General features: G+C 45.4%; 2 protein-coding genes and 1 long non-coding RNA gene across 7 annotated transcripts; 2 read left to right on the top strand and 1 right to left on the bottom strand.

Moving 5' to 3' along the window:
- The first annotated feature begins 2,482 nt into the window (after nucleotides 1-2,482).
- Nucleotides 2,483-31,927, top strand: LOC137564074 (heterogeneous nuclear ribonucleoprotein H-like). Of its 2 annotated transcripts, XM_068277411.1 has the most exons (8): nucleotides 2,483-2,564; nucleotides 3,059-3,231; nucleotides 3,588-3,659; nucleotides 3,751-3,854; nucleotides 10,675-10,810; nucleotides 13,595-13,678; nucleotides 18,886-18,978; nucleotides 31,077-31,927. In XM_068277411.1, the coding sequence occupies exons 2-8, from the start codon at nucleotides 3,132-3,134 to the stop codon at nucleotides 31,193-31,195; spliced, it is 708 nt and encodes a 235-aa protein (XP_068133512.1). In that variant the 5' UTR covers nucleotides 2,483-2,564; nucleotides 3,059-3,131; the 3' UTR covers nucleotides 31,196-31,927. The 2 variants fall into 2 exon arrangements, with proteins under 2 accessions (XP_068133512.1, XP_068133513.1); XM_068277412.1 differs by lacking the exon at nucleotides 18,886-18,978.
- A 41,208-nt stretch (nucleotides 31,928-73,135) lies between these two features.
- Nucleotides 73,136-421,222, bottom strand: SPDL1 (spindle apparatus coiled-coil protein 1). 4 transcript variants are annotated; one of them, XM_068277407.1, is made up of 14 exons: nucleotides 407,218-407,350; nucleotides 406,004-406,114; nucleotides 375,371-375,544; nucleotides 342,269-342,445; nucleotides 283,108-283,302; nucleotides 262,152-262,301; nucleotides 242,242-242,340; nucleotides 235,128-235,238; nucleotides 220,066-220,206; nucleotides 161,836-161,939; nucleotides 110,213-110,400; nucleotides 81,122-81,461; nucleotides 76,553-76,597; nucleotides 73,136-74,193 (listed from the first exon to the last, which is right to left on the bottom strand). In XM_068277407.1, the coding sequence occupies exons 3-14, from the start codon at nucleotides 375,530-375,532 to the stop codon at nucleotides 74,046-74,048; spliced, it is 1,860 nt and encodes a 619-aa protein (XP_068133508.1). In that variant the 5' UTR covers nucleotides 375,533-375,544; nucleotides 406,004-406,114; nucleotides 407,218-407,350; the 3' UTR covers nucleotides 73,136-74,045. The 4 variants fall into 4 exon arrangements, with proteins under 4 accessions (XP_068133508.1, XP_068133510.1, XP_068133507.1 ...); XM_068277409.1 differs by lacking the exons at nucleotides 406,004-406,114; nucleotides 407,218-407,350 and adding an exon at nucleotides 421,122-421,222; XM_068277406.1 differs by lacking the exon at nucleotides 406,004-406,114.
- LOC137564073 (uncharacterized) lies at nucleotides 87,435-117,435 on the top strand. Its single transcript, XR_011030507.1, has 3 exons — nucleotides 87,435-87,522; nucleotides 95,523-95,694; nucleotides 117,099-117,435. It is a non-coding gene; the product is annotated as an uncharacterized lncRNA (long non-coding RNA).
- Nucleotides 421,223-560,386: the final 139,164 nt, after the last annotated feature.

Genomic DNA, 560,386 nt, shown 5'->3' with positions numbered 1-560,386 from the left:
AAGGAACACAATTATGCAATGTGTAAAAGTTCACCTCAGGTCCACTTTAATCTTAAGAGATCTTTGTAGGTTTGTGCTGGTTTTTTTTTTTTTTTTTTTTTTTTTTTTTTTTTGTAGCCCCTCTTTCTTTAGATGAATGAAGGAGAGACATGAAACAATTTTATTGGAATTCCACGTGAAAGACTAATACAAAGTAGTCTACATGTGAAAAGTGGAACAAAATCATACATAATTCCAAACCTATTTTTTTACAAATGAACTGCAAAGTGGGGTGTGCATAATTATTTAGCCCCCTTTGGTCTGAGTGCAGTCAGTTGCCCATAGACATTGCCTGAATAGTGCTAATGACTAAATAGAGTGCTTCTGTGTGTAATCTAATGTCAGTACAAATGGAAGAGTGGCAAGAAGAAAGCCATTGTTAACAGAAAAGCATAAGGAGTCCCAATTACAGTTTGCCACAAGCCATGTGGGGGACACAACAAACATGTGGAAGAAGGTGCTATGGTCAGATGAGACCAAAATGCAAAACTCTGTGTGGTGGAAAACGCTGCACAATCACACTGAACACACCACCCCCGCTGTCAAATATGGTGGTGGCAGCATCATGCTCTGGGGGGTGCTTTTCTTCAGCAGTGACAGGGAAGCTGGTCAGAGTTGATGGGAAAATGGATGGAGCCAAATACAGGGCAATCTTGGAAGTAAACCTCTTGGAGTCTGCAAAAGACTTGAGACTGGGGCGGAGGTTCACCTTCCAGCAGGACAACGACCCTAAACATAAAGCCAGGGCAACAATGGAATGGTTTAAAACCTATCCATGTTAGAATGGCCCAGTCGAAGTCCAGATCTAAATCCAGTCGAGAATCTGTGGCAAGATATGAAACCGCTGTCCAACTAATCTGAGTTAGAGCGGTTTTGCAATGAAGAATGGGCAAGGATTTCAGTCTCTAGATGTGCAAAGCTGGTAGAGACATACCCTAAAAGACTGGGAGCTGTAATTGCAGCAAAAGGTGGCTCTACAAAATATTGACTCAGGGGCTGAATAATATTGTGTGTGTGTGTGTGTGTGTGTGTGTGTAACTGTTAAGTATTTTTTAAAAACGCTTTTAAAGGCACATTGAAACAAACAGTTGTGCACCAGGCACAATGGACACAGGGCAAGAGGATGTCGCAGGGACGGGTTTTATTATATAGGATGTCCAAATCCAGAGTTATCCTAAAGTATGTTTATCCATGTTCATGTTCACCATTTAACTCCACTTACAAATTCATTTGGAAGAACATGCAGTAGTACTGAAAATGGCAATTAGGCGTGACTGATAGAACTGCATTAAGAGAGCTGTGTGTGCACAGCAGCTTACCTACTCTTAGTACATTAGACTCATCACAGATGGGTAACCTGCAATTGTGCACCTTTTTTGGTGAATTTCTCACTATTTCAGGCTTGCAGGACAAAAATTTACCTAATTTTTTTTCTTCTTGGTTGAACTTGATGGGCAGACTTTTTTTTTTTTTTTCACTTCCAACCAAACTGTATGTATTTCATAAACTGAATCGTTTGTATTTGTTCCTGCTAATACCATTACACTACTTTCACACTGTTTCTTTGGACAGTGTAATCATATTGGTAACCTTAACAGTACCAGTACAATATAATTGCATCGCATCATTGGCCTTCATGCGATGCCTGCAGTGTGATATGCATAATGCGTGTGTTAACAGTCGCAGTGAAGCATACGTTGTATGTACTGTATACATTGTGCCGCAGACATAATGTGCGATGTCACTTTACCCTTCCGGTGTCTTGCAGTCCTAAATTTTTTTTTTTTCTCCATGGAATACACTGCATCTCACTAGTGTGAAAATATATATGCCTGCACTAGGTGAGCAACTTATTGGCCACGGTCACAGTTGGCATTGTATTCCGTGTAGCAGCAGGAATGCAACGGATCAGTGCAGTGGTGTCACATGTTGTGCTCGGCACTGTGAAGCAAAGTTTGTGAATAGTATGCTTAACTTTTACTGTCAATGCGCATACCACAACGCTCGTCACGATGTGAACTTTGTAAAGGTGGTGAGTTTAAAAGCAGCCATTACACCGCACCTCAATGCAACACTTTGAACATATTTTAACATATTTAATATAAATACATTGCCAATTAAAGTGAATAAGCATATTTTTCTTTCCATTTGAGGTAAACCTTGATAAATGTGCTACAGTAACAATTGTATTTGTTTTGTTGTACCGTGCTTTAAGGAAAAAAAAACCTTATAGGTGTCCAGAAAACTAAATGCTACCTTTTTTTTTATTGTTTTATAGTTACTGTTGTACTGCCCTGAATGTATTGGTATATATAAAATGTATGTCTGGGTTTATGAAATTTTTAATGTTTACCCCTCACTGGGGTTATTTGTCCTTGGGTTGAAGGGTTGGAAATCGTGCCAAATGGGATAACATTGCCGGTGGACTTCCAGGGGAGGAGTACGGGGGAGGCCTTCGTGCAGTTTGCTTCACAGGAAATAGCTGAAAAGGCTCTAAAGAAACACAAGGAGAGAATAGGGCACAGGTGGGGATGGATGGTTGGATGTCACTTTTCTTATGGTATAGTTTAAGAACGTACATTAAGCTTATGTTAACTAAATTATCTGTCAGTGGATTCAGCTTGGCTTAAAGTAAATGAATGGATGTAACTTTGTTAATATTGCCATAAGAAAATGTGAATATTTTTTTTTTCCTTTTTCTCCCTTTCTGCTTTTTAAATTTGCTTAACTGTTTCTGGTAAAAGAAAAAACATATTTAATGGGTTTATTTGCACCCATATTAATTCTAAGCCAATATGTGTTTAATAAAAGCCTTGTGAAAAATCTGCTTAATTGTCATCTTGGATCATGGCATTTTAAAGACCACTGAGTACTTTAAACCTCATTGGAAATAGAGTATTGGTTTAGTACAGTTTCTAATATAGTTAATGTATGTGAATTGTTTAATCCCATTATTTTTTTGCAAATGTATTCTGATTATGCTCCTCCCTCCCTTTCCCTCCCCCACCTCCTTTTTTAGGTACATTGAAATTTTTAAAAGTAGTAGAGCAGAGGTTCGTACAAACTATGATCCACCAAGGAAGCTTTTTGGCATGCAGCGACCAGGTCCGTATGACAGACCAGGTGTTGGAAGAGGTTACAATACATTGGGGAGAGGTTTTGACCGTATGAGACGTGGAGCGTATGGAGGCGGTAAGAGCCCATGTGTAATACATGCATGTGTATCCAGTCCTTGGCAATGTGGCTAACCAAACATCAAAAACTTGTACAAATTTCTAAAGATATTTGATAGATTAATTTGTATATGTAGGGCTATGCAGTGTGACTGTATGACTTGAGCAATGTCATCCAGACATGGTGAGATTAACCGTTCTTAAATATCCTCTTGATTTTGAAGGCAGAACTTGTCTTGCTTTTGAAGAGATGTGGACACACCAATCCTCCCTACCCACCCCCAATCCCGGGTTTTCTGCTATCTTTCAAATGTTACAAATAGTTTCATTTATCACTTATATTAATTCTAATACTGAATTACCTCTTCTATGCAGGTTATGGAGGATATGAGGAGTACAATGGATACAATGAATATAGTTTTGGGGCAGAGCAAAGATTTGGAAGAAGTATGTATAGGTGCATACAGTTTGTTTATGAATACACTTCCATTATTGCTAAATAACCTTTGTCCTTGTGTCCATTTTTTTTTTCTATTAGTGTCTGATAGGTACAGTGATGGATCTAGCTTTCAGAGCACAACAGGGCACTGTGTACACATGAGAGGACTTCCTTACAGGGCAACCGAGACGGACATTTATACTGTAAGTAGGTTGCTGTGGTTGCATTTGACCCTGAAACTGTTTGAGAAGTAAACCTATACAAATTCTGTGAAGTTGAGGAAAACTTTAAAAATGTACATAATGCTACCTTTTTTTTTTATACGTTCCATATCTGGCGTAAAGGATACCCGAGCCGAAAGGCTCTGGTAAAATGTAATGTTGCAGTGGGTAGCGGGGTATAGGCAAATGCTTGCTGTGCCACCCCATTCCCCTCAGTCACTAGCTGTTCTCCTACAATCAGTTCTGCTGTTCTGGGCGACTCCAAACATGGACATTCTGCACCGCATATGTACAGTATGTGATGTCACAGGACAGGAGCACTGACATACTGCGCATGCGTGGTGCAGTATGTCTGTTTGGATTCGTCCAGCATAACCGCACTGATTGTAGAACGGTGAGTAATGGGAACGGGAGGCAAGTAAGTATTTGCTTATATCCCCCTACCCCACTGCACCTTCACTTTTTTTTTACCAGAGCCTTTTGATTTCCGTTTTTTACTATTAAATTGTGCTTTGTGTACTTTTAGGGAAACCTAAAGTAAACCTGAGACAAATAAAACAAAAGGATGTATACTTGTCAAATATATAACATTGCATTCTTTCCCTATTTCATTAATTTTTATCTTTTGATTTTCTTTTAGGTCATAGACTCAAAATTACTGTTGAAATGATTAATAATCAGTTCTTGTATAACCAGTTTGTATCTTGCTTAAAGTGTAATGTTGTGAAATTATTCTCATTTATTCCCACGCTGAGAATGACCTAACCAATAGCTGAAATATTTTAGCAAGCACATTAGCTAATACTTGGCAGAGGTCTCATAGTATGACTCATAGGTGAGAAAGTGAAAGCAGATTGCATTCCAGAAATTATTTCTGATGTAATATGCTATGACATACACGTATGTTAATCGGCAGGAGGAGTTAGATTTCTTTCTTTGTTCTAACATTATAAAAATAGGTAACGAGAGAGAGATTTTTAGGCTGCTGCTGCTCTTGCTTAAACGGTTTTCTAGGAACTGGTAATGTATCTCATGCAATATTTTTTGGTGGACATAATATGTTAGCAGATATCTTAGCAATAGGCATCTTAATCATATCATTTTTATATGTAATTTTTGTATATTCTCTGTACATTATCACAAGAATACATTATATTTAGTGATAATTCTCTTGTCTGCATGTTATGTTTATTTCAACCTGGGATATGCTAAAACAAATATATGCAAGCTTTCAGTGGCTTAATATCCATTGATATTAACAGTTTAAAGTAGTAACGCTAAATGAAGAGTTGCACTTCTTTCTGTTAATAATCCTACCTAATGTGTAGGAGCTGGCATTCTTACCTGGGTCCTCCTAGCTCTCTGTAGTCCATGGGCTTCCTTGGTGTATATCCAGTCCTGTCAACTCTTCTGCTTTTTTCCCTGGTAGTTGCCTCCTTAGTCACTACTCCCATGGCTGGCAGCATTTTGCATCTGTGTAGTTAGTTAAGGTTTGTAACTGCAGAATGTGACCAAGGAGGCACGCAGCCAGGGCACTGCATGCGCAGTAGTCCCCAACTGGCTCAGTGAGGGACTTTACTGAAGCTTCTGCAGAACAGACAGAACACTGAGGGGGGCCCGTGGACTGAAAGAAGCCCCAGGTAAGTATAAATCCTATTGTATTTCTTGGGTACATTTTAGTTTTAAAGCAAACTCGAGCCGAAGCTCTGGTTCAAAATCTGCACTTACCATGTAGACTAGAGGGAAGCCTCAGGATCCTAATAAGGCTTCCCTCAATTCTGACAAGCCCCCCGTTGCTGAGCTCCCTGGTGTTGTGTGCAGCTCATCTTCCTGGTTGAGCACAAATCACTGCAATAACACTAATTTGGCCACCAGCAATAGCTGGACGTTAGTAATTAACGCTGCCAGGTCTTGTGCAGGGAAAGCAGGTTATCTGCTTTCCCCGTGCCAAAACGGAGCAGTGCTTTTCAGCGCTGCTAGATTTGGGCGCAGCCGGTGCCTCCATTGACTTCAATAGGAATCATTCCTATTGAAGCGCTCAGTGAGTAACGACGGAGCCGAGGTTGCTTAAAGTGGATCCGAGATGAACTTTTACTCCTTGCATAAATGTGTTCCTTACATATAGTTTATAGGGCATTCCTCAAGCCAAATACTTTGTTTTAATACCCTAATTTCCTATAAACTAAACAAACCACACCCACAGCTTCTCCAGAGTGCCTTGGCGCTTGCAAAGGATTGTGGGATTTCAGTCTGGGCAGGTGAAAAAGGTGTTACTAGCTATAGATTTCAGAGGCAGAGTTTTCACAATCTGAGAGCTGCAGTGCAGATACAGATCAGTTGCCTGTGTAATGGAGGAGATAAGAGTGGAGTTTTCACAGAATATGCAGATTAGCATGCCTAGATACAGATAAGCTTGCCTGTGTGTGTAATTGTGTAATAGTGACAAGCAGAAAACATGGCTGCTCCCATTGTATCACAGGAAAAAATATTAATATACTGTTGAAGCTGTTTGAAGATAGATTTGCTGTGTAAACTATCTAAACTTTAGATAAGATATATAGACAAGTCTCTTGTTCTATTTAGTTTTTCATCTCGGATCAGCTTTAAAAACATAATAATTCGGCCTCCAGCAATCGCTGGAAGCCGAATTATTTCATTCCCCCACTATCCATGTCGGCCTGGAGGGGGAATAGTAATTAAATCGGCCCGGACTTGTGCAAAAGCAGGATCAGCTATATACCGCTGTATCCTGCGCCCAAGTCTACCGGCGCCATTTCAAATGTACTCTGCCAAAATATCCTGGTGGCTAGTAATGGGTACAATAAATCCAAAGGATGTTGCGCTCCTTCCCTAATAGTCCAATAAAATATCTGATACCGGTTTGCAACACCAAAAAATAAAAATGTTGTATATACAGAGGTGTTTGCACTCTCTACGGTAACCTGAGGGCATGTAACAGTCGAACACTGAGTCAGTCCCAGCTTGTATGTCAATCTGGATGTCCACCTGTAGTAATGTTCTTCAGGAAAGAGAATAAGACAGAAATAAAATCGTAATAGTGTAGTATCCTTTTCAATGCTTGCACCTCCACCTTAGCTAGAGTGGCACGTATTAGCATGCGAACACCATCACATACAATGCAGTGCGCTCACCAGATTTAAATGCTGCTCAATCACAAACCGCATAAATCGCATAGGCACTTAGAATCTACTTCGGTTCATCTTCTTTCTCCTTATTACTAGGCTTCAATCCCTCAGATAAGACAATAAAAGGTATAGTGCAGTATCCTTCAACATTTAGCATCCCTGCACCAATGCAACCGTGAACGCTGTGATCAGCCTCTCCCTCAGTGTTCAACACTCGGGCTAACCAGGGCCCACTATCACCAAGTGTTCATCTGGGGTACACTAAAACTGTTTCTCAACATTTTATTGGTATGTACCCCTTTTAAAACCCTGTACTCACCAAGTACCCCCTAGCATAGTAAACATTATCACAAGTACCCCTTGACAAATATATATTTAATCGTAGTACATGATTGGTTTTAAACAATTTCCAAGCATTTACTATTCCTTTTACTTAGCTAAAATACTAATTTGGTGGTGTTTAAATAAGATTTATCATTTTCTTAAACTCTAAATTAGTGAGGGACTGAAGCATATTAATAAGGCGAAATAAGATGAACCGAAGTGGATTCTACGTGCCGATGCGATGTATGCGGTTTGTGATTGAGCAGCATTTAAATCTGGTGAGCGCACTGCATTGTATGTGATGGTGTTTGCATGCTAATACGTGTCACTCTAGCTAAGGTGGAGGGGCAAGCAGTGAAAAGGATACTACACTATTACGATTTTATTTCTGTCTTATTCTCTTTCCTGAAGAACATTACTACAGGTGGACATCCAGATTGACATACAAGCTGGGACTGAATCAGTGTTCGACTGTTACATGCCCTCAGGTTACCATAGAGAGCGCAAACACCTCTGCATATACAAAACTAGTAATGGGTACGCCTTGGCATAGGCATTTATGTGCTAGTCTTTCAGAAGCAACTGGAGGAATTTTGACATGCATCTTAGCTGTATTATATAGAGGATAAGTTGACAAAAGGCAAATTATAAATAATGCACACTTTTGTTCTATGAAAATGTTGTTACTTGGAATTGGACTGAAATTTAATCAAATCAGCTACTGCATATGATTCCAGGCTGCATAGTTTGAAAAAACTTTACATCATCCTGAAACTATTAGCATGTCATTGATGATCTACATTTCACAGTATGGAAGAATGTTGACCCAAAGCCTGCAAAATGCCTAACTTAAAGGGATCTTCAGTGGAAAAAGCAAATACTCAACTTATCCCTGCAAAGTGCACTGGCTGTAATTGGAGTTAGTGCGGTCTGTTACATGATCTATGTACAGAATAGTGTAGTATCCCCAAATCTTGAGGTCCATGTCGCCTTACTGCTAGTCAGATTTTGCACAGATGATCTGATCAGGCGCATACCACAATATGCAATTGCAGATACGGTGAGGGGTGATCAGTGCTCTTCCTGGGTTTAGTTTGTTTTTCCTCGTCATGGGGTCCCTTTTTTAAATACAGCTGGAGCCACCCATAAAGGTGTGTGATGTTTTGTATAAAAAAAGTATTTCGAGGGAGAGGGGACTCTGGATGCCACAGAACCTTCTCAGTCATCCTGCTGTCCCTAGTGAAAGCTATTTGACCTGCTAGATTAACTGGTTCTTTAGCATTGCTCGTGCAGCCTGCAGAATTTCAGAAATACTTGGAAGTGCGTACTTCAGAAGGTTACACAAACCATTTCCCAAGAGCTAGGACTATTTGTAGACTGGCAGCTTCCACTGGGAACTATGGGGCGGAGCTAGGACCAGGAAGGCTCCTTGATAGCAAAACAATCCCTTTACCTAGTTATGTATAAACTTTTTTTTTTTGCTTCAGGTGTCTGTTTAAAGAGGAGCTGTCAGCCATACTATCTTGATTTGTGTTTTTTTTCTATAGTTCCATTTTAACTGTCTATCTTGAAGCCAATCCTGATGTCATTTCCTCCCTTACACTCCTCTGCCTGATTGTGTATGTATTGTCCGCCCTCCTCCCAGTAGTCTGCAGCCCTCCTCCCAGTAGTCTGCAGCCCTCCGCCCAGTCTGCTATAGAAAGTGCATTGTCTCAGCGTGAGAAATATTGGTCAATCAGAGAGGAACAGGGGTGTTAGAGGGGAAACCAGGGTAAAGAGGCTTCAGCCAATCAGGCTGCATTAGTTAAATCTGAGAGGAAAGTAAAGAAGCAAAAAAGACAACACAGCATGCCCTGCAACTTTGTTTGTGCAGCAATGTTCCAAATAAGAGAAAGGTAAACTGGGGAATAATTTATCAACATGAAAAGTGATTTTTAACTTTGTTTGCCTGGTTAGCATCCTTATTACTTGTTTACCAGATAAAAATAGATTTTTGACTTTATGCTTGACAGTTAAACTTTAAAGTGTACCAGAGATGTTTTAAAATAGTTTTATACTTACCTGGGGCTTCCTCCAGCCTCACGTGCACAGATCGCTCCAAGACCATCGTCCTCAGCCTTCTCTATTGCTGGTACTGGGTCTTATAACTTCCTCCAGTCATGGACAGTCTGCGCAAGAGCAGTGCGCCTCTACGAATCATTACGGCGGCTTCATGTGTATTTCAGCAGAATGGATGTTAAACATCCTAGTTGCACCAATTAGTGCACTAAAGAAGTCCATTTTGCATGAAGTGGTTAATATATGTTCAATCCACTTAAACTTGTATAAACACATTTTTATGGATGTAGCTACGACATTAAGTCCTTACTATTGGATAGTGGAGTCTTGGCACTTGTGCTGATTGAGGGTCTTCAGCCTACAGTTGGGTCTCCTCCTTGGTTCTTTTTACTTTCATATTTTAAGAAAATTCCTTAAGACTCAATTATTTAAACAAAGTTGTAGCTGTAGTTTGTGGTGAACAGATCTGTGCAGGAGTGATGGGCATCCACAGAGAAAGCAAGTCTGTAGAACCACTGGTTCAGAAGATGTTTGTACCTTGTTTACTGTTTGTATTCGCACTGATGCTCTAATTCTAGGAGGTTGGAGTAAACTTGGACTATAATCTTTAAAAGGACACTTAAGCCAGGAAACAAATGAGTTTTACTCACCTGGGGCTTCTACCAGCTCCCTGCAGCAGTCCTGTGCCCTCGCAGCCACTCACTAATCCTCTGGTCCCCCGCTGCCAGCTAGTTTCGTTTTTGCCGACAGGCCCACCAGGACTGGCCACGCGTAGCTCTTTCAGCATTCCCGACTGCAATTAGCCCTATTGCGGGCCGCACCGCGTACAAAAATACGCATTGCCGCATTACGAGCGCATAGATATGCGGCAACGCGTATTTTTGTACGCGTTGCGGCCCGCAATAGGGCTAATTGCAGTCTGGAATGCGGAAAAAGCTACGGCAAAAACGAAAATAGCTGGCAGCGGGGGATCAGAGGATTAGTGAGTGGCTGCGAGGGCACAGGACTGCTGCAGGGGGCTGGTAGAAGCCCCAGGTGAGTAAAACTCATTATTTATTTTTTTTCCTGACTTAAGGTTCACTTTAAAACGCGCTTTTGTCAAATATTTTGAAGCACTGGTTTTTCAGTGAGTAATTATGTAAAGGTTTAGTCAAGCAGTGTCACCCAATGTAAAGATTTGCTGTATTTAACAATTACTCTACTGTTACCACTGACCTGGTGGTATCCTCTCTGAAAGGTATGCCTAACTTAAATTTTCCTTTTATTTCTCTCAGTTCTTTTCTCCATTAAATCCAGTGAGAGTTCACATTGAAATCGGAGCTGATGGTAGAGTCACTGGAGAAGCTGATGTTGAATTTGCAACGCATGAGGATGCTGTAGCAGCCATGTCTAAAGACAAAGCTAATATGCGTTAGTATTTGTTTCATTCATATTAAATGATGGGTTTAGAGAAATTAGGTAGATTTATTGGCATAGCAAACTAGATTCTTTACTAAAATAAGAATGCCCTCTCTACATTTTACTGACGTATTTTAAAAAGTATACTTTTTAAAGCGTTTTTTTGTTTTGTTTTACCACTGTATTGCTGGGAATGTGGACAAAATTAATCCGAGGAAGCTGGAGGAGACAAACTTGCCTCCATCAAAATGTGGCCAGATTACTCAGTGCTCCAGCTCCCATTACACGCTGCTGCTTCAGTCCTTCTCTCCTTCCTTTTACAGATCCCAGTGTGTAACAGACCCAGGCTCCAGCACCCATTCTGCCACCAATGATCGCAACAAGTGCAGGGATCGCAACAAGTGCTCTCTATCTGCAGCCACTGTGCAATCCTCCAGCTCGGTCTCCTTTTCTGAAGTCCTAGTCCAACCCATCGGCATCGCCCACAGACTAAACCGGAGGATTGCAGTGTGGCTGTAGAAGTGTCTGATCAGCCTGTCCCCTATAGTAAATACAAAGGAGGCACTCAATTGGCTTTCAAACTTGCGGTTTATCAAATCCCAGTAATACACATCTTTTGGGGCATATCCCCTTCCTCAGGTGTACATACAATGAATAAATACATACTCCTAATCAGTTCTACGCCTGCGCAGTACGCTCCGGTCCACGTGGCGGTGATTAACAGCGCCGCTTGCGCAGTACGAACGGTGGAGCTGCGGCGAGGGACATGCTGGGATTTTGGGGCTGGAGGAAGCCCCAAGTAAGTAGCACTTATTTTGATTAAAATTGCCTGATAACTCCTTTAAGGTAAGAAAAGTAATATTGAAATGACGTTAATCAGGAATAACCTACTTTGAGTGGTGATTTTACTTGTAAATGTGCTGAGAGGTTTTTTTTATCACTTAAAGTCAATTATGAGAATTTTTGTGAATAGAGCCCATTATAGTTCAAAGACAAACACTTGTATTGCGCTTTTCTCCTGGCGGACTCGAAGCGCCAGAGCTTCAGCCACTAGGACGCGCTCTACAGGCAGTAGCAGTGTTGGGGAGACTTGCCTAAGGTCTCCTACTGAATAGGTGCAGGCTTACTGAACAAGCAGAGCCGAGATTTGAACCCTGGTCTCCTGTGTCAGAGGCAGAGCCTTTAACATTACACTATCCAGCCACCAGAACCTTTTTATATCACGCTTTTCTCCTAGCGTACTCAAAGCAGCAGAGGTTCGGCCACTAGGGTGCACTCTATATGCTACTGTTAGTGTTGGGGAGTCTTGCCCAAGGTTTCCTCACGGACTCTGTGCAGGCTTACTTAACAGGAAGAGCTGAGATTCGAATCCTAATCAGATTCTTTATGCAGCTTAAAGGGAACCTTAACTGAACGGGGGGTATAGAGTTTTACTTACCTGGGGCTATTACCAGCCCCCTGCAGCAGTCCTGTGCCCTCGGCGCCGCTCTGGAATCCTCTGGTCCCCCGCTGTCACTTAGTTTCTTTTTTGACGACTCACCAGTCGCCGGCCGCCATGCGTATTATTGGACGCATTCACCAATGCAATTAGCGCTATTGCGGACCGCAACGCGTACAAAAATACGCGTTGCCGCATTCCGCACGCGTAGATATGCGGCAACGCGTATTTTTGTACGCGTTGCGGTCCGCAATAGCGCTAATTGCATTGGTGAATGCGTCCAATAATACGCATGGCGGCCGGCGACTGGTGAGTCGTCAAAAACGAAACTAAGTGACAGCGGGGGACCAGAGGATTCCAGAGCGGCGCCGAGGGCACAGGACTGCTGCAGGGGGCTGGTAATAGCCCCAGGTAAGTAAAACTCTATACCCCCCGTTCAGTTAAGGTTCCCTTTAAAGTGACTCTGTAACAAAAATTACGTTTTTTCTACCATGCTACAAGTTCCTAAACCTATTCTAATCTGTTCTGGCTCACTGCAGTACTTTGTACTATCAAGGTCTATGTAATAAATCAATGTATCTTTCCCCTGTCAGACTTGTCGGCCTGTGTCTGGAAGGCTGCCAACTCTTCCGTGCTGGTCTGTTCCTCTATGCACACTCCAGTGTGTGTTTTAGTTACATAAGCCAGCAGCTTCTCTGCTATCTTACCAGTGATAGAAGAGAGCTGGATAAAAATCCTCCTCTGTTAGGCTGTGAAAGTAGCTGGCTGACACATACTGAGGAATTACAAACACAGGCAGAGCTGTCTGCAGGAAGCCTGTAATGTTCAGTGCATGAGAGAAGGGGACAGAAGGTAAACACACAAATGATCTTTTGAGATTCAAAAGGAAAGCTGTATACAGCCTGCTTGTGTATGGATGTATTTTCTATGTGTGGACATATTGTACATCAATCTACTTCCTGTTTTGGTGGCCATTTTGTTTGTTTATAAACAAACTTTTTAAAACTGTTTTTGACTACTTTTAATGCGGCGGGGAGCGGCGAAATTGTGACAGAGGGTAATAGGAGATGTCCCCTAACACACTGGTATGTTTAATTTTGTGCGATTTTAACAATACAGATTCTCTTTAAAGGAAAGTCTCCATTTAGGAGAAAGGTTTTAAGTTTCTCTTTGTGATCTCACGAAGTGGAGGGTAAACCTCACAGGTATAGCAGTGATGGCTTAAAAAAAGTGGCCTTATCGATGCTCGTATTGTATAGGACCACTATATTTTGTGTATAATACATGAAATGGTGTTTTATTCAGCTACTGCATTTTATGTCTGATACAATGAGAATATTGTGCATTTATCTCTCCAGAGCACAGATATGTTGAGCTGTTCCTTAATTCAACGGCTGGAGGATCTGGTGGTGCTTATGGAGGCCAAATGATGGGTGGTCTTGGTATGTATCAAACTCATTACGGTTTATTCTTAAAACAAATCTAAAGCGTCTGTGGGAAAAACAAAGATACTAGCTTATCTATGGATACCTTTGCATTCCCTGTCCTTTTTCGTGCCTTTGGTTCACCGATGTGCCCTGTTGAAATTCCATCCACACTGCAAAGCCTTCACGCGGACTCCCAAAGGAGTATTTGGCCAGTTGGTTGGATAATTTCAACAGTGAGGGAATTCTGATCATTTTGCTTAACCCCCCTGGCGGTCTATATTTAAAACCGCCAGGGGGCAGCAGAGCAGCGTTTTTTTTGTTTTTGTTTTTAAATCGTGTAGCTGTGCAGCGGCATCCACCCTCCCTCTTCGATCAGGAAATCCCGTTCAAAGAACGGGATTTCCTGGAGGGCTTCCCCCGTCGCCATGGCGATGGGCGGCATAACGTCACCGACGTCATTGGGAGTCCCGATCTACCCCTCAGCACTGCCTGGCACTGATTGGCCAGGCAGCGCACGGGGTCTGGGGGGGGCTTGTGCAGCGAGTGGCGGCGATCAGAATGCACACGCAGCTAGCAAAGTGCTAGCTGCGTGTTGCAAAAAAAAAATCATGCAAATTGGCCCAGCAGGGCCTGAGAAATCCTCCTGCGCGGCATAGCCCGTGCTCAGCACAGGCTTACCGCCAGGGAGGTTAAATAGCTTCTGAATTGTCGGTGAATATTAGATAAGGTGCAAAGTGAGATTGGCACCTATAAAACATTTTTTTTAATGAATGCGGGAAGAAAAGTTGTTGGACATGGCAGCAATAAAGCAAGACATATTCTAAGGCGGCGTCCTCACTATACACATTGCTGTGCACATTCAGCAAAAGGTACAATGGGTAATGCACAATATCAGAAGTGCTTAGACACCATAAACATAATGGCCTGAATTCACTAAGCAGTTTAGACTAGCCTACTGATGGTTTTTAGTCTACTGATGGTTTGGTGTAAATCAGTTGCATCAAGAGGGAATTCACTAATTCACAATGTTTTAGACCTGGTATAAAACATTCTGTAATTACGTCGGTAAAGCAGGGGAAATGAACAAAAGATGCAATTCACAAATGAATAGCTGACTTGCTTCTCCTCTGAGCTCTCCTCTGGATACAACTAAACTCCTGCATAATTAATTCAAAAGGTTCCATCCTCACGTTTAAATTACCTCACAGAATTTATCAACAGAAATCAACTGGTCTAATCTGTCAGAAAAAGTGGGTGTGGTTACTCCTTGTTTGCCTTTGTTAATTGCATCTTTTGATTTCCCCGCTTTACTGACCTAATTACCGAATGTTTTAGACTAGGTCTAAAAACAGGTTTAACCTCCCTGGCGGTAAGGGCTATGCCGCGCAGGGGGAGATCTCAGCCCCTGGTGGGGCGATTTTTATTCTGTAAATTGCTGTGCGCGCAGCCAGCACTTTGCTAGCCGCGCGCACAGCTTGATCGCCGCCGCTCTGCGGCGATCGGCCGCACGCAGCGGCGAAAGAGGGGCCCCCCCGCCAGAGCCCTGCGCTGCCCGGACCAATGAGTTCCGGGCAGCGCTATGGGCTGGATCGGAGGTGTCTGACGTCAGGACGTCGGCTGACGTCCATGACGTCATCCCGATCGTCGCCATGGCGACAGGAGAAGCCAAACAGGGGAACGCGTTGTATACGCGTTCCCCTGTTTGCTATAGATGCCGGCGACGATCGCACTAGAGGGACACATGCGCCCTCTAGTGGTGTTTCATGTAGCTACCACTCTGGTAGCTTTACATGAAACAAAAAAAAAAAATTTAAAAAAAAGTTTTTTTGCCAATTTGGCAAAAAAAATTAACCGCCAGGGAGGTTAAAACATTACACCAAACCATCAGTAGACTAGTCTAAACTTTCACTTCCTTTGTGATTGGTCAGCAGTAGACTTCAGAGCATGTTTGGTTCTTTCTCTTTAAAAAGTGGCACAAGTATGCATGTCAGTTTTATACATGTATGCACAGACTTTCTCCAGAAATGAAGTTTCCCCCATCGGGTCTACTGAGGATAAGCAGTCCTAACTGGTTGACCCTTTAACTTCAGTTTTTTGCTGCTGCTTCATATTCTCTATTGGTCTTCTTGGAAGCATGTGACTTTGTTATATGCACTTGCACTGTGGACTAACCTCTAGCTACTGCTGTCTGTCAGGTCTGCTTTTTTTTTTTTTTTTTTTTTTTTTTTTTTTACACTCTGATTAGTAAGTTATTTGAATTTCAAATTATCTGTGGAGCGGACTCTAGCACCCATTCAAGTTGAAGTGACATCCTTTGATTGATGCGCTAAGCTGTGCATATATAGCTCTGGGGTTTTTGTTTTTTCCCATTAGTTCGGAAACTGTCTTGCTAAAGAGAAGAGGCACTCTTAAAATGATCCTGAGCCTAAGCTCTGGATCAAACTTGAGATACTTACCTGATGACCCTCCGGCGGATCGGCACGGAGGGCGCGGGCGGCGTCCTCCGTGCCTTAAAAGATGAGGCAGGTGATTAACTTTCCTAATTTCGCCTCGTAAGTCCTTTAAATACTCACCTGTCCTGACTTGTTCTCTCAAGGCAGTTGATCACTCCAACCTCTGCCGTACTGCCAAGGAAGGGGGTGGAGCGTCTCCTGGGATAGTATGACTGTCATTCCGGGCTTTAGGCCTTTTTCACAGTGGGGCGTTACGTTTGATGCAACGTTAAAGTCTCACAAACTTTAACTTAAACACAACTTAAACACAGCGCTTGTAGGTTATGAAATTCGACGTCATTTTGCACTGCGTTGTCTCTTGGTGCGCCATTTTCGTTGCATACTGGAACGAAAACGGAGCATGCGTTACATTTAAAAAAAAAAAAAAAAAAATACTGAGCATGTGCAACACACAACACAACAAATTTATTGCTAAACGCACAGCATGCAGCACTTTCTAAATATTGCTACACGTTACACACAACGCACCGTGTGCAATGTGAATGAAGCACAGACTTAATATTGCTGTGTGTTACGGGCAACTTTAACGTCCCACTGTGAAAGAGGCTTTAATGCAGCCTTTCATTGGAAAAGCTCTCATTTTTCCCTCAAGTACACTTTAAAGGACAACTTAAGTGAGAGCGGTATATGGAGGCTGCCATATTTATTTACTTTTAAATAATACCAGTTGCCTGCTAGCCCTACTAAGCTATTTGGCTACAGTAGTGTCTAACACTAGAAACAAGCATACAGCTAATCTTGTCAGGCCTGACAATGTCAGAAACATCTGATGTGTTGTGTTCTTGTTCAGGGTCTGTTACTAAATGTATTAGAAACAGAGAATCAGCAGGATAGCCAGGCAACTGGTATTGTTTAAAATGAAATAAATATGGCAACCTCCATATCCCTCTAGTTAGTTGTCCTTTAAAGGAAATCTTAAGTGATGATAAAAAAGGAGTTTAAATAGTGATCCTGTTCCCACACTGTCATTCTGTGTCCCTCCGAGAGAAAGTTCTAAAGTGTACCAGAGACTATTGATGCTGCGGATTTGATACCTACCTGGAGCTCCCTTGCTGTCCTCCCGGAGTCTGCCACTCAGGTCTGCGCATGCGCAGAAGACCCTGACTGATGCAACTGAACCATTTACCGCCCCAGGCTGAATGCAGACTGCGGGAGGACAGCGAGGGACTTGACGTGCTTATGGGGCTGGAGGAAGCCCAGGGTAATTATCAAATGTGCAGCACCAATCGTCTGTCTTCCTTGAAGCCTTCCTTTTATTGGAGAAATCGGCCAAAAAAAAGCGTTACTCACCTGGGGCTTTCTCTCTGATAACTTCTTTAAGGTGCTAATCATTGGTACCAATTTTAGTTACCCATCATATTTTCTATCTGATTATTCTGATTGTCGTGTATAAAAACAAACTGGTGGGCCCAAACTATCTTGAATGATTTCATTGTTTGAGACTTGATCGATCGGCGTGGCTTTTTTTTTTTCTTTATAGATGCGGTTGCAAATATGATCATTAGTTGGATTCCTTAAAGGGACTCCGAGCAGTGCAGAAAGTATGGAAAGATGCATATAATTTTAAAGCTTTCTCCTCTTTCCAATGATATATAAACCACCGCCCTACGCCTTTTAGTTTTCGCTATTTTCGCGATTGAAATGGCCGCGGCCAGCTATTTCAATCGCGAAAATAGAGAAAACTAAAAGGCGTAGGGCGACGATTTAGGTGTCGCCAGAAAGAGGAGAAAGAGCGCTTTAAAATATCCATCTTTCCATAGTTACATTGTATTACACAGGGTGACTTTTTCCTAAAGTCAGCACCTTCATTCTGCTGAATGGAGCTGCTGACTTCAGGAAAAAGTCGCCCTGTGTAATACAATGTAACTATGGAAAGATGCATATTATTTTAAAGCTTTCTCCTCTTTCTGGCGACACCTAAATCGTCGCCCTACGCCTTTTTAGTTTTCTCTATTTTCGCGATTGAAATCGCGGCCATTTCAATCGTGAAAATGGCAAAAACTAAAAGGCGTAGGGCAGCGGTTTATATATCCTTGAAAAGAGGAGAAAGAGCTTTAAAATGATATGCATCTTTCCATAGTTTCTGCACTGCTCGGAGTCCCTTTTTAAAGGACAACCGAGGTGACACGAGATAGGCATGTGCCAAGTACACAAATAACAAGGCTGTTCCCTTTTTTTTTTTTTTTTTTTTTTTTTTTCCCCTATGCCTGAAAGTGTTAAATATCAGTTATGCAAGGGACAGTTTCTTTCTGGGTCTGGACTGGGTCAAACTATAGCATAACCCTCACTAATTACAGGCATAAAACACTTTCAAGTCAGTAAATGGCTCCTGAAAGCAGAAGAGAGCTAAAAAGCGTCAATATTTCATAGATAATAGCTCTGGCATACTTTAGCAGTTCAGCTTTAGCCGTTTAGCTGCTCAGGTCATTGAGAAGAGACAATGAAACAGTGAAGACTTAAAAAATAGATTTAAAGATAAAATTGAGGGATAACTAAGGTCATTTTTAAAGGATATATGCAATTGTTTTTCTCATCAGTTTATTTTAACCTCGGATGTCCTTTTAATGGTGTGAATTGATGAAATAAGGATGTTTAGACTTGTACATTTTTAGTTTGTGATATGTGAGTTTGTGATATGTGCACATTAATGTGAACTGTTCTACTTTCTTATCCTGAAACCTAAGCAAATATATGTTGTTTTAAAAACAGGTACACAATCAAATTATGGTAGCCCTGGCTCCCAGGCTTTGAGTGGCAGCTATGGGGCTGGATATGGAAATCAAGCTGGTTTAAGTGGTTATGGTAAATATTACTTCTGGTACAATGTATGAATGTTCAAAACTATATTAAATAACTGGTGGGAAGTATGGCTTTTTTGTTTTTAATCCTACAAACATGATAGCTTTATATTGTGTAGGGAAATTTTATTTTAACGCAGTTATATGAATCTGATTTGTTTCAGGTTGCATGTAGAGATTGGGGATGTATTGGCAGATTCAACTAAGACAAGTCTCTCTGACCAAATCTGACAGAAAAGGAAAGATTTATTTGGCTGCTTAGTTGTATGGCTCTGCAGCGAGCTTTTAAAGCTACAGAGCACTAAATTGTAAAAAAAATAGCCTGGTCACTAGGGGGTGTAAGCCTGTGGTCCAGAACTGGATAAAATATTTTACATGCCTGCTGCTGTGCCCCTCCCATCTTCTGCATTTCCGTGTCATAGATGCATGGGTATGATGTCCAGGGATGAGTAACGCATGAGTTCCAACTAGGTTTTATGCAGAATTCATCCAGGTAATTGGCAAACTTGACGGGAGAGGCGGGGGGGCCTTCTGCTTTAATCCGTCCCACACTGCATCCAATTCACGGTCACGTGACAACCGCACTTCCTCCTTTCGGGTTGAAGGAGGAAGTGTGGTAGTCACGTGGCCGTGAATTGGAACGCAGTGTGGGACAGATTAAAGCGAAGGCTCCTGGGTACGTTTGAAGGGGCACTACATCGAAAAACTGTAACATTTAAAATATGTGCAAACATACAATTAAGAAGTACATTTTTTCCAGAGTAAAATGAGCCATAAATTACTTTTCTCCTGTGTTGCTGTCACTTACAGTAGGTAGTAGAAATCTGACAGAAGTGACAGGTTTTGGACTAGTCCATCTCTTCATAGGGGATTCTCAGGGATATATTTATTTTCAAAAGGCCTTAGTGAATGGCAATTGCTCTGTCCAACTGCCCAAAAACTTTGTAGAGAGCAGGGAAGCTGGCCAGCATCATTGTTTAAATCCTTTTTATGGAATATCTTTATTAAGAATAAAAGCCTTGCTGAGAATCCCCTATGAAGAGATGTACTAGTCCAAAACCTGTCACTTCTGCCAGATTTCTACTGCCTACTGTAAGTGACAGCAACACAGGAGAAAAGTAATTTATGGCTCATTTTACTCTGGAAAAAAATGTACTTTTGTATGTTTGTAAAATGTGTGCAGTTTTTCGCTGTAATGCCCCTTCAACCCTCCTGCGCACCCAGCTCATGTGTGGTAATCACCTGGATGAATTGCAAATAAAAACTATTCGGAATTCATCCGTTGCTCATCCTTGATGTCACGCACCACGTGCTATACGCCTGCAGTGAGTGAGGCGTGGAATATAGATGGGCACCATAGTGGGCAAGCTCATATCTTCCGCTTGTTTATTCTTTTGTCCTGCCCGCCGGTATCGAGCGTGGAATCAATCCGGTGGGGTATCGGACACGTCGGAAATCAAACGAGCCATCAGCGGCTCGATTACATGGTAGAAACGTAACGTGCATGCCCAGCATTAGATTTTCTGTTAGAATGCATAATTAGATTTTCTGTAGATGCTGGTCATTATCTCTGGTGCCTTGTCTTCTGTTTATCTCCTGCTGAGTAGAACAATGCCTAATTGCTCGGCAGATAGATGGTAAGATGGATAAATTTCCAACATGTTAAACTTTATCTGGCAGGTAAATCTAATGCTGGGCATACATGGCAGTAAACTCCCCTTATCAATCGAGCAGCTGAAGGCTCGATTGATAATCTGTCAGGTCCGATGATCTGCTGGATAGATTCCCCGCCAGCGGGGAATCGAGCGGCTGAGGAGCGCCGGCGGGGGTCGATCCGGCAGGATCGACCAGTGTATGCCCAGCATAACATTGTATGGTGTATTCCCAGCATGATGCTGGGCATACGCAGGGCGTTTTTTATTATCAATCGAGCCGCTGATTGCTCAATTGATAAAATCCGACGTGTCCAATCAGCGCCTGGATCGATTCCGCGCTCGATACCCGCCGGCGAAACAATGGGAGAAAACGAGTGGAAGATGAGAAGCGTCCACGGGGGCGAGCTGGAATCGATCCAGGCGCGAGCGGGGACGCGCCAGTATCGAGCCAGCGGCTCTATTCCGGCGCATAAACGAGCCGTGTATTCCCAACATAAGACATGCTACTGTTCAGGATTATCTGATAGCTTGATTACTGGAGCTTTGTTTAGAGTTCAGAGGGCAGCACACTGCATTCCTCCCTGCAGTAGTATGCATGCTTCTTCAACCCACTGCTTCAGAAAGCATGTGTCACTCACTCAGTAGCCTCACGCTGTATAGCCCTTCCTTCTACAGGAAGTGAGAGCTTATGCCATGCAGAAATTTTGTTTAATAGGTAGAAAACCTACTTTGAAACAACCCCCTTACTCATGTGGTCTGCATTGTTCTGTGCAGGCGCAGAACTAATGCGCCTGCACAGCACGCTCCAGACCTCGTGAGAGTGACAGCAGTGCAGTAGATGCTGACCTGGCAAGGCCGGCATCTAAACTGAGGGGATCCCGGGACTCCGAAGCTGCGGCCAGCGACATATCCGCAGCTCAGATCTGTAGCCGCCGGAGGCTGTATGCAGAGCAATGCGCGCAGCAGGCGTTTCAACATACCTCCTTGGGGATCACGATGTCGGCCGCCATTCTTCTTCCGAGGCTCTGCTTCCCCCTGGTGAGATCGACTACTGTCGTCATAACAGCCGGCAATCTCACTTGCAGTGCCACCCGGAGGGTGGAGTGAAAACTGCAGTGCTGAAGCCAGGGAGGTGAGTGATTGCTGGAACTGCTGCAGATCTCCCTGGCAGCATGATTTTTCCCAGGTTTTAGGGTCTAAAAGGGTGCTTTTAAACCCTAAAACCTGTAAATAATCAATGCCAAGGGGGTTAACAGGGCTGGTATCGGCACAATGGAGGGGACCAGCAGGACTTTGAGGGAGCAGACACTTGCAGGGGCTGGCTGATCTCTGCAGATGGGGACCCAAATGGCTGCCTTAGCTGAGAACACTGTTTTGTGTGAGGCTTTATAGCCTCAGTACTCTGTAGAGCCTAGGATCTCAACGTGTGGGACGCGTACCCCAGGGGGTACTGCTGAAGGTTCCAGGGGGTACTCGGGCTTGATATAGCAAAGAATAACAAATGTACTGTTTTTGAAAATGATAAATCTTATTTAAAGAGACTCTGAAGTCTCCTAAAATTCAGCTTTTTATTGCAAAAACCTCTAACCTTATTGCCCTAACTAAAACGCAGCATCCCTGCGGCTGGACTCTAACTAAATCCTCCCCAAACTCCATGGGGCACACTGCGTGGAGCGCTTCCGTGAGACTGCAGCTCTGCTTCTACACGCGTCTATCAGCACGCATCTCCGCCCGCCCCTCTGTCTTCCTTCACTGAGAGGTAGAGGCGGAGATACGTGCGGATTGACACGCATGGAGACAGAGCTGCAGCTGAAAGCTCTGCCTCCCGGGGCAGCAAAATCCACGACCAAGAAAGTTGTGGATTTTGCGAGGGGAGTTTGGGGGATTTAGTTACAGTTCAGCCGCAGGGATACAGCGTTTTAGTTAGGGCAATAATGTTAGAGGTTTTTGCAGTAAAAAGCTGAATTTTGGGAGACTTAAGTGTTTCTTTTAAGCTGTTTTCACAGTGCGATGTTACAGCCGCACGATATACAAAGTAACGCAGGCTAACGCACAGCAGCACAAAGTATGTGTTCCATTCACAGTGCTAACGTTGCGTTGTGTGTAACGTAGCAATATGTAGAAAATGCTGCATGCTGTGCGTTGTCTGCGTTATTAGCTACGTTGGACTGTTTGCACATGCTCAGTAATGTTTTCATTTTTAAAAATGACGCATGCGCCGTTTTCATTCAGTATGCATCAAGTACGCATCAAGAGACTCATAATGCAGTTCAATATAACGTCCAACTTCAACGCTAACATGCGTTAGGGGCACATTATGCGACCTTAACGTCGCATCAAACGCAACGTCTTAGTGTGAAAGCGCCCTTAAACACCAAATTAGTATTTTATCTAATTCAAAGCAATAGTAAATCCTTGGAAATTGTTTAGAACCAATTATCATGTACTACGATTAAATATATATTTATCAAGGGGTGCTTGTAATAAGGTTTACTATGCTAGGGGGGTACTTGGTGAATACTGGGATTTAAAAGGGGTACATACCAATAAAATGTTAAGAAACACTGCTGTAGAGCAGTGTTTCTCAATATTTTACTGGTATGTACTCCTTTTAAAACCCTTTACTAGTCAAGTACCCTCTAATATTGTAAACATTTATCACAACTACCCTTTGACAAATTGAGATTTAGAACCAATTATCACATACTACGATTAAATATAGATTTGTCAAGGGGTAGTTGTGATAAATGTTTACATCAAGTGTACCTATGACAATCTATTTTTCAATTAGGAGCTGTACAGCTGGGGTATTTTCCAAGCGGTCTAGTGGCACATCATTTTTCTTAGCTAGACTAGGTCAGGTAGCTGAGTATCCAGGTCTCTGGGGGGGTTGTGGGAGTTGGGGCGGGTACATTTTTAATATTGTGATTTTTTTTTTTTAACCAAAAACCGCTAGCAGATCCGCAAAATGCTAGCAGATTTTGAAACCCTTTTTTTTTTTTTTTTTTTTTTTTTTTTTTTTTTTCTGTAGCGTTTCAGCTAGCATTTTGTGGTTTTGTGAAGCGTTTTTGGTGTAGTAGATTTCATGTATTGTTACAGTAAAGCTGTTACTGACAGCTACTGTAACAAAAAACGCCTGGCAAACCGCTCAAGTGCCATTTTTCAGAGCGGTTTGCGTTTTTCCTATACTTAACATTGAGGCAGAAACGCATCCGCAATCCAAAATCTCCAGCAGCCCGGGAGTATGCGTTTCTGCAAAACGCCTCCCGCTCTGGTGTGCACCAGCCCATTGAAATACATTACCCTAGCGGATCCGCACCCGCAAGTGGATCGCAAACCGCAGCTGAACCGCTCTGGTGTGCACTAGGCCATAGAGGGTACTTGACTAGTAAAGTGTTTTAAAAGGGGTACATACCAATAAAATGTTTACCTCAAGGAACCATCAGAAGTACACCCTGGGGTACGCGTACCACACGTTTAGAACCTAGGCTGTAGAGCAGGGCTTTTCAACCCTGTCCTCAAGTACCACCAACAGTGCATGTTTGGTGGAAAGCCAGAGGCTCAACTCTGCTGTGACACTAATTACCTTACCTGTGAATGTTTGTGGTTTCCTGCAAAACATGAACTGTTGGTGGTATTTGAGGACAAGGTTGAAAAGCCCTGCTGTAGAGGACATGCATCTAAAAATGTAGTAAAACAGTAGAGTCCCTTTAGTAAACTACAAGGTACCCGGTCAAGTAGTTTACTAGATTAGAAGTTTTAGATCTGTATAAGTCATACATTGTGTATTCATACAGGCCCATTGTCAGGACCTGAGGACTGAGTTTACTATAGCCAGAGCTTTACTATATCAGTTTACTATAACAATATTGTACTGTAAAGCTGAAAATTGGTTGCCAATCACTTTTGCAATCTATAAAGCCAAGCTCAAAACCGAAGTTGAATTTCCCTTTGAATTTAAACTCATTTTGCACAGAAGTTCAGTTTTCTGCAGAAAACACTTGGGCTGTGGGAGCACACATGTATGTTTTAGGCTACTTACACACCAGGACTTTGCGTTTAGGGGACGTTATAGGGCACATAACGTGCCCCTAACGCAACGCCTGGTGCTTTCTGATGTGGACGTCAGAGTGAGCCGCGTTGCTCAGCTCACTCTGGCGTCCGTGATGCGTACTCTTGGACGCATGCGGCATCACGTGGTCCCGCCTGGCCAGTCGCCGCACAGAGCGGCCGCCCAGGGAAGGAAACACTGCACGTCACATCGTGCAGTGAATATTAGCCATGTGCATGGCCGCTCTCCACTGCTCCCCAGCACTACTGAGCATGTGCGTACAGTCTAACGCGGCTTAGCCGCGCATAACGCACAGCATGCAGCACTCAACGGATGTGCTGCGTTACAATGTAACACAACGTGGGCACTGTGAACCGCCCATTGATTTTTCATTACTGTGCAGTGTGGCTGCGTTACAGGCTGCACTAACGTGCGCCTGTAACGTCTTAATGTGAAAGCAGCCTGAGTGAGTTTTCTGCAGTGGAAAACTGAGAACCAATGTTAATAGGCTGGTTCTCACTTGAATGCATTTTCCCATGCAGAGAAAACAAAACTAGCAGTGAAGCACTGCGTGCAATTTCTCTCATTTACACTAGCTTCTGTGAAAAAATGCACACGTTTCCAGGCAGGTGTGCGCCCAGCCTAAAAGACCCTGAAAGGGCAACCTATTGTCTTAAAAAAATTTTTGCAGAAAGGGTCTAAAGCTTGCAGGCACTGCTCCGCTTTTATTTTAATGTCTCAAGGCATGCTTTGTCGGGTATCGTGGATGCACACTGCACTATGTAAAGAAAATCTGAAGTTTCATTTGGAAGCTGCCACTGCTAATTAAGCTGGAAGTCTACCTGGTCCAGTGCTAAAGTTCCGCTGTCCTCCAAGCTGCCGCTGTCCCGTCCGTATGGACACCAGGTTGGATCGTGGTGCACGGGTGCGGCTCTTACAAAGGCGCTCCAGTGGCCGGTAGCATTCTGTGATTGTGCAGTTCAGACTTGAACTTCGTAAGTACAGAAAGTTCCTGGCAATCGCAATGAGGCGCAAAAGCCAGGATCGGTAATCCTAGAGTGAGGACAGCGGAACTTCAGTGCTGGGCCAGATATACTTTTTGGGGCTGGGAAAAATAAAGCCCGCCTCCGCAGCGATTTCCGCCCTCTGCCCTTCCCTCCCTCCGCCTGACGCAGTGGGCTGCGCAAGACGGATATCCGACCTACGCCGCCTAGGATAGGCTTCAGCTTATCAGATGCCGGCGATCAGAGGTCGGGGGATTGCTGATCTCCTTTACAGCGCTGTATGATGTAAACAGCAGGGATTTCTTCCCTGCGTGTTTACATTTAGCCTGCGAGCCACGATCGGAGGCTCGCAGGCTGTTCACGGAGACACCCTCCGTGAACTGACATGGAACGAGCGCCCGTTTCCATGGTAACACCGCTTCGACCTGCCGACGCCTATCGGCGTTAGGCGGTCGTTAAGTGGTTTAATAAGATACAATTGGCACCATCTATATTTTCACTTTGTAACTAGTATAATCTGAATATTCACTTGTAAGCTAGGGTAGTTTGTGCATAAACCTCCCTCCTGAGTGCTGGGGCCTTGGTGGATTGCCACTGTCAATGTTGTCAAGAATACAGGGTTATGTTTAAAGGACAACTGAATTAAGAAACTATACCAGTAGCCCATTTCTCCACATAGTTACATAGTTACATAGTTACATAGTTACATAGTTACTTTGGTTGAAAAAAGACATACGTCCATCGAGTTCAACCAGTACAAAGTACAACACCAGCCTGCTCCCTCACATATCCCTGTTGATCCAGAGGAAGGCGAAAAAACCCTTACAAGGTAAAAATTCCTTCCCGACTCCAGATGGCAATCAGATAAAATCCCTGGATCAACATCATTGGCATTACCTAGTAATTGTAGCCATGGATGTCATTCAACGCAAGGAAAGCATCTAAGCCCCCTTTAAATGCAGGTATAGAGTTTGCCATAACGACTTCCTGTGGCAATGCATTCCACATCTTAATCACTCTTACTGTAAAGAACCCTTTCCTAAATGGCTAAAACGTTTTTCCTCCATGCGCAGATCATGTCCTCTAGTCCTTTGAGAAGGCCTAGGGACAAAAAGCTCATCCGCCAAGCTATTATATTGCCCTCTGATGTATTTATACATGTTAATTAGATCTCCTCTAAGGCGTCTTTTCTCTAGACTAAATAAACCCAGTTTATCTAACCTTTCTTGGTAAGTGAGACCTTCCATCCCACGTATCAATTTTGTTGCTCGTCTCTGCACCTGCTCTAGAACTGCAATATCTTTTTTGTAATGTGGTGCCCAGAACTGAATTCCATATTCCAGATGTGGCCTTACTAGAGAGTTAAACAGGGGCAATATTATGCTAGCATCTCGAGTTTTTATTTCCCTTTTTTAAGGGAATCCTGCGCTTTCATGTATCGCCTCCGTATTTCGTAATTATCACTCAAAAAGAAAACCTAAACATAGCCTAATACTGTTTTGGTAAGGTTGTCTTATTCTCAAACACCCCAGTGCCACTAAGCCACTTGTGTATCCATCCACCAAAAGTCTGGGTATCACCGGTCCTCACCATGTCACAGCTGCCAGGTCACAGACTGCAAGAAAAATCACAATCGCCACTCCTACACTGCCCAAACAGTGGAAAAGGACACCTTCCAGTGCATACACCAGGGACAGGGTCTCACAGGTCCTCACCGTATATACTCTAGCTGCCAGGCAACAGACAGCAAAAAAAGCTCAAACCCACAATTTGCTTTCTCTCCTTGTGCATCAATCTGTTATACTAACACCATTGGCCTCTCACCTTATTGATTTAAGACGGCAACCACGTTTGTCCCACCATTTTTATCTCAGGCAGTCTCCACAGCAGCACCTCAGCAGTATGAATCTTTATATACAGGTCTCACAGCTTCAGATCTCATGCTGCAAACCTAGTGACTGTGAATGTTTGTAGTTTCCTGCATAACATGCGGCTGTCGCTGGGCCTTGAGGACGGAGCTGGGGAACTCTGCAGGTGATCTGAACACGCAGCTGGTAAAAAGGGTGAATGCTGCTTCCTGTGCAGTAAAGTTGCTGTGTGCTCCAGAACTGGAGTCTGACGCTTTTTACCAGCTGTGTGTTCAGATCACCTGCAGCGTTCCCCAACTCCGTTGTCAAAGGCCCAGCGACAGCCGCATGTTATGCAGGAAACCACAAACATTCAGTCACTAAGTTTGCAGCATGAGATCTGAAGCTGTGAGACCTGTATATAGAGATTCATACTGCTGGGGTGCTGCTGTGGAGACTGCCTGGGATAAAATACAAATGTGGTTTCTGTCTTATAACTTGGACAGCAATCAATAAGGTGGGAGGCCACTGGTGTTGGTATAACAGATTAATGCACGAGGAGAGGAAGCTAATTGAGCTTTTTTTTTTTTTTTTTTTTTTTTTTTTTTTTTTTTTTTTTTTTTTTGCTGTCTGTTGCCTGGCAGCCAGAGTATACGGTGAGGACCTGTGCGACCCTGTTCCTGGTGTATGCACTTTTCCACTGTTTAGACAGTGTAGTAGTGGTGAGTGTTTGATTTTTATTGCTGTCTGTGCCCTGGCAGCTATGGCACATGGTGAGAACCGGTTACCCAGACTTTTGGTGGCTGGATACACAAGTGGCTTAGTGGCACTGGGGTGTTTGAGAGTAAGGCCTCATACACACATCAGACTATAGTCTTTGGAAAATGAAAGATCACAGACCAATTTTACCCCCTTCCATGTAGTATGAGAGCCATACCTACAGTCTATTCTATGGAGCTGAACTCACCATCAGACAGAAATCTTTGCAAGATGCTGTAGACATTCAAAAGATCAGTTTCTGCCAAAGATCTGTCCCTGCCAAAGATCCGTTCCTGCAAATTACATTCATAGTTTATGAGATCTGCAGATCATCATACACACCTTGTTTAACATACATTCATCTGCAAATCAGATCCACCAGGATGGATTTTCAGATCTGCAGATGAATGTCAGTTAAACAAGGTGTGTATGATGATCTGCAGATCTCATAGACTATGAATGTAATTTGCAGGGACAGATCTTTGGCAGATAGAAATCTTTGCAAGATGCTGCACACAAAGATGCTGTAGACATTCAAAAGATCAGTATCTGCCAAAGATCTGTCCCTGCCAAAGATCCGTTCCTGAAAATTACATTCATAGTCTATGAGATCTGCAGATCATCATACACACCTTGTTTAACTGACATTCATCTGCAGATCTGAAAATCCATCCTGGTGGATCTGATTTGCAGATGAATGTATGTTAAACAAGGTGTGTATGATGATCTGCAGATCTCAAACTATGAATGTAATTTGCAGGAACGGATCTTTGGCAGGAACAGATCTTTTGCATATACTGATCTTTTGTGTCTGTACAGCATCTGTGTGTGCAGCATCTTGCAAAGATTTCTGTCTGATGGGGAGTTCAGCTCCCTAGAATAGACTGTGTAGGTATGGCTCTCATACTACATGGAAGGGGGTAAAATTGGTCTGTGATCTTTCATTTTCCAAAGACTATGGTCTGATGTGTGTATGAGCCTTTAGAGACAACCTTACCAAAACTGTATTATGCTGTTTGTTTTCTTTTTGAATGATAATTACGGAATACGGAGACTATACATGAGCGCGCAGGATTATTTTGAGAAATTGGACTATACGCTATATGCTCGGTGATTGATGCTGCGACCCATGGACACGTAATTTGATGGACTGAGCTATCAATTGTATTATTGTGTTAGGAGTGAGCGCACATTTACATTGGGTTGATTATACAAGTTGCCTGCAGCCCTACTGATCTTTTTGGCTACAGCAGTGTTTTAATAACACCGGAAACAAGTGGCTAATCTTGTAATGGCTGACATTAATTTTAAGCATGATTCACAAAGCTTTTTCACCTTATCTGTTACATTTTTAAGCTCCCAAAGAACAAAAATATAATGTAATTAAGGTAAAAGTAATTTTGAAATCGTTATTTAGGAACAACTTACTTTCTGTGATTTATTAAGCTTATAAATGTGCTAAAATTATTTTTATTAACCTTCTGCCGCCCGCGTCACGCCAGTAGGCATGGCCGCGGCGGCAGCCCCAGGACCGCCTAACGCCGATTGGCGTAAAGTCCTGGGGCTCTGTTTTGCATGAGATCGCGCATGGTGCGCGCGCATCTCATGCTCGGAGGGCGGAGCTCTGCCCCGCCTTCAGTCTCCGAGCGGCTATTGCCGCTCGGGACTGTTAGATGTCGATCACGCCGTCTATTTACTAGGTGCAGCGCTGCACTGGGGACAGCCGTGTGACACGGCTGTCCCCATGGGGGACAAGAGAGCGATCGGCTCTCATAGGCTTCTGCCTATGACAGCCGATCGCCATAATTGGCTGGCTGTGGGGAGGGAGGGAGGGAATAAACTTAAAGAAACAGGGGTTTTGAAGAAAAAAAAACAAAACAATATTTATTTAAAAAAAAAATAAACATGGGGGAGCTATCAGACCCCACCAACAGAGAGCTCTGTTGGTGGGGAGAAGGGGGGAGGGGGGGGGGGACTGAGTTGTGCGGCCCTGCAGCTTGGCCTTAAAGCTGCAGTGGCCAATGTAGCTAAAAATTGCCTGGTCACTAGGGGGGGTTTAGCCCTGCAGTCCTCAAGTGGTTAATTGGGTTATAATTCATGGATGAGAATTTTTTTGTGATTAGAGCCCAGTGTCAAACACCTGATCTGCATACTTCTAGTCAAGGTCTATGGCTAAAAGTATTAGAGGCAGAGGATAGGCAGGCAACTGGTATTGTTTAAAAGGAAATAAATATTGCAGCCTCCATATCCCTCATTACAGTTGTCATTTAAAGGTGCCAATAAATTTTTTTTTTTTTTTTTAGTTTATCGGTTTTGATCAAAATCAACCACAGGGCAGATAATGTAGGTTGATCAGGCATGGGGCAAGAGCACTGGTAGATTTATGGCCCATAACTGCACTGCATCGAACCACAGGGCTTTGGAGTCTTGAATCAGAGCGATTTTTGGGTACGTGGAGTCAGTGGTTTCATAAACTGGGTGATTTTTGTACAGACTCCAGAGCCCTGCATCAAACAGTGCAAAACTGTTTCGATTTTTTATTTATTTATTTTTTTTGCATATTCCCTGCTGGAATCTATTGTAAATTGATGTGCAGTGCATGGTATGAATCAATTCTCTTCAGAAAGGAAACTACCATTTTGGAGAATTAGATGAAAAATCTGTGTATGGCATGCTTTATTTCTTTTGTACTTGAGCGTTGGTGGTGGTGCTGTGAATAAATGTAGCTGATACTTTCATGGACAAGCCTTTAAAAATAAAACCCTTTTTCTCCTACCCCTCTCTAGGAAGCCAGAGTGGATTAAACAACAGTTACTATGGTGGTGGAAGACAAGGATCAATGGGAGTGAATGGCATGGCTGGAATGTCCAACAATATGAACATGAGTGGTGCATGGGGAATGTGAGCTGAGAAAAGAGCAATTTTTTTCCCTCTAAGGACTGAACTATAGCTCACAATGAAGATATTTTTAATAACCAGAGCTTAACTGTACTTTTCATTTGGGTAGGGATGTTTTTGTTTTTTCTATGGAAGATGAGCTAAAAAATGTAATATACTATTATTTAAGCTCATTGTCTCTCAGATGCTCAGCACTACCCCAGTCTTTATCAGTGTTTTCCCAGTTGTTGATTGTCTCAATAATTTAGGCAGTCCTGACTGCAGTTTTGCTCCTTACAGCCTAATTTTATGAAATATTAGACTATTTCATCCAATACTACAGATTACAGGAGATACAAATGCAGTAAAATTTCAGCAAGGAAGTACTGCTGAGTCTAAAGTGATCGCAGGTGTATGCCAATTTCAAGAATTGGTAAAACTTAAAATTTTCAGTGTGGCATCTGTTAATTTTGTGTATTCATTTATAGAATTGCCTCTTATGTCCATTTAAAAGGTAGTTACACTTTTTATTTCAGTATTTGAAATGTCATATGCTCTTAAATATTAATGGTCGATCTCTACAGCGTTTTTCTTGTAGCACATTTGTTAACAAAAAAAAGGTTGTGTTTATGCAATGCTGAGGTGAACCTTTTTTTTTTTTTTTTTTTTTTTTTTAATTGCCAATGACTTTTCTGTTCTTTTTAAAATGTTAACTGTTTGTGTGGTACAGTTTACCTTGTCCAATAAATATGGAAATACAGGTACTTGTTGGTTCCATTAATGTTCCATGAATCTTTTTGTCCTGCAGGGTGTACTCATTTTCTATTTTTACATCAGTGCTTCACAATATTTTAACAATTTCTATAACTGTGCTGCTGTTGGTGTATTATTACATAGTTTGATTGGAAAACTATTGGTGTATCAAGTTAAACCTGAGAATATGATTCAACGCTGACCTGCAGATCCAGTGAAAGGTGAAAAACCCTTACAAGGCTTGGCTATTTGGCCTTAATAAAAAAAAATCCCTTTCCGAATCTAGAGGGTAATCGGATACATACCCTAGATCAATGCCACTTGGACTTGCCTAGTGATTAAATCCATTGAGGTTCTGCAAGAACAGCTCCAAGCCTCCTTTAACTGCTGACAAATAATTTGCCGTAAATACTTGTAGAATGTGCTCTAGCTTATGCTAACTTATTTCTATGTTAATGACCAGACACTTGAGGTCGTTTCAAAGGGGTTAAATGAAAGGGGTTTATTTACAATTATACATATGTACAAGTTAGATCATACAAACTATGTGACTCACATAATGGCTCTATATACCCTATGCACAGTCACACACTTCCATTAGCTGAGCCCCTATTCTGTTCCACAGTCCATAGCAACAGCATTCCAAGAGAGAGAGATATATAATCCCCAGCATTGTCTTATATCTGGACATCACAGGTAAAGAGACTCCTCTTCTGTGTTATACATCAATAGTTCCTGCCCTTAGCAGCTGGGGGGAGGAGAGGAAACTGTTGGTGTGGTTGTAGCCAGTCCCTCAATGGCCATTTGCGGGGGCTGGGGGTCAGTGTCTGAGGCCATTGTCTTTGCTGTGTTATTTACTCATATGCAGATGTGTGTGGTTGTAAAAAGTCCTTTATGAAACCCAGGCTTTGCACACGGCCCCAGCTGATCAACTAGATTCACTGTGTATAGCATACAAAGTTCAATCCATGTAGGCACATCTGAAATAACTTTCAACTCCAACAATACTTAACTGCTTTGTATAAACTACGTTTTAAACATTTTCTGTAAAGGACTCTATTCTGTCTGACTTAAGTGTCTCTTACCAGGGCACTGACTGAGTTTTATATATTCAGTTGTCTTTGGGTTAACCCAAACAATACAAATACTGCGCTGATATATAAAACTGGTGGTGCCTGGTGGTGCGCTGCCTCTAATATCAATGCCCTCTATGTTCATACAAGCTGCGCTCAATTGCTCCTATGGGATCAGTCCTCATACAGACAATTTTTTTAACCATCATTCTTTTTAACAGTAGTACTTCAGCAGGTTGCTGTCAAACGCCTATTCAGTGAGTTACACCCAAAGCAGTGGGCACTCACCGCATATATATGGCCCTCTGTCAGATAGGTCACCAGTGCCTATGGGGTCATCTGGCTGCCCCTGCCACATCGAGCACTTTCTGTACGCTGTTCACACATCCTCATAGGATCATTACACCTCAAAAGACATAATCGGAACCACCAAAGCGTAAAACCATAAACTTTTATTAAAAAAAATTTGCACTCACAAGAATATTCAGGGTTTTGTAGCAGTGTTTATGGGCTGTACCCCAAACGTTGGCCGCTGGTGTGGTCGCAGTCTCCCTTGTGTGCCTCTCTGCCTCCACAATGCCTGTCATCTGCAGTGTATGCTTGACTAGTTTCCTCGCTTTGCGACTCATCACAAGCTTCTGATGAGTCGCAAAGGCAAATCAGCCTGCACTCCCTCACGGACCCCTTGCCTGCTATAAAAAAAGTACTCGCGGCCGTCATGTTCCAGTTTGTCTTCGGCTGGAATAGTGAGAGGGACAGAGCTTGCTGGAGATGGGGAAAGCGGTAGAAAGGCCTGTTTCCTTTGATCCTCACTGACTTGCTGTTAAAGCAACCCAAACAGTCCTCCTGAGGGCTACTGTTAAAGGACTTACGAGGCCAAAATGGCTAAAAAAGCGAAGTACCTTTAAGATTAAATGCACGGAGGACGCCGTCCGCACCCTCCATGCAGTTCCGCCAGGTCCCCTTCCTGGAATCGCCCTCCATCCCCCCCCCCCCCCGATCCCACGGGTCGGGCTCTCATGCCGCTCCTAATATGGCTGCCGGAGCTGGCCGCGGCTTCGCAGTCCGCATTGCCGCGAGTGTGGCTGCGCAGCTCTAGGGCCAACCCCTCCGATCCACGCTACAGTGCGTGGTTTGGGGGGTTGGCCCTAGAGCTGCGCAGCTGCACTCGCGGCAATGTGGACTGCGCAGCCGCGGCAATATAAGGAGCGGCATGAGAGCCCGACCCGGCCTGTGGGATCGCGATCGGCACAGGGGGGCGATTTCAGGAAGGGGACCCGGCGGAACTGCACGGAGGGCGCGGACGGTGCAGGTAATCTGTAGAGATCGCCCAAATGCTTCCCCCATATATCATCATTGGACTAAACTTTGACCCCTTATATCAGTCAGCAGGCACATGGCAGCCAATCAGCCTGCACTCCCTCACGGACCCCTTGCCCGCTATAAAAAAGTACTCGCGTCCGCCATATTCCAGTTTGTCTTCTCCTGGAATAGTGAGAGGAAGGGACAGAGCTTGCTGTAGATGGGGAAACCGGTAGCCAGGCCTGTTTCCTTTGATCCTCACTGACTGACTTGCTTTTAAAGCAACCCAAACCGTCCTTCTGAGGGCCATTTCATCCTTCTGCTGTGTTTTTTTTTTTGTGTGCAACACTCCCCAGCCCACAGGCACTCACTAAGAGCTGTGCCCACTACTATAATTGTCTGTCACATTTGACACAAGCACAATAGTACTCCAGGGCCTCTTATTATCACTGTGTTATGTTTGAACTGTTGCATATCTCAGTTAAGCTCACATACAGCACCACACATACCTAAGGGCCCTACACCTGGGATTAAACCTGTTAGCGTTTAATCTTTGTAAACGCAGCGTTTGGTCTGTCAGTGTGAAGCAGGCACAACCAAATGCCCATTACCACTCTGGGCATTTAAAAGCAGCCCTTTATTCCTCAAATGTAGGAATGTACTGTGATTTCTGCCCTTTAGCGATTAAAACCTGACTCTACGTCAACTCTGTAATTTTTGGTGGGACTTCTGGCTTGGATCCCCCTCTGGCCCCTGTCCAGGTGTTAGACACTTTGAAACACGGTTTCCACTTTTCTGATTGTCCTCAGAGGTGCTCACAATCTAATCGTATCATAGTCTGTTCTACTATATTAGTATTGTGTATTTACAGTATATAGCACTGTATATAGTACAGAGTTTCAGAACGGTTAGGGCTAGTTCACACTAGGTGATTTTTCAGTGATTTGCTGATCACTGGCGATCAGCAAAATACTGCTGCTAATGCAAGTCACTGGTGGTGTTCACACTGTAGCGATTGCCGGTGATTAGCTGATGGTGCATGCAGCATTTTTGGAGTGCTTGTGTTTTGTGATTCTAAACCGTTGAAATGCAATCACTCCTAAATCGCTTTCCTGTACAGTGAAAAAATGCTACCAAAGCACGCAGTGTGAACTAGCCCTTAGCTCTGTCCACATCCTGATGACTTCTTTTTCCCCAACAATCCCCCAAATTTTGCGACACCCTTGTGCCCCCACCCGTCAACCCTGCCATCAAAAAAATTTGCTGATGGTTAACTTTTCCAATTGCTGTATGCAGATAAGACAGCTATTGACCTTTCTATGCAATTGTTAGAGTTGGATGCATCTCTGCCATTTGAAATAATGTGCTTGTGATCACTTTTTCATATTCTGATGAAATTGGATATGTCCTTTAACCACTTAAGCCTATCTGGACGAATGTTAGTCCAGATAGGATGTGCTGCTGTAAGTGTGCCTCTCCTGCCGCCCACTGTTAGCCCCCCGATCAATGAATGGGAATATAACAATATGATTCCCATTCATCGATCTAAGTCCCCCGCAGAAAAACCGAGGGTCTCTTTATCAGAGACCGCAATCTTTCTGCAAAAAAAAGTTTCCCTTCTTTCTAATTCCTGGAAGCGTGATCGTACGCTTCCAGTACTTTTTGGACTGTGGCCAAATAGTAAACTACATCCACTTGTATTTTTTTTAATAAATACATTGTATTACATTTAAAATTATCTGTTTACTTCCCACACCAAAAATTACCCAAATTAAATTTTTAATAAAAAGTTACCTAAGGGTTTGAACTTTTTAAATATGCATGTCAAGAGAGTATGTTAATATAATTTTTTAAATTATAGGCTTGTAAATATTGATGTAAATTGAAAAAATGCACCTTTATTTCAAAATAAAATATCGGCGCCATAAATTGCGATAGGGACGTAATTTAAACGGTGTAATAACTGGGACAAATGGGCAAATAAAATACATGGATTTTAATTACAGTAGCCTGTATTAATGTAAAACTATAATGGCCAAAAACTGAGAAATATTTTTTTTTCCATTTCTTTCTTAATCTTGTCAAAATGGCTTTAGAATAAAATAATTCATAGCAAAATTTACCCTCCAAAGAAAGCCTAAATGGTGGCAGAAAAAACAAGATATAGATCATTTCAGTGTGATAAGTAGTGATAAAGTTATTGGCAAATGAATGAGGTGAAAGTTGCTCAAATGCAAACAATGAACAACCATGTGGGCTTAAGTGGTTAATATTTTTTTTATACAATAAAATAATAAAAATCAAAACCAAAAAAGCAGGAAATGGTAAATAGAAAACGGACTAGTGTGATAAAAATAGTTGCATTATAGCCTCAAGGATTAGTATCTAATAGTTAGCAAAATTTTATTAATATATTAAAAATAAGTACACAAATTGTAAACAATTAAAAATGCATGGGATGGCCACACCACCATGCACACAGCCTCATACAACACACCAGGTGCACCAAACACACAAGCCACCAGATTGAAGGCTCTTAATTGTATGACTTAAAGAGACTCCGTAACAAAAATTGCATCCTGTTTTTTATCATCCTACAAGTTCCAAAAGCTATTCTAATGTGTTCTGGCTTACTGCAGCATGTTATACTATCACCATCTCTGTAATAAATCAACTTATCTCTCTTGTCAGACTTGTCAGCCTGTGTCTGGAAGGCTGCCAAGTTCTTCAGGGTTGTGGTTCTGTGATGCATCTTCCCCCCTCCAGGCCCCTCTCTGCACACTGCCTGTGTATTATTTAGATTAGGGCAGCTTCTCTCTTCTCTCATCTTTTACAAGCTGGATAAATCCTCCTCTGAGCTGGCTGGGCTTTCACATACTGAGGAATTACATACAGGCAGAGCTGTCTGCACTCTGCAGGAAGAAACAGCCTGACACGTCAGTGGAAGATAGCTGCAGGGGGAAAGAAACACAAATGATCTCTTGAGATTCAAAAGGAAGGGTGTATACAGCCTGCTTGTGTATGGATGTATTTTCTATGTGTGGACATACTGTACATCAACCTACTTCCTGTTTTGGTGGCCATTTTGTTTGTTTATGAACAAACTTTTAAAAAAACTGTTTTTAACCACTTTTAATGTGGCGAGGAGCGGCGAAATTGTGACAGAGGGTAATAGATGTCCCCTAACGCACTGGTATGTTTACTTTTGTGTGATTTTAACAATACAGATTCTCTTTAAGGGGTAATTTATCCATACAGTCACTGGGAAGCTATTGTAGTTGTCTCAGCCAATGGTTAGTGCAAGCAACATCAATAACATGCAAAGTCTCTGATACAGCTAAAAAAAAAATCAGTTCTAACAGCCCAGGTTTGGATCATCCGGGCTTAAAACGGTATTGTCACCATAAAAATCAAATTTCAACAGCAACTGTTCTGAGTGTATTAAGTGATAAAGATGCTAATCCTGCATTCAAAACTTTTTCTGCTGTTATAGTTTAGAGTTATCACATACCGTATATACTTGAATATAAGCAGAGTTTTTTGGACCAAAAATTGATGACTCGAATATAAGCCGAGACCCTCCACTTCTGGAGCACTTAGCGTGCCCCCATCCGCCATATAAGCATTGCATCAGCATTCACCTGGAGACCGTTATATAGCATAGAACTGTGCTGGCGGCATTGAAATCAGCAATGTGGTGAGCCGCATACCCCGATGCCTCCCTCTCCTCCCTCGATCTTCCAAACCTCCGGCAGAGTTGAGCCGTAAAGCATTTATTGTTTCGTGTGGTTCCCCTTCCATCCTGTATATGCAGCACAGTGTAAAATGGGAGCTTTCACTCACCCCAGCGGAGGAATTCTGACAGCTAGCTGTCAGAATTCTTCTGTTTGCTGCGGTTCCGGTCTCCCTTCTGACGTGTGCCAGGGTGTCATGTCATAGAAGTGAGACCGGGACCACGGCAAGCAGAGGAGTTCTGACAGCTAGGAGTGGTGAGTGAAAGTGCCAGTTTCACACTACGCTGCATATACGGGAAGGAAGGGGAACCACGCAAAATACCTTACTGCTTGGCTCTGCTGGAGGTGTTGAAGATTTGAGAGGGGGGGGAGCATCAGGGTACGCAGCTCACCACATTGCTGACTTCAATCCCGCCCGCACAGTTCTGATATTATATAATGGTCTCCAGGTGGGACAGTGAGCACTGAGGCATTGCTTATATGGCAGAGGGGGCACTTGGAGTGGAACACAGACCACTGCTGCACTGTATAGCAGAGGGGGCACTCTGGGTGGGACACAGACCACTGCTGCATTGTTTACATGGCAGAGAGGGCACTCAGGGTGGGATACAGCCCACTGCTGCAAAGTTTATATAGAGGGGGCACTTTTCTAATGGATTCTAGTTTAGTTTAACCATATAGGTTTTATAGGTGTGGAGAGTATTTATAGCTGCTGCATTTCCTAACCCTGGCTTATACTCTGGGTCATTCATTTTTCCCCCCTTTTTAAGGCAAAAGTTGGGGGGTTGGGTTATACTCGAATATATACGGTACTTTAGGAGCATTGGCCCTAGCGCCAAAAACTTGAATGCTGGGAGTTCTTTTTATCTATAATATATTCCTCCTCTTCCATTTATTTCCCTGCCTAGCTGATCACTTGTGTTTACAAGCAAGGTTGTGGTGACACAGTGATTGGATGTGTTAATAAAAAAAAAAGTACTGGGAGGAGGGTAGCTAATGAATACACAATGAGCAAGAGAAGGGAGGGGGGGGGAAACAAGAGTCAGGGAGGATATGTCAGCATTAGCTTGGCAAGATGGCCACTGCCTACAATACGATTTTCTGCTTTTCCCTTGTAAAATTCAAAGGAATCAGTACGTGGATAGCACACGTAAGTAGAATTAGTATTTATCAAGTTTATATATGTTTTTTATTTCTAGGTTAGCATGGGTGTTGCTTGTTCTTTAAAGCAGCATCAGCAAAGCAGATAGAAAGCCAAGCAAGGCAGCAGAGATGAGTAGATATGTAGCATAACACAGCGTGTGCTTACCCGTAGCATTATTAAACAGTCTCACCAGCTCCTTGTGTCCAAACCTGTATCCAGTATGCACTTGATGGGCTAGAATTCACTTGTCAATAATGTGTACAGCTCTGTGAGGATAGTCTTAGTGGGAGGCAAGCGGTGATGCTGTAGTGTGCCAGAGGATAGAGCATCAGGTGTAGCAATGGGTGCTCGGGAGCTTACCATGGACAGTCATGCCAGGCAGGGTGTGTGAAGCAGTGTCGCCATGTGTGCAGGGTGGTGTGGCGCCCCATGGAGTGAGCAAATGAGCGTCTCCCAATGGTTTTGCTGGCTTCTTCAGGGGGCGTGGCTACATTCGTTCATCACTGCTCATTCATACCAGCAACCTCCAATAGAATGTAGCTGGGCAGAGTAGGGCTGCCCGATCATTGCGCATATATTCTATTGGGGAAAGTGTAATTGGGGAGATCGACACAGCTGCCGCATGCTTGCGCTGTACAAAACCCCAACTTGCTTATCAAAGAGACTCCAAAATGTGTCCTCCACTAGCACGGTGATAGGCACCTCCCACTGCAACACCACATAGATGCAATGTCAACATAAACAACAAAAACATGTATTTTAATACATAGAAAATATTAATTTACAGAGAGGCTAATAAAGGGGCTGAGTCAGAAGACTGTTATACTGTGATATTGCATCCTGTATATGCCATTTTTCTATATCAACCATAGGCTAACCATAAGCCCTAAATTCTAATCATATATAATAAGGCCCAAAACTATTCCAAGTGGCCTCAATGGTGAATGAGCCAATTTAGCAGGGAGTAGTGGTGACTGACAATATGCACATATTAGTCTGGCAAGAAATTGCAAAATTAAGTTGGTCATTAAGACCTGGGGGTTCACGAGCTTTTATATTCTAAATCCATCGAGATTCTTGACAGAGAAGAAGACGGTCATAATTTCCACCATGAATGGTATGGTGTATCCTGTCAAGCCCCACAAACCATAGGCCAGACAGACTACCTCCATGTACTTCTCTGAAGCGACGGGAGAGCAAGATTCATCCGATTAAATATTACCAACATGTTCAGAAAAGTGGTTGTGAAACAAACGTTTTGTTTTACCTACATAAAAAAGCCCCACAGAAGCATATCAAAAGGTAAACAGCTAGTTCAGTTTTACAATTCACCCGGCAACACTGTTTGCCCACCTGAATGTAGTGGCAATAATCACAGCCGCCACATGTGTATGTACCTAATACCCTGCAGTGGACTTGAGGGGAAGAACCCAAGAAGTGACTACGTACCAACTCATCCCGTATCAATCATGCCTGATGGAATGTAATTGTAGGAGATGACAGCACCAACTGACCTACCTCTGGGTCATTGAGTAATAGATACCAGTGTCAGGACAGTATTTGTCCTTTGCCTGACTTTTCGTATATTTGGATTTCAAAAGATCATGGCAATTCCTCACTTTTGCCTGGTTATATGCCTTACGCAGTTTTTTTTTTTTTATCAGGTTAACTGTAACCTGAATCTCTGTCTCAAATGGACAGCCTCCTTTTCAAACACTTCGTCCTGAAAACAATTGTGCTGCTCCCGGAGATATTGGCCCACCGGGATACCCCTCACAGTGTGCGGTGGATGAAAACTATCCGCACGCAACAGAGCATTGCTAGCGATTGCCTTCCTATATAATTTTGTAGAAACTGATCCATCCTCATCAATGAAAATTAAGATATCCAAAAAGGGTATCCCAGTGGGACTGCACTCCGGAGTGAAGTGCAAGTTGCTGTCATTGGAATTAAGACATTGCACAAATTGTTCCATCAATTCAGGAGTACCCGTCCAAAAGACCAGGATGTCATCAATGTACCTGTGCCATGCAAGTATGTTGCACAGGTACATCACTAGATCATCCCTCGCAAAGTAGAGTACAGAGTTTCAGAATGGTTAGCTCACATCCTGATAACTCCTTTTATCACAAAATCCCCCAAATTTTTCAGCGACACGCTCGGCGCCCCAACCTGTCAACTCTGTCATCAATAAACACCGTACAACTGTACATTGACTACTTTACATTATATCAAAATGTCATATCCTTATTGTTCCGTACAATACAGGGGAAAGTGAAAGTTTGGGTAACCTTGTTAATCGTCATGATTTTCCCATATAAATCGTTGGTTGTTACAATGAAAAATGTCAGTTAAATCACGCACACACACACACACACACAGACACGCACACACTGAAATTAAGTTTATTGGATTTACAGAAAGTGCTCAATAATTGTTTAAATAAAATTAGGCAGGTGCATAAATTTGGGCACTGTTGTCACTAATTATTGGAACTCAAAGTGGCTTGGTACGCTTAGTGACCCCTGACCTACATACACAGGTGAATCCATGAGAGAGTATTCAAGGGGGGGGGGGGGGGGGGGGTCAATTGTAAGTTTCCCCCCTCCTTTTAATTTTCTCTGAAGAGTAGAAACATGGGGGTCTCAAAACAACTCTCAAATGACCTGAAGACAAAGCATGTTCACCATAATAGTTTAGGGGAAAGATACAGAAAGCTGTCTCAGAGATTTCAGCTGTCTGTTTCCACAGTTAGGAACATATTGAGGAAATGGAAGACCACATGCTCAGTTCAAGTTAGGGGTCACAGTGGCAGACCAAGAAAAATCTCAGATCAGCAGAAGCGACGAATGGTGAGAACAGTCAAATTCAACCCATAGACCAGCGCCAAAGACCTACAACATCATCTTACTGCAGTTGGAGTCACTGTGCATTGTTCATCCATTCAGTGCACTTTACACAAGGAGATGCTGTATGCGAGAGTGATGCAGAGGAAGCCTTTTCTCCGCCCACAGCACAAACGGAGCCACTTGAAGTATGCTAAAGCACTGTAAGGCTTGACAGGTTATGTCCTCACTCTCTGTATCTATGCCCAGTGGTGCTCACCGCCAGGTCGTGATCACGCTTACGTGTGGATTCACGACCATTTTGACGCATTCCGCCTCGGACACGAAAATCCGTGAATAGATTTTCAACCACGAAAATCTACTTCGGCTTCGCGTGAATGCGAACAGAAATCCGCATTCACGCTCGTGAAACCCGGCGCTGAAGTCGTGGTTTGCGGAAATGCGTCAAACTATGCGGAAGTGACACATTGCAGGCCAATCAGAGTGCCCCAGCCAGGCCCTAGCAACCAATCACAGGAGGGGAGCTATGCCCTCCCCTCCTGAATATAAAGCGGCGGCCATGATGGAAAAGCTCTGTCCTTGCTAGACTGTGGTGCTGAGAGGATTATCTCCAGGCCATTGTTGTTTGAGCAAGTGCATTTATTGTGTTAAAAACAAAGTGTTTTTTTTTGCTAACACTGCTCTTATACTGTACACAGTTAGCTAGTCAGTGAGTGATTGCTGTAGTTAGTTGTAGTCAGTGTAGTGTAGTGGGAGTGTGGGAGTCTAGTGATTATTTAACTGTGTGTAGTGCAAGCAGGTTCAGTGCTGCAGTGTAGTCAGTGTAGTGGGAGTGGGGATTATCTGTGTGTAGTGCAGGCAGGCAGGTTAGTGCAGCTGCAGTGTTCACTTGTATATTCCAGTGACAGTTATACACTTGTACTATTTGCAGGCAGCCAGTCACACCGCCGGCGCCGCCACTCTCTGCCAGCGCTGTTTATTCATTCTGTCAGTGACCTTGTGCCGTGCCCACTGCTCGCTCGCTGGCATATGAGCATCTCATTACACAGTGTGACATCCTTGTGTGCCCACTGCATCCTTCAGTGACCTAGTTGTATATCCAGTGCCCACTGCTGTGCCCACTGCATCCTGCAGTGACCTTGTACTGTGCCCACTGCATCCTTCAGTGACCTAGTTGTATATCCAGTGCCCACTGCTGTGCCCACTGCATCCTTCAGTGACCTTGTACTGTGCCCACTGCATCCTTCAGTGACCTAGTTGTATATCCAGTGCCCACTGCTGTGCCCACTGCATCCTTCAGTGACCTTGTGCTGTGCCCACTGCATCCTTCAGTGACCTAGTTGTATATCCAGTGCCCACTGCTGTGCCCACTGCATCCTTCAGTGACCTTGTACTGTGCCCACTGCATCCTTCAGTGCCGTTGTACTGTGCCTGGTGCATCCTTCAGTGACCTTGTACTGTGCCCACTGCATCCAGTGATTCATTACTAGCAACATGTCTGGCAGGGTTTCGCGGGGTGAGAGGAAAGGGAGTTCAATTGCCTCAGCCACTTCTGGGACTGCTCCACGTCCAGGGAGAGGACGCCCAGCTGTACGTGGTCGTGATGCAGCAGAAAGGGAGGCAGCAAAGCCTGGGCCGAGTCAGCGGACGCCATTGTCCAAATATTTTAAAGTTTCTGGTCCCCGTGTGGTGGTTGAGCAAATGGAACCTGACGTACTCATGGACATCATGACTTCCTCCCAGACCTCTACTGTGAGCACCACTCCAAGCAGCAGCAGCAGCCAACGTCCCACGCTTGTTGTGACATCCACCCCAGCACCCACTGTTCAGCAGCCCTCCCAGGATGACAGCGTTCTGTCCCTCAGTCCGGCTTCTGGGAACCTGCTGATGCAAGAAGCTCAGGACTTACTGGGGACTGATGTGGCAGAGATTGAGATCGGGCCACAATCACAAGCGTTGTTGAGTTCTGGTGATGAAGAAGAGGGGTCTGTGTCTGGGGATGAAGGGACAGAAGAGGAGGCAGTGGAGTCAGAGGAAGAGCTGGATTATGAAGATGCTGCTGATGATGACGACGTTGTGGACCCTAACTATGTGCAGCCTGCTGAGTCCGTGGAAGAATGGTCAGAGGCAGAGCAGGATGACGAGTCACCTCGGCCTAGGCAAGGATATCGCCATATGTCAGGCAGGGGCATCGGCAGCAGTGGGCGTGGAGGAAGTAGACAGGACACTGCTTCAGCCGGCACCACCACCATGCAACCCCTGGCAACTACTACCACACATTGTTCCGCTGCACCCTCTGCTAGTGGGGGCCGCAGTAAATTAAAGTCACCAGTGTGGGATTGCTTTGAGGAATGTACTGATGACAAAAGGTATGCGGTGTGCAGGTTATGCAGCAAAAGATTGAGCCGTGGGAAAAGTCTGAGCAAGATGGGTACCTCATCCCTCCAGGGCCACCTGAGAAGCCGCCACTGCCGCGAGTATGCGGACTTTAAGAGGAAGCAGGCACTGCTGGCAGGGGTTCCTGAGAGCAGAAGGCCCACCAGCGCAGCAGCATCATCCCTCCCTCAGGGTCGTGAATCCCCCACAGCAGCAGCAGTAGTAGCACGCAAGTACTCTTCCACCTCGGCTACTCAGGACACAGACATTGAGGCTGGCAGCCAGTGTTCGTCTCTCTCCTCTGTCTCCCCTGCATCCCAGCGTCGTCAGACCCTGCTGAGCGACACCTTTCAGGGTCCGACCAAGCCTCTGCCTCCAAGCCACAGGCGGATCCGCAAACTAAATGGCTTGCTGGCCCGGGCCATGGCATCACAGCTGCTTCCCTACTCCCTGGTGCAGGAGGGGAGCGCCATGCGGACGCTGCTCCAATTTGGCATCCCCGAGTGGCAAGTCCCCAGTCGCCACTATTTCAGCAGGAGCGCGATCCCAGTACTCCACAAGTTTGCGGTGGAAAACGTGGCCCGTTCCCTGGACTACTCTGTGGGCAAGCGGGTCCACGTGACCATGGACTCGTGGAGTAACAGATTTGGGACAGGTCGCTACCTGTCCTTTACGGCCCACTGGGTGACACTGATGAAAGGGAGGGAGGACAAGAGCGCATCAGCCCAGCTAGTGGTGCCACCACGCGGGATCAGGGGGGATGCAGAAGGGTCCTGGCACGACACTCCCTCTGCACCCGGAAAGCAAGCCCGCCTCGGCAGCAGCAGCGCCAAGCCTCGGCACTGCCAAGCCCTTTTAAAATTGGTGACCCTGGGGAAGGAGAGGCTTACGGCCACCAACGTCCTGGCCGCCCTCAGGAAGCAGGAGCGGAGGTGGCTGACCCCCAGAGGCCTGGAAGTGGGGTATGTGGCAGCCGATAACGGGGCCAACCTGGTGGCAGCAGTGCAGCAGGGAAACCTCCAGCACATCCCCTGCTTGGCCCACGTGCTCAATCTTGTGGTGCAGCGCTTCTTGCGCACCTACCAGGGGATGAGCGAGCTGCTGCAGGATGCACGGGCGGTGGTACGCTTTTTCCGCCTGTCAGCCACTGCCTCTGCACTCTTGTCCACCTTACAGCAGCAGTATGGAAGGCCACAACACCGGATGATCATCGACATGCCAGTTCGCTGGAATTCGACTCTGGCCATGTTGGAGCGGCTGTGTCAGCACAGGCTGGCTCTTAGGGCCTACATGCTAGACCCAAGTGTCCCCAGCAACCAACAAGTCCCCATGATTACTGCCACTCAGTGGACACTGATGCAGCAAGTATGCCTGGTGCTGAGTCCCTTCCTGGAGGCAACCAAGATGGTCAGTGAGGAGCGGGCCTCTGTGTGCCAGTGGGTGCCCTTGGTTTGTCTACTGGAGCAGGCAATGGACAATTTAATTGAGCGTGGGGATGAAGCCCTGAGGCAGTTGGAAGAACAGGAGCAGATGGCAGCACAGTACAGCTCAGAGGAGGGCTCACAGCAGGTAGTGGAAGAGTTGGAGGTCCCTAACCTGAATGAGGAGGAGGAGCAGAGTGCAGCAGGCGTTGTACGTGGATGGCGGTTTGAGGAGGACAACGACATGGCACAGGAAGAGGACAGGCATGCGTTATGGGACAATGGCGAGGACGAGGAAGATCTTGCTGGCAGGGCCTACTTGTTTCCCATGGCTGTGCACATGTTGCGCTGCCTTCGCAGGGACCCCCGGGTGATCCAGATGCATTCAAGGGAGGACATCTGGATTACCTTGATGCTTGATCCCCGTCTGAAGGGGAAGCTGGGAGACTTAATGACGCCATCCACCACCGAGCAACGCACAAGGGAGTTGAAGGAGGCCCTTGTGCGCAGACTACTGGAAGCATTCCCCCAGCCTTCCACCCCCACTGTAACTGCTCTGCCAAGCCAGCAAGAGGTGCCTGCCATTGCCACTAGCAGCACAACAACAACCACCAGCAGCAGCAGCAGCAGCAGCAGCAGCAACTGGCGCCCCGGAGACCTGAAGAGCCTAAGCAAGAGCCTGTATGCAGTGCAGCAGCCCAGAACAGAGGTGCCCGCCACAGCATCCACCACCAACCAGCACAAGCAACGACTGACCACCATGGTGTCTGACTATATGGGGTCATCCAGCGGGCTCAATGACACCGACAGCCCCGTGGACCCCTTGGAGTACTGGGTCAAGAGACTGGACATCTGGAGCGAGCTTTCCCAGTACGCCCTGGAACTCCTATCCTGCCCTCCTTCCAGTGTCCTCTCAGTGAGATGCTTTAGTGCGGCCGGTGGCGTGGTCACAGAGAAGCGCTCTCGGCTCTCCCATGCCTCTGTGGACAAACTCACCTTCCTGAAAATCAACCAGGCTTGGGTGGAAGGTGAGTTCCTGGCCCCTATTGTCGGACACAGGGGGACATGCTGCATGTGCTGTTGTTAACTATGCCTGCCTTTATAAAGACAGTTACTACCTGCCTAGTGCCTACCTTGGTTAATTTTTTGATGTTATGGTACTACTACCAGTAAGTTGCCATGGTCCTCCTTCTGAGCTGCTGAACTGACCACCCGCTTTGTCCTCCTGACTCAGTCGTAGTGTTGGGCGAACAGTGTTCGCCACTGTTCGGGTTCTGCAGAACATCACCCTGTTCGGGTGATGTTCGAGTTCGGCCGAACACCTGACGGTGCTCGGCCAAACCGTTCGGCCATATGGCCGAACTAAGAGCGCATGGCCGAACGTTCCCCGAACGTTCGGCTAGCGCTGTGATTGGCCGAACGGGTCACGTGGTTCGGACCCGAACGCGCTCTGATTGGCCGAACTGTCACGTGGTTCGGGTAAATAAATACCCGAACCACGTCATATCTCCGCCATTTGTCTGTGGGTTTAGCTTTGGGTAGGCAGGCAGGGTAGTTCGCGCTCCAGCCACGCTAGCCAGGGTCCCCCCCAGTCATTGTGTGTCGCTGCTGGGAATAGTAGTACACCGCTCGCTCAGCATTCTGTTTACTGCCACTCTGTGTACCTCGCTCAGCCACACTATATAGCATTCTGTTTACTGCCACTCTGTGTCTGCTGGGAATAGTAGTACACCGCTTGCTCAGCCACACTATATAGCATTCTGTTTACTGCCACTCTGTGTACCTCGCTCAGCCACACTATATAGCATTCTGTTTACTGCCACTCTGTGTCTGCTGGGAATAGTGGTACACCGCTCGCTCAGCCACACTATATAGCATTCTGTTCACTGTTCTGTGTCTGCTTGGAATAGTGGTACACCGCTCGTTCAGCCACACTATATAGCATTCTGTGTACTGTTCTGTGTCTGCTGGGAACAGTAGTACACCGCTCGTTCAGCCACACTATATAGCATTCTGTGTACTGTTCTGTGTCTGCTGGGAACAGTAGTACACCGCTCGCTCAGCCACACTATATAGCATTCTGTTCACTGTTCTGTGTCTGCTGGGAATAGTGGTACACCGCTCGCTCAGCCACACTATATAGCATTCTGTTCACTGTTCTGTGTCTGCTGGGAATAGTGGTACACCGCTCGCTCAGCCACACTATATAGCATTCTGTTTACTGTTCTGTGTCTGCTGGGAATAGTGGTACACCGCTCGCTCAGCCACACTATATAGCATTCTGTTTACTGTTCTGTGTCTGCTGGGAACAGTAGTACACCGCTCGCTCAGCCAGACTATATACCATTGTTTACTGACACTCTGTGTACACCGCTCAGCCAGACTATATACCATTGTTTACTGCCACTCTGATTCTGCTGGGAACAGTAGTACACCGCTCGCTCAGCCAGACTATATAGCATTGTGTTTACTGCCACTCTGTGTACACCGCTCAGCCACACTATATAGCATTGCGTACTCTGCCAGTCAGTGTGTATATTGCTGGGATCAGTAATACTCCACTCACCGTCAACCACTATATGAGCTCAACATGAGTTCCCCAGAGACCTCCGCTGTGAGCAGCACTCCCAACAACAGCAACAGCCAACGCCCCACGCAAGCTATAACATCCACCCCAGCAGCCAGTGGTCAGCAGCAGCCCTCCCCGGAGGAGAACGTTGTGTCCATCAGTCCGTCGCCAGAGCGATTAATGAGGGCTGCCATTGAGGAGATGATGGGGCCTGATGTGGAGGAGGAGGTCTGGCTCAGGCCAGCATCCCAAGTTAATGTTGAGGACGATGAGGGGTCTGTGTCTGGGGATGTTGGGGTGGCAGAGGTGGTGGGTGGGTCAGACTCAGGAGAAGAGTTGTATGATGAGGATGATGATCGGGACCATCTGTATGTGCCTCAGAGTCCGACCCCGGAAAACATGTTGTATCGTGTGTTTAGGTACTAAAATCTGCGTTCCCTCCCAGTAGTGTTGGGCGAACAGTGTTTGCCACTGTTTGGGTTCTGCAGAACATCACCCTGTTCGGGGTGACTATATAGCAGACTATATAGCATTGTGTTTAATGCCACTCTGTGTACACGGCTCAGCCACACTATATAGCATTGTGTTTACTTCCACTCTGTGTCTGCTGGGAACAGTAGTACACCGCTCACCCGCCACTGTATAGCATTGTGCTCTGTGTCACTGCTGACAATAGTGGTACACCGCTCACCCACCACTGTATAGCATTTCTGTACTGCCACTGTACTGCTGCCAGTCAGCGTGTACTTTAAGGATAAGTGAAATGAGGAAGAAATCCGGTGAAAGAGGGAGGGGCAAGGGAAGAGGTGTTTCCCCTGACGGTTCACGTACAGGCCACAGGGGAGCACCCAAGAAAACCCACTCAATACTGCCCATGTTGTCCAGGACAACAACCCTCACAGATCCAAAAGAACAGGACCAGATAATTACTTGGATGACCTCTCAAGCGTCCAGCAGTGGGTTAAGCAGCACCAGCACATCACGCACGAGGTCCGAGTCCTCAGCCAGTTAAAGTCTGGGCTTTCTTTGAAGACTGCACTGAGGATGTTACCATGGCGATTTGCAAGGTGTGCAAGACCCGCCTGAGCAGGGGGAAAAGTATTAACAACCTCTCCACCACCAGCATGAGCCGCCACATTCTATCCAAACATCCCACTCTGTGGGCAAACGCGGCAGGACAGGGTACCACCAGCAACACTGCCTCCCTTGGGTTCACCAGACTCACCACCAGACCCGCCTCAGCAGCAGCAGTAGCCCAGCCATTGCGTGGTTCACAACATTCACAAACATCAGACGATGCTGACACTGTCACTTTCCGGACTAGTGCTCTTGAGGTCTCCCAGTGTTCATCAAACACAACAACCAACAGCCCTTCGGTGTGCAGCGCTACGGTTGAGTTGTCTGTTTCTGAGATGTTTGAGCACAAGAGGAAATTGCCAGCAAATGACCCCCGGGCCGTGGCAGTAACAGCCAGCCAGCATAGCCAAGCTTCTGGCCTGCGAAATGCTGCCATATCGAGTGGTGGAGACAAACAGCTTCAAGGGCATGATGTCAGTGGCCATCCCACGTTACGTGGTTCCCAGCCGCTACCACTTTGCGCGCTCTGCAGTGCCTGAGTTGCATGAGCACGTGGTCAGCTAAATAACCCGAAGCTTGAAGAATGCCGTTGCCTGCAAGGTTCACCTCACCACTGACACCTGGACGAGTGCGTTCGGCCAGGGTCGATACATCTCCCTTACCGCGCACTGGGTGAACCTTGTGGAGCCTGGCAGCGATTCCTCACCTGCTACGGCGCGGGTGTTGCCCACGCCGCAAACAGCTGGATAACAACAGCAGCACCTACCTCTCTGACTCCTTCTCCTCCAACGCATCTCAAAGCTGTACCTCATCCGGAAATGCTAACCCAGCACCAGCAGCAGTAGGATCGTGGAAGCAGTGCAGCACAGCTGTTGGCATGCGTCAGCAAGCGTTGCTGAAGCTGATCTGCCTTGGGGATAAGCAGCACACAGGGGAGGAAATTTGGAGGGGAATAAAGGAACAGACGGATTTGTGGCTGGCACCGCTGGACCTGAAACCGGGCATGAAGCTAGACACCTGGCACGAACTGGCAATGTACGCAATAGAGGTGCTGGCTTGCCCGGCAGCCAGCGTTATGTCGGAACGCTGTTTCAGTGCTGCCGGAGGCATCATCACAGATCGGCGTATCCGCCTCTCCACAGAAAATGCAGACCGTCTGACTCAAATTAAAATGAATCAATCCTGGATTGGAAACGACTACGCAACACTCCTGGACCCCAACCAAGTAACATGACCGATGAACATCTGGGATGGTTTAGCGTTTCCGGTCCCTGTTTATTGAACCTCTCATCTGTATTACATTTATGACTGCATGGCGGCAAAAAGCATTGCTGCTATATCCGCACGCTTTTTGTCCTCATGCAAGGCCTGGGTTGTTGTGTCTCACAAAGCGTGGCCTTCTCCTCCTGCGCCTCCTCCTGTTCCATCACGTGTGCTGCTGCTGCTGCTGGGTTACCGTTGCCGCGTGGTCCCTGTTTATTGAACCTCTTATCTTTATTACATTTATGACTACATGGCGGTACAAAGCATGCTATCCGCACGCTTTTTGTCCTCATGCAAGGCCTGGGTTGTTGTGTCTCACAAAGCGTGGCCTTCTCCTCCTGCGCCTCCTCCTGTTCCATCACGTGTGCTGCTGCTGGGTTAGCGTTGCCGCGTGGTCCCTGTTTATTGAACCACTTATCTTTATTACATTTATGACTGCATGGTGGTACAAAGCATGCTATCCGCACGCTTCTTGTCCTCATGCAAGGCCTGGGTTGTTGTGTCTCAAAGCGTGGCCTTCTCCTCCTGCGCCACCCTCCTCCTGTTCCATCACGTGTGCTGCTGCTGGGTTAGCATTACCGGTCCCTTTTCCTGGAACCTCTTATATGTATTACATTTATGACTGCATGCCGACAAAAAGCATGTTACCTGTGCAAAGAAAACAGACATTTCCCGCATTTAAAAGACAGTTTTCCCTTTGAAACTTTAAAATCGATTTTCTCAAAAACTATAAGCTCTTTTTGCTAAATTTTTTTTTCCTCTTGTACCCACTCCCAAGGTGCACATACCCTGTAAATTTGGGGTATGTAGCATATAAGGAGGCTTTACAAAGCACAAAAGTTCGGGTCCCCATTGACTTCCATTATGTTCGGAGTTCGGGTCGAACACCCGAACATCGCGGCCATGTTCGGCCTGTTCGGCCCGAACCCGAACATCTAGATGTTCGCCCAACACTACTCAGTCGCTACTACACTCTGCGTTCACACTGCCCGGGTCACCGGGTGCATTTAATTTTTTGGCCAGCACTATGACGCTGTGCTGCTACTACTAGCACCAGTATGTTGCCATGGTCCTCCTGTGCTGCTGCTGCTGAACTGAACGCCCGCTTTGTCCTCCTCCTGACTCAGTCGCTACCACGGTACCACCAATGTACTCTGTCTGCGTTATCACTGCCCGGGTCACCGGGTGCATTTAATTTTTTGGCCAGCACTATGAAGCTGTGCTGCTACTACCACCAGTATGTTGGCATGGTCCTTCTGTGCTGCTGCTGCTGAACTGACCGCCCGCATTGTCCTCCTCCTCCTGACTCAGTCGCTTCCCGCTGCTGCACTCTGCGTTCACACTGCCCGGGTCACCGGGTGCATTTAATTTTTTGGCCAGCACTATGACGCTGTGCTGCTACTACTAGCACCAGTATGTTGCCATGGTCCTTCTGTGCTGCTGCTGCTGAACTGAACGCCCGCTTTGTCCTCCTCCTCCTCCTGACTCAGTCGCTACCACGGTACCACCAATGCACTCTGTCTGCGTTATCACGGCCCGGGTCACCCGGGTGCATTTAATTTTTTGGCCAGCACTATGACACTGTGCTACTACTACTACTACCACCAGTATGTTGCCATGGTCCTTCTGTGCTGCTGCTGCTGATCTGACCGCCCGCATTGTTCTCCTCCTCCTGACTCAGTCGCTACCACAGTACCACCAATGTACTCTGTCTGCGTTCACACTGCCCGGGTCACCGGGTGCATTTAATTTTTTGGCCAGCACTATGACGCTGTGCTGCTACTACAAGCACCAGTATGTTGCCATGGTCCTTCTGTGCTGCTGAATTGACCGCCGGCATTGTCCTCCTCCTCCTGACTCACTCGCTTCCACCAATGTACTCTGTCTGCGTTCACACTGCCCGGGTCACCGGGTGCATTTAATTTTTTGGCCAGCACTATGACGCTGTGCTGCTACTACTACTACTACCAGTATGTTGCCGTGGTCCTTCTGTGCTGCTGAACTGACCGCCCGCATAGTCCTTCTCCTGACTCAGTCGCTACCACCACTGCACTCTGCGTTCACACTGCCCGTGTCCACTGACAACTCTGCTGCGATGTCATTGCTAATTGCTGCAAAAAAAAAATTACAAAAACCTCTCTGGGGCCTTTTTGGCGTCAGCCACTCATCCTCCTCCAGCGGTACCTTCGCCGCCAAGTGCCATTGGAACTCGCCTTCACCTCTTTGACTGCTTAACGCGTATATCCCTTTTTAAAACCACTTATTACCAATTAATAGCCCCATTTAAAGTGTTGATTTCACTTTAAAATCCATTTTCTCTAGAAAAAAAAATTTGGGGGGAATTTTTTATGTTGAAGTTATGTTGCCCCTTATCACCTCGATAATCCATGCAATTTGGGGGATTGTAGCATGTATGGGGGCTTTGTTATTAACGTTAAAAGAAAATCCGCCTCTGGGCGGGAATCCACGCGTGATTACGCCATTCACGGCAGAAAATCCGCGTGGTTGCGAACGAAAATCCGCATGCGGCGGGGCCGAATGCGGATTTTTTTTTTGCAACCACGCGGATTGCCGAATTCGTGGATGAGGCACATCCGAGCATCCCTGTCTATGCCCCAATCTATTACCGTGGCTCTGAGCCCGGCCCGCGTCTTCACCTATAGACAAGCCTCCGCATGAACAGGACACGTTATTTGTCTCCTGACTATGGTTATCCCCAGGTCTTAACGTGCAAGGCATACAGACTGGAGTAAAGAGGAATAACCTGTTAGAACCCTAATGAGGCTAGTAACACAGTTCAATAGTTCATCAGTATCACACAGGGTTATTACCTTGATTCAGAGGGATGAGGCTGTAAGTGTCGTTTGTCAGTAGTAGCAGAAATGACAAGTGCAGATTTCCAGATATCAGAGGAGGGTTCAAGCAAGTCCACATGCAAGATTTCAGGCAATAGGTAATCCAGGTATGACACAGTTCATGCAAGATCATTCAACAAGCAATGGATGCTCCAGGCAGTATGTGATATAGTACATATGAAACTGCATGCAAAGTTGTTCAAGTACTGATAGGGATTAGCATGAGTATACTTATCGTCCAGTCCAGGTAGCATGCAAGAAGTATCCAGTAAACAGGCAAGGGTCGGTCCAGGCAGCAAGCAAAGGGTATCCAGTAAACAGGCAAGGGTCCAGCAGGCAAGGATATCCAGGAATCAAGCAAAGTTTAATCACAACAGACAGGGATAGTCAAATACAAGCCAATGTCAACATCCAGCAAATCTTAGCAAGTGAGTGCGCACCTAGCAACTAGCCAAAGCTATGCTTATCACGGGCGATGACTAGGAGCACTCTGCAGGTTTAAATACAACACTTCATCCATCCATCTACATGCACGGTCTTGGTGACTTAATCAACTCATTCGGGTTTCAATACCACCTGTATGCAGACGATACGCAACTGTACATCTCGGACCCAGACCTTAACTCCCTCCTCAAACGTGTTCCTGCTTGTTTGCTATATCCTCCTTCATGTCCTCTCGCTTCCTAAAACTTAATAGGAGTAAAACGGAACTAATAATTTTTCCACCGTCTCTGGCCACCTCTCTGCCTGAAGTAACTATAAATGTTAATAACACTCCCATAACTTCAGTTCCCAAAGCACGGTGCTTGGGGGTAATATTTGACTCTTCTCTCTCTTTTATCCCTCATGTTCACTCCATAACCAGTTCCTGCCGTCTCCAACTCAAAAATATATCTCGCATCCGTCCCTTTCTCACTCAAGACACAACCAAAATGTTAATACATGCTCTTATAATTTCTCGTCTGGACTACTGCAACGTACTACTTTGTGGACTACCTTCTAACAAACTGGCCCATTCATCTTTCTTCTCGATCTTCCTCTGCTGCCCCTCTCTGTCAAGCTCTTCACTGGCTGCCAATTAACCAGAGGATCCAGTTCAAACTCCTAACCCTAATCTACAAAGCTCTCCACAATCTCTCTCCCTGGTACATATCCTCACTAATTTCCAGATGCAAACACAATCACAATCTCAGATCTGCACACGATCTTCTGTTGTCCTCCTCTAGAATCACCTCCTCACATTCACGCTTACAAGATTTTGTACGCGCTTCACCCCTTCTCTGGAATCCCCTCCCACAACACATCCGTCACTCACCAACCTTTGTTACTTTTAAATGCTCTCTAAAAACTCATTTGTTCCGACAAGCATGGCCCATATGCAATTCACTTTTTCACCTGAGTTTTCTCTTGAGTGATATTTTTAAATAAAATGCATTTTAAGCCACCAGAAAGCAAGAAAATGCGTAAACTAATTGTGATAGTAATTGTTCATTTACCTTTTGGTACTTTTTTAGTTGAAAAGTACTGGAAAGTTATTTTAATTTGAAGATGAAAAATTATCTCCTAGGAGAAAACTAAGGTGAAAAAGTGATTGCATATGGCCCCATATGCCCTACCTTAGGCCCTTTCCCTTTGTCCTAAGACCAAATTGCACTCCTACTAGGTATCCTAAAACACACTGCCTTTATATATTTTATCGTATACTACCCCTCCTCTTGTTTCCCCCCCCATTCCCTTCAGATTGTAAGCTCGCAAGGGCAGGGCTCTCTCCCCTTTTGTGTCTTGGAAATCATTATACATTTTATTCATCATGTTATTTTTATCACTGTCATTACCACTTCTGTATTTTGTATTCTTTATGCTGTATCATTTTTTGTATTTTGTCACTAAGTATGTATCTTGTATATTAGTGTAAACCATTGTCTGTATTATGTACCCCATGTTTGTTTCTTACTTTGTACAGCGCCACGGAATATGCTGGCGCTTTATAAATCAATAATAATAATAATCCAATCAGTGGCCAGAGGCCAAATTGTTGGTGCTTGTATGGCATGCGCTACTGTAACAGACACTGCCCGAATGCTTGGCATTTCAAGAGGTACTGTCTCAAAAGTAATGACTGCCTTTGAAAGAGAAGGAAAAACGTCCTTAGCAAAGTACAGTTGTGGCAGAAAGTCGAAGTTGTCTGAGAGAGACCGTCGGACTCTAAATCGAATTGTTAGAAAAACTCGCAAGCCCACGGCTCCTAAAATCACTGCAGAGCTGAATGAACACCTACAGAACCCAGTTTCCACAAAAACTGTTCGACGGGAGTTGCACAAATCTGGATTCCACGGAAGAACTGCAATTAGAAAACCCCTACTCTCAAAGACAGAATTTTCAAAGCGTTTAGTGTGGTGTAGAAACCACCAGAATTGGTTCCTCGAGCAGTGGAAAAATGTGATTTTCCCTGACGAATCATTTTTACCTTATTTCCGACCTCCGGCCGAGAGTATATGTTTGGAGACAGCCGAAAGAAGCATTTCATCCAGACTGCCTGGAGGAGGCTTGATTCACAAAGCGGTGCTAACAGTTAGCACCCTGGTGAAAAGCCCCTTATCACGCCTAAACTCAGTTTAGGCGTGATAAGTTTAGGCATGATGGGCTTGATTCACAAAGCCGTTCAAACTGTTTAGCACGGGCGTGCTAAACAGTTAGCATGTGAAGTGCTGTTCGCTGACTTTTTGCGCGCGCAAAGTGCCACGACTTGCGCGGTCACGGACTTTTGCGCGTGCAATTTGGCGCTAATTGTAGTGCCCAAATTCATGCACCTGCCTAATTTGTCTAAACAATTATTGCAAGATAGAAGTGGCCGACTGAAGCGACCACTGTGCGAAATGGCGAGTTTTTGCGGACTTTGGCCAGAACGCGTTATATCTAGATGTGGCCGGCCAATTCCCGAAGTTCCATTCCCTGCTGCAAATTACCTCCTCTCCCTGCCTTCCCCTGCTGCTGCCACCGCTGCCTTCCCCTTGGTCCTCCTCACCCCTCTACTGCATAGGGCTGCCTTTCATACCAGAATTTTCGTCGCCAGACCGGCTGCAGCTGCTTTCTCCACTCTCCTGCAAGGACCCGGAGCTGACTCGTGCGCTGCCGGCAGCAGCTGATTCTCCCGCCACCTTCCGTCTCCGGTTCTCTGCCTTCTCTCCATCTTCTTCCCCACTGCATTCTCACTTTTCTCTATCTTCTCGTGTTCCAATGCTCCCCGCCGCTGCCTTAAAGTGGACCTGAACTCTTGCACAGGACAGAAGTTAGAAAACAGAGAAATGCACTCTGTAATATTTAGAGAGTTTATCCTGTCTAATTCTCCCTCATCTGTGTCTAATCATTGCACTTTCCCCTGCTGTTTATGGATCATATTCATATGGAAAAATACACTTGGGTACAGGACATCCTAAAGTGGACCTAAACTCTTGCTCGGGACAAAAGGAAAACAGAGAAATGCACCCTGTAATATTTAGAGAGTTTATCCTGTCTAATTCTCCCTCATCTGTGACTAATCACAAATTGTAATTTATAATAGCAAATATATCGGCGCCAAGGGACAATGGAACCGCCGCTGAGAAGAACAATGTCCAAAAGTTCAGAAGTCAGGCATACATCAAAGTTCAGCGCAGGTTTAGAAAGTCATATGTAGGGAATGATAAATTCTTCTTGATGATGCAAGACTGCGAAACCGGTCGGGAAGGTAACAGGCGGCACCATTGTCTATTGATCTACGATTGACCATTACATGCGCGCTAATCTTCCGGGGTTCCCTGTTTATGGGCCCCGTATGTGAGTTATTGTTTTTACTGCCTTTTAAAGAAATTTTATCTAAAGAAACGGGTTACGCTTAGATATTGCCGTTTTTGTTTTCCTATATAAATTCCTGAAATTTCACCTCCATACGGATGTCCACTGGATCTTCACGACGGCTGATGTTCCCTGGACGTTATCTGTGACCTGAGCCATTTTACAACCTTATAATGTGGGTTGTTGGGAGCTGGGAAGCCTTTTCTAGTTTTGAGGTTTGGCGAATACCTACCTCTAAGCATTTGATATATTGTGGTAAAGAATTTATCATTCCCTGCATATAATGACTTTCTAAACCTGCGCTGACAAGTTGTAATTTGATGTCTCCCCATGCTACCTGACTGCCACAGCAGATAAGCGGATTTGAAAGCACAGGATGTTAACAATGTCTGCGTCCATGCAAGCAGGATGTAGACACACTGCACATTTATTGCAGGATTTGTATCAGCTGTAACAAGGAAATGTTTGCCTCCATCAAAGCAGGACATAGACACACTGCAGATTTATTGCAAGATTTGTATCAACCGTAACAAGGAAAATGTTTTTCTTTTAAGATTATTATGGTATTGTGTATGTTTCAGAGCAGAGAGGAAGTTTCTGAGTGCCTTTCATGCTGCCGGACAGGACCCAGGATGTTCTGTGACTTGTACATTTTGGACTTTGGCCAGTTGACTTTGGCCACTTTGCAAACTGGCCCGCCAATGTCAGAAATCCCCAGCATTTTGGACTTTGGCTGGCATCAAATTGGCCAGTTCTAGAAGTGGCCGGCCACTTCCCACTTTGGCCGATTTCTGGTTTTGGCCATAACACACACACACATATATATATATATATATATATATATATATATATATATGTATATACACACACACACACACACACACACAGTATATATAAAATATTTACAAAAAATGTGAAGTGTACTAACTTTTGTCAGGTACTGTATATACATTATATAGGTAGATATATAATCCGATCGGTCTCAACCCTTCCATGGATAGTGAACCTCCATATGGATTCCAACAGTTCGAATGGTTGAGCGTGCCAAATATGGGCTAGATGAGACGTTCTAACACTAGGACGTGTGAAGGCGGTAGTGTGTGCAAGATCTACAGACACTTTTCAGTTAAAAATCTCTCAGTAATTATCCATCAGTCGGGATAGATACAATAATTTCCATATCATCAAGGTCTTGTCTATCAGCAGGAAGCAGAAGATAAATCTCAAATACAAGAGATATTTAGTTTGATTTGTCCATGCAACAGAACATACCTTAGGCATTTACTTTCACGTCCAAGACAGTTTTTATTTTTGTAAAAAAATAAAAATAAATACTACCTGATCCAGTGGGCTAGCTGATTAGGAAGCATCAATAACCGCAGCTCCGGTGGGCAGAAATCAAAGTTTTGTTTAAATTTTTCTTTTAAATTCCGCAACCCCAGGGTCACAACACTGCAGCTCTGGTTCTATGTGTCTAATCAAAGAGCACAGAGAGATGGGGGAGAGGTAATAGAGAGCTTGGGAAGAGGCGTTCCTAATGCCAGAAGGGGCGTTTTGTAGGAGGGCCGCTCCTGCAAGGCATGCCCCTTCCCCTGTAGTGCTACCGACAAGCTCCATGTCAGTAGATTCTCAGGTCACTTTGAAGCACTGGGGGGTAGAGAACGGAATGGCATAGAGCAGGGAACATGCCGGTGTCCCATTTAACCCACTCTACGCCGCCTTGGGTACACTTTAAGGCTTGTTCACACTAATAACGAATAATGATTTCGCTCTTTTTTTTTAGCACTGGCGATTTTAAAAATCGTCTTAAAAGCGCTAGTGCAATGATCACTTAAGTGAGTGTTATCACATGAGCGACGAGCATTCTATCCAATGGCAAACGCGGCTCCTGCACCATTTCTGAGCGTTTGCAATTCAATAGAAAATATAGGGAAATTGCAAAGCGATTGATAAAAGCGCTTTGCGTTGCATTTTCCGGAGCGCTTTCATGAATAAATAAATTGTATTTTTTCATTTCTGGGTCAAAGAGTTCAAAGTAATCTCTGCACAAAAGCACTTAGAAACTGCTTAGAAAAGCGCTTTTCTAAGCGAAAATCGCTCAGAAATCTCTTGGAAAACCGCTTCAAAAATAGCCCTATAAATTATTCAGTGTTTGCGATAGCGCTGGCGATTTATAATGTGAACAAGGCCTAAATAAGGTTGTACTGTGAATCAAGATATAAAAAACCTTTTTATTAAGCAGATATGTTCTTATATTAAATTACAAGCTTGATAGGCGCTATTCATGCTATTGATGAGCTACTGTTTGTCCCCTATCTTATTGCCTGATGAAGCGGGCTGTGCTTGCGAAGCACATTGCATCTTTTGGGGTACCAATAATAAATGGTTTTGTTAATTCAGATAGTATTTGGAGTCTGCTTTCCGGAGGCAAGTCCACCACTGTCTCCCAGCAAATTGTAAAACTTTTATTACCTTTTATCCTGCTGGCGCCTCTGTTCTCTTATGATAATATTTATATATGTTAATCAGGTCACCTCTGAGTCCCCTTTTTTCCAAGCTAAATAAACCCAGTTTGTCCATCCTTTCTTGGTGAGATCTTCCATCCATCTGATTAATTTAGTTACCCGTCATTGTACCGGTTCTAGAAGGTCAATGCCCTTTCTGTAGTGCAGTGCACAAAACTGTATCCCATACTCAAGTTGTGGCCTCACAAGTGATTTATGCAGAAGCATTAGTATACTACCATCTCAAGATATTTCACATTTTAGGCATTGCACAATTTTATTAGCTAACGTTGCTTGGCATTATATGCAATTACTTGTTAATCAGTATTCCCAGGCCCAAGTCTGATGTTCCCAGTTGTATGCCATTTATTTTATATGGTGCTCTACCATTGGTCTATCCAAGGTGCATAACTTTACATTCATCAACGTTAAGTTATATCTGCCATGTGCCTGCCAATATTGTTAAGATCCTGTTGTAATGTGTCACTATCCGTTTTAGTGTTGATAATTTTGTATCACCTGCAAAGATAGCTACACTACTCTGTTTTTAGTCTACTAAATCATTAATAAATAAATGTAAAAGAATTGGGAATGGGCCAAGTACTGATCCCTGTGGTACCCCACTGCTAACAGTTTCCCATTTTAAAGTATGTTCTGTTTACCATCACTCTTTGCTTTCTATCCCTTAGCCACTTCTTCATCCACATACATACATTTTCTCCTAGTCCCTGTATCCTCAGCTTCTGCACCAGGATATTGTGGGGAACAGTGTAAAAAGCCTTTGCAAAGTCCAAGTACACTTCATCTATAGCTTTCCCAAGATCTAAATTTTCATTCACCACTACACAAAAGCTGAGCAAGTTGGTGACACAGGACCTGTCTTTAGTTAAACCATGCTGTCAAACTGAAATAAGATTATTCTGCGCTACATAATTTTGTATAGCGTCCCTAAGGATACCTTAAAACAATTTACATACAACTGATGTTAAGCTTACCTGTCTATAGTTTCCTGGTTTTGCTTTTATTACTTTCTTGATTAAGGGGAAAACATCAGCTATATACCAGTCATAAAGAAATGACCCACTTAAAAGAATCACAAAAAAGATAAAGTGGCTTATCAAAAACTGAACTCAACTCCTTTAAAGCCACATCTACACGCGTAGATGCGGCCGCAATGTTCCTTATCAATCGAGCCGCTGATGCGGCTCGATTGATAAGATCTGACAGGACGGATCTTGCTTTCGCCGATTCCCTGCTCGTGCCCCGCAAGGGGACAATGGCAGGGAATCGAGCAGAAGATAAGCGGCGCCGGCGGGGAATCGAATCCGGGGGACGCGGAAGAGGCGATCCGGCGGCTCAATTAGCTACGCGTGTAGATGAGGCTTTATACTTGGGGGTAGATGCTATCTGGGCCAGGTGCCTTGTCTATCTTAATCTTATTTAAATGTGTAATCACACCTTCCTGTGTTCCTGCTTAATGATGTACCGTGGGAGCAACCCAAAGGCATCATATTGGTAAAGACAGAATCAAAGCAAGCATTTAAAATTTCCGCTTCCACAATCAAGTTTCCCGCATGATCTTGTAAAAGTCCTATATTCTCTACCATTTTTCTTTTTGAGTTTATATATTTGTTTTTCTATGTTTTTTTTGTATTCCTGTCATCTCCAACTCAAAAACATATGCATTCAACCTTTTCTCACTCAGGACACAACTAAAATGTTAATACATGCTCTTATAATATCTTGTCTGGACTATTGTAACATACTACTTTGTGGACTACCAACTAACAGACGGGCACTGCTCCAATGTGTACTGAACCTAGCTGCTTGTCTCATCCGCGTTTCTTCTCGCTTCTCCTCTGCTGCTCCTCTATCAAGCTCTTCATTGGTTACCAATTAAAGTGAACCAGAGACAAAGCACCCTCATGTATTTTACCATATATATCAGTGGGAACATTAGAGAAACACCTACCCTGTTCACCGTTTCATCCTCACTGCTAAAAGTGTCTGTTATCAGCTGTAATAAGAATCCTGGACTGAGCATTCAGTCTGGCTTTGCAGGGAATAATTATAGCTGAGTCATTATAGCAGAGCCAGCAGGAGGCTTGGGCTTGAAAAGACACCATAGTTACATAGTTATTTTGGTTGAAAAAAAGACATACGTCCATCGAGTTCAACCAGTACAAAGTACAACTCCAGCCCGTCCCCCACATACCCCTGTTGCTCCAGAGGAAGGCGAAAAACCCCCCACAAGGCATGGTCCAATTAGCCCCAAAAGGGAAAAATTCCTTCCTGACTCCAGATGGCAATCAGATAAAATCCCTGGATCAACATCATTAGGCATTACCTAGTAATTGTAGCCATCGATGTCTTTCAATGCAAGGAAAGCATCTAAGCCCCCTTTAAATGCAGGTATAGAGTTTGCCATAACGACTTCCTGTGGCAATGCATTCCACATCTTAATCACTCTTACTGTAAAGAACCCTTTCCTAAATAAATGGCTAAAACGTTTTTCCTCCATGCGCAGATCATGTCCTCTAGTCCTTTGAGAAGGCCTAGGGACAAAAAAGCTCATCCACCAAGCTATTATATTGCCCTCTGATGTATTTATACATGTTAATTAGATCCCCTCTAAGGCGTCTTTTCTCTAAACGAAATAAACCCAGTTTATCTAACCTTTCTTGATAAGTGAGACCTTCCATCCCACGTATCAATTTTGTTGCTTGTCTCTGCACCTGCTCTAAAACTGCAATATCTTTTTTGTAATGTGGTGCCCAGAACTGAATTCCATATTCCAGATGTGGCCTTACTAGAGACTTAAACAGGGGCAATATTATGCTAGCATCTCGAGTTTTTATTTCCCTTTTAATGCATCCCAAAATTTTGTTAGCTTTAGCTGCAGCGGCTTGGCATTGAGTACGATTATTTAACTTGTTGTCGATGAGTACTCCTAAGTCCTTCTCCAAGTTTGATGTCCCCAACTGCATCCCATTTATTTTGTATGGTGCTAGACCATTAGTACGTCCAAAATGCATGACTTTACATTTGTCAACATTGAATTTCATCTGCCATGTATGTGCCCATATAGCCATCCTATCCAGATCCTGTTGCAATATGACACTATCTACCTGAGAGTTGATGATTCTGCACAATTTTGTATCATCTGCAAAAATAGCAACATTGCTCACTACTGCATCTACTAGGTCATTAATAAATAAATTGAAGAGCACTGGACCCAGAACAGACCCCTGTGGGACTCCACTGCTAACAGTCTCCCATTTTGAGTATTATCCATTGACCACAACTCTTTGTTTTCTGTCCATTAGCCAGTTCCCTATCCATGCACACAGACTCTTCCCCAGTCCTTGCATCCTCAACTTTTGCACCAGACTTTTGTGGGGAACAGTGTCGAAGGCCTTTGCAAAGTCCAAGTATATCACATCTACAGCATTCCCAATATCCATATTAGCATTCACTACCTCATAAAAGCTGAGCATGTTAGTCAAACAGGACCTGTCTTTAGTAAACCCATGTTGATGCTGAGAAATAAGATTATTTTCTACTATGAAGTCATGTATAGTATCTCTTAGTAACCCCTCAAATAGTTTGCATACAACTTATGTTAAGCTTACAGGTCTATAATTTCCTGGATCTGATTTTTTGCACTTCTTAAATAATGGGAAAACGTGGGCTGTACGCCAATCCACTGGGACTCTTGCCAGTTGCAAGAGTCACAAAAGATAAGATAAAGGGGTTTATCTATAAACAGAGAACAATGAAACAAAGAGCAGATTAGGTGTTTACTGTCATGTTCCCACTGATTTAGAAGGTAAAATACATGAGGGTGCTTCGTCTCTGGTTCTCTTTAACCAGAGGATCCAGTTAAAACTCCCTGACCTACGGAGCCCTCCACAATCTCTCTCCCCTGTACATTTCCTCACTAGTTTTCAGATACCAACCCAATTGCAATCTCAAAAATCAATTAACCCTTCGCACTCTCACATGCAAATGTTCAAACAAATGCATTCACAGATTTACTCATCCAGGCACAACTGTTATCCCTACAGCTAAATTAAAAGCCAGGGTTTTAGTTCACAGAAGAATGCATTCTTATGCTTAGTCACCTATACTGCGTAGAAGTACCCAGGTAAACATAGGTGTCCTAACTCTGGCCCTGTAACATGCATAGCGCAGACATGCAAACACATTCATTGCATCAAACCTATCAATGGATTAGGAGCACACATCCTAACTTCCTCTCCTGGGAAAGACAGTGCATCTTACCAATCGCACAAGGGAGCTAACGTTATGTGTTCATGTGCACCATGCGCATACACCAGCATAGGACACCTATGTTTACCTGGGTACTTCTACGCAGTATAGGTAACTAAGCATAAGAATGCATTATTCTGTGAACTAAAACCCTGGCTTTTAATTTAGCTGTAGGGATAACAGTTGTGCCTGGATGAGTAAATCTGTGAATGCATTTGTTTGAACATTTGCATGTGAGAGTGCGAAGGGTTAATTGATTTTTGCTGTTTCTAGCCACACCCCCTTCAGCACCTCCCTTTCCCTAATAATTTATTTAATGTCCTAACTAGAGGCGATGTGCCTGGATATATGTATGTTTATTCCAATTGCAATCTCAGGTCCGCACGACCTTCTTTTGTCCTCCTCCAGAATTACCTCCCTGCATTCACGTATACAAGATTTCGCACATGCTTTACCCCTCCTCTGGAATGCCCTTTCACAACACACTCTCTAACCTCATCACTCTCTAACCTTTGATATCTTTAAACACTCCCTCAAAACTCACTTTTTCTCGACAAGCAGACGCTCTACCTTAGGCCATTCTACCTTTGACCTAAGGCCAAGTTGCACTCCTACTAGATATCATAAAACCACACTGCCTCTAGGTATATTTATTGCATACTATCCCACCACTTGTTTCCCCCCTATTCGTCTAGATTATAAGCTCGCAAGGGCAGGTCTCTCACCCTTTTGTGTCTTGGAATTTATTCATCATGTTTCTTTGTCACTGTAATTACCAATACGTTATTTTGTATAGTCTGAATTTTGTTACCAATTTTATATATTGTATACCATTGTCTGTATTATTGTGTACCCCATGTTTGCTTCTTACTTTGTACAGTGCCATGGAATATGTCGGCATATTCTAAATCATTAATAATAATTTGGCACAACATCTGTTAGCTATCGTGAGCAACACCACAGACCAGAAAAAATAATTATTACTTATTTTATGCACTGGGGATAGACATATATATAGGCGAGCTCCAGATATCAGCACTGAAGCTATTGACATAGGCAATGGGTTAGTTTTAGGGGATTTGGTATATTCTGGTGTAGGGGACATAGTTTCAGTGGTAGGTTTTCTTTTTCCTTCTTGGCAGGAAGGGGGGGTTGCTAGGGAAAAGCACATTTTAGAATATTGGTAACACAACATAAGAGATATTCTTACTATTTACAACACCTGCCACCAAATTACTATGCGCCTTTACCTTATGTACTCAACAGTTAAGCCTGATTGTGCATTACTAGCATACCATGAATGTGATAATACACCAAGATATATAGGCAATACCATACCACGAATGGCTCCCCAGGTTTTCTTCCTATGTAGGTACGCTTGCCAGAGTATTTTGTGAATACGCAGGGTTGCAAAGCTTTGGTTTGTACCCTGTATCTTCTTCTAAATCTGTGTACATGCTATGCTGTATTGATTTCCTGGTTTGACCTGATATTTAGCATTTTTGATTTTTCTATACGTCTGCTTTATATTTATAAATATTATATTTACTTTCAAATAAAATAGCTAGGGTTGCGGTGTCTACCAAGTTTTGCTATTGTGTGTTTGCTGGTTATTGTAGCATTACTTATTTTTCTTACATTTTTAACTATTAAGTGCACTATTCACAATACAACATTATTTTACACAGTATTTTGGTGTCTGATCTTCATTATTTGCTGCAAAAAGTTGTGATCTCCTAGTTGCTTGTGCAGCCCGTAACCTCCTGTCTTTTATGACTATAAAAGACAAATTGTATTGATAGCACACTTTTTGTTCCTTTTATTGTTTGTTTAGTTAGGTCTTTTTAACAAGTGTTATTTATGCAGGACCTCATAAAATCAATGTATTTTGGATTTCAAAAGCACATCCAACAAATGCCTGATTGAATGTGCTGGAGAAAAATGCAAATTGTGGAAAAAGTTGAAAAATGTGTAGAAGTTGACCACTTACAATCAACATACCATACAGTATATTAAACATAGCCATATTCTTACATTTATGGTATGTAATTTTGGAAACACAGGCAAACTAAGAATCAAGATATGTGATCGATCAATTTAGAAATATTGAGTAAAATGGACATACTTGGTATAAAAGCAGTTGACATGTACAACATCAGTTGTATGCAAACTATTTGAGGGGTTACTAAGAGATACTATACATGACTTCATAGTAGAAAATAATCTTATTTCTCAGCATCAACATGGGTTTACTAAAGACAGGTCCTGTTTGACTAACATGCTCAGCTTTTATGAGGTAGTGAACGCTAATATGGATATTGGGAATGCTGTAGATGTGATATACTTGGACTTTGCAAAGGCCTTTGACACTGTTTCCCACAAAAGTCTGGTGCAAAAGTTGAGGATGCAAGGACTGGGGAAGAATCTGTGTGCATGGATAGGGAACTGGTTAATGGACAGAAAACAAAGAGTTGTGGTCAATGGATCGTACTCAAAATGGGAGACTGTTAGCAGTCGGGTCCCACAGGGGTCTGTACTGGGTTCAGTGCTCTTCAATTAATTTATTAATGGCCTAGTAGATGCAGTAGTGAGCAATGTTGCTATTTTTGCAGATGATACAAAATTGTGCAGAATCATCAACTCTCAGGAAGATAGTGTCATATTGCAACAGGATCTGGATAGGATGGCTATATGGGCACATACATGGCAGATGAAATTCAATGTTGAAAAATGTTAAGTCATGCATTTTGGTCGTACCAATGGTCTAGCACCATACAAAATAAATGGGATACAGTTGGGGACATCAAACTTGGAGAAGGACTTAGGCGTACTCATCGACAACAAGTTAAATAATCGTACTCAATGCCAAGCCGCTGCAGCTAAAGTTAACAAAATTTTGGGATGCATTAAAAGGGAAATAAATAATCGAGATGCTAGCATAATATTGCCCCTGTTTAACTCTCTAGTAAGGCCACATCTGGAATATGGAATTCAGTTCTGGGCACCACATTACAAAAAAGATATGCAGTTTTAGAGCAGGTGCAGAGACGAGCAACAAAATTGATACGTGGGATGGAGGGTCTCACTTACCAAGAAAGGTTAGATAAACTGGGTTTATTTAGTCTAGAGAAAAGACGCCTTAGAGGGGATCTAATTAACATGTATAAATACATCAGAGGGCAATATAATAGCTTGGCGGATGAGCTTTTTGTCCCTAGGCCTTCTCAAAGGACTAGAGGATAGGATCTGTGCATGGAGGAAAAACGTTTTAGCCATTTAGGAAAGGGTTCTTTACAGTAAGAGTGATTAAGATGTGGAATGCATTGCCACAGGAAGTAGTTATGGCAAACTCTATACCTGCATTTAAAGGGTGCTTAGATGCTTTCCTTGCTTTGAAAGACATCCATGGCTACTATTACTAGGTAATGCCCAATGATGTTGATCCAGGGATTTGATCTGATTGCCATCTGGAGTCGGGAAGGAATTTTTCCCTTTAGGGGCTAATTGGACCATGCCTTGTAAGGGGTTTTCGCCTTCCTCTGGATCAACAGGGATATGTGAGGGAGCAGGCTGGAGTTGTACTTTGTACTGGTTGAACTCGATGGACGTATGTCTTTTTTCAACCAAAATAACTATGTAACTGTAAGATGTGCATAAAAAACAAAACAAAACTGTAATTTTAGGAAAACTGTAATTTTACCCTTGGTATCTATTCATGTTGTAGGGTCAGTTCACATTGGCACTTTCAGGTCAAAGGATTTTTTTAAATTGCTCCAATGGCTCTCAGTTTCTGTTCCGTTTCTCCTTATCCCCCCAGACCCCCATCACCAAAGTACTTTTTTGCTGACTAGAACGGTCTGTTTTCTAGCCAGTGTGTTTTTAGGATCCGTTTCTCATTGCTCCCAACGCTTTAGCTTCTGTTTTTGTTCCGCTGAGCTCCGCGGTCCAGTAAAAAAACCCCCCCAAAAAACCGCTGCAGCACTAAACTTGTGGTTCGTTCAGTGGAGTGTGCGGAACGGATCAATTCAAACAGACAAATGTGAAAGGATTCATAAGTTAACATTGGGTCAGTTTGCATCAGCTATGTTCCACGACCGGACCGTTTTTAGAGCCAGTGTAAACCGGGCTATAGAGCAGGGTTTTGCAACTCAGTCCTCAAGTACCCCTGAACAGTGCATGTTTTGCAGAAAACCACTAACATGCACAGGTGAGGTAAAGTGTCTCAGCAAAGTTAATTAACTACCTCTATGGTTTTCCACAAAACATACACTGTTGGGAGTACTTGAGGAAATGTATAAAGAGAAACAATCCTTCAGAAACGTCTATTACATGAAAAGTTCCAATATAGATAAACTTTCACAAGTAATACATGAGAGCTAATCTTTTAACATCACTATCTGCCTGTGAAAAGCTGAAAAAAATATAAAACATCTGGATTGTGAAACGATTGTGATACAATGATCCTGTTAGCAGCCAATTCGTGATATTTCATTATTAGAAATTAGAATGCAATGCTGCAATATATTCTTTACAGTCAATTCAATGATCCTATCAATATCAAGGGTATGAATATGTCTCTGACAGAAATGTATAAAATCTATCATAAGTTAAGAAATTATTTACTGCAGATAAGTATTTGATATGTTCCGTGTAACCATTACCCTTAAAGAGAATCTGTATTGTTAAAATCGCACAAAAGTAAACATACCAGTGCGTTAGGGGACATCTCCTATTACCCTCTGACACAATTTCGCCGCTCCTCGCCGCATTAAAAGTGGTTAAAAACAGTTTTAAAAAGTTTGTTTATAAACAAACAAAATGGCCACCAAAACAGGAAGTAGGTTGATGTACAGTATGTCCACACATAGAAAATACATCCATACACAAGCAGGCTGTATACAGCCTTCCTTTTGAATCTCAAGAGATCATTTGTGTGTTTCTTTCCCCCTGTTCTCATGCACTGAAGTTTCAGGCTGCTTGTTTCTTCCTGCAAACAGCTTTGCCTTTGTCTGTAATTCTTCAGTATGTGAAAGCCCAGCCAGCTCAGATCATGATTTATCCAGCTTGTAAAAGATAAGAGAGAAGAGAGAAGCTGCTCTAATCCTAAATAACACACAGGCAGTGTGCATAGAGGGGCCTGGAAGGGGGAGTTCATAGCAGAACCACAACACTGAAGAACTTGGCAGCCTTCCAGACACAGGCTGACAAGTCTGACAGGGGAAAGATACATTGATTTATTACAGAGACTGTGATAGCAGAAAGTGCTGCAGTAAGCCAGAACACATTAGAATAGCTTTTTGAACTTGTAGGATGATAAAAAACAGGATGCAATTTTTGTTACAGAGTCTCTTTAATGGTAACCTGAGACGAAACTTGGCTCAAAACGGAAATGCTTACCTAAGAAGATGGAAGGCTCTGGATCCTATAGAAAATTTTCATTGCCTCCTTGGTCCTGCCGCCACGCCCCAAGACCCTCCTTACCATCAGAGCAACGCTTCTCTTCTGGCACGAGCATGGCTGTGCTGCATCCGTGTAAACATGGTTGCGCCTAGCAGGGAGCCAATTGTATACGAGTGGCTCCGGCTTACTGTGCAGGTGCAGTATGTCCGCACTAGTCCCTGAAGAGGAGAGCAAGGCCTCGATGTTCCTACTGACAAGCCCTTGTTGGTTATCTGCAAGGGGTTCGCGGTCGGCAATGGGGAACTGGACCATGTGGTAAGCTTCTTTTTTCTTCTTAGGTAAGAATGTGCTTCCGTATTTTGCCTTGGGTACACTTTAAGTGTTAGTGCTCTATCTACAGAGCTATATGTATGTTGTAAATTACAGAAAAACATTTCTTTAGAGTCTGTTTACAAACCTAGATGGAAAAAAAACAACAACGAAACACACATTTCACAAATCTATACTTTATTAAACTTGAAAATCAAAATATTTTTAACTCAAATCTTGACAAAACAAAAGTCTCCATACAACATGTATACAAAGTAGTTATTTAGAAAATGATGCAGAATTTATGGTAAAATGTTAACTCCTAGAAACAGTCACAATAAAATGATGTACAAAAGATTCAGAAATATAATAAGGCTACACAAAACATTACAATAAAAAGTTTGGTATATTTATTTTTTACATAGCAAAATTACAAATCCTCAAGAGTTGGCTCCTTGATGTTGAAACTGTCACAATAATATGCAACACAATCTCAAACCTAGGTTTAAACACATTTAATAATTTAAGACCATTTCCTATGGCTGAATTTAAGCTAGCAGAAATCTATTGACCACTGAATTCTAAGCTACTGTTATATTTTGAACATTTTTCATACAACTAACAGTCAGGGTTATTCACTGAAGAATGTTATACAAATACTTTGTATGTGTTAGAAACCGCACCTTCAAGACCTTCTGAAACATCAATAAGAGAAGAGTAAGCATTAGTACACTAAATAATAATAAAACTTATTTTATGACATTTTAAGTATATTATATAAAAAGTGGGTGCCAAACTATAAAATTACCCTGTAATGAGGGGGATATGGAGGTTGCCATATTTATTTCCTTTTAAACAATGACAATTGCCTGGCTGTCCTGCTGATTTTGTGCATCCTGACTACGCTAGCTGTATGTTTGTTTCAGGTGTGTGATTCAAACGCTGCTGAGGCCTAATAAAATCAGTAGGGCATCCAGGCAACATTGAAAAGGAAATAAATATGGCAGCCTTTGTATTTTTTTCACTAAAGGGTCACTTTATGTCACCAGTGAACATAACGGAAAATCTAAAGTTCTGTTTTTCTGAGGGAAAACCCTGCTGAAAATCTCAGATTGAACTCCAATGATACCTCCTTTCCAGTGTGACATCAGGTCACGTATGAATACAACATATACAACTCTAAATGCAGTTAATTACATCAAATTTTAATATAGCACTAACTAAAAATATTTAATGCATCTTACAGTCTCTGTAGAAGCGCATATAGCGTGAAACTGCCGTAAGGCTTCATATGAATACAACATATACAGCTCTAAATGCAGTTAATTGCATCAATTTTTAATACAACACTAAAAATATTTAAAAAATATTTAATGCATCTTATGCAGTCTCTGTAGAAGCGCATAGTGTGAAACTGCCATAAGGCTTCAGTGCCATTTGATACCCTCCTCACCTACTGGTATGTGCAACTTCCTTTTTGGACACAGCTATAGTTGTATATGCAGTGTAATTGGAAGTGTTGAATTAAAGCAGCTATCAGCAGTGCCAGCTTCAATATTTTCTTTGTGATCTTAAGAAGTACCTATATGTTAGATAGAAGCAAGAAGTTTTAAATCAGGATGATACCATTTATTGGCTAACTAAAAAGAATAAGAATAAGCAAGCTTTAGGCCTTGCAGCCGTCGACGGACTTACATCCTGTTTGCAGGCTGATGGTACAGACAGCTATATACATGCAACATCAAAAGGGAAAACAGGTTTTTTTTCAAGCATAAATACATGTCATTAAGATGCCTTAAGTGAAACAGAAAATCTAAATGGGGTGAGAAGTTGTTAACATGTATTTATGCTTGAAAAAAAAAAAACTGTTTTCCCTTTTGATGTTGCATGTATATAGCTGTCTGTGTCTGTACCATCAGCCTGCAAACAAACAGGACGTAAGCCCGACGAAGGCTGCAAGGCCGAAAGCTCGCTTATTCTTATTCTTTTTAGTTAGCCGATAAATTATATCATCCTGCTTTAAAACGTTTTGCTTTTACTGATGGCTAACACGGTACAATACCCTTCTGCTACTAATATGTTAGATACTGTATCCATAACGAGCTGCCTCCTCTTCTCTCAACCAATTCTGGATTAGTTTATGCAGGGGCTTTAATTCAGCCTAGCAATCTGCTCTTTTCTATGTAGAGGGAAGAAAAGCAAGGACAAAGACCCACTGGGTAAGGAGTTAACACTGGAGGCTGAATAGTAGGCCTGAAATATAAATCGAATTTAAATCGAAATCGTGATCACCAAGATCACAATTTCGGAATCGTCAAAGCGGCAATTATCACAATCACGTCATTTTCACATGGGGGAAGTTTGAAGAAGTTTGCTTGGCAAAACTCCGGGTTCCTGTATGTCACATGACATACAGGAAGTATTCCGTGCATTAGAAGCTATGTCCAGAACTGATGCAGCTTGGGGGACAGTGGAGGCACAGAGAGACACAGAGAGAAAGAGCGGGCACAGAGACACAAAGGGGGCAAGAGAGAGACCCAGAGGAGGCATAAAGAGGCAAAGGGGGCACAAAGAGAGACAGGAGGGAACAACTAGGCAAAGAGGGGGAACAAAGCTTGATTGGAAGGAAACCGTGCATCGAATCGAAATCGCAATTTCAGACAGAAGTCGCTCAATTCAATTTTTTCCTAAAATCGTTCAGGCCTACTGAATAGAACATTTGGATTGAATTCCTACTATAAACACACCAACTATAGACCTTTTAATCTTAGCCAAATCAGGATCTGGTTGAGAATCTTGTTGGGAGAATTTTCACAGTTGGTAGAGTACTAAGGATTCATACACAAATCTAATTTTAATTGGCCAATTTTACCACCTCCCAGTAGTATGAGAGCTTAGCCTTAGCTACACAAGCTGTTTATAAAATTCAAAATCTGTTGGCTCTTGTACTAGATAAACAGACTAACCAGCAAGCTCATGGTGACCCAGAACTCATTGGAGTGTGTAAGGGACTACAATGGTCCTAAAAGCCCCCTTACTAAGATGTTAAGAAAAACAAAAGTTTGCTTTCCTAAAACAGAAAGAATTTGCGATAATTCAGGTTGGAGTGAGCTCGAGATGTCTCCCAGGCACCACTGCTGAATATATTAATTTGCATATATTCAGCAGTGGTGCCTGGGAGACATCTCGAGCTCACTCCAACCTGAATTATCGCAAATTCTTTCTGTTTTAGGAAAGCAAACTTTTGTTTTTCTCTACTAGATAAAGGTGGTAAAATTGACCAATCAAAATTGTGTGTGTGTATATATGTACTCTTACTCAAAAATAACTAGTTATTTGATTAAATATCTGCAGTCAGGTGTCTCCTCCACACAGACTCTAGAGATAATGCACTCAGAAAATAAAACATACTTGAGTATTACTATGAATACTAAAATCCCTCTTCCCCCCACCTTCTATAGCCAACAACAATTTAATCTAAAGGTGGAAATACACAATTCAAACAAATCAATCAATTTTCATTGCCATCAATAAAAATGATTGATTGCATAAAACACTGTTTTTTATCTATATATCTGTCAGGAGAAGAGAATCAGAAAAATGTTTTTTTTTTTTTTTCGATTTTTTTCTTCATTTTCAGAAAACTCGATCATACTTTAAAGGTATATGAGTTAAATTTTTCAAATTATTTGATCAACTCACCTATGGAAAGGGAAGGCTCCAGATCTCATAAACCTTTCCGGTCCTCTTTTGGTGTCCTCGTTCCAGTGCTGTCCCCCATTCAAATTTGCGGACTCCTGGAGCCTTTAGAAGCACTCGTGTCCCCAAATTCAGAGTGCGTTCATTCACAGTACAGACCCGCCCAGCCTACCTAAGATCCCAGAAGGAGTATTTGACCAGTCTGTCGAATAACTTAAAATAGGGTTGCCAGTAATGGAAAGCGGACACCAAGAGAGGACTGGGAAAACTCTTTGAGATCCACAGTCTTCCCTCTCCATATATATTACTTTTTTTTTTACACTTGCTTTGGTGTTACTTCAAAGAATTTACTTATTCTATACATACCTTAACAAAAATAAGGACAAAACAAATAACATTAAAATCTTTACACTGCAAATATAATTCTGTATCCATGGAGGAAAAGTGTTATTGCTGTGGACATTGTGCTACTGTTCCAGGCTTTGAAGAAACATGTAGAACTGGGTGAACCCGTTGACTTGACTTTTTCTCACACTTTCTCAAGTCTTTCTGTTCAGAGTTTTTGATTTCAGGGCTTGATCCTTCACCAGCTGACCTACAGACAAACAGTTATGCTAATTCAAAACCGCTATTAAAAATGTCATCACAATCAATATCAGATAACTAAACCTATTACACCTTCATTAACTAAACCTCAGAATGTAAATATATATATATATATATATATATACACACACACACACAAATATATATATTTTAAAATATAGCTAGCGTATGCATCAAATTCTGTCTTTATATCAGGTTCATGTTGTCTGCAGACTGGCAGTATAAAAAGGATGAAAACGTTAGGAACAGCAACGGGCGCTACAGTGACACATCTGATTAAAACACCCAGTAGCAGGATCCAAGAAGTTCAAGTATGTACGTATAAAGAGGATTATAAAGCCGAAGCAAAAAAAAAAGGCAGCAGGAGCCTTTACGGTAAAGGCCATAGGCGCTTATGATAAAAGCTGCATTTAGCGGCATTAGGGGGAAATTTGGGCGCTTGGCAGCAGCCATTAGCGGGTTCCTCAGGGCGGCCAATTTTTTCTGCAAATCGCAGCTTCCACAAAGCCTTACCCCAAGAACCCCCCCCAGTGGTGCCTAAACCTACCGCCCCCAGTGGCGCCTAACCCTAAATCCCTCTGCTTACTTCCCCCCTTCTTCTGCAAAGTTGACATATGCAGCTATGAACGTAAATTTGGACGCCCGATTACCAGCAAGAGGGGACATTTTTTCTGCACAGGCTTGCGGGAAAAATGGCTTGCGAATAACTATATTGCGGCATTACATATCTGAAATTAAGGAGCGGGATTTATTTTTGGGCACCACCGGGGGGGAGGAGGTCTTAGGGTTAGCCATTGGTAGAGGAAGGGTTCTGTGTGACAGTAGGGTTAGGTTTAGCAATAGTACCATTTTGCTTGGATTAGCGTCTTCAGAGGCTATGTATCCTTATAAGTGTACATGAAAAAAGGGTGCCAGGTTTGCCGGTAGTGAAATGTCACTAAATTAGTGATATTCTACTACTAAATTTCCATAGTAGAATAGATCGGTATTATGTACCGATATTCTACTATGGAAATTTAGTAGTAGAATATCACTAATTTTAGTGACATTTCACTACCGGCAAACCTGGCACCCTTTTTTCATGTACACTTATAAGGATACATAGCCTCTGAAGACGCTAATCCAAGCAAAATGGTCATTAGGTGGGCTACTGCTCCCACAGCCTAGTCAAGAGAAGGGGTATGTGCAATATACTGCAATTTTAATGTATGAGCTCTGAAAATACAGCTCTTTTATTTGGATGCCACAGTGTCGGATCCTCTATATATGATTGATAAAAAGAATGGAACTTTAACTCAATAAGGTTTGACTGAACAACAGTGTTGTTAATGTGGCCATTGATTACAGTCTAATTGATTACAGTCTAATTGATTACAGTACAACAAGGGGAAGCAGACTGAGGACTAATTTTCCTGCTCATTCACATGATCTTATGTGCTCGTTTCCACTAGTGCGGCGTGCGTCTCGTAGACGCACGCCGGCACTGAGCGGGTGGGCGGGATCGCAGGCGATTCCCATCAGCCGTGCCATGCACGGCTATGGGAATCGCAGCCTCCGCCGCGAATTCTGTGGGGGTTTCCGGCCGAATCGCTACTGCAAGCGATTCGGCCGGCGGCGCCGTTGTCCCCTATGGCAGAGTTTCCCCGCGCGATTTGCCTGCGGGGAAACTCTGCGGATTCGCGGCCGTTTCCGCGAGAGTGGAAACGGGCCCTGAGTGGAAAGCAAAGTGCCTACGGCTGATTATACTAGTTGTGCATTTTCTCATTTGTTCTTAATTTTTTTCTCTCCTTACAATGCAAAAAATTGTGCATTAACACATGCTAAGACATCTGCTTAAAGCACACCTGAAATGACCCATCTGCATCTCTTATCTAGATTATTTAACATCTACACAGCTCCCACAAACTTGTGCACATCCACAATCTTATTCCCTCACTGTCCTAGGTCACTAAAAGATGGCTATATGACAGTGCTTCAACTGCATTGAGGAATTGAGGTTTACCATCTACACCTACTCCTACACTAGGAAATAATGTGATGGAACTGGCAACCTGTCTTTTCAGCACCGTTCTTCCTTCTGTCATTTAAGGTTTACTCACTCTGCAATAAATTTCCACTTCAGCTTTTAAAATATTGGTCATCAGTGAGAGCTTCTGCACAGGGCCTGATTTCTGGGAAGGACACAAAGGCCTAGGGCAATAAAAAATCAGCAGGGCGCAGGACTTGGAGAGATAAGAGGTCACATGACAAAGTAAATCATCTATCCTGCTTTGCTCTGGTCTGCCAGAATTACAGAGAACCCTGCATCTCTCAGAATGTGTCTGATAACAGTTAGCATCTGCTGTTACCTGATCATCCTGTCCTCTGTATGATGAGCGGGGATATATAAGCTGCTGTGAGAAGAAAAATATATGGGCTCAATTAGCAGATCTTTTGCGTTTGGATTAGTTTCTTCATACACATATTCATGGACAGGAATTAGCAGCTCTCCTCTCCCCCTGACTTATGTCAGATAGTTTTTATTGCCGGTCAGTGCTGTTAAAGACCTCAGACCTGTTACATTTATGGTTTGTTTGTTTTTTTTTGCAAGGGATTGACAGCAACATTCTTTGCACTACAGTTTAACTCTTTCCTGACTTTTTTTTTTCTTTTAGCAGCAAAGCATTGTACTGTGTTAACCATCAGTGAAAGCAGGATGTTTTGAAACAGGATGATAACTGTATTACATTTATTTATATTTACAAAACAATCTATGCATCTCCTGCTGACTGTATATACAGGAGCTTCTCAAAAAATTTGCATATTGTGATAAAGTTCATTATTTTCTGTAATGTACTGATAAACATTAGACTTTCATATATTTTAGATGCATTACACACAACTGAAGTAGTTCAAGCCTTTTATTGTTTTAATATTGATGATTTTGGCATACAGCTCATGAAAACCCAAATTTCCTATCTCAAAAAATTAGCATATTTCATCCGACCAATAAAAGAAAAGTGTTTTTAAAACAAAAATGTCAACCATCAAATAATTATGTTCAGTTATGCACTCAATACTTGGTTGGGAATCCTTTTGCAGAAATGACCGCTTCAATGCGGCGTGGCATAGAGGCAATCAGCCTGTGGCACTGCTCAGGTGTTATGGAGGCCTAGGATGCTTCGATAGTGGCCTTAAGCTCATCCAGAGTGTTGGGTCTTGCGTCTCTCAACTTTCTCTTCACAATATCCCACAGATTCTCTATGGGGTTCAGGTCAGGAGAGTTGGCAGGCCAATTGAGCACAGTAATACCATGGTCAGTAAACCATTTACCAGTGGTTTTAGCACTGTGAGCAGGTGCCAGGTCGTGCTGAAAAATGAAATCTTCATCTCCATAAAGCTTTTCAGCAGATGGAAGCATGAACCCACTTTTGAACCAGAAACAGCGGCAGAAGCGCCTGACCTAGGCTACAGAGAAGCAGCACTGGAATGTTGCTCAGTGGTCCAAAGTACTTTTTTCGGATGAAAGCAACTTTTACATGTCATTCAGAAATCAAGGTGCCATAATCTGGAGGAAGACTGGGGAGAGGGAAATGCCAAAATGCCTGAAGTCCAGTGTCGAGTACCCACAGTCAGTGATGGTCTGGGGTGCCATGTCAGCTGCTGGTGTTGGTCCACTGTGTTTTATCAAGGGCAGGGTCAATGCAGCTAGCTATCAGGAGATTTTGGAGCACTTCATGCTCACTTCAGGTTTACTGAACATGGTATTACTGTTCTCCATTGGCCTGCCAACTCTCCTGACCTGAACCCCATAGAGAATCTGTAAGATATTTTGAAGAGAAAGTTGAGACGCAAGACCCAACACTCTGGATAAGCTTAAGGCCACTATCGAAGCATTCTGGGCCTCCATAACGCCTGAGCAGTGCCACAGGCTGATTGCCTCCATGCCACGCCGCATTGAAGCAGTATTTTCTTCAAAAGGATTCCCGACCAAGTATTGAGTGCATAACTGAACATAATTATTTGAAGGTTGACTTTTTTTGTTTTAAAAACACTTTTCTTTTAATGGTCGGATGAAATATGCTAATTTTTTGAGATAGGAATTTGGGGTTTTCATGAGCTGTATGCCAAAATCATCAATATTAAAACAATAAAAGGCTTGAACTACTTCAGTTGTGTGTAATGAATCTAAAATATATGAAAGTCTAATATTTATCAGCACATTACAGAAAATAATGAACTTTATCACAATATGCTAATTTTTTTTAGAAGGACCTGTACTGTTAGTCAGTAGGTCACTGTGGTAGGACTATTGCAGTGTGACATGAGCTATAGAGCCAAATAGGCTCATTATTGAGATCATTGTGTTTGCATTAACTATTCATTTTAGTCCTAGTTTAATTGTTATTTAATTTTTTATTAAGTTTAATTTCCTCACTTGAGGCATATATTCATATATCGCGTAGAGATTTCTGTATCAGCAGAATGGGATGTTGATAGGTAAATTGAATTGCCAACTTTCTAGATTGGAAGTGTGTGGGCAGCCTTCAGACTATAGGGGGAGCCCTATTGAGCAGGGTCTGGTGTATAAGGAAGTCTAAAGGCTCATACACACATCAGACCATAGTCTTTGGAAAATGAAAGATCACAGACCAATTTTACCCCTTTCCACGTAGTATGAGAGCCATACCTACACAGTCTATTCTATGGAGCTGAACTCCCCATCAGACAGAAATCTTTGCAAGATGCTGCACACAAAGATGCTGTGGACATTCAAAAGATCAGTATCTGCAAAAGATCTGTTCCTGCCAAAGATCCGTCCCTGCAAATTGCATTCATAGTCTATGAGATCTGCAGATCATCATGCACACCTTGTTTAACAGACATTCATCTGCAGATCAGATCCACCAGGATGGATTTTCAGATCTGCAGATGATTGTCTGATCTGCAGATGAATGTCAGTTAAACAAGGTGTGTATGATGATCTGCAGATCTCAGACTATTAAAGCAATTTTCAGGAACGGATCTTTGGCAGGAACGGATCTTTGGCAGGAACAGATCTTTTGCAGATACTGATCTTTTGTGTCTGTACAGCACCTGTGTGTGCAGCATCTTGCAAAGATTTTTTTCTGATGGGGAGTTCAGCTCCATAGAAAAGACTGTGAAGGTATGGCTCTCATACTACATGGAAGGGGGTAAAATTGGTCTGTGATCTTTCATTTTCAAAAGACTATGGTCTGATGTGTGTATGTGGCCCAAGCTAAGATATCTGACCCGGTGCTAACATGAATAAAATAATGCTTCTGTATCCATGAAGACTTCTAACTGATAGATAGTACGATGCCTAATTGTGTAAACTGAATTTTTAATCCACCCTGGCCTGTGTGGCCAGCTTCTGTAAAGGGGCGTGAAGGCTTCTACGCAATAGACGTTACTCCTGTGGCTCCGTAGCCCCTGAGGAGTTGCTAAGGCATTGAAATGCGTAGGGAGGAGCCACAAAGTAATGTAGTGCGTGCTGATGTCACCGGACGCGGTGACGTCATTGTGACATGCGGAAATCCGATTGAATTGAGCCGCGGTATGCCAGCGGTAGCGACGTTCAATGATCATAGAGGGGAGTGAGCAGCGGGTGTTTATCACCTATAGCCCGGGCTGCACACGCACCTATCTGGTGGTATCCTGTCGGGACCAGAGAGCCAGCCTGCATACCCCTGCGGTGGATATCTATGTGCAATCCTGTTTTTAATCTTCTACTTTTTTTTTAATAAAATACTTTCTTTTACACACTTACGCGATGATAGTGTTTTTACCTTGGAGGTGCGGTTTTAAAGGGGAATATCCATGTTCAATATACCAGGTTCAAGGGTGCCCAGCTGAGAGCCAGAGGGATGGCCTATACCTTGATGCAAATTTCGGCCCATGTCGGCTGACAGATCTGGTGAGTTGGGAAACAAAGGGGGGGGGGGGGGGGGGGACTTTTGTCCTGTCAAGTTACCCACTGAAGCATAATTTATGGACGTCTATGAGCATTTAACACAGTAGTCATCAAACTAAGGCCAGCGGACTGAATGCGGCCCCACCAAGGCTTTTTCACTGGCCCCCAAACACAAAATGTATAACTTATAGATGTGGCCCACTGCACCTTTAAATATCAGTGGCCCACATATAGAATAGCAGTGCTGGTACCACCCATCCACATACTGTAGAAAGTAATTTGTTGGCTTCCAATTCAATTCTGCATCAGGTGACACTGCACTCCAACTGGACGGCAGGTTGTCACCTGGGTATGCTTCACTGTCTGGTGCACAGACGTTTTTCAGGCGCAGTATGACTGAATGGCTGCTGCTGGGAGTTCTCCTTCGGGCAATTGATTCCCCCCGAATTAAGACCTAGATTCAATGCAATGTTTTTCAACATCATTTTATGTATGTTCCAGCCCCCCAGGAGTCCGAAGTATGTTGACCCGGCCCTTGACCGAAAAAGTTTGGGGACCCCTGGTTTAACACATCTGTACTAATTGTTTTGCTAGCTGATATTATATGAATAATTGACATATTTTGAGTCTATTGTGAACGCCTTAGTACTTATTCTGTGTGTATATTGTATATATATGTGTGTGTGTATAAATATATATATATATATATATATATATATATATATATATATATACACATACACACACATACATATACACACACACACACACACACACATATACATATACACACACAAAGTGTTATTTTTTGTTAAAATTTAAAATTGAAAGCTTTTTAAAAAGACCAAAAAAATTAAACCTTCTAAGGTAGGAGGTGGGAAATAAAGAACAAGCAAAGCTTAAGAAAATAAAGAAGAGGCAGAAAGTATAGTTCATGAAGCAAATGATGAAAGATCTAGATATTTTTTGCTGACTCTGTTCAGGAACCGTGGGAGACACTGACCTGGCAGAAGTGGTTAAGGTGCAATCATTTTCATTTAAACCTTCTGTGCTTTTTAGGTCGTCTGCTATTCTGACTCTTTTCCGTTCTTTCACAGGCTGAAGAACGCTGTCTGTGCTTGGTAACACAAAACATACACCTTGCTCAGCACCATAGGTCTCTGGGATGGAACAAGGCTCATTTTGTTTGGAGTAAAAATCGTTTACTTTTTCTTCTTGATCTTTACTAACAGCTGATTCTGTAGTGTCAACAAGCTGATCATTAAGTCCTGCTGTATCTTCAGAAAAGCCATCAATTGGAAGTTGTTCTCTTCTTCGTTTCTGTGTCCGCAATTTAATTGTTTCTATGGCAGAGTGGGGAGAGAATTTATAAGAAATGAATACACATACACTTGTCATATTTCTCTTTGTATTTTTTACATTTCCTTCATTATTTCTAAACTGTAACTCCAAGCAGGACAAATTAGCCCCAAAACCATCATCCCCCCACCTTTTTCTTTTGCTCACCGAAACACAAAATCAGTTATCCCTGCTATTCAGCCGAAATGATATCCCCAATGGCTGATCATTCCATGGGTGTGATTATACCAGATTCCTAGATCTGCATTGTCCAACTTAGGGTCCTCTCCTACTACATCTGTTGCGTTACAGTGCAATGGACAATATAGTCGCATTGCAACACAATTACAGGGAGTGCAGAATTATTAGGCAAGTTGTATTTTTGAGGAATAATTATATTATTGAACAACCACCATGTTCTCAATGAACCCAAAAAACTCAATATCAAAGCTGAATATTTTTGAAAGTAGTTTTTAGTTTTAGCTATTTTAGGGGGATATCTGTGTGTGCAGGTGACTATTACTGTGCATAATTATTAGGCAACTTAACAAAAAACAAATATATACCCATTTCAATTATTTATTTTTACCAGTGAAACCAATATAACATCTCAAAATTCACAAACATACATTTCTGACATTCAAAAACAAAACAAAAACAAATCAGTGACCAATATAGCCACCTTTCTTTGCAAGGACACTCAAAAGTCTGCCATCCATGGATTCTGTCAGTGTTTTGATCTGTTCACCATCAACATTGCGTGCAGCAGCAACCACAGCCTCCCAGACACTGTTCAGAGAGGTGTACTGTTTTCCCTCATGTAAATCTCACAGTTTATGATGGACCACAGGTTCTCAATGGGGTTCAGATCTGGTGAACAAGGAGGCCATGTCATTAATTTTTCTTCTTTTATACCATTTCTTGCCAGCCACGCTGTGGAGTACTTGGACGCATGTGATAGAGCATTGTCCTGCATGAAAATCAAGTTTTTCTTGAAGGATGCAGACTTCTTCCTGTACCACTACTTGAAGGGCGGAAGTCAGAGTTGCAGACTGTTGGTATGCAGTCTGTAACATCTATAATAGGAGCTGCTGCAGATTTTGGACACCTTGATGGGAATATACTAGTACATAAGAAGTGAACATATGGATCAGGTATGATATGTATTAAACTTTATTATAATGTGTATGCAATATATTTGCATGAGTTGGCTTGGGTATGGTAATTAGGGGGAAGGTTCTCTTTTCTCTCAATGATGCCTGGTGATTGATCATAGTTGGGTGTATATATATGTGCTGGGACTTTGTATCACTGATATGTCTGCACTTATCTGATGAAGGGGACCTTGCTTGGCCCCGAAACAATTGTCATGCTGTGCATTCAATAAATCGTTTGAAAATTGACTTTGGTGTGCCAGCCGACCTTGAATTGCCTGCACTGGACTGATGTTGCTTCTACATCAAGGCTGAGCACCCAATACATCTTGGTATGGTGTGCCTATCCTAAACCCAATATTGCTTGAAGAAGGTGTCTTCCAGAAACTGGCAGCAGGACTGGGAGTTGAGCTTGACTCCATCCTCAACCCGAAAAGGCCCCACAAGCTCATCTTTGATGATACCAGCCCAAACCAGTACTCCACCTCCACCTTGCTGGCGTCGTGAGTCGGACTGGAGCTCTCTGCCCTTTACCAATCCAGCCACGGGCCCATCCATCTGGCCCATCAAGACTCACTCTCATTTCATCAGTCCATAAAACCTTAGAAAAATCAGTCTTGAGATATTTCTTGGCCCAGTCTTGACGTTTCAGCTTGTGTGTCTTGTTCAGTGGTGGTCATCTTTCAGCCTTTCTTACCTTGGCCATGTCTCTGAGTATTATTATTATTATTGATTTATAAAGCGTCAACATATTCCGTGGCGCTGTACAAAGTAAGAAACAAACATGGGGTACATAATACAGACAATGGTGTACACTAATATTCAAGATACATAATTCGTGACAAAATACAAAAAATTATACAGCATACAGAATACAAAATACAGAAGTGGTAATGACAGTGATAAAAATAACATGATGAATAAAATGTATAATGATTTCCAAGAAACAAAAGGGGGAGAGAGCCCTGCCCTTGCGAGCTTACAATCTGAAGGGAATGGGGGGAAAACAAGAGGAGGGGTAGTATACGATAAAATATATAAAGGCAGTGTGTTTTAAGCCTCATCTACACGCGTAGATGAGGCGGCAATGTGGCTTATCAATCGAGCCGCTGATGCGGCTCGATTGATAAGATCCGACAGGTCGAGGGGACAATGGCAGGGAATCGAGCGGAAGATAAGCGGCGCGGGGACGAGCAGGTATCGAATCCGGCCTCATCTACGAGTATTGCACACCTTGTGGTTTTGGGCACTCCAGTGATGTTGCAGCTCTGAAATATGGCCAAACTGGTGGCAAGTGGCATCTTGGCAGCTGCACGCTTGACTTTTTTCAGTTCATGGGCAGTTATTTTGCGCCTTGGTTTTTCCACACGCTTCTTGCGACCCTGTTGACTATTTTGAATGAAAGCTTTGCAATTTTAAGAGTGCTGCATCCCTCTGCAAGATATCTCACTATTTTTTACTTTTCTGAGCCTGTCAAGTTCTTCTTTTGACCCATTTTGCCAAAGGAAAGGAAGTTGCCTAATAATTATGCACACCTGATATAGGGTGTTGATGTCATTAGACCACATCCCTTCTCATTACAGAGATGCACATCACCTAATATGCTTAATTGGTAGTAGGCTTTCGAGCCTATATGGCTTGGAGTAAGACAACATGCATAAAGAGGATGATGTGGTCAAAATACTAATTTGCCTAATAATTCTGCACTCCCTGTATATTCCAATGGCACCCTGGTGCATTTGCAATACAAATATTTCCATAGAAATAACATGCAGCACGCGGTTTTATCACCCGTACGCCGTACTGGTCGCAGTGTAAACATAAGTCTATGGAGTGTATGCTCCACCGTAGTGCTGTTGGTCAAATCTGGATTTCCTTATTCACAAAACTGAATAATGCCATCCACAGCACTTCAGCACCATTACTTGTGGAGAGAGTCACAGAGCCGCGTTCCACTTCGTGCTTCATGTGACTCTGATGCTTCCTCCTTTCAAGCCAGAAGGAGCAAGCATTGGAGTTACATGAAGCCTGACGTGGTTCAACAAAGTACTGGAGTAGTGGTGTTGTTCGAATCTGAGTTTCCTTATTCGGAAACCCATACTATTCCGTCCAAAGCAGTTACTTGTGGAGAGTGTCACAGAACTGTATCCACTGTGCTTTGGCCGGAATAGTACAGGTTTCTGAATAAGGAAACTCAGATTCGAACACCACCACTACTCTAGTACTTTGTTGAAGATTTACACAAGATGTGTCCTGAGATAGTATTAACAATACATAGTGATGTACAAAAGGTTAATTGTTTTTGACACGCTGGCAGAAAAAATTAATGGCCGGTAAGAACCAGATCTTTATATAAAACCAACTTAAAGAAATTCAATATTGCACTTTTTCAATTTTCATTTTCCACATACAGAAAAAATAATATTCCAATGTGTCAGTTTAGGAGGGTTGAGAAGGAGATGAAATGTTGATTTCTAGCTAAGGGCTATCTTGAGTATCGTTTGCCTGTGAAAGGTTTTAAAACATATTGTTGACAGAAAGGAGGCACAGCTTTGACAAAAGGAACAGAGGCCATACTATAAGTGGCCATACACTGGTCGATTTGCCATCAGATCGACCAACAGATAGGTCCCTCTCTAATCGAATCTGATCAGAGAGGGATCGTATGGCTGCCTTTACTGCAAACAGATTGTAATCGGTTTCATGCTGAAATCGATTCACAATCTGTGGTGGTGCTGCTGCTGCACCCCCCCTCCTTCCGCCGCATACATTACCTGCTTGGCCAGCACGAGCCCCCGCTGTCTCCTTCTCCGTTGGGTTCCGGACCGGCTGGCTTCACTTCTTTCTGTCCGGGGGAGTTTAAACAGTAGAGGGCGCTCTACTGTTTAAACTTCCTCCCGGGGCAGGAAGTGAAGCCAGCCGGTCCGGAACCCAGCGGGGACTCGCGCCGGCCGGAGCAGGTAATGTATTGCCGCTGTATTGCGTTGGTGGTTGGGCATTCGAACACAGCTATCGACGCACTCCCGACTCGCCGGGGTTCGATTTAAATCTTCCGCACGGACGGCTCGATGGGAACGATTGATTTTGGACGGAAATCGATCATTCTGTCAGCGTTTGTGCAACGACTTCACAGCAGATTCGATCACAGTGATCGAATTTGCTGTACATCGGCGGGAGAATCGTTAAGTGTATGGGCCCCTTAAGGAGGTCAACAAACAGATTCCTTGTTACTACCTCTAATGTACTATCTGATAAAATTAGTGGGGTTGTTCAAAGGCATTGGCACCTATTGCGAGAGGGTTTGCCGATGGTTGAGAGTAATTCCACTAAGGACCCTTAATGCCCCTCAGAAGAGCTCCCTCTCTGAGAGACAAAATGGTTAGAAATTCTAATGGTTCCAGTTCTACAGTATTAAACAGCGTCCCCTTAATAATGGAACATATCCCTGTCTAAACTGTCAATTATGAAATAGTATTATGAAGGGTGACATTATTTTATTAAATTTGCCATTAGAGGTAGATATATCTGTGAATTGAAATATGTATACTTAATTAAATGCACATGTGCAGGGTTCTCCCCAGGCATTTTTAGCCGGGTGCTCCACCCAGCTAATTTTGATGAGAACACGGCTGTCATCGGCTCGCCTCCTCATCCTCCTCCTATGCTGTAAGCAAAAATGCATTCCCCCATTGTGCCCCACCCAGCTACTTTTTCATGCCACCCGGCTGGAAAAAAATTCTGGGGAGAACACTGCATGTGGGTTAGGAGACATAGGCAAAACTACACAGAGCTTGAGAGACAGGTTATCATCTCATAAATCTAGTATAAGGAATTCTAACAAAGAACAAACTGGCTTTATGCCTTTTTTTTGAATGCAGACACCATGGGCTTGATTCACTAAGACAAATAGCACACCTTATCAAAGTTAACACGCCTTATCAGAGTAGCATAGCAAACTTATTATGTCTGCTAATTGGCAATGACGAGAGCACCACTCATCCTGCCCTGAGCCCCTGCGGGTTTGTAGCGCTCGCTATGCTACTTTGATAAGGCGTGTTAACTTTGATAAGGCGTGCTAACTTTGATAAGGCATGCTTACTCTGGTGGAGGGCTGATTTCACTTCACTGCTGGGAACTGTGAGCACTGATTATAATACATTGCTTTTGTAAATTGTGTTTTGCTGTTGTGATATCTGGTGGATTGTGTATTGCGGTTCATCTGATATCTAGAGCAGCAAGTGTCACTTTTTAAACATATATTGTTTTTCTTTTCCCTCCAGTTTGCTTAGCAGACAGACAATTAGCTAGGGGGAAAGATTAGCTGTAACAGGAGGTATTTGAATAGCTTTAGGACTCAGTACTTGAGCTTGCTCAGTCTGTGGCTTGCTCACTAAGTGGCTTCGACACAAGTGGCATAGACGTTTAAAACAGGCGTTAGAACACAGGCACAAAGGGAGACGCAGTACTTTAAGCAGCAGGTAAGGACTAAAAAATAAAAAAAAATTGCCCTTCAAACAATATTGCGTTTTTTTGCATTAGTTAGAATGTGCTAGGCACGTTGTGGTGTAGTCTTTAAGTTGAGGACTCCACCCCCGCTTCACTCACTCTCCCGTTTCATCTTTTACCACTGCAGTTTACTTTAAGTAATTTTTCCCCACACAATAGTCATCATGTTGGAGAATGCAGTACAGTGTACATTCTGCAACATGTATGCATGTCTTGATCAGCAGATTGAGGGTGTTTACTGTTGCCCGGGATGTGTGTGTGTTGCTCATTTAGAGGCTAAAGTCACAGAGCTAAATAAGCATCTCGCAACACTGACATGGAGAAGAGCTTGGATCTCACGATCCAGACACTGGAGGAAACCGGTGAAGATGAGGTGGTTGGAGTACAGCCGGAGTAAGAAGCAGAGGTAGCCGCTAGTTGGGTCACAGTTCGAAAGGTTAGGGGGAAAAGTGGCAGGGAGGCTAGTCCCGAGTTGTCCCTCTCTAATAAGTATGCTTGTTTGCGTAATTATTGGGGAGGATGATTCTGGAGAAGCAATGCTGCAGCAGGATGTGTCCCTTAGCAACCAAGGGGCAGACTGCTGCAACGGGAAAGGGAATAGGAGTGCAGCTAAGGCTAGACAGATACTGGTGGTAGGGGATTCAATTATTAGGGCACACAGATAGGTAATCTGTCGAAGAAACTGTAAATGCTGTACAGTCTGTTGTCTCCCGGGTGCTCGGGTTCGGCATGTAGTGGAAAGAATTTACAGATTATTGTGTGGTGCTGGGGAAAACCCAGCTGTCATGGTACACATTGGCACCAATGACAACGTTAGTGGGAGATGGAAGGTCCTCAAAAATGATTTTCAGGTACTTGGAGACAGGGCCGGGCCGAGGCATAGGCTGGAGAGGCTCCAGCCTCAGGGCGCAGTGTAGGAGGGGGCGCACAATTCATTCAGCTGTCATTCCTAATTGTGTTTGAAGCAGACATAAATAAGAAAATGGGATACATGGCAGTGACTGCACGCCAGATAACTAGATATTAAGGTGTTGGGGAGGTTGTGGGCCCTGTGGCACCTCTTAGTCTAATAGCAATCAGTATGTGACAGCTGAGGTGGGAGGGATGGAGGGGCGCACTTTGGTGTCTAAGCCTTGGGTGCTGGAGGACCTTGTCCCGGCTCTGCTTGGAGATAAACTTAAAGCAAGGACCTCCAAGGTGGTGTTTTCTGAAATACTGCCAGTGTCAAGTGCTATATCTGAGAGACAGAGGGAGCTTAGGGAGTTAAATAAGTGGCTGAGAAATTGGTGTAGGAAGGAGGGGTTTGGGTTCCTGGAGAACTGGGCAGACTTTGCAGTTGGCTACAGGTTCTACAGCAGGGATGGGCTGCACTAATGGGGAGGGTGCAGCTGCATTGGGGGAGAAGATGGCTACACGGTTGGGAGGATATTTTAAACTAGGATCTGGGGGGAGGTGGGAGGGTGAAGTCTCAATATGTAGACAAGATGAGGCAAAAATACAGTGGGAGCCTAACATCATGGGGGGTGGAGAGGGAGGTGGGGACAGAGTAAAGAGAAAGGAGGTTGGTAAAACTTCAAGTAGCCTATTTTATGTAACCAAGATTGGAAAATGTGGTGGTAAAAACAAAGTGCATGGTAACCAATGCTAGGAGCCTTGCAAATAAAATGGACGAACTAGAGTTCATATTGATTGACAAAGGCTATGACATTGTGGGAATAACCGAGACATGGATGGATGAAAGCCATGACTGGATAGCGAATTTAGAGGGATACAATGTGTTTAGGAAGGATAGAACAGGGAAAAAGGTGGAGGGGTTTGTCTCTCCGTTAATTCTTTTACAGCTGTCCTGAACGATGAGATGGAGGAAGATTGTGAAGATGTGGAGTCCGTTTGGGTAATTATTCATGGTGGAAATAAAGGTTGCCAATTGCTTATTGGGGTATGCTACAGGCCACCACATATTCATGAAGCTGCAGAACTGCAATTACTACAGCAGATTGAAAAAGTAAAAATGAGGTCATAGTTATGGGTGACTTCAACTTTCCCGACATTGACTGGAGTATTGAGGCTACCCATTCTGGTAAAAGCAGCAGATTTCTGACATCACTAAAGGACAATTACTTGACTCAAATGATAACGGAACCAACTATTGTGAATGCGTTACTGGATTTGATCATTTATAATAGACCAGATAATGTATCAAATGTGCAGGTTCAAGAACATTTGGGAAATAGTGATCACAACATGATAACATTTGATCTGGTGACTGATAGGCCACGGGGCAGCGGGACCACTAAAACTATGAATTTAAGAAAAGCAATCGATCAACTCAGGCAGGCACCAAGTTTGGTGAACTGGGATAATGTACTAGAAGGGGAGGACACTGAAGGGAAATGGCAAGCTTTTAAACTTATTCTCAATCAATATTGTAGTATGTATATCCCATATGGAAACAAAATGTCTAGGAATAAAAAAAAAAGGCCTCTATGGATGAATAGAAAGGTTAGAGATAAAATGAAGGGGAAAAAGAATGCCTATAAGGTCCTACAACAGCAGGGGACCGAGGCTGCATTAAGCAATTATAAGGAGTGCAATAAAAGTTGTAAAAAAGAAATTAGGCTGGCAAAGATTGAAGCTGAAAATCAAATTGCTAGGGATATCAAACCTAACCCAAAGAAGTTTTACAAGTACATCAACTCTAAAAAAAAAAAAAAAAAAAAAAGAAAGGTTGACTGTATTGGACTCCTAAAGGATGAGGATGGGAATTCAATGGTGGAGGACCAAAGTAAGGCAAAGTTATTAACCACTTGAGGACCACAGTCTTTTCGCCCCTTAAGGACCTGAGCCTTTTTCTCCATTCAGACCACTGCAGCTTTCACGGTTTATTGCTCGGTCATACAACCTACCACCTAAATGAATTTTACCTCCTTTTCTTGTCACTAATACAGCTTTCTTTTGGTGCTATTTGATTGCTGCTGTGAGTTTTAGTTTTTATTATAATCAAAAAAGACATGAATTTTGTCAAAAAAATGATTGTTTTTTTACTTTCTGTGCTGACATTTTTCAAATAAAGTAAAATTTCTGTATACATTTTTGTCCAAATTTATTGTGCTACATGTCTGATAAAAAAAAAATCCATTCAGTGTATATTTATTGGTGTGGGTAAAAGTTATAGCGTTTACAATATGGTGCCAAAAGTGAATTTTCCCATTTTGAAGCATCTCTGACTTTTCTGACCACCTGTCATGTTTTATGAGGTGCTAAAATTCCAGGATAGTATAAATACCCCCCAAATGACCCCATTTTGGAAAGAAAACATCCCAAAGTATTCACTGAGAGGCATGGTGAGTTCATAGATTTTATTTTTTGTCACAAGTTAGCGGAAAATGACACAAAAAAAAAAGTTTCCATTTCTTCTAACTTGCGACAAAAAAAAAAAAAATGAAATCTGCCACAGACTCACTATGCTCCTCTCTGAATACCTTGAAGTGTCTACTTTCCAAAATGGGGTCAATTGTGGGGTGTGTTTACTGTCCTGGCATTTTGGGTGGTGCCTAATTGTAAGCACCCCCGTAAAGCCTAAAGGTGCTCATTGGACTTTGGGCCCCTTAGCGCAGTTAGGCTGCAAAAAAGTGCCACACGTGGTATTGCCGTACTCAGGAAAAGTAGTATAATGTGTTTTGGGGTGTATTTTTAAACATACCCATGCTGGGTGGGAGAAATATCTCTGTAAATGACAATTTTTTTGATTTTTTTTTACACACAATTGTCCATTTACAGATATTTCTCCCACTCAGCATGGGTATGTGTAAAAATACACCCCAAAACACATTATACTACTTCTCCTGAGTATGGCGATACCACATGTGTGGCACTTTTTTGCACCCTAACTGCGCTAAGGGGCCCAACGTCCAATGAGTACCTTTAGGATTTCACAGGTCATTTTGCGACATTTAGTTCCAAGACTACTCCTCACGGTTTAGGGCCCCTAAAATGCCAGGGCAGTATAGGAACCCTACAAATGACCCCATTTTAGAAAGAAGACACCCCAAGGTATTCCGTTAGGGGTATGGTGAGTTCATAGAAGATTTTATTTTTTGTCAAATATTTCTGTAAATGACAATTTTTTGATTTTTTTTTACACACAATTGTCCATTTACAGAGATTTCTCCCACCCAGCATGGGTATGTGTAAAAAATACACCCCAAAACGTCTCCTGAGTACAGCGATACCACGTGTGACACTTTTTTGCAGCCTAGGTGCGCTAAGGGGCCCAACGTCCTATTCACAGGTCATTTTGAGGCATTTGTTTTCTAGACTACTCCTCACGGTTTAGGGCCCCTAAAATGCCAGGGCAGTATAGGAACCCCACAAGTTACCCCATTTTAGAAAGAAGACATCCCAAGGTATTCCGTTAGGTGTATGGTGAGTTCATAGAAGATTTTATTTTTTGTCACAAGTTAATGAAAAATGACACTTTGTGAAAAAAACAATAAAAATAAATTTCCGCTAACTTTTCACAAAAAATAAAATCTTCTATGAACTCGTCAACAGAATACCTTGGGGTGTCTTTTCTAAAAAGGGGTCACTTGTGGGGTTCCTATATTGCCCTGGCATTTTACGGGCCCAAAACCGTGAGTAGTCTGGAAACCAAATGTCTCAAAATGACTGTTCAGGGGTAAAAGCATCTGCAAATTTTAATGACAGGTGGTCTATGAGGGTGCGAATTTTGTGGAACTGGTCATAAGCAGGGTGGCCTCTTAGATCACAGGTTGTATTGGGCCTGATCTGATGGATAGGAGTGCTAGGGGGGTGACAAGAGGTGATTGATGGGGGTGGTTAGAGAGGAAAATAGATGCAATCAATGCACTGGGGAGGTGATCGGAAGGGGGTCTGAGGCGGATCTGAGGGTTTGGCCGAGTGATCAGGAGCCAACAGGGGGCAAATTAGGGCCTGATCTGATGGGTAGGTGTGCTAGGGGGTGACAGGGAGAGGTGATTGATGGGTGTCTCAAGGTGTGATTAAGAGGGGGGAATAGATGCAAGCAATGCACTGGCGAGGTGATCAGGGCAGGGGTCTGAGGGCGTTCTGAGGGAGTGGGCGGGTGATTGGGTGCCCTAGGGGCAGATAGGGGTCTAATCTGATGGGTAGCAGTGACAGGTGGTAATTGATGGGTAATTAGTGGGTGTTTAGAGGAGAGAACAGATGTAAACAATGCACTTGGGAGGTGATCTGCGGGCGATCTGTTGGTGTGGGTGGGTGATCAGATTGCCCGCAAGGGGCTGGTTAGGGGCTGAATGATGGGTGGCAGTGACAGGGGGTGATTGACAGGTGATCAGTGGGTTAATACAGGGGGGATAGATGCATACAGTACACAGGGGGGGGGGGGGCTCTGGGGAGAATCTGAGGGGTGGGGGGGGGTGATCAGGAGTCCCCAGGGGGCAGTTTAGGGAATAAAAAAAATAGCGTTGACAGATAGTGACAGGGAGTGATTGATGGGTGATTAGGGGGGGGTGATCGGGTGCAAACAGTGGTCTGGGGGGTGGACAGGGGGGGGTCTGAGGGGTGCTGTGGGCGATCAGGGGGCGGGGGGGCAGATCAGTGTGCTTGGGTGCAGACTAGGGTGGCTGCAGCCTGCCCTGGTGGTCCCTTGGTCACTGGGACCACCAGGGCAGGAGGCATCCTGTATAATACGCTTTGCATACAATACAAAGCACATTATACACTTTGTATGCGGCGATCTGGACGCTAGTAACCCGCCGGCGCTTCCGAACGGCCGGCGGGTTACAGCGCGAGGGGGCGGAGCCTGTCGCCGGAGGCTGATCGTGGCACGAATAACGCGATCGCCGCATAACTACGCCCACCGCCGCCACCGCCGATGGGCGTATTGCGGTCGTTTAGGCCCAGTCCTTGCCGCCGCCCATCGGCTGTGGGCGGCGGCAACTGGTTAAATGCTTTCTTTGCTTCTGTCTTCACAAGGGAAACATCACTGTTGCAAATTACAGATGCAGAAGAGTCTCATTATTGCAACTGTAATATTAAATACTAAACGCAGAAAGAAGTGAAGCCACAACTAAATAAATTAAAAATAGACAAGGCACCTGGCCCAGATGGCATGCATCCTCGGGTCCTAAGGGAATTAAGTTCAGTTATAGATAAACCCATTTATCTTATCTTTTGTGACTCTCTTTAAACTGGCTGAGTCCCAGTGGATTGGCGTACAGCCCACGTTTTCCCATTATTTAAGAAGAGCAAAAAATCAGATCCAGGAAATTATAGACCTGTAAGCTTAACATCAGTTGTATGCAAACTATTTGAGGGATTACTAAGGCCCAGTGCACACCGGGCGGATCCGCTGGCCGCATCCGCCTGAAAATCCGCGTGGCTAATGTAATTGAATGGGCTGGTGCACACCGGCGGTTAGAGGTTTTTAGCAAACCGCAAATGTGCCTCTTGATGCACGTTTGCGGTTTGCTAAAAACCTCAACCCGCCGGTGTGCACCACCCCATTCTATTATATTAGCCACGCGGATGCGGCCAGCGGATCGCATGCAAATCCGCTTGGTGTGCACTGGCCCAAATCTCTGTCATCCGCACCCAAAACCGCTAGCGTTTTGTGGATCTGCTAGCGGTTTTGGTGTGCACTGGGCCTTAGAGATACTATACATGACTTCATAGTAGAAAACAATCTTATTTCTCTGCATCAACATGGGTTTACTAAAGACAGGTCCTGTTTGACTAACATGCTCAGCTTTTATGAGGTAGTGAACGCTAATGTGGATATAGGGAATGCTGTAGATGTGATATACTTGAACTTAGAAAAGGCCTTCGACACTGTTCCACACAAAAGTCTGTGCAAAAGTTGAGGATGCAAGGACTGGGGAAGAGTCTGTATGCTTGGATAGGGAACTGGCTAATGGACAGAATACAAAGAGTTGTGGTCAATGGATCATACTCAAAATGGGTGACTGTTAGCAGGGTCCCACAGGGGTCTGTACTGGGTCCAGTGCTCTTCAATTTATTTATTAATGACCTAGCAGATTCAGTAGTAAGCAATGTTGCTATTTTTGCAGATGATGCAAAATTGTGCAGAATCATCAACTCTCAGGAAGATAGGGACATATTGCAACAGGATCTGGATAGGATGGCTATATGGGCACATAAATGGCAGATGAAATTCAATGTTGAAAAATGTAAAGTCATGCATTTTGGTCTTACCATTGGTCCAACACCATACAAAATAAATGGGATACAGTTGGGGACATCAAACTAGGAGAAGGACTTAGGAGTACTCATCGACAACAAGTTAAATAATCGTACTCAATGCCAAGTTGCTGCAGCTAAAGCGAACAACATTTTGTGATGCATTAAAAGGGAAATAAAAACTCGAGATGTTAGCATAATATTGCCCGTTTAACTCTCTAGTAAGGCCACACCTGTAATATGGAATTCAGTTCTGGGCACCACATTACAGGAAAGATATTGCAGTTTTAGAGCAGGTGCAGAGACGAGCAACAAAATTGATACGTGGGATGGAAGGTCTCGCTTACCAAGAAAGGTTAGATAAACGGTTTATTTAGTCTAGAGAAAAGATGCCTTAGAGGGGATCTAATTAACATGTATAAATACATCAGAGGGCAATATAAAAGCTTGGCGGATGAGCTTTTTGTCCCTAGGCCTTCTCAAAGGACTAGAGGACATGATCTGCGCATGGAGGAAAAACGTTTTAGCCATTTATTTAGGAAAGGGTTCTTTATAGTAAGAGTGATTAAGATGTGGAATGCATTGCCACAGGAAGTAGTTATGGCAAATTCTATACCTGCATTTAAAGGGGGCTTAGATGCTTTCCTTGCGTTGAAAGACATCCATGGCTACAAATACTAGGCAATGCCCAATGATGTTGATCCAGGGATTTTATCTGATTGCCATTTGGAGTCGGGAAGGAATTTTTTCCCTTTTGGGGCTAATTGGACCATGCCTTGTAAGGGTTTTTCGCCTTCCTCTGGATCAACAGTGATATGTGAGGGAGCAGACTGGTGTTGTACTTTGTTCTCTGGTTGAACTCTATGGACGTATGTCTTTTTTCAACCAAAATAACTATGTAACTCTGCTATTTGTCTTAGTGAATCAAGTCCCATGTGTCCCAATTAAAAGTACAGTTATTTAAGGGATCTCTGTTCCACATAGAGGGAGAGACAGACATAGGGAGCTGTTGAAGAGAGAATTTCTGGATTAAAAAAATTGGACACTTGAGCCTAATGGTCAAAATAGGGAATATGACTTATTATCCTGTATGTAACTTCAGGGGTTAAATTAATGAAGCACTGACATATTCACTTTCTTATATGCTGCCCTTATGGATTGGTATAATTCGTTTTTGACTGTAATTTATCTAATCTCCATTAGATGACACTTCTATAGATACTGCTGGGAAGTCCTGTATGCTGAGGTGGATGTTGTCGGCCAGTTGCGGACTGGCCGCCTGCTTTTCCTGGGTCCTGGTGTCACGTGGCTGGCAGCGTTCTTTACAGTCTGAAGGTGGACGTGGTCAGCGGCTCTTGGTTTGGCCTGTTGTCAGGTATGAAGGGGCTCTGTTATTAGCCACGTACTGCTCTTTTGTTTTGTTTGAAGCGGACCTGAACTCAGAACTTCGTCTCTGCTCTAAAAGATATGTAACAGCATAACCTTTAAAGAACATTTTTTTTTTTTGCTACAGTTGATACAAATCCTGCACTAAATCTGCACTGTTTCTACTTCCTGCCTTCATGGAAGCAGACATATTGTTAACATCCTGTGCTTTCAAATGAGCTTATCTGACACAAGGGAGAGATCAAATTACAACTTGTGATTCAACACAGATGAGAGGGACTTAGACAGACTAAACTCTCTAAATACATACAGGGTGCATTTCTTTAGGTTTTCATTCTGTCCTGTGTTAGAGTTCAGGTTCACTTTAACTACATAAAGATCGGGAAATCACTCGTGTGCTGTGTGGCCCTGCAACTTGGCCTTAAAGCTGCAGTGGCCAATTTAGCAATAATGAGCCTGGTCTTTAGGGGGGTTTAACACTGCAGTCCTCAAGTGGTTAAGGTGCAGCTCCTTGGACTTAGGTGATGAGAGTGGTGAATCCGCTGGTTTGCGGACGCTCTTGACTTTTAGGGGATTTGTCAGTTTTAGGTGATTGAAAAGTCCATTGGTGGCGGACAGTGTTGGCCTCCTTTTGATGGGCTATTTTAGACAAGAACAATACAGTTCTTGTTTAAACGTATGTTCCTATTGTGATGGTATGCATATATATATATATATACATACATACATACATGATCTTTTTAAAAAAATTAGCATATTGTGATAAAGTTCATTATTTTCTGTAATGTACTGATAAACATTAGACTTTCATATATTTTAGATTCAAATACACACAACTGAAGTAGTTCAAGCCTTTTATTGTTTTAATATTGAGGATTTTGGCATACAGCTCATGAAAACCCCAAATTCCTATCTCAAAAAATTAGCATATTTCATCCGACCAATAAAAGAAAAGTGTTTTTAAAACAAAAAAAGTCAACCTTCAAATAATTATGTTATGTTATGCACTCAATACTTGGTCGGGAATCCTTTTGCAGAAATGACTGCTTCAATGCGGCGTGGCATGGAGGCAATCAGCCTGTGGTACTGCTCAGGAGTTATGGAGGCCCAGGATGCTTTGATAGCGGCCTTAAGCTCATCCAGTGTGTTGGGTCTTGCGTCTCTCAACTTTCTCTTCACAATATCCCACAGATTCTCTATGGGGTTCAGGTCAGGAGAGTTGGCAGGCCAATTGAGCACAGTAATATCATGGTCAGTAAACCATTTACCAGTGGTTTTGTCACTGTGAGCAGGTGCCAGGTCGTGCTGAAAAATGAACTCTTCATCTCCATAAAGCTTTTTAGCAGATGGAAGCATGAACCCACTTTTGAACCAGAAACAGCGGCAGAAGTGCCTGACCTGGGCTACAGAGAAGCAGCACTGGACTGTTGCTCAGTGGTCCAAAGTACTTTTTTTCGGATGAAAGCAACTTTTACATGTCATTCGGAAATCAAGGTGCCAGAGTCTGGAGGAAGACTGGGGAGAGGGAAATGTCAAAATGCCTGAAGTCCAGTGTCAAGTACCCACAGTCAGTGATGGTGTGGGGTTCCATGTCAGCTGCTGGTGTTGGTCCACTGTGTTTTATCTAGGGCATGGTCAATGCAGCTAGCTATCAGGAGATTTTGGAGCACTTCATGCTTTCATCTGCTGAAAAGCTTTGTGGAGATGAAGATTTCATTTTTCAGCACGACCTGGCACCTGCTCACAGTGCCAAAACCACTGGTAAATGGTTTACTGACCATGGTATTACTGTGCTCAATTGGCCTGCCAACTCTCCTGACCTGAACCCTATAGAGAATCTGTGGGATATTGTGAAGAGAAAGTTGAGAGACGCAAAACCCAACACTCTGGATAAGCTTAAGGCCGCTATCGAAACATCCTGGGCCTCCGTAACACCTGAGCAGTGCCACAGGCTGATTGCCTCCATGCCACGCCGCATTGAAGCAGTCATTTCTGCAAAAGGATTCCCGACCAAGCATTGAGTGCATAACTGAACATAATTATTTGAAGGTTGACTTTTTTTGTTTTAAAAACACTTCTTTTATTGGTCGGATGAAATATGCTAATTTTTTGAGATAGGAAATTTGGGTTTTCATGAGCTGTATGCCAAAATCATCAATATTAAAACAATAAAAGGCTTGAACTACTTCAGTTGTGTGTATTTGAATCTAAAATATATGAAAGTCTAATGTTTATCAGTACATTACAGAAAATAATTAACTTTATCACAATATGCTAATTTTTTTAGAAGATCCTGTATATATACACACAAACACACTATTTAGTGGTCATTCATAAAGGGGTAATACTATAGGACACTATTAGGTCATCTATTAACGCAGTCTTGTGGCAACATGTGGGAGGAATTGTCAAATTGTCATCAGTTGCAGTACCCCATCAGGTCCGCTACTTGATTATCTAAGTAGTGGTTTGTGCTTTGTTTAGTGAGAATTTGATCTGGTTGCTTGAAGAAGGATTGTCGTTCTGAAACTTTGTGTGTCCCTCAACGGAGACCTGGCACTCTTCCTTCAGGTTTTTAGCCTCCTTTTTATGAAGATGTTATGAAGTTACTTTTACTTTACTTTAGGATGGTGTGGATCCTTAAGAATATAGATTAATTCTCCTTGAAGACTCCAGGGGATGGGTTCACCCTTGGTGCTTAAAGTGTACCAGAGATGGTACACCAGGCTTAATTTATACTTACCTGGGGTTTCTCCAGCCCCATGACCAATGCGGAGTCCCTCGCCATCCTCCTCGGCCCCTCCGTTCTGGCGATACGACTGTCGGTAATGCTGTCAGTCGCCGCCAGTTGAGGTCTTCTGCCACGCATGCCTGGTTTACTAGGAGTCATAGTGGCATAAAGGACAACTGAAGCGAGAGGCATAGAGGCTAGCATATTTATCTCGTTTTAAGGAATACCAGTTGCCTGGCTGTCCTGCTGATCCTCTGTCTCTCATACTTTAAAGCTGGCCATACACTGGCCCGATTTGCCGCCGTTTCGACAGCAGATTCGACCACTGGGATCGAATCTGCTGTCAATCGTTCGCGCTTCACGCCGAATTTCGATCCATTTCGTCTGATCCCGTCATCGCTCCGTGCGGAAAATTACCGTCAATCGCCCGCGGGTAGGGAGCGCGTCGCAAGCGGCGTTCGAGTACCCGACGACCGACGCAATAGAACCGCATACATTACCTGCTCCGCCGGCACGACTACCCCCGGTCACCGCTGCTCCGTGTCCGCGCTGGTCTCCGGCATGCTTCAGTTCCTCCTGCCCGGCAGGAAGTTTAAACAGTAGAGGGCGCTCTACTGTTTAAATTTCCTGCCGGACAGGAAGAAGTAAAGCATGCTGGACCTGGAGACCAGAGTGGAGAAGACAGCGGAGACCTGGGGACTGGAGTCGCGCTGGCGGAGCAGGTAATGTATGCGGGCATGGGGAGCGGCGGCACCACCACCACAACAGATTGTGAACGGTTTCAGGCTGAAATCGGTTCACAATCTGTTTGCAGTAAAGGTAGCCATACGATCCCTCTCTGATCAGATTCGATCAGAGAGGGATCTATCTGTTGGTCGAATCTGATGGCAAATCGATCAGTGTATGGCTACCTTTAGCCATAGACCCTAAACAAGCATGCCGCAGATCAGGTGTTTCTAACCTTATTGTCAGATCTGATAAGATTAGCTGCATGCTTGTTTCTGGTGTGATTTAGACACTTCTGCAGCCAAATACAGCAGTAGGGCTGCCGGGCAGGGCTGTAGGGGATTAATATAAGGTGGAAGGTGATTATAATTCTTAATTGGGAATGTAATTTATTTGCATTGTGTATACTTTATATACATTCATAAACCTTAGTACTAATATAATGCTATATAAGTGCCATCTAGTGGACAAAATAACAGTTTAACGCAAACATTTGTGGTAATTAACTCTTCTATAAATGGTTTCTTAAATGAAAGTATATAAAGTATACATAATGCGAATAAATAACATTCCCCATTAGGAATTATAATACTTCCTCTGCCGGTTGGAACCCTCTTGTTTTTCACAGCTGTGACCCCCTCTGTTTGAAAGTGCAGTTGCATTGCGCAGGCATCAGTAGGGTTTGTCCTTGTGCAGTAACATGGAGCAAATAGCCATACATGAGTAGCTCTGTGCTATTGTACAGGTGCGGGGGCCTATTTTGTGCCTGTGATTGTACACAGAGGGAACTGCAAGGATTATTGGACACTGATGTTGAGTATTTTTCAAGGGTTGCAGTGCAGGAACGGAGCGGTGTAAGAAAATCGGTGAAGCCTCTGGACTATCCACAGGCTTCCCTCAACCAAGGTAAGTATCCAACCTAAGGCCACTTTCACATCTACCAATGCGTGCAGGAGCAGTTTCATGTATGCGTTATATGCCCTGCGGCGGGTCGTCGGGAATCTGCGGTGTGACGCAATCAGTGGCGGTAGCTATTAATTGAACCCGACGGAAAACGCCATCTCCCGGCGGTTCAAAGCTCCTGGGTGCATTGAACTGCAATGCACCGAAACGCAGCGTCGGGTGTGAAAGGTAAAATGAAAGTCTGTGGACTTTCATTTTACCTTGGTTAACGTAAAGAATTGCCTTTGCGTTGAAACGCAGGAAAAGGGCTCTGGTGTGAAAGAGCCCTAATTCAATGTTACAGTTTTCCTAAAACAAAGGATACCGCCTGGAAGTAGTCTGCTTTAAATGAGCAAAAAGCAATGCCCATAATTCAGCGCTACAGAAAAGTAAGTGTATATTCAAGTTGCTGCCTTATTACTCTGTAAAGCCAAGCATACTTACAAAACTGCTAGTTTATCGCACACTATGGCCTATTAATTTCAAAGTGTCGGCCTTTATAAGTGTAGAGAATTGATCGATAAAGATCACTGGTAAGACTTGCGAGAAGGTATTACTCAGTACCTAATTAAAGTGTTCTTATTTTCAACCTGCTTGCCTTTATAGGTAAAGTGAAACCTGGAACAAAAAAAAGAATATCTACCTAATAAAAATTATTGTTCTCCTTCCTCCTCCTTACATCCTGGAGACCAATTCAGCCGCCAATTTGTAGTACCGTGCTAGCCCCCCCACATTACAGAACACTAAGGCTATGACTCCACCATACCACTTTTACGTTTATGACTATTGCTCAGAATGAGTTTCCACAGCCTGGCTTCCTTGGAATATGCCAAGTATACACAAAAGGGATTGTGCCAGGAAAGGAGGGATTATGAAGAAACCTTGCGAAAATAGGATTGGGGTGCTGGGTAACGCAGTGGTGAGAAACAAACAGTTTGCTTAGATGCAGCCTTACTGTTTATGGGTTATCAGTAACCGTTTAAGATTCTCTAGCTCCTAGGTTCTCAACGTGTGGTACGCGTACCCAGGAGGTACTTCTGATTGTTTCAGGGGGTACTCGAGCTTGATATACTTAACCAAGATTAATAAATTTAGAGTTTTAGAAAATTATAAAGCCTACTTAAACAACACCAAATTAGTGTTTTCAATAAATCACAAGAGGTAGCGCTCACAGTTAATCACTCTTTCCCTAAATGTACACCTGTTCGCCTCCTCTTATGTCCAATTATAATTTCCTTCAAGAGGTGGCGCTCACTGTGTACAATGATGATATCAACACTAACCATACAATAATTGGAATATCACAATTGTTAGCATATCATAACATGTAATAGTGGTTTACAGTAAATTCACCCCCCCCCCCCACAAAATGAGTCCAAATCTGAAAAGTCTCTTGCTAAATCCACAGGACACCTTCAGCTTCACATATACATGAAAGAATAATCCTCAGCAATTGGTTAATTTCCAAGAGATAGAGATGGCCACCACCAGCACCCTTTGTGTGCCACTCACCGCATCCGCTGACCGCAAAGGTCAGTAAAAGCCTTGGGACAGTTCCCGGGTCGTCCCCCACCTCTGCGAGCAAAACACAGCAACAATTCTCCCAGATTGTCTTCAATATTGACTTACCTCAAAGGAAAACTCCACATAGGGTAATATCGTTTAAAAAATGTTTATTAAAACAATCGATTGCACTCACATGTTCCTCAGGTTAATAGTAGCTCAGAGTTTTAAAACGGGCTCTCCCCCGTAATGGTGGCCTAGGCTGGCAGGCTTCCGTCCCCTGGGGCTCACTACCCACACCGCCGCGCGCTCGGTGCACTTTAGGATTCCCCTCCTGGTTCTGTCTCGCCGCCTCCACGCCACTCCGTGATGTCTAATCCCGCTTCCGCATCAGGCTCCGCCCTATCGATTTCGTCACTCAGTGACTCATCAGGGGCATGGAGCCTGATGCGTTCTGCGGAATTTTGCAGGGTACGTCACATCATCAAGCGTATGCGCATTGGGCCTCTGCTGAGGCTTCAGATTACGCATGACACTAGACACTGCCATCTTGTGTCCAATTGCGGTAATGCATCCTGCATTTTCGCATTCAACCCGATCTACTAGGACCCTTATTTCCATAACAGCCTGCAAGCCTGCCGCCCAGTGGTCATATAAAAATATTACACTCCATTTTACAATAAAAGTTAAAATCACATTAGCTCATAGGATTTATCATGAACATACATATATAAAAAAATATAAAAATACAAGGAATTTTCACCAGGATACCCTACCCATTCCAGCAATATTCTCACACCCATCTACATAATAATACCCGTGGTGTTCCACTCCCCTCCTTTTGCCGCCATGATTCTACATAATAGACTACCCCTTAACTTCACTACCCACCTCCCTCCATCCTATAAATCTTTGTGGAATAGAAATTTTTTACCCCATAATCTTTCTATCATAGAAGCTGAGGGAGTGGATACCCATACATTAAGAAAATTTATATATATACAGACCCCACCTATATTCCTCACTTCCCTTATTAAGTGATCTCACCACCCATCCTTACCACACAATTCATATATAAACACATATTGGCAACTTATGTGAACCCCAACCACAATCTGTTTTAATTTACCCACCCTCCACAGGTTGGAAGACATTTGTTTTCCTCTCTTTGTTTACTACTTGCTATCACACCCACATCCATAGATCCCAAAAGGAAAGTTTTCACCTTTTTCACCCAGCATATATCTGGTCTCCCCTCCTGGATCCAGGGGTGCATGCAAACACATCACACCCCTAATCCCCAAGAAAACAGACCAGGTCAATATCTATATTTAAGCCCTCCGGTTTCAATGTCCCCATCCTGTGGATCCATCTGGTTTCCTCTTGTGATACCCTTTTCAGTCTATTACTCCCCCTCCAATCAGGTATAATCTTTTGAAGCGCACAAAACGATAGATCCTTGGGGTCACAATTATGGTGACTCCCAAAATGGGCTGATACTCCATGATTAGGATATCCCTTTTTGATGTTACGGACATGCTCACCCATCCTTTCCTTGAGTGACCTTGTGGTCCTCCCTATATACTGCATTCCACATTTACACCAGGCAAGGTATACGACAAATCTGTCATTGCACGTGATAAATTCCCTGATTCTGTAATTCCCCCCATTACTATGCGATGTCACACTGTTAGTTCTAACCCTTTTTGCTTCCCTGCAGGCTTTAAATGCCCTGCATGGGAAGAATCCAGCTGTTTGCCACCCTTGCATGCGTGGAGTCTTTTTAGGCTCCACACAGCTTGGTGCAAGTATTTGTTTTAGATTTTGGGCCTTCCTATAGATGAATTTTGGTTGTGGGGGAATGATACTCATCAGAGTTAGGTCTGTCTCCAGGATCCCCCAGTGTTGTTTTATAATATTTTGGAGCTTTTTGTACTGGGAGTTATAACCCGTAATAAAGGCCAGATCAAAGTTTCCTTCCCCCTTTTGCTCTTCTCTTTCCCCCAACAGAGTCTGTCTATCCAATGATCCAATCCTTTCTATTTCGCCTTGCAGCTCTCCCTCTATATACCCCTTTTCCACAAATCTATTTTTTAAGATCTCTGCCTGGGCAAAGTAATCATGTGTACTGGAACAATTCCGCTTCATCCTCAGAAACTGTCCCTTGGGGATTGCTCTGATCCATGCGGGGTGGTGGCAGCTATTCGTTGAAATATATCCATTTCTATCAGTTTCTTTGAAATAGCTCTTAGTTCCCATCATCTCTCCTTCTCGCATTATTTCTAGGTCTAGGAACTGTATTGACTCCCCACTACTTTCCATAGTGAGGGAAATACCCAAATCATTGCTATTAAGTTGTTCAACAAACTTCTCCAGATTTATCTTTCCACCCCCCCCCCCCCAGATAAAGAATAGGTCATCAATAAACCTCCGCCATAATCTGACCTGCCCCCCATTTTCCAGTACCGATTGTTCCCATTTCCCCATAAATAAATTTGCGAGGCTTGGGGCATAACTCGCCCCCATAGCACATCCCTTGGTCTGGCCATAAAAGCTACCTCCATGCCAGAAGTAATTCCGCTCCAAGGCAAATCTTAGTAGTCTTAGGAGGTAAATCCTCTGGTCATCTTTGATTTTACCCTGTCGCTTAAAGTAATAATCAACCGCCTCCAGCCCCAATTCATGTTTGATATTAGTATATAGGGAGGCCACATCCATTGTCACCATAATCTCTTCCCCCTTCAGCTCCTCCCCCTGTAATATTTGAAGTAGGTGTTTGGTGGAGGAGCTACCCAATATACTCAAGGACACTAAAGGTTTAAGATATTCATCCAAATACTGTCCCAATCTATGGGTTACCGACCCTATCCCACTAACTATGGGACGTCCAGGTGGCTCAGTTTTACTTTTGTGCATTTTTGGGACCTGGTAAATTACCGGTATCCTTGGTACATCGGGCACAATAAATTTAAACTCTTCATCTGTAATTAATCCCCTATCCATCCCCTCCCTCAATATTTCCCTCAGTTCTGCCATATACTTACCCGTTGGGTCACCCTTGAGGAGAGTGTATGCCTCTTTATCCCCCACCAACCTATCCAGTTCAGTTTTATATTGGACCTTATTGAGCACCACCACCCCACCCCCTTTATCAGCTGGTCTAACGACCAGTCCTTTTTCCTCTAGCATTTCCTTTGCTAATTCCCTCATCTGCCCATTTTTTTGTTCCGGGATCTTGTTCATGTCCTTGATGACTATATTTTTAAATACCTCTATCGCATTATAATTGGTATCTTGTGGATTAAAGGTGGATTTAGTCCGCAATTGAGTATGCACATATCCATCAGAGGTCCCGGTTGTGGGATTTCGATTGGGTCGACCCGAAAAGTATTTTTTCAAATGAAGTTTGCGTGCAAATTTGTTAATATCAATGTATGCTGTAAATTTGTCCATACCTTGCCTTGGTGCGTACTTCAACCCTTTGTCCAACATTGCCAACTCCTTTGTGTTCAAACTTACACCACTAATATTAAATACCCCTTCCCCTATTACTGTCTCATCCGCTTTGCCCCTCTTATCCCCCCTTGTGCCTCGTCTTGCTCTCTTTTTCCATAGTGGTTTTGGTGCCCATTGTATCCCAGCCCTTCCTGTCTCCATTCCCTCTCCCCGTATCTCGGAGCTACCTCTAAAAAAGGCTCCATTTGCTGTTGTTGTCTAATGGGATCATACCGATTATATACTGGTACATTATATTGGTTGTTCGAACCATTTCTATATCCCCTCCCCTGCCCTCTATCCGGTGCTCTGTAGGGACTCCTATTTGTACCCCTATTTCCTCCCCATCCTCTATTTCCTCCCCCCCCCCCCCCCCTTACACCCTCCCCATAGTGTCCATATCCCACTCCTTGCTCCCCATTTGATACATACATGGGTTTGGGTCCTGGTCTCTGTTCACCCTGATGTTCATCTATAGACACCCTTTGTTTCTGCTGTGAAGTTTCCTCTGCCTTAGCTAGAAGTTCAGCTGCTCTCAATTCCTCCTTTTTCTTAATCTGCCATCTATAAGTTTCCTTCTTATAGATGGCAGGAAGAAGGAAACTTATAGATGGCAGATTAAGAAAAAGGAGGAATTGAGAGCAGCTGAACTTCTAGCTAAGGCAGAGGAAACTTCACAGCAGAAACAAAGGGTGTCTATAGATGAACATCAGGGTGAACAGAGACCAGGACCCAAACCCATGTATGTATCAAATGGGGAGCAAGGAGTGGGATATGGACACTATGGGGAGGGTGTAAGAGGGGGGGGGGAGGAAATAGGGGTACAAATAGGAGTCCCTACAGAGCACCGGATAGCGGGCAGGGGAGGGGATATAGAAATGGTTCGAACAACCAATATAATGTACCAGTATATAATCGGTATGATCCCATTAGACAACAACAGCAAATGGAGCCTTTTTTAGAGGTAGCTCCGAGATACGGGGAGAGGGAATGGAGACAGGAAGAAGTGGGATACAATGGGCACCAAAACCACTATGGAAAAAGAGAGCAAGACGAGGCACAAGGGGGGGTAAGAGGGGCAAAGCGGATGAGACAGTAATAGGGGAAGGGGTATTTAATATTAGTGGTATAAGTTTGAACACAAAGGAGTTGGCAATGTTGGACAAAGGGTTGAAGTACGCACCAAGGCAAGGTATGGACAAATTTACAGCATATATTGATATTAACAAATTTGCACGCAAACTTCATTTGAAAAAATACTTTGCGGGTCGACCCAATCGAAATCCCACAACCGGGACCTCTGATGGATATGTGCATACTCAATTGCGGACTAAATCCACCTTTAATCCACAAGATACCAATTATAATGCGATAGAGGTATTTAAAAATATAGTCATCAAGGACATGAACAAGATCCCGGAACAAAAAAATGGGCAGATGAGGGAATTAGCAAAGGAAATGCTAGAGGAAAAAGACTGGTCGTTAGACCAGCTGATAAAGGGGGTGGGGTGGTGGTGCTCAATAAGGTCCAATATAAAACTGAACTGGATAGGTTGGTGGGGGATAAAGAGGCATACACTCTCCTCAAGGGTGACCCAACGGGTAAGTATATGGCAGAACTGAGGGAAATATTGAGGGAGGGGATGGATAGGGGATTAATTACAGATGAAGAGTTTAAATTTATTGTGCCCGATGTACCAAGGATACCGGTAATTTACCAGGTCCCAAAAATGCACAAAAGTAAAACTGAGCCACCTGGACGTCCCATAGTTAGTGGGATAGGGTCGGTAACCCATAGATTGGGACAGTATTTGGATGAATATCTTAAACCTTTAGTGTCCTTGAGTATATTGGGTAGCTCCTCCACCAAACACCTACTTCAAATATTACAGGGGGAGGAGCTGAAGGGGGAAGAGATTATGGTGACAATGGATGTGGCCTCCCTATATACTAATATCAAACATGAATTGGGGCTGGAGGCGGTTGATTATTACTTTAAGCGACAGGGTAAAATCAAAGATGACCAGAGGATTTACCTCCTAAGACTACTAAGATTTGCCTTGGAGCGGAATTACTTCTGGCATGGAGGTAGCTTTTATGGCCAGACCAAGGGATGTGCTATGGGGGCGAGTTATGCCCCAAGCCTCGCAAATTTATTTATGGGGAAATGGGAACAATCGGTACTGGAAAATGGGGGGCAGGTCAGATTATGGCGGAGGTTTATTGATGACCTATTCTTTATCTGGGGGGGGGGGGGGGGGGGGGTGGAAAGATAAATCTGGAGAAGTTTGTTGAACAACTTAATAGCAATGATTTGGGTATTTCCCTCACTATGGAAAGTAGTGGGGAGTCAATACAGTTCCTAGACCTAGAAATAATGCGAGAAGGAGAGATGATGGGAACTAAGAGCTATTTCAAAGAAACTGATAGAAATGGATATATTTCAACGAATAGCTGCCACCACCCCGCATGGATCAGAGCAATCCCCAAGGGACAGTTTCTGAGGATGAAGCGGAATTGTTCCAGTACACATGATTACTTTGCCCAGGCAGAGATCTTAAAAAATAGATTTGTGGAAAAGGGGTATATAGAGGGAGAGCTGCAAGGCGAAATAGAAAGGATTGGATCATTGGATAGACAGACTCTGTTGGGGGAAAGAGAAGAGCAAAAGGGGGAAGGAAACTTTGATCTGGCCTTTATTACGGGTTATAACTCCCAGTACAAAAAGCTCCAAAATATTATAAAACAACACTGGGGGATCCTGGAGACAGACCTAACTCTGATGAGTATCATTCCCCCACAACCAAAATTCATCTATAGGAAGGCCCAAAATCTAAAACAAATACTTGCACCAAGCTGTGTGGAGCCTAAAAAGACTCCACGCATGCAAGGGTGGCAAACAGCTGGATTCTTCCCATGCAGGGCATTTAAAGCCTGCAGGGAAGCAAAAAGGGTTAGAACTAACAGTGTGACATCGCATAGTAATGGGGGGAATTACAGAATCAGGGAATTTATCACGTGCAATGACAGATTTGTCGTATACCTTGCCTGGTGTAAATGTGGAATGCAGTATATAGGCAGGACCACAAGGTCACTCAAGGAAAGGATGGGTGAGCATGTCCGTAACATCAAAAAGGGATATCCTAATCATGGAGTATCAGCCCATTTTGGGAGTCACCATAATTGTGACCCCAAGGATCTATCGTTTTGTGCGCTTCAAAAGATTATACCTGATTGGAGGGGGAGTAATAGACTGAAAAGGGTATCACAAGAGGAAACCAGATGGATCCACAGGATGGGGACATTGAAACCGGAGGGCTTAAATATAGATATTGACCTGGTCTGTTTTCTTGGGGATTAGGGGTGTGATGTGTTTGCATGCACCCCTGGATCCAGGAGGGGAGACCAGATATATGCTGGGTGAAAACTTTCCTTTTGGGATCTATGGATGTGGGTGTGATAGCAAGTAGTAAACAAAGAGAGGAAAACAAATGTCTTCCAACCTGTGGAGGGTGGGTAAATTAAAACAGATTGTGGTTGGGGTTCACATAAGTTGCCAATATGTGTTTATATATGAATTGTGTGGTAAGGATGGGTGGTGAGATCACTTAATAAGGGAAGTGAGGAATATAGGTGGGGTCTGTATATATATAAATTTTCTTAATGTGTGGGTATCCACTCCCTCAGCTTCTATGATAGAAAGATTATGGGGTAAAACATTTCTATTCCACAAAGATTTATAGGACGGAGGGAGGTGGGTAGTGAAGTTAAGGGGTAGTCTATTATGTAGAATCATGGCGGCAAAAGGAGGGGAGTGGAACACCACGGGTATTATTATGTAGATGGGTGTGAGAATATTGCTGGAATGGGTAGGGTATCCTGGTGAAAATTCCTTGTATTTTTATATTTTTTTATATATGTATGTTCATGATAAATCCTATGAGCTAATGTGATTTTAACTTTTATTGTAAAATGGAGTGTAATATTTTTATATGACCACTGGGCGGCAGGCTTGCAGGCTGTTATGGAAATAAGGGTCCTAGTAGATCGGGTTGAATGCGAAAATGCAGGATGCATTACCGCAATTGGACACAAGATGGCAGTGTCTAGTGTCATGCGTAATCTGAAGCCTCAGCAGAGGCCCAATGCGCATATGCTTGATGATGTGACGTACCCTACAAAATTCCGCAGAACGCATCAGGCTCCATGCCCCTGATGAGTCACTGAGTGACGAAATCGATAGGGCGGAGCCTGATGCGGAAGCGGGATTAGACATCACGGAGTGGCGTGGAGGCGGCGAGACAGAACCAGGAGGGGAATCCTAAAGTGCACCGAGCGCGCGGCGGTGTGGGTAGTGAGCCCCAGGGGACGGAAGCCTGCCAGCCTAGGCCACCATTACGGGGGAGAGCCCGTTTTAAAACTCTGAGCTACTATTAACCTGAGGAACATGTGAGTGCAATCGATTGTTTTAATAAACATTTTTTAAACGATATTACCCTATGTGGAGTTTTCCTTTGAGGTAACTCAATATTGAAGACAATCTGGGAGAATTGTTGCTGTGTTTTGCTCGCAGAGGTGGGGGACGACCCGGGAACTGTCCCAAGGCTTTTACTGACCTTTGCGGTCAGTGGATGCGGTGAGTGGCACACAAAGGGTGCTGGTGGTGGCCATCTCTATCTCTTGGAAATTAACCAATTGCTGAGGATTATTCTTTCATGTATATGTGAAGCTGAAGGTGTCCTGTGGATTTAGCAAGAGACTTTTCAGATTTGGACTCATTTTGTGGGGGGGGGGGGGGGGTTGTTTATAACCAATTATGTGCTACAATTAAATATATATTTGTCAAGGGGTACTTGTGATAATTTTTACTATGCTAGGGGGCACTTGGTGAGCACAGGGTTTTAAAAAGGGTACATACCAATACAATTTTGAGAAACACTGCGTCTAGCTGACCAAAAATAAACCAAAGGCCCCATACTAAATAAACTAATTAAAGTACATAAAGTGGCTTTAAACAAAATCAAAAATACAAGCTTGGCAACAATAAGTTAAAACAACCTAGCACAAACAATGCAGTTTAATACGCATGTCATTGATTTATCTTTAGTACCATCAGGTTCATATTTCATCTTCAGTTCATCTAAGCAGACACGAAGCTTCATGTTTTCACTCTTCGAAACCGTAAGGTGCCTTTCGTTGGTAAACAATTTTCGTTCCAATTCTAAGACACGCTGGCTTTCAGCTAATGCTTTCATCCTCTGCAGGGATAATTCATCTTTCATCTTTTCTATTTCTTTACTGTAAACATACAAATATATTTGGTGTGAAATTATTGGTAAATTACAAGTACCTTTTCTCTATAAAGAAACAGAAGAAAACACTTGAGGACCGCAGTCTTTTCACCCCTTAAAGAGTCTGAAGAGAGAATAAATCTCGCTTCAGACCTCATAGATAGCAGGGGCATGTGTGCCCCTGCTAAACCGCCGCTATCCCGCGGCTTAACGGGGGTCCCTTCACCCCCAAATCCCCTCCGTAAAGCGGGGAAGCGCTTCCGCATTGGGGCAGGGCTGACCGCCGCAGCCCTGACTCCCGCGCGTCTATCAGACGCGTATCTCCTCCTCTCCCCCGCCCCTCTCAGTCTTCCTTCACTGAGAGGGGCGGGGGAGAGGCGGCGATGCGCGTCTGATAAACGCGACTGGAGGCAGGGCTGCAGCCATTAGCCCTGCCTCCAGGAAGGGAAGATTTACGACCAAGACTACTACCAAGTCTTGCGGGGGTGGGTTTGGGGGTGAAGGGACCCCCGTTTAGCGGCGCAATAGCGGCGGTTTAGCAGGGGCACACATGCCCCTGCTAAGTATCAGCTCTGAAGCGAGATTTATTCTCGCTTCAGAGTCTCTTTAACCTCCTTGCCGGTTATCCCGAGCTCAGCTTGGGGTAACCTGCGTAGGAGGATTTCTCGGATTTTCAAAATGTTTTTTTATTGCACGCAGCTAGCACTTTGCTAGCTGTGTGCACATCTCGATCACCGCCGCCGATTCGCCACTACCCACCGCCCCCCCCCCCCTCCAGACCCCTTGCGCAGCCTGGCCAATCAGTGCCAGGCAGCGCTGAGGGGTGGATCAGGATTCCCTATGACGTCCCGACGTCGGTGACGTCATCCCGCCATGGCGACGGGGGAAGCCGAACAGGAAATCCCGTTCTGAACAGGATTTCCTGCTTGCAAAGATCGCCGGCGGCGATCGAAGTACGTAGGGGGATGCCGCTTGTCAGCGGCTATCATGTAGCTAGCGCTAGGCTAGCTACATGAATTAAAAAAAAGTGCTGCGCCGCCCCCTTGCCGATATAATTGGAACGGCAAGGGGGTTAAGGACCGGAGCTTTTTTTTTTTTCTATTCAGACCACTGCAGCTTTAACGGTTTATTGCTCGGTCATACAACCTACTATCTAAATGAATTTTACCTCCTTTTCTTGTCACTAATACAGCTTTCTTTTGGTGCTATTTGATTGCTGCTGCGATTTTTAGTTTTTATTATATTCATCAAAAAAACATGAATTTTGTCAAAACAATGATTTTTTTTTACTTTCTGTGCTGACATTTTTCAAATAAAGTAAAATTTCTATATACATTTTTGTCCAAATTTATTGTGCTACATGTCTGATAAAAAAACAAAACCATTCATTCAGTGTATATTTATTGGTTTGGGTAAAAGTTATAGCGTTTACAAACTATGGTGCCAAAAGTGAATTTTCCCCATTTTGGAGCATCTCTGACTTTTCTGAGCACCTGTCAGGTTTCGTGAGGTGCTAAAATTCCAGGATAGTATAAATACCCCCAAATGACCTCATTTTGGAAAGAAGACATCCAAAAGTATTCACTAAGATACATGGTGAGTTCATAGAAGATTTTATTTTTTGTCTCAAGTTAGCAGAAAATGACACTTTGTGACAAAAAAAAAAGTTTCCATTTCTGCTAACTTGTGACAAAAAAAAATAAAAAAAAAATAATGAAATCAGCCAGACTCGCCATGCCCCTCTCTGAATACTTTGGGGTGCCTACTTTCCAAAATGGGGTCATTTGTAGGGTGTGTTCACTGTCCTGGCATTTTGGGGGTGCTAAATTGTAAGCACCCCTGTACAGCGGTGCTTATAGGACTTTGGCCCCTTAGCGCACCTAGGCTGCAAAAAGGGGTCACACGTGGTATTGCCGTACTCAGGATAAGTAGTATAATGTGTTTTGGGGTGTATTTTTACACATACTCATGCTGGGTGGGAGAAATATCTCTGTAAATGATTTTTTTTATTTTTTTCACACACAATTGTCCATTTACAGAGAGATTTCTCCCACCTAGCATGGGTATGTGTAAAAATACACCCCGAAACACATTATACTACTTTTCCTGAGTAAGGCAATACCACGTGTGACACTTTTTTTGCAGCCTAGGTGCGCTAAGGGGCCCAACGTCCAATGAGCACCTTTAGGATTTCACAGGTCATTTTCAGGCATTTGGTTTCTAGACTACTCCTCACGCTTTAGGGCCCCTAAAATGCCAGGGCAGTATAGGAACCCCACGAGTGACCCCATTTTAGAAAGAAGACACCCCAAGGTATTCCGTTATGAGTATGGTGAGTTCATAGAAGATTTTATTTTTTGTCACAAGTTAGCGGAAATTGATTTTTTATTGTTTTTTTCACAAAGTGTAATTTTCCACTAACTTGTGACAAAAAATAAAATCTTCTATGAACTCACCATACACCTAACGGAATACCTTGGGGTGTCTTCTTTCTAAAATGGGGCCACTTGTGGGGTTCCTATACTGCCCTGGCATTTTAAGGGCCCTAAACTGTGAGGAGTAGTCTAGAAACCAAATGCCTCAAAATGACCTGTAAAATCCTAAAGGTACTCATAGGACGTTGGGCCCCTTAGCGCACCTAGGCTGCAAAAAAGTGTCACACGTGGTATTGCCGTACTCAGGAGTAGTATAATGTGTTTTGGGGTGTATTTTTACACATACCCATGCTGGGTGGGAGAAATATCTCTGTAAATGGACAACTGTGTGTAAAAATAAACAAAATGTCATTTACAGAGATATTTCTTCCACCTAGAATGGGTATGTGTAAAAATACAACCCAAAACACATTATACTACTCCTGAGTACGGCGATAAAACATGACACTCTTTTGCAACCTAGGTGCGCTAAGGGGCCCAACGTCCTATGCGTACCTTTAGGATTTCACAGGTCATTTTGAGGCATTTGGTTTCTATACTACTCCTCACGGTTTAGGGCCCTTAAAATGCCAGGGCAGTAACAAAAAATAAAATCTTCTATGAACTCACCATACACCTAACAGAATACCTTGGGGTGTCTTCTTTCTAAAATGGGATCACTTGGTGGGGTTCTTATACTGCCCTGGCATTTTAGGGGCCCTAAACCAAGAGGAGTAGTCTAGAAACCAAAGCAATGCACTGGGGAGGTGATCGGGTGGGGGGCGTGCGGTGATTGGGTGCCTGCAAAGGCGCAGATGAGGGTCTGATCTGATGGGTATGATGGGTAGCAGTGACAGGGGGTGATTGATGGGTGATTAGAGAGGAGAACAGATGTAAATAATGCACTGGAGAGGTGTTCAGGCGGGGTCTGAGGGTGATCTGAGGGTGTGGGCGGGTGTTTGGGTGCCGACAGGGAGCAGTTTAGGGTCTGATCTGATGGGTAGCAGTGACAGGTGGTGACGGGATGATTGATAGGTGATCAGCAGGTGATTACAGCGGAGAATATATGCAAGCAATGCACTGGTAAATTGATAAGAGGGGGTCTGAGGGCAATCTGAGGGTGTGGGCGGGTGATTGGGTGCCTGAAAGGGGCAGATTAGTGCCTGATCTGATGGGTAGCAGTGACAGGTGGTGACGGGGTGATTGAGGGAAGAATAGATGTATACAGTACACAAGAGGGGGGGGGGTCTGGGGAGAATCTGAGGGTGTGTGTGTGTGTGTGTGGGGGGGGGGGGGGGTGATCAGGAGCCCCCAGGGGGCAGTTTAGGACCTAACCTACAAATAGCATTGACAGATAGTGACAGGGAGTGATTGATGGGTGATTGGGTGCAAACATGGGTCTGGGGGGTGGGCGGGGGGGTCTGAGGAGTGCTGTGGGCGATCAGAGGGCAGGGGGGGGGGGGCAGACCAGTGTGTGTGTGTGTGCAGACAGGGAGGGCTGCAGCCTGCCCTGGTGGTCCCTCGATCACTGGGACCACCAGGGCAGGAGGCAGCCTGTATAATACGCTTTGTATACATTACAAAGCGTATTATACGCTTACTATGCGGCGATCTGTGGGTTAACAACCGGCCGGCGGGTTGACGGAGCCTATTGCCGGCGGACGCGCGCGCAACGAGCACGCGATCCCCGGCCAGACGGCGCAGAACGAGCCGCCGCCGATGGGCGTATTGCGGTCGTTCTGCGCACCACTTTGCCTCCGCCCATCGGCTGTGGGCGGTCGGCAAGTGGTTAAAGAGGATCTGTAACATGAAAAGATCCCCTGGGGGGTACTCACCTCGGGTGGGGGAAGCCTCCGGATCCTAATGAGGTCTTCCACGCCGTCCTCCATCCGTCAGGGGTCTCGCTGCAGCCCTCGGTGGAGGCCGTGCAGCGGTGACGTCAATATTTACCTTCCTGGCTCCTGCGCAGGCGCTCTGACGGCTCTGAACTACACGGAAATACCCGATCGCCATCGGATCTGCTCTACTGCGCAGGCGCAAGTTTCCTGCGCCTGCGCAGTAGAGCGGACCCGAATGAGATCGGGTATTTCCGTGTAGTCGGAACGGAAAGCCGCCACAGCGCCCCCGCTGGAGCCAGCAAAGGTAAATATTGAACTGACATTTGGCACAGTCGCCGGCTGTTCGGAGGGCTGCGGCGAGACCCCCGTGGGACAGAGGACGGCGTGGGAAGCCTCATTAGGATCCGGAGGCTTCCCCCACCCGAGGTGAGTACCCCCCAGGGGAGCTTTTTAATGTTACAGAGTCTCTTTAATGTCCTGCAAACTAAGTACAACAACTCAAAACTTAAAGGAACACTTTGTTTTAAATACATTTTAAAAAACTGCTTATTTTTTACAATATTAATTTTAAAATGATGCTTTGCCCATTGTAATTTATTACCTCACCCCTGATTCACATTCCTAATTTATAACAAGAGCTGCCATCTTTACTGATGGCAAGAATGATAACTGCTAGATAAAACAGTAAAACCAGGAGGGCCAGTATAGTGTAGTATTTAAAAACACCAGGATAAGGAGCAATAAGAATTCTACTTACAAAGGTGGGCTGCTAGAGGCAACCACAATAGAAAGTCTGTGGAGAAATCAGTCTCCACATAGATAAATCTGGGTTTTTCTTAGAAAGTGGCCAGTCACTCGCAAAAATTGTAAAAAATCACAAGGGAGGATGCCTAGCTAGGGGATAGGGAGAACAATGGATGGGTGGAGGTGCCTCATGGAGGAGGAGCACAAAGTTTTCTCCCGTCCCTTGCCCGAACTAATCCACCGGGACAGATCACTGGCCAAGCGGTGAGGGGCATCAGGGGCTGTATGAAAATGAACGTGTACTACATTGGAGATGCACACAAAAAGTAAACACACAAAGTACACATATGCATCACACACTATCACACTACATGCACTAGACACACACACACACACACACACACAGAATGTACATGCACAGACACCCCACGCACATCACAGACAACACAAAAACAAGGAGGGTGGTGTTAGGCAGGGAGTGTTGTGTACAAAATAGTTGGATATCTGTACCCGGCTTAACCTGTCACTCTGACTGGAAAAATTGCATGGTGTATAAGCCTTAGGGTGCCCATTAACGTTACAATGTTTTCATCAGATGCGATTTTCCACTCACTTTTTACGATCTTAAGTAATCGGAAGGTAGTTATCCATCGTTCCCATAAACGGGTCAGTTAGGGCATTCTTTTTCCTTAATATACAAACGAAAAATCCAACGTTCGGATTGATGACATTTTCTGTTCCAATCGACCAAAGAATCATTTCATATCGATTTTCGCCACACACTGCACAGTTTTCCATACAATTTGATCACAAAAAGTTTGTAGAAAGATTGCATCTGAAAAATTGTACCGTTAATGGGCACCTTTAAGGCTACACACACATCCAATTTTGAAATGCCAGTGACTGGCCTTTTTTACCACCTCCATGTAGTACAGATTTAGAAACAAGACAAGACAAATAACATTTATATTGCGCTTTTCTCCTTGCGGACTCAGCAGAGCAGCAGCCACTAGGGCGCGCTCTATTGGCAGTAGCAGTGTAAGGGAGACTTGCCAAAGATCTCCTACTGAATTAGTGCTGGCTTACTGAACAGGCAGAGCCGAGATTCGAACCCTGGTCTCCTGTGTCAGAGGCAGAGCCCTTAACCATTACACCATCAGCCAACAGTACTATGAACACATTGCATAGGTAAGCTCCCAGGCTGGAAACACTGTTGTCTGTGTGAAATGTGTGAGTTCTCTGCCCCGTGCGTTTACATAGTTAGTTTGGTTGAAAAAAGACATACATCCATAAAGTTCAACAAGGAAAAAAAAAAAAAAAAAAAAAAAAAAAAATGCATAAAAAAACCACCATTTTGAACCTGATCCCAGTTTATCCAAGGGAAAATGAAACAACTGTCCTTTGGGCACCATACTACAGGGCGGGCCATTTATATGGTTACACCTTAATAAAATGGGAATGGTTGGTGATATAACTTCTTGTTTGTGGCGCATTGGTATATGTTAGGGGGAAAAACTTTTCAAGCTAGGTGGTGACCATGGCAGCCATTTTGAAGTTGGCCATTTTGAATCCAACTTTTTTTTCAATAGGAAGAGGGTCATGTTACACACCAAACTTATTGGGAATTTCACAAGAAAAACAATGGTGTGCTTGGTTTAACGTAACTTTATTCTTTCATTAGTTATTTACAAGTTTCTCTTTGTTTACAGCCAATGGCATGTCGCTGAGGTTAACACATGAGGAGCGGATAGAAATTGTGTTGATGTCTGGTGAATGCAGTAACCGGGTCATTGCAGCAGATTTCAATGCAAGACACCCTACGAGACCACCCATCTCCCATGCTACAGTTAGTAAACTGCTTGCTAAGTTTCGTGAAACTGGTTCAGTGTTGGATTTGCCAATATGTGGAAGCATGAAATCTGTCACTAACGAAGAAACATCAGTGGCTGTCCTAGCTTCATTCAGCAAGAGCCCACAGCGTAGCACTCGCCGCATGTCACTGGAGAGTAACATTAGTCGAACATCCCGGATATTAGCTACTCACACTGCTTGGTTTTAACGTAATTTTATTCTTTCATGAGTTATTTACAAATTTCTGACCACTTATAAAATGTGTTCAATGTGCTGCCCATTGTGTTGGATTGTCAATGCAACCCTCTTCTCCCACTCTTCACACACTGATAGCAACTCCGCAGAAGAAATGCTAACACAGGCTTTCAGTATCCATAGTTTCAGGTGCTGCATGTAACGATTGGTGTAGCAAACAGAAGTCTGGTTATTGTGTGATCTGCAGTATCACCAATAAATCAGACACTATACCTGATTATATGGTGATCTGCAGAATCACCAATAATGCAAGTATAGCTAACAAGGTAATAACAAGTGTACAGTGCTTGGTGCAACAGTAATACTGATTAGTTTTGGCAGAACCTTACCAGAGGAGCTGGTGGGTACTATCAGTAAGGAACCTCACCAGTAACAAGGGCTCACTGGTGAGTAGAGTGGTCAGACAGATCGGTTCGGCAACAGACAGGAGGATACAGTACAAAATCGGCAGGCTGAAGGATAGAGGTATTTCAGGCAGAGTCAGCAACAGGATCAGATGGGCAAAAGTACAGAATCTTTAGCGTAAGAGTAGTCAGAAGAGAGCCAGAGTCATACACAGATAATCAAGCAATAATAACAGTAGTAATAATTCCTAGTCTTGTGTGAAATCCCTGGTTTCCTCCCAGATCAAAGCACACCGGAACTATCTAAGGTCAGAGTGCTCACACAAAGCATTCGCAACAGCAGACAGTTTGCAAGTGATTCTCAGAGGCTTAAGAAGCGGAGGAGACCCCTCGGCCACGCCCACCAGCCAATCCGAGCTGCCGAGAGTCTCCTCCGACGTCAGCCTTCTCCCCGCATAAAGGTCCTGACGCTGAGGAGACAGGAGAAACGCCCGGCAGGGAACCCGAAGCAGCTGCGGGGGGCATCCTGACTGCCCGCAGCTGCATCTCCACAGAATGTTACAGTACCCCCCTCCCCTTGAGGCGTGGACTCCGGACACGGTCTACCTGGCTTCTCAGGATGCAATTCATGAAACTTTTCCTTAAGTTCCTCCGCATGCATACGATGCCCTGGTACCCAAGATCTCTCTTCAGGCCCATACCCCTTCCAGTGAACAAGGTACTGTATGGAGTTCTGCACCCGCCCAGAGTCCAAAATTTGCTTTATCTCAAACTCAGGTTCCCCATCAATCACCACAGGGGGGGGGTGGGGGGGGGGGAGAGGAATCCACATGCACTGCAGGCTTCAACAGACACATGGAATTACTTCACACCTCTCATACTGGAAGGTGGAGAAATTACATATGACACTATTGATCTTTTTGGACACGGGGTATGGACCTATAAATCTGGGACCCAACTTCGCAGAAGGTTGTTTCAAAGCCGAATGCCTGGTAGAAACCCACACCATATCACCTGGTGCAAAATCCCACTCCACAGAGCGTCTCTTATCTGCCTGTTTTTTCTGGGTCTGAAAGGCCTTTCCTAGGTTTCTTTTGACCAAACTCCTTCAAGGTTCCCTGCCACTCTTCCAAGGCAGGAAAAGGAGATGACTCTACTGGCAGTGGAGAGAACTTGGGCGATCTCCCCGTTACTACCTGGAACGGGGAGAAACCTAAAGAGGTGCTCTTTAAGTTATTATGGGCAAATTCTGTGAATGGCAAAAATTTCATCTAGTCCAACTGAGCATCTGCCACATAGCACCTGAGGAACTGCTCAAGGGACTGGTTAACCCTTTCCGTTTGCCCATTAGTCTGTGGGTGGTAGCCGGAGGAAAATGATAGGTTCATACCTAAGTGATGACAGAACGCCCCCAGAACTTGGAGACAAACTGGACTCCCCTGTCTGACACCACATTCTCCGGGATACCATGCAGCCGGAAAATGTGGTGAATGAAGTGTTCAGCCAGTTCTTGAGCAGAGGGGAGTCCGTCCAGCGGGATAAAATGGGCCATCTTACTGAACATATCGACTACCACCCAGATGACTGTTTTCCCCTCAGATCTGGGCAGCTCACCCACAAAACCCATGGACAGATGGGTCCATGGTTGTTCAGGCACTGGTAGGGACTGTAGAGTACCCACAGGAGCACGCCTGGACGGCTTACTCCTGGCACACACAGAGCAATCTCCGACAAACTCTTTACAATCAGACACAATGGATGGCCACCAAACACATCTGTCTAGCAGCTCCTGCGTTCTGGCAACCCCTGGATGCCCTGCATTCTTATGAGAATGGAAAACATGAAGAATTTTTAATCGGAACTGTAGTGGTACAAAGAGAAATTCATCTGGTTTCCCTTTCGGGAACCTCCTGCTGATAAGGTTTCAGAGTAGATGCCCAATCTTCCTAAGTCTCAGTAGCAGCAAGAACCACTTTCTCGGGGAGGATGCTTTCGGGAGCTGAGGGCTGTATTGTCTCGGGCTCGAAACATCTGGATAATGCATCAGCATTGACGTTCTTACTACCAGGTTTGTAGGTAACAATGAATCTGAATCTCGTGAAAAACAGGGACCAACGAGCTTGTCTGGGACTGAGGCGTTTAGCCCCTTCAATATACTCTAAGTTCTTGTGATCGGTATAGACTGTGATAGTATGTTCAGCCCCCTTGAGCCAATGTCGCCATTCCTCAAACGCAAGTTTGATGGCCAACAGTTCTTGATTCCCAATATCATCATTTCTCTCAGTGGGGGAAAACCTCCTAGAGAAAAAAGCACAAGGGTGCAACCTGCCTTGCAGACCGGAGTGCTGAGACAATACAGCCCCAACCCCGATCTCTGAAGCATCCACCTCAACAATGAATGGGAGAGTAATGTCCACATGTCTTAAAATTGGGGCGGAGCAGAACAATTTTTTAAGTGATGAAAATGCAGACTGAGCTTCTGCTGACCAATTATATGTATCTGCCCCCTTTTTGGTAAGCTCAGTGAGAGGTGAGACCACAGAAGAAAATCCTTTGATGAACTTCCTGTAATAGTTAGCAAAGCCAAGAAATCGCTGGAGTGCCTTCAACCCTAAAGGTTGGTGCCACTCCAGGACAGCAGAAACCTTCTTGGGGTCCATAGAGGGTCCTGTGGTGGAGATTATGTACCCCAGGAAGGGAACTTCAGAAACTTCGAATAGACTCTTCTCGAGTTTAGCATACAAGGAATTTTGTCGTAGTTACCTTAAAACATACTTCACATGTTCCCTGTGTTCAGCAATATTAGATGAAAAAATTAGTATGTCATCTAAGTAGACTAGGACGAACCGCCCCAGAACCTCCCTAAAGACTTTGTTAATCAACTCCTGGAAGACGACGGGTGCGTTGCACAACCCGAAGGGCATCACAAGGTACTCGTAGTGCCCATTGGGTGTGTTGAACGCTGTCTTCCACTCGTCATCCTCTCTTATGCGAATCAGGTTGTATGCCCCTGAGATAGAGTTTAGTGAAGACACCTGCATCAGTAATCTGCGCAAACAAGTCATCAATCAGAGGAAGAGGGCAACGATATTTTACAGTAATTTTGTTCAATTCTCTGTAATCGATGCATGGCCGAAGGCCACCGTCTTTCTTTTGTACAAAAAAGAAACCTGCCCCGGCCGGGGACCTAGATGGACGGATGAAACCTTTGGCTAAATTTTCTTTAATATACTCCTGCATGTCAAGTTTTTCAGGCCCTGAAAGGTTATATAAATGGCCTCTAGGGGGCATACAACCTGATCTCAAGTCAATGGGGCAGTCAAAACTTTGATGAGGAGGAAGTTTGTCTGCTGCCTTGGGACAAAAAACGTCAGCAAAATCAGAGTACTGAATAGGCAACTCCTTCCCCTGAACCTTGGTAGCACACTCCGTGACTTTTTCCATACAATGATGATGGCAGTAGGAGGACCAGCTCACCAATTGCCTGGAACTCCAGTTGATCTGAGGGAAATGTTTTTGAAGCCACGGCATACCAAGGATCACAGTGGAGGTAGCCATCTTAAGTACAAAGATCTGTATCTGTTCTTTATGCAAAGCCCCTATTTGACAACAGTACAGGAGTATGAGAAAGAGGTTGTTTGCCCTGCAGTGGTGAATCATCCACTGCAGTAACAACAATCTGATGTCCCAAAGAGAGAAGAGGAAAACCAAACTTAACAGCAAAATCATAATCCATAAAATTTGCTGCGGAACCCAAGTCTATAAAGGCCTGGGTAGACTGGACTTGATCTTCCCAGGTGATAGAACACGGGAGAAGTAAGCGACTATTCTTTAGAGGTAACAGAATCGCCTAGGGGAGTACCTCCAGCTACACCTAGGCGATAGAGTTTTCCGCCTTCCTGGGACAGGTTTGTACCACATGACCCTTCTCTGCACAGTACAGGCAGAGTTTCTCAGTACGTCTCCCATTTTTCTCAACCTCAGAGAGCTTGGATTGTCCGATTTGCATCGGTTCGTCCTGAGGAGGAGAAGAAGGGGTAGGAGCAGAGAAAGGAACAGAGGAAGGCCTTCCTGACGCTCTACCTCGAGTTTGCCTTTGGTAACGAACTCGGCGGTCAATCTGGACAGCTAAAGAGATTGCCTCGTCTACCGGTTTAGGTTCTGGGTGGCTTAACATCAGATCAGCAACAGTCTAGTAAAGCATGCTGCCCCCATCTGGCTGACACTGCCCACTTTCTAAACTCAGCAGCGTAATTTTCAACAGTGTTCTGACCTTGTCGGAGAGTTTGGAGTCTCCTCTCTGACGTTATAGCTAAATCTGGATCATCATATGTAATAGCCATTGCTTTAAAAAAACTCTTGAACGGATGTGAATGCCTCATGACCAGTGGGGAGACTGTAAGCCCAAGTTTGCGAGTCACCAGATAATAAAGTTTTTAAAAAGGTAACTCGCTGACTCTTAGATCCCGAAGATACCGGGTGTAACTCAAAATATGATGGGCAACGATGCTTAAAATTCCAAAAATCAGACCGGTGCCCTGAAAATCTTTCAGGATGAGGCATCCTGGGCTCACTAACTACAGGGGATGACTGATACATTGGTCTTTTGAAGTCGGGTCACTACCTCAGACAATAAATTAATATGTGCCTGTTGTGTGTTGATCGTATTGGTAAGGTCGTTAACGGCCGTGGTCAACAGTTTGACCTGATTGCATAGTGTCTCCATAGACATTTTTTGGTCTGCTGTTCTGTAACAATTGGTGTAGCAAACAGAAGTCTGGTTATTGTGTGATCTGCAGTATCACCAATAAATCAGACACTATACCTGATTATATGGTGATCTGCAGAATCACCAATAATGCAAGTATAGCTAACAAGGTAATAGCAAGTGTACAGTGCTTGGTGCAACAGTAGTACTGATTAGTTTTGGCAGAACCTCACCAGAGGAGCTGGTGAGTACTATCTCTCAAAGTTACAAAAAGTGGATGGAGCCAAAAACAAATTTCACTGGGAAAATAGAAACTGCAGCTATTCTTAAAGGGAACCTAAACTGAGAAGGACATGGATTTTTCCTTTTAAAATAATACCAGATGCCTGACTCTCCTGCTGATCCTGTGTCTCTAATACTTTTAGCCACATCCCCTCAACAATAATACAGATCAGGTGCTCTGACTGAAGTCAGACTGGATTAGCTGCATACTTGTTTAAGGTGTGATTCAGCCACTACTGCAATCAAAGAGATCAGCAGGACTGCCAAGCAATTGGTATTGTTCAAAAGGAAACATCCATATCCCTTTCAGTTTAGGCTCCCTTTAAACTGTTAGTGGCAAGATTCTCAAACTTTGCACAGTTGGTTACTGGGATTAATATTCAAAATAGTGGGTGGAGCCTACAAACAGGCATAAGCTCCAGATGAAATTCAAATGAGTTACATTCGGATTTCATCAAGATAATTAGTGCAGCTAAGCGGGTGTGTGTGTGTGTGTGTGTGTGTGGGGGGGGGGGTTGTGTTTAAATTTACCCAGAAGCCGTGTTCTTTAACTCGTCCCACGCTGCATTCCAATTTGCGGTCACGTGACTACCACTGCTTCCTCCTTCCGGGTTGAAGGAGGAAGCGTAGTAGTCACATAATGTGGCTTGGAACGCAGCAAGGGACGCGCCGTGGGATGGATTAAAGAAGATGGCTGCTGGGTACGTTAAACCCTCCCTCACCCACCCGCTGAGCTGCACTAATTATCTGGATGAACTTCATTCAGATTTCATCCTTTAGCTAATGCCTGCCTACAAATGCCAATCAAAATTCACCTATTGATTTTCAAAGGGAAAATTTTAATTGCTGCCATTCTTGCACTGTTAATGACAGTGGCCTCAAATCTGGTACAGTTGGTCATTGGGTGAATGGGGTACAAATTAAGAAAAGGAGGTGGAACCAAAAACAGCCAATTGAAAATACAAATTATTGATGCCAAGGACCCCAAAGCTCAAACTTGATCATTGAGTAACCGTATGTCAAGTTTACAAAATGTAGGCAGAGCCAACAACAACCAAATACATTTCCGAGCAATGCCGGATCATCTGTAAACTACAGCCATTCTTACACTGTTAATGACAGGGTTTTCAAACTTGGCACAGTTGGTCACTTGGTGACGGGAATTAAGATTCAGGAAAGGGAACTGAGCCAAAAACAGCAAATCACATTTATTTGCTTGATAAACTGCTTACATTCTCACATTATTGATGCCAGGAACCCCAAAGATCACAATCTTGGTCATTGAGCGACTGTGTGTCAAGGTTACAAAAAGTGTGCAGGGCCCAAAAAAATTCACAGGGAAAATCTAAACTGCAGCCATTCTTACAATGTTTATGGCAGGATTCTCAAACTTTGCACAGTTGGTCACTAGGTGACTGGGATTCATATTCAGGAAAGTGGGCAGAGCCTACAACGGACAATCAAAATTCACCTATTGATTTTTAAAGGGGAATATTTAAAATTCTGCCATTCTTACACTGTTGATGGTACACTGGGTCTTTGGATGACTAATTCAAATAAGGGGTTGAGTCACCAACAGCCAATCAGATTTGTTTCATTTTAATGGGAACATCTACATTATTGATGCCAAGGACCCTAAAACTCAGACTTGGTCATTGAGCGACTGTGTCAAGGTTAGAAAAAGTAGGCGGAGAAAAAAATTCACTGGAAAAATGTAAACTGGAGCCGTTGTTACACTTTTTATGGCAGCGTTCTTAAAGTGACATTGAAGCAAAAAAATAAATGATATAATGAATTGGTTGTGTAGTACGGATAATTACTAGAACATTAATAGCAAAGAAAATATTCTCATCTTTTTCATTTTCAGTTATATAGTTTTTTTATAACATTGCAACAGTCTCTAATAGACAGTTTACACATTACACTCAGCATTCTAAATGATTTTCAGAAGACAGAGCTCTTAGAGATCAGTGACTCTTTTGCATAGATAGCAACTGTGGTTTCTTAACTCTTCCTGTACTGGAAACAATATTAGACTCATGCCTCTGCTCCTAATGTTTTATTTCTTAGCTGTACTACACCTACAAATTATTATATGATAAGTTTATTTTCATTTCAGATTCCCTTTAAACTTCCCACAGTTGGTCACTGGGTGACTGGGATTAATATTCAGAAAAGTGGGTGGAGCCTAAAACAGCCAATAAAATTTCACCTATTGATTTGGAACGGAATATTTAAATTGCTGCCATTTTTACACTGTTAATGGCAGAGGCCTCAAACCTCCTACAGTCAGTCATTGGATTAAAGGGGACCAAATTCACTAAAGGGGGTGGAGCCACAAGCAGCCAATCATATTTGTTTGACTGATTTCAACCATTGTTTTATTGGCAGGGTTCTCAAATTTGGTACAGTTGATCACTGGGTAACTGGGATTTATATTCAGGAAAGTGGGTGGAGCCTACAATAGGCAATCAAAATTCACCTATTGGTTTTAAAGGGGACTATTTAAATTGCTGCCGTTCTTACACTGTTAATGGCAGAGGCCTCAAACCTGCTACAGTCGGTCATTGAGTGACTGGTGTTCAAATTCACTATAAGGGCAGAGCCAAAATAGCCAATTAGATTTCTTTGCTTGATAAACCGCTTCCATTCTCACATTATTGATGTCAGGACCCCATAGGCCACAAACTTGGTCATTGAGTGACTGTGAAGGTTACATAAAGTGGTTGGAGCCAAACAAACATTTTCACAGGGAAAATGTAAACTGGAGCCATCCTTACACTGCTATTTGCAGGGTTCTTAAATTTCCCACAATTTGCCACTGTAATTAATACTCAGGAAAGTTGGTGGAGCATACACCAGCAAATCAAAATTCAACTATTGATTTTCAAGGGGAATATTTAAATTGTTGCCATTCTTACAATGTTAAAAGCAGAGGCCTCAAACCTGGTACGTTAGGTCATTGGGTGACTGGGGTTCAAATTCAGAAAAGGGGTGGAGCCACAAACAGCCAATCAGATTTGTTTAATTTCAATGTGAAAATTTTAATCATTGATGCCAAGGACCCCTAAGCTCACAAACTTGGTCATTAAGTGACTGTGTGTCAAGGTAAGAAAAGTGAGTGGAGCTGACAACAACCATATACATACCCGGGCAACAGCAGGTCTTCAGCTAGTTAGCCTCTAAAGTCGGTGGCCATTGACTAATGTTAAATGCGGAAAATCCGCATTGCCAACATTCAGTAATTTTAGGACAATCAGAAAACTCAGAATGAATAAGCCAATTAGAATGCGGAAATTTCTGCCTAAAATCGCATTCTCTGATTATTCATTGTGTTTTTATTTCTTTTAACCCTTTGTGGAAATGGGTAAGGGGTACTATGTACCCCTATACGCATTTCTCCTTGGGAGGTGGCAGGCATCTGGGGGTTCCCTTCTTAAAGGAGACTCTCAGATGTCACTATGAACTCCCCAGGGCATCGTCAGCCCCCCACCTCCTCCTGGGGCACCGGAGTTGGGGAAGAGGCCCTTGTCCATAGATTGGACAAGGTCTCTGGGGGAGAGGGGTAGGCTTCACCGCCCCTCTCCTCCTGAGCCCCCCCCCCCCATAGCATGGACCATGTGGGCTGGAATAGCTCAGGGTGCGAAGCCCCACGCGGCTACCCTAGCCTGCATGGGGAACAAGGGGTTAAAGAGACTCGGAAGTGGAGGTGCCCATGTTATTTTTTTTATATTTTTCCCACTCTGAGCATATAAAAAAATAAAAATAAATACATTTAAATACATGTTAATACATTATCTGTCATTACTGCATTGACTTTGCTACTTTTTCCTCTAACTTTAACATCTCTAATTTTTCTCAAAATCTACAAGGTCTTTTTGATTTTTTTTCTCTTGTTTCCACTCTCCTCCTTAACATACTCTGCAAATTATGTGTTTCGAGCATCTATGGGGGCTTTGATATTAACTCCTAAAAAGTCGGCGGCCATTGACTGTAATGTTAAATGCAGAAACTCCGCATCACTGATATGCGGTAATTTTAAGCCAGTCAGAAGACTCAGAATGAATCAGCCAATTAGAGAATGCGGAAATTTCTGCCTAAATCCGTATTCTCTGATTTGCTTATTCATTCTGAGTCTTACCACATATCGGTAATGCGGATTTTCTGCATTTAGATTAAAGTCAATGGCCACCAACTTTAGAGGTGAATAGCAAAAGCCCCATAGGTGCTAGAAACCAGGAGAGTAGGAACAAGAGGAAAAATACATTTTGCAAAAAGACCTTGTAGTTTTTGAGAAAATCAATGTTAAAGTTAACACAGTGGTAAGCAGATTTTCCGAGGAAAATTTTGTTTTCCCTGAAAATCCTATATTCCCGCTTTCCGCATTCTGGTGCGAAAGTGCGATTTCCGATCGGAAATGCCCTAATCAGCATTCCTACTCGCCAGAGGTAGCCTGACTGCCATTAGGTACCAAGACAAGTTCCTCAGACCCCATGTAAGACCATACGCTCCGTGCAGTTGGCCCTGGGTTCCTCCTAATGCAAGACAATATTAGACCTCATATGGCTGGAATTCCTGCAAGACAAAGATATTGATGCTATGGACTGGCCCGTTCTCCAGATCTGTATCCAATTGAGTACATCTGAGACATCATGTCTCGTTCCATCTACCGACGCCACATCGCACCTCAGAATGTCCAGGAGTTGGTGGATGCTTTAGTCCTGGTCTGGGAGGAAATCCCTCAGGAGACCATCCACCACCTCATCAGGAGTATGTCCAGGTGTTGTAGGGAAATCAAACAGACACGTGGAGGCTACGCACACTACTGAGCCTCATTTTGTCAAAGTTGAGTGCGACTCCAAATCCAGACCTCCATGGGTTGATAGATTTGATTTCCATTGATAATTTATGTGATTTTGTCGTCATTACATTCAACGATGTAAACAAAGTATTTAATAAGAATATTTAATTCAGAGTTAGTATGTTCTCCCCGTGTCTGCAGGGGTTTCCTCTGGGCACCCCAGTTTCCTCCCACATCCCAAAACATACAGATAAGTTAATTGGCTTCCCCTAAATTGGCCATAGACTACGATACATACACTACACAATACATACATAGACGTGACTGTGGTACGGATTAGATTGTGAGCCTCTCTGAGGGACAATTCGTGACAAAACAATATACTCTGTACAGCACTGCGGAAGATGTTGGAGCTATATAAATACTAAAGAATATTAAAAATAATAAAAACTTCAAATCAAAAGAAATAAAAAAAAGGAAAAAATTTAAGGGAACCTGAAGCGAGTAGATTTATTTAAAATAAACACATGACATAGCTGCAAATGAAGATTACATACTATGCTCACCTTCAATTTCTCTCAGAAGCTCACCATTTTCTTCTTACAGTGATCCCTTCCAGTTCTGACAATACTTTGTCAGAACTGAAATATACCAGGTGCTGTCAGTTATATATCAACATCTGACAATTACAACTGAATCTGCAAGATGTTTCCCTATGGCTCAAGTAGGTGATATTACAGTTTAACAGTGTGCTGACCAGGAAGCTGTTATGGGGTCATTGCCATTTTTAAAATGGAGGCCGGAGAATTCCATTGATCACAGTGGACAAATGGGACGCAGAAGAGGAGAAATAGATTGAGAAGTAGACTACACAGGATGTTAGTATGACCAGTGTATGGTTATTTTTATTTTTTATTTTCAGTTCAGGTTCTCTTTAAAGGGAACCTGAACCGAGTGAAATTATTTAAAATAAACACATGACGTACCTGCAATAGTAAAACAATAAGCGAGAAAGAAAGTAGGTCTGGCACCAGTCTGATGCTTCAGTGAAAATTGAATCCAATAGATACAGTAAGGTTACATCAGGAGTACAGAAAGACGGCCTGACAGCTGTTTCGCAGGTCTCCCTTCTTTGTCAGAGGCCAAAAGTACCTGCAATAGTTACCCCGCCTCTCAGAAGCTCACCACTTGCTTCTAACGACAATTCCTTCCAGTTCGGACAAGATTTTGTCAAAACTGAAATATATCCGTTGCTGTCAGTTATATACTGGTTGCTGTCAGTTATAACAGAAAAGATGTGCAAGGTAATGTCTATGCTTCTCTATGGCTAAAGTGGGCGATATTACAGTTTAACAGTCTGCTGACCCAGAAGCTGTTACGGGTTCATTCCTATTTGTAAAATGGAGGATGGAGAATTACATCGATCACACTAGAAAAACAGGACGTAGGAGAGGAGAAAGAGATTGATGAGTAGACTACACCGGAGGTCAGAATGACGTTGGTATGTTTATTTTGACTTTTCATCTTTAGTTCAGGTTTTCTTTAAACATACAGTGGTGTGAAAAACTATTTGCTCCCTTCCTGATTTCTTATTCTTTTGCATGTTTGTCACACTTAAAGGGATACTGTAGGGGGGGTGGGGGGAAAATGAGCTGAACTTACCCGGTGCTTCTAATGGTCCCCCGCAGACATCCTGTGTTGGTGCAGCCACTCCCCAATGCTCCGGCCTCGCCTCCGGTTCACTTCTGGAATTTCTGACTTTACAGTCAGAAAACCACTGCGCCTGCGTTGCCGTGTCCTCGCTCCCGCTGATGTCACCAGGAGTGTACTGCGCAGACACAGTCCATACTGGGCCTGTGCTGTGCGCTCTTGATGACATCAGCAGGAATCGAGGACACGGCAACGCAGGCGCAGTGGTTTTCTGACTTTAAAGTCAGAAATTCCAGAAGTGAACCGGAGGCGGGGCCGGAGCATCGGTGAGCGGCTGCGCGGGCACAGGATGTCTGCGGGGGACCATTAGAAGCCCCGGGTAAGTTCAGCTCATTTTCCCCCGACCCCCCTACAGTATCCCTTTAAATGTTTCTGCTCATCAAAAACCGTTAACTATTAGTCAAAGATAACATAATTGAACACAAAATGCAGTTTTAAATGATGGTTTTTATTATTTAGTGAGAAAAAAACCTCCAAACCTACATGGCCCTGTGTGAAAAAGAAATTGCCCCCTGAACCTAATAACTGGTTGGGCCACCCTTAGCAGCAATAACTGCAATCAAGCGTTTGCGATTACTTGCAACAAGTCTTTTACAGCGCTCTGGAGGAATTTTGGCCCACTCATCTTTGCAGAATTGTTGTAATTCAGCTTTATTTGAGGGTTTTCTAGCATGAACCGCCTTTTTAAGGTCATGCCACAACATCTCAATAGGATTCAGGTCAGGACTTTGACTAGGCCACTCCAAAGTCTTCATTTTGTTTTTCTTCAGCCATTCAGAGGTGGATTTGCTGGTGTGTTTTGGGTCATTGTCCTGCTGCAGCACCCAAGATCGCTTCAGCTTGAGTTGACGAACAGATGGCTGGACATTCTCCTTCAGGATTTTTTGGCAGACAGTAGAATTCATGGTTCCATCTATCACAGCATGCCTTCCAGGTCCTGAAGCAGCAAAACAACCCCAGACCATCACACTACCACCACCATATTTTACTGTTGGTATGATGTTCTTTTGCTGAAATGCTGTGTTACTTCTACGCCAAATGTAATGGGACACGCACCTTCCAAAAAGTTCAACTTTTGTCTCGTCGGTCCACAAGGTATTTTCCAAAGTCTTGGCAATTATTGAGATGTTTTTTTTTTTTTTAGCAAAATTGAGACGAGTCTTAAGGTTCTTTTTGCTTAAAAGTGGTTTGCGCCTTGGATATCTGCCATGCAGGCCGTTTTTGCCCAGTCTCTTTCTTATGGTGGAGTCATGAACAATGACCTTAATTGAGGCAAGTGAGGCCTGCAGTTCTTTAGATGTTGTCCTGGGGTCTTTTGTGGCCTCTCGGATGAGTTTTCTCTGCGCTCTTGGGGTAATTTTGGTCGGCCGGCCACTCTTGGGAAGGTTCATCACTGTTCCATGTTTTTGCCATTTGTGGATAATGGCTCTCACTGTGGTTCGCTGGAGTCCCAAAGCTATAGAAATGGCTTTATAACCTTTACCAGACTGATAGATCTCAATTACAGTACTTTTGTTCCTGAATTTCTTTGGATCTTGGCATGATGTCTATCTTTTGAGGTGCTTTTGGTCTACTTCTCTGTGTCAGATATCTCCTATTTAAGTGATTTCTTGATTGAAACAGGTGTGGCAGTAATTAGGCCTGGGGCTGACTACAGAAATTGAACTCAGGTGTGATAAACCACAGTTACCGTATATACTCGCATATAAGCCGACCCGCATATAAGCCGACCCCCCAACTTTTCCCTGAAAAAACAGGGAAAAATGATTGACCCCCATATAAGCCGGGGGTAGGAAATGCTGGATTGGTGCAGCCCCCCAGTGTGTCCCAGTATAGCTAGTATAGTGCCCAGTATAGGTAGGTAGTGTCCAGTATAGCTAGTATAGTGCCCAGTATAGCTAGTAAAGTGCCCAGTATAGCCAGTATAGTGCCCAGTATAGCCAGTATAGCGCCCAGTATGGGTAGGTAGTGCCTCAGTTTAGCTAGTATAGTGCCCAGTTTAGCTAGTATAGTGCCCCAGTATGGCTAGTAAAGTGCCCAGTTTAGCCAGTATAGTGCCCAGTTTAGTTAGTATAGTGCCCAGTTTAGCCAGTATAGTGCCCAGTTTAGCTAGTATAGTGCCCCAGTATGGCTAGTATAGTGCCCAGTTTAGCCAGTATAGTGCCCAGTTTAGCCAGTATAGTGCCCAGTTTAGCTAGTATAGTGCCCAGTTTAGCTAGTATAGTGCCCCAGTATGGCTAGTATAGTGCCTAGTTTAGCCAGTATAGTGCCCAGTTTAGCCAGTATAGTGCCCAGTTTAGCTAGTATAGTGCCCAGTTTAGCCAGTATAGTGCCCAGTTTAGCCAGTATAGTGCCCAGTTTAGCCAGTATAGTGCCCAGCATAGGTAGGTAGTGCTCCCGGCCCCCCCCCGCTCCCCCCGCGGCCGCCGCTGCTATTACCTGCTTAGGCAGCGGCCGCTTCCTAATCCGCGTTCCTCTTCTGAACTTCCAGCGTGTAGGCGCGCTGCTGCGACGATGCAGAGTGCAGGAAAGAGCGCGGCTCCCTATAGCGGCGATCTGTATCGCCGTTACCAAAGGAACCGCTCTTTCCTGCCCCTGCATCGTCACAGCAGCAGCGCCGGGCGCGCTGCTGTGATACACTCTTGAGAAAGTTTCAGAAGAGGAACGCGGATTAGGAAGCGGCCGCTGCCTAAGCAGGTAATAGCAGCGGTGGCCGTGGGGGGAGCGGGGAGGGGGGGGGGAGCGGGGCGCGGACCACCCACCACTAGACCACCAGGGAAGACTCGCATACAAGCCGACCCCCCAACTTTTGACCCCCTTTTTGGGGGTCAAAAATTCGGCTTGTATGCGAGTATATACGGTAAATTATTTTTTAACAAGGGGGGCAATCACTTTTTCACATAGGGCCATGTAGGTTTTGAGTTTTTTGTCTCACTAAATAATAAAAACCATCATTTAAAACTGTATTTTGTGTTCAATTATGTTATCTTTGACTAATAGTTAACGGTTTTTGATGAGCAGAAACATTTAAGTGTGACAAACATGCAAAAGAATAAGAAATCAGGAAGGGGGCAAATAGTTTTTTACACCACTGTAATACTGGCCCTTCAATGCGGACAGCAGCAGTAAATGTTCATACTTAGGTGTTCTAATTTACTGATTTTAGCAGCAGATACAAGGAATGGCAGATTTTGTTCCCTGTATCCAGCAGATTTATGCATTTTATAAAATTAGGGTATCTTCATCCCTCTAGTCAGTTTTCTCTCTTTGAATCTGTTGCCAAAACAAACAGCAGGCTGGCCTGGGTTTTATCCACACTGACATAACCAGTGTGCTGCACCCCCATTCCCCCCCCCCCCACACACACACTTATTTGTCGTCTCAATGTTAGCCCCGGGCAGAAAAGTAAGGAGCTGGGCCTAGGGTATAAAAAGGCAAAGGTCCTTCTGAACTAACATTCTTAGTCTTTCACATTGTTTTGACCTCGCCTGTCACCTCTGTATAGATAAATGTTTTGCACAGAACAGCTCTGTGCATAGGAGCGTTTTTTTTTTTGTCCAATCCTGCAGTGAGGTTCTGAGGCTGAACTTTTGGCCTCAGTTGGACTGTTCAGGCCTTTGAGCTTTAAAATAGTGGATGACTCAGGGGCCCATATGCAATGAACAGTTTCTCCTGAGTTTTCTCCTAGGTGATATTTTCACACCCTGTCATAAAATGCTTTTGAAATCACCAACAAGCAAGAAAATACAATGTTGGTAGTACTTTTTCACCTACTTTTGTGTACTTTTACAATTGTAAAATGCCTAAAAGTTATTTTAAAGAGGATATAAAACATTATGTCCTAGGAGATAACTCAGGAGAAAAAAATAATTGCATATGAATGAGGGTTTCTTACAAGCTGCAGAGGCTAAGGCCCGTATGCAATTGAGTTTTCTCCTAGGTGATAATTTCACACCCGGTCAATAAAATGCTTTTTAAATCCCCAGCAAGCAAAAAAAAAAAAATATGCAAAATAATTTTAATAGTACTTTTTCAACTACTTTTTCGTATTTTTCAGTTTGCAAAATGCTAAAAAGTTATTTTAAAGAGAAGATGAAAAATTATCTCCTAGGAGAAAACGTTAATTACATATGGACCTAAGATGGGTAGACAGTATATGTGAAGCTATGAACATGCCTATGCAACAGCTGAAATAAGCCATGATTGACAAACACATCTGGCGTGAGAAGTACATATGTTCACGAAGTCAGAGTCAACTAACTGAATGAGGAGGAGGATGAACTGTACAATATGCAGTTTACTATTGTTATGCTTAACACTAGACTGCACAGCTGCTGCGGGGCCTTGCGCGCTCCCGCTGCCTTTTGCTGACCCTGAGATCAATGAATGGGAATACAGATCCCATTCATTGATCTATGTCCCCCCATTTCATTTAAAATCCCCCATTTACATCCCCACTCCGAAAAACCCCAAATAAAATTTTTAATAAAAAATAAATAAATAAAAAAAAAAATAAAAAAAATAGTTACCTAGGGGTCTGAACTTTTTTAATATGCAAGTCAAGCGAGTGCATTACTATACTTTTTTTTAGCTCGTAAATAGTGATGGACGCAAATTTAAAAAAAAATGCACCTTTATTTCCAAATAAAATATTGGCGCAATAAATCCCATTGTGATAGGGACATAATTTAAATGGTGTAATAGCCGGGACAAATGGGTAAATAAAATACGTGGGTTTTAATTATGGTAGCATGTAGTATTTTAAAGCTATAATGGCTGAAAACTGAGAAATAATGATTTTTTTTCTTAACCACCTTAGCGGTATGGACGAGCTCAGCTCGTCCATTACCGCCAGAGGGTGCCGCTCAGGCCCTGCTGGGCCGATTTACATGAAATAAAGAGCAGCACACGCAGCCGGCACTTTGCCAGCCGCGTGTGCTGCCCGATCGCCGCCGCTCTGCGGCGATCCGCCGCGAGCAGCGGCGAAAGAGGGTCCCCCCAGCCGCCTGAGCCCTGCGCAGCCGGAACAAATAGTTCCGGCCAGCGCTAAGGGCTGGATCGGAGGCGGCAGACGTCAGGACGTCGGCTGACGTCCATGACGTCACTCCGCTCGTCGCTATGGCGACGATCTAAGCAAAACAAGGAAGGCCGCTCATTGCGGCCTTCCTTGTTTATTCTGGGCGCCGGAGGCGATCAGAAGAACGCCTCCGGAGCGCCATCTAGTGGGCTTTCATGCAGCCAACTTTCAGTTGGCTGCATGAAATATTTTTTTTTTTATTTAAAAAAAACCCTCATGCAGCTGCCCTGGCGATCTTAATAGAACGCCAGGGTGGTTAATATTCCCGTTAAAATGCATTTAGAAAAAAATATTTCTTAGCAAAATGTACCACCCAAAGAAAGCCTAATTGGTGGTGGAAAAAAACAAGATATAGATCAATTAATTGTGATAAGTAGTGATAAAGTTATTGGCGAATGACTGGGAGGTGAACGTTGCTCGGATGCATAAGGTGAAACGACACACACTGTAGGCTGAAGTGGTTAAAGATGAACTGTTGTGAAAATCTTAAAATTTAAAAAAAACATACAAATAAGAAGTACATTTCTTCCAGAGTAAAATAAGCCATAAAGTACTATTCTGCTATGTTGCTGTCATTTACAGTAGGTAGTAGAAATCTGACATTACAGACAGGTTTTGGGTTAGTCCATCTTGCCATAGGGGATTCTGAGCATGGCCTTTATTCTTTATAAAGACATTCCCTGAAAAATTATACAATGATGCTGGCCAGCCTCCGTGCTCTCTGCACACTTTTTTGGCAGATAGACGGAGCAACTGCCATTCACTACGGTAAGTGCTTTTAAAAATAAAGAAAACCCTGAGAACCCCCCATGAGTAGATGGGCTAGTCCACAATATGTCGGTCATGTCAGATTTCTAATACTTACTGTAAATGACAGCAACATAGGAGAAAAATAATTTATAGCTCATTTTAGTAACATAACAGTAACCCCAGTGGTGTGGTCAGACCATCACATAATACAGTTTACTATTGAACATCACCCTATCAAGCAGCTCCCTAAAGAAACAATCAAAACCCATCCCCTGAGTAAATTAACATTAGAGGATAACTGCCAACCTGGATTTTACAAATCTGCTCCACAGCCAAATGGACCCAAACACTCTAGTAACCCAGTACAACACCACGATATATGAAACACTTGACAGTATTGCCCCATGGCGCACCAAATCAGCAACCAAAAAGCAGAAAGCTAATTGGTTTGACAAAACCATCATGGATCTAAAAAAGAAAGGGCGCAGACTAGAAAGACAGTGGCGTAAATCAGGGACTGAGGAGCACAAATCTAGCCTAGTTCAACACCTCAAACAATACCAACAAGCAATAACCAAGAAAAAATCAGACTTTATCTCGCACAAAATATCTACAGCCAACAACAGAGCTGCTCAACTCTTCCACACAGTGGAATCACTCTGCAATCCTTCCTGCCTAAAAGCCCCAACCACATACTCCAGGGAAAGGTGTGAAGAATTCTCTGCCTTCTTCACAAACAAGGTGTCTACCATCCGTGCCAGCATTACACCAACTACATCAATTGACCACTGGACGTTGCATATGCCTACTACCGTACCACCATGGCAAGTCTTTGACACTCTGAGTGTAGAAGATTTTGGAATTCTCATTCAAAGTCTCCGCCCCACTACCTGCGACCTGGATCCTGGCCCAACTGGATCCTTAATGCAGTGCCCAGAGCTGATCAGGCCAGCACTTCACAAAATCACTCAGTGCTCCTTGCAAAGTGGTCTTTTCCCAGAAGAACTAAAGAAAGCAATCATAAAACCCCTCCTGAAGAAACCATCACTAGATCCTGATTCTGTAACCAACTACAGACCTGTGGCGAACTTACCATTCCTATCAAAAGTTATCGAGAAAGCAGTCGCCAACCAGCTAGAAGCCAGGCTTACAGATAACAACATCTTTGATACTTTTCAGTCAGGATTCAGGAAAAGGTACAGCACTGAAACAGCATTAGTCCGAGTAATGAATGATCTACTTACTGCAAGGGACAAGGGTGATTGCTCAATTCTGATTCTTCTTGACTTGTCAGCAGCATTTGATACTGTGGATCATGAAATTCTTATCCAGCGACTGAAGAATTACTGTGGCCTAAGGGGTACTGTTCTTAGATGGTTTCAGACCTTCCTATCTGGCAGGACACAGCAAGTATGTCTGGGCACACACTACTCTAATCCAGTGCCACTTGCCTATGGAGTTCCACAGGGTTCTGTACTATCACCATTACTCTTTGCAGCCTATATGCTCCCACTGGGCAAAATAATCCAGAACTATGGCCTAGGATACCATTGTTATGCAGATGACACACAACTGTATCTGTCCTTCAAGCCTGGCACCCAAGACCCATCAGCATCCATAAATCCGTGTCTAGTGGATTTACAAAATTGGATGAACACCAGCTGGCTGAGGCTGAACTCTGACAAAACAGAGGTGTTGGTGGTAGGTGGTCCACACATGATGGATAAAGTTCAAAACGCTCACCACCTCAAACTAGCAATTGGGGGAGATACTGTACAGTATAAAGACTCTGTGCGAAACCTTGGGGTGATCCTGGATGGAAATCTAAAACTCAGACAGCAGGTATCAGCTGTCGTCAAGTCTTCCTTCTTCCATCTAAGAAATATAGCGAAAATCAAAAACCTTATCCCAGCTGAAGAGCTACCTGCCCTGGTTCACGCATTTGTATCCTCCCGCCTTGACTACTGCAACGCCCTGTTCATCGGATCTACAGATAAGGCTCTGCGCCCCTTACAGCTAGTACAGAATGCTGCAGCCAGACTCCTAGCCAATGCCCCCCGCAGCTCACACATCACCCCAGTACTGCAAACTCTTCACTGGTTGCCAGTAAAATGGAGAATCAATTTTAAGATCTGCCTGCTGACATTCAAGGCTCTACACCACATGGGACCCAAATACATAGCGCATCTATTGGAACTTTATGCCCCTTCACGCACCCTCCGCTCTGCCAACAAGATGAAGCTGGTTATTCCCAGGATACACTTAACATTTGGTGCTCGGGCCTTTTCCTACGCAGCCCCTACTCTATGGAACTCACTTCCACAATCAGTACGAGAAGCTCCTTCTCTGGACAGCTTTAAAAAAAGGCTAAAAACTCACCTCTTTTCCCGAGCCTTTGAGACTGCATAATGCAGGGTCACAGCGCTTTGAGTCCCCAGGGAGAAAAGCGCTATATAAATATTATTGTTATTGTTATTTTACTTTGGAAGAAACGTACTTATTTGTTTATGTTTACATGCATTTTATATTTTCAGATTTCCGCGACAGAGGTTCTTTAAGTAAAGGTGCATTTTGAGTTTAAATAAACTGACTTGTATTACTTGGACTGTGCCCAATATGCTGGTTGCGATCTCTCCCCCCTCTAATATCACAGGACAAAAAGTGCATGTGTGCATGCGCTGCTCTTTCCAAACCAGGGCATGCAATGTTTCCACAGGTTTTTTGCTTACCACTAGAGACAGGAGTGAAGATACTTCGCAGGCATGGAGGGCCATATTTTTTCCAGACCACATGGTGGAGGGCCGGCAGACCGACACGACACAAATTCAGATTGGCTGCAGATGTGCCCACAAAATGCAATCAGACAGGCTGCAGATGTGCCCACAAAATGCAGTCAGATTGGCCGCAGACGTGCCCACAAAATGCAGTCAGATTGGCCGCAGATGTGCCCACAAAATGCAGTCAGATTGGCCGCAGACGTGCCTACAAAATGCAGTCAGATTGGCCGCAGACGTGCCCACAAAATGCAGTCAGATTGGCCGCAGATGAGCCCACAAAATGCAGTCAGATTGGCCGCAGACGTGCCCACAAAATGCAGTCAGATTGGCCGCAGACGTGCCTACAAAATGCAGTCAGATTGGCCGCAGACGTGCCCACAAAATGCAGTCAGATTGGCCGCAGATGAGCCCACAAAATGCAGTCAGATTGGCCGCAGATGTGCCCACAAAATGCAGTCAGATAGGCTGCAGAAAATATTTACACACCCGTGCCCCCCTTGTTGTGGACTATAAATATTTACAGCCTCCCCCCTCGTTGTCCCCCGTGCTGCCGCCTGTAACTCACCTCAGATCAGCGGCGAGCAAGAGATCGGAGCCAGTCAGACCGGCGCATGGCAGCCGCGCGGTGAATTTAAATGCAGGAAGTGACATCGGTCAACTCCAGCACTTAAAGTTCCCGTGCGGCTGCTATGGGCCGGTGTGGCTGATTCCTATCTTCTGCCAGCCGCTGATCTGAAGTGAGTTAGAGGTGGCAGCACGGGGGACAACGACGGGGGAGGCTGTAAATATTTATAGTCCGCAGCATGGGGGAAAGCATTTTTTATTAAAAAAAAAAATTTGAGCTGCCACAGCATGGAGCAGGCGTCCGGGGGGCCGCAGCAGGAGGCCTACGGGCCGCCAGTTGGGCAGCACTGTTATAGATGGTCTGATTTTATGATGGTAATGGATACTTTTAGTGGCTATAAAAAAAAAATATTTAAATGAATTTATTTTATGTTTCTGGGGAATTCACATTTAAATTGTGTATACCTAAAAGGTGTAAATATGCCATATCAACTCAAACTTGTGCACTGATCACTAAAGCAATTATAATCCATTATAAAATGTTATTTTCCTTAAAAGTTCTGTAACCTCCAAGTCAACTTACAATTTCCAAACACGTCTATGGTGGGCTGTACATAAACATCTTTTAATCAGCATTAATGTAGCTCCACTTGCTGGCTTAACAGCTCTCCCCTATGGTCATGTGGGACAGGTATGTATTTGTAATGAATTCCGTTTCAGTCTGTGCCCAAATTGTTGGTCATTTAATCTCATCTTATTACAGCAATAGAAGTGTAGTGAGGTATGTGAGCACACTGGAAACATTCTTGAAAGCAACAGGTAGACAAGGGGTTCTAAAGTTTCAACATAGAATTTAAGATTAATAACTGCAGTATTGAGACCAGGGGAAAAGCAGGTTGATTTGGTAGAAGTACACTTAAAATTAACTTCAAAAATGCAGAATGTGGAGGAGTCAAGCGGTCATAGAGAATGACAGCATTTGAGAGAAGCTCCTGTATTCCACCAACTCTTTTGTGCCCACACAGGGACAGGGTCCCACAGTACCGAGTAGAGCCTTAGATCCAAAGCACAGATGATGTGAAGGAGAGCAGGGTGCCATCTATACACACACAGGCTTGGTAGCAGGTTGGTCTACCCCACGCTGAAATCTTCCATCACCTGCCCCAGCAGCCTTCTTATCCCCTTCACAAGTTGTCCAGGATGACCTTATTTGCTCCTCCTTAGGCTCTGCAGGGAACCGCGTCGGCCCCACTTTATAATAATAGGCATTAAACCAAGGCCTAGGCTTCATCCGTGCCGCTAGGCCCAAATAAAAAATAAAATACTGCAGGAATTACTGACACTTTTCAACAGCTAAGGCCTGATTTCAAGTCCTTAGCTGAGGTAGGCTCCAATCAGACACTTATCTCTCTTATCCATAACTCAGGAGCACCTCAGGTCTCTAACCTTCTTGATTTAGGCCTAACACTGCCCCTGAAAGCGAAATGAACCCCCCCTTTTCATACCAATCAAATTCATCCTCCTAGTCCCGGCTCTGCATGCTGCGCGTCATCATGCTGGCATAAGAGCCCTGCACATGCGCAGTTCTCTAAGACTGAACCGTGCACATGCAGGTCTCTTTTGCTGACCGGCATGATGATGCAGCTTGAGCACGAACATGGGCGACTTCAGACGAAGTCCCCGGGACTAGGACGACGCCGGGGACCTCAGGAAGCCCCAGGTAAGTCCAAATTTCATTTTTATGTTGCGTTCAGGGTCCCTTTAAAGTACTTACGAGGCGAAATTTAAAAAAAAAAAACGTTAAGTACCTGCATCAAATTTGAATGCACGGAAGACGCCATCCACGCCCTCCGTGTAGTTCTGCCGGGTCCCCACTGTTCAATCGTCCCCCCCAGGCCACTCCCGACCCCAAAGCCCGGGTCGGGCTCTCCTGCCTCATGTAAAATGGCTGCCGGGGCTGGCCGCAGCTGCGCAGTCCGCATAGATGCGAGTGCGGCTGCGCAGCTCTAGGGCCTCCCCCCGATCCACTCTACAGACTGTTTCCTGCGCAGCCACACTCACGTCTATGCGGACTTCGCACATTTTACATGAGGCAGGAGAACCCGACCCAGGCTGTGGGGTCGGGAGCGGCGCCGGGGGGCAGCAATGAACAGCGGGGACCCGGCGGAACTGCACGGAGGGTGTGGATGGCGTGCATTCAAATTTGATGCAGGTACTTAACTTTTTTTTTTATTTGCCTCGTAAGTCCTTTAAAGGGACTTTGAATGCAACATAAAAATGAAATTTGGACTTACCTGGGGCTTCCTGAGGTCCCCGGCGTCCTAGTCCAGAGCTTTCCTCTGTAGTGAATATGGTCAAAACCCACCTTGCAATTCTCTATGTAGCTCCTGAGTTTTAGTGTAAGTGTAGATTTGTTAGCAAATGGGCGCCCACTTTGGAGGGAGATGTTCTGTCTCCAAGTTTACATGCACAAGTTTAGCAGTCAAGAGTCTATGTGTTTCAGGTATCATGTGTTTTTAGGGGATCATTCAAACGAGGTACCAAAACGTGTCGCTTTTGCAGGGTTCACTCTGGTGACACAGCTCAGTCGTTTAGTAATGGTAACACTATTTCTGTCAAGCAGTATATTAACTGTGCCACCAAGGGGGTTGTCTATTTAATAAAATGTGGGTTATGCAAAAAACAATATGTTGGGTGAACCACAACTGCCTTAAAGGGGAACTGAAGAGAGAGGCTATTATGTTTATTTCCTTTTAATCAATACCAGTTGCCTGGCAGCCCTGCTGGTCTATTTCTCTGCAGTAGTATCTGAATAAAACCAGAAACAAGCATGCAGCTAGTCTTGTCAGATCTGACTTTAACCCATTCGCGTTCCGTCGTTTTCACTTGAGAAATGTTCACCTCCCATTCATTAGCCTATAACTTTATCACTACTTATCACAATGAACTGATCTATATCTTGTTTTTTTCCGCCACCAATTAGGCTTTCTTTGGGGGGTACATTTTGCTAAGAGCCACTTTACTGTAAATGCATTTTAACAGGAAGAATAAGAAAAAAACGGAAAACATTTATTATTTCTCAGTTTTCAGCCATTATAGTTTTAAAATAATACATGCTTCCATAATTAAAACTCACGTATTGTATTTGCCCATATGTCCCGGTTATTACGCCGTTAAAATTATGTCCCTATCACAATGTATGGCGACAATATTTTATTTGGAAATAAAGGTGCATTTTTTCCGTTTTGCATCTATCACTATTTACAAGTTTAAAATAAAAAAAATATAGAAATATTTCATCTTTACATTGATATTTAAAAAGTTTAGACCCTTAGGTAAATATTTACATGGTTTTTTTTTTATTGTACTGTTTTTTTTTTTTTTTCTAGTAAACATTTTAGTTGGGTAGTTTTGGGAGGGTGGGAGGTAAACAATAGGTTTATAATGTAAATGTGAATAATTTTCATTTTTTTTTAACTTTTAGTTGTAGTATTACTTTTTGGCCACAAGATGGCGGCCATGAGTTTGTTTACATGACGTCACTCTAAGCGTAACACACGCTTAGAGCGACGCATGGGGAGGTAACAGCCAGAAAAGGCGCAGCTTCAGAGAGATGCTGTCGCTTTTTCGGCAGGGGAGAGCAATCAGTGATCGGGCACCATAGCCCGATTCACTGATTGCCTGGCTAACGAACCGCGGGCCGGGAGCGTGCGTGCACGCGCGCGATCGGCCGCGGTAGCGCGCATGGTTCCTGACGTAGTTTCTACGGCCAGGAACCAAAATAGGTTAAAGTCTGAACCACTGAAACACCTGATCTGCTGAATGCTTGTTCAGGGGCTATGGTTAATAGTATTAGAGGCAGAGGATCAGCAGGGCTGCCAGGCAACTGGTATTGCTTAAAAGGAAATAAACATGACAGTCTCCATATACCTCTCTCTTCAGTTCCCCTTTAACCTCCCTAGCGGTATGAATACTTCTGGATTTTAGTGTCTAAAAGCAGTTTTTCACAGGCTTTTGGACCCTAAAAGCAGGAAAAAATAATGTCGCTACATAGATCTGCAGCAGCTCTGTAAATAAGTCACCTCCCCTTGATCCAGCGCTGCAATTCTCCCTGCCTACCCATATAGTGAGATTGCTGTCTATTGTTTTGATTCTTTTGGAACAATTGTAATTATTGTTCAGTCCTAACTTCTTCTCTTTGCTTTCAAACTGCTGGATTGTCACATCTATTCAGAATGGTCTCACTTTGTCTCTGCCAACTCATTGTTGGACCCCTCTAGTCTGGCTTCCGTTCTCAGCGTTCCACAAAAACAGTCCTCATTAAAGAGGAACTCCAGCCTAAACAAACATACTGTCATTAAGTTACATTAGTTATGTTAATTAAAATAGATAGGTAATATCTCTTACCCACCCGGTTTTAAAAAAACAGGCAAATGTTTGATTTCATGATGGCAGCCATCTTTTTGGTTGAAAGGAGGCGACAGGGAGCATGAGGCACAGTTCCAACTGTCCTGTGACCTGAGCACCTCTCCCAGTTGCTAGGCAACGTGAAAAACAACATAGGAAATTCCATCATGCTCTGCACAGCATCAGGGGAAATTTTTTTTTGATGGGTGGAGCTTAGATAAAAATGCAGCTAAAAATGATGCTTTGGTAAGAAAAACAAAGTTCTGATGCTGTGAAACTGTTAAAGAAACACCAAGCCTTTTCAGTTCTGCTGAGTAGATTTTTAGTCCGGAGGTTCACTTTAAGGTTGTTAATGATCTCCTTGATGCAAAATCCAAAGGCAAATTTTTTACCCTCTGCTTCTCAAAACTCTCTTCACTGGGGATCAAGGGCCTAGCACATTCCTGGATCAACTCCTACCCATCTGGACGTACTTTCACTGTCTCCTACTCCAATACTTACTCTTCTACACATCCGCTGTCTGTTGGGGTTCCACAAAGCTCCATTATTGGACCTCTTCTACATTTACAGTTAAGGCCTGGGAAAATTAAGAAGCTCTATTGGCTTTCAATATCAATTATTAATGTCACCCAAATTTATTTTCCAGCCCCAGAACTCTCCAGATCCTTATCTCAAGTACTTGACTGTCTATCTGCGGTCTCTACATTCATGTCATTGCATTTCCTTAAACTTAAAGTGAATGAGAATTTTTTTTTTGTATTTTTTTTTTTTTAAAGCCAGATACTTACCTAAGGAGAGGGAAGGCTCTGGGTCCTGTAGAACAGAGCTCCTCAACCCTGTCCTCAAGGCGCACCAACAGTATATGCTTTGCAGGAACCCACAAACATTCACAGGTGAGGTAATTAGTGCCTGAGTAGAGCTGATTAACTACCTGTGTGGATTTCCACAAAACATGCACCGTTGGGCCTTGATGACAGGGTTGGGTAACACTGCATAGAGCCTTCCTGCGCCTCGTTTTAGTGCTGGCTCCCCGTAGCAGTATTCAAGCAATTTGAACAAATGCTGCTGCCTCCGTCGCCGAAGGGAGGCTTCGGAAGTCTGAGTGCTCGCGAAGACGGGTTGCTCCATACTGCGCATGTGCAATATAAAGCCGCCTGTCTTCAGGAGACTTTATGAACACTTCAAAAAGTCCCCCACGGCGAGGGATTGAAACAGAGGCGCTGCCGCTGCAACGAGGGGCACAGGAGAGGAGAAGCTATCTAGGACCCAGAGCCTTCCCTCTCCATAAATATCTAACAAAAAAAAAAAAAAAGATTTCCAATGACTAACATGTACAAAACAGAAATTGTGATATTTCCACCTTTCTTTCTGCTCCCCCATCCCCACAGTTACCTTCAATTTAGAAGACATCCCAATAATCTCAACTCTTACAGCTTGCTGTCTAAGGGTGACTCTGGCATGTGCACTTTCATTTAGCCCACACATTAACTATCTCCTGCTACTCCCATCTCAAAGACATTTCCAGAATGTGTTCCTTTCACAGGAGGCTACTAAAATACTAGTGCATGCTCTTAACCAGTTCATCAGTGCTCCTCCCATTCATTGGCCAATAAGTTTATCAAACTTATCACAACAAAATGATCTAGATCTTGTTTTCCCCGCCACCAATTAGGCTTTCTTTGGGTGGTATGGTTTGCTAAGAATTATTTTAATCTAAATGCATTTTAACTACTTTCGGACCGAGCGAGTGCGAATCTACGTCGGGCAGGGGGCGCTGCGGTCCTGACAGGACGTAAACTCTACGTCCCATTGACCGCGCGCCCCTGCCCGTCTCCGCCGCTCGGTCCGCTCTGCCTCCGCCGCTCGTTGCTGCCCTGCCGCCTCTGTGACGGCAGAGCACTGTGAGCCGGGCAGGAGCCGTTTTCATTGGCTCCTGGCCCTGTCATTCATGTAAGCCTCTCTCATTGGCTTACATGGAGTGACAGGGTCAGGAGCCAATGAAAGCGGCTCCTGACCGGCGCACAGCGCTCTGTCGTCATAGCGACGGCAGAGAGAGCAGCCTGCGGCGGGGACAGAGCGGCGTGTTCGTCGGGAGCGGCGGATCATTGCGGCGATTCGTCGGGAAGCGGCGATTTACGGGACCAGCACCCTCTGGTCCTTAAGGGGGCAGAGGGTGCTGGTCCAGAAAGGGTTAACAGGAACAATAAGAAAAAAACTGAAAAAAAAAATTATTTCTCAGTTTTCGACCATTATAATTTTAACCACTTGCCGACCGCCTTAAGCCGATGGGCGGCGGCAAGGGCTGGGCCCAAACGACCGCAATACGCCCATCGGCGGTGGTGGGCGTGGTTATGCGGCGATCGCGTCATTCGTGACGCGATCAGCCGCTGGCGACTGGCTCCGCCCCCCTCGTACTGTAACCTCCCGACCGTTCGGAAGCGCCGGCGGGTTACTAGCACCCGGATCGCCACATGACACGCGTATAATAGGCTTTGTAATGTATACAAAGCCTATTATACAGGCTGCCTCCTGCCCTGGAGGTCCCAGTGTCCGAGGGACCACCAGGGCAGGCTGCAGCCACCCTAGTCTGCACCCAAGCACACTGATTTCCCCCCCTGCCCCCTGATCGCCCACAGCACCCCACAGACCCCCCCCTGCCCACCCCCCAGACCACTGTTTGCACCCAGTCACCCCCCTAATCACCCATCAATCATTCCCTGTCACTATCTGTCAACGCTATTTTTTTTAACCCTAAACTGCCCCCTCCTGATCACCCCCCCACCCCTCAGATTCTCCCCAGACCCCCCCCCCCCCTGTGTAATGTATGCCTCTATCCCCCCTGTAATAACCCACTGATCACCTGTAAATCACCCATCAATCACCCCCTGTCACTGCCACCCATCAATCAGCCCCTAACCTGCCCCTTGCGGGCAATCTGATCACCCACCCACATCAATAGATCGCCCGCAGATCCGACGTCAGATCACCTCCCAAGTGCAGTGTTTACATCTGTTCTCTACCCTAAACACCCACTAATTACTGATCAATCACCCCCCTATCATCACCTGTCACCCATCAGAATAGACCCTAATCTGCCCCTTGCAGGCACACAATCACCCGCCCACACGCTCAGATTGCCCTCAGACCCCCCCTTATCAATTCGCCAGTGCATTATTTACATCTGTTCTTCCCTGTAATAATCCACTGATCACCTGTCAATCACCCATCAATCACCCCCTGTCACTGCCACCCATCAATCACCCCCTGTCACTGCCACCCATCAATCAGCCCCTAACTTGCCCCTTGCGGGCAATCTGATCACCCACACCATCAGATTGCCCCAGACCTACTCTCAGATCACCTCCAAAATGCATTGTTTACATCTGTTCTGTCATCTAATCACCCACTGATCACCAATCAATCAGCCCCTGTCACTGCTACCCATCAGATTAGACCCCTATCTGCCCCTAGGGCACCCAATCACCAGCCTACACACTCAGAACGCCCTCAGACCCCAGCCCTAATCACCTCGCCAGTGCATTGCTTGAATCTATTTCCCCCCTCTAATTACACCTTGAGACACCCATCAATCACCTCCTGTCACCACCTGTCACCCCCTAGCACACCTACCCATCAGATCAGGCCCTAATTTGCCCTGTGTGGGCTCCTGATCCCTCGGCAAAACCCTCAGATCCCCCTCAGACCCCCTTCCGATCACCTCCCCAGTGCATTGATTGCATCTATTTTCCCCTCTAACCACCCCCTGAGACACCCATCAATCACCTCCTGTCACCCCCCTAGCACTCCTATCCATCAGATCAGGCCCAATACAACCTGTCATCTAAGAGGCCACCCTGCTTATGACCGGTTCTACAAAATTTGCTCCCTCATAGACCACCTGTCATCAAAATTTGCAGATGCTTATACCCCTGAACAGTCATTTTGAGAAATTTGGTTTCCAGACTACTCACGGTTTTGGGCCCGTAAAATGCCAGGGCAGTATAGGAACCCCACAAGTGACCCCTTTTTAGAAAAAAGACACCCCAAGGTATTCTGTTAGGTGTATGACGAGTTCATAAAAGATTTTATTTTTTGTCAAAAGTTAGCGGAAATTGATTTTTATTGTTTTTTTCACAAAGTGTCATTTTTCACTAACTTGTGACAAAAAATAAAATCTTCTATGAACTCACCATACACCTAACGGAATACCTTGGGGTGTCTTTCTAAAATGGGGTCACTTGTGGGGTTCCTATACTGCCCTGGCATTTTAGTGGCTCTAAACCGTGAGGAGTAGTCTAGAAAACAAATGCCTCAAAATGACCTGTGAAATCCTAAAGGTGCTCATTGGACTTTGGGCCCCTTAGCGCAGTTAGGGTGCAAAAAAGTGCCACACGTGGTATCACCGTACTCAGGAGAAGTATGTATTGGGTGTATTTTTACACATACCCATGCTGAGTGGGAGAAATATCTCTGTAAATAGACAATTGTGTGTAAAAAAAAATAAAAAAATTGTCATTTACGGAGATATACACCCCAAAACACATTACACTACTTCTCCTGAGTACGGCAATACCACATGTGTGGCACTTTTTTGCAGCCTAACTGCGCTAAGGGGCCCAAAGTCCAATGAGCATCTTTAGGCTTTACAGGGGTGCTTACAATTAGGCACCCCCCAAAATGCCAGGACAGTGAACACACCCCACAAATGACCCCATTTTGGAAAGTAGACACTTCAAGGTATTCAGAGAGGAGCATAGTGAGTCCATGGCAGATTTCATTTTTTTTTGTCGCAAGTTAGAAGAAATGGAAACTTTTTTTTTTGTCACAAAGTGTCATTTTCCGCTAACTTGTGACAAAAAATAAAATCTTCTATGAACTCACCATGCCTCTCACTGAATACTTTGGGATGTCTTCTTTCCAAAATGGGGTCATTTGGGGGGTATTTATACTATCCTGGAATTTTAGCACCTTATGAAACATGACAGGTAGTTAGAAAAGGCAGAGATGCTTCAAAATGGGAAAATTCACTTTTGGCACCATAGTTTGTAAACGCTATAACTTTTACCCAATCCAATAAATATACACTGAATTTTTTTTTTTTTTTATCAAAGACATGTAGCAGAATACCTTTCACGCTCAAATGTAAAGGAAATTTTACTTTATTTGAAAAATGTCAGCACAGAAAGTTAAAAAGTAATTTTTTTGACAAAATTCATGTCTTTTTTGATGAATATAATAAAAAGTAAAACTCGCAGCAGCAATCAAATAGCACCAAAAGAAAGCTGTATTAGTGACAAGAAAAGGAGATAAAATTCATTTAGGTGGTAGGTTGTATGACCGAGCAATAAACCGTGAAAGCTGCAGTGGTCTGAATGGAAAAAAAGGTTCTGGTTCTTAAGGGCCAAAAAGACTGTGGTCCTCAAGCGGTTAAAATAAAACACGCTACTGTGAATAAAATCCACACATTTTATTTGCCCATTTGTCCCAGTTATTACAACGTTTAAAATATGTCCCTTGTTCAATGTATGGCAACAATATTTTATTTGGAAATAAAGGTATTTATTTTTTCAGTTTTGCGTGTGTCACGAATCACAAGCCCTTTTCTGGCTCAATTTTTATAGGTTTAAGCAGAATTCTATCAAGCTTAAGGCTACTTGCACACTAAGACGTTGCGTTAGGTGCCACGTTAAGGTCGCATAACGTGCACCTAACGCGACGCCTGGCGCTCTTCGTTGTGGACGTCAGAGTGAGCCGCGTTGTGCAGCTCACTCTGGCGTCTGTGATGCGTACTCTTGTGCGCATGCGGCATCACGTGGTCCCGCCGGCCAATCACCGCACAGAGCGGCCGCTCCAGGAAGTAAACACTGCACGTCACAACGTGCAGTGAATATTAATTAGCCATGTGCCTGGCCGCTCTCCGCTCCTCCTCAACATGACTGCGCATGTGCAGACAGTCTAACGCGGCTTAAGCCGCTCTAACGCCGTAGCATGCTGCACTTCCTTAAGAACGTGCAGCGTTACATGTAACGCAACGTGGGCTGTGTGAACAGCCCACTTGTGTTACATTGCTGTGCGTTGGGGAGCGTTACAGGCTGCACTAACGTGCGCCTGTAACGTCTTAGTGTGTAAGCAGCCTAAAGGAATACCATCGATTCACATATTTTTTTCAATTGACACAGGAATTGTTAGGGAAATGCTGCTAAGTACTGGTGTATACATTTTAGTAGCAACTTCTTTGTTTACTGTTAGCAAAATACTTTCGAAGTTTACTGATGCCAAAACTGAAGGCTGACTGAGCCATGAGGGGAGGGGAAATTCCCCTCACACTTGATCAGTTAACTCTATGTGTAGCTCTTTGTGTGACAGAGAGAGAGAGAGCTCCCAACAGCTGCAGATCATGTGTCCTGTGTTTCTGACTGACGTGTCTGAAGAGAGCAGAGGAAATGTAACTAATTGTAACAGCTTTTCATACTGTTTTTGCTTTCAGAGTTTGATATGTTAGATATTTGCTTTCTGTAGTCTGATATGCAACTCTGGCTGTGCATCGAAGCAGACACCCCTTCTGCAATTGATTTGTCCCAATATAGCTAAATCCTACCCTCAATAAATTACAGTTTTTACCTCTGACATTTAACATGAAAAGTAGGAACATTTTTACACAGCTACTTAGACATTATTTGCACACTGTCATTTTAGAACACTTGGGTATCGATAGTATTCCTTTAAAGAAATTTTAAACGGTGAACTGCTCAAGGCATGGATAAAGCTATGGGCAAGATCCCCCACCATTTCTGCAACTGCCCCCATCCCACGGAGATTTTACGACAAGTCAGATCAGAACAATAAACGTCCACAATTAAATTGAAAGTCAATCAATTGGATATGCATGAGCAATGATTCAATCTAAGTGTTTAAGTGATCAAAATCACAACTAACTAAGGTTCTAGAGTGGAACACCTTTTAAAGGTATTCAGGGTGTATGATCTATGTGACTAGCCTCGCCACCAGACCAAACATGCAAAAGTAATGAGTCTGGTCAGAACACCAAAGTTCTTTTGCAAAGCACAGCTCAAAGCTTTAATTTATTAGGAGTCTAAAATGTAAAAGCTGACAATTGTTTCGGAGCCCCATGGGGTCCCCTTCTTCAGAGCACGAAAAATTATCGGAAATCAGACTCGACCTGTCTATCTGAAGGAAAATTGCATGGTGTGCACCAGGCATTACAAGGCTTGGAATAAGTAGCCTTAAAAGGGAAGACAATTCCTTAATGACAACATCGCTAGGAATTACCTTGTAATTATAGTGTCCTTCAATGCATAGAAACCATGCAAGCCATCTTTAAGCACAGATATGGAAATTGCTACTGCCTGTGGTATACATTACACATTTTAATGTCTTTTACGGTCAAGAACCCCTTCCTAAATAGTATCAACAAAAGAAGAAATGCATAGTTGGCACGACAGCACAAAAAAACAGCTGACACTGGAGTGGTGCGGACAGGATTCCTGCACTTCTTGTCATATGGTGCACCCTGCGTGCTCTGATGTAGTTAAGAATCACTGGTGCATAAAAATGAGGAGAAGAAGGTGTTATCGGCACTGCAGGTGCTTTATTCCATATTAGTATTAGGTAAAATCATGCACAGACAAACGACAGGTCACAAAAAGTCACATACCATGTACAAGTAGTGCGGTGGGTGCTGGGCACAAACTGCCTGACGGCCGTTTCGCGCTGTGTATGCGCTTCAACGGAGGCTGCTACCTATAGCAGCCTCCGCGAAACGGCCGTCAGGCAGTTTGTGCCCAGCACCCACCGCACTACTTGTACATGGTATGTGACTTTTTGTGACATGTCGTTTGTCTGTGCATGATTTTACCTAATACTAATATGGAATAAAGCACCTGCAGTGCCGATAACACCTTCTTCCCTTCCTAAATAGCAAAAACCAAACCCACATATTACCAGGGGAGAATACATTTAAATTAACCGCATCCTTAATAAATATCATTAATAAACAATGATAAAACTATTGTCACATAATGTAATGTGGCTGGAACACTCCTCAAAAATAAAAAAAGAAACAAAAAACAAACAAAACAAAAACAGCTTCATAGATACATAAAGAACAGACCCGATGGCTTCAATGTTTTTAGCACTTGACATGGAAAAGGGTGTTCTGTCCTGGTCCATGGTTAAAACTTTAGAAGATGTGTGCTTTTCAGCCCTTTTAAATGTACAGTGCTGCCCATAATTAATCATACCCCTGGCAAAATTTTGACTTTAAGAAAATCTGTAAGGAAAAAAAAGTCCTCTAGGGGGTACTCACCTCGGGTGGGGGAAGCCTCCAGATCCTATTGAGGCTTCCCCCAGTCCTCCTCGGTCCCACGGTGGCAGCGAAAATCCTCCCGAAGCAGCGGCGATGTAAATATTTACCTTTTGGCTCCAGCGCAGGCACAGTATCCGCTCCTTCCCATGGAGATAGGCGGAAATAGCCGATCTCCGTCAGGCCACTCTACTGCGCAGGCGCAAGTCTCCTACGCCTGCGCAGTAGAGCGGACCCGACGGAGATCGGCTATTTCCGCCTATCTCCGTCAGAAGAGGCGCAACAGTGCCCCCGCTGGAGCCTGGAAAGGCAAATATTGAACAGGCTGTCGGGCCGCTTTTCGGAGGGCTGCAGCGAGACCCCCGTGGGACAGAGGAGGATCATTAGGATCCTGAGGTTTCCCCCTCCCGAGGTGAGTACCCCCCAGGGGACGTTTTTTCTTTTTACAGTGTCTCTTTAAAGTTACTTTTATTCAACCAGCAAGTCATTTTATTAACAGGAAATGACATGGGTGTCTCCCAAAAGATAAAAAGACCATGTACAAGAGACATTATTGTGGGACAAAAACATTTCTTAGCATTTATTTACATTTGAGCAAAAAGTGTCCAGTCCAAAATTATTCATACCCTTCACAAACTGGCAGTCTGTGGGAAAATCCAAAGTTCTATACCATTCCAAATAGTGCAAGCTGTTCTAAAGCATCCTAATTAACCTGATTAATTGGGATCCGCTGTTTAATTCAACTCAATAGGTGAAAAACAGCAGCTCTCTGCAGCTGGTTTGTGGACAGTCATGGCTAAGACAAAGGAGCTCAGTGAGGACCTGCGGATGCACATTGTGGCTACTCACAAGCCAGTAAAGGGCTGCAAGGTCATTTCTAAATGTTTTCAATTCTAGTGGCTACAGTGCAAAGTATTATTAAAAAATACAAGATGTTCTGCACTTTAGAAAATCTCAGAGGACGTGGTCGGAAGCCAAAAATGACACCTGTGCTGGCCAGGAGAATAGTGAGAGAGGTGAAAAAGAATCAAAGGATCACCACCAAGGCCATTCTGGTGAATCTGGTCTCTGCTGGTGGCAATGTCTCAAGGCAGACACTCCAACAGACACTTCACACTGCTGGGTTCCACAGATGCAGACCAAGGAGGATGCCACTTTTTCAGATAAGGCACACAAAAGCTCGATTGGCCTTTGCTAATGCTCATCTGTACAAAGAAGAAAACTTCTGGTCTTCCGTGTTATGGTCAGATGAAACCAAAATTGAATTGTTTGGTCACAATGATGTTTCCTTCATTTGGTGTAAAAAAGGAGACGTCTTCAACCCAAAGAACACCATCCCTACTGTCAAACATGGTGGTGGGAATCTAATGCTTTGGGGGTGTTTTTCAGCCAATGGACCAGGGAACCTAATCAAAGTAAACAGCACCATGAAAAAAGAGCAATACAGGAAGATTCTCAACGACAACATCAGGCAGTCTGCAGAGAAACTTGGCCTTGGGCACTAGTGGACATTTCAGCATGATAAAGACCCAAAACACACAGCAAAAGTGGTGAAGAAATGGTTAGCAGACAACAACATTAACGTTTTGGAGTGGCCCACCCCGAGTCTTGACTTGAATCCAGTTTAGAATCTGTGGAGGGAGCTAAAGACCCTCCAACCTAAAAGATTTGGAGCTCATTGCTAAAGATAAATGGGCAAAAATACCTGTAGAGACATGCAAAAAGCTGGTCTGCAATTATAGGAAGCGTTTGATTGCTGAAATATACAATAAAGGCTTTTCTATTGATTATTGAGAAGGGTATGGGGGACACTTTTTGCTCAAATGTAAATAAAAGATGAGAATTGTTTTTTTTATTTCCACAATAATGCCTCTTGTACATCGTCTTATTATCTTTTGGGAGACACCTATGCCATTTCCAGTCAAAAAATTACTTGCTGGTTGAACAAAAGTAACTAAGTCAAAATTTGCCAGAGCTATGAATAATTATGGGCAGCACTGTTATGCTGACGGTGAATACTCTTCACCCTCAGCATATTTGACCACTTCATGCCATGGGCTGAAGGGTATAAATGCGCATGCACAGGCACGCTCCTGTGGCACACTTGCCAGTCAGCAAAATGGACATCTATATCTTATATACTAAATGTCTTATCTTATATACTAAACAAAGGATGTAATTATGCATGGACAAACAAGGGCCAGTTCATAGTTAAACTGCGCAGGTAACGAGCAGCAATTGTGTCCAATTTTATATCTAAAAAAAGCAGCACATCAACAGATCATCTCAAGGTATTCCATAAAACCTGATCCCCATGGATCTCATACCTTAAATCTCCAGGATTAAAACTTTAAAGCAGCAGGGTTAACCATAGTATGCCAGGAAAAAAACCACATATAAGTAGATAACTATAATATGCAAAAAATGATCCACAGCGCTAAGAAAAAAGTGATTACAACCTTTATTGTAGCTAAAATAGCAGCATACAAATAGTACTGACCCCAAGCCAAGAATGGCACCCTTCCCCTTTAAATACAAAAAAGCCACCACTCGCATAAGTCACTCACTGCGGTGAGTTGCTGGGGGCAAAAAAGGTAGTCAAAGCAGGATCCCAGTAAAAGATCAGTTAACTTCAGTCCAAAGAATGACCATATGACGACTACTCATAAATAGATATGTAACCTTTAAGGAGTGCAGTTTGTAATACATCCACAGTAAAACAATGCTCCATCTTTGCACACAAAAAATGCTTGGATGGATGATAGTATTGACACTTATCGCATATAAAACCATTCAAGAGCTTATCGCTAAGTAAAAAATAGAGCTGGTCGCGGAGTAAAAAATATATGCCTAGGGCTAGCCAGTGGGCATAGGGTTTGTACACCAAGCAGTGACTTCACTGGTAGCAGCTTAGACTGTCTGAACCAGCTTGGAACAAAGCACTTCCTGGTGTGAGACGTGGCCGCGGAGACTATCTCAGCGGGACTTTGTTTAGCATCCACACCCGCAGCATCTATTGCTTCTTCCCGCTTTGCATCTGGTAAGAAGTTAGCGGTGGATAGATGAAGTAGTGCAGGACACCAGACCACCTATAACTAGCAGGGTAACGAACAAACGCTATGCCCGCTGGCTAGCCCTATGCATGTATTTTTTACTCAGCGATAAGCTCTATTGAATGCGATAAGTGTCAATGATATCATCCATCCAAGCATTTTTTTGTGTGCAAAGATGAAGCATTGTTTTACTGTGGATTTGTTACAAACTGCATTCCTTAACCTCCTTGGCAGTATTGAGGAGCTCAGCTCGTCAATGACCACAGGAGGGTGCCGCTCAGGCCCTGTTGGGCCGATTTTGATAATTTTTTTTTTTAAAACATGCAGCAAGCACTTTGCTTTCTGTGTGTTTCTAACGATCGCCGCCGATGCGCCGCTACCCGACGCGAAAGAGGGCCCCCCCGCAAACCCAATGCGCAGCCTGGCCAATCAGTGCCAGGCAGCGCAGAGGGGTGGGTCGGGACTAACGATGACTCACAACGTCGATGCAGTCATCACGATCGTCGCCATGGCGACAGGGAAAGCCCTAAAGGAAAACCCGTTCAGAACGGGATTTCTTTAGGGGAATACGCGCCGGCGGCGATCGGAAGGGTGGGAGGGATGCGGAAGGGAGGGGGGAATGATGTAGCTAGCGCTAGGCTAGCTACATGATAGAATTTTTTTTTTTTAAATAGTGCTGCGCATCCACCCTGGCGCATTTAATAGAACGCCAGGGTGGTTAAAGGTTACATATCTATTTATGACTAGCCATCATATGGTCATTCTTTGGACTGGCGATAACTGTTCTTTTATTGGGATCCTGCTTTGACTAACTTTTTTGCCCCCAGCAACTCACTGCAGTGAGTGTGTGAGTAACGTGTGCGAGTGATGGCTTTTTAGTATTTAAAGGGGACGGGTGCCATTCTTGGCTTAGGGCCAGTATTCTTTGTATGCTGCTATTTTAGCTACAATAAAGGTTGCAATCACTTTTTTCTTAGCGCTGTGGGTCATTTTTAGCATATTATATTTATTTAGTTTTAGGATGATACTTCAATCCACATAGCTGCTGCCTTATCCATTAAGCACAGGACCACTTTTGTAATCAATAAGTAGATAACTACTTGCTCTACTTTATATAGTAAATGAAGAGAATGATGTTCCTGGCAGTTTCTATTTTTTATTCCCTGGGAATACACAGTTAGATTCTGAGCCATTTAGATGGCTCGATAGATAATTTCCGACACGTCCGATCTCCCGCCCGATCATTTCGCCACTCGATTCTGCATTGAGGACAATGCAAAATTATAAGAAAACCAGCGGAAGATAAGAGAATTGCCTGCGGAATCGAGCAGGTAATCGATCGAGCGGGAGAATCGAACTGCAAAATCGAGCCATGTATGCCCAACATTAGTCTTTTTTCCTCCTGCAATCTGCAGTGTCCTAGCTAGCTAGCTTGCTTGTTAAGTTGTGAGCACATCAGATTACAGCTCAGCAGCTTCACACTGAAGGGCCCTCAGCCAATCAGTAAGGAGTAGGAATGTGGGAGGGGTGATAACAAGCTCCCTTCTTTGGTGATGGTGATAATAGAGCCTGTCTGACGGAGATCAGATTTATTACAGATTTCTGAATAGATTGGAGTGGTTGCAAAGCTGGGTGAGATCCCAGGCAGCATAATGCAGTGCTTTTCAACCCGTGGTACGCGTACCATTAGTGGTACGTTTACTCTGGCCAGGTGGTACGCTCTGGAGAGATGAAAAGGAAGTGTCTGTGGGCTGCATGGAGATCAAAGGGAAAAGTGATTTAGGGTCTTCAGTTCCTGTTGTACTCAGGTTTGTTTTTGTATAAGACAATGTAAAGCACTAGGCTGGCTGGAAGTGCAATTACTGAGCAATTAGAGGACAGGCAAGCTGGTAAATATACACAGCATGATACAGAATAGAGCTTGCCTGGAGGGTCTATGGGAAAAGATCTGTCTGGTCTCTCCCCATTGTTATAATGACTGCATGTGCAGATAAGTTGATAAACAGGTTGAAACGTTTTTGACAGTCCCTAGACTCCAGGAGGGCTGCCGAGAGCTTGTGTGAGAGACTGGCAGGGACAAGAGTCCTATTACAGGCAAGTAGCCTCTGTGTAATGTGGGACTGCAGTACAGATAACCTCTCTGCTCCAACTCGGGCTATTCTCAGTCTCTCTCCACTCCTCTCTCTGGGCTAGTGCATGCCAAAATCGCAATAGCAATCGCTAGCAATTTGCGAGTGCGATTTTGTGAAGCGATTTTCAGGGCGATTTTTGAATGAATCACTCCAAAAAATGCTACATGCAGCGTGTTTGGGATATTGAAAAAAAAATAAATCACAATGCTGCTGTGGGAACACCGTCATAGGGTGACAGTAGCCAAGCGCTTTTCAAATCACTGGCAATTTGAAAAACGCTCAGAAGCACTCTTGGTGTGCACCAGCCCTCCCTCTTTCACCCTAGTTTCTCCCCTTCCCCTAGTTCTGGCTGTGTTTTCTTGTTGTCATACAGGAAAGCTAAATAAAAGTGCAATCCTGGTGAGGCAAATATCTTCTCCCCTCGCTTTCAGCTTTTCTTCCCTCTCTCCTCACTGCTTCTCCCCTTCTCTGCATAAGTATTAGTACGCCGCCGGTGAGCAGGGCACAGGGTGAGCCAAATGACAGCTCTCCCTGCTGCCGCTAATTTCCCAAGTGGCATGAAATACTATCCCCCCTCCGAGTAGTTGCAAATCAGAGGTGGGTATAATTCGGGGTCTGCCGATCACCGGAGCCCCGAATTACCCTCATGCGCTCAGTGCAGCATATTATTGCTGCTATGGGGCTCGTGGTTTCGGCACCCGGTGCTAAGTGCCCTGCACCAAAACCACCTGCTTTTCCTTCTCTTTCTTCTCTCCAATCTTGTTATTAGTAACAGTAACCTAAAGCTAGCCATATATGCATCAGTTGTTACTGAAAGATTCTTTCACTATCTGTGATTCATAATGGCTTTTCCACATGTCAGTACTGAGTATAGATGTGGCCTATAGGGTTTTAAACTATAGTAAAGTGGGTTGTGGGCAGGCAGTGATGCACTGCCACTGACCACCAATAAAAATCAGGTAAGCAAGGCATGGATGTTTGGGTGGGGAGTAAAAACAGTGATGGAAGTAGGGGTACCGAAACTTCAGAAATTAGCATTAGCGGAGCAGGGATCATGGTGCCAGGAGGGAGGTCAGTAAGGATGTGTTACCTGACTTAGGGAGATGGTGGTCTGGTAAAGGGGGAGAAGGATATCAGAGATGTAAGAGTGGCATATTTGAGGAATTAGCAGAGATGGTGGTGAAGGGTAGGACATAAGTGCGTGTGTGTCACACTGCCCCTGGAATGTTCTTGCTATATTTCTGCAGCGGTGCCCCATGTGACTACTGGCACATACGACCTGGTTTACGTGTGTGACGTCATTTTGCCTGGTACTGCCATGATAGGGCCTCTAGTTTGTGTTTTCACCCCAGGCCAAAAGGTCCCAGTCCACCCATGGGGCGGGGGAGAGAGATGAAAAAGAAAAAAAGTGTCTGTGAGGGGGGCTGCGGGGAGATAAGGAAAAGTGAGGGAAATCAATAGAAGGAGAGCAGCTAGGTCACCAGGAGTGTTCTTCCTTTCTCTGTCTGGCTACTTGCCATATCGTGTGGCAGGAGGGGCTCGTATGTGCCGTTTGCTAGTGCCCCAACAAAGTAGAAGGCTGCAAGGTAATTAAGAACAATATCTATATGTGGGCACATTATATTAGTATATTCGGAAAGATTTACAAAATGCATAACTAAATTCCTGGTTGGACCTGATTCCAAGGCACAGCCAAAAGGCAACCATGATCATCAGTGTTCCACCATGTTTATACAAACAATTCTTATCCTGTGACCTAGTTCTAGATCAGGGCTTTAGAATCTACAGTGTAGTAGGTGCATTGTGGTATAAAGTTGCAAGGCAGATGCACTGTGAAAAGAATGTATGTAGGGGTGTATACTGGGGATAATGTAGGGATATATATAGGGATGTATGGAAAATGAATACCTCTATGGGGCACCTTGTATATTTTGTGGGCAAACCCAGTGCATAGTGTGGATTTGGCAGGCAAACCGTGCATTGTGTGTATTTTGCGGGCAAATGCTGCGCCAGTGCATGCGTAGTAGCGCACAACTTGCCGAGAGAGACCTCTCAGGAATCCTCCCCCCCCCCCCCCTTAGAAATCCTGGATTTTCCCTGGAACTGGCCCATAGCCTGGGTATCCCCAAACCAGATAATTCACAGCTATGCAATCCTGTGTGTGTGTGTTCTGCATAATTAATAATATCCCCTCAGATTATAAGATTGCAAAAACAGCACCCCCCCCCCCCCCAATAGTTTTGATACTTCTTGTTACTTTTTTATTTTATTTGATATTACCTGAACTCAGTGGCGTAGCCAAGGAGCTGTGGGCCCCGATGCAAGTTTTACAATGGGGCCCCCCAAGCACTTTATACATAACAATTGATACGGCACACCAAAACCTGCCAATGGCAACTACAGTGTACAGGTGCAAGAAGGGGATGGGGAGCAGTTTGTTAATGATTGCCACTATTCAAAGTATCTATAGAAGTGATTATTATGAGCACAGGACCAATACAGAGCTAATACTGTAATTGAGGGAGGGCTCTTCGGGGCCCATCTGGCCCAAGGGCCCCGATGTGGTCGCTACCTCTGCACCCCCTATTGCTACGCCCCTGCCGGAACTAGTAACTAGGTAGCACATAAGTACAGTTGTTGCTTTTGTTTCTTTTTTTACTTTGGTACAGCATATATCCAGTACTTTGTGTAGCAAAACCATGCATGCATGTGCGTATATATGTGTATGGATGGAATACAGTTCAATGTGGTGGCTAGCATGCACTGAGTGTCCCCAGTTTGAATCCCAGCCAGGGCTCTATCTGCACAGAGTTTGTATGTTCTCCGTGTCTGTGTGGGTTTCCTCTGTGCACTCCAGTTTCCTCCCACATCCCAAAAACATACTGTTAAAGGAACACTATCAAAGTTTGACTTTTTTCTGATCCCCTTGAATAGGCAGAAGGAAGTTAGTAATGAAAGAGATTTGTTTTATTTGTTATTCTACTACCACTGTCACTTCATCAGATCTTACATGTACAGTGCTAGGAGTGGAGTCACTGATGGGTGACTGCTCTGCACAGCAAGCAACAAGATTAGAAGCTCTCTGTGTCTGCCCTGTGTCCTGCTTGGATAAACAATTCATTCATACTATGCTGGGGGCGGGCAGCTCTATTTAGATATTCATTGAATGGTGAACATCTTAAGGTAGCCATACATCAAAAGATTATGGGCAGATTCAAAGAAGAGACACATTTATCTCTAATCGCATCTGAGTAGAGAGATTTGCACCCAGAACTGGGGGAAAAAGCTATTGGAGCTTTACTGCCATTCGGTTACAGATACTTGTGCGAAAAGGCGTTTTTTTCATTGACATGTATAAAAACTAAAGAAAAACTGTCTGCAGGTGGCATCTGACTTGATTCTATCAGTAAGCACTCTCCAGCCACGATTGCAAAGATTGATGTCAGAGAAACCAGCACAAGTTTCCCATTAAGTGTTATAATGGTTAACACTGTATGTATCCTTAATTATTGACCAGCGCTGCATAATATGTTGGCGCTTTTTAACCTCTATTAAACAATTCAATGTACACACACAGGCAGGGTTTTTTTTATGAACCCAAAGTTCTCTTTAATTCTCCAATTTTCTCTTCAGAACGCAGGTGATAAATGTAGGTACAACATCAGACCTTCACATAAAAATGCCTGACACGTGTTTCGCAGCCATAAGCCGCTTCCTCAGAGGCACATCGCAAACAACACATCCAAAGTCTAAGACATAAGACACACCCGGTCGATCTGAAGGTGGATGCAGAGAGATATCCTCCAAAAGTCTCCCCAGATGAGTGAGCTCACTCATCTGGGGAGACTTTTGGAGGATATCTCTCTGCATCCACCTTCAGATCGACCGGGTGTGTCTTATGTCTTAGACTTTGGATGTGTTGTTTGCGATGTGCCTCTGAGGAAGCGGCTTATGGCTGCGAAACACGTGTCAGGCATTTTTATGTGAAGGTCTGATGTTGTACCTACATTTATCACCTGCGTTCTGAAGAGAAAATTGGAGAATTAAAGAGAACTTTGGGTTCATAAAAAAAACCCCGCCTGTGTGTGTACATTGAATTGTTTAATATAAATAACAGGGGTGGAACCACATTACTTCTTTTATTTGTCAGCTTTTTAACCTCTAGCCGACCGCGTCACGGTGATGGGCGTGGCAGCAGCCCCAGGACCACCTAACGCCGATTGGCGCAAAGTCCTGGGGCTCTGTTTTGCAGGAGATCACGTGCAGACTGCGCACGCATCTCCTGTTTGGTGGGCAGAGCGGAGCTCCGCCTTCAGTCTCCGAGCGGCGACTCCCGCTCGGAAGACTGTTACACAGCGAAGCCGTGTATTTACATGTACAGCGCTGCGATCAGCAGCAGCGCTGTATTGGGGACAGCCGTGTGACACGGCTGTCCTCCTGGGGGGACGAGAGAGCGAATGGCTCTCATAGGCAGAAGCCTATGCCAGCCAATCACCAGGATTGACCGCCTGGGGGGGGGGGGGGGGGGGGGGGGGGGTGGCTGAGGTTTTAGTAAAAAAAAAAAAAAAAAAAAAAAAAAAACAATATTTATTATAAAAATAAAGTAAATATTTGTAAAAAAAACAAAACAATCAAACGCCGTGCTAGCGACATCGATAGCCGGCTGTTTACCTCTGCACTTGTCACTCTCGCCGCTCCCCCGCCACCTCTATGTCGCCGTTCCCGCCTGCGTCCTTTCCCTCCCCGCTGATTGGGCTATCGACGCGCTGCGTGTCTAGCACAGCGTTTGATTTATGGGGGCCAGCAGAGCGCAGGGGGGCCTGGGGGTAAACAGTATAGTAACAGAGGCTGGGCATTATATGCAGATCCAGCCTCTGTGTACTAATAGGATTCTTAGAACTCACCTCAAGTTCTCTTTAACCTCTTGAGGACCATGGTGTTAAACCCCCTAGTGACCAGGCTATTTTCTGCTTAATTGACCACTGCAGCTTTAAGGTCAAGCTGCAGGGCCGTACAACTCTGCACACAAGTGAACCCCCCCTTTTTCTCCCCACCAACAGAGCTCTGCCCCCCGACCGACAACCCCTAACACCCCCCCCCCCCCCCGTGTTTTTTTTTTGTTTGTTTTTTTTGTAATATTCCCCCGCCCCCCCCCCCAAATCCCCTCCCTCCCCCCAGCCGGCCAATCACAGCGATCGGCTGTCATAGGCTTCTGCCTATGAGAGACGATCGCTCTCGTCCCCCAGGGGGACAGCCATGTCACACCGCTGTCCCCAGTACAGCGCTGCTGCTGATCACAGCGCTGTATATGTAAATACACGGCGGTTTCGCCGTGTAGCAGTCTTCCGAGCGGCCGACGCGGTCGGCAAGCAGTTAAGGAGAAAAAAACAATGTCAATATTATAATACAAACCTGGAATTTTCAATTTTCATTTTCAATAAATCTACATAATATGCTTCGTCTCCCTGGATGACTGCATTGGTATTCATATGTGCTGGTCCATTTTCAGAATTCAGCTGCAGAAAAAAAAAAGAAGATGCATGTGATATAAGCAATAATTTTTGACCTTGTAAAATAGCCATGCTTTAGCAAATGGGACGAATACACAAAACCAACCTGATGCTTGACAAAAATGGTTCTGAAAACAATTACACCATGCATGGAGTTAAAGTTTTTACAGCCAGACCCAATGGCAACTAGAACAAATGCTAATTGAGGCATTGCAGGCATCTATTGGTTTGGGTACACTAAACTAAACTCAGCGGGGGGCGTGGCCAAGATGGCGGAGTGAGAGGACGCTGAACAAAGAGCTCCGCTGCCTGGGGGTGATATATCTCGGCCATCTGCTCTTAATTGTGCATCAAACCAGATAACTGGCTAGCTTACTGCCTACCGAACACGCACATGTCCGACACGGATATCTGGGAGCAGGAACCGGTGACTTCGGAAGACGCTCAAACCACGCCGGAGAGAGACTACTGCCAGGCCCCAGGACCTTCCCGCCTGAGCCACGCTACACACCGTGCATCCCCATACCCCACAACCATGGCGCAGAGAGGGAACAAAAAGGACAAAACTGACAAAGCAGGGTCGCATGAGGACCTTCCACAGACCCCAGCCGCAACAAAGCAGAACACCAGGTCCAAACAAGCCAAAGAAGGAGAAATGGCGGGCGCAGAGATAGAAGACCCTGGCTCACCCCCAAGCACCACGGAGCTGCTAGCAGCAATACACACCTGCCAAACGACCCTGACCCACAAGTTTGATCACCTTGATAGTAAATTCAGCCTTCTCCGTGAGGATCTCTCCATAATGAGAGCGCGCACCACTGAGCTTGAAAGACGTACCTCTGATACGGAAGACCTCACCCGAGCACATGAAGCCGCCATTCCAAGGCAAGATAAACGCCTCACCGCCCTGGAACAACGGGCGGTGGACGCGGAAAACCGTAACAGGCGAAACAATCTTAGACTGGTGGGGCTCCCGGAGGGGTCGGAAGGTAAGAATGTACCTGCATATGTAGAAGCCCTGCTAAAAAAGCTCCTGCCTGAAGACACACTTTCGCCATTTTTTGTGATAGAACGGGCGCATAGAATCCCGGCCAAACGGGGCCTCCCAGGTCTCCCCCCACGGCCAGTAATATTCAAACTCCTCAACTACAGGGACAGAGACGCGATTTTAGATGCAGCCCGGCGCATTGGGGAGCTGCGTTTTGAAAATACCAAAATTATGCTATTCCCTGATTACACAATTGAGACTCAAAAACAGAGACAAGCATTTGTGCATGTGAAAGCCAAACTCCGGGCAAGAAATATACAATATGCGATGTTATTCCCAGCCAAGCTGCGGGTACAAGATGGGGAGATTGTTAAAATCTTTGAAAAGCCTGAGGAGGCATCTACATGGCTGGAAACACTTCCAGCAACCTGATGTACGCTCACATTGCCGGTTACAGGAATGATAAACACTGACTCTCCTCTCTAACCCACTCCTTTACTCTTTTTCTGAGTTGGAAATATTATTTTTCTCTTGTTAAAGTGCCTCAAGACATTAATGAGGAACCTATGATGACAGCACTCCCGGAGATGCGGATTCATAAGCAAACACTCTGCAGAAAACACTTTATACCCTGAATAACATTGCCACATAAAAATGGGAACAATTCTGCTTATGCCTGCTTATGCCTTCTTGCAGATATGCCAAGGCCAGCCACTGGGTGCCGCTGTGGCGCCATAGATACATCCCTGCATTGAGCTTCCACAACTTGCAGTTTCTACTGAAGCTCAGCCTCACAGGGAACTCTGATGCTGTACCCATGCCCTGAGTACTTTGAGCAATATACAGGGCTGTGGCATGGAACTTAAATAGAATCGCACACATCTAGTGGACGGTTATTAGATGTGATAGCAGTAAGTTTGGGTTACATACTTACATACTGACATGGACCACTGCATTAAGAATTAATAGCCATACATATTAAGGAGCAATACCTAGCTAGGCTTTAGACAAAATAGAATCCTGACAGGACCAGCCCTAGTAGAGGTAATCAAGAAAAGCGTCGGAAGACAGATGCACCATTCCTGATAGCGACCCCCAGTTGATAACATGTCCAATATTACTTCTTACTAGGCCTGCCAATAGTTAATTAGATGGCCAATCGTTAAACTTATCTTTTACAGTTCAGCTACATTCAATGATACTCCTAAGACATGTTTCCCCCAGGTACACCACCTGGGAGTACCCGGGCAGCGGGCCTCCCCTCTTGCCTCCCCCCCCTTTATAAGTCGTGCTACGGCGCGCTTTCAGGTTTTTGGTTCCATACTTAGCGGATAGTTAGGAAGGGACCACGTTTAGGGATCCAAGCTACCACAGACCAGTTGTTAGAGTGTAGCAGGGTGGGTATCGGGAGTTGGATATAGGGTAATAATGGACCTTAGCAGGTTTAGGTCCACTGTAATGGTTTTAACTTTTTCTCTGTTTTGTTTTTTTTTTCGTTATCTCATTTAACATGGTTCTTAATTACGACAGTCCTGACTTGGGTGAATGCTCAGCACCTTGCAACTCGCAGATCCTAGAAGGTAAACTTATAGTATTACAATGTGTGAGTGCTTACATATTTTTAACAGTGATGCAATGCTTATATGTATTTAAACCAGGCCAATGACCACACTCATACTTTGGAACGTTCGTGGTCTTAACTCAAGGATAAAAAGATCCTTGGTATTTAACTACCTCAAAAGCCATAACCCCCAAATTTGTATACTGACAGAAACCCACCTGCATGGCTCTAGAATACTTGCCCTAAAAAAACCATGGGTGGGGCATTATTATAATGCAGTCCACTCGACCTTCTCTAGGGGGGTGACAATCCTGATACATAAAACTCTACCCTTTCAACTTCTGCATCTGCACATAGACGAATTGGGTAGATATGTCATATTACATGCCCGTATATACACGGAAGAGATTGCCCTGGTAGGCTTATATAATCCTCCCCCTGCAAAATTATCAATGCTTAATGACATCATGAATAAAATAGCGAAATTTCCAACCTCCAAGATACTACTATGTGGAGACTTTAATATGGTTATGTCCCCCTCTACAGACAGGTTGATTCCCAATCCTAGAGACAATCTACTATTATATAACTGGGCACAATCCTATAATCTCTTGGATATCTGGCAGGCACGAAACCCGAATCAACGAGGCTTTACTTGCCACTCCACATCATACCAAGCTCTATCCAGAATTGACCTAATACTATCCTCCCCAGCTATGGCCATGCAGGTTGGGTGTGTCAAGATACTGCCCAGAGGCATTTCAGACCATGCCCCCCTGGATGTCACTCTGTTGCTGGCACTTGCTCCACACAGGCCTCTCTGGAAATTATCCCCAAGTTGGATAGATCACGACTTCGTAACTATGGGCATGAAACAACCGTTAGAGGAATATTGGAGCCGTAATGACAAGACGGCTGCCCCCTCAGTGGTGTGGGACGCATACAAGGCGGTCGCCAGAGGGCACTATATTAAAGTAATAGCTGAGGCCAGATTCCAGGATAGGGTTATACTCTATAACGCAGAACAGAAGGCTGAGGCTGCAGAAAAGGATTATGTCAATCACAAAACCAAGAACACCTATGAAGCATGGCAGGCAGCCCTTACGCACTTATCAGACAGGCAAGTTATTGCTACATCCAGAATTGAAGCTGCACGCCGTACTAGGATATACGAACAGGGGGACAGGACTGGTAAACTTTTGGCCTATCTGATAGGAGAGGAAAGGCAGTTGTTCCATATAGGGGCAATACAGAACTCTGAGGGTGAAACGTTAACAGAAGCTGGAGAAATAAATAAAGAATTCCTCACATATTATAAAAAATTGTATACTTCTGATACCTCCTATACTAAAACACAACTAGATGAATTCCTGAGAGATTTTCACTTTCCAGTGGTGTCTGCTGATGATAGAGAATTCCTGGAGGCGGACATCACTGGAGAAGAAATCCGAGGTGTCATTAAAGATTTGCCTAATGCCAAAGCAGCGGGAACAGACGGCCTACCGTCAGAATTCTACAAAAAATATAGTAAAACTATCACTCCCTATCTATTAAAAACTTACAAAAATGCGCTTGCTAACAATGCTCTACCAGAATCCATGCGAGAAGCGCTAATTACTGTCATTCCAAAGAAGGGAAAAGATCCCACCCAATGTAAGTCATATAGACCTATCTCACTTTTAAATCAAGACTACAAAATATTAGCAAAAATATTATCTATCCGATTAAACACTTTAATCACAAAACTAATCCACCCAGATCAATCTGGATTTATACCGGGCAAAGGCACTGACATAAACTTGAGAAGGCTAATGACTAATTTATCTATAACGCATGACCAACCAGGGGATCGTATAGTGGTCTCGCTGGATGCCGAAAAGGCCTTTGATGTGGTAGACTGGAACTTTTTATGGGAGATTCTTCTCCGTTTTGGGCTGGGAGATAAATTTGTGGGATGGCTTCGGGTCCTATATACCACACCAAGGGCACGAGTACGCACTGGCCTCTCTATTTCGGAATCCTTTAACTTAACAAGGGGAACGCGCCAGGGCTGCCCGCTATCACCAACACTATTTGCATTGGTGGTAGAGCCTTTGGCTATGCTACTGCGTGCCAGTAAATCAATCAAAGGACTTGTGTTCGGGGCCAGGGAAGAAAAACTTTCCCTCTACGCTGATGACCTCCTTTTATACTTATCCGACTCTGGTCCCTCACTGGCAGCCGCCCTTAATATAATAAGTAAATATGGCAGATTCTCAGGATTTAAAGTTAACTGGGATAAATCGACCATTTTGCCCCTGGATGCACAGATGCCGGTGCAGCCAACTTCCACCCCATTACAATGGGTCCAGGAGTTTACTTACTTGGGAATAAAAATCACTAGAAATACCGCTGACTACTATAATCTAAATTTAGAACCTATACTAACCAAGCTCAAGCAAAAATGTAAGGCATGGCAGACTCTTCCATTGTCTCTGTTAGGCAGAGCAAATGCCATCAAGATGAATATGCTACCCAAATTCTTATATTATTTTAGGAACAGCCCAGTACTTATCCCATCCAAATACTTCCACAACATAAATAAAGCTATCACATCACTCCTCTGGCACCCTAAAAACCCACGCATCGCACTAACAACTCTGCAGATGGACCAGTGCAGTGGAGGTATAGGATTACCTGACTTCGAACACTATTACTGGGCATCCGCCATAGTTACAGTGAGGTGGTGGTTTGATCAATCCCCGAACAATCCGGCGACTGCCTTAGAAGCAGAAATAATGGGGTCCTACCTGGCACTTTCTAGTCTCCCCCTGCGAGGAAGTAAACTAATCCCCCGGGCAACACCCAACATGCTGGCAACAGTTAAAGTATGGGAAAAAGTCAATAAGCACTCCTGTCAGACGGGCCAAATTTCCCCACACACGCCATTATGGATGAACCCGTCCCTGCCAGAGTTCCTAACGGTACCAGACCCTAAAGTATGGGCAAATCTAGGTATATATAAACTCAAAGATGTAGTAGAAAACAATACACTGAAATCATTCGCCTCTTTAAGAAAAGATAGCAACATGCCTAGTAAGATGTATTTTAGGTACATGCAGCTGCAACATGCCTTTAAGGCACAATTCATGCTAGGAGAGAGGCCGCTGATGGTGCAGTCCCACAGCACTGAGGGGGAAATAATCAAAAAAGACCTCGAACACGCTGTATCGGTTCTATATAAAACGCTTCCGTCTAAGGGTCAACCAAAAATTGATAAACTATACTTAACATGGCGAATAGATATACCTGAATTGACTCTAGATACTTGGAAGAGTATCTTAGGATACTTTATAACAGCTAATGTAGCAGCACGCGATCGACTGATAGCCCTGAAATTCCTACATAGAAGCTACCTCTCACCTGATAGATTACGCAAAATCGATCCGGCAGCAACAGGTAGATGTGACAGATGTCAACAACCAGGGGTTGGTTTTTTCCATACAGTATGGCTCTGCCCACATATTTTACTATATTGGTCCCAGGTACGCCTGGAGTTACAAAAAGTGTTTGGGATAGCATTAGAGTTAAAGCCAGAGCAATTGCTGTTGGGACTCCTAACAGATGACACCCTTTCTATTCACAAAATGCAGGCATATAGATCACTCACAGCATATGCTCGGAAAATTATAATTTTGCAGTGGAAGCAGGCTCTAAGTCCAACAAAAAAAGATTGGACCTCATATGTACATAAAGAACTGGTTTATATCAGACAAGTCTACCTGAAGAGGAAATGTCCCAAAAAATTCAGAAAAACATGGTCAAAGTGGATTGCTTATTATAAGCTAGAGTTTGAAGATTAACAGCTACACCTATGCTCACCTCCTTGGGATCTTGCGAGGAGCCACACCCATTCCAGGACTAATATAAGTACTTTAGCTTGAATTTTACCTTTGGAAATAACCCTGACTGTCATTTTAGATATCTGGATGGAAGTGATGCATTCAATGATGAAAAATTGTGAGCCATGTTGATGTAACGAAATGTTTGTTTTGTTCTGTTACAGTGCCAATGAGGTTCTCATTTGGCACTGCTGTTGTTTTCTATGATTAAAAACTAATAAAAATTATACTTTTAAAAAAAACTAAACTCAGCAGAGGTGGCCGCTAACTACCACTTCTGTAGAGAATCTAGTATGTGTATGGTGGTCCTGACACATCAGCGAGAGATCCGGCATGCTATATCATCTCATCCGTCCACTGCTTGACTGCACTGTTTTTTCCTACGCTACTCCCCCTCCATTGTTTTCAGCAATTTCGTCAATCCACCGTAGTAACAGAAAATCTCGCAAGCTTTCAAGCTAGTAACGCGTCTGTTCCATCTTGTCCACAAAATATCACTTCAGGGATCATGCCCTGATCCCTATTAGGTGACATTAGTCTGAAGTGTGTACGAGGCTTTGAAAATGCAAATCAGTTATGTTGGAGTATGAACTGTGTGTAAGGTTGCATCATCTACAGTCTCGCACATAGCTCTTCCCCAATTTTTCAAAAACTGGGCTGTGATGACGTTAAGCGAGTCCCAAAAGATTGCTAGGATAAGACTGGGACTGAATCGATTGCATATTCATTTGTCCAATGTAGTCATACTTATGCCAATAATGGAAAGTCTTGTGTATGGTTGGTCCACCATTTGCAGAAGTCCAGTAAACTGCATATGACAGTGCTCAGAGAATGCTACTCATAGGATTTCAATGACCCATGTGGAAATGTGATCAAGCACTTAATACAAGAGTATAGAGTCTGAAGAAGGCCTATTGGCCAATAACGTACTCTTTTAATCTATTAATTGTAGCCAACAACATGGTATCCTAATAATAAACTTTCTGCCTTAATTGATGACAAACAAGGAACAATACTTTACTGCTATGTACTTTAAACAGTCAATCTATTGTGTTGATTTACTCTGTGATAACCAAGTCTAGCTGTTGCAGTAATAAACTGTACTCATGGTGAATATTACAATCACACTGTTCACGGAGAAGCCTTACCAAATCAAACTGTGATTGATTGATGTTGAGAGTAAAAAAAAAAAATCAAGATAAAAGCTTATTTGCTCGGTTGTTGGTTAATATTTCTTCAAAAAAAAGAAAACTGGGGAAAAACATATCCTTGTGATGGATTCACCAGCACCAGATGCGCCCATCGCATGAAAGTACGCATACAAGGCGTGCTGCGGAGTACACCTTTACATTTTAGTTTTGCTTTAAAAAAGGAAAATGTGTCTATAGAAGGTGTTCACACATTTCTTGGATAGGGCTGTAAAACTCCACTCACAGGGGAAAGCTATAAAACCATCACTTCTTCATAACAGGTCTGGTTTCTTCACATAATGACTCCCCGCACATGCTTTGATTTCTACATCACAGGGACACTGATAGCTAGTCAGGAAAGCATACCTGTCATAAACCAATAACTGTCAAAAAGACATTCACCATGCCATGTCCACAGCAACACAAGGCTGTATTGTCCCCTGATTCGACTCCGCTACAGTATATAAAATTTCACATTGTGAAATAATTTGAGGAATATTGTGGAGCAGCATGTCTGCAGCTGGTTGCCACTCATAGTGAATAATATGCCAAGGTTGTTACACCTTTTAAGAGGTTAGTGATTCTTTTAGATTGTCTACAGACAGATATCAATCTCCTAAACAGGGAATCTGGTAGACCAGACATGATCGGTATCCACGTTTCAGAACACTTTGACAGAGCATAAAATGTTGGTTATTATATTATCTGCTGAACGTCCAAATAGCTATGGCACAAACTCTCTTCCTAAGGCAAGGGGCTGGACACAGGCTGTGGTCAGGTTGCTAGAGGTGGGGATCATCTCTTCTTACAAGATCCACCCCTAGCAAATAGAGGGTTAAATATGTGGACACAAAGGCCGCCAGGGGTCCTTCTTGCCAATCCATATACCATCAAGGATTTGGGCTTTTATCTTTGTACTAATATCCACAGAACTTTATATTTTCTGTTTGGACTTACAAATTCCAAAGGACACAGTAATTCTAAAGACTGCTCAGACTGCATCAAGTTATCTTCACTTTTGATCCCTAATATTTTACTATATCAATCTGTTCATTGTTAGATACTTTTTTTTTTAACATTTTTCTGTATTTTAGTACAAAATAAACAACTAAAAATTTGTCTAAGTGCTTGTTCTAATTATTTCTGCAAAGTATCCAGCAGTTTCGGAGAGAATGTTACCATAACAGTTTTGTTATATCTTGCTAACTCTAGAGAGATTGCTTAAATAACCCTATTTCCTACAGGACTAGCTAGAGTTAGATTTGCGTATTCACACTACCAGATCTCTATACGAGATTTCAGGCTGTATCTATTGGACATTCAATCAAAATTGTATTGGGTGTGGTCTCACCAACCAATCCAAAAGGTTACTATGCCTGCAGTGCTGTATGCCTTTAGAACTCCCTCAGGGTCTGAGGCTGAATAGGAATTTGCAGCAGAGGGAACAGGTATTGAAGAGTGACATCACAATCCTCACATCAATTTTCAGGTATAATACAACTCAACTGCACCTGAATATTCTGTATTCAGGAAATTGGGAGGGTGGATGCGGACTGTGCAGGTGCTCCTTTATCGTGTGCCAACAGCCAAAGTGGATTTTTCAATTGGATAGTCTAAAGCCTAAAGGACTACATTGTGAAATACAGCAATTTGGATTTTTTATAAAAGGAGAAGAATCACTGGCTGTGTATGTGAATTTTTTAGTTCATATCTTTTAAATATGCATGGAAATAAGATTTTTTGTGAAATTTTTTAAAGATGTTTATGCATGCAATGTTTTTTTCTATAGACGCATGCAATGGTTTTGCAGTTCTCCTTTGTTTTTGGATCCTCCCAGTTGTGGCTTTTACAAGGGAGTTGCTTTTGTGTTAATTATCCTGGATGAATAATGGGATTACAGAATAGGCAAAAGAATGACCAGCCATGCCCCTTTAAATACAGGTCCTTCTAAAAAATTAGCATATTGTGATAAAGTTCATTATTTTCTGTAATGTACTGATAAACATTAGGTTTTCATATATTTTAGATGCATTACACACAACTTAAGTATTGAAGTAACAAAACAAAACCTTTTATTGTTTTAATATTGATGATTTTGGCATACAGCTCATGAAAACCCCAAATTCCTATAAAAAAAATTAGCATATCATGAAAAGGTTCTCTAAACGAGCTATTAACCTAATCATCTGAATCAACTACTTAACTCTAAACACCTGAAAAAGATTCCTGAGGCTTTTAAAAACTCCCAGCATGGTTCATTACTCAAAACCGCAATCATGGGTAACCGCAATCATGGGTAAGACTGCCGACCTGACTGCTGCCCAGAAGGCCATCATTGACACACTCAGGGCCCGTTTCCACTATCGCGAATCTGCATGCGTTTCCTGCATGCAGATTCGCACAGCCAATACAAGTGGATGGGCCTGTTTCCACTTGTCAGTTTTCCTGAGCGTTTTTCTGTGCAGGATTTTTCTGCACGGCAGAGCCCTCAGAAGTCGCCTGCGTGTGGAATGCATGCGAATCGCCGCTAATGTATTTAACAGGGAAATCGCCTGCGGCTTTGGTATGCGAATTTTCATGCGAATTCGCATGAAAATTCGCATACAACCGCACGCGAAATTCGCATCCGCATGCGAATTTTTACTGCGGCGATTCACACCGCACAAGTGGAGACGGGCCCTCAAGCAAGAGGGTAAGACACAGAAAAATTTCTGAACGAATAGGCTGTTCCCAGAGTGCTGTATCAAGGCACCTCAGTGGGAAGAAAAATGTGTGTCAGAAAACGCTGCACAACGAGAAGAGGTGACCGGACCCTGAGGAAGATTGTGGAGAAGGACTGATTCCAGACCTTGGGGGACCTGCGGAAGCAGTGCACTGAGTCTGGAGTAGAAACATCCAGAGCCACCGTGTACAGGCTTGTGCAGGAAATGGGCTACAGGTGCCGCATTCCCCAGGTCAAGCCACTTTTGAACCAGAAAAAGCGGCAGAAGCGCCTGACCTGGGCTACAGAGAAGCAGCACTGGACTGTTGCTCAGTGGTCCAAAGTACTTTATTCGGATGAAAGCAACTTTTGCATGTCATTTGGAAATAAAGGTGCCAGAGTCTGGAGGAAGACTGGGGAGAGGGAAATGCCAAAATGCCTGAAGTCCAGTGTTAAGTACCCACAGTCAGTGATAGTCTGGGGTGCCATGTCAGCTGCTGGTGTTGGTCCACTGTGTTTTATCAAGGGCAGGGTCAATGCAGCTAGCTATCAGGAGAGTTTGGATCACTTCATGCTTCCATCTGCTGAAAAGCTTTATGGAGATCATGATTTCATTTTTCAGCACGACCTGGCACCTGCTCGCAGTGCCAAAACCACTGGTAAATGGTTTACTGACCATGGTATTACTGTGCTCAATTGGCCTGCCAACGCTCCTGACCTGAACCCCATAGAGAATCTGTGGGATATTGTGAAGAGAAAGTTGAGAGACGCAAGACCCAACACTCTGGATGAGCTTAAGGCCGCTATCGAAGCATCCTGGGCCTCCATAACACCTGAGCAGTGCACAGGCTGATTGCCTCCATGCCACGCCGCATTGAAGCAGTCATTTCTGCAAAAGGATTCCTGACCAAGCATTGAGTGCATAACAGAACATAATTATTTGAAGGTTGACTTTTTTTTGTTTTAAAAACACCTTTCTTTTATTGGTCGGATGAAATATGCTAATTTTTTTAGATAGGAATTTTGGGTTTTCATGAGCTGTATGCCAAAATCATCAATATTAAACCAATAAAAGGCTTGAACTACTTCAGTTGTGTGTAATGAATATATTACTGATAGGTTGCCCCTCCAAATAAATACTAAGTCATCTATATAGCGCTTATAAAGCACTATTTGTTCCCAAAAGGGGTTGTTGTGATGGATATATAGGGTTTCAAGCAAACCCATGGCCAAATTGGCATAGCTTGGTGCAAAGCTGCCACCCATGGCTGTGCCCCCTATTTGTTGGTACATTGTATCCAAAAAAGAGAAATAGTGGTGGGTTAGAATGAATTCCACACATTGTAGAAGGAACGTTTTTTGTGCTTGCGGCATATCAGTATCAGTATTTAACCACTTCACCACTGAGGGGTTTTACCCCCTGACCACCAGAGCAATTTTCACCTTTCAGCGCTCCTTCCATTCATTCGTCTATAACTTTATTATTACCGTATATACTCGCATATAAGCCGACCCCCCCACTTTTACTTAACAAACCAGTAAAAAATGATTGACCCCCATATAAGCCCGGGGTAGGAAATGCTGGCCGCCTTATTCCCCTAGTGTGTCTCAGTATCGCTAGTATAGTGCCCAGTATAGCTAGTATAGTGCCCAGTATAGCTAGTATAGTGCCCAGTATAGCTAGTATAGTGCCCAGTACAGCTAGTTTAGTGCCCCAGTACAGCTAGTATAGTGCCCCAGTACAGCTAGCATAGTGCCCCAGTATAGCTAGTATAGTGCCCCAGTATAGCTAGTATAGTGCCCCAGTATAGCTAGTATAGTGTCCATTATAGCTAATATAGTGCCCAGTGCAGCTAGTATAGTGCCCCAGTATAGCTAGTATAGTGCCCCAGTATAGCTAGTATAGTGCCCCAGTATAGCTAGTATAGTGCCCCAGTATAGCTAGTATAGTGCCCATTATAGCTAGTATAGTGCCCATTATAGCTAGTATAGTGCCCAGTGCAGCTAGTATAGTGCCCCAGTATAGCTAGTATAGAGCCCATTATAGCTAGTATAGTGCCCAGTGTAGCTAGTATAGTGCCCATTATAGCTAGTATAGTGCCCCAGTATAGCTAGTATAGTGCCCAGTGTAGCTAGTATAGTGCCCATTATAGCTAGTATAGTGCCCTAATATAGCTAGTATAGTGCCCCAGTATAGATAGTATAGTGCCCCAGTATAGCTAGTATAGTGCCCCAGTATCGCTAGTATAGTGCCCCAGTATCGCTAGTATAGTGCCCCAGTATCGCTAGGTAGTGCCCCAGTGCCCCCCCACCTCCCCTCTCCCCCGCGGCCGCCGCTGCTTTTACCTTAGCAGGCGCCGCTTCTTCTATTCCCCTCCTCTCTGGCTCCGTAGGACAGCAGCACGGCCGCGGGGGGGGGGGATGGTGGTGACAGTGCGGGGGGCTCGGACCACCATCGCCAGCACCAGACTCGCATACAAGCCGACCCCCCAACTTTTGACCCCCTTTTTGGGGGTCAAAAATTCGGCTTGTATGCGAGTATATACGGTACTTATCCCAATGAAATGAACTATATCTTGTTTTTTTCGCCACCAATTAGGCTTTCTTTAGGTGGGACATTATGCCAAGAATTATTTTATTCTAAATGTGTTTTAATGGGGAAATAGGAAAAAATGTGGGAAAAAAATTATTATTTTTCAGTTTTCGGCCATTATAGTTTTTAAATAAAGCATGCTACTGTAATTAAAACCCATGAAATGTATTAACCCATTTGTCCCGGTTATAAAACCATTTAAATTATGTCCCTATCACAATGTTTGGCGACAATATTTTATTTGGAAATAAAAGGTGCATTTTTTTCAGTTTTGCATCCATCCCTAATTACAAGCCCGCAGTTTATAAAGTAACAGTGTTATACCCTCTTGACATAAATATTTAAAAAGTTCAGTCCCTAAGGTAACTAAGTTTTTTTTTTTTATTGTATTTTTTTTTTTTTTTTAATTACAAAAAAAAAATAATAATTGGGGAGTGTGGGAGGTAATGAGTTAATTTATTGTGTAAATGTAATGTTTGAATATGTAAAATGCTTTTAGGGTGTAGTTTACTATTTGGCCACAAGATGGCCACAGAGTGTTTGTTTACATGCGACCTGTAAGCGTCCGGAAGGACGCTTACAGGAAGCAGTAGGAGGCTGGGAGACTCACAATGATCTCGCTGTTTCTGAAAGAAGCAGCAGATCATTGCGGGGGCTAGATCAACGAACGGGAATGGATTTTCCCGTTCATTGATCTCCGGGCGAGCGGGCGGCGGCGTGCACGAGCGGCGGGTGCGCGCGCACGAGCGGCGGAAGAGCGCGGACAGCGGCAGGTACGGATTTCTCAGTCCCTGTTTTTTTAGGGGGGAAAAAAGGGACGGAGAAATTCGTACCGCTGGGGCTAAAGTGGTTAAATAAAATTGTGGTGCCTCAATTCCGAATGTGTGAGAAATGTTAGTATACAGTGCTCGTCACATGTCAGCCATATGTATTCAGAACTCCACTCATAGTCCTTAAGTATATCAAATGTTTTGAATCCTTAGTGTATGAATCCAGTCTTTTGACATGTTTTTGTAAGTGACAATCTACAAATCTGGACAAATTGCAAGTTACTGAATTTATGCCCGATATTATTGGTCTTCCAGGTGTCAGAATTCTAGCGGTTTTATTTATGCAGGAAAAAGCTGTCATAAGTGTATGGTTTAAGTTTTAATGTTCTATGCAAAATTTCATTGTAAACTGTAAAGTTGGGTTACTTCTTTAAAATATTGCTATGTGACATCTGAACATATTCCAGGCTGTAAAGCTTAGAAGATTTTAACTTGCAAGCTGGAAGATTGTTGATGTACTGGTTACAAGAAGCCAAAACATTCTTTGTTAATGTCAAGGTTAGACTGCACAGTATGTGTTAGACAGAATGCTGGTTTAAAACTCACATTACTGCAGCAATTATAAATGCACATAATTATTACACGTAGATATTATTAATCTAAATATTAATGATCAATACAGTCCTTCTAAAGAAAAGAATAGTTATTGTTAAACCCTATATAATAGAATCTATTACTCTGGAAGATATTTAAAATCTGTAGTCTACCCGTGGAAGATTAGAAAGTAAAACTTTTATAAAATTGTTTCAACTTGTAAGCTAGACAATTGTTGACGTGCTCTAGTCTCAGAAAGCTGATAACACATGATGTTTTGGGAACAAGTTATATAAATATTAAACAAAGAAGTTGTTTTCCCAATTAGTTAAAGATCATTCCATGATGCCACCTGGCGGTCTTATGAAATCAACATTATTAATACTGTTTGTTATTTGTTATGAAAGCCTGACCTCTGCCGGTTGAAATTAGATATTTATTTCTTCATCAGAAAGACAAATATATGGAAAAGGATTTTATATTATCAAGATTTAATATGCAATTATTTCTTATATGATTAATTGTTTTAAGAAGAATTATATAATAAGCTTTATATTTAAATAAGTATATTAGAAGCCCTGTATGTTTCAATAAGCCTTAAATTGCTGAAGGCTCTCACAGGTCTGGTTACAGTGTCAACCTGACCAATCTCATGTCTGGGGAAGTACCATGACATTCCAACATAATTAGCAGCGAACACTTTATCAGAAATGCGTCATGAATGACATTGTTTAGTCTCCATGTCTGGGTCAGCCAACAGACAAGATGGCTGTTGACGTCCATTTTTAATTACGTGCGTCAGGAACGACCTATATTAAATGTCAAGCACTCCAAATGACGTTAATTCCCACAAGATAAGGTAATTAAGAATTTATAAACAATAATATTGTGACTTAGGAAATCAAAACATGATAAAGCATTGACGCACGAAAGCTTTAGCCAATCAGAGCCTGGGATTCAGGGAAAGTCCAGATTAGGCAGCCATATTGCCTCCAACCCCTATAAAAGTAGGGCCTGAAAGCTCATAGTTTGCAGAAGCCCAGCAATCTCCTGAGAAGACACATGAGGCAGAAGTTACCTTCCCACAAGTGGTTCTAGATGCTGAAGAGATGACAGAGAAGGGGTAATATGCTTAATATTCTGGTGATTTACTGTATTAATTTTTCAGCATTAAGTTTTATTAAGATGTTAGCAAGAAATTTTTTAGAAGCTATTTTTTATGCTATTTCTTTAAGAAGATTACTACAAGTTTTACACAGCTACTAGCTATTGATACAGATGAGACTACTTTTGATCTTATTCTACATAACACAACTGTTATATTACTTTTTGAATGTATTTAGAAGATTGATGATCGCTTGGCTCTAAAGCCTTGATAAGATGGAATACTGTTATAAGGAAACACTACTTGGAACTGTTCATATTTTGTATATATGCTGTATGATAAGCAAATACAATTTTTTATATAAAATCATATACTGAGTGCTCTGATTCATTTCAAGGTATACCGTCAATCTATAATTACTGTTATAGAGGGTTCAGACCCCACTATGCCGGATTTATATGATAGCAACGCTTTAAGGGCTGGTCCTTTACTGAGTTGGCAATCATGAAAAAGGCAAAAACCGCTCAGGTTTTTGACACAGGTGGTTTTTGCAGGTTTTTATGGATTTTTGGGACCTACTCCGAAATTAAGACCTAGCTGGGGGGACGCTTTGTGTATGGGGGAGGTGTGTAGTCTCTTATCGCACATCCCTTGTGACTGCGTCTCCCTCCATTCCTAGTAATTCCTCCGGTGGCAGCAGCGGCATTTAATCGATCTGTGAGGGCGCCCCTTGACCCTCACGCAGTACGCTAGTTCGGCCTCTGCGCTGGCGCTCTCTTCCTGTCATCATGTGCGCCCGGCTGATGCGTCCCAGGCGCACATTGATTAATCAATGTGTGCCTGGGACGCATCAGCCGGGCGCACATGATAACAGGAAGAGAGCGCCAGCGCTGAGCCCGAACTAGCGTACTTGCGTGAGGGTCAAAGGGCGCCCTAACAGATCGATTACAATGCCGCCGCCGCCGCCCCCCGGAGGAATTACTTCGAACGGAGGGGGACACAGCCACAAGGGAGGTGCGGTAAGAGCCGCCCCATACACACAGCGTCTAGTCCCTCCCACCCCCGAAAATAAGCCCTAGCACTAATTTCCTCCCCAAAAAGAATATAAGACAGTGTTTTATATTCGGGGAAAGACGGTATAATTTTCTCTGAATTGAATTTTCCCCTTTCGATTTATAACAAAGGAGGATTGCATACTTGGCTGTTCACATCACTAGATGGCGCTAAAATACCTGAAAATATACCATTGTTCAAGTATACAGTAAATCTGATCACCATAGTCTTTAGGACACATATTGAGATATATTATGCAATGTGAGCCATATCATTTAATGTTATACATAAAATCCAGTGTCCAATGTTCAGTATATATCCCCCCCCCCCCCTCCCCTTGATTGTATGTTGCTGATTCACATCACTATCCCCCCCGGCTTTTCCATCATCAGTATATAGACCTATGTATCTTTCCAGCTTTATTTTAATCTTTATGTTTTATTTTCATGTACAAACTGCTTTTTTTCTTCTATTTCACCTATGCCCATAGGTGACGCACTTCCGCTTGGCCGCACAGCACCATAATAGGGCGCTCTACAAAGAGGACGCCGCGGACAGTGTGCCCTCAAATGACACTTACGCCCAATCACATAACATACATGCAGGGCCCTTTACAGAGATGGCGGCCGCGGTTAGTGCGCCCTTAGTGACCCACTTCCGCTCAGCCGCAAGGCACCCAATCACATCTTTAGTATCCAGAGCGGGGTTTTTCGCCTTGACCACGCCGCCTGGACGAAAGCCAGCCAGCCCTGCTTCCTTACGGAATCAGATAGTATAATAGAAGTCGGTGCAGCGCCCACTCGTCACAGAGGCGCTGCACCCGATTGCACAACTTCTGAGGTAAGGCTTTTTCCCCCCCTTAATACAATATACCCAATACCATTGTGGGGACATAATTACGAGAGCACAATTGGAGAAGATGCATTTTGCATTTATCTCAAGGGTTATAGGACACATAGTATTTAGTAATAGGAAGATGGAACAAATACAAGGGATTAGCAGATCTGGTAACGTTGATATTTATTTATATGGATCATGAGTACAAATGGTACTGTATGGTGGATGTACACAGGATAAGGAAAATAGATGTGCTAATGTCTGAGCATTTATGGTTATGTTTTTTATGCACATAGAATGTAAACAATATTTCTTTGTTGATTAAGCATAAATAAGTATCCTGTTATCGGCAAAGTGCTTTTGGTATGTATTTTATATGTTTTTTATGCACCTTTAAGACCATTTGGAGCTTTTTCTAAATTTTATGTGTTTTACTTGGCTATATACTGTATGTATTTTTATTTTTGTATTACAGCTGCTCCTGTACCCTTGTGGTACTCCCACAGACAGTGGGCGCGGAGAAGAGTTGGTATTGGCATAGGAGACCATGAAAGAACGTCCAGACAGGTAAGAGTTGATCCAGGAGTGTGCTAGGCCCTTGATTCCCAGTGTTGAGAGGGTCTGGAGAAGTAGTGTATGATCAACAGTATCGAAGGCGGAGGACATATCTAGGAGTATTAGTACCGAAAATCTGCCTTTGGCTTTAGCAACTAGGAGGTCATTGGCAACCTTAGTGAGAACGGTTTCCGTAGAGTGTTGAGGGCGGAAACCAGACTGGAAGGGGTCCAACAGGGAATTAGCAGAGAGAAAGTTAGACAACTCTGAGTAAATGTGGCGTTCCAGCAGTTTGGAGGCAAAGGGAAGGAGAGAGACTGGGCGGTAATTAGAAAGGACAGTAGTATCTAAGGAGGTTTTTTTTTATTAGGGGTGTTATGATAGCTTGTTTAAATGAAGGGAAAATGCCAGTTGAGATGGAAAGGTTAAACAGTGTTGTTAAAGCAGGATTGAGGGGGGAGTAGAGCTGGGGGATAAGATGAGAGGGAATAAGGTCCGAGGCGCATGTAGTAAGATGAGCTTTAGAGATTAGTGAAGAAAGACGTTGTTCAGTTAAGGCAGAGAAGATGGTTAGCGTGAGTGAGTGGTGTGGAGAGGGATAGTTGATAGTAGGGGAGCTGCGGGGCAGAGAGGAAAAAGAGGTGATTGGACCGGTGAAGAGGGTTGCTTTTGAAAGCTGTTATGTAGTGTTTCAATTTTGCTCACAAAATATGCTGCAAAGTCTTCTGCAGACAAGCATGTGGTTGTAGGGGGAGGCGGGGGATGGAGAAGAGAGCTGAAGGTGTTAAAAAGTTGTTTAGGGTTATGGGATTGTGAAGACATAAGTGTAGAGAAGTATGACTGCTTTGCAAGTGAGAGAGCGTCCCTGAGCTGGAGCAGCGTGTTTTTATAGTGGACAAAGTCTTCTGCATTGGAGCTTTTCCTCCACTGCCGTTCTGCTGCCCTGGACTGTCTTTTCAGTTGTTTGATGGGTTCAGTCAGGGCTGTCTGTTGATGTGGCGGGCGGAAGTTGGTGAGAGGGGCGGCTGTGTTCATGACAGCGGTGACCGTGGTGGAGTAGTAGATGGATGCTGACTCAGGGTCAGTATTTGACGACAGGGAGCCCAGGGGTTTTAGAGAAACAGCTAGGGAGCAGAGGTCGAGGTTGCGATAATTCCTGCATAAGCGTGATGGCTGCACTACAGTAGCTGGAGGAAGCAGGGAGGGGCTGAAGTTATGAGAATGTGATCTGAAAGTGGGAATGAAAAGTTGTTAAATGTGGAAACTGGGCAGAGCCTGGTGAAAACTAGGTCCAAAGTGTGGCCATCTTTGTGGGTGGAGGTTGAGGACCACTGGAAGAGGTCATAGGATGAGGTGAGTGAGAGGAATTTTGTGGTAGTGGAACAGTTAGTGTCTATGGGGATATTAAAGTCCCCAATGATGATGGAAGGAATGTCGGTGGATAGAAAGTGGAGGAGCCATGTGGAAAAGTAGTCAATGAAGGTGGAGGCTGGTCCAGGAGGACGGTAGATGACAGCAACCTGGAAGTGGTGAGGGGAGTAGATGCGGACAGCATGAGCCTCAAAAGAAGAGAAAGCCAGAGAAGGTGCAGGTGCAAGCAGTGTAAAGGAGCAGTGTTCAGAAAGAAGAATTCCCACCCCACCCCCATGTTTGTCACTCGATCTAGGTGTGTGGCTAAACTTAAGGCCACCGTATGAAAGGGCAGCTGGAGACACAGTATCAGATGGGGTTAGTCATGTCTCAGTGAGCCCCAGGAAGGTGAAAGCATTAGTGATGAACAGATCATGGACGTGGGCTAGTTTATTGACTACAGAGCGTGCATTCCAGAGGGCCCCAAATATGGGAGGGGGAGAGCTGGGAAGGCAAGGAATGGTGATCAGGTTACATCGGTTAATGTGTGTGGAGGAGTGAGGACGGTCAGTGCGGGATGTGGTATTTACCAGAGTGCAGTGCGGTCTGGGAGAGGGTCCTGGATTGGGTGATATGTCCCCAGCAGCAAGTAGGAGTAGTAGGCAGAGATGAGAGAGGTGAGGATGTGATTTGTATGTGACAGAGAGCTGTTTAAGAGAAGTGGAGGAAGGTATGTGTGATTTGAGAAATAAGAATAGTTCATGAGTAGAGAGAAGAGAGGATGGTAGGAGAGAGGGAGCAATGTAGATGTTATTGCTGGCAGCGGGAGGGGTGAGTGATGTAGGTATTTTAAGTAGTGGGGCTGACAGGATAATGGCTGTATAAAGGATATTAAACATTTTGCAAGTTGGTGTGTGTATAATTAGGGAAAATAAGTGTCAGAGAAAGAGTGCAGGGTAGTTTGTGTGATTTTATCAGGTGTATGTGGATGGTTGAAATGAGGGTAGCTCAGGGATAGTCAAACATGAGCTGATGGTGCAAGTCAGGGAAACCAAAGAGAAGAGATCATACCAGTGTTAGATCAGCATATGAGCAGCTGTGCAGAGTTTTGTGTCCATTCTAACCGGTTTTCTTCTGTTTCAATTCTGGGTATTTCTCCCACCCAGCATGGGTATGTGTAAAAATACACCCCAAAACACATTGTACTACTTCTCCAGAGTACGGTGATACCACATGTGTGGCACTTTTTTGCACCCTAACTGCGCTAAGGGGCCCAGAGTCCAATGAGTACCTTTAGGTTTTACAGGGGTGCTCAAAATTTAGCACCCCGCCCACTTGCCAGGACAGTTAACAACCCCCACAAATGACCCCATTTTGGAAAGAATACACAACAAGGTATTCCATGAGGTGAATGGTGAGGTCATTGAAAATTTTATTTTTTGTCACAAGTTAACGGAAAATGACACTTTGTAAAAAAAAAAAAAAAAAATTCTGCTAACTTGTGACAAAAACTACAATCTTCTATGAACTCACCGTGCACCTCACATAATACTTTAGGGTGTCCTCTTTCCAAAATGGGGTCATTTGTGGAGTCTGTCCTGGCATTTTAGGGTCTCTGCAATTATTACATGTATGGCCAGTATTAGGAGTTTCTGCTATACTCCTTATATTGGGTATACGGGTAATGCACTCTGGGCTGAAAGGAAAAATGAACGGCAAACACACCTTGCTCCACATCAATGGCAGTGATACAGCATTATGCCTGTAGTATACAGCAATATGCCTGCCAATAGAGATGACTCTGTGTGGCATTAAAGTATTATCATAGGCCCAAAGTAAATCACATACAAACCGGGGGTGTCCACACTCAAGGTAAATTCAAACATGTCGTCTTATATCGCCAACCCAGGACAGATCAGCAATATCAAGCATGGAAACCGATCCTTCTTCCGACTTTTATGCTTACCTGTTTGTTTGGTTATCAAGCTTACCTCTCCTCCCCCTGGGACAATGTGCGAAAGACCACTGAGTGTGTGCCTACTCCTGTGTCTGGAGTTCCCTAGGTTCTAATAGTGTACCTGCTCGTGGTACCTCTCAAAGCACTACCCTAGGCATAGGCCAGGCTGGTCAGGACATTTGGGACAATAAAAACTGGTGTCAGTCCTTCTTCTAGCACTGCTGCAGACACGACAACGTTTTCTTCGGATGCGTTGACCTGGGGCACTCGGAAGCTGATAGGCGTAATGCCTTCCGTGCAGTCGGCTAGTTGCATCGGGGTGGGGGGGGGGGGGGGGGGGGGGGAAGGGGCCTGGCACCTCCTGGATACAGGAGGTCCAGAATGATCTGTTCCTGAAATTGAAGGAAAGATCCAGTTCTCCCAGCCTTACTGTAGAGAACAAAGCTGTTGTAAACTGCCAATTGAATCAGATAAAAAGACACTTTCTTATACCAGCGTCTTGTTTTCCGGGAAATTAAATAGGGCGCTAACCTCTGGTCATTGAAGTCCACCCCTCCCATGTTGACATTATACTCGTGGACGACAAGGGGCTTTTCAATGACCTCAGTTGCCCGTTGAATTTGGACTGTCGTGTCTGTGTTAATGGTGGACAGAAAGTAAACGTCCCTCCATTTCACCGCGAGCAGGTCGTCAGTACGCAAGGCGGCCCTCTGCCCCCGTTCAAGTCTGGTGGTAACGAGCCGTTGGGGGAAGCCCTGGTGACTAGGCTGCGCAGTGCCACAGCATCAGATTTCGTCTAACTTTAAGTGCTGATAGAGGGCCACACTTGTGTAATAGTTGTCCACTTAAAGATGGTACCCCTTCTGGAACAAGGGTGACACCAAGTCCCACACACCCTTTCCACTCCTCCCCAGGTAGTCAGGGCATCCGACCGGCTCCAATTTTGAGTTTTTTCCCTCATAGACCCTAAAACGACATGTAAAGCCTGTGGCCCTTTCACAGAGCTTATACATATGATGCCAAGGCGCCCAGTAAAGCGTAAGAGGGACTCGTCTACGCAGATGTTCTGTTCAGGGGTATAAGCATCTGCAAATGTTGATGACAGGTGGTCTATGAGGGGCCAAATTTTGTGGAGAAGGTCATAAGCAAGGGCCAAAAAGATTTGAATGTCGGAAACTTGGACTGGTTTCCACCGGAAAGGCTGGGCATAGCTGCTCTCCGGGTGCTCGGTGATGAATTGTGTGGCTTTACGGTTGGTCTCAACCACAATTAAGTCCAAGAGAACCTGGGTGATGAACAGCTGCAAAAAGTCTAGGGCCGTTCCTAGATGAGCTGTCGCCACCTGGACTCCAGACTGGGCGGTGAAAGGGGGCACTACGGGTGCGGCGGAATCAGGGGATTGCCAATCTGGATGTGCCAGCACCTCTGGGAGTCTATGGGTACTACGGGCCCGTCTTCTTCTTGGTGGCTGCGACGGGGGGTACTACTGCACGTGCCACCGTACCAGTTTCAACTTCCATGCTGGCGCTCACCACTTCACCAGGGTCTACGGAAGTACTGGTACTAAGTCCAGGAGATGCTGCGCTGCTGGTGCCTGCCTCACCAAGAAAACTCATCAGCGCTAGCACCACCCTGCTGCCCTTGAGGCGGATCCTGCTCCACCTGCGGTCTAACGACATGGGGTCTGGTACGCCTGGCTCTAGCCGGGACCAAAACCTCATCATCACTTTCGGTCAGAGAACCACTGCTTTCCACAGGTTCAAATTCGGACCCGGATGATTCGTCGGATGAGTCTTCCCAAACGCTCTCATCCGACTGGTCCATGTACCTGTATGCCTCCTCATCGGAAATCCCCCTTCGTGCCATTGTGGACTGCTAAATTTATGGGGTTTTCCTACGAGACTACCCAGAAAAAAAGAGCACCTACCTAGCAAAAGGGAGTATTTGAGAGGTATTGGGGGTAGTGGGGAGTGGGGTCTCAGAGGCAATCAAACAATCACGGGACAATCAAAGCCGATCACGGGACAATCGAATCCAATCACAGCACAATCAAATCTGATGCACTCGGAAGGTGATGGGGGGTGGGGATGGTGGGGGGGGTTGGTGGGAAGTGGGGTCTCAGAGGCAATCAAACAATCACGGGACAATCAAATACAATTACAGCACAATCGAATCCAATCACAGCACAAGCAAATCTGATGCACTCGGAAGGTGGTGGTTGGAGGTGGTGGTGGGGGGAGGGCGGGGGGTGGCGGGAAGTGGGGTCTCAGAGGCAATCAAACAATTACGGGACAATCGAAGCCGATCACGGGACAATCAAATACAATTACAGCACAATCGAATCCAATCACAGCACAAGCAAATCTGATGCACTCAGAAGGTGGTGGTTGGAGGTGGTGGTGGGGGATTGGCGGGAAGTGGGGTCTCGGAGGCAATCCAACAATCACGGGACAATCGAAGCAGATCACGGGACAATCAAATACAATTGCAGCACAATCGAATACAATCGCAGCACAATCGAATACAATCACAGCACAGTCAAATACAATGCACTCGGACGGTGATTGGGGGGGGGGGGGGGTCTGAGGGCGATTTGAGGGGGTGGGGGGTTGATCAGGAGCCCGCACGGGGCAGACTGAGTCCTGATCTGATGAGAGGCAGACACAGGGGCTTACTGATCGTAGATCAGTTAGTGATTGCTGGGGAGGACAGATGTAAACAATGCGCAGGGGATGTAATCAGGAGGGGGGTATGAGGGCAATCGAGGGTCTGGGCAGGTGATCGGTTGCCCCCACGGGGCAGTTAGGGTCTGCTCTGATGGGTGGGGGTGCTGAGGGGTGATGGACAGGTGATAGACAGGTGATCAGAGGGGGATCAGGGGGTAAGGTAGCTGTATACAGATGTATACAGTATACAGGGGGGTAGTCTGGGATGGGGTCTGGGGGTGATCTACAGGTAGGGGGGGGGGGGATCAGGGGTAATTAGGAGGCAGTTAGGGACCTAAGCTAAGGGATAGCGTCGATAGTGGCAGGTGGGGGGGGGGGAGGTTTTAGAGGGGTGCAAGGGTGCTGGCAGGGGTCTGCTGGGGTGATCAGGGGGGGTCTGAAGGTTGGGATGGGAGATCAGGGGGGCTAGGTACAAAAAAAAACAATGTGTCTTGTACACTTACAATGGCTTCCTCCTCGCTGGTGGTCTCTGGAACAATGAGACCACGAGGCGAGGAGGAAGCATGTATAAGGCACTTTGTTTACCTAACAAAGTGCCTTATACGCGTTTGATAGGCGGAATTTTATATTCCTCCGCTCGCCGGCGCTGCTAATTGGCCGGCGAGCTGGAGGCGAAATGTCCGGCTATCGATCCCGGCGGAGGATCGCGTCACGGATGACGCGATCGCTCCGCCCATCCCGCAAGGACCGCCGCATGTACAAATGGTGGTGGTCCTTGTATGGGCATACAAGGACCACCACCATTTGTACATGCGGCGGTCCTTGCGGGATCCACTTCCCGGCCGCCATTTGTACATGCGGCGGTTGGGAAGTGGTTAAGAGTGGTAGTCTTTAAGGGGTTGAATAATTTTGTCAATGAAGAAATCACAAAAAAAAAAAACATTTAATACTGTATTACAAAAACAATTGATGTCATTTTAGTTGCATTTGGCTCTTTAAAAAGTCCCTGTAAGATTTCATTCTAAACACAATTACAAATGTACACTAAATTCCCTAAAACCCTTTACAGCATTGGGGGTTGAATAACTTTGAACACAACTGTACTAGACCCTTGCTTGATACATTTTGGCAAGTTACAGGAAAAAAAGGTTAAGAAAATTAATTGGACCACCTTTTGCATATAAATCCTGGGGAAATTGAATGCCAGGGAGGTTAATGAAATGTAATCTGCACATGGTCCAGCCCTGTAGATCCTGTATAATCCTGTATAAGTTAGAGAAGGGTAATTATGTTTAAATAAATCTGCAGGGTCTGTAGTAAAATGTATGCCAAATGCAGGAACATCGAGAGCCCAATATGGTGTAGTATGTATTGGTGAATAGGGAAAATGTGGGGTAATTAGAGTAATACTCACAAACCAGGGTTACCAACTCAGGCAACCACTGTAAACGCAGGTGGGAAGAATAAGCCTGTCTCCACTCAGGATTAAAAAGTCGCTCTCTGTAGATAGGAAGAAATAAGAGAATTTCCGCCCTTCCACCCAGGGTGGACTGGTACAATACGAGAGTAAACAGAGGAATCAAAAGGATAAAAAGATACAAAATTTTAAAACATAGAGGTGGACCCTTACCCACTCCAAACGACACGACAAAAGGAACACGTTAAAGTATAAAACAAGATTTATTTATATACTCCACAATTTTTGCAGCAAAAATTGTGGAGTATATAAATAAATCTTGTTTTATACTTTAACACGTTCCTTTTCCGTGTCCTTTGGAGTTTTGGAGTAGGTAAGGGTCCACCTTCATGTTTTAAAATTTATGCCAAGACATCTCAAATATGTGTCTCTGTATGTTAAATTGAGGGACACAGTCAAATCCTTCCCTGCCTGGGGACTCATGTCAGACAACATAACTTCCGACTTATCAACATTTAAGTGAAATCCTGAAAACTTGGAGAAATTGGAAGTGGTTTTTAATAGATTTGGGATAGATGTATGGGGGTCCGTGAGTGTTAATAAAATGTTGTCTGCAAACAAATTTGCCTTATAGGTGGTTTTTCCAATTTGAACACCTAAGATTTCAGTATTACTGTGAACACAATTAGCAAGGGGCTCAATTATTATGACAAAAATCCCTGGGGAGAGAAAACTGCCTTGTCTTGTTCCTCTATCGATAGGGAACGAGTGTCTGAAGGTGGCAAGGAGTTTGAGAAAGGTACTGGGTTTAGAGTACAAAGCATTGATGGCACTGAGAAACTGACCATAAAAACCAAACTTGGTAAGGACGCCTTTCATATAGGGTCATTCGATGAGATCGAAAGCCTTTTCCATATCTAAGGAAAGGACTGCAAGGGGAAATTTATGAGATTTAGCATAACATTGGACATTTATTATTTTTCTTATATTATCTGCTGCCTGACGCATGGGGACAAATCCTACTTGGTCTTGATGTATAAGAGAAGGTAGGACTACATTAATACTTCTAGCCAAAATGGAAGTAAGTAACTTACAGTCCACATTAGGTAACGAGATTGGTCTATAGTTTTTTGAAAATAAAGGGTCCTGTCGCGGCTTTGGGATAACTGCAATAGCAGATTCTAAGAACTGCGCGGTGGGGCATGACCTGCCATAATAGAATTATAGAATTTTTTGAGGGAAGGAATCAAATATTAAGCAAATTTTGGTACTTACATATCCCGTCTGGAAAGTTCGGCAGCTTTTTGTTAAAGTTCTGTTTGCTCCCCAGGAAGATCTGACCATTTTTGGAAAGCTGAAAGTCCCGGCTTTGTTTTTCACTGGGTCCCGAGTCGGTATGATGCTCAGTTCCCAAGTTATGGGGTTTTGAAGAAGGGGTGTCCCCTGAACTTGGCTGCAGAAAGTGCAATTACAGAAGTTCGGGATGAACCCGACATGATGATAAGCAGCACACCCGGTAGGTCTTCTTCCTTCGCAGCATAAATCTGTTTCTTCAAAACTTGTGTCAAGTGCCCTTAGTCTCTCATTACTTTAGAAGGAACAGCGCAGCTATGCACCCTGGTCTCCTCTCTGTTTTACTGGCATGTGCAGGAGACTCAATTCCAATGTGCTCCCTGCAACAAAGTGCAGGGAACATCCGTCCCCCAAACCCCCTTAACTTGGGAATTGGGCATCGCATTGACTCAGGACCCAGTGTAACGGAAAGCGGGGACTTTCATCTTTCAAAAAATGGTTAGATCTGGCTAGGGGATGAAACAAAACTTGAAACAGAATCTGGGAGTGGATTCATAGTAACTATACAAACCGTGGTACCCTAGAGTGAGGCTATCATAATAATATACCCCCCTCTTGGCACGATTATCTATCAAGGTAAGTACGCAAGTACGCCTGTTTTTTTTTGTGGCAGAAGAGTATTGTGCGGGCCTGTATTGGGGGTGAAAATATTTTGGGAATGAGGACTGGGTGAAGTGTGTTTCTTGGATACACACAATGTCTGGTCTTAATTTAGCATATTCTGTGATTGCTTTACGCCTTTTAACAGGGTATTGAGGCCCTTCGCGTTATGGCTAATAACGGTCAAGGAGGTAGCCATAGTAGAAGGGAGTAAAACATCAATGTAGTGAACTGTGAAAACTGAGATGAACTGGGAAACAATAAGAAAGAGATTAGCATACCTTAAATTAACAATCCTTCAAGTAGAATGATTGAAGGACGACAGTGTCACCTAAAGTGACAAGGTGTGTCAGAGGGTGGGCTGCTAATTAAAGTGAACCGCATTTACACACTAATTGAGGACAGCACAATAAAGCCCACTGATCATTGCAAGAAAAATTATGATATACCTGAGAGAGCATATAAAATAGACCAAGGGTCATGAACAACAACCATACTTATAAATTGCAGGAGTGGTCCCACATAATTTAAACTGGGTCCTCTAGCCAGGACCAGAGCGGCACAAGGGACCCCAAGGGCTAAAGAAGGAAAGATAACACCCACATAGGCTGTATTAGAGACTCCAGCGCCACTCCCATCCGGGCAAGGAGGAAAACCGTATAATGATTTAACCAGCAAAATATTGATTAGTAAATAAAAAGGTACTTAAAAATATGCAAAGACAGCCATAACCATTTCCAATCAGAACTGGTAATGTTAGTCAAGGGGATCAAACAGCAGATTTAAATGTGAGGGCGAAGCCGCAGTTATCAGCCGATCAGGTGAAGGGGAGAGTATGTACAGAAGATCCAGCACAAGTAAGGTAGAATATATGTACATAAAGTAAATATTTGCAACACCAGTGGAACATATGCAACACAATTTTTTATAAGTTATAGGGGTAGTCCCATATAATGTGAACCAGTAATTTGGATTAGAATAAAGAATTAGTTTCACAACTGTCTCAAATTACACATACAAAAAAAAAACTTTAATATTGTCATAGCAGGGTATTACAAATTACTGCATTTAAAATCATCTTTTCCTAATCCAGCACGCTGTTTAATAGAACACCAACGGCCAGGCAGTTACTGTGCGTGACGACCGCCCAGCAATAGCCAATTGTCCACACCACTGTCAATTTGCCTGTTGGGAACCGTCACCAAAACGATATACCCCACTCAGTGTCATGCAACTGTCACTCATCTGACTATAGGGCAATGTAGGTTTGGGGCTGCTCATATGGGTCCACTTTGAAATCTAGTTTTCACATACATGTGTATTTACTTGTGAGATTTCGGTGTGCCACTAGCTGCTATCACACTGTTTGAGGAAAATCCTCCTGGAAATCAGCATATCGCATTTGTTCCTTCAGGCAGCAAGTCTTACCACCACTGTTATAGTCATCTAGTGCAGACTGTCACCACAGCTCTTGTGCTGTGATTGCGCTCCATAAGCCTTCCCTGGGGCAGCCGCCTATGAGAGGATGGGATCTGCTGCTGCATTCCCGCTTCTCCATGACTCTTGTCGCGTCCAGTGTGTTGGTGAATGGTGGCGGTGATTCAGCTGCGCTTCGTGGAAAGGCCATGCCTACCGATGTTTCGCCCCGCCTAGGGGCTTTCTTATGGCAGAGATTGGCATTAATTTGAATTAGACCTTCGAGCCAGGGACATAGCGGTGCAAGGAATTCCAAGGTAAAGGAGAAAGAAGAAACTGCCTTCAACTAATAACCTTAATTTTTGGGCAAACTCCTTTATTTGGTAAAATTTGTACACATCTTGGTGAATTTTTCCTATCACTTTTTTCTTGGGCGGGATGTATAGCTACAGTACGAATGGTGATTTTTGCCAATAATTCTTACACATTCAGAATGGTTATTATACTAGTTTCTACATAATTTTAGGCTAAATTGCAAACTGTAATGATTATATATGGGGTGGTAAGAAACTAAGGTTTAAGCTCAACAGCTGCATTCAAGAAGGGGGACATGGGAGTCCAAATGTGAAATACGGTTTATTACAAGGCCTCCGTCCTTGACCAGTCTAGACACTGCCTAGGGGAACTAACTGCAAAGTGGTTTCACATAGAAAAAAAGAGTGGTATTACCAGCCGTGAAGCATTTCTGAACACTATTTTGAACATGCCTGGGGTTTTTATACCTTTAAGGCCACAGTACAAGCGTGGAACATACACCAAGCCACCACATCAGCACACAGAGATACTACAATATCCTATAACTAAATGACTTCAGAATATTGTTCCAAATCTAGACTTAAGGTGGCCACACACCATACAATTAAAAATATCCAATTTTACACCAATTCTATAATTACGATCGGTTGCTTTTTTTCATTCGTTAGACAAATCTGATTGAATTTCCTGTTTTTATTCAATAACAGAAAATCAGGAGTGTTGGATTACTGACCAGGAAAATTGCCTGACTGTCCTGATGAGCCTCTGCCTCTAGTACTTTTAGTCACAGAACCTGAACAAGCATGCAGATGAGATGTTTGACTGAAGTTTGACTGGATTTGCTGCATGCTTGTTTCAGGTGTGTGAATAAGACTACACAGGACTGGCCATGTACAGTACTATATCTGCACATTTTTGTCCCACATCTTTGGGACCCCACGGTAGACAACCAAGGAAGTTTGGATTTTCCTGAAGAAAAGAGATTAGGGGAGAGTACAGAACTCCCTGTCTTACCGCGTCACCTAGTAACTCATCTGTATGCAAGAATAAATATTTCGTAATAATGGATACAATAATATTAAATTCCTGGCTAGTAGTAGTGACAAAGGTTGGATTTTGTATAGACTTTGGCCTATACATCCCCTTTCCTATCAACGGGTCCCTCGTTTTGGAAAGAGCCAGAGATATCAGTATTTTAAGCGAATCTCAACAAGCTCCCATCCTTCCTTCACAGCTCCTGGACGCACAACCTCTGCTCAAACAACCCTTGGGCGTTGTGGAAGGGCCTTAAGGCTGCCACCAAATACAAGCCTCACGGGGTATGGGGGCAATTAATGTCTCCTGCCCCCCCTGCCCCTGTTGAACTTAGCTCAAGTACATGCCCCCCGGCACTAACCGAGGCCGATGTTCAGCACCCTGTCTACTCAACACGAGGAAAGCCTCTGGCCCCAATGGTGTGTCACCAGCATGTTTGAAGTCCTGTTCATGTAAGCTGGCCCCCATCCTTATTGTTGGCCATGTTAGTAAGAACGATGAGCAGACTTACTGCCAGGAGGTAGCCAGAGTCTGCAATTGGTGTAGGGAGAACAAGCTAGTCCTAAACACAGCCAAAATCATTGCAATAGTCATTGACTTCAGAGAGCATACTACTAACCCATCCCCAATTTATACTGATGGCACCTAAGTCGTAACAACGACCTGACCTGGAGGGCCAACATCACGGCAAATACTACTCTTCCTACGCCAACCTAAAATGTTTGAAATGGCTCAGGAGCTTCTGAGGTGCTTCTACTCCGCCACAATCAAGTCGGTCCTTTGCTCATCCATCCTGGTGTGGTATTCTGCCTTTTCTGCCATCGACCGATACAAAATCCAAAGGGTCATCAGCTTAGCAGAGAGAATTATTGGGAAACCCCTTCGCCTTTAAACCTCATCTACAACAGCAGGCTATTTGCTAAAGCAATGAAAATTGCTGGTGACCACTCCCACCCAGCCATAACTTCTTCGGATTGCTCAAATCAGGCCAGAAGTTCGAGGCCATCCCCGCCAGGACCACCGGACGTAGGAGCACTGTTTTCCCCACGGCTGGTAAGACTCGAGCTTTTATCCCCCCCCCCCCCCACAGCTGCCTGTGGATTGTCACCATCTCGCTATACAGTGATGTGAAAAACTATTTGCCCCCTTCCTGATTTCTTATTCTATTGCATGTTTGTCACACTTAAATGTTTCTACTCATCTAAAACCATTAACTATTAGTCAAAGATAACATAATTGAAAACAAAATGCAGTTTTAAATGATGGTTTTTATTATTAAGTGAGAAAAAAACCTCCAAATTTACATGGCCCTGTGTGAAAAAGTGATTGCCTCCTTGTTAAAAAATTACTTTATCACACCTGAGTTCAATTTCTGTAGTCACCCCCAGGCCTGATTACTGCCACACCTGTTTCAATCAAGAAATCACTTAAATACGAGCTATCTGACACAGAGAAGTAGACCAAAAGCACCTCAAAAGCTAGACATCATGCCAAGATCCAAAGAATTCAGGAACAAATGAGAACAAAAGTAATTGAGATCTATCAGTCTGGTAAAGGTTATAAAGCCATTTCTAAAGCTTTGGGACTCCAGCGAACTACAGTAAGAGCCATTATCCACAAATGGCAAAAACATGGAACAGTGATGAACCTTCCCAGGAGTGGCTGGCCGGCCGCCCAAAATTACCCCAAGAGCGCAGAGAAAACTCATCAGAGAGGCCACAAAAGACCCCAGGACAAAATCTAAAGAACTGCAGGCCTCACTTGCCTCAATTAAGGTCAGTGTTCACGACTCCACCATAAGAAAGAGACTGGGCAAAAACGGCCTGCATGGCAGATATCCAAGGCGCAAACCACTTTTAAGCAAAAAGAACATTAAGGCTCGTCTCAATTTTGCTAAAAAACATCTCAATGATTGCCAAGACTTTGGGGAAAATACCTTGTGGACCGACGAGACAAAAGTTGAACTTTTTGGAAGGTGCGTGTCCCATTACATCTGGCTTAGAAGTAACACAGCACTTCAGCAAAAGAACATCATACCAACCGTAAAATATGGTGGTGGTAGTGTGATGGTCTGGGGTTGTTTTGCTGCTTTAGGACCTGGAAGGCTTGCTGTGATAGATGGAACCATGAATTCTACTGTCTACCAAAAAATCCTGAAGTAGAAGGTCCGACCATCTGTTCGTCAACTCAAGCTGAAGCGATCTTGGGTGCTGCAGCAGGACAATGACCCAAAACACACCAGCAAATCCACCTCTGAATGGCTGAAGAAAAACAAAAAGAAGACTTTGGAGTGGCCTAGTCAAAGTCCTGACCTGAATCCTATTGAGATGTTGTGGCATGACCTTAAAAAGGCGGTTCATGCTAGAAAACCCTCAAATACAGATGAATTACAACGATTCTGCAAAGATGAGTGGGCCAAAATTCCTCCAGAGAGCTGTAAAAGACTCGTTGCAAGTTATCGCAAACGCTTGATTGCAGTTATTGCTGCTAAGGGTGAGCCCAACCAGTTATTAGGTTCAGGGGGCAATTTCTTTTTCACACAGGGCCATGTAGGTTTTGAGTATTTTTTCTCACTAAATCAACATCCCCCCATAGAGTGACCTCTAAATAGTTAATGGAGGATGCATTCCAGTCCAAAGTAAATGACAAGTTGAATATATTGTCATTCAAATGAACCAGAAACTCTGTTGCCTTCACAGGAGACCCACTCCAAATGATTAAAAGGTAATCTATGTACCACCCAAACAACACAACTAAGTTTGCAAGTTAAGTTAGCCAGGGATAGAGAGAATTTGGTTACAAATGACACACAAGCCCGTTGGAAAAAAAAAAAAAAAAAGGTTCTCAAATATAAAATAGTTGTGGGCAACTCAATGGCCAAACAAATATACATGCTAAGATCATCCGAATATGCAGTATGTATGGTCAAATTGTAAGAATGCCTGCACAGCCAACTGATGAGGGATACAGGAATTTAAGACTTGACATCAACCGTGATCCAACTATATTCTGCACGCCAGGTGAATCACACCATACTGCCGAGGACAGGTGTAGTGTCCCTTACATAGCCGGGAAACCATTTCAGTAAAGGTTGAAGAGGAGTCAACCCAGTATCCTAAATGTGCCTTCAAAGACCCAATGCCCGCAACAATAGGGTGACAATGCATTAGGAACCTGGGTTTGTGGATCTTGGGGAGATGTTGGAGGACTAGGGTGACAGATGAGCAAACTCTTAAATAGTCTGCAAGCCTCCTATCAAGAACCCCCATAGATCTGTCCAAAGAAAGGTACCATATAAATCACCCCAGAAAGCCAAAGTGGGGTTGCAGTTAAGGGCAATATATGTCTCCCAATCACAAAGTTCTCTACAGAACTCCATCCTATAGATTTCTTCATCTAATACAACCCCCCTCCCCCTCCGCATCCCTAATAACAATCTGGGAGTTACGGCATAAACAGAGTAATGCCTAGTACACTCTATGCAATTTCCCATCAGATAAACAGGTTGAATCCATTGTTTATGACAGGTCCGATCTGATTTCCGATCATTTTTCTGATTGATTTTCCGATCACCTCTATACAAACTTGATCGGAAATCAGATTGGGCCTGTCAGAAGTAATCAATTCAACCTGTATATCTAATGCTGGGAATACACAATGAGTTTTTTCGGCAGATTTACTGCCCAATCGATTTTCTGATTGATTTACATTCACTTCTAGGAGAAAATCAGAAAAACTATTGAAATCAGATTGGACCTGTTGGAAGTTACAGTTATTGAGCCATCTATCTGCCAAAAAAACCTCATGGTATATTAGCATTATAGGAAATTGCATAAGATATAAGGCTTTCTGCTCCCCTTTGATTGATTAGAGCAAGATACACAATCAACATCCATATGCAAACAACATATCTTATCTTGAAACAGTTCCACAGATTGGATACGTGTCCTTAATGCAAGGTTTCAGACAGTCACCAAGGCAACATCATAAACAGACACAGGCACCACACTCTGTGCAGAGTTGCTCTGATATGAGAGGTGTGCAGATATCACTAAATGTATGTATGTCAGGAAAACCAGCCATTCCAGATCACCAAATCACTCTCAATGTGTGCCGAGATTTAAGAAAAATAATGACCCCAGTAACAAAAAGGGTTAGCTTCAGTTCCCCCGATATCTGATTCTCAATCATAAACTTCTGACGCATCTATTTCCACAACTTTTTTATGTTTGAGAACCGATATTTTTGCAGCAGGTTGGAGCATCCATGGGAGCCAAATTCTCTCCCTCCCTGGCTAACCTTTTCATGGGCTGGTGGGAGGAGTTATTCATTTTTGGTGACATCAACCCTTTTGCAAACCTAGTTGAGTCATCGTCATTCACTTTGGACTGGAATGCATCCTCAGTTACCGTATTTTTTGGACTATAAGACGCTCCGGACTAGAAGACACACCTAGGTTTAGAGGGCAAAAACCAGGGAAAAAAAAATATTCTAAACCTAGTGCATCTATAGTGCAGGGGTGTCTTATAGATCTTCCTCCCCCAAATTATGTCCTTGTACCTTTCAAGTACCTCTTGTGCCCTCCTTTGTCCCCTATCCCTGTGTCCAGTGTCCCCATCTCCTCCATATCAGTGTCCTCTGTCCCATATGATCCCATACATTATTACTGTGTATTCTATCCCCCTGTCGTCCATCCTGCTGTGTATTCTGTCCCTGTGTCCTTTCTTCCGCTGTGTATCCGGGCTCCTTATCCTGTGTCCAGGTCTGCTGTGTATTGCCCACTGTTTGTCTCCTGCCCTCTTTGTGTCCGTGTGCTTCATCTCGCTGTGTATCCTGTGTCCGTGATGTATTGCCCGCTGTCTGTCCCCTGCTCTCTTCCCCCCTTCCTATGTCCCCGGATTCAGACCCCTTTTCCATACTTAGCTGCAGCATTCTACCTGGTGTCTGTCCCTCTGTGTACTCGATCCAGCTATGTATCCTATATACACGTATCTGCTGTGTTTTGTCCGCCGTCTACGTCCTGCCTTCTTTGTGTCCGTGTCCTTTGTTCCTTGTCACGCTATGTATCCAGTGTCCGTGGTGCCCGCTGACCCGTGCCCTATGTCCCCGAGTGCAGACTCGTTTGTCCATACTTAGCTGCAGCACACCGCTCCGATAAAGAGGAAACAGCCATCTTCTCGGTCTTGAGGGCGGGAGCAGAGCGACATCACTGGGGCCAATCACTGCAATCCCTGCAACTGAGGGAGTGCAGTGATTGGCCCCAACGATGGAGCCCTGCTTCCGCCCGCGAGACCAGCGCGTCCTATTAGGAAGGGAGCAGGAGCAGCGAGCTGCCGTGATTGGCGGTTTAGGGCAGTGCCTCTCCGCTTGATTGGTAGATGGCTGCTTCCTCTTCATCGGAGCTGCAGCTGCAGTATAGACAAGCGGGTCTGCACTCGGGGACATAGGGTACGGGTCAGCGGGCACCGCGGACACTGGATACATAGCGTGACAAAGGACACAAAGAAGGCAGGATACAGACGGCGGGCGAAACACAGCAGACACGGACACAGCATACACAGCGGGAGAAAGGACATGGACACAGGATACACAGCGGGATCAAGGACACAGAGGGACAGACACCAGGTAGAATACACATGGGTACAGAGGACACATAGGTTCCGGTCCAAATTTTAGTATTCGGACTATAAGACACACTGACTTTTCCCCCCAACTTTTGGGGGAGAAAAAGTGTGTCTTATAGTCTGAAAAATACAGTAACTATTTAGAGGTCTAAACAGTCCTTATCCCTTCCAGGTGACATGACTAGTATGAATATACAAGGCTCAAGTTAGAGACTTAATAAACACGCTAAGCATAAACTAATAGAGAATATAGCAGCTACTACAAAAATCTAAAATGCAATCCAGTGGAACATTGGAGTCAAACAGTAGAACAAATATTACAATGAAGTACTAGAAAAAATAGACAAAAAAGTACAAAATTATACTAAGGTAAAGGTTGCTACTCTAGTCATTCCAGGGTACGGCTTGAAAAGGAGAGAGCCTAGGCTCCTCCTGTTTTTAGATAGATCCTTAGATCAAGAAAAGCTCATCAAGGATTTTTTCAAGGCATTACAAAGATCCAGACCGATAAAAGTTAAAATCACACCCCAGTAGGAGCTTCCTTTGGTGCTGCAGGTGCTGATGCATTCCCCATTTGAGCCAATGGATGAACCAGATATTGAAAGATTGACTTTAAAAACTGTATTCCTAACTGCCATTACGTCAGCTAAAAAAGTAAGTGATTTACAAGCCTTTTCTATTAAAGAACCTTTCCTAACAATTTTTCCGGATAGAATAGTTTTGACACCTGATCCAAACTATCTTCCAAAGGTGGCGATAGAATTTCACCATTCACAACAGGTAATATTACCATCCTTTTGCCAAAATCCAAACAATAAGGGCCCTTTTCCACTAGAGCGATTGTGATTGCTGAATCGCAAAATCGCAAATCGCTAGTGATTTTTAAATCGCTAGAGTTGTTACTTTATCATAGAAATCACGAGAAGTATTTTCCACTACAGTGATTCGATTTGGAAATCGCTAATCGCAAATCGCAATCGCTTGCTGGAGCGATTTTTACAATGATAATGCAATGCAAATTAAAATCACTGGCGTTTGTGATTTGTGATTGCGATTGCTAGTGGAAAAGGGCCCTAACAAGGAAAGGAATTATAGTCATTTGGATGTTAGGAGAACGATCTTACAATATCTAGAGATTGTGTTCAAGTCATTTGTTTGTAGTACACTCGGGACCTAACAAAGGATTACAGGCGTTAAAGTCAACGATAGCCAGATGGATTAGGAATACCATAATTGAAGCATATAAGTTAAAGCTGAAAGAGTTGCTGGGTACAGTAAAAGCACACTCTTCAAGGGCAGTTGCAATTTCATGGGTAGAAAAGGCGGGAGCTTCGTTACAGCAAATTTGTCAAGCGGCTACTTAGAAAACTCCGACAACATTTATGAAACACTATAGAATAGATGTCTTGTCGGGCCAAGATATGGCTTTCGGCCGCAAGGTTTTACAGGCAGCAATCCCACCCTGATGCGAGTATGAGATTACTTGCCTGTCTCTCCTTTTTCAAGCCGTACCATGGAATGACTGGAGAAAGTTCAGTTTAGACTTACCAGGTAATGATGTTTCTAGCAATTCCAGGGTATGGCGTACATCTTCCTACCCCCTCTCTCTATCTTGGGGAGTTTTCATACGTTTCCTACTTTGACGATCATGCTTGGGTGTTTTTTAAGTAGAGTAAGTGAAATTATAGTTTACGTGGTTGCCCTCTTGGCCTTATTACTGGTGGATATACTGGATAGGAGGGCAGGGTGGGGCTTTTAATCTACTTGTTAATTGTGTTTCCCCAGAAGGAAGAGCCTAGGCTCTCCTTTTCAATCCGTACCCTGGAATGACTAGAAACATTACCTGGTAAGTCTAAACTGAACTTTTTCTTCTGTCTTTTCCAAAGTGATGCCTTTAGCTCATAATATGGCTCTAAATTGTTCCCACTCTACCTCATTCAGCATGAATTGCCTAACACATGAAGGTGTGTAGGCATATTAAAAGAATAGCAAGATAGACAAGGCATGTGGCCCAGATGACATTCCCCTGGTATTTAAAGAGGAGCTGTCAGCCATACTATGTCAGAAAAAAACCCACATATATAAGTAGATAAATACTTGCTCTACTTACATAACATATGCATTGCACTGTCCACTTTTTGATTTTAGTGATTTTTCTACAGTAAAAAAAAAAGACAAAATCCTTCTTAGCATTTCCCATTTTAAGTGTGGCTATTTTGAAGCCAATTCTTCTGATGTCATTTCCTCCCTTAGTCTCCTCTGCCTATAGAAAGTGCATTGTCTCAGCATGAGAAATATTGGCAAATCAGAGGGGAACAGAGGCATGGGAGGGGAAAACAGGAGGGAAAGAGGATTCCGCCAATCAGGCTGCATTAGTTAAGCCTGAGGGGAAGTACAGAAGCAAAAAAGGACAACCCAAAAACTGGGGAATGCTCATTTATCAAAAAGAAAAGTAATAGAGATTTTAACTTTTGGATTGCCTGGTTAGCATCCTTATTACTCTTTAAAGAGTTGAGTTTTTTTATCAATAAGCCATTTTATCTTATTTTCCGTTATTCTCTTTCAAATGGGTCAGTTATCCATCACTGGTGTGCAGCTGTTTTCCCCTTATCCAAGAAGGGGAGAAAAAATAAGAACCAGAAAACCTGTAAACTTCACATCAGTTCTGTGTAACTTGTTTAAAGGTATCCTAAGGGATGCTTTGCAAAATTATGTAGCACAGAATAATTTTATTTACAAGTTCAGCTTTCATGAAGTAAATTAAAATTTAGATCTTGGGAAAGCTATAGATGTAGTATACTTGGACTTTGCAAAGGCTTTTAACACGGTTTACCATAACCGCCTGGTGCAGAAGCTGAGGATACAGGGACTAGGAGAAAATGTGTGCATGTGGATAGAGAACTGGTTAAGGGATAGAAGAGAAAGAGTGGAAGTAAACAGAACATACTCAGAATGGGAACCGGTTAGCAGTGGGGTCAGTATTAGGTCCAAATCTTTTCAATTTATTTGCTAATTATTTATTTATTATTATAGAGAGAATACAGAGTAATGTAGCCATCTTTGCAGATGATACAAAATTATGCAGAATTTTCCACAATAAGACGGACAGTGGAAAAATGAGAGATAGCCACAGACTATTGCTGTAAAAGTCCGTTAACCACCTTGGCGGTAATGACGAGCTCAGCTCGTCCATCACCGCCGCGGTGGATTTCTCAGCCCCTGGAGGGTCTTTTTTCACTTGGCTAGCTACATCACCCCTCTGATCGCCGCCGGCCCACACTGGTCCCCCCGATCGCAGCTGTTTTATGCTTACCCCCCCCCTCCCTGGAGCCCACGCCGGCGCAGCATCTCCATAGCCTCCAGGGGTCGCTATGGCAGCGATTGGAACTGCGCATGACGTCATGACGTCGGAAGCTATGGCGGAAGCCTCGGCCATTGCAGGATCGTGGCAAGGTAAATATCGTGGTCGGGGATCGGAGGGGGGGGGGGGGGGGTGGAGGGAAACCGTGCCAGGGGACTTGGGGGGGAAAGTGCAGCTAGCCTAGTGCTAGCTACAGCGACCTAAATGCATTTTTTAAAAAAAGCCACCCCCGGCCACACGGCCGCAATTAATTGAACGCCAGGGTGGTTAATCCGATTGGGCAGACACAGTGTTACAATCAGTGGGGGTGCAAGGCCTTGATAGTAAAATATTACAACAGGATCTTAACAACATGGCCATATGGACAGGCACATGGTAGATTAAATAATTGAATGTTCATAAATGTAAAGTCATGCACCTTGGCTGTAAATGGTAGAGCACCATATAAAATAAGTGGCATACAGCTGGGAACATCAGACTTTGAGAAGTACTTGGGAACACTGGTTGATAACAAGTTAAGTAGCCATATGCAATGCCAAGCAGCAGCAGCTAAAGCAAATAAGATTCTGGGATACATAAAACAGGAAATAAAATCTTGATATGCTAGCATACTTCTGTCTCTGTATAAATCCCTTGTGAGGTCACATCTGGAGTATGAGATACAGTTTTGGGCAAAACACTAAGTGGACATTGACCTTTTTAGAACAGGTACAAAGACAGTCAACTAAATTAATCAAAGGGATGGAAAATTCCACTTACCAAGAAAGGTTGGACAAACTAGGCTTATTTGGCTTGGAAAAAGGTGACTGAAAGGCAACCTTATTAACATGTATAAATACATTAGAGGGCAATCCAAAAGCTTGGCAGATGAGCTTTTTTTCCCCTAGGGTTGTAATAACAGACAATGGAACATGATCTGCATATGAAGAAAGGTTTTTGTCATCTACTGTATTTAGTAAGTTAGTAGTGGTGCTCCACAATAAGAGTGATTAAAATTGAAAGGCATTCACAGCTATAACTACTAGATAGTTCCAGAGAGAGTTGATCCAGGGATTTATCTGCAGTGATGCACTCCACGGCCTCGTGATCACTGGTCACCTGTTGTATTTCCTGATCACGAGGTCAGATTCCCAACTCTCAATCACGGATACAGTTCCAAATGCACCAGTGATCATAGTCCAAATCCGGCTAGTGATCATGAATTTAGCCGTGATCACCGGCCATGAATGTTACCTGCAAACCCGCCGACTTTAGTGGTTAATAGGAAATGTGGCTTTATAAAGATCCCTGGCATCTTTTCCTATTTTTTAAAACTAAAAAAAAAAAAAAAAATGATGTGTAGTCCCCCTTCCGGAGGATCTTTAACCTCTTGTCCCACATGCAGGCTGGGATAGCCAGCACGTTGAGCCCAGGCAGAGTGTGGCTTCACACCCCGACTATACCATCCCGCATGGTCCATGGTATGCGGGGGCTCTGGGGGAGAGGGGCGGCCAAGCCTTCCCCTCCCCCTGGAACCCTTGTCCAATACATGGACAAGGGGCTCTTCCGCCACCTCCGGTGCCCCTGGAGGAGGTGGGAGCGACGACTTCCTGGGGGGGTTCATGGTGAAATCTGGAAGTCCTCTTCAAGAAGGGGACGCCCAGATGCCCAACCCTCTCCCAGGAGAAATGAGTATAGGGGTACAGATTACCCCTTACCCATTTCCATAAATAGTTAAATGAAATAAAAACACGATTAAAAAAGTCCTTTATGGTTCTAAATTAAATACTTTCCTGTATTTTTAAGAAAATGTTCCCACACCAATATCCTCGGAAAAGGTCCCACGCCAATAGCCTTTATCTCGCAATCTTCTGTAACAACTTGTTTGATCTTCAGTCAAGTTGTTACAGAAGGTCACAAGATAAAGAATATTGGAGTGGTACCTTTTCCGAGTATATTGGCGTGGGAACTTTTTTTTAAAAAAAAGGTACAGGTAAGTATTTCTGGTTAATTTAGAATGGCTACTTTGTACCCCTATATTAATTTCTCCTGGGAGGGGGGTGGGCACCTGGGGTCCCCTTCTTAAAGGGGTCTCCCAGATGCATCCATGAATCATCCCCCAGGGAGTCGTCACCCCCCGCTTGGCCACACCTATCCCCCGGAGCACCCCCATACCATGAACCATGCGGGCTGCTATAGCTCAAGGTGCAAAGCCCCAGTCGGCCAGGGTTCCACATTCAGGCTATCCCAGCGTGCATGGGGGACAAGGGGCTAAATATGCTCTGTAAGGGGGACCCATATTTTTTTTTTTTTTTTTAATTTCCCACCCTCTAAACTTTAAAAAAAAAAAAGTTTTACAAAATAGGAAATTATGCCATGGATCTTTATACAGCCATACTGCGGCTGTATAGTGATCCCCGGCCAAAGTGCTGCGGCTCCGGAGGGGTTTCCAGAGGGTCTGTACACACTGCGTATGAACCCCCGGGAAACCCAGTCATGAAATTAGTTGCTCTTTCTTGTAATATATGTAAAATTACACTACCATTAGGTTTGCTACATTAACGGTCATTTACCACATTTAAGTCTATATATTTTTTTCCTTTGAAACTTTAACCTCCCTGGCGTTCTATTTCCCCAGGATTTCCGTGCAAAAAGTGGTTCAGTTAATTTCCAATAATTGTCAACCTTTTTTTTTTTTGCAATAATTTTTTTTTAAATATTGAATTCAATACAGGTTATTGTATTGAATTCAACTAAAAAAAAGTGTTTACTGTGAGATGTTGATGACACTGTGTGACCCTGGTGTAATCAACTCTGATCGCCGGGGGACATGAAGCAAAATCTGCCAAGGGACATGGAAGAAGGCACCGAGGAAGCTATCAGAGGTACGCAACGAGGGATCAGCACGCCAATGGTGAATATAAGACCCAGATGTGTAGCCAGGTGTATAGTTTTGCCAGATGTATAGGTAGGCAGATATTTTACCAAATGTATAGGTAGGCAGATATTTAGCCAGAAGTATAGGTAGCCAGATGTTTTACCAGATGTATAGGTAGGCAGATATTTAGCCAGAAGTATAGGTAGCCAGATGTTTTACCAGATGTATAGGTAGCCAGTTATTTAGCCAGATGTATAGGTAGCCAGGTGTCCCCCCTCGCCCCCCCCCCCCCCCGATCCCCCACCCCCCTAGTCTCCTCCAGCCCCGATTTACTAACCCGAGGGCTGTCTCCTGCGGCGGCTTCTGTGCAGGGGAGGGGGGGATCCCTCTTCCTTGTGGGCTGGTGGCTGGTCGGGGATTCCCCCTTCTGCGCAGGGGGGGGGGGGGGAGATCCCCCTTCTATGCGGGCTGGTGGCCGGGTGTCTCCTTTCTGCGCAGGGGGGGGGGGGGGGAGATTCCCCTTCTATGTGGGCTGGTGGCCGGGTGTCTCCCTTCTGCGCAGGGGGGGGGGGGGGGGAGATCCCCCCTTCTATGTGGGCTGGTGGCCGGGTGTCTCCTTTCTGCGCAGGTGGGGGGGGGGGGGGAGATCCCCCTTCTATGTGGGCTGGTGGCCGGGTGTCTCCTTTCTGCGTAGGGGGGGGGGGGGGGGGGGGGGGAGATTCCCCTTCTATGTGGGCTGGTGGCCGGGTGTCTCCTTTCTGCACGGGGGGGGGGGGAGATCCCCCTTCTATGCGGGCTGTTCGGGGACTCCCCCTTCTGTGTGTGGGGGGGTCCCCTTCTGTGCGGGCTGGCTGGGGGTGGCTCTTCCCTCTTCCTCCCTCCGGATCCCACGTGCGTCCCCCCGTACCCCCCCCCCCCTCCTGATCTCCTATCCTCCCCGGTATCCAGCCCTACACTACTCACCCGAGGGCTGTCTCCTGCGCCGGCCACGATTGGCACCCTCCTCCTCCATCACTGAAGTCTCGGTTCTGTGTAACTACAGTACGAGGCTTGGTGACGTCACCAAGCCGCGTACTGTAATTACACAGACCGGGACTTCAGCGATGGAGGAGGAGGGTGCCAATCGCGGCCGGCGCAGGAGACAGCCCTCGGGTGAGTAGTGTAGGGCTGGATACCGGGGAGGATAGGAGATCAGGAGGGGGGGGAGGTACGGGGTGACGCACGTGGGATCCGGAGGGAGGAAGAGGGAAGAGCCACCCCCAGCCAGCCCGCACAGAAGGGGACCCCCCCACACACAGAAGGGGGAGTCCCCGAACAGCCCGCATAGAAGGGGGATCTCCCCCCCCCCCTGCGCAGAAGGGAGACACCCGGCCACCAGCCCGCATAGGAGGGGGATCTCCCCCCCCCCCCTTCCCAGAAGGGAGACACCCGGCCAACAGCCCGCATAGAAGGGGGATCTCCCCCCCCTGCACAGAAGGGAGACACCCGGCCACCAGCCCGCAAAGAAGGGGGATCTCCCCCCCTGCACAGAAGGGAAACACTCGGCCACCCCCTCCGCACAGAAGGGGGAATCCCTGCCCGCACGCACATTCTCTGCCCGACGGCTGTACAGGGATTCCCCAGAGTGGCTGGATGCTAGTTCTGCACGCTGGGGGTAGCACAGATCGCTACCCACAGCGTGCTGACAGGCATCCAGCCACTCTGGGGAATCCCTCTGATGAGGGAAAAGTGGAGCCGGCGGTGCAGAGAAACAGGAAATCTCCCTGGCAGTATTGACGAGCCCAGCTCGTCATTACCACTTTCAGCATGTTTCTGCTGGACGAGCCAGGCTCGTCATTACCTCCAGGGTGGTTAGAACCCGATTTTCTCAAAAACTATAAGGACTGTTTGAAAAAATTTTCCTCTTGTTCCCACTGTTCTTCTTAACATATCTGGCAAATGTGGTGTTTCTAGCATATAATGGGGCTTTGCAATTAACCGCTAAAGTCGGCGGGTTTTGAATCACAAATACTTTTTCCTTTGAAACTTTAAAATCTATTTTCTCAAAAACGAAGTTCTTTTTTAATTTTTTTTTTTACATTGTAGCCACTTCTCACCTTTATAATCCATGCAATTTTGGCGATTGTAGAATGTATGGGGGGGGGGGGGGGGGGTTGCTATTAACGTTAAAGTCAAATCCATGATCACGGATTCTGCTTTTAATCACAGTTAAAATCGAATTTGGATTTGGACATCAAATCTGGATCACGATCACGGCGTATCCGGATTTCGATACTGCCGTGGCCAGATTTACTCGAATTGGAGGTATCCGAGCATCACTGTTTAACTGCCATGCAACTGGTGATAAGAGATCAAAAGCAGCCTGGCACTACAGTGTTAGTCCTAGGTTTTCGAGCTGGTGTAGCACAGTGGTACAGTCAGTACTCCTTCCCTGTACAGGATCTTCTCCAAAAAATGCCAAAATCATCAATATTAAAACAATAAAAGGCTTGAACTACTTCAGTTGTAGTGTAATGAATCTAAAATATATGAAAGTCTAATGTTTATTAGTACATTACAGAAAATAATGAACTTTATCACAATATGCTAATTTTTGAGAAGATCCTGTATATTCTGGCCTATGCGAAGCTTGCTCAGGTGTGCAGTAATCAGTATCGTAGTAGGTAGATAAAGGTAGAGAAACCGGCACTGCTTCTTAGGCTCATTTATTCAAATATGTAGAAAAAAATTAGAAACATCTTGTGTACATGCGTACAAGCATACAAAGATTAAAAAAAAACATACCCTTTAGGGGAAGGTGACTTGGATTGGTAGTAGGTGGGGTGAGCGGTGGGTGCTCGGGTGCTGATGCCTTACGGCCGTTTCACACTAAATGCGCGTCTACGGAGGCTGCAAAACGGGGTCTAAAGGTTAGCTTCATTTAAAGCCCACTAATCTCGGCAAACGCCGTTTTAGCCCTGCCCATCTATATCCTGTTTCCTCTGTGTTGCTCTGAAGCGCTTCTGCGCTTCAGACTGTTTCCATGGAAGCAGGGGACTCCCTGGTGTACGTCATCACGCCAGCCTGTATTAGGTGGCGGCCGTCATGTGTATTGCGGACATTTGTAAGTGTGGGATACCATAGCCGCGCTTAGGCGGCATCTTGTGTCCAAAAATGGAACTGCGACTCCACGACATACAGCATATAGGCAATAGAAAAAGAAGGGGGAGGTTGTAAAACCAAGTCAATAAAAATTGGATCAAGAGTGAATAAAAGTGAAACAAAAGTGGAATAAAAGTGGAATGAGATTGAAATCAAGGTGAAAAAGCTACGTTATGTAGAAACGCAGAATTGGTATAAAAAAAAAAAGTGTAGAAAACGTGGATATAAAACAAACATAAGTTTACCCATTTGTGTATATCATGAATGTTGCAGGTGCCACTTGGCACAAAGTGGGTGTATAAGGGAGTGCGATACTAAGAATTCCATAAGGAATATAATTGTGCTAGTATGTGGTAGTGACTATCTATCATATCACATACAATCCATTTCATGGGGCCCCCTCTCTGTACTCCCTGTTTCTGGGATAGAGGTGGGGTCCCATCCGAAAAGGATGAGCGTTTAAATAGGGGAGGGAAAGGAGCTATATAGGGCCACCAATACTTTAAATTCAAAGCATGTCAGATGCAACCTATGTTAGTGTTACAGTAAGGCAGGGAACACACTTGACAGTTTTCGTATTAATCGTATTAATCAATGGGCTAGTACACACTTACTGTGTTGTTCGCACGCAGAAAAAAAACTGACATTCTGCATGATGACTCTGCACATTTTGGCAGTTTTCTCTATCAATGACGTCAGCTGCTATGAAAACGTGCGCGTTTTCCTGCATGGAAACACACTTGGTGTGCAGAAAAAGTACGCAGAAAAACGCACGCAGAAAACTGAAAGTCAAGTGTGTTCCCTGCCTTAAGCAAAGAAAAAAAAGGGGGGATAAAAGTCCCATATTTTTATATATGGAGAAAGGATAGCCATGCATGGACCGACTGTCAATCACGGCTGCATGGCTGCTATCTACATCAAGCGTCCAAGAAACACGAGAGGCCTGTGTGATCATTCAGCCCTAAAGGCCCCATTGCATCAGTCCTCAAGATTAGTAGAGCTTCTTCGCGTTTCAGAATTTTTTCTCGATTGCCTCCTCTAGATGGAGGTTGAACGTGTACTAGACCTGCAAAGTTTAAAGTGTGTTTGGGTCACTTCTGTGATCCGTTCTTATGTGCTCTATGACTCGAGGTGAGCCTTTGCCTGAGGATATTGAATTGAAATCTGGTTGAACTCGATGGACGTATGTCTTTTTTCAACCAAAATAACTATGAAATGTTCCCTAAATTTCTCACTAAGCATTCTTCTTGTTTCTCCTATGTAGAACATACCGCAGCGGCACCACAGGGCGTAGACCACAAATTTTGTTTTTGCACGTAAAAAAGGCCCATATCTGGCGTGAGACGGGGCCCAATCGCACTTGCGTCCCCGTCGCCAATTGTCCGCAGGATTTACATCAGCCGCATCTGTGGTTTCCCTGTGGTTGCCCCCTGCGGAGCCAGTCACTACCATCTGGTGAGGTAAACTCACTCCTACTTATTAACCACTTGAGGACCACAGTCTTTTCACCCCTTAAGGACCAGAGCCTTTTTTTCCATTCAGACCACTGCAGCTTTCACGGTTTATTGCTCGGTCATACAACCTACCACCTAAATGAATTTTACCTCCTTTTCTTGTCACTGATACAGCTTTTTTTTTGTCACTAATAAGATTTTTTTTTTGGTCACAAGTTAGCGGAAATTGATTTTAATTGTGTTTTTTCACAAAGTGTAAATTTCCGCTAACTTGTGACAAAAAATAAAATCTTCTATGAACTCACCATACCCCAAGGTATTCTGTTAGGAGTATGGTGAGTTCATAGAAGATTTTTTTTTTTGTCACAAGTTAGCGGAAAATGACACTTTGTGAAAAAAAAACAAAAAAAAAAACAATACAAATCAATTTCCGCTAACTTGTGACAAAAAATAAAATCTTCTATGAACTCATCATACACCTAACAGAATACCTTGGGGTGTCTTCTTTCTAAAATGGGGTCACTTGTGGGGTTCCTATACTGCCCTGGCATTTTAGGGGCCCTAAACCGTGAGGAGTAGTCTGGAAACCAAATGCCGCAAAATGACCCTTGAAATCCTAAAGGTACTCATTGGACTTTGGGCCCCTTAGCGCAGTTAGGGTGCAAAAAAGTGTCACACATGTGGTATCGCCGTACTCAGGAGAAGTAGTATAATGTGTTTTGTGGTGTATTTTTACATATAACCATGGTGGGTGGGAGAAATATCTCTGTAAATGACATATTTTTGATTTTTTTTTAAACACAATTGTCCATTTACAGAGAGATTTCTCCCACCCAGTATGGGTATGTGTAAAAATACACCACAAAACACATTATACTACTTCTCCGGAGTACGGCGATACCACGTGTGACACTTTTTTGCAGCCTATGTGCGCTAAGGGGCCCAACGTCCTATTCACAGGTCATTTTGAGGCATTTGTTTTCTAGACTACTCCTAACGGTTTAGGGCCCCTAAAATGCCAGAGCAGTATAGGAACCCCACAAGTGACCCCATTTTAGAAAGAAGACACCCAAAGGTATTCCGTTAGGTGTATGGTGAGTTCATAGAAGATTTTATTTTTTGTCACAAGTTAGTGAAAAAAAACAATAAAAATCAATTTCCGCTAACTGTTGACAAAAAATAAAATCTTCTATGAACTCGTCATACACCTAACAGAATACCTTGGGGTGTCGTTTTTCTAAAATGGGGTCACTTGTGGGGTTCCTATACTGCCCTGGCATTTTACGGGCCCAAAACCGTGAGTAGTCTGGAAACAAAATTTCTCAAAATGACTGTTCAGGGGTATAAGCATCTGCAAATTTTGATGCCAGGTGGTCTATGAGGGGGCAAATTTTGTGGAACCGGTCATAAGCAGGGTGGCCTCTTAGATGACAGGTTGTACTGGGCCTGATCTGATAGATAGGGGTGCTAGGGGGTGACAGGAGGTAATTGATGGGTGTCTCAGGGGGTGGTTAGAGGGGAAAATAGATGCAATCAATGCACTGGGGAGGTGATTGGAAGGGGGTCTGAGGGTTTGGCCGAGTGATCAAGAGCCCACACGGGGCAAATTAGGGCCTGATCTGATGGGTAGGTGTGCTAGGGGGTGACAGGAGGTGATTGATGGGTGTCTCAAGAGTGATTAGAGGGGGGAAATAGATGCAAGCAATGCACTGGCAGTGCACTGGGGTCTGAGGGCGTTTTGAGGGTGTGGGCGGGTGATTGGGTGCCCTAGGGGCAGATAGGGGTCTAATCTGATGGGTAGCAGTGACAGGGGCTGATTGATGGGTGATCAGTGGGTGATTAGATGGCAGAACAGATGTAAACAATGCACTTTGGAGGTGATCTGAGGGTAGGTCTGGGGCAATCTGATGGTGTGGGTGGGTGATCAGATTGCCCGCAAGGGGCAGGTTAGGGGCTGATTGATGGGTGGCAGTGACAGGGGGTGATTGATGGGTGATTGACAGGTGATCAGTGGGTTATTACAGGGAAGAACAGATGTAAATAATGCACTGGCGAATTGATAAGGGGGGATCTGAGGGCAATCTGAGCGTGTGGGTGGGTGATTGGGTGCCCGTAAGGGGCAGATTAGGGTCTAATCTGATGGGTAACAGTGACAGGTGGTGATCGGGGGTGATTGATGGGTAATTAGTGGGTGTTTAGGGTAGAGAACAGATGTAAACACTGCACTTGGAAGGTGATCTGATGTCGGATCTGCGGGCGATCGATTGGTATGGGTGGGTGATCAGATTGCCCGCAAGGGGCAGGTTAGGGGCTGATTGATGGGTGGCAGTGACAGGGGGTGATTGATAGGTGATTGGCAGGTGATCGGGGGGATAGATGCATACAGTACACAGGGGTGGGGGGGGGGGGGGGGTCTGGGGAGAATCTGAGGGGTGGGGGGGTTATCAGGAGGGAGCAGGGTGCAGTTTAGGGTTAAAAAAAAATAGCGTTGACAGAAAGTGACAGGGAGTGATTGATGGGTGATTGTGTGCTAACAGTGGTCTGGGGAGTGGTCTGGGGGGTGGGCAGGGGGGGGGTCTGAGGGGTGCTGTGGGCGATCAGGGGGCAGGGGAATCAGTGTGCTTGGGTGCAGACTAGGGTGGCTGCAGCCTGCCCTGGTGGTCCCTCGGACACTGGGACCACCAGGGCAGGAGGCAGCCAGTATAATAGGCTTTGTATACATTACAAAGCCTATTATACACTGTACGTGCGGCGATCCGGGTGCTAGTAACCCGCCGGCGCTTCCGAACGGCCGGCGGGTTACAGTGCGAGGGGGGCGGAGCCAGTCGCCGGCGGCTGATCGCGTCACGAATGACGCGATCGCCGCATAACCACGCCTGTCGCCGCCGCCTCCGCCGATGGGCCTATTGCGGTCGTTTAGGCCCAGTCTTTGCCGCCGCCCATCGGCTAGGGGCGGTCGGCAAGCGGTTAAAGAGCCCACTGTCGGTGACTTCCTCATGGAGTAAAGGGGACCACCCTATGCAATTCCTTTTAAAAGTGGGTCTCTCAATAAGATGTTCCAGTTCCTCAACAGTCACTATAATAACTTCTGTCATATTCGTATGCTCAAAGGAAAAAAAGGGGCTCTTCTGTCCCCTACATGAGTTCCATCTTTCTTGCATCTTCTGTGCAGCAAAGAACATCTGACCCGGGCTTGTGCTTTCCTGTGCGCTGTTTGAATGGTCTCTGGGTCATATCCCGTCTAACAGCCTCATACCCAGTTTCTCCGACTGTTGTCGAAAGTCATCGTCGCATTCATTGTTCCTGCGCAGTCTGAGGAAAGGTAGGGCTCGTGTGACATGTTGGGGGTGAAAGCTCTGTCTATGCAATAAGGAATTAGAGGCCGTAGGTTTCCTATATCCCTTTGATATCAACCTATCTTGTACATCTAGTTCTAGGTCTAAAAAGGCAACTCTCTTGGTGTCCAGGACTGACGTGAAGGCCATATTGACATCATTATTATTAATGTAAATCATAAAGTTTTAAAATGATTCACGAGTCCCGGACCAGAACACCAGGATGTCGTCCATGTACCTGGACCACATCCTGAGATGCCCCCTAAATGGGTTGAGCTCCGAATGGACATGGAGCTCCTCCCACCATGCCAGAAAAATATTGGCGTATGTACAGGAGACAAAATCTAAACATTTATATACATACGCCTTGTAGTCATCATTTTGGTCAGTTTTATCCAAAAAATGTTTGACCGCTTTAAGTCCCAGCTCGTGGGGTATCCGGCTATATAAACTCTCCACGCCAATGGTACCTAACAAGTCCCCTTCATGCCATTTAAGGTTCTCAAGACCCTTTAGGACATCTAAAGAATCTGCAAGATGGGAAGGGATTATGTCCAAAAGGGGTCTAAGGACATGGTCCAGATACCTGGACAGCCTCTCCGTGGTTGAACCGATGCCAGAGACAATCGGTCGACCCAGAGGGCTGGTCCGGGACTTGTGAATCTTGGGGATATGATACCATATAGGCTTAACAGGATGGGATGGCAAGAGACTATTCACCAGGTATGATGTCAATATGCCCCTCTCAACCCCCTTTCTCAGGAGGGATCTCAAGAGAGCCACATGATGTCTCGTTGGGTCCCCCGAGAGTGGTTGGTAGACTCTCCTATCTCCTGTCTAAGGGCTTCCTCCTTGTACTGTATTGCAGACATTATGACGATAACCCCTCTTTTGTCCGACCTTTTCACCTGCAGGTCTGGTCACGATCTTAGCCATTTCAATGCTTTATTTTCCTTATCTGAAATGTTTGGCTTAGCCTTAGGATATATAACTGCTTTCATTTCTTCTTCGACCGTTTTTGGAAATATGTCCATACCTGACTCAGGTTGAACTGGGAACGGTGCTACAGATTTACAGGGTCTGAACGGAGGAGTAGTAGAGATTGTTAGTTCTTTCTGGTCTGCCTTAAGAGGCGATTCTTGCCTTTTTTCCTCATCCTGGACATTCTTCTCCAGTTCTTTTAAAATCTCTAAGTTTATAGCATCTTGGCGATCCCAATGAATGCTCGGGCTAAACCCAAGGGGGCTCACTGTGGTGGTACCCCACCCCATAATTTCACCTCTTTTCTGTGCTTCCTCTTGTATGTATATATAGGTAATGCTTACTTTGTACTTACTGTACCTGATTGTATGTGTTGTAGGATCGCATGTTTGTGTTGTACCATCACCGACCCTGTATGAGCCAAAAACAATTCCGGGTACAACCCCCGTTGTACTTGGCGAAATAAACGATTCTGATTCTCTTTTTTGGCATATTGCAATTGTATGTTTAGACGTCTCACATTTTTATACAGGTCAATCTTGAATCTTGCAAAATCAAAATTATTTGTGAGTAGTTTAGACCTCTTTGTAACAGGGTTATAGTTCCATCCGGTAGATCCTCTCCTGACAAGTTCAAGATCTCCAACGGTTGTTCATCATGCCTCCCTAAGACCAGTTCTTCCTCCTTTTGGGGTTCCCGTGGTATATCTGGTCTGTTTGGCCTTCCTCTTTTGTTTTTGCCTTCTTTTTCCCTCTGCCCCTTTTTGTGCTCAGTTGCAAGTCATTACTTCTGTTTTAGGCTAGAACACATAGTGATGTCCACTATGTCCAGTCAAGATGTTGATGTAAATACGTATTCCGATGAGAATAGCTCTAGGCTATGAGACGGGATATGACCCAGAGACCATTCAAACAGCGTACAGGAAAGCACAAGCCCAGGACAGATGTTCTTTGTTGCACAGAAGGGTTAAGAAAGAGGGAACTCATGTAGGGGACAAAAAAGTCCCTTTTTCCTTTGAGCATACGAGTATGACAGATGTTATTAAGGAGACTGTTAAGAGAAACTGGGACATCTTATTGAGAGACCCACTTTTGAAAGGAATTGCAGAGGGAGGTCCCCTTTTCTCCATGAGGAAGTCACCGACAGTGGGCTCTTTAATAAGTAGGAGTGAGTTTACCTCACCAGATGGTAGTGACTGGCTCCGCAGGGGGCAACCACAGGGAAACCACAGATGCGGCCGATGTAAATCCTGCGGACAATTGGCGACGGTGACGCAAGTGCGATTGGGCCCCGTCTCACGCCAGTTACGGGCCTTTTTTACGTGCAAAAACGAAATTTGTGGTCTACGCCCTGTGGTGCCCCTGCGGTATGTTCTACATAGGAGAAACAACAAGAATGCTTAGTGAGAGATTTAGGGAACATTTCATAGTTATTTTGGTTGAAAAAAGACATACGTCCATCGAGTTCAACCAGATTTCAATTCAATATCCTCAGGCAAAGGCTCACCTCGAGTCATAGAGCACATAAGAACGGATCACAGAAGTGACCCAAACACTTTAAACTTTGCAGGTCTAGTACACGTTCAACCTCCATCTAGAGGAGGCAATCGAGAAAAAATTCTGAAACGCGAAGAAGCTCTACTAATCTTGAGGACTGATGCAATGGGGCCTTTAGGGCTGAATGATCACACAGGCCTCTCGTGTTTCTTGGACCCTTGATGAAGATAGCAGCCATGCAGTCGTGATTGACAGTCGGTCCATGCATGGCTATCCTTTCTCCATATATAAAAATATGGGACTTTTTTATCCCCCCTTTTTTTTCTTTGCTTTACTGTAACACTAACATAGGTTGCATCTGACATGCTTTGAATTTAAAGTAGTGGTGGCCCTATATAGCTCCTTTCCCTCCCCTATTTAAACGCTCATCCTTTTCGGATGGGACCCCACCTCTATCCCAGAAACAGGGAGTGCAGAGAGGGGGCCCCATGAAATAGGTTTTATGTGATATGATAGTCACTACCACGTACTAGCACAATTATATTCCATATGGAATTCTTAGTATCTCACTCCCCTATACACCCACTTTGTGCCAAGTGGCACCTGCAACACACATGATATACACAAATGGGTAATTTTATGTTTGTTTTATATTCACGGTTCGGTTTCTACACCTTTTTAATACCAATTCTGCGTTTCTACATAACATAGCTTTTTCACCTTGATTTCTCTCATTCCACTTTTATTTCACTTTTATTCACTCTTGATCTAATTTTTATTCACTTGGTTTTACAACCTCCCCCTTCATTTTCTATTGCCTATATGCTGTATGTCGTGGAGTTGCAGTTCCATTTTTGGACACAAGATGCCGCCTAAGTGCGGCTATGGTATCCCACACTTACAAGCATCCGCAATACATGCGACGGCTGCCACCTAATACAGGCTGGCATGATGACGTACACCAGGGAGCCCCCTGCTTCCATGGTAACAGTCTGAAGCGCTTCAGAGCAACACGGAGGAAGCAGGAAATAGATGGGCGGGGCTAAAACTGCGTTTGCCAAGATCAGTGGGCTTTAAATGAAGCTAACCTTGAGACCCCGCTTTGCAGCCTCCGTAGAAGCGCATATGGGGCTTGATTCACTATGCGGTGCTAACCTACTTAGCACGTCTAAAGTCTTTAGGCGCGCTAACCAGGGTGCCAAGTAGGTTAGCACCGGATTTCTCAATCAGATCGCACGCTAAGTACTGCGCGCAAAGTTTTGCGCGCGCAAATTCCTATGCGCGCGCTAAGTCCCATAGGCTTTAATGTGCACTTCGCGCGGAGCGCCCTGCACTCTGTGTGCGTAAAGTTTATACGGTTCGCGTGCAAATTAGCGCGCGAAAAGCTCTTTTTGGCGTGCTAAGGGCGTATTCACAGGCGTGCTAACAGTTAGCACCGCTTTGTGAATCAAGCCCATAGTGTGAAACGGTGTGAAATCCACCAACTACCAATCCATGTCACCTTCCCCCAAAGGGTATGTGTTTTTTTAATTTTTGTATGCTTGTACGCATGTACACAAGATGATTCTAATTTTTTCTACATATTTGAATAAATGAGCCTAAAATGCAGTGCCGGTTTCTCTACCTTTATCTACCTACTACAATACTTATCCAACTGCCATCTGGAATTTGGAAGGAATTTTTCCCTTATTGGCCATGACTTTATAAAGTTTGTTGCCTTCCCCTGGATTAACTGGGGTAGGTGCGGGTTCAGGACAATTTTTCTTTAACCTTTTCTGGTTGCACTTGATGGATAGAAGTCTTTTTTCAATGAAACTTTGCAAAAAAAAAAATCAGACTGTAGCTGCAAGCATCCGTTTAGTTTTAAAGTGTACTAGAGACGTTAACTTCTATAGGTCTGATACTTACCCGGGGCTTCCTCCAGCCCCATAAGCTCGACTGAGTCCCACGGTCTGCATCTCAGCGGCAATCAGCCCTGGTAACAGGCTCAGTCGGACGGACCTCCCACACATGCACAGTAGACCTGGACAGACGTGACTGAACCTGTTACCGGGACTGATTGCAACTGAACGGCAGACAGCGGGAGGATAGCGTTGGACTCAGGCGAGCTTATGGGGCTAGAGGAAGTCCCACGTATCAAATCTTTAGGAGTTAATGTTTCTGGTTTCCTTTAACTTTGTGATCTAAGAAGGCTTAATTAGTGAGGAAGCGCTTTATTAGGGATGATCAATGAGATGCAAATATTTCCAAGTTTATGCACATTTTTATGCAAATATATGCAGTTTGAAAATGGACCAATCAATTTAAACCTGTTTAAAATTGATTGGTACATTTTCAAACTGCATATATTTAACCATTTCAGCCCGCGGGTATATTTCACCTTATGCATTCGAGCAATTTTCACCTCCCATTCATTCGCTAATAACTTTATCACTAATTATCACAATGAATTGATCTATATTTTTTCTAAATGCATTTTAAACAGGAATATTAAGAAAAAAAATGGAAAAATGTATTTCTCAGTTTTCGGCCATTACAGCTTTAAAATAATACATGATTAAAACCTATGTATTATATTTGCCCATTTGTCCCCATCACAATGTATGGCGCCAATATTTTACTTGGAAATAAAGGTGCATTTTTCAGTTTTGTGTCCTTCACCATTTACAAGCTAATAATTTAAAAAATGTTCGCAATATACCCTCTTCATATGCATATTAAAAAAGTTCAGACCCTTAGGTAACTGTTTTTTTCTTGTAATTTTTTTTTCATTACAAATTTTGTTTGGGTAATTTTTGGTGTGGGAGGTAAACAGTTTTAAATGTAATAATGTGGGTTTATTTTATAAAAAAAGGTATGTGGATGTAGTTTTACTATTTGGCCACAGTGAATTTTTTTTTTTTAGCCCTGGAAGCGAAGCGCTCGCTTCCAGGAAGCATATGGAGGATGGAAACTTTTTTTTTGTCAGAATGACCGTGGCCTCTGATAAGAAGCTGCTGGTTTTTCTGCCGGGGACTATGTTCCCATTCATTGCTCTCCGGGCTACCGGGGGGCGGCACAGAAGTGTGCCCGATCGCACGCTGCAGCACAGCAGCAGCCGCCTAGACGTGACAATCATGTCCAGGCGGCATAAATGGTAAAGGTTTAAATTGATTGGTCCATTTTCAAACTGCATATATTTGCATAAACATTGCATACATTTGCATAAACTCAGAGATATTTGCATCTCATTGATCATCACTACTCTTTATTAGACAACCCACATCATGCTTGACATTGCTCCCTCTATTGTCGCCATTGACAAAAGGTAGGAGAAGTCAAATGTACTAGTGTGCATTTGTAACATTGGTTTTGGGAAATATTATGAAATTTTCCTTTGTTTCTCAGACTAAAATATTTAGAAGGTAAAACAGAGTGCCTAAATAAAAGAAGCAGCAAGGACACATCAGCGCTAAAGAAAGAGGGGGGGGGGGGGTTGAGAGGAATAAAAAGGACAAAGGAACACACAATTTCTCTAAATTTCTCATTATGTATCAAACTCATGATGGAAACTTTAGGAAATTAGGAAACAACCGTTGCTCAAGATTTTTAATGGAACTAAAAGATTACAATATCGAGTTCAGGGCCATATTGGCCAAGTTCTTGCATAAAGGGAAGAAGATGTGCACAATTTGCCATAGTGGAAAGAGCAAACTGATGGCAACAAATGTAAAATGGCTTGCTGAGCAAAGTTGCGATTATCCATTTTCTTTCCTTTAACCACCTAATCATAGTTACATAGTTATTTGGGTTAAAAAAAAGACATACATCCATCGAGTTCAACCAGAAAACAAAGTACATCACCAGCCTGCTCTCTCACATATCCCTGTTGATCCAGAGGCAGGCGAAAAACTCTTTCAAGGCATGGTCCAATTAGCCCCAAAAGGGAAAAAATTCCTTTCCGACTCCAGATGGCAATCAGATAAAATCCCTGGATCAACATCATTAGGCATTACCTAGTAATTATAGCCATGGATGTCTTTCATCTCACGGAAAGCATCTAAGCCCCCTTTAAATGCAGATATAGAATTTGCCAAACTACTTCCTGTGGCAACGCATTCCACATCTGAATCACTCTTACTGTAAAGAACCCTTTCCTAAATAAATGGCTAAAACGTTTTTCCTCCATGCGTAGATCATGTCCTCTAGTCCTTTGTGAAGGCCTAGGGACAAAAAGCTGACCCGCCAAGCTTTTATATTGCCCTCTGATGTATTTATACATTTTAATTAGAGCCCCTCTAAGGCGTCTTTTCTCTACAGTAAATAAACCCAGTTTATCTAACCTTTCTTGGTAAGTGAGACTTTCCATCCCTCGTATCAATTTTGTTGCTCGTCTCTGCACCTGCTCTAAAACTGCAATATCTTTCCTGTAATGTGGTGCCCAGAACTGAATTCCATATTTCCGATGTGACCTTACTAGAGAGTTGAACAGGAGCAATATTATGCTAGCATCTCGAGTTTTTATTTCCCTTTTAATGCACCCCAAAATTTTATTAGCTTTAGCTTCAGGGGCTTGGCATTGAATATGATTATTTAACTTGTTGTCGATAAGTACTCCTAAGTCCTTCTCCAAGTTTGATGTCCCCATCTGTATTCCATTTATTATGTATGGTGCTAGACCCATTGGTAAGACCAAAATGCATGACTTTACATTTTTCAGCATTGAATTTCATCTGCCATTTAAATATCCGTCCAGATAGGTTACACTGCTGTTGCTGCCTGGGGCGCGCGATCGTGCTCCTGCCGCCTTCCATTAGCCCGGAGATCAATGAATGGGAACCAAGTTCCCATTCATTGATCTAAGTCCCCGTATGAAAGACAGACACTGTGAAAGAGATGGCTCCGTCTTTCACAAAGCCCCTACTGTCTCATCTTCACATCACTTCTGTAGTGCGTAGTAATACTACGCATTTAGAAGTGGGACATCTTGTGGCCAAATAGTAAAATTGCATATAAAAATTTCCAGATAATGACTTTTTTTTTTACTTTTAAAATTAGTCCCTTACCTCCCACACTCCGATAGGTACACAACTATTTTTTTGTTAAAAAAATAAATATACAATAAATGTTTTTTTACATAAACTGTTACCTTAGGGACTGACTTTTTTTAAATATGTATGTAGTAAGGTATAGCACTGTCATTTTTTTAATTATGGGCTTGTAATAAGTGATGGATGCAAAACTGAAAAAATGCACCTTTATTTCCAAATAAAATATTGGCGCCATACATTGTGATAGGGACATAATTTAAACGGTGCAATAATCTGGACAAATGGGAAAATAAAATACATGGGTTTTAATTACGGTAGCACATATTTTAAAACTATAATGGCCGAAAACTGAGAAATAATGATTTTTTTCAATATCTTCCTGTTAAAATGGATATAAAATAATTCTTAGCAAAATGTACCACCAAAGAAAGCCTAAATGGTGGTGGATAGATAACATTTCATTGTGATAAGTAGTGATAAAGTTATTGGCGAATGAATGGGAGATGAAAGTTGCTCGGATGCATAAGGTGAAACGACACTGAAGGCTGAAGTGGTTAAAAGACTGTTTCATTGTCTCTACTCAATGACACCTTCATTGAAGTATGCCAGAGCTCAAATCTATAAATTATTGACCCTTTTAATCTGTTCTGCTTTCAGAAGCCATGTACTGACAGGAAAGTGATTTATGGCTGTAATTACTTATTAGTAAGGGTTATGCGATAGTCTGACCCAGTCTGACCTGGACAGAAACTGTCACTTGCATACCTGATGTTTAACTCTTTCAGGAAAAAAATAGAACACAGCCTAGTTTGTGTGCTTGGCACTATACATACTGTATACACATGTCTATCTCATGTAACATGTCACATTGGTTGTCCTAAGCTAAAATAGAGCCTCAATTCCCCCACACACAAACCTGATATTTTTCCAGTTGCCGCACTTTCATAAGTAGTTTTTCTATTTCACTGTTCTTTTGAGAAATCATAGACTGTAGCCTCTCCAGCTGTTCGGGATCTGTTTGGGAACCCTTTAGCTGCAACAAGGTTGCTATTTGGACCTATAAGACAAGAAACCAAGGAAAAAATAAAAACTTTTGAAGCATAAAAAAATATGCATAGCTTTTTTTTTTTTTTACATAAAACTAACACTTAAAGCATATCTGAAGTGACATACAAAGGGTGCACATACCCTACTAAGAAAAGTCCCTTTCTATTTTCTAGTACAATTTATGCAGAGAGGCTGGCACCACACCAAAGTAGCAGTAAAAAGACTAGCTCTTTATTTGAATGCCATTAAAATGACATAAAAGGCAGTCAACATAGGCCATGGCGGCGACAGCCCACCGTTTTGAGATGATATAGCTCTTTCTCAAGCCGCCCAGCCTCACTAAAAACTTCAACTGCACAAGCTTATATAGTAACAAAGTTTCTCGTTAGTCAATCAGTTTAAAGCATGACATTGAATGCTGGGGCAGTCGTGATTGGGGCAGCTGAATATATGCTATTCATGCATGTATGCTGCGAGCTGCCTCATGGGGCTGTGTATAGCTTTGTCTGCACATAGTGTCTTGCAGGCAGTGTCTTGCAGGCAGCAGTGTTTTTGTTTAACTCTTGTGTATGGGTTACTGTGGCAATGGTGGGAGTCATCACGCTGAGTGTCTGGTGTGCGTGCTTGCGGTTTCTTTCATGAGCAGGCATTGGAGGGCGGCCATTCTCATATTTCATTGGTTGACATGGCGCTTCTCCTCCCTCCGCTTGACGTCACAGTCAGCTAACCATTCTACGATATGCCTTCATTGATCCGTGCCGTGCTGCTGCGGGAGATCTACATCACCAGCTTTTGGATAGTAGGTCACTTCTTATATTTGGCTGTTCCCCTCAGGACCGCTCATGCTTTCGGGTAGATTTATTGGTGGCCATTAGTTTAAACTGATTGGCTAATGAGATGTTTTTAGTTGGCTGAGTGTACCTGAGGCTGACAGAGTTTGCAGGAATTATTCATGTCCCGCCCTTGTCGAGAGGTGGTGATAGGGAGAAACGACTGAAAAGGGAAGAAGCAATGCTGATTTTACAATCAGAAGCTATGGGACCTTTGGGTCTTAATAACCACACAGATTTATCCTGCTTTCTGGACCCTTGAAATTCCTTATCCCCTCCCTTATCCCTGGACCCTTCCCTTCCTCCCCTTCCCCCCTTTGTCTGCCTCAGGTACATGTATGTCATTAATTCAATGACTTTTTGATGGTCCCTTTTGTTGTTATTACTGTAGAGCGTGGTATAAAACCATTGATTCATCTACTCTCCCACCTCGTCCAAAGAAAGATTTTTTATATAGGCACAATTCAGTTCACATTGACACCAAGGGTAATCCACTAACTTTCACCCATTCAGGATCTCCTGATCGTCTAGCTGTACTATATGCTTTTTCTTTCCTTCTTTTTGTGCGTTGTATTCATGTTCTTTTCTTTCCCTCTTTTCTTCCCCTCTATCCTTCTAGCCTAAGGTGTGGATGTAACTGAGCTATGCCATACTCATTTTTGGCCATTAGAGGGAGCTTCTTTTCCTTCTTTGATGGCACTATTTTTACGCATGCGCCATGCATAATAATGCAGTACGCATGTATCCAATGGACACGCATACATTACTGGCGCCATGCGTAATTATATACGTGTGTGTCGCACAATGACGTACATGCGTCAATACGTACGCGCACACGTTGCGGACGTATGGGCGGCGCTACCACCGGAAGTGACGTCATACGCCGGCTCTGGATGATCTAAAACTAGAAGCCATTGCCCACATGGTTGTAGCCTCCGTGGAAGCGCTGTTCAGCGCGAAACGGCCGTCAGGCATCCAGTGCCCAGCACCCACCACCACCCACGCCTCTTCTCACAGGGTATGTGCTTCACCAATTGCAATTTAACTTGATGTTGTACAATTGCACATTTGCACTTTATGATGTTGTAGCAATAAATTGAACACCTGCAGCAGTGCCAGCTTTCCGATTTTCTTAATTTGCTTGTCATCAGAACCTCAAGCTTGAGCACGCAAACAGAGTGTTAAGAAGAGGTAAACCTGAGGTCCTCATACATCTACTGCAAGTCCTAGTGTTGAGTGGTATATGCTTGCCGCTGTAGTGCCAACCTCCTGTCTTCTTCTGCTTGCACTCAATACTTAGTCGGGAATCCTTTTGCAGAAATGACTGCTTCAATGTAGCGTGGCATGGAGGCAATCAGCCTGTGCACTGCTCAGGTGTTATGGAGGCCCAGGATGCTTCGATAGCAGCCTTAAGCTCATCCAGAGTGTTGGGTCTTGTGTCTCTCAACTGTCTATTCACAATATCCCACAGATTCTCTATGGGGTTCTGGTCAGGAGAGTTGGCATGCTAATTGCGCACAGTAATACAATGGTCAGTAAACCATTTACCTGTGGTTTTGGCACTGTGAGCAGGTGCCAGGTCATGCTGAAAAATTAAATCTTCATCTCCATAAAGCTTTTCAGCAGATGGAAGCATGAAGTGCTCCAAAATCTCCTGATAGCTAGCTGCATTGACCCTGCCCTTGATAAAACACAGTGGACCAACACCAGCAGCTGACATGGTACCCCAGACCATCACTGACTGTGGGTACTGGACATTGGACTTCAGGCATTTTGGCATTTCCCTCTCCCCAGTCTTAATAATAATAATAATAATAATCCGAACATTTGTATAGCGCTTTTCTCCTGTTGGACTCAAAGCGCTCAAGAGCTGCAGCCACTGGGGCACGCTCAAGAGGCCACCCTGCAGTGTTAGGGAGTCTTGCCTTGAACTCCTAACTGAATAGGTACTGACCCTAGCCAGGATTTGAACCCTGGTCTCCCATGTCAAAGGCAGAGCCCTTAACCAGTACACTATCCAGCCACTACCGGTCTTCCTCCAGACTCTGGCACTTTGATTTCCGAATGACATGCAAAAGTTGCTTTCATCCGAAAAAAGTACTTTGGACCACTGAGCAACAGCCCAGTGCTGCTTCTCTGTAGCCCAGGTCAGGCGATTCTGCCACTGTTTCTGGTTCAAAAGTGGCTTGACCTGGGGAATGCTGCACCTGTAGCCCATTTCCTGCACACGCCTGTACACGGTGGCTCTGGATCTTTCTACTTCAGACTCAGTCCACTGCTTCCGCAGGTCCCCCAAGGTCTGGAATCGGTCCTTCTCCACAATCTTCCTCAGGCTCCAGTCACCTCGTTGTGCAGCGTTTTCTGACACACTTTTTCCTTCCCACAGACTTCCCACTGAGGTGCCTAGATACAGCACTCTGGGAACAGCCTATTTGTTCAGAAATTTCTTTCTGTGTCTTACCCTCTTGCCTGAGGGTGTCAATGATGGCCTTCTGGACAGCAGTCAGGTCGGCAGTCTTACCCATGATTGCGGTTTTGAGTAATGAACCAGGCTGGGAGTTTTTAAAAGCCTCAGGAATATTTTGCAGGTGTTTAGAGTTTAATTAGTTGATTCAGATGATTAGGTTAATAGCTCGTTTAGAGAAGCTTTTCATGATATGCTAATTTTTTTAGATAAATATTAAAACAATAAAAGGCTTGAACTACTTCAGTTGTGTGTAATGAATCTAAAATATATGAAAGTCTAATGTTTATCAGTACATTACAGAAAATAATGAACTTTATCACAATATGCACATTTTTTGAGAAGGACCTGTAGATGAGTGCTCTTCCACCTTTCTTCTTCCACTTTTCTTCTGAATTTATTTTCTAGTACAGCAAGAGTAAAAAAAATAACTAGAGTTGTTATCTATGTAAATGAGCTTGCTAAACAGCTTCCCAAATTCAATTCATTTCCTAAAAAGTAAGCAAAAGCCAAAACAGCTGAGAAAGAGTGAGACAGTGCTTCTTAAGCGGTTTAACCACTTGCCAACCGCCTTAAGCCGATGGGCGTCGGCAAGGGCTGGGCTTAAACGACCGCAGTACGCCCATTGGCGGTGGCAGGCGTGGTTAGGCGGAGATCGCGTCAGCAATGACGCGATCTACCGCCGGCATCTGGCCCCGCAACCCGCCGGCCAATTAGCAGCGCCGGCGGGTTTCAAACAGCGCGATCAGGCCAATAGGAGAGGTATAATACACTTTGTTATTGTAACAAAGTGTATTATACTGGCTGCCTCCTCCGCTGATGGTCACTCGTCGTGCGACCATCAGAGAGGACAGGCAGCCTATAGATAAGTAAAAAAAAAAAAAAAAAACACAATTTGCCACACACAGATCGCCCACCCCAGCCCTCAGAACCCCCCCTGCTCACTCCAGCACACCACATTTTGCACCCAAGCACCCCCATAAAACCCATCAATCACTCCCTGTCACTATCTAGCGACGCTATCCCCTCGGTTAGGTCCCTAACTGCCCCCTAGGGTCCCCTGATCACCCCCCCTACCCTCAGATCCCCCCAGACTCCACTCCCAGACCCCCCTGTATACTGTATACAGCTGTATAGCTGCCTTACCCACTGATCACCTGTCTATCACCCATCTATCACCCCTTGTCACCACCACCAATCAGAGCAGACCCTAAACTGTCCCTTGGGGGCACCTGATCACCCACCCAGACCCTCAGATTGCCCTCAGACCTCCCCTCCTGATAACCTCCCCAGTGCATTGTTTACATCTATTCTCCCCTGTAATCCCTCACTGATCTCCTATCGTCACCCCCTGTGTCTGCCACCCACCAGATCAGGACCCAGTCTGCCCCGTGCGGGCACCTAATCAACCCCCACACCCTTAGATCGCCCTCACCCCCCCCCCCCTCAATCCCCTTCCCAGTGCATTGTATTTGATTGTGCTGTAATTGTATTTGTGCTGACATTGTATTTGATTGTGCTGACAACATATTTGATTGTCCCGTGATCGGCTTTGATTGTCCCGTGATTGGCTTTGATTGGCCTGTGATTGGCTTTGATTGGCCCGTGAATTGAGTGCCCTGTGATTGGCCTGCGATTGCTCTGTGATTGTTTCGGATTGCCTCTGATTCCCCACTCGCCACCACCCCCGTCACTATCCTAGTGATCTTATAACAGTGATCAGTGAAAACTGTCACTTTTTACTAGTGTTAGCAGTTAGGCAAGTTAGCTAGGCCCCTTTGTGTCAGTTAGTGCTCAGCCCACTGCACCACAGTCACTAATTAGCGTCATCACTGTCGCTAATCAACATTGGTACTATATAGTATCTGTAAGTGATCATTACTTTTCGCAGTCAGATCTATTAGGGTCACTAGGATCCACAAAGAAACGCAGTGTTTGCCAGATCAGGCCTGATCGTTCGCCTGCACTTTCGTTCAGCCCGCCCCACCGCAGTGACAGAATTTTTTTTCTGATCACTGCAAAAAACACTGTACAATAGCTGTGGCACTGTAAACCTCAGTTTTGATTTATTTTTTTATCAAAACTCAGTGACCACAGCTTTCTACCTCTCAAATACTCCCTTTTGCTAGGTAGGTGCTCTTTTTTTCTGGGTAGTCTCAGAGGAATACCCCCTAAATTTAGCAGTCCACCATGGCAAGAAAGGTGTATTCCGATGATGAGGTTCTCAGGTACATGGCCCAGTCGGATGAGGACGATTGGGACGCCTTATTCGACGAATCTTTCGGGTCAGAGTTTGAACCTGAATTGAGCAGTGGCTCACTGACTGATAGTGATGACGAGGTTGAGGTCCCGGCTAGAGCCAGGCGTACCACACCCCATGTTGTTGGACCGCAGGTGGCGCAGGATCGGCCTCAAGGGCAGCAGAGTGGTGTTCGTGCTGGTCTGAGATTTCATGGTGGGGCAGGCACCAGCAGCACAACATCTCCTGGACCTAGGAACCAGTACTTCCGTAGACCCTGAAATGGCAACAAAGAAATGGAATGGTCTGGCACTCTGGTTTAATTGTAGGCAACAATGACAAACACAAGATCTTCATGTGGTGAAGAACATGATAAAGCAAACAGCATTCATGTGTAAAATGTGTCATACCATGGTGGTTTGGTGGTGTCCGGGTGGTTTAATATGGGCTTTGCCCATTATATGTTCTTAGGAGATATGCCATGCTGGGAATAAATATGTGTCTCTCCTTTTTGGGACAGTCCTATAGCTCCCACACAACACTCACTTTTTGTGTACCAAATTTCCTTGGTTTTTCTTTCCTTTTTTTCCCCTTTTTCCTTCTTTTTTCTTTCTTTCCACACTTTCACTTCACCTGTTCGCACACTCTTTGGTACACGACCTCTCCTCTTTTCCCACCCCATTCTGATCTTCTTTGTTCCTCCCCCGCTCCTCTCAAACTTTGTTCGCTGGCCGCTATTTTAAAAAGCTAATAAGCTTTAATGTATGCGAAAATGTTTGCATTCATTTCCTGTTTCAAGCACACTATATACCTGCGTGCTTTTCTCTACAGGTTTGCCTGGCATTTTTGTCTCTGCCCTTCTTTGCCCGCATGCCGGACAGGGGAGGACTGAGGTTGCTATGACAACCAGTGTGGTGTACAGTGAGCGCTTGTTTAGCCGCTCCGTACACAACAAGAACTCCGCATGTCCTTATTGGTTAATCACCAGTAGCGACATGTATGACGCGTACATGCGTCACCGCTACAATGGCCATGCGTTCCACCAGCTTCTCTTCGGTATGGAGCGGGGTGATTACGGAATTCCGGAAGGGGTGGGTCTTTAGCGGCAGCACGGAAGCGCGTCATTACGCACTCCCTTATACACCGCGCTATGCTCTCCACATCTGTTGCACATCTTTGCCTCAGAAGAAGTTTGGCGTTTGCCACACGAAACGGTCGTCAGGCCGTGCACCTTACCGGCACACACACCTGCTGCCTCCCTTTCACACCCGGACACCACCAAACCACCATGGTATGACACATTTTACACATGAATGCTGTGTTTGCTTTATTGTGTCATGTTCTTCACCACATGAAGATCTTGTGTTTGTCATTGTTGCCTACAATTAAACCATAGTGCCAGACCATTCCTTTTCTTTGTTGCCATTTCAAGGACTTTTCTACTGTTTGGGTCTTGAGCACATGGTCCGTCTGGGTGTTTGGATCCTGTAGTGCCAGCCAACAGCAGCTTTGCCCGAGTGCCCGCTAGCTCTCCCACAAATTTGTACTTCCGTAGACCCTGGTGAAGTGGCGAGCACCAGCATGGAAGTTGAAACTGGTTCGGTGGCACGTGCAGTAAGATCCCAGTCGCAGCCACCAAGAAGACGGGCCCGTACTACCCCTAGTTTAGCAGAGGTGCTGGCAAACCCAAATTGGCAATCCCCTGATTCCGCCGCAAGCGTACTTCCCCCTTTAACAGCCCAGTCTGGAGTCCAGGTGGAGACAGATAATCTAGGATCGGCCATAGACTTTTTCTATCTGTCCTTCACCCAGGATCTCTTAGACTTAATTGTGGCAGAGACCAACCGTAAGGCCACACAATATATAACCGCCAATCCGGAAAAGTTCCTTGCCCAGCCTTTTCGGTGGAAACCAGTCCAAGTTTCCGAAATTAAAATTTTTTTGGGCCTTCTTCACACAGGACTAGTAAAGCAGAATGTGTTGCTGTCTTATTGGTCTAAGGACCCAGCATATCATGTTCCCCTGTACTCTGCTGCCATGTCCAGGACACGATTTGAGAACATCCTGCGCTTCCTGCACTTCAATAACAACGAAACCTGTCATCGAAGTGACCACCCTGCTTTTGACCGGCTCCACAAAATTCGACCCCTTATAGACCACCTGTCATCCAGATTTGCAGATGCTTATACCCCTGACCAGGACATCTGCGTAGACGAGTCCCTCATACGGTTTACCGGGCGCCTTCGCATCAAACAGTAAATCCCAAGCAAGCGCGCCCGGTATGGGGTGAAACTGTATAAGCTCTGTGAAAGGGCCACAGGCTATACATCTTATTTTAGGGTCTATGAGGGAAAAGACTCAAAATTGGAGCCGGTCGGATGCCCTGACTACCTGGGGAGCAGTGGAAAGGTTGTGTGGGACTTGGTGTCGCCCTTGTTCCAGAAGGGGTACCATCTTTTTGTGGATAATTATTACACAAGTGTGGCCCTCTTTCAGCACTTAAAAATAGAAAAAATCCGATGCTGTGGCACCGTGCGGCCTAGTCGCCGGGGCTTCCCCCACCGGCTCATTACCACCAGACTTGAACGGGGGCAGAGGGCCACCTTGTGTGCTGACAACCTGCTCTCGGTGAAATGGAAGGACAAGAGGGAGGTTTACTTCCTGTCTACCATTCACGCAGACACGACAGTTGAAATTCAACGGCGAACTGAGGTCATTGAAAAACCCCTTGTCGTCCACGAGTATAATACTAACATGGGAGGGGTGGACTTCAATGACCAGAGGTTAGCGCCCTATTTAGTTGCCCGAAGAACAAGACGCTGGTATAAAAAAGTCTTTTTACCTCATTCAATTGGCAATTTACAACAGCATTGTTCTCTACAGTAAGGCTGGGAGAACTGGATCGTTTATTCAATTTCATAAACAGATCGTGATGGAACTCCTGTATCCAGGAGGTGCCGTGGCCCAACCCCAAGTTGCAACTAGCCGGCTGCATGGAAGGCATTACGCCTATCCAATTCCGAGTACCCTAGGTCACAGAATCCGAAGAAAACGTTGTTGTGTCTGCAGCAGGGCTGGAATAAGGCGTGACACCACTGTTTATTGTCCCACCTGTCCTGACCAGCCTGGCCTATGCCTAGGGGAGTGTTTTGAGAGGTACCACAAGCAGGTACACTATTAGAGAGTAGGGAACTGCAGACACAGCGGTAGGCACACAAGGGTCTCTCAGTGCTATTTCACACTGCTGCGATGCGTTAGGGCAAAATGCCTAGCGAAAGTCACACTTTGTGGTCCCCCCTACGCCGGAAGTGCTTGACTTAACGCTAGTGCATGCCTACGTTACTGCGTGGCTTCTGTGGCAATATCGATCGGCCCAGAAGTCATGTTCGTCTATGGCGACGCAGTTCATTACTAGGCCGAATGCTACTCTTGTGGTATTGCCTGAAGGTCTGTTTTGGACGATACGGTGCGGCGGGCTCGACCCACCGGATATGTCAATATGCAGTGTGAAACCAAACATCGGGTTTCCAGAGACCCTAATGCACAGGGCTGCCAGAAACCTCTCCTTTCACTTGGGACAAATTGCGTAATGTACTTCGCCACAACTCTGTGCGATTTGCACTTCGCACATTGTCCCATGGGGGAGGAGAGGTTTGTCCTTGGGAGGTAAGTTAAAAAAAAAAAAAAAAAACAGGTAAGCAAAAAAGTTAATGTTTGGTGCGCATGGTTAAGGTTTTGATTACAAAAAGCTCAAAGTTTATTAAATGTTAATGAAGTAATTGCTTTGCGGCTTGCTTGGTTTTTTTTGTATTTTTTTTTCTCTTTTTCCATCCATTAACCTTCCAGGTGGACCGAGCGAACGACTAACCAGTTGCAGCACTGATGGTGCATCCTGACAGAACATTGCGCGTCTGTCAGGTTACACAAAATCGGTGCATGCAGCGCTGCAGGACGAGATTTCTCCTCCGCAGTCAAAAAGATACGTTTGCCGAGGCATATGGGCCGAGGAGTGGTGTTGGGGTTCATACGCTTTGGCAAGCACTTTGTATCAAAAAAGAACTCTGGCAATGATTTGTTCATCCACATCGATCGTTGTGAATGGACAAATCAGGTTTGCCAGGACATACGAGCTGGTGGGTTTGGATTTTTGGGGCGGCAGCTCCTATGTCCTGGCAGACGCCTTCCCCTCCTTTTTGTATTGTTTTGTCTTTTTTCTTCTCTCTTTTTTCTATCCAGACCGACCAATCAGCTGCAGCACTGATGGTGCATCCTGACAGAAGCATTGTGCTTCTGTCAGGTTACACAAAATCGGTGCATGCAGCGCTGCAGGACGAGAGTTCTCCTCCGCAGTCAAAAAGATACGTTTGCCGAGGCATATGGGCCGAGGAGCGGTGTTGGGGTTTCATATGCTTTGGCAAGCACTTTGTATAAAAAGAAGAACTCTGGCAATGATCTGTTCATCCACATCGATCGGTGTGAATGGATAAATCGGGTTTGCCAGGGCATACGAGGCGGTGGGTTTGGATTTTTGGGGTGGCCGCTCCTATTTCCTGGCAGACGCCTTCCCCTCTTTTCTTTTTTCAAATTTTTTTGGCAGATATTTTTTCATCCACATTGATTGATTGATTGTTTGTTTGTTTGATGTTCATTTTTCCTTTCAGCCCAGAGTGCATTACCCTTATGCCCAATATAAGGAGTATAGCAGAAACTAATACTGGCCATACATGTAATGATTGCAGAGACCCTAAAATACCAGGACAGACCCCACGAATTATGCCATTTTGGAAAGAGGACACCCCAAAGTATTCCGTTAGGTGCATGGTGAGTTCATAGAATATTTTATTTTTTGTCACAAGTTAGCAGAAATTGTGGTTTTGTTTTTTTCACAAAATGTCATTTTCCGCTAACTTGTGACAAAAATTAAAAATTTTTATGAACTCACCATGGCCCTCATGGAATACCTTAGCATGCATTCTTTCCAAAATGGGGTCATTTGTGGGGTTTGTTAACTGTCCTAGCAAGTGGGGGGGGGGAGGGGGTGCTAAATTGTAAGCACCCCTGTAAAGCCTGAAGGTGCTCATTGGACTTTGGGCCCCTTAGCACAGTTAGGGTGCAAAAAAGTGCCACACATGTGGTATTGCCGTACTCAGTAGAGGTAGTATAATGTGTTTTGTGGTGTATTTTTACATATACCCATGCTGGGTGGGAGAAATATCTCTGTAAATGACAATTTTTTTATTTTTTTTACACACAATTGTCCATTTACAGAGATATTTCTCCCACCCAGCATGGGTATGTGTAAAAATACACCCCAAAATACATTAAACTACTTCTCCTGAGTGCGGCGATACCACATGTGTGGCACCTTTATGCACCCTAACTGCGCTAAGGGGCCCAAAGTCCAATGAGTACCTTTAGGATTTCACAGGTCATTTTGAGAAATTTCGTTTCAAGACTACTCCTCGCGGTTTAGGGCCCCTAAAATGCCAGGACAGTATAGGAACCCCACAAATGAACCCATTTTAGAAAGAAGACATCCAAAGGTATTCCGTTAGGAGTACGGTGAGTTCATAGAAGATTTTATTTTTTGTCACAAGTTAGTGAAAAATGACACTTTGTGAAAAAAAAAACAATAAAAATCAATTTCCGCTAACTTGGGACAAAAAATAAAATCTTCTATGTATCCATGAACTCACCGTACTCCTAACGGAATACCTTGGGGTGTCTTCTTTCTAAAATGGGTTCATTTGTGGGGTTCCTATACTGTCCTGGCATTTTAGGGGCCCTAAACCGCGAGGAGTAGTCTTGAAACGAAATTTCTCAAAATGACCTGTGAAATCCTAAAGGTACTCATTGGACTTTGGGCCCCTTAGCGCAGTTAGGGTGCATAAAGGTGCCACACATGTGGTATCGCCGCACTCGGAAGAAGTAGTATAATGTGTTTTGGGGTGTATTTTTACACGTACCCATGCTGGGTGGGAGAAATATCTCTGTAAATGGACAATTGTGTGTAAAAAAAAATCAAAAGATTGTCCATTTACAGAGATATTTCTCCCACCCAGCATGGGTATGTGTAAAAATACACCCCAAAACACATTATACTACTTCTACTGAGTACGGCAATACCACATGTGTGACCCCTTTTGCAGCCTAGGTGCGCTAAGGGGCCCAACGTCCAATGAGCACCTTTAGGCTTTACAGGGGTGCTTACAATTGAGCACCCCCCAAAATGCCAGGACAGTAAATACACCCCACAAATGACCCCATTTTGGAAAGTAGACACTTCAAGGTATTCAGAGAGGGCTATGGTGAGTCAAAGACATGTAGTAGAATAACTTTCGCGCTCAAATGTATAGGAAATTTTACTTTATTTGAAAAATGTCAGCACAGAAAAGTTAAAAAAGTCATTTTTTTTACAAAATTCATGTCTTTTTTGATGAATATAATAAAAAGTAAAACTCGCAGCAGCAATCAAATAGCACCAAAAGAAAGCTGTATTAGTGACAAGAAAAGGAGGTAAAATTCATTTAGGTGGTAGGTTGTATGACTGAGCAATAAACCGTGAAAGCTGCAGTGGTCTGAATGGAAAAAAAGGCTCTGGTCCTTAAGGGGTGAAAAGACTGTGGTCCTCAAGTGGTTAAAGGGGTTCTGTGGCCCTTTTTCAAAATGCAATTTAAATGAAGGGCTATGTTCTTTTCAGAAGTACACATCTTTTTTCCCTGGTCTTGTTTAGAAACAGCTGTGCTGTCTCTCTCCTGCTCCTTTCTAATTATTCGTCTAGTTACACGATTATTGTGCTGCAGGAAGAGGCAGACAATACAATACAGCAGCTGTTCCTCCCTGCTATCTGCCTCTCCCACCCCCTGCTGCACGTCATCTGTTGAGTCATCCCTGACCTTTCTGCAAGCTCCAGACAGCAGGGGCAGGATCTGCCTCGCTCTAGTGAGGCTGACAGCAGGGAGGAGATCTGCCTCGTGTGGCTTCAGCTCAGCTCTTGTGCTTAGCAGTACAGGGAGACTGTGTAACGACCTCAAGCACTTTACATTGCATCCATCTTGCCCAAAGGTTTAAAAGTTATGTTTTATTAATCTATTTATTGGCAGCGGGGAGCGGCGAAAATAGGAGAAATGAAGAGGGGGAATAAACAGTAATATGTTTATTTTAATGTGCTGTAAATTCATCAAAGGAGTGAGAGGCATATAAAGACTGCTATTTTGATTGTCTTTTAAACAATGCCAGCTGCCTGGCAGCCCTGTTGAGCTTCTAGCATAAGTAGTGTCCGAGTCAAAACCCTGTAACAAGCATATGGCTAATCCAGTAAAACCTCAGAGTACCTGATCTGATGCATGCTTGTTCAGGGTCTATGGCTAAAAGTATTAGAGACACAGGATAAGGACAGCCAGGCAACTGGTATTGTTAAAAAGGAAATAAATATAGCAGTCTCCATATCTCTCTCACCCAGGGTTCCCTTTATGGACTGGACAGTTCAAAGGGTAATTGCTCAGGTTTGTTTTTTCCATGTAGAAAGCAATATTTGTCACAGCTGCTGTGTAGAATGACGTCTTTAAACAAAGCACTTGAAGGACACCTAAAGAGCGAGGGATAATGAGGCTACAATATTTGTTTTCTTTTACTACTTTCCTTTTCACCTCTTAAAGGGATACTGTAGGGGGTCGGGGGAAAATGAGCTGAACTTACCCGGGGCTTCTAATGGTCCCCCGTAGACATCCTGTGCCCGCGCAGCCGCTCACCGATGCTCCGGCCCCGCCTCCGGTTCACTTCTGGAATTTCTGACTTTAAAGTCAGAAAACCACTGCGCCTGCGTTGCCGTGTCCTTGATCCCGCTGATGTCATCAAGAGCGAACAGCGCAGGCCCAGTATGGTCTGTGTCTGCCCAGTACACTCCTGGTGACTTCAGCGGGAGCGAGGACACGGCAACGCAGGCGCAGTGGTTTTCTGACTTTAAAGTCAGAAATTCCAGAAGTGAACCGGAGGCGGGGCCGGAGCATTGGGGAGTGGCTGCGCCAACACAGGATGTGTGCGGGGGACCATTAGAAGCCCCGGGTAAGTTCAACTCATTTTCCCCCGACCCCCCTACAGTATTCCTTTAAGGACCACAGGCTTACACCCCCTAGTGACCAGGCTATTTTTTACAAATTGGAGCACTGCAGCTTTAATGGCTCGCTGCAGAGGCATACAACCGAGCACACAAATAAATCCAACCCCCCTTTTCTACGTACCAACAGAGCTTGCTGGAATTGTTTTTTTAAATTTTTATTTATTTTAACATCCCCCCTCCCTCCCCCCGCCAACCAATCACAGCAATCAACTCTCATAGAAAATCAGCCTATGATAGCCGATCGCTCTCTGAGCCTATCCAGGGGACAGCAGAGTGTCACGGCTGTCCCCAGTACAGTGCTCCCATAGATCGCAGCGCTGTACAATGTAAATAGACGGCAGTTTCGCCGTCTAACAGTCTACTAGCGTCGATCGCCACTGGTAGTGGGGATGCGCATGCATCAACGCACGCAATCCCCTGCAAATCCTCACCCCAGGACTTGACGCCTTTCGACATTAGGCGGTCCTGAGGCTTCCACCTTCTCGACGCCTATTGACGTTAGGTTCTCAGGAAGGGGTTAAACAGTACCACTTGCCTGGCATCCTGATGATCTTCCATACATCAGTAGTGTCTGAATGACCCACCTGAAACAAGCATGCAGCAAATGCAGTCAGACATTTTTAGACTGGGAAAACATATTTCAACAAACTTGGGCCACCAGCCACACAGCGTATCAGCTGGTAAATTACAAACTCCTCGCAAGGTAGTACCTTACACCATCAAAGCTAGCCATGATGGACAGATTAAGGAATTATGCATGGTGGAGATGCCAAAAGACATTAGGATAACGCCTTCATATGTGCTGGTACATCATTATAGTATTAAAGTGAACCTCCGGACTAAAAATCTACTCAGCAGAACTGAAAAGGTTTAGTGTTTCTTTAACAGTTTCACAGCATCAGAACTTTGTTTTTCTTACCAAAACATCATTTTTAGCTGCATTTTTAGCTAAGCTCCACCCATCAAAGAAAACTGCCCGGGCTTTTTTCCCCTGATGCTGTGCAAAGCATGATGGGATTTCCTATGTTGTTATTCATGTTGCCTAGCAACTGGGAGGGGTGATCAGCACACAGGACAGTTGGAACTGTGTCTCATGCTCCCTGTCACCTCCTTTCAAGCAAAAAGATGGCTGCCATCATGAAATCAAACATTTGCCTGTTCTTTTAAAACAGGGTGGGTAAAAGATTATATTACCTATCTATTTTAATTAACACAACTAATGTAACTTAATGACAGTATGTTTGTTTAGGCTGGAGTTCCTCTTTAACTGCCATATTACCTTCATGCGGTGCATTTGCTGCCTGGAAAAGGCATGTTGCTTCTGAACAGACTGATACTGAACTTTCATACCGATCAACTGACGCTCCATTTCTGCCCTACGATCTTCAACCTGTGTAAGGAGGAAGCGGAAAAAAAAAATGATACCATACATTGACCTCAAATCCATTATACATATACAGTGTATTTAGATCTCTTAGTCAGTTGTTTCTGTATTGAAGTATACTTACAAGTTTCAAATGCTTTTATGGACAACCCATAAACACCCAATTCCCTAGAGAATCAAACTCCTGATGAAACGCCCAACCAATCTGAGTTGAATCTGTGCATAAATCCCTGATGCTCCCCCCCCCCCCCCCCCCCCCCGGTGAGTCCATGCATAAATCCTCAATGCCGCCCCCTCCGGTGCGTCCATGTATAAAGCCCTAATGCCCCTCCATGGTGCATCTGTGTGTCAATGGGAATTGGTACAAAGAAGAAATAAGCCAGACATTACCGAGGGAAAGGGAAGACTCTGGGTCCTATAGAGCCTCCCCACTCCTCTCTTGGTCCCCTCCCTTAAGCACTGGTTCCCCCTTTCAGCAGAGTCCTCCTGAAGACAGGTGGCTCCATAGTGCGCACACGCGAGTGCGCAAGAGAGCGTCCAGTCTTCGGAAGAACTCCAAAGCAGGAGAGCAGTATTTGACCAAATTGGTTAAATGCTGCTACCGGGAGGCCAGTGCTGGAAAGGGCTCGGGAGAGGAGTGGGAAGGCTCTAGAGGACAAAAACTTCCCTCTCCTTATGTAAGTATCTGGCTTATTTTTTTTTTACCAATGCTCATTGATTTTAACCCGTGTCCCACCCCAGTTAGTCCGTGCATGAACCCACGATGCGTCCATAAATGAACCCCCGATGCCCTCCAATCAACCCTTCCCCCCAGTGAGTCCATGCACAAACCCCCAATGCATTCATCAATAAACCTCCAAAGCCCACCTAGTACCACTGTTCATAAACCCCGGTGCATCCAGATGTCACCCCACATTTGTACATATACATATTTGTACATAGTACATATCGAAGGCTAACTGAGAACAGGATGCCAGTGTGAGATTAAAGATGAGTAGATAGCAGCAATAACTTCAACCAAACATTTCCTGTAGTTGCAGTTCAGATGTACACAACGGTCAGGAGTAATTCTTGACCATTCCTGGTGACCACACCAGACATTCTTTGGATGTCTGGTGTAAATCGCTTTCTTGAGGTCATGCCACAGCATCTCAATCGTGTTGGGGTCAAGACTCTGACTGGGCCACTCCAGAAGGCGTATTATCTTCTGTCCTCCTGTTTAACCATTCTGTTGTTGATTCGCTTCTATGCTTTGGATCGTTGTCCTGTTGCAACACCCATCTTCTGCTGAGCTTCAGCTGGAGGGCAGTTAACCTTAAAGAGAACCCGAGGTGTGTTTAAAGAATGTTATCTGCATACAGAGGCTGGATCTGCCTATCCAGCCCAGCCTCTGTTGCTATCACAAACCCCACTAAGGTCCACCTGCACTCTGCAATCCCTCATAAATCACAGCTGTGCTGTGAGGTTGTGTTTACATCTGTAGTGTCAGTCTCAGCTGCTCCCCCGCCTCCTGCATAGCTCCGGTCCCTGCCCCCGTCCCTTCCCTCCAATCAGCAGGGAGGGAAGGGATGCAGGCGGGGACTGGAGTGCTGCAGGAGGCGGGGAGAGCAGCAGACTGACACTATAGAGATAAACACAGCCAGCTCTGACAAGCTGTTTGTCAGCAGTGTGGCTGTGATTTATGAGGGATTGCAGAGTGCAGGGGGACCTTAGGGGGGTTTGTGATAGCAACAGAGGCTGGGCTGTATAGGCAGATCCAGCCTCTGTATGCAGATAATATTCTTCAAACCCACCTCGGGTTCTCTTTAAGTTCTCCTGCAAAATGTCTTAATATTTGGAATTCGTACAGGCCCTAATGCAGCAAAGAAGCCCCAAACCATAATGCCCCCCCATAATTCACAGTCGGGATGAGGTTTTCATTTTGGTGCTTTGTGCCTCGTTTTCTCCACTCAATTTTGGTTTCATCTGTCCACAGAACATTTTGCCAGTACTACTGTGGAACATCCAGGTGCTCATTTGCAAACTAGCAATGTTTTTTTTTTTTTTTTTGGACAGCAGAGGCTTCCTCTGTAGTATCCTCCCATAAACTCCATTCTTGTTTAGTGTTTTACATATCGTAGATTGGCTTCACAACATGGATGTTACCATATGCCAGACTTTTGTACATCTTTAGCGGACACTCTAGGATTCTTCACCTCACTGAGCATTCTGCGCTGTGCTCTTGCGATCATCTTTACAGGACAGCCACTCCTAGGGAGAGTAGCAGCAGTGCTGAACTTTCTCCATGTATAGACAAGGGCTTCAATTCACTAAGCTTTATCGAAACACTTTATCGAACGTTTGATAATTTACCTCATGGGTAAAATCTAATTTTGAATTCACTAAGGTGTTATATATTTATCAAATGTTTTATCGATAAAACATTTGATAAATATATAACACCGTAGTGAATTAAAAATTAGATTTTACTCATGAGGTAAATTATCAAATGTTCGATAAAGTGTTTCGATAAAGCTTAGTGAATTGAGGCCAACTTGTTTTACCGTGGGCTGACGAACTGCAAGGCTTTCGGAGATACTTTTATAACCCTTTCCAGCTTTATGCAAGTCAACAATTCTTAAAGAGACTAATAACATTTTCAGCCTTATTTCTTCTATCCTATAAAGTAAAGGGCCAAGCAAAACAAACAAAAAAAAAAAAAACTCCACTTACCTGGGGCTTCCTCCAGCCCCTGGTAGTCGTTCTGTGCCCTCGCCGCAGCTCCGGTGGCTCCCTGTCTTCCCTGCTGCAGAAGCCGACGTCGCCAGGTCGGGTTCCAGGTCAGCTTCTTCTGCTCTCCACCGCGCGGGTCACCTGGTCCGGCCGACATCTTTAGGATTATACTGCGTCTGCGCAGTACAATCTTGATGACGTCGGCCGGACCACGTGTTCCGCACCGTGGAGCGCACAAGAAGCCGACCCGGCGAGGTCGGCTTCTGCAGCAAAGGACACCGGGAGACACCGGAGCTGCGTCGAGGGCACAGAACGACTGCCAGGGGCTGGAGGAAGCCCCAGGTAAGTGAGGTTGTTTGTTTGTTTTTTTAGCTTGGATGTTTCCTTTAAGTTCTATACCTGTTCTAATGTGGTCTGGATTGCTGCAGCCTTTTCTAGTTGCACTGTCTCTGTAATATACAGTATCTAATCTTCATTTCTTTGTCAAGCTTTGTCGACCCAGAGAGGAATGCACTGCCTCTGCTGATAGGGAGAAGTTATGCACGCCCCCTGCAGGCTGTGTGTGTGTGCTTAGTTTATCCTTCACAGACACAAGGCAGCTGGTAGTCCCTAGTGAATTCCGGGCACAGGTTCTCAAGGCAGCCCATGACATTCCATTAACGGGCATTTGGGTCCCAGAAAAACCCACAACCATGATCAGAACCACCTTTACTGGCCCACGATGGGAGCAGACATGGTTCTGTACTGCAGATTGTGTTCCATGTGCCAGAGAGTAAAGAACCCAAAAGCTCCTTTACAGCCACTGCCTATAATTACAGAGCCCTTCCATAGGGTGGCAATGAATATAACTGGTCCCCTGCCCATTGCTAGCGGTTCTGGCAAGCATTACATTTTAACAGTCGCTGACTATGCCACCCATTATCCAGAGGTAGGTGCACTGTCTTCACTTAGATCCGTCATGGTAGCAGACCCCTTAACCTCCTGAGCGGTATGCCCGACAATGTGTCGGGCAAGGAATTTTTGCTGAAAGCGGTATGCCCGACAGTGTCGGGCATGCCGCTCAGGGGATTTCCCTAGCTACAGTGTGCAGGGGCTCCTGTACAATGTAGCCAGCATTAGGAATGTACATTATAGTTCCCCCCACCCCCGATCCCCACCTAGATGCAGCCGCTGCCCACTAGATACATACCCAGCCTCGTTCCAGCGAGCGCCCCAGCCGGTCTGCACAGCTCTGCATATCTTCCGGTATGCGGAGGATGTGTGCTGAAGTCATGTAACGTCTGATGGGGTGGGCTGGAGGATAGAGATAAGCTTCTCCTTAGAGGGGAAACCTGTATGATACTAAGCACTGAAGCCATGGGCCCCCCGTGGACTCAATGATAAAATAGAACTGTCATGCATGCTAGAGTAGATCCTTAGAAGTACGTAAAGCTAATGGTAATCCATATTTAAATAAAAAAAGTCAGATACTCACCTAAGGAGAGGGAAGGAGAGGGTCCTAATGAGCGTTCCCTCTCCTTAGGCGAGTATCTGACTTTTTTTTATTTAAATATGTATTACCATTAGCTTTATTACCACCTCAAGGGTCTGCTACCAACAGTATAAGATGTCATATATGTTCTCTTTTATTTGTATAAACATTAAAGATTGCTTAGCATTTTCCCATATGTCCCCCAATCTTCAGAATCAGATTCAAGATACTGTGTCTGACCTACAAATCTGTCCACAAAACCTGTCCAAACTACATTTCCGATCTTACTCAGAGGTACACACCTAGCCGCTCACTCCGCTCTTCCAATGAACTCCGCCTGACCGCCCCATCCGCATCACCCAGTCCCATGCACGCCTCCAGGACTTCTCAAGAGCTGCTCCAACACTACGGAACTCCCTACCTCCACCCATTAAGGCAGCCCCCTCCAACATCTTCAAGAAGGCCCTCAAAACTCACCCTTTCACTCTGGCCTACTACCCTTCACAAGTGCTCTAAACCCACAGCTGAACCCTGGTCCCTCTAGATTGTAAGCCTTTGGACAGGGTCCTCCTCCTTTTGTGTCCTACCTGATCATGCACCTCCATTACTGTGAACCCATGCTATGCATTTGAGTGAACCTAACTTGCCTAATCTCCATGCTCCCATCCAATGACTGACTAAGTATTACCTTGTACTCATACTGTGCTGCATGATCTGGTTTTTCTTGTATTCCTGTATTGTCATATTGCTGTATGTCACCCCTAAATATTGTCTGTAACCTAAACCAATGTCCAGCGCTGCATAAAATGTTGACGCCTTATAAATACAATAAATAAAATAAATAAATAATAGTTATAGTTGTAGAGTGAGCCCTTTCCCATTTTGACATTTACGGATGGGAAGGGATCAGAGAGTCTAATTTGCTATGTAGGATAGAACATATCTAGGATATCAAATCTTTTTGATGGCCTCTATGATCACATAGAAAAGAAGTATATGAGGAGATGGAGGTAGCTTTATGGGTATAGTGGTACAGTAAAAGGCTAATCTGATTATACTCCATAGGTATCTGGGGCGGCAAAATGATTTTTTTTCTTCTAGAGTTGATCTAGTGAGCAGTTTGTTGGTGGATGGATCTGTCAATGTATGTAGATTGAAATACCATCTAGACAAAGTTCTATGAGGTTCTGTGCAGGAAGGAAGGGCTCCCCAGAATTGGGTATAACGGAAAGGTAGGGGAACGTAGGTGTGCTGAGTGTACATTAGCCCTCCAGATGTGAAAGGTAAATGTGATCGTAGAAAGCAAATTAGATTGGGAAAGTTAAGGAGTAGATTCTGCCCATATAAGAGATGCTAAAGACAGAGTATAGACATTGGTAGCCTCTATAAGGTCCCGTTTAGAAAAAAAAAACAAAAACCTTGAGGTTGGTCCACTCAGTCAACTGTCTAAGAGGAGCAGCCTGAAAATAAAATTTCAAATGAGGTAGGCCAGACCACCTTGCTCCCTTAGAGAGAGAAGGACTGATTTGAGGACTCTGGAGCATTTATGGTTCCATACAAACTCCAAGAATTCAGATTGCAACCTAGAAAGCTGAGCCGAAGGGACCTGGACAGGGAGAGTTTCAAATTGGTATCGCGGCAAAATATTAATCTTTAACCATTTCTGCATTTCTGACACCTGTGCCTGATGCTCACGTTCAGGCGGCTGCTCTGCTGCTGAGAAATAATGAATTCTTTCCATTTTTCTTATTAATCCTGTTAAAATGCATTTATAAAAAAATAATTGTTAACAAAATGTACCACCCAAAGAAAGCCTAATCAGTGGTGGAAAAAACAAGATATAGATCAATAAATTGTGTTAAAGAGACACTAACATCAAAAAGATCCCCTGGGGGGTACTCACCTCGGGTGGGGGAAGCCTCCGGATCCTAATGAGGCTTCCCACGCCGTCCTCTGTCCACGGGGGTCTCGCCGCAGCCCTCCGAACAGCCGGCGACTGTGCCGACTGTCAGTTCAATATTTACCTTAGCTGGCTCCAGCGGGGGCGCTGTGGCGACTTTCGGCACGGAAATAGACGGAAATACCCGATCTCCGTCGGGTCCGCTCTACTGCGCAGGCGCCGGAAACTTGCGCCTGCGCAGTAGAGCAGACCCGACGGAGATCGGGTATTTCCGCCTACTTCGGCGCCGACAGCCGTCAGAGCGCCTGCGCAGGAGCCAGGAAGGTAAATATTACGTCACCGCTGCACGGAGGGCTACAGCGAGACCCCTGACGGATGGAGGACGGCGTGGGAAGCCTCATTAGGATCCGGAGGCTTCCCCCACCCGAGGTGAGTACCCCCCAGGGGCCGTTTTGTCCTTACAGTTCCTCTTTAAGTAGTGATAAAGTTATTAGCAAATGAATGGGAGGTGAAAATTGCTCTGATGCATAAGGTGAAAAATCCCAGCGGGCTGAAATGGTTAATTAATATATTCTTCTTATCCAGGAGATCTTGTAGGAAGCCCACTTATGAAGATTCTGAAGGATTTCATGAATAAGAGAATGGAAGTTTTGTTTATAGATGGTAGAATATGTAGGAGTGAGGTAAATCCTCAAGTATTTAAGGGCCCAAGTCTTCCATTTATCTGGGTAGTGTGATTTTATAGAAATCAATAGTTCAGGGAGGAGTTTGATCGTAAGACCCACAGTTTTATCCTGGTTTAATTTGAAACGTGATAATTATTCATATTTAGTAATAGTGGCATGTAAAGCTGAGCATTGCAGCTTATTTTAATTACGATGACTTTCAACAATAACAATTATCAGAAACAGCCAGCATCTACTCACCTCAGCAAATAATGAGTTGCCTTTACTATTTGGGTCTTGGGCTTGTTGTAATGCCTGATCAAGCTGAATTTGTAGTTCTTGGTATGCTCCACGAGCTTTCTGTGAAGATTTTAAATGCAGTCAATTACAGTAAAAATATTCATACATTTTAAAAAGAAAACAAAGAAAATAAAAAACAAAATAATGAAACTTTGCAAAAGCAAACACATAAAACACACTCTGAAATATCCAATCTATCTGCATAAATCTTTATTTGGCAAAAACAATTTCAAAGCCATTATTCCATATAGTTTTGTACAGAAGCAGGGCTGTGGAGTCGGTACAAAAATCCACCAACTCAGACTCCTCAGTTTAGGATTCCACTGACTCCGACTCCTCTAATTTGCATATTACAATCTTGTTGATTGAAAGTATGTAACATGAAATTTGTCTCTTAACTGCCAACGCTTAGCAATTTTAATAGACAACTGAAGTGAGAAGGATATGGAGACTGCCATATTTATTCCCTTTTGTCTTAGACTAAAACTAGTCCTTGGTAAGAGTACTTGTAAAAGGTACAGACCAGAACAAAGAACATCTATCAGGCCCTAGGCAAAGTAACTGTGGGTACATGTAAGAGTGATGTGCAGGTACTCTGCAGGAGAATAAGGAGATTCTTCCTCTATTACACATTCTTCATGCACAATCTGAATCAGGTTTATGGGTGATAGACAACACCTCTGTGTTCAATGTGCACAACATTCTCAGTGGATTCCCTGCAGCTCTGTGGAGAGTGCATATGTAGAGTATAGTACTACTGTGTAACAAAGTAAACCTGAGACAGATGAAATTAAAGTTTTATACATACCTGGGGCTTCCTCCAGCTCCCTTCAGGCTAGTCAGTCCCTCGCTGTCCTCCTCCGCCACCTGGATCTTCTGCTAGGAGTCCAGGTACTTAAGCCAGTCTGGCGTAGTGCGCATGCACACACTCCGCCGCCGGGAGCGTACTACACCTGCACAGCCCTATTGCGCAGGTGCTGCACGCTCCTGGCTGTGGAAGCGGCATGCGGCCGGACTGCGCTGACTGGCTGAATTACCAGGACTCATAGCAAGATCCAGGTGGTGGAGGTGGACAGCGAGGGACTGATTAGCCTGAAGGGGTCTGGAAGAAGCCCCAGGTATGTATAAAACTTTTCTTTTCATCCTTCTCAGGTACCATTTAATTCGTAGTCCCCAAACCAAATTTTAACAACATATCAAATTATTTGATTTCATGAGCAAAGAGAGTGCATACATTTGAATAAATCAGAATCAACGCAGAATTATTTCCATCTCATTGACCATCTCTATTAGTGACATGGCTACACATCAGGCTTTATACTTACAGCATAGATGTTATTTAGTATATATGAGATTCCTGTGTACACATCATATATACAGTCACAATCAGATTTGTATATCTGACTTTAAAAATACGGGGACTGCTTTATTGAAGCAGCACAAGTAACTAATTTTGATTGGTTTATTTCATTTTTGCGGACTAAGCACAGCTATTACTGTATGTATAAATTATTTATGATGACTATTATCTGAGAAATAGAACATTTTATCATATTTTCTATTTTAATTACAGTTTAAATTCATTCGGAGTCGGTGCATTTTTTCCCGACTCCAGGCACCCAAAATTGCCCCGACTCCGACTCCACGACTCCGCAGCCCTGTACAGAAGGTTATTTTTTTAATTCATGATTAATTAAAATTCTCAATTTCAATGGACAACATAATGCCACTCTCACTTGCAGTTTGTTCAACCCAGGGACATTTGTACAATAAAGTTCGGGTGTGAAGAGTGTGATCTTACACACAAAGACAAACACATATTGCGCTTTTCTCCTGACGGACTCAAAGCGCCAGAGCTGCAGCCACTAAGACGCGCTCTATAGGCAGTAGCAGTGGTAGGGAGACTTGCCTAAGGTCTCCTGCTGAACAGGTGCTGGCTTACTGAACAGGCAGAGCGTCGATTCGAACCCTGGTCTCCCATGTCAGAGGCAGAGCCCTTAACCAGTACACTATCCAGCCACCCCACAAACTTTTTTTTTATAGAATAACTAGCTGAAGACCAACCCGGCGTTGCCCGGCTATGTATTTGGTGATTGTTACATAGTTACTTGGGTTGAAAAAAGACATGCGTCCATCGAGTTCAACCAGAGAACAAAGTACAACACCAGCCTGCTCCCTTATATATCCCTGTTGATCCAGAGGAAGGCGAAAAACCCTTACAAGGCATGGTCCAATTAGCCCCAAAAGGGAAAAAATTCCTTCCCGACTCCAGATGGCAATCAGATAAAATCCCTGGATCAACATCATTGGGCATTACCTAGTAATTGTAGCCATGGATGTCTTTCAACGCAAGGAAAGCATCTAAGCCTCCTTTAAATGCAGGTATAGAATTTGCCATAACTACTTCCTGCATTCCACATCTTAATTACTCTTACTGTAAAGAACCCTTTCCTAAATAAATGGCTAAAACGTTTTTCCTCCATGCGCAGATCATGTCCTCTTGTGCTTTGTGAAAGCCTATGGACAAAAAGCTAACCCGCCAAGCTTTTATTTTGCCCTCTGACGTATTTATACATGTTAATTAGATTCCCCTCTAAGGCGTCTTTTCTCTAGCTCGACCCACTTTTCTTGCCTTGACACACAGTCACATAATGACCAAGTTTGTGAGCTTTGGGGTCCTTGGCATCAATAATTAAATTGTTCACATTGAAATGAAGCAAATCTGATTGGCTGTTTGTGGCTACACCCCCTTTTCTGAATTTCAACCCCAGTCACCCAATGACCGAACGTACCAGGTTTGAGGCCTCTGCCATTAACATTGTAAGAATGGAAACAATTTACAGTAAATATTCCCCTTGAAGATCAATAGTTGAATTTAGATTTGCTGTTGTATGCTCCACCAACTTTCCTGAATATTTTTTTTTTTTTTTTTGCATTTTAGATTTTTTATTGGGTTTTTTTTTTGTACATTTACAAACATAAATTACAACTTAAGATATTAAACAATTGCTTTAACAATTTAAAGTCAACATTCTTATATGAAGTACATGTGACTGAAAAGACATAGAAATCACTAGCCAACAATATCTGTAACACGTATATCAAAAACATATCTAAATATAGATTAATATGGTGAGTCTATCCTGTCAGAGCTGCATTTACTTGGCCACTTGGGCTGCAGATCCAGCAGGTGCATTTTAATGGACAACCAAGACCAGAATTGGTTCATCCAAGTCAAAATACCATATAAATGCTTTGTATTAGACAAATGACTAGAAAAATGTATGTTAGTCTTCTACTAGTTTGGTAAGTGTTGTAGAGCAGAGTTTCTCAACATTTTATTAGTGTGTACCCCTTTTAAAACCCTGTACTCATCGAGTACCCCCTAGCATAGTAAACATGATCACAAGTACCCCTTGACAAATATATATTTAATCGTAGTACATGATAATTAGTTCTAAACAATGTGCAAGCATGTATTGCTGCTTTTAATTAGCTAACATACTAATTTGGTGGTGTGTAAATAAGAATTATAATTTTCTAAATCTCTACATTTGTTATTCTTGGTTAAGTATAGCAAGCCCGAGTACCCCCTGGACCCATCAGAAGTACCCCCTGGGGTACGCGTACCGCATGTTGAGAACCTAGGTTGTAGAGAACCAGATCATATCACATGTGCTTTATTGCTAACCAAGTGCTAGATATTAAAAATATTTATAGGAGAAACATGGATCTAACTATAAAGAGGAAAACTGGAAAGAAGTATTAAAACATTTTTTAAAAAAGGAATTAAATCAAAAAGTTGTTAATTAGTCTCAGTCTTTTGAGGAATGTAATCTTTTCTGTATTAGAACTTGTATACCTATGGCCTTTTAATGTTTTTTTTGTTTTATTCTACTTTCTGAAGCCTTGTAAGTACTAGATTAAGTAGAATTTCTGGACTCTATAAATATAAATAACAGATATATAGTGATAAAACTAATATTTATTAACAATCTAATTATCTTTTACCCATTTGCATGTTGTCTCTTTAATAAGCATGGTTACTATCGATAGTTCAGGGGGTTTGTACCTTTATTAAAGACCAGTCTATTAACCAAAGATTTGTATTCGTTTGAGGAGATAATCTTGCTGTAAGGGATTTTTCTAAGAAAAGATTTTGCTGAATCAGGTTTTTGAGGTGAGAGAAAGAGGGAATATCTTCAGATTTCCAATTTGATATAATCAAGTGTCTGGCTGCACATATAACATGGGTTATAGTAACTCTAAATTGAACAGGAAATTTATCTAAACCAATATGCAAAAGGGCTAAGAGAGGGCAAGGGTGAACATTAAAGCCTGAGTATTGCTCAATGAGATTGAAAATGAGGTCCCAAAATGTCTTTATTTTAGGACAATTCCAAAGGTTGTGAAATAGAGTACCTGATTGCCCACAATTCCTCCAGCATAAGGAGGAGGAGTCTTGAGAGAAATTAGCGATTTTATGAGGCGTCATGTACCATTTCATAACAATTTTATGCCAGGTCTCCTGGTGAGTCATAGAGTGGGAAAATGTTTTAATGTTTTTTATCCATGAGATCAATTGCACAGTATTAATTGGAACACCTATATCTTTACTCCACAATTCAGCATATTTATTTAGCCTATTAGAATGTTTATGAACCAACTTCTTATACCAAAATGACGTACCTTCCTTTAGACTAGTTGGGCATTCAATAAAAGAAATAATCTCAGGAGGGAGGTTAACTTTCCTGAATATTAATTCCAGGGACCAACTATGGGAAATTTGAGAACCCTGCAATTAACAGTGTAAGGATGGCTCCAGTTTACATTTTCCCTGTGAAAATAATTATTTAGCTCCACTCACTTTTTGTAACCTTCATAGTCACTCAATGACCAAGTTTGTGAGCTTTGGGGTCATGACATCAATGCGAGAATGGAAGCAGTTTGTCAAGCAAAGAAATCTGATTGGCTATTTTGTCTCTTCCCCTATAGTGAATTTGAATGCTAGTCACTCAATGATCGACTGTAGCCATTTTTGAGGCCTCTGAACAGTGTAAGAATGGCAGCAATTCAAATAGTCCCCTTTAAAACCAGTAGGTGCAGTTTGATTGCCTATTGCAGGCTTCGCCCACTTTCCTGAATATTAATCCCAGTTACCCAGTAATTAACTGGGCCAAATTTGATAACCATGCCAATAAAAGAATGGCTGAAATCAATCAAACAAATATGATTGGCTGCTTGTGGCTCTGTCCCTTTATTAAATTCGGACCACAGTAACCCAGTGACTGACTGTAGGAGATTTGAAGCCTCTGCCATTAACAGTGTAAAATGGCAGCAATTTAAATATTCCCATTCAAAACCAATAGGTGAAATTTGATTAAGCTGTTGTATGCTCCACCCACTTTCCTGAATATTAATCCCAGTCACCCAATGACCAACTGTGGGAAGTTTAAGAACGCTGTCATCAAAAGTGTAACGATGGCTCCTGTTTATATTTTTACCATGAATTTTGTGGCTCCGCCCACTTTTTCTAACCTTGAAACACAGTCTCTAAATGACCAAGTCTATGAGTTTTGGGGTCCTTGGCATCAATAATATACATTTTCTCATTGAAATTAAGCACAAATCTGATTGGCTGTTGGTAGCTCCACCCCTTTTTTGAATTGAAGTCATCCAAAGACCGAGTGTACCATCAGCAGTGTAAGAATGGCAGGATTTTAAATATTCCCCTTAAAAATCAATAGGTGAATTTTGATTGTCTGTTGTAGGCTTCGCCCACTTTCCTGAATATGAATCAACCAGTGACCAACTGTGCAAAGTTTGAGAACCCTGCCATAAACACTGTAAGAATGGCTGCAGTTTACATTTTCCCTGTGAAATTTGTTGAGCCCCGTCCACTTTTTGTAACCTTGACACACAGTCACTAAATGACAAAGTTTGAGATCTTTGGGGTTCCTGGCATCAATAATGTGAGAATGGAAGCAATTTATCCAGGAAATTAATGTGATTGGCCGTTTATGGCTCTGCCCCATTTCCTGAATCTTAATTCCCATCACCCAGTGACCAACTGTGCCAAGTTTGAAACCCTGCCATTAACCGTGTAAGAATGGCTGCAGTTTACAGATGATCCGGCATTGCTCAGGTATGTATTTTGTTGTGGTTGGCGCTGCCTACATTTTCTAAACTTGACAAACAATCAATGAACAAGTTTATGAGCTTTGGGGTCCTTGGCATCAATTTGTATTTTCCCATTAAAGGGACTCCGAGCAGTGCCTGTGGGTATGCCTTTAAGCATACCCACAACTAATTAATTATATCCTCACACCTACCAGCATGATGTTTGTAATTATATCCCCCCTGGGTTCCTTGTATTTCATTGCATTGTGCTGAATGGAGCTGCCGACACTGGGGAAAGTGTCGTCCTGTGTAATACAATGCTGGACTCCAAAAAGTGCAGAACAAAAGTGCAGTGGTCGCAATTTCGATCACGAAAATAGCAAAAACTGATATGAAAATGATATGCATCTTTCCATAGTTACTGCACTGCTCGGAGTCCCTTTAAAATGAAACAAACCTGATTGGCTGTTTTTGGCTCCACCCTTTTTTCTGAATTTGAGCCCCAGTCGCCTGTACCAGGTTTGAGGCCTCTGCCAATAACAGTGCAAGAATGGCAGCATTTTCAATTTTCCCCTTGAAAATCAATAGGTGAATTTTGGCATTTGTAGGCTCCAACTTACTAATGCCCGACTTACGAACGACCCACCGATCTGCCGCAATGACATCACGCAGTCAGGGACTACCTATTGTGCCAGGTCCCTTAACTACTTTCGCCTTTTGGACGTTGCCACTACGTCCAAGAGACTGCTTCTGCTCTGTTGCGTGTGACTGCACGTGAGCGTGCTGCCGCTCGTTAGCCCAGTGATCAATGAATGGGAACAAAGTTCCCATTCATTGATCTAAGTCCCCGTTAGAAAGACCGACGGCTGGCTTTTTGACACTGGCTATCCTGTGGCCAAATAGTAAAACTACATCTACATACATTTTTTTTTGTTTGTTTTTTTTTAGAAATACAATTTATTACATTTAAAATTAACTGTCTACCTCCCACACTCCAAAAAATACCAAATTACATTTTTTATTAAAAAAAAATTACAATAAATCAGCAAAAAAAAAACCAAAAACAGTTACCTAAGGGTCTGAACTTTTTAAATATGCACGTGAAGAGGTAATATTACTATTATTTTTTAAATTACAAGTTTGTAAATAGTGATGGATGTAAAAATGCACCTTTATTTCCAAATAAAATATTGGTGCCATACATTGTTATAGGGATATAATTTAAATTGTGTAATAACCTGGACAAATGGGCAAATAAAATGTGTGTTTTAATTATGTTAGCATGTATTATTTTAAGCTATAATGGGCAAAAACTGAAGAGTAATGTTTTTTTTCTTAATATTACCGTTAAAATGCATTTAGAAAAAAATAATTCTTAGCAAAATGTACCACCCAAAGAAAGCCTAATTAGTGGCGGAAAAAAAACAAGATATATATCAATTAATTGTGATAAGTAGTGATAAAGTTATTGGCAAATAAATAAGAGGTGAAAATTGCTCGGATGCACAAGGTGAAAAACAACTGAAGGCTGAAGTGGTTAAGCAGAATATGTGCAGCAGAAGCCACAACAGTCTCACCTCTTCCACAGTGGCCCATGTCAATCGGCGGTGACATCCACTCTTTCCTCACTGCTTCTCTAAGAGGCTTCACTTGCATAGCCGTCACTGGGGCTCCTCTTGATTGAGTCATTACGCGCGCGATGCACGTGAAACCGCTAAGCAGTGAAGAGAGAGGATGTCACCGCTGATTAACCCGGGCCGCAGTGGAAGAGGTGAGACGGTTGCGGCTTTTCACTGCGCATACTCTGCTTAAGGGACCCGGGCACAAGGGGAGCAAAACAGGGGGAGACACAAGGAGGTACACGGAAGACACAAGGTGGCCCACGGGAGCTACAAGGAGGCACAATGGACACACAAGGAGGCATAAAAGACACACAAGGAAGCATCAAGGAGACACAATGGAGATGCAAGGAGGAACAAGGGAGACCAAGGATACACAGAGGGGGACACTGGAGGCACAGGGGAAATAGATGGCACAGTGTTCCAACTTAAGAACGGATTCAGGTTAAGAACTAACCTATAGTTCCCTATCTCGTTCGTTAACCGGGGACTACCTACATCCAATATACGTTATTTACAAAACAACGTGTATTATACATTTATCATTGGCCCGTTTGAAAGATTGCAGCCTGTCGGCGCTGCTAATTGGCCGGCGGGCTGATGACGGAGGGGGCCCGCAAAGCATGCCGGGCGATGCGCACGCGATTGCCGGCAAAACAGCGTTCCAGGACTTGACGCCAATTGGCGTTAGGCGGTCCTGGGGCAGACGCCGCGGCCACGCCCGTTGTCGTGGAGCGGTCGTAGAGTAGTTAATATGGTGTAGGTCCACCTTTTGCGGCAATTACAGCCTCAATTCTCCGAGGTATTGATTCGTACAAATTGTGAATTGTTTCCAAAGGAATTTTAGCCCATTCTTCAGTTAAAACACCCTCCAGTTCTTTTAGAGACGATGGCGGCAGAAATAGACTTATTACTTGAATCTCTAATAACGACCATAAATGTTCAATAATGTTGAGGTCTGGGGATTGTGGTGGCAAGATGAGATGCTCAACTTCATTAGAATGTTCCCCGTGCCATTCTTTAACAATTCTAGCTCTATGGATTGGGGCATTGTCTTGAAAGATGGCATTCCCCTCTGGAAACAGTTCTTGAACTATAGAATGAACTTGGTCGCCCAAAATTCCTAAATAGTCTCAGCTGTCAATTCTTCCATGAAGGGAAATCATTGGCCCAGCGGATTTCCAAGACCTACCACCCCAGATCAACACAAAACCCCCAACTGTTTTTCTAACAATTCGATTTAGAGTCTGACAGTCTCTCTCAGACAACTTCAACTTTCACCACAATTGTGCTTTGCTGAGGACATTTTTCCTTCTCTTTCAAAGGCAGCCATTACTTTTGAGACAGAAACTGCCCGAATGCTTGGCATTTCAAGAGGTACTGTTACAGTAGCGCCTGCCATACGAGCACCAACAAATTGGCCTCTTTGAAAGTCTGAGAGATCTGACATTTTTATAAATTATAACCAACTTTTGTTTAAATACCTGTAAAAAACAATTATTTTAATTAAACATATCAAATAACAAAAATAATAAACTTTTTTTTTTTTACATATGTCAAGTTTTGATTGCTTAAAACATGTACAAAGATGATGATGCCAAAATGTTCGGTGTTTCCATTATTTTGTCCAACCCCATAATATTTTATATATATATATATATATATATATATATATACACATATATATATATATATATATATATATATATATACATATATATATACATATATAAATAAACACACACACACACACACACACACACACAGTATTTCGCGCCGTATAAGACGCTCCGAAATATAAGACGCATCCAGGTTTCGAGGGCAAAAACCAGGGGAAAATAAAAATACTAAACCTGGTGCGTCCATATTCCAGGAGCGTCTTGTACATGTCCTCCTGTGTGTCCTCATGTGTGCTCCTGTGCCCCCCATATCCCCATGTGTCCTCCTGTGCCCCCATGTGTCCTCCTGTGCCCCCATGTGTCCATCTGTGCCTCCCATGTGTCCATCTGTGCCCCCCATGTGTCCTCCTGTGTGTTCTCATGTGCCCCCAATGTGTCCTCCTGTGCCCTCCATGTGTCCTGCTGTGTCCTCATGTGCCCCCCATGTGTGCTCCTATGCCCCCCCCCCCCCATGTCCTCCTGTGTGTCCTCATATGTGCTCCTGTGCCCCTATATGTCCTCATATGTGCTCCTGTGCCCCTATATGTCCTCCTGTGTCCTCATGTGTCCCCTCATGTGTGCTCCTATGCCCCCCATATGTGCTCCTATGCCCCCCATATGTACTTTTGGGTGTCCTCATTTCCCCCCATGTGTCCTCTTCTCCCCCTCTCCCTTCCCCGTGCCTGCCTTCCTCCCTCCCGAGTCTCCTGGCCCCCCCAGATGGAGTGTCAATAGCGGCGGCAACTTACCTTTGGCAGGCTCCCGCGCTTATCCTAGATCATTGCGCTGCCCCCGCTAGCCTCCTCTGATGACGTGCAGTTCAAAGCCGGTCACTAGAGCGAGAAGTGCCTGGAGTCATCGCGGGCGCACTGCGGAGGTAAGCTACCGATACTTATTGCTACACTCGGGGGGGCAGATACACAGGGGGGAGGCAGAGGAGGCTAGCGGGGGGCAGCACAATGATCTAGGAGCAGCGCGGGAGCCTGCTAAAGGTAAGTTGCCGCCGCTATTGACACTCCATATATTTTTTTTCTTCTTCTTCTGCCTGCACCGACATCTGCCTGGATTTTGACTACTCTCTGGCTTCCGCCTGCACCGACTTCTGCCTGGATTTTGACTACACTCTGCCTGCATCGACTTCTGCCTGTATTTTGACTACTCTTTTTGTACAGTTTCACAACTGTTTTTAAGTTTATTCATAAATGTAATTAATCCAACAAATTTGTGTTCTAGTCTTTTATTCATATACAAAATGTCTACCAGGCTTTTATTCTGGCATATTTTGGCAAGTTATGACTTAAGAATTGAAGGCCTACAATTCTTGAAAAACAATGTACCGCTTTTGACTCATAATTCCAGACAGAAATGCACCACCAGGGAGGTTAAAAAATGACAATAACATTTGTTAAAAAAATAAATTAAAAAAAAAAAAAAAAAAAAAAAGTAGCAGCAACAATCAGATGCCTCCAACAGAAAGCTCTGTCGGTGGCAAGAAAAGGGAGCAAAATTCATTTTTGTGGTAAGTAGTATGGCTCTGCAGCGAGCTTTTAAAGTTGCAGAACCCTGAATTGTAAAAAATAGCCTGGTCACTTGGGGGGGTGTAAGCCTATGGTCCTCAAGTGGTTAAAGATAAATTAGGACTAAGGACAGACTTATCTTAAAGAGAATCTGTATTGTTAAAATCGCACAAAAGTAAACATACCAGTGCGTTACGGGACATCTCCTATTACCCTCTGTCACAATTTCGCAGCTCCTCGCCGCATTAAAAGTGGTTAAAAACAGTTTTTAAAAGTTTGTTAATAAACAAACAAAATGGCCACCAAAACAGGAAGTAGGTTGATGTACAGTATGTCCACACATAGAAAATAAATCCATACACAAGCAGGCTGTTTACACCCTTCCTTTTGAATCTCAAGAGATCATTTGTGTGTTTCTTTCCCCCTGCAGTTCTCATGCACTGAAGTTTCAGGCTGCTCGTTTTTTCATGCAAACAGCTTTGCCTTTGTCTGTAATTCCTCAGTATGTGATAGCCCAGCCAGCTCAGAGGACGATATATCCAGCTTGTAAAAGATAAGAGAGAAGAGAGAAGCTGCCCTAATCTAAATAATACACAGGCAGTGTGCATAGAGGGGCCTGGAAGGGGGAGTTCATAACAGAACCACAACACTGAAGAACTTGGCAGCCATCCAGACACAGGCCGACAAGTCTGACAGGGGAAAGATACATTGATTTATTACAGAGACTGTGATAGTACAAAGTGCTGCAGTAAGCCAGAACACAGAATAGCTTTTGGAACTTGTAGGATGATAAAAAACAGGATGCAATTTTTGTTACGGAGTCTCTTTAATGGAACAGAGGTTTATTACTGTCTAAAAGAAGTTTAAAAATTAGATTTGTGCATCCTGCAAGGCCAGGGTTTATCAGTAGTTCTGAGCCTGCGCAGTAAAGCCCGGAGAACGTCCGATGACGTCAGCGCGCCGCCGTGAGGCGCATTTTGGAACGCAGAAGATGAAGACCGACCTGGCCGTCGGCCTGGCCAGGTCGGTCGCGCCACCGGAGACCACCGGGAGCTAGCGGAGCAGCGCCGAGGGCACCTCCTGCCTGCCACGGGCTGGAGGAAGCCCCAGGTAAGCGGATGCAGATTTTTATTTTTTTTTAATAGTCCCTGAACCTTCCCTTTAAATATCAGAGGCAAAAGCTGCAATTTATTGAGGGTAGGATTTAGCTATATTGGGACAAATCAATTGCAGAAGGGGTGTCTGCTTCAATGCACAGCCAGAGTTGCATATCAGACTACAGAAAGCAAATATCACATATATCAAACTCTGAAAGCAAAAACAGTATGAAAAGCTGTGACAATTAGTTACATTTCCTCTGCTCTCTTCAGACACTTCAGTCACAAACACAGGACACAGAAGCTGCAGAGCTTTCTCCCTGTCACACACAGAGTTACACAGAGTTAACTGATCAAGTGTGAGGGGAATTTCCCCTCTCCTCATGGCTCAGTCTGCCATCAGTTTTGGCTTCAGTAAAGTTTAAAAGTATTTGAGAACAGAAAACAAAGAGGTTGCTACTAAAATGTATACACCAGTACTTAGCAGCACTTCCCAAACAATTCCTGTGTCAATTGAAAAAAATATGTGAATCGATAGTATTTCTTTAAAAGTTAATGTGTCCCAACACATTACCTGTTTAATAAAATTCACTGGAACCCCATTTCAGCTGGGTTCCAGTGCATAGATCTTGCCCCTTGCAGAAAATGGTCCTGGCCTTTTCTATATCAGATATAGAAAAGGTAGAGTCCTTTTTCAGCAACGTGGCAGGGCAACACACTGGAACCTGGCTGATATGGGACTCTGGTGAATCTCATTATACAGAGGACATGCTGGGGCATTCACGTTGGCAATGACAGGCCAAGATGGTCAAATGGGTAGAGTGTCCGCTTCCTGGCGAGGAGTTTTTTGTTCCCAAAAGCAGATGCCATCTTAATATAGTTTTTAACTTCCTAAGCATTGGTAGTGATGAGATGTATTTTACGTTACATACTTTCAATCAAAAAGATTGTAATATGCAGATTAGAGGAGTCGAGGTGTTGGTAGAATCTTAAACTGAGTTGGAGGATTTTGGTACCAACTCCACAGCCCTGCTAATAAGACTGGTTATCTTTTACCCACAATGTAATGTGCAGCTGTGATATTAATTAAGATTAATTAATCCCCCTTTTTCATATAAATACATACAAAAACATTCAGGTAGGTAAATTGATTAAGTCAAATTCTTTCCAATATTAAATAGTCCAAATAAGTGGAGATAACCATAGCAATTTAGTAAAACACAAACCTGGTTCTCAGTGAAATTTAAAACTATATTTAGAGCTGGCTTTTTCCAGTGAGGGAGCTGAGTGGTCACTGCATGATGGACCTTCGAGAACCTTTGCCCTCAGACAGCCACAAACCTCCGCCCCAACAGGCATACAGTATGCCTGTGTGCAGGCAGCGATTATCTCCCTGCCACTGACCAGCAGCACAGCATACAGTAATGGTAGAGGAGTCCCACCCCTCACACAAGCAGAGCAGAGTGAAGAGATAAGTCACTCTCTCCTCAAATAAGCCCCATCTGTAAGTCCCCAGCCTCCCCAGTAGTGGATATTCCATCCTCAATATCCCCCCGACCCTCAATACACTCTTTTCTCCCCTCATTTACCCCCCAGAGTCCTCATAAGCTTCACTCTCCCCCAGACACTCAGAAAGCCCTTTCTCTCCCTACCGACCCCCTAGCATCCTCAGTGGCCTTACTTTCTCCCCAGATCCTCTGATAAGCTCCATTCTCTCCCCACCTACCCCCTAGATTCCTCCATGAATAAGTCCCCCTCTCTCCCAATACTTCCCCCAAAAAGCTCAATAGGATCACTTTCTCCGCCAGACCCTCAAAATCCCCCCCCTCCCCACTCGTATCTTCAACAGACTCACCCTCTCACCCCAGACCCTCAATAAGCCCCTTTACTTCTCATCAAGACCTCCACCATTCTAAGTAGCCTTATTCTCTCCCTCCAGACCCTCTCCATCTAACCCTAGCATCCTCAGAAGCCTTGCACTCTCCTCACCATATCATCAGTAAGCCCCTTTCTCCCCATCTACCACCAGCATCCTCAGTAGCTTCACTTTCTTCCACCATAAAGTCAGAAAGTCACTCTCTCTCTCACTACCTGCCCCCTTGCATCGTCAATCTCTCCACCTCTGAGCCCTAAATAAGGCCCCCCCCCCCTCTCACCAGGCATCCCCAAAATAGGGGTTTACTCAGTATCTGGGGGGAGGGGTAGCGAAACTACTGAGAATGCTGAGGTTGGATGGAAAGGTAAAGTGACTAATTAAGGGCCTGGATGGGAAAAAAGTGAGGATGCTGGAGGTGAATGGGGAGAGAGAAGAGTTTAAGGGTCTGGTGGGGAGAGAGTGATGCTATAAAGCTATTAAGGGGGAGGTAGCTTATTGAGGGTCTGATTGGAGAGAGTGATTCTATTGAGGATTTCTCCTCCTTGTATCAGTAGCCTTACTCTCACCCAGTGGCGTCGCTAGGGGGTAGAACCGGGGCTCTCACCGGGACCTATTGTTGTGGTGCCCCGAATCTACACTCCCCAAAGTGCCCAAACACCGGCAGCGCTACAGTGTGTACTGCTATAGTGTATTTACCGCAGGCACGGACTGGCCGGGAGGGGGGCAGTCCGTATCCCCCATCAGTAAAGGCTATGCTGCGGTGGTGAACCCGACAGAGAATCAGCGGGGCAGCCAGCGTCACCTATACACGGCACGGAGGCTGTTCACAGCTCTATTCTGCTTCCTGCACTAGACTGCTGCCATGCCCCGTGTCTTCCCGGGCAGACTGCTGTAATTTTAAAGTGTCCCATACAGCCTGGCCTGCACTGCACCATCATGTGAACTCACCCGGCCAGCAGTGAGTGAATCTGCTGCAGGGTGAGTGGAGACAGAACTGCTGCAGCTGGGAGCTCCTCTGGATAGAAGGGAGAGGCAGGAATTGCACAGCGCTCCATCTGTAAGGTGGGACTGTCATGAATGATGCCGAAATCGAGACAATTAACGATTCTGTATCGTTCCGCAAAGCAGAGCGGAATGTCATTTTTTCTTTTTAAACGGACAACAGATGTCTTTTCCTTCTCTGCTGAGTGAAAGCAAACCCATCACCCACACTAAATTAACTTGATCAAGAGTCCCTTTCCTGGCCAGGGACACAGAGGTGTGAAACCCTAGCCTGGTATAATACATCAAAGGGTGTTGTAGCTGGTCACACTCAGATGCTAATTGAGCACCAAAAGTTGCTTTCATCACAGGAAAGGCTAAGGCCAGTTTCCCCATCGGGAGTCCAGCCGGAGTGGCTCCGATTAGGAACAAATTGAAATGCATGTAATTTTTGATTTCGGTCTGTTAAATGAAAACCGTGTATAGCACAGCAATGAAATTAATATAGTCTTATTCGTAAAAATCTGCCCAGTGTGCTGATATAAAATTCATAACCATAACTTGTCCGGTTATTGGTGTATGACCCTCCTCGGGGACCGGTCAGCCTAAAGCACTCATGTAAGATGTCATATTAATCGGTATTTTCTGACAATTATGAATCTGCTATCCACCTAAATATGACATGTATAGTTCATGAGTTACAGTGTTTCACAATTTAAGCTCAAAACCTCCTAGGAGGAGGTGGACTGTCATTGGTGGGTAATTCAGAGGGGGCAGGCGTTGCCACCCCCCCCAAACCAGCTTCATCAAAAGCACATTGACAGCAGGCAGACTTCAGTCCTCCATTTTAACATCATCTGGCTTACAGCTCGACCTGCTGCTGGGCAGAGGACCCCCCAGCAGCCATCTTGGAACACTGCTTGGATTACAAAATATACATAAAGGCCTATGATTCGGAAACCAAGGACTTTGCATTTATTTTCCCAGAAGGAAATATCCCCACACAGACTGCATTTCGGCCAAGTAAACCTTTCACAATTATTCCCTTTTATTTTAAATGGACACTTAAGTCAAACAAAAAAAATGAGTTTTACTCACCTAGGGCTTCCAATAGCCCCCTGCAGCTGTCCGGTGCCCTCGCCGTCTCCCTCCGATCCTCCTGGCCCCGCCGGCAGCCACTTCCTGTTTCGGTGACAGGAGCTGACAGGCTGGGGATGCGAGTGATTCTTCGCGTTCCCAGACACATTAGCATCCTCTATGCTGCTATATGGTATATGATATATGCTATAGCAGCATAGATGGCGCTATTGTGGCCAGGAACGCGAAGAATCACTCGCGTCCCCAGCCTGTCAGCTCCTGTCACCGAAACAGGAAGTGGCTGCCGGCGGGGCCAGGAGGATCAGAGGGAGACGGCAAGGGCACCGGACAGCTGCAGGGGGCTATTGGAAGCTCCAGGTGAGTAAAACTATTTTTTTTTGTTTGACTTAAGTGTCCCTTTAAGCTTTGTGGGTATATGTTAATTAGTGTATGCACATGTGTGTAATGCATTTTTGTTATTAAACGTTTAAAAATCGTTTAGCGGTTATGACCTGTTGCAGAACATACACAATCGTACTTACTCCTCCGAAAACGTTATCTTGTGTTCTAGAGTATCTTGTATTTATAACCTGTATGCTTGAATCGGGCACAGATAGACAGATCTGGCGCCGATCCCTGCATACAGCTAAGGGTTAACTTACAGTGTTCGTGGTGCGCTAATGTATTTACAGTCCTGTGCTGACTCACAGGTGGTGGCAAGCTTTTGAATTGTACGTGTGTGGTGAATCCTTTGTAGTCAGGATGCTCCTCTCGGCTAGTCGGTTCATAGACTGCGAATCCACACATGGGCATCTATGCGCAAAGCGACAGCGAGACCCAAGTTTCTGACTCTGAGTGATTGCCCCGATCAAGGGCCGGCCTGTGCGGTCTATGACAGGGACAATTCAGATAAGTTTGATTGCATGCAAGTCCTTCTCTTATCTCTTCTTATTCTACAGTGTGTGTGTCTCTTTCCCCCTCCTCCCCTGCTATCTCATCTTTCCCAAATGCATGTCGCTGCCAAACAGGGCATAGGAAGTCAGCACTCCTGGTGAGATCTCCCTGCAGTTTTTCCTCTCCCCCATGCTGTCTGTCTTAGTTACTCTCTCCCTTCTCATCTTACTTATGTCCCCCATTTCTTTTTCCCACATTTCTCTCCCTTTTGTCTTATTTTCATGCTTGTCAGTCTGTCTCTCCCACAAAGTTTCCATCATTCATTTCCTCTCTCTCATACACACATACATACGCACACTGTATATACACACACACACACACACGCACCTTATGCAGCACGTTACAGAGTACATAGTCACGTCACTTGTCCTCAGGGGAGCTCACAATCTAATCCCCACCACAGTCATAGTGTAAAGTCCTACCATATTATTTGTATGTATTTATATAGCACTGTCATCTTCTTGCAGCACATTACAGAGTACATAGTGATGCCCCTGAGGACCCTGACTGTCCTCAGAGGAGCTCACAATCTAATCCTGCCATAGTCTAATGTAATGCCATACAATTATTGTTATTTATTTATATAGCACTGACATCTTCTGCAGCACTTTACAGAGTACATAGTCATTCCACTGACTGGTAGTGTTTACCTTGTGTGAAGTTGCAGAGAGTTTAGGGCAACCTGTGGTGAACTCTCTGCAACTTCAAACAAAGGTAAACACTCTCTCTGTTCACCCTTTCTCGGTGTCTCTCTTCATCCCCCCCTCTCTCTCTCTCTCTGTCTGCTCTCTCTCACTCCCCTCTCTCTGTCCTTCCTCTCTCCTTCTCTGCCCCCCCCCCCCCCTCATTCCCTCCCCTCCCTCTCTCCCCCGTTTCTCTGCCTTCCCCCCTCTCTCTCACTCTGCCCCCCTCTCCTCTATCCTCTCTGCCACCCCCCCCCCCTCTCTCCTCTGTGTGTGTGTGTGTGTGTGTGTGTGTGTGTGTGTGTGTGTGTGTGTGTGTGTGTGTGTGTGTGTGTGTGTGTGTGCCACTCTGTGCCCCATATTTTTGGGGGGTTTTTTTGCCTCTCTCTGACCCATTATCGTTAGATTACACCACTGTTAATTTTATGTAATTTAATCCCACCCACTACCAGGCCCACTACACGCCTGGCAACACCCATTTCTTCGCCGCGGATCCTAGCAATGCCCCTGCTCTCCCCCCTCTAGACTCTCAAAAAGCTTCTCTCTCCACAACACCCAATATCCATAATAGCAGAGCTGTGGAGTCAGAGTAATTTTGCGTACCTGGAGTGTGAGGTTTCATAAACTGAGGAGTCGGATGATTTTTTGTACCAAATCCACAGCTCTGGTAAGTATTAGACTAAAGGTGGCCACTAATGGTCCAATCGTTTTAATCAAATTTTACCAAATCTATGTAGTATAAGGGTATATTGAGTTCCCTTATATTACATAGAAATGGTAAGATTGGATGAAAAAGATTGGTTCATTAGTGCCACCATAAGGAGTCGGCATCAAAGCCATTTTGGGTACCTGGAGTTGGAGTCGGTAGTTTCAAAAACTGAGGAGTCGATTTTTGTATCGACTCTACATCCCTGTATAATAGAACCACTCCCTCCCCTTTGGACTTCAATTTACCACCACCTAGCTTTCCACCCCCTGCATACTCTTCACTCCAGACCCTTAAACGGCCATTCTCTCTCGTACACCAGTAGCCTCAATCTTCCCCCCCCCCGACCATCAATAAGTCGCCCTCGTGCACCCCACAAAACCCTCAACAGCATCACTCCCTCCCCTCCAAACCCTCAAAATCCCTCCACTCTGCATCCTCACTCTCTCTTCCCCCAGACCTTCAATAACCCCCCTCATCTCTTGACTCACCAAGCACCCTCAGCGGCCTCTCTACCTTCCCCCCCCCCCCGACCCTCAGCAATACAGCTATCTGCACATACTTCATTGATTCAAAAGCAAACTGTGCCACCTGCACAAATATACCATTAGATAAAAACACTATAACGGGTGTGCACATAGGTAATGTCCAAGATGTCTGCAGTTGAAAAAAGCACTAATGCGCTCTCCGTAATGTCACAATTCCTATAAGAGAAACAAAACTGACATAGCGTAACCCTATTGGATTCAGAAGAATAAAAGCATCTTCCATACACGGGCACTAATGCTAAAGCAAACAGCATGCAGTGTATGCATCAATATCCGTAACCAACAAGACTGGGGCTCACAGGATTGTAGCCATCTCATAGACCCGGTGGATTTAGTGCTCAAGTTGGCATCCAGCCACCAGGGCAGCCACAGAGACACAGGAAGACTGATGTCCGGCAGAAGTAAAACATTTCAGATTCCCCACAACCGACGGCGGTAGCCCCCGATGAGTCCTATTGGACGAAACTCGTAGGGCGGAGCCAGTGCACCCTGACGTCATTGAAGCAGGAACTGTATCTGATTGAATGCGGCATAGCTCTCGGAGGGCAAAAGAGTTTCACAGTGGGACGCCGCATAGAATTACTGTCTAGTGCCCAGGAGGATAAGCGGGTCGTCTACCTTAAAGCCGTTCGTTGTGTGGAATCTGTAATAAAATTTTACTTCTGCTGGACATTGGTCTGCCTGTGTCTCTGATTTCCAGCGCAAAATTGGTAACTTTATTTTACAACAACCAATCATAAACGTTTACTATGCTTACAGTAGATGGGTATATAAAGTCTGTTTTCTGAAGCGTGGCACATGTCAAAGCCTGACCATTCCAACAGCTCAGTGGGTGGACACAAGGGCATGGACAAGAGGATTGCTGCAGCTCATCAAAAGTTGGGGCTTTTTTGAAAGTCTATAGAGATGCTCAATAAAAGCAAAATATGCTGTGTCATTTTATGTTTCCAATCTTTCTTTAAGTATTAACAACATTTTATTCCGAACCATAGATTTGATTTAGTTACATTTTTAAAATCTGAAAAAGGATATTACCTCTAAAGCATTGAAGTAAACAACTGCTTCCTTCTGCCTCTCCTCTTTTTCATTCTGCAGATGTTCAACTTGCTGATTCAAATTACTATTAGCCAGAACAAGTTGTTGTTGTCTGTATAGAAGTTCATTCATTTCCTCTTGCAAAAATGCCTGCAGCAGGACAAAAGAAAAAACGAATTATTAACAAAATATTTTACAGTTCATGCTTTTTATTGATCATACTACTTATGCTTATATGGAAACTTGTACTGATTTCACCCAGGTTATATGTATGCTAAACATACACTATATTATCTTAAGCATACCTCCATCAACTAGAATGCTGGCGTTTTGTTTCAAAAGGCTTATTGAAGGTTTTTTTGTTTAAACAATACTAGATTGGTCTGTATAAATTGAACAGTAGGACATACAAATAAAAAAAGAAAGGGAAAAAAAAAAGTCATGAAGCATAACAGTAAAACAAATACTCCACCATCTTCCCTACAAAGCTGAGTGTTTAGGACAGAGAGACAGTCCACTTTTTTGCCAACCCTGCAGAGGCATCAGCCTGGCTGGACACGTCATCCTGAGCCTTGCTGTGAAGCGGTAATGTATGCCTGCATTTGAGTGCCCCTGCTTACTGGCCATCTGTGTGTGACTGTTCCCGATATGCCTACAATGCTACCCCTTAAACCCCGAAGTGTCATTCTTTTCCGAAGTGCAAACTTCACCCAAGCCATGTTTTTTTCCATTCATGTGTAATGTGAGGCCTGGCGTAGCATGACTTACCACACAGAGACTTGTCAGAGGACATCGTACGCCCCTAGTGGCTTTTTTACTTGGACTGTACCAGACCGGGGGGCCCTGTACTGGAGGATTGGCTACCTGGTTTCTCTGATAGAAAAGCTCAGGGGCTATTATGATTTACACTATGGGAATGTACACTGTCCTTTACCTTGCAAAAGGAGAGTATATGCCATTTTATATGCAATATAAATTGATATGTGGGTATGTTGCCTACGATGCAGTACTTATAAGGTGTTCTCTGAGTGGAAGAGACACCAGTAAGTAGTGCCAACAAAGACCGGTAGTTTTTCTTGTTATGGGGAATAAGTTGCTTCAGGTTGGGGAAGTAACAGGGTGGGTTAGAGAGGGGGAAGGGTATGGGAGGGTGGTTCGTTAATTCAGTGCCAATCACTAAACTATTGACATTACTCTACTATAGTCATGTCATCTGACGACCAAATTTTATCGATTATATCCTGGAATGTGCGGGGGCATTAATAAAGTCAAACGCTCCCTGATCCTTAACTATTTAAAGCAGTGGCGCCCGCATGCGTGTCTACTGCAGGAAACCCACCTGTAGGGCAGCCATATGCTGGCAGTGAAAAATCCACGGGTATCCGCACATTATCATTCCACTTATTCGTCATACGCGGGGTGTGTATCTTGATAAATAAGTACCTAATGTTTGAGCTGCTGACCCTTAAACTGGAGCCTTGCGGCAGGTATATTGTGTTACATGCTAAACTCCAACTGGTGGAATATGTTATTGTGAATATACTGTATATCTTCCTCCTCCAGCTGACCCAGCTTTGCTGCAGGTACTCACCCATGTTTTCAGTCAATTTTTTACTGCTAATGTGATCCAGGCAGGTGACCTTAACTTCACTGTATGCGAAAGACTGACTTCCTAATGTAGGTAGACTCACCAATGACCTCAAGAAATAGGCAAAGGCATTTGAAATGACAGATGTGTGGAGTTGGTAGCACTCGGGAGACACCTGGGTTTACATGTCAATCCTCCACACATCAGACTATGTCCAGAATTTACAATTTTTCAGGTCTAGGGGAGTCCTTCCCTGTATCTCATCTATCAACCATCTTCCCTGGGCAATTTCAGACCATGCCTCTTTACAATTTGAAAACAGGTAGAAGGTCTGGGATTGGAACATGGATACTGGCAGGTTACTGGGTTCAAGATGTGGATGTCTAGGGAGAGGTAGCTATGTAAATGCGCAACTACTGGGTTTGGGATGCCTCCAAGGGGTGTGTAAAGGTCAGTTATCAAGAAAGTTAGGGAAGACAGGTAATCCTGCTTGGTGTTGGCAGAAAATGAGGCAGCAGAGAGCGAGCTGGAGTTCTGCAAAGATCATACTACCGCCTCTTAACAGGTGGAAGGCATCACCGGCCATGGTTAACCTAACCGAAATCAAGTTGACAAAAAAAGCCTCCTTAAAGCAGTTTAAAACTCTGACAAAATATTCAACAAAAATGTGTTTTCCTACTTTTTATAACCCATACAATTATCATATTTGCTTTTGTGCACAAGTATTATAATTCATTTAGACATTATAGCTTCCCAAAGTTCTGTTTATTTACTTTGAAAGCTGCTGGAGCATTTTATTCATAACTGTTGTAATTCTGTTTTAAATGCAGTCATCAGTGATTTCTGACCTGTGTTTCACTCCAGGACTCATTAGCATAAGTTTCTGCACAGCCAGAGAATGTTTGCTTAATTGTATAAAGTAAAGAATGTATACAGAAGATAAGATAATCACCAGTTCCGATGCGGCAGCCCCTGAAGGAGAAAAAGTCAGTCCTGTGATGTAACCCTTTAAATGCGGTTTTACTAAAAAAAAAAAATATTGTGTTACTACAGGTCCTTCTCAAAAAATTTGCATATTGTGATAAAGTTCATTATTTTCTGTAATGTACTGATAAACAGACTTTTATATATTTTAGATTCATTACACACAACTGAAGTAGTTCAAGCCTTTTATTGTTTTAATATTGATGATTTTGGCATACAGCTCATGAAAACCCAAAATTCCCATCTCAAAAAATTAGCATATCATGAAAAGGTTCTCTAAACGAGCTATTAACCTAATCATCTAAATCAACTAATTAACTCTAAACACCTGCAAAAGATTCCTGAGGCTTTTAAAAACTCACAGCCTGGTTCATTACTCAAAACCGCAATCATGGGTAAGACTGCCGACCTGACTGCTGTCCAGAAGGCCATCATTGACACCCTCAAGCAAGAGGGTAAGACACAGAAAGAAATTTCTGAACGAATAGGCTGTTCCCAGAGTGCTGTATCAAGGCACCTCAGTGGGAAGTCTGTGGGAAGGAAAAAGTGTGGCAGAAAATGCTGCACAACGAGAAGAGGTGACTGGATCCGGAGGAAGATTATGGAGAAGGACCGATTTCAGACCTTGGGGAACCTGCGGAAGCAGTGGACTGAGTCTGGTGTAGAAACATCCAGAGCCACCGTGTACAGGCGTGTGCAGGAAATGGGCTACAGGTGCCGCATTCCCCAGGTCAAGCCACTTTTGAACCAGAAAAAGCGGCAGAAGCACCTGACCTGGGCTACAGAGAAGCAGCACTGGACTGTTGCTCAGTGGTCCAAAGTACTTTTTTCGGATGAAAGCAACTTTTGCATGTCATTCGGAAATCAAGGTGCCAGAGTCTGGAGGAAGACTGGGGAGAGGGAAATGCCAAAATGCCTGAAGTCCAGTGTCAAGTACCCACAGTCAGTGCTGGCCTGGGGTGCCATGTCAGCTGCTGGTGTTGGTCCACTGTGTTTTATCAAGGACCGGGTCAATGCAGCTAGCTATCAGGAGATTTTGGAGCACTTCATGCTTCCAACTGCTGAAAAGCTTTATGAAGATGAAGATTTCATTTTTCAGCACGACCTGGCACCTGCTCACAGTGCCAATACCACTGGTAAATGGTTTACTGACCATGGTATTACTGTGCTCAATTGGCCTGCCAACTCTCTTGACCTGAACTCCATAGAGAATCTGTGGGATATTGTGAAGAGAAAGTTGAGAGACGCAAGACCCAACACTCTGGATGAGCAGAAGGCCAATATCTAGGCATCCTGGGCCTCCATAACACCTGAGCAGTGCCACAGGCTGATTGCCTCCATGCCACGCCGCATTGAAGCAGTCATTTCTGCAAAAGGATTCCCGACCAAGTATTGAGTGCATAACTGAACATAATTATTTGAAGGTTGACATTTTTGTTTTAAAAACACATTTCTTTTATTGGTCGGATGAAATATGCAAATTTTTTGAGATAGGAACTTTGGGTTATCATGAGCTGTATGCCAAAATGATCAATATTAAAACAATAAAAGGCTTGAACTACTTCAGTTGCATGTAATGAATCTAAAATATATGGAAGTCTAATGTTTATCAGTACATTACAGAAAATGATGAACTTTATCACAATATGCTAATTTTTTGAGAAGGACCTGTATATTATATGCTCTAAATAATATTTTAGAGCAAAGAAGAAATACTGGGTTACATTCCACTTTAACCATTTCAGCCGCTCAGACGTGAAGCTCACGTCTGGGCGGCTGCTGAGCTGTGCTCCCGCGCTTGGGCGCGCGCCCGCAATCGATCGCGGGCACGCCCCCGTGGTGTCCTCTGGTAGCCCTGGGATCAGTGAAAGGGAACATGGTTCCCAATCCCTTTCCCCCGCAGAAAAACCGAAGCGCTCACCCGTGAGGCTTCAGTTCTTCTGCATTGCCCTTGTACTTCCGCTTAGCGAGAAGTACAAGGACGGAAAACAAAATTGAAGGTGGCCATCTTGTGGCCAAATTGTAAAACTACATCTAAACATTTTTTACACAACATTAAAAATTAACTGTTTATATTCCACACCAAAATATTACCCACATACATGTTTTAATGGAAAAAAAAATTATAATTAAAAAAAAAAAAAAAGACAAATAGTTACCTAAGGGTCTGAACTTTTTAAACATGCATTTGAAGGGGGTATACTACAAACATTTTTTTAAATTATAAGCTTGTAAATTGTGATGGATGCAAAACGGAAACAATGCACCTTTATTTCCAAATAAAATATTGGCGCCATACATTGATAGGGACAAAATTTAAATGGTATAATAACCGAGACATACGGGCAAATAAAATACATAGGTTTTAATTATGGTAGCATGGAATATTTTAAAGCTATAATGGCCAAAACCTGAGAAATTTTTTTCCATTTTTTTTCTTATTAATCCTGTTAAAATGCATTGACAGTAAAGTGGCTCTTAGCAAAATGTACCACCCACAGAAAGCCTAATTAGTGGCGGGAAAAAAAAAAGATATAGATCAATAAATTGTGATAAGTAGTGATAAAGTTATTAGCAAATGAATGGGAGGTGAAAATTGCTCTGATGCATAAGGTGAAAAATCCCCGCGGGCTGAAATGGTTAAGCAAAAGTATTGTATTTTTGAACAAGGCAAGCACTGTGGCAGTCTCTTAGCGTAGCTAGCTAGAGAGCAGTAGGCCAAGGCTAGAATTCCCTGCATCCAGGACAGAGACAGAAATGAATGTACTGACCCCGAGGCCATTAATCAGGTCTTTACGGAATACTACTGGCTCCTTTACTCCTCTATGGTAAACTATGACACTTCCCAGCTGAGGGAATATCTGGATGGGGTCTTTTTCCCACGACTGGCGGCAGAACAAATAACAGCATTGGATCCTGACATTACTCCTGATGAGGTTGAGTGTGCTATAGCGAGCTTGCGGAGTGGCAAAACATCGGGCTAGATGGCATCCCGGTTGAGCACTATAAGTTGTATAGTGAGGACATTAGCCCCACACTGGCTGACCTATACAACTATAAGCTGGCCAACCAGACCATCTAAGATTCTAAGAGGGAGGCCCTCATTGTTTTCATCCAAAAAAGGACAGAAACCCCAGGTGTTGTGCTTCTTACCGTCCCATCTCCCTACTGAATGTTAACATCAAATTACTGGCAAAACTGCTGTCTCGGAGGTTAAACAAAGTCATAAAGACACTCATCCACATAGACCAGACTGGTTTTATGCCTGGCAGGGGTACAGACATCAACTTCAGAAGGCTCTGCACAAATCTACAGATCAATCATGACAAAGCCGGAGCTAGAGTCGATGCTTGACTCCGAAAAGGAGTTAGACTGTTGAGTGGCCGTACTTCTGGGAGGTCCTACAGAGGTTTGGGATCAATGAGACGTTCATAGCCAGGGAAAAATTTCTCTACCAGTCACCATTGGCACGAATGAAGAGGTATTGTCAAGGTGGCACTTGTCAGGGGTGCCCGCTGTCCCTCCTCCTGTTTGTGCTCACAGTCGAACGATTGGCCAATAATATTAGGACGAGGCAACTCGGTTGCTCAGGGGAAGGCTTACTGAAAAATAATACGCAGATGATATGCTACTGTTCCTCTAGGATGTGGGCCCGTCCCTCCAGAGGACCCTCTCAGTCTTGGAAGAGTTCGGCAAGTTCTCAGGGATTGTCATAAATTGGGAAAAATCCCCCCCTTTTCCAATGCCAATCCACCCCAGGGCATTACTACTGGCTTGCGTTGGGTGAGCGGATTGAAGTACTTCTTAATAACCGATACTCACAGAGTTGTCAGGTGTGGAAAAAGCTGCCGCAGTCAGTCGTGGGACGGGTGAACCTGTTTAATCTCCCTGGCGGTAAACCCGAGCTGAGCTTGGGGTAGGAAAAAAAAAAAGAGGCAGGAGCGGCAATCCCGAGCTCAGCTCAGGGTAGCTAAATACCTGCTTCTGATGGCTCTTCTGAGTCCTGAGCATGATCAACACTGCACAGTGGGACTCCGGGCTTCTCCGGCCACCGGGATCCCCATGTCCCCGGTCTTCTTCCGGGAACCCGGCGGCCAATCAGGGCGGCAATGCGGCGGGATGTCATCGGGGGCGGCGGGTAAATTTAAAGTGGACCTGAACTTTTGCACAGGGCAGAAGGAAAACAGAGAGAAATGTACCCTGTATGCATGTAGAGAGTTTAGCCAGTCTAATCCTCCATCTAGACCCGATCTTTTGCACAGGACAGAAGTAAAACAGAGAAATGCAGCCTGTATGTAGAGTTTAACCTGTTTAATCCCCCCTTTGGACCTACACTCTTGCACAGGACAAAAGGTAAAGATAATAGGAATGCACCTGGCATTTATGTAGAGTTTAGCCTGTCTAATTCCTCCTCATTTGTCTCTAATTAAAAGTTGTAATTTGATCTCTCCTCGTGTAACCTGACTGCTATGGCATACATCACAAACACTGGTCCACATGACAGCCCAGGGGCCCCAGGTCTCTCTCACTCACTGGGGCCCCCAAACCACCATGCGACACCTAGAGGGAAGTGCGGGCAAGCCCTGGACCTCTCACCTCCAGGGAACTCACCCCACCACCTCTAAACTGAATGCCAACTGCAACACACACAATTGCTAACTTCCAGCCAGAGCAATATCCTGCCTCTATCTGGCCAGCAGACGCCAGTCAGCCAATCAGGTGCACTGTCATACACCCTTTGCCTGCTGTACCATACCTAGCAGGAATTACATAGATTAGCATTCAGGTGGGAGGCTTCGGTTGGACGCAATCGTGAATTGCGTCGTTTACACGGACGCCCCGTGTAGGCACATCTCCCAGGCGTCTGCTGGCCAGATAGAGGCAGGATATTGCTCTGGCTGGAAGTTAGCAATTGTGTTTGCTGCTATGGCATACATGGCAGATAACCTTCCTATGAAAGCACAGGATGACAATATAGCCATTTGGTCACCAACTGCATCTGAACTAAGTGCTTCTGATGATCTGCCTTAGTGTTACTGATTTTTGCCTGGATTTTGACTACGCACTACCTGCCGCCTGCACCGATCTCTGCCTGGATTTTGACTACTCTCTGCCTGCCGCCTGTACCAACCTCTGCCTGGATTTTGACTACTCTCTGCCTGCCGTCTAAGACTGATAGCAAAGGGAAAAAGACCAAAATGAAACACGCTTCAACTGCGATTGTGATGTCACTCACTGTGCCATTCTCCGAGCGCATGGGACAGGAGGAAGCCCCAGGTCTGTATAAAACTTTAATTTTATTTAGTCTCTGGAACACTAAGTCCAAAATATGTAACATTTCCATATCTCAGACCACATTCATAGCACACGAATAATAAAAATAACATTTCTATAGTGCTTTTCTCTCATAGGACTTAAAGCGCTTAGGCTCTCTGAGATTCAGTAGTTGGCAGAAGGATGAAGCATTCACAAATCCAAAATTCCCAAAGAATATAGATCACATTGAAAGAAGACATGGATATTGTAGGATATTCTGTAACAGGACGGTCGCTTACTGCAGCCCCGTACAAGAGGGATGAAACTGACATGATACCTATGACATGAGACCTATGAAACTGACATAAGACCAATGATAGGTATGAAAATTATATCGTCTTGCTAGTAACGTGACTGTCAGTTTCATCCCTCTTGTACGGGGCTGCAGTAAACGACCGTCCTGTTACAGAACTGTTGTCTTATAAAGGCAAAAAATCCTACAATACCGTTATTTTAGATATGGCCACAGTGGAGTCTGGCTGTCTAGGCTCCTGCTGAGTTCGAAGCCCTCTATGGCAGTAACAAGCCAAATAGTTTAGGTTTACACTTAAAGGGACACTGAGAAGTGCCCGAATTTAAAAGAATACACTTATATGTGGCTTCTTCCAGCTCACCATAGGCGGCGAGGTCCCTCGGCTTCCTCCTGGCTTCCTCTCCCTCAACCTCCGCAGGTCCCCGTTCCTGGCGTCACCCGGGCCAGGTGTCGGGCCGGCTCTTCCTGGTTAATGGCGCATGGCGTCATCACGCCGACCGCTTCGTGTCATCACGGTGGCCGGCGTGAAAGGTCTGCGCATGCGTGGGTTTTCCGCGCATGCGCAGACCTGTTCGTGCCGGCCGCCGTGATGACGTAAAGGGTGTTGTCGGTAATGGGGGCCAGCGGAGGCTGAGGGAGAGGAGCCAGGAGAACACAGAGGGACCTCGCCGCCTACGGTGAGCAGGAAGAAGCCACATGTAAGTGTATTCTTTTAAATTCGGGCACTCCCTAGTGTCCCTTTTAACTGTGAGTGGTCTGCTAAAGGGAAATTCCTTTCAGCTAGAAGTCACACTTAGTTGTCAGCTGGGGGAAAAGCTATTTTCCAGAACAGAGATGCCACATGGTTTCCTGAATAGAATCGGTTTTATCTCACTGGAATAGCCAGACCCCAGGGCCTTTGGGCTCCACACATGAAATCTGAGTTGAACGTGAAACACAATCAGAAAACCAATTGATTGCGTTTCTTCACGGTTCGTCTGTGACAGTGGAAGATAAAGAACTGCAGAAAAGAGAGTGAAGGGGGGTGGTTAGGGGGCAGGGGAGAGAGACCAGTGGAAAGAGGAGGGGAAAGCATCCCTACAATCTAGCCAGAAAAGTCTCGGTTAATGAGGAATGTTCTAGTTTGATCCAGGCATCCCATAGTTTCAAGAACTTGTCGTGAAAATCTTTGAGAATGCTGGTTACATACATAGTTACATAGTTATTTGAGTTGAAAAAAATACATACGTCCATCGTCTTCAACCAGAGAACAAAGTACAACACCAGCCTGCTCCCTCACATATCCCTGTTGATCCAGAGGAAGGCGAAAAATCCTTACAAGGCATGGTCCAATTTGCCCCAAAAGGGAAAAAATTCCTTCCCGACTCCAGATGGCAATCAGATAAAATCCCTGGATCAACATCACTGGGCATTACCTAGTAATTGTAGCCATGGATGTCTTAACGCAAGGAAAGCATCTAAGCCCTCTTTAAACCCAGATATAGAATTTGCCATAACTACTTCCTGTGGCAACGCATTCCACATCTTAATCACTCTTACTGTAAAGAACCCTTTCCTAAATAAATGGCTAAACCGGTTTTCCTCCATGCGCAGATAATGTCCTCTAGTCCTTTGAGAAGGCCTAAGGACAAAAAGCTGATCCACCAAGCTTTTATATTACCCTCCGATGTATTTATACGTGTTAATTAGATCCCCTCTAAGGCGTCTTTTCTCTGGACTAAATAAACCCACTTTATCTAACATTTTTTGGTAAGTGAGACCTTCCATCCCTCGTATCAATTTTGTTGCTCGTCTTTGCACCTGCTCTAAAACTGCAATATATTTCCTGTAATGTGGTCCAGAACTAAATTCCATATTCCAGATGTGGCCTTACTGGAGAGTTAATCAGGGGCAATATTATGCTAGCATCTTGAGGTTTTTATTTCCCTTTTAATGCATCTCAAAATTTTATTAGCTTTAGCTGCAGCAGCTTGGCATTGAATACGATTATTTAAATTGAAATTCAAAATGCATGACTTTACATTTTTCAACACTGAATTTCATCTGCCATTTATGTGCCCATATAGCCATCCTATCCAGATCCTGTTGCAATATGTCATTATCTTCCTGAGAGTTGATTCTGCACGATTTTGCATCATCTGCAAAAATAGCAACATTGCTTTCTACTGCATCTACTAGGTCACTAATAAATAAATTGAAGAGCACTGGAACCAGTACAGACCCTGTAACAGTCACATATTTTGAATATGATCCATTGACCACAACTCTTTGTTTTCTGTCCATTAGCCAGTTCCGTATCAATGCACACAGACTCTTCCCCAGTACTTGCATCCTCAACTTTTGCACCAGACTTTTGTGGGGAACAGTGTCGAAGGCCTTAGCAAAGTCCAAGTATGTCACATCTACAGCATTCCCAATATCCACATTAGCGTTCACTACCTCATAAAAGCTGAGCATGTTAGTCAAACCGGACCTGTCTTTAGTAAACCCATGCTGATGCTGAGAAATAAGATTATTTTCTACTATGCAGTCATGTATAGTATCTTAGTAACCCCCTCAAATAATTTGCATACAACTGATGTTAAAGAGAATCTGTATTGTTAAAATCGCTCAAAAGTAAACATACCAGTGTGTTAGGGGATATCTCCTACTACCCTCTGTCACAATTTCGCCGCTCCTCGCCGCATTAAAAGTGGTTAAAACAGTTTTAAAAAGTTTGTTTGTAAACAAACAAAATGGCCACCAAAACAGGAAGTAGGTTGATGTACAGTATGTCCACACATAGAAAATACATCCATACATAAGCAGGCTGTATACAGCATTCCTTTTGAATCTCAAGAGATCATTTGTGTGTTTCTTTCCCCCATGCACTGAAGTTTCAGGCTGCTCTTTTCTCCCTGCAAACAGCTTTGCCCTTGTTTGTAATTCCTCAGTATGTGAAAGCCCAGCCAGCTCAGAGGACGATTTATCCAGCTGATTAGAGCAGCTTCTCTCTTCTCTCCTATCTAAATAACACACAGGCAGTGTGCATAGAGGGTCCAGGAAGGGCGAGTTCATAGCAGAACCACAACACTGAAGAACTTGGCAGCCTTCCAGACACAGGCCGACAAGTCTGACAGGGGAAAGATACATTGATTTATTACAGAGACTGTCATAGTAGAAAGTGCTGCAGTTAGCCAGAACACATTAGAATAGCTTTTGGAACTTGTAGGATGATAAAAAACAGGATGCAATTTTTGTTACGGAGTCTCTTTAAGCTTACAGGTCTATAATTTCCTGGATCTGATTTTTTGCCCTTCTTAAATAATGGGAAAACGTGAACTGTATGCCAATCTACTGGAACTCTGCCAGTTGAAAGAGGGTTTATCGATAACTGAACTTAATTCCCTTAGGACCCGAGGATGCATGCCATCCGGGCCAGGTGCCTTGTCTATTTAGTCTTGCCTTCACTTCTTCCTGCGTTGAGTATTTGATATTACAATTGGAAGATTGAGACTCTTCTGCATCTGTAATTTGCAACAGTGATGTTTCCCTTGTGAAGACAGAAGCAAAGAAAGCATTTAATAACTCTGCCTTACCTTGGTCATCCACCATTGATTTCCCACCCTCATCCTTTCGGAGTCCAATACAGTCAACCTTCCTTTTTTTTTTTTGAGTTGATGTACTTGTAAAACTTCTTTGGGTTAGATTTGATATTCCTAGCGATTTGATTTTCAGCTTCAATCTTTGCCAGCCTAGTTTCTTTTTTACAACTTTTATTGCACTCTTTAGAATTGCTTAATGCAGCCTCGGTCCCCTCCTGTTTTAGGACCTTATAGGCATCATTTTTCCCCTTCATTTTATCTATAACCTTTCTATTCATCCATAGAGGCCTTTTTTTTATTCCTAGATGTTTTCTTTCCATATGGGATATATATACTACAATATTGATTGAGAATAAGTTTAAAAGCTTGACATTTCCCTTCAGGGTACTTCTCTCGAGTAGTACATTATCCCAGTTCAAACTTAGTGCCTGCCTGAGTTGATTGAACTTTGCTTTTCTAAAATTCATAGTTTTAGTGGCCCAGCGGCCTATCAGTCACCAGATCAAAAGTTATCATGATGTGATCAATATTTCCCAAATGTTCTTGAACCTGCACATTTGATACATTATCTGGTTTATTAGAAATTATTAAATCCAGTAACGCATTCCCCTTAGTTCGTTCCGTTACCATTTGAGTAAGGTAACTGTCCTGTAGTGTTGCCAGAAATCTGCTGCTTTTACCAGAATGGGTAGCCTCAATACGCCAGTCAATGTCTGGAAGTTGAAGTAACCCATAACTATGACCTCATTTTTACGTGCAGCTTTTTCAATCTGCTGTAATTATTGCAGTTATGCAGCTTCCTGAATATGTGGTGGCCTGTAGCATACCCCAATAAGCAATTGGCAACCTTTATTTCCACCATGAATATTTACCAAAACGGACTCCACAATCTTCATCCATCTCATCATTCAGGACAGCTGTAAAAGAGTTCTTAACAAAGAGACAAACCGCTCCACCTTTTTTCACTGTCCTATCCTTCCTAAACACATTGTATCCCTCTAAATTCGCTATCCAGTCCATGTCTTTGTTATTCCCACAATGTCAAGCTTTTGTCAAGTCAGAATGAACTCTAGTTCGTCCATTTTATTTGCCAGGCTCCTTGTATTAGGCTAGTTTTTCAATAATCATAAAGTAATTAATCCTGTTCTGAACCTCAGAAAAGTCTCCCAGTTTCTTTGCAATTGTCATTGTAGCGGCATGAAATACTAGGAAAGCTAATTTGTTCTGTGCATTAGTGAGCAGGTTTGCAGAAGAAATCTGCAGAAGGAGCTCGGAGAGAATACGGAATAACCTTATAAGAGTCTGCTATAACCGTAGGATGATTACAAAGGATGAGATACAGAGCCTGAAACGGTCTCTGAATGATGACCCCACTGGAGCATGGGATAAACTACAGACGTTCTATAGGAAACTACAGAGATTCCTAACAACAAAAAGAAAAAACTTCAGAGACTTAGAATTAAGAGTGGACGCCTGAATGCACAAGCAGCAGAAAAAGAGCAAACCACAGGTGTAATGAATCTTTCCTCTTATCAGGTTACTGAAGCTGAAATGTCAGTACTCTCCAAAGGCCTGTCATTCTGCCCTGCAAGAACCATAGACAGGATTGCACTATGTGGAGATATGGAGGAATTTTTCAGAAAGCTGCGACTCAAGGAACACTACCATGATAAGGAAGCCTGTGATACAATGGATAATGGACCAAAAGGCACCAGATCTAAAAAGAAGAAAAAAAGATGGACCCCCAAAGAAGGAAAAAACCCGGGGCTGGATAAATACATCAACAAATTCAGACGCAGAATCTCTGACAGGATCCTGAGTAAAAAAAAAAAAAAGACACTGGCCCAGAACGCAACACCACAGGAGCGACAGGCCATCAGATCCCTTAAGGAGAATAAGGACATTATTATTAAACCAGCGGATAAAGGTGGTGCCACAGTCATAATGAACACCAGTTACTACATCCAGGAGGCACAAAGACAGTTATCCAACACCGCTCACTATGCCAAATTACAGGGGGACCCCACAAAAGGCTACAGGATGGCACTCAATAGGATGGTTGACAGATTGCCTGCAAACATCGGACAACATGTAAGGACCCTTATCCCTGAAGAGCCTAGAACAGCCTGCTTTTACATGCTTCCCAAGATCCACAAAGAGGGAAACCCAGGCAGGCCCATAATCTCAGGGAGCGGAACTCTTACAGAGAACATCTCAGGGTGGCTGGAAAACACCTTGAAAGCTTTTGTATATAAAAGACCCAGCTACATACAGGATACCACCCACCTCCTGAACAAACTGACAGCCATCGGCCCAGTACCTGAGGGAACTATACTGGTCACGATGGACGTGGAGTCCCTGTACACGAACATTCCCCATGATGATGGTATTGCGGCCTGCCATAAATATCTTCAGAGTCGGGGCAAACCTGTAAAGCCTATTTGCTGGACTGATCAAATTTATTCTCACTCATAATTATTTCACTTTTGGACAGGACCTTTATTTACAGCAGATGGGCGTGGTAATTTTATAAATACAATAAATAAATAAAAATAAAATAATGGGTTCGCGATTCGCACCACAGTATGCAAATCTCTTCATGGCCAAAATCGAAGAGGAATACCTCCATGCATGTGGCATAAAACTCATGGCCTACTTCCGCTTCATTGATGCTATCTTAATCATCTGGTCCGCAAGTGATGATTCCCAGTTCCACAGGAACTTCAATGCCTTCCATCCTACGATCAAATTGAAACTTACTCTCACACAGAGATTAACTTTCTGGACACCACCATATACATCAGGGGTAACAGCATACAAACCTCTGTATCGCAAACCTACAGACCATCCCACATACCTAAGATATGACAGTTTTCATCCCAAGCACATTAAGAACTCTATAATTTACAGCCAAGCTATAAGGTACAACCGGATTTGTTCTGACAGGATGGACAGAGACAAGCACCTGGATCGCCTTAAGAACACTTTCATTAAACAAGGTTACAGTCCTCCTATGGCTGAGGCCCAAATCAGGAAAGCCAGCATCATCCCCAGGACTGAACTCCTGAATATAAGCAAAACCAGAAAGAGGAACGTGTCCCTTTGGTTGTCACCTACAACCCACACCTGGAAAGCTTAAGGAGGATTGCTAAGGAACTTCATCCCATTTTACACAAGGATCACAGACTGAGAACGATATTCCCTAAACCTCCACTCTTGTCATATCGGCAACCACACAATCTAAAACAGATAATTGTCAGGAGTTCTTTGAATAGGCCTCAACAAAACGGAACATTACCCTGCCAACAAAAAATGTGGGACCTGCAAACACATTTACTCCACTGACAGGTTAACGATACCAGGTTCACAACAGGAGTAGAGTACAAGGCACATTTTCCTGTGGTTCCACCAATCTGGTATATCTAATCATGTGTGCTAAATGCCCCAATGTTATGTACGTGGGAAAACCTGGACAAACTCTGCGCAAACGTATAAATGGACACAGGCACACTATTAATACCAAATCTGAACTCCCAGTTGCTACACACTTTCGGTACAACGGACACAGCATGGATGATCTTCGTGTCACTGTCCTGAAGGGTGGCTTCAAAACATCAAATGATCGATTAATAGCAGAAACAAAATTTAAAGTGGTTCAAAGCTGTGGAGAAGGGTTTGAATAAGGACAACAACTTTTTATATTGGTATGAGGCTGATGATATTTGAACTTTCTCAGCCATTCTAGCTGAACTTGTACACTAAGAATTTACGATACCCCTGGGTCAATCCTAATCCCAGGTCTGTGAGCATGGAGTGAACAAGGATCCTTATCTCAGCTAACAACCTCTAACCCCATTTAGATGTTCTTTTTGAATTAAGGCATCTTAATGACATTTATGCTTGAAAAAAATATTGGTTTTCCCTTTTGATTTTGCATGTATATAGCTGTCTGTACCACCAGCCTGCAAACTAACAGGATATAAGCCAGACGAAGGCTGCAAGGCCGAAAGCTTGCTTATTTGTATTCATTTTTAGTTAGCCAATAAATTGTATCATCCTGATTTAAAACTTCGTGCATTAGTGAGTGTCTAAATTATTTTGTGGAGCAAAGCTTGCCTTGAAGCTTTGGGGATTGTATGCCCAAAAAAGGGAAGCAAGTAGACTTTAAACTTTTCCCCAGAATCTGAGGGAAACGGCAGGTCCACCAAATATGGAACATATTGCCTGGTGCCCTGCACCCCCTAATGCAGCAAAAGCTAGGACTATAATGAAGTTTGGCTACACTAGTTGGAACTAGGTACCACCTGGTGAGCACAATATTTGCTGCCTCTACCGTATGTATATTATAGGAACATTTGGAGGTTTTGCTCCATATATTATTGTTCCATTCAAACCTGCTCTCTCAGGTCTTAAGTTCTGATTCCCATCTTCTCATATGTGAGGATGGAGATTCAGGGCGGGATATACGGTAAATCAAAATGTTGAAATCAACACCTAAATGCTGGGCATACACGGTGAGATGAGCGCGCTTCATATCAGCCGCTCTTTTTCTTCTATTGTCCGCCTGCGGTGATCGAGCGCAGTATCGATCCGCTGCGGTGATCGGACAGGTTGGATCTTATCAATCAAGTCATCAGCGGCTCGATTGATAAAAAATTTCTAGCCGTGTATGCCCAGCATAAGGCAGCCATACACTGGTCGATTGCCACCAGATCGACCAACAGAGAGAGCACTATATGATCGAATCTGATCACAGAGGGATCTAATGGCTGCCCATTACTGCACACAGATCTTGAATCAATTTCAGCTTGAAATCGATTCACAGCCTGTGGAGCTGCCGCCTTAGAATAACGCTATCAATGACAAATAGTAGAAACACGATTAGGGGAGCTCTAAGCTGGTGAAAAAATATATATAAATTTATTGCGGTATCAAAATTCAATAGGCACATAACATACACTGACATACAAAACATATACCCTCCCAATAAAAACACTGAAGGAGATGGCTGGCATCTGGGATAATGGCATGTGAATTGGAGTGCACTCCTATATAGTCACTGCGCATGCATATAATTTTTTCTTCAGGCCCAAGTAAGCAACCAACTCCAGACCAACAGCGGAAGAAATCAACTGGAAGATGTCAGCCCGTATGTGCGAACAACATAATTCACGCCTCTGCAATAAGCGTACGCTCTCATTACAGACACAGATTGTGTCTAACCTCAACCCCAGCCGCACTGCTTTCCGATTAACATTAGCACTCACGTGACCTATTCAAGTCGTAGTTAGCGATTCATGGCAGAGGTCGCCAGTTCCGGATGGGCCCTTTAAGGCTCTGCTTGGCTTGCGTGTAGCATATGGACTGTGTGCGGGGGGAGGAAGAGAAGCGGAGGCACAGGCGATGATCTCAGGACGGACTTCCGCGTTCAGCAGCGTCTCACGTGACGCGTTTCATCACGACCCACGTGATTTCATCAGACGTGAAGTATGAAGGGTAGCGTAAGTTCTTATAAGCACAGGGAAACGCCCCCCTCTCAGGCTGATCTCAGCAGCGTAAAAGAACAATAAAAAGTCAGTGTCCATCTTGTGACCAAAATTCAACACTGCAGGGACAGCACTAGATTCCCTAGAGGAAAGACTTTATATTCAAATCTTTGTTAAGTCCCTTCGGATGCAGGTTCTCACACTTATAAATCCACATGGACTCCTTTCTTAGGAGTTGTTTATCATAGTCCCCACGACGTGGGCTAATGTTCAATTTATAGATGCCCATGAATCTCAGGCCAGAAACATCAGAATTGTGGACAGATTTGAAGTGCAAGGCCAGAGGATTTAATCTCTTTTTATCTATAGTGGTACTCTTAATATTATTTATGTGTTCACCTATACGTACATTCAATGGTCTATATGTTTTCCCAATATATACAAGATCACAAGGGCATCTGATCTGATACACTACCCGAGTAGTGGTACATGTAATATGGTCATTAATAAAAAACGATTTGGATCTATCATGGGTACTCCCCCACTATCCTGGCCATAATCGGGTCCCTACGTAGCAAATGCCAATGCCTTTGTAGGATCTGTTTAATTTCCATGAAGTGAGCATTGTATGGGGTCACCACCCGTGGGATATTGTCACAGTTTTTTTCTTTCCTTTTTTTACCTATCAAAAGGTCATTTCTATTCCTTGCTAACGCTCTTTTGTATGCAGTGATGATAATCCTATTGGGGTTATGGCCAGGATAGTGGGGGAGTACCCACATATGGCCGCAAAGAGAGGTACTAATTTAAACGACCTTTTGGTCAGAAGTGATTTGGATGGAGTAACCATCATGGGCATAAGATCAAAAAAGGTATGCAAAAATGCCTGGACTGTGATGTGTGCAGATTTGCACAAAAAGGTAACCAATTTTTTAATCATGATAGATCCAAATCGTTTTTTATTAATGACCATATTACATGTACCACTACTCGGGTAGTGTATCAGATCAGATGCCCTTGTGATCTTGTATATATTGGGAAAACATATAGACCATTGAATGTACGTATAGGTGAACACATAAATAATATTAAGAGTACCACTATAGATAAAAAGAGATTAAATCCTCTGGCCTTGCACTTCAAATCTGTCCACAATTCTGAGGTTTCTGGCCTGAGATTCATGGGCATCTATAAATTGAACATTAGCCCACGTCGTGGGGACTATGATAAACAACTCCTAAGAAAGGAGTCCATGTGGGTTTATAAGTGTGAGAGCCTGCATCCGAAGGGACTTAACAAAGATTTGAATATAAAGTCTTTCCTCTAGGGAATCTAGTGCTGTCCCTGCAGTGTTGAATTTTGGCCACAAGATGGACACTGACTTTTTATTGTTCTTTTACGCTGCTGAGATCAGCCTGAGAGGGGGGCGTTTCCCTGTGCTTATAAGAACTTACGCTACCCTTCATACTTCACGTCTGATGAAATCACGTGGGTCGTGATGAAACGCGTCACGTGAGACGCTGCTGAACGCGGAAGTCCGTCCTGAGATCATCGCCCGTGCCTCCGCTTCTCTTCCTCCCCCCGCACACAGTCCATATGCTACACGCAAGCCAAGCAGAGCCTTGAAGGGCCCATCCGGAACTGGCGACCTCTGCCATGAATCGCTAACTACGACTTGAATAGGTCACGTGAGTGCTAATGTTAATCGGAAAGCAGTGCGGCTGGGATTGAGGTTAGACACAATCTGTGTCTGTAATGAGAGCGTACGCTTATTGCAGAGGCGTGAATTATGTTGTTCGCACATACGGGCTGACATCTTCCAGTTGATTTCTTCCGCTGTTTGTCTGGAGTTGGTTGCTTACTTGGGCCTGAAGAAAAAATTATATGCATGCGCAGTGACTATATTAGGAGTGCACTCCAATTCACATGCCATTATCCCAGATGCCAGCCATCTCCTTCAGTGTTTTTATTGGGAGGGTATATGTTTTGTATGTCAGTGTATGTTATGTGCCTATTGAATTTTGATACCGCAATAAATTTATATATATTTTTTCACCAGCTTAGAGCTCCCCTAATCGTGTTTCTACTATTATGCATATATTCATGGGTGAGACTAGCCTATCAGGGTGATATCCCGTACCTCCCCCTTGTTCGTATCAATGACAAATATCTTCAAAACTAGTGGTGCTTAAAGAGAACCCGAGGTGGGTTTGAATAATATTATCTGCATACAGAGGCTGGATCTGCCTATACAGCCCAGCCTCTGTTGCTATCCCGAAACCCCCTAAGATCCCCCTGCACTCTGCAATCCCTCATAAATCACAGCCACGCTGCTGACAAACAGCTTGTCAGAGCTGGCTGTGTTTATCTCTATAGTGTCAGTCTGCTGCTCTCCCCGCCTCCTGCAGAATTCTGGTCCCCGCCTGCATCCCTTCCCTCCCTGCTGATTGGAGGGAAGGGACCGGGGCAGGGACCAGAGCTATGCAGGAGGCGGGGGAGCAGCTGAGACTGACACTACAGATGTAAATACAGCCTCACAGCACGGCTGTGATTTATGAGGGATTGCAGAGTGCAGGGGGACCTTAGGGGGGTTTGGGATAGCAACAGAGGCTGGCTTGTATAGGCAGATCCAGCCTCTGTATGCAGATAACATTCTTTAAACACACCTCGGGTTCTCTTTAACGTGAGGTATCTGTAGATATCTAAAAAAACCTCAGATTAGCTGTTCTTTATCACTCACACATACTTCTCACCTTCAGGCGGTCATATTATCTCTTCTAAAGGGGTCCATACACTGGTCGATTTCAGCCACCTATCGATTCTTTCAAATCTATCGATCGATTTGTGGCCGATTTCGATGGATTTGATCTTGTTGGCAGCAGATCGATGGCCCATAGAGTTGCATTGGATCTAATGGTGCAATAATGCATTTAGTTCGATTTTCAATAGATTTCCAATAGATTTCAATCTGAAATCTATTGGAAATCTATTCCTAGTGTGTGGCGCACACAGATTCCTGTTAGATTCGACTTGACAGGCATCTGACAGAAATCTATCTGATGGTCGAATCTGCTGCAAATCTATCAGTGTATGGCCACCTTAAATGCATTATTGGACCATTAGATCCAATGCAACTCTATGAGCCATGGATCTTCTACCAGCAGCAGATTGACCTAGATCTTCCATCCTGTCAGATAGATCAAATCCATCGAAATCGGCCACAAATCGATCAATATATTTGAAAGAATCAATTTCTGATCAATTCTATAGAATCGATTGATCGCTGAAATCGACCAGTGTATGGGCCCCTTAAGACCTTATACACGACACGGACCACCACATTACTACCTTGTACACAGCTCCCCCCACCTATTCTACCCCTTCACTCCTTACACCGTAAGCTCATTTGGGCCTTATGCGTTATAACCACTGTGTAAAGTGGTTACATATTTTCCACCTTCATTTATGATACATTGCTGACCTGTTCAATTGTAGTGTACCTGTAACCCATTGCCTTGTACCGGTCAATGTACAGCACTCCAGAAGATGCTTGTGCTATACAAATCCAAAATTATAATAATAAAATGCCAACTCAGATTTGTGAGTGAGAACAATAGTATAGGCCCCCTGTGAAGATGATATACAGTCAGGAAGACTCATAGGTACAATCTGTCGATAATATTGGTCTGTATATGGACATCTTAAAACTGTAAGTACATCATAAAGTTAGATTAAAAAAAAATACCTTAGAACTTTCCAACTCCTCTATCTCAAGTTGAAGGGAAAGCATTTCTGAAGACATGGTTTCATGGGCCCGCTCAGACATCATTCGTAGTTCTGCATTTTTATTCGCCAATACTTCAGCCTGATGCTCCAATTTGTGTTTTAATTGCTTCTCATTCAGTCTTGCTTCCTCCAATTCAACTTTTAGCTTCTCAAGCTTAAAACAATGAAGGAAAAAAATATGCTTAAAAAAATGTCAGTGCACAAAAAAAAAAACACATTAAATGTAATTTAATTTTGTTTTTAAGACAAATCAGTACAATGAGGTGTCATTTACAAGATGCCATCTACAGTATAATTTGGCAGACTTACAAATTTGGTGTATACCAGTAAGTGCTAAAACAGTTTAGCTTTTTCTTGGGCTGGGGGATCATTCTATATTTTCTATTTAAACTGCCAAATACCCATAAAATAGCTTTAATAGGGTCCAACTATCCCCTCCCCCCCTTTTAATATAAGCATGTAGTCTTCTCATTCAACCCGTTCAGTATTACTCCTTTCATTGTGTGTTTCCCATTTCCTGTGGCCTCATTTATGTACAGCTTATTACATTTTCCCCATATCACAGACAAGATGATGCCCTAAAGAAAAAGTCCCTCCATATACGAGGGTACTGGGACAAACACCTGCCAATTCCATCGTACAGTGCCAGAGTTGCCATACAGGTCTTATCCACTAGAGACTTCTTGATGTACCCATACATAATACAATCTCAATTGTATGTACAATCAGTAAACTAAAGTTATATAATTTGTGCTGGAAATTGAGGGCAATGCTGCCACCACTCTCTCCGTATTGATGAGGCAAAGAGACCTCGGAGCTACCTATTCCTAAAATGAAGAAAACCGTTATTTGCAACCTAGCTAACAAATCAACAAATTATAAAGAAAAATAAGACAATGCCGTAATGTGTCTCTTTTTGAGGACTTAGAATTCTAGCATTAATCAGAATAATCAGGTAACAAGGGCATATATCTGCAACAATTAAATAGTTTTATTATAAAACTATACACAAAAAAATATACATTGGAGCTGGCAAATATCTGGCAGTGAAACAGATTGGTTTGGACAGAATAAGCAGGGGAGAAATAAAGTAGGATGTCTGAAAGTTCAAAATACCATGTATCCAGTAAGCGATAAAGACTTTGCGCTGAAATAATCCAAAATGATGATCTGTGGCGTGTGTCCTGCAGGGATGGTATTTTGGCAAAAGATGATAGACAAGGACCCAGACCTGAGTGGGTCACTGTGTTTTAACCTTCTCTGTAGTTGGAAGGGACTAGGACAGGGGTCTGCAACCTTTAAGACATAAAGAGCCACTTGGACCCGTTTCCGAAAAGAGAAAAAAAACTGGGAGCCGCAAACATATGCACAAATCGTTAGCAGATATGACCCTCATACGCACAAATCGTTAGCAGATATGACCCCCATATGCACAATCCTTCAGCAGATATGACCCCCATATGCACAAATCATTAGCAGATATGACCCCCATATGCACAAATCGTTAGCAGATATGACCCCCATATGCACAAATCGTTAGCAGATATGACCCCCATATGCACAAATCGTTAGCAGATATGACCCCCATATGCACAAATCGTTAGCAGATATGACCAGCACATGCACAAATCGTTAGCAGATATGACCCCCATATGCACAAATCGTTAGCAGATATGACCCCCATATGCACAATCCTTCAGCAGATATGACCCCCATATGCACAGCTCGTTAGCAGATATGACCCCCATATGCACAATCCTTCAGCAGATATGACCCCCATATGCACAAATCGTTAGCAGATATGACTCCCATATGCACAAATCGTTAGCAGATATGACCCCCATATGCACAAATCGTTAGCAGATATGACCCCCATATGCACAAATCGTTAGCAGATATGACCCCCATATGCACAAATCGTTAGCAGATATGACCCCCATATGCACAAATCGTTAGCAGATATGACCCCCATATGCACAATCCTTCAGCAGATATGACCCCCATATGCACAAATCATTAGCAGATATGACCCCCATATGCACAAATCGTTAGCAGATATGACCCCCATATGCACAAATCGTTAGCAGATATGACCCCCATATGCACAAATCGTTAGCAGATATGACCAGCACATGCACAAATCGTTAGCAGATATGACCCCCATATGCACAATCCTTCAGCAGATATGACCCCCATATGCACAGCTCGTTAGCAGATATGACCCCCATATGCACAATCCTTCAGCAGATATGACCCCCATATGCACAAATCGTTAGCAGATATGACTCCCATATGCACAAATCGTTAGCAGATATGACCCCCACATGCACAAATCGTCAGCAGATATGACCCCCATATGCACAAATCGTTAGCAGATATGACCCCCATATGCACAAATCGTTAGCAGATATGACCCCCATATGCACAAATCGTTAGCAGATATGACCCCCATATGCACAAATCGTTAGCAGATATGACCAGCACATGCACAAATCGTTAGCAGATATGACCCCCATATGCACAAATCGTTAGCAGATATGACCCCCATATGCACAATCCTTCAGCAGATATGACCCCCATATGCACAGCTCGTTAGCAGATATGACCCCCATATGCACAAATCATTAGCAGATATGACCCCCATATGCACAATCCTTCAGCAGATATGACCCCCATATGCACAAATCGTTAGCAGATATGACTTCCATATGCACAAATCGTTAGCAGATATGACCCCCACATGCACAAATCGTTAGCAGATATGACCCCCATATGCACAAATCGTTAGCAGATATGACCCCCATATGCACAAATCGTTAGCAGATATGACCCCCATATGCACAAATCGTTAGCAGATATGACCCCCATATGCACAAATCGTTAGCAGATATGACCCCCATATGCACAAATCGTTAGCAGATATGACCCCCATATGCACAAATCGTTAGCAGATATGACCCCCATATGCACAAATCGTTAGCAGATATGACCCCCATATGCACAAATCGTTAGCAGATATGACCCCCATATGCACAAATCGTTAGCAGATATGACCCCCATATGCACAATCCTTCAGCAGATATGACCCCCATATGCACAGCTCGTTAGCAGATATGACCCCCATATGCACAAATCGTTAGCAGATATGACCCCCATATGCAGAATCCTTCAGCAGATATGACCCCCATTTGCACAAATCATTAGCAGATATGACCCCCATATGCACAATCCTTCAGCAGATATGACCCCCATATGCACAAATCGTTAGCAGATATGACTCCCATATGCACAAATCGTTAGCAGATATGACCCCCATATGCACAACTCGTTAGCATATATGACCCCCATATGCACAAATCGTTAGCAGATATGACCCCCATATGCACAAATCGTTAGCAGATATGACCCCCATATGCACAATCCTTCAGCAGATATGACCCCCATATGCACAAATCGTTAGCAGATATGACTCCCATATGCACAAATCGTTAGCAGATATGACCCCCATATGCACAACTCGTTAGCATATATGACCCCCATATGCACAGATCGTTAGCAGATATGACCCCCATATGCACAAATCGTTAGCAGATATGACCCCTAAATGCACAGATCGTTAGCAGATATGACCCCCATATGCACAAATCGTTAGCAGATATGACCCCCATATGCACAATCCTTCAGCAGATATGACCCCCATATGCACAAATCATTAGCAGATATGACCCCCATATGCACAAATCATTAGCAGATATGACCCCCATATGCACAAATCGTTAGCAGATATGACCCCCATATGCACAAATCATTAGCAGATATGACCCCCATATGCACAAATTGTTAGCAGATATTATTATTATTATTATTATTTAGTATTTATATAGCGCTGACATATTACGCAGCGCTGTTAGACCCCCATATGCACAAATCGTTAGCAGATATGACCCCCATATGCACAAACCGTTAGCAGATATGACCCCCATATGCACAAACCGTTAGCAGATATGACTCCCATATGCACAAATCGTTAGCAGATATGACCCCCATATGCACAACTCGTTAGCATATATGACCCCCATATGCACAATCCTTCAGCAGATATGACCCCCATATGCACAAATCGTTAGCAGATATGACCAGCACATGCACAAATCGTTAGCAGATATGACCCCCATATGCACAAATCATTAGCAGATATGACCCCCATATGCACAAATCGTTAGCAGATATGACCCCCATATGCACAACTCGTTAGCAGATATGACCCCCATATGCACAATCCTTCAGCAGATATGACCCCCATATGCACAAATCGTTAGCAGATATGACTCCCATATGCACAAATCGTTAGCAGATATGACCCCCATATGCACAACTCGTTAGCATATATGACCCCCATATGCACAAATCGTTAGCAGATATGACCCCCATATGCACAAATCGTTAGCAGATATGACCCCCATATGCACAATCCTTCAGCAGATATGACCCCCATATGCACAAATCGTTAGCAGATATGACTCCCATATGCACAAATCGTTAGCAGATATGACCCCCATATGCACAACTCGTTAGCATATATGACCCCCATATGCACAGATCGTTAGCAGATATGACCCCCATATGCACAAATCGTTAGCAGATATGACCCCCATATGCACAAATCGTTAGCATATATGACCCCCATATGCACAGATCGTTAGCAGATATGACCCCCATATGCACAAATCGTTAGCAGATATGACCCCCATATGCACAGATCGTTAGCAGATATGACCCCCATATGCACAGATCGTTAGCAGATATGACCCCCATATGCACAGATGGTTAGCAGATATGACCCCCATATGCACAGCTCGTTAGCAGATATGACCCCCATATGCACAGATCGTTAGCAGATATGACCCCCATATGCACAGCTCGTTAGCAGATATGACCCCCATATGCACAGCTCATTAGCAGATATGACCCCCATATGCACTGCTCATTAGCAGATATGACCTCCATATGCACAGCTCATTAGCAGATCTGAAAAAAAAAAACATTTACTCACCTAGTCAGAAGACCTCCTGTCACGATGTCCTCCGGTCCCGACCTTGTTGTGCGCAACTCCCACGATCCTCCTCCTACGTCACGTCCTGCCTGCATTACACTGCAGGGCTACGGGAAAATGGCCGCCCGAAGCCCTGCACTGCACTGGTCCAGCTGCCTCTCTGATAGGCTGCCGGCCAGCGACAGCACACGCGTCACACGCGCGCCGCAGCCAGTCAGCCACTGACACCGGAGCCGCGGCGAAGGTGGAAAAGAGCCGCATGCGGCTCCGGAGCCGCAGGTTGCTGACCCCTGGACTAGGACATCCATAAGTCCAGCCTAGAACAGGAACAGGGGGGAAAGGCTTGACCCAGAGAGGAAATCTGGCAGAACTCCTGCTTTGCCAGTCTCTCGTGACTGTAGGTCATATCAAGAAATAGACTGCATATCCACATTAAGTAAAGTGTTAAAAATCCGCAGATATGAAATATGATTATGAAACAATTAAGTATGCCTGAGGACCTTTATAATTCCTAATGAAAACCGATGATTTGTGTTGGAATTTCCTAGAACTTGTGTTAGAATAACTTTAATACTTTTAAAGCGGTATAAAACCCTGACATAATATTCAATAAAAACATGTTTTCCTACTTTTTATATGCCATACGGTTATCATATTTGCTTTTGTGCATAAGTATTATTCATTTAGAAATTACAAGTTCCCAAAGTACATTTTTTTGCTCTGAGAGCTGACTTTGCATTTTATTCACAACTGGTTTTATTCACCTTGTATTGAAGGCAGAAATGCATTCTGATTGTCTGTGTTCAGGAGAGTCTGCACAGTCTGAGAATGTGTCACATTTCCCATTTGATACAATTAAAGTGGTTTAAAACCCTGAAATAATATTCAATAAAAACATGTTTTCCTACTTTTTATATGCCATATGGTTATCATATTTCCATTTGTGCATAAGTATTATTCAATTAGATATTATAGGCTCCCAAAAGTACATGTTTTTGCTTTGTGAGCTGACTTTGCATTTTATTAATAACTGGTTTTATTCATTGCTGTATTGCAGGCAGACATGCTTTCAGTGTGTCTCTGTCTCCAGCTGCTTCTTCACAGTCAGAGACTGTCACATTCCTCACTTGATACATTTGAATAAACACAAGATAACAATCTACAACTCCGGATGCCAGGGGTTACTAAAGGTGGCCATACACTGGTCGCTTTGCCATCAGATTCGACCAACAGATAGATCCCTCTCTGATTAGAGAGGGATCGTATGGCCACCTTTACTGCAAACAGATTGTGAATCGATTTCAGCCTGAAACTGATCACAATCTGTGGAGCTGCTGTTCCCCTGCCCCCCCCCACATACATTACCTGGTCCGGCCGGCGCGAGTCCCTCTCTGCTGTCTTCTTCTCAGCTCCAGCTACTGAACTTCCTGTCCAGGGGAAGTTTAAACAGTAGAGGGGGCTCTACTGTTTAAACTTCCTGCCGGGACAGGAAGTTCTGTGTAGCTCTGGAGACCGAAGCGGAGAAGAACACCAGGGGACTCGCGCCGGCTGGAGCAGGTAATGTATTACCGCTGTATTGCGTCGGTCGTCGGGCATTTGAACGCCGCTAACGATGCACTCCCGACCCGCCGGCGACCGAGAACAATGTTCCGCACGGATGGGTCGACGTGAATCGACGGGACCGATTGATTTCGGACGGGAATCGATCGTTCTGTCAGCGGTGTGCGTGGCGATTTCACAGCCGTTTCGATCACTGTGATCGAAACGGCTGTATATCGGTGGGAAAATCGTTAGGTGTATGGGCCCCTTAAGAGCAAGTTAAAAAGACTCCACAGCAGATAATCTTATTTCTCAGCATCAGTATGGGTTTACCAAGGACAGGTCCTGTTTGACTAACATGCTCAGCTTTTCTGAGGTGGTGAATGCTAGTGTGGATATTTGGAATGCTGTAGATGTGATATACTTGGATTTTGCAAAGGCCTTCGACACTGTTCCCCACAAAAGTCTGGTGCAAAAGTTGAGGATGCAAGGACTGGGAAAGAGTGTGTGCATGGAAAGGGAACTGGCTAATGAACACATAAATGGGAATAGGGAAGGCTATATGGACACATAAATGGCAGATGAAATTCAATGTTGAAAAATGTTAAGTCATGCATTTTGGTCGTAACAACAGTCTAGCACCAAACAAAATAAACGGGATACAGATGGGAACATCAAACTTGGAGAAGGACTTAAGAGTACTCATTGACAAAAAGTTAAATTATTATATTCAATACCAAGCCACTGCAGCTAAGGCAAATATAATTTTGGGATGCATTAAAAAAGTGAGATAAAAACTCCAGATGCTAGCATAATATTTCCCTGTTTAAAGAGACACTGAAGCGAAAAAAAAATATATGATATAATGAATTGGTTGTGTACTATGAATAGTTACTAGAAGATTAGCAGCAAAGAAAATATTCTCATATTTTTATTTTCAGGTATATAGTGTGTTTTCTAACATTGCATCATTCTATAATATGTGCAGATTACACAACACTCAGCATTCAAAATGCATCTTTCAGAGCAGTCTGTGAAGTAATGACCTCTCCTCTGGCAGATAAAAAGAAAACTGTTTACTTACAGTTGAGATAATAAAAGTCAGAAGACAGCCCTCTCCACGACTTTGAAAGTCGTAGAGATGAATGGCTTTTTTGCATAGAGATAACAACTGGAGTTTCTTGACTCTTCCTGTACTGGAAACAATTACACTGATGTATTTGATCTTAATGTTTTATTTCTTAGCTGTGCTACACATACAAATCATAATATCATAATTTTTTTTTCGCTTCAGTGTCTCTTTAATGCTCTAGTAAGGCCACATCGGGAATATGGAATTCTTTTAGAGCAGGTGCAAAGAAGCAACAAAACTGATTAGAGGGATGGAAGGTCTTACCAGGAAAGCTTAGATAAACTGGGCTTATTTAGTCCGGAGAAAACATGCCTTAGGGCTAGATCACACTCGATGCTTGGAGCGCCAGTAGCCTGTAAACACGCTTAACTCCGCGATCGCGGTTTGCGGCACAAATCTCGCGATTCAGCGCAATTCGCGCTTGTAATTCCTGTTCAATAGATGAGAACCACAGCGCAAATGCCCCGAAACTCGGCATGCGCCGCATTTGTGAATAATCAAAACCGCAACTGCTGCAGTGTGAATGTATCCAGGGATACATTAGTAGCAGCGCTTTGCTGATGGCCGGTGATCAGAAAAGCGCTGAAAAATTGCCCCAGTGTGAACCAGCCCTTAGAGGAGATCTAATTAGCATGTATAAATACATAAGAAGGCAATATAAAAACTTGGCAAATTGGCTTTTTGTCCCTAGGCTTTTGCAAAGGACTAGAAGACATGATGTGCGCTCAGTGGAAAAAAGTTTTAGCCATGTATTTAGGAAAGTGTTCTTTACAGTAAGAGTGATGAAAATGAGCCACAGGAATTAGCTATGGCAAATTGTACATCTGCGTTTAGGCTGCTTTCACAGTAAGACGTTACAGGCGCCAGTTAGTGCAGCCTATAACGCAGCCCAACTCACAGTAATAAAAAATCAATGGGCTGTTCACAGTGCCCACGTTGCGTTACATTGTAACGCTGCACGTTATTTAAAAGTGCAGCATGCTGTGCGTTCTACGTTAGACTGTTTGCACATGCTCAGTATTGTGTTTTTGAGGAAGAGGGGAAAGCCACATGGCTAATTAATATTCACTGCACTGCCGTGTAGTGATGGGAAGTTCGGCTAGATTCATTCCCATCACTAGGTTCAGTCCTGCTGCTCTGAATCCATTCTGAACAGTAGAGATAGGAAGTCCGGCTCTTTTCAATGAATCGATTCATTGAAAAGAGACGGACTTCCCATCACTTCTGCTGTGTTTTCTTCCTGGAGCGGCCGCTGATTGACTGGCGGGACCACGTGATGCGGAGTGTTTCGGTCACGTGGTCCCCGCAAGGTATGAGGGAATAAGGCGCACCAACAGCCGCACACCGCGGCTCACTCTGGCGTCCACCTCCAACACCAGGCGTTGGGTTAGGGGCGCGTTATGCGACCATGACATCCCCTAAAACACAACGTCCTGGTGGGAAAGAGGCCTAAAAGAGACTCTGAAGTCTAATTTTTTTCAGTTTATTTTAATTTAATCTTATTAAAGTCAACCAGAGATAAAAGCACCCTCATTTTACCATATATATCAGTGGGAACATTAGAGAAAACACCTACCCTGCTCTCTGTTTCATTCTTCACTGTTCAGCTTGCTTGTTAGCAGCCCTGATAAAATCCCAGACTGAACATTATGTCTGGCTTTGCTATAATGATTCCCGAGCAGAGCCCAGAAGGGGGCAGGCTTGGGCTTGAAAAGACATCAGAGAAGACAGACTCAGCTATAATGATTCCTGAGCAAAGCCAGACTGAATGCTCAGTTGGGAATTTTATCAGGGCTGAAAAGAAGCAAGCTGAACAGTGAAGAATGTAACAGAAAGCAGGGTAGGTGTTTTCTCTAATGTTCCCACTGATCTATATGGTAAAATACATGAGGGTGCTTCATCTCTGGTTCACTTTAAGCATTATATCCTAAGTGGAATCACCGCAATTCCGCCGCAAAATGAGTGTTTTGTAATAGAGGAAAAGACCTGCAAAGTCACAGATTGTGCTGCCCTGGAGAGGCAGAGCTTTGCACTGTAGCTCTGCCTCTCTGCAATCAATCTCCGCCCATCTCAGTGAAGGAAGACAGAGGGGCGAGAGGAGGTGGTGATCGGCAGAGCTGGACTGTGGAGGAGGCAGAGCTACAGTTCAAAGCTCTGCCTCTTCAAGGAAGTAAAGCCCTGTGAGCCCAGGAGCTTTGCTGGGCTTTTTCTCTATTAAAAAACACTGGTTTTGCGGCGGGATTGCAGCGATTCCACTTAGAATATAATGCTCAACAAGAATTAAAAAAAAAAAAAAAAAATGAAAAAATTAGACTTTACAGTCTCTTGAACCACATTACGCCCGCCCACAGCCGATGAGCGGACGTAATGCCTGGGCCCAAACGACCGCTGTCAGCCGATCGGCTGACCAGTGGCGTGGCGTGGCGATGCGATAAGCCGCCTGCAACAGGCTCCGCCCACCTGGCGCAGTAACCCGCCGGCCGTTCGGGATCGCCGGCGGGTTATTAACTCCTGGATCGCCGCATACAAAGCATATAATACGCTTTGTAATGTATACAAAGCGTATTATACAGGCTTCCTCCTTCCCTGGTGGTCCAGTGATCGAGGGACCACCAGGGCAGGCTGCAGCCCCCTTAGTATGCCCCCAAGCACACTGATACTGCCCTCCCTGCCCTCTGATCGCCCACAGCACCCATCAGACCCCCCCCCCTGCCCACCCCCCAGACCACTGTTTGCACCCAATCACCCCCCTAATCACCCATCAATCACTCCCTGTCACTATCTGTCAACGCTATTTTTCAGATCAGGTCCTAAACCCATGGGGGCTCCTGATCACCCCCCCAAACTCTCAGATCCTCCCCAGACCCCTCCCCATCCCCTGTGTACTGTATACAGTTATCCTTCCCTGCACTCACCCACTGAACACCTGTCAATCACCCCCTGTCACTGCCACCCATCAGATCAGACCCTAATGTGCCCCTTAGGCACCCAATTGACCCCCCCCCATGTACTGTATACATCCATTCTCCCCTGTATTCACCCACTGATCACCTGTCAATCACCCCGTCTCCACCTGTCACTGCCACCCATCAGATCAGACCCTAACCTGCCTCTTGCGGGCATCTGATCACCCACCCACACCATCAGATCGCCCGCAGACCCACCCTTAGATCACCTCCAAAGTGCATTGTTTACATCTGTTCTCCCCTCTAAATCACCCATCAATCACCCCGTCACTGCTACCCATCAGATCAGACCCCTATCTGCCCCTTGGGCACCCAATAACCCGCCCACATCCTCAGAACGCCCTCAGACCCCAGCCCTGATCACCTCGCCAGTGCATTGCTTGCATCTATTCCCCCCTCTAATCACACCTTGGGACACCCATCAATCACCTCCTTTCACCTCCTAGCACACCTACCCATCAGATCTGTCCCTAATTTGCCCCGTGTGGGCTCCGGATCACTCGGCCAAACCCTCAGATCCCCCTCAGACCCCCTTCCGATCACCTCCCCAGTGCATTGACTGCATCTATTCTCCCCTCTAATCACCCACTGAGACATCCATCAATCACTTACTGTCACCCCCCTGGCACTCCTATCCATTAGATCAGGCCCTAATCTGCCCCCTGCGGGCTTCTGATCACCCGGCCAAACCCTCACCCGCCCCACCGCAGTGACAGAATTTTTTTTTTCTGATCACTGCTGGTCTCTACGACTTAATTGTGGCTGAGACCAACCGTTATGCCACACAATACGCAACCGCCAATCTAAGAAGCTACCACGCCTAGCCTTTTCGGTGGAAATCACTCCAAGTTTCCGGACGTAACATTTTTTGGGGCCTTCTCCTTAACATGGGTCTAGTAAAAAAAAAATGTATTGCGGTCTTATTGGTCTATGCACCCAATACATCACATGCCCATGTTCTCTGCTGCCATGTCCAGGTCACGATTTGAGAACATCCTGCGCTTCCTGCACTTCAGTGCCAATACAACCTGTCATCTAAGAGGCCACCCTGCTTATGACCGGTTCCACAAAATTCGGCCCCTCATAGACCACCCTTCACTAAAATTTGCAGATGCTTATACCACTGAACAATCATTTTGAGGCATTTGATTGCCAGACTACTCACAGTTTTGGGCCCCTAAAATGCCAGGGCAGTATAGGAACCCCGCCAAGTGACCCCATTTTAGAAAGAAGACACCCCAAGGTATTCCGACCGTTAGGTGTATGATGAGTTCATAGAAGATTTTATTTTTTGTCACAAGTTAGTGGAAAATGACACTGTGAAAAAGCAAATCAATAAAAATCAATTTACGCTAACGTGCGACAAGAAGTTAAAATCTATGAACTCACCGTACTCCTAACGGAATACCTTGGGGTGGCTTCTTTCTAAAATGGGGTCACTTGTGGGGTTCCTATACTGCCCTGGCGTTTTAGGGGCCCTAAAGCGTGAGGAGTAGTCTAGAAACCAAATGCCTCAAAATGACCTGTGAAATCCTAAAGGTACTCCTAGGACGTTGGGCCCCTTAGCGCACCTAGGCTGCAAAAAAGTGTTACAAATGTGGTATCACCATGCTGGGTGGGAGAAATCTCTCTGTAAATAGACAATTGTGTGCAAAATTTTTTTAAAAAAAAATCTCATTCACAGAGATATTTCTCCCACCCAGCATGGGTATGTGTAAAAATACACCCCAAAACAAATTATACTACTTCTCCTGAGTACAGTGATCACATGTCTGACCCCTTTTTGCAGCCTAGGTGCGCTAAGGGGCCCAACGTCTTATGAGCACCTTTAGGCTTTACAGGGGTGCTTACAATTTAGCACCCCCAAAAATGCCAGAACAGTAAATACACCCCACAAATGACCCCATTTTGGAAAGTAGACACCCCAAAATATTCAGAGAGGGGCATGGCGAGTCCGTGGCAGATTTCATTTTTTTTTGGTCACAAGTTAGCAGAAATGGAAACTTTGTTTTTTGTTTCAAAGTGTCATTTTCCGCTAACTTGTAACAAAAAATACAATCTTCTATGAACTCACCATGCCTCTTAGTGAATACTTTGGGATGTCTTCTTTCCAAAATGGGGTCATTTGGGGGGTATTTATACTATCCTGGAATTCTAGCACCTCATGAAACATGACAGGTGTTCAGAAAAGTCAGAGATGCTTCAAAATGGGAAAATTCACTTTTGGCACCATTGTTTGTAATCGCTATAACTTTTACCCAAACCAATAAATATACACTTATTGGATTTTTTTTTAATCAAAGACATGTAGCACAATAAATTTGGACAAAAATATATATAGAAATGTTACTTTATTTGAAAAATGTCAGTACAGAAAGTTAAAAAAAATAATTTTTTGACAAAATTCATGTCTTTTTTGATGAATATAATAAAAACTAAAAATCACAGCAGCAATCAAATCGCACCAAAAGAAAGCTGTATTAGGGACAAGAAAAGGAGGAAAAATTCACTTAGGTGGTAGGTTGTATGACAGAGTAATAAACCATGAAAGTTGCAGTGGTCTGAATGGAAAAAAGTGTCTGGTCCTTAAGGGGCGAAAAGACTGTGGTCCTTAAGGTTAAAGCGGACCCAAACCAAACATTTTTTTAATTAAAAATATTTAGTTGCACCACTGACACATACAAAGATAAACAAACACTCCTTCAAACCTATGATCATTTCAGTGCATGGTTTTCACCTTTCTCTTTTCATAGCTAGGGTTATACTGGGGGCAGCCATTAGCAATTGCTCCATTGCCGGACACCATCTACTCCACCAGTTTGCCAGAAATTTCCCGGCAATTTGAAAGGAAGGGAGGGGTTCCTCCAATAAATGTAAAATATTTTAGATTTGTCATCATGCAGCTGAAAAAAGGCTGCTATTTACCGTATATACTCGCATATAAGCCGACCCGCATATAAGCCGACCCCCCAACTTTTCCCTGAAAAACCAGGGAAAAATGATTGACCACCATATAAGCCGGGGGTAGGAAATGCTGGATTGGTGCAGCCCCCCAGTGTCCCAGTATAGCTAGTATAGTGCCCAGTATAGGTAGGTAGTGTCCAGTATAGGTAGTATAGTGCCCAGTATAGCCAGTATAGTGCCCAGTATAGCCAGTATAGCCAGTATAGTGCCCAGTATAGCCAGTATAGTGCTCAGTATAGCGCCCAGTATGGGTAGGTAGTGCCTCAGTTTAGCTAGTATAGTGCCCAGTTTAGCTAGTATAGTGCCCCAGTATGGCTAGTAAAGTGCCCAGTTTAGCCAGTATAGTGCCCAGTTTAGCTAGTATAGTGCCCAGTTTAGCTAGTATAGTGCCCAGTTTAGCCAGTATAGTGCCCCAGTATGGCTAGTATAGTGCCCAGTTTAGCCAGTATAGTGCCCTATTTAGCCAGTATAGTGCCCAGTTTAGCCAGTATAGTGCCCAGTTTAGCCAGTATAGTGCCCAGTTTAGCCAGTATAGTGCCCAGCATAGGTTGGTAGTGCTCCCCGCTCCCGCCGCTATTACCTGCTTAGGCAGCGGCCGCTTCCTAATCCGCGTTCCTCTTCTGAACTTTCAGCGTGTATCACAGCAGCGCGCCCGGCGCTGCTGCTGTGACGATGCAGGGGGCAGGAAAGAGCGCGGCTCCCTATAGCGGCGATCTGTATCGCCGTTACCAAGGGAACCGCTCTTTCCTGCCCCCTGCATCGTCACAGCAGCAGCGCCGGGCGCGCTGCTGTGATACACGCTGAAAGTTCAGAAGAGGAACGCGGATTAGGAAGCGGCCGCTGCCTAAGCAGGTAATAGCAGCGGCGGCCGTGGGGGGAGCGGGGCGCGGCCCACCCACCACTAGACCACCAGGGAAGACTCGCATACAAGCCGACCCCCCACCTTTTGACCCCCTTTTTGGGGGTCAAAAATTCGGCTTGTATGCGAGTATATACGGTATTATTATAGTTAAGAAAATAGATTTTATTTCTGAAATCTTGTCTTTTTAATTTGGGTCCATTTTAAGGGGTGCTCCGATGCTTTCCTTGCGTTGAAAGACGTCCATTGCTATAATTACTAGGTAATTCCCGTGTTGAGGCAGGGATTTTATCTAATTGTCATCTGGAGTTGGGGGCTAATCAGACCATGCCTTGTAAGGGTTTTTTGCCATCCTCTGGATCAACGGGGATATGTTTGGGTTCCTGGAACAACAGGGAGGGGTTTCGGTTCCTGGAGAGCTGGGTAGACTTTGCAGTCAGCTACAGATTCTACAGCAGGGATGGGCTGTGTCACAGGGCCCCTAGTGGTCAGACCGCACAATGCCCTCCAATCGGTTTCAGCACACAGACCATACAATCTAAGGTCGCAATCGGTGCACAGTAACCACTGGGATTTTGGCAGCAGACTGACTAGAAGGGAGCTTGTGAGTTACGGTAATACAAATTACACACTATTTCAGGGTATAACTGCCACCACCTCTGTTACCATGGAACAGAGGAACCCACTGACTGACTCTAGACCTACAAATAGAAACCGGTTAAAGACACTATTTTATCTAGCCATCAACAATAGTAGCGACTTCAGAAGCCAGGGTTCAGTTTGTGCGGCTGAATAGCAGGGTAGCTGAACAAATAAATGACGTTAGTGTTTATTGAAAATGCAATATAAATAATTAATATACACAGACAATCATCAAAATCAACAATTATAGAGACATTGGTAGCGCAGTAAAAAAAAAATGAAAAGGGAGAAAATACTAAGGTTCGTGGAAATATGTCCTTTCCAGGAAAACTCGTAAAGTTCCTTTGTTCCGGAGTGGAGGACTCAGTGTCAAAGTCCAAAAAAGCCAGATGCCAGCATGTCCTCAAGCTGGCAAGGGTGTAATCAGGGTGATGTTTCAAAGTAGAGGACATTGATTTTGGGTCCTCTGCCATTTTTATACCCCTGACCCAGTAGGAGGGAGTGAGGGCGGAAACCACACACCCCCTAAGAATATGAGGTGAGTCATCCCCTTCTCCTGGGGACCGAAAATCATATCTGACCATATATTGGCTCTATCTCAAAACCATACAGGTCAGGGCAGATGTACTAACATTTTTAGGCCAGTCCCGATTTACCCAGCACCCTGATACCAAACACAAGGGGTAGGACCCCTGTGGTATCACCAGGTCACTTTTAAACTGCCTAACTGACAGCCCCTACCTCAGAATGTTCTGAAACCTCAGTACCAGCATCAGGCAAAGCCCGGCACACTGAGTTTGGAGGGCCCGGGCGCCTTGCAACACAGGAAATATGACAAATATAGCAGTTTATAGATTATTATAGATATCTAGGAGTTACAGCAGGTCAGTTCTAGGTGAAGGGCTCACCGGGGTCTCTTTGAAGCTAAGACAGCAGGGCTACGTGTCGGCTTCCCTGCTGAGATTGGGGCCAAGGAGTCTCACTCTCTCTCCATTAAATTGTTTCTGTCAGGCTACTTATCTGACTTCATCTGATGGATGGGCCCCTTAGCATAGTTGGGTGCCTGGGACACTTTCCTGCTGAAGGCTTCCTACCATTTGGTAAAAGGAAACAAACTGTCTTTTAAAAGAAGAAATTTCATTTTCTGATCGCTGCAATGACTGCGCAAATCTAACCGGGAGGCAATCAGAAAATCGACTGCGCAAATCTTCCCGATTCACCTGCGTTTCCCACGGCTGTTCCGTGACAGGCTGCACGTAAATGAGCAGGATGCAGCTGTATTGGGGAAGAAAATGGCTAAACGGTTGGAGCAGATTTTAAACTGGGATCTGGGGGAGGTGGGAGGGTAAAGTCTCAACAAGTAGACAAGATAAGGTAAAAAGACAGTGGGAGCCTAACATTACTGTGGGTGGAGAGGGGGGTGGGGGCAGCCTAAAGAGTAAGGAGGTTGGTTAAACTTCAAGTAGCCCATTCACGTAACCAACATTGGAAAATGTGGTGGTAAAAATATAAAGTGCATGGTAACCAATGCTAGCAGCCTTGCAAATAAAATGAATGCTCTAGAGTTCATTCTGATTGACAAAGGCTATGACATTGTTGGAATAACAGAGAAATGGATGTATGAAAGCCATGACTAGATAGCAAATTTAGAGGGAAACAATAGTGTATGTTTGGGAAGGATAGAACAGGGAAAAACGGTGGAGGGGTTGGTCTCTTTGTTAAAGGGAACCAGAGACATTGGGGGAAAGGTTTTATACATACCTGGGGCTTCCTCCAGCTCCATAAGCCTGGATCGCTCCCACGCCGCCGTCCTCCGCTGCCTGGATCCGCCGGTACCGGGTCCCGTCATTGCCGCGAGTCGGCCACGGCCAATTCTCTGCATCACAGGGGCTTCCTCCATATACCTACGCATGCGGCTGCATACTGCGCAGCCGCATGCGCAAGGGTATGGAGGGAGCCCCTGTGATGCGGAGAATTGGCCGCGTCCGCCGGAAGTGACGGGGCCCGCTTCCGGCGATCCAGGAAGCGGAGGATTGCGGCATGGGAGTGATCCGTGCTTATGGGGCTGGAGGAAGCCCCAGGTATGTATAAAACCTTTTGCTATTTTTTCCCTATCCTTCCTCTCTGGTTCACTTTAAGAACTCTTTTACAGCTGTCCTGAACAGAGATGGATGAAGATTGTGAAGATGTGGAGTCCATTTGGGTAAATATTCATGGTGGAAATAACTGTTGCCAATTGCTTATTGGGGTATGCTACAGACCACCACATATTCATGGCGCTTTGAGTCCTCCAGGAGAAAAGCGCGATATAAATGTCATTTGTCTTGTCTTGAAGCTGCAGAACTGCAATTAATACAGCAGATTGAAAAAGCTGCACGTAAAAACGAGGTCATAGTTATGGGTGACTTCAACTTTCTAGACATTGGAGTATTGAGGCTACTCATTCTGGTAAAAGCAGCAGATTTCTGGCAGCACTACAGGACAATTACTTGACTCAAATGGTAATGGAACCAACTAGGGGAAATGTGTTACTGGATTTGATCATTTCAAATAGACCAGATAATGTATCAAATGTGCAGGTTCAAGAACATGTAGGAAATAGTGATCACAACATGATAACGTTTGATCTGGTGACTAATAGCTGCGGGGCAGTGGGACCACTAAAACTATAATTTTTAGAAAAGCAAAGTTCAATCAACTCAGACAGGCACTAAGTTTGGTGAACTGGGATAATGTACTACAAGGGAAGGACACTGAAGGGAAATGTAAAGCTTTTAAAATTATTCTCAGTCAATATTGCAGTAAATATATCCCATATGGAAACAAAGCATCTAGGAATAAAAAAAGGCCTCTAGGCTGCATTGAAAGAGTTATCCAGGTCGCTCTGTACTGCGCCTGCGCGAGCGGCGCTGTCAATCACCGCCATGTGGACCGGAACGGACTGCGCAGTCCGTTCCGGCCCACGTGCCGGTGATTGACAGCGTCGCTCGCGCAGGCGCAGTACAGAGCGACCTGGAGGTCGCTGACATCATCGCCGGGACGGAGCTCCGGCGAACGGCTACGCGCAGAGGTGCGGCGAGGGAGGTCCTGGGACCTTTGGGCTGGAGGAAGCCCCCGGTAAGTAGCGTTTATTTTCTTTATATAGCCCGGGTAACTCCTTTTAAGCAATTATAAGGGAGTGCAATAAAAGTTGCAAAAAAAGAAATTAGGCTGGCAAAGATTGAAGCTGAAAATCAAATCACTAGGGATATCAAACCTAACCCAAAGAAGTTTTACAAGTACATCAACTCTAAAAAAGAAAGGTTGACTGTATTGGACTCCTAAAGGATGAGGGTGGGAACTCAATGGTGGATGACCAAGGTAAGGTGGACTTCTTAAATGCTTTCTTTGCTGCTGTCTTCACAAGGGAAACATCACTGTTGCAAAATACAGATGCAGAAGTCTCAATCTTCAAAATGTAATGTTAAATACTTAACGCAGGAAGAAGTGAAAGCAAGACTAAATAGATTAAAAATAGACAAGGCACCTGGCCCGGATAGCATGCATCCTCGGTTCCTAAAGCCCCATACACACGCTCAACAGCGGTCTTTAATGCTTTCACAACTTTTGTTGTGAAACAAGTTGAAACACCTAAATAAAAAGTATTTTGCTATTGTTCGAAGAGCTGATAAGACTGATAAGAAATCAATTAAAGAGCAACTGTCAGGCTCCAAAAGCTAATTTAAACCTCTATTCTCCTGTGTTAAACAGTTTAGAAGGAAGCCAAAAAGGCAATAGTGAAGTTAAAAATCTCTCTTACTTTTGATGTGTGCTGAACAGCAAGGATGTTAGAACCAAGCTCTTAAAAGGACGACAGGCCGCATACCATACTGCAAAGCATTCTGCGGCTGCTTGGGTCCTCCCCTCGGCTGCTAGTGAGAAGTCACAGGCTCATGTTACAACAGCCAGCACTGAAAAATCTCGGGGCAGAGTATACTGCATGAGTCCGCTATTGTTCCTAGCCACATGGCTAATTAATATTCACTGCACAGTAGTGTTGTATTTTTTCTGAGTGGAATCATCAGGAAGCAGGCAGGACATGACGACACATTTGGCTTCATAGGAGACAGACAAACACGGAACCTGCCATGAGCGGTCATGAGCATAATTCTCTGCAAATACTATATAAAAATTCTGTGAAATCCAAATGTGGACAGTGAAATGCATATGTAATGTAAGTACAGCCAATCTTTAGCTACTGATATATGTGTTTTTTTTCTCTGAGACCTTATACCTAACAGCTCCTCTTTAAACTGTTGGACTGACCTATCGGTCTTATCAGCTCTTTGAACAATAGCAATATACTTTCTTTTAGGTGTGTCAACCTGTTTCACAACAAAAGTTGTGAAAGCATTAAAGACCGCTGTTGAGCGTGTGTATGGGGCTTTAGGAACCGAGGATGTAGGCTATCCGGGCCAGATGAGCAGGGACGCGGCTGGAGTCGATCCGGCGGCTAATCGGCCGCCGGATCGACCCGTCTATGCACAGCATTAGTAACCCCCCAAATAGTTTGCATACAACTGATGTTAAGCTTGCAGGTCTATAATTTCCTGAATCTGATTTTTTTTGCCCTTCTTAAAGAATGGAAAAACGTGGGCTGTACGCCAATCCACTGGGACTCTGCCAGTTGCAAGAGAGTCACATAAGATAAGATAAAGGGGTTTATCGGTAACTGAACTTAATTTTGTTTAAGCCCCATACACACGCTCAACAGCGGTCTTTTATGCTTTCACAACTTTTGTTGTGAAACAGGTTGAAACACCTAAAAGAAAGTATTTTGCTATTGTTCGAAGAGCTGATAAGACTGATAAGAAATCAATTAAACTGTTGGACTGACTTATCAGTCTTATCAGCTCCAGTGGATTGGCATACAGCCCACGTTTTTCCATTCTTTAAGAAGGGCAAAAAAATCAGATCCAGGAAATTATAGACCTGTAAGCTTATCAGTTGTATGCATACTATTTGGGGGGTTACTAATGCTGTGCATAGACGGGTCGATCCGGCGGCCGATTAGCCGTCGGATCGACTCCAGTCGCGTCCCCGCTCGTCCGCGCGGATCGATTCGCGCTCGTCCCCGCCGGCTGTCCTTATCAGCCGCTCGATTCCCTGCCATTGTCTGCCGGCGGGAATCGAGCGGGCGAGAGTCGAGCGGCTTGATCAGGCCAGCTGAATATTATCAGCTGGCCGGATCAGCGGGTCGATACACGGTACAGAAACGTACCGTGTATCCCCAGCATAAGAGACACTATACAGGTCTTCAAGACTTCTAAGTAGAAAATCTTACTTCTCAGCATCAGCATGGGATAACTAAAGATGTTTGACTAACATGCTCAGCTTTTATGAGGTAGTGAACGCTAATGTGGATATTGGGAATGCTGTAGATGTGACATACTTCGACTTTGCTAAGGCCTTCAACACTGTTCCCCACAAAAGTCTGGTGCAAAAGTTGAGCATGCAATGATTGGGGAAGAGTCTGTGTGCATGAATAGAGAACTGGCTAATGGACAGAAACCAGAGTTGTGGTCAATGGATTGTACTCAAAATGGGTGACTGTTAGCAGTGGGGTCCCACAGGGGTCTGTACTGGGTCCAGTGTTTTTCAATTAATAATGATCTAGTAGATGCAGTAGAAAGCAATGTTGCTATTTTTGCAGATGATACAAAATTGTGCATAATCATCAACTCTCAGGAAGATAGTGACATATTGCAAAACTATCTGGATAGGATGGCTATATGGGCACACAAATGGCAGATGAAACTTAAATGTTGAAAAATGTAATGTCATGCATTTTGGTCGTACCAGTGGTCTAGCACCATACAAAATAAACAGGATATAGATGGGGACATCAAACTTGGAGTGGAACTTAGGAGTACTTATCGACAACAAGTTAAATAATCGTATTCAATGCCAAGCCGCTGTTATTAGCGAAAGCTAATAACATTTTGGGATGCATTAAAAGGGAAATAAAAACTCGAGATGCTAGCATAATATTGCCCCTGTTTAACGCTCTAGTAAGACCACATCTGGAATATGGAATTCAGTTCTGGGCACCACATTACAGGACCGATATTGCATGAATGGCTTGATATGTATTGAATGGCTTTCTTCTTGCCACTCTTCCATAAATGCAAAGGTTCAGGTCCACTTTAATTTCCTGCGCCGGCCCCTCGATGACGTCATGCGTACTGCTGCACCGACTCGCCGGTGGCCATGGAGAGAAGGCTTACAGCCGGGGAGAGAAGGCTGGAGTCCCGCGCAGTGCCGATCGCGCGCGGGACTACAAACTGCAGAAAAAAATTACTATTCCCCCTCCGAGTCATCGCAAGTCAGAGGGACACGTAATCTGGGGTTCGGCTGTTGCCGGCACCTGAATTGCACGTGCGTGGGCTGCAGAGCTACAGTATTACAAGGTATAGCCGTGCCCCAACTCAGGCCCTATACGGCGCTCACGGAGTGCCGAAATAAACTGGTTTGCATAGCCCAGCCTCCTAGCACTGCACTTCTCTAATCGGAGATGTGAGCTCTTGTCCTGGGGGCAGGCAGTAATAAACATCGGGAGGCCTGGTTAGTATTTTAAACTTTATTCCCATAGGAGGCAGCTGCGCTAGTCTAGTTTAGGGGATCCAGAAGGAAATATAGGGAAATGTTTCTAGGGTTATTGAGTGAAAAGCACTCTCAAACTTTTAAGCTTTGAATTGGTTGTAGTAAACTATGCCCACACTATTTGGCCAATTACAACGCTGTGATCGCTGTGTCTAATACTTTTAGCCATAGACCCTGAACAAGCATGCAGCAGATCAGGAACTCTGCCTCAGCTGACTCAGGTTTTAAGGTATTACTCAAATGCTTGATCCTTTTGAACCTAAACTGAGAAGATGTACATTTCCTTTTAAATACCAGTTGCCTGACTCTCCTGCTGATCCTGTGTCTCTAATACTTTCAGCCACATTCCCTGAATAAGCATGCAGATCAGGTGCTCTGACTGAAGTCAGACTGGATTAGCTGCATGCTTGTTTCAGGTGTGTGATTCAGCCACTGTTGCAGCAAAGAGATCAGCAGGACTACCAGGCAACTGGTATTGTTTAAAAGAAAGCCTCCATATCCTCAGTTAAGGTTCCTTTTAACTCACTCAGATAGTAGCCGAACCAACCAGAGGAGATGCGCTGCTGAATTTGGTCATTTCCAACAGACCAGATGTTATATCAGATGTGCAAGTTCGAGAACACTTGGGAAAGAATGACCATACTATGGTAATATTTGACCTACTACTTAAAAGACAACTGAAGTGAGAAAACTCTGGAGAATGCCATGTTTATTTCCTTTTAAACAATACCTGTTGCGTGGCAGCCCTGCTGGCCTGTTTGGCTGCAGAAGTGTCTGAATAGCACCAGAACCAAGCATGCAGCTAATATGTCAGATCTGACAATGTCAGAAACACATGATCTGCTGCAGGTTTGTTCAAGGCCTAAGGATGAACGTATTATGCTGGATCCACACGGTGCGTTCGCGCACTCGATTTCCCGCTCGATCCCCGTCGATTCGTTTATTTCCAACATGTCCGATTTGGATTTCGATGGATCGTTAGGTCGATTTGGCATACTTTGCATGCGAATCGACCTAACGATCCATCAAAATCCAAATCGGACATGTTGGAAATAAACGAATCGACGGGAATCGAGCGGGAAATCAAGTGCGCGAACGCACCATGTGGATCCAGCATTAGAGGCAGAAGGTCAGCATGGCTGCCAAGCAACTGGTATTGCTTAAAAGGAAATAAACATAATAGGCAAAGTTGATAGACACTCCAGTGAGGATAGACATGTGCTAGGCTGATATGGTGCTGTAGTTCAGCAGCAACCCAAACAGGAAGTGCAGAGATGATCAGCAGCACTACATAGATTTATTTAAAGGAATACTGTAGGGGGGCGGGGGAAAATGAGTTGAACTTACTCGGAGCTTCTAATTGGCGCCCGCAGACATCCTGTGCCCGCGCAGCCACTCCCCGATGCTCCGGCCCCGCCTCCGGTTCACTTCTGGAATTTCAGACTTTTATGTCTGAAAACCACTGCGCCTGCGTTGCCGTGTCCTCGCTCCATCTGATGTCACCAGGAGCGTACTGCACAGGCCCAGTATGGTCTGTACCTGCGCAGTACGCTCCTGGTGACATCAGTGGGAGCGAGGACAAGGCAATGCAGGCACAGTGGTTTTCAGACTTTAAAGGGAACCATAGATGAAATAAAGATTTTATACATACCTAGGGCTCCCTCCAGCTCCATACCCTCTGATCGATCCCACGCCGCCATCCTCCTCTGCCCGCAGCTACGAGAACCGGCTCCCCGCTGTTCCGTCAGTTGGAGCCAGTCTAAGGGTAAGGGAAGTGTGCTGTTTGCATATCTCTGCAGCAGCTGGTCCGATGACATCAGTGACGGGAGCCGGTTCTCGTAGATGCAGGCAGCTGAGGATGGCGGGGTGGGATCGATCAGAGCGTATGGGGCTGGAGGAAGCGCCAGGTATGTATAAAATCTTTTTCATTTTCCCGTCTAGGTTCATCTCTGGTTCCCTTTAAAGTCTGAAACTCCAGACGTGAACCGGAGGCGGGGCTGGAGCATCAGAGAGTGGCTGCGCAGGCACAGGATGTCTGTGGGGGACCATTAGAAGCCCCAGGTAAGTTCAACTCATTTTCCCTTACCCCTACACCCCCCCCCCCCCCCACACACACACACACACACACACACTGTATTCTTTTAAAGCTCTATAGGTCCTCTCTGGCTGGCGAGTGCTGACTGCCCAGTATGGGTGTGATGTTTTTCAAATTCTGCTGAGCTAACGGCTGGCGATTTACATACCCACTTCCCATCAGGTCTTCTCATTCTCTGCTCTGCGACTGGTTGCTGGTATTAACACTGGGTTGATTGGTCCATGTGACCTTATAGAGATTGTATATAAATGCCTGTTTGTTATGGCTAATACACACGGGGCACCTTTGTTGCTGTTACTAGCACACAGAAGACGTGTGCGCAACAGCTCGGTGACAGCTACGCCTGAGCGACAGCTGTCTACACGTCTCTGCCCAACAGGCAGAGACGCGGCGGAAGCTGTTGCCGAAAGTTTCGTCCCCCCATCGGAAGCTCCCTTCTGGCTGGGGGTAGCTGTCGCTAGTCCGCACATACACATGCAGTATGCATGGCGGACTAGCGACAGTTGCGGAGACAGAAGTTGCCGGAGATAGAACTTTTCAATTGCATGGCAATTGCAGTCTCCAACGACAGTTCGGGGTGCGTGCCTCATACACATGGGGAAACTGTCGCCCAGACATGCGCCGTGCCCCGTGTGCATGAGCTAAAGGCTCTTTTGAGTGAGGCTACACAGCTTGAGGGAGGGCGTCTATCGGTGTCCCTGGGCTTTATCTCTTTTATGCAATAAGGAAACAAACATGGCAGCCTCCACATACCTCTCTCTTCAGTTGTCCTTTAATCTTCTTCAGCGCTGTATGGGAGACAGGTCTGTCACTGAGCTGTCACCAGGAGAGGCACACAAACTGACCCCCTCACAGGCTGATGCCTATGAGAGGAATCATGCTGATTGGATCTCGGAGGGGGAAATATAAAAATCTTTTTTAAAAAGTTAATTTTATTTAGGAAAAAAAACAAATTAACAAAAACGTTGCAGCCGCAATCAGATGCCACTAACAGAAAGCTCAGTTGGTGGCAAGAAAAGAGAAGGGTGGGGGAGATGCTATGTTGTATGGCTCTGTAGCAAGCAGTTAAAGAGAATCTGTATTGTTAAAAATCGCACAAAAGTAAACATACCAGTGCGTTAGGGGACATCTCCTATTACCCTCTGTCACAATTTCGCCACTCCTCGCCGCATTAAAAGTGGTTAAAAACAGTTTTAAAAAGTTTGTTTATAAACAAACAAAATGGCCACCAAAACAGGAAGTAGGTTGATGTACAGTATGTCCACACATAGAAAATACATCCATACACAAGCAGGCTGTATACACCCTTCCTTTTGAATCTCAAGAGATCATTTGTGTGTTTCTTTCCCCCTGCAGCTATCTTCCACTGAAGTGTCAGGCTGTTTCTTCCTGCAGAGTGCAGACAGCTCTGCCTGTATGTAATTCCTCAGTATGTGAAAGCCCAGCCAGCTCAGAGGAGGATTTATCCAGCTTGTAAAAGATAAGAGAGAAGCTGCCCTAATCTAAATAATACACAGGCAGTGTGCAGAGAGGGGCCTGGAGGGAGGAGATGCATCACAGAACCACAACACTGAAGAACTTGGCAGCCTTCCAGACACAGGCTGACAAGTCTGACAAGAGAGAGATAAGTTGATCTATTACAGAGATGGTGATAGTAGAACGTGCTGCAGTAAGCCAGAACACATTAGAATAGCTTTTGGAACTTGTAGGATGATAAAAAACAGGATGCAATTTTTGTTACGGAGTCTCTTTAAGGCTGCAGTAGCCTGAATTGTAAAAAATGGCCTGGTCACTAGGGGGGTGTAAGCCTGTGGTCCTCAAGCGGCTAAAAAGGCTAACTTTAACAAGCTCAGGGACTCACTAAGGTCCCGTTCCAATGCAACACGTGTAGTGGAAACAGGCCCTAAGACTGGGAGAGTAAATTATATTGCAAGGACACTGAAATTAAATGGCAAACTTTCAAACAGATACTTAAAGAGGAACTTCAGCCTAAAGAAACATATTGTCATTAAGTTACATTAGTTATGTTAATTTAAATAGATAGGTAATATAATCTCTTACCCACCCTGTTTTAAAAGAACAGGCAAATGTTTGATTTCATGAGGGTAGCCATCTTTTTGGTTGAAAGGAGGTGACAGGGAGCATGAGACAGTTCCAACTGTCCTGTGTGCTGATCATCCCTCCCAGTTACTAGGCAACGTGAACAACAACATAGGAAATCCCATCATGCTTTGCACAGCATCAGGGAAAAAAAGCCCAGGCAGTTTTCCTTGATGGGAAACAAAGTTCTGATGCTGTGAAACTGTTAAAGAAACACCAAGCCTTTTCAGTTCTGCTGAGTAGATTTTTAGTCCGGAGGTTCACTTTAATGACCAGGGCTGTGGAGTCGGTACAAAAATCCGACTCATGACTCCCCAGTTTAGGATTCCACCGACTCAGACTCCTCGACTCCTCTAATTTGCATATTACAATTTTGTTGATTGAAAGTATGTAACATGAAATTCGTCTCTTAACTGCCAACGCTTAGGAATTTTAAAAGACAACTGAAGTGAGAAGGATATGGAGACTGCCATATTTATTCTCTTTAGTCATAGACTAAAACTAGTCCTTGGTAAGAGTACTTGTAAAAAGGTACAGACCGGAACAAAGAACATCTATCAGGCCCTAGGCAATGTAACTGTAGGTACATGTAAGAGTGATGTGCAGGTACTCTGCAGGGGAATAAGGAGATTCTTCCTCTATTACACATTCTTCAAGCACAATCTGAACCAGGTTTATGGGTGAAAGACAACACCTCTGTGTTCAATGTGCACAACATTCTCAGTGAATTCCCTGCAGCTCTGTGGAGAGTGCATATGTAGAGTATAGTACTACTGTGTAACAAAGTAAACCTGAGACAGATGAAATTCAGGTTTTATACATACCTTGGGCTTCCTCCAGCCCCCTTCAGGCTAATCAGTCGCTCGCTGTCCTCCTCCGCCACCTGGATCTTCTGCTATGAGTCCAGGCACTTGAGCCAGTCTGGCGTAGTGTGCATGCACACACTCCGCCGCAGGGAGCGTACTACACCTGTGCAGCACTATCGCGCAGGTGCAGAACGCTCCTGGCTGTGGAAGTGGCATGCGGCCGGACTGTGCTGACTGGCTGAATTACCAGGACTCATAGCAGAAGTTCCAGGTGGTGGAGGTGGACAGCGAGGGACTGATTAGCCTGAAGGGGGCTGGAAGAAGCCCCAGGTATGTATAAAACTTTTCTTTTCATCCTTCTCAGGTACCATTTAATTCGTAGTCACCAAACCAAATTTTAACATATCAAATTATTTGATTTCATGAGCAAAGATTTACACTTGCATAAATCAGAATCAACGCAGAATTATTTCCATCTCGCTGACTATCTCTATTCGTGACACGGCTACACATCAGGCTTTATACTTACAGCATAGATGTTATTTAGTATATATGTTACGGCCAAAACCAGAAATCGGCCAATTCTAGAATTGGCCGGCCGTTTCTAGAACTGGCCGATTTGACGTCGGCCAAAGTCCAAAATGCTGGGAATTTCTGACATTGGCCGGCCAGTTCTAGAACCGGCCAAAGTCAGTCGGCCAAAGTCCAGAAACATGAATGGCACTTGGAACTATTTGTTAGTTACAACTGATACAAATCCTGCAATAAATCTGCAGTGTGTCTACATCCTGCTTTCTTGGGAGCAGGCATATTGTTAACATCATGTGCTTTTAAATTAGCTGCTTTGTTGTGGCAGTCAGGTGGGTGCTATACGTGGCTGGAGGGGGGGGGGGGAAGCTTTGCTGAGGGGAGGGGGGGCCTTTGCTGGGCGCTTTGCATGGCTGGGGGGAGGGATTTGCTGGGCGCTTTGCATGGCTGTGGGGGGGGGGAGGGGACTTGCTGGGTTTTTGCATGGCTGGGGTTTGATATGCTGGGCCCTTTGCATAGCCAGGGGGGGGGGCTTTTCTGGGCACTGTGCATTGCTGGGGTAGTTTTGCATGGCTGTGGGGGGTGGGGGCCTTTCTGGCTGCTTTGCATGGCTGGGGGGAGGGATTTGCTGGGCGCTTTGTATGGCTGAGGGGGGGGGGGGGGATTTGCTGGATTTTTGCATGACACTTTGGATTTGCTGGCCGTTTTGCATGGCTGGGGGGGGGGGATTTGCTGGGGGGTAAATGCTGGGCGCTTTGCTGGGCACTGTGCCTTGCTGGGGTAGTTTTGCATGGCTGTGGGGGCTTTTCTGTATGGCTGAGGGGGGGGGGGAATTTGCTGGGTTTTTGCATGACACTTTGGATTTGCTGGCCGTTTTGCATGGCTGGGGGGGGGGGGGGATTTGCTGGCCGTTTTGCATGGCTGGGGGGGGGATTTGCTGGCCGTTTTGCATGGCTGGGGGGGGGGATTTGCTGGCCGTTTTGCATGGCTGGGGGGGGGGGATTTGCTGGCCGTTTTGCATGGCTGGGGGGTAAATGCTGGGCGCTTTGCTGGGCACTGTGCCTTGCTGGGGTAGTTTTGCATGGCTGTGGGGGCTTTTCTGGCTGCTTTGCATGACTGGGGGGGGGGCAGCCTGCGCTATTTCCAGACCCCAGATCAGAGCGGCGGAGAGGAGCTGAGCAGCGCGCACACTACCCGCCCTGACCCATACACTTCACATGCGGAAGTGAGCAATGACGTCACCTCTGCATGGAAGTGTAAGCGTCTTTGCGGGTCGCGTGTGCGGCGCTGCTCTGCCTCTCTTTACCTCTCCGGTCCGGGTCGTCCTGATGTGAGGTCTGGCAGTGACTAGCGGCATCAGGGGAGGGAGAGGTGAGCGGCAGATCGGGACTTGGCCGGCCACACTTAGCCAGAACGCGTTCTGGCCGGCCAAAGTCCGGAAGAAACGTTTATTTCTAATATTGGCCGCATCAGCCGGCCACTTCTAGATTTGACCGGCCAGAACCCGAAGTGGCCAGACTTCGGGTTCTGGCCGTAACATATATAAGAGATTCCTGTGTACACATCTATACAGTCACAATCAGATGTGTATATCTGACTTTAAAAATACGGTGACTGCTTTATTGAAGCAGCACAAGTAACTAATTTTGATTTGTTTATTTCATTCTTGTGGACTAAGGACAGCTATTACTGTATGTATAAATTATTTATGATGACTTATCTGAGAAATAGAACTTTTTATCATATTTTCTATTTTAATTACAGTTTAAATTCATTAGGAGTCGGAGTCGGTGCATTTTGTCCCGACTCCGACACCAAATGACTGTTAATGTTGTAGAATGTACATACCTTATGGAAATCAAAAATTCTAGATCTAAAAAAAGGCTGGTATGGATAAATAATACTGTTTTAGACATGATTAAGTGTAAAAGAAATGCCTAAAGAAGGCAAGGTAGAAAATAGAAGACTTTTACAAGATCAGGTGGGAAACTGGATTGGGGAGGACCAAGCTAAAGCAGAAATTTAAAATGCTTGCTTTGCTTCTATCTTTATCAAGGTGATGCCTTTAGGCTGGTTTCACAGTGGGACGTTACAGGCGCACGTTAGAGCAGCCTGTAACGCACCCCACCGCACAGCAATGAAAAATCAATGGGCTGTTCACAGTGCCCACGTTGCATTACTTAGTAACGCTGCGCCATAAGACAACGTACTGCATGCAGTACTTTATAAGCGGCAGAGCCGCGTTAGACTGCTTGCACATGCTCAGTAACTTTGGGGAGGAGCGGAGAGCGGCCAGGCACATGGCTAATTAATATTCACTGCACTCAGTGACGTGCCGTGTTTACTTCGAGCGGCCGCTCTGTGCGGCGATTGGCCGGGCGGGACCACGTGATGCCGCATGCGTCCAAGAGTACGCATCATGGGATCACGGACGCCAGAGTGGGCTGCACAACGCAGCTCACTCTGACGTCCACAGCAGAGAGCACCAGGCGCTGCGTTAGGGGCAGGTTATGCGACCATAACGTCCCCTAAAACGCAACGTCGGTGTGAAACCAGCCTTAGCTCATAATATGGCCCTGGGTTGTTCCCAATCTATCTCATTCAGCATGATGAATTGCCTAAAGAGGCCCATACACTGGTCGATTTCAGCCAAAGATCGACGGCCAATTCGACCGCTGTGATCGAATCCGCTAGAAATCGATGCAACAGGAAGCATAATTCATCATTGATTTGCTCGGTCTGGACGGAAAATCTAGGTTGATCGGCTGCAGCAGCAGATCGATGTCCCACAGAGTTGCATTGGATCGAATAGTGCAACATTGCATTTCGATTGATTTTCAATAGATCGGACTCTGAAATCTATTGGAAATCTATACTTTAACCATTTAATGGCAATGTATCGTATTAAAACGTATTAAAACGTCATGCTTTTGCCTGTTAATGGCAACATGACTGTCACGGAACAGCCGTGAGAAACGAGAACGCAATCGGTTTATTGCGCCGATTGCCCTTGATTGTAGTCAGGCCAGCGATTTAGAGACTGACATTCCTGTTTTTTTAAATAGGCAGGTTTTTTTTCCCGTTAGCAGCTGGCAGGAAGACTGGCTCACAGTTTGTCTAAGCTGATCTCACATTCAGATGTTAATTAAAGGAGCCAACAGGGCCTTTCATAGAGGGAGATCCCAGGAAGCTAGACACAGCTGGACTCCAGCCAGCCTGGCTCCAGCCTTAGCAGGAAGAAATGAATGTACTATATAATCTTTTGCCCATTTACAGAATACAATAAATAGGGTGGTTATGAGAGCGGTATCATTGGATCCGTAGGGTCATGCTGGATCTCTTGATACCAGTCGAGAGGGGCCCGGGGCCCCTACAACCCAGGTATGAATCTTCTCAGGAACCTGATCTGCTGCACTAGCCATGTCGGATATTATATTAATCTGTATTTTCCAACAAGTATGAAGCTGTTACCCCCCTAAATATAACGTGTATGGTTCAGGAGTTACAGCATTTCATAAGTTTAGCCCTAAAATCTCTCAGAGGGAATGAACTGTCATTGGTTGGTGACTCAGAGGGGCCGGCATTGCCACACCCCCAAACCAGCTTCATCAAAAGCACCTGGCCAGCAGGCGGGCATCTAGTCCTCCCATTCCATCCATATGAGAACATCCTGCTGCCAGCCAGAGGACATAGGGCTGGTGGCCATTTTGCTGAACTTTGAATGAAGCTCTGAAACAAAGGACACATGTGCTAGCGGCCATCTTGATTGGCCATCTTCTGTAACCTGGAACAAAGAATTCTGCTGAACTTTGATTGAAACCAAGAGCTTTAAGAACTTGAAACCGTTTTGCTTGAACTTTATGATTTTCCCACAAAAGGACATATTTCCACAAACCATAAGTATTTTCTCCCTTTTTATTTCATACTGGCTATTACTGTCTTAATTGTTGATTTTAATAATTGTCTGTATATATTAATCATTTATATTGCGTGAATAAACGACTTTCTCCAAGTCATTCACTGTCCGCTACCCTGCTTATCAGCACACACAGAACTGATCCCGGGTCTCTGAAGATACGCTACTGTTTGTTTGTTGTTGGCTAGACAGAATATCGTGTGTTTAACCGTTTTATTCGCAGGATTAGTCAGTCAGTGGGCTCCTCGGTCCCATGGTAACCGCAGTGGTGGCAGATCTACCCTGAACCAGTGTGTGAAGTTGTAATCACCCGTATCTCACAGGCACCCTCCTGGTTTGTCTGCGGCTATCTCTTAACGGTTCCTGCGCATTGACTGCGACCAGAGTTCGCACGATCTGTGCGCTGGCACAGTTTAGAAGGCTAATTGCGGTCTGACCACAAGGGCTCTTGTGACAATGACGTTTTAATACATCGCGCGTTCCAGCCGCCGCTTCGCACGTGTGCGCCGCTACCGCCGCGATCCCGTGCTGAGTGATTGGGGAAGAGGTCCACTACCCAATCGCACTGCCTGGAGTGAATGGACGCGACCGAAAACAGCGGCCGCGTCCATTCATAAAAACAGGAACTGTTACAGTGTAATAAAGTGTAAAAAAAAAAAAGTGATCACTTCCTATACGGGAGAGTGTTCACTAGCGCCATCTTGTGGCAAAAAAGTATATTACACATACATATACAAGTACATACACACTACTAATAAAATTAATAAAATTATACTTCTTTCCAAAATGGGGTCATTTGGGGGGTATGAAGACATCCCAAAGTATTCACTGAGAGGCATAGTGAGTTCATAGAAGATATTTTTAGTCACAAGTAAGCGGAAAATGACACTTTGTGACAAAAAAAAAAAAGTTTCCATTTCTTCTAACTTGCACCAAAAAAAATGAAATCTGCCATGGACTCACCATGCCCCTCTCTGAATACCTTGAAGTGTCTACTTTCCAAAACGGGGTCATTTGTGGGGTGTGTTTACTGTCCTCACATTTTGGGGGGTGCTAATTTGTAAACACCCCTGTAAAGCCTAAAGGTGCTCATTGGACTTTGGGCCACTTAGCGCAGTTAGGGTGCAAAAAAGTGCCACATATGTGGTATTGCCGTACTCAGTAGAAGTAGTATAATGTGTTTTGGGGTGTATTTTTACACATACTGATGCTGGGTGGGAGAAATAGCTCTGTAAATGACAATTTTTTTACACACAATTGTCCATTTACAGAGATCTTTCTCCCACTCAGCATGGGTATGTGTAAAAATACACCCCAAAACACATTATACTACTTCTCCTGAGTACGGCGATACCACATGTGTGGCACTTTTTTGCACCCTAACTGCGCTAAGGGGCCCAAAGTCCAATGAGTACCTTTAGGATTTCACAGGTCATTTTCAGACATTTGTTTTCAAGACTACTCCTCACGGTTTAGGGCCCCTAAAATGCCAGGACAGTATAGGAACCCCACAAATGACCCCATTTTAGAAAGAAGACACCCCAAGGTATTCCATTAGTAGTACGGTGAGTTCATAGAAGATTTTATTTTTTGTCACAAGTTAGCGGAAAATGACACTTTCTGAAAAAATACCAATAAAAATCAATTTCCGCTAACTTGTGACAAAAAATAAAATCTTCTATGAACTCACCGTACTACTAACAGAATACCTTGGGGTGTCTTCTTTCTAAAATGGATTAATTTGTGGGGTTCCTATACTGTCCTGGCATTTTAGGGGCCCTAAACCGTGAGGAGTAGTCTTGAAACAAAATTTCTCAAAATGACCTGTGAAATCCTAAAGGTACTCATTGGACTTTGGGCCCCTTAGCGCAGTTAGGGTACAAAAAAGTGCCACACATGTGGTATCGCCGTACTCGGGAGAAGTAGTACAATGTGTTTTGGGGTGTATTTTTACACATACCCATGCTGGGTGGGAGAAATAACTCTGTAAATGGACAATTGTGTGTAAAAAAATCAAAAGATTGTCATTTACAGAGGTATTTCTCCCACCCAGCATGGGTATGTGTAAAAATACACCCCAAAACACATTATACTACTTCTCCCGAGTACGGCAATACCACATGTGTGGCACTTTTTTGCACCCTAACTGCGCTAAGGGGCCCAAAGTCCAATGAGTACCTTTAGGATTTCACAGGTATTTTTGTTTCAAGACTACTCCTTACGGTTTAGGGCCCCTAAAATGCCAGGGCAGTATAGGAACCCCACAAATGACCCCATTTGAGAAAGAAGACACCTCAAGGTATTCCGTTAGGAGTATGGTGAGCAGGGATGCTGTCACGAGTAGATTCGAGTGGCCTAAGCACTCGAACTCGTGATTCAAATGAGCAATAATTAATGCAGGTGAGGAGCGGGACATAAGGGGTTATTTACCCATAAGGCTGCGTGTTCCCTGCGCTCCAAATAGGATCCACACGCGTCCTATTCTTTGCGTTACAAGCCTCGCTCCAGGCACTGCGGGCACTTCCTCCTTCAAGCCGGAAGAAGTGCCTGCAGCGAGGCTTGTAATGCGATGAATAGGACACGTATGGATCCTATTTGGAGCGCAGGGAGCACGCAGCCTTATGGGTAAATAACCCCTTATGTCCCGCTCCTCACCTGCATTAATTATTGCTCATTTGAATCACGAGTTCGAGTGCTTAGGCCACTCGAATCTACTCGTGACAGCATCCCTGATGGTGAGTTCATAGAAGTTTTTATTTTTTTGTCACAAGTTAGCAGAAATTGATTTTAATTGTTTTTTTTTCACAAAGTGTCATTTTCCGCTAACTTGTGACAAAAAATAAAATCTTCTATGAACTCGCCATACTCCTAACGGAATACCTTTGGGTGTCTTCTCTCTAGAATGGGGTCATTTGTGGGGTTCCTATACTGCCCTGGCATTTTAGGGGCCCTAAACCGTGAGGAGTAGTCTTGAAACCAAATGTCGCAAAATGACCTGTGAAATCCTAAAGGTACTCATTGGACTTTGGGCCCCTTAGCATACTTAGGGTGTAAAAAAGTGCCACACATGTGGTACCGCCGTACTCAGGAGAAGTAGTATAATGTGTTTTGGGGTGTATTTTTACACATACCCATGCTGGGTGGGAGAAATATCTCTGTAAATGACAATTGTTTGATTTTTTTTACACACAATTGTCCATTTACAGAGAGATTTCTCCCACCCAGCATGGGTATGTGTAAAAATACACCCCAAAACACATTATACTACTTTTCCTGAGTACGGCGGTACCACGTGTGACACTTTTTTGCAGCCTAGGTGCGCTAAGGGGCCCAACGTCCTATTCACAGGTCATTTTGAGGCATTTGTTTTCAAGACTACTCCTCGCGGTTTAGGGCCCCTAAAATGCCAGGGCAGTATAGGAACCCCACAAGTGACCCCATTTTAGAAAGAAGACACCCCAAGGTATTCAGTTTGGTGTATGGCGAGTTCATAGAAGATTTTATTTTTTGTCACAAGTTAGTGAAAAATGACACTTTGTGAAAAAAAAAACAATAAAAATCAATTTCCGCTAACTTTTGACAAAAAATAAAATCTTCTATGAACTCGTCATACACCTAACAGAATACCTTGGGGTGTCTTTTTTTCTAAAATGGGGTCACTTGTGGGGTTCCTATACCGCCCTGGCATTTTACGGGCCCAAAACCGTGAGTAGTCTGGAAACAAAATTTCTCAAAAGGACTGTTCAGGGGTATAAGCATCTGCAAATTTTGATGACAGGTGGTCTATGAGGGGGCGAATTTTGTGGAACCGGTCATAAGCAGGGTGGCCTTTTAGATGACAGGTTGTATTGGGCCTGATTTGATGGATAGGAGTGCTAGGGGGGTGACAGGAGGTAATTGATGGGTGTCTCAGGGGGTGGTTAGAGGGGAAAATAGATGCAATCAATGTACTGGGGAGGTGATCGGAAGGGGGTCTGAGGGGGATCTGAGGGTTTGGCCGAGTGATCCGGAGCCCACACGGGGCAAATTAGGGCCTGATCTGATGGGTAGGTGTGCTAGGGGGTGACAGGAGGTGATTGATGGGTGTCAAGGTGTGATTAGAGGGGGGAATAGATGCAAGCAATGCACTGGCGAGGTGATCAGGACTGGGGTCTGAGGGCGTTCTGAGGGTGTGGGCGGGTGATTAAGTGCCCTAGGGGCAGATAGGGGTCTAATCTGATAGGTAGCAGTGACAGGGGGTGATTGATAGGTAATTAGTGGGTGTTTAGGGTGGAGAACAGATGTAAACACTGCACTTGGGAGGTGATCGGACGTCGGATCTGCGGGCGATCTATTGGTGTGGGTGGGTGATCAGATTGCCCGCAAGGGGCAGGTTAGGGGCTGGTTGATGAGTGGCAGTGACAGGGGGTGATTGATAGGTGATTGACAGGTGATCAGTGGGTTATTATAGGGAACAACAGATGTAAATATTGCACTGGCGAATTGATAAGGGGGGGTCTGAGGGCAATCTGAGCGTGTGGGCGGGTGATTGGGTGCCCGCAAGGGGCAGATTAGGGTCTAATCTGATGGGTAACAGTGACAGGTGGTGATAGGGGGTGATTGATGGGTAATTAGTGGGTGTTTAGGGTAGAGAACAGATGTAAACACTGCACTTGGGAGGTGATCTGATGTCGGATCTGCGGGCGATCTATTGGTGTGGGTGGGTGATCAGATTGCCCGCAAGGGGCAGGTTAGGGGCTGATTGATGGGTAGCAGTGACAGGGGGTGATTGATAGTGATTGACAGGTGATCAGTGGGTTATTACAGGGGGGATAGGCATACAGTACACAGGGGGAGGGGGGTCTGGGGGGGGACTGGGGAGAATCTGAGGGGTGGGGGGTGATCAGGAGGGAGAAGGGGGCAGTTTAGGGTTAAAAAAAAAATATAGCGTTGACAGATAGTGACAGGGAGTGATTGATGGGTGATTAGGGAGGGTGACTGGGTGCAAACAGTGGTCTAGGGGGTGGGCAGGGGGGGTCTGAGGGGTGCTGTGGGCGATTAGGGGGCGGGGGGGGGGAGATCAGTGTGCTTGGGTGCAGACTAGGGTGGCTGCAGCTTGCCCTGGTGGTCCCTCGGACACTGGGACCACCAGGGCAGGAGGCAGCCTGTATAATAGGCTTTGTATACATTACAAAGCCTATTATACAATGTACATGCGGCGATCCGGGTGCTAGTAACCCACCGGCGCTTCCGAACGGCTGGCAGGTTACAGCGCGAGGGGGGCGGAGCCAGCCGCCGGCGGCTGATCGCGTCACGAATGACGCGATCGCCGCATAACCACGCCCGCAGCCGCCTCCGCCGATGGGCGTATCGCGGTCGTTTGGGCCCGGTCTTTGCCACCGCCTGGGGTCGGTACTTAAGTGGTTAAGATAGACAAGGCACCTGGCACAAACTGCATCCACCCCCAAGTATTAAAGGAGTTTGAGTTCAGTTATTGATAAACAATCTTATTTTCTGTGATTCTCTTTCAAGTGGGTTATGACTGGCGTACAGCTGATGTTTTCCCATTATTCAAGAACGGAAAAAAAAATCTGAGCCAGGAAACTATAGACCTGTAAGCTTATGCTGATGCCTATGTGTTGTGTGTACATTGTTTGAATGTATCCTAAAGATAGCAATGTATGGGCAAGATTAGACCAAGAGACAAATGTCTTTCTTAATGAATCTGATGAGATGAGAGGTCTGTCAGCTGCCCATACACCACAGGCCGATTCCTGACCAATTTCATGCTGAAATTGATCCGGAATCGACCTTGTGTGCCACATCCACCGCCCCAATGCTGTGCCCCCTAATGTAAATGTCCCCCAGTGTCCGGTATACATTACCTATCCATGGCTCCGCTGGCTTCCGGAATTCCATCTCTGCATACACTCGCACCCTACATAGTTACCTACCTAGTGTGTGATGTCACACGCACACCCTTACTAGGAAACCACGTGGGGCATGCGTGTATGGAGAGGGGAATGCGCCCAGAGCAGTGGAGGGACAAGCGGAGGCCGGGACAGGTAATGTATACTTTACACGGGGCACATTTACATTAGGAGGGACAGCATTAGGGGTTTCGTTGCGTTCGTCCATCATCTGGAGATTGCACGCCTTAACCGCCGCACACCCAATCGAGCAACATCTTGCAGCAAGCGTGATCGAGAATGCAACCAATTTTCGCCCCGAAATTGGTTGAACTGTCGGTCGGGCATGCACTTGGCGGCACAGATTTTGATCCATTTCGATTATAATAATCGAATTGGGATGGTTGATCAGCCGCCAAGTCACCTGATGTATGCTATACATGCTGATGTATGCTTTAGGCATGCTATACAAAATTATGTAGCACAGAATCTTATTTCAGCTGGACAGCATGGACAGGCCCTGTCTCACCAACATGCCAAGCTTTTATGAAGCGGTGAATGAAAATTAAGATCTTGGGAATGCTATACATTTAGTGTACTTAGACTTTGCAAAGGTTTTTAACACTGTTCCACTGTTGCACAGGGGTCAGTACTTGGTCCAATTATTTTCAATGAATTTATTAATGATCTATTCTAGTAGATGGAATAAGAGAAATGTAGCCATATTTTCAGATGATACAAAATTATGCAGAATTATCAACACTAAGATGGATAGCAACATTTTATAACAGGACTTTGACAACATGGTCATATGGGCAGGCATGTGGCAGATGAACTTTAATGTTGATAAATGTAAAGTCATGCACCTTGGACGTACCAATGGTAGATCATATAAAATAAATGGCATACAGCTGGGAATATCAGACTTGGAGAAGGACTTAGGAATACTGGTTGATAACAAGTTATGTAATCGTATACAATGCCAAGCAGTGGTAGCTAAAGCAAATAAAATTCTGGGATGCATAAAGAGGGAAATAATGTCTTGAGATGCTAGTATACTACTCCCTCTGTATAAATCACTTGTGAGGCCACATCTAAAGTATGGAATACAGTTTTGAGCACCACACTATAGAAAGGACATTGACCTTCTGGAACGGGAACAAAGATGGGCAACTAAATTAATCAGAAGGATGGAAAATCTCACTTACCAAAAAAGGTTGGACAAACTGGGCTTATTTAGCTTGGAAAAAAGGCGACTGAGAGGTGACCTGAATATATGTCTAAATACATACAGAGGCCAATACAAAAGCTTGGCAGATGAGCTTTCTGTCCCTAGGGTGGTACGATACACAAGGGGACATGATTAGCTTATGGTGGAAAAAAGTTTTTGCTTTTTTAGGAATTTAGGAAGTTTCTTCCTTCACAGTGAGAGTGGATAAAATCTGGAACAGCTTACCTTAGGAAGTAGTTATGGCAAAATGGCAAACTATATCTGCATTGAAAGAGGGCTTGGATGCTTTCCTTGCATTGAAGGACATCCACGGCTATACAGTGGTTTGCAAAAGTATTAAGCCCCCTTGAAGTTTTCCACATTTTGTCATATTACTGCCACAAACATGAATCAATTTTATTGGAATTCCATGTGAAAGACCAATACAAAGTGGTGTACACGTGAGAAGTGGAACGAAAATCATACATGATTCCAAAAATTAAAAAAAAAAAAAAAAAAATTAAAAAAAAAAAAAAAAAAAAGGGTGTGCGTAATTATTCAGCCCCCTGAGACAATACTTTGGAGAACCACCTTTTGCTTCAATTACAGCTGCCAGTCTTTTAGGGTATGTCTCTACCAGCTTTGCACATCTAGAGACTGAAATCCTTGCCAATTCTTTGCACAACAGCTCCAGCTCAGATTAGATGGACAGCTTTTGTGAACAGCAGTTTTCAGATCTTGCCACACATTCTCGATTGGATTTAGATCTGGACTTTGACTGAGCCTTTCTAACACATGGATAGGTTTTGTTTTAAACCATTCCCGCCCCTCTGCCATCACTATAGCAACATATGGCAGGCAGAACTGAACGCATTTAATGCGAACGTGCTGGTGCCCTAGCGTGATCTGACAAAGGCAGTGATGCAGAAACTCGTCATCACACTAGAGGCACGTCGTATCCTGGGACCTGCTCCCCCTCCAGCGAGTGGATTCTCCTGAACATCGGACACTACGCTGCTGGTCACAGCCTGGCGGTTTCCACATCCCTTGGAGTGAGAAGTGACGGATCCTGGCTTTGAGACATGCGCATTTGTCTTTTTAACTTTGTAAGTAGAAACTGGTTTTGTGTGAATTAAAACTTTAGTCTGGTAATGCACCATAGAGCGCTCTGGTTTTTTTTTTAAATTGCACTTGTCATTCCATTGTTGCCCTGGCTTTATGTTTAGGGTCGTTGTCCTGCTGGAAGGTGAACCTCCGCCCCAGTCTCAAATCTTTTGCAAACTGCAAGAGGTGTTCTCCATCCATCTTCCCATCAACTCTGACCAGCTTCCCTGTCCCTCCTGAAGAGAAGCATCCCCAGAGCATGATGCTGCCACCACCATATTTGACAGTGGGGATGGTGTGTTCAGAGTGATGTGCAGTGTTCGTTTTCCGCCACACATAGCGTTTTGCATTTTGAGCAAAAAGTTCCATTTTGGTCTCAACTGACCAGAGCACCTTCTTCCACGTTTGCGGTGTCCCCCACATGGCTTGTGGCAAACTACAAACAGGACTTCTTATGCTTTTCTGTTAACAATTGCTTTCTCCTTGCCACTCTTCCATAAAGGCCAACTTTGTGCAGTGCACAACTAATAGTTGTCCTATGGACAGATTCCCCCATGTGAGCTGTACAGGTCCTTCTAAAAAAATTAGCATATTGTGATAAAGTTCATTATTTTCTGTATTGTAGTGATAAACAGACTTTCATATATTTTAGATTCATTACACACAACTGAAATAGTTCAAGCCTTTTATTGTTTTAATATTGATGATTTTGGCATACAGCTCATGAAAACCCAAAATTCCCATCTCAAAAAATTAGCATATCATGAGAAGGTTTTCTAAACAAGCTATTAACCTAATCATCTGAATCAACTAATTAACGCTAAACACCTGCAAAAGATTCCTGAGGCTTTTAAAAACTCACAGCTTGGTTCATTACTCAAAACCGCAATCATGGGTAAGGGCTCGTTTCCACTATAGCGAATCCGCATGCGGGCACTGCATGCGGATTCGCATAGTCAATGTAAGTGGATGGGGCTGTTTCCACTTGTGTGGCGGCGGGAGCGTTTTTCGGTGCGGCAGAAATCTGCACGGCAGAGCCGTCAGATTTCGCGTGTGGGAGGAATGCGGGCGAATCGCCGCTAATGCATTTAATAGGGAAATCGCATGCGGCTTTGTCATGCAGATTTCCCCGCGATTTCGCATGGTTTGCTATGGAGCTGTACTCAGGCAGTGACATGGTTAAACTCTCTCTGCGATTTCTTCTGCGGTGGAATCCAGGCGATTCCGCACCGCAACAGTGGAAACGAGCCCTAAGACTGCCGTCCTGACTGCTGTCCAGAAGGCCATCATTGACACTCTCAAGCAAGAGGGTAAGACACAAAGAAATTTCTGAACTAATAGGCTGTTCCCAGAATGCTGTATCAAGGCACCTCAGTGGGAAGTTTGTGGGAAGGAAAAAGTGTGGCAGAAAACGCTGCACAACGAGAAGAAGTGACCGAACCCTGAGGAAAATTGTGGAGAAGAACCAATTCCAGACCTTGCAGTGTTCTCCCCAGAATATTTTTCCAGCCGGTTGGCATGAAAAAGTAGCCGGGTGGGTAGGGTCACACTGGGGGGTTGATACACAAAAGTGTGATAACTGCTCTCAGGTGATCTGCTGGCGCGCCAAGGTTTGCGCGCGTACACCATTACTCCCCATGATAAAGGAAGGTTTGCGCGCAATCGGCTGCGTGTTTCATGCGGCCAAACGCACGCAAACCTTCCTTTACCATGCGGAGTGTACGCGCGCAAACCTTGGCGCGCCGGCAGATCACGTGATAGCTGTTATCACACTTTTGTGAATCGAGCCCAGGGTGCGTAATCACACCACTGGTTGCCTCGGGGGGGGGGGGGGGGGGGGATATGCTAGGTACTACTGGATTATGGACAGCCCAGGATAAAACACACACTCATACCATGCTCTCTCACACATGCACACCGCACTCACGCGCACACACATTTACTTTAAAGGGAATCTTAACTGAATGGGGGGGGGTAAAGAGTTTCACTTACCTGGGGCTATTACCAGCCCCCTGCAGCAGTCCTGTGCCCTCGGAGCCGCTCTGGAATCCTCCGGTCCCCCGCTGTCACTTAGTTTCGTTTTTGACGACTCACCAGTCGGCCGGTAACCATGCGTATTATTGGACGCATTCCCTACTGCAATTAGCGCTGTTGCGGACCACAACACGTACAAAAATACGCGTTGCCACATATCTACGCGTGCGGAATGCAGCAACGCGTATTTTTGTATGCAACAGCGCTAATTGCAGTAGGGAATGGGTCCAATAATACGCATGGTGGCCGGCCGACTGGTGAGTCGTCAAAAACCAAACTAAGCGGCAGCGGGGGACCGGAGGATTCCAGAGCGGCTCCAAGGGCACAGGACTGCTGCAGGGGGCTGGTAATAGCCCCAGGTAAGTGAAACTCTTTACCCCCCCCATTCAGTTAAGGTTCCTTTTAAGAGGGACAATCATGGAGGCTGCTGAATAAAGTGCTCTGAAGTTTGGACTGCAATAACCACAAGTATTTTCCAAGTTTAGCTAAGATTACAGCTAAACTGTTTTTTTTATTTTTATTTTCTAGAAATAAGGCCAGAAATGCCACCTTTTTATAACCTCTCAGCAGAAATCTTCTGCAATGTTACAGCTCTCCTCTCCACATCTGTTTAAACATTAGTCAGTCATTAGTGAGGACAGTACTGTACAAGTGTGTGAAGCTAATCTAATGCTGTCTGCATATAAAAAAGCATTTACCACACAGCAACGGCTTCGAGACAGCCCCCTCCCCCATTATGACAGGAGACTTGCGGGTGGAATGAATTGAGCCAGGCGTCCCGCGGTATAAGTGTATCTGTCCTGTGTGCAACTTCACAGGAGTTTTCCCGGCCCCTCTACACTACGAAGGGAGCTGGGGAAGGGGGCGGAGATTTCTCGCTGAATAACAGCGAGTTTGCTGCACAGACAGCCACTGCTCTGCTCGCTGTAATGATTCAAGAGGAGAAAGTACAGTAATTCTGCCACAGACCAGGGCAAAGTCAGGTGGGCGCTCCGCCCAGCTGAAGGGCTCTGGGGAGAACACTGCCTTGGGGGACCTGCGGAAGCAGTGGACTGAGTCTGGAGTAGAAACATCCAGAGCCACCGTGTACAGGCGTGTGCAGGAAATGGGCTACAGGTGCCGCATTCCCCAGGTCAAGCCAGAAACAGCGGCAGAAGCGCCTGACCTGGGCTACAGAGAAGCAGCACTGGACTGTTGCTCAGTGGTCCAAAGTACTTTTTTCGGATGAAAGCAACTTTTGCATGTCATTTGGAAATCAAGGTGCCAGATTCTGGAGGAAGACTGGGGAGAGGGAAATGCCAAAATGCCTCAAGTCCAGTGTCAAGTACCCACAATCAGTGATGGTCTGGGGTGCCATGTCAGCTGCTGGTGTTGGTCCACTGTATTTTATCAAGGGCAGGGTCAATGCAGCTAGCTATCAGGAGATTTTGGAGCACTTCATGCTTCCATCTGCTGAAAAGCTTAATGGAGATGAAGATTTCATTTTTTTCAGCACGACCTGGCACCTGCTCACAGTGAGAGACGCAAGACCCGACACTCTGAATGAGCTTAAGGCCGCTATCAAAGCATCCTGGGCCTCCATAACACCTGAGCAGTGCCACAGGCTGATTGCCTCCATGCCACGCCGCATTGAAGCAGTCATTTCTGTAAAAGGATTCCTGACCAAGTATTGAGTGCATATTTGAACATAATTTGAAGGTTGACTTTTTTTGTGTTAAAGCGGTATTGTCACCACAAAAATCAAATTTCAACAGCAACTGATGTGAGTGTTTAGTTAAATAGAGATTCTTATCCCGTATTCAAAATTTTAAAAAAGATGTCTGCAGATATGCCTTTTCCTATTGCAGCATAATGCTGCACTGGACCTTGATTTCGCCATCGCCGGCGCCTAGCACGCTGTGGGCTTTCCTATGTATAATATATTTGTTACTTTCCCCTCCTAACCCACCCATTCCTCCTCTGCTTCGCCACCCATATCGCTCCTCTTCCCTGGTTGGCTGACACCGCAGGTGACGTCTAAAGTAGACGCCACAGGTGTCAGTCACAGCCACCGTGGGAAAAGGACCTTTCAGTAGCTGCTGTCACTGGAGGAGGAAGCCGCCTGAAGAGGACGCCTGTGCCGCCTGGAGCCCCACGTCACCGCTGCTGCCTGGAGGGAGCCCGCTGAGGAGGAAGCCGCCTGGAGAGGACACCTGTGCCGCCCGTTACCGCCGCTGCCTGGAGGGAGCCCGCTGAGGAGGAAGCCGCCTGGAGAGGACACCTGTGCCGCCCGTCACCGCCGCTGCCTGGAGGGAGCCCGCTGAGGAGGAAGCCGCCTGGAGAGGACACCTGTGCCGCCCGTCACCGCCGCTGCCTGGAGGGAGCCCGCTGAGGAGGAAGCCGCCTGGAGAGGACACCTGTGCCGCCCGTCACCGCCGCTGCCTGGAGGGAGCCCGCTGAGGAGGAAGCCGCCTGGAGAGGACACCTGTGCCGCCCGTCACCGCCGCTGCCTGGAGGGAGCCCGCTGAGGAGGAAGCCGCCTGGAGAGGACACCTGTGCCGCCCGTCACCGCCGCTGCCTGGAGGGAGCCCGCTGAGGAGGAAGCCACCTGGAGAGGAAGCCCGGATCCCCACGTCACCGCCGCTGCCTGGAGGGAGCCCGCTGAGGAGGAAGCCGCCTGGAGAGGAAGCCCGGATCCCCACGTCACCGCCGCTGCCTGGAGGGAGCCCGCTGAGGAGGAAGCCGCCTGGAGAGGAAGCCCGGAGCTCCACGTCACCGCCGCTGCCACGCTGAGGGAAGCCGCTGAGGAGGACACCCATCAAGGAGGACACCCGTGCCGCTGCCATCCGCCATATCGCCGCGTGAAGAGGACCACCACCGCCACCCGTCAGAACAGGTAACTAAACTTGCCGCCTATTGGGCATCTTGCGGAGCCCCCCAATGTTCCCCTGCCCACACTGGCTACCCTTTCCCACCTGCACTCTTGAACGCCTAGGGGGGGGGGGGGGGGGAGATCGCTGGGACTGGGGGGAGAGCTGGGACTGGGGGGAGAGATAGATTCTGAATGGGGAGGGGGGGAGGGCAGAATTTGGAACCCACTGGCTACACTTATCCTGGGGGGGGGGGGGGGGGACAGGGACCCACTGGCTACACTTATCCTGGGGGGGGGGAACAGAACCCACTGGCTACACTTATCCTGGGGGGGGGGGGACAGGGACCCACTGGCTACACTTATCCTGGGGGGAGACTGGGGACCGACTTGCTACACTTATCTGGGGGGAGATCCTGGGGGGGAAATAATCGACCCACTGGCTACACTTATGGGGGGGGGGACCTACTGGCTACACTTATCCGAGGGTAGAGCGGGGACCGGGGGGGAGAACGGGATACTAGTGGGTCCCTATCCTGGGGGGGGGGGGAGGGACCCACTGGCTACAATTATGGGGGGGGGGACTGGGGACCAACTGGCTACACTTATCCGGGGGGGGGGGCAGGTAACCACTGGCTACACCTATGGGGGGGGGCTGGGGACCAACTGGCTACACTTATACGGGGGAAGGGGGGACCAGGGATCCACTGGAAACACTTATCCTGGGGGGGAAGGGCCAGGGACCCACTGGCTACACTTATCCTGGTAGGGACCGGGGACCCACTGGCTACACTTATCCGGGGGGAGACCGGGCACCCACTGGCTACACTTATCCTGGGGGGGGGGGGGGCAGGGAACCACTGTCTACACTTATGGGGGGGGGGGGTTGGGGACCAACTAGCTACACTTATCCGGGAGAAGACCAGGGACCGACTGGCAACACTTATCCTGGGGGGGGGGGGGGGCAGGGAACCACTGGCTACACTTATGGGGGGGGGGGGGGGGGAGGGGAGTGGGGACCGACTGGCTACACTTATCCTGGGGGGGGGGAACCATGGACCCACTGGCTACACTTATGGGGGGGGGGGGGGACTGGGGACCTACTGGCTACACTTATCCGAGGGGAGAGCGGGGACCGGGGGGAGAATGGGATACTAGTGGGTCCCTATTATGGGGGGGGGGGGGACTGGGGACCAACTGGCTACACTTATCCGGGGGAGGGGGGCAGGGAACCACTGGCTACACTTATGGGGGGGGGGCTGGGGACCAACTGGCTACACTTATCCTGGGGGGGGGGGGGGCAGGGAACCACTGGCTACACTTATGGGGGGGGGGGGGGGAGGGGAGTGAGGACCAACTGGATACACTTACCTGGGGGGGGGGGGGGAGACTGGGGACCGACTGGCTACACTTATCCTGGGGGGGGGGGGGGGGGGGGACCACGGACCCACTGGCTACACTTATGGGGGGGGGGGACTGGGGACCTACTGGCTACACTTATCCGAGGGGAGAGCGGGGACCGGGGGGAGAATGGGATACTAGTGGGTCCCTATTATGGGGGGGGGGACTGGGGACCAACTGGCTACACTTATCCGGGGGAGGGGGGCAGGGAACCACTGGCTACACTTACGGGGGGGGCTGGGGACCAACTGGCTACACTTATCCGGGGGAAGACCGGGGAGCGACTGGCTACACTTATCCGGGGGGAGGGGGGACCTGGGATCCACTGGCTACACTTATCCTGGTAGGGACCGGGGACCCACTGGCTACACTTATGCTGGTAGGGACCGGGGACCCACTGGCTACACTTATCCGGGGGGGGGGGGGGGGGGGGGGGGAGGCCGGGCACCCACTGGCTACACTAATGGGGGGCTGGGGACCAACTGGCTACACTTATCCGGGGGAGCGACTGGCTACACTTATCCTGGGGGGGGGGGGGGCAGGGAACCACTGGCTACACTTATGGGGGGGAGGGGACTGGGGACAAACTGCCTACACTTATCCGGGGGGAGACTGGGGACCCACTGGCTACAATTAAGGGGGGGGGGGGACTGTAGACCTACTGGCTACACTTATCCGGGGGGAGAGCGGGGACCGACTGGCCACACTTAGACTGGGGGGGGGGGGAACCCGCTGGCCACACTTAGACTGGGGGGGAACACTTATACTACTGGGGGTACAGAACTGGCTACACTTATACTAGTGGGGGTACTGACCTGGCTACACTTATACTATTGGGGGACAGGCCTGGCTACAATTATACTATTGGAGGAAAAGACCTGGCTACACTTATACTAGTGGGGGTACAGACCTGGCTACACTTATACTAGTGGGGGTACTGACCTGGCTACACTTATACTAGTGGGGGTACTGACCTGGCTACACTTATACTAGTGGGGGTACTGACCTGGCTACACTTATACTAGTGGGGGTACAGAACTGGCTACACTTATACTAGTGGGGGTACAGAACTGGCTACACTTATACTAGTGGGGGTACAGAACTGGCTACACTTATACTAGTGGGGGTACAGAACTGGCTACACTTATACGAAAGGGGGGCAGGCCTGGCTACAATTATACTATTGGGTGTACAGACCTGGCTACACTTATATTAGTGGGGGTACAGACCTGGCTACACTTATACTAGTGGGGGTACAGAACTGGCTACACTTATACTAGTGGGGGTACAGACCTGGCTACACTTATACTAGTGGGGGTACAGACCTGGCTACACTTATACTAGTGGGGGTACTGACCTGGCTACACTTATACTAGTGGGGGTACTGACCTGGCTACACTTATACTAGTGGGGGTACTGACCTGGCTACACTTATACTAGTGGGGGTACAGAACTGGCTACACTTATACTAGTGGGGGTACAGAACTGGCTACACTTATACTAGTGGGGGTACAGAACTGGCTACACTTATACTAGTGGGGGTACAGAACTGGCTACACTTATACGAAAGGGGGGCAGGCCTGGCTACAATTATACTATTGGGTGTACAGACCTGGCTACACTTATATTAGTGGGGGTACAGACCTGGCTACACTTATACTAGTGGGGGTACAGAACTGGCTACACTTATACTAGTGGGGGTACAGACCTGGCTACACTTATACTAGTGGGGGTACTGACCTGGCTACACTTATACTAGTGGGGGTACTGACCTGGCTACACTTATACTAGTGGGGGTACTGACCTGGCTACACTTATACTAGTGGGGGTACTGACCTGGCTACACTTATACTAGTGGGGGTACAGAACTGGCTACACTTATACTAGTGGGGGTACAGAACTGGCTACACTTATACTAGTGGGGGTACAGAACTGGCTACACTTATACTAGTGGGGGTACAGAACTGGCTACACTTATACGAAAGGGGGGCAGGCCTGGCTACAATTATACTATTGGGTGTACAGACCTGGCTACACTTATATTAGTGGGGGTACAGACCTGGCTACACTTATACTAGTGGGGGTACAGAACTGGCTACACTTATACTAGTGGGGGTACAGACCTGGCTACACTTATACTAGTGGGGGTACAGACCTGGCTACACTTATACTAGTGGGGGTACTGACCTGGCTACACTTATACTAGTGGGGGTACTGACCTGGCTACACTTATACTAGTGGGGGTACTGACCTGGCTACACTTATACTAATGTATATGAACAAACCAAGCGCAAAGGAGGACCCAAACACAATAGAAAACTATTACTCCGCTGCGTGTTATAAGGGGGAATCCCTCCACCCCTTCTCCACAAAAACAAGATTAAAATACAAATAACACGCGCTGGATAATCCCCAAATTGATTTATTAGTAGTAATCTAATAGTAGTAATCTAAAAGCACAAAATTCCAAACAGGAAGTTTCAACAGCACCTCATAAATCATTCACTCTTGCTCACCTTACACACTAAGAAGGGCCCTTCTATAAAAATGATAAAAACCACCTTAAAAATAGGCAATACAAGATTCTGTATAAAAAGATAATAAGATGCTTATCTAACTAGCAAAAAATCTCCTTTAAGCCGTTCTGACCATGCTAGTGACAGTTTCCTTATCAAGGGCAAGTTAACATCCAGCAATTTGTGAAGGATCGCTCTACTCCAATGTGTAAGCCGTGGTGCACAGACAGTTCCTTGTCAAGAAATGTCAGCTGTATGTACAGCGCTTACAAACAATCCGATGCCCAGACAGGTTGTATATAACTCACGTGTCCCTACATGTACCAGTCCTCATAGGTCACAAGTGTAGATAGTATTCCTCCACTCTCCTCACAAGCCGTGATATTGACAACAGCGGCTCCAGATTTCTGCTTCACGCCGGCGGACTTGTGTAGGGCACGTCACTTCCGCAAGTAAGACTCTGCGGGCTGCTCCTAGTGCTTCCGCCCAACTGGGCTACGCTGGGCTTTACTATACACGGTGACGTCACCTCGAGATCTACGTAGCGTAGCCCAGTTGGGCGGAAGCACTAGGAGCAGCCCGCAGAGTCTTACTTGCGGAAGTGACGTGCCCTACACAAGTCCGCCGGCGTGAAGCAGAAATCTGGAGCCGCTGTTGTCAATATCACGGCTTGTGAGGAGAGTGGAGGAATACTATCTACACTTGTGACCTATGAGGACTGGTACATGTAGGGACACGTGAGTTATATACACAACCTGTCTGGGCATCGGATTGTTTGTAAGCGCTGTACATACAGCTGACATTTCTTGACAAGGAACTGTCTGTGCACCACGGCGTACACATTGGAGTAGAGCGATCCTTCACAAATTGCTGGATGTTAACTTGCCCTTGATAAGGAAACTGTCACTAGCATGGTCAGAACGGCTTAAAGGAGATTTTTTGCTAGTTAGATAAGCATCTTATTATCTTTTTATACAGAATCTTGTATTGCCTATTTTTAAGGTGGTTTTTATCATTTTTATAGAAGGGCCCTTCTTAGTGTGTAAGGTGAGCAAGAGTGAATGATTTATGAGGTGCTGTTGAAACTTCCTGTTTGGAATTTTGTGCTTTTAGATTACTACTATTAGATTACTACTAATAAATCAATTTGGGGATTATCCAGCGCGTGTTATTTGTATTTTAATCTTGTTTTTGTGGAGAAGGGGTGGAGGGATTCCCCCTTATAACACGCAGCGGAGCAATAGTTTTCTATTCTGTTTGGGTCCTCCTTTGCGCTTGGTTTGTTCATATACATTTCTTTTAAGCATCATCCCTCTAACCATGGCAGCAGGTGGAAACTTGTGGGACTATAGATACCATCAGGGAAATCGGATTAGGAATTTTTTCGGTGGAATGGATTTAAAGGGGGAGATTAAGAACATTGGTGTAACTGAACACCTAAAGGAATTAGAAAGGTTACTTGTGAAAGAAACTAAGAATGTTTGGGAGGTGGCATCTCTGGAGAAGTACTTGGAGTGGGAGGTAGCTCCGGTGGGTTTAGCAGTGACTAAAACTCTATCGGAGGATTTGGCAGATGAGGATACATTGGCGAAATGGGAATATATGTTTCATGTATTTTCTATGGAAACAGTCCAATTTGTGATGGATGCAAGGAAAGCACAAACAAAAAATTTGGAGGTGGAGATCAAGGATATACAGCAGGTGCTAGTACCATTTAAGTCAATGAAGGAGTATCGGACTATGGAGGTAAGTATAAAGAATAGGTTGGAGATTTTAGAAAAAGAAATAGTTAATAAGAAAATCAGAAAATTTGCAAGAGACTCGATCCCCATGAATGAGGTAGAAGAACTAAGAATAATGGTGGAAGAAAGTGTAGGGGGAGAGGATTCTCGGGTAGATACCATGTGTGGGACATTGGAGACCATTGATGAGACGGGGGAGGGGGAGGGGGTGGTGAGTGAGGAGGAGAGGGATGCTAGATGTTCCACATTAGAGATTGGATATGGAGAGTGAGGAGGATGAAGGGGAACAGCTGAGTGGAGATGAGGCTCAGGTAAGTGTTCACAAGCTCCAGCACAAACCCCAGAAACATGGGAAACCCCAAAGTATTAACAATAGCGGTCGGGCCCTGAAGGGTGTGAGGAACTTAGAGGCAGGTTTGAGTCCGGTGAGATATAATGTTCCCGTGTCGAATAGGTATTCATCCCTCACACGGAGCCCAGAGGGGGAGAGTATAGAGGGTAGAAGGAGTAGGACAGAAAGGGGAAATATGGAGGAAAGAAGGAATAGGACACCAAGTGGTCGCCCATTAAGGGGACATGGAGTATATCCAAGGAATAGAAGGAGTTCAACTAAACAGACCCCGAATAAGACACCTTATCAGACCCCAAGGAATCGAAGCATCAATAGATTAGGGAACAGGAATAACATAATAGTGGAGGAGCCTCGCAACTCAATAAGCCAGTATTTTTTAAGAATGCCCCGGGAGAAAAACGTAAAAGGGGATGTAGGGGTGGGAGGAAGAGGGGTAAAAAAGAGAGTATAGAGGATTCTAATGTGGGGGGGGGCTAATGGGGTATTTAATTTGAGCAAACGGACATTGGAAAAGGAGGAAACTAACCTCCTGTCTAAAGGATTAAAATTTGCACCGAACAATAGAGTTGACAAATTTGAAACCTATGTTAATGTGAAGAAATTCATGCGGCAATTATGTTTAAAAAAAATATTTCTTGAAGAATCCTGTTGAAAGGGAAGTGGAACAATCCCGATACGTACATACCTCCTTAAAAAACCCCTCTACCTTCTTCCCGCAGTCAGAATATAGCGATGCCATGAAGGCATTTGAAAATTTAGTAGAAAAAGATATTAGACGCATGAAAACTAACAAGTTTGGCAATGATAATCTAACACGCGGTGAGAGGAAAGCTATGAAGGAATTGCGGAATGATCCAGAAGTAACAATCCGCCCAGCGGATAAAGGTGGGGGGACTGTGATACAGGACACGGATGTATATCAAGTGGAGGCATTACGGCTGTTGAATGACCCAGAGACATACTGCGTCTTGGGTCAGGATCCCAAAGCCAAATTTGCAATTGAGTTGGAGAAACTATTGGATGAAGGGTTGCAAGGTGAAATTTTAAACCAAAAAGAATTTGATTTTCTGAATGTAAAATTCCCCAGGAAGCCACTGTTTTACCATCTGCCAAAGGTACATAAGGACCTGGGGAATCCCCCGGGTCGACCAATAGTGTCGGGTGTGGATTCCCTGACCGCAAACCTCTCAAGGTATGTGGACACTTTTTTACAGAAGTCGGTTAGAGGGACAAAGGCGTACATTGAAGATACCAAACATATATTGAATGCCTTGGGAGGTTTGCGGTGGGAAGAGGGTTGGACGCTCTGCACTATGGATGTAGCATCCCTGTATACTATCATACATCATGACAGGGGATTGGAGGCGGTGGATTACTATTTGAGTAAGGACGAAGAGATCAATTTGTTGCAGAAGAACTTTATTTTGAAAGCAATTAGATTTATTTTGGAACACAACTATTTTCAATATGATGAGAAATGGTATCTGCAGGTCGGTGGGACGGCGATGGGGACCAGGTTCGCACCGGCCTATGCAAATTTGTTTATGTCCTACTGGGAGGAGCGCTATGTCTATGGAGAGCGTGGCCCCGGTGCGGACCTGGTCCTGTGGCGCCGTTTCATCGACGATGTGCTGATGGTGTGGAGAGGAGACTCTCTGTCATTGGGGAAATACATGGAGGACATTAATATGAACAATTGGAATATCAGGTTCACTATGGATATCAGTAAACAAAGTTAATTTTCTGGATCTGGAAGTGTTTGTAGAGAACAACTCCTTAAGCACTAAGACCTTCCAGAAGGATGTAGATGTCAATAGTTACATTCTATACACCAGCTGTCATCTGCCACGTTGGTTAAATAATGTCCCCAAGGGACAGTTCACGAGACTCAGACGCAACTGCACAAACATGGAGGACTATGATGCGGAAGCTGAGAAACTCGTGGACTGTTTCCTTGATAAGGGATACCCCAGTGAACGGGTATATAGATCAAAAGAGGAAATCAGGCAGAAGGAACGCAACCAGTTATTGGGCCCTAGGAATGCACAGGATTGGAAAAGTAGAGAGGCAAACGATTTTAATGTAGTGCTACAATATACGGCCCAATCTAAGAAGGTTGTGAATATATTCCAGAAACATTGGGATGTTCTAAAAGAAGATAAATTATTGGGTGAGAAATTACCAGACAAACCGAAGGTGATTTTTAAAAAAGCACCAAATCTGGGGTTATCATTAGCTACGGCGGCTAATGAGGGGTTCCCCTCAAAGGGGAACAAAGTGAGGGACAGAGGGGGCTTTGTGAGATGTGGCATATGTCTGAACTGCAGGAGAACCAGGCATCCGGGGAGGATAGTAGAAATTGAGGCACGGGATATGGTGAAATATAAGATTAAAGATTTTATAACATGTACCACAACTGGAGTGATCTATTGTGTCCAGTGCTCCTGTCATAAGAGGTACATTGGGAGGACCAAAAGATCACTTCAGAGGCGGGTGGGGGAGCATTTCAATAATATTGAAAAGAAGAATGAGGAACACCCGCTATCCAAACACTATAAGGAACAGCATAATGGGAGCCTAAGGGGGACTATATTTTTTGGAGTAGAAGTTGTGGAACCTGGCTGGAGGGGTGGTAATTATATCCATAAAATGTCTAGGAATGAATCCAAGTGGATTTTTCAACTGGACACTCTGATCCCAAAGGGACTAAATAGTGAAATGGAGCTTTTTGCATTTTTTTAAAGTGTATTAGTGATTATATAGATAGACTGTTTTGTGCAGAGGGTGGGGGATCATTGGGAATATGGATCATTAAAGACTCAGTATTAAGGGCAATTAATATGGGGGCACCTTGGTATTTTATGTATGTGAGATGCGAGTATGAGGGTATATGCTGTATCTTAATTTGGACAGAGGAGTATTATATAATGCTCAGTAGGGAACTTTATAATATAAAATGTTCCTAAAAGTGCTTAGTGATCTCCTATGTGTGTCCCATGTTTTTGAAAACAAGACTCTGACAAGTGTGAACTCTGCCCTCAGCATCACATGGGTGGGCGGACCTACATAGGGCATATATAGAATGAAGATGGCGGACTGTACCATAAGTTTTAAAAAAAACCTCCTGATGAAGGCCACCGTTTAGTGGCTGAAACGCGTAGAGGTGGAGAGATATTGCTGAAATCTGTGGGCGATAAAACTACAAAGATCCGAACTGGGCTAGCAGTGTGCGCGCAGCTGCTACCCGTGTGGAAAGTTCGTAGATCTCGAGGTGACGTCACCGTGTATAGTAAAGCCCAGCGTAGCCCAGTTGGGCGGAAGCACTAGGAGCAGCCCGCAGAGTCTTACTTGCGGAAGTGACGTGCCCTACACAAGTCCGCCGGCGTGAAGCAGAAATCTGGAGCCGCTGTTGTCAATATCACGGCTTGTGAGGAGAGTGGAGGAATACTATCTACACTTGTGACCTATGAGGACTGGTACATGTAGGGACACGTGAGTTATATACAACCTGTCTGGGCATCGGATTGTTTGTAAGCGCTGTACATACAGCTGACATTTCTTGACAAGGAACTGTCTGTGCACCACGGCTTACACATTGGAGTAGAGCGATCCTTCACAAATTGCTGGATGTTAACTTGCCCTTGATAAGGAAACTGTCACTAGCATGGTCAGAACGGCTTAAAGGAGATTTTTTGCTAGTTAGATAAGCATCTTATTATCTTTTTATACAGAATCTTGTATTGCCTATTTTTAAGGTGGTTTTTATCATTTTTATAGAAGGGCCCTTCTTAGTGTGTAAGGTGAGCAAGAGCGAATGATTTATGAGGTGCTGTTGAAACTTCCTGTTTGGAATTTTGTGCTTTTAGATTACTACTATTAGATTACTACTAATAAATCAATTTGGGGATTATCCAGCGCGTGTTATTTGTATTTTACACTTATACTAGTGGGGGTACAGAACTGGCTACACTTATACTAGTGGGGGTACATGAAATCTCTCTCTCTCTCTCTCTCTCTCTCTCCCCCTCTCTCCTAATAAATAAATATATATTCCATTCCCAAAAAAAAATAAAAAATCTGACCACAGGAGCAGTGAAAATCACAAAGTCACCAATATATTGCTGGATCAGTTCATCCTACTCCTCACTTGTCATTTTCTCTGTAACTGCACATGTTGTCACTCCGATCTATTACAGTATGCACAAAGAGACAGGGAAATAGAAAATAATCACATGAAATTACATAGTTACATAGTTATTTTGGCTGAAAAAAGACATACGTCCATCGAGTTCAACCAGTACAAAGTACAACTCCAGCCCGTCCCCCACATACCCCTGTTGATCCAGAGGAAGGCGAAAAAAACCCCACCAGGCATGGTCCAATTAGCCCCAAATGGGAAAAATTCCTTCCTGACTCCAGATGGCAATCAGATAAAATCCCTGGATCAACATCATTAGGCATAACCTAGTAATTGTAGCCATGGATGTCTTTCAACGCAAGGAAAGCATCTAAGCCCCCTTTAAATGCAGGTATAGAGTTTGCCATAACGACTTCCTGTGGCAATGCATTCCACATCTTAACCACTCTTACTGTAAAGAACCCTTTCCTAAATAAATGGCTAAAACGTTTTTCCTCCATGCGCAGCTCATGTCCTCTAGTCCTTTGAGAAGGCCTAGGGACAAAAAGCTCATCCGCCAAGCTATTATATTGCCCTCTAATGTATTTATACATGTTAATTAGATCTCCTCTAAGGCGTCTTTTCTCTAGACTAAATAAACCCAGTTTATCTAACCTTTCTTGGTAAGCGAGACCTTCCATCCCACGTATCAATTTTGTAGCTCGTCTCTGCACCTGCTCTAAAACTGCAATATCTTTTTTGTAATGTGGTGCCCAGAACTGAATTCCATATTCCAAATGTGGCCTTACTAGAGAGTTAAACAGGGGCAATATTATGCTAGCATCTCGAGTTTTTATTTCCCTTTTAATGCATCCCAAAATTTTGTCAGTACACTCTGGCACTGCTGCAAATACTGTACATACGGTAAATAGGCTGGATGTACAGAAGGAGACCGAGTAATAAAACAAGAAAATTACTTACTTTTTCCTGTCTGCAGCTACAGCTGAAATCCGATCTCTGCAGACACAATGGCCTCAATTCACTAAGCTTAACTCCTGTCTTTAATAACTCTTCTGAGCTGTTTTACAGTTATCACAATTATATCACCATGGTGATAACTGTAAAACAGCTCAGAAGAGTTATTAAAGACAGGAGTTAAGCTTAGTGAATTGAGGCCATTAATGTGTGCTCTGAAATCACCCTGCTTTTGTGATGTAAACACAGCTGTACTGAGTCGCACAATGATGACATAAGACAGTGAGCTGTTCCTAGTATACACCCCAGTGGGAGTGTCTGAAGACTCTGGGAGGAGGGCAGATCATGAATAGACAATGAGCAAGAGAAGGGAGGGGGGAAAACAAGAGTCAGGGGGGATATGATGTCAGCATTTCCTTGCCAAGATGGCCACTGCCTGGGAAAGGATTTTCTGCTTTTCCTTTATAAAATTCACAGAAATCATAACGTGCACAGCGCAATACATCAGTTATGTAAGTAGAACTAGTATTTATCTACTTATATATGTGTTTTTTTTTTTTTAGGTTACCATGGGTGTCGCTTCCTCTTTAAAAACACTTTTATTGGTCGGATGGTCGGTTTTCATGAGCTGTATGCCAAAATCATTAAAACAATAAAAGGCTTGAACTACTTTCAGTTGTGTGTAATGAATCTAAAATATATGAAAGTCTAATGTTTATCAGTACATTACAGAAAATAATGAACTTTATCACAATATGCTAATTTTTTGAGAAGGACCTGTAGATTTCTGCAGCTCGTCCAGTCACCATGGGCCTCTTGACGGCATTTCTGATCAGCGCTCTCCTTGTTCGGCCTGTGAGTTTAGATGGACGGCCTTGTCTTGGTAGGTTTACAGTTGTGCCATACGCCTTCAATTTCTGAATGATCACTTGAACAGTGCTCCATGGGAAGTTCAAGGCTTTGGAAATCTTTCTGTAGCCTAAGCCCGCTTTAAATTTCTCAATAACTTTATCCCCGACCTGTCTGGTGTGTTATTTGGACTTCATGGTGTTGTTGCTCCCAATATTCTCTTAGACATCCTCTGAGGCCGTCACAGAGCAGCTGTATTTGTACTGACATTAGATTACACACAGGTGCACTCTATTTAGTCATTAGCACTCATAAGGCAATGAATAATTACGCACACCCCACTTTGCAGTTATTTGTAAAAAATGCATGGAATCATGAATGATTTTCGTTCCACTTCTCACGTGTACACCACTTTGTATTGGTCTTTCACGTAGAATTTCAATATAATTGATTCACGTTTGTGGCAGTAATATGACAAAATGTGGAAAACTTCAAGGAGGCCGAACACCTTTGCAAATCACTGTAATTATTAGGCAAGTCCCTGAAAAGTTGATACAGGGATTTATCTGACTGCCATCTGGAGTCGGGAAGGAATGTTTCCCTTTTAAGGCTAATTGGCCCAGGCCTTGTACGTTTTTTGCCTTTCCCTGGATCATCTGGGCTATGTGCAGGTTCAGGTTGGTGTTTTTTATGGCTTGTTTGTTTTTGTTTTGTTTTTTCTGGTTGAACTTGGACGGATGTCTTGACAACCAAACTAACTTTCAATGCTCTGCAGTAGGCTGCAGCAAAAAAAGCCACACCAAACCACTGTAAAAGGGCCCTTACTTATCTGGGGCTACTTCCAGCCCCTGTAATCTTTTAGGTCTCTCGTTGTCCTCTGGGTCCGTTCAGTTGTGCTTCTGTCAGCCAAATTAAAGTCCACTAGGTGAGTTGCAGGCTACTGCACATAGGGGTAGGAAGTCAGTGGTGGGTTATGGTCTGAAGGTGTGCCAGGTGCGCCCCCCAACCCACAAGCTCTCATGGGGCGACACGTTCCAAGTCCTCCGTCGGTCTCCAGACTGCAAATCGAGTGCTTCATGCTTCTCCCTTGCATCAACCAAGTAGGAGATGGAGGACTGGGAGCGGGTGAGCTGGATCAGGTGAGAGCTTCTGCTGCTGTTAGTGTTGCTGGTGGGGCAGCAGGGGTTAGTGTGCAGCAGTATTGCTGGTTGGGCAGTAGTGTAGTGTAGCTGGCGGGGCAATCAGGGGTAAGTGTAGTTGGGCAGTGTAGCTTAGATAGTTTTTTTTTGGCGGGGGGGCACAAGAGGCCCCTACACCATGGATGCACCAGGGTTAGCAATTTTTCCTCTGGTTTTAGTCCTCTAAATCTAGGTGCTTATGGTCCAAAAAATGTGGTATTTGCTAGGTACTCTTAGCAGTATTTCCAGAAATGTTTCTCAAGCAAGCAAACATTAATTTCCTAATAACTGCAACTCTATGCAACAGGCCAAGAAAATGGGAGTTTATTTAAAGGGGAACTTCAGCCTAAACAAACATACTGTCATTACGTTACATTAGTTATGTTAATTAGAATAGATAGGTAATATAATCTCTTACCCACACTGTTTTAAAAGAACAAGCAAATGTTTGTGATTCATGGGGGCTGCCATCTTTGTCATGTGGGCAGCCATCTTGTTGGTTGAAAGGAGCAGACAGGGAGCATGAGAGACAGTTCCAACTATCCTGTGTCCTGATAACCCCTCCCAGCTGCACGCGCTAGGCTTCAAATGTCAAATTCAAAATGTAAAAAAAAAAAATGCATCAAAACAGCAGAACGAGAACAACAACATCAGAAATCCCATCATGCTTTGCACAGCATCAGGGGAAAAATGCCCGGGCAGTTTTCTTCTGTGCAGCTAAAAATGAGGCTTGTATAAGAGAAACAAAGTTCTGATGCTGTGAAACTGTTAAAGAAACACCAGGTCTTTTAAAGGGGTTCTTTTGCGAAAAAAGTAGTCAGTTAAAAAAATGTGACAGATGACAGGTTTTGGGCCAGTCCATCTTTTTAAGGGGGATTCTCAGGGCTTTCTTTGTTTTCAACAGCATTTCCTGAACAACAGTTTAACTGCCAAAATAGCAAGATACCAGCCGGCCTCCCTAATCACTTGCACACTATTATGTCAGTTAAATTTTGCAACTGTTGTTCAGGAAATGCTGTTGAAAACAAAGAAAGCCCTAAGGATCCCCCTTAAAAAGATGGACTGGCTCAAAACCTGTCATCTGTCACATTTTTACACTGCCTACTTTTTTCGCGAAAGAACCCCTTTAAAGAGACTCTGAAGCGAGAATAAATCTCGCTTCAGAGCTCATGGTTAGCAGGGGCACGTGTGCCCCTGCTAAACCGCCGCTATAGCGCCGCTAAACGGGGGTCCCTTCACCCCCAAACCCCCCACTGCGACACTTGGTCGCAGACTTGGTCGTTTCTGGAGGCAGGGCTAACGGCTGCAGCCCTGCCTCCAGTCGCGTCTATCAGCGGCGCATCGCCGCCTCTCCCCCGCCCCTCTCAGTGAAGGAAGACTGAGAGGGGCAGGGGAGAGGCGGAGATACGCGCTGACAGACGCGCGTGGGGCAGGGCTGCGGCGGTTAGCCCTGCCCCAACCAGGAAGAAATCCCCCGCATTACGGAGGGGATTTGGGGGATCAGGGACCCCCGTTAAGCCGCGGGATAGCGTGTGCCCCTGCTATTTATGAGGTCTGAAGTGAGATTTATTCTCGCTTCAGACTCTCTTTAAGTGCTGCTGAGTCGATTTTTAGTCTGGACGTTCACTTTAAACAAGACACAAAGTATAGAAAATGGAAAATACCTTTTCTTTCAATTCAAAAACTTCACAATTGTGTGCCCTCTGCATTTTTTCCTGAAGTTGTTCCAGACAAACTTTATGTTGTTGTTTTACATTTTCAGACTCCAGAGTTAAGCTGTCTAGCATTCGACTTTTAAGTTCAACCTCTCTACTTAGGGAATATTTTTCTTGTTCCAGGATCTATGAGAGAAAAGATTTTTTTTTAAATATATTTTTATTGGTTAGAGAAAACATATTCGAAACAAAGTACAGTGGTGTGAAAAACTATTTGCCCCCTTCCTGATTTCTTATTATTTTGCATGTTTGTCACAGTTAAATGTTTCTGCTCATCAAAAACCATTAACTATTAGTCAAAGATAACATAATTGAACACAAAATGCAGTTTTAAATGATGGTTTTTATTATTTAGTGAGAAAAAAAACCTCAAAACCTACATGGCCCTGTGTGAAAAAGAAATTGCCCCCTGAACCTAATAACTAGTTAGGCCACCCTTAGCAGCAATAACTGCAATCAAGCGTTTGCGATAACTTGCAACAAGTCTTACAGCGCTCTGGAGGAATTTTGGCCCACTCATATTTGCAGAATTGTTGTAATTCAGCTTCATTTGAGGGTTTTCTAGCATGAACAGCCTTTTTAAGGTCATGTCACAACATCTCAATAGGATTCAGGTCAGGACTTTGACTAGGCCACTCAAAAGTCTTCATCTTGTTTTTCTTCAGCCATTCAGAGGTGGATTTTCTGGTGTGTTTTGGGTCATTGTCCTGCTGCAGCACCCAAGATCGCTTCAGCTTGAGTTGACGAACAGATGGCCGGACATTTTCCTTCAGGATTTGTTGGTAGACAGTAGAATTCATGGTTCCATCTATCACAGCAAGCCTTTCAGGTCCTGAAGCAGCAAAACAACCCCAGACCATCACACTTCCACCACCATATTTTACGGTTGGTATGATGTTCTTTTGCTGAAATGCTGTGTTACTTCTACGCCAGATGTAACGGGACACGCACCTTCCAAAAAGTTCAACTTTTGTCTCGTCGGTCCACAAGGTATTTTCCCAAAAGTCTTGGCAATCATTGAGATGTTTTTAGCAAAATTGAGACGAGCCTTAATGTTCTTTTTGCTTAAAAGTGGTTTGCGCCTTGGATATCTGCCTTGCAGGCCGTTTTTGCCCAGTCTCTTGCTTATGGTGGAGTCGTGAACACTGACCTTAATTGAGGCAAGTGAGGCCTGCAGTTCTTTAGATGTTGTCCTGGGGTCTTTTGTGGCCTCTCGGATGAGTTTTCTCTGCGCTCTTGGGGTAATTATGGTCGGCCGGCCACTCCTGGGAAGGTTCATCACTGTTCCATGTTTTTGCCATTTGTGAATAATGGCTCTCACTGTGGTTCGCTGGAGTCCCAAAGCTTTAGAAATGGCTTTATAATAGGGGTGGGACGACAAATCCTGCGAATCCACGAATCCCTCGAATATTAGGAAATATTCGAGATTCGTGGATTCGAATCCCGACGCCATTTTCCACTACACGAATCCGCCGAATCCCGACGCTGCATCGCCGCACATCCGCCGCTCGCACTCGTCCTCCGACCCCCCCGCGCCTCCTTCGCCCGCCCGCATACTGTAACAACTCACCTATCCATAGCGGAGCGCAGAGCGGCAGACCTCTCGCTGACTTCCTGGTTCCCCCTAGTGACCGGCTCTTACAATGACGTCATCAGTAAGAGCTGGTCCGGCCACTAGAGGGAACAGGGAAGTAACGAAGAGGTCTGCCGCTCTGCGCTCCACGGGAAAGGTGAGTAGATTCTTATGCAGGGGTGAGCGGAGGAGGCATGGGGGATGGAGGGGGCCGTGGGGGGGTTGGCGGTAAGCGGAGGAGGCACGGGGGGGGGGGGTGTTCTACCTACCGGACACTATCCTTACCTACCTACCTACCTACAGGCCGCTATACCTACCTACAGGCCGCCCTACCTACCTACAGGCCCCTATACCTACCTAAAGGCCCCCTATATGCCCCTATACCTACCTAAATGCCCCTATACCTACCTAAAGGCCCCTATACCTACCTAAAGGCCCCTATACCTACCTACCTACCTAAAGGCCCCTATACATACCTACCTACAGGCCACTATACCTACCTACAGGCCTCAATACCTACCTACCCACCTACCTACAGGCCCCCTATACGTACCTACCTACCTAAAGGCAACTATACCTACCTACAGGCCACTATACCTACCTACCGGCCACTATCCCTACCTACCTACAGGCCGCTATACCTACCTACAGGCCGCTATACCTACCTACCTACAGGCCGCTATACCTACCTACAGGCCGCTATACCTACCTACCTACCTACAGGCTGCTATACCTACCTACAGGCCGCTATACCTACCTACAGGCCGCTATACCCACCTACCTACAGGCCCCTATACCTACCTACAGGCCCCCTATACCTACCTAAAGGCCCCCTATACGTACCTACCTACCTAAAGGCCTCTATACCTACCTAAAGGCCCCTATACCTAACTACCTACCTACCTAAAGGCCCCTATACCTACCTACCTACAGGCCACTATACCTACCTACAGGCCTCAATACCTACCTACCTACAGGCCCCCTATACGTACCTACCTACCTAAAGGCACCTATACCTGCCTACCTACATACCTACCTATACTTAAGGCCCTATACCCTGCTACCTATACTGAAGGTCCCTTTACCTACCTACCTAAAGGCCCCTATACCTACCACCTACCTATACTTAAGGCCCTATACCCTGCTACCTATACTGAAGGTCCCTTTACCTACCTACCTACCTATACTGAAGGCACATGTACGTTACTACCTATACTGAAGGCCCCTATACCTAGCTACTTACCTATACTGAAGGCACATATACCCTGCTACCTATACTGAAGGCCCCTATACCTAGTTAACTACCAATACTGAAAGCACATGTACTGTGCTACCTATACTGAAGGCCCCTATACCTTGCTACCGATACTGAAGGCACATGTACCTTGCTACCGATACTGAAGGCCTCTATACCCTGCTACCTAACTATACTGAAGGCACATATACCCTGCTACCTATACTGAAGGCCCATATACCCTGCTACTTATACTGAAGGCCCATATACCCTGCTACCTATACTGAAGGCCCATATACCCTGCTACCTATACAGCAGGCCCCTATACCTTGCTTCCTATACTGAAAGCTACCAATATTGAAGGCACCCATACCTAGCTAGCTATACTGAAGGCACCTTTACCTCGCTACCTATGCCTGGGTACCTATACTGCGGGCAACTATACCACGGATCGCACAATTCTTATGTGCAGGATTCGTTAGATTCGGGAATACGAAAGGTTCGAGATATTCGAGAACCTTTTCAGATTCGGATTCGAAAAAATTGTGGATTCGTCCCATCCCTACTTTATAACCTTTACCAGACTGATAGATCTCATTTACAGTACTTTTGTTCTCATTTGTTCCTGAATTTCTTTACATCTTGGCATGATGTCTAGCTTTTGAGGTGCTTTTGGTCTACTTCTCTGTGTCAGATAGCTACTATTTAAGTGATTTCTTGATTGAAACAGGTGTGGCAGTAATCAAGCCTGGAGGTGACTACAGAAATTGAACTCAGGTGTGATAAACCACAGTTAGGTTATTTTTTAACAAGGGGAGCAATTACTTTTTCACACAGGGCCATGTAGATTTGGAGTTTTTTTTCTCACTAAATAATAAAAACAATCATTTAAAACTGCATTTTGTGTTCAGTTATGTTATCTTTGACTAATAGTTAACGGTTTTTGATGAGCAGAAACATTTAAGTGTGACAAACATGCAAAAGAATAAGAAAACAGGAAGGGGGCAAAGAGTTTTTCACACCACTGTATGTCAACTCATGCATAATGCACCTGTAGGAAAACCACTTAAAAATGAGTATGAAAATCTTATTCTAATAAAAATGTAATATACTAATACAACATGCAGCAGCACATGTAGACAGACAACAGCAAGCAAATAGGCCCTTCATTTTCAGGCTACTCAAAGTGGGATTACAAGCCTGACATGGAATACAATAAAAACTTGTTTCCCTACTCTTAATTGACCATATAGTTATATTACTTGCTTTTGACCAGTCCCGTAACAATCACACACTCTCCCAATGTACAATACAGCATGCCTGGGAACTGTCTTTGTAATTGCATTACAGTATAATCTCGTTATAATAAACTCTGGTATAGTAAACATTTGGGTTTAGTAAACTAGCTCTCCAGGTCCCGGGCAATCTCTATTACAGGAAAATAGGTACCTAACTCATCCACGCTGGAACGCAGAAGTGGCGCCTACTGACGTAATGCGGCAATGGCACTTTCAGCATATGTGCCATTTAGGGTGCGTGGAGATCTGGTTCTGACATACAAACCAGGCAGTCTATGTCCTGATGAGCCGAATTATTCGCCAAAATTGGTAGACGAGTCTTAGGCAGCTGATGGAACCACTACTCCGCCTTGGAGACTAACTGTGACCATTTTTGGTGCTTTCATAACTTCTCAGAAGGACTATCCACATACAAGCACATGGGCCTATAGTTGCCTCATATTGGGACTATGCACACAAGCTCACATTGAGTTCTAGTGCTCCTATGGGTGCTGTCAGCCTATTCATGGCGTCATCTGCTATATATCTCAAGTGACTTGGGTGGATTTCACCCGCCACATACAATTTCTTTATGAGCCGATGGTTTATATATATATATATATATATATATATATATATATATATATATATATATATATATATATATATATATATATATATATATATATATATATATATATCTATATCTATATATATATATATATCTATATATCTATATATCTATATCTATATATCTATATCTATATATCTATATATCTATATCTATATATCTATATCTATCTATATATATCTATAACTATCTATATATATCTATATCTATATCTATATCTCTATATCTCTATATATATATCTCTATATCTCTATATATATATATCTATCTATATATATATCTATCTATATATATATCTATATATATCTATATATATATATATATATCTATATATATATATATATATATATATATATATCTATATATATCTATATATATATCTATATATATATCTATATATATATATCTATATATATATCTATATATATCTATATCTATCTATCTATCTATCTATCTATCTATCTATCTATCTATCTATCTATCTATCTATCTATCTATCTATCTATCTATCTATCTATCTATCTATCTATATATATATATAGATAGATATAGATACAGTGGAGGAAATAATTATTTGACCCCTCACTGATTTTGTAAGTTTGTCCAATGACAAAGAAATGAAAAGTCTCAGAACAGTATAATTTCAATGGTAGGTTTATTTTAACAGTGGCAGATAGCACATCAAAAGGAAAATCAAAAAAATAACCTTAAATAAAAAATAGCAACTGATTTGCATTTCATTGAGTGAAATAAGTTTTTGAACCCTCTAACAATAAAAGACTTAATACTTAGTGGGAAAAACCCTTGTTTGCAAGCACAGAGGTCAAACGTTTCTTGTACTTGATGACCAAGTTTGCACACATTTTAGGAGGAATGTTGGTCCACTCCTCTTTGCAGATCATCTCTAAATCCCTAAGGTTTCGAGGCTGTCTCTGTGCAACTCTGAGCTTGAGCTCCCTCCATAGGTTTTCTATTGGATTAAGGTCCGGAGACTGACTAGGCCACTCCATGACCTTAATGTGCTTCTTCTTGAGCCACTCCTTTGTTGCCTTTGCTGTATGTTTTGGGTCATTGTCATGCTGGAACACCCATTCACGACCAATTTTCAGTTTCCTGGCAGAGGGAAGGAGGTTGTCGTTCAGGATTTCACGAAACATGGCTCCGTCCATTTTCCCGTTAATGCGATTAAGTTGTCCTGTGCCCTTAGCAGAAAAACACCCCAAAGTAAAATGTTTCCACCCCCATGCTTGACGGTGGGGACGGTGTTTTGGGGGTCATAGGCAGCATTTTTCTTCCTCCAAACACAGCGAGTTGAGTTAATGCCAAAGAGCTCTATTTTGGTCTCATCAGACCACAGCACCTTCTCCCAGTCACTCACAGAATCATTCAGGTGTTCATTGGCAAACTTCAGACGGGCCTGCACATGTGCCTTCTTGAGCAGGGGGACCTTGCGAGCCCTGCAGGATTTTAATCCATTGCGGTGTAATGTGTTTCCAATGGTTTTCTTGGTGACTGTGGTCCCTGCTATTTTGAGGTCATTCACTAACTCCTCCCGTGTAGTTCTAGGACGCTTTTTCACTTTTCTCAGAACCATTGACACCCCACGAGGTGAGATCTTGCGTGGAGCCCCAGAGCGAGGTCGATTGATGGTCATTTTGTGCTCCTTCCATTTTCGAACAATCGCACCAACAGTTGTCACCTTCTCTCCCAGCTTCTTGCTAATGGTTTTGTAGCCCATTCCAGCCTTGTGCAGGTATACAATTTTGTCTCTGACATCCTTGGACAGCTCTTTGGTCTTTCCCATGTTGGAGAGTTTGGAGTCTGATTGATTGATTCTGTGGACAGGTGTCTTTTATACAGGTGACTAGTTAAGACAGGTGTCCGTAATGAGGGTGACTAATTGAGTAGAAGTGTTTAACCACTCTGTGGGAGCCAGAACTCTTAATGGTTGGTAGGGGTTCAAAAACTTATTTCACTCAATGAAATGCAAATCAGTTCCTATCTTTTATTTAAGGTTATTTTTTCGATTTTCCTTTTGATGTGCTATCTGCCACTGTTAAAATAAACCTACCATTGAAATAATACTGTTCTGAGACTTTTCATTTCTTTGTCATTGGACAAACTTTCAAAATCAGTGAGGGGTCAAATTATTTCCTCCACTCTATATATATATATATATATATATATATATATATATATATATATATATATATATATATATATATATATATATATATATATATATATATATATATACATATATATATATATATACATACATACATACATACATACATACATACATACATACATACATACATACATACATACATACATACATACATACATACATACATACATACATACATACATACATACATACATACATACATATACAGTGGAGGAAATAATTATTTGACCCCTCACTGATTTTGTAAGTTTGTCCAATGACAAAGAAATGAAAAGTCTCAGAACAGTATCATTTCAATGGTAGGTTTATTTTAACAGTGGCAGATAGCACATCAAAAGGAAAATAGAAAAAATAACCTTAAATAAAAGATAGCAACTGATTTGCATTTCATTGAGTGAAATAAGTTTTTGAACCCCTACCAACCATTAAGAGTTCTGGCTCCCACAGAGTGGTTAGACACTTCTACTCAATTAGTCACCCTCATTAAGGACACCTGTCTTAACTAGTCACCTGTATAAAAGACACCTGTCCACAGAATCAATCAATCAAGCAGACTCCAAACTCTCCAACATGGGAAAGACCAAAGAGCTGTCCAAGGATGTCAGAGACAAAATTGTAGACCTGCACAAGGCTGGAATGGGCTACAAAACCATTAGCAAGAAGCTGGGAGAGAAGGTGACAACTGTTGGTGCGATTGTTCGAAAATGGAAGGAGCACAAAATGACCATCAATCGACCTTGCTCTGGGGCTCCACGCAAGATCTCACCTCGTGGGGTGTCAATAGTTCTGAGAAAGGTGAAAAAGCATCCTAGAACTACACGGGAGGAGTTAGTGAATGACCTCAAATTAGCAGGGACCACAGTCACCAAGAAAACCATTGGAAACACATTACACCGCAATGGATTAAAATCCTGCAGGGCTCGCAAGGTCCCGTTGCTCAAGAAGGCACATGTGCAGGCCCGTCTGAAGTTTGCCAATGAACACCTGAATGATTCTGTGAGTGACTGGGAGAAGGTGCTGTGGTCTGATGAGACCAAAATAGAGCTCTTTGGCATTAACTCAACTCGCTGTGTTTGGAGGAAGAAAAATGCTGCCTATGACCCCCAAAACACCGTCCCCACCGTCAAGCATGGGGGTGGAAACATTTTGCTTTGGGAGTGTTTTTCTGCTAAGGGCACAGGACAACTTAATCGCATTAACGGGAAAATGGACGGAGCCATGTATCGTGAAATCCTTAAACGACAACCTCCTTCCCTCTGCCAGGAAACTGAAAATGGGTCGTTAATGGGTGTTCCAGCACGACAATGACACAAAACATACAGCAAAGGCAACAAAGGAGTGGCTCAAGAAGAAGCACATTAAGGTCATGGAGTGGCCTAGTCAGTCTCCGGACCTTAATCCAATAGAAAACCTATGGAGGGAGCTCAAGCTAAGAGTTGCACAGAGACAGCCTCGAAACCTTAGGGATTTAGAGATGATCTGCAAAGAGGAGTGGACCAACATTCCTCCTAAAATGTATGCAAACTTGGTCATCAATTACAAGAAACGTTTGACCTCTGTGCTTGCAAACAAGGGTTTTTCCACTAAGTATTAAGTCTTATTGTTAGAGGGTTCAAAAACTTATTTCACTCAATGAAATGCAAATCAGTTGCTATCTTTTATTTAAGGTTATTTTTTCGATTTTCCTTTTGATGTGCTATCTGCCACTGTTAAAATAAACCTACCATTGAAATGATACTGTTCTGAGACTTTTCATTTTTTTGTCATTGGACAAACTTACAAAATCAGTGAGGGGTCAAATAATTATTTCCTCCACACTATATATATATATATATATATATATATATATATCACATACACTATCACATATAGATATATATAGATATAGATATAGATATAGAGAGAGAGAGAGAGAGAGAGAGAGAGAGAGAGAGAGAGAGAGAGAGAGAGAGAGAGAGAGAGAGAGAGAGAGAGAGAGAGAGAGAGAGAGAGAGAGAGAGAGAGAGAGAGAGAGAGAGAGAGAGAGATGGAGCCAAATACAGGGTAATCTTGGAAGAAAACCTCTTGGAGTCTGCAAAAGACTTGAGACTGGGGCGGCGGTTCACCTTCCAGCAGGACAACAACCCTAAACATACAGCCAGGGCAACAAATGACTGGTTTAAAACAAAACATATCCATGTGTTAGAATGGCCCAGTCAAAGTCCAGATCTAAATTCAATCGAATATCTGTGGCAAGATCTAAAAACTGCTTTTTACAAACGCTGTCCATCTAATCTGACTGAGCTGGAGCTGTTTTGCCAAGAAGAATGGGCAAGTCTCGAGTTTTAGTCTCTAGATGTGAAAAGCTGGTAGAGGCATACCCTAAAAAAGACTGGCAGCTGTATTTGCAACAAAATGTGGTTCTACAAGGTATTGACTCAGGGGGGCTGAATAATTACGCACACCCAATTTTAAAGTTATTGATTTGTAAAAAATGTTTAGAATCATGTATGATTTCCGTTGCACTTCTCACGTGTACACTACTTTGTATTGGTCTTTCACGTGGAATTCCAATAAAACTGATTCATGTTTGTGGCAGTAATGTGTCAAAATGTAGAAAAATTCAAGGGGGCCGAATACTTTTGCGAGATATCTAGAGCTAGAGCTATCACTCTATCGAGAGAGAGAGAGAGAGAGAGAGAGAGAGAGTTATATAGATATAATATCTATCTATCTATCTATCTATGAATCAGTGAACGGTCTATTCTGATGAACTTTTCCACAGTCATCCTTTCGCTGCCATATGTACAAACTGCAACCTTGCTGTTCTTTGGAATCTGTGAACGGTTTACCCAGATTAAATCTTCTACAGTGAGCCTTTTGCGGTCATAAAATCATATACACAAACGTCAATTTTGCTCTGTGTCATTAGAGCTACATAGTTATTTTGGTTTGAAAAAAAGACATACGTCCATCGAGTTCAACCAGTACAAAGTACAACTCCAGCCTGCTCCCTCACATATCCCTGTTGATCCAGAGGAAGGCGAAAAAACCCTTACAAGGCCTGGTCCAATTAGCCCCAAAAGGGAAAAATTCCTTCCCGACTCCAGATGGCAATCAGATAAAATCCCTGGATTAACATTAAGCATTACCTAGTAATTGTAGCCATGGATGTCTTTCAATGCAAGGAAAGCATCTAAGCCCCCTTTAAATGCAGGTATAGAGTTTGCAATAACGACTTCCTGTGGCAATGCATTCCACATCTTAATCACTCTTACTGTAAAGAACCCTTTCCTAAATAAATGGCTAAAACGTTTTTTCCTCCATGCGCAGATTATGTTCTCTAGTCCTTTGAGAAGGCCTAGGGACAAAAAGCTCATCCGCCAAGCTATTATATTGCCCTCTGATGTATTTATACATGTTAATTCGATCTCCTCTAAGGCGTCTTTTCTCTAGACTAAATAAACCCAGTTTATCTAACCTTATTTATTTTATTTATTTGTTGTATTTATAAAGCGCCAACATATTACGCAGCGCTGCAACATATTAACCTTTCTTGGTAAGCGAGATCTTCCATCCCACGTATCAATTTTGTTGCTCGTCTCTGCACCTGCTCTAAAACTGCAATATCTTTTTTGTAATGTGGTGCCCAGAACTGAATTCCATATTCCAGATGTGGCTTTACTAGAGAGTTAAACGGGCAATATTATGCTAGCATCTCAAGTTTTTATTTCCCTTTTAATGCATCGCAAAATTTTGTTAGCTTTAGCTGCAGCGGCTTGGCATTGAGTACGATTATTTAACTTGTCGATGAGTACTCCTAAGTCCTTCTCCAAGTTTGATGTCCCCAACCATATCCCATTTATTTTGTATGGTGCTAGACCACTGGTACGACCAAAATGCATGACTGCATTTTTCAACATTGAATTTCATCTGCCATTTATGTGCCCATATAGCTATCCTATCCAGATCCTGTTGCAATGACACTATCTTCCTGAGAGTTGATGATTCTGCACAATTTTGTATCATCTGCAAAAATAGCAACATTGCTCACTACTGCATCTACTAGGTCATTAATAAATAAATTGAAGAGCACTGGACCCAGTACAGACCCCTGTGGGACCCCACAGCTAACAGTCTCCCATTTTGAGTACGATCCATTGACCACAACTCTTTGTTTTCTGTCCATTAGCCAGTTCCCTATCCATGCACACAGACTCTTCCCCAGTCCTTGCATCCTCAACTTTTGCACCAGACTTTTGTGGGGAACAGTGTCAAAGGCCTTTGCAAAGTCCAAGTATATCACATCTACAGCATTCCCAATATCCATATTAGCATTCACTACCTCATAAAAGCTGAGCATGTTAGTCAAACAGGACCTGTCTTTCGTAAACCCATGTTAATGCTGAGAAATAAGATTATTTTCTACTATGAAGTCATGTATAGTATCTCTTAGTAACCCCTCAAATAGTTTGCATACAAGCTTACAGGTCTATAATTTCCTGGATCTGATTTTTTGCCCTTCTTAAATAATGGGAAAACGTGGGCTGTACGCCAATCCACTGGGACTCTGCCAGTTGAAAGAGTCACAAAAGATAAGATAAAGGGGGTTTATCCATAACTGAACTTCTTTCCCTTAGGACACGAGGATGCATGCCATCCGGGCCAGGTGCCTTGTCTATTTTTAATTTATTTAGTCTTGCCTTCACTTCTTCCTGCGTTAAAGAGACTCTGAAGCGAGAATAAATCTCGCTTCAGAGCTCAAAGTTAGCAGGGGCACGTGCCGCTATCCTATCCAGATCCTGTTGCAATGACACTAAACGGGGGTCCCTTCACCCCCAAACCCCCCACTGCAACACTTGGTCGCAGACTTGGTCGCTCCTGGAGGCAGGGCTAACCGCCGCAGCCCTGCCTCCAGTCGCGTCTATCAGCGGCGCATCGCCGCCTCTCCCCCGCCCCTCTCAGTGAAGGAAGACTGAGAGGGGCGGGGGAGAGGCAGAGATACGCGCTGACAGACGCGCGTGGGGCAGGGCTGTGGCGGTTAGCCCTGTCCCAACCAGGAAGCGCTCCCCCGCTGCACCGAGGGGGTTTGGGGGATCAGGGACCCCCGTTAAGCCGCGGCATAGCGGCGGTTTAGCAGGGGCACACATGCCCCTGCTATTTATGAGGTCTGAAGCGAGATTTATTCTCGCTTCAGACTCTAAGTATTTAATATTACAGTTAGAAGATTGAGACTTTTCTGCCTCTGTAATTTGCAACAGTGCTGTTTCTTTTGTGAAGACAGAAGCAAAGAAGGCATTTAATAACTCTGCCTTACCTTGGTCATCCACCATTGAGTTCCCACCCTCATCCTTTAGGCAGGGAACACACTTGACTGTTTTTGTATGCGTTTTTTGCACAGAAAAACTGACAACTCATGTTAATCAATGGGCTAGTACACACTTAATATTTTGTTCGCGTGCAGAAAAAAAAACTGACATTCTGCATCATGACTCTGCACATTTTGTCAGTTTTTTGTATCAATTACATCAGCTGCTATGAAAAAAACGCACGCGTTTTCCTGCATAGAGACACACTTGGTGTGCAGAAAAAGTATGCAGGGAAACGCGCGCAGAAAACTGAAAGACAAGTGTGTTCCCTGCCTTAGGAGTCCTATACAGTCAACCTTTCTTTTTTTAGAGTTGATGTACTTGTAAAACTTTTTTGGGTTAGATTTGATATCCCTAGCGATTTGATTTTCAGCTTCGATCTTTGCCAGCCTAATTTTTATTGCACTCCTTATAAATGCTTAGTGCAGTCTCGGTCCCCTCCTTTTTTAGGACCTTATAGGCATTCTTTTTCCTCTTCATTTTATCCCTAACCTTTCTATTCATCCATAGAGGCCTTTTTTTATTCCTAGACATTTTGTTTCCATATGGGATATACATACTACAATATTGATTGAGAATAAGTTTAAAAGCTTGCCATTTCCCTTCAGTGTCCTTCCCTTGTAGTACAGTGTTCTCCCCAAGCCCATTTAAGCGCCCGGCTGCTGCTCGCTGTCACATTCTCTTAGCAGCCAGCATGTGCAGAGGCGGCGGGCAGAGCAGTGAATATTAATGAACGGGGGAGGGACACTCGCAGCTCTCGGTCCTGAGCCCTGCGTGCAGAGGAGGCGGGCAGAGCAGTGAATATTAATGAATGGGCGGGACACTCACAGCTCTCCTCATCCAGCGAGTCAGCAGCAGAGTGTGAGGAGAACTGAATTGAAACGTTTGCAGACTGCTAGGGGAGATAACCATTAGTTGCAGCCCTGCAGTACATGGTAATATACGGTATAGTCTGTATAGTGTGCTCCCTCCTTTGCATTCCTGGGATTCTTTTATGTTTACTTTTTGTCAATCAGGAACAATAAATTGCAGGAATGGAGTGGAAAGGGCTACTGCAGAGTATATATCACTGTGTGACAGCATGGCTGATTCCTTATCTTATGTCAGTCCTGCTGGAGAGACAGAAGGCTCTGCACATTTGTTTTAAGGTGCCCATTAACAGTACAAGTTTTCTTTCAGATTTGATCTTTCTATGCCATTTGAATGATCAAAACTAATCTGATGGCAATTATCGATAGTTCCCATTAACAGATCAATTTAAGAAGGTTTTACATTACAATTCAATCATAAAATCAAAATCAACCCCCCCCCCCCCCCCTTTGCAAAATGACCAAAGAATTGTTTTACATCGATTTACGCCACATAAGGCACATTTTTCTATAGTTCTGAACATAAAAATTGTGTTGAAAGATCAAATCTGAGGGAAAAATTGTACTGTTAATGGGCACCTTTAGTTACAGTGATCACAGCTGCCAGATGCTGCTGATCCCCATAAAGCTAAACTGCAACGGCTTTTGCAGGGAACAGCACAACCTAAGAGGCTATGATTTCATATGCCTCTCCAACACCATTTGGTACACCCTACAGATTATTATTTTAGTATTTATATAGCGCCGACATATTACGCAGCGCTGTACAGTGTATTATATACATCTTGTCACTAACTGTCCCTCAAAGGAGCTCACAATCTAATCCCTACCATTGCCATAGGTCTATATTATGTAGTGTAAGTACTGTAGTCTAGGGCCAATTTTAGGGGGCGCCAATTAACGTATCCGTTTGTTTTTGGAATGCGAGAGGAAACCGGAGTGCCCGGAGGAAACCCACGCAGACATTGAGGCTAGATTCACAGTGGAACGTTGCGTTTTGATGCCACGTTAAAGTCGCACCGCAAGCTTACAACGCAACGCGCCCAAAAAGTGGCAACGCAGCGTTACCGTCGCATACAGCAGATACAGTAAAAAATACAGGCAATGAAAAGTATGCTTCCAAGTCATTACTGAGCATGTGCAAACAGTCCAACGCAGCTAATAACGTGTATAACGCACTGCATGCAGTACTTTTACTTAACGTGCAGCGTTAAACACCAACGCAACGTGTGCACTGTGAACAGGGCATTGATTTTTCATTGCAGTAAATTATTCTGCGTTAAATGCTGTTTTAACGCATGACTTTAACGTCCCACTGTGAACTTAGCCTGAGAGAACATACAAACTCTTTTGCAGATAGTACCCTGGCTGGGATTCGAACCAGGGACCCAGAGCTTACATTCCCATCTGCTACCTGCAACAATGTCCAGGAACCACCTGAGGGGAGAGCTGCACTGCAATTGGGGGCAATAGTCCAGTTTGCCCTTATGGGAGCGCTAGTCCTGAATTCCCCCTCGCACCCCACCCGGCTAATTTTTTATGCCACCCGGCTGGGAAAAAAATTCTGGGGAGAACACTGTACCAGTTCACCAAACTTAGTGCCTGCCTAATTTGATTGAACCTTGCTTTTCTAAAATTCATAGTTTTAGTGGTCCCGCTGCCCCGTGGCCTATCAGTCACCAGATCAAACGTTATGTTGTGATCACCATTTCCCAAATGTTCTTGAACCTGCACATTTGATACATTATCCTGTCTATTAGAAATGATCAGATCCAGTAACGCATTCCCCCTAGTTGGTTCCGTTACCATTTGAGTCAAGTAATTGTCCTGTAGTGCTGCCAGAAATCTGCTGCTTTTACCAGAATGGGTAGCCTCAATACCCCAGTCAATGTCTGGAAAGTTGAAGTTGCCCATAACTATGACATCATTATTACTTGCAGCTTTTTCAATCTGCTGTAGTAATCACAGTTCTGCAGCCTCATTAATATGAGGTGGTCTGTAGCATACCCCAATAAGCAATTGGCAACTTTTATTTCCACCATGAATATTTACCCAAACGGACTCCACATCTTTGCAATCTTCTTCCATCTCATCGTTGAGGACAGCTGTAAAAGAATTCTTAACAAAGAGACCTTTTTTCCCTGTTCTATCCCTCCTAAACACATTGTATCCTTTCATCCATCCATGTCTCGGTTATTCCCACAATGTCATAGCCTTTGTCATTTAGAATGAACTCTAGTTCGTCTATTTTATTTGCAAGCCGCCGAGCATTGGTTACCATGTACTTTATATTTTTACCACCACATTTACCAATTTTGTTTACATGAAATGGGCTACTTGAAGTTTTACCAACCTCCTTAATCTTTACACTTCCCCCCCTCTCCACCCCCCATAATGTTAGGCTCCCACTGTCTTTTTACCTTATCTTGTCTACATATTGAGACTTTATCCTCCCGCCTCCCCCCAGATCCTAGTTTAAAATCTCCTCCAACCGTTTAGCCATCTTCTCCCCCAATGCAGCTGCACCCTCCCCATTAAGGTGCAGCCCATCCCTGCTGTAGAACCTGTAGCTGACTGCAAAATCTGCCCAGTTCCCCAGGAACCCAAACCCTTCCTTCCTACACTAATTTCTCAGCCACTTATTTAACTCCCTAAGCTCCCTCTGTCTCTCAAATGTAGCATGTGGCACTGGCAGTATTTCACTAACACCACCTTGGAGGTCCTTGCTTTAAGTTTATCTCCAAGTACCTGAAAATCATATTTGAGGACCTTCCATCTCCCACTAACTTTGTCATTGGTGCCAATGTGTACCATGACAGCTGGGTCTTCCCCAGCCCCACCCAATAATCTCTCAATTCTTTCCGCTACATGCCGAACCCGAGCACCCGGGAGGCAACAGACTGTATGGCATTCACGGTTTCTTCGACAGATTACCCTATCTGTGCGCCTAATAATTGAATCCCCCACCACCAGTACCTGTCTAGCCATAGCTGCACTCCTATTCCCTTTCTCGTTACAGCAGTCTGCCCCTTGGTTGCTAAGGAGCACATCCTGCTGCAGCATTGCTACTCCTGAATAATCCTCCCCAATATTACGCAAACAAGCATACTTATTAGGGAGGGACAACTCAGGACTAGCCTCCCTGCCACTTTTTCCCCTACCCCTTCTAACTGTGACCCAACTAGTGGCTACCTCTGCTTCTTGCTCCGGCTTTACTCCACCCACCTCATCTTCACCGGTTCCACCCAGTGTCTGGATCGTGAGATCCAAGCTCATCTCCATGTTGTGTTGCGAGATGCTTATTTAGCTCTGCGACTTCCGCCTCTAACTGAGCAACACGCACACACCCAGGGCAACAGTAAACGCCCTCAATCCGCTGATCAAGGCATGCATACATGTTGCAGGATGTACACTGTACTGCATTGTCCAACATGATGACTATTGTGTGGGGAAAAATTATTTAAAGTAAACTGTGGCGGTAAAAGTTGAAACAGGAGAGTGAGTGAAGTTCGGTAGTGAGTGCAGCTGGGGTGGAAGAGTGGGAGGGGTGGAGGGGGAGTGAGTGAAGTTGGGGTAAAGGAGGGGGAGGGGGAGTGAGTGAAGTTGGGGTGGAGGAGGGGGAGGGGAGGAGTGAGTGAAGCTGGGGTGGAGTCCTCAAACTTAAAGACTACACCACAACGTGTTAGCACATTCTACCCAATGCAAAAAAACGCAATATTGGTTGAAGGTTTTTTTGTTTTTTTTTAGTCCTTACCTGCTTCCTCTTACTTCTCGGTTTGTGCCTGTGTTGCCTGTGTTATAACGCCTGTTTTTAACGCCTATGCCACTTGTGTCGAAGCCATTTAGTGAGCAAGCCACAGACTGAGCAAGCTCAGTACTGAGTCCTGTAGCTCACCAAATACCTCCTGTTACAGCTAATCCCTCCCCGTAGCCAATTACCTGCCTACTGCAAGCACACTAGAGAAAAAAAAATGTACTTTTAAAAACTTGTAAAAACTAACACTTGCGGCTAGATATCTGATGAACCGCAATGCACAAGCCACCAGATATCAAAGTAGCAAAACACAACTCACAAACAACAGCAATATAATATATATTCAGAGCTCACAATTCCCAGCAGTGAAGTGAAACAGCCCTCCACCAAGATTAGGTCTTTGGCCTACACTTCCTGTTTAATTTATCACCTGTGTTACAGCTAATCCCTCCCCCTAGCTAATTACCTGCCTACTGCAAGCACACTGAACTGAGCTGTACCGTTTATGCAATATACTGTTTTAACCAAGAGACTCTAGATCAGTCTTTCACTGATGTTGCACTACTCTGCACCCCTGCCATAGGACTCGTGTTTGAAACTGTTGGGTTAGCATTCTGCTGACATTACATCATTTCATATAGGATCACTATCCGGAACTTTTCTGTTTTCTTGCTTTCTTGAGGTCACGAAACTTTCTCCATGTATAGACAATTTATCTTACTGTGGACTGATGCAGCAAGGCTTTTGGAGATCATTTTATAACCCTTTCCAACTTTATGCAAGTCAACAATTCTTAATCATAGGTCTACTCAGAGCTTTTTTGTGGGAGGCATCATTCACATCAGGCAATGCTTCTTGGAAAAAGCAAACCCATAGGGCAGGGCATCTGTAACCCAAACCTCTAATCTCATTGATTGGACTCCAGGGCCCATATGCAATTCGCTTTTTCGCTTGCGTTTTCTCCTAGGAGATATTTTTTCATCTTCAATTTAGAAATAACTTTTTAGCACTATATAAATTGAAAAAGTACCAAAAACTGGTTCAAAATTACTGTCAAAATTATTTTCAGTATTTGTTTGCTTGCTGGTGGTTTAACTACCTGCGGACCGAGCGAGTATAAATCTACGGCGGGCAGGGGGCGCTGCGGCCCTGACCGGACGTAAGCTCTACGTCCCATTGACCGCGCGCCCCCGCCCATCCCCATCGCTCGGTCTGCTCTGCCCCCGCCGCAATGTGATGCCCTGCCGCCTCTATGATGGCAGAGCACTGTGAGCCGGGCAGGAGCAGTTTTCATTGGCTCCTGGCCCTGTCATTCATGTAAGCCGTTCCCATTGGCTTACATGGAATGACAGGGTCAGGGGCCAATGAAAGCGGCTCCTGACCGGCGCACAGCGCTCTGCCGTCCTAGCGACGGCAGAGAGAGCAGCCTGCGGCGGGGACAGGGCGGTGTGTCCGGCGGGAGCGACTGTAACTTGCGGCGATTCGTCGGGAAGCGGCGGTTTGCTGGACCAGCACCCTCTGGTCCTTAAGGTGGCAGAGGGTGCTGGTCCAGAAAGGGTTAAAAAGCATTTTATTTTAAGTTGTGAAAATATCACCAAAGAGAAAACTCAGGTGAAAAAGTGAATTGCATATGGCCCCAGCTGGCTAACAACTCATTCCAATTAGCTCTTGAAGATGTCAGTCTAGGGGTTCACATACCTTTTCCACCTGCACTGTGAATGTTTACATGGTGTGTTCAATAAAAACCATGGAAACATTTTATGATTTGTGTGGTATTAGTTTAAGTAGACTGTGATAGTCTATTGTTGTGACTTAGATGAAGATCAGATCACATTATGACCAATTTGTGTAGAAATCCATATCATTCCAAGAGTTTGCATACTTTTTATTGCTACTGTACATCATATCTTTCAGGCATCTCTCTTCCAAGCTAAATAAGCCCAGTTTGTCTAACCTTCCTAGTCAAGTTTGGCAATTGCGCCCCTCCCATCCCCCTGATTAGTTTTAAGCCATGTGGTATATTTGTACCCCATTCTTTAATAGATTTTGGATTTTAAACCCTATGTGGTGATCCTGCAGACTACTTCCACATCACCAGCCTCTATATTGAGGTGTGGAAAAGCTCATTCCAGCACCTGTGTATTTTTTTGAGGAGGATGTGAAGTTCAGAATCTTAAATTTGCCAAGTGCGACCGAAGTATTATTTATGGTACACACGGCATTTAGAGACAAAAGCAATAAAACAGCAATATGACAATGTGAGACAAAGACCGGAGGTGGTATACAGCAGATGATAGAGAGTGTACCTGGAAAGCTATGGGTTTGTACATGAGAGGGTGATTAAGGGTTCAGGAGAAGGACTTCTTGGGGGGGGGGAGAAGAAGGAGTTCCCATGTCTGGTGAAGATGGTTCTGAGGCGGCAGCCAGAGGAGATGCGGCTGAAGTACTGCCTGCCAGGGTGGGAGGGGTCATTCAGAATCTTGTTAGCCCTGGACCTCAATCGGATAATGTGCAGGAGGTCAAGAAGTGGCAGGGGTGAACCCTATGATCCTTTCTGCAGTGTTGAAAACTCTGAAGTTTGAAAGTTGAGACAGGATCGCAGCCAGCTTGCAGCACACAGCTACTAAATACGTTTATTTGTAAAGTGAACTTCAAGGCGGTTCATTTTTATTTTCAGTTTGTAGTGAAAAGAAACAGTTTCTTTTCATTACAAACTGAAAATAAAAACAAATAGCTTACATCAGCGTATGAGAGTCTTTAGTTTTGATAAAGTCCAAATGGCCAAAATCAGTCCACTTTCAGGCCAACCACCAAGGCAGTAATCCAGTTTGGCTTGGATTTCACAGTTGATTTGCTTTGCTGGACACGGGGTAAGCCGCCGGAGGGTGCCGCTCAGGCCCTGCTGGGCCGATTTACATATTTTTTTTTCAAACACGCAGCTAGCAAAGTCGCCGCCGCCGATTCGCCGCGTCGCACCTCCCCCCCCCCCCCCACCCAAGACCCCTTGAGCTGCCTGGCTAATCAGTGCCAGGCAGCGCTGAGGGGTGGATCGGAGCACCCGCCGATGTCACGACGTCGGTGACGTCATCACGATCGGGGGAAGCCCATACAGGGAATCCCGTTCAGAACGGGATTCCCTGCAGGGCAAAAGCGCAGGCGGCGATCGGAGGGGTGGGAGGGATAGCGAAGGGAGGGAGGACGCATGTAGCTAGCGCTAGGCTAGCTACATGCTTTCAAAAAAAAAAAAAAGTAAATAAAAAAAAAAAAAAGGTGCTGCGCTGCCCCCTGGCGGATTTTTTGTACCGCCAGGGAGGTTAAAGGAGTTATCAGGCTACATAACAAAAACGAGGTTTACTCACCTGGGGCTTTCTCCAGCCCCTTGCAGCCGACTGTCCCACGCCGACCGCTCTGCTCCCGGGCCGCTGTCCCGGTCTTGCTGCACAGTGCAGAGGGTGGGCCTTACTGCGCCTGCCGCCGCTGTCAATCATCGCCATGTAGTCCGCGGTGCACTGCGCAGTAAGGCCAACCCCGCAATCGGCCTCTGCACCATGCAGCTAGACGGGGACAGCGGCGGGGAGCAGATCGGTCGGCGTGGGACAGTCGGCTGCAAGGGGCTGGAGAAAGCCTCAGGTGAGTAAACCTGACCTTTAAAGGTCAGTGCTTTCAGCCACACTTCCAAGGAGGTCAGAAGCTCACCTGCTGCATGTGCAAACCTCCTCCTCTCGTCTTTATGCAGAGTTTCACTCTTCTGTAGAAAATTAGTTTACCTGGATGGAATGGGAAGTCCCACCCTGTTCCTCCCTTCCCAATTCTGAGTCAGCGCCCTGAAAAATCTTAAGAAAGACAGCAACCTGAATTGCTGCCAAATAATACCGGGACCTCTTCCCTGATGATACACCACTTAAAGGAGCCACAGTCCAAATAATGAAAAAAAAAAAATATACATCCCATTCAGGATCCAGCCCTGAGGTCTCCTACATATGCCCCCCGCCACAAACTCGAGGAGGTGGAGCCACTCTGAATGTTCTGGCAGACTGGCATTCATTCTTTTTCATCTAAGTCAGGGGAGAAGGGTCAGAGAGCAACCTGAACTTTCTGCCCAACAAATAACGTAGAGGCTAGTGTCCATTTTTGCTCCACCACAGCATCGTTTTTCTCAGTGAATGTCAGCTTCCGACTGAGAAAAACATTGGAACATTCTCCTTCATTCACTTATGACATAACTGCCCCAACCAAACATCTGAGGCATCTCGTAGGGAATCCGGACAGGGCGATGACACAATGCTGACTTCAGCTCTACAAATGCTTTCTCTGCCTCTGCAGTCTAGTGTATCATGACAGATTTGCGCCGTTTTTGTTAAATCATTCAAGGGTTAAAAATGTGGGTATAAAATGTATGTAGTACCTCACAATTCCCAGAAATGCCTGAGTCTGCTTTTTGTTGAGGAGGCCATTTCTGAATCGGCCCAATATTGTAAATGTGGGGTTTCAAAAATCACCATCCAACAATGTACACCAAGTACTTTAAAGCCTTCATACCCACGGCAGATTTCTCCGGGTTTACAGTGAAATCCCCTTTTTCCAGTGCACCCAAGATTGCCTGGACTCTCAGTCTGCACTAAAAATGACAATATCATCTAAACAAAGAGTTGCAGATCTGAATCGGAATGCAGCAGCTTGTCCACGACCCTTTGGAAAGTGTCAGGGCCAATCTGCAGCCCAAACATCTTATACTGGAAGTGACCCTCTGGTGTGGAAAATGCAGTTATCTTCTGGGTCTCCTCAGCAAAGTATCTGCCAATACCCTTTGGTCAGATCTAATGCAACGATGTAGCAGGGTCTAATCTCTCTATTAACTCATCGACTCGTGGCATTGGATATACTTAGCAAATTTGGAAATTTTATTCAATCTACGAAAATCCGTGTTCGCCGCAAGCCCTTTTAGCCAGGCGCTCTACCTGGCTAATTTTGGTGACCGCCCAGCTGTGACTGTCTATTAGCAGCATGAAAGAGTACTAATGACAGCAGTGAATAGTAATGAAGACGAGCTGGACACTTACTCACAGCTCTCCCATCCTGCGAGTAAGCAGCAGCGAGAGTGTGAGAAAGATGTGCACAGATCAGCAGTGGCTCTGATTATCATCTTGTATGTATTTGTGATCTTTCAAATTTGTGGATTTATATTGTATAAACTTCTGAGCACATTTGTTGTGCAGCAGACTGGCAGTACACAGTAATATACTCTGCTTTTTCTTCAGCCTTCTAGATCTAGAGCACTGTATAGTGTGCTTCCTCCTTTGCATTCCAGGGATTCACTTATGTTTACTTTTTGTCAACCAGGAACAATAAATTCCAGGAATGCAGTTCAAATGGCACACTACTGCAGTTTCATCAGTCAGCTGGGCAGAGCATATATTGCTGTGTAACAGCCAGGGTGATTCCTTATCTATTAAGTATGTCAGTCCCACTGGAGAAACAAAAAGCTTCTCTGCACATTGTTTTATGGTGATCAGGTGGCATCTGGCAGCTGTGATCACAGTAATTAAAAGCTAAACTACACCAGCTCTTGCAAGGAATACCACAACCTTTCATATGCCTGCCCTTCCCCACTTGGTAAGCTTTGTTGAAAAGCTTACACTCCATCTGCTCCCTGCAGGGATGCCCAGGCACCACCTGAGGGGAGAGCTGCCATGCAATTGGAGGACCTGGGCAATTTCCCATTTTGCCACTTTAGAAGCACTGGCCTTGTATTTCCCTATCCTGCCCCACCCCGCTAATTTTTCATGCCACCCGACTGGGAAAAAATTCTGGGGAGAAAAATAAAATCATTACAGAATCGCAGAGTTCCTTTGGGCATGGGTACCAACACAATCAGGCTTGACCATTCACTCTGATTCTTCAATGACGTTCAACTTCCGTGGCACTGTACAAAGTAAGAAACAAACATGGGGTACATAATACAGACAATGGTGTACACCAATATACAAGATAAATAATTGGTGACAAAATACAAAAAAATTATACAAAATACAAATTATAGAATTGGTAATGACAGTGATAATAGTAACATGATGAATAAAAGGTGTAATGATTTCCAAGACACAAAAGGGGAGAGAGCCATGCCCTTGCGAGCTTACAATCTAAAGGCATGTCAAAATTATCCCCTTTGTTTCTCTGGACAAATTCTATTACCTGATGGACCTGAAATTTAGAAAGTTTTGTGGCTATTTTGACAATATCAATACTGACCTTTTTCCTGTTGTATCGGTCAGGGTATAGCAGGAGGATGGGCAAGCACCATATAAAACAATATTTGAAAATTATCTATAAATAAAAATGTGTGCAGAAAGGATCAAAAATAAGTACTGTATGTCCTAAAAGAAAAGTAGATCCCACAAGACCGCACCACACTACAGTAGAATCCCTTTATAGTAAACGCCTAAGGGACCAGGAAAAGTAGTTTACTATATCAGATTTGGTCATATAGTGTATATTTATACAGACGCATTTAGTGGAACCTGAAGACTGGGTTTACTATATCCAGAGGTTTCAAAGCTTACTATTCTGAGATTCTATTGTAATATGTTTAATCAAATCATCTTTATTGAACAGTATGTAACTAAATAAATATAAAACCAATTAACCACTTCGCATCCAGACCTTGTTTTCCCCTTATTGACCAGAGCAGTTTTGACGCTTTAGCGGTGTCCCTATTCAATCAGCAATAACTTTATCCCTACTCACTACACCTAAATGATCTATATATCGTTTTTTTCAAGACAAACCAGGCTTTCAATGGGGGGTATTTAGTCCCAAGAACAATTTTGTTTTCTAGGCATTTTAATTGAAAAAAGGGAACAAAAATTAAAAAAATGCATTATTTCTCAGTTTTTAACAATTCCAGTTTAAAAATAAAAAGTACCACAGTTTATAAAACCATTCCACCAGTTAATGTCCCCCCTAATATAGTCAGATGTGCCCCGAGTATCAGCCCAACCTTCCCAGTTTAGCCAGATTTGACCCCAATATCGGCACCCCGGTATAGTCAGATGTGTCCCATGTATCTACCACCCCCCAGTACAGAGAGACAGTAACGCCGCCAGGATTGGCACCCCTCATTATAGGCAGTTGTGTCCCCCGGATAAAATTTCCCCCTTTATAGCCATATGTACCCCCAGAATTGCCCCCCCCCCACCAATTATAGCCAGATGTGCCCCCAGTATTAGGTTACCCCCTCCCCCAGATAATCAAATGATCCCCCATTGTCAGATGTCATCCCCCCAGTTACCCAGATGCCTGGCAGTTTTTTGCACCCCCAACCCCCCCCCCCCATTAGGCAGCCCCTCCGTGCACAGATGCTAAAAAAAATGTAAATAAAGCCACCTCTCTCACCTTACCTCGTTCCAGCGATGAGCCTGCAGCCCGAGCATCCGATCCCAGCTCTGATCTCAGCCGCGTATTGCCGGTGACCCGGGTCCCGGCTTGATGACGTCATCAAGCCGGGACCCGGGTCACCGGCAATATGTGGCTGAGTTCAGAGCTGGGATCGGATGCTCAGGCTGCAGGCTCATCGCTGGAACGAGGTAAGGTGAGAGAGGCGGCTTTATTTACATTTTTTTTAGCCATCTGTGCACGGAGGAGGGGGAGATGAAGGATCACGCTGTTTGTTACAGCGGTGATCGTTCATCCGCGGGGGGGTCACTAATTGGCTACAAGGGAACATGTTCCCTTTTGCCAATTAGTAAGGCAACCGACAGTGCCGGGGGGTGCGCTCTGAAGCGCACCTGTCCCTGCACAAAAGGGCTTAAGGCAGGTCAGTATATCTACGTGGCTGTGGCTTGGAGAGTGCCACAGCTGACGTAGATATACTGTAGTGGTGGGGAAAGTGGTTAAAAACCATAATCAATGCCAGGATAAACAATGAGTGACAATATCAAAATGATGCATGATCAATATTACAGCTCAAACATCCCAATATAAAAGCATAAAATAAATCAAAGTTAGGTAAGCAAAATAAAGTGACAATGCATGAAACCAATGAACCTAGCTCAACAATTGACCTAGGAGTTAAAACAACCAGTGGAACATCTGAAAGTGCTAATCCTGTGCAAATTATAAGAGTATGGGGATGATCCCCAGAAGAAAAGAGCCAGTGAGAAAAAGGAAAGTGACTGGCGCCCCCTTTAAGAGTAAAAAGAGTGAGGAAAAGTGTCAGCAAGAAGACAGCGTACCTTAAATATGCCATAGATTGAAAGAGGTGACCCCGGTGTGTGAGGAAGGAGCTTACCGCAAGGACCATAGTGAAGGCTGGTTCACACAGGCTTCTGCCCAGCTTCCAGCGGCATCACGTCTGTATTTTTCGTCCTCGCAGGGGGACATGAAGACACGGCGGTAATCGTCCCTGGACCCTGCATGTAGCGTCCAGGGGCGCCTCTAACATCAGGGAAAAATCGGGATCGGAACGCCGCATTCGCACAAAGGCAGGTAAAAGCCAGATACAAACGCTCTCATTCACATGAATGGGAGCCTTTAACGTTGAGTCCAGGATATGTGAACCAGCCCTTACATAGTTACATAGTTATTTGGGTTGAAAAAAAAAAAAGACAAACGTCCATTGAGTTCAACCAGAAAATAAAGTACAACACCAGCCTGCACCTTCACATATCCCTGTTGATCCAAAGGTGAAAACCCCTTTGGCCGGGGATCGCCACCATCTGATAGGCTAAAGACTATCTGAGGCGGTACAGGATGGATCGCCGTCCTATACCACCCATAGAGAGAAGGGGAGGGAAGAAGAGGGAGGGGAATATCGCTGCGGAGGGGGCACCCCCCCAACCACAAATAGCCGGTGGCGATAAGACCCCCCAGCAGGACAACCCCCTAGTGGGGGAAAAAAAAGGGGGGTGCAGGGGAAGAGTCTGATCGCCCTGCCTGCCACCTGATCTGTGCTGGGGGCTGAAGAGCCCACGCAGCACAGATCTTAAACTCAGCCGGTCCTCATGTGGTTAAGAATAAATTTTAAAAGCTTGCCATGTCCCTTCAGTGTCCTTCCCTTGTAGTATATTATCCTAGTCCACCAAACTTCATGCCTGCCTGAGTTGATTGAATTTGCTTTTCTAAAATTCATAGTTTTAGTTGTCCCGCTGCTCCACGCCCTGTCAAAGTCACCAGATCAAATGTTATGTTGTGATCACTATTAACCAGCCGGGCGGTATGGACGAGCTCAGCTCGTCCATCACCGCCGGAGGCTGCCGCTCAGGCCCTGCTGGGCCGATTTTCTTCAAATAAAGAGCAGCACACGCAGTCGGCACTTTGCCAGCCGCGTGTGCTGCCTGATCGCCGCCGCTCTGCGGCGATCCGCCGCGAGCAGCGGCGAAAGAGGGTCCCCCCAGCCGCCTGAGCCCAGCGTAGCCGGAACAAAAAGTTCCGGCCAGCACTAAGGGCTGGATCGGAGGCGGCTGACGTCAGGACGTCGGCTGACGTCCATGACGTCACTCCGCTCGTCGCTATGGCGACGATGTAAGCAAAACCAGGAAGGCCGCTCATTGCGGCCTTCCTTGTTTATTCTGGGCGCCGGAGGCGATCGGAAGAACGCCTCCGGAGCGCCCTCTAGTGGGCTTTCATGCAGCCAACTTTCAGTTGGCTGCATGAAAGTTTTTTTTTTATTTAAAAAAAACCCTCCCGCAGCCGCCCTGGCGATCTTAATAGAACGCCAGGGTGGTTAACCAAATGATCCTGAACCTGCACATTTGATACATTATCTGGTCTATTTGAAATGATCAAATCCAGTAGCGCATTCCCCCTTGTTAGTTCAGTTACCATTTGAGTCAGGTAACTGTCTTGTAGTGTTGCCAGAAATCTACCGCTTTTACCAGAATGAGTAGCCTCAATATCCCAATCAACGTCTGGATAGTTGAAGTCACCCATAACTATGACCTCACTTTTACTTGCAGTTTAATCATCTGCTGTAGTTGCAGTTCTGCAGCTTCGTATACGAATGTGGCGGCCTGTAGCACACCCCAATAAGCAATTGGCAACAGTTATTTCCACCATAAATATTTACCCAAACGGACTCCACATCTTCACAATCTTCATCCATTTCATAATTCATGGCAGCTATCAAAGAGTTTTTAACAAAGACAAACCCCTCCACCTTTTCTCACTGCTCTATCCTTGTTAAACACATCCCTCTAAATTTGCTATACAATCATGGCTTTCATCCATCCAGGTCTCTGTTCTTCCCACAATGTCATAGCCTTTTTCAATCAGAATGAACTCTAGTTCATCCATTATATTTGCAAGGCTCCTAGCATTGGTTACCATGCACTTTATATTTTTATCACATTTTCCAATTCTGGTTAAAACTTATTTAATGGGCTACTTGAAGTTTTACCAACCTCCTTACTTTTTACACTTTCCCCACCCCCTTTCTCCACCCCCCTGTAATGTTAGACTCTCGCTATCTTTTTACCTCATCTTGTCCACATATTGAGACTTTAAGCCCAATCTACACGATACGATTCTTTATACGATTCAATTACGATTCTATTTACGATCCGATTAAATCCAACATGTCCGATCGGGATTCGATTCAATTCGATTTGCCATTGTTTTGCAATGTCAAATCGAATTGAATCCCGATCGGACATGTTGGATTTAATCGGATCGTAAATAGAATTGTAATTGAATCGTACAAAGAATTGTATCGTGTAGATTGGGCTTTACCCTCCCAGTTTAAAATCTCCAACAATTTAGTCATCTTCTCCCCCAATGCAGCTGCACCCTCCCCATTTAGGTGCAGCCCATCCCTGCTGTAGAACCTGTAGTCAACTGCAAAGTCTTCCCAGTTCTCTAGGAACCCAAACCCCTCCCTTCCTGCACCAATTTCTCAGCCACATATTTAACTCCCTAAGCTCCCTCTGTTTCTCAGATGTAGCACGTGGCACTGGTAGTAATTCAGAAAACACCACCTTAGAGTTCCTTGCTTTAAAGAGGAACTCCAGTGAAAATAATGTAATAAAAAAAGTGCTTCATTTTTACAATAATTATGTATAAATGATTTAGTCAGTGTTTGCCCATTGTAAAATATTTTAAATCTCCGATTTATATTCTGACATTTATCACATGGCGACATTTTTACTGCTGGAAAGTGATGTAGTTGCTGCTTGCTGTTTTGGCAGTTGGAAACAGCTGTAAACAGCCAATTCCCACAATGCAACAGGGTTCACAGACAGGAAACTGCCAAGAGTACGTACTCAGAATTTCTTTGTGGGAGGGGTTTCACCACAATATCAGCCATACAGTGCCCCCTGATAGTCTGTTTGTGAAAAGGAATAGATTTCTCATGTAAATGGGGGTATCGGCTACTGATTGGGAGAAAGTTCAATTCTTGGTTGGAGTTTCTCTTTAAGTTTATCTCCAAGTATCTAAACATCATTTTTGAGGACCTTCCATCTCCCACTAACTGTCATTGATACCAATGTGTACCATGACAGCCAGGTCTTCCCCAGCCCCACCCAATAACCTGTCAATTTGTTCCACTACATCCCGAACCAGAGTACCCGGGAGACAACACACTGTATGGCATTCACTGCTTCTTTGACAGATTACCCCATCTGGGTGCCTAATAATTGAATCCCCTACCACCAGTATCTGTCTAGCCTTAGCTGCACTCCTATTCCCATTCTCGATTCAATGGTCTGTCCCTTGGTTGCTAAGGGGCACATCCTGCTGCAGTGTTGATACTCTAGAATCATTATTCCCAATATTACACACACAAGCATACTTATTAGGGTAAGACAAATCAGGACTAGCCTCCCTTACACTTTTTCCCCTACCCCCTTCTAACTGTGACCCATCTAGCTGCAATATCTGCTTCGATAGAGACATATACACATATATACATACACATACATATATACATACACACACACACACCGTATATTCCGGCGTATAAGACGACTGGGCATACAAGACGACCCCCCAACTTTTCCAGTTAAAGGATAGTTTGGGATATACTCGCCATATAAGACTAACCCTCTTCCAATACACACCAAAAAAAAATAAAACAAGAATCATAAACTGGTGCTATGTATGAACAGATACCGGTGCTGTACTGTATGTGGTACCCAGTATATAATCGTATAGAGGCGATTGACTGGTTGGATTGGTCAACTCTTCCTCTACCTAAGTGGATTGGTCAGCTCTCCTTGTCTCCCTGTCTATCAGAGCCGTATGGAAGAATATATCGCGCTGTGCCCATAAAACACGCCTCTTTCACCCTTCTGGCTCACCTCTGTATCCTATTTACCTCCTTCTCTGCCTCTCAGATCTCGCACTTGTGCGCTTGCGCCGCTTCACTACAGTCCTCAGCAGCGAGATCTGAGAGGCGGTAAGAGGATAGGGCCTATCACCCAGTATCAATGACACCCGGCATATAAGACGACCCCTGACTTTTCAGAAGATTTTCAAGGGTTAAAAAGTAGTCTTATGCCAGAATAGTATACATACATACATATATACACACACACACACACACACACACACACACACACACACACACACACACACACACACACACACACACACACACACACACAGTGGCTTGCAAAAGTATTCGGCCCCCTTGAAGTTTTTCATATTTTGTTACATTACTGCCACAAACCTGAATCAATTTTATTAGAATTCCACATGAAAGACCAATACAAAGTGGTGTGCACGTGAGAAGTGGAACGAAAATCATACATGATTCCAAACATTTTTTTTACAAATAAATAACTGCAAAGTGGGGTGTGCGTAATTATTCAGCCCCCTGAGTCAATACTTTGTAAAACCACCTTTTGCTGCAATTACAGCTGCCAGTCTTTTAGGGTATGTCTCTACCAGCTTTGCACATCTAGAGACTGAAATCCTTGCCCATTCGTCTTTGCAAAACAGCTCCAGCTCAGTCAGATTAGATGGACAGTGTTTGTAAACAGCAGTTTTCAGATCTTGCCACAGATTCTCGATTAGATTTAGATCTGGACTTTGACTGGGCCATTCTAACACATGAATAGGTTTTGTTGTAAACCATTCCATTGTTGCCCTGGCTTTATGTTTAGGGTCGTTGTCCTGCTGGAAGGTATACCTCCGCCCCAGTCTCAAGTCTTTTGCAGACTCCAAGAGGTTTTCTTCCAAGATTGCCCTGTATTTGGCTCCATCCATCTTCCCATCAACTCTGAACAGCTTCCTTGTCCCTGCTGAAGAAAAGCTCTCCCAGAGTATGATGCTGCCACCACCATATTTGACAGTGGGGATGGTGTGTTCAGAGTGATGTGCAGTGTTCGTTTTCTGCCACACAGAGTTTTGGATTTTGGCCAAAGCTCCATTTTGGTCTCATCTGACCAGAACACCTTCTTCCACGTTTACTGTGTCCCCCACATGGCTTGTGGCTTACTGCAAATGGGACTTCTTATGCTTTTCTGTTAACAATGCCTTTCTTCTTGCCACTCTTCCATAAAGGCCAACTTTGTGCAGTGCATAACTAATAGTTGTCCTATGGACAGATTCCCCCAACTGAGCTGTAGATCTCTGCAGCTCATCCAGTCACCATGGGCCTCTTGACTACATTTCTGATCAGCGCTTTCCTTGTTCGGCCTGTGAGTTTAGGTGGACGGCCTTGTCTTGGTAGGTTTACAGTTGTGCCATACTCCTTCCATTTCTGAATGATCGCTTGAATAGTGCTCCATGGGATGTTTAAGGCTTTGGAAATCTTTTTGTAGCCTAAAGGCTAGTACACACTAGCAATTTTGATTGGCCAATGATTGGTCAATTTAACCACCTCCATGTAGTATGAGGGCCAAACAGATTTTCTATTCTATGCAGATTATATAGGTAAATGGTCATACTACATGTAGGTGGTAAAATTGACCAATGATTGGCCTATCAAAATTGCTAGTGTGTACTAGGCTTAAGCCTGCTTTAAATTTCTCAATAACTTTATCCCTGACCTGTGTGGTGTGTTCTTTGGACTTCATGGTGTTGTTGCTCCCAATATCCTCTTAGACAACCTCTGAGGCCATCACAGAGTAGCTGTATTTTTACTGACATTAGATTACACACAGGTGCACTCTATTTAGTCATTAGCACTCATCAGGCAATGTCTATGGGCGACTGCACTCAGACCAAAGGGGGCTGAATAATTATGCACACCCCACTTTGCAGCTATTTGCAAAAAAATTTTTGGAATCCTGTAAGATTTTCGTTCCACGTCTCACGTGTACACCACTTTGTATTGGTCTTTCACGTGGAATTCCAATAAAATTGATTCATGTTTGTGGCAGTAATATGACAAAATGTGGAAAACTTCAAGGGGGCCGAATACTTTTGCATACATATAACATACATTTTCCACCTTGCATCCTTCCCTGCTGCTTGAACTTCCTTCTCCCATTTTGTGCCTGTGTTCTAACGCCTGTTTATAATGCCTTTGTTCCACTTAATGTGCCCCACTTTCTGAGCAATACACAGACTGAGCAAGCTCAGACTAAAGGTGGGTACACACGTCAGATAAAAGTCTTTGGAAAATGAAGGATCACAGACCAATTTTACCCCCTTCCATATAGTATGAGAGCCATACTCTACACAGTCTATTCTATGGAGCTGAACTCCTCATCAGATAAAAGTCTTTGCAAGATGCTGGACGCAAAGATGCTGTACACATGCAACAGATCAGTATCTGCAAAAGATCAGTTCCTGCAAAAGATCCGTTCCTGCAAAATGCAGATAGTCTATATCTGCAGATCTCGTACACACCTTGTTTAACGGACAATTATCTACAGATCAGATCCACCAGGATGGATCTTCAGATCGGCAGATAATAGTCTGATCTCCAGATGAATGTACATTAAACAAGGTATGTATGAGATCTGCAGATATCATAGACTATCAATGCATTTTGCAGGAACGGATCTTTTGCAGGAACTGATCTTTTGCAGGAACTGATCTGTTGCATGAGTACAGCATCTTTGCGTCCAGCATCTTGCAAAGACTTATCTGATGAGGAGTTCAGCTCCATAGAATAGACTGTGTAGAGTATGGCTCTCATACTACATGGAAGGGGGTAAAATTGGTCTGATCTTTCATTTTCCAAAGACTTTTATCTGATGGTGTGTATGCACCTTGAGTCTCACAGCAAAATATATAGACCTGGCCAACCCCCCCCTCCCACTAATTAACTCAATGCAAATCCACTCAGTTGCTAGGTGAAATACAACAACTACAGAATGTCCTTTCTACTCTAAAAGATAGGCGGTTACCTGCACGCGGTGTCCCTGCTAAGTGACAATTTACGATTACATCTGACCGAAGGCCCCCCCCCCCTCCCACCTGAATACTGCTAAATGTATGCAATTCATGCAACTCCTGCTAGATTTGACACGGCACACAAAGGGTGTATACCATTGCACCTGATTGGCCGACAGGCATCTGCTGATCAGATAGAAGGTAGGAATGTGCTAACTGGGAGTGTGCATTTGCTTTTCGTGTTTTGTACTCTAAAAAGGTACACAACAGCATAATAACCTTTTTATAGCCGACACAAATCCTAAAATAAATCTGCACTGTTTCTACTTCCTGATTCATGGAAGCAGACATATTGTTAACAGCCTGTGCTTTGAAATGAGCTTGTCTGCCATCTCTGCCATGGTAGTAATGTGACAGGGAAGAGATCAAATTACAACTTGTGATTAGACACAGATGAGGGGGAATTAGGCAGGCTAAACTCTCTAAATACATACAGGGTGACTTTCCGTATGTTTTCCTTCTGTCCTGTGCAAGAGTCCAGGTCCACTTTAAATGACAATGATTGCAGTGATCACTTCCTGCTAGAATAAAAATAAACCAATAAAAATGTAAAGTTTAAACTTTTAAAACACTAGGCAAAATTAAATGCAATCTGGGGAAGCAGCTGGCATCACTCTGGGGCAGAGCCTTCACGATTCACAGCTAAATGTGGCTTCTGCTGGGCATGAGCGGGGTATCTGTCAAGGTAATCTCTTCTCTTCCTGCACAGCTTGTCATGTGACTGCTGGATGCCAGTAATTGTTTTTTCAGCAGCCTCAGAACCCCTCCTAGTAGCAATAATATAGTGACAGTACAAATTACTCTGCTTTAATGTAGGCTGTAATATATTTACCTCAATGGTATTGGTCATTTCATTGCGCTGCTCTTCCAGCTGATTTTGAAGGTCACTCTGGCTTTCCATCAGCTGAAGACCATATTGTGCTGCCTTATTTCGCTCCTCTTCTGCCTCTTTCAATCGATGCCGAAGTTTCATAATGGTATCTGACTGGTCCATTGTTACAGAAGTCTAAGAAAATAAGTAGGTCATATCAAATGCAATATAACACTAATAATAACATTATAAAATGCATTAAAAAAAAAAATAATAATAATTATGTACCAGTATTTCAACAAGTTAGAAGATGAGAATAAGTTTAGTGGCAGGCCTTAAAATGATCTCTCTTCACATCTATACTGTTTCCACAGTTTGATCACCAATGCATAGCATTTTTGTTAAATTGCAAAGTGACGGACAAATATAACCTCTAAAGCTCTACTCATGGATATTTAAAAGTATATGGAAACTGCACCTATACTTCGTGAACCTGAGTGCAGGGACACAGTTTAACCACTTAATGACATGCTGACTATAAAAACGTCCTGCAAGAACCTCTTAATGGCTCCAGGACGTTTTTATAAGTCAGACAGTGCTGCTGCCGCTGTGCGCGTGCATATACACACATGTGCGCACTCCTGCGGGTGCATGTGCGCGCTCCCACACGTGCATTCCCGTGCATGTGAAAATAGTGAAAAAAATAACACAACAAAAAAAAAATACACCTTTATTTCCAAACGATATCTTGTCACCATACTTTGTACTAGGGACATAATTAAATGTTGTGATAACCAGAACAAATAGGCAGATAAAATGTGTGGGTTTTATGTACCGTAGCAGTGTTTATATTAAAAGCATAGGGGATGAAATTGGAGAAATAGTGTATTTTTTCATTTTTTGCTTGCATTTCCCTTTAACCACTTCAGGACCACAGTCTTTTCGCCCCTTAAAGGGATACTGTAGGGGGGGTCGGGGGAAAATGAGTTGAACTTACCCAGGGCTTCTAATGGCCCCCCGCAGACATCCTGTACCCACGCAGCCACTCACCGATGCTCCGGCCCCGCCTCCGGTTCACTTCTGGAATTTCAGACTTTAAAGTCTGAAAACCACTGCGCCTGCGCAGCTGCATCCTCGCTCCCGCTGATGTCACCAGGAGTGTATTGCACAAGTCCAGTATGGTCTTTGGTCTGCGCAGTATGCTCCTGGTGCCATCAGCGGGAGCGAGGACACGGCAATGCAGGCGCAGTGGTTTTCTGACTTTAAAGTCAGAAATTCCAGAAGTGAACTGGAGGCGGGGCTGGAGCATCGGTGAGTGGCTGCGCGGGCACAGGATGTCTGTGGGGGGCCATTAGAAGCCCCGGGTAACTTCAACTCATTTTCCCCCGACCCCCCTACAGTATCCCTTTAAGGACCAGGGTCTTTTTTCATTCAGGCCACTGCAGCTTTCATGGCTCGGTCATACAACCTACCACCTAAATGAATTTTCCCTCCTTTTCTTGTCACTAATACAGCTTTCTTTTGGTGCTATTTGATTGCTGCTGCAATTTTTACTTATTATATTCCATCAAAAAAGACATGAATTTTGTCAAAAAAATATTTTTTTTTAACTTTGTGTTAAAATTGTCAAAGTAAAATTTCTGTATACATTTTTGTCCAAATTTATTGTGCTACATGTCTGATTAAAAAAAAACACAACACATTCAGTGTATATTTATTGGTTTCGGTAAGTTATAGCGTTTACAAACTATGGTGCCAAAAGTGAATTTTCCCATTTTGAAGCATCTTTGACTTTTCTGAGCACCTGCCATGTTTCATGAGGTGCTAGAATTGCAGGATAGTATGAATACCCCCAAATGATCCCATTTTGGACAGAAGACATCCCAAAGTATTCATTAAGAGGCATGGTGAGTTCATAGAAGATTTTTTTTTTTTTCACAAGTTAGAGAGAAAATGACACTTCGTGACAAAAAAAAAAAAAAAAAAAAAAAAAAATGAAATCTGCCACGGACTCACCATGCTCCTCTCTGAATACCTTGAAGTGTCTACTTTCCAAAATTGGGTCATTTGTGGGGTGTGTTTACTGTTCTGGCATTTTGGGGGGTGCCCAATTGTAAGCATCCCTGTAAAAGCCTAAAGGTGCTCATTGGACTTTGGGCCCCTTAGCGCAGTTAGGCTGCAAAAAAGTGCCTCACATGTGGTATTGCCGTACTCAGGAGAAGTAGTATAATGTGTTTTGGGGTGTATTTTTACACATACCCATGCTGGGTGGGAGAAATCTCTGTAAATGACAATTTTTTTATTTTATTTTTTATACACAATTGTCCATTTACAGAGATATTTCTCCCACTCAGCATGGGTATGTGTAAAAATACACCCCAAAACACATTATACTACGTCTCCTGAGTACGGCAATACCACGTGTGGCACTTTTTTGCACCCTAACTGCGCTAAGGGGCCCAAAGTCCAATGAGTACCTTTAGGATTTCACAGGTCATTTTGAGACATTTGGTTTCAAGACTACTCACGGTTTAGGGCCCCCAAAAATACCAAGGCAGTATAGGAACCCCACAAATGACCCCATTTTAGAAAGAAGACACCCCAAGGTATTCCGTTAGGAGTATGGTGAGTTCATAGAAGATTTTATGTTTTGTCACAAGTTAGCGGAAATGGATTTTTATTGTTTTTTCCCACAAAGTGTCATTTTCCGCTAACTTGTGACAAAAAATAAAACCTATGAACTCACCATACTCCTAACGGAATACCTATGGGTGTCTTCTTTCTAAAATGAGGTCATTTGTGGGGTTCCTATACTGCCCTGGCATTTTAGGGGCCCTAAACAGTGAGGAGTAGTCTTGAAACCAAATGTCTCAAAATGACCTGTGAAATCCTAAAGGTACTCATTGGACTTTGGGCCCCTTAGCCCACTTAGGGTGCAAAAAAGTGCCACACATGTGGTACCGCTGTACTCAGAAGTAGTAGAAGGTGTTTTGGGGTGTATTTTTATATATACCCATGCTGAGTGGGAGAATAATCTCTGTAAATGGACAATTGTGTGCAAAAAAAAATAAATAAAAAAAAAAAAAAAAATTGTCATTTACAGAGATCTTTCTCCCACTCAGCATGGGTATATGTAAAAATACACCACAAAACACATTATACTACTTCTCCTGAGTACGGCAATACCACATGTGTGGCACTTTTTGCACCCTAACTGTGCTAAGGAGCCCAAAGTCCAATGAGCACCTTCAGGCTTTACATGGGTGCTTACAATTTAGCACCCCCCCCCCCCCACTTGCCAGGACCGTTAACAAACCCCACAAATGACCCCATTTTGGAAAGAATACACGCTAAGGTATTCGATGAGGGTCATGGTGAGTTCATAGAAAATTCTATTTTTTGTCACCAGTTAGCGGAAAATGACATTTTGTAAAAAAAAAAAAAAAAAAAAATATGCTAACTTGTGACAAAAAATAAAATCTTCTATGAACTCACCATGCACCTCACGGAATACTTTGGGGAGTCCTCTTTCCAAAATGGCATCATTCGTGGGGTCTGTCCTTGCATTTTAGGGTCTCTGCAATCATTACATGTATGGCCAGTATTAGTTTCTGCTATACTCCTTATATTGGGCATACGGGTAATGCACTCTGGGCTGAAAGGAAAAATAACCGTCAAACAATCAATGTGGATGAAAAAAATATCTGCCAAAAAAAAATAAAAAATGTGAAAAAAAAATAAAAAATAGGGGAGGTGGGGAGGGAAGGCGTCTGCCAGGACATAGGAGCTGCCAATCAAAACCGTCCACCCACTCAGCTCGTATGCCCTGGCAAACCCGATTTATCCATTCACACCGATCGATGTGGGTGAACAAATCATTGCCAGAGTTCTTTATTGATACAAAGTGCTTGCCAAAGCATAGGAACTCCAACACCGCCCCTAAGCTCATATGCCTCGGCAAACGTATCTTTTTTTTACTGCGGAGGAGAAATCTCGTCCTGCAGCGCTGCATGCACCAATTTTGTGTAACCTGACAGACGTGCAATGCTTCTGTCAGGATGCACTATCAGTGCTGCAGCTGGTTGGTCGCTCGGTCCACCTGGAAGGGTAATGGATGGAATAAAAAAAAATAATAAAAAAAAAAAAAAAAAACACCTACAAGCTAGCAGCAAAGCAATAACTTCATTAACATTTATAAACCTTTTCAAACAAAACCTTAACATTGTAAACCAAACCTTCACTTTTTTGCTCACCTGTTTTTTTTTTTTTTTTTTTTTTTTTTTTTAAAACAGGTGTGCAAAAAAGTGAATGTTTGGTTCACAATGTTAAGGTTTTGTTTGAAAAAGTTTATAAATGTTAATAAAAGTTATTGCTTTGCTGCTTGCTTTTTTTTTTTAAACTTACCTTCCGAGGACAAACCTCTCCTCCCCCATGGGACAATGTGCGAAGTGCAAATCGCACAGAGTTGTGGTGAAGTACATTACGCATTTTGTCCTAAGTGAAAGGAGAGGTTTCTGGCAGCCCTGTGTATTAGGGTCTCTCGAAACCAGATGTTTGGTTTCACACTGCATATCGGCATATCCGGTGGGTCGAGCCCGCCGCACCGCAGCGCCCAAAACAGACCTTCAGGGAATACCACAAGAGTAGCACTCGGCCTAGTAATGAACTGCGTCGCCATAGACTAACATGACTTCCAGGCCGACCTAAATTGACGCAGAAGCCACGCAGTAACGTAGGCATGCGTAAGTCAAGCACTTCCGGTGTAGGGAGGGGGGGGAGGGGGGGGGAAACCACAAAGTGACTTTCGCTAGGCAATTTGCCCTAACGCATTGCAGCAGTGTGAAATAGCACTGAGAGACCCTTGTGTGCCTACTGCTGTGTCTGGAGTTCCCTACTCTCTAATAGTGTACCTGCTCACGGTACCTCTCAAAACACACCCCTAGGCATAGGCCAGGCTGGTCAGGACAGGTGGGACAGTAAACGGTGGTGTCACGCCTTATTCCAAGCCCTGCTGCAGACACAATATTTTCTTTGGATGCGGTGACCTGGGGTACTCGGAATTGGATAGGCGTAATTCCTTCCATGCAGCCGACTAGTTGCATCTGGGGGTTGGGCCACGGCACCTCCTGGATACAAGAGTTCCATAACGATCTCTTTTTGAAATTGAAGAAAAGATCCAGGTCTCCAAGCCTTACTGTAGAGAACAAAGCTGTTGTAAACTGCCAATTGAATGAGGTAAAAAAAAAAAAAAAAAAAAAAAAAAAAGACACTTTTATACCAGCGTCTTGTTTTCCGGGAAATTAAATAGGGCGCTAACCTCTGGTAATTGAAGTCCACCCCTCCCATGTTAGTATTATAGTCGTGGACGACAAGGGGTTTTTCAATAACCTCAGTTCGCCATTAAATTTCGACTGTCGTGTCTGCGTGAATAGTAGACAGAAAGTAAACGTCCCTCTTGTCCTTCCATTTCACCGCAAGCAGGTCGTCAGCACACAAGGCGGCCCTCTGCCCCCATTGAAGTCTGGTGGTAATGAGCCGTTGGATGAAGCCCCGGCGACTAGGCCGTGCGGTGCCACAGCATCGGATTCCTTCTTTTTAAGTGCTGAAAGAGGGCCACACTTGTGTAATAATTGTCCACACAAAGATGGTACTCCTTCTGGAACATTAAGTCACACACAACCTTTCCACTGCTCCCCAGGTAGTCAGGGCATCCAACCTTCTCCAATTTTGAGTCTTTCCCCTCATAGACCCCAAAATAAGATGTATAGCCTGTGGCCCTTTCACAGTGCTTACACAGTTTCAACTTTATCAAATAGTATGGGTATGGGCGCGTTTGCTTGGGATGTACTGTTTGATGCGAAGGCGCCCGGTAAAACGTACGAGGGACTCGTCTACGCAGATGTTCTGTTCAGGGGTATAAGCATCTGCAAATCTGGGTGACAGGTGGTCTATGAGGGGCCGAATTTTGTGGAGCCGGTCATAAGTAGGGTGGTCACTTCGATGACAGGATTCGTTATTGAAGTGCAGGAAGCGCAGGATGTTCTCAAATCGTGTCCTGGACATGGCAGCAGAGTACAAGGGAATGTGATATGCTGGTCTGTAGACCAATAAGACCGCAACACATTCAGTTTGACTAGTGCCATGTGAAGGAGAAGGCCCAAAAAAAATTTTATTTCGGAAACTTGGACTGGTTTCCACCGAAAAGGCTGGGCAAGGAAGTTATTCGGATTGGCGGTTATAAATTGTGTGGCCTTATGGTTGGTCTCTGCCATGACATATGCTGGATACACACCATGCGTTTCCGCGTTCGATGCGTCCGTCGATTCGATTTCCGACATGTCCGATTCAAGCTTCGTTGGATCGTTAGGTCGATTTGCCATACTTTACATGGCAATCGACCTAAAAATCATCGAAATTCGTTCGGAAATGCTCGGAAATAATCGAATCGACGCGTATCGACGGACGCATTCGACGCGGAAACTCATGGTGTGTATCCAGCATAAGTCTAAGAGATCCTGGGTGATGAACAGATAGAAAAAGTCTAGTACAGATCCTAGATTATCTGTCTCCACCTGGACTCCAGACTGGGCGGTGAAAGGGGGCAGTACGGGTGCAGCGGAATCAGGGGAATGCCAATCAGGATTTGCCAACACCTCTGGTAAACTAGGGGTAGTACGGGCCAGTCTTCTTGGTGGCTGCGACCTGGATCTTACTGCACGTGCCACAGAACCAGTTTCAACTTCCATGCTGGTGCTCGCCAATTCACCAGGGTATAAGGAAGCACTGGTGCCAAGTCCAGGAGATGCTGTGCTGCTGGTGCCTGCCCCTCCATGAAATCTCGGACCAGCACTAGCACCACTCTGCTGCCCTTGAGGCTGATCCTGCGCCACCTGCGGTCCAACGACATGGGGTGTGGTGGCTCTAGCCAGGACCTCAACCTCGTCATCACTATCGATCAGTGGAGCCACTGTCCTCTACAGGTTCAAACTCTGACCCAGAAGATTCGTCGAATGAGTCGTCCCAATCGTCCTCATCCGACTGGGCCATGTGCCTGAACACATCATCGGAATACCCCTTTCTTGCCATGGTGGACTACTAAATCTAGGGTGTATTCCTCTGAGACTACCCAGAAAAGAGAGCACCTACCTAGCAAAAGGGAATTCTTGAGGAGCAGAAAGCTGTGGTCACTGAGTAAAAAAAAAACAAAAAAAAAAAAAAAAAAACACTGATCTGTACAGCGCCACAGCTATTGTACAGTGTTTTTTGCAGTGATCAGAAAAAAAATGTGTCACTGCGGAGGGGCGGGCTGAACGCAAGTGCAGGCGAATGATCAGGCCTGATCGGGCAAACACTGCGTTTTTTAGTGGATCCTAGCGACCCTAGTATAAAGACCAACACAAAGTGGTGTACACATGAGAAGTGGAACGAAAATCATACATGATTCCAAACATTTTTTACAAATAAATAACTGCAAAGTGGCGTGTGCATAAGGCCCCATTCACACTTGCGTTTTGGCATGCAAACGGACTGGATCGGATCAGGACCGGAACCGTACGGTTCCGATCCGGTCCGTTTGCATCAGGCATGCATCAGGCTGCCATCCGGATCCGTGTGGTAAAAATAGCGAAATTACTATTAAAATTGTTGGGGTCAGCAGAAGGTGCACCTGTAGAATCAGGTTCCTCCGCTGTTTAGGCCTCACCTCCGACATACTGCCAAACAGCTCCAGCACGTTAGTCATTGCTGCTCCACTCCAGGAATGCTGGGCCCATGTGTCCCCATCCGAAATGGCCGCTAGAATAAGCATAGGAAGTGGGGTAGAACGTCAGGTGTTTGTATCCAGTGTGTTCTGTGCTTAACGTTCCCCATTGGTTTCTATTTCCGGATGGTGCAGTCAGGCTCCGGTCTGGGTGCGTGGGCCGGATAATCCGGACTCGAAAAATAGCGCATGTTGGGAAAGTGTCCAGAGTCCGGATCCGATCCGGCTCCGTTCTGTATGGAACGTACGCATGTGAACGTCCGCATAGACTTTGCATTGCTATGCGGAACGTACGTTCCGTTTGTACAGTATACGGCCCGGATCCGATCAGGCGAATCCGGACAGGGAACGCTAATGTGAACCAGGCCTAATTATTCATCCCCCTTTGATCTGAGTGCAGTCAGTTGCCTATAGACATTGCCTGATGAGTGCTAATGACTAAATAGAGTGCACCTGTGTGTAATCTAATGTTAGTACAAATACAGCTGCTCTGTGAGGGCCTCAGAGGTTGTCTAAGAGAATATTGGGAGCAACAACACTATGAAGTCCAAAGAACACACAAGACAGGTCAGGGATCAAGTTATTGAGAAATTTAAAGCAGGCTTAGGCTACAAAGAGATTTCCATAGCCTTGAACATCCCACGGAGCACTGTTCAAGCAATCATTCAGAAATGGAAGGAGTATGGCACAACTGTAAACCTACCAAAACAAGGCCATCCACCTAAACTCACAGGCAGAACAAGGAGAGTGCTGATCAGAAATGCAGTCAAGAGGCCCATGGTGACTCTGGATGAGCTGCAGAGATCTACAGCTCGGGTGGGAGACTCTGTCCATAGGACAATTATTAGTCATGCACTGTACAAAGTTGGCCTTTATGGAAGAGTGGCAAGAAGAAAGGCATTGTTAACAGAAAGCATAAGTCCCATTTGCAGTTTGCCACAAGCCAAGTGGGGGACACAGCAACCATGTGGAAGAAGGTGCTCTGGTCAGATGAGACCAAAATGGAACTTTTTGGCCAAAATGCAAAACGCTATGTGTGGCGGAAAACTAACACTGCACATCACTCAGAACACACCATCCCCACTGTCAAATATGGTGTATGTTTGGAATGATGTATGATTTTCGATCCCCTTCTCACATGTACACCACTTTGTGTTGGTCTTTTACGTGGAATTCCAATAAAATTGATGCACGTTTGTGCCAGTAATGTGACAAAATGTGGAAAACTTCAAGGGAGCCGAATACTTTTGCAACCCACTGTACATCTGACTGATCAGTAATGATCACTTACAGATACTATATAGCACCAATGTTGATCAGCGACAGTGATGTCGCTAATTAGTGACTGTGGTGCACTGGGCTGAGCACTAACTGGCACTAACAAAGGGGCCTAGCTAACTGGCCTAACTGCTAACACTAGTGATACTAAAAAATTGACAGTTTTCACTGATCACTGTTTTTAAATCACTAGGATAGTGACAGGGTGGTGATCTGGGGTGGGGGGTGGCGAGTGAGGAATCAAAGGCAATCAGAAACAATCACGAGAAAACAAATCCAATCACAAGGTAATCAAAGGCAATCACAGGGCAATCGCAGGCCAATCACAGGGCACTAAAATCACGGGACAATCACAGCCAGTTAAATCATGGGACACTCAAAGCCAATCACAGGCCAATCGAAGCCAATCACGGGGCACTCAAATCACGGAACAATGAAATACAATGCCAGCACAATCAAATACAATTACAGCACAATCAAATACAATGCACTGGGGAAGGTGATTTGAGGGGGGGGGGGGGTTGATTAGGTGCCCGCACGGGGCAGATTGGGTCCTGATCTGATGGGTGGCATACACAGGGGGTGACGATGGGAGATCAGTGAGTGATTACAGGGGAGAATAGATGTAAACAATGCACTGAGGAGGTTGTCAGGAGGGGGGGGGGGGGTCTGAGAGCAATCTGAGGGTCTGGGTGGGTGATCAGGTGCCCCCAAGGGACAGTTTAGGGTCTGCTCTGATGGGTGGTGATGACAGCGGGGTGTTCTGGGGGGGGATCTGAGGGTAGGGGGGTGATCAGGGGACCCTAGGGGGCAGTTAGGGACCTAATCTAGGGGATAGCATTGACAGTTAGTGACAGGGAGTGATTGATGGGTTTTTTAGGGGGGTGCTTGGGTGCAAACAGTGGTGTGCTGGGGTGGACAGGGGGGTTCTGAGGGGGGGGGGGGTGAAGAAAAAAAAAAAAAAAAGAAAAAAAGACAAAACTTACTTACGGTAAGGTCTTTTCCAGGAGTCGGAAGGACAGCAACCCTGAGACTTGTCTCCCTCCATTTCCAACTGGACAGGATACTAGTTAAAAGAATTAACATAATTGATTAGGCAGGCACCCTACATAAGGCAGCATTCCCTTACCCTCATCAGTAATAAAAAAGACCACACAGAATGATGCTTCAAATAATTTTTATTAACAATACATCAGGGTGGGTAGTAAGGGTGCTGTCCTTCCGACTCCTGGAAAAGACCTTACCGTAAGTAAGTTTTGTCTTTCCAGGACGTCTCAGGACAGCAACCCTGAGATGATAAACAAGACATAATTAGGGAGGGATTACAGCCTGCAAAACTCTTCTACCAAAACATAAGTCAGAGTTAGAGGTTAAATCAAGTCTATAATGCTTAACAAAGGTATTGTGGCTTGACCAGGTTGCAGCTTCACAGATTTATTAATAGTAGCCCCTGCGCTCTCTGCCCAGGAAGTAGAAACCGCTCTGGTTGAATGACCTTTCGCTAGTCCTGATAACTGCTTGCCCTGGTGCAAGTAAGATTACGGAAAATTGTTACTTACCTACCGGTAATTTTCCTTTCCCGATGCTTACATGTCGTCACACTGGGTAGTTGTCCTGCCCCTTCTACCCCATAGGACCCGGAAGTAATAAATGTTTGACTCAGACCCCACCTCTCCAGTCTATGTGACCTCGATCACTGAGGCCCACAGAAGGGAGGGGTCGTGTGACGACATGTAAGCATCGGGAAAGGAAAATTACCGGTAGGTAAGTAACAATTTTCCGTATTCCCTATGCTTAATGTCGTCACACTGGGACCTAACTAGGAAGAAAATGAAGGGAGGGAGACCAGATGCTGTGCAAACAAAGTAATTTACTTCTTTAAGTCATATGTGATAACAGAACAGTTTTACCAAATAAAGTAGATGAGTGAGCAGTCATATCAACCTTATAATGTTTCATAAATGTATGAATTGTGGACCAGTTTGCAGCCTGGCAAATTTTATCCGCTGGTACACCATTAAATGCGACCCATGAAGTGGATATACTCCTGGTTGAATGAGCACGTATTTGCTGAGGTGGAACCAGGTTCAGAGTTTTATAAGCCAACTGGATAGCCTTCACTATCCAAGAGGATATTGTTCTTATTGATGCTGGTTCTCCCTTTCTGGCACCACCTGGAATTACCCAAAGCCTATCTGTTTTCCTAAATTCGGCCGTAGCTTGTAGGTAGACCGTCACTGCATGCACCACATCTAATGGATGCGGTTGCTGTGTGTCATCTAAAGTAAATGCCGGAAGGGTCCAATCCTGACTCAGATGATAGGTTGTAACTACCTTGGGAATAAATTCCTGCAAAGGTCTGAGGACTATTCGATCCGGAAAGGTAGTAAGGTAGGGTTCCCTGCACCCTAGTGCTTGAAGTTCAGATACCCTATGGGCTGAGGCTATAGCCACAAGAAAGACAGTTTTTAAAGTCTTATTCCATAAACTACAGTCATCAATCGGGTGAAAAGGTGGAGACAAGAACACCTCGAGAACCATGGGTAAATCCCATTTAGGGAAGAGTGGTTTGCTAGGCGGTCTTATTTTGAGTACAGCCTTCAGGAATTGCTTGACCATCGGATTGGTAGCCCAAGCAGTGCCGGTGAAAACGGATAACGCTGATATGTGCACTTTCAACGTATGATATGCCAAGCCCATGTCTAAGCCCCCCTGCAGAAACTCCAATATATGACAAGGCTCTGGACTTGAAGGATCTATTCCTTTTCCCTGCGTGTAACGTAGGAATTGATTCCACACTCTCTTATAAGTGTTGTTGGTAGTAGGCTTCCTGGATTTAAGCATGGTAAGTATAACTGCGTCCGAACAGCCTCTTTCTTTTAGCCTTTGCCCCTCAGCATCCATGCCATGAGATTCAAGCTTTGCGGGTTCTGATGATATATTGTCCCCTGGTATAGGAGCTTGTGATTGCAGGGTAGTGGTAGAGGCGGTTGGATACTCATCTCCAGTAACAGTGAGAACCAAGGACGGTTGGGCCAGTGTGGTATTATAGCCACAACTGTCACTTTCTCCCTCAATAGCCTGACTAGCAACCGCTGAATGAGTGGCGTTGGTGGGTACACATATGCCAACCTGGTCGACCACGGTGCCGAGATTGCATCTACTGCTGTTGCTTTGCTGCATTGATATCGGGTGATGAATCGCTTGCATTTGGAGTTCTGGGGAGTTGCCATCAGATCCAGATCTGGCGTTCCCCATTTCTGGCAGATCCATTGATAGACTTCCTGGGATAAGCACCATTCGTTGTTGCTGATCGTGTGTCTGCTTAGGTAATCCGCTGTGGTATTGTATTTGCCCGGGATGTAAATGGCCTTCAGGTCCCACAGATTCTGTTCCGCAAATTGAAAAATGTTGGCAGATTCTTTTAATAATTGAAGACTTCTCGTACCTCCCTGTTTCCTCAGGTAGGCAACTGCAGTTGAATTGTCCATCCTTAATATTACCGCCTTCCCCTGTATCATACTCCGGAAATTCAGTAGGGCCTGATGGGCTGCACGTAACTCCAATATGTTTGCTGGTATCTGGTTGGAGTACGAGTCCCAACGCCCCTGAGCAGTCTTGTGATCGCAGTGGGCTCCCCAGCCCCTCGCGCTGGCATCGGAAGTAATCGTGATCATTACCCCAGGCTGTATAAGGTGGTGTCTGGATAGGTTCTCCCTGACTGTCCACCAGAGAAGGCTGTTCTTCATTAAAGGAGTAAGACTTATCGTCTGACTGAAATCCTCCTTGTTCCATTGCGAGAGGAAGCCCCACTGGAACGGTCTTATGTGCCAATGAGCCCAACGGATCATCGGGATAGTGGATGTTAGCGTTCCGATGTAACTCATACATTCCCTCGCAGGAAGGCTCCTCAATGATCGAATCCTTAGAGACTTCGCTATTATAGTCTGCATCTTCTCCTCCGGCAATGAAATGGAGTTTCGACAAGTATTGATTAAGGCTCCCAGAAATATCATCTCCTGAGTCGGCTCCAAGAGGCTCTTCTTGAAATTGATCTTCCAACCGAATAGGGAGAGTGTATTGAGCAGAGTCTCCCTCTGTGTCATGATGGTCTCGTGATCCTGGGAGAGTAGTAGTAGGTCGTCGAGATAGTGAAAGATTCGGAGACCTCTTGTGCGAAGGAGAGCCACGAGTGAGAGTAGTATCTTGGAGAATGTGCGGGGAGCCGTGCATATGCCAAATGGGAGACACGTAAACTGGTAGTGTTCCGCTCCCACCGCAAATCGTAGATAACGTTGGAATGCTGGGGCGACCGGGATGTGAAGGTACGCATCTTCCAAGTCTGCGGAGAGCATCCAATCTGATCGTATCACACACTGAAGGATTGACTGTAGAGTTTCCATCTTGTATCTTTTTAGATGTATATGGCGATTTAGGAATCTTAAGTCCAGTATCGGGCGCCAATCTCCTGTCTTCTTGAGGACGAAGAACAAAGGAGAATACAGGCCCTGAAGTCTTTCCTCTGCGGGCACTGGAACAATTGCCTTCTTTTGTACAAGCGTGCATATATAATCTATCAGGACTGCGCGCTTGTCCTCTGCCACCGGAATCGCAGTTGCGACAAACCTGGCACGAGGTGGCTCTGAAGTAAACTTTCAACTGTGACCCTGTGAGACAGTCCTTACAACCCAAGGGTTGGTGATGTTTTTCGCCCAGATTTCGCTGAAATGGCGTAGTCTTCCTCCCACCGGGGAAATCTGGACGCTCTGATTGTCAAAAAGACTTTTGTTGAGAGGATGACTGGTTAGAGGCATTCTTTTGTCTGGTTAGACGCTGCAGGTTACCCTGGGAGCTCTGCCACGTTCTCCTGAACTCCTTCCCCGGTCTATAAGCTCTTGCGGACCTAAGCCTTTGTTGCTGATATTTTGCAGGCTGCTGCGGAAACGGTCGCTTATTCCTCCTGTCTTGTGGGATCAAACCCGACTTTCCCCCGGTCACCCTTTTTATTGCCGTGTCCATCTCGTCACCGAATAAATGCTCGCCATCGTAAGATATCTTGCACCAATCCTGGCGGGAAGACGGATCAGCTATCCATGCTTTCAACCACAAAGATCTTTTGGCAACAACCGAGGAATACATAGTTCTTGCCGAGCACCTGACAATGTCCACAGCCGCCTCTCCAACGTAATCTGCGGAGAGTTTGAGATCCTCAAGGCCAGCAAGAATTGCTTCCTTATCAGCCTCAGCTCTTATCGCCTCCTCAATATTCGTGGTCCAGACCCTTAGGGCTCTTGACACCGCGGTTAAGGCTATGGCAGGTCTGGCCGCTCCACCAGCCGTAGTATAGATTCTCTTTAATTCTGAATCAATTCTTCTATCCATTCCATCTCTAAAAGTGACAGCATCTTCCCGAGGTAATGTTGTTGGTCTGGCCAATCTCATGACAGCTGTACTGTGGAGGAAGTCGGTATAGGAGGCATAGCCGCAATATATTCCCTCATTGAGTCCTGGACGGCCTGTTTGATCAGACCAGAGACGTCAACCGGAGTCTGTTCAGGTTCTTTAGCTATCTCCTGAAAGCAAGCCCTGCACACATTTTTCCCAGGCATCACAAAGTTGCTGCATGCCCAACATCTTCTAGAAGAACGGTCCCTTGATCTTGATCTTGACCGACGCCTGGATCTCGAACTGCGTCTCCTTCTAGATCGGCTTCTATCTTTTCTGTGACGTTGAGACGGGCTTCTTCTCCTGGACCTTGATCTGGATCTTGACGATTTCTTGGAACGCTTCTTTGGGCTGTCATAAAAGACAGTAAACAATTCAGTATGCACTCTTGATTCAAACGGGCAAGAACCTACCTTAAACACCCCCCTACCTTTCTGCCCTTTGCTGGTCTTTTTTAGGTGCATCGGAATCCACAGGTGCAGATGAAGGCACTGCAAGTAATGAAAGACAGAAAGCAAGCTAAGCAGCAGTGTAAAAAAAAAAAAAAAAAAAAAAAAAAAAAAAACTCTATAGGCTTAGGCAAGACATCGGAGTCCTAAAGACCTACCCTCATCATCCTCCACAATCTGCCCCTGCTCCATGCTGTCTTCCGTGGCGTAGTGCAGCAGAGTCTCTGGCCACTCTCACCGCAGCGTTAGCCGGCGGAATATGCGCGGCACTAGGCTTTAAATTTATCCCCCAGCACTTCCTGCTTGCCTCCCATTGGTCGGCACTGACAGGAGGAGGTGACGTCAGTCAAGGAGGAAGCTGGCTCTGTGGAGCGCATGACGTATTGCCGCCGACCAGTCAGAGCGAAGGACTGGTGCGGCGAATGGGAGAGACAGGAGAGACAGGAAGTGGGCGGAGACAAGCGGGGACCGGTGGAACGCACGCTATGCGGAAAAAAGGTGAGAAGGATTCCAGCACCGGAGCATCGATATTTAAAAGATGTACAATGAATCCAGTGCCCACACGCAGGAGGTAATTTATACCTATAGAACAGGCACACAATCCCCGAAAGGCCAGCAGAAAACGGGGAACCCCACAGAGCTAATTTATAGCTATAAAGGGGCATCACTAGCAGAGGCGACTAGTGGGAAGCCGGAGGATCCAGCTAGGTAGGGAGGAAAATATCAAAAATAAATACCACAAATGGCATCTGACGAAAATCCGGATCCCTGGGGTGAAGTGATCGAGGACAAAAAAAAGACTGGAGAGGTGGGGTCTGAGTCAAACATTTATTACTTCCGGGTCCTATGGGGTAGAAGGGGCAGGACAACTACCCAGTGTGTCGACATTAAGCATAGGGAAAAAGCAATAGCTTGTCTGATCCATCTTGCAATAGGTTTCTTTAGATGGCTGCTTTCCGGCAAAGAGAACCAACAAAGCATTGGACTTCCTCCAATTCTTGGATCTCTGAAGATATTCATTCAATTAGACACCTTCTTAACACCTAGACAGTGCAACCTTTCTTCCTTTCGATTTGATGAATTACCGCAAAAAGATGGTAAAAAGATCTCTTGAGATCTATGGAATTTATATACAATCTTAGGTCAGATAAACGTTTGTACATTTGATCAATAGTAATAGGTCTTCTTGTTCCTTGGTAATGCCCATAGCCCTATGCATAGCTTCAAATAACTCATTCATAAATTCTGTGGAAAAAAATTTCTGAGACTTAACGCCTTTACCCTCAGATGCGTCTACTTCGCACTGTGGTAATTCTTCCAATAATAGATATCCACTCTCCCTTTAGACATCAAATTTATCTGAATCAACCTCGACTCTCTTCCTCTTAAGGAGGTCTATTAGGAGGATTTAGAAGGACCAGCAATAGGTGCATCAGAAGTAGAAGGGGTAAATGTCGGTGTAACATCTGAATTAGAAAGTATGAAAGCAGATTCTTCAATTTCTTTAATAGCAAAGGACATCTCTGATCTCAACCATCCCATCAAATCTTTAAGCTATGTAGAGGATTCATCTTTCACTACCTTTTCAGTGCATAATTGACACAGGTGTTCTGCAGAATCAGGCATACGGTCACTGCACATTTCCTAGATTTAGACACCGCTTCAGAAGACACTGCATGCTTATCAGGTTTGACAGCTTAGTCTTATCCAACTTGCCATTCTTGGAATCTGTTTTAACAGTTTTCTAACAGTTTCTCCTTTAAAGAGAAACCGCGACCAAGAATTGAACTTCATCCCAATCAGTAGCTGATACCCACTTTTACATGAGAAATCTATTCCTTTTCACAAATGGATCCTCATCAGGGGGCGCTGTATGTCTAATATTGTGGTGAAGCCCCTCCCACAGGAGACTGAGGACTATTTTCCTGGCAGTTTCCGGTCTGTGAACCTCGTTGCATTGTGGGAAATAGCGGTTTACAGCTGTTTCCAACTGCCAGAACAAGCAGCATGTACTTCCAGCTACATCACCTGCCAACAGTAAAAACGTCACCATCTGATAAATGTCAGAATGTAAATAAAAGAGAGGGAAGCTTTTAAAATGGGCAAAAGCTGACTACATTTATACATAATTATTGTAAAAATGAAGAATTTTCACTGGGAGTTCCTCTTTAAGTGGAAGACAACACCCACCGCTATGATAGCTCTAGGCTAGGATCACAGTGGATAAGCTTATAATGCAAGCATAGTAACGCAACAGTGTGAACTGCACTGGAGACCAGACATGGCCTTTTTACAAATCTGCATGCCGCTTTTTAGAATAATGCGATCAGGTACAACCCCGCACTGTGCACAGACCCATAGATTTATATGGGCAGTGAATTTCCCTGCTGAATAAATCTGCCACACGACTGAGCACTGCCCTTTGTGCAGATTCAACAATTACTTATAATACTGGAAAAATCTACTGTCCACATTGCTTAAGATTCCAGAATCTTGAAACCCTCTGCTTTACATTCACCTTTGCCCGAATATAGAGAGGGGATAAAACATACAGGGGAAATTACACTCTAAATACTAAGAGTTTATCTCACTGAAAAATTGTCAATCTCTACAGCCAGTAAAGGTTTAAGTGCAGGCTTGACAAATCAAACAAAATTCAAAACAAATGCAATGCAGATCTGAAACCAATGCAATGCAGATCTGAAACCAATGCAATGCAGATCTGAAACAAATGCAATACAGATCAGAAACAAATGCAATACAGATCTGAACCAAAGTAATGCAGATCTGAAACAAAAGTAATGCAGATCTGAAACCAATGCTATGCAGATCTGAAACAAAAGCAATACAGATCAGAACAAATGCAATGCAGCTCTGAAACAAAAGCAATACAGATCAGAACAAATGCAACGCAGATCTGAAACAAAAGTAATGCAGATCTGAAACAAATGTAATGCAGATCTGAAACAAAAGCAATACAGATCAGAACAAATGCAATGCAGATCTGAACCAAAGTAATGCAGATCTGAAACAAAGTAATGCAGATCTGAAACAAATGCTATGCAGACCTGAAACAAAAGTAATGCAGATCTGAAACCAATGCTATGCAGATCTGAAACAAATGCTATGCAGATCTGAAACAAAAGCAATACAGATCAGAACAAATGCAATGCAGCTCTGAAACAAAAGCAATACAGATCAGAACAAATGCAACGCAGATCTGAAACAAAAGTAATGCAGATCTGAAACAAATGTAATGCAGATCTGAAACAAAAGCAATACAGATCAGAACAAATGCAATGCAGATCTGAACCAAAGTAATGCAGATCTGAAACAAAGTAATGCAGATCTGAAACAAATGCTATGCAGACCTGAAACAAAAGTAATGCAGATCTGAAACCAATGCTATGCAGATCTGAAACCAATGCTATGCAGATCTGAAACAAAAGCAATACAGATCAGAACAAATGCAATGCAGCTCTGAAACAAAAGCAATACAGATCAGAACAAATGCAACGCAGATCTGAAACAAAAGTAATGCAGATCTGAAACAAAAGCAATACAGATCTGAACAAATGCAATGCAGATCTGAAACAAATGCAATACAGATCTGAACCAAAGTAATGCAGATCTGAAACAAATGCAATATAGATCAGAAACAAAAGCAATGCAGATCTGAAACAAATGCAATGCAGATCTGAAACAAATGCACAATAGATCTGAACAAGTTTGAAACAAGGAACTCCTTGAAACTACCCAGAGATTCACTTCCTGAAAATTTCCATAGATTGTCAATCCCCATCACTGCAGTTCAGGGTTGACAAATCATCTTATTATAACCCTGGGGAAGCCTATTGCTGCAATGGCAACAATTCACCTTCACCTCCTGCTTTGCACCCACTGCTAGATTGCATGGACACAGAGGACAAGAGAAAGTATAAACTTATACCAAGGAAACATCACTCTAAAATCAACCATGTGAGTGTACATCCCTTCAACGATTGGTCGGTCTCTACAGCTAGCATAGGTTTACTGCAGGCCTGACCAATCAAATGGGAAGCAAATGACTCCTTGCAACTATCATTACCCTGAAAGTTTCCATTAGCTCACTAGATTATAGAGGAAACAAGAGAGAGGGTAAAACACACAGGGGGGAAATCACACTCTAATGTGAACTATATGAGTGAATATCCCTGCTGCTGGAACAAGCTTGGAAGCTCTTGTCTGTGATCCCATCTTTCCAGCATAGGGGAGAACGTCAGGAACAGTACCATTTCTTATGCTGTCTAGTTCTCCTATATTGGACTCCCCCACCAGCACCAGTATCCCGACCATGGCTTGTGGCCCAGGGATTTCATGCATGAGCAGTGCTGCCAAGAGGACATCCATCCGGCCAAATAAACTCAGCATCTATTCCTCTTGGGTGTTTCCAGGATGGAAACCAAGTTAAAACTGAGGAACCAGGGGAGGGTGCTTGATAACCCTCAAATAATAGCCGGTATAAAGGCCTTATAACAGAAGACACATACCAGAGAGGGAGTGGAGCTTGTCTCCTCAGAATCCTGGGAGCAACAGCCTGCGGACACTTCCATGGTCAGCATACACAAGACTGACCAGGATGCACAACCCTTGAATAGGTCACCTGAAGGTTTCCGCTCAAACATAATGAAAAGGTTTGCTTTACCTTAGAAATCCACCGCATTACTGAGCAGACTAGCTCAATCAGCGGCTAAATGCGGCGAGATGTCCGCTGGGATGCACGCCGAGCCATGGAAAGCATTCTACTTCCTCCTTGGTCACGTAATGCGGAAGTCACATATCCCTCTGCGCGCGTTCTTCAGCAGAAGCCGCTCCGGCGTGTAACACAGACTGGGGGAGAAGCCGATGCAGACATCAAGCACCCGCGCTGGCTCGCCTGACCAGCGCTGACATAGGGGACACTTGTATGCCGCGGCTCCTGAAATCTATCATGGTTGGCCAGCTCTCCCCACACAACCAGCATCCTGCTGGACAGGAAAACAACTGATGAGGGTAAGGGAATGCTGCCTTATGTAGGGTGCCTGCCTAATCAATTATGTTAATTCTTTTAACTAATATCCTGTCCAGTTGGAAATGGAGGGAGACAAGTCTCAGGGTTGCTGTCCTGAGACGTCCTGGAAAAGTGTGTGTGTGCGTGCGTCAGTCACTTACTGGGCTGCCGTCCTCTCTGATGGTCGCACGATGAAGTGACCAGAGGAGGAGGCAGCCTGTATAATGCACCTTGTTACATAAACAAAGTGTATTATACACTTTTGATTGGCCCGATTGCGCTGTTTGAAACCCGCTGGCGCTGCTAATTGGCCGGCGGGTTATCGCACCAGGTGGGCGGAGTCAGTTACCGGCGGCAGATCGTGTCATGCATGACGCGATCGGCGCACAGCCACGCCTGCCGTCGTTTGGGCCCAGCCCTTGCTGCCGCCCATCGGCTTAAGGCGGTCAGCAAGTGGTTAAAATGCATAGAAAATGAACTAATTACTGAAAACAAATATCAACCCCAAAAAGCCCAATTGATGGTGAAAAAAAAGATATAGATCATTTCATTGTGATTAGTAGTGATTAAGCTATTGGCAAATGAAAGGGATAAGCACTGGAAGTTGAAAAATCGCTCGTCCGTTAAGGTAAAAACCGCCTTGGGGTGAAGTGGTTAATACAAATGATGAGGGCTGGTTCACACTACAAGAGCTTTCTAAGCGCTAGTGATTTGAAAAGCTCTTGCTTATGTAATGCTATATCTGTGTTTGTTTTTTAATATCTTTATTTATGCAATTTCCAAATATATAAATATACAAAAGTAATACATACATATACATAGAAAACCAGTGAAGCAAGTCCTTAGGGCTCTTTCACATTAGGGCAGATTTTCTGCCAACGGGTAAAGTTTGCGTTACACAAGATAAAATGAAAGTCCATAGACTTTTCATTTTAGCTTTCACATATAACTGTGCTTTTGTGCGTTGCGTTACACTGCACCCAGGCGCAGTTTTTCAGCCGACGCTAGCTTTATGCGTTACAATGTTAGTCAATGTAAAACGCACACTATGCGCGGTTTTAAACCGTTAACGCAGGCAATCAGTCCCAGAATGCAACAGAGGAACAATGTAGAAAGTTGAAAACTAAAAAGAAAAAAAAATTACCTGCGTTTTCCTATGTGCTGTAACGCATTGAAAACGCATTAAAAACGCACACACTGCAGTGCAACACATATCAAAACACATTAAAAAGCATACAGCAAAACATATGCTTTGAGCGTTCTCCAACGCAAGCTCTGATGTGAAAGAGCCCTTACAGTCTACAGTATGAAATATCAAAAGACATACCATTCCAAATGATCCTGTAGCTTTCCCCAAAATTACCTATATAAAAAAAAATAACCCTAACCCCACTCTATTAACCTCCCTGGCGTTCTGGGTAATGCGTACGCATTACCCATTTTGTTAAAAAAAAAAATTCTCCTGTATCCATGGTATTATCACGCTAGTGCGTGACGAGATAACGTACAAAAACAAAGTAATTGTAGTACGAGTATTCTAGTCTGGTGAAAACTTGTGCACAATCGTCAGGCTTAATCGTAGTCAAATTTGAGCAGGGTCGTAACAAGTATCAGATGTCAGTCGTATTGCAAGGATCAGACAGATACAGAGCCAGGGACAGGCCGAGTTGGTAACAAGAATCAGATGGCTGCGATACAAGAGGGTTAGACAGAGGCAAGGTCAGGAAACAGGCAGAAGGTTGATACACAGATAAATCACAATGAAAAATCAAAAGTAACTCAGGAAGGTATCAAGGCCAAGAACCAGCAAACTGATTAGTATCAAGGCCAGTGAACAACTGAACTCACTGGCCTTAGAGATCCTGCATTCCCCAAAACCACCCCCCAATCAGTGATGTCACAGTGACATCCCCCTATTGTCACTTCAGATTCTTCTCCTGAGCCTATAAGGCTCACTCGAACTCACGCAAGCGCGGTGCAACCTTTGGGTCGCGTGCGAGCCGGAAAACACCACCGGAGGGATGCCGCCAGAGGACTCCAGCGCGGCAGGAAGGTAAGCTTGATTCGTTCTGTTTGCCCATTCGTTTCTGGATGATATCCAGACGAATAGAACAATGTGATACCCAATTCCTTGCTGAACTCCTGCCAGAAATGAGACCAGTATGTACAGAAGGATCCGCAACCAAGCAGAGGTGGAAACGCTGTTTTTTTATTCAAAAATTCCACATGACAGATGCAATAAAATCACAAGGTACAACTGACGCGTGTCGGGCTTACAATCTGCCCTTAGTCATAGTTTTTAACTATGACTAAGGGAAGGTTGTAAGCCCGACACGCGTCAGTTGTACCTTGTGATTTTATTGCATCTGTCATGTGGAATTTTTGAATAATAAAAAAAAAAAAAAGTTTCCACCTCTGCTTGGTTGCGGATCCTTCTGTACATACTTACGGATTGGCCTGGCTTCCCAGATCCTGCACCCTTTGGTTGAACTGGCAGGGGGTCTGAGCGTTTCTGCCTTCCCAGAAATGAGACAAACTGTACCCCCCGATCGGACACTATGTTGTCAGAGATACCATGCAGGCGAAATATTTGTACCATAAATAATTTTGCCAGTTCTTTGGCTGAGGGCAAGCCAAGTAGAGGCACAAAATGAGCCATTTTGCTAAAACGATCCATCACCACCCAGATTACTCTTTTTCCTCCAGACAAAATCCATAGAAATATGTGACCAAGGTTTAGAGGGAGTAGGTAGAGGCATGAGATACCCTCTTGGGGCAACTTGCAAGGCCTTATTCCTAGCACAGGTAGTACATGCTGACACAAATGCTTTACAATCTTTTCTGAGAAGGTCACCACACATGTAGTCAGTAATTCCAGGGTTTTAGCCTCTCCTGGATGACCTGCAGACTTAGATTCATGAAACAACTGGAGAACCGTAAACGGAGCTGCAAAGGAACAAAATCTACCCCCGTGGGTTTTTCCAGAGGACTGTCTATCTGGAATGGCTGAAGCAGAGTATGTACGTCAGGGAATTCTGTAGTGAGCACTGCTGTAAGAATTCGACTAGGAGGCAAAATGGTTTCTGGTGTGGCTGGTAATGTGTTCTCTACCTCAAAATTTCTTGACAAGGCATCTGCTTTGATATTTTTAGAACCTGGTTTATAGGTAATTATGAAGTTGAAACGAGAAAAGAACATGGCCCATCGTGCCTGCCTGTGATTCAACCTCTTATCCCCCTCTATATACTCAAGATTTTTATGGTCAATATACACAATGATTGTATGATTTGCACCCTCCAGCCAATGCCTCCACTCCTCAAACGCCATCTTAATTGCCAACAGTTCTCGGTTACCTATATCGATTTTTTTCAGCAGGTGAACATTTTTTGGAAAAATACGCACAAGGATGCGTATGCGTTCTGGTTTTCCAGAAAATTGAGATAAAACCGCTCCCACCCCATTCTCAGAAGCGTCCACTTCTACAAAAAAAAAAAATGGCAAAAGTACATCAGGGTGAGTTAAAACTGGAGCAGAACAGAAAGCATAAATTTTCTATAGTAATTAGCAAACCCTAGGAATCGCTGTATGGCCTTAAAGAGACACTGAAGCGAGAAAAAAAATATGATATAATGAATTGGTTGTGTACTATGAATAATTACTAGAAGATTAGCAGCAAAGAAAATATTCTTATATTTTTATTTTCAGGTATATAGTGTTTTTTCTAACATTGCATCATTCTCTAATATGTGCAGATTACACAGCACTCAGCATTCAAAATGATTCTTTCAGAGCAGTCTGTGAACTAATGATCTCTCTGCCAGAGGAAAAGTAAACAGTTGAGATAATAAAAGTCAGATAACAGCCCTCTCCACGACTTTGAAAGTCGTAGAGATTAATGACATTTTTTTGCATAGAGATAAGAAACTGGAGTTTCTTAACTCTTCCTGTACTAAAAACAATTAGACTGATGTGTCTGATCTTAATGTTTTATTTCTTAGCTGTACTACACATACAAATCATAATATCAATTTTTTTTCGCTTCAGTGTCTCTTTAAGTCCTTTAGGCTGTGGCCAATCCATTACTGCCGAAAGTTTTTTCTGATCCATGGCAAGCCCATGATCAGAAATTATGTACCCCAAAAATGGCACCTGTGAAATCCCAAATTGACATGTCTCAAGTTTGGCAAATAGAGAATTTTCTCGTAGTCTCTGTAACACAAACTTCATATGTCCTCGATGTTCCAACAAAGTTTTGGAATATATGAGAATGTCGTCTTACCACAATTCAACCTAGAACATCTTTAAATACATCATTGACGAAGTCTTGGAAGACAGCCGGGACATTACATAGACCAAAGGGCATAACGAGATATTTGTAATGCCCGTCTTGAGTGTTGAAGGCTGTCTTCCACTCGTCGCCCTGACGTATACGTATCAGATTGCATGCACCTCATAAATAGTTTAAAAAAAAAAAAATCTTGGCCCCAGATACCTGTGCAAACAGATCGTCAATTAAAGGAAGTGGATATTGTTTTTTTTACAGTTATTTTGTTAAGCCCCCTATAGTCAATGCAAGGACGTAAACTCCTGTCTTTCTTCTCCACAAAGAAAACCCCTGCCCCAGCTGGTGAAGTAGAGGGTCGTATGAAGCCCTTAGGTAGATTCTCCTGAATGTATTGTTTCATAGCCAGTTTCTCGGGCCCAGTCAGATTGTATAAGTGACCCCGAGGTGGCATAGTACCAGGCAGTAAATCAATAGGGCAGTTGTAAGGTCTATGCGGTGGTAATTTATTTGCAGATTGTGGAAAGAAAAAACGTCAAAAAATTCAAGATAAGGAGGTGGAATCTCATCAGACTTAACCCCTAAACTTGAAAGTGATACTGTCTTCAAACATTTTTCCTGACAGAAAGGAGACCTAGTAAGTTGTCCTAAAGACCAATCGATACTTGGGTTGTGGAGTTGGAGCCACGGCAACCCCAGCACCGGCGGAGTGGATGGCATTCTGATAACAAAATTGCATGACTACGGTATGCAAAACCCCCACCTGCATTGAGATTTCAGAAGTGATAGAAATAGGAATCTCAGATTGCAGAGGAGTGTCAATAGCAACAACACACATTTTTGTGCACAAGGGTTCAATCGGAATACCCAGCTGAGTGGCAAAAGCAAAAATCAATAAAATTTCCGGCTGCTCCGGAATCCAGGAAAGCTTGACAGTGTTCTGATTTGTTTTTCCAGAACACAGTCAATGGCAACAACATATTTTTTTTTACATATAAGGGGAGAAGACTGCTCACCCAAGTGAAGTCCCCTTACTTCACTTAGGTGTTGGAGTTTTCCGGAACCCTTTTAAGTGGACAGGATTGAGCGTAATGACCCTTCTCACCGCAATACATACATAGTTTTTCCTTTTTTCTCCTCAATTTTTCAGTAAGGGATAATTTGGAATGACCCAGCTGCATGGGCTCTTTCACTGAGGCAGTAGGTGTGGTGTTATGTTTCCCTGAAATGGGATAAGTCTTCCCCTGCCTGCAGTATCTGATTCGCCTATCTGCACGTATGGCCAAGGAGATAGCATCCTCCAAGGTCTTGGGTTCAGGATGACTGATCAGTACATCGTTAACAGCATCCCAGTGTTCTCCCCAGAGCATATTAGCAGGGCGCGCCGCCCGGGTAAGATCGGCAGCCGCCCAGGTAAAATTCAGCAACCCGTGTGACATAATTAGCCAGGCATCCGTACACCAGAGACCCGATTCCGCTGTTTTATTACATGCATGCAGATAGGTCCCGGGTTGCAATGCTGAAGACTCTCTTTCCAGCCGTCTCTTCAATCAGCCAGTCGGCATGTTTACTCCTTGGTGCCTCCCCCCAGCCAGTAATAAACAGGAAACGTGTGCTCCCCGCCCCTCACAAGTCCGTCTAGCCAGCAGCAGCAGCTATCGTCACACCAGGGAGGAGAGATCATCCTTGCTCCTCACACAGAACGCACGGGCAGAGTGCAGGGCAGCGTGACGATACAGTGACAGCTTAGTCACTTCTAACAGTCACTCCAGCACGCCCGTACTCCAGAGGACCTCTAATGAACTCTTTCAACTTCACAAGGCATCCAGGTAATTAGCTTCCAGCAACAGAAAAACAAACAAGTAGCACACGGACTAGAGTATACCACTTCTGAGTAATTCAAAGAGAGGTCACTAAAGGAATGTGGCACCTCAATGGGGAGAAGTGTGTATCCATGCAAAGTCATGAATGTCAAAAAAAAGTGCCAACTTATCACTGTTCAATAAAAGCGACAGTCTCATAATAATACCTTAAAGAGAATCTGTATTGTTAAAATCACACAAAAGTAAACATACCAGTGCGTTAGGGGACATCTCCTGTTACCCTCTGTCACAATTTCACCGCTCCCCGCCGCATTAAAAGTGGTTAAAAACAGTTTTAAAAAGTTTGTTTATTAACAAACAAAATGGCCACCAAAACAGGAAGTAGGTTGATGTACAGTATGTCCACACATAGAAAATACATCCATACACAAGCAGGCTGTATACAGCTTTACTTTTGAATCTCAAGATATCATTTGTGTGTTTCTTTCCCCCTGCATCTCTCATGCACTGAAGTTTCAGGCTGCTCTTTTCTTCCTGCAAACAGCTTTGCCCTTGTCTGTAATTCCACACTATGTGAAAGCCCAGCCAGCTCAGAGGACGATTTATCCAGCTTGTAAAAGATAAGAGAGAAGCTGCTCTAATCTAAATAACACACAGGCAGTGTGCATAGAGGGGCCTGGAAGGGGGAGTTCATAGCAGAACCACAACACTGAAGAACTTGGCAGCCTTCCAGACACAGGCTGACAAGTCTGACAAGAGAGAGTTAAGTTGATTTATTACAGAGACTGTGATAGTACAAAGTGCTGCAGTAAGCCAGAACACATTAGAATAGCTTTTGGAACTTGTAGGATGATAAAAAACAGGATGCAATTTTTGTTACGAAGTCTCTTTAAAGGACATTTGCACTGGGGGGGGGGGGGGGAAGAGATTAGATCTACTTAGCTAAGGCTTCTTCCAGCCCCTAGCAGTCTTATCTGGTCACTTTCTGTGGTTTTGCTGCCCTTCAGGCTGCTGCTGTCCCCTCCAAATGATCCCCAACTACAGCTGGTTGCATGCAAAGCCTCATCTGTGCACCTCTGTCACTCATTTAGTCTGGAGAATTCTGCGTTTGTGTAGTTAATAGCGATAACATGCAATTCGCAGTTTTTTTCCCGAACTGCAATTATCAGGAGATTGTGCTCTGTTTCTGGCAGCTATACAGCACAATCACAGGTAGTTGAAATTGTAGATTCCGTGATCACAGCGCGATTGCAATCACGTTTCCTAGTGGAAAAGGGTGCTTACTTCTCCACCCGGCTACCTTTTCATGCCACCCGGCTGAAAAAAATTTCTGGGGAGAACACTGCATCCGATAAACCCAACAGAAATTGATCTAACAGTGCTGCCTCACCCCATTTTACGGACACAGACCAATTTCTAAATTCTGCCGCATATTCCTCAGAGGTATTACGACCCTGACGGGTATTACGACCCTGACTGAGATCCCCGAGTTTACGGACAGCTGTAGCCAAAATATCAGGATCAGCATAAATTACTACCATAGCATCAAAAAAAATTCCACAGACGTATGGGCCACATTTTCAGGGCTCAACCCATATGCCCAAGTCTGTGAATCTCCCTGCAACAATGTTTTTACCAATGTAATTTTTTGGGGATTCGTTACCAGAAGACCTAGATCGGACTTCAAAATATGGCATGCATCTGTTGCGGAAATTATTGAAGTCAGCCCGAGCTCCTGAAAATTTCTCAAGTAACAGCATTTTTGGCTCTATTATTGGTGGAGGGTGAGCCGGTGGAGGAACTTGCTGAACATTGGCGGGTATGTTAATCTGAGCTACAGCATTAGACAACTGTGTAATATGTGTTTGCTGATTATTTAATTGCTCAGTGAGAAGATTAACTGCGCCAACAAGTGACTGGATCTGTTCGCGCATAGCCTCCAGAATATCGGTGGGCCTTGATAATATCACGCTGGTGCGTGATGAGATAACGTACAGATAAATACACAGTAATTGTACAATGAATATTCTAGTCTGGTGAGAACTTGTGCACAAATATTACTAAGTTGAGGTACAAAATCGTCAGGCTTTATCGTAGTCAAATTCGAGCAGGGTCGTAATAAGTGTCAGTCATATTGCAAGGATCAGACAGATACAGAGTCAGGGACAGGCCGAGTCGGTAACAAGAATCAGATGGCTGCGGTACAAGAGGGTTAGACACAGGCAAATGTCATGAAACAGGCAGAAGGTCGATACACAGATAAATCACAATGATATGATATTCCTAATAAATTCCAAATTACAGCTATCAAAAAGTAACTCAGGAAGGTAGCAAGGCCAAGAACCAGCAAACTGATTAGTATCAAGGTCAGTGAGCAACTGAACTCACTGGCCTTAAATACAGATCCTGCATTCCCCAAAACCACTCCCCAAATCAGTGATGTCACAGTGGCATCCCCTACCGTCACTTCAGATTCTTCTGAGCGAGCCGGAAGACACCACCGGAGGGATGCCGCCAGAGGACTCCAGCTCGCCCGGACCACGCCGGAGATGCCGCGGGACCTGCAGCTGGAAGGTAAACTTGTTACAGGTAGATCGCCAATAAAGTCTCCTACTATTTTTTCTTCAGACCCATCTTTTCTCCCCTGAGTTTCTATTCCAGTCTATAAATTGGACTAGAGTGGCTGCTTCGGTGTATCGCTGAAAGTCCGGTATCGCAAGTCCCCCCCCTTTCTATCGTCGTCTGTAACCTGTAGCTAACCAGAGTCCTTTTTCCCCTTCCCCAAAAATCGACCTATACCTTTTAGCTACCTAAAAAAAAGGAGAAGAAATTGAGACCGGCAAGGCTTGGATCAGATGAAGAAAACGTGGGAGAATATTTATCTTGAGTAAGGATACTCTTCTGAACCAGGAAAAGCCGGACAGTCCCATGTCTCCAAATTCTGCTTAATCTTTTCCAGTAGGGGGACATGGTTGTCATTTATTATAGCTTTTAAATCAAAAACAATTTTTACTCCCAGATACTTTATCGTTCTGTCCTGCCATTTAAGTGGGAAGTTCTGTATCAATTTCTTCCTTTGCTCCCCTCCCATACCCCATGCAATCGCTACACTTTTGTCAAAATTCATTTTCATATTAGAAAGTCTCCCCACGATTTCAAATTCTCATTAAATTTAGCAGTGAATTGTGGGGGCCCATAAGATAGAACATCATGTCGTCCACTTTTGTGCTCCTATCCCCTAACATCTATGCCCCATATGCTGGAGTCTCACCCCACCCTACACAAAAATGGCTCTAGTGACAAAGCAAAAGCAGCGGGGAGAGAGCACAGCCCTGCCGCATTCCATTTTTGATCTCAAATGTTACCAAGGTTAACCCATTGGCCCTCACCCTTGCATTCGAGTATGTATAAAACCCCATTATTCTTGTACACATTTTTTCCCGTAACCCCACCCTATCGAAAGCCTTTTCGGCATCAGTGGACAAAAATACGACAGGGTCAGAGTGGGCCCTTGTCCAACATGCGAGGTTGAGAGTACCAGGGCTGTGGAGTCGATGAGTCGGAGTAATTTTGGGCACCCGGAGTCGGAGTCGTGGTTTCAGAAACTGAGGAGTCGGAGTTGGAAGATTTTTGTACCAACTCCACAGCCCTGGATAGTGCCATCTCTGGCCTCCAATAAATCCCATTTGGTCCGGATGTACTATTTGATTCATAAGCGGCGCCAATCTGTTGGCCAGCACCTTTGCGCATATTTTATTGTCAATGTTTAACAGCGCAATAGGTCTATAACTTTGGCATTGCGTTGGATCTTTGCCTTCCTTGTGCAACAGCGAAATATAGGACTCCAGCATACGGGGCGAAAACCCATCACCCCTCCCCCATAGTCAATCCATTGAATGCCTCAGCTAAGTATCCCGCTAGCGGATCACTGAACAATTTATAATCTATTGTCAGCCCATCCAGCCCCGGCACTTTACCCGTTGGCATTTGTTTAATTGCTATTTTTATTTTCTCCACCCGAACCACAGCTTCCAGGGATGAGGCATCTTCCTCCGACAGTCTAGGCATACCACTTTCTTCTATATACCTTATTTCTTCCCTTTTATTTTTTCTGGCGGCCTCTGTTACCTCTGATTTTAAATTATATAACCCTTTATTAGTATTCTCTAAACTTCCTTGCTATTTACCCCAGCCCATAAACCAATTTTGGACGCTGGGGGGATAGAAAAAAGGAGTGGGAGGACACCAGGAGCCCGATCTGGTGTATTATCGCAGATGTGTTGAGCAAGTATAAAAAAAAAGGATTCAGATATACTCACAAAGCCGGGTTGCATATACAGCAACCAAAATGAATCACATGTGGGAAAGTACCGTCCCCACTCGGCCTTGTGTCTTCGCTTCGATGGTCGCAGCTCCATAGGAAAAAGCCACCCGCCTAAGTGGTGACCCCCAAACAGAGGGGGTAAGACACAATAGAAGAGGGTAGGAGGCCCCCTAGGGGTACGCAAATGATGGTTTATACACCACTGGTTAGAAAAACCACTATTGAGGCATATATATATAAAACAAAAGGTAAGGAAAGATCCTACCTTATGAAGTAGTCACTCAGGATATCATAAAAATAATTATTGTAATAGGGTACTTTTAAATTTACAACGTGTTTCGCAGTAGCAACCGCTTCATCAGGTCAAATGTCATGCCTTTAAAAAAAACAGACAAGGAACTAAGAGGCGAGGCCTTCTCTCAAATACATCATGCAGTGTAAAACATCGTATAGCTTAAACACTTAACGACCACCTAACGCCGATAGGTCGTAAGTGGTGTTCCATGTCAGTTCACGGAGGGTGTCTCCGTGAACAGCCTGCGAGCCTCCGATTGCGGCTCACAGGCTAAATGTAAACACGCGGGGAAGAAATCCCCGGTGTTTACGTCGCATGGCCCATAAAGGAGATCGGCGATCCCCGGCCTCTGATTTGGCCGGGGATCGTCAGCATCTGATAGGCTGAAGCCAATCTGAGGCGGTACAGGACGGATCGCTGTCCTGTACTGCCCATGGGAAGGAGGGAAAGAGGGAGGCGAAATATCGCTGCGGAGGGGGGCTTTGAGGAGCCCCCCGCTACACACAGATAGCCGGCGGCAATCAGACCCCCCCCAGCAAGTCATCCCCCTAGTGGGGAAAAAAGGAAAAGGGGGGGGGGGGGCATGGGGGAGTCTGGTCACCCTGGCTGCAAGGTGATCTGTGCTGTGGGCTGGAGAGCCCACGCAGCACAGATCATGGAAAACAAGCCCGGTCCTTAAGTGGTTAAAATCATCATATACCATCAGCGTATATACATAGAAAGGTATTACAACCTAGTAAACACATATTGGCCAAATAGTGCATATCCTGCAGTTAAAACGTAAGCCACAGTAAATAATCTTGTGTGATAGTAAATAGTGGCATCCGCTGTCGGACATTTTCATATGGGCTTCCCGTCTATATATTTAAAAGTTAAGCTTTATAAAGGGAACATAAGTAAAAATGGTTAAAATCAAATTATATTTACCAAAAAAGTATGGAGAATGATGGGATGGCAAAACCGTGTGGCCGCAGTGAAGGGGCTTTGGGATTAGCATGTGGCCCATATGAGAGCAAGGGTGGGGTTTATTGGGTTGTGGTGAAACAGTTCAGTAAATAAGTGCATAAACATATGTGCATTAAAAAATAGTAGCAGCCCTGGCCAAGTGTGCAAGGAGGCAGTACTCGGATCTATATGAGCGGTGTGTAAAAAAAGTAGTAAATGGAGGGGGATCCTACACTTACCAGGGAAAAGGAACCTTAGGCACCTATGCAGCGATTCTTGCCGCAGTACAAAATAAATTGAATTGTTTCCCCGCGCGCTCGTATGGCTGGGAGCGTGGCCAATGAGGTCATCACCTGTCATGTGACTAAGGTGAGCGCATGGGGGCATGGGGAAGGCGGCGCCGTTGTTGTGTCTGATTACGCTGCCTGTGGATTTGCGCTGCTCCGCATGCGCAGTAGGAGACTGTGCGGCCACATTTGGTATAGAAGAATGATGCTGCTGGAGGTAAAATACTAAATATCTCCGCTCCCACACCTCTTACACTCCCCAAATTTTCAGGGTAGGTAGGGGACCCCCGAACGACTTCTATGCTAAATTGCAGCCCCCGAGACCCGCTGGTTCCCGAGACAGATTTCTCTAATCTATCTCCTGAACCAGCGGGTCTCGGGGGCTGCAATTTGGCATAGAGGTCGTTCGGGGGGTCCCCTCCCTACCCTGAAAATTTGGGGAGTGTAAGAAGTGTGGGAGCGGAGAAATTTAGTATTTTACCTCCAGCAGCACTGAGCATGCGTGCTACTTAGTGTGGAAGGGAGCTTCCGGGCAGCGCAATCAGACATTACACCGTCCTCTCCTAGGAGATGTGAGGCGGTCCGCCTCTCTGCAGTGTACTAGGCGGCCATTTCTGAGAAGTCCCTCCAGCGGGGACACAGTAGGGGAAATAGGCGGCGGCCATTTTGGGAGGCATAAGAAAATAAGGCAAAATACCGCCGAAGGTAGAATATGGAGGCGATGGAGAGGGGAATAAGTATATGAGGGGGGGGGGGGGGGGGGGGTTAATATATTAGATGTTGGAGAATAATCGTAAATGAAAATAATAGACAAAAAGTGAAAATAATAATAAAAAAATAGGTACTTATCCGTTAGCCGGGCGCATCCGGCAGGTGGCGCTAATTACTATTCCCCCTCCAGGCCGACATGGATAGTAGGGAAAGATGTAACTCTGGTGGAGTTTTGTCGCCACCTAGAGGATGCGCCCGGCAAACGGATAAGTACCAAAAAATATATATAAATATATTAATAAATATATAAAAAAGGAGATGTAAAGTTGAAATGTAGGATAAATCATACAAATGTAAATATCTACATACATAAAGCACGTCTGGCAAGATATACAAAGGGCAATGTTGCAGATAATGAAAACCAATTTTGCTCTTTTATCCTTTATACAGGGAGTATAATTACTCCTTTGTTGTCTTTTTAAGGCCCTGGCTAACATGGAACTACATTTGTTGCCGTATTCATAAAGCTCCAGCTTTTTTATATTATCCAGTGCGTCTTATTACCCTGTCTCTTTCTTTTTTCCTTCTGGACCCCTCTTGTATCAATATGCCTCTAATGTAATATTTATGTGGCATGGGCCTCCCAAACCGTCAATTCAGAAGCCTCACCCCTGGAATTCAAAAGAAAATATGATGCCAACTCATTTCTCGTTTTTTGAACAACCCTTTCATCCCTAAGTAGTGATTACAGTGGGATTACACACACGCCAAGCATCAACCAGCTGTAATTTACGCAGCAAGTCCTTGCATCTTCTCTGGGTTTTCATAGGTATAGTAGATCTTCCCTCTGATGTATCCATTTGAGGGTCAAGGGACATGTTTAAAACTGTGCATATTATTATGCTACCCTCGATAAATGTCTCCAATTTATTTATAAATCTCCCCAGGGCCTCTATCTGTCCAGTGTTTGGCGCGTAATATGATCCCAGCATGATCATTCTATTTTTCAGTCCCCCTTTAATTAAATTGAATCTTCCCTGTGGGTCAGCATATTCTTCCTTTAAAACAAAGGGGACATTGTTTGCCATCAGGATAGCCGTTCCTTTTACCTTAGATGGCTGTAGGCCACTCAAATATATTGTTTTATAGTATCTATCATAGCAACGCGGGGCCTGTGGGCCCTTAAAGTGTGTCTCCTGTAGGCAAACAATGTCCACCCCCTCCCTATGACACAATCTAAGAACAGATGATCTCTTTTCTGGGATATTCAACCCTCTGGCATTCAATGACATGATTTTAAGACTTCCCTTCCTCAATTTCAATGTCCTTTTTTTTATCTTTGGATTCAACCCAGTCCCATACCCTTTACCTTTCATTCCACATATATTCCTCCGATTCTTACCGTCCATGCATTTCACACCTTTCATCCTACAGCAAACCCATATTTGACTCTGCTGACTCCCCCTCCCACCACTATCCTATGTGCCCCTCTGAACAGCAGAGATGTAAATATTTACCTTCCCGGCTCCAGCGCAGGCGCAGTATAGGCGGAAAAAGACGATCGCTGTCGGGCCGCTCTACTGCGCAGGCGCAAGTCTCCTTCCCCCTTCGTAGTAGAGCGGACCCGATAGAGATTGGCTATTTCCGTCTATCTCCGTGCTGAGAGCCGCAACAGCACCACCTGCTGGAGCTAGGGAAGGTAAATAAATGTAGCTTGTCAGGCTTGTTGAGTCAGGATTGCTGGAGACTTCGGGGGAGCCAGCGCTGGATTGTCTGTATCTACAGGGGAGGGGGAAACCTCATTGGGACCCTAAGGCTTCCCCCTCCCGAGGTAAGAACCCCCTAGGAGACGTTTTTTCAGTACAGGGTCTCTTTAAGCGCTTGTGATTTGAAAAGCTCTTGCTAATGCAATACTATGGGGAATTTTTATAAAATGACATTGCTCAAATGAGATCACACACATAGCATTACATTAGCAAGAGCTTTTAAAATCACAAGCGCTTAGAAAAAGCTCTTGCAGTCTGTACCAGCAAAGAGGGTTCACACTTGGTTCTCGGAAAAAGGCCTGCAGTGTTCCGAGGGAGATTTTTCCTTTTTAAAGGTGCATATTCAGAGTTACATAGTTTGGTTGAAAAAAAAAAAAAAAGACATTCACCCATCAAGAAGGAAACACAGTAACGTAATTGTTTGCTAGCGTTAGATAAGGGACTTCCTGCAAAGCATACCTACGGTGACCATACGTCCCGCTTTACCCGGGACACGTGCCACCTTCGCGGGTCGCTGTCCCAGGCTGCATGAGGTCCCGGGAAACGTCCCACTTTTAGCAGCGGGACGTCCCGGCCTCGATACTCTGGCCACCGTACTGAATGAACTAGCCGCAGCTAGTTCATTCCCTGCAGTCCCGCTCCAGCAGCCTGCATTGTCCTCCGGTAGGCACAGGCAGAGCAGGGCTACGGCAAGATGGTGTCCGGAGGCGGAGCCCTGTACTGGAGACTATTTGTGTCTCCAGTACAGGGCTTCGGGCGCCATCTTGCCGTAGCCCTGCTCTGCCTGTGAGCGCGGAAGATTGGAGGAGGATCGTCCGGGGGAGCTGCACACACACACCAGAGGCCGGCTGCATGAGGGGACTTCTGTCAGGTGAGTAAATGCTTTTTTTTTCCAGGTGAAATGTGCCCACATTGCGTTTATTTTGTGCTGATATGTTGCCCGCAATGCGTTTATTTTGTGCTGAAATGTTGCCCACAATGCGTTTATTTTGTGCTGACATGTTTGCCCCCATTGCGCTTATTTTGTACTGACATGTTTGCCCCCATTGTGTTTATTTTGTGCTGAAATGTTGCCCGCAATGCGTTTATTTTGTGCTGACATGTTGCCCGCAATGTGTTTATTTTGTGCTGACATGTTGCCCGCAATGCGTTTATTTTGTGCTGACATGTTGCCCGCAATGCGTTTATTTTGTGCTGACATGTTGCCCGCAATGCGTTTATTTTGTGCTGACATGTTGCCCGTAATGAGTTTATTTTGTGCTGATATGTTGCCCGCAATGTGTTTATTTTGTACTGACATGTTGCCCGCAATGTGTTTATTTTGTGCTGACATGTTGCCTACAATGCGTTTATTTTGTGCTGACATGTTGCCCGCAATGCGTTTTATTTTGTGCTGACATGTTGCCCGCAATGCGTTTATTTTGTGCTGAAATGTTGCCCGCAATGCGTTTATTTTCTGCTGACATGTTTGCCCCCATTGTGTTTATTTTGTACTGACATGTTTGTCCCATTGCGTTTATTTTGTGCTGAAATGTTGCCCCCAATGCGTTTATTTTGTGCTGACATGTTCCCCGCATTGCGTTTATTTTGTGCTGACATGTTGTCCGCAATGCGTTTATTTTGTACTGACATGTTGCCCACAATGCGTTTATTTTGTGATGAAATGTTTCCCACATTGCATTTATTTTGTACTGACATGTTGCCCACAATGTGTTTATTTTGTGCTGTCATGTTGCCCACATTGCGTTTTTGTGCTGACATGTTGCCCATTGCGTTTATTTTGTGCTGACATGTTGCCCACATTGCGTTTATTTTCTGGTGTCTGGGGTAACTATTGCTGCATTTATTATTTAATGGTCATAGTTGGCTATGTTTGCTGCTTTGGGGTTACGGTATACTATTAAATAGCATCACACAGTTTCTGCACACTAATGATGCGAATCCTCGTTTGACCACATCATGGCGTAAACACTGCTTTCTTATGCCTCGCTGTTACATCATTATGTTAGCTCTGCCCATACAATGTCATGGCCCCGCCCACTTTTTGTCGCGGCGCAGCCCCCCCACTTTTTGGTGCGGCGCAGCCTTCCCATTTTACGCACCCCCCTCCCCTCTTTCCCCCCTCCGCCAAACCCCCTTCCCCCTGTCCCAGGTTGAACCGACAAAAATCTGGTCACTCTAAGCATACCGCAACGTGGGAAGTATAAACTTCCCCATAGGGTTACATTAGGCTGCGTTAGCAGTGCGTCAATTTGACTGCCCCAGTGTCAAAAGGCCCTTAAAGAGACTCTGTAATTAAAGAAAACCCCTCTAGGGGATACTTACCTCAGAAGAGGGAAGCCTCAGGGTCCCAATGAGGCTTCTTCCCCCTCCCCTGTAGGTTCCGGGAATTCACAGCTGGCTCCCCTGAATACTACCCCAATCCTCCCCCGACAAGCTTGACAAGGGATGATATATTTACCTCGCTGGGATCCAGCGCAGGCGCAGCAGCGGCTCTTCATTCAGGCTAGGTGAAAGTAGCCAAACCAGATCTACTCTACTCTATCTACTCTACCGAGCAGGCGCAAAAGGACTCGTGCCTGTGCAGTAGAGCGGATCGATCTGGTTCGGCTATTTCCACCTTTACCCAAATGAAGAGCAGCTAGTGCGCCTGAGCAGGATCGCGGTAGGTAAATATTTACCTCGCTGCACTTTGGGGGACCATGGCACTTGAACAGAGGGACAGAGGATGACGGGGGAAGCCTCATTAGGATCCAGAAGCTTCCCCCTTCTGAGGTAAGTATCCCCCAGAGGGTTTTTTTTCCATTACAGGTTTTCTTTAAGGGGGAAAAAAACCTACCTGACTCCAGGTGGCAGTCAGATACAATCCCTGAATTAACTCTGCTGGGAATTAACTATTATATATATAGTAACAGCAAGTTTTTTCCCCCCATACAAAAACCGCACTATATTGGTGTGGCATATTAATAAATAGGCCGGTTCATATTTAGGCCTCGGACTCACTATAGCAGCGCTTTTCTAAGCGCTTGTGATTTGCAAAACTTTTGCTAATGTGATCTAAATGGGTGAGGTAAATTACTGTGATTACTACAGATGATGTAAAGAAAAAAAAAATCACATCCCACAGCGGGGATCACACACATAGCTTTACATTAGCAAGAGCTTTTCAAGTCACAAGTGCTTAGAAATGTGCCACTAGTGGGTCCCAGGCCTAAATGTGAACCAGCCTACTGATTAACCTCTCTGGGGGTTCATTTCTTTCTGGATTTATAGGTATAAAAGAGGTACATTTCTTTCAAGAATTTTAGGCCTCCAATTCTTAAGCCATAACTCACCAAAATATGTCAGAATAAAGGTCTTGTAGACATTCTGTGTATAATAAAAAACTAGACTACAAAATTGTTGAAATAAATAACATTTATGAATAAACTTAAAAAAATAGTGAAACTGTACGAATAAGGCACCAGACAATACAGTATGTACATACAGTATACATGGCCGGCGCTACCATAGAGGCAAAAGGGGCAAATGCCCTGGGGCCTCTGACCTCTGCTGGGCCCCCCAGGTGGTCTTTCAGACTGTTCCCATATGCCTGCATGTTCAGCTCAGCTGCAGTGGCAGGCAGACCCACACTGGCCAGGGGGGAAGGGGGGCCATCTCCCCCAAGGCTGCCTTTCATTCAGTGATTTAGGGCTGGTCTGGTGTCTGGTTGTCACGGACGAGCCGTGAGAAAATAGAATGCAATCGCAATCGGTTTACTGCCCGATTGACGTTGCGTTGCCCGACATAGATTGTCTGTCTGTGGCTATCTGCAGTCCATCTGGGCTCTCTCTTTCTCAGTGAGTTTTCTTTTCATAAGAGCCAAGTATGCCAACTGAAAAGACCTGTGATTTGTAATTAGCATATGAGGAGGATCTGGGCCTTCACAGAGGTGCCAAAGCTTATCCAAGCTGATCTCACGCTTAGAGGTTAATTAGCCAGAGGTGTAAAACACCAAACGTCTGTTCATCTAGACTAGAGGAGGCTTTCCCAGCCCAGGCTCAGACTTGCCAGAGCCATTCAGCCAGATTAGGAAAGCATGGAGTTATGATTTTTTGCATATTTACGGAATACCGTAAATAGGATAGTTATGAGAGCGGTATCATGGGATTTGTAGGGTCGTGCTGAATCTCTTGATACCAGTCTAGAGGGGGCAGGCATTGCCACACCCCCGAAAAGCACATTGCCAGCAAGCGGACTTCAGTCCTCTACTTTGAACATCATCCGGATTACATCTTTGCCAGCTTGAGCACATGCTGGCACCTGGTTTGTTTGGACTTTGCTACTGAACTGAACTGAACTGAAACCAAGAACTTTATTAGTTTTCCCAGAAGGACATATTTCCACGATTTCTAAGTATTTTCTCCCTTTTTATTTTCATACTGGCTATTAATGTTTCTATAATTGTTGATTTTAATAATTTTCTGTATATATTAATTATTTATGTTGCATTTTTAATAAACAACACTAACCATCCTTTATTGATCCAGCTACCCTGCTAAAACTGAACCCGGGTCTCTGAAGAGTCGCTACTATTGTCGCTAGCTAGACAGAATAGAGTGTGTTTAACCGTTTTTATTTGCAGGTCTAGACTCAGCCAGTCAGTGGGCTCCTCTGTGCCATGGTAACAGAGGTGGTGGCAGTTATACCCTGAAATAGTGTGTAATTTGTAATTACCATAACTCACAGGCTCCCTTCTAGTCGGACTGCTGCAAAAATTCCAGCGGTTTCTGCGCACCGATTGCGACCACAGCTTGCATGGTCTGTGTGCTGAAACCGATTGGAAGGCATTTTGCGGTCTGGCCAGGAGGGGTTCTGTGATAGTGTTTGGCAGCGTTTGGGATCTGTGTTGTGCTGAAAGTATCTAAGATGGCGCTATCAAATTAGCCCTATCGAGAAACGAACTAATTTGTTGGTAGTAGCTGAATGCAATATATTTTTTATATACACAGAGAGACTGTGTAGCCAGTACCCCTCCCCAAAAGTTGTATTTTATTTGGCATGGAAATGTCCGGGAACTACAAGCTCATGTGCTTAGCAGACCTGCAAAATCTTTGTGAAGCGAGAGGCATTGACGTCCGCCGCAAGAAACAACAGGACCTGATAACGGACTTGTTTCAATGGGATACCCAGCAACTGCGGGAGCGGGGTATGTCCGCTGAGGTGGATACCAGCCCATCTGACTCAAGACGAGGGGAACCAGAGACTGAAGATCCTATGCGTACGGAGGTTGAGCATCCTGCGGGCAATGCGGCAACAGTTGTGCAGGAGGCTGTCAGTGTGGACCCCGATCTCAGAGTTTCTCCGAGTACTTGCCTGGAAGCGGCCAGTACTGGACTGTCTATTTGTGCTGATCCGCTAATGCAGCAGGCATTGCAAAAGCTGATGGACACTGACCTGGAAAAGTACCTGCAGTACATGCAAGCGCAGTTGGAGCGCCAATCTGCAGAACGCAAGGCTGCTGATGCTACTGCAGAAGCGCGTTTGGAACGCCAAGCGGAGAGGGATGCTACAGAACGGGAGCGCCAACGACAGCATGAACTGAACCTGGCCAAGGTTCAACAGGCCAGCCGGAGTTCATTGCCCAGCCTCCCTGCTGAAGGAGCTGCATCACCCGTAAGTGCAAAATTTAAATTTGCTAATATTTAAAAGGACACTGACATTGACTTGTTTTTGCGATCTTTTGAAAAAGCATGGCGTCAGTATCGTCTGTCCCAAGACCAGTGGGCCAAACATCTGACACCTTTGCTGCTCTACAAAGCGCTTGATACTTTCGCATAGTTACCTGCAGAAAAAGATAATGTTTATGCAGCTATAAAAGACAGGGCCCCCAACCGTCCCGTTTTCGGCGGGACGTTCCCGATTTTGGGGGGCCGTCCCGCTGTCCCGCGCTGCCCCCCCCCCCCCTGGTCCCGGCCGCTGGGGAGTGAGGGGGAAAAAAGCCGATCGAGGCACCAGCCCGCCCGGTATGCGGCATGGATGGCCGCCGCCGCCATTATCCTTCTCCCTCCTAATATGTCCCCCAGTGTCCCCTTCCCCCCGCACAGTAAAATGGGCAGCGGAGCGGCCTGTAACTCTTACCATTGCCGTACCGGGATCCCATCTGGTCTTCTCGCTTCCTTCTTCCTGTGACGTCACAGGAAGCGAGAAGACCAGATGGGATCCCGGTACGGCAATGGTAAGAGTTACAGGCCGCTCCGCTGCCCATTTTACTGTGCGGGGGGAAGGGGACACTGGGGGACATATTAGGAGGGAGAAGGATAATGGTGGCGGCAGCCATCCATGCCGCATACCAGGCGGGCTGGTGCCTCGATCGGCTTTTTTCCCCCTCTCTCTGCCTGCCCACCCACAGCCACCCTCACCCACCTCCTCCCCACCCACCGGCACCCTCCCAGCGCCTCCCATTTGGGGGTAATTAAACAAAATTATTAAAAATAAAAGAACTTTTTCTGGGGTGGGCGTGACTAGGGGGTTGGGGGTGTGGCCAGGGGTGTGGCCTAATTGTCCCGTTTTGGGACATTGAAATGTTGGGAGGTATGATAAAAGACGCTATCATTACTAAATACCAGCTGACGCCAGAAGCCTATCTCAAAAAGTTCAGGTCCTGGCAGAAAAAATCTTCTGACTCTTATCGAGATGTGGTCAGCAGTCTACTCACCACACTCCGCCAGTGGACTCTAGACCTCACCAAAGGGTCTTATGATGTCCTGGAGGACTTGATAGTCCTAGAACAGTTTCTGAACATTTGCCCTGCTGATGTACGACAGTTTGTGCTGGAGCGCAACCCTGCATCAGCAACTGTTGCTGCAGACCTCACTGAAACCATTGTGACTACCTGGGTGCCTGACACACGCAGGACTGCACCATCTAGCTGGAGAGGAGGTCAGCCCAATACTCTGGCAGATTCTCCTGCCCCTGTGAGCCGTCAGCCACAGAGGCCACCCAGCGCAGCTGCTGCGCCCAGGCCTGCAGCACCTGAGGGGGTCACCTGTCACTACTGCCGCCAGCCCGGACACATGAAATTCGACTGTCCAGAGCGGAGACAGACACCACCAGCACCTGTACCACCTGTACCTCACCCACAGCAGAGGCAACCAGCCAGCGAACCACAGCCTGGATCATCAGATTTTGTTCTGTTTGCCCGCGGAAAGGAAATCCGCGACCGAACCGACCAGCAGCAGCCTGTTAGAGTGAACTACAAGGTTGTCACCGGATTCCGAGACACCTGAGCCGATGTCACGTTAGTTCACTCACACCTTATTCCAAAGGAGAGCATCAGCTCCAGCCAATCCCTTGCCCTTACTGGAGTAGAGGGCACCCTTTTACACATAGCCCAAGCGAGAGTTAAGCTCGAATGGGGGGTGGGGGTTCAAGAAAGGGTTGTTGGGGTTGTGGAGGATCTCCCGGGCTCCCTGTGTTGTTGGGGACTGATTTGGGCAAGCTTGTGTCCTATTACGAACCTACCACAACCACCTTGTCGCTCACGGAAGGAGACGGACTCTCCACCCACCACCACCAGGTACTTTACACACTTGGGGGGGCACCAGGGGGAGATGGGTTGAATGTGCCCAGTTCAAGGGTACCGGGTTCAATAGTGCCTGCTTCAAAGGTACCTGAGTTTGATGTACAAACTGTCTGTTGTGATGAAGACGTAACTGTACCTGAGTTGTCTGTAACGAAAATGTGTCTGTACCTGTCACTGTCATTAAGGTATGTGTCAATGATGTGAAAAATGTCAATTTTTGTAATGCTAATGATGTGCCTGTACTAGCAGTCACCCAGGGTGCTGCCAGAATTGTAGGCTCAGCACTAAACTCGCTCAGTACTGACCCCAAAAGTGAGAACTTTCAGCTGCTGACTTCATGTGACATGAGCCAGCTGGCTGGAACTGACAGCGCTGTATTCACAGCAGCACTACAAAGTGACCCAAGCCTGGAGGCGCTCAGGCAGCCAGGGCCGGTTTAAGCAACAATGGGGCCCCAGGGCAAAATAAACCTTTGGGGCCCCCCAATAGATACCCCGGAACAAAAATCGGCATTATGGGACCTTTTTTGCAGCTGGTATGGGTGTGAAGCCCCAATTGGTCGGAGCTCCACATTCTGGCTATCCCAGCCTGCATGGGGGACAAGGGGTTAAAAAGTTTCAGGAGGGGGGACCCCACATAATATAAAAAAAAAAATTCCCACACTCTAAACATAAAAAAAAATATGGGAAAATAGGAAAAAATGCCAGGGATCTTCATACAACCATACTGCTGCTGTATAGCGATCCCTGGCCAAAGTGCTGCGGGTGCGGAGGGGTTTCCAGGAGGTCCATACGTACTGTGTCAGGAAATTTATTGCTCATTCTTTTGATACATGTAAAATTACACTACCGTTAGGTTTGCTACTAAAAGTGACATTTACCGCATTTAAAAGTATACTTTTTTCCTTCAAAACTTTAAAATCGATTTTCTCAAAAGCTATAAGGTCTTTTTGAAAAATTGTTTTTTCCTCTTATTCCCAATGATCTCCTTAAAGAGTAACTGTCAGGCTGCAAAAGCTAATTTAAACCTCTATTCTCCTGTGTTAAACAGTTTAGAAGGAAGCCAAAAAGGCAATACTGAAGTTAAAAATCTCTCTTACTTTTGATGTGTGCTGAACAACAAGGCTGTTATTCCCAAGCTCGTAAGGAGGACGACAGGCCGCATAACATACTGCAAAGCATTCTGGGGCTGCTTCTCCCCAGTGCACTACCTTGGATCCTCCCCTCCATTTCCCTATCACGCCCTAAGGCTGTGAGAAGTTACAGGCTCATGTTACAGCAGCCTAAACTCACAGCACTGAAAAATCACAGGGCACAAGTTCTTAGAGTATACTGCATGAGTCCGCTATTGTTTCTAGCCACATGGCTAATTAATATTCACTGCACAGTAGTGTTGTCTGATCATGAACCATTAGGATCTTTTTTGTGAGTGGAATCATCAGGAAGCAGGGAGGACATGACATCACAATTGGCTTCATAGGAGACAGACAAACATGGAACCTGCCATGAGCTGTCAGGAGCATCATTCTCTGCAAATACTATATAAAAATTCTGTGAAATCCAAACATGGACAGTGAAATGCATATGTAATGTAAGTACAGCCAATATTTAGCTACTGATATATGTGTTTTTTTTTTCTCTGAGACCCTATACCAGTGGTTCCCTACCTTTTTGGAGTCGTGACACATCAAACCAAACGTTCAGATCTCCGTGACACGTAGACTAAATGCATGTAATGAGAGACAGCGTTTCCCCACTAAATGCACATAAGAGACAGCGTTTCACCAGTAAATGCAGGTAATGACAGACAGCCTTTCACCAGTAAATGCACGTAATGAGAGACAGCGTTTCCCCAGTAAATGCACATAATAAAAGACTTCTTTTCACCAGTAAATGCACATAATAAGAGACAGCTTTTCGCCAGTAAATGCACATAATAAGAGACAGCTTTTCACCAGTAAATTCACATACATAATGAGACAGCTTTTCACCAGTAAATGCACATAATAAGAGACAGCTTTTCACCAGTAAATTCACATAATAAGAGACAGCTTTTCACCAGTAAATGCACATAATAAGAGACAGCTTTTCACCAGTAAATGCACATAATAAGAGACAGCTTTTCACCAGTAAATGCACATAATGACAAACAGCCAGTTGTCCCCAGTATATGTAGCCAGGGATATATGTGCCCAGGATATGTAGCCAGGGGTATATGTAGGCAGGGGTATATGTCCCCAGTATATGTAGGCAGGGGTATATGTCCACAGTATATGTAGGCAGGTGTATATTTAGTCAGGGGTATATGTCCCCAGTATATGTAGTCAGGGGTATATGTAGCCAGGGATATGTGCCCAGTATATGTAGCCAGGTGCCCCCCCCCCCCAGGAGGAGAGAGCGAGGGAAGGAGAGCGGCACCTCAGGGTGCTCTCGCTCTCTCCTCCGGAACGAAGTGCGGTGGCTGGCAGAAGGGCGGAACTTACCTTCCGTGTCTCTGTCCCGTCTGGTCTCGTCGCCGGCGCGGGATGATTTGCCACTACTCTGGCCTGATCCAGACCAGAGCAGCGGCTGCAGAGCCATAACTTCCGGCCGGCGCATGGAGCGACACGGAAGGTAAGTCCCGCCCACTGCCAAGTGCCGCCAGCCCGCCACAGTTAGTATCGGAGGGGAGAGTGAGGGAGGAAGAGCACCCTAAGGTGAGAGAAGGGGGGGAGATGGCCCCCTTCTCCGCCGCTGCCCACAGTTCTTCTCCCTCCACTGCGCTTCCCCTCCGAGAGCCGCGACACATACCCAAAGCTGCCGCGACACATGTATGTGTTGCGGCACATGGGTTGGGAACCACTGCCCTATACCTAACAGCTCCTCTTTAAAGTGAACCTCCGGACTAAAAATCTACTCAGCAGAAATGAAAAGGCTTGGTGTTTCTTTTCAGTTTCACAGCATCAGAACTTTGTTTTTCTTACCAAAGCATCATTTTTAGCTGCATTTTTAGCTAAGCTCCACCCATCAAAGAAAAAAAGCCCTGCCTTTTTTTCCCCTGATGCTGTGCAGAGCATGATGGGATTTCCTATGTTGTTATTCACATTGCCTAGCAACTGGGAGAGGTGCTCAGGACACAGGACAGTTGGAACTGTGTATCATGCTCCCTGTCGCCTCCTTTCAACCAAAAAGATGGCTGCCATCATGAAATCAAACATTTGCCTGTTCTTTTAAAACAGTGTGGGTGAGAGATTATATTACCTATCTATTTTAATTAACATAACTAATGTAACTTGATGACAGTATGTTTGTTTAGGCTGAAGTTCCTCTTTAACATATCCTGCAAATGTAGGGTTTCTAGCATTTAAGGTGGATTTGCTAATAACCGTTAACGTTGGCGGGTTTTTAAATGTGTATTTTTTTTCCTTTGAAACTTTTAAATCGATTTTCTCAGAAACTATAAGGTCTTTTTGAAAAAAATGTTTTCCTCTTGTAGCCACTGGGGGCCCCTACAGGCTCTGGGGCCCTGGGGCAATTGCCTCCTTTGCCTCTATGGTAGAGCCGGCCCTGCCCAGCTGTGAGTTTATCCTGTACACACAAGGCAGCATTAGGAAACTGATCCAAGCATCAGGAACACAGGCAGTGTGTGAGCTGTACATGAGCAGAATCATGCAGCAGCTTCAGGGACAGGGAAGAAGGAGAGAGAGAGCTCCCAGCTGTCAGTGTATCCTGTACACACAAGGCAGCATTAGGGAAACTGATCCAAGCATCGGGCACAGGCAGTGTGTGAGCTGTACATGAGCAGAATCATGTCTGCATGTTCTGCTCTGAACATACCTCTCTCTGCAGTGTCTCTCCCCCCTTCCCCCGCACGGCTTCCTCTTCCACAGTCACTCCTTCATTCGTGATTGAATTGCCCGGGTTCTTGCAGTGCTCAGCCCCGTCCCTCAGTGTCACACGAAGAAGAGAGGAGGGGAGGGGCGCTCTCCTCTCCTCTATACACGCAGCCACCAGGAGAGACTGGGGACAGCTGGCAGCAGAAAGCTGATTATAGATAAACAGCTCATCTGCTCCGCTCGTCTTCACCAGCAGCCAGCCAGCACTGCAGCCAGCAAAGTGGTGGTAAGCACAGCATGAACACAGCGGGGGTGGTGGGCGGCAAACAAGTCAAAATACAGACCTGCTCCTTGCACCCCACCCACACTGCAGTTAGCTCCGCCCAGAGGCTCCAGCCACGCGAGCCTATGTGTCGGCCCGGCCCTGGTTTGTGGGCGTCTATTTGAAAAGGGCTCGTGGAAAAAAGGGCTCCTGGTGTAGCCCATATATACCAAATTCGGCTACAAAAAGGGCACCTGGTGTAGCCCATATGCCAACTTCGGCTACAAAGGGCGCATGGTGTAGCACATATATGACAACTTTGGCTACAAAGGGCGCCTGGTGTAGCCCATATACAGTATGCCAAATTCGGCTACAAAGGGCACCTGGTGTAGCCGAAAAAGCTAGTTTTAGTTTATTTAAAAGGATGCTGTTATAGGCAAAATTTGTTGGGCTTAAAAAGGGCTCTAGATATAGCTAAGAAAAGTGATTATTATGACCTAACTGCTCCCTACTATCACACAGAACCCTCCCCTGTTGGGGCCTAACCCTAACCCCCTAGGTGGTGCCTAACCCTAATACTCCTCAGGTGGTGCCTAACCCTAAGACCCCACAGGTGGTGCCTAACCTTAAGACTCCCCAGGTGGTGCCTAACCCTAAGACTCCCCTGGTGGGGCCTCACCCTAAGACCCCACAGGTGGTGCCTAACCCTAAGACCCCCCCAGGGTGGTACCTAACCCTAAGACCCCCCCCCCAAGATGGTGCCTAACCCTAAGACCCCCCCAGTGGTGCCTAACCCTAAGACCCCCCTGGTGGTGCCCAACCCTAACCACCCCCTGGAGGTGCCTAACCCTAAGACCCCCCTGGTGGTGCCTAACCCTAAGACTCCCTAGGTGGTGCCTAACCCTAAGACTCCCCTGGTGGTGCCTAACCCTAAGACCCCCCCCCCCCCCCCTGCTTGTGATGCCTCATCCTAACCTCCCCTGCACCCTCGAATCAAAAATCTCGGCTATAAAAGGGTGCCATTTTTTAGCAGAATAAAAAACCTTTTAGCTTAAAACCTTGTAGCTGAATAAAAAATTTGGGCTACAAAGGGGCGCCCTACTGTAGCCGAAAACCTTGTAGCCTAATAAAAATATGGGCTACAAAGGGGTGCCCTACTGTAGCCGAATAAAAATATGGGCTACAAAGGGGTGCCCTTTTGTAGCCGAATACCTTGTAGCCGAAAAAAAATATGGGCTAACAAAGGGAGCCCGCTTGTAGCCTATATCAAAACTCGGGAGCCCTTTTCACCACCTTGCAGCCCATATTTGCAGAAATAACATTGATGTCTATGGAGGAGCCCTTTTCATACAGGGAGCTCAGGAGCCCTTTTCAACGGATCCCGGTTAGCGTGGTAAAGGGTGGTAAGGCAGGGATAGTGATTTCCAGCCGCTTCATTTCCCCCTCTTGCCAACAGCAGGGGCCAGGAATTCACCAAACACCCAAGCCTGGTTTATTTTGAGAAACGTCAGTCTGTCCACAGACTGGGTGAACATATGAGAGCGCTTCTCGGTTACCACGCCACCGGCCACACTGAAGCACCTTTCGGACAGCATGCTGGAAGGGGGGCAAGCAAGGACTTCCAGGGCGTACTGCGCCAGCTCGCTCCAAATATCATGGTGCTTGACCCAGTAATCCAAGGGGTCCACAGTGGTGTCGCTCTCAAGGCCGCTGTAGTACCCTATATAGTCTGCCACCATCCGGGTCAGGTGCTGGTTCTGGCTTTGAGAGCCAAATGCTGATGCAGGCACCTCCTCAGTCGGCAGCTGTACCGGCGTGGCATACAGCGCCTTTGTGAGAGACAGCAGGTTTGATGGGTGCCTGTTGCTGATGGACGCAGGCACCTGATGCTGTGCTGGCTGGACTGTGACAGTGGGGTGGGGGGGGGGGGGACTGGGGGAAGGCTACCTCCAAGCGCCGAACCAGGGACCGCTGCAACTCCCTCATTTGGAGCACAGGGTCTCCTCCTGCTGCAGGCAGGAACTGATGCAGCTTCCCCTTCAGCCGTGGGTCCAGCATCAGGGTGATCCACATGTCCTCCCGACCATGCATCTGCTTGACCCTTGGGTCCTTGCGCAGGCACTGCAACATGTGCCCTTCCATGGGGAAGAGGGCTGCCATATCTGCTGGCACATGATATTCATAAGTGCTGTCCTCCTCCTCTGATTCCTCAGCCTTTCCCTGCTCTCTCCACCCCCGCACCACTGCAGCTTCGCTCGGCTGTGCATCCTCATCCTCAAGGTCAGGGACCTCCAACTCCTCCAAGTCCTCAACCTCATCCTCCTCCTGCCGCACAGAGGTGGACTGTGCAGGTGGCTGCTGCTCCTGCTGGATCAAGTCTTTCTCTCCCACTTCCATCAGATAATCGAGGGCCTTGTGCAGCATGCACACCATGGTCACCCACTCACAAACTTGTACCAAAAGACTGAGCACCAATAATTACAGATTCATTACTGCAGGGCAATTACCAAACATTGCAAACTAAACAAGAAAAAGAGCCCTCTAAGAAATGATGCTGTCAAATTGTCTAAATAAATACATGCACATGTATGTATTAACAAAAGTATACAAATTTTATTGAAACAACCAAGTCACATAAAAACATAAAACCATAAAAATCCCCTCAACCATCCACTAATAAGTGGATCACTGGAGTATCATAAAAATTGTATTGTAGCAGTATTTATGCCAGGCAATACACCCATGTGCAAAAAGATGCAATTTTAAACATAAACAGAAATACCACCTACTTCACAGAATATATCTCAAAATAGTGCTAACAATGCACCTTTACAAATAACTCATAAAGTGCATACAATACCTATACAAAAAAAAACAACCATACAAATGCAGAAGTGTGAGACTGTGGGCTACAGCTCACACCCGGAAAAAACAGGAATATGTGCTACAGACCACACTCCACCACCAGTGTGACCAATATACAAAAAATAGAAAAATTATTGCAATCACCTGTCAGGGGTATTATATCCCAATATCATCCAATGCGTGAATAGTGAGAAATCAAGTGCAATAATGATGCCCGCATAGTACTTACTAATGTAATGGAGAAGACCAGTGTGAGGGGATGCCGCCTTACGCGCTCGCAAACAACCGTTTGCTTCAATCGAGGCTAGTTTGAAATGTGAGTTTCGTTGTTTAAATATGGGTCGGGTCATATGAGAGGGTCCTGAATGATCAAAAGTACGTGGCCAGTGCCACGTACTTGACTCACACCGTCTGGAGCTATGCAATTGCGCCGGCGGCGTGGTCTCATTGCTAGGGAACTGGGTGGGAAGATGACTGGAAGTGCGGCTTTCAGCCACGTCATTAGTATGCGTATCACCCAATGCGAACGTACGGTCGCATTCAGTGACATCAATTTAGACAAATCACTTGATGCATAGTGTGCAGCAGTGCGTCCCAGTCGCACCCCACTATGCGTTCCACCTATCACTTCCTCATTGCTCTATACCCGAACCATACTGATTTGAATATCACAAGTAAATAGTAATGATAATAATACAAAATATACATATAAATTATTCCATAAATCAAATATTATAAATGCAAATATACTAATTTGTTATATTAAATCACAATGCGATCCCAAAAATATTGGAGAATACAGTCCTAATTTGAATATTGCTGTTCCTTGCTGCCATCTTCTGGTGAAATATGGAGGTGCTCCATTGGAAACAATTTTCTTCAAATCTAAAAGAAACTGGAAAAATATATTCCCTTTTAGATAAACAAAAATCAAAACATTCTAGGTAAGTTCATTTAATTTGAGGGAAAATCCTCTCCCGAGGGGCTGCTACTTACAAACAGATCCCCTTTCTCCTAAAGGTGCCATTAAACCAAATGGGTGTCAGGAATGCACAGGTGAACACAAACACCAAACCACCTCCAAACGTATCATGGTGGACCAGCATGCAAAATGTGTGAAACAAGGCCCAATATTAGAACAAAAGAAAAGATAAGCTATATCTGCTAGATTAAAGCAGGCATAAGGTCACTACTCACCATCAGTGACCACTAATATATCAACCCACATTGTCAAATATAGCTAGTAATCATACTTACCCCCTCATATCCTATCCTTATTCACACATTTTAAGGGCTCTAGAGCGAAAAACAAATGGAGAAGAGAGACAAAGGGCCGACAGAAGAAAAAACACCAATTACATCATTGTTTCAAAAAACAGCCATAGTTATATTCTTCATTAAGTCCCCATGTCCTCTGGGTCTGCAGTTCATGGATCCATCTAAGCTCCTTTCTTAGCAGTACAATTGATATATTACCTCCCCTCTCACCTTGTTTTACATGCTGTATCCCCATAAATCTCCATCCCTTTAGATTGCTCTGATGATATTCAAGGGCATGTTCTGCCACTGAGGTCAAAACGTTGCCCTCCTGTCTATCCCTCTCTGCCAATCTCACTGTAGAGGTATGTTTCTGTAGGCGAAGCTTGAGTTGGTTTTATGTCTGTCTGACATACTGTCTGTGGCAGGGGCACTCTAATAAATTATCACACCTTTTGTCTGACAATTGATAAAGTCCCTGATCTCATAAGATTTACCTGTCTTAGTGCTTCGGAACGTCTTGCTCATGACCATCCACGGACATACAGAACAATTCCCGCATCTGTGACTTCCTCTTAGATGTAGCATCCTATCATCTCTGGAGAAATGGCTGTGACTGAGAATGTTTTTAAGAGTGGGGGCTCGCTTTGCCGTCATACTTGGATGATTAGTGATACATTTTTTCAAAACTTTATCATTCTGCAAAACACTCCAGTGTCTATTCAGAATTTGATAGATCTCATGCCTTGCATTATTATATGGTGTAACAAATCTTGTTATATTTTTTTGTTTTGCTAGTCTCGGCTTGGTCACCAAAAGCTCTTCTCTCGGTGTAGCTTTTGCTCTTCTCATCGCCTTTTCCAAACATCGCCGGGGATATCCCCTCTGTTGGAAACATTCACGCATCTTACTGCTCTCCATCCTGTATGCTTCTCTAGTTGAACAGTTTCTTTTCAGATGTATTCTCCAATATTTTTGGGATTGCATTGTGATTTAATATAATAAATTAGTATATTTGCATTTATAATATTTGATTTATGGAATAATTTATATGTATATTTTGTATTATTATCATTACTATTGGTACTTGTGATATTCAAATCAGTATGGTTCGGGTATAGAGCAATGAGGAAGTGATAGGTGGAACGCATAGTGGGGTGCGACTGGGATGCACTGCTGCACACTATGCGTCAAGTCATGTGAGACCTGCAGGTCGCACTCTATAGTGATGTCACTGAATGCGACCGTACGTTTGCATTGGGTGATACGCATACTAATTACGCGGCTGAAAGCCGCACTTCCAGACATCTTCCCACCCAGTTCCCTAGCAACGAGACCACGCCGCCGGCGCAATTGCATAGCGCCAGACGGAGTGAGTCAAGTACGTGGCCACATACTTTTGATCATTCAGGACCCGCCCATATGACCCGACCCATATTTAAACAACGAAACTCACATTTCAAACTAGCCTCGATTGAAGCAAACGGTTGTTTGCGAGCGTGTAAGGCGGCATCCCCTCACACTGGTCTTCTCCATTACATTAGTAAGTACTATGCGGGCATCATTATTGCACTTGATTTCTCACTATTCATGTACTAGATGATATTGGGATATAATTCCCCTGACAGGTGATTGCAATAATTTTTCTATTTTTTGTATATTGGTCACACTGGTGGTGGAGTGTGGTCTGCAGTACATATTCCAGTTTTTTCCGGGTGTGAGCTGTAGCCCACAGTCTCACACTTCTGTATTTGTATGGTTGTTTTTTTTTGTATAGGTATTGTATGGACTTTATGAGTTATTTGTAAAGGTGCATTGTTAGCACTATTTTGAGATATATTCTGTGAAGTAAGTGGTATTTCTGTTTATGTTTAAAATTGCATCTTTTTGCACATGGGTGTATTGCCTGGCATAAATACTGCTACAATACAATTTTTATGATACTCCAGCGATCCACTTATTAGTGGATGGTTAAGGGGATTTTTATGGTTTTATGTTTTTATGTGACTTAGTTGTTTCAATAAAATTTGTATACTTTTGATAATACATACATGTGCATGTATTTATTTAGACAATTTGACAGCGTCATTTCTTAGAGGGCTCTTTTTCTTGTTTAGTTTGCAAAACCCACTCACAAACTGACGCACGGTCCCGGCTGACCATGTTGGTGGCCTCCAGGAAGGGCCAGGCACACCAGCTGCATTTTTCTCCAATCAGCACTGCGTATGATCTCCGGGAGGTGGCTGGTGCTGGTCCCGAAGACGGTGGCATCGGCGGTGGCTTTGGCCAAGTAATGGTTGGAGTTTGGCCAGGACGTGCTGTTGGAGTTTGGCCAGGACGTGCTCTGCTGTCAGGCTTTGCTTCCCTAGGCTAACCATCTCCAGCATTGCTTGGCAGTGGCGGGCCTTCACACTGCTGCTGAGGCCGGGGCGTTTGGCGGCGGCGGGTTTGCCGGAGGGTGGAACCAGAGCAGAGGAACCTGCTGCACTTCCCCTCAGAGGCGTAGCTAGGGCTTTCAGCGCCCGGGGACAAACACTATTAATGTGCCCCCTAAGGTGAAGGCTGCGTGCCGCGCCAAAGAAGGGGCGTGGCAACATAATCAATATGGGCGTGGTTATGGGTGGAGCCAAATGTACAGGAAGTTAGCAGGCTCACGCTCACCCACCCTCCCTCCCTCAGTATGTACCTTCCAGCATGTTCCAAGACAAATTCAGCAATCATGAGCCCCCCCCCCCCCCATCAAGACAAATTCAGCAATCATGAGGCCCCCAACATGACCAACTCAGCAATCATGAGGCCCCCAACAAGACAAATTCAGCAATCAAGAGGCCCCCAACAAGACAAATTCAACAATTATGAGGCCCCCAACAAATCATGAGGCCCCCAACAAGACAAATTCAGCAATCATGAGGCCCCCAACAAGACAAATTCAGCGATCTTGAGGCCCCCAACAAGACAAATTCAGCGATCTTGAGGCTCCCAACAAGACAAATTCAGCGATCTTGAGGCCCCCAACAAATCATGAGGCCCCCAACAAGACAAATTCAGTCACCATGAGGCCCCCAACAAGACAAATTCAGCAGCCATAAGGCACATAAATAGACAGCATTTCACATAAATAGGCAGAATGCCCCCTTAATATGGTAGACACCTCTCACCTGGCAGAGGTTCCTCAAAATACACTCAATCCGACAGCAGTGGTTCCCCAAAAATAGGTAGCCCCAGGTCTATAGGTGTCCCCAGAATAGGTGGCCAGCAGTATAGATGTCCCCAGAATAGGTGGCCAGCGGTATAGATGTCCCCAGAACAGGTAGCCAGGGGTAGAGATGTCTACAGAACAGGTAGCCAGGGGTATATGTGACCAGTATATGTAGCCAGGTGTATATGTGTAATCAGGGTTATATGTGCCCAGTATATGTAGCCAAGGGTATAATATGTGCCCAGTATATATAGTCAGGGGTATATGTAGTCAGGGATATATGTGCCCAGTATATGTAGCCAGGGGTATATGTGCCCAGTATATGTAGCCAGGGGTATATGTGCCCAGTATATGTAGTCAGGGATATATGTGCCCAGTATATGTAACCAGGGGTATATGTGCCCAGTATATGTAGTCAGGGATATATGTGCCCAGTATATGTAGCCAGGGGTATATGTCCCCAGTATATGTAGCCAGGGGTATATGTGCCCAGTATATGTAGTCAGGGATATATGTGCCCAGTATATGTAGTCAGGGGGTATATGTGCCCAGTATATGTAGTCAGGGGGTATATGTCCCCAGTATATGTAGTCAGGGGGTATATGTGCCCAGTATATGTAGGCAGGGGTATATGTGCCAAGTATATGTAGCCAGGGGTATATGTGCCCAGTATATGTAGTCAGGGGGTATATGTGCCCAGTATATGTAGTCAGGGGGTATATGTCCCCAGTATATGTAGTCAGGGGGTATATGTGCCCAGTATATGTAGGCAGGGGTATATGTGCCCAGTATATGTAGCCAGGGGTATATGTGCCCAGTATATGTAGTCAGGGGGTATATGTGCCCAGTATATGTAGTCAGGGGGTATATGTGCCCAGTATATGTAGGCAGGGGTATATGTGCCCAGTATATGCAGCCAGGGGTATATGTTCCCAGTATATGTAGCCAGGGGTATATGTGCCCAGTATATGTAGTCAGGGGGTATATGTGCCCAGTATATGTAGGCAGGGGCATATGTGCCCAGTATATGTAGCCAGGGGTATATGTGCCCAGTATATGTAGTCAGGGGGTATATGTGCCCAGTCAGGGGGTATATGTCCCCAGTATATGTAGTCAGGGGGTATATGTGCCCAGTATGTGTAGGCAGGGGTATATGTGCCCAGTATATGTAGTCAGGGGGTATATGTGCCCAGTATATGTAGTCAGGGGGTATATGTGCCCAGTATATGTAGGCAGGGGTATATGTGCCCAGTATACAGTATGTAGCCAGGGGTATATGTTCCCAGTATGTAGCTAGGGGTATATGTGCCCAGTATATGTAGTCAGGGGGTATATGTGCCCAGTATATGTAGGCAGGGGTATATGTGCTCTGTATATGTAGGCAGGGGTATATGTGCCCAGTATATATAGTCAGGGGTATATGTGCCCAGTATATGTAGCCAGGGGTATATGTGCCCAGTATATGTAGTCAGGGGATATATGTGCCCAGTATATGTAGGCAGGGGTATATGTGCCCAGTATATGTAGTCAGAGGGTATATGTCCCAGAATAGGTAGCCAGGTGTCCCCCCCCCCCCAGCAGGAGGGGAGCAGCGCAGTGGAGGGAGAGCTATGGGCACAGTGAGGAAGGGCGGACATCTCCCCCCCCCCTTCCCTCACCTTAGGGGGCTCTCCCTCCCTCGCTCTCCCCTCCACAACTAATATCCGGGTGGCTGGCAGCGGCGGGCGTAACTTACCTCCGTCTCATCGCTCTCCGTCTTTGCCGCTACTCTGGTCTGGTCCAGACCAGAGCAGCGGCTGCAGGGCCCGAACTTCCGGCGCTGGAGCGAGACGGAGGTAAGTCCCGCCCACCGCTGCCAGCCACCCGGACATTAGTTGTGGAGGGGAGATCGAGGGAGGGAGAGCACTAAGGTGAGGGAGGGGGGGGGGAGATGGCCCCCCTTCCTCACTGTCCCCACAGCTCTCCCTCTTCTCTGCGCTGCTCCCCTCCCCCCCCAAAAAAAACCCCTGCAGCTCAGTAGGGCGCCCTCGGGGACCTAGCGGCCCGGGGCACTTGTCCTACCCCGACCCCCCCTAGTTACGCGTCTGCTTCCCCTGACCCTGCTGCGGGGTGGCACCACCCACTGGCTTGACGATGCTGTTGTCCCCTCCTCACCCCCTTCCACCAAACTGACCCAGTGTGCGGTGAAGGACAGATAGCGGCCTGCCCCGAACCAGCTGCTCCACGAGTCCATAGTCACATGGACCCGCTCACCCACCAGATGGCCAAGCCCACGTTTGACGTTGGCCATCGTGAAGTGGTGTAGTGCTGGCATGGCCATTCGTGAAAAATAGTGGCGGCTGGGGGACAGGCCAATCCGGCGCTGCACACTGCAGGAGTGCACGCATGTCGCTCCCCGCCTGCACAAAGGAGTATGGCAGGAGCTGGGAGGACATGGCCCCTGCAAGCAGGCCGTTGAGCTGCCGGATGCGACGGCTGCTGGGAGGTTGAGCCTTGACGAGAAACGACTCACTCAGCAGGGTCTGGTGTCACTTCTGGCTTGCACGGAAAGCCGAGGAGGGAGCAGAGGAGACCACTAAGGACTGGCTGCCTGAACAGGCCTCAGTGTCGGCAGGAGTGGCAAAGGGGGTTCTGGTGGTGGTGGTTTTGGCTGGAACACTGCCAGCGCCAGCTTCCTTTAGCCTCTTAACCCTCCTGGCGGTTAATTTTTTTTTTCCACATAGGCAAAATCCTTTTTTTTTTCTTTTTTTTTTTTGTTTCATGTAAAGCTACCAGAGTGGTAGCTACATTAAACACAACTAGATGGCGCATGTGTCCCTCTAGTGCGATCGTCGCCGGCATCAATAGCAAACAGGGGAACGCGTATATAACGCGCTCCCCTGTTTGGCTTCTCCTGTCGCCATGGCGACGATCGGAATGACGCCATGGACGTCAGCCGATGTCCTGACGTCAGACACCTCCGATCCAGCCCATAGCGCTGCCCGGAACTCATTGGTCCGGGCAGCGCAGGGCTCTGGCGGGCCTCTTGCGCCGCTGCGTGCGGGCGATCGCCGCAGAGCGGCGGCGATCGAGCTGTACGCGCGGCTAGCAAAGTGCTAGCCGCGCGTACAGCATTTTAAACTGAGCAAATCGCCCCACCAGGGGCTGAGATATCTTCCTGCGCGGCATAGCCCGAGCTCAGCTCGGGCTTACCGCCAGGAAGGTTAAACTCCTCATGTAATGTAATGTTTATTTGCCAGGTGGTTTATGAAGCTGGAGGTGCCATAGTTGGAGGGGTTGCAACCTCTGCTCAGCTTCACCTGGCACACCTTACAGGTGACAAACTTGCTGTCAACTGACGGCAGATTAGAGAAATGCCAGATTGGGGATAAAAATTTCCCCTTACGCCTTGATTGGGCTGCTGCTGCTGTTTTTTTCCCTGCGGGGGTTAAGGCCTGGGGTTGAGTGGTGTGGCTGGTGGTAGCGGCAGAAGATGAAGCAGCAGGCTGTGGGTCACGCATTCCACACCCACTGCAGCTCCTGCCAATGTCAGAGATGCTGATCCTCCATGACAGACCCACCGATGTATTTTCCTCCTTAGACTCAGAACGAATATTCCCCTTCTGTGGTTTGTAGTCTTTGTCCTTCACCTCATCATCATAATAATCAGACTCCCCCTCCTCAAGCAACTGCTGGAATGTTGCGCTGACACATCAGGCAAGGAGTAGGTCCCCTCCCCAACAATCACCGTCACCATCTGTGACTCAGCCACATATCCCTTTTTGTCCAGAATATCCCCCTCAAACTCAGTGGTAACAGGCCTGATTGCGCTCGCGGGGTTTGGACTAAACAAGAGCGCACTGACTGAGGGTAGACTGCCCGCTGGGGTCAACATGACCGACGAGTCCCCATGCACTGCTGCTGGGTGACTGCTGCTGCTCCTGCGACCAGGAGTGGTGGTGGGGGTGGAGCTGTCTGTTGTAGAGCTGGTGGTGCCCTGCTCGTCCACCATTAGCTGCATCACAGGCTTGGCGTCTTTCTCCTCCAATTTGCGGCGTCGACCCTGCTGAAAAATTGCCGCTACACGCTGCTGCGCCTCTGCAGCGTGACTCCCCCTATCAGCTGGGCGCCCAGTGCATCCACGGCCAGTGGCTACCGTCGGATTGGACATTGGTGCAGCAGAACTGCTGGCGGTGACGGTGCCAGCGTTCCCTCTCTTCTTGCCCTTGCTCTTTCCCCGGGTGCCAGTTCAAGCAGACATGATAGATAGTACAAGTTGAAGTTTGTGTGATGGATGATTGATGAGATGGATGTGAGGTACTTTTACTTTATTGAAATTGGGGTAATTGGTGGTGTTGGACTTTAATCAGCACTGAGTGACAGACAGCAGAGTAGAAGACAGTGTGCACACTAACGGTCTAGACCAGTGTTTCTCAACATTTTATTGGTATGTACCCCTTTTAAAACCCTCTACTCACCAAGTACCCCCTAGCATGGTAAACATTATCACACGTACCCCTTGACAAATATATATTTAATCGTAGTACATTATAATTGGTTCTAAACCATTTCCAAGCATTTACTATTGCTTTTAATTAGCTAAAATACTAATTTGGTGCTGTTTAAATAAGATGTATCATTTTCTAAAACTCTAAATTTGTTATTTTTGGTTAAGTATATCAAGCCCGAGTACCCCTAGAACCCTCAGAAGTACCCCCTGGGGTACGCGTACCACACGTTGAGAACCTATGGTCTAGACTGTCACACACACTGGCACTCAGCACAGACAGCAGAACTGCAGTAAGATTACACAGTACTACTCTAACAACTAACTGCAGTACTAACTACACAATAATAGCACAGTAATCCTATCCAGTGCTGCTCATCAGGATTCCGGATATCCAGGTAACCCGGATAATCCGAACGTTTTCAGCTATCCAACTGGATTCGGATTCCGGATACCTGGGCCAAAATCCGGATAGCTATCTGCGGTTAGTTGGTTGCATGCCCGGATATCTGTGGATATCATGTGGATATCCGGATCTGGGTACTGTTACCATGGAGATGACGTCCATGACGTCATTCAGCCAATCAGAGCGTCATTCAGCCAATCAGAGGGCTCCCAGCCTAAGCCCAAGCAACCAATCACAGAGGGGAACCTTGGCCAGTCCCTCTGTATATAAGGAGGGAGCCATGATGAGAATTTCGTCTTTGCTTTGTGAATGCACATTGGGAGACAACTCCAGTGTGTTTGGCTGAAGCAAGTGCATAATCTGAGTGATAAACCCAGCGTTTATACACTTAAACACCTTCTCTACACTATTGTTTTACTGTGTTGTAGTTAGCTAGTCTGTGTATAGTTTGTTAGTGTCAGTCTGTCAGTCAGTCTTTCAGCTGCAGCAGCTGCCTGTGCCTGCTAGTTAGGTTCTGTGTCTTTGTCTGTGTGTGCTGTTGTGTGTGCACACAGTCCAGGCTCCTTGCTGCTGGCTGGCCTGCTATTAGCCTTAGTAGTTAGGTAGTTAGTATTACTGTGTTATATTGTGTAGATGCAGTGCTATTAGTTGTTAGAGTGAGAGTAGTACTACTGTGTTAGCTGCTAGCCTGCTACTACAGATCATTGCAGTGCTGCTGCAGCTGCAGTGCTGCTGACTGAGCAGTGTCAGTGTGTCTTGTTGTTGTACTCTGCTCCTGTCTGTCACTGTCTGTCACTATGTGCTGATTCACAGTCCAAGCCCGCCGCCGCTAATAAAGTACAAGTACCCTACACATCATCTGTGACATCATCAACAGTCTTGTACTATGTCTGGCACTGGCAGCCGGGGGAGGGGCAGCAAGGCCAAGAGGAGAGGGAGCAACATTGCGGCCTCCGTCAGCAGTTCTGCCGCATCAGTCTCCATTCCGCCGCTACCCACTGGCCGTCAAGCTGTTAGGGGGAGTCACGCTGCAGAGACGCAGCAGCGTGTTGCGGACATTTTCAATCACGGTCAGTGGCGTAAATTGGAGGAGAAAGACACCGTGCCTGTGATGCAGCTGATGGTGGATGACGATGAGCAGGCCAGTGAGGCCACCACCAGCCCTAGAGAAAACATTCTGAGCAAAATTGGCTTTGCGGAAGACTCAGAGATGCTGACAGTCATTGTTGGAGGGGAACCCATCCATGATGTGTCAGCACAAGAGGAGTTTGAGGCGGGCTCATCATCCCAGCAGTTGTTTGAGGAGGGGGAGTTTGATGTTGATGATGAGGTGAAGGACCCTGACTACCAGCGACTGGAGGGGGCTGTCAGCTCTGACTCTGAGGAGGAGGATTCAGTGGTTCTGGCACGCAGGATCAGAATTGCAGGGATTGGCAGGAGCAGCAGTGGGCATGGAATGTGTGACCCAGAGCCTGCTGCTCCATCTGCCACTACTACCACCAGCCCCACCACTCAACCCCAGGCCCCAACCACCACTGGGAGAAAATCCGCATCAGCATCCCATTCTGAGCGACGTAAGGGCAAACTGCAATCCCCAATATGGCAGTTTTTCCATCTGCCCTCACTTGATAGCAAGTTTGTAACTTGCAAATTATGCCATGTGAAGCTGAGCAGAGGGTCTAACCCCTCCACTTATGGCACCTCCAGCTTCATCAACCATCTGGCCAATGAACACCAAACGGAGCATTTGGAGTTCAAGAGGCTGAAGGAAGCTGGCGCTGGCCCTTGCAGAGGTCAGAGCACCATAACCCCCTTTGCCACTCCTGCTGACACTGAGGCCTGTTCAGGCAGCCAGTTCTCCTCAGTGGTCTCCTCTGCTCCCGCTTCGACTTCCCGTGCAAGCCTAAAACGCCACCACCACCAGACCATGCTGAGTGACTCTTTTGTGGTCAGGGCTCAGCCTCCCGGCAGCCGTCGCATACGCCAGCTGAACAGCTTGCTTACACGGGCCATGTCCTCCCAGCTCCTCCCGTACTTGTTTGTGCAGGAGGGGAGCCAGATAGGTGTGCTCCTGCAGTGCGCAATCCCCAGCCAGCACTACTTCACACGCACGGCCATCCCAGCACTGCACCACTTTGTAAAGGCCAACGTGAAACGTGGGCTTGACCATGCATGGGTACATGCGTCCATGTGACAATGGACTCATGGAGCAGCCGGTTCAGGACAGGACGCTATCTGTCCTTCACCGCACACTGGGTCAGTTTGTTGGAACGGGGTGAGGAGGGGACAGCATTATCATCACCCCAGTAGGTGGTGCCACCCCGCAGCAGGGTCAGGGGAAGTGCAGCAGGTTCCAGCTCTGATCCGGTTCTATCCGCCACCAAAACACCCCCGCCTCAGCAGCAGCATAAAGGCCCACCACTACCAAGCGCTGCTGCAAATGTTCACCCTGGAGAAGAACAAGCTTATGGCAGACCACCTCCTGGCCAAGCTCCGAGAGCAGGAGAGGAGTTGGCTGACCCCCAGAGGCCTCAGAGTCGGAGAGGTGGTGGCCTGACAATGGGGCAAACCTGGTTGCCGCCATCCAGCGGGGAAACCTCACCCACATCCCCTGTCTGGCCCACGTCCTGAACCTGGTGGTGCAGAAATTCCCGTGCACTTACCAGGGGATGGACACTCTTTTGGGAGCGGCAAGGAAAACGGTGGGTCATTTTTGCCGCTCGGGTGGTGCCACAGCGTCCCTGGAAGCTGTGCAGCTGGAGCTGAAACTCCCACGGCACCGGCTCATTATAGATGTTCCAACACACTGGAATTCCACCCTGGCAATGTTGAAATGTCTGGTTGAATAGAGGTGGGCTGTCAACCTCTACCTGGCCAAAGCCACCTTGGAGGCCAGCTTGTCTGGGTCCGGCACCACCCACCTCCCGGACATCATCCTCGGTGCTGATTGGGGAAAAATGCAGCTGGTGTGCTTGGTGCTGGCACCCTTCCTGGAGGCCACCAACATGGTCAGCCGGGACCATGCATCTCTGTGTGGGTGACCATGGTGTGCATGCTGCAAAAGGCCCTCGATGCTCTGCTGGAAGTGGGAGAGGAAGCCTTGATCCAGCAGGAGCAGCAGCAGCAGCAACCTTCGCAGTCCACCTCTGTGCAGCAGGAGGAGGAGTTGGAGGTCCCTGACCTTGAAGAGGAGGGGACACAGCGGAGTGCAGCTGCAGTAGTGTGGGGGTGGAGAAAGCAAGATGAGGCTCCGGAATCAAAGGAGGAGGACAGCACTGTCAGCAGGCCAGAAGATGATGGGTCAGCAGAGATGGCAGCCTTCTTCCCCATGGCAATGCACATGCTGCAGTGCCTGCGCAAAGACCCAAGGTTGAAGCAGATGCGTGCTCGGGAGGACATTTGGATCACCCTGATGCTGGACCCACGGCTGAAGGGGAAGCCGGCTCAGTAGGAAGAGACCCTGTGGGAGGAGACCCTGTGTGCCGAATCAGGGACTTGCAGCGGATTCTGGTTCGGCGCTTGGAGGAAGCCTTCCCCCAGATTCCCACCCCCACCTGCTGTCACAATCCAGCCAGCACAGCAGCAGACGCCCAACAAACCTGCTGTCTCTGACAAAGGCACTCTACGCCACGCCAGTACCGCTGCCTACAGAGGAGGTGCTTGCAGCAGCATCCGGCTCTCAAAGCCAGAACCAGCACCTGACCCGGATGGTAGCTGACTATATGGGGTCCTACAGCGGGCTTGACACCGACACCCCTGTGGACCCCTTGGAGTACTGGGTCAAGCACCTGGATATCTGGAGCGAGCTGGCGCAATTCGCCCTGGAAGTGCTTGTGACGAACAGCCCCGCGATCTCGTCTAACTTACTCCAGTACCATCAGGGATTAATCGCCTCCGACGTCTTGTAAGACTGTGAGCAAGTTGACGTTAAAATACCGGTTGCTGGGTCATCAGGTTATAATGCGACAACGCGCGCCAATCTTGTCTAATTGGACACCGTTACCATTTGGGGAACAGACTGACGCCAAAGATTGGTCACACCGCTGCCGGCAATGTGACGTATGCGCAGTCACCCACCAATTCCTGTTCCATCTGCTTCAGTTTACCATAAAGCCTCAGACCCTGAGGGAATCCTGAAGGCAGTCAGAACTGCAGACAAAGTAACGTTTTGGATTGGTTGGTGAGTCCACACACAGTCCAATTTCCATTGTATATACAATCGATACAATCTGTGCTCTCAAATAGAGGCCAGGTCGCTGCCACCAATCCGCAATAAAAGCGTGCGAATGCGCTAATTCTAACTCTAGCTAAATCCTGTAGGAAAAAGGGTTAATTTGACAACATTTCTAGAGATGGCAAAACTAACAATATTTAATATCAAAACAGTTATGGTAACATGTCTCTTTGAAGATGTGAATTCTTTTGGCGGAGATTTGTTTCAGAACAGCACTTAGACGAACGATTTTTTAATCGTTTATTTAAAGAAATAATGCAGAACAAAATATAGCAATAGAAACAAAGTGATACAGACAGGGGCGTAACTAGAAATCACTGGGCCCCCCTTAGGTGCCCAAGTCTCCAGTACAGGGCTTCGGCGGCCATCTTGCCGTAGCCCTGCTCTGCATGCCGGAGGAATATGCAGGCTGCTGGAGCGGGGCTGCAGAGAATGAACTGGCGCAGCGTCTATTAGACGCTGCGGCCAGTTGAGCACCTTGCTGGGGGGTCCAGGATCGGGTGGGCGGCAGCGCTCCCCCCGTGCACAGTGAGCGGGCCCCAGAGCGGCCCCGGGCCCCCCTAAGGGCCACCCCTAACAGGTGTTAAGCTGCAAAAACACTGAGTTTTTACACAGGAATGCACTTGCTTTAACCAAACACAACACTGGAGATCTCTCTCAGTGGCAGTCTCAAAGCAAGGACGACTATATCCATCATGGCTGCCGCTTTATATACAGGGGGGGCTGGCCAGAGTTCCCCTCTGTGATTGGTTGCTAGGGCTTCTGCTGGGAGCCCTCTGATTGGCTCAATGATGTCATCTCCTTAGTTACAGCATTCGGATCCAGATATCCGCGGATATCTGGGTATGCGGCCAAATATCCGCATAGAGCTATCCGGATTTGGGCCCAGGTATCCAGGATCCGGATCCAGCCGGATAGCGTAAAAATGGTCGGATATCCGGGTTACATGGATATCCGGAATCCGGATGAGCAACCCTGCCTAGGATGTGCATTTGACATGTTTCAGCCAATAACGGCGTTTCTCAAGGTAAGGCACCTGTCCACAGAATCAGATTCCACCATGACCAAGAGCAAAGAGCTGTCCGAGGACATTAGGGGCTGGATTGTAGATCTGCATAAGGCTGAAGTGGGCTACAAGACTATCGCCAAGCAGCTGGGTGAGAAGGTGCTAACAGTTGCCACAATAATCTGCAAATGGAAGAAATACAAAATGACTGTCAATCTCCCTCGGTCAGGGGCTGCATGCAAGATCTCAGCTCATGGTGTTGCAATGATTATGATAATGGTGATGAAGCAGCACAGAACCACATGGGGGAAACTTGTCAATGATCTCAGGGCAGCTGGGACCATAGTTACCAAGAAAACAATTAGTAACACACTACACCATGACAAACTCAAAACTTGCAGGGCCCACAAGGTCCAACAGCATATGTACAGGCCAGTTTGCATTTTGCCTATGCACATATGAATGATCCAGAGGAAAACTAGGTAAAAGTGTTGTGGTGAGAGGAGACCAGAACTTGGCGCTTTTGCATCAACTGAATTCACCAATTTTGGAGGAAGAATGAACACACATAACAGTGACCTTCACACTCCTCTGCTAGGGATACAAAAGAGACAAAACAATAATTGTTATACCCACATACAATATGCATAAAGTAATAAATATTTTTGCATATTTCTGCTGAAAAAATAATATGATCATACTTCCTGTGATGAGATAATAATGTAAGTTAGTTGATTCTACTTCATCCATTGTTACCAGATAGCAAGGAGAACTACAAACTGACCTCAGTCACCAGGATTCATAATTTTTATACTAAATACCTGTTCACATTATACCCTCAGCAGCACCATTTTGATTGCTGCCTGAGACTCCTCTCGGAAAGCACAATATTAGCAGCTAATATTCACCACTAGAGATCACGTAGTCCTATATTCAAAAGACAGTTGATGTACTGTAGAAGCTAGCAACACTTCATCTCCAAAGGGTATACAGTCGACATATTACACATATTATGTAGATGCATAAAGCATTACCGTGAATAATTCATTAATGTTCAGTACTGACATGAGGTAATATATTTAGCATATCAATAACACACAAAACACACAAACACACAAATATTATCATTGCCTTTGCATAGCTCCCAACTGTCCCTCTTTTGTAGGGACAGTCTCTCTTTGGGAGCTCTGTTCCTCTTTCTTATTCATTTGTCCCTCTTTCAGGACTGAGGTATAGATCTATGTAAATATATATATTTTTCTACTGAAAATGTGTTTAATTAACTCTAAACGTTATTCCCTCCTTTATCTTGATATATTTCTTATTTTCAAATGTTAATATAAAGGAAAATGAACCAGGAGACAAAGGACTAGTGTGGTTTGAATATAAAACAACATATTTTTCCAATGAAATCTTTAAAGAGACTCTGAAGCGAGAATAAATCTCGCTTCAGAGCTCAAAAATAGCAGGGGCACGTGTGCCCCTGCTAAACCGCCGCTATAGCGCGGCTTAACGGGGGTCCCTTCACCCCCAAAGCGACCACTGCAACACTTGGTCGCAGATTTGGTCGTGATTTATTGCTTCCTGGAGGCAGGGCTAACGGCTGCAGCCCTGCCTCCAGTCGCGTCTGTCAGTGGCGCATCGCCGCCTCTCCCCCGCCCCTCTCAGTGAAGGAAGACTGAGAGGGGCGGGGATACGCGCTGACAGACGCGCGTGGGGCAGGGCTGCGGCGGTTAGCCCTGCCCCAACCAGGAAGCGCTCCCCGGGTGTATCGAGGGGGATTTGGGGGTGAAGGGACCCCCGTTAAGCCGCGCTATAGCGGCGTTATAGCAGGGGCACACGTGCCCCTGCTATTTATGAGGTCTGAAGCGAGATTTATTCTCGCTTCAGACTCTCTTTAAGCCCCCCGCCCCGTCTGAGAATGAATCAGAGGTTGGGAGTTCCTAAAGTCTGATTCACTAGGGGAGAAGCCCAAAAGAGATTATGTCTTCATACCCAGGAAGACGAAGCTGCTGGAGTTGGTGAGTACTGCTACTGCTGCCACTGTGCTACTCTGGGTGGGGACACTAGGACACTCACAGCGCCACACAGCAAGCCCCCTACAGAGGTGCCACAGCTCCCACCATGCCTCCATACAGACACCATAGCTCCCAGCATGCGCCCATTGATGCACCACAGCTCCCAGAATACTGGGACTTGTAGTGCCTCAATGGGGGTCCCAAGGGAGCACCGGAGGAGATCCATTAGAAGACCAGGGAGTGCTAGGGGGTGGTGGGGGGAGGACCTACTAGATCGGCAGGGAATAGTTACTATTGGTAGGATAGAGTTCATTAGGCAAGGCAATCCTATTGGGGGGGAATGGGGGTCCACCAGATGGCCTGGGAATATTATGGGGGTTGGAAGGACAACTAGATGACCAGGGAAAATTATACAGGGCGGGGTGACCACTAAGCTACCAGGGAATACTGTGGGGGTATCAGGCCAGCCATGTGCATCCCAGTCGTGCTCCCATCCCTGGGAGCATTCTGCATCCATCTGCACAATACTACTGCACAGGCCCAAAATGCTCCCAGCTGCAGGAGCGCATACGCAGAAGCCCACAACTAGCCACAACTGACCGGATTACTGAGAGTCATAGCGGCAGAACGAAGGGGTCGAACAGGATGGCGAGGGAGGCCACAGTCCTTATTGTGCTGGAGGAAGCACCAGGTAAGTATGAATACACTATATTTCACCATCTCAGGTTCCTTTTAAATATAGATTTTTTTTTCCTTTAACTTAAACATCGATTTTCTCACAAAAATTACAAGGTCTTTTTTAAAACTAAAGCCATGGACCTTAATGTTAAATGCAAATGCAAATATTTGCTTTAAAGAGAACCCGAGGTGTGTTTAAAGAATGTTATCTGCATACAGAGGCTGGATCTGCCTATACAGCCCAGCCTCTGTTGCTATCCCAAACCCCACTAAGGTCCCCCTGCACTCTGCAATCCCTCATAAATCACAGCCATTCTGTGAGGCTGTGTTTACATCTGTAGTGTCAGTCTCAGCTGCTCCCCCGCTTCCTGCATAGCTCCGGTCCCTGCCCCCATCCCTTCCCTCCAATCAGCAGGGAGGGAAGAGATGGAGGCGGGGACTGGAGTTCTGCAGGAGGCGGGGAGAGCATTAGACTGACACTATAGAGATAAACACAGCCAGCTCTGACAAGCTGTTTGTCAGCAGCGTGGCTGTGATTTATGAGGGATTGCAGAGTGCAGGGGGACCTTAGGGGGGTTTGGGATAGGAACAGAGGCTGGGCTGTATAGGCAGATCCAGCCTCTGTATGCAGATAATATTCTTCAAACCCACCTCGGGTTCTCTTTAAAGTGAACTTTTTTTGTCAAACAGGTGAATGGCCAATGATCGGTGGGAACCGTTGGCCTGCGAACGGTTTGGGGCATCACTAGTGATCAGTTACAACGCAGTACTGTGTACAGGCCCATAGAATTGTATAGGCAGTGAATTGATATGCATCATTATTCTGCAACACAACTAAGCACTGTGTACTAGCCCTGAAAGTATCTGGCTCTTTACCACATCTTCATTCATCTGTTCAATTTATGCTCTTGCTATGATGAACTTATGGGTTTTGGCATAGATAAAGGCCGTAAGTTAAAACTTTACAATTACTATAATCCTTGCCAAGGGAGTGAACAGTGGAAATTTTACTTTCTCTTTATTGTTTTGGGTTGGCAGGCACTCCTGAAGGATATATAGGCCACCATCATCTATTTTGTTTAACCTATAAACAAGAAAGTGCTCTGTGCTATCATTTAAATTATAACAGAAAGTCAGAGCAGTTTAGGCCTGTTTAAACCATATACACACATGGTGCCTACCACGCGTGTATGTTTACTCCAAAACACTGATAATAAAAGCTGGCAGGAGATAACTTTCCCTTTGTGAACATTAAACATTAATGAAAAGTTGTTTTCATGTGTAGGCAAACATCCAATTACTTTTTTTTGTACTGTAAATTATAATTCCTATACAGTACAGAATCTCTGCCTTCGGTTGCCCTTTGCAAGGCAGTAAAGTACATCATAAAACAAAGCAAGGCTGTCATATGACGTTATAGGTGTAGGCCAGTGGTATGAGATTCACACTTATCTAGATCATGACCTATGCAAGATTGAAATGGGCACTGAGATTGGAAAGGTAAGCCAGGCAGTAAGGGCTGGTTCTCTCATGAAGCAAGGTGAAACATTTGCAGCAGGAGCAGAGATTACAGGCGCGGCATGTTTTTACTGTGTGTTTACATTTACAGCATGCAGTCAGAGCAGTAGGAAAAGCAAGAGGAGTAGAGTAAGCGAGGTGAAGAGGTCATCATTGGTGGAAAGAAGCTTGTTGTGTGCTGTGTTAGGAGTCTGACAGGAGTCTGACAGTGAGTGAGGAGGGGGGAGGCAGGAGAGCAGCAGTGTTTCATTTAACTTGCACAGCAGAAAGGATAAGGTGGCCCTGCTGTCCTGACAGAGGAAGAATGGAGGACAGCTGACTGGTGAGGGTGAGCAGTTTGTTTGTCATAGACTCGTAGCCAGCCAGCCAGCCAGCCAGTATGTTAGTGTTTTGAGCTCCCTTGCTGACTGAAGCATAGTAAATTGTCAGGTGCTGTACATTCCAAACCAGGAGGGGGTAGGGGTATCCTCACAAGTTTGCCTCAGGCAGCAAAAAGTTTAGAACTGGCCTTGCAGGCCGTACAGTGGAACCTTGGTTTGCAAGCATAATTCATTCTGGAAGCTACTTTCGGTTTCGGCGCTGAGCCACTGTGCCTGCATGGCTCTGGCCACGGGTATCCTTCTTTGTGTTCCAGTCTGCAAAAGCACTATTGCAGACAGAAACGCGTAAAAAGGATACGCTTGTGGCCCCTTGACTTACAAGTCGAGGAAAGAAATGGAGCGGCGGCGGGAGAACGGTGGATTGTGGAGGAACGGCGTGGGACAAGACAGCTGCTGAGGGCTTGCAGAAGCCCCAGGTAAGTGAAACAGTTTGTTTTAAAATACCCTTCAGTTCCACTTTAAGTACAATTGAGTCCAATACTGCAGTGTCAACGGTTATGATGACATGACGCATGTATACTTTGTTTTTACTTGTATATCAAGACGTTGCTTGTATTTCCAGTCAAAATTTCACAAAAATGTTTGCGTGTTTTGCAAAGCGCTCTTAAACCAACCTACTCTCAATCCAAGGTTTTACTATGTATTAAAAAAAAACCTACATACTTACAGTATAGGTGGCCAGGTATTGGGGTCCCCAGTATAGATAGCCTAGTATAGGTGCCCCCAGTATAGGTAGCCTGGTATAAGTGCCCACTGTATAGGTAGCCAGGTAAAAGTGTAGGTATCGACAAAAACCACCAAACTACCAAGCCAGTATATGTCGCACACTAGTAGTATAGAATAAAATTCATAACGATTTGTTTATTGCAAAATTATATAAATATTTTATATATTATTACTACAGACAAAGACGAGGTGTGGCCATGGGGGCGACGTGCTCTCCGGCATATGCGTGTCTCCATTTGGGCGCATGGGAGGAAGAGATGGTCTATGGGGACCCGCGATTCCGGGAGCACGTCCCCCTATGGCTCCGCTATGTGGACGACATATTTATGCTATGGACAGGGAATCAAAGTGACTTGCAACAATTCATACACTTTCTGAATGCCAATAATTATAATATCTATTTGACACATAAAATCCATCAACAAACTATTGAATTCCTTGACGTAACTATTAAAAAAGAGGGTAATTGTAAGGCTTGGTGGTGTATTCTCCACAGTCAGCATGCAATGCAACGCATGAGCTGGCGTGGAGGAGGTACACACTCTAGCACAAGGAAACAGGCTATCCCTAGTATAGTGGAGGGGAGGACTGACTCCAATAGGAGATTGTGGCGCACAGAGCCGGTGCAGATCTGACAGCCACAAACAATGCTTTCGTTATAACGTCTCAGCGCAAAGTAGCGCTGAGCGCATAAACCAGAACTGAGGAGATCAGGACAGGTAGACAGAATGAACGCTTGCTAGCTAGCGGCACTTAGCGACAGCAAGCGTCCAAAACCAGACAGACTGGAATGAGGCAGCCAATGCGATTGCAGCGATGGCGTGCCTCACAAAGACAGGACAGGATAGTCAGGAAATAGCAGGATCAAGATAGATGAACGTAACACAGACAAATATACCACAAGTATGTTTTCCTAGCGTATTACAATTACCGCTATCAATGAAACTATTTGTAACGTCTGACTAACATATGTATATATCGGCAATGAACCGATATATGACATGAGCAGGAACGCTGACTAGGACTGGAGTAATACAGGGAACAGGACTCAGAAGGATTCGCTATCTCTTCGCAGAGATGAACGCAATCCACAAACGGTAACAGAACAGGATTCAGAAGTATTCGTTATCTCTTCGCAGAGATGAACGCAATCCACAAACAGTAACAGAACAGAATTCAGAAGGATTCGTTATCTCTTCGCAGAGATGAACGCAATCCACAAACGGTAACAGGACAGGATTCAGAAGGATTCGTTATCTCTTCGCAGAGATGAACGCAATCCACGAACAGGACCAGGAACAGGATAACTAGCTCAGCACGGGTGATCAACGTGCTAGAACTGACTAACTGAACACAGGATATAAACAGTTCGTGTACGTATATATCAGCGTCACTGATGTATCAACGAAACACGAATACAAGGAAAATAATAAACGTGCTGGTATGCATATATATTGGCAATGAACCAATATATGATGCAAAGACCAGCAAAGTATCTTTAGAACAAGAAACACGATCGGGGCTGAAGCGACAGCAAGACTGGCTTACACTGAAGCTATGAAAACCCAAGGAAACCCTGCAGGAAGCAGATCTTTATACTGAGGTCATCCAATGGGAGCAGACATGCAGATTCCCACACAGGTGAATGATAATCAGTCACAAGCTGACAGCAGGGAAAGGCAGACAAAGCTATGCAGCTTGCATGTAAAGAGATGAGAACTACCTGAGCTGCAGCACTACTACTTCCAGCAATGCCTGCTGCAGCAGCGATCATTACAGTAATAGGTTGATTACCTCGACTTATAGAAAGCCAACGGCAGGGAATCTATTACTTCACTATGACAGCAGGGGCGTAGCAATAGGGGGTGCAGAGGTAGCGACCGCATCGGGGCCCTTGGGGCAGAGGGGCCCCAAGGGGCCCACCCTCAATTACAGTATTAGCTCTCTATTGGTCCTGTGCTCATAATAATCACTTCTATAGATACTTTGAACAGTGGTAATCATTAACAAGCTATTCCCCATCCCCTTCTTGCACCTCTGACACTGTAGTTGCCATTGGCAGGTTTTGGTCCGCCGTATCAATTGTTATGTATAGAGTGCTTGGGGGGCCCCATTGTAAAACTTGCATCGGGGCCCACAGCTCCTTAGCTACGCCACTGTATGACAGGGGGTATCCCCACAAATTATTAAAATCTGCCTTGTACAGAGCATTAAAAACTGATCGAAACACGTTATTGACAAAAAAGAATAGAGACCACCGTAATTCTTCACCAAGATTAATTACGACCTATGGACCACACTGGGGGAGACTAAAAGAGACTTTGCATAGATTCTGGCCCATACTAGAAAAGGATAAAAGATTAGCAAAAATAGTGGGACCCAGACCAATACTAACAGCAAGAAGGAATAAAAATCTATCTGACCTATTGACAGCATCTGAGTTAAGAAATAATTCAGGACATCAATTTTTTAAACGAAAAAATGGAATGTACAAATGTAATGACTGTTCCATATGTCCACTAATTGAGGTCACTGATACATTTACGAATTCATCAGGAACAAAAATATATGATATTAGACATGCAATGACCTGTAAAACCAAAAATGTGATATATCAGTTGACCTGCCCATGTGGTAAATTCTATATAGGAAAAACTAAACGCGAAATGAGATCACGCATCCAGGAACATGTAAGGAATATAATAGGTGCAGGGAAAGAGGAAAATGCAGAAAAAGAAAAAACTCCAGTTGCTTTACATTTTATGGAGCATCACAATTCAGATCCCTCCAGCCTAAAGGTGAAGGCCATCTAGCACCTGAACCCCAGCACTAGATATATGAACACAGATGTACAATTATACAAAAAGGAAAGCTATTGGATTTATGTGTTAGATACATTGAGCCCCAAGGGCTTGAATACTGACCTCAATTTAAAGGTGTTTTTATAGTATGGGCTTGCCTTTTCTGTTCCTTGGTACTGTTCTTTTTGTACTGTTAGGGGCTATTGGCTCTCCTGGAGGGTGAGGGGAGAAGGGCGAGAGCATAATTAGGTGTTCCGCCTTAAAAATATTGTTCCCCTCTATTAAGGTACTTATAGCCGCAATTTGGGAAAAGATGGTCAATTTTGAAAATAAACATGGGTATCCTGTCCAGCTAAAGGCTAGTATTGGAGTAGTTAGGCTACATACTTTTATATGCATTCTAAAAATGATATATATCTAATTGAGTGGTTGGCAAGGCAATGATTATGAAGTCCATTGGCCCATTATACAAGCTGTGAATGAAATGTGGGACCTTGATAGCAATAACATATATGACCACAAGATGGTGAAAGAACATATCAATGGAAACCTTTTTATAAATAGAGATGCAACTAAAAATGTGACCACAAGATGGTGCTAAAATACCATCACTTGAAGAATGGATGCACAGACCTAACTCACCACAAGATGGAGATATACCATAGACGTCACGTTTTCCGGCTATAAATACGGAACCCATGCGGAATTACGTAATATACGTTCTGACGAAGCTCCGGGGGCGGGGCGAAATGCATTAGCGCGACTTACAAACATATCCGCACGCCGAGCCGCCATGTCAGCGTGGTAGCTATACTGCTGAACTACAGAAAGAGTCTGGGCCCAGTGAAAAACTATGGAGACACACAGCGCAACAACAACCCGATAAGTATATATACAAGCTACATATCTGTGGATATCAATCTGTGTTGAAGTCCCTGTTGCAAATGGACAGGTGGACGAGCGCTTTGCTGTTCTAATGCTATCTCTGGAAATTTATAGATACTGCTAAACAAGAGGACTATACAGATACTTCAGACATCAGATAAGTTTCAGACATAAGGTGGTCTGATCAGATGGTGGTCACTATGAACATTGTTGCTTTCAACAAAGACACCTATGTATGCTATCTATGCTGCAGCTCTCAATCTAGATCCGGAATCAATTCCATTATGTGGTGTATTTTGTTGAAAGCATGCTAATGCCTCTCTTTTTTCTGATGGTACCACAGTTTTTTTGCATGGACAATTCAGTTTGTGTGTACGGACACCGTGAGCATAATAGGCCTCAAGTTTTCACAAACTGAAAGTTCGAATAGGCCCAAGTAGTATATGCATTATATGTGATGAGGATACCATGCGTAATATGTTCTGAAATTTGAACTGGCGGCAATATATACGTGACCATATTGGTCCCTACTTTTCTGCCTCTGTGAGAGTATTAAAAATGTTTACCTGATCGTCATTTCGACGGTATACTCAGGATACCTCACGTTTCTTACTGGAGGCTTTAAGGAGTACCACCATGGTCTACGATATATAAGGCGAGGGTTTTTATATTAAGGGATGGGGCATACAGGTGCATTCTAAGGGTGGCCTGGTGAACACTGATATATAAGCTTGGACTAGCTTTTACCAATCTTTTTTTCTAAAAAATTCAATAAAATATTTATATAATTTTGCAATAAACAAATCGTTATGAATTTTATTCTATGCTACTAGTGTGCGACATATACTGGCTTGGTAGCTTGGTGGTTTTTGTCGATGGTTTTAATGCACCTATTGCTCTGATATCATTTTTCAGATATAATCCTGTATAAATCGAATCTATATACAATTTTTGTAGTAAAAGTGTAGGTAGCCTGGTATAAGTGCCCACTGTATAGGTAGCTAGGTAAAAGTGTCCCCTGTAGAGGCAGCCAGGTATAGGTGCCCCCAGTATAGATAGTCAGGTATAGGTGCCCCCAGTATAGGTAGCCAAGTATAGGTGCCCCCAGTATAGGTAGCCATGTTGTGAGAATCCGCTTAGCAGGCAGCCTTTTGACCATTGTTTAGGTTTGCATGCTGCAGGAGACCTTCTGTCAGTTTTGCAGCTTGTGCTTGCTGAGGAATTTGCATACGTTGTCATGCAAATTGCCTGGCCACATTCATTGGAGGTGTGTACTATAAGTACTATGTGTTTCCCACAATGCTTGGCTGGTCATAAGGATTCCTTCCTGTGAAACACTCCTGGAGGAGTGTCAGCCTTACTCTCTGTTTGAAGATCAGCTTAGAGTAATTCCTGAAACTGCGCTAGGCAGGTTTCTCTAGTGCAGTTAGGATTGCTTATCTGTTTTGTTTGTCTGTTGTGATTGTCCTGTCCCAGCGGTGGTCGACAGGAAATCGTTCTGTGTGTCTGGGTGCTAACCGGAACAGCGGTTGTTACTGGTAGCCCCTTCTGATCTGTTTCCTTGGATCCTTCTGTTCTGCTACTCTGTACCTGGATCGCACTAGCATCCTGCGCTAGTGCTGTGGATCCTTCTGTTCTGCTACTCTGTACCTGGATCGCACTAGCGTCCTGCGCTAGTGCTGTGGATCCTTCTGTTCTGCTACTCTGTACCTGGATCGCACTAGCGTCCTGCGCTAGTGCTGTGGATCCTTCTGTTCTGCTACTCTGTACCTGGATCGCACTAGCATCCTGCGCTAGTGCTGTGTATCCTTCGGTTCTGCTACTCTGTACCCGGATCGCACTAGCATCTTGCGCTAGCGCTGTGGATCCTTCTGTTCTGTCTTCCTGTATCGCACTAGCCTCTTTCGCTAGTGCTGTGGGTCCTGTCTCTCCCTTGTTCCTGTTTTCGTGTGTCTGTCTTGTCTGCTACGAACGCTTGCTGGAGGCTCGGTGAGGTAACCGTTAAGCAAGCGCTCGCGTCCTCTGTTTTATGTTTGTCTGTCGGTGGTTAGTTAGGCGTGCTTGTCCCTGTTGTGCTTATCACTCGGGGACCGCGCACGAACGCGTGCACTGTTTCGAATGAGTGCGGTGTTCGCGTTCAGTTAGCGTTTGTTGTTTTCTTTACCTTCTCGTTGTATGATTTGCTGTGCCTTTGCTATCCTCGTATTCTGTTCTGATCTGCCTTGTGTCCCTTCTGGCAATCGCCTTTCTTGCGGTTGCATTTCTGTTTCGTATCTGCTGTTGTGTGTGCGCTGTCGCGGGGTGGCGACTAGATTGGCGCACACACATACAACCTGTCCCTTTGCTCATTCTCATTCGCAATCGCTTCTCTTGCGATTGCATTCTGCGCTTCGTACAATTCCTGTCTGGCATTTGTGGAGGTACAGAGGATTGGTTCCTCTGCACTCCCCAGCGCCATCTGCCGACAGGAATTTCCCTCTACGGGTGCGTAGCACCTTTTGCTGGGTTCCTGCAATTATACACTTGTGGAGGATTTCCACCGTATCAGCGCACGCGTTGTGCGCTGATCACGGAGAAAGTTCCACAATCATTACACATGTATAGATGCCCCTAATACAGGTAGCCATGTATAGTATAGGTAGCCTGGTGTAGGTGCACCCAGTATAGGTAGCCAGGTATAGGTGCCCCCAGTACCTGGGCAGAGGATGAATCTCTTGCGCCCATGGGATACAGGGAATTTTCTGTATCTTCCCAGAAAAACAAGATCATTAAACAGGGTCGTCGTTCAGGAGGTATACTGATACGGTACAAGGAGGAGCTTACAGAGCACATTAAAGCAATCAAACGAGGAGACAGGCACATCTGGATAAAAATAAACAGCTCCATCCTCACCTCTCAGATGACATGTACCTGTGTGCAGCATATATCCCCCCAACAGAGTCCCCTTACTACAAACCTGATATCTATGAGGTCCTACAAAGAGAAGCCAGTCACTCCCAGTCTCAGGGAAGAGTGCTCATCTATAGACACCTCAACGCCAGAACAGGCACAGAGAAGGACTATCTGAAAATACACGCTTGCTTTGTAGATTTTAATTAGGCTTTTGGTTTGGTGTGGTGCCCAGTAGTGTTGGGCGAACAGTGTTCACCACTGTTCGGGTTCTGCAGAACATCACCCTGTTCGGGTTCGCCCGAACTGCTGAATGCCCGGCCGAACAGGGCCCTGTTCGGCCGAATACGGCCCCCCTATGGGGTCGCAGGCATAAGGGGGGAGCATGCCCCGATCGCGGTGGGGGGGGGGGTCGGAAATTCCCCCCACCCCCTCCGCTAGCGCTCCCCCCTCTGCCCGCTTCCCCATACAAAAGTTTGACGAAAGTAAAATAGTACTGGTGGTGGTGGCTGGCTGCTGCAGTGGCTGGCTGGCACTATGAAGTGTTGAGGGAGGCAGTGGGCGGTTCAGCGGTAGTACCCTTGTGGTACTTCCGCCCTTTCTCTGACCTCACGTCCTCTGCGTGATGACGCATACGAGGGTACGCGTGACGCGTACCCTCGTATGCAGAGGACGTGAGGTCAGAGAAAGGGCGGAAGTACCACAAGGGTACTACCGCTGAACCGCCCGCAGCCCGGCCTCCCTCAACGCGTCCTACTCCGACTCCTCCTCCTCAGTCACTTTATAGTGCCAGCCAGCCCCTGCGATCGGGGCATGCTCCCCCCTTATGCCTGCGACCCCATAGGGCCCCCAAAAGCGGGATGTTCGGGGAGTTCGGGGTTCGGCCCGAACATGCCGAACATCGCGGCCATGTTCGGCGAACGTTCCCGAACCCGAACATCCAGGTGTTTGCCCAACACTAGTGTCCAGGCCTTTTTCTAAAACTCCTAAAAAGCAGAATAGGAGGAAGAACCTATGATGTCATTAAGAGTTCATATACTGGGAACCAATACAAAGTGAAAGTGGACGGGAAGAGAAGCACATTCTTCAAGCAGGGTCGAAAAGTCAGGCAGGGCTGTAGTCTGAGCCCAACGCTCTTTAACTTATACATTAACCAACTGGCTGTAGCCCTGGAATCCTGACCAGCACCAGGCCTCCTCCTTCATGACCGTGAGGTGAAATTCCTGCTGTATGCAGATGACCTTGTGCTGCTCTCCCAAACAGAGAGGGGGCTACAGAATAGCCTGGCAGTTTTGGAGAGTTTCTGTGCCATATGAGCACTGCCCATCTACCCAAAGAAGACAAACATGATGACGTTCCAGAGAAAGAATCTAAATAAAACCCCTACCTCCACATTTATATTAAATGGCTCCCCACTGGTGACCACCAACAGTTACAACTACCGGGCGCTGGAGATGAACCAATCAGGGAGCTTTAAACAAGCAGTAGAGGCCCTGAAAGAAAAAGCCTGCAGAACCTTTTATGCCATCAGAAGGCAGCTTTACCACCTTAAACCACCAGTGAAAGTCTAGGTAAAGATATTTCACAGTATCATCACCCCAATCCTGCTCTATAGCAGTAAGGTATGGTCACCTACCCTGACCAATCAAAATTGGACTCCAGCCCAACAGAAATCTTCAATCTAGAGTTCTGCAAGTATCTTCTCCAAGTCCATCACAGCACTTTGAACTCAGCCTGCCGGGCATATTCTGTATATTCTCTGTGTCCGGATTTGAGCTGGACTCACGAATTCAGCTCTGATTTTTCCCCGTAAATGAGGCAATCATGATTAAACACGGCCGTGATCACGGAATAGCGTTGAAACTATTATTAAAGCCCCCATACATGCTACAATCCCCCAAATTGCATGGATTATAAAGGTGATAAGGGGCTACAACTTAAACAAAAAAATTACAAAAAGAACTTTTAGTCTTTGAGAAAATGGATTTTAAAGTTAAATCAACACATTAAATTGGGCTATTAATTGGTAATAATTGGTTTTAAACAGGGAAATACACTTCAATCAATTGCAGAGGTGATGGTGAGTACCAATGGCACCTGGCGGGGGTGGTGCCGCTGGAGGAGGATCAGTGGGCGACTGTAATGATCCGCTCAGCTGGCTGCACAGGCAGACAGCTGATTGACCATTCCTTATGTCTGAGAGATGCAGGTCTCTGGATAAGAGACCTGGCTTTGTCTTGCAAGTTCCAGACCTGCTCTGCTGCTGAGGGATTTGCATACATTGGTTATGCAAATCATCTAGCTGCTGGCAGTATAAAGGTTGGGATCACCCACAATCTAGTGTTGGTCATAACGGTTTGTTAAATCACTCCTGGAGTGTCAGCCTTTCCTGTTGGATTGTTGTAGTTAGTTAGAGTAATTCTGGGGACTGCACTAGGCAGCTTCTCTAGTGCAGTTAGCCTGCTTATCTATTTTGTCTGTATTGCCTCTCTGTTGCGATTGTCCTGTCGCCAACGGTGGTCGTCAGGAAATCGTTCTGTCTGTCTTGGAGCAGCGGTTGCTACCAGCTATCTCCTCTGTTTGTCTTGCTCAGATCGCACTAGCCTCTAGCGGTAGCGGCTGTGGATCCTTCTGATCTGCTTCTTGGAGTATAGCGGGAGCAGCGGTTGCTACCAGCTATCTCATCGCCCTGTTTCAATACTTGGATTGATGTTTCCCTTGTGAAGACAAAAGCAAAGAAAGCATTTAATAACTCTGCCTTACCTTGGTCATCCACCATTGAGTTCCCACCCTGATCCTTTAGGAGTCCAGTACAGTCAACCTTTCTTTTTTTACAGTTGGTGTACTTGTAAAACTGCTTTGGGTTAGATTTGATATCCTTAGCGATTTGATTTTCAGCTTCAATCTTTGCCAGCCTAATTTGTTTTTTTACAACTTTTTTTGCACTCCTTATAATTGCTTAATGCAGCTTCAGTTCCCTCCTGTTTTAGGATCTTATAGACATTATTTTTCTACTTAATTTTATCTCTAACCTTTCTATTCATCCGTAGAGGCCTTTTTTTTTATTCCTAAACGTTTTGTTTCCATATGGGATATATTTACTACAATATTGATTGAGAATAATTTTAAAAGTTTGCTATTTCCCTTCAGTGTCCTCCCCTTGTAGTATATTATCCCAGTCCACCAAACTTAGTTCCTGCCTGAGTTGATTGAACTTTTCTTTTCCAAAATTCATAGTTTTAGTTGTTCTGCTGCTCTGCGACCTATCCAGTTTAAATGTTATTATGTTATGATCGCTATTACCCAAATGTTCTTGAACCTCCACATTTGATACATTATCTGGTCTACTTGAAATGATCAAATCCAGTAACGCATACCTCCTAGTTGGTTCAGTTACCATTTGAGTCAGGTAACTGTTCTGTGATGTTGTCACAAATCTGCCGCTTTTACCAGAATGAGTACCTTCAATATCCCAAACAATGTCTCGATAGTTGAAGTCGCCCATAACTATGACCTCATTTTTACTTGCATCTTTTTCAATCTGCTGTAGTAGTTGCAGTTTTGTAGCTTTTTGAATATGTGGCGGCCTGTAGCACACCCCAATTAGCAATTGGCAACAGTTATTTTCACCATGAATATTTACCCAAATGGACTCCACTTCTTCACAATTTTCAGCCATCTCATCGTTCATGGCAACTGTAAAAGAGTTTTTTACAAAGAGACAAACCCCTCCACCTTTTCTCCCTGCTCTATCCTTCCTGAACATATTGTATCCCTCTAAATTCACCATCCAATCATGGCTTACCCCCTGTAATGTTACCACTGTCTTTTTACCTTATCTTGTCCACATATTGGACTTAACTTTAAAATCTCCTCCAACCATTTATCCATCTTCTCCCCAATGCAGCTGCACCCTCCCCATTTAGGTGCAGCCCATCCCTACTGTAGAACCTTTTGCCAACTGCAAACAGTGCAAAGTCTGCCCAGTTCTCCAGGAACCCAAACCCCTCCTTCCTGCACCAATTTCTCAGCCACTTATTTAACTCTCTAAGTTTCCTCTGTCTCTCAGGTGTAGCGCGTGATATGGTTAGTATTTCAGAAAACACCACCTTGGAGAACCTGAAAATCATTTTTGAGGACCTTCCATCTCCCAGACTCCCACTAACTTTGTCATTGGTACCAATGTAAACCATGACCGTCTTTTCCAGCCCCACCCAATAATCTGTCAATTTGTTCCACTACATGCCTAACCTGAGTACCTGGGAGACAACAGACTGTACAACATTCACGGTTTCCTCGACAGATTACTCTATCTGTGTGCCTAATAATTGAATCCCCTACCACCAGTATCTGTCTAACATGCATTTTCCTTATGTACTGTAGTGATGTAGTGAACATCAAATTTTTGCGAACTGGCTGTTTTAGACTTACGGTAAATGGCAAAGATGCTTTTGGCTCTAGCTATTCTTAGTATAGCTAGAGCCCGCTCCCACCCACCGCACCCATAGCTCCCTCCCTTGCCGTAACCCTGGAGCACCCATAGCTCTGCAAATTAACATACTGTGAGAGAAATGCTGGGTTAGAGGTAGAAGGTGTGTATATTTCTCCCAGATTTCTCTCTTATATATGTTAAAACTCCAGGGCAGCAAGCATTTCAGCAGTGAAAGGGTGTTCTTTCACTGCATTTGGCTTTTTGGAAAAGCCGGTAAAAGGGGCCCTGGAGTGAATGGAAGTGAGCGGGTGGGACTTCCATTCACCAGGCTATCCAGGCTTTTGAAGAAGCCTGGCTAATTAATTGCCTCATTAGGCTTCAGGGGAAACCCTTTAAATATGGTGTCTCCAGTGTTACTCTCTCTCTCTTCCTGGGATCTGCCTGCCTGCAGTAAGGAGAGAGCCAGACACAGTGAGTAACCAAACTTAAGCATACTGTTTGTAGAGCTGGATGCTAGATCCTCTCTATTGCATAGAGAGGGAATCTATGTATGTTAGTTAGAGCCGGACAGGCTAGGGTTTATTTTTATGTTTTGTTTTTTGTTGTACTCCTGTGTGTTGGATATGTAAATAAAGCTGATGCTATCAGCTTAAAACTTGGTCTGCTGACTGAACTGTTGTTTCTAAGACCAAACTGGTCCCTGCAATCTGCCTAAACCCCCTGAGACTACACAAATTGGACTCGTTCCCTTACATGTGGTGGAGGATGCTTTGGCATTAAAAAAAAAAAAAAAAAAAAAAAAAAATTTTTTTTTTTTTTTTTTTTTTTTTTTTTAAGGGGCTAGAAACCTAATTGCAATTCATCATTATAAAGTGTTTTGTTGCATGTCAATATGGATGACATTGTCAAGGCTCTGGTACAGGCTACGGCTGCCCAGCAAGAGGCCACCAGAGTCCAGCAACAACAGCTGATTGCAAACAGAGAGGAACAGCGTCAAGATCATGAGCTCCTCAAAGAGGTGGTGCAGCAGCTAGCTGCAAGGAGTGCAGCAGCACCGCCTACAGAAACCGCTAAGTCAAGTGCTATTCGTGCTAGCTACTATCTGCAAAAGTTGACTACAAATGATGATGTTGAAGCTTACCTTTCCACATTTGAGAGGATTGCAGAGCGTGAGGAGTGGCCTAGAGAGCAGTGGGCGGGTCTGGTGGCCCCCTTTCTATCTGGGGAACCCCAAAAAGCCTATTTTGATCTGGATCACGTAGCCGCTAAAGATTATGACAGACTAAAAGCTGAGATTCTGGCCCGACTGGGGGTCACGCTCTCAGTCCGCGCCCAGCGTGTTCATCAGTGGATGTTTATAACAGAAAAGCCTCCCCGCTCCCAGATGCATGATCTAATTCATCTAACTAAAAAATGGCTGCAACCGGAGACTCTAACCGGACCACAGATCGTGGAGAGGGTAGTGATGGACCGGTTCCTTAGGTCTCTACCGACACCTTTGCGCAAATGGGTAAGCCATGCAGAGCCAAAAACTGCTGATCAGCTTGTGGAAATGGTGGAGAGGTACGTTTCTGCTGAGGAGCTACTCAGCCTTCAACAAGTAGAGCGAACTCAGGTTCCCAAGGGAAAGCTTCCTGCTTGGAAAAAAGGATCTACAACTGATAAGAGCATGCTCCAACGTGGAGAATCTACTAGCGCTAGACTCAGAGAGTACCAAAATGTGTCAGGAGGGCCCCCTCCTCGCCGAGGACCTAATAAAGAGTTAGTGCGGTGTTTCAGGTGCAATATGCTGGGACACTTTGCTGCAGACTGCAGCCTAACTGATGAACCTATGCAGTGTGATATGGCCTTAACAAATAGACGTACGTCAATGTATGCTCAGATTGTGTGTACAGCCCTTCCACAGACAGGGAATGATAAGCACCTGTGTAATGTTGTTGTGGAAGGAAAACAAGTAAATGCATTGTTGGATTCTGGTAGTCAGGTTACCCTGATGAAATCTGTGTTGGTTGAAACTCCTCAATATGTGCATGATAAAGTAGGGGTTACATGTATACATGGGGATACTCGCGAGTATTCTATTGCGGAAGTGGAAATCAAAACTGCCTACGGGACATTAATGTACCCCGTAGGGTTGGTTCCCACTTTACCACACGATGTCATTTTGGGTAGAAACTTCCCACATTTTTGGAAATTGTGGGAGACAGACAAGGTTATGAACCAATCTTGCTCAAAGGGAAGCTCCCCTGATTCTGGTACTAATGTGTCTGAGGGTGTACCGGAGGCTGGGGCTACTAGAGATTTTCCGTTCTCTGTTTTAGCAGGGGAAGCTGATGAGGTAGACATGGAACCCCAGGTTGACCAGGTGATACCAGAGGGGGAAGTCCATGTAGACTCGGTTGAGGAAGAAAATGACATGCCTGATTTGGAGATTAGGAGGGATAATTTTGCTTCAGAACAGTTAAAGGATCCCACTTTATCTAGAGCAAGGGCTAATGTAAAAGTTATAGATGGGAAACCCGTAAACCCTGACTCCACGCTCTCTTGTCCCTACTTAGCCCTCCAAAATGACCTGTTATATCAGGTAGTAGAAAAGGGAAATGATCGGGTGGAGCAACTGGTTGTCCCGAAACCATACCGACGTATGGTACTTGACCTTGCACACAAACATGTGATGGGTGGACATTTAGGGGTAGAGAAGACAAAGGAGCGAATTTTGCAACGGTTTTTCTGGCCAGGACTACATTGTGAAGTCGAGGAATACTGTAGTTCCTGTCCAGACTGCCAGTATTCGGCTCCTAGACCACATTTTCGTAGCCCTTTGGTCCCTCTCCCTGTCATAGAGACACCATTTGAGAGGATAGCAATGGATTTGGTAGGCCCGATAGTAAAATCTGCACGGGGACACCAACATATATTAGTAATAATGGATTATGCTACCCGATACCCCGAGGCCATTCCCCTACGTAATACCTCATCGAAATCCATTGCTAGAGAGTTGGTACAAGTCTTTAGCCGGGTGGGAATCCCAAAAGAAATACTTACTGACCAAGGTACCCCATTTATGTCCCGGGTCATGAAGGAGTTGTGCAGATTGTTCAAAGTGGACCAACTTCGCACTTCTGTATACCACCCCCAGACTGATGGGTTAGTGGAAAGGTTCAATAAAACCCTCAAAAATATGCTTAAGAAAGCGGTTGACAAGGACGGGAAAAATTGGGACTACTTATTACCCTATCTAATGTTTGCTATAAGGGAGGTTCCCCAATCCTCTACAGGATACACCCCGTTTGAATTGTTATATGGTAGACACCCTAGGGGCCTGTTGGACATAGCCAAGGAGACCTGGGAGGGTCAACCCACCCCCTTTAAAAGTGTCATTGAGCATATATGCCAAATGCAGGACAGGATAACTGCAGTGCTGCCCATAGTAAGAGAACACATGAAGCAGGCGCAGGAAGCCCAACGGAGGGTGTATAATAGGAGTGCTAAAATACGTAATTTTTCCCCTGGTGATCGAGTACTAGTTCTAATACCCACAGTAGAAAGCAAATTTTTGGCAAAGTGGCAAGGACCCTTTGAAATTCTTGAGAAGATTGGCGAGGTAAATTATAAGGTTCGCCAGCCAGGTAAAAGGAAACCTGAGCAGGTTTACCACGTCAATCTTATCAAACCTTGGAAAGAAAGGATGTCACTGTTCACCAAGCCTACTTCATTTCTAAGTGCAGAACCCTTAGTGCCAGAGGTTAAGGTGGCAGACTCCTTGTCCGACACTCAGAGGAAAGAAGTACAGGCCCTTGTAATGAAGAATAGGGATGTTTTTTCGGAGAAACCTGGTCGAACCTCTTTGGTAAAACATGACATCATAACTGAACCTGGGGTAAGGGTTAACATAAAACCTTATAGGGTGCCTGAAGCTCGACGAGAAGCCATATCTCAGGAAGTTAAAAAAATGCTGGAGTTGGGGGTCATTGAGGAGTCGCATAGCGATTGGTCCAGTCCAATTGTCTTAATTCCTAAACCGGATGGGAGCTGGCGCTTTTGCAATGACTTTCGAAAATTAAATGCTGTCTCCAAATTTGATGCCTACCCTATGCCTCGTGTGGACGAATTAATTGAGAGACTAGGAACAGCCAGATATCTGACGACCTTAGATTTGACCAAGGGCTATTGGCAGATCCCCCTGACAAACCAAGCCAAAGAGAAAACTGCTTTCAGCACTCCCGAAGGACTGTTCCAGTATGTTGTGTTGCCATTTGGGTTACATGGGGCCCCTGCCACCTTCCAACGTACCATGGACCAAATCTTAAGGCCCCATAGACAGTATGCAGCAGCGTATCTGGATGACGTGGTTATCCATAGCGCGGATTGGCAATCCCATCTACCTAGGGTACAGGCCGTGCTGGACTCCATACGTATGGCCGGACTGACAGCCAACCCAAAGAAATGTAGCATAGGCCTGGAAGAAGCCAAATATTTGGGGTATAACATTGGCAGAGGGCTAGTTAAGCCTCAGCTTAACAAGGTGCAAGCAATTCAGGACTGGCCTAGACCATTGACAAAGAAACAGGTTCGAGCTTTTTTGGGAATCACTGGTTACTACAGACGGTTCATAGCTAATTTTGCCACTATAGCGGTCCCCCTGACTGACCTTACAAAAGGGACCAAGTCTATAATGATCAAGTGGAACTCTGAGGCAGAACAGGCCTTTCAGACCCTTAAAAAAGCTTTATGTAGCCAACCAGTGCTGATTACCCCAGACTTCACACAAAACTTTATTGTGCAGACGGACGCATCTGATGTGGGAGTGGGAGCAGTACTGTCCCAAATCAGAGAAGGTTCAGAGCATCCTGTGGTTTTCCTGAGTAAAAAGTTGAACATCCATGAAAGAAACTATGCTACAGTAGAGAAGGAATGCTTAGCAGTTAAATGGGCTCTGGAGGAGCTTAGATACTATCTGTTAGGCCGCCAGTTTACATTAATTACTGATCACGCCCCCCTAAAATGGATGTGTGAAAATCGGGAAAAGAATAGAAGGGTGACAAGATGGTTCCTGGCCCTTCAGAACTACAAGTTCACAGTGGAGCATAGACCCGGGTCCCAGCTGGGAAATGCAGATGCCTTGTCCCGGGTACACTGTCTTGAGGCTAGTTATGTTCCGACCCCTACGTCGAAACAGAGGGGGAGGGTGTGTGAGAGAAATGCTGGGTTAGAGGTAGAAGGTGTGTATATTTCTCCCAGATTTCTCTCTTATATATGTTAAAACTCCAGGGCAGCAAGCATTTCAGCAGTGAAAGGGTGTTCTTTCACTGCATTTGGCTTTTTGGAAAAGCCGGTAAAAGGGGCCCTGGAGTGAATGGAAGTGAGCGGGTGGGACTTCCATTCACCAGGCTATCCAGGCTTTTGAAGAAGCCTGGCTAATTAATTGCCTCATTAGGCTTCAGGGGAAACCCTTTAAATATGGTGTCTCCAGTGTTACTCTCTCTCTCTTCCTGGGATCTGCCTGCCTGCAGTAAGGAGAGAGCCAGACACAGTGAGTAACCAAACTTAAGCATACTGTTTGTAGAGCTGGATGCTAGATCCTCTCTATTGCATAGAGAGGGAATCTATGTATGTTAGTTAGAGCCGGACAGGCTAGGGTTTATTTTTATGTTTTGTTTTTTGTTGTACTCCTGTGTGTTGGATATGTAAATAAAGCTGATGCTATCAGCTTAAAACTTGGTCTGCTGACTGAACTGTTGTTTCTAAGACCAAACTGGTCCCTGCAATCTGCCTAAACCCCCTGAGACTACACAAATTGGACTCGTTCCCTTACAATACTCTGCAAATTTGGTGTTTCTAGCATGTAAGAGGGCTTTGCTATTAACCTCTGAAGTCGGTGGCCAGGGAAATATTTCCCACACTCAGAACGAGAACTTTAAAATCAATTTTCTCAAAAACTATAAAGTCTTTTTGAAAAAAAAAATGTTTCCTCTTGTTTCTAGCATGTACAGGGGCTTTTCTATTACCACTCAAGTCGGAGGCTAGTGACTTTAATTTTAAAAAATGCAAACGTGATTTTTTTTTACAAAATTGTGCTACATGTGAACGGCGAACAGCCCATGTTCACCAGGAACTGTTCAGGCCATCTCTAATGTACTGTTGGTTGCAGCTGAGCCCGTGATAGCATGTAGCTGCAGCTATACTTGCATTGCTGGGTCTTGTGTGATTACTGATGGTTACCTTGCCTTGTACCTTTGTGAACATGTGCTAAAACTGCACTGGTGAATAGCAGTGTTCCTTCCAACCTTGCTGTATGGATGTTGCCATCACTGAGGTCAGGGGCACCGCCAGTATGCAAGTGAGCCAAGCGGATGCTTGGGGCCTCACTTTATGGGGGCCTCGCTGGTCTCTCCTCCGGCAGTCCGGCTCAGCTTGTGTGTCAGCAATGACACGGAAGCAGCCGGGTACTGAGACGGCGTGTCGCTAGGGGGCTACTTCCTCTCCTGGCGTCTGGTTACAGCACCTCCTCCTCCTCCTGTGATGACGTAAACACATGTCATCACAGGAGACGCCGGAGAGAAAGTAGGGAGATGAAGCTGGAAGCTGCATGGCTGTGCGGAAAGGGAATCGGAGGAGGTGGTGCGTCCGACCTACACACTCTGGGGCCATCTATCTATCTAACCTACACTAGGGGCACACACCTAACCTATCTTACCTACACTGGGGCCACCTACCTAACCTAACCTATCTTACCTACACTGGGGCCACCTATCTATCTAACCTACAGTGGGGCCATCTATCTATCTAACCTACAGTGGGTCTATCTATCTATCTATCTATCTATCTATCTATCTATCTATCTATCTATCTATCTATCTATCTATCTATCTATCTATCTTTCTATCCTACAGTGGGGCTATCTATCTATCTAACCTACAGTGGGGCCACCTATCTATCTAACCTACACTGTGGCCACCTACCTAACCTATCTTACCTACAGTGGGACCACCTATCTATCTAACCTACAGTGGGGGCACCTATCTATCTAACCTACAGTGGGGGCACCTATCTGTCTATCATACACTGGAGGCGCCTGCTTATCTAACCTATACAGGGGGAACCTACCTATCTAGTCTATACTAGGGCCACCTATCTATCTAACCTATACCGGAGGCACCTACCTATCTAACCTATACTGGTGGTAACTATATGGGCTACCCTGTAGTGAAGGCAACTATGCCTGGCTACCTATACTGGGGGGAACTTATACCTGGGGGCAAATTATACACCCTCGCCCTGGGTGCAATTTAGTCTAGAAACTGCCCTGCCCTCCCCCTGCAGTGTGCCGGCTTCCAGTACCTGCTGCCTCTGCACTCAGACCTCAGATCAGCGGCAACCAGACAGGCGCATGCTACCCGCGGACATGGAGCACGCAAGCTCAACATAACCGCCAGAGTACAGCACACAGGCCAGCCACCCAAAGACAATACAGAAGCCAGGTGAGGGGCTTATTTATGTGAAATACTGACTATTTAATATATTTAATTTACACTACTGCTATGTTCATGTACATTTGACCCCACCTATGACCATGCCCACTGCGCGCGCCGCACATTCATTCCCTCTTGGTGTCCGGGGCTACCCCAGATCTCCCAGGACCTGTACCTGGCTATCTATACTGCAGCACCTATAGCTCACTACTTAAATTGATGGTACCACCTGTACGCTATCTCATTTGTTAACCGGGGAATACCTGTATTCTGCTAGTATTTGGCTCCACCCACATCACACCTTTGCCACGCCCATTTTTCGCTGCAGGGCACTTTTTTTGTGTTGGAGCCACAATCATCTTTTTGCTTCAGCTAACTTCGGGCATTGGGGGGGGGGGGGGGGGGGGGGCTCAAGTCATGGGCTGCTTGGGGCCACCAAAACCTTAGCTGCACCCCTAACTGAGGTCACGATTGGCAGACGTTCCTTCTAGCCCTGCCATGTGGAAGTTACCATATTTGTGTTTACTATTGGTAACTCACCTTCTAATCTTGTGCCCAATCACCCTCCCTCTTTAAATTCCCATAAAAAGACCCCTTTGACTGTAAAAACAAACCTCCGCCTCTGGCCGCAATAAGCTCTACCCCTTCCCACAGGAAGCTCCACCCACACACAGTAAGCTCCTCCCCATCTAGGACACTTTGCAGTAAAGAGGTGCAATACAGGACGTGACGGATAAAAATAGCGCACAGTGCCAGGGGAATGAAAACGCTGCCGCAAAGACTTACATTATATAACGCTTTTTAGCGTTATAAGTGTTAAAAAATGGCGCAGGCAGTGTGCCTTACACTTATAACGCTAAATAGCGTTATAAGTCTTAAAAAATGCAGAGGGCAGAGGGGGTCAGGGGGGAGAGAGGCAGCGGACATTGGAGGGAATAGACATCGGTGGAGGATGTGTGCAATATGCATACATTACCTTGTCATGGGCCGCCGATCGCTCCTTCACTTCTTCCGTTAGTTTACTGTAGTCCTGCAGCCGGCCATTCACCATGTGGTTTCAGTCCCTGCATGGTGATTGGCTGGCTTCAGGACTACAGCAAACAAACTAGGAAGTGAAGGAACGGAGGGAAGGAGCGATCACTGGCCGGGACAAGGTAATGTATGAATATTACACACATCCTCCGGCTCCCCCGATGCCTTTTCCCTCCAGTGTCCCGCTGCTCTCTTCCCCCAACCCCCGCTGCCTATACTAGCCCCTTGCATTTTTTTATGGCGCACCGTTCTGCAATAATGTATCATAAAACGCTATTTACCATTTTAATGCATTTACATTAAAATGGTAAATAGCGTTTTATGATACATTTATCGGCAGAATGGGCACCATTTTTCTCCCTGCGCCATTTTTAGATGGATGCCATACAGGAATCCTAGTGTAACCATTCCCACAGCTGTGTGGGAGCAGGTAAGACAGCAGTGACTTCTCCCTCCCCCAGAATCCACAGTGACCTCTCCCTCAACCTTGCAGTCACAGGGACCTCTCCCTCAACCTAGGACTCACCACTCCCTCCCCAGAGTTAGCACTGAAGTGATCCTGCGAGAGGCACCCACACTGACCCCTCCCTCCCCCAGCACCTACATTAACTTTTCCCTCCCCCAGCAGCACCCTTTCTGTCCCCAGCAGTACATTCCCTGTCCCCAGCAGCACCCATAGTGACCTCCTCCAGCTCCTAAACTGACCTCTCCCTCCCCCAGCATCCCCAATGACTTCCCTTCCTGCAGCACCCACACTGATCTCTACTTATCCCAACATCCACCCCTCCCACCATAGCTGGCACCCAATACTCATGCTCACATGACCTCAAGTACCTGCACCCAGGCCTGAAATTGCACCCAGTACTCACACCTGCACACAGCCTCCACATGGCCCCCACTATTTGCATCTAGCACCCACTTAACCATTACCCGCGCCCAAAGTATCTGCATTCAAAACCCATGTGATGCCCAAAGCCCACCCATAGCCAGCACCCAGTACAGGCATGGTGCCATGTATTCGCACCCATGTAACTCCCAGTACCTGCACCCAGCACCCACAGGACATCCAGTACATGCACCCAGATCTCACATGGCACGAAGTACTTGCAATCAACACCCGCATGACATTCGATTCCCACCCATAGCCTGAACCCACATAACACTCTGTACCCACACCCAGAAACCACATGGCACCCAGCATCTGCCTTCAGCACCCACATGACAACCAATACCCCCTAGCCAGAAACAAGGAGGGGTGAGGGGGAGCGGTGCAAGGCCCCTTTTTTAAATTTGAGCACCCCCCACTTAAGGCCCTGCTTCTAGTCCTGCCGTGTGGACATTATCAAAGCTGCAGTTGCTATTGGTCCTGTCCAGCAGATGACAGAAAAAGTCCTGCCCAGTTCAGTAAGTATAAGAAATACTGACCGGTTCAGCAAAAATCTCAGATTTCCTTATAAAACAAAAATGGGAGAGAGCCGAGAGCCCAATATAGTTAAGTCAGGGTTACCTCCAAGGCAACCACTATAAGGGCAAGTAGAGAGAATATACCCAACATCATTCAGGTCATACATCACTCATACATTTATTTGCAAAAGACAACTTCTCGATGTAATGCTCAACCACAATAAACCTCTTTGGTTGACCATGGCAAGGCCTGTTCTGAGTGGGACCTGTCCTGTTAAACTGCTGTGTGGTCTTGGCTACCATGCTGCAGCTCAGTTGCAGGGTGTTGGCAATCTTCTAATAGCCTAGGCCATCTTTATGTAGAGCAACAATTTTTTTTCTAAAATCCTCAAGGCTCTTTAACTTTTAAGTTTGTAGAATGTTCAAAACTTTGCAACTTTCCTGGTGAATCACAACACGGGGCATAATGGCTGCCCTTGTTATATGTTTTATGTAGGGACATGATGGCATAGAGCCTGTGGTTGTCTAGCTAAACCACTGTTTTTAAACTTTGTAGATAGTTAAAACAAATTGCTGGCCTATGTGCTGTAAACAAGGGCAGACTGTTTGCAATCTACTATAAAGGAGATCTTCTGACTACCAGTCATCCCTGTAATATAGTGATTCACTTAATGTACCCGAATGCCATGCAAACTGATCAACTGAAAGTCTAGAAACAATAAGTCTGCTGTGCTAGTAAATTAAAATAACAGTCATTAAAATGGTTGAAGTAAAGTAATAGTATGTTCTTTTTGAAAGCTTCATTAAACATTGGAAGAAAAATCCGATACAAAGTAGATTATTTTTCCAGCACATGATATACTGGTAACTCCCCTGCCTGATATTGCTAGCTGGCAGCATGAGCCGAGTGGAGTTCATCAGCAATGCCACCCAGAAGTGTACATACAAGTTGCATCAGTGAAGTACTAATACTAAAAGATTGTTGCAGCAGCAGGAAGATGTGGTGGAACCTGAAATGGAGCGTGGATACTGATTTGGCAATGCCTCCCAGATGCAGATGTGTACATACAAGCTGTGTCAATTGAGGAGTGAAAAGTGGCACCAGCAGTAGGAATAGGCGATGAGCCCTGAGTCATAGCGTGGACCACATTGCTAGCTCACAGCAGGAACTGGGTGTCAACAATGCCACCCAACAAGTACATACAAGTTGGGTCAATGAAGTACTGACACCGAAAGGTGGCGGCAGCAGCAGCAAAAGGAGGAGGTAGTGGGCCCTGAAACCCTGAAAGTGGACTGCATTGCTAACTGGCATGGTGAGCTGGGTGAACTGAATTCAATGAAAGCCAAAAGTGTACATACAAATATCAAAAATATTAGACTAAAATTAGTACGGCCAGACCAAGATGGTGTGTGCACCATCACTGCTTCTGCTATCTGTAGTTTAGGAAGCAGTAGGAAGGAAGACCATATTGCTAGTTGGCGTCATGAAGTGGTTGACATGAATCCTACCAATCAATACCTAGTGAAAAAATAAGACTAAGGGCTGGGCAGTGCTTGGCCTGGGAGGTGCTGGGGGTTTCCATCTGCAGTTGCACAGCCTAACAGAACAAGAAGAAATGGAAAGTAGATAGCTAGCTGGCAGCATGGCCAGAATGACATTGGCGATGAATGCCCCCCCCCATGTTGTGCTAACTAGCAAAAAAAATACAGTGTGAGTGACAGTATGTTGGCAGTAGCCACAGACTCAGCACAGGAGCAGTGTGGGTTCCCAGAGGCATCTTGGTTGGCCATTTAGTCTTTGTGTCAGTCAATCAGTGATTTATACAGTGGGGGATGATAGCTGCTAGTAACTCACCGTTCAATTGTTTTCAAACGGGAGAGGTGATTGACATTTTCAGGCAACAGTTGTGATCGGTTGTCTATGATCACTCTTCCAGTGGCAATGAAGGTTTTTTGGACAGAACACTGGATGCCAGACATGAAAGAAGCTTGATGGCATACTGTGTCAACTGGGGGCAGATTTCAAGCCTGTTGATTTAAAACTGAATGGTGTCACTGCTGTCAGGACAAGCCTTCTCTGCCAAGGCTTTTCACAAAGGGAACCATTTCCATAGGTCCCCCTGTGTCTGCTGGTTTCCTAGTCCACTGTTGCCGCGGTGGCCGGGAGCGCACTGCACATGCGTATGACATTATGTGCATGACATAATGATGACACACGCATGCGCAGAGTGCTCCTGGCCACAGGTGCATGCTGTAGGATGCACGCAGCTCGGCCAGCACCTGTGCAGTAGTGCCCGACTCTGGTGACCCAGAAGAGGCTGCCAGAGGGTCATTTAGGTAGACTGTGGGGGCAGAGAGGAGAAAAGGGGGAGTGGTTGGTGTCAGGACATGTAACAGTATATGCCTGCTCCACCCGTTTTTCTAGGTTATTTCACGTTTCGATATACTTTAACAGTAATTTGTGGCAAAATATTCGGGTCCAGTAAAAAATGGCGCCGGTTAAATAATGGCGCCCCCTTCTGCCCGATATTTGTTTAAAACGCTATTTATCGTTTTAAAGGTTAAAATAGTGCAGACCTTTTGAACGAAATTTATCGTTTTAAAACTTTTTTTTTTGTTCTGCCTGAACGATATTTATCGTTTTAAGCCCTGCTTTGCTGCCGTTTGGAAAATGTCTGCCCTCCGACTTTAATGTTTAATAGCAAAGCCCCCTTAAACTCTAAAAACACCAAATTTGCAGGAAATGTTAAGAAAAAAATTGTGAACAAGAGGAATTTTTTTTTTCAAAAAGACCTTATAGTTTTTGAGAAAATCGATTTTGAATATTCTCCTTCTGACCGTGGGAAAATTAAACGCCCGCCGACTTTAGCGGTTAATAGCAAAGCCCCTTTAAATGCCAGTAACACCAAATATGTAGGGAAAGGAGAGTGGGAACAAGAAGAATTTTTTTTTCCAAAAAGACCTTATAGTTTTTGAGAAAATCGATTTTAAATGTTCAAAGAGGAAAAAGTATCTATTTAAATCGCGTAATGACATTTCTGCGGGAAACAATTCCCGCCGACTTTAGCAGTTAATAGCAAAGTCCCCTTAAATACTAGCAACACCAAATTTGCAGGATATGTTAAAAAGATACTGGGAAACAATATTTAAAACAAATTTGATTTTTTTTTTTTATTTAAATTTTTGTGTTATGTTCTGAGTGTGGGAAACTTTTTGAAAAAAATGACGTGTGGTCCCACCTCCCATGCCTCTCTAACCCCTTGTCTCCCATGCAGGCTGGGATAGCCAGAATGCGGAGCCCGGGCCGACTGGGGCTTCGCACCCTGAGATATACCAGCCCACATGGTCCATGGTATGGGGGGGCTCCGGGGGGAGGGGCGGCCAAGCCTTCCCCTCCCCCCAGAGCCCTTGTCCAATCCATGGACCTCCTGGGGCACCGGAGGTGGGGGCGACGACTCCCTGGTGGGGGGTTCATGGTGGCATTTAGGAGTCCCCTTTAAGAAGGGGAACCCAAATGCCTGCCCCTTCCCAGGAGAAATGAGTATAGGGGTGCAAAGTACCCCTTACCCATTTCCATAAAGGGTTAAATGAAATAAAAACGCAACAACGAGAAAAGTCATTTAATGTTCTAAATTAACCAGAAATACTTACCTGTACCTTTAAGAAAAAATTCCCACGCTAATTAGGTCCCACGACAGTATCCTCTATCTTGTGATCTTCAGAAATATTACCTGTACCTTTAAGAAAAACTTCCCACACCATTATCCTCAGAAAAGGTCCCGCGCTATAATCTGTTATGTCCCACGACGACAGTATCCTCTATCTTGCGATCTTCAGAAATACGTACCTGTGCCTTTAACCCTCTGGGCGATACAATTGCATCGCGCAGGAGGGGGCGCAGCACTTTTTTAAATCATGTAGCGAGCCCTGGGCTCGCTACATGATAGCTGCTGCGCAGAGGCATTCCCCCACCCACTCCGATCGCCTTCGGCGATCAGAGTAAGCAGGAAATCCCGTTCAGAACGGGATTTCCTGCTGGGCTTTCCCGGTCGCCATGGCGAAGGGGCGGGATGATGTCACCGATGTCATGGACGTCGTGACGTCAGAGGGAGTCACGATCCACCCCTCAGCGTTGCCTGGCACTGTTTGGTCAGGCTGCGCAAGGGGTCTGGGGGGGGGGGGCTGCGCGGCACAGCGGGTAGCAGCGGATCGGCGGTGAGCGGCAGCGATCGGAAGTTACACGCAGCTAGCAAAGTGCTAGCTGCGTGTAACAAAAAAAAAATTATGCAAATCGGCCCACCAGGGCCTGAGAAATCCTCCTGCGCAATATACCCCGAGCTCAGCTCGGGATTATCGCTCAGGAGGTTAAGAAAAAATTCCTACGCCATTATCCTCGGAAAAGGTCCCACGCTATAATCTGTCATGTCCCACGACAACAGTATCCTCTGTCTTGCGATCTTCAGAAATACTTACCTGTACCTTTAAGAAAAAACTCCCACGCCAATTAGGTCCCACGACAGTATCCTCCATCTTGCGACCTTCTGTTACATGTTGATTGAAGATCTCCGCCGCCCCGACACCACACACACCGCCCCCGCCGAACTGCTCTCAGCTATACTTAGTATAGCTTAGAGCAAAAAGCATCTTTAAATTTTGGCTCCAATGGTCCCCATTGGATCCTTAACAGACCAATGGGGATCAGGAGGATCCCCATTGGTCGATAAGGAACCAATGGGGAGCTTTGGAGCCAAAGTTTAAAGATGCTTTTGTTCTCAGCTATACTTAGTATAGCTGAGAGCGCGTCTATGCAGACGCATTACCGCTAGCTCCCGCTGCCCTCGCTGCCTCCCCCACCTGTCACCCTCACCCATGCTGGCACCCATGCTGGCACTCTCAGCTATACTGTATAGCTGAGAGCAGTGCGGCGGGGGCGGCGTGTGTGGCGTCGGGGCGGCGGAGATCTTCAATCAAGATGTAACAGAAGGTCGCAAGATGGAGGATACTGGTGTGGGACCTAATTGGCGTGGGAACATTTTTTTAAAGGTACAAGTAAGTATTTCTGGTTAATTTAGAACATTAAAGGACTTTTCTCATTGTTGCGTTTTTATTTCACTTAACCATTTGTGGAAATGGGTAAGGGGTACTTTGTACCCCTATACTAATTTCTCCTGGGAGGGGGGGTGGGCATCTGGGGGTCCCCTTCTTAAAGGCGACTCCCAGATGCCACCATGAACCCCCCCAGGGAGTCATCGCCCCCACCTCCACCTGGGGCAAGGGAGGCGGGGAAGAGCCCCTTGTACATGGATTGGACAAGGGCTCCGGGGGGGAGGGGAAGGCTTGGCCGCCCCTACCCCCAGGGCCCCCCATACCATGGACCATGCGGGCTGGTATAGCTGAGGGTGCGAAGCCCCAGTCGGCCGGTGCTCCGCATTCTGGCTATCCCAGCTTGCATGGGGGACAAGGGGTTACAGAGGCTCGGGAGGGGGGACCCCACGTCATTTTTTTCAAAAAAAATTCCCACACTCAGAACATAACACAAAAATTTAAATTTAAAAAAATAATAAATACAATTTTTCAAAATATTTTTTAAATATTGTTTCCCAGTATCTTTTTAACATATTCTGCAAATTTGGTGTTGCTAGGATTTAAGGGGACTTTGCTATTAACTGCTAAAGTCGGCTGGAATTGTTTCCGCAGAAATGTCATTGCGCGATTTAAATAGATAATTTTTCCTCTTTGAACATTTAAAATCAATTTTATCAAAAACTATAAGGTCTTTTTGAAAAAAAAAATTGCTATTAAACATTAAAGTCGGAGGGCAGACATTTTCCAAATGGCAGCAAAGCAGGGCTTAAAACGATAAATATCGTTCAGGCAGGACAAAAAAAAACAAGTTTTAAAACGATAAATTTTCAAAAGGTCGGCGCCATTTTTTAACATTCAAAACGATAAATATCGTTTTATAATGTAAGTCAATGGTGCGCCGTTTTTATCTATCGGCGCTGGGCGCCATTTTTAACTGATCAGAAATATTCACCTCTGGAGGTTTGTTCTCTCATGTCTGCTAAGGGCTCTTTCACATCAGAGCTTGCATTGGAGAACGCTCAAAGCATAAGTTTTGTTGTATGCGTTTTAATGCATTTTGATATGCGTTGTACTGCAGTGAGTGTGCGTTTTTAATCCGTTTTCAATGCGTTACAGCACATAGGAAAACGCAGGTAATTTTAGTTTTCAACTTTCTACATTGTTCCTCTGTTGCATTCTGGGACTGATTGCCTGCGTTAACGGATTAAAAACGCGCATAGTGTGCGTTTTACATTGACTAACATTGTAACGCATAAAGCTAGCGTCGGCCGAAAAACTGCACCTGGGTGCAGTGTAATGCAACGCACAAAAAAGTTGTGTTATATGTGAAAGCTAAAATGAAAGTCTATGGACTTTCATTTCACCTTGGGTAACGCAAACTTTACCCCTTGCGTTGAAACGCAGAAAATCTGCCCTAATGTGAAAGAGCCCTTAGGCTTATGTTTTGAGTTTTCTGGGTAACCCAGACTTTACCGCTGGTTTGGGAGGTCGAGCATATTGTCCCCTACCCCACCCCATAGTGTTTCTTTGATTTACAACCTACTGATTGATCACTTTTGCCTGACTATTCTGAGGTATTGTGTGGAAAGGGAGACTGATTTGCAATGTACTTTCACTGACAAGCAATAGGAGAGCATTTGTAGCAATGTGTCCAGGAGGTCTACATCCCAAAATGTTATGGATACTTCCTTCAAAATTCTCACAAGGTGGTATAATAATCCGGTACATCTCCATAAGCTTTATCCTAATGTCTCTATATCTTTTTTTAGAGGCTGTTTGGCTCTAGGCTCCATATTTTTTGGGACTGTCCTGAGGCCCTGGAAACATGGAGAGGATTTGCTTACTGCTATACTTCCAGTGGTCAGGGCTGGACTGGGCAAACTAGGGGGTAAGGAGAAACACCGGTGGGCTTTCAATGAAATGGTGATGTCATCTATTACGTGACGTGGTGCCCCCCTGAGGCCCTTCTACTTCCCCGTGATGTCTTTGGCTAGCATTTGTGCAGTAGGCATAATGGTAAGTAGTGATGGCCCATTTCCCGCAAAGATCTGTGAACGGGCAAACCCCCATAGACTTCAATGGGCAGGCAAATTATTTTCTTAAACCTGTAAGGACTGTTTCTGCCCACAAACGTCACGCAGCAGGCAGACAGGAAAGACAGCTATGTGGGGAGTGGACTGAGTCACAAGTCTTCTGGCTTGCAGTAGCCCTTCGGTATCCATGCCTCATTCATCTTAATAAAGGTCAGATAATCAACACTTTCATGACCTAGGCAACTTCTCTTGTCAGTGACAATCTCTCCTGCTGCACTGAAGGTCCTTTCTGGCAAGGCGGTTGAGGCAGGGCAAGCCAAAAGTTTTGATTGCAAATTGTGACAGCTCTGGCCACAGGTCAGGCCTACATACCCATTAGTCCAGGGGTTCATTGCTCCTCAGAGTGTCGATATCAGTAGTTAACGCCAGGTAATCCACTACCTATCGGTTTGAGGAGTTCTCTGAGGGTGGATCCCAAAGGTTGTGGCGATGCGTTAGACTACAAAACCTCCAAATGTACGACATCACCAACACACCGGTAAAGCATCCTATCCTTTACGGCATGGCCTGGGAGGAGGATTACTGGCAACTCTTCCCAGTTATATTCACATCCTGCTGTGACATCACCCTTAAACACAGTGTACAGCATACTTTGCAGGCTGTTTTGCAAATGCTGCATCCTTTCTGACTTCTGGTAAGTTGGTAACATTTCTGCCACTTTGTGCTTGTACCGAGGGTCTAGTAGCGTTGCCACCCAGTCATACCTCCCAACATTTTGATTTTGAAAAACGGGACATTTAGACCACGCCCCTGGCCACACCCCCAACCCCCTAGTCACGCCCACCCCACAAAAAAGTTTTTTTTTCCAATTATTAATTACTCCCAAAGGGGAGGCGCTGTGAGGGTGCCAGTGGGTGGGGGGGGGGGGAGGATGGTGAGGGTGCCAGTGGGTGGGGGGGAGGAGGGGGAGGGTGGCTGTGGGCGGGCAGAGAGAGATCGAGGCACCAGCCCGGTATGCGGCATGGATGGCCGCCGCCCGCCGCCATTACACTTCTCCCTCCCTCCTAATATGCCCCCAGTGTCCCCTTCTCCCCCGCAGAGTAAAATGGGCAGCGGTCGGAGCGGGCAGTAAGTCATATCACTGCCTCTCCGCTGCGTACGGGGATCTCCTCTGATCTTCCTGCTTCCTGTGACGTCACAGGAAGCAGTAAGATCAGAGGAGATCCCCGTACGCAGCGGAGAGGCAGTGATAAGACTTACTGCCTGCTCCGCTGCCCATTTTACTCTGCGGGGGAGAAGGGGACACTGGGGGCATATTAGGAGGGAGGAAGGGAGAAGTGTAATGGCGGCGGCCATCCATGCCGCATACCGGGCTGGTGCCTCGATCGTTTTTTCCCTCCACTCACTCCCCAGCGGCCGGGACCATGGGGGGGGGGGGCAGCGCGGGACAGCGGGACGGCCCCCCAAAATCGGGACCGTCCCGCCGAAATCGGGGCGGTTGGGGCCCCTGCCCAGTACAGGTCCTTCTCCTTTAGCCTTTTTACTGTATATGGGGGTCCTTCAGCAGGCAGGACAACATGAAAGACCCCATTTGGACAAGGTTGGATGCCAAGGTAGCCATCTGCTGTTCCTCGTCCTCACTGATGTCATTGAAGGTCCCCTCCTCCACCTTGCCACGTACAATACCAAGAGTCCCCAAAGGTGACAACAAGCTCCCTGGGACGCCTGCTGCGGTTGATCTTCCACCTTCACAAAGCTACCATCCTCCTCTGACTCCTCTTCATCTGACTCCTCTCTCTGCATTGCCGAAGGTACAGCAGGTGACAACAAGGCTCCTTCTGGTGGTGATGGCAACCACAACTCTTCCTCTTCCTGGTCACGCTGATCTATGGCCTGATCCAGCACTCTTCGCAGGGCACGCTCCAGCAAGAAAGAGTATGGTATGAGGTCGCTGATGGTGCCTTTGGTGCGACTGACCAGGTTTGTCACCTCCTCAAAAGGATGCATGAGCCTGCAGGCATCATGCATGAGCGCCCAGTAACGCAGAAAAAAAATCCTTAGCTCTGCAGAGTCTGTCCTAGCACCCAGGTCATATAGATACTCATTGATGGCTCGTTCTTGTTGGAGCAGGCATTCAAACATCATGAGCGTGGAATTCCATCAAGTCGGGCTGTCGCAAATCAAGCGTCTCAATGTCATGTTCTTTCGCCGCTTAATTTCAGCAAGGCTCACTGTGGCCGTGTATGAAAGTCTGAAATGGCCACACACCTTCCTGGAGTGCGTGAGGACATCCTGAAAACCTGGGTACTTAGAGATAAGCATTGGACAATAATATTGAGAACATGTGCCATGCAGGGCACATGTGTTAACTTGCTCAAATTCAGTGCTGCCAATAGATTGCTTCCGCTGTCACACACCACTTTGCTGATATCCAGTTGGTGCGGGGTCAGCCGCTGTGACTTTAGAGCAGACAGGAGTACTTGTCTGGTGTGACTCACAGATTTCAGGCAAGTCATCCCCAAGATGGCATGACACCATCATACCTGGGATGAGGAATAGGCTCTGGTAAGGCTGGGGGTGTGCAGTTGTAGTACAGGAGGGCACAGACAGCAGCAGAGGAGGATTCAGCTGAGGATGATAGGAGGTGACCGCAGGCCAGGGCAGTTTCTAAGCTAAATTTCACCCAGGGCGAGGGTGTAAAAATCCCCCCCCTCCCCATGGAGCCAGGCATAGGTGCCCACAGTATAGGTTAGCTACGTAGGTGCCTCCAGTATAGGGTAGCCCATATAGTTGCCCCCAGCATGGGTAGGATAGGTAGGTGCCCGCAGGATAGGTTAGATAGGTAGGTTCCCGCAGTATAGGTTAGATAGGTAGGTTCCCCCAGTATGGGTTAGATAGGTAGGTTCCCCCAGTATGGGTTAGATAGGTAGGTTCCCCCAGTATGGGTTAGATAGGTATGTTCCTGCAGTTTAGGTTAGATAGGTAGGTTCCCGCAGTATAGGTTAGTTAGGTAGGGTTCCTGCAGTATAGGTTAGATAGGTAGGTTCCCGCAGTATAGGTTAGTTAGGTAGGCTCCCCCAGTATAGGTTAGTTAGGTAGGTTCCCGCAGTATGGGTTAGATAGGCAGGATCCCGCAATATAGGTTAGTTAGGTAGGTGCCCGCAGTTTAGGTCAGTTAGGTAGGTTCCCGCAGTTTAGGTCAGTTAGGTAGGTGCCCGCAGTTTAGGTCAGTTAGGTAGGTTTCCGCAGTTTAGGTTAGTTAGGTAGGTTCCAGCAGTTTAGGTCAGTTAGGTAGGTTCCAGCAGTTTAGGTCAGTTAGGTAGGTTCCAGCAGTTTAGGTCAGTTAGGTAGGCTCCCGCAGTTTAGGTCAGTTAGGTAGGTTCCCGCAGTTTAGTTCAGTTAGGTAGGTTCCAGCAGTTTAGGTCAGTTAGGTAGGTGCCCGCAGTTTAGGTCAGTTAGGTAAGTGCTCGCAGTTTAGGTCAGTTAGGTAGGTGCCAGCAGTTTAGGTCAGTTAGGTAGGTTCCCGCAGTTTAGGTCAGTTAGATAGGTGCCCGCAGTTGTGTGGCAGGCTGGGGGAGCGGACATAATAGTTACAACTCACCTGCTTCCGCCGAACCCGCGCTGCTGCAATGTCCTTCCTTTCCCGGCATCTGTCTCAGTAACAGCGCTCCCTGTGATGACACGCGATACGTCTTCACAGGGGGCGCTGTTACCAGGCGACGGACGCCCGGAGAGGAAAGACATTGAAGTTGCGGGGGAACTGCTGGAGAAGGTGAGTTGTAATTATTATGTCCATTCCCCCGGCCCCGGCGCCCCCCTCCTGCCGCAAAATATAGCACCCCGGGCGATGGCACGTGTCGCACGCCCATAGAAACGGGGCTGCTGCAGGCCTGCATGCAATTTGTGGTGGTGTCACCAACTCCACTGCAGTGCAGAGCCAGACATTCAATGCATCCTAGCTGTCTGCAGGTTTTCCCAATGTGCAGTGTAGGTGATATACCTGCCCTGACTGTGCTTTGAAGACCAGGTATTAGTGGTCAGATGGACCCTTGCCCCAACACTGTGTGCCAGAGATGAGTTGACTTGCCTCTGCACATCACAGTACAGGTTCAGTATTGTCTTTTTTGAGAGATAGTTTCTGCTGGGTACCTTCCACTGCGATGTCCCAATTGCAACAAATGTTTTAAATGCCTCAAAATGCACCAGCTTGAATGTTAAAAGAGTTCCGACAGGCCAGCTGTCAGGCCCGGGCAAGGGGGTGACTCGGAGACATCGGCTTCTTATGCTGAAATATGTCCTTCACAGAAACCCGACTGTGGACAGAAGAGCAGGAACTGGTCAAGGTTAGAGGCGGAGTGGAGGGTGGTTGAGAAGGGACAAGGGAAGCAGAGGTAGCCTTCACTGAAGAAGCTGGACCAGGGGGAGGGTGGGTTTGACTTTGTGTGCTGCTTATCCTCATGTGTTGCTCCCATTGTCATTTGTGATGGGACTATAGATGCCTTTGCAAAACAGTTGTAGCTAGGTGGGAATTGGCATTCTCACGACTCAGAGTCTTATGGTACAAGTTGCAAATGACTTGCTTCACTTGTATCTGAAAAATCACAAAAGGCAGCAGCAGCGGGGACATCATTATCACACCTTACGTCCGTCTGTGTAATGTTGCCTGGCTGAGACATATCAGGTGTAACATCCTTATCTGCATCCTCTGGCAATAATAATTGAGCATCACTAATTTCCTCAAATTGAAATGTAAATAATTCCTCTGACATGAGGCGAGTGATAAGTCATGGGGTGCCTGGAGTCACTCCCCCCCCGTATATAAGGCAGGGAGCGCCGGCCATTACACTTACTCGTGTACCTGCAATAATGAGAGAAGGGCAAGCTGCTGGCAGACTCTCATAGGGAAATATTAGTTAGGCTCTTGTAGGCTTGTTAGCTTGCTCCTGGCTGTTTCTTATTGCTAAAATAGCACCCAACAACAGCTCTTTTGAGAGTTAAACTTGCTATTGTGATCCATTTTTTTGCTATTGTGATCTATTTTTTTTATGTGTGTCCCACTGACACTTGTGTTGCATACACAGCCTTTGTAATTCCTACTGTGTGTGTGTGCCACTGCCAGTGCCAGGCAGCCCAGGCCCAGCACATTCAGACAGTGACTACCTGTGTCAGTCAGCTGCACATTGTGTAATACCCATTACTGCACTTGTGTTGCATAGACAGCTTTTGTAATTCATACTGTGTTTGTGCCACTGCCAGCCCAGGCCCAGCACATTCAGTGACTACTGTACCTGTGTGTGTGATAGGCAGCTGCACATTGTAATACCCATTACTGCATATACCTACCTAGCTGTTGTGTTCAGTGAACCCACCTCATCACTGTATATACCTAACTGTTGTTTTCAGCGAAAGCCACCTCATCGCAGCATATAACTAACTGTTGTGTTCAGTTAACCCACCTCATCACTGTATATACCTAACTGTTGTGTACAGTGAACCCATCTCATCGCTGTATATACCTAACTGTTGTGTTCAGTGAACCCACCTCATCACTGTATATACCTAACTGTTGTGTTCAGTGAACCCACCTCATCACAGCATATACCTAGCTGTTGTGTTCAGTGAACCCACCTCATCACAGCATATACCTAGCTGTTGTGTTCAGTGAACTAACCTCATCACAGCATATACCTAGCTGTTGTGTTCAGTGAACCCACCTCATCACAGCATATACCTAGCTGTTGTGGCAAGTGGTGTCAACAGTGTCCGCCATAACAGATTCTCGTTAAAGGATTTAAAGTTAATTCATTTCAAATACAGCAAGCCCTCGAAAGTCCTCCTATATTGTTATTTTTGGTCACTACCTCGGGACGTGCATGCCATGCCTGCTGCCTTCCTTGGATGTGTGGTGGTAGCCGTTCCTGCTCCTTTGCCCACAGCGTGCCTGCTGCCTTCCTTGGATGTGTGGTGGTGGTGATAGCAGTTTTTTAGGCTCCCACTCCAGACCGGAATCGAACCAGGATTTCCCGGCCATTACCCCTGGTCAGTCATCATGGTACTGAGAAAGGACCAACAAAAGTTACACACAGTTGAATGAATGGCAGACTTGCCCTCCATAACACATTCTTAGTGTAACATATGCGGCTGCGGGCACGCAGGGTGTCTCCGCAGCCACTTCGGTTCCCTATTCAGAGTCTTTTTCCGTTCCCTCGGCGTCTAGCACGCCGAGGACGGAATTGTCATTTGCACATAAGGTTTCTGTATCGTGCAGCTGCGCGCGTAGACGGGACCTTTATGCAAGGAGGAGGCGCGTCAGCTGACCCGCTGGTCGGCTGATGTCAGAGCGGAAGGTCGCCACTCAGGATTGGCTGATTGGAGTGGGCGCAGCTTGGAGGTGTACTCTGCTTCTTAAGCCGTCACTGCTCACTCGCAACTCGTTTGCGGTTGCGAATACTTATGTGCTAGCGCTCAGACCTTAGACTAGTATCCGGTGTGCTTTGATCTGGGAGGAAACCAGGGATTTCACACAAGACTAGGAGATTGTTTACTGTATATTATTGATATTCTGTGTATGATTCTGGCTAACCTCTGACTCTGCTAATTGCTACTTGTCTTTGTACTTCTGCCCATCTGATCTAGCTGCCGAATCCCTGCCTGACTACCTACTACTCTTTTGCCTTCTAACTCTGTACTGTTTCTGCCTCTTAGTTACCAAACCTAGCCTGTCTGACGCTCCGACTCACCAGTGGGCCCTCGCCGCTGATGAGGTATTCTCTATAGTGCCCACCAGCTCCTCTGGTGAGGCTTAGCTAAACTAAACAGTCACTGTATTCTAATAGTGCTCACCAGCTCCTCTGGTGAGGCTCAGTTAAACTTATTGTTACTGTGTTCTATAAGTACCCACCAGCTCCTCTGGTGAGGTCTTGCTATACTTATTGTTACTGTGTTCTATAAGTACCCACCAGCTCCTCTGGTGAGGTCTTGCTAAACTTATTGTTACTGTGTTCTATAAGTACCCACCAGCTCCTCTGGCGAGGTCTTGCTAAACTTATTGTTACTGTGTTCTATAAGTACCCACCAGCTCCTCTGGTGAGGTCTTGCTAAACTTATTGTTACTGTGTTCTATAAGTACCCACCAGCTCCTCTGGTGAGGTCTTGCTAAACTTATTGTTACTGTGTTCTATAAGTACCCACCAGCTCCTCTGGCGAGGTCTTGCTAAACTTATTGTTACTGTGTTCTATAAGTACCCACCAGCTCCTCTGGTGAGGTCTTGCTAAACTTATTGTTACTGTGTTCTATAAGTCCCCACCAGCTCCTCTGGTGAGGTCTTGCTAACTTATTGTTGCTGAATTCTTTTAGTGCCTACCAGCTCCTCTGGTAAGGCCCAGTCTATTGTTGCAGCAAGCACTACACATACCTTGTATCTTGCCAGCTATACGTGTATTATTGGTGATTCTGCAGATCACCACATAATCAGGTATAGCGTCTGTATTATTGGTGATTCTGCAGATCACACATAATCAGACGTCTGTGTTACTACACCAATCGTTACACTTGGCAAATGCGTTTGAATTGGTTTGTCTTCTGCTGGGTCAAGGGTCCATCTGACCACAGATGCCTGGTCTGCAAAGCACAGTCAGGGCAGGTACATCACTTATACAGCATGGGTCTCAGGCTCCCACTTCGGACCGGAATCGAACCCTGATTCCCCGGCCATTACCCAATGGTCAGAATGGCAGACTTGCCCTCCAGAACAGATTCTCGTGAAATGCAAGTGGTGCCATAACAGATTCTCGTTAAAGGATTTAAAGTTAATTAATTTCAAATACAGCAGGGCCTCGAAAGTCCTCCTCCTGTATTGTTATTTTTGGTCACTACCTCGGGATATGCATGCCATGCCTTCCTTGGATGTGTGTGGTGGTAGCCGTTTCTTAGGCTCCAACTCCAGGCTGGAATAGAACCAGGATTCCCCGGCCATTACCTGTGGTCACTCACAATGGCAGACTTGCCCTCCATAAAAGATTCGCGCCTCCTTAAGGAGGAGACCAACCTGGTGAATCGCAGTGAAGGCACCTTCAGACTTGCCCTCCATAACAGATTCTCGTTAAAGGATTTAAAGTTGATTCATTTCACATACACAGCAGGGCCTCGAAAGTCCTCCTCCTGTATTGTTATTTTTGGTCACTACCTCGGGACGTGCATGCCTGCCTGCTGCCTTCCTTGGATGTGTGTTTTGGTAGCCGTTTCTTAGGCTCCAACGCCGGACCGGAATAGAACCAGGATTCCCCGGCCATTACCTGTGGTCATCACAATGGCAGAGTTGCCCTCCATAAAAGATTCTCGCCTCCTTGAGGAGGAGACCAACCTGGCGAACCGCAGTGAAGGAACCATCAGACTTGCCCTCCATAACAGATTCTTGTTAAAGGATGTAAAGTTGATTCATTTCACATACACAGCAGGGCCTCGAAATTCCTCCTCCTGGATTGTTATTTTTGGTCATTACCTTGGGACGTGCATGCCTGCCTGCTGCCTTCCTTGGATGTGTGTGGTGGTAGCCGTTTCTTAGGCTCCAACTCCGGACCGGAATAGGACCAGGATACCCCGGCCATTACCTGTGGTCACTCACAATGGCAGACTTGCCCTCCATAATAGATTCTCGTTGCAGGTACTGAACCGCAAGCAGAAAATGTAATGTAAAAAAAAATAGATGTAAGCTTTAACAATGGTAGAGAAAGAACCATGGAAAGTTGATAAGGCAATCAGACATTATCTAACCTGACATCACTGAGTGAGGAAGAGCAATCTCACCATGGTGCGCAGTAGTCCAGCACGGCCATCGCTACACAAACAGCTGTTTGCGGTGCGTTACACAGTGAGTTTGGTGTGTCAGTGTGAAGCAGTCAGGGCCGGGCCGAGGCAGAGGCTAGAGAGGCTCCAGCCTCAGGGCGCAGTGTAGGAGGGGGTACACAACTCACTCAGCTATCATTCCCCCATTGTGTTTGAAGCAGAGAGAAATAAGAAAAGATGATACATGCCAGTGACTGCAAGCCAGATAACTAGAGATGAAGGTGTTGGGAGCCCTAGGACGCCTCTTAGTCTAATAGCAGTCAGCGTGTGATGGCTGGGGGGGTGGATGGAGGGGCGCACTTTGGTGTCTCAGCCTTGGGCGCTGGAGGACCTTGTCCCGGCTCTGGAAGCAGTACACTAATTACACTACCTGATTGATGTGTACACATGCAAGATGTTTTAAAGCACTTTAGGCCTGCTATTTAGCATTCAATGTGATTTCTGCCCATAAAACGCTTCTTTGCGTCAAATCCAAATTTCCCTCCGGTACTTTTGGCATTTATCCCACTCCGCCATGCCCCTCTCCAGGTGTTAGACCCCTTGAAACATCTTTTCCATCACTTTTCTGGCCAGCATAATTTCTTCTAGTTTTACAAGTTCGCCTCCCCATTGAAGTCTATTGCGGTTCGTGAAAATTAGCGCGAACCGAACTTTTGCGGAAGTTCGCGAACCCGGTTCGTGAACCGAAAATCAGAGGTTCGGCCCATCTCTAATTCTAGGGCCACAGGAAATCCCAGCAGCACAACCCCTACGACCCCTTTGGTGTGGCCTGCCTCTGCCTGTCATTTTTTTATTTCTCAATATTAAAATATCCTCCCCAAAAATACCCTGCCAGTGAGGAGAAACTGGTTGTCACTTCACACAGGTCAGGTGACAGATGGGTTTATATGTTATCTGCAACAATCACTCACAATATAGGCCCAATACAGGGGGCAGTGGTGGTCGGATACTAGATGATGCCAGTAGTGTTTCACTCAGTTCGTTTCTTCCTTTTTTGGAAAGTGAATGTCACCCTGCGCAGGTCGGGTGACGGATGGGTTTATATAATGCTATCTGGAACAATCACTCACACTATAGGCCCAATTCAGGGCGCAGTAGTGGTCAGATACTAGATGATGCCAGTAGTGTTTCACTCTGCTGTTTTTATTTATTTGGGGGAAAGTGAATGTCACTCGGGTGCAGGTCGGGTGACTGATAGAGTTTATCTTAAAGCATAGTAGTAGCAGTAAGGTATTGTACCGTGTTAGCCATCAGTAAAAGTAAGAAGTTTTAAATCAGGATGAAACCATTTATTGGTTAACTAAAAATGAATAAGAATGAGCAAGCTTTCGGCCTTGTAGCCTTCGTCGGGCTTACATCCTGTAGTTTGCAGGCTGTTGCTAGTTCCGAGAAAGTGCGGTACATTGCGGTATCTTCAAGCATAGTAGTAGCAGTAGGGTATTGTACCGTGTACCGTCTTCCACCAGCCTGCAAGCTACAGGATGTAAGCCCGACGAAGGCTGCAAGGCCGAAAGCTTGCTTATTCTTATTCATTTTTAGTTAGCCAATAAATGGTATCATCCTGATTTAAAACTTCTTACTTTTACTGATGGCTAACACGGTACAATACCCTACTGCTACTGATAGAGTTTATGTAATGCTATCTGCAACAATCACTCAGACGCTCACAAATCACAATATAGGCCCAATACAGAGGGCAGTAGTGGTTGGGTACTACCATTACATAGTTACATAGTTACATAGTTATTTTGGTTGAAAAAAGACATACGTCCATCGAGCTCAACCAGAGAACATGTGCAACACCAGCCTGCTCCCTCACATATCCCTGTTGATCCAGAGAAAGGCGAAAAACCCTTACAAGGCATGGTCTAATTAGCCCCAAAAGGGAAAAAAATTCCTTCCCGACTCCAGATGGCAATCAGATAAAATCCCTGGATCAACATCATTGGGCATTACCTAGTAATTGTAGCCATGGATGTCTTTCAACGAAAGGAAAGCATCTAAGCCCCCTTTAAATGCAGGTGTACAGTTTGCCATAAATGCTTCCTGTGGCAATGCATTCCACATCTTAATCACTCTTACTGTAAAGAACCCTTTCCTAAATAAATGGCTAAAACGTTTTTCTTCCAGGCGCAGATCATGTCCTCTAGTCCTTTGAGAAGGCCTAGGGTCAAAAAGCTCATCTGCCAAGCTTTTATATTGCCCTCTGATGTATTTATACATGTTAATTAGATCTCCTCTAAGCGTCTTTTCTCTAGACTAAATAAACCCAGTTTATCTAACCTTTCTTGGTAAGTGAGACCTTTCATCCCACGTATCAATTTTGTTGCTCGTCTCTGCACCTGCTCTAAAACTACAATATCTTTTTTGTAATATGGTGCCCAGAACTGAATTCCATATTCCAGATGTGGCCTTACTAGAGAGTTAAACAGGGGCAATAGTATGCTAGCATCTCAAGTTTTTATTTCCCTTTTAATGCATCCCAAAATTTTGTTAGCTTTAGCTGCAGCGGCTTGGCATTGAGTATGATTATTTAACTTGTTGTCGATGAGTACTCCTAATTTCTTCTCCAAGTTTGATGTCCCCAACTGTATCCCATTTATTTTGTATGGTGCTAGACCATTGGTACGACCAAAATGCATGACGTTACATTTTTCAACATTGAATATAATCTGCCATTTATGTGCCCATATAGCCATCCTATCCAGATCCTGTTGCAATATGTCCCTATCTTCCTGAGAGTTGATGATTCTGCACAATTTTGTATCATCTGCAAAAATAGCAACATTGCTCACTACTGCATCTACTAGATCGTTAATAAATAAATTGAAGAGCACTGGACCCAGTACAGACCCCTGTGGGACTCCACTGCTAACAGTCTCCCATTTTGAGTATGATCCATTAACCACAACTCTTGGTGTTCTGTCCATTAGCCAGTTCCCTATCCATGCACACAGACTATCTTTCCCCGAATATAAGATACTGTCTTATATTCTTTTTGGGGAGGAAATTAGTGCTAGGGCTTATTTTCGGGGGTGGGAGGGGCTAGACGCTATGGGCTTGATTCACAAAGCGGTGCAAAGTGTTTACATGCCTGTGAAAAGCCCCTTATCACGCCTAAACTCACTTTAGGCATGATAAAAGAAACTCGCGCGAATTTTCCGCGCGCAAAGTGTTGCGCGCGCGCCCGCGCGATTGCGCGCGAAGCGCCCATTGAACCCTATGGGACTTTGCGCGCGCGCCTGTGCGTTTGCGCGCGCAAAACTTTGCGCGCGGGAGCTTCGCGCGAAGAGCAGCAAAAATCGGTGATAACTCAGCTTTGCACGGCTTATCACGCCTAAAGTCTTTTAGGCGTGATAACTGAGTTATCACCGCTTTGTGAATCAAGCCCTATGTGTATGGGGAGGCTCTCACCGCACCACCCTTGTGGCTGCTTCTCCCTCAGTTCCAAGTAATTCCTCCGGTAGCGGCGGCGGCATTGTAATCAATCTGTGAGGGAGCACTTTGACCCTCACGCAAGTACGCTAGTTCGGGCTCTGCGCTGGTGCTCTCTTCCTGTCATCATGTGCGCCCGGCTTATGCGTCCCAAGCGCACATTATTAATCAATGTGCGCCTGGGACGCATCAGCCGGGCGCACATGATGACAGGAAGAGAGCGCCAGCGCAGAGCCCGAACTAGCGTACTGCGTGAGGGTCAAAGGGCGCCCTCACAGATTGTTTACAATGCTGCCGCCGCCACCGGAGGAATTACTAGGAACGGAGGGGGACACAGCCACAAGAGAGGTGCGGTAAGAGACCACACACCTCCCCATACACAAAGCGTCCCCCAAGCTAGGTCTTAATTTCGGAGTAGGTCTTATATTTCAAGCACGCTTGAAATATAAGGGAGGCCTTACTTTCGGGGTAGGTCTAACTTTAGGGGAAACACGGTAGATGATCCCAGTAGTGGTGGTGAAGGTTTATTGGGTTATGTAGTAGGTTCACTACTATGACCACCAGCAGACCAGTGTCCAACCGCTAACATGTGCACTGGAAACAGAGAATAGCAAAATAACAATATCAACAGAAAAAAAAACCACTTATGATGAGGGTTATTGTGCAAGGTACTGTACCACCGCTAGTAGCAGTGTGTGCACACCTGTGTAAAACACCTAAGGTCACTGTGCACAGTCAGACACACAGAACTGCAATATAATAACAATATCCAGAGAGGGGAAAAAAAAACTTATGATGAGGGGTATTGTGCAAGGTACTGTACCACCACTAGCACTAGTGTCTGCACACCTGTGTAAAACAGCTAAAGTCTGTGGTGCACTGTGCACAGTCAGACACACAGAACTGCAATATAATAACAATATCAAGAGAGGAAAAAAATACTTATGATGTGGGGTATTGTACAAGATACTGTACCACCACTAGCACCAGTGTGTGCACACCTGTGTAAAACAGCCAAAGGCAATAGAGATGGCGCCCGCCCCATCAGACAAATACATGGACGTGTTTGACCCGCCCCCTATAAATTATCATGGAGCCAAACTTTGACTCCTCATTCCAGAGTCACAAGGCTCATTGCAGCCAATCGGCTAGCACTCCCTCCTGGACCCCCCCATAAAAATGCCAGCATGGCAGCCATTTTACAGTCAACCTGTAGCTGCTGTGATTGAGTGAGAGCAGGGAGAGAGCTATACTGCAGATAGGGAAAGTGTTAGTTAGACCTCTCTTCTATGTCCCCACTGAGTTTCTTGCTGTTTGTACTAAGTACCCAAAGAGCCTTTCTAAGGGTTATTGTGATATCACAGTTCTGTGTGTCTGACTGTCCACAGTGCACTGATACAGGTGTGAACTATGCACACTGCTGCTACTGCAGTACCTTGCACAATAGCAATTGCTATTTTGGTTCTCTTTTGATATTGTTATATTGCAGTTCTCTGCTTCCATTGATTGTCCATTGCAGTGACTTTAGCTGGTGGACACAGGTGGACACACTGCTAGTGCTGGTCCAGAATCTTGCACAATACAGTATTGGCCAAAAGTTTTGAGACTGTCAAAAATATTCGTTTTCTGCTAAACTGCTTTTAGATCTTTGTTTCAGTTGTTTATGTGATGTACTGAAATATAATTATAAGCACTTCATATGTTTCAAAGGCTTTTATTGACAATTACATTCGATTTATGCAAAGAGTCAGTATTTGCAGTGTTGGCCCTTCTTTTTCGAGACCTCTGCAATTCGCATGGGCATGCTCTCAATCAACTTCTGGGCCAAATCCTGAGTGATAGCAACCCATTCTTTCATAATCACTTCTTTGAGTTTCTCAATTAGTTGGTTTTTGTTTGTCCACCCACCTCTTGAGGAATGACCACAAGTTCTCAATGGGATTAAGATCTGTTTCCAGGCCATGGACCCAAAATGTAAACGTTTTGGTCCCCGAGCCACTCAATTTTGCCTTATGACACGGTGCTCCATCATGCTGGAAAATGCATTGCATGTTGTTGGAAGAAGTTGCTGTTGAAGGGGGTTTTGGTACCATTCTTTATTCATGGTTGTGTTTTTTGGCAAAATTGTGAGTGAGCCTTTTCCCTTGGATGAGAAGCAACCCCACACATGAATGGTCTGAGGATGCTTTACTTTTGGCATGACACAGGACTGATGGTAGTGCTCATCTTTTCTTCTCCTGACAAGCCTTTTTCCAGATGCCCAAAACAATCGGAAAGGGGCTTCATCGGAGAATATGACTTTGCCCCAGTCCTCCTCAGTCAATTCACCATACTTTCTGCAGAAGTTAAATCTGTCCCTGATGTTTTTTTTTGGGAGAGAAGTGGCTTCTTTGCTGCCCTTCTTGACACCAGGCCACCTTCTAAAAGTCTTCACCTCACTGTGCGTGCAGATGCGCTCACACCTGCCTGCTGCCATTCCTGAACAACCTCTGCACTGGTTGCTCTCCGATCTCCCAGCTGAATCCTCTATAGGAAACGATCCTGGTGCTTGCTGGACTTTCTTGGACGCTCTAAAGGTTTCTTAACAAGAATTGAACTTCATTCCTTTAAGTTCTTGATGATCCTATACATTGTTGATTTAGGTGCAATCTTAGTAGCCACAATATCCTTGCCTGTGAAGCCATGCTTATGCAACACAATGATGGCTGCATGCGTTTCTGGAAGATCAATGATTTCAAGCATCACCCTCCTTTTAACATGTCAAGTCTGCCATTCTAACCCAATCAGCCTGACATAATGATCTCCAGCCTTGTGCTCGTCAACATTCTCACCTGAGTTAACAAGACGATTACTGAACTGATCTTAGTAGGTCCTTTAATGACAGCAATGAAATGCAGTGGAAAGGTTTTTTTTTGGAATTCAGTTAATTTTCATGGCAAAGAAGTACTATGCAATTCATCTGAACACTCTTCATAACATTCTGGAGCATATGCAAATTGCTATTATAAAAACTTAAGCACCAACTTTTCTCATTTCCAATATTTATTATAGTCTCAAAACTTTTGGCCAGGACTGTACTCCTAAGTGCTATTTTTGTTCTCTTTTGATATTTTTATATTGCAGTTTTCTGCATCCAGTGACTGTCCAGTGCAGTGACTTTAACTGGTGGACACAGGTTTGCACACTGCTAGTGATGGCACACTGCTAGTGGTGGTTCCAGTACCTTGCACAATACCCCTCATCATAAGTTTTATTTTTGTTCTGTGTTATATTGCAGTTCTCTGCATCGAGTAACTGTCCAGTGCAGTGACTTGAGCAGGTGGACACAGGTGTGCACACTGCTAGTGGTGGTACCGTACCTTGCACAATACACCTCATCATAAGTGTTATTTTTGTTATATTTTGATATTGTTATTTGCAATTCTCTGTGTCCAGTGCACACATTAGCGGTTGGAGACCGGTCTGCTGGTGGTCATAGTAGTGCACTCACTACATAACCCAATAATCCTTTACCACCACTACTGGCATCATCTAGTATCCGACCACTACTGCCCCCTGTATTGGTCCTGTATTGTGAGTGATTGTTGCAGATAGCATTACCTAAAACCCGACCTGCGTGGAGTGACATTCACTTAGTAAAAAAACGAGAAAAAATAACCACCTGAGTGAAACACTACTGGTATCATCTTGTTTCAGATCATTACTGCCCCCTGTATTGGTCCTGTATTGTGAGTGATTGTTGCAGATAGCATTACATAAACCCTGTTGGTCACCTGACCTGCGTGGAGTGATCCAGTTCCTCCTTACTGGAAGGGTATTTTTTGGCCCTCGAATAATGCCCCATGTTCAGGGGCCATGTACCGTGAACTCCCAAAATGCGGAGGAAGTACTTGATTGGCTAACACAACAGCATACCCCATCTTCTACTGCTTTCCCTCAGAGCCTTGCCGCACCATCCTGGCTTTTGAAATCCTGCAATTCCTTAAGCAAGCTCATTTTTCTATTGGATATATCACAATGGTACATGCTAGGCTGTCTTCAGCATGTAGCATTGTAGTGTGTTGTGTTGGTGGTATAATGGTTAGGATAACAGCCTAACGAACATTAGACCTGGGTTCAATTCCCGGCCAATGTATGTAAGCTGGCTTTTGAAATCCTACAATTCCCTAAGCAAGCTCATTTTTCTCTTGGATATATCACAATGGTACATGCTAGGCTGGCTTCAACATGTAGCATTGTAGTGTGTTGTGTTGGTGGAATAGTGGTTAGGATAGCAGCCTACAGAGCGGTAGGCCTGGGTTCAATGCCTGGCCAATGTATGTGAGTTGGCTTTTGTCATCCTACAAATCCCTAAGCAAGCTCATTTTTCTCTTGGATATATCATAATGGTACATGCTAGGCTGGCTTCAGCATGTAGTGTTGGTGGTGGTATAGTGGTGAAGAGAGCTACCTACCGAGCACTAGACCTGGGTTTAATTCCTGGCCAAGGTATGTAAGCTGGCTTTTGAAGTCCTACAATTCCCTGGAAGACGATGTTCCCATTCATGATGAATTTCCTGCTGCCATTGTAATCGGAGTCTTCCCATGGAAGCCTATGTCACTTCCCCTAGTTACAATGTAACAGCACATTGTATCCTATTTAGCGTACATTGTGCTTTTGCTCAGCAGGGACATCTTGTGGCAAATAGTAAAATACACTTGGGGAATAAAAAAAATATATTATCTATGTCAAGAGGGCATATAATTAATAAATAATGGGCTAAAAATTAGTGATGGATGTAAAACTGAAAAAATGCACCTTTTTTTTTAAAAATAAAATATTGTCACCATACATTACACTAGGGGTATAATTTTATTGTAGCAATAACTGGGACAAGTGGCCAAATAAAATGTGTGGATTATAATTATGATAGCATGAATTATTTTAAAACTGTAACGGCTGAAAACTGAAAAATAATGATTTTTTCCCCATGTTTTTCTTATTATTCCCTTTATAATACATTTAGAATAAAATTATTCTTAGCATAATGTACCATCCAAAGAAAGCCTAATTGGCAGAAAAAATAAGGTATATATCATTTTGTTGTGATAAGTACTGATAAAGTTATTGGGGAATGAAAGGGAGAAGCGCTGACAGGTGAAAATTCCTCTCGTCCATAAGGTGAAAAATACCCGCAGGCTGAAATGGTTAACACATGTGCCCTGCATGGGACATGTTCTTAATCTTATTGACCGACGCTTTGTCTCTAAGTACCCAGGATTTCAGGACGTCTTCAGGCAGTTGAAGAAGATGTGTGCCCATTTCAGACATTCATACACGGCCACGGGGTGCCTTGCTGAAATTCAGCGACGAAAGAATATGCCAGTGAGACGCCTGATTTGCGACTGCACGGCTCGATGGATTTCCACGCTCATGATGTTTGAATGCCTGCACCAACAAGAATGAGCCGTCAATGAGTATCTGTATGACCTGTATGCTCTGTGGAGCTGTAGATTTATTTTGCAAAGTTACTGGACGTTCATGCTCAATGCCTGCAAGCTTATGCGTCCTTTTGAGGAGGTGACAAACCTGGTTAGTTGCACCAAAGGCACCATCAGTGACCTCATATTATATGCTTTCTTCCTAGAGTGTGCCTTGTATACTGGATCAGGCCGTAGATCAGCATGATCAGGAAGAGGAAGAGTTGTGGTCGCCATCACCACCACCAGAAGGAGCCTTGTCATCACCTGCTGTACCTGCGGCAATGCAGAGAGAGGAGTCTGATGAAGAGGAGTTGAGGGAGGAAGGTCCAATACATCAAACGCTGCTGCGCTGAAGTTCCAGTAGAACACACTGCTTCTGGGAGATCCCCTCTTTCCTTCTGACAGTGACTTTCTATATACTCACATCAGGGAGATAAAAGTAGATAGACAGGAGACTCCCCGAGTTTCAAAGAATCTCGATCCAACTGTAATAGATCTATAAAATACAGTTGTACAAAAATAAAATCACTCACACAGTTGTACAGAAAAAAAAATCACTCACTTCTGTGGGATCTATTTCCTGTAGGACCCACTGGCTTTAATCGCTTCCCACCAGGGGCGTTGCTAGGATCCTGGAAGATCTGGGGCACCCTGGGGCCAGGGCCGGGCCGAGGCATAGACTGGAGAGGCTCCAGCCTCAGGGCGCAGTGTAGGAGGGGGCGCAGAATTAATTCAGTTGTCATTTCTAATTGTGTTTGAAGCAGAAAGAAATAAGAAAAGGGGATACATGGCAGTGACTGCAAGCCAGTTAACTAGAGATTAAGGTGTTGGGGAGGTTGTAAGTTGGCTGATGGTGTAATGGTTAAGGGCTCTGCCTCTGACACAGGAGACCAGGGTTCGAATCTCGGCTCTGCCTGTTCAGTAAGCTAGCACTAATTCAGTAGGAGACCTTTGGCAAGTCTCCCTTACACTGCTACTGCCAATAGAGCGCGCCCTAGTGGCTGCTGCTCTGCTCTGGCGCTTTGAGTCCGCAAGGAGAAAAGCGCAATATAAATGTTATTTGTCTTGTTTTGTCTTTGTCTTGTGTGCCCTGTGGCGTCTCTTAGTCTAATTGCAATCTGTGTGTGACGGCTGGGGTGGCAGGGATGGAGGGGCGCAATTTGGTGTCTCAGCCTTGGGTGCTGGAGGACCTTGTTCCGGCACTGCCTGGGGCACATGGCTAAAATAAGGCAAAAATGGGTGTGGCCATTTATTTGATTTAAATGTAGGCATGGTAATTGGTGGGGCTAAATGTACATGAACTTAACAGCAGTGTGATTTAGGCAGCGGGCCTAAACAGCAAAACACTGGCTGAAGCCCCACAGTCTTCACACCTGGCTTCTGTGTTTTCCTTGGCTGGCCTGGGTGCTGTGATGGCTGGCTTGGCTGGTGGTGATGCTGTGGCCTGAGGGTGATGCTGTGGTCTTGTTGGTGGTGATGCTGTGCTGGCCTGGCTTGTGGTGATACTGAGACCTGGCTGGCAGTGGTGCTGAGGCCTGGCTTGTGGTGATACTGAGACCTGGCTTGTGGTGATACTGAGACCTGGCTGGTGGTGATGCTGAGGCCTGGCTGATGGTGATACTGTGGTCTGACTGATGGTGATGCTGAGGCCTAGCTGGCAGTGATGCTGTGCTGGCCTGGCTGGCGGTGATGCTGAGGCCTGGCTGGTGGTAATATTGAGGTCTGGCTGGTGGTGATGCTGTGCTTGCCTGGCTGGAGGTGATGCTGTTCTGGCCTGGCTGGGGGCGATGCTGTGCTGGCCTGGCTGGCAGTGATGCTGTTCTGGCCTGGCTGGCTGTGATGCTGTACTTGCCTGGCTGGCGGTGATTCTGTGCTGGCCTGGCTGGTGGTGATGCTGTTCTGGCCTGGCTGGCGGTGATACTGTGCTTGCCTGGCTGGCTGTGATGCTGTGCTGGCCTGGCTGGCGGTGATGCTGTGCTGGCCTGGCTGGCGGTGATGCTGTGCTGGCCTGGCTGGCGGGGATACTGTTCTGGCCTAGCTGGTGGTGATGCTGTGCTGGCCTGGCTGGCGGTGATGCTGTGCAGGCCTGGCTGGTGGTTGTCACAGACCGCTAGGCCGGTCTGCGGATGGGGTAAATCAATCAGCGTCAGAAATCCTCTTACACGGTCATTTGTTCATCACGAAGGGTAACCCGCGTTCGCAATTTGATGAACTGACTCGCGAAGGGAGCGTTCTGATACCAACCGAATCACTCCACACACATATACAATTCAAAGATCTGCCACCAAGCGAGTTACACAGCCCGCTACTGTAATTTTACTAGGACTTCGAGAACGCTCTATTAACCCTTAGCAGTATGCAGGAACCTGGGTCAGATCGTTATATCTGGGACGGGTTCTCGCATACGGGTTATAAAGGTGTATACTACTATTAAACACAGGGTAGCGAGTTCAGGAGAATAGGTACGATTTTGGATGTTCAGCAACAGGTCATAACCGCTAAACGATTTTTAAACGTTTAATAACACAAATGCATTACATACAGTTATATACACCTATTAACATATAAAACACAGAGCTTAAAAATAAAAGGAATAAAATCAGAAAGTTCTTACTTAGTTAGCTGAGCAGTCCATTTGAAGCATGAAGAAAATAGCCCAGTTTAAAAGTAGGCATTCAGTTTAAAAGTCCTTTGTACACTGCAGGCGCTGGCTCTCCTTAGCGCCTGCATAGACGTTCCTTAGTCGATGGAATTTGGAGAACTGGGAGGAGTTCCTTGCAAACGCTTTTTACTGACCAGAGTTTTGGGGCGGTCACTACCTGGAAAGTAGGTGTGTTTGAGGCAGGGTTACCTCCTGGCAGTCAGGTTGCCACCCACAGACTTGGAGCAAGGAATGTACCAATTATTAATAATTTGTGTAATTCCGCCCCAGATGGGTGCATCGCAAATCCGAGACCATATTCATAAGCAGCACGCGACTATGTATTAAATGAGACTATACACGCCTAGTCTGTCGAATTTGCTCTACGCAGGCCGGATAAAGTGGTCTCTCTATTGATTCCTGATAGCCAGAAAATTATAAATCATGTGAGTGATAGAACTGATTTCTGGGTATCAGGAAATGTGTTTGTTGTCTTTCTGTGCCAAACCCATCTTGAATTATTAATAAAGTAAATGTTCCCATTGTGTGAAGCTATAAGCTTGGAGGGAAATTTGAAGTTCAACCAGTTTGAGCTGGTTTGGTGGAACATGAGCTGTGTGACCAAATGGCTGCTCCCCAGGTGGTCTGGCCACTTGTGAATTCTTTCCTGACCTGAACAGGATGTGGGGGAGGGCTGTACTCCTGCCATGCTCTCAGAAGAAGAGCAAAGAAAGGCATTTTTTTATTCTACCCAGGGCTGACAGTAACTGTGTGGGGCCATACGAAAATCGTTGGCGTTTACGCGCACGACTTTCCGTAATGTTCGTCACATCTCTCCCCTACCAGACGGACGCACAGAGTGGGTCTGCATGACCCGCTCTACGCGGCGCTTAGCTACTGAACGGGTTCTCGACTTCTTATCTGACTGCCCGTTAGACAACTCACCAGAAGCATAAGGCCTCATGGTCCGGTGTGTCCCAGTGTCCGCTTTGCGGACGGTGCGATGCACACCAACAGGCTTACCTCTAAAGGCCTGGCTGGGTTTGCATAGCGCTTCCTGTAAGGGAGAGAGTCGTTGGCTGACATCCGGGTCACTTCCTGACTCTCGGGTGTCAGCCTGCGAATCTGGAAGCAGCGTGGCATACCCCTGCTCTAACTGACTACACCTTAGCACAACATTTTGGTCAGCACAACCTAGGTGGACATTAGAGCACATTTTAAAAAATGAATCAGCCTTCACCTGGGTGGCGAGGCTTGCCCCTTCTCCAGGAAGGATAGAGGGTGAACCTCTGGGCAGTTTTGCACTGGGTTGCTTCTGCAAGGGGAAGACATGCAAGGTTGAGACAGGGAAGGCATGGCCTGTCTCCACCAGCTGTTTGTTAACAGCAGGCAATGGTGGAGCACTCTGGCTGTCATAGCAGGAGGGGAGGTCTAGGCCCCCAGCTGCCTGCTCTGACACCTGGCCTGCTTCCACTGCCCTGCACGGATATGACCCAGGCAACACAAGACTGTTACCTCTTAGATTAGAGACTGTCACATTTACACATACATCATTTTTAGCACTGTGAGATTCAGCATGAAAGCTATTAGCAACATCTGGTACAACATTAACATCACAGTTACGTTCATTTTTCACATCATGTACACAGGTATCTGGAACAACAGTGACAGGTTTAGAATCAGACAAACCGTGATTAGACAGCTGTCCATTAGAAACAGGTACCGCTTCCTTGCCTCCTTCCCTAGGAGGGCTAGGTACCATTACCCTTGCTGCCTCCCTCTGTCCCACCCCAAGCTTGTACAGTACCTGAGTGGGTCCAGACTGGCAATCCGGGGTGTTGATCACAGGTTCATAAAAGGATCGTAGGGTGCCAAGATCGGTGCCCAACAGCACAGGCACTGGGATGTCATCTGTCACACCCACAACTTTTGACTGGCGTCCCCTTCCCCAATTGAGAACAACACGAGCTTTGGCGATGCGTGCGTGTGTGCCACCAACTCCCACAAGGGTGACACGCTCATTAGGCAGGAAATTCTCCCTGGCTACAAGATGAGAGCGAACCAAGGTAAGCTCTGAGCCTGTGTCGCGGAAACCAACAGCGATCTGGTCGTTAACTTCCACGACTTGATGATTTCCGGAAAGTCGAGGATTTGCTGCTCCCATGACGAGGTAGGCGTGTGCAGTAGAGGATGCACTAGCCACTTCTGCGCTAGGCTCTGGAGACGGCGTCCTCACCTCGGGGCAGGCAGACTTGAGGTGTCCTCGCTGTCCACAGTGGTAACACTTCGGAACATATGTGGCATCAGGCGGATGAGTAGCAGGTGCAGCATCAGGCCTCTGTGGCTGTGGGACCCGATTCCCACGGTTAGCAGGGGGAGGAGAGCTGGGTTGCATAGGTCTCCCCCCTCTCCAGAGGCGTATCTAGAGGGGTGCAGGCATGGATTGTGCCATGGGCGCCACAGCACCATGGGCGCAATGTTTGCTCCTGTGCTGCATCACCATGCCTGCCTCCATGCCTCCCTTTTATTAAGACCTCAGATCAGACTAATGCAATTATCTGGGAAACATGGTACTTAACTGAGGTATATAGGGAACACTTGGCTTAGTGTTAGAAAAGAGGACAGAGAGTGAATAAGAAGAGCCATTTCCAAAAAAGTAACCTCAGCAATATCTTAATCCAAAAAAACACAGGCAATCATAACAAAACGAGAAAATATGCTGTTTTTAGGGGGGGAGGGAGCTCTGACTGATCGGGGGGGGGGGGGGGGGCGCAATTTCAGTGTTTGCCATAGGCGCTATGTTACCCAGATACGCCCCTGCCCCTCTCCAGCTCTGGGCTGGAGGTTTGCGGCTGTCCGGCACACGGGTGGCCATAAAAGTGTCTGCAAGTTCTGCGGCAGCTTTGGCGGATTCAGGCTTCCGCTCCAAGACAAACTGCCGGACATCTGGAGTGCAGCAGTTCAGCAACTGCTCCTGTACGATGAGGTCCTCCAGACCTTGGTGAGAGTCTTTTTTGAGGCCCCGTGACCACTGCCTGAACACGGTCAGCAGGCGACTCTCCAGGTCTGTGTAAGAGTCGGTGTGGCCTTTCTGCAGGGAGCGAAACTTTTTGCGATAGATCTCTGGGGTCAACTGGTATTTGGCGATAATTGCAGCTTTTATCGCCTCATAGTCATTGTCTTTCTCAGCGGGTAAGTCCACAAACGCCTCAAGCGCTTTGTCCCGCAAGTTGGGTGTCAGATATCTCGCCCACTGCTCCTGGGGCAGATGATGCTGACGGCAAGTCTTTTCAAATGAGTGTAAATAAGTGTCCGGGTCGGTTCCCTTCTCCATTTCTGGGAATTTAAACTTTGGAGTCCCAAACGGGCCTGCTGTGGGCCGGGGGTTCCGGAGCACTTTGCGAGGGATTTTGGCCTTGCGCTCGCAGGTTGGCCATTTCAAGGTCATGTCTGCGTGCGGCTGCTCTCTCCTCTCTTTCCGCTTCTCTCTCAGCAAGCCACCGGCGCTCTGCCCGTTCCGCTTTTCGCTCTGAGGCTTCCATTTCCGCCTGGCGCTGGTGTTCTGCACGGTCAGCATTTTCTCTGACAATCTGCATGTACAGCTCAGGATTTGTCTCCAACAGCCTTTGTAATCCAGGTTGCATTCCAGCATCAGGAACACAGAACAGGTTGGCATGGGCGGGCTCCTGCCGGCCACCATGCTCCTCAGCAGTTACAGCGACCGGTTCAAATGCGGTACCGTTTTCCTCTAGGTCTGGAAGTGGGTTGCTTTGCTCCAACCGCTCACTTTCCTCTGCCCCAGTTACAGCACCGTCTGACCCAGGAGTGTGCTCTCCCAGCATCTGCTCCGGCTGGGTATTCAGTCGCAACAAGTCCTCGATCAATTGCGATTTCTTTTTTCTATACGTCATAATGCCTTTTTCCTCACACAAGTTTGCTAGGTCTGCCACTGACATTTTCTTGTATCTTGCTGCAGCCATTTTTGCCAAATAAAAGATAGGATAGCAAAAGAGATTGGGGGGGGGGGGGGGGAACTCTGTGCTACACGTTTAGTCTATATAAATGGTAATGCACCGGTTATCGACCACAGATTTTTGATCTGTTCTGGCAGGTTAATCAAATAACGTTGCCGTTGATGTTCTGAACATACACAAATCCCAAAAAGCTGCCAAACAATGTCACAGACCGCTAGGCCGGTCTGTGGGTGGGTCAGTCGATCAGCATCAGAAATCCTCTTACACGGTCATTTGTTCATCACGAAGGGTAACCCGCGTTCGCAATTTGATGAACTGACTCGCGAAGGGAGCGTTCTGATACCAACCGAATCACTCCACACACATATACAATTCAAAGATCTGCCACCAAGCGAGTTACACAGCCCGCTACTGTAATTTTACTAGGACTTCGAGAACGCTCTATTAACCCTTAGCAGTATGCAGGAACCTGGGTCAGATCGTTATATCTGGGCCGGGTTCTCGCATACGGGTTATAAAGGTGTATACTTCTATTAAACACAGGGTAGCGAGTTCAGGAGAATAGGTACGATTGTGTATGTTCAGCAACAGGTCATAACCGTTAAACGATTTTTAAACGTTTAATAACACAAATGCATTACATACAGTTATATACACCTATTAACATATAAAACACAGAGCTTAAAAATAAAAGGAATAAAATCAGAAAGTTCTTACTTAGTTAGCTGAGCAGTCCATTTGAAGCATGAAGAAAATAGCCCAGTTTAAAAGTAGGCATTCAGTTTAAAAGTCCTTTGTACACTGCAGGCGCTGGCTCTCCTTAGCGCCTGCATAGACGTTCCTTAGTCGATGGAATTTGGAGAACTAGGAGGAGTTCCTTGCAAACGCTTTTTACTGACCAGAGTTTTGGGGAGGTCACTACCTGGAAAGTAGGTGTGTTTGAGGCAGGGTTACCTCCTGGCAGTCAGGTTGCCACCCACAGACTTGGAGCAAGGAATGTACCAATTATTAATAATTTGTGTAATTCCGCCCCAGATGGGTGCATCGCAAATCCGAGACCATATTCATAAGCAGCACGCGACTATGTATTAAATTATTATTATTATTATTTATTTATTTATAAAGCGCCAACATATTCCGTGGCGCTGTACAATGTAAGAAAACAAACAAGGGATACATAATGATACAGACAATGATATACATGGAAATATGAACACTGATACAAGATACAGCACTGCTGATTACAATTTGATTTAACAGGATGACTAAAATGTATAAATTTCTAACAGTGTGCAAGCAATTGAATTAATAACATTCCATGACACAAAAGGGTGAGAGCCCTGCCCTTGCGAGCTTACAATCTGAAGGAATGGGGTGGAAACAAGAGGTGGGGGAAGTATACAGTATATGTACAGGCAGTACGTAATTAGGTTATTTAGTGGGTGCATGGCCTAAGCTAGAGAATATGCTTGTTGGAAAAGGTGGGTTTTGAGGGAGCGTTTAAAGATTTCAAAGGTGGGAGAGTGGCGGATGTGTTGTGGAAGGGCATTCCAGAGGAGGGGTGAGGCACGTGAGAAGTCTTGTACACGTGAATGTGAGGAGGTAATTGTAGAAGAGGATAGAAGAAGCTCGTGTGCAGATCTGAGATTGCGGTTGGGTTGGTATCTGGAGACTAGTGAGGAGATGTACAGGGGAGAGAGATTGTGGAGAGCTTTGCAGGTTATGGTTAAGAGTTTGAACTGAATCCTCTCATTAATTGGTAGCCAGTGAAGAGCTTGACAGAGAGGGTCAGCAGAGGAAGAGCGAGAGGAGAGATGAATGAGTCGAGCAGCAGAGTTCAGTACAGAATTGAGCGGTGATAGTCGGTTAGTTGGAAGTCCACCAAGCAATATATTGCAATAGTCCAATCGAGATATAATAAGAGCATGTACTAACATTTTGGTTGTGTCATGGGAGAGAAAAGGTCGGATACGTGCTATGTTTTTCAGTTGGAAATGGCAGGAGCTGGTAAGGGAGTTAATGTGAGGAGTAAATGAGAGAGAAGAATCAAATATTACCCCCAGGCACCGTGCTTTGGGAACTGATGTTATAGACGTGTTGTTAACATTTATTGTAATATCAGGCAAAGGGGTGGACAGGGATGGTGGAAAGACTATTAGTTCAGTTTTATTCATTAAATGAGACTATACACGCCTAGTCTGTCGAATTTGCTCTACGCAGGCCGGATAAAGTGGTCTCTCTATTGATTCCTGATAGCCAGAAAATTATAAATCATGTGAGTGATAGAACTGATTTCTGGGTATCAGGAAATGTGTTTGTTGTCTTTCTGTGCCAAACCCATCTTGAATTATTAATAAAGTAAATGTTCCCATTGTGTGAAGCTATAAGCTTGGAGGGAAATTTGAAGTTCAACCAGTTTGAGCTGGTTTGGTGGAACATGAGCTGTGTGACCAAATGGCTGCTCCCCAGGTGGTCTGGCCACTTGTGAATTCTTTCCTGACCTGAACAGGATGTGGGGGAGGGCTGTACTCCTGCCATGCTCTCAGAAGAAGAGCAAAGAAAGGCATTTTTTTATTCTACCCAGGGCTGACAGTAACTGTGTGGGGCCATGCGAAAATCGTTGGCGTTTACGCGCACGACTTTCCGTAATGTTCGTCACAGTGGTGATGCTGGTCTGGCTTCTGTTCATGCTGTGGCCTGGCTGGTGGAGGTGCTGAGGCCTGGCTGGCGGTGGTGCTGACGGCCGGCTGGCGGTGGTGCTGATGCCTAGCTGGCAGTGGTGCTGACGCCTGGCTGGCGGTGGTGCTGATGCCTGGCTGGCGGTGGTGCTGACGCCTGGCTGGCGGTGATCCTGACGCCTGGCTAGTCATGCTGCTGTGGCCTGGCTGGTGGTGATGCTGTGGTCTGGCCAGCTGAGATGCGGTGGTGGCCTGACTGGTGGTGATGGCCTTGCTGGCTGGCTGAGATGCGGTGGTGGCCTAACTGGCGGTGATGGCCTTGCTGGCTGAGATATAGTGGTGGCCTGACTGGAGGTGATGGCCTTGCTGGCTGGCTGAGATGCGGTGGTGGCCTAACTGGTGGACTGGTGGTGATGGCCTTGCTGGCTGAGATGTAGTGGTGGCCTGACTGGTGGTGATGGCCTGGCTAGCTGGCTGAGATGTGGTGGTGGCTGGAGGTGATGCGATAATGGCCTTGCTAGCGGAGATGACAGAGCGACGACAGACAGAGATAGAGAGGGAGAGGCACACACAGAGAGAGAGAGGCACACAGAACGAAATAGAGGGACAGACAGAGAGAGAGACACAGAGAGAGAGAGATACAGAGAGAGAGAAAGACACAGAGAGAGAGAGAGAGAGAGACAGAGAGAGAGAGAGGCAGAGAGAGAGATACAGAGAGAGAGAGACAGACAGAGAGAAAGATAGCGAGAGGGAGACAGACAGAGAGAGATAGAGAGACAGACAGGGAGAGGGAGAGGCAGAGAGAGAGAGAGGGGGAGACACACAAAGAGAGAGAGAGAGAGACAGACAGACAGACAGAGAGAGAGAGAGGCAGACAGAGAGAGAGAGAGAGAGAGAGAGGGACAAACAGAGGAAAGGAGGGAGAGAGAGAGAGAGAGAGAGAGAGAGAGAGAGAGAGAAAGACACAGAGAGAGAGAGAGAGAGACAGAGAGAGAGAGAGAGGCAGAGAGAGAGATACAGAGAGAGAGAGACAGACAGAGAGAAAGATAGCGAGAGGGAGACAGACAGAGAGAGATAGAGAGACAGACAGGGAGAGGGAGAGGCAGAGAGAGAGAGAGGGGGAGACACACAAAGAGAGAGAGAGACAGACAGACAGACAGAGAGAGAGGCAGACAGAGAGAGAGAGAGAGAGAGAGAGGGACAAACAGAGGAAAGGAGGGAGAGAGAGAGAGAGAGAGAGAGAGAGAGAGAGAGAGAGAGAGATTGGGAGAGATCAGAGCTCCAGAGTGATTAGTGAGGGGGAAGGAAACAGCGCAAACAAGAGCTCTTCTCCAAATCCAAATCCAAATCCAAAAAAGCTTTATTGGCAGGACCAAATACATTTAGCATTGCCAAAGCAAAACAAAACATTAACGTGTGTGTGTGTAGGTATACAGTCCATAGGAGTGTGGAGGATGTAATGTATGGTATGTATGATCTTCTCTTACCTAAAAGAATTGAAAGAATGCCAGGCATGTGTGCACTGTGCAGAGTCTCCATCCCGAGACCCGTTCTGCCTGGCTGCATATCTTCTGTTTTTCAATCTGCCCAGGCTGGCTGTGTCAGAGGTAGCACAGCCAGGCAGCCGTGAAATCAAATCCAAAAAGCTTTGTCGGCAGGACCAAATACATTTAGCATTGCCAAAGCAAAACAAAACATTAACATGGGGGGGGGGGGGGGGGGATTGTGGGAGTAAGGGATTGATATAGATATACAGTCCATAGGGGAGGGGAGTATGGGGTTATACAGTCCATGTGGTAACGTGTTCCTCTCAGTTGGTGGCAGGCAGTGATATATTGGGCTGCTATTTGAACAGTTTTTTCCTCTTCCCGCAGTAGGATCAGGCCCGTTTTTAGAGGATCGCAGCCGGTCTCCTCTTCTGTCTTCTCTTCATAGCCGCTGATACACACGCTGCTCCCTAGCCGGAAGCAGCGTGTGTATCAGCGGCTAGTATGAAGAGAAGACAGAAGAGGAGACCGGCTGCGATTGGATCCAGGGAGGTGAGTTGCCCCTCCCTACACAGCGGTGACAGCGCTTCCCTTCCCTGCAGTCAGACTCGGAGGGGGGAGCACGGAGGGCGCCCGCGGCGAGGAAGGGAGGGAGAGGTCGGGCTGCCCTCCCCGCGGCTCCCCCCTCCATACTGGGGGGCACCTACCTAATCTAACCTATACTGGGGGGCACCTACCTAATCTAACCTATACTGGGGGGCACCTACCTAATCTAACCACACTGGTGGGCACCTACCTAATCTAACCACACTGGGGGGGGGGCACCTACCTAATCTAACCTATACTGGGGGGCACCTACCTAATCTAACCACACTGGGGGGCACCTACCTAATCTAACCACACTGGGGGGGCTCCTACCTAATCTAACCACACTGGGGGGCACCTACCTAATCTAACCTATACTGGGGGGCACAAGCACGGAGGGCGCTCGAGGCGAGGAAGGGAGGGAGAGGTCGGGCTGCCCTCCCCGCGGCTCCCCCCTCCATACTGGGGGGCACCTACCTAATCTAACCTATACTGGGGGGCACCTACATAATCTAACCACACTGGGAGGCACCTACCTAATCTAACCACACTGGGGGGGGGCACCTACCTAATCTAACCTATACTGGCGGGCACCTACCTAATCTAACCACACTGGGGGGCACCTACCTAATCTAACCACACTGGGGGGGCTCCTACCTAATCTAACCACACTGGGGGGCACCTACCTAATCTAACCTATACTGGGGGGCACCTACCTAATCTAACCTATACTGGAGGGCCCCTACCTATCTAACCTGTATTGGGGGCACCTGCCTACCTAGCCTATACTGGTGGCAACTATACTGGCTACCTATATTGGAGGCACCTACCTAACTAACCTATACTGGGGGCACCTACCTATCTAACCTAGGCTGGGGGCAACTATTCTGACTCCCTATATTAGAGGCACCCACCTAGCTAACCTGTACTGGGGGCACCTACCTATCTAACCTATACTGGGGGCAACTATACCGGCTACCTATACTGGAGGCACCTACCTGGCTAACCTATACTGGGGGCAACTATACTGGGGCACATATGCCTGACTACCTATACTATGCCTGGCTACCTATACTGGGGGGACCTATAGCTGGCTACCTGTACTGAGTGCAACTAGACCTGGCTAACCTATACTGCGGGCATGTACACCTGGCTCCGCCGGGGGGGGGGGGGGGGGCGCAATTTTAACACCCTCGCCCTGGGTGCATTTTAGCCTAGAAACTGCCCTGAGTAGGATGTTGAGTTTCCTCTCCTCATTTGTGGAGGCGAAATCTGGGATGTGGGCGGAGAGTCTCTGGAAGTGGGCGGTCCTCAATCGTGTATATTTGCTGCAGTGTAGCAGGAAGTGGGCCTCATCCTCCAGGACCCCCTGGTCTAATTGCTTACTCAGTCTCTCCTCCCGGGGCTTCCATGTCTGTCTGTGTCGCCCTGTCTCTATCTCCAGGTTGTGGGCGCTCAGACGGTATAGGCTCGAAGTCTGTCTGTCTTTGTGGTGGTGTAGCCTCTCCAGATACGGGGTCATTGTGTACTCTCTCTGCAGTGATTGGTAGACGGCGAGTTTCTGGGATTTCTTTATGTCACTTCTCCATTCCTCTAGGTATCGGTCCTTGCAGCTTTCTATCGTCCCTTTTATTTGGGCTTTTGTCAGCCTGCGTTGGTGGTCTTGGCTGGGCTGGCTGCTGACGCTTGGTTTCAAAATGCATGGTATGGCCTCCCCACCCTGGCTCAGTGAGGCTTTATGGTGGTAAGTGCTGGGGCTGCTGCTCTGTATATGCGCCCAGTATGAGAGCATCCTCTGCTGGGTAGTCTGCCATAGTGGGAATCTGCCTAGCTCTGCCTGGCAAGCTGAGTTCGAAGTGCTGCGATGGACTTGGAGAAGATACTTGCACAACTCTAGATGGAAGATTTCTGTTTGGCTGGAGTCCCATTTTGATTGGTCAGGGTAGGTGACCGGGCCCCATACCTCATCCTGCTGATTAGAGGGAGGAAGAGACAGACAGACACGTGGAGGAGAGGAAGCTGCCTCTCCACCAATAGGGAGCCTGCAAATCCGTACTACGTGGCCAATGGAAGGAGGAGGCAGTGCACTCAGTGTACAGCAGAGAGTGCCTGTGATGTGACAAGACAGCCAGCATTCTCTTAGGGCCCGTTTCCACTAGAGCGAATCTGCATGCGTTTCCTGCATGCAGATTCACATAGACAATACAAGTGGATGGGACTGTTTCCACTTGTGCGGGATTCTGTGCAGTTTGTTGTGCAGAAAAAATCTGCACGGCAGACCCATCAGAATTTGCACGCCGCACACCCGCATGCGATTCGTCGGTAATGTAACTAAATAGGAAAACCGCAAGCATTTTAGTCTTTCGATTTTCCCGGTGTTTCTGCGTGCGTTTTCGCTTAGCCACTTGCCGACCGCCTACTACCAATTGGCAAAGTGGCACCCCCAGGACCGCGTAACACCGATCAGCGGCAGCACCTGGGGGAGGAGATTGCGGGCGATCGTGCGCACATGCGTGCGCAATCGCCGGCATTAGGCTCCGCCCACCCATGATTTCAACCCGCCGGCCAATTAGCAGCACCGGCGGGTTGTACATTTTTAAACAGCCCAATAGAAACTGTATAATACACTTTGTTAGGTAAACAAAGTGTATTATACAGGCTGCCTCCTCCCCGGTGGTCACAGTGATCGATCGACCACTAGAGAGGACGGCAGTAGTGTAAGTTATAACACACACACACATTTAGGCACACAGACCCCCTGATCGCCCACAGCACCCCTCAGACCCCCCTGATCACCCCCTCAGACCACTGTTTGCACCCAATCACCCATCAATCACTCCCTGTCACTATCTGTCAGCGTTATCCTTTAGATCAGGTCCTAAACTGCCCCCTAGGGGCTCCTGATCACCCCCCCCCACACCCTCAGATCCCCCCCAGACCCCACCAGTCCCTCCTCCCTGTGTACTGTATACATCTATTCTCCCCTGTAATCACCCACTGATCACTTGTCAATCACCTGTCAATCACCCATCAATCACCCCCTGTCACCACCTGTCACTGCTACCCTTCAGATCATACTCTAACCTGCCCCTTGCAGGCATCTGATCACCCACCCACACCTTCAGATCGCCCGCAGACCCGCCCTCAGATCACCTCCCAAGTGCATTATTTACCTCTGTTCTCCCCTCTAAACACCCACTGATCACCCATCAATCACCCATCAATCACCCCCTGTCACCACCTGTCACTGCTACCCATCAGATCAGACCCTAATCTGCCCCTTGCGGGCACCCAAACACCTGCCTACACCCTTAGATCACCCTCAGACACCCTCTGATCAGCTCGCCAGTGCATTATTTACATCTTTTCTCCCCTCTAATCACCCACTGATCACCCATCAGTCACCCCCTGTCACCACCTGTGACTGCTACCCATCAGATCAGACCCTAATCTTCCCCTTACGGGCACCCAATCACCCACCCACACCCTCAGATCGCCCACAGACCCCCCCCCCCCCCCTGATCACCTCGCCAGTGCATTGCTTGCATATACATGTATTCTCCCCTGTAATTACCTACTGATCACCTATCAATCACCCCGTCACCTCCTGTCACCACCTGTCACTGCTTCACATCAGATTAGACCCTATTCTGCCCCTTGCAGGCACCCAATCACCCGCCCACACCCTCAGATCGCCAACAGTCCCCCCCTGATAACCTTGCCAGTGCATTGCTTGCATATATTCTCCCCTGTAATTACCTAGTGATCACCTATCAATCACCCCATCACCACCTGTCACTGCAGGCTCCTGATCACCCCTCCTGCCCTTAGATCCCCCTCTGATCACTCCCCCCTGCCCTTAGATCACCCCCCTCCTGCTATTGTGTACCTCTAATCTCCTGTCTGTAACGCTTGATTGTGCTTTGATTGGCTCCGATTGTCTCAGTTGCCCTGTGATTGACTTAGATTGTCCCGTGACTGGTTTTTGATTGTCCCGTGATTGGTTTTTGATTGTCCCGTGATTGGTTTTCAATTGTCCCGTGATTGGTTTTTGATTGTACCCTGATTGGCTTCGATTGCCCCGTGATTGGTTTTTGATTGTCCCGTGATTGGTTTTTGATTGTTCCATGATTGGTTTTCGATTGTACTGTGATTGGTTTTCGATTGTACCGTGATTGGCTTCGATTGCCCCGTGATTGACTTCGATTACCCCTTGATTGTTTTTTGATTGTCCCGTGATTGGTTTTCGATTGTCCACTGATTGATTTTCGATTTTCCCGTGATTGGCTTTGCTTGCCCCGTGATTGGCTTTGATTGCGCTGATTGGCTGTGATTGCCATCTGATTGCCTCTAATCACTCTTATCACCTCTAATCGTGTTGTAATCGCCTTGATTGCCCTCTGATTGGCTTTGATTGTCTGTGATTGTCTGTGATTGTTTCTGATTGCCCCCATAGCTGTCTTATTGCCCCCGATAACCCCCCCCCCCCCCCCCCGTCACTATCCTAGTGATCTAACAACAGTGATTAGTGAAAATTGTCACTTTTTTAGTATCACTTGTTAACGGTTAAGCCAGTTAGCTAGGCCCCTGTGTTAGTGTCAGCTAGCGCTCAGCCCACTGCACCACAGTCACTAATTAGTCGCTGATTAGTGTCATCACTGTCGCTAATCAGCATTGGTACTATATAGTATCTGTAAGTGATCATTACTGATCACAGTCAGATCTATATTAGGGTCACTAGGATCCACTAAAAATGCAGTGTTTGCCCGATCAGGCCTGATCGTTCGCCTGCACTTGCGTTCAGCCTGCCCCACAACAGTGACAGAATTTTTTTTTTCTGATCACTGCAAAAAACACTGTACAATAGCTGTGGCACTGTAAGGATCAGGTTTGATTTTTTTTCAATCAAAACTCAGTGACCACAGTTTTCTACTCCACAAGTACTCCCTTTGCTAGGTAGGTGCTCTTTTTCCTGGGTAGTCTCAGAGGAATACCCCCTAAATTTAGCAGTCCACCATGGCAAGAAAGGGGTATTCCGATGATGAGGTGTACAGGTACATGGCCCAGTTGGATGAGGACGATTGGGATGACTCATTCGACGAATCTTCTGGGTCAGAGTTTGAACCTGTAGACAGCAGTGGCTTGCTGACCGATGACGAGGTTGAGGTCCCGGCTAGAGCCAGGCGTACCACACCCCATGTCACTGGACTGCAGGTGGCGCAGTATCTGCCTCAAGGGCAGCAGAGTGGTGCTAGCACTGGTCTGAGGTTTCATGGTGAGGCATACACCAGCAGCGCAGCATCTCCTGGACCTAGCACCAGTACTTCTGTAGACCCTGGTGAAGTGGTGAGCACCAGAATGGAAGTTCGGTGTCACGTGCAGCCACCAAGAAAACAGGCCTGTACTACCCATAGTCTTCCAGAGGTGCTGGCAAATCCCAATTGTCAATCCCCTGGTTCTGCCGCACCCGTACTGCCCCCTTTCACCGCCCAGTCTGAAGTCCAGGTTGAGACAGATAATCTAGGATTGGCCCTAGACTTTTTTCATCTGTTCTTCTCCGAAGATCTCTACGACTTCATTGTGGCTGAGACCAACCGTTATGCCACACAATACATCACCGACAACCTGGATAGGTACTATGCCAAGCCTTGCCGGTGGAAACCACTCCAAGTTTCCGAACTTAAAACTTTTTTGGGCCTTCTCCTTAACATGGGTCTAGTCAAACTGAATGTATTGCGGTCTTATTGGACTACGCACCCAATACATCACATGCCCATGTTCTCTGCTGCCATGTCCAGGACATGATTTGAGAACATGCTGCGCTTCCTGCACTTTAATGACAACACAACCTGTCATGAAAGTGACCACCCTGCTTATGACCGGCTCCGCAAAATTAGGCCCCTCATAGACCACCTGTCATCAAAATTTGCAGATGCTTATACCCCTGGACAGAACATCTCCGTGGACGAGTCCCTCATACATTTTACCGGGCGCCTTGGCATCAAACAGTACATCCGAAGCAAGCTTGCCCGGTATGGGGTGAAACTGTATAAGCTCTGTGAAAGGGCCACAGGCTATACATCTAATTTTAGGGTCTATGAGGGAAAAAGGACAGTTAGTCCGAAACATGTCAGCTATCTGATGTTTGCCTCAGATGTTTTGGATATGTCCAACAATAAAGGAAACCTTCATTGACAAGTGCGGACCATTTCTTTTTGCTCATGATTATTGGACTTGCTGACCAGGTCGTGCACTGTCGTGGAGTGTGGTGAGATGTAGCGGTGTTCACTCTACATATAGTATGAGGGAAAAGACTCAAAATTAGAGCCAGTCGGATGCCCTGACTACCTGGGGAGCAGTGGCAAGATTGTGTGGGACTTGGTGTCACCTTTGTTCCAGAAGGGGTACCATCTTTATGTGGACAACTTTTACACAAGTGTGGCCCTCTATCAGCATTTAAAGATAGAAGGAAACCGCTGCTGTGGCACCGCGCGGCCTAGTCGCCGGGGCTTCCCCCAACGGCTCGTTAGTACCCGGCTTGCACGGGGGGAGAGGGCTGCCTTGTGTACCGATGACCTGCTCACGGTGAAATGGAAGGACAAGAGGGACGTTTACCTTCTGTCCACCATTCACACAGGCACAACAGTGCAAATTCAATGGGCAACTGAGGTCACTGAAAAAACCCTCGCCGTCCACGACTATAATGCTAACATGGGAGGGGTGGACTTCAATGACCAGATGTTAGGGCCCTATTTAGTTTCCCGCAAAACCAGACACTGGTATAAAAAAGTGTCTGGTTATCTAATTCAATTGGCTATTTACAACAGCTTTGTTCTCTACAGTAAGGCTGGGAGAAGTGGATCTTTCCTTAAATTCCAGAAGAGATCGTTACGGAACTCCTGTATCCAGGAGGTGCCGTGGCCCAACCCCAAAATGTAGTTAGCCGGCTACATGAAAGGCACTACGCCTTTCCCATTCTGAGTACCCCAAATCAACGCACCCCAAGAAAACATTGTCGTGTCTGAAATAAGGCGTGACACCACTGTGTTTACTGTCCCACCTGTCCTGACCAGCCTGGCCTATGCCTAGGGGAGTGTTTCCAGAGGTATCATGAGCAGATACACTTTTAGAGAGTAGGGAACTCCAGACATAGCAATTGGCACACAAGGGTCTCTGTGCTATTTCACACTGGCGCGATGCGTTAGGGAAAATTGCCTAGCGAAAGTCACACTTTGCAGTCCCCCCTACGCCGTAAGTGCTTGACTTAACGCTAGTGCATGCCTACGTTACTGTGTGGCTTCTGCGGCAATTTGGGTTGGCCCGGAAGTCATGTTAGTCTACGGTGACGCAGTTAATTACTAGGCCGAATGCGATTACTAAGTCAAATGCTACTCTTGCGGTATTCCCTGAAGGTCTGTTTTGGGCGATGCAGTGCGCGCGACCCACCGGATATGCCAATATGCAGTGTGAACCCAAACATCAGGTTTACAGAGACCCTAATACACAGTGCTGTCAGAAACCTCTCCTTTCACTTGGGACAAAGTGCATAATGTACTTCGCCACATTTCTGTGGGATTTGCACTTTGCACATTGTCTCATGGGGGAGGAGAGGTTTGTCCTCGGAAAGGTAAGAAGAAGAAAAAAAAAACAGGTAAGCAAAAAAGTTAATGTTTGGTTCCCAATGTTAATGTTTGGGTTAAAAATGTTCAACAAAGTTTGTAAAAGTTATGTTAATGAAGTTATTGCTTTGCTGCTTGCTTGGTTTTTTGTGTTTTTTTTTCTTCTCTCTTTTTTCCATCCTTTACCCTTCCAGGTGGACCGACCGACCGACCAACCAGCTGCAGCACTGATGATGCATCCTGACAGAAGCATTGTGCGTCTGTCAGATTACACACAAGTCGGTGCATGCAGCGCTGCAGGACGAGAATTCTCCTCCGCAGTTAAAAAGCCGAGGCATATAAGCTGAGAGGCAGTGTTGGAGTTCCTATGCATTGGCAAGTACTTTGTATTGTAATGATTGTGGAATTATTTCCGTGGTCAGCGCACAGGATGCGCGCTGACACTGCGGAAATCCTCCACAAGCGTATAATCTGAGAGAACCCAGCAATGGTACTATGCACCTGTAGAGGGAAATTCCTGCCAGCAGATGGAGCTGTGGAGAACAGAGGAACAACCCCTCTGTACTGCCACAGATGCCAGATAGGAATTGTACGAGGGGAAGCAATGCAGGGCAAGATAGCCCTTAAAGAGAGAGAGCACAGAGACAGAATGTATGTGTGTCCACCAATCTGGTCGCCACCCAGCGATGATGAACACACAACAGTGAAGACCAAGTAGGAAAGCAATCGCAAGAGATGGCGATTGCTAACAGCGACACAAGACTGAATAAGCATAGAGAAGGAATGTATGTGTGTCCACCAATCTAGTCGCCACCCAGCGACGGTGAACACATAACAACGGAAACGAAGTGGGAACGCAATCGCAAGAGTGGCGATTGTCAATAGTGACACAAGACCGAATTAGACAGAGCACAAGTGTAGCAGGAAAGACATAACAAATAACAATGATCAGAACGTCAAGGAAAATAACAAACGCTAGCTAAACGCGAACACCGCACTCATTCGCTATAGCGAACGCGTTTAAGACACAATCACCGCGTTCGGCGCCTAGTGATAAGCGTGCCACCCTAACTAACCAATGAACACAAACACGAAATAGAGAACGCGAACGCTTGCTAAACGGTTACCTCACCGAGCCTACAGCAAGCGTTCATACCAGACAAGACAGACAGATGGGGCTACCAGTAGCAACCGCTGCTCTGGCTAGCACCCCTAAGGCAGAATACAGAAGGAACCTCCGCTGCTACTGCTAGAGCGGATGCGATCCAGACAGGCAAACAGATGGGGCTACCAGTAGCAACCGCTGCCCTAGTTAGCACTCCTAAGGCAGAATACAGAAGGAAGCACTGCCACTACCACTAGGGTGAATGCAATCCAGACAGATGGAGCAGCCAGTAGCAACCGCAGCTCTGGCCTACACTCCCAGACAGACAGAACAATTTGCTGTCGACCGCCGCTGGAGACAATCGAGGCAGAGAAACAGAACAAGGCAAAACAGATAATACAACCTGACTGCACTAGAAGGGATGCCTAGTGCAGTCCCAGGGAATTACTCTAAGATAATCTTTAGCAAACGATAGCAAAGGCTGACACTCCAGGTGTTAGCAGGAAAAAAACATCATGACCAGCAAGGGATTCTGGGAGCACAAGGTATTTATACTGTAAGACATCAAAGGAGGCAGCTAGGCAATTTGCATGACAAGTGTATGCAAATTCCTGACCAGCAGAGCAACTCTGAAACTTGCAAAATGAAGACAGGTCTCTTTTCCAGAGACCTGCAACACTCAGACTCAAAGAATGGACAAACAGCTGTCTGCCTGTGCAGACAGCTGAGCGGATCATTACATGTATCAAAAAAGAACTCTGGCAATGATTTGTTCATCCACATCGATCGAAGTGAATGGAGAAATCGGGTTTGCCAGGGCATACGAGCTGAGTGGGTTTGGACGGTTTTGGGTGGCAGCTCCTATGTTCTGGCAGACGCCTTCCCCTCTTTTTTTCACATTTTTTGGCAGATTTTTTTCATCCACATTGATTGATTGATTGTTTGACGTTCATTTTTCCTTTCAGCCCAGAGTGCATTACCCGTATGCCCAATATAAGGAGTCCATACTGGCCATACATGTAATGATTGCGGAGACCCTAAAATGCTAGGACAGACCCCATGAATGACTCCATTTTGGAAAGAACACACCCCAAAGTATTCCTTGAGGTGCATGGTGAGTTCATACAAGATTTTATTTTTTGTCACAAGTTAGCAGAAATTTTTTTTTTTTTTCACAAAGTGTAATTTTCTGCTAACTTATGACAAAAAATAAAATCTTCTATGAACTCACCATGCCTCTTAGTGAATACTTTGGGATGTCTTCTTTCCAAAATGGGATCATTTGGGGGGTATTTATACTATCCTGGAATTCTAGCACCTCATGAAACATGCCAGGTGCTCAGAAAAGTCAGAGATGCTTCAAACTGGGGAAATTCACTTTTTGCACCATAGTTTGTAAACGCTATAACTTTTACCCAAACAAAAAAAAATCCAATAAGTGTCTATTTATTGATCAAAGACATGTAGCATGTAATAAATTTAGACAAAAATGTATATAGAAATTTTACTTTATTTTTTAAAAATGTCAGCACAGAAAGTTAAAAAAAATATTTTTTTTGACAAAATTCATGTCTTTTTTGATGAATATAATAAAAACTAAAAATCACAGCAGCACCAAAAGAAAGCTGTATTAGTGACAAGAAAAGGAGGTAAGATTTATTTAGATAGTAGGTTGTATGACTGAGCAATAAACCGTTAAAGCTGCATTGGTCTGAATGGAAAAAAAGTGTCTGGTCCTTAAGGGGGTTTAAGACTGCAGTCCTTAAGTGGTTAAAAACCCATGTCAATGCATGCCGGCATTGACATGGTTAAAATCGTTGTGCAAACCATTAGCGATTCCGTGTGAAAATCCGCAAAGAAACGCCAACGAAACCGCAACCACATGTGAATTCATTGCAGCGATTTTCCTGTCGAAATCGCGCCGCACTAGTGGAAACGGGCCCTTAATCATCGGCTGCGAAACATTCGGGACACTTGCGTTGGCACCCCAAAAGGTTAAATCAGGGGCACCTGAATAAATCAGGGGCACCTGAATAAAAACCCCTAGCGACGTGCCTCAGACATGTCACCAAAGGTACAGCTTACTGGTGTTGCCCGCTCTCAAGGAGAGCAGAGGAGAAGGTTGGCTTTGCTTGAGGTGGAAGACCAACCGCAGCAGGCGTCCCAGGGGGCTTGTCGTCACCTTTAGGGGACCCTTGGTATTGTATGTGGCTGGGGAGAGGAGGAGACCTTCAATAACATCAGTGAGGACAAGGAACGGGGGATGGCTACCTAGGCATCCAACCTTTTCCAAATGGAGTCTTTTATGATGTCCTGCCTGCTGAAGGACCCCCATATAAAAAGGCTAAAGGAGAAGGACCTGTACTGGGTGGCAATGCTACTAGACCCTCGGTACAAACACAAAGTGGAGGAAATGTTACCAACTTACCAGAAGTCAGAAAGGATGCAGTAGTTGCAAAAAAGCCTTAGGGCCTGAGCCCAGTAACGCAGTTGTGCGCAGTTGTACGCAGTTGTGTCCACTTTTCAGCATCTGTAACATTGATGTGTTGCTGAAAAGCGGACACAACTGCACACAATTGCATTAGTGAGCTCAGGCCCTGAGAAGTATGCTGCACACTGGGTGTAAGGGTGATGTCACAGTAGGACCGTAACCTAACAGGGGAAGAGGTGCCAGTAAGCCTCCTCCCACGGTCATGCCAGGACGCTTTACTTATGAGTTGATGAAGTTGAACACACAGAGTTTTTTTAGTCCAACGCATCAAGATTCACCACAACCATTCGGGATCCACCACCCTCGGAGAACGCCTCGACCGACAGGTAGTCGCTTAGGTCACCAAAGTGTTGATTACCTGACCTTTATTAAGATGAATGAGGCATGGATCCCGGAGGGCTACTGCATGTGGAAGACTTGTGACTCAGTCCCCACACAGCTGTCTTTAATCTCTGCATGCCACATGTACCCACACAGCTGTCCTTCTAGGCCACCACCAACAAGGGTCTAAACCTTTTTTTGGGGGGGAGTTTTTATACATTTTATACAGGTGAATTCTGAATTTTTCAGGCTGCCTGTAAAAAGTCTGTACATGTCAATTCCCCTTTGTGATTGTTACCTTGTTGTGGTGAAGGTGCTTGCATAGCACTACCATGTAAACCTGTACCATTTGCAGAGCCAAGTCGCCGCATCTCTTGTCAGTGTCACCAGTAGAGATGGCCCGAACCTCCGATTTTCGGTTCGCGAACTGCAAATGCAAACTTGCAAAAAAGTTCGGGAACCGGCGAACATCGGGAACCGCAATAGACTTCAATGGACAGGCGAACTTGAAAAACTACAAACACTGTTTCTGGCCACAAAAGTGATGGAAAAGATGTTTCAAGGGGTCTAACACCTGGAGGGGGCCAGGCCGAATTGGGATACACACCAAAAGTCCCGGGGAAAATTACGGATTTGACACACTGCAGGGTTATAATCCCTAAAAGGCAGAAATCCCATTGCATTGCTAACTTGGAGGCCTAAAGTGCTTGAAAACATCTTGCTTGTGTAGACATGCATCAGCAGGTAGTGTAAGTAGTGTACTGCCTCACACTGACAGACCAAACTCACTGTGTAATGCACCGCAAACAGATGGCCGTGCTGGTGCGCACATTGGCGAGAGTGCAGGTGATGGCGGTTTTCCAGCCCATATGGTCGGGCTGAGGTAGCTCAATGACAGAACAACAGTGACTGTTCAGCTGATCGAATTTGGTCTGTCCACAATGAAGCAACGACCTTATTTTCTTGGGTGTGCCCCCAACACACTCATATAGGTCATTGCTTCATTGTGATAAGCAAGCCCCTTCACCGCGGCAAGGTAACAATCACGAAGGGGAATTGACACATGTACATGCCTTTTGTTTTGTTGTTGCAGCCGCAGGACAGCCAGAAAAATTAGGCAGGCATGTATACACACCAGAAAAATTATTATAGCGGCCGCTCCTTAAAAATTCAGGAATCTACCTGGAGTCCTGGACCCTGTTGGTGGTGGCAGAGAAGGCAGTCAAGCGGTCTGCAGGCAGAGATGCTGTGTGGGGACTGACTTAGTCTTCGGGCAGGCAGTCAAACGGCGTGCAGGCAGAGATACTGTGTGTAGGGACTGACTCTGTCTTCAGGCAGGCAGTAGCCCTCCGGTATCCATGCCTCCTTCATTTTGATAAAGAATAGGTACTGAACACTTTTTTGTCTTAGGCGACTTCTCTTCTCACTGACAATACCTCCACCTGCCCTGAAGGTCCTCTTCTGACAGGACGCTTGAGGCAGGGCAAGCCAGAAGTTGGATGGCAAATTGTGACAGCTCTGGCCACAGGTCAAGCCTGCACACCCAGTAGTTCATCGCTGCTCAGAGTGTCTATATCTGCACTTAAGGCCAGATAGTTGGCTACTTGCCGGTCAAGGCGTTGGTGGAGGGTAGATCCGGAAGAGCTAAGGCGAGGCATTGGACTAAAAAATGTCCGCATGTCCGACATCACCATGAGATCGCCAGAGCGTCCTGTGCTTGCCTGCATGGACATGGGAGGAGGAGGAAGATTACTGGCAGTGGCACCTTTATTCCATTGTGCTGTGACATCACCCTTAAACGCACTGTAAAGCATACTTGCCAGCTTGTTGTGCAAGAGCTGCATCCTTTCTGCCTTCTGGAAATTTGGTAACATCGCTGCCACTTTGTGCTTATACCGAGGGTCTAGTAGCGTTGCCACCCAGTACAGGTCATTCCCCTTGAGTTTTTTTATACGGGGGTCCCTCAACAGGCTGGACAGCATGAAAGACCCCATCTGCACAAAGTCAGATGCTGACCTACTATCCATCTCCTCTTGCTCTTCCTCAGTGATGCCAGGTAAGTTCTCCACCTCCCCCTAGCCAAGAACAATACCAGGGAAAGGTGAGCAGCACAAGCCCCCTGCGACGCCTGCTGCGGTTTTTCTTCAGCCTCCACCTCAAAGCCACCTTCCTCCTCTGACTCCTCTTCATCAGACAACTCCTTCTCCCCCTCCTCTGTGATGCCGCAGGTGTTGATGATGCCGCAGGTGATGTTTCCAACAACTCTTCCTCCTCTTCCTGTTCACGCTCCTCTTCAGCTTGATCCACCACTGTGCGCACAGCACGCTCCAGGAAGAAAGCATATGGGATCAAGTCACTGATGGCGCCTTCACTGCGACTCACCAGGTTTGTCACCTCCTCAAATGGACGCATGAGCCTGCAGGCATTACGCATGAGTATCTTGCGTGTAAGGAGTCTTAGCGATACACCTCTTCTAACATAAAATTACACAAAAGTCCACACCTAAAAATAGGAGCAGCCCCATCCCATATAAGTCTCTTATTATAAAAATAGAAGGTGGCGCTGCACAACACAAACTATATGAGCGCAATTCACAATAAAAGATAATATAAATATAGTCCACATATGCAGAGGGGTGATATTATAGTAACTTCTTATCTTCCTCTATCCTCCACCAGCACCCGGTGAACAGACACTCACCAGAAGCAAAGACCTTCACTTAGGTCTAGTAGCGCTTTGGGACACTCCGGGCCGTCCCCCACCACACCGATCTGCTGTATGTCACCACCAGATGCCAGACTCCCTTTATCTCCCCTTCACATCAAATGCCGGTCTCCATATAGAATTACCTCAAAGCAAATGCCTCATATAGTGTAAAACCGATAACATTTATTGGTATATAAAACAGATGTACACTCACAGATTTTCTTCTTTAAAAGACAGCATAGAGTTTTTATACGGGCTCTCCCCCGTCTTGTTATTATTATTTAGTATTTATATAGCGCCGACATATTACGCAGCGCTGTACAGTGTATATATATATCTTGTCACTAACTGTCCCTCAAAGGAGCTCACAATCTAATCCCTACCATTGCCACATGTCTATATTATGTAGTGTAAGTACTGTAGTCTAGGGCCAATTTTTAGGGGGAGCCAATTAACTTATCCGTACGTTTTTGGAATGTGGGAGGAAACCCACGCAGACACGGAGAGAACATACTAACTCTTTGCAGATAGTGCCCTGGCTGGGATTCGAACCAGGGACCCAGCACTGCAAGGCGAGAGAGCTAACCACTACGCCACCGTGCTGCCCAATTAGGCCCCGGTTGGTGCTTGCAATCCTTCTGCCGATGTGGCGTGCACTCCACTATTCCTCAGCCTAGGATGCCACTCTGCCCTCGTGGTTCAGCTGTTTCCACATCAGTAACCCCGCCTTACATGTTTCGTCATTGCTGACTCACAGCTTTAAATACACTCACCCCCACCCCCTTTACTCAAAACCATGACCTAAACTCACCCTCCCATAATCCATCTTCCCCTGAGCGTTCAATATCCAATCAACGGCGATCGTCATTTCGCTACCGGTGCCTGCGTCGCTTGCCATCCTCCGCATGCAGTGTGGAGAATGTTGCGTACCATCTATACGTATCTCTTGCGCTCCACGCGGCGGCCGATCGTCATCACGCTGTCGGCGCCTGCGCACATCTCTCAGCATCCTCCGCATATAGCGCGGAGATCAATGCATATCATCTATGCATATTTCCTACGCTTCATATTCCAACGGAAGCCCTGAGGTCCACATTAACCTCCGCTCAGGCGCATCCAAGACGGACGTATTCACATCCTATCTTTGCGCTTCACTTGCGTTCCAACGCGCTTCCGGGTGCAGCTTTATATTTAACAAATGCTGGAAATAAGTAAAAATACATCCATCTTGCTGAGGGGAAGAAAGATCCTACTTATACCATAGGTCAATTTAAAAAAACCTTGCCCAGCATAACGGGGAAAACTCCGCTTACAACACAGGTAAAAATATAACATATTAACCTCCTTGGCGGTAACCCTGAACGTAGTTCAGGGTAAGCCGCGCAGGAGGTTTTCCCCTGGGCTTGCTACATGATATAAGAAAAAAAAACTAAAAAAAAAAACTGCTGCGCTCCCTCCTGGCGGAATTTTTTATATCGCCAGGGGGGTTAAAACCCAATGAAGAAGCACCATAAGCAATCTCATATACCTCACTGTTCCCCTAGAAAGCACATTATATCCACATCAATATTTAATCCACCTGGGGTTAATGTACCCATATTGTATATCCATTTTGTCTCTTTGTAACGATAGGTGTCAGCAACCAGAGAGAGAATCTGATTCTTGACGATCTGCAGTATCCCCAAGAATACAGATATACCTGATTATTGGGGATCTGCAGAATCGCCAATAATCAGATATGACTAACCTCTAGACACCTGAGAGTGTAAGTGTTTTGGTGCAACAGTAACCTTTGGACCACCGGGGTAGCAAGTGGTCCAATAAGTAGAAAAGACTCTACTGCAGTCAAGGACACCTGGAGAGGGAGTCCCTGACTGATAAGAAACAGTGTCCCCTCTGCAGAGCCGGGGACCCCTGCGGAAAGGCTGGACACCCTGCGGGAGGGTGACAGCCAGAAGGTCAGGCAGGCTGGGTCGGCAACAGAGAATCAGAAATGCAAGGTACCAAATCAGAGATCAGAAGAATAGTCAGGAACGCTATAGGTCATAACAGATAACAGAACAAGGCCTAGTCTGAAGTGTGAAGACCGTGATCTCAACACCCTGGAACTATGCTAGAGAATAACACAGATGATATACAGTAACTGGCTAAGTGTGGATTCCCAGGTCCACCTGGTTCAACCACACTGAAGGATCTGACTAAGGTATGAGTGCTAACACGTAAGCATTCGCAACGCCAGACAACCAGCAACTGAACAGCAGGAGATATATATAGTAAAGCGCTCCACAGCGCCGCCCAGCCCCCATCAACCAATCACTGACTGAGCAGGGATAAGCTGACCGGCCTGATCAGCTGATCTTCCTCCTATTGGTATAAAGAGCTTGACTTGCAGCGCGCGCGCGTAGCTCTCCATCTGTGTGCACTACTAGGTCCAGACAGCCCAGACACATGTTGCTGCGGGGAAACCGCCGCACTGAACGCGGAATCCGCCGCCTTACCATCAGAACACGCGGCGGCCCCCACGCCATCCTTCCCATGTGCACCATTAGTTCCAGACAACCTAGACACATGCCGACGCGGACAAACCACCGCGTCAGACGCGGAATCAGCCACCTTACTGTCAGAACACACGGCGGCTTTTCCGCTATTCATCACAGTAATCCCCCCCCCCCCCCCGAGGAGTGGACTCTGGACACTTTCCACCAGGCTTTCCAGGATGTGAATCATGGAACTCTTTCTTCAAATCCTCCGCATGCATGCGGCAATCTGGCACCCAAGATCTCTCCACTATGCCATATCCTTTCCAGTGGACTAGATACTGCACGGAATTCTGCACCAGGCGAGAATCCAGAATCTTTTCAATCTCATACTCTGTTTGGTCATCCACCAACACAGGGGGGGGGGGGAGAGGAGTCCACCTGTACAGCTGGTTTCAACAGGGACACATGGGATGATCTCACACCTTTCATGCTGGGTGGGAGATCAACAGCATATGTGACATTATTAATCTTTTTGGCCACTGGAAATGGTCCAATAAATTTAGGACCTAGCTTGGGTGACAATTGTTTCAAGGCCAAATGACGAGTGGATACCCACACCAGATCTCCAGGGGAAAATCTCCACTCTACAGACCGATGTTTATCTGCCTGCTTCTTCTGAGTTTGGAAAGCTTTCCCTAGGTTCCTCTTAACCATTCCCCAAATCTCTTTCAAGGCCTTCTGCCAGTCCTCCAGAGCTGGAAAAGGAGTTGATGCGACTGGCAAAGGAGCAAACTTGGGTGATCTCCCTGACACCACTTGAAAAGGGGGATACCCAGAAGAAGAGCTCTTCAGATTGTTGTGCGCAAACTCTGCAAACGGCAAAAATTTTACCCAATCGGTTTGCGCTTCAGCAACATAGCACCTGAGAAATTGTTCCAGAGATTGGTTAACTCTCTCGGTCTGGCCGTTGGTCTGAGGGTGGTAGCCTGATGAGAATGTGAGTTCCATGTCTAATTGATGGCAAAAGGCCCTCCAGAATTTCGGAACAAATTGGACTCCCCGATCTGACACTACATTCTCCGGAATGCCATGCAGCCGGAAGATATGCTGGATGAAGAGATCGGCCAGTTCCTGGGCCGAGGGAAGTCCTTTCAGAGGGATAAAGTGCGCCATCTTACTGAAACGATCCACTACCACCCAAATGACCGACTTGCCTTCAGACCGAGGGAGTTCACCCACAAAATCCAAGGTTCATTGGGGACTGGCAAAGACTGTAATGTGCCCACGGGGGCCTGACGAGAGGGCTTACTCCTCGCACAGATCGTGCACTCCCTTACAAATTCCTTACAATCAGACACCAAACTAGGCCACCAGGCACATCTAGCCAGTAGATCCTGAGTTCTGGTGGCTCCAGGATGACCGGCATTCTTGTGAGAATGAAAAAACTGTAGAATTTGTAACCGAAAGGGCAGTGGCACAAACATGACCCTCTCTGGTTTCCCCTCTGGAACATCCTGTTGATAGGGACTCAAAGTGGTTGCCCAATCTCTCCAAGTCTCAGTGGCTGCCAGGACTACCTTTGGGGGCAGGATAGTCTCCAGATCGACAGACTGCACTGACTCTGGCTCAAAACACCTAGAGAGCGCATCGGCCTTGATATTCTTACTTCCGGGAGTATACGTGATTATAAATCTAAATCTAGCAAAAAACAGGGACCACCGGGCCTGACTGGGGCTAAGTCTCTTAGCCCCCTCGATATACTCCAAATTCTTATGGTCTGTGTAAACCGTGATAACATGTTCTGCACCCTCCAGCCAGTGTCGCCATTCCTCAAAATCTAATTTGATGGCTAGGAGCTCCCGGTTGCCGATGTCATAATTTTTTCCGGCAGGTGAAAATCTGCGAGAAAAGTAAGCGCATGGATGTAGCTTGCCCTGCAATCCTGACCTCTGTGACAACACCGCTCCTACCCCCACCTCTGAGGCATCAACCTCCACAATGAAGGGAAAGGCGACGTCAACATGCCTCAGTATTGGGGCAGAACAGAACAACTTCTTTAAAGTCGAGAAGGCCGCATGAGCCTCAGGTGACCAATGATGAGTATCAGCCCCTTTCTTAGTGAGACTGGTGAGAGGGGAGATGATGGTAGAGTACCCTTTAATAAATCTTCTGTAGTCATTGGCAAACCCCAGGAACCTCTGGAGTGCCTTCAGCCCCACGGGCTGAGGCCAGTCCAGGACAGCCGAAACCTTCCCTGGGTCCATTGAGAGACCAGAAGTGGAGATGATGTAACCTAGGAAGGCCACCGACTCTACCTCAAAGAGGCATTTCTCAAGTTTGGCATACAGCTGATTCTGTCGTAACCTCTCCAATACCCATCTGACATGCTTGCAATGTGCAGCGAGGTTGGACGAAAAGATTAGTATATCGTCCAAATAAACCAGAACAAACTTCCCCAACACTTCCCTGAAAACTTCATTGATTAACTCCTGGAAGACGGCGGGCGCATTGCACAACCCGAAGAGCATCACCAGGTATTCGTAATGCTCATCGGGTGTGTTAAAGGCCGTCTTCCACTCGTCTCCATCTCTGATGCGAACCAGATTGTATGCACCCCTGAGATCTAGCTTAGAAAAAATCTTGGCGTTGGTCACCTGTGTGAATAAATCGTCAATCAATGGTAAAGGGTAGCGATTTTTCACAGTGATCTTATTCAGTCCTCTGTAATCAAAACAGGGGCGAAGACCTCCGTCTTTTTTCTTCACAAAAAAAACCCCTGCTCCTGCTGGTGACCGAGAGGGACGTATTAACCCTTTCGCCAAGTTTTCCCTGATGTATTCCTGCATAGCTAGCTTCTCTGGCCCAGATAAATTATAAAGATGACCTCTGGGCGGCATACAACCAGATCTCAGATCGATAGGACAATCAAAGGCACGATGAGGGGGAAGTTTGTTTGCTGATTTTGGGCAAAAGACATCAGCAAATTCTGCGTATTGTCTTGGTACACCTTCAACCTGAACGTTGGTATTACCCAGGGTTACTTTCGCTAAACAATGATGATCACAGTGGGATGACCAGCTCGTTAGCTGACCCGTAACCCAGTCTATCTGAGGTGAGTGGATTTGTAACCAGGGCATGCCAAGAATGACGGTAGAGGTTGCCATATGCAAGACCAGAAATTGCAAACTCTCCCCATGTAAGACCCCCACCTTGAGATGCACATTAGGAGTCTGGGACAAGGGGTAGTTACTCTGCAGAGGAGAATCATCTACCGCAGTGACCAAGATTGGTTGATTCAAGGGAAGCATAGGTATACCCAAACTTTTAGCAAACTCTAAAAGCTCTCCTGCTTAGCGTCTCATCACCATGGTAACTTCCGGCCTGCGTCTCTCACGTCTGCACGGACGGAAGTAACTGGTGACAGGAGCTGAGCGACCCGCAGGAGATCAGCGAGGTTCTGCGCTGGATCGGATCGGGGCCACGTGAGTATAGCAAAGAGGGGGCCATGGAAGCTGACAGTGGAAGGCCACGGCAGGAGGCCTATCAGCATTACATACAGTTCATAGATTTTTCGGGTCATGCTAGCTTCTTTAGGAGCCGGGCCCGGTCGCGAAGGCGACCCCTGCGACCGCGGGCCCCATGCCAGTGGGTGGCAGATCAAACGGAAGGAGGAGAAAGTGGCAAAGGAACAGGCAGGGAGGCAGAAAGTAAGTGAAGAGATCAGAATGAGCAAAAATTTGTCACATGGGAGGAATCAGGGGAGAGGGAGGGGTGGATTTCATGAGAATTGGAGCACGATTAATTACAGAGGTGAGTATACATATGGTGGGAGGGGGAATAGGGGATCACAGAGAGGATGGGGTAATCCCCCAATAAGGGGACGTGGTCACAATGTATTTAGAAATAAAGGGGATGGGGGGGAATATGGTGTACCGACCTTCAATAGATTTGATCATATCCAACAACATGGTATATATGAACCTTTTTTAGAGGGGAGACCGGGAGGAGGACGGGGGAACCTTTCTTAGAGGGAAGACCGAGAGGGGGGTGGGGGGAGTGGAGGAGAGGAGGACGGCCCGAAGGGCAAATGGGGTACAGAAGATATACCGGAAAAAGAAGACAAGAAGAGGCAGAAGAGGAGGAGGAGCTGGTATATATAATTTGAGTGGAGTGCCACTGGAACAAAAGGAACTTGTATTGTTGGATAAAGGTTTAAAGTATGCACCAAAAAGGGGGTTGGATAAATGTTCTACCTATGCGGATATTAATAAGTTTACGAGACAATTGCATTTGAAAAAGTATTTTAGTGGACGCCCTAATGGAAAGAGTTGTGCCCATGAACCCTCTGTATATAAGCATACTGAATTTCATTGTAAATCCAATTTTTTTCCCCAGGACCAGGGTTATAATGCTATTGATGTATTCAAAAATTTGGTTATAGATGATATGACAATGATTCCTGACTTAAAAGTTGGGTGGGAACAAAAAATAGCAAGAGACCTGTTGGAAGAAAATAATCTGGTAGTAAGACCTGCAGACAAAGGAGGAGGGGTTGTAATTTTAAATAAAGATATGTATAATCGGGAATTGGACAGACTAATTGGGGATCGTGACACATATAGTCCACTTAGGGGCAATCCCACGGCTGAACTTGTAGGGCAAATTAGTCGTTTGCTAAAGAAAGGACTGGATTCCGGACTTTTTACTGACACTGAGTTTAGATTCCTTATCCCTGGTACTCCACGTATACCGATTGTATACCAGATCCCCAAGATGCATAAAAATTCGGAGGAACCCCCGGGGAGGCCCATCATCAGTGGTATTGGTTCTGTTACCCATAGGTTAGGACAATATCTGGACCATTTTTTGCAACCACTGGTGATGGGCCTGCCTAATGTTTTGAAGGACACAACACATTTTTAAAAAGTTTTGGAGGGTGTAAAAATTGAAGATGGGGATTTTTTGGTTACAGCCGACGTGGCCTTGCTCTATACGAATATAGGTCATGATTGGGCCAAGAGAGCTGTAGAATACTATATGAATAAGTATAGTGATCTTAAAAGGGAGCTGTAACGATTGTGGAACTTTCTCCGTGATCAGCGCACAACGCGTGCGCTGACACGGCGGAAATCCTCCACAATCGTGTAATTGCAGGCACCCAGCAAAAGGTGCTACGCACCTGTAGAGGGAAATTCCTGTCGGCACATGGCGCTGGGGAGTACAGAGGAACCAATCCTCTGTACCTCCACAAATGCCAGACAGGAATTGTACGAAGCGCAGAACGCAATCGCAAGAGAGGCGATTGCAAATGAAAATGAGCAAAGGGACAGGTTGTATGTGTGTGCGCCAATCCAGTCGCCACCCCGTGACCGCGCACACACACCATCAGATATGAAATAGGAACGCGATCGCGAGAGGTGCGATCGCCAGACGTGACACAAGGCAGATCAGAATAGAATACGAGGGTAGCAAAGGCACAGCAAATAATACAATAAGGAGATACGGAAAACAACAAACGCTAGCTAACCGCGAACACCGCACTCATTCGCAACAGTGCACGCGGTTATGCGCGGTCTCCACGTGATAAGCACAATAGAGACAAGCACGCCTAACTAACCATTAACAGACAAACATGAAACAGAGGACGCGAGCGCTTGCTTAACGGTTACCTCACCGAGCCTCCAGCAAGCGTAGCAGACAAGACAGACACACGAAAACAGGGACAAGCGAGAGATAGGATCCACAGCACTAGCGAAAAGTGGCTAGCGCGATCCAAGTACAGAGTAGCAGAACAGAAGGATCCCCAGCGCTAGCGAAAAGTGGCTAGCGCGATCCCAGAAGACAGAACAGAAGGATCCCCAGCGCTAGCGAAAAGTAGCTAGCGCGATCCCAGGAGACAGAACAGAAGAGATAGCTGGTAGCAACCGCTGCACCAGCTATACTCCAAGAACAGAGATCAGAACCATTTCCTGTCGACCACCGTTGGGACAGGACAATGGCAACAGGCAAGACAAGACAGAACAGGCAATACAGATAATACAATCCTAACTGCACTAGGGAAATCTGCCTAGCGCAGATTCAGGAATTACTCTAAGCTGATGTTCAAACAGAGAGCAAGGCTGACACCCCACCAGGAGTGTTACATAGGATGAAATCCTTATGACCAGCGAAGCATTGTGGGAAAGACATAGTACTTATAGTACACGCCTCCAATGAATGTGGCTAGGCAATTTGCATGACAACGTATGCAAATTCCTCTGCAAGCACAAGCTGCAAAACTGACAGAAGCTTTTCTTTCCAGACTCCTGCAGCATGCAAACCTACACAATGGTCAAAGGGCTGCCTGCCTGCACAGGCAGCTGAGCAAATCATCACAGGAGCAGGTGAATTATATAATTGAGTTATTGGAATTTGCACTCAAATCGAATTATTTTTGGCATAATGGGGTGTACTATACACAGCATAAAGGATGTGCCATGGGGGCTAGTCACGCACCAAGTGTAGCAAATTTGTTTATGGGGATGTGGGAAGAGGGTATAATTAATCACAGTAATATTAGATTATGGTATAGATTTATAGACAATTTGTTTTTTGTATGGAAGGGGGGACGACATAGTTTGGACAATTTTTTGGCTCTACTCAATAATAACAATAGAGGAATTTCACTAACAGCCAATAGCAGTAGTGATAGAATTCAATTTCTGGATCTGGAAATCATAATAAAAGAGCATGCTCTGATTACTATTAATTACTTTAAGCCTACTGATAGGAATGGATATATACCAATTACCAGTTGCCACCATCCTAGGTGGAAAAAGAAAATACCTAAAGGACAGTTCCTGCGTCTCCGTAGAAACTGTTCAAATGTCACTGATTATGAGAGTCGGGCTCTGGTGCTAAAGAAAAGGTTTGTAGAGAAAGGATACAGAGTGACTGAGCTAGAAAGGGATATTATCCTCCTTAGCGGTAACCCCGTGTGTGACACGGGGTAAGCCGCCGGAGGGTGCCGCTCAGGCCCTGCTGGGCCGATTTTCATAATTTTTTTTTTGCTGGACGCAGCTAGCACTTTGCTAGCTGCGCCAGCACCCCGATCGCCGCCGCCGTGCGCCCGATCGCCGCTATCCGGTGCGGCGCGCGCCCCCCCCAGACTCCTGCGCTGCCTGGCCAATCAGTGCCAGGCAGCGCCAAGGGGTGGATCGGGTCTCCCAATGACGTCCCGACGTCGCTGACGTCAGTGATGTCATCCCGCCCCTGATCGCCTATTGCCGGAGGCGATCGGCGGGGCTGGGGGGATGCCGCTGAGCAGCGGCTATCATGTAGCGAGCCCCAGCCCCGTTCTTTGAACGGGATTTCCTGATCGCCTATCGCCGGAGGCGATCGGCGGGGCTGGGGGGATGCCGCTGAGCAGCGGCTATCATGTAGCGAGCCCTGGGCTCGCTACATGATTTAAAATACCGCCAAGGGGGTTAAAAATGGACCCCATATTAAGGGGAATTATACCTGAAAGGCCTAAGTTTATATATAGAAAGGCTAGAAATTTGGGGAATATGATATCACCTAGTTGTGTGGATCCCCCCAAAACTAGTCTGGTCCCTAGAGACTGGCAAAAAACGGGTTTTGTACCTTGTAGAGCCTGTAAGGCCTGCAGGGAATGTAAACCACAAAAGGTAGATAGCATTGTCTCTTTTGCTAATGGGAAATTGTTTAGGATAAAGCAGTTTATCACCTGTAATCGTTATGTGGTGTACCTAGCTTGGTGCCCTTGTGGGTGGCAATATGTGGGTCGTACCACACGCACCCTAAAGGAGCAGATGGGGGAACACGCATGTAATGTGAAAAAAGGTTTTGTCAATCATAGCTTGTCTGTACATTTTGGAGACTCTCATTCATGTGATCACAGCCTCTTATCGTTTTGTGGTATTTTCAAATTAACCCCTAATTGGAGGGGATGCAACAAATTGCGAGCTATTTCTCAGGAAGAGACAAAATGGATATACAATATGGGTACATTAACCCCAGGTGGATTAAATATTGATGTGAATATAATGTGCTTTCTAGGGGAACAGTGAGGTATATGAGATTGCTTATGGTGCTTCTTGATTGGGTTTTAATATGTTATATTTTTACCTGTGTTGTAAGCGGAGTTTTCCCCTTTATGCTGGGCAAGGTTTTTTAAATTGACCTATGGTATAAGTAGGATCTTTCTTCCCCTCAGCAAGATGCATGTATTTTTACTTATTTCCAGCATTTGTTAAATATAAAGCTGCACCTGGAAGCGCGTTGGAACGCAAGTGAAGCGCAAAGATAGGTTGTGAATACGTCCGTCTTGGATGTGCCTGAGTGGAGGTTAATGTGAACCTCGAGGCTTTCGTTGGAATATGAAGCGTAGGAAATATGCATAGATGATACGCATTGATCTCTACGCTATATGCGGAGGATGCTGAGCAATGTGCGCAGGCGCCGACAGCGTGATGACGATCGGCCACCGCGTGGAGCGCAAGAGATACGTATAGATGGTACGCAACATTCTCCGCACTGCATGCGGAGGATGGCGAGCGATGTACGCAGGCGCCGGTAGCGAAATGACGATTGGCCCGTTGATTGGGCACTGAACGCTGAGGGGAAGATGGATTATGGGAGGGCGAGTTTAGGTCATGGTTTTGAGTAAAGGGGGTGGGGGTGAGTGTATTTAAAGCTGTTTATCCGCACAGTCCCCAGCTTCTGATGAGTCAGCAATGACGAAACATGTAAGGCGGGGCTACTGATGCGGAAACAGCTGAACCACGAGGGAAGAGCGGCATCCTAGGCTGAGGAATAGTGGAGTGCACGCCACATCGGCAGAAGGAATACAAGATGAGGTGTTCTGTGTTAGTCAACTTCATCCTGACAATCTTGGAAGTTGATAGCACGTGCCTTCTGAACACTGTACTTTGGTCCAGGGCCGCATGAAATCACGTCAACACGACCTCGAACAGCCTGCCTCTGGCTCTGCCTCTGCCTGTTGTTTTGTCCATATTGGGGGGATGAAGTGAAAGGTTTGCACTGACTTGACTAATACAATGTGCAGTCACAGAGATGCAGTGAAAGGTACTGACTGCTGGTATAATACAATGTGCAGGCACACAGATGCAGTGAAATGTACTGACTGCTGGTATAATAAAATGTGCAGTCACACAAATGCAGTAAAAGGTATGAACTGACTGCTGCTATAATATAATGTGCAGTCACACAGATGCAGTGAAAGGTACTGACTGCTGGTATAATACAACGTGCAAGCACACAGATGCAGTGAAAGGTACTGACTGCTGGTATAATACAATGTGCAGTCACACAGGTGCAGTGAAAGGTATGCACTGACTGCTGCTATAATACAATGTGCAGTCACACAGGTGCAGTGAAAAGGTATGCAGTGACTGCTGCTATAATACAATGTGCAGTGAAAATGTATGCAGTGGCTGCTGCTATCATACAATGTGCAGTCACACAGGTGCAGTGGAAGGTATGCACTGACTGCTGCTATAATAAAATGTGCAGTCACACAGGTGCAGTGAAAAGTTATGCAGTGACTGCTGCTATAATACAATGTGCAGTCACACAGGTGCAGTGAAAAGGTATGCAGTGACTGCTGCTATAGTACAATGTGCAGTCACACCGGTGCAGTGAAAGGTATGCACTGACTGCTGCTATAATACAATGTGCAGTCACACAGGTGCAGGGAAAGGTATGCACTGACTGCTGCTATAATACAATGTGCAGTCACACAGATGCAGTGAAAAGGTATGCACTTTATGTGCTGGGCCTGGCACAGTATAGCAATTAGCAAGGGCCAGTTGCAACAGACAGGGCTGTATACAGTGGGTTGCAAAAGTATTCAGCCCCCTTGAAGTTTTCCACATTTTGTCACATTACTGCCACAAACATGAATCAATTTTATTGGAATTCCACATGAAAGACCAACACAAAGTGGTGTACACGTGAGAAGTTGAACGAAAATCATACATGATTCCAAACATTTTTTACAAATAAATAAATGCAAAGTGGTGTGTGCATAATTATTCGGCCCCCTTTGATCTGAGTGCAGTCAGTTGCCTATAGACATTGCCTGATGAGTGCTAATGACTAAATAGAGTGCACCTCTGTGTAATCTAATGTCTGTACAAATACAGCTGCTCTGTGAGGGCCTCAGAGGTTGTCTAAGAGAATATTGGGAGCAATAACACCGTGAAGTCCAAAGAACACACAAGACAGGTCAGGGATCAAGATATTGAGAAATTTAAAGCAGGCTAATTAGGCTACAAAAAGATTTCCAAAGCCTTGAACATCCCACGGAGCACTGTTCAAGCGATCATTCAGAAATGGAAGGAGTATGGCACAACTGTAAACCTACCAAGACAAGGCCATCCACCTAAACAAGGAGAGTGCTGCTCAGAAATGCAATCAAGAGGCCCATGGTGACTCTGGACGAGCTGCAGAGATCTACAGCTCAGGTGGGAGACTCTGTCCATAGGACAACTATTAGTCATGCACTGTACAAAGTTGGCCTTTATGGAAGAGTGGCAAGAAGAAAAGCATTGTTAACAGAAAGCATAAGAAGTCCCGTTTGCAGTTTGCCACAAGCCATGTGGCGGACACAGCAACCATGTGGAAGAAGGTGCTCTGGTCAGATAAGACCAAAATGGAACTTTTTGGCCAAAATGCAAAACGCTATGTGTGGCGGAAAACTAACACTGCACATCACTCAGAACACACCATCCCCACTGTCAAATATGGTGGTGGCAGCATCATGCTCGGGGGGTGCATCTCTTCAGCAGGGACATGACCTAGCAGCATTCACTCTGCTCCCACTTACTACACTCAAACCACCCTCCCCTCAACCCAGTAAAGCCTCCCTCCACCCAAGATACCAGTGACCGATACCCCCACTCACACTTCCACTCCAAGGCACCGCTACTTAACCTATAACGACGACCTGACACAGTCCTTGGAGTGATACACTTTTTATTCAGTATCGGCCACAAATAAAGTGACAATTACAGGAAAAACATCATAAACAATCATCATAAACATTACGACCAATTCCATAACATTACAATGAACAATGAAATATACATAAATACATATACATAACCAAAACATATACATATAACCAAGATTATACATACATATGCATACCAACAAGAATGACCCTGAACTTCATCCCTTTGCTAGACAAAACCATAGAAGAGGAGGGGCAACCACCACGCATGAAACCAAAAACTCCTAGCCGCAGCCTGAGGCTCAGGAGTCCCTTGGGCTTACATGCCACCACATAGTCCATCTCCTGCCAAAACCTTCTCGACCCTGATGGTTTTCCCCCGAAAGCCATCCCACCAACCATTACGTTGCCCCTCCCACCTACCAAAATCCAGACCTCTAGCAAAGGGACCTCCGCCACTCGAAATCCCAGATTATAACGAACGCTTGTACCCACCATATCCACCAAGACGCCATGGCTTGCGGCAACTTATCTGAAAAGAAAACCTAATTACGACCCCTAAAAATTTAACCATTTCCCTGACTCCTAAGGGGGTGGGTGGGTGGGACGTTTACTCTTGCTGCCTGACTAATGGTAACTGAGCGTTACCCCTGCACGCCTGCCTAACCCCGCCCCCCTCCAGTCTAAACTACCCAATCCCACGCTAGCTGTGCCCTACCTAAAGCCTCCCCCCCTGCAACCCAGCCTAATCAACCAGTTCCGCGGAACTAGCTGAGGTCATGTAACGCTGTGCTTATAGCACAGCGCTCGTCTTGACCTAGCAGCGTTCACTCTGCTCCCACTTACTACACTCAAACCACCCTCCCCTCAACCCAGTAAAGCCTCCCTCCACCCAAGATACCAGTGACCGATACCCCCACTCACACTTCCACTCCAAGGCACCGCTACTTAACCTATAACGACGACCTGACACAGTCCTTGGAGTGATACACTTTTTATTCAGTATCGGCCACAAATAAAGTGACAATTACAGGAAAAACATCATAAACAATCATCATAAACATTACGACCAATTCCATAACATTACAATGAACAATGAAATATACATAAATACATATACATAACCAAAACATATACATATAACCAAGATTATACATACATATGCATACCAACAAGAATGACCCTGAACTTCATCCCTTTGCTAGACAAAACCATAGAAGAGGAGGGGCAACCACCACGCATGAAACCAAAAACTCCTAGCCGCAGCCTGAGGCTCAGGAGTCCCTTGGGCTTACATGCCACCACATAGTCCATCTCCTGCCAAAACCTTCTCGACCCTGATGGTTTTCCCCCGAAAGCCATCCCACCAACCATTACGTTGCCCCTCCCACCTACCAAAATCCAGACCTCTAGCAAAGGGACCTCCGCCACAGCAAACCAAAAGTGACCCCTTACTTTTGGTTCGCCCTCCACAAAGCCACCGCAAATTCAATTTTCTCCTGAAGGAGAAGATTGAACATGTCCACCCCAACGTCGGTAAGATGGACGCCGTCCCTCCTGAAAAGTTCACGGTGCCTTTCCAGGAGAACGTGTCGTGCCACCAATCCCCCTTGTCGCCTAACGAATTTTGCCACCGATCGATTGATTTTTATACGTACCCTGTCTATCGCCCGATAATTCCGCGCATAACGCCAGCGAAAGCGAGGGACAATTTCGGACCAGACGACAATCAGCCCCGGAACGGTTTCCAGCATGACCGAGAGACCCGAAACAATGGACTTCATCAAGGCTCGCATAGGGGTCAGGCTGAGATCATTACCCCCGGCATGCACAACTACCACATGAGGGGAGCCCTCCCGTTGCACCATTCTGTAAAAAAACCCCAGAATAGCATCCCATTGTAAACCGCGTACTCCGTTCCATTTTAGGACTGCTTCCTGGGTAGAAAATCCCAGCTGAGTTCCGTTGACACGCATCGCAGCCCTCTGCTCCGCCCAGTATATGAACGAATGCCCGAGCAGCCACACTTTACACACTGGATAATCTAGGAAAAAATTGGCGATGTAGAAAAAACAACAGCATCAAAACAAGCAAAACTTTTTTTTTTTTTTTTTTTATACAGTATATATATATATATATATATATATATATATATATCTACACACACAATACCTATCCCCTACCAAAATTCCTTTTTTACTCCCCCCCCCCCCCCTATACCCCAACCCACTGCACCCGCTATCCTTATCATAACTTCACTGTAAATTCTGAATCCTGTGAGGACGCACATATAACAAAAACCTTCTCGATTCCCACCTACCAATCTTTTTTACCATCTCTGGGGACAGACCCAGCCTGGTAGCCTCAGTAGCTGCTCCGATGCGGAAGGAATGAGAACCATATTCCTTCTCGGGGAGTCCCAAACTTTTTAAGCATAATCGCAAAACCGCGGTAAACTGAAACCGCGATAAGGGGGACCCGTCTTCATGCACTAGCAACGATTGCCCGCCCGGGGGCCTAACTGCCATGTAACTTAACCACACGTTTACTGGACACGTGAGGCACCCCTCTAAAGGGAACAACTGCAGCGTCACCCCTCTCCCCCCTTGGTCCGTTTTTGACCTGCGTATCCGGACTGCTAACGCCTCCCCCTGTTTCCATACATCACCGACCCACAACCCCCCATGAACCTGGCAATTCCCGCTGACCAACTCCCCTATGCACAATGCCCCATAAAAGGCTAAGGAAAAAGCCAATTTAAATAACGCAACCTCATACCCCGAGAAACAAACCCGCCCCAACTGCCCAAACATGCCTACTAATATTTCCCATGACACCGGGCGCCTCTGATCCCCCTGCACCGCGCCCTTTTTCAAACCTTTTAAGGCCTGCCGTACAGTAAAATTTTTTGCAAAATCCCCCCAATCCATAAGCTTCGCCAAGAAGGACAGGGCTGCTAACCTTTTTGCAATAACCGCATGCGACTCCCCCTCCTCCAACCATGTGCCCATCAGCCACAACATCAGATCCCTCCTACCTCCTTCCGTGTCCGGAACAGAGAAAATGTCAGACCAGGAAAACCAAATACGCCATACCTTATTATACGCCGCCCAAGTGGCCAATGAAACTGAGCACTTAATAAATTGCCAAATACCGTCTAACTTAGCCCCCACAAGTGATCCGGGCACGTCTCTCCTACTGCCTGCGCTTCTGGTGCCAGCTCCCGGAAGCGAGCCCACTGTGAACGAGAAAGCGCATCCGCGATCCCGTTAGACACCCCCGGGATGTGTACGGCTGACACATGCAAATTGAACTGCAAACATAACAATACGAACCGCCTAAGTAATTTTACCACGGGAAGGGTGGATGCTGATAGAGCATTAATCGCCCCCACCACTGCCATGTTATCTGAACGCAGGCGAATAGAGCGATTCTAACGACGGGCCCCACAACTCTAACGCGACCAGTACCGGGAATAGCTCCAAAAAAGCCAGGTTTCTGACCAGGTCAGATTCCCGCCAGCTGTCGGGCCAGGATGACGCACACCACCTCCCCTGGAAGTATGCCCCGAAACCCCCCGAGCCGGATGCGTCCGTAAATAGCTCCAGCTGGTCATTAGATACGACCGGATCAAGCCAGTAAGCTAGGCCGTTGAACTGGGCTAAAAATTCCGACCAAACCCCCAAATCATCGCGCATCTCCCGAGTGACCCGGACGAAGTGATGAGATTCCTTCACTCCGCTTGTGGCAAGAGCTAAACGCCTGCAGAAAATTCTGCCCATCGGAATAACCCGACAAGCAAAATTCAATTTACCAAGCAGAGACTGCAGCTGCTGCAGCGTCACCTTGGTAGCTCCTCTCACTGCAAGAACCGTGCGCATCAAATCCTGCAATTTGTCCGACGGCAAGCGGCATAAGCGTTGAATGGTATCAATTTCAATGCCAAGGAACTTCATAACTGTTCCCGGGCCCTCCGTCTTATCCGCAGCCAGCGGAACCCCGAACTCGGCGAACGTGCGCTGAATTTCTTTTAGAACCAAATCACATAAACACGACCGAGCGGGCGCCACCCAGAAGAAATCGTCCAAGTAGTGCGTGATTGAAGAGAAACCGGCCTTCTCCTTGATCACGCACTCCAAGAACGTACTGAAGGCCTCAAACAAAGAGCAAGAAATGGAGCATCCCATGGGTAAACAGCGATCCACATAGAATGCCCCATCAAAATAACAGCCTAATAATCTCATGCTCTCCGGGTGAACCGGAAGCAGCCGGAAAGCTGACTCAATGTCTGTCTTTGCCATCAGCGCCCCAGGACCCGCCTCTCTAACCATCCGGAGCGCCACGTCAAAAGATGCATATTTGACCGACGACAAGTCTTTGTCGATGCCATCATTCACTGACTCACCTTTTGGGAATGATAAATGATGAATTAAACGAAACTTCCCCGATTCTTTCTTGGGAACAACTCCCAAAGGAGAAATCAACAATTCCTCAATAGGTGAGTCAGCAAACGGGCCCGCCATCCGCCCTAACCCCACCTCTTTTTTCAGTTTTTCCATAACAACCGCCGGGTGTGACCTTGCCGACTTCAAATTCCTTTTTCTTACCACCCTGAATTGCACCCCGGACGGAATCTTAAACCCCTCAGTGAAACCCTCCCTCAACATCTGTGCTATCAACTGATTCCCATACCTATTTAACCAGGGATCCATCGCCTCTACCCTCACTGGCGTCATCCCTCTTGCCAAAACGATCCCCAAACCGGTTCCCAGGAGCACCTTTTCCTTTTTGAAACACTTGGTAACCGGATGCATCCCCCCACAGAATGAGCACTCATGTTTGAATCTACATGTGGCTCCCCATCTGCAGGAAGAGTCATTGAAAGACCAACAGATTCCTTTCTTTCCGGAAGAGGCAGCCCCAGACCCTGCAGAGGCGCCGCTTGGCTGAAAAGGCAGGACCCCAGGATTAGTGCTGTACGAACCCCCTTTTCCACTCATAACCCTGAGCCATATCCCTATGTCTTTATGGTGCCAATCCAGATCTGGTTGCACCGACATCCGTTGACGAAATTGCTCGTCGTATCTAAGCCACGCTAAACCCCCATACACCCTATGAGCCTCCCAGATCGCATCCAGGTAACAGAAAAGGGGGGTACACTTTTTGGGGAACTTCTCTCCCAATACACTGCCCAAAATAGCAAAGGCCTGGAGCCAATTACCAAAGGTTCTAGGTATTAGTCTGAACCTTCTCCTATCCTCATCTTCCTCCTTCCTGTGCTCCTTCCCCTTAGTCCAACGGTCAATGTTGAAACGCTCCAATGGCAAAAGGGTAAATATATCCACATATTCCCTACGCCAAATCTTCTCTTTGACCTCCACCTTTAAATGCGCCCCCAGGGGCCCCTCAAAACAGATATAAGAGTGGCCCTTAGCTGAATCCGAGATCGGTACTCGCTTTTCCCCAGCTTTTTCGTTCGCCACCTCAACCTGTACACATGACGTATTGGGTGCCTCGCCTGCCCCCTCCAACACTACGACATCGTTGCCAGCCCCCTCGACCACCGGGGCCCACACCCTAGACACGTCCGTCCCCGAGGACCTTCTCCCCAAGGGCCCGGCCACCTGAAACTTGTCCAAAAGTGACCTTACACCACCAATAAAGCCTTGCCAGGCATTCTGGTCACCACTCCCCACTTCCTGCGTGTCAGATAAGGCATCAAAAGGTAATGACTCACCATCTAGATGCGCAGGGTTATCAGGCCTGCCATCTGGTGCGGCTACAGCCGCCGCCGAGGACCGGCTAGTCGATGCCACTGTTGATCCTGCTTGTCCTGACTGCGTCGTAGTAGCCGAAGAGGGAAAGGCTCTCTCGGGACCCGCACCAGCCGGAAGAACCTGTGGAGAAAAAGAATTCCGAGCATCACCTGTTCCAGGGGTGAACTGCCAACCTGGGCCCGGGTAGGGCGGTATCCATCCCATCCCCCCGCCCATACCCTGGAACTGCATGGGGCCGAAGGGGCCCCATGGAGGTTGCTGACCCCAAGGGCCCGGGAAGAAGTTGCCCCAAGCCTGTTGAGGGAAGCCGCCTACACCACCATCCCCCTGACTGCCCCCCACTGCACTGGGGCCCCCCGCTGCAAACCTGGCCCCATTATCTGCCCCCCACGGGGGAATGCCCACCGGGATGGCCCCTGTTGGTCTAGGGGGTGTGTCGTCCGGCGGAGGCCCGGGTGCGGCCGCGCCGTGTGGCTGAGAGGGAGCCGCGGGCTGAGCCCAGCCACCCGGCCGTTGTGTGCTGGGACCTGTTTGAAGGGAGCCGCCCCCCCTTCCCTTCCTGGGACCTGCCTGAGGGGATCCCCATCCCCTTCCCGTGCTGGGACCTGCCTGAGGGGCTCTCCCCCCCCTTCCCTTCCCTGTACTAACTCCCTTTCCACCTTTTTTGCCCCCCCGCTTCTTCTTCCCCTGTCCCCCGGCCCCCTGAGACCTATTCTGTGCCCCCTCCCCGTTCGCCGCTTCCCCATCCCCCGAATCACTAACCTGGTGGGCCGCTTCAGTGCCAGCGGGAGGGACGTCCATGTTGTCAGCCTCGGCCGCCACACGCCTGGCCCTGGTGGCTGGTGGGGATGGGGAAAGCCTCTGCACCAGCCTCCTGTTCCTCTGAGGCCTGGATGGTGCGGATTCTCCGTCGCGTGACCCCCCGGCGGTAGGGAGCGCCGCTCCCGACGCGGCATCAAGGGCCCCCCCCCCAGTCCAGACCTCGCCTGTCTGCCTCCTCCCGCAGCTGGCGCAATGCGCCCTCGATATCCCACTCGGCCATCCTCTCTAACCTGACTGTCCCCGCTCCTCGATCGCCGCTTGCCCTCTTTCTGCTGCAAGAGTAAACGGACACGTTTACTCTTGCTGCCTGACTAATGGTAACTGAGCGTTACCCCTGCGCGCCTGCCTAACCCCGCCCCCCTCCAGTCTAAACTACCCAATCCCACGCTAGCTGTGCCCTACCTAAAGCCTCCCCCCCTGCAACCCAGCCTAATCAACCAGTTCCGCGGAACTAGCTGAGGTCATGTAGCGCTGTGCTTATAGCACAGCGCTCGTCTGGGAAGCTGGTCAGAGTTGATGGGAAGATGGATGGAGCCAAATACAGGGCAAACTTGGAAGAAAACCTCTTGGAGACTGCAAAAGCCTTGAGACTGGGGTGGAGGTTCACCTTCCAGCAGGACAATGACCCTTAACATAAAGCCATGGCAACAATGGAATGGTTTAAAACAAAACATATCTATGTGTTAGAATGGCCCAGTCAAAGTCCAGATCTAAATCCAATCGAGAATCTGTGGCAAGATCTGAAAACTGCTGTTCACAAATGCTGTCCATCTAATCTGACTGAGCTGGAGCTGTTTTGCAGAGAAGAATGGGCAAGGATTTCAGTCTCTAGATGTGTAAAGCTGGTAGAGACATACCCTAAAAGACTGGCAGCTGTAATTGCAGCAAAAGGTGGTTCTACAAAGTATTGACTCAGGGGGCCGAATAAATATGCACACCCCACTTTGCAGTTATTTATTTGTAAAAAATGTTTGGAATGATGTATGATTTTCGATCCACTTCTCACATGTACACCACTTTGTATTGGTCTTTCACGTGGAATTCCAATAAAATTGATGCATGTTTGTGGCAGTAATGTGACAAAATGTGGAAAACTTCAAGGGGGCCGAATACTTTTGCAACCCACTGTATGCAGTGTCAGTGGGCCGCACACAAAAAAAACACATCACAAGAACATTAGCTCTCAAAAAAGCTGTTTTGGTGGTGCTTTTCAGCAACAATTATCAGCAAGGAGCAAGCTAACAAGACCTAACTAAGCTTTCCCTATCTCTGCAGCAACCTCTCTCCGTTCTCTCACTAATAGCAGCAGCAGGCAGAGTGAGAAAATGGCCGACGCTGCTGCCTTTTATAAGGGTGGGGAGCTCCAAGAGGGAGTGCAGCCTGAATTGCTGCCATGTGTCTGCTGACTGTGATGTATAGGGTCAAAGTTTAGCCCAATGTTGTAGTATAGGGGGCAAGTCGAACTCAATAAATGTTCGCGGTTCGACGCGAACTCGCGTTCGCGCAAATAAGTTTGCATGCGAACCGCTGGGGCCATCTCTAGTCACCAGGGCTGCAACAAACATTAAAAAATAAATAAATAACTTTTGGTATGTAAAATGTATATTCCATGTCATCGTTCTGGCCTCTGCCACAGTGGCTATAAAAAAACATTTAAAAAAATACAATTAAATAACTTTTATATGTGTAAACCTGCACATCATGTGCAGCGCCAAGTCAATGCATCTCTTGTGTCTTGTCTCTTTTTTCGTAAAATGTACTTTATATGCCATGGCACATGACATTGTCTGGCCTCTGCTACAGTGGCTGCAAACATTTTTTTTCTCAAATTACTTTTGTATATAAACCTGCACATACATGTGCAGAGCCAAGTCAACACATCTCTTGTCGGTGTTACTCACCAGGGATGCAACAAACATTTATTTTGTATAAAAAAGTTATAATTTTGTTTGTAAAATGTATATGCCATGACACTGCATCTCTTGTCAGTGTCACTCACCAGGGATGCAACAGTAAAAAAAGTTGTTGTTTTTTTGTTTTGTTTTTTTGTAAAATGTATATGCCATGAGATTGTCCGACCTCTGCTACAGTGGCTGCAAAAATATTTTTTTTCTCAAATTACATTTGTATGTAAACCTGCACCATCATGTGCAGAGCCAAGTCACTGCATCTCTTGTCAGCAGGGCCGGATTTTCCATAAGGCACTGTAGGCACGTGCCTACAGGCGCCTTAAGGGACACAGGTGGCTCCCCGAATGTCCCCTATGTATAAGTAGCAGAGCGCAACATCAATCTTCCCTGGCCCGCCCGCGCTCTTGCTTACTCACCGACTGCCAGGCTAAGGTCTCCTCTGATAATGCACACAGGACACAGCGTGCAGCGTAGGTATCGGGTATCTGGGACTTTTTACATGGTAAAAGTACAGAGTTCAGTGACAGGTTGAGGGCAGCGCAGAACTCTATAACAAGTAGCCTACAGGGATAAAATCAACACAGCCTGAAAGCTGCAGCTCCACTCTGTCCCCCCACCCCCCATGTGTATTGTTGCAGTCTGAGCCTGGCTCTTTAGCAGATGCCATGTATGCATTTACTGCTCTGCTCCACTCGACTGCACAGACAGCCAGCTCTGCAGTCACAGTAAGTCACTGGTGGTGACATCTGATAGTTGGAAACAAATGTCAAAGTGCATATATGTTTATAAATTAAATGAAAAAGTTTTGGTGTTATGTAATGCAATGAAGAATATTATGTGTTTTGAGGCGCTTTGGTCTCATAAAGGTTTTTTTTTTAGTTGAAGGGAATTGTGTGTAGCAGTATAGTTCAGTTAGGTCTAATGGCATATATGCAAAGAGCAACCTGGATATCTGAGTACCTGAAATAGCTGCTAGTAGAATATCAGTAAATTCACTGATATTCTACAATTTTGCAGAGCAAATTTGTATTGTAAAATATCAGTAAATTATAAAAATATGTTACATGTACAGCTAAACTTAAAGTGTACCAGAGCTTAAAAATAAAAAGATTTTATACATACCTGGGGCTTCCTCCAGCCCCATCTGCCTGGATCACTCCCATGCCGTCATCCTCTGCTGCCCGCAGCTTCAGGAACTGGGTCCCTGCACTTCCGTCAGTCGGAGCCAGTCTAGCGTAAGAGAAGTGCACTGTTTGCGTATCTCTCCAGCAGCTGCTGGAGAGATACGTAGAGGGTGCACTTCTCTTGCGTAGACTGGTGGTGATGACGGGAGTGACAGGACCCAGTTCCTGAAGCTGCGGGCAGTGGAGGATAGTGGCGTGGGATTGATCCATGCGAATGGGGCTGGAGGAAGCCCCAGGTATGTATACAATCTTTTTATTTTGTTTCAGCTCTGAGTCCCTTTATTTCTTTACTCAGAACCCTCCTTCTACCAATGCCTATCCCTAACCATACCCCTCCTATGCTCAGCATTTACCAACCCCTCCGATGTCTAACCTTAACTGCCAGAACCCCGCATGCCTAGCCTGAAGAAACATCCCACTGATGCTTATTCTTAAGCCCAGTGCTTCCAGGTTTCCAGCTTCAGCCCACCTTTAGGCTACCTATACTGAGGGGAGACCTCTAGCTCCCTAATACTTGGTGGTCTGCAGCTAGAATTGACTGATCACTGCTTGCCTCCCACATAATTGACTGTAAAGGTGCGTACACACATGCGACTATAGTCGTTTGAAACGATCGTTCCCCGATGATTTCAAACGACGATCGTTTAAAAAAAGCAGCCAACGACCATTAAGTCTAACGACGGACGAGCTAGTTTGTTAAAAATGAACTATCTAGCTTGGTGGATTTTTTCCAACGACGATCGTTAGCAAAAGTAGTACATCGTTGGAAAACGGTCGTTCGTACTAGGCTTGACATGCGCATTTCGCTATTTCTCCATGGAACTTTTCATTTTTATGCGCAAGCGCAATAGTTGCTTTACGCGATGTAACGTTCGTTCTAACGATAAGATCGTTACACACATTTAAAAGCTAACTTTACTTAGGTCGTTCTTTCGTCAATTAAAAGTTCGTTTGTCGTTCACAACAAACCATTGTTGTCGTATGTGTGTACGTAGCTTTAGAATAGCTGATTAATTAAGGTAATCAAGTAAGTTAGCCCATGATTTGGACCAATCAAATTCCATTGCACCTGATATTGATTGGTCTACTTTCAATATGCAGACTTATTGACCATCCATATTGCCTACCGACACCTTCCTATTACTAAAATCTACTTATTACTAACTGCCTGTGATTAGAAACCAGTCATTACAATATTTATTAATATGATGTCCTTGTGATTAGAGATGGGCCGAACGGTTCGCCGGCGAACGGTTCCAGGCGAACTTTGGGGGTTCGCGTTCGCCTGCATCAGGCGAACTTTTGCGGAAGTTCGATTCGCCCCATAATGCTGTATTGAGCAAAATTTTTAGCCTCCATTTCACTGTCAGCAGACATGTTATTGTCAAACACACTGCTTTCAGTGCTAGAGAACCCTCCCACCCTCCCTTCAGGCTAGGTCCTTTATACCATTTGACTCAGTTGTCTGGCTACACTAATTAGTTATGGGACAGCTGCTACACACCCTGCTAGGGAGATTTTAATTGGCCTCCCTCCTACCCTCCTACCTATTCCCTCCCCCCTCCTCCCTCCTACCGGAGGGAGGAGGGTCTCTTCTGCCAGGGAATTATACTATTTTAAAAACCAGTATACATCATACCATAGCTGGGAATACATACATGAGTATACATCATACCATAGCTGGGGATACATACATGAGTATACATCATACCATAGCTGGGAATCGAACCCAGATCTCACTGTGTGGTGGGCACATCACCCTAAGCACTGTACCACTACAGAAAGTGAAGCTAGCCTAAAATTTAACATTTATGCTCAATGCAATAGAACCATTAGGTTGCTTAAAGGAGAACTGTAGTGAGAGGTATATGGAGGCTGCCATATTGATTTCCTTTTAAGCTATACCAGTTGCCTGGCAGCCCTGCTGATCTATTTGGCTGCAGTAGTGTGAATTACACCAGAAACAAGCATGCAGCTAATCTTGTCAGATCTTACAAAAATGTCAAACACCAGATCATACCATAGCTGGGAATCGAACCCAGATCTCACTGTGTGGTGGGCACGTCACCCTAAGCACTGTACCACTACAGAAGTAAGTGAAGCTAGCCTAAAATTTAACATTTATGCTCAATGCAATAGAACCATTAGGTTGCTTAAAGGAGAACTGTAGTGAAAGGTATATGGAGGCTACCATATTGATTTCCTTTTAAGCAATACCAGTTACCTGGCTATCCTGCAGATCCTCTGCCTCCAATACTTTTAGCCCTAGACCCTGAACAAGCATGCAGCAGATCTGGTGTTTGACATTTTTGTAAGATCTGACAAGATTAGCTGGAGGAGGGAGGAGGGTGGAGGGAGGAGGGTGGAGGGAGGAGGGAGGAGGGTGGAGGGTGGAGGGAGGAGGGTGGAGGGAGGAGGGTGGAGGGTGGAGGGTGGAGGGAGGAGGGTGGAGGGTGGAGGGAGGAGGGTGGAGGGAGGAGGGAGGAGGGCAATTAAAATCTCCCTAGCAGAGTGTGTAGCAGCTGTCCCATAACTAATTAGTGTAGGCAGGCAAATGGTATAAAGGACCTTGCTTGGAGGAGGGAGGGTCCTCCAGCAGTGATGTGTATTTCACTCAATTAGGTGTGGCTCCAGGTATTAGAGCTTTTGAAACATGTTTTCTATCATTTTTCCAGTTCATAGAATTTTTTTAAACTTTCAAAGTTCGCCTCCCCATTGAAGTCTATTGCGGTTCGTGAACTTTTTCGCGAACCGAACCTTTCGCGGAAGTTCGCGAACCTAAAATCGGAGGTTCGGCCCAACTCTACTTGTGATTTGTTTTATCTGCTTGTTGTTGGTAATATCAGCCTATACCTGGTAAATTCTATGGGCTTGATTCACAAAGCGGTGCTAACCTACTTAGCACGTCTAAAGTCTTTAGACATGCTAACCAGGGTGCTAAGTAGGTTAGCACCAGATTTCTCAATCAGATCGCGCACAAAGTTTTGTGCACAAAGTTTTGCGCGCGCAAAGTCCTATGCGCGTGCTAAGTCCCATAGGCTTTAATGGGCACTTCGCACGGAGCGCCCTGCGTTTTACGCGCGAAAAGCTCGTTTAGGCATGCTAAGGGGGTTTTCACAGGCGTGCTAACAGTTAGCACCGCTTTGTGAATCAATCCCTATATCTCGTTAGCAATATCTGCACATTGTTGGTATTCTCCAGTTGTCTTTGGTAACATCTGCATTACCTTGTGTGGCTTTATTTATTAAGAAAAGGGTGTGTGACTTGATGGGTGTGGCATGTTAAGGGGCAGAGTTTAGGGTGCCAGAGCTTGTGTGCCTATAGGCTCCTGAGGTGTAAATCCGGCCCTGCTTGTCAGTGTCACTCACCAGGGATGCAACACACATTTTTTTTTTAAAAGAAGAAAATTTTGTATGTAAAATGTATATGCAATGATAACATTCTGTCCTCTGCTACAGTGGCTGCAAAAAAACGCCCACATTTTTCAAAAATAAAATAACTTTTGTATGTAAACCTGTACCATTATGTGCAGAGCGAAGTCACCGCATCTCTTGTCAGTGTCACCAACCTTCACCACCACAGAGGTTCATACACGGCCACGGCGTGCCTTGCTGAGATTCAGCACCGAAACAACATGTCAGTGAGGCGCTTGATTTGCGACAGCTAGACTCACTGCAATTCCATGCTCATCATGATGTTTGAAAAAGAATGAGCAATCGATGAGTATCTGTATGACCTGGGTGCTAGGACAGGCTCTGCGGACCTGGGGATTTATGTGCCACGTTACTGGGTGCACTTCATAATCTAAAGCTGCTTGCTGAGTGCTAAACGTGGCGTTTGGTCTGTCAATGTGAAGTGGGCCTAACGCTTACACTGCCTGATGGACATGTACACATGCTAGACATTTTATAGCAGCACTTTATTTTACAAATGTAGGAATGTAATGTGATCAACACGAGAAGTCCACAGCACCACGTCAGTGATCTATAGCTCCTTTATTGTTTTAAAAAGACAAAGAGATAGCCATAACAGCGACAGACGCTGTTTCGGACAAAGTCCTTCCTCAAGCTGTATCAGGCTCTCTCTGAAATACAACACGTTTACCACTCTTATATATACGAATCTTCAACCAATCAGGATGCAGAGAGAACATAGAGGACCTGATGGGGAACTGCGAGGCAGCCTACAAAGTTACACCCACTATATCACAGGACCAATCACACTCCATCTTAAGAATTTGAAAATATTCTTACCTCCTCCCTCTAACTGACATACTGAAGAGGACCTGATGGGGAACTACAGCTCCTTCCCCGTGTGTCATGCCAAAACACTTCCTGGAATGTCATGATGACCTCATGACGTACGCATAGACGCATGCGAAAAAACGTTACTATACGCGTAAAAACATACGCATTACAGCATGCGTACAAGTATGTACACATGCGTAAAAATGTACGCGTAAAGCCTCATAAGGGACCACAAATATAAAATGAAGCATAGAAAACATACATGCGGAAAAAGACGCGTAAATACCTGCTCAAATGCGTAAAAGATCCTCCATTCGCAAAAACATTGGCATGACACATGGGGATATCAGAAAAAATGTCAAAGAGAGGCCAAAAAAGATTAATAGCGGACAAATTTAAAAATACATGCCCACCCATGTCGTCCCTGCGTCCCAACAACACAAAAGAGACACATATCACATATAATGAAGCCTAGATATATACCAACTACTACTAACCCCAAGAAAGGGGGAAGAGATTGTGGATCTCAAAATATCCTATGCATGCTATCACCCTAACCCCACCAACAATCAAGTCAATCCGAGTATCAAAAGACAACAAATTAAACGCAGAAAGAGAGATCATAATCCCTATTCAGTCCACTATTCACCAATGCGCCCAGGCGTTTAATCCAAAAGGCTTCCCTCTTGAGGAGTTCCTTTGCTCGATCACCCCTGAAATTACTGGGAACCCCGTCTATGACTTGAACCCTTAATTGCGGGACCGTGTGGCGGCACAAAGTAAAGTGTTGAGAAACAGCTTGTTCCATATTCAGTGTCCTAATAGCAGATTTGTGAGAGGAGATATGCTCGCGCAGCCGCTGTTCGGTTTCACCCACATACACCAACCCACAAGGGCATCTAAGCAAATAAACTACATACGTTGAACCACAGGTGTAGAGGCCCCGTATAGAGAACCTCTCACACCTGGATGGATGCGCGAACGTATCTCCCCCCACAATATAGCTGCATAAATGGCAGCCCAAACAAGGAAAAGTGCCCCTTCTAGAGGTCACCACAGGGGTAATGGTCTTAGATTTAATTTTATCTCTCACTGTAGGGGCCCGCTTAAACGAAAATAGGGGTGGATAACGGAACTCCTCAATGTGAGGAAAGGATTCCTTCAAGAGGCCCCAATGTCTCCTCACAATAGACCCCAGCTGATTGCTGCAGGTATTGTAACGGGAGACAAAGGGGAGTCTTGGCCCAGAAACACGTTTTCTACGTGAAGGCAGCTGTTCCAGGGTATATTCTGGATAACCTCTCCGCCTGAACTTCTCTCTCATCTCTACAATACGGGTCTCTCTGACAGCAGGGTCCAAAACAATTCTTTTGACTCTACCCAACTGGCCGCCCGGAATATGTTCACGGGTAGAAATGGGATGAAAACTGGCAAATTCCAGTAATGAATTACGGTCAGTTGGTTTAACAAATAAATCTGTTTGAAATGTCGTTCTTGTGCGGATTACCACAGTGTCTAGGAAGGCAACACGATCAGGATGTGCATGAGCCGTCAATCGAATGTACGTACAACTTTCGTGCAAATCAGCAAGGAAGACCGCCAGGTCCTCCTGGGACCCCCTCCACACGCAAAATATGTCATCAATATACCGTAGCCAGTATCCAACATGCCTACGATAATATTCATGTGTATAAACAAATGCCTCCTCGTATAGGCCCATGTATAGATTTGCGTAGGAGGGGGCCACGTTTGACCCCATGGCGGTCCCCCTGCGTTGCTGATAATATACGCCCTCAAAGACAAAGTAGTTTTCCTCCAATATAATCCTAAGTAAAGCAATGGCAAATTTCCTCTGCTCCTCAGAGAGATCCGATTGGGTAAGTAAAAACCAATCCACAGCCTCTACACCCCCATCGTGTGGGATGGAGGTGTAGAGGTTTTCCACATCAAGAGCGACCAAATAAATGTCAGAAGATCCGACATCCAACGTATTCAGCTTATCAAGAAACATGGTTGTATCCTTTAGATATGAATCCAATAACACAACAAAAGGTTGTAACAACCTATCCAAAAATTGAGCCAAAGGAACAAAAATAGAACCCACTCCGGCCACAATGGGTCTCCCCGGTGGCCGGAGTAGGTTCTTATGGATTTTAGGTAATGTATAAAATTGGGGGGTAGCAGGGTGGTCACAAAACAAAAATCTGCGCAAATCTTCATCTATGATATTTCTAGAATAAGCCTGATCCAAAACAGTCAATATTCTTTTACGTATAAGGTGAATAGGATCACCAGTAAGTCTCTTATAAACCTCAGGTTGATTCAATTGAGAGAAAATTTCTTCCTTGTAATAGCAAGTGTCTAGGACCACCACTGCACCCCCTTTATCAGCCGCCCTAATAGTGATGTTAGAATTTGCCTGCAATACCATAAGAGCCAGTCTTTCAGATTGATTCATATTGGATCTATATTGTAAATGTCCACTACGGAAATTACGCTCCAACGATTGAACATCTTCCAACATTCTTGAGGCGAACATATCAATTGCAGGATTACTGGGCGGAGAAAAAGAACTTTTATTCCTCAAACCCAATTCCCTGGCCGAAAAAAGTCCCTCCTCAGGAGATCGAGGTCTGGACAAAAAAGAATTATTGGCGAAAAAAACTTTAAGCTTGATGTTGCGTAGAAAACGAAAGCACTCTTGTTCAATGAGAAAAAAGTCAGGCGGGTTAGTTGGACAGAATCCAAGACCATGATTCAATACTCGTAATTCTGTATCATTCAGTTGATAACTGGATATATTCACAACTAACGGAGGGTCTGGTTCCTTCGTTCTCTCAGACTCATCTTGTTGGACAGAGGTGCGCGTGCCCTGTCGTTGTCGTTGCCCTGTCCGCTTGAATCGCTTACCACCGCGTCGTTTTTTCGTTGGGAGCCACTAGCAACACTGTCATCAGACGATATTGGGACGTCAGTGGAATTGTCACCCCCACCAGCTCTTGGTGACCGTTTAGGTGTTTGTCGAGGTTTCCTTGGTTTCGATACGGGAGGCCTTCTGCCTCTACCAAACGAAACTTTTTGCCATGCATACACAAAGCCAGATGAGTAATCATTACTATCTCTTTGAAATGTATCTCTTTTCTCCACCTCTGCCATCGACTGGTAAATCTCTAATTTAGATTTCAATAGCTCCTGAAAACTGGTGAATTCCTCCACTGACAACAACGCTTTGAGATCTGTAGTAATTTTAGCGATCTTGTCATCCAAGGTGGAAAGTTCACGTTGTATTCTGATCACAAGGTGTACCAGAGCATCAAATGCTGCCTTGTTCCAGATGTGTTCCCACCCGGTACAAAACTCGACATTTTTCGGAAACAGTGTTGGAGGCACATTGGCCCTCATTTGTCTAGGGATGCGTCCGACGCGGTGGTATTCCGCCGGAGTTTTCGCATGGATGTCATAGTCGATGCGTTTACGGTTCAGTTGTTCCAATTCTTTTTTCAAAAAAAGATGATCTGGCTGTTGTAAAAAGGACACCCCTCCAGCAGCTTCAGACATGACTCGGACAGCTTGGTCATTGGTGTAAGCCAAGGTAATAGCAGCAAGGCTTCTTTCTGTGTCACCCATGGTGCCAACGTCGTGGGCTGTAAATGTAGCAACCGGATAGACAAGCACTCCAATGGGGACAGACGTGTGCTAGAGTGGATAGACCCAGTAGCCCTGAGTGGGTCAAATAAAGTCTAACACGAGAAGTCCACAGCACCACGTCAGTGATCTATAGCTCCTTTATTGTTTTAAAAAGACAAAGAGATAGCCATAACAGCGACAGACGCTGTTTCGGACAAAGTCCTTCCTCAAGCTGTATCAGGCTCTCTCTGAAATACAACACATTTACCACTCTTATATATACAAATCAACCAATCGGGAGGCAGAGAGAACATGGAAGACCTGATGGGGAACTGCGAGGCAGCCTACAAAGTTACACCCACTATATCACAGGACCAATCACACTCTATCTTAAGAATTTGAAAATATTCTGACCTCCTCCCTCTAACTGACATACTGAAGAGGACCTGATGGGGAACTACAGCTCCTTCCCCGTGTCTCATGCCAAAACACTTCCTGGAATGTCATGATGACCTCATGACGTACGCATAGACGCATGCGAAAAAACGTCACTATACGCGTAAAAAAATACGTATTACAGCATGCGTACAAGTATGTACACACGCGTAAAAATGTACACGTAAAGCCTCATAAGGGACCACAAATATAAAATGAAGCATAGAAAACATACATGCGGAAAAAGACGCGTAAATACCTGCTCAAATGCGTAAAAGATCCTCCATTCGCAAAAACATTGGCATGACACATAGGGATATCAGAAAAAATGTCAAAGAGAGGCCCGGAGGTTTTGTGACCACCCTGCTACCCCCCAATTTTATACATTACCTAAAATCCATAAGAACCTACTCCGGCCACCGGGGAGACCCATTGTGGCCGGAGTGGGTTCTATTTTTGTTCCTTTGGCTCAATTTTTGGATAGGTTGTTACAACCTTTTGTTGTGTTATTGGATTCATATCTAAAGGATACAACCATGTTTCTTGATAAGCTGAATACGTTGGATGTCGGATCTTCTGACATTTATTTGGTCGCTCTTGATGTGGAAAACCTCTACACCTCCATCCCACACGATGGGGGTGTAGAGGCTGTGGATTGGTTTTTACTTACCCAATCGGATCTCTCTGAGGAGCAGAGGAAATTTGCCATTGCTTTACTTAGGATTATATTGGAGGAAAACTACTTTGTCTTTGAGGGCGTATATTATCAGCAACGCAGGGGGACCGCCATGGGGTCAAACGTGGCCCCCTCCTACGCAAATCTATACATGGGCCTATACGAGGAGGCATTTGTTTATACACATGAATATTATCGTAGGCATGTTGCATGCTGGCTACGGTATATTGATGACATATTTTGCGTGTGGAGGGGGTCCCAGGAGGACCTGGCGGTCTTCCTTGCTGATTTGCACGAGAGTTGTCCGTACATTCGATTGACGGCTTGTCACAGGAGCCCTTGTGGCTGACCGCACTTAGCCTTCTAAACGGTGCCAGCGCACAGATCGTGCGAACTCTGGTCGCAGTCAATGCGCAGGAACCGTTAAGAATTAGCCGCAGACAACTCAGAAGGGAGCCTGTGAGACACGGGTAATTACAACGTCACCTACTGGTTCAGAGTAAACTGCCACCACCGCGGTTACTATGGGACCGTGGGGCCCACTAACTGACTGACTAATCCTGCGAAAAAAAAGGTTAAACACACGATATTCTGTCTAGCCAACAACAAACAAACAGTAGCGTATCTTCAGAGACCCGGGATCATTTCTGTGTGTGCTGATAAGCAGGGTAGCGAAACAGTGAATGACTTGGGAAAAGTCGTTTATTCACGCAATATAAATAATTAATATATACAGACAATTATGAAAATCAACAATTATTAAAACAGTAATAGCCAGTATGAAAAATAAAAGAAGGGAGAAAAATACTTAGTTCCTGGAAAGATGTCCTTATTGTGGGAAGAATCATAAAGTCCTTGGTTTCAAAGTCCAGAGTTCAGAGTTCAGACCAGGTGGATGCCAGCATATCCTCAAGCTGGCATCTGATGAGTGCAAGATGGTTCAGTGTGGAGGACTTCTTCCCAGGCAGCTCATTCACTTTTTATGGAGCTGAGCTCAGAGGCGGGCTCCCAGAGTCGGCCCTCCAGGCCGGACTATGGTAATCACATGTGGGCAGGGGCTTTAGCAACCTCATAATCCTGACATGTTCCCTAGGCAGACCTGCGCGGCCGGCCCACAAATAATAAGTACATATTCTCGATCCCCAGAACCTACCGATTAATATGATATCAAACTTGGGCATGTTTGCATGCCTGGTTAAAAAACGGTGGAATTCCCAGAGTTCTGTTTAGGACAGTGGCGCAAATTTAATATCAAAACACTCACAAGATCCGGACCAGCAGAATGATATAACTTTCACATTTCTCACCTGAACGGTATTGCTTAAACATGCTCAAAATACTAAACTCCATGCTTTCTAATATGGCTCCGGCCGGTCTGAGCAGAGCAGATTTTTTGAATAGCCCCCTGCTGGGAGCTCATCCTGTCTTCCCCAAATGGCAGAGTGAGTTCTCTGCTGACTAATTAACATCTAGGTGTCACCTGGTTCCCAGAGCCAAAAGGGAAATTGTGCCTTCCACAGGGAATATGTCCAAGCTAATTAACACCTTCCCCCCAGGCTGTCATTTCAGCTAAGACAGATTTCCCAGCTGTTCCTAAGCAGAGGGATACTGCACATCAGATCTTGGCTTTATTGATCTGAGGCGCAATCGATGCAGGTATCGAGTGCGATCGTTCTTTTCTTCACGGGCGGTTCCAGGACGCGCCTGCGTCCCCGCAATCGTCCGTGACAGCCCTCCCCCTTGTCCGTGGCTTAGCCACTCATCCGCAAGATGTGTGGCGGCGCCGCTAACCTGGCTGACGGGCCTCGAGTTGCCGGTACGGCGGGAAAACCTATTGGAGCCTGTGGCTCGGTTCCCCTGGACCGGTCGCGGTCTGCTACCCTCAGGGTTGACCCAACCTGGACCGTTCTGGACAGGGCGTTTGCGCCACTGCAGTCGGACGTGGTGCCTGCCGGGACTGCTGACAACGGGCAGTGGGTTGGTTAGGTCAACAGCCAGCCCACGCAGGGTTCCCCTGCTGAGTGGCTGTGGACCTAAGGGAACCCCGCGGGAATCCCTGGACCTTCCCAGCTCCTGACAGACGGCACATGCCCTGCAGTAGTTTGCTACATCCCTGTTCATCCGGGGCCAATAAAACTGGTTCCGAATACCGGCGAGTGTCTTGCGGACACCCGAGTGCCCTGTCAGAGGATTACCATGTGCGGATTTCAGCACATGTCCCCTGAACGCACTCGGGACCACAAGCCACTTGGTATTCGCGTGGGATCTACCTGTAGGGGGCTGTACAGACTCACTGTACAGTCTCCCACCTTCCCAGTACACCTTGAAAGCGGCCCCGTCTGCGAGGGGCTCAGCGGCTTGCTGCCTGAGCACCTCCAGGCTTGGGTCACTTTGTAGTGCAGCTGAGAATACGGCGCTGTCAGTTTCAGCCAACTGGCTCATGTCACACGAGGCCAGCGGCTGAAAGGTCTCATCCCTGCGGTCAGAGGAGGGGGAGGAGGCCGGAACCCCCTCCACCTGTTCCGAGCCCAGGTTCTGAGCAGTGCAGCTGCGCGGTACTGCTAGCACCGGTACACTGTCAGAATGGCACAGACGGACAGTACTCAAATCATCATTGCATGCAGTAATGATATTGACAGGTATAGACATTTTTTCATTACAGATAGGTTGTACAGTAAACTCAGGTACAGTTACAGCATCATCACAACAGACAGTCTGTACATCAAACTCAGGTGCCTTTGAAGCAGGCACTATTGAACCTGGTACCCTTGAACTGGGCACATTCAACCCACCTCCCCCTGGTGCTCCCCCAAGTGTATAAAGTACCTGGTGGTGGGTGGAGAGTCCGTCTCCTTCCGTGAGCGACAAGGCGGTCGTGGCAGGTTCATAGTAGGACACAAGCTTGCCCAAATCAGTCCCAAGCAACACAGGGACTGGGAGATCCTTCATAACCCCAACAACCCGTTCTTGGACTCCTCCCACTCCCCAATCCAGCTTCACTTTTGCGTGGGCTATGTGGAAAAGGGTGCCCTCTACTCCAGTAAGGGCAAGGGATCGGCTGGAGCTGATGCTCTCCTTTGGCACAAGATGTGAGTGAACTAACGTGATGTCAGCTCCGGTGTCTCGAAATCCGGTGACAACTTTGCCGTTCACTCTAACAAGTTGCTGCTGGTCGGTTCGGTCGCGGATTTCCTGTCCGCGTGCAAACAGGACAAAATCTGATGATCCAGGCTGTGGTTCGCTGGCGGGTTGCCTCTGCTGTGGGTGAGGTGCAGGTGATGCAGATGATCCAGGTGCTGGTGGTGTCTGTCTCCGCTCCGGACAGTCGAATTTCATGTGTCCGGGCTGGCGGCAGTAGTGACAGGTGACCTCTCCAGGCGCTGCGGGCCTGGGTGCAGCAGCTGCGCTGGGTGGCCTCTGTGGCGGACGGCTCACAGGGGCAGGAGGGTCTGCCGAGGTATTGGGCTGACCTCCTCTCCAGCTGGATGGGACAGTTCTGCGTGTATCAGCCACCCGGGTAGTTGCAAAAGTCTCAGCAAGGTCTGCAGCGACAGTTGCTGAAGCCGGCCTGCGTTCTAACACAAACTGTCGTACATCAGCAGGGCAAATGTTCAGAAATTGTTCGAGGACTATCAAGTCCTCCAGGACGCCATAAGACCCTTTGGTGAGGTCTAGCGTCCACTGGCGGAGTGTGGTGAGCAAGCTGCTGGCCACATCTCGGTACGAATCAGAAGACTTTTTCTGCCAGGCCCTAAACTTTTTCCGATAGGCTTCTGGCGTCAGCTGGTACTTAGTAATGATAGCGTCTTTTATAGCATCATAATCATTATCCTTTTCCGCAGGCAATTCTGCGAAAGCATCAAGCGCTTTGTAGCGCAGCAAAGGTGTCAGATGTCTGGCCCACTGGTCTTGGGACAGACGATACTGACGGCATGCTTTTTCAAAAGACCGCAAAAACAAGTCAATGTCAGTGTCTTTTTCAATATTAGCAAATTTAAATTTTGCACTTACGGGTGCTGCAGCTCCTTCGGCAGGGAGGCTGGGCGGTGAACTCCGGCTGGCCTGTTGAACCTTTGCCATGTTGAGCTCATGCTGTCGTCTCTCCCGCGCCTCTGCGGCATCCCTCTCCGCGTGGCGTTCAGCAGCAGCAGCTTTGCGTTCTGCAGATTGGCGCTCCCGTTCCTCTCGTGCTTTCATGTACTGCATGTACTTTTCCAGGTCAGTCTCCATCAGCTTTTGTAATGCCTGCTGCATTACCGGGTCAGCACCCATGGACAGTCCAGTACTGGCCAGTTCCGGGCGAGTAATGTCAGAAACTCTGGGATTGGGGTCCATACTGACAGTCTCTGGCGTAACTGTTGCAACAGGGCCCGCAGGATGCTCAACCTCTGTATGCCTAAGATCTTCAGCCTCTGGTTCCCCTTGATTGTCAGATGGGCTGGTATCCACCTCAGCGGACACTCCCGGCTCCCGCAGTTGCTGGGCATCCCATCTGGACAAGTCTGCTATCAGGTCCCGTTTTGTCTTGCGGAGGATGCCAATGCCCCTCTCTTCGCAAAGATTTTCCAGGTCTGCTAGGCACATGTTCTGGTAGTTCCCGGACATTTCCATGCCAAATAAAATAAAACTTTGGGGAAGGGGTACTGGCTACACAGTCTCTCTGTATATATAAAAAATATATTGCCTTCCAGCTACACCAACGAATTAGTTCGTTTCTCGATAGCGCTAGCGCTATCGCAGATACTTTCAGCACAACACAGATCCCAACCGCTGCCTAACACTGTCACAGGAGCCCTTGTGGCTGACCGCACTTAGCCTTCTAAACGGTGCCAGCGCACAGATCGTGCGAACTCTGGTCGCAGTCAATGCGCAGGAACCGTTAAGAATTAGCCGCAGACAACTCAGAAGGGAGCCTGTGAGACACGGGTAATTACAACGTCACCTACTGGTTCAGAGTAAACTGCCACCACCGCGGTTACTATGGGACCGTGGGGCCCACTAACTGACTGACTAATCCTGCGAATAAAACGGTTAAACACACGATATTCTGTCTAGCCAACAACAAACAAACAGTAGCGTATCTTCAGAGACCCGGGATCATTTCTGTGTGTGCTGATAAGCAGGGTAGCGAAACAGTGAATGACTTGGGAAAAGTCGTTTATTCACGCAATATAAATAATTAATATATACAGACAATTATGAAAATCAACAATTATTAAAACAGTAATAGCCAGTATGAAAAATAAAAGAAGGGAGAAAAATACTTAGTTCCTGGAAAGATGTCCTTATTGTGGGAAGAATCATAAAGTCCTTGGTTTCAAAGTCCAGAGTTCAGAGTTCAGACCAGGTGGATGCCAGCATATCCTCAAGCTGGCATCTGATGAGTGCAAGATGGTTCAGTGTGGAGGACTTCTTCCCAGGCAGCTCATTCACTTTTTATGGAGCTGAGCTCAGAGGCGGGCTCCCAGAGTCGGCCCTCCAGGCCGGACTATGGTAATCACATGTGGGCAGGGGCTTTAGCAACCTCATAATCCTGACATGTTCCCTAGGCAGACCTGCGCGGCCGGCCCACAAATAATAAGTACATATTCTCGATCCCCAGAACCTACCGATTAATATGATATCAAACTTGGGCATGTTTGCATGCCTGGTTAAAAAACGGTGGAATTCCCAGAGTTCTGTTTAGGACAGTGGCGCAAATTTAATATCAAAACACTCACAAGATCCGGACCAGCAGAATGATATAACTTTCACATTTCTCACCTGAACGGTATTGCTTAAACATGCTCAAAATACTAAACTCCATGCTTTCTAATATGGCTCCGGCCGGTCTGAGCAGAGCAGATTTTTTGAATAGCCCCCTGCTGGGAGCTCATCCTGTCTTCCCCAAATGGCAGAGTGAGTTCTCTGCTGACTAATTAACATCTAGGTGTCACCTGGTTCCCAGAGCCAAAAGGGAAATTGTGCCTTCCACAGGGAATATGTCCAAGCTAATTAACACCTTCCCCCCAGGCTGTCATTTCAGCTAAGACAGATTTCCCAGCTGTTCCTAAGCAGAGGGATACTGCACATCAGATCTTGGCTTTATTGATCTGAGGCGCAATCAATGCAGGTATCGAGTGCGATCGTTCTTTTCTTCACGGGCGGTTCCAGGACGCGCCTGCGTCCCCGCAATCGTCCGTGACACGGCTCATGCACATCCTGATCGTGTTGCCTTCCTAGACACTGTGGTAATCCGCACTAGAACGACATTTCAAACAGATTTATTTGTTAAACCAACTGACCGTAATTCATTACTGGAATTTGCCAGTTTTCATCCCATTTCTACCCGTGAACATATTCCGGGCGGCCAGTTGGGTAGAGTCAAAAGAATTGTTTTGGACCCTGCTGTCAGAGAGACCCGTATTGTAGAGATGAGAGAGAAGTTCAGGCGGAGAGGTTATCCAGAATATACCCTGGAACAGCTGCCTTCACGTAGAAAACGTGTTTCTGGGCCAAGACTCCCCTTTGTCTCCCGTTACAATACCTGCAGCAATCAGCTGGGGTCTATTGTGAGGAGACATTGGGGCCTCTTGAAGGAATCCTTTCCTCACATTGAGGAGTTCCGTTATCCACCCCTATTTTCGTTTAAGCGGGCCCCTACAGTGAGAGATAAAATTAAATCTAAGACCATTACCCCTGTGGTGACCTCTAGATGGGGCACTTTTCCTTGTTTGGGCTGCCATTTATGCAGCCATATTGTGGGGGGAGATACGTTCGCGCATCCATCCAGGTGTGAGAGGTTCTCTATACGGGGCCTCTACACCTGTGATTCAACGTATGTAGTTTATTTGCTTAGATGCCCTTGTGGGTTGGTGTATGTGGGTGAAACCACACAGTGGCTGCGCGAGCGTATCTCCTCTCACAAATCTGCTATTAGGACACGGAATATGGAACAAGCTGTTTCTCAACACTTTACTTTGTGCCGCCACACGGTCCCGCAATTAAGGGTTCAAGTCATAGACGGGGTTCCCAGTAATTTCAGGGGTGATCGAGCAAAGGAACTCCTCAAGAGGGAAGCCTTTTGGATTAAACGCCTGGGCGCATTGGTGAATAGTGGACTGAATAGGGATTATGATCTCTCTTTCTGCGTTTAATTTGTTGTCTTTTGATACTCGGATTGACTTGATTGTTGGTGGGGTTAGGGTGATAGCATGCTTAGGATATTTTGAGATCCACAATCTCTTCCCCCTTTCTTGGGGTTAGTAGTAGTTGGTATATATCTAGGCTTCATTATATGTGATATGTGTCTCTTTTGTGTTGTTGGGATGCAGGGACGACATGGGTGGGCATGTATTTTTAAATTTGTCCGCTATTAATCTTTTTTGGCCTCTCTTTGACATTTTTTCTGATATCCCCATGTGTCATGCCAATGTTTTTGCGAATGGAGGATCTTTTACGCATTTGAGCAGGTATTTACGCGTCTTTTTCCGCATGTATGTTTTCTATGCTTCATTTTATATTTGTGGTCCCTTACGCTTTACGCGTACATTTTTACGCGTGTGTACATACTTGTACGCATGCTGTAATGCGTATTTTTTTACGCGTATAGTGACGTTTTTTCGCATGCGTCTATGCGTACGTCATGAGGTCATCATGACGTTCCAGGAAGTGTTTTGGCATGAGACACGGGGAAGGAGCTGTAGTTCCCCATCAGGTCCTCTTCAGTATGTCAGTTAGAGGGAGGAGGTAAGAATATTTTCAAATTCTTAAGATAGAGTGTGATTGGTCCTGTGATATAGTGGGTGTAACTTTGTAGGCTGCCTCGCAGTTCCCCATCAGGTCCTCCGTGTTCTCTCTGCGTCCCGATTGGTTGAAGATTTGTATATATAAGAGTGGTAAATGTGTTGTATTTCAGAGAAAGCCTGATACAGCTTGAGGAAGGACTTTGTCCGAAACAGCGTCTGTCGCTGTTATGGCTATCTCTTTGTCTTTTTAAAACAATAAAGGAGCTATAGATCACTGACGTGGTGCTGTGGACTTCTCGTGTTGGACTTTATTTGACCCACTCAGGGCTACTGGGTCTATCCACTCTAGCACACGTCTGTCCCCATTGGAGTGCTTGTCTATCCGGTTTCTACGGAATGTAATGTGATTTCTGCCCTTCAGAAATTAAAGCATGACTCTGCATCAACTACATAATTTTTGGTGGGACTTTTGCCATGGATCCCCCTCTGGCATACCACTGTCCAGGTATTAAGCCCCTTGAAACAAATTTTCCATCACTTTTGTGGCAGGATTCAGGAAACAGTCCTGTAGGTCTTAGAATTTGCCCGCCCATTGAAGTCTATGGCAGTTAGCCCGTTCACGAACGGCTGTGACAAATTCAAGTTCGCACCCGTGAACCGAAAATTTCATGTTTGCTACATCACTAAAAGTGAGTGGTGCACTGTGCACAGTCAGACACACAGGACTGCAATAAAACAATCAAGATTAATCCCTTAGGAGGATTTTGTGTAAGGTCAGGGGCAAATCCAGGATTTCCAAGGGGGGGGGGGTTCCTGAAAGTGGCGTGTGGGCGTGGCCAAAATATGGTGTGGGTGGAGCCAAATACTAGCAGTTTCTAGGCTAAATTGCACCCAGGGTGAGGGCGTAAAATGCGCCCCCAACGTGGAGACAGGTATAGGTGCCCGCAGTATAGGTAGCCAGCTATAGGTCCCCCCCCAGTATAGGTAGCCCATATAGTTGCCCCCAGTATAGGTTTGATAGGTATATGCCCCCCAGTATAGATTAGATAGGTATATGTCCCCCAGTATAGGTTAGATAGGTATATGCCCCCCAGTATAGGTTAGATAGGTATATGCCCCCCAGTATAAATTAGATAGGTATATGCCCCCCAGTATAGGTTAGATAGGTATATGCCCCCAGTATAGGTTAGATAGGTATATGCCCCCCAGTATAGGTTAGATAGGGCTATGCCCCCCAGTATAGGTTAGATAGGTATATGCCCCCAGTATAGGTTAGATAGGTATATGCCCCCCAGTATAGGTTAGATAGGTATATGCCCCCCAGTATAGGTTAGATAGGTATATGCCCCCCAGTATAGGTTAGATCGGTATATGCCCCCCAGTATAGGTTAGATAGGTATATGCCCCCCAGTATAGGTTAGATAGGTATATGCCCCCCAGTATAGGTTAGATAGGTATATGCCCCCCAGTATAGGTTAGATAGGTATATGCCCCCCAGTATAGGTTAGATAGGTATATGCCCCCCAGTATAGATTAGATTGGTATATGCCCCCCAGTATAGATTAGATAGGTATATGCCCCCCAGTATAGGTTAGATAGGTATATGCCCCCCAGTATAGGTTAGATAGGTATATGCGCCCCAGTATAGGTTAGATAGGTATATGCCCCCCAGTATAGATTAGATAGGTATATGCCCCCCAGTATAGGTTAGATAGGTATATGCCCCCCAGTATAGATTAGATAGGTATATGCCCCCCAGTATAGGTTAGATAGGTATATGCCCCCCAGGATAGATTAGATAGGTATATGCCCCCCAGTATAAGATAGGTGAAGGAAGGTGCCCGCCCCCTGTGTGGGGAGAAGATTGCCCGGGGGAGAAAAGACAGAATAAAATGATGGAGGCGCCAGCCGCGCTAATAAGGGATGCGGGAACCGGCTTTATTCCTCGCTCCCTCCCTCCCTCCCTCTGAATGCCCCTCGCCTGCGGTGAATGTGTGCCCGGCTCCCCCATGAGTGTGTGCGCAGCGGAGCGGTAGGTCCTCTTACCGCAGATCAGGCGCACCAACAACTGGAGTCTCATGCTTCCTGTTTACCATGACGTCACAGGAAGCAGAGAGACTAGTTGCTGGTGCGCCTGATCTGCGGTAAGAGGACCTACCGCTCCGCACACACTCATGGGGGAGCCGGGCACACATTCACCGCAGGCGAGGGGCATTCAGAGGGAGGGAGGGAGGGAGCGAGGAATAAAGCCGGCTCCCGCATCCCTTATTAGCGCGGCTGGCGCCTCCATCATTTTCTTCTGTCTTCTCTCCCCAGCCGGCCGGGCCATGCGGCAGCCCCACTTCCGGTCTCGGTGCAGGGGGGTGTTCTAGACACCCAGAACAACCCCCTCCGTGCGCCACTGAAGGTGCTGCACTCGCAGCAGTGTGTGCACACCTGTGTAAAACAGCTAAAGTCTGTGGTGTGTACTGTGCACAGTCAGACACTAGAGATGGCCCGAACGGTTCGCCAGTGAACGGGTTCCGGCGAACTTCCGAGGTTCGCGATCGAAGAGAACCGTACATTTTTTCGGAAGTTCGGTTCGCCCCCATAATGCACCATTAGGGTCAGCTTTGACCCTCTACATCACAGTCAGCAGGCACATTGTAGCCAATCAGGCTACACTCACTCCTGGAGCCACTCCCCCCCTTATAAAAGGCAGGCACTTGTGTGCCTGCACTAACTAGAGAAGGGACAGCTGCTGTAGACTCTCTCATAGGGAAAGATTACTTAGGCTCTTGTAGGCTTGTTAGCTTGCTCCTTGCTGATTTCTTATTGTTAAAGGGAAGGTTCAGGGAGGTTGGGCAAAAAATAAAAATCAAATTCCACTTACCTGGGGCTTCCTCCAGCCCGTGGCAGGCAGGAGGTGCCCTCGCCGCCGCTCCGCAGGCTCCCGGTGGTCTCCGGTGGCGCGCCCGACCTGGCCAAGCCGGCTGCCAGGTCGGGCTCTTCTGCGCTCCAAGGCCCGGAACTTCTGCGTCCCACGCCGGCGCTCTGACGTCATCGGACGTCCTCCGTGCTCTACTGCGCATGCGCAGTAGTTCTGCGCATGCGCAGTAGAGCCCGGAGGACGTCCGATGACGTCAGAGCGCCGGCGTGGGACGCAGAAGTTTCGGGCCTTGGAGCGCAGAAGAGCCCGACCTGGCAGCCAGCCTGGCCAGGTCGGGCGCGCCACCGGAGACCACCGGGAGCCTGCGGAGCGGCGGCGAGGGCACCTCCTGCCTGCCACGGGCTGGAGGAAGCCCCAGGTAAGTGGAATTTGATTTTTATTTTTTGCCCACCCTCCCTGAACCTTCCCTTTAAAGAGACTCCGTAACAAAAATTGCATCCTGTTTTTTATCATCCTACATGTTCCAAAAGCTATTCTAATGTGTTCTGGCTAACTGCAGCACTTTCTACTATGACAGTCTCTGTAATAAATCAATGTATCTTTCCCCTGTCAGACTTGTCGGCCTGTGTCTGGAAGGCTGCCAAGTTCTTCAGTGTTGTGGTTCTGCTATGAACTCACCCTTTCTGGCCCCTCTATGCACACTGCCTGTGTGTTATTTAGATAAGAGAGAAGAGAGAAGCTGCTCTAATAAGCTGGATAAATCGTCCTCTGAGCTGGCTGGGCTTTCACATACTGAGGAATTACAAACAAGGGCAAAGCTGTTTGCAAGAAGAAAAGAGCAGCCTGAACTTCAGTGCATGGGGGAAAGAAACACACAAATGATCTCTTGAGATTCAAAAGGAATGCTGTATACAGCCTGCTTATGTATGGATGTATTTTCTATGTGTGGACATACTGTACATCAACCTACTTCCTGTTTTGGTGGCCATTTTGTTTGTTTACAAACAAACTTTTTAAAACTGTTTTTAACCACTTTTAATGCGGCGAGGAGCGGCGAAATTGTGACAGAGGGTAATAGGAGATGTCCCCTAACGCACTGGTATGTTTACTTTTGAGCGATTTTAACAATACAGATTCTCTTTAAATAGCACCCCACAACAGCTCTTTTGAGAGCTAATCTTGTTCTTGTGATCTATTTTTTTTCTGTGTGTCCCACTGACACTTGTGTTGCATAGACAGCCTTGCTAATTCATACTGTGTGTGTGCCACTGCCAGCCAGGCCCAGCACATTCAGTGACTACCTGTGTGTGTGGCAGGTGCACATTGTAATACCCAGTACTGCATATTGTGTTGTGTTCAGTGCACCCACCTCATCACTGCATATACCTACCTGTTGTGTTCATTGAACCCACCTCATCACTGCATATACCTACCTGTTGTGTTCAGTGAACCCACCTCATCACTGCATATACCTACCTGTTGTGTTCAGTGAACCCACCTCATCGCAGTGTATACCTAGCTGTTGTGTTCAGCGAACCCACCTCATCACTGCATATACCTACCTGTTGTGTTCAGTGAATCCACCTCATCACTGCATATACCTACCTGTTGTGTTCAGTGAACTCACCTCATCTCAGCATATACCTAGCTTTTGTGTTCAGCGAACCCACCTCATCACTGCATATACCTACCTGTTGTGTTGAGTGAACCCACCTCATCACTGTATATACCTACCTGTTGTGTTCAGTGAACCCACCTCATCACTGCATATACCTACCTGTTGTGTTCAGTGCACCCACCTCATCACTGCATATACCTACCTGTTGTGTTCAGTGCACCAACCTACCTACGTTAGTGCACACAGTGTGATATACACCTACCTATGTGAGTGCACGCAGTGTGATATACCACTCCGTGCATACCTGTTAACTGCACCTGTGTGACTGCACATTGTATTAGTCAAGTCAGTGCATACCTTTCACATCACCCCCCCCCCCCCCCCGATATGGACAAAACAGACAAAACAGGTGGAGAAAGAGGTAGAAGCAGACCCAGAGGAAGGCCACCCGGTAGGTCTGTGCGAGGTCGTGTTGATGTGATTTCGTGCGGCCCTGGCACA

This window comes from Hyperolius riggenbachi, chromosome 3 (genome assembly GCF_040937935.1).
Source record: "Hyperolius riggenbachi isolate aHypRig1 chromosome 3, aHypRig1.pri, whole genome shotgun sequence".
Classification (NCBI taxonomy): Eukaryota; Metazoa; Chordata; class Amphibia; order Anura; family Hyperoliidae; genus Hyperolius; species Hyperolius riggenbachi.
Note: the sequence above shows the minus strand (reverse complement) of the source record. Positions and strands in the feature narration are given on the sequence as shown.

What these genes read in the sequence shown, in the direction of transcription:
- LOC137564074 (XM_068277411.1), top strand. Translation starts at nt 3,132, where the DNA reads ATGCAGCGACCAGGTCCGTATGACAGACCAGGTGTTGGAAGAGGTTAC. An exon ending in AGAGCAAAGATTTGGAAGAA is followed by an intron (nt 3,660 to 3,750) that starts GTATGTATAGGT and finishes TTTTTCTATTAG; the next exon opens with TGTCTGATAGGTACAGTGAT. An exon ending in CCGAGACGGACATTTATACT is followed by an intron (nt 3,855 to 10,674) that starts GTAAGTAGGTTG and finishes TATTTCTCTCAG; the next exon opens with TTCTTTTCTCCATTAAATCC.
- SPDL1 (XM_068277409.1), bottom strand. Translation starts at nt 375,532, where the DNA reads ATGGACCAGTCAGATACCATTATGAAACTTCGGCATCGATTGAAAGAG. An exon ending in ACCTTAACCACTTCTGCCAG is followed by an intron (nt 76,598 to 81,121) that starts GTCAGTGTCTCC and finishes TTCTTCTCACAG; the next exon opens with CAGCTTATATATCCCCGCTC. An exon ending in ACAGAGGACAGGATGATCAG is followed by an intron (nt 74,194 to 76,552) that starts GTAACAGCAGAT and finishes GTTTGTCTGTAG; the next exon opens with GTCAGCTGGTGAAGGATCAA.